At 38.0% G+C, this 576,716-nt stretch overlaps 1 non-coding gene across 1 annotated transcript; it reads left to right on the top strand.

Moving 5' to 3' along the window:
* The first annotated feature begins 443,304 nt into the window (after positions 1 to 443,304).
* Positions 443,305 to 443,411, top strand: LOC138070580 (U6 spliceosomal RNA). The gene has a single exon (XR_011144153.1). It is a non-coding gene; the product is annotated as a U6 spliceosomal RNA (small nuclear RNA).
* The last annotated feature ends 133,305 nt before the right edge of the window (positions 443,412 to 576,716 follow it).

The raw sequence follows: 576,716 nt of genomic DNA, 5'->3' as shown, positions 1-576,716 counted from the left end.
ATATTGTCAATAAGAAACAATTTAAATATACGTATGTTAAAAAACAAAATAGGGAAATATGCCATGCTAACATTAGTAAAGAAAGCTCAAGTAGTTTGCAATAATTTCAGATACAGCAATAACTTCACAAAAGGAAAGTTTATCAGGGATAAACAAGGGCATTACATGCAGATGAAGTTCTTAAATCTCCAAAAGACATAACAATCCTTAACAAGAGAATTTCAAACATGGAGCAAAAACTAATGGTAGGAAATCTATTTTCCTGCAATTCTATCGTAGTTGGAGACTTTTAACTACTAGAAATGTATATAGCATTCAAAATCATAGGATATAATTGAACTTGACAGCATCATAAATCAACTGTATATAATTGACATCTATGGACTATTTCCAGAAAGTAGAACATACATTATTTAAGCTGATATGGAAAAGTCACCAGATAGACTCTATCTGGGCTATACACACCTAAACAAATGAAAAGAAATGAGATAATGTTGGCTGTCAGACTACAGTAGAATTAAATAGTATATCAATAACAGAACAATAAATAGAAAGTCCTACTACATGTGAAGATAAAACAAAAAACTAGTAAATAGCACAACATAGATCAAAAAAAATTTGGAAAAAAAAAAGTAAAACTTATCAAAATTTGTAGGAGCCGTTAAAAGCATGTTAGGCGAAAAAATTATCTAAAATTTGATAATCTTAACTTCTGCCTTAGGGAAGGAGAAAGTTACATTCAAAGAAAGGAAAAGAAAAATAACTTAGGACAGAAATAAAGGAAATTGAAGATAAATTCAGGAAAACTACAATGAAATCCAAAGGGAGTTCATTGAAAACATCATTAAATTGATACATCCCTAGATAGAGCAATAAAATAGGGTAAATAACGATATTACAAACAAGAAAAGCATCATTTTAAATCCCATGGACATTAAAAAGATAATAAATATTATGAGCAGCCCTATGCTCACAAATTTGATAACTTATATAAAAATGGACCAGTTTCTTAAAATGAAATATATCAAAATAAGAGAAATAAACTAGAAGTAGTAGTAATATACAACACGATTAAGATAACACTGCTGGATGTTACATATGAAAATTGTTAAGAGAATAAATCCTAAGAATTCTCAACACAATTAAAAATATTTTGTTTCTTTAATGTTGTACCTATTTGAGATGATGGATATTCACTAAACCCATTATGGTAATCATTTCCTGATGTAAATCAAATCATTTAATTGTACACTTTAAATTTAAAGCCATGTATATTGACTATATCTCAATGAATCTGAAAGAAAAAAAAAGAAATATAGTCCTCAAGATTATTAAAAGTGGGATAATCTTCCAAAAGAGAAAGCAAAATGTCAGATTAACTTACTGGTTAATTCTAAGAAAAATTATACGACTTCACTATAATCTTTCAGAAGATAGAAGCAGAGGAAATATTTAACTGTTTCTACAAGGACAGCATTACTCTGATACCAAAAATAAACAAAAATGAAATTTCTCAACTAGAAAACTATAGATGAGTATCTCTCATGAACACAGACACAAAAATCCTCCATAAAATAATTACAAATTGAATTCAATGTATATGGATTATATTTTACAATCAAGTGTGAATATCTCAGTTATGAAATGTTGGTTCAACATTTGGAAATCAATATAATGCAACATATCAAGATGCTAAGGATAAAAATCATATGATTATATCAATAGATATAGAAAAAACATTTGACAATTTTTTTAATCTGTTCATGAAAAATACTCACCAAGCTAGGGATAAAAAGAAAATTATTTAACATGATAAAAATATCTACCAAGAACTTACATATAGCACCATATTCAGTGGTTAGACACTAGAAGCATTCCTGTTAAGATTAAGAAGAAGGCTAGATGTTCCCTCACACAACAACTTTTGAATATCTGGAACTCCTAACTAATGCAGTAGGAAAAGGACATGCAAGGTATAGAGATTAATACAGAAGAAATTAAACTGATCACATGTGATATGATTGCCTACATATAAAATCTGAAAGAATGACCAAAAAAGTCCTAAAACTAAGCAATAATTAAAGCAGGAATACAAGATATAAGGATACTATATGAATATCAATTGCTTTCCTATATACCAGCAATGGACAACTGGAATTTGAAACTAAAAAACGCATTACCCTTTGGCATAAAACTAGCAAAAGCATACAATAAAACCATAAAACTAATCAAATAAAGAAAGTAACTAAACAGATGGAAAGATTTTTGTTTGTTGTTTAGTTGCTAAGTTGTGTCTGACTCTTCTGCGATCCCATGGACTATAGCCCACCAGGCTCCTCTGTCCGTGGGATTTCCCATGCAAGACTACTTGAGTGAGTTGCCATTTCCTTCTGTAGAAATGGAGAAATAGTCCACGTCAGTGAACAGGAAGAGTCAATATTGCAAAGATGTCAATTCTTTCCAAAATGACCTATAGACTCAATGCAATGCAAATCAAAATCCCAGAACATTATCTTGTTCTAAAATTAATAGGGAGAAGCAAAAGATCCAGAATAACCAACTCAATATTAATGGAGAAGAACAAAGACGACTGACACCACGCAACCTCAGCGCTTAGTATAAAGCTTCAGTAATTGTTATGTCAGAAAAAAATATTACAAACAGTTCACTTAAACAGCATAAGGAGCCCAGAAAGTCACATAAATGTAGTCAACTCATTTTTGACAAAAAGAACAAAGTCAATACAATGGAGTAAAGATAAGAGTTCACGAATTGCTGGTAGAAGTGGACATCTACCTGCCTGCAAAAGGAAGAAAAGAAAAATAGACATATATCTCACTTTTCACAAAACTTAACTAAATGTTGATCATAGACCTAACATAGAACGCAAAATTTTAAGACTACTAGAACACAGGAGAAAAAATTTGATCACCTTGAGTATGCCAGTGACTTTTAGGTACAGATCAAAATGGCATAATTCTTGAAAAAATTGGCAAGCTGGAATGCATTAAAATTAAAATCTGCTCTACAAAAGAAATGGCCAAGAGAGTAAGATACACCACAGACTAGGAGAAATCTTTGTGAAATATGATAGACAGTTATTTAAAATACACAAACACTCTTAATTCAACACAGATATCAATCAGTTACTTGAAAAGGTAAAGAGACCTGATCAGACACCTTACAGAATATATACTGATTAAAAATGTCCAACACCATATGCAATTTATTTGCAGAGTTCTGCAAATAAAAATACAATAAAATGCACTACCCACCTATAGAATTGCAAAACTCAAAACGGACAGCCAAATTATGATGAGGATCTAGAACAAAAACAAATCTCATTCAGTGCTGGTAGGAATGCAAAGTAGTACACACTTTGCAAGAAACTGCCATAATTTCTTCCAAGTTAAAATTACATTTACCATAATATCCAGCAGTCATGTTTTCTGGTATTTATCCAAGTGAGCTGAAAACTGATGTCCACATATAACCTAAATGTGGATATTTATAGAAGCTTTGTAATTGTCAAAACTTGGATACACCGAGATTCCTTTCCACTGGTAGATGGCTAAATAAACTGTAGTGCACCCAAGAAATGGACTTATTTTCAGCACTAAAAAGAAATGAGCTGTCAAGCTATGCAAAGATGAAAAGGAATATTAAATGCATATTCCTAAGCAAAACAACCCAATTTGAAGACTTTCTACAGTATAAATTCACCTACATGATATTCTAGAAGAGGTTACGTTAAGGAGACAGTGAAAATACCAGTGATTGTCAGATGTTGTGGGTAAGAGGAAGGATGAATAGGAATCAGAGGATTTTTATAGAAGTAAAAACATTTTCTATAACACCAAAATGGCAGAGAAGTGTTATGTGTTTGTAAAAACCCATAGAATATACAATACTAAGTGAAGCCTAAAATGAACTATGGCTTATGGGAAAGACATAGGGTGCAGGTTCATCAGTTATAACAAATATGCCATCCTGGTGCTGGATGTATATAATGGGGTAGGCTGTGTGTTTGTGTGTGGGTTGAAGCTATATGGGAACTTCCTGTGATTTCTGCTCACTTATGCTGTGAACCTGAAAATACTCTAAAAACTAAAGTTTGTTTCTAAAAATAATTGGATACTTTAGATATTATTAAATACCTGTTTCTGATAGATTTATAATCCCAGCTGAAATATAAACTCTTTGAGGAAAAGGAGATGGCTTATAATTTTCTTCTTTCTTAGCTTTTAGATGATGATCTCATCCAAACAGGACTTCCTAGGTAGTGCAGTGGTAAAGAATCCACCTGCCAATCTAGGAGATGCAAGAGATGTGAGTTCGATCCCTGGGTTGGGAAGTTCCCCTGGAGTGGGAAATGGCAATGCATTTCCGTATCCTTGTCTGAAAAATCCCACAGAGAAGCCTGGAGGGGCTACAGTTCATGGGGCCCCAAAGAGTTGGACACGACTGAGTGAATGAGTGTGCGTGTACACACACACACACACGTACACACCCAAAGTAGAAACTACAAATACGTAATGAATGAGTATATGGGTAAATGGATAAGTAAAGAAATACAAATTTGATCTTCCCAGATTTTCTAAATACTTGACACACAAACAAGCAAAACAAGTAATGAGTAACCGTATACACTGGACTCATTGCGAAACTGTTCACCTCTCCCTCAGTTTCTCAGAGGTAATTGCTATAACAAGTCTGATGTTCATCATCCCCATTCATCTTTTTCCCACTCATATATGGAGGGCTACATTTATCTAAATGTGATCTGTTCTAACAGGATAGATTGCAATCTGGTTCATATGCTCTAGTCTCTCTGTTCTGACAAGCTTAATAAGCTGTTTCATGATGATGTGAAATAATATCACCACAGAGCAATAATATGGCTGCTAAGATTCTAAGGTCTTGATAACTAACTACAGCTTTCTGCTAATGCCTCAAATTTATTAAATACATAATGCCTCAACACAATTTAACAATGAAGTATTCACATCTTATTTAAGAAAAAACTGACATTAAATCATTATTTAAATAAGAATTAACTACAAGAATGGCCCATTCTGGTTTAATGCTGAGGTTACTATTGTTATTCTTCTACCAACAGTTATTTTTCATCTGAGAGATTTCTTCTAGAAATGGGTAACCCCTTTGATTATGACCACAAAGCAGGATAGACAGAAATACACTTTTATTTGACCTTTTGTTCAGTAAGGATTTAAGATGGTTACTAGACTGCTGCTGTTGTTGTTGTTGTTGTTTTTTCTTTAAGCACGTATATAACTTGATGAATTTCCTACCCAAGTTAATACATCCATGTAATTGCCATTCAGATGAAGTGAACATTACCAAACCCTGGAAGTGTTCTTGAGCCTTCTACCAAACATTCCTACAAGGTTAACTATTATCACTTAAATTAGAAGACTTTATAATAAAATACTTGTTTAAATAGAACAAGTAGCTTCTAATGAAATCAAGTGAAAAAAGGATTAACTTAGGATCATAAAAGAAGATAGAATAAGAATTGCACACAAAGTTAGATCTCCTGATGCCCTTCCTGTGTCCATTCAATTACATCCCAAATAGTCACTCAGCTCACACTCACTTTCATCTAAAAGAAGTGAGAAATTCAGTAATATGTTGAACGATGTTCTATTACCTTTGCATTATAGAAAATGAGATTCTCCACTCTAGTTGGCAGACTTCTACCCCAAGAAACTCTCCATTACTAGAGCTTCTCCCTCTTTGGGCACTTAGATGTTTCAAGATCCTATATACTCCAGCCAGTGGCAGATCCATGCTCAGAAGCAGGTCACACAGAAGGATTTGAAACAAGTAGCCAATCTTTTTGGACCTTTGTCTCTGCCTTGGAGAGGTACAGCTGTGTCCAGAGCACCTGGCCCACCACAAGCTGTACACTCTGGGGCTCTGGTTAGTTGTATTACAGAACATACCACTGTGGAAAACGTCACATTTAGCCACCTGAATTTCATTCACCTGGTGCCATTGCTTACTCCTATTCCCTTTCCTGAGGATCCTTTGATTTCTCTTGTCTGAGAAAAGTATTCCTATTAATCTATTTTAGAGTAACCCTCCTGACTTAATACCGTAGCATGGTGTCATCCTTCTAAATTAAGTATTTTGGGGGCTAAATGACAGCAACAAAACAACAGCAACAAAAAAAACAGTGGACCAATGCCATCTGTAATATAATTATATATGGTTATGTTAATGTGTATTATTTTTTTCTGAAGAAAAATTAAAAATCAGGCTTATATCAGTCTATAGTCCTAATCAAACTAGCACTCATGGTTGGTATATGTTGGTATCACTTTTGTGGATGCACCAAAGTTCTCTTCAAGCAAGGACAATTGAAGACAGCTGCAAAGAGTAAGTACCTGGAAACTTTTGTTGGTAACTTCTTCAGGATTCATCTTAATCTTTGAACTGAGGTTTTATTGTGTATGTGATGATCTTAGCTAGTTGCTGAACAAGACAGTGATATGTAAGGGCAAGTCTTACTTGGATGGTCTTAACCAATGACTGAGTAAATCAACTGTGCAATTTGACCCAACATGGAATTCTTCTAACAGGTAATCTTTGCTCTTCTGTGCCCCAAGGGCAGATGCTTGGTAAGGCTGTCATATTTTTTCCACTTCCCTGGCCAAATCCTAGGGTTCCACATCAGTCCTCTCTGTTCTGTATAGCTAACAGTCCAGTAAAAATCTGGATTTAATAATATTCAACATACACTTTCTATACAACCTGTCCTGCAAAGACATCTCATAGATTCATATTTCTTAACTTCAAGCCCAAGTTAATGCTGCTCTCTAAATATTCTGGTCAAGGTTTTCTTATAGTATGGTTCAGTACAAAGAGCTTAAAGTTTTACAATCTTCTATTTGTTTTATTCCTAGTTTTACAGACTTCTTTGGTCAAGTCTCCCTAAGGCCCTACATATTAAGTTCAGTTAAGGGCCATTGTTCTCTATTTTTAGTATCTATGTTCTTCATTGCAATATTAGTCAATTCAAACTCATATTTTCCCAATTATTTTATGCTAATGATATTAATACTTTCTCATCTCTAGAAGAGGGCTCAGATGATAGATGAATAGAAGTATTTAAAATACAGGAGATAACATAAATGTCTGCTGTCTCTAGAAATAGTCTCACAGGTTTTGCCAACAGGGTTCTATGATCTGCTAGAAGACTGTAGAGGCAAAGTACTAATCTGCACAGTGTCTTGTTGACTTAAAAAATATTCACAGCCTTAAAGTTGAGAGTTATGTCTTTTTCTGTGAGAATTTTTAGGACTTCAAACCTGGGAGACACATCTCCAGTAACCCTGACAAAATTACTTCAAGGAGACAACCTGGTTATACAGAAATTATACAGAAATTTTGCAACAAAGTTTGAACATCAAAAGATTATTGTTAAAGAAAACCAGATATCCCAAATTAAGGAATTTAGTGTTTTTCTGTGTGTGGGAATATACAAGAGTCTGGGCCCACTGAAATCATTCCTTCTATGTGCATCTTAGCTATCTGGGGCCAGTATCCTGTGTTTTCACATCCTGAGCTTCCTTGGCGTTCACTTTAGGGAGTGGCTGTGGTGGTCTGACAGCTACTAGATCACAAATATTCTCCTCCTTTTTGATTACCATTGGGATTCACCAGCTCACATTGCTGCTGCTGCTGCTAAGTCACTTCAGTTGTGTCCAACTCTGTGCGACTCCCTAGACAGCAGCCAGGCTCCTCTATCCCTAGGATTCTCCAGGCAAGGACACTGGAGTGGGTTGCCATTTCCTTCTCCACCAGCTCAGATTGGAAGGCTGCAATTGCTGAGGACTGTGACATTCTTGTTTATTCATGTGGCAGGAAATATTCATTTATCAGTCACATATTGAATATAACTCTTAGCCAATAAGATTAGACTTGAGACCTCCAGCTGGTGAAGGGCATTTTCTCTTTCCTATGAATTACACTCTAAATATACACACAGACAAGGGCAGATTACTATTACACAGGCAACCAATATCACAATCAGAAAACCTGCTCAATCCTATCTTTTGCACACTGAATAATCAACTCTATTTGATCCGTGGCAGGGAAATCAAGTTTAAGCTCATAAACTAGAGCTTATTAGTCCATTTCAATTATCTTGTCTATTCTTAATTAAGGGATTATAGCATACATCATGGAGAAGACAATGGCACCCCACTCCAGTACTCTTGCCTGGAAAATCCCATGGATGGAGGAGCCTGGTGGGCTGCAGTCCATGGGGTCGCTGAGGGTCGGACACGGCTGAGTGACTTCACTTTCACTTTCCACTTTCATGCATTGGAGAAGGAAATGGCAACCCACTCCAGTGTTCTTGCCTGGAGAATCCCAGGGACAGGGGAGCCTGGTGGGCTGCCATCTATGGGGTCGCACAGAGTCGGACACGACTGAAGTGACTTAGCAGCAGCAGCATATATCAAGTGAAATAGTTCATTTCTCAGACATGTCTCAGAATTGATCATTTTAAGCTGATGTTACTTAAAAAAATTATGGAAAGGACATTTGTCACTTGATAGTGATTATTACACCTAAAATATGGAAATGAATTTTAGAGAGGGGTTTAGAAGGGAATTATCATGAATATTACTTGATCAAAAGGGAAGTATGAGAGAAATACTGCTAACTAGACATGATTTTATGTGTCCAGAGACATTTTAAGTAGGAGCTGACACATTTTGGGAGGAAGTTTAGTCTACCTGTGTGAATGTGCTAAGTCACTTCAGTAGTGTTGAACTCTGCAACCTTATGGACTGCAACCTGCCAGGCTCCTCTGTCCATGGGGATTCTCCAGGCAAGAATACTGGAATGGGTTGCCATTAGTCTATCTGGATTCTCACTAATACCACTGGGAAACCATAAAACATTGATTCTTTGATTTACATGTAAAACTTAACTTTTGATTCTTCTTCCCCTTCCCTCCTTCATCACCACTCAGAACAAGTATTTGAGTTCCACTTGTGTACAAAACATAATGCTAGGTTTCATTTCCCACCTATCTTTGTTATTGATACTTTGCTTGAATATATCCTGATAACCACCCAAAGCCATCCTTGCTTCTTGCCTGGACTGGTCTCCTACGTGGTCTCTCACATTCTTGCACAATCTGAATCACTCCTCACAGAACACTGAAAGCTTTCTACCCACATCACAGATCTGACCATGGTAGAGAAGACTGTCTTATAAACTCTTTAATGACTATCCAGAAAGCACCTATGGCATGCTTGTTTTGTGCTAGGTTCTAGGGATGGTACATAGGGAACATATGATCTACTGTTGTCCACAGGGTACTTACATTAGCATTCATCTCTCCACTGAACTGGAGGTTCTGTTCAGAGGGGTAAAAAGTAAGAAAAAAGTCATTTTAAGGCTTTTTCTTCAGACCATTTTAAGGCCATTTCAATTCAGATTGAAAAGGAAAATACTACTACCAAACTAATTGTTTAGGATATGGTGGAACCAGATTTCTTACACAATGCCAATGGCAATTCAAGATGTTTCAACCTCTTTGGAAAACATAATTTCTTTAAAAAAATACATAGAGAATGTAAATGAAAAATATTTCCTGCCATATTAGTAAACAAAGTATGTTGCAGCCATCAAGCCATCATGTTATGCCTGCCCTGATGATAAGCCCTGAGAGAACTCAGGATAAAATATAATCCTGCTATCAATTTATCACACAGCAATCACCCTCTCCCCCGTGGTGCACGCTCAGAAAATGCAGGACAGGAAAACACAGGATATTAGCTCCAGGTAGCTGAGGTGCATATGAAAGGAGTGATTTTAATGAGCCTAAGCTCTTACATCTTCCCATATTCTGAAACTTGCTAAATTCCTTAACTTGAGGTAATCTGCTGCTGCTGCTGCTGCTGCTGCTGCTGCTGCTGCTGGCTGCTGCGTCGCTTCAGTCGTGTCCGACTCTGTGAGACCCCATAAATGGCAGCCGACTAGGCTCCTCTGTCCCTGGGATTCTCCAGGCAAGAACACTGGAGTGGGTTGCCATTTCCTTCTCCAATGCATGAAAGTGAAAAGTGAAAGTGAAGTCACTCGGTCATGCCTGACTCTTAGCGACCCCATGGACTGCAGCCTATCAGGCTCCTCCATCCATGGGATATTCCAGGCAAGAGTACTGGAGTGGGTTGCCATTGCCTTCTCCTGAGATAATCTGGTTTTCCTTAACAGTCATCTTCTGAAGTTCTGACCACCGTAATCTTTGCTGAAAAATCTCCTATATATCCTGACTCCCCACCGTTCCAATAGCAATCAGAGTTATTGAAGATGTTATGTCCCAAACTTAAGTCCTCAGTTTTGTCCGCTAAATAAAACATAACTCAAATTTTAGGTTGGGTCTTTTTTTTTTTAATTTCAATTGACAACACCTTGTGATCCAGCAATTCTACTCCCAGATTATCACTTAAGAGGAATGAAAGTATGTCCATACAGAGACTTATATATGAACTTCATAGCAGCATTACAGGAAACGAAAATGCCAAAATCTACTTGATAAAAAATGCAGAGAAAGCCTTTGACAAAATTCACTACCCAGTTATGATACAAACCCTCCAGAAAGCAAGCATAGAAGGAACACATCTCAACATAATAAAAGCCATATATGATAAACCCACAGCAAATATTATCCTCAATGGCAAAAAATTGAAAGCATTTCCCCTAAAGTCAGGAAAAAAGACAAGGGAACCCAATCTCACCACTACTATTCAACACAGTTTTGGAAGATTTAGCCACACCAATCAGAGAAGAAAAAGAAATAAAAGGAATCCATATTGGAAAAGAAGTAAAATTATCACTGTTTGCAGATGACATGATCCTTTACATAGAAAACCCTAAAGACACCACCAGAAAACTACTAGAGCTAATCAATGATTATAGTAAAGTTGCAGGATATAAAATTAATATACAGAGAAATCTCTTGCATTCCTATACACTAAAAATGAGAAAATAGAAAGAAATTAAGGAAACAATTTCATTCACCATTGAGACAAAAAGAATAAAATACTTAGGAATAAATCTACCTAAAGAAACAAAAGACTTATATAGAGAAAGCTATAAAATATTGATGAAAGAAGTCAAAGATGACACAAATAGATGGAGAAATATACCATGTTCATGGATTGGAAGAATCAACATAGTGAAAATGAGTATACTACCCAAAGCAATCTATAGGTTCAATGCAATCCATATCAAGCTACCAATGGTATTTTTCACAGGACTAGAAAAAAATAATTTCACAATTTGTATGGAAATACAAAAAACCTCAAATAGCCAAAATAATCTTGAGAACAAAGAATGGAACTGGAGAAATCAACCTACCTGACTTCAGACTATACTACAAAGCTACAGTCATCAAGGCAGTATGGTACCGGCATAAAGACAGAAATAAAGATCAATGGAACAACATAGAAATCCCAGAGATAAATCAACACACCTATGGACACCTTATCTCTGACAAAGGATGCAAGGATATAAAATGGAGAAAAGACAATCTCTTTGACAAGTGGTGCTGGGAAAACTGGTCAACCACCTGTAAAAGAATGAAACTAGGACAATTTCTAACACCATACACAAAAATAAACTCAAAATGGATTAAAGATCTAAATGTAAAACAGAAAATATAAAACTCCTAGAGGAAAACAAAGGCTAAATACTCTCTGACATAAATCACAGCAGGATCCTCTAAGATCCATTTCCCAGAATAATGGAAATAAAAGCAAAAATAAACAAATGGGACCTAATCAAACTTAAAAGCTTTTATGCAATGAAGGAAACTCTAGACAAGGTGAAAAGACAGCCTTCAGAATGAGAGAAAACAATAGCAAATGAAGCAACTGACAAAGAATTAATTTCAAAAATATATAAGGAGCTCATGCAGCTCAATACCAGAAAAATAAATGACCCAATCAAAAAATGGGCCAAAGAACTAAACAGACATTTCTCCAAAGAAGACATATAGCTGGCTAACAAACACATGAAAAGATGTTCAACATCACTCATTATCAGAGAAATGCAAATCAAAACTACAATGAGGTACCATCTCACACAGGTCAGAATGGCTGCTATCAAAAAGTCTAGAAACAATAAATGCTGGAGAGGGTGTGGAGAAAAGGGAACCCTCTTACACTGTTAGTGGGAATGCAATCTAGTACAGCCACTATGGAGAACAGTGTGGAGATTCCTTAAAAAACTGGAAATAGAACTCCCATATGACTTAGCTATTATACTATTGGCCATACACACCAAGGAAACCAGAATTGAAAGAGACACGTGTATACCCTAACGTTCATTGCAGCACTGTTTGCAATAGCCAGGACATGGAAGCAACCTAGATGTCCATCAGCAGATGAATGGATAAGAAAGTTGTGATACATATACACAATGGAATATTACTCAGCTATTAAAAAGAATGCATTTGAATCAGTTCTAATGAGGTGGATGAAACGGGAGCCTATTACACACAGTGAAAAGGTCAGAAAGAAAAACACCAATACAGTATATTAACACATAAATATGGAATTTAGCAAGATAGAAATCATGACCCTATATGCAAGACAGCAAAAGAGACACAGATATAAAGAACAGATTTTTGTACCCTGTTGGAGAAGGCAAGGGTGAGATGATTTGAGAGAATAGCACTGAAACACGCATATTACCATATGTGAAACAGATTACCAGCCCAAGTTAGATGCATGAAAACAGGGGACTCAAAGCCAGTGCACTGGGACAACCCTGAGGGATAGGATGGGGAGCGAGGTGGGAGGGGGATCAGGATGGGGGACACATGTACACCCATGGCTGATTCATGTCAAACTATGGCAAAAACCATTACAATATTGTAAAGTAATTAGCCTTCAATTAAAATAAATACTTTTTTTAAAAAAATGAACAGTAGATATAAATCTCAAAAATAATAATGTTGAGTTGAAGCATGACCAAATAAATCACATTTTATGGAAAATTCTATAAAATGTATTCTATTCCATTAAGACAAAAATCATATTAGTTGGTTATTGGAAAATAGAAAGTGTGAATAGAGAGGGTCAAGACTGACGAACTACAAGTGGTTACAAATCAACTTTTGAAAGTTATAAATATGTGCATTATGTTAACAGTGATGGTTCCATAGGTGCCTATATATGTCAAAGTTAAATTTCATATGTAAATATGTGCCATGTGTGTCATACCTCAAAGTTGTTAGTAGTTTGTCATAAAGTAAGGATGAGTATTGCTAGAAGGGAAATTTCCTCTTAAAAAACAAAAAACAAAAAACACCACATTGTTCTCCTGAACATTTCCAATGTGATTTTAGCGCTCTGGCTCTTAAGTCTTGATAAGTGTCATTGTAATAACCATGCCTTCTGTTTTCTCTATTCAAATGCTTGGACATGTAGAGTTTTGTTGACCCAGGAAGAATTCTTCCTCCAAGGGCTAGCAGAATTCCTAGAGATGGTAGTCTGCCCAGTGACAGTACTTTTCAAATGCAAAAAAACTAGTCAAGGGCTTATACCCATAGCCACTTTCTTGATGGTGCTCTCTCACTGAGCCACAATCTACCTGCCCAGTTCATTCCAGGATCAGCTATCAGACAACTAGGGACAGCTTCTCTGTCCCAGAGCACTCTGAAATTATACAGAATATTCAGTTCTAAAGTTGGTTGATTCTGTTTTATCATTCTTTCCCAAAGAACATACAAGGAAGGCTTTTGTCCACAGGTACCACCCTTTCTTTACCTCCAGGTCATGCCATATTCCCTCTTCTTTGGAACACTGAATAGAAAAGCCTTTTCTGTGTTACTCATCTCATCTGTGGGTTCAAGTAATAAAATCTGTCAAAGACAGTCATCTTAATTTTGTTAGTCTTCAGTTTCCAACAGAAATATTTATACTTGTTTTCAACATGGATAACCTATCTAGTTAATGGTATCTCATGAATTAAACTTAATGGCATATTAACTAACAGTTTTTAATTAACTAATATCACCAAATGATGTTTGGTAGTAAAAGTGATATATGCATGAAATATTAAGTGATTCTTTGAAATAGCCTCCCAAAATAAGTAATAGTAATAAGAATAGTAATCACGCTTTCAAAGAATACATAACTTTTTTTTGGAGACCTTTATAGCCCTTGATTTAGATTTCACAGGCTGTCATCCAAACTGTAAGATTCACCACCTCTCCTCTAACTGTACTACAGCAGCCAGTTTTATAAAAGACAAAGTTCTGAAAACCATTTGTCAGAAGATTATTAGTGAATTAGGTGCACAGTTAGAATAGTTTAGATGCCTGGGTGGAGAGGTACCCACAGAGGAGTAACTTTTTGGAACTTTGGAGTGTGGTCAGCTATTTTAGAATATATACCTTACCCTTAATGAAAAAAAAAAAAAAAAAAAAAACAAGAATCACCAGTAGTTAAAGTATGTTCTTTCCAAATTAATTTTGTCCTTATTTAGAGCTCAAAGGAAAAACTACTCTGAATATGTGAAATTTGACCTTTTTTTTTTTTTACCAATTTTTAGGGTTTGCATTTTCATGAATTAAATATAGAGCATGCATTATTCAAACTTAATGGCTCCTTAAATGTCTGAGTGACCTCCTCTCAACTACAGACATTTCACACATAAATCATTAGACACACATGGTGATCTAGTGCTTAGCACCAGGGTTTAAAATCCTTTCTGACTTCTCTTCTTGGTTCTAATATTTGTGTTTCTATAGGATGGTGTGGTTAGTTTACATTCTATCTAGTTCCTCAAGTGTTCACTTCTGGCCAATATTGCCAATCTGATGGAATTCAGAAGCACGTCGAATTGATGCTAGATCCTGGGGAAATATGCAGAAAGCATATAACCTATTCCAGGTCTCAGAGTGCTTAGATGAACACTAGAGAAGTAAACTTGTGTCCCAGGTGGCTCAGTGGTAAAGAATTTGCCCACCAGTGTAGGAGATGCATGTTTAATCCCCTGGAGAAGGAAGTGGCAACCCACTTCAGTATTCTTGCCTGAAAATCCCATAGACAGAGGAGCCTGGCTGGCTATAGTCATGGGGTCACAACGAGTCAGACATGACTGAGTGACTCAGCACACAATAGAGGACAAGATACAATGATACAACTCTATAATTATATGCTAACTTGAATATAATTTCATGTGTTAGTGAATCCTTTAGTAAAACCTTTAGAACAGGGCAGTATTTAGAATCACGTTTCCTACATCAGAATTCTCACTTTACCACCAACTAGCTTGACTAGAGGCCTTGGGCAGTTTGACTACTACCTCTCAGTCAGATCTGGTTTTCCTGTCCATGGCATAAGCTTGTGAAGATTAAATGCAATTTTCTATGTAAAGTGCTCAGTATAGAATCTATTCAAATATATAAGTTTTACTCAAAACCATAAGCGCCACACGCAGCCTCCTATTTCAATGACAACCCTATCAGGAAAGGACATCATTCTTATAAAATTAGGTTGGCCTATAGAAGCAGAAGCCAGATGGTGGGAGAAGAGTCAAACCATAGTTAAGGGGGGAAGTTGTCATCATGGTCAAAGTGTGTTGAGACCTCCACAGGACAAAGGAAAAAAAGAACAAAATATTTAACAATTCATAAACCCTTGAAAAACTTGGAGATAGTTCTACTTTCCTATTCTGATAAATTACACTAAGACTGTGAACCATATTAGAATACTGAGAGACAAGCTTACATGGAATTGGCAGCATAACATAGGGGTTAGCATTCCAGTTAGGGAGTCATGCTAAATTAAATGAGTTTAAGATATTATTTTGTTTCAAGGAAGTAAAAGATACATGATATGTATTGTTTAGAATAATAGCAACAGGGTCAATTCTAGGCCTAACATTCCAAGAGTTTACATATAAAATACTAGTGTAAGTTATAGAAACCTGACCACAGGAGAAACAATTGAGAAATCTAGAGATATTATGTGGATGATTTGTAGGGAACAAATGAGGCCAAATTTAAAGTATAATAGTTGTATGAAAGAGATGCTTAATTATACAATTTAAACAGTAATATTAACAGCTGCTAATACATATATATTAATAGTATTTACTATATGCCAGGCTTCCTAATAGATGATTTCTATATTTTAAGTAATTAAATATTTTTAAGCTAGAACAGGATATAGCTTCAGCATGGGTATACAACAATAACTATAAAAGTGCAGCATTACTTTCAAGAGGGGTTCAGAGACAAGAAGACTAAAGAGGTATTCAGATGTTGGTCCACAGTTCTGTGCTTAATACAAATAGACAAATGGAGAGCTTAGAGCTATCTTCTTCAGTTACTTGTCAGCAACATCATCACCACCATCACTGGCATCGTGACACCATCCTCATCACCACTACCATTAATATTTTCTGAGTATCTATTTTGTGCTGGACACATCTAATACATACAACAAAGCTGGTTAGAACTATCTCTCCCTCTATATGAATGTCATAAATAATGTTCAGATTAAATAATTAGTTTTTCCAAATTCACAAAAATAAGTAGAAAAATAAAATCAGGATTTGTGTCCATAATGGCAGATTTAAGATTTCACGGATTTCCCCTATACATGACCTGACTTTTAAAGCAAGTGTAAAGATGGAACTATCATCTCTGTTTTTTTTCTTTAGAGGCACCTTTTACTAGAAATAGACAAGATTAGTATACGTGAATCTAAGAAAAAGCCTTTGTAGGGACTCAACTCTCCAATGAGAAAATACTCAGTCTCTCCATCTGTGTCACCAGGATCTCAGGTCTGCTAGTCACAGCTGCAGCAAAATGAGGAAGCCAGAGCTATTCTGCTTTTGCATAGGCTATAGAATGAATGCTCCAGAGACACGTTTGTTGTTATTGTTCAGTTAGTTAACTTGTGTCTAAGTCTGTGACCCCGAGTACCACAGCACACTAGGCTCCTTTATCCACCACTGTCTCCTGGAGTTTGCTCAAATTCATGTCCACTGAATCCGTGATGCAGTCTAACAACAAAAACAAACTCAATAGTCAATAAAATCACACATATGGGAGCACAAGAGAAGTGAATTCACAAGGCAACATGATAGAGCGATATCCAAAAAGCAATAAGCCCCAAAAAGAGATGTAAGGTGTAAATCACTTCACCTCTGGCAGCAGAGCAGGTCTAAATTATGGCCAACATTTAAGTGGGTAAAAATAAGAGCCATACAAATTAATAAACAGAAGCCTCAATAGAAACGAGAGGCCAGAAGGGAGAATACACATACCTTGTGAATGTAGCAGAGTCTCAACCAGAAGAAGGACTCTTCTTTCCTGGCAAGGACTCAGACAATGAAAAGTCATGGGCTCTGTTTACTGGAGCCCTCCCAACTTTCTTTTCCTTTCTGTAAATGGGTTCTCCTTCCCTTGCACTGACTGACTAGCCATAATTATAAATCTCTGCTTGCAATTCTCTGTTGATCTCAAATAAACCCATTTTCACTAGAGAAATATCTGGCAATCTGTTTCAGATCAACATCAATTTCCAAATTCTTCTCCGTTTCTAATTGGCTTTCCTGAAACAATTATGAACATACACCATAGTCCAGCATTTAATTTCTTTTCAGTTATTTAATGTTGTGTGCCACATTTCAAAATAGCTTCTAGTTTGAAGGCAAGACAGTCTTCTTTTACATCCTATTTTTATAAATTTCAGACTAGATACTCTAAACTTTGGGGAAATACCTTCAAAAACACTGGCCATTGAATATATGCTTTATTCTCTTAAAAGAGGCAAGAATTCCAAAGTTAAATAGACACAGGTTTATGTGGTTACTGCCATGTACTCTGTGTCTTTATATAAAGATTAAATGAGTAACTTCATTGTTCTTTATGTACCTTTTAAGGTTAATATCAGACACCGTGGGTCTAACACAGCACATGGGTATAACACAGCAACTGTTTTCAAACAGATCAATGATCACAAAAGCAAGCATTCAGTCACTCCCTTCCACTCTTTTCATTTGTAGACATTCAATCATTCTCATCCCCACACCTCTCCCCAAACCCTGCCCCACTGAGCCAGGCAAAGACTCAGATTCCTCTCACAGATTCATGCAAATACAGCCAACTTATAGAAACTGGCAAGTGGCTTATAACCTTCTCAACATCCTTGAGTCTAACTAGAATAACAATGAAGCAAATAGCTGAAAAGCATGAAAATACTAAATACATGTTGGAAAATGGCTAGAGATCAGGAATGGCTTCCCAATTGAGTTGATATGACAGGAGACAGATGATTATGTCAAAGTTCAATGAAATGAAAATTCTGTTTACAGAAGAAGTGTACATGGGTAGTAAAGAGATAAAGAGTCAGAGAAGCCAGATAATAAATATCTTTGAAAACTGGCATGAAGTTCAAACTATTTGACACAGAGGATTTTAAAGGGAATGGATAAAACATGTTTTCAGAAAAAAAAAAGTTTAATGTTTAGAATTAAACATTTATAATTATTTAGAAGATAAATTTGACAAGGTAAGACCAATTCAAAACTATTATAGGAACATAGGTAAGAGGTAATTGGCATATTCCACAGTGGGAATGGGAAGAACTAAGGTGATTACTACTGGAAATGCCAAGTAGGTCATGTTTAGAAATAATGACATATGTTTAAATACTAAGAAGTGTTTCTCAATATTTTGTTGTCTATATTCCCAGCTCCTTCTCATCCCACACGATTCTTAAAGCAAACCAAACTTATCATTTCATGTATAAATATTTAAGTATTTTCTAAAAGAATTTTTTCGAACATAACCATTATCGCAACTGAAAAATACTGACAATTTCCTAGTATCAGTTAACATCCAGTCATTGTTCAGAGTCTCCAATAGTGTCCTTTTTAAACAGTTGTTTCTTCAAACCAGGAACCAAACAAGGCTCCTTTTTGCATGTGGTTAACATATCTTTAAGTCTTGACAATTTACCCCTTCCATTTAAGATACTAAGAGGAGACAGAATTAGAGGAGACCAAGGGAGGAGGTCACGTACACATTGTGCCCTCCAGTTGACCTAAACTGGACCCAGGCAACTACAGGCTCATCCCCACCTCCTTGTCCTTGCAATATGCATGCTGCTTACACCACTCCCATACTAGAAGCTAGTTCAAGGACACAACCATGAGAGAATAAGGTATTGGCAAGATCACCTAGACTAAATATGTGTCTGAACCAAGTTAAGGACTCCGTATAAGCTTTTAAGATTCTGGTGGGCTGTTGAAGATATGATCCATTAATTTTGTGGCCACCCAGGGCAAGTCAAATAAATTCATTTGATGAACCCTGCCATCTACTTATCTGCCATGGCTTGTCACTTTGTTCAGTCTTTCAGATTTCACCTGAGAAACTCCCAAGGTTGTGACTTATTACCTTTGGATAATAAAGAGAAGGAAGCATAGATTAATCCATAGACAATAAGAATATAAAAGTCTTATTTGAACAGAAATGAGACTACAGCCTGGGAAACACAGATTCAAGAGGCACTTGAATTGTGTTCTACTGGACTATGAAAAGAGAGAGGTTTATAAGCCACAAGGGTACAGTTAGTTACAGGAGTTATTTAACAATTATAGTTGGAGCTAGCAAGAACTAAGGGTGCTGGTTAAGCAAGGGCTGGAAATTGTTACATAAAGTTAACGAGACCATAAAGTTATGGCAGGCAGCTGCTAGAAAGATACTGTTTTGGGAATTGTTAGTCATGTCCTCAAGATTGAGAGAGTACAGAAAACTGAAATTCTTAAAAATGCACCAATGGACCTGAAAGCACATTCACAATGTATCCAGCTCCATTCTCAACGCCTAAACCACAGTTACTACATTTTGAATCATAAGTGTACCCTTTTAGTGGTTAAAGCAGATGTACAATGTCTGTTTGATGGGCCATAAGACATGACATTTTAGTTTACAAAGTTCAAGCCAAATCCAGCATAAACCAGAATGAATTCCCCATATTTCAATACATGAAAATTTTTTCCATCAGAAGAATGTCTGGATTCATGGATTTTATCAGGTTAGATGATAATGCCATTTGTTGACAGAGAAACCACTGGAGAAGTGGAAACTTGTGTAAGAATGGAAACAATTGCAGTTGATCTTTTCTGAACATGCCTGTGTGGCAAATAAGTGCCATAGTAGGGTAAGTATTACCAATGAGTAGCTCAGGAGGTAGATATCAGTTTTTAGTTGTGTAATCTTGAGTCATGAGTTGAGCTTCCCTCATAGCTCAGTCAGTGAAGAATCTGCCTGCAATGCAGGAGACCTGGGTCTAGAAGATCCCCTGGAGAAGGAAATGGCAATGCACTCCAGTATTCTTGCCTGAAAAATCCCGTGGACAGAGGAGGCTGGCAGGCTACAGTCCATGGGGTTGCAAAGAGTCAGACACAAGTTAGCTACTAAACAAACAACAGAGAAAGTCTTGCTTGAAATATTTGAAGAACAAATATGGAGCCATGAAATTCAGCCATATAAACAGAATGCTGTGATAGAAAGACAAATAACAGATTTTTATTAACAAAGTCTGAAAAGCCCTCTTAACAGGTTAGAAGCTGTCCTCTAAAAACAGGAACTGATAATATGGACTGAGGGGAAGACATCCAGGCCCACATATGGAAGCAATTGTGCAAATGCAGAGAAAGTAAAAGAATAGCATATGTTTGGTGGTTCCCCCAAGCAGGTAACAATAGGAATTTGATGTAATGATTAAAAGTTTCTTTACATGTCAAATAGGAATCTCCTCAGTATAAATACTATAGTCACCATCTACCACCATATGAAAGAATATATCTTAATGCTTTCTGACCAAGTTCATTCACCTAGAGAATTCAAGGCATGCTCCTCTAAAGGCCATTCTGAGTTTCCTTCCATCGACTTAATCCCAGCCTTATCCAGCATGCCCTAGAGAATAGCAGTGAATTGTTACAAATATTTTTTTATACCATATACTTGTCTAAAACTAGATGTTAGTATTTCAAAGTCTATCTTAATAGGGAAGTGTTAAAACTATTTTAATTACTTAAATATAATTAAGACTATCCTTCTAATTCTAAATTCTTAAAATTTCTCAACAGGGACTCTTACAATGTTATAGTTCCCCAAGTTGTTACAGAAATAAAGAGCACTTACTCAGCCATAGAACATCTTGAAATCATGATTACTGATCAATTGCTTCTAATCATAACTGAGTCTCTCCTCTTGATTAGAGGGTCTTTTTCTTCCTCTTCTGCTACTAATATGAATATCATATCATATGCATTCAAACCAGGCTGATGGTCAAGGTTTGAGATTGTCTAAAATAAAAGTTGGCAACTGATGCTGAGGGAATCAAATCTGGTTCTGAGGAGAGCTTTACAAGTTCACAGAGTTAGCCTTCTTAGTATTTAATTTTTTAAAAAGTAGCCAATATTTAAAGATTAGGAGATTCAAATAAAGATTTGGATGTTTATTAAGAATACAAATATTGAGCCTATATTTTTCCATATTAGCAATCAGCTGTAGATAATAAGAGGCCAACTATTGTCCAAAAGTGAAAGAAAGTGAAAGTCACTCAGTTGTGTTCGACTCTTTGCAACTCCATGGCCTATAGAGTCCATGGAATTATCCAGGCAAGAATATTGGATTGGCTAGCCTATCGCTTCTCCAGGGGAGCCTCCCAACCCAGGGATCAAACCCAGGTCTCCCAAATATCACGCAGATTCTTTACCAAATGAGCCATTAGGGAATCCCAAGAATACTGGAGTGGGTAGCCTACCCCTTCTCCAATGGGTCTTCCCAACCCAGGAATTGAACCCGGGTCTCCTGCATTGCAGGTGGATTCTTTACCAGCTGAGCCACCAGGGAATCAGTATTGTATAGGGAAGAACAAATCTGACTCCATTATTAGATCTGTTCATTTTTACTTTAACTTTTGTGCTTTACTGCCTGTGCTCTACATCTTTTGTAAAATAATATTGCCTGTAACCATAAAGAGCTCCAAAGCCAACGTTTCCATATTTTTGGCCATACTATGCATTTGGCACAGAAACTTGCTGTTGGTAACTCTACCCCTGTTAAAGTACAGTACAAAATTGAGACTAAACAAATTCTGAGCACTGAAACCACTTAAGCCATGTAAGCAAATCTAGTTTTAGCTTATTTCATGAACATAAGTACAACTTAGGTTATTTCTTGCAAATGCCTCTGATATTCAAGAAATAAATTTAATTCATCTTTCTAAAATAGTATAAGATAAATCATTTTTAACCATTCCTCTGCTATCTAGAAACCCCAACTGCAATTTCCAGTCATTGCAAAGGTTAAAGGAATCTTTCATTTTCACTTTATAAGCCATCCTGTAACATTATGACTCTGAGCTTCATATCAGTTTGGAATGTGAAGACATCCAGTTCAAACTGTTCTATGAGTAGAAATCAAGTGCTATTTTACCAATCTGGTTTTAATTTTTACCACTTCTGGATCTGACACCCTTTAGATTACACTTTCAAGTTTTCATAACTGCTACTACTTCTGATTACTTCTCAACTTTGAAGCCAAGATACAATTTTCATCTTATATAGCTGTTACACTTAAATTCAAGAACAGGCATACCCTGAAGATATCAAACGTTTGGTTCCAGACAACTGTAATAAATCAGATATTGCAACAAAGTGAGTAACATAAATTTTTGGTTTCCAAGTACTTAAGAGTTTACATTATACTGCAGTTTAAGTTTACAGTAGCATTATGTCTAAAATAATACACATATCTTATTTTAGAAAGCACCTTATTGTTTTTAAAATGCTTAAATACTAACAAACATCACATCACCAAACAAATATAATTTTTGAAATACTGTGAGAATTGACAATTCTCACAAAAAATGTGACACAGACACCAAGCAGGCAAATGCTGTTGGAAAAATTACACCAATAGAATTGCTTGATACAGGGATGCCACAAACCTTCAATTTGTAAGTTACACTGTATGTTCATAGTGCAATAAAATGAGATATTCTGTAGTTTTAAAAACAAAGTAAAATATTTGATTTATGTCTCCAGCAAAAGTGTGAGCATTAAGATAGACCAAGAGAATAAAATGTTTATGAAGAAGACCTGTATAATGATGAACCAAGAGACCAGACTTTTCTGTAGCAGTTAAGACTATGCCTATGTGCTTAAATATACAAAGCAAACATGAGTATGTTGGAGGTAAGGAGAAAGGAAACAATCCTGGTTTATACATTTACTTTATCAGTAAAGGTCCAAGAAAAAAACTTATGCTCTTTAAGGCAGAGTGTTACTATTTACTTACTGATGAAGTGAAAAGACAGGACATGGCAAGATAAATATTACAAATTAATGCATATGAGTGGAATGAAGAAAATAATTACACAGATGAACTCATTTTCAAAGAATAAACAGAGATAGAGACATAGAAGACAAATGTATGGATACCAAGAGGTGGATGGATTGACAGAGTTGGATTGATATATACACACTACTATGTATAGAATAGAGAACTAATGAGAACATACTCTATAGAACAGGAAACTCTCTCCAGTGCTCTTTAGTGACCTAAATGAGAAGGAAATCCAAAAAAAAGGGGATATATGTGTATGCATAGCTGATTCACTTTGCTGTACAGCAGAAACTAACATACCATTGTAAAGCAACTAAACTTCAATTAAAACACATACATACACACAAAACAGCTACCAAAACCAGCTACCAACCCAAAGGCTGAGGAACAATGAGAAGAGATTGGAATTATTTAAATTTGGAAATTCATGCTGCTGCTGCTGCTGCTGCTGCTAAGTCACTTCAGTCGTGTCTGACTCTGTGCAACCCCATAGACGGCAGCCCACCAGGCTCCACTGTCCCTGGGATTCTCCAGGCAAGAACATTGGAGTGGGTTGCCATTCCTGCCGAAAAGAAATTCAGACCTGTGAGAAGAGGTTACTCCTTAAAAGCGTTGATTACTCAAAGCTGAAGTGCCCCCACTTGGCCAGGATCTGGAACTCTGAAGAGGTATTAGCAGGAAGGTGCTGAAGTCTGAAGGATCTAAAGAAACTAGTTATGCAACCCATCGGAAAGCTCTGTGGGATCAACTAATGACACTTTAACCTGTCACCACCAGAGTAAAGAAACTACTGGGGTGTTGCTAATAGGATAGAGTTGAAAAAGACAAGAAGCAAAAGGATAATAAGAGGCAAAACAGAGAAAACTCTTTTTACGTCAGCTTTCCAGTCCCTTATTACTATTCCCTACCAGATTTAACAGGAATCAGCTGGCAAACCAGAGCTATGGTATGGGCTCCAGCTCCAGCTCAGAGATGATACTCTACTAGCAGTCGTCTGACTAGAAATCACTAGTGTTTTGATCTACAAAGTTTTTTTCAAGTACGCATGTCATTTACTATTTTTGATCTTCACAGAGCAGACTTGAGAACATCCATTATGCACATGAAGGAACTGGTTTATATATCCAACATCATATGGGTGGAAGAGTGAGCATTAGAACCTAGCAACTCACTTCATTGTTCGAGTAATCAAAAGATGCAAACCCAACAGGCAATTGGATTCTTAAGGCTAACCGATCCTGTGAATCTCACTCCTGCAACAACAGAATGCTGGATGTTTGGAAGGCACTAAATCACAAATGGTAACCACCTGCTGACCTTCTAAATTAAAAATTTCAGCTGAAGATATGGGACATCAATGAGCAATTGTATACTATTTCCTGAAACAATTATCAGCTCAGTTCAGTCACTCAGTTGTATCCAACTCTGAGATCCCATGGACTGCAGCACTTGAGGCCTCCCTGTCCATTACTAACTCCTGGAGTCCACCCAAACCCATGTCCATTGAGTCAGTGATGCCATCCAACCATCTCATCCTCTGTCATCTCCTTCTCCTCCAGCCTTCAGTCTTTCCCAGCATCAGGGCCTTTTCAGATGAGTCAGTTCTTCACATCAGATGGCCAAAATATTGGAGTTTCAACTTCAACATCAGTCCTTCCAATGAACACTCGGGGTTAATCTCCTTTAGGACGGACTGGTTGGATCAATTATATGCCTTTTAAAAACACCTGAAGAGTACAATTCAGTTTAGCACCTCAATATCTCTAGACAAGCCATCACTCTACCCCTACCCTGCTCCCAGTTAAGGGTACAGATTTTAGTTGGTTTAAAGTATTTCCCTCACCCTGCAACTACTATACAGAATAAATTACTGTGACTTCAGTTAAAAAAAAATTCTTCCTCAGTTAACAGCATTCCTCTTTGTTATTGGCCAAAAACAAACATGATTTAGAAGATACATTTTTTCCAATGACTACTAGGTTAGTGGAAACCAGGAACATTTTTCATTTGTTCAACCAATTCTAACTGGCAGCCTGGTTTCTACAGAATACTAGTTAGTTAGGTCTTTAATAACTGTTTGTTTGTTTGTTTTTTTTTGACCGGGGGGGGCAGAAGATGCATTTTAATAATTAATTTTAGCAAGTATTTACCGTAACTGTGGAACTTACCAGTATCGTTACTATTTTAATGTGAACCATAGGGCTTCTTTTATTTATTCTCCAAATTTGTGTGCCAAAATACAGATAAAGAGTTTTTAACAGTGTCTGCAGACATTTATGCTAATAGTCCATGAAACAGATTTGGAGAAAAACATATTTAAGGAAATAATATCACTTGGTCCTATCTCCAACACCCTTATTTAATTCTTATTGAAGAACTGCTCAGAAAGAAAAAGTCCACTTACTCTCAAGTTTTCTTTCTTCTTTTGCTTAATTCCCTTTTTACTCCCAGCACACACACACACACACACACTCACACTTAAATTGTTTCTGCTGTTTAGTACACAGCTTCAGTTTTCTTACAATAACAAGCAAACAGAAAACCCACACAAAATTACAGACCAAAAATACACCAAAGATAGCTTCTCAAAATCTCATATTTTTCAGCAGAATTGTTTCAAAGGGTAAAGGTAATCTCAAAATTCCATAACAGACCTCATCTCTTCAAATATTCATCTCTCTCTTTTCTTCCTATAAAGCCAGGATATTTCTCCCACTCTCTAAAAACATGCTTGTTGTCTGTGACATGAATGTAGAGAGCAGTCAATAAGGACTGGCATTTACATCACTTTATTTGCAGGCTTCCTTGGCACTGGCCTACCTCAAAGGCAGAAGATATTTGAGGGTGACTATGAACTTTGCTTTCTGGATGGTAAAGAAAATGAAAACAGAAAAGGGAGCACAGAAATGGCCAAGATAATTACATATTTTCATTCTAAACTGCTTTCTCCTATCACAGGATATTACAGCTAGAAAGGTCATCCAACTCTTACCTTGATACAGTGAAGGAAAAGGGTGTGTGTGGGAGGGGGTGAATTGTCCAAAGCTCACCAGGTAGCATCTAAAGCAAAAGTAAAACTGAGCTCTCCAATACCCTCTCCCCTGGCCCATGCTGTTTAGTCAGTTATGAGCTGGGTTAGGCTGGAATGATTTGCACGTAGCTATAATCAATGATGCCCAAGCCTAATCATCAGATTCACCTAGGTTTCTCTTGCACCTTTCAGGTTCCACTCCAAACTTTGTGATAGCTAATTCATGGAGTCTGTTCTTAAATAATCTAAAGTTTGTCCCAGTGAGTCTGAAATCATAAATGTTGGATAATTCTGGAAAAGACCATGGAGTTTGAGAATTATAAGATATAACTTCATTGTCCCAGACTTGCTTTTATTCTGTAAGTTAGTGTAAGAGATGGACTTTCCTTGGTGGAGTCAAGGGTATGGTTACTACTTTACACCTAGCTAGATTTTGCTAGGTGACCTATGAGAAGTTGCTTAATTGTTTTCAAGTCATATCTGTTTCTGTCATATCTGAAAGCTGATTTACAATGACCTGTCTCTAGGTTCCTATCAAAGCCCAGTTGATTATTAGGAGAAAAGCTCTTTAACCTTTCAATAAAAATTATTGAAAACTCAATACTTCTTTTTTAAACAGCATTTTAAATTTCAAGTATACAAGGTGAAAGAGAAACTTCTATGTAATTAAAAACAAGCAAATAAAGCCTAAATAAAACAAAACTAAAAGTCTGATCTACACATGGACCCCCAAAATAACTGGAAGCAGTATTTGAAACATTTAGAAAAGAAACAGATGCTGTGTATTCTAAAATCTATTTCACCCTATGTAGAATAGCTTCTCCTATTCCTTTCTCTTTCTCTGTTGGGCCATATCACCTGTTTTGATGAGAATAAAAGACAAATGATATTTCTAGTACAGATAAGAAATATAGATATAAGACAAATTTTGGGGAAATTTACCAACTGGCCAATTATGATTAGAGGTGAACTACTATGGAAGATAAAAATAATAAAATTCTAATGAGATCCCTTAAGTATTTGCATGCTTGAAAGGTGCACATGCTTATACTGACAGAAAAGGGTTTTCAGATCTCACAGACCAAAAGATGCAATTTAAACAGAACAAACCAGTAGCAGAAATCTGCTTCTATCATAAGTCTGTAATTTTTCTTCTCTTTCATTGAAAGTTTGTAGAATCTAAACTCTGTTAGGAATTATGTATTTAGAAACAATTCACTTTCCTGGAACTTGGGAGAACAGCTTTCCTTCTGATCATCTCATATGTCAACATTATTAGTAGCCATCATTATTATCAAGAACAAAACTTCCTTATTGTGAACCCACTCTGTGTGATTAGATGACAGAATCAACCAAATACTGAGAAATAGTATAAAGTAGTGGTAAGAATATGAGTTCCCACATGAGACTTTCTGGAACCAAAGCCTGACTCCATCATTTTACCGAGTATATACATCTGGGCAAGTTACTTAACTTCTCTATGCCTCAGTTTATTCATTTGAAAAATGACAGATGTGATATCTCCAACATTGAATTTTTTTCAAGTTTTTGATCACATATTGCATGAGGAATACTCAGCAAACTATAAGTGTGAGTAATGGGTAACCAATAAATGGAAACTTCATAACGAAGAATATAGAAACATAAACTCTGGAGTAAATTAAAAGTAACTCCAATAAATATAATATTATAATTTAACCAAATCACTTAACAAATATTTATGGATGTTTTTGCTATGTGCCAGGCATTGGGCTATAAGATAAAGGTGTTATAGAAAGGAAGATGGCACCTTCTTGCCTCAGAGAGAAACTGATAAAGGTAAGATGCATATATCAGGGAGCTCCCCATTGCCAAAATTTTCATAGGAAAGTCTTAATCATGACTGGGAGAAGGGTGGGTATCCTTTGATGTCTTTCAGACACATATTTGTGGCTTATCTTTGCTTGCCATAGGAGCCAAGGACAAACTACCAGAATGGGCTAATAAGATGAAAGTGGTTTCTGGCCTCTGCCCTGCCAGATATTCAAAGTGTAACCATGGGCTAGCCCCTCTCCCTCTCTCAGATCTCTACTTCCTTCACAGAATCTCTCCAAGACTGGCTATGACAATTCAATGAGCTAATTCCTGTGACAAGTACCCTGTGGGTTTTCAGAGGCTGTGTCAATGAAAGGGTAAGGAAAATAAGATAAATTTGATGATACCCACTGAGAATCAATTTTGAGCAAAAAGCAGAACAAAAAGCAAACATTCAGCATCCCCTGTCTAGCCCCAAGCTTTCCCTTCTAGCCCCAAGTCTGTCAATACCTCTAATCTCCTCTTTTATTTATGCTGGGCACTAAGCTAAATGCCTTATAAGTATTATTTCCATTAGCCAACACAGCTGCCCCATGAACTGGGCACTATCGGTATTCCTCTTTACAGACCAGAAATCTGATGCCAAGGGCCATCAGGTCCACAGTGGACCGAACCAGTCCTAGAACCCAGCCTAGGTTTCTCTGATGGTGAAACTTGTGTCATAAACCACTTTCACATTGAATTTCCAAGTTTACACCTCAGGGACCCTGAAGCCAGGGGCCAGCTACCTACATGCTGGTCCTTAGGACCTGGACTTCAGGGCACCCGGGGCTGCCCAGTGCAGCCCTTTTCTCCTGTGTTAACTTCATGGCTTCTAAATGCCTCCAATTTTCCTTTTTGATTGTCAATATGTTCATATAATAAAACTAGATTAAAGCATCTCCCTGTCATTGACAGAACAGAAGCACTTATTAAATGGGCCTTTAGTTATTGATGGCCTGTCTGGATGAAGTGAAAGGAGGCATCCCAGAACATTCCACAAGAAACTCCTGACGACTCAGCCACTAACTTTCCACGTTCCCTCAGACAAATAGTTTAACTGTTTTGAGCCTCAGTTTCTTCATCTGTAAAAGAGAACACTGCCCGCCATTCCTACTTTCTTGAATTCCTATAGGGATAAAATTAGATACTGCATATGGAATAGGTTTATAAGCTTTAAAGTTCTACCATACTAACCATTGCTCTTTAACAGCATCTGTGGTATAACGGAATAATATGGGTAAACTGAACTTGAATTCAAGTCCAGACCTGACATTAAATACTCTATGATATTACCCAGGATTCTGTTCTATGAACATCATTTTTGTAATCAGATGATAGGAGATATAAAACCTACTTTTTATAGTGGGGCTATAAAGTTAAAAATAGAAAAATTGCTTAAAACTGAGCTCAACACATTATTCTAATAAATACTATAACTAATTATTGTTAGCAGTTATCCATATTAATTTTCTCTAATTATTAAAAAACACAAAGCACAGTATTTGGGCTTATTATCACTTAGAAAATAGACTCAAGATGTGTAGATTTCTTTGGGAGGCTGGTAAAATACAACCTGTCTTGAAGAGTGAGGGGAGGGTTGGAGATGACATAGCAGCCTAAGATGTAAAACCTCCCTTCAGGGGTGGAAGGGTTAAGGAGATTTAAAGTATGGCCACTGTTACTGACACAGTCTGCTCTGGGCAAGGGTTAGGCCAGCTCCTGCTGTTTCTCTTGGCAGGAAGTGTAGATCTGCTTTCATCAGGCCTGGCCTTTTCACTCTTGAAGAGCGGCAACAGCAGCTTTTTGGTGTGAGGGGCCCTGGTAACCATGTTCTTGGAGCAAGATCAAGACTTTCTTGTGATCTGTGTTGCCCTCTCCTTTGATATATACCTGGGCCTGAGGCTTGCTGTGACCTGAAGGCCCCTACCCTGCATGGAATGGAGTGAAGATGGCCCTTCACATGCCAGTGGTCCCCTCTACTTCCAGATTCCTTATCAGAAAAATGATAAGGAACGTTAGGTGTTCTGAAAGGGATGAAGTAGCAAAAGAGAAAACAGGTGGTCCCACTTAAGAAAGCATAGGTTTATGAGTCTTAAATGGATTTGGAGGTCAGATCCATCACTGTCTAGATTTGTATCTTTAGGGCCATTTTTACAGTTGCTGGGTTTTAGTTTCCTCATCTGTTCAAAGCTGAAATATAATAGCAACCTGTCTTGGTTGTCCCCTCAGGAATTGCCTGAGTTAATGGATAAAGAAGTTAGACTAGTAATTAACTCATTTTGTGTGTTCAGCTACAATTGCTTTTACTACTGTTTCTTCCCTTTGGCAGATCATAAATGTATGTGGGGACTTTACAGCAAGCTTCTGGCTGCTCTGTGTTGTTCTGAAGAGTTTTCTTTAGCACTGATGTCAGGCAAGAGGATTAGCTAGAAGCTGTGGGGAATACAAAGATGCTTACATGGTGGCTCTGTCTTGAAGTAGCTGCCTAGCCAGCTGGTAAGACAGAGCATAAGCAGAGAGTGAGATCCAACAGAAGGAGGTACATATGGGTGCCTAATGAGTGGCCCAGGTGGCGAGTGCTACAGGAACTGAGATGTGGGAAAGGTCACTCACTGTGGGATGAAACTGTTGGAAAAGTTTCTTGCAGAAATTAATTCTTTTAGTCAATCAGTCAAGTAGCTGCTCTCATTGAATGTCCATATGGTTCCATAAACTGTGCTCAGATTTAGGTTTGAGTGGGCCTTGGAGGATAAGTAGAAATCTAACTATTACATTGTCTTCATTTCCTTGGCTGCAATTACCTTATTTTGTTCATCTCTCTACACTCTCCAGCCCTAACTAAAACTTCTGAGCATGTCCATCTATCAGCAGGTTCTACAGGAATTTCAAACTCAATATACTCCAAACTCAGGACATTATCTTTCTTTCATACAGGTAATGACCTAGAATTTTTATTTCAATTCCCATCCCTATACATCCAATAGCCGCAAATTATGAACATTAAAATCAGTTCTAACTAGTTTCTCACCCTATGTTTTGCAAAAAACTGCTCAAAAGATAAGCTCAGTTCAGTTCAGTTGCTCAGTCATATCCGACTCTTTGCAATCCCGTGGACTGCAGCACACCAGGCTTCCCTGTCCATCATCAGCTCCCAGTGCTTGCTCAGACTCAAGGCCATCGAGTTGGTGATGACATCCAACCATCTCAACCTCTGTCATTCCCTTCTCCTGCCTTTGATCTTTCCCAGAATCAGAATCTTTTCCAATGAGTCATTTCTTCATATCAGGTAGCCAAACGATTTCCTTTAGGATTGACTGGTTGGATCTCTTTGCAGTCCAAGGGACTCACAAGCATCTTCTCCAACACCAGAGTTCAAAAGCATCAATTCTTTGGTGCTAAGCTTTCTTTATAGTCCAACTCTTAGATCCGTACATGACTGCTGGAAAAAAACATAGCTTTGACTAGATGGACCTTTGTCAACAAAGTAAAGCCCCTGCTTTTTTAATATGCTTTCTAGGTCTGTCATAGATTTTCTTCCAAGGAGCAAGTGTCTTTTAATTTCATGTCTGCAGTCACCATCTAGAGTGATTTTGGGCACCAGAAAAAGTTTCTCACTGTTTCCATTATTTCCCCATCTATTTGCCATGAAGTGATGGGACTGGATGCCATGATCTTCGCTTTCTGAATGTTGAGTTTTAAGTCAGCTTTTTCACTCTCCTCTTTCATTTTCATCAAGAGGCTCTTCAGTTCCTCTTCGCTTTTTCCCATAAGGGTGGAGACATCTGCATATCTGAGCTTCTTGATACTTCTCCTGGCAATCTTCTTTCCAGCTTGTGCTTCATCCAGCCCTGCATTTTGCATGATGTACTGTGCATAAAAGTTAAATTAGCAGGGTAAAAGCCTTGACACACTCCTTTCCCAATATGAAACCAGTCCATTGTTCCATGTCTGGTTCTAATTGTTTCTTGCCCTGCATACAGATTTCTCAGGAGGCAGAGAAGGTGGTCAAGTATTCCCATCTGATTCAGAGTATTCCACACTTTGTTGTGATACATACAGTGAAAGGCTTTAGCAGAGTCAATGAAGCAGAAGTAGATGTTTTTCTGGACTTCTCTTGATTTTTCTATGATCCAATAGATGATGGCAATTTGATCTCTAGTTCCTCTGCCATTTCTAAATCCACCTTGAACATCTGGAAATTTCAGTTCATGTACTGTTGAAGCCTAGCCTGGAGAATTTTGAGCATGATTTTGCAATTGTTCTGTAGTTTGAACATTCTTTGGCATTGCCTTTCTTTGGGACTGGAATGAAAACTGCCCTTTTCCAGTCCTGTGGCCACTGCTGAGTTTTCCAAATTTGCTGGCATATTGAGTGCAGCACTTTCACAGCATCATCTTTTAGGATATGAATTAGCTCAGCTTGAATTCCATCACCCTGCTAACTTTGTTACTAGTGATGCTTCTTAAGGCCCACTTGACTTTGCACTCCAGGATGTCTGCCTCTAGGTGAGTGATCACACCATTAAATCATTAAGATCTTTTTTGTATAGTTCTTCTGTGTATTTTTGCCACCTCTTCTTAATACCTTCTGCTTCTGTTAGGTCCATACAGTTTCTGTACTCTATTGTGTCCATCTTTGCATGAAATGTTCCTTTGATATCTCAAATTTTCTTGAAGAGAACTCTAGTCTTTCCCATTCTATTGTTTTCCTCTATTTCTTTACATTGATCACTTAGGAAAGCTTTCTTATCTCTCTTTGATATTCATTGCAACTCTGCATTCAGATGGATATATCTTTCCTTTTCTCCTTTACCTTTTGCTTCTCTCCTTTTCTCAGTAATTTGTAAGGCCTCCCTGGAAAACCATTTTGCCCCTTTGCATTTCTTTTTCTTGGGGATGGTTTTGAGCCCGGTCTCCTGTACAATGTTACAACCCTTTGTCCATAGTTCTGCAGGCCCTCTATCAGATCTAATCCCTTGAATCTGTCACTTCCACTGTATAATTGTAAGGGATTTGATTTAGTTCATACCTGAATGATCTAGTGGTTTTCCCTACTTTCTTCCATTTAAGTCTGAATTTGGCAATAAAGAACTCGTGATCTGAGCCACAGCTAGCTTTCCAGTCCTGTTTTGCTAACTGTATAGAGCTGCAAAGAATATATCCAATATGATTTCAGTATTGACCATCTGGTGATATCCAGGTGTACAGTCATCTCTTGTGTTGTTGGAAGAGTCTCTTATGTTGTTGCTCAAAATACAGGAGTATCCAAACTCTAAGACAAGAAAGATGTTTTCTAAATTTTGTCTCTTCCCCTTATTGCCACATGGTGCTGGTGGTGGTGGTGGTAGTGGTTTAGTTGCTCAGTTGTGTCCAACTCTTTGCAAGCCCATCATGTTTCTCTGTCCATGGGATTTTTCAGACAAGAATACTTGAGTAGGTTGCTATTTCCTCCTCCAAATGAGCTTCCTGATCCAGGTATCAAACCCGTGTCTCCTACATCTCAGGCAGTTTCTTTACTGTTGAACCCAAGAGCTCCTGGGAATTAGGAGATGGATTGCTTTGGGAGAGGGGCGAGGGTGTCACATTTTTCAGCTCACCATAGTCAATGATTTAAATTTTTATCACTTAAACAGTAAAGAGCTGTTCTGAATTCTTAACTTGTGCTTCTTAAATCTTGCAGAACCTTTGTCTATAGATTGTGGTCTTGGCCTGAACTGTAGGAATAAGAGGAAAGACAATGCACACGGGGCAGGAAATAAGCAGAGCATTATGTAGAAGTGTATAAAAGAGAAGTTCGCAGGCGACACTCCATAAACATCTTTGAAAGAGAAGGTGTATATTGCATGTGGAGTAAATTATGCTGACATGCTCGTGAGATAGTCTGTAGACAAGGTTAACTACCTTTGAACCCCCTGATTATACAACCGTTTAATATCCCTATAACCATAAAAGTAAACTTTCCTTATAATTAGGGTGATATTATAATTCATCACCCAACTCAGAATATTTTTGAAAGAGAAGGAAGGTTCTTTTAAATCTAATACAGAATAACAAGCATAAATTGCGACTCTCCTGGGAAGCCAGCATATGAGTTTACTTTGCTTATAATGAGATGTGGTGACAACCTGTAATCTAAGCCAACTTGTTCAAGTTCCAGGAAAGATGAATTTAGACTTATTTCTGTACTCTAGAAAATAAAATGTAAGTATGCAAATAAAGTCACTATTTTGTTTTTTTTTTTCCTCCTGATTATGAAAATAATTCTGAGGCTTATTCAAGTTATTTGATTTTTTTGTAGTGTATAATGATGGGAAAACACTTACTATAGAGGATTCCTCTAGAAACTACTCAGATATTTAATATACTTATTCATTCATTCATCTACTTTTTCAGTAAATATTTAGTGAGTACTTAATACATATCAGCCACAGTGCTAGGGGATACACAAATTATGGCCATGACAGAACTATATAAAGAACTTTAGGTGAAAAAGGTTGAAGGACTAGGGAGGACCTCTTTGAAAGGGCTGAGAAAGTGACACATTAGCAGGAGGGGAAGAGATGCACTGTTTATTTTGGATTAAGTGAAGATGGAGCAAGTATTTTGAAGGGTGGTTGGGTCCAGATATTGAAAAGCTGAGCACACATACAATTCCCACGATGTATGTACATGCTCCTTTACATGGTAAAAGGGACTTTGCAGACAGGATTATTTGCATAGCCTAATATAACCACAAGGCCCTTATAAGAGGGAAGGAGGAGGGTCAGAGTCAAAGAGATACAAGGATAGAAGCAGAAGTCAGAGAGGAGAGAAGATGCTGCCCTGTTGGCTTTCAGCATGAAAGAAGGGGCAGTGAGCCAGGAGATGCAGACAGCCTCCTGTCACAAGACCAAAGCAGGAAAGCAGTACTTCTTCAGAGCTCCCTGAAGGAACCAGGCTTGCCAACACTTTGACTTTAGTCCAGGGAACCTGGTTTCAGACTTCTGATCTCTAGAGCAGTGAGAATAAATTTGTGGGTTTTAAGCCACTAAGTTCTTGATAATTTATTATAGCAATGGAAAACCAATATACTGACTAATTGGGGAAAAGGGAGATTATATGCTGCTACCAGTCAAAATTCCATGGACATCTTGCTTCAAATATGGCTTGAGCCTGGTGTTCAAGCAACGTCACCATGGTTTCTTTGTATTCTCATTCTTTATTTCATAACTCACTCTGAACAGGTACTCTGAAATTTCTTTGTATACTATTCTTGTTATTGTACAATCACATATTGTATACAGAGTAGCTTCTTGCTTTCAGGTGATTAATCAGAAGGAAGTCTTTTTCAGTCTGAGAAGACATCACAACCTTCTACTATAGGAAAGTGAAGGATCATGAAAATATAAATGAAAAACAAGTGGTAGCTGAGAGAAAATGGGGAAATGTATGAAATAGAAGATAGACTATATGGAACATGGATTTTCACCAATAGCCACTGATTTTTTAGCAGGCTTTTATTAAGCATCCAATATTTCCAGCATCAGGGTCATCAAATAAGACAGTTCTTCACATCAGTGGCCAAATTACTGGAGTTTCAGCTTCAGCATCAGTACTTCGAATGAATATTCAGGACTGATCTCCTTCAGAATGGACTGGTTGGATCTCCTTGCAGTCCAAGGGACTCTCAAGAGTCTTCTCCAACACCACAGTTCAAAAGCATCAGTTCTTCAGTGCTCAGCTTTCTTTATAGTCCAACTATCACATCCATACAAGACTACTGGAAAAAAACACAGCTTTGACTAGACAGACCATTGTTGGCAAAGCAATGCCTCTGCTTTTTATATGCTGTCTAAGTTGATCATCAGAGAAGGCAATGGCACCCCACTCCAGTATTCTTGCCTGGAAAATCCCATGGATGGAGGAGCCTGATAGGCTGCAGATGAGGTCACTAAGAGTTGGACACAACTGAGCGACTTCACTTTCACTTTTCACTTTCATGCATTGGAGAAGGAAATGGCAACCCACTCCATTATTCTTGCCTGGAGAATCCCAGGGATGGGGGAGCCTGGTGGGCTGCCTTCTATGGGGCCACACAGAGTTGGACACGACCGAAGCGACTTAGCAGCAGCAGCGGCAGCAGGTTGGTCATAACTTTTCTTCTAAGGAGTAAGCATCTTTTAATTTCAAGGCTGCAGTCACCATCTGCAGTATTTTGAAGCCCCCAAAATAAAGTCTGACACTGTTTCCAATGTTTCCCCATCTATTTGCCATGAAGTGATGAGACCAGATGCCATGATCTTAGTTTTCTGAATGTTGATTTTTAAGCCAGCTTTTTTTCACTCTCCTCTTTCACATTCATCAAGAGGCTTTTTAGTTCTTCCTCCCTTTCCGCCATAAGGGTGGTGTCATCTGCATATCTGAGGTTATTGATATTTCTCCCAGCAATCTTTATTCCAGCTTGTGCTTCATCTAGTCTGACATTTCACATGTTATACTCTTCATATAAGTTAAGTAAGCAGGGTGACAATATACAGCCTTGACATACTCTTTTTCTGATTTGGAACCAGTCTCTTGTTCCATGCCCAGTTCTAACAGTTGGTTCCTGACCTGCATACAGATTTCTCAAGAGGCAGGTCAGGTGGTCTGATATTCTCACCTCATGAAGAATTTTCTAGTTTGTGGTGATCCACATGGTCAAAGGCTTTGGCACAGTCAATAATACAGAAGTAGAGGTTTGTCTGGAACTCTTTTGCTTTTTCGATGATCCAATGGGTGTTGGCAATTTGATTTCTGGTTCCTCTGCTTTTTCTAAACCCAGATTGAACATCTGAATGTTCATGGTTCATGTGCTGTTGAAGCCTGGCTTGGAGAATTTTGAACATCACTTTGCTATCATGTGAGATGAGTGCAATTGTGTGGTAGTTTGAACATTCTTTGGCATTGCCTTACTTTGGGATTGGAATGAAAACTGACCATTTCCAGTCCTGTGGCCACTGCTCAGTTTTCCAGATTTGCTGGCATATTGAGTGTAGTACTTTCACAGCATCATCTTTTAGGGTTTGAAATAGCTCAGCTGGAATTCCATCACCTCTACTAGCTTTATTTGTAGTGATTCTTCCTAAGGTCCACTTGACTTCTCATTCCAGAATGTCTGGCTCTAGGTGAGTGATCATACCATTATGATTATCTGGGTGGTGAAGATCTTTTTTTTTTTTTTATAGTTCTTCTGTGTATTCTTGCCACTTCTTCTTAGTATCTTCTGCTTCTCTTAGGTCCATACAATTGCTGTCCTTTATTGTGCCCATCTTTGCATGGAATGTTCCCTTGATACCTCTAATTTTCTTGAAGGGATATCTAGTATTTCCTATTCTATTGTTTTCTTATATTTCTTTGCATTGATCACTGAGGAAGACTTTCTTATCTCTCCTTGCTATTCTTTGGAACTCTGCATTCAAATGGGTATATTTTTTCCTTTTCTTCTTTGCCTTTTGCTTCTTTTCTTTTCACAGCTATTTGTAAGGCGTCCTCAGAGAACCAGTTTGCTTTTTTGCATTTCTTTTTCTTGGGGGTGGTCTTGATCCCTGCCTCCTGCCCAATGTCATGAACGTCCATCCATAGTTCTTCAGGCAATTAGTCTATCAAATCTAATCCCTTGAATCTATTTCTCACTTCCACTGTATAATCATAAGGGGTTTTATTTAGGTCATACCTGAATGGTCTAGTGGTTTTCTCTACTTTCTTCAATTTAAGACTGAATTGGCAATAATGAGTTCATGATCTGAGCCACAATCAGTTCCCAGTCTTGTTTTTGCTGACTGTATAGAGTGTCTCCATCTTTGGCTGCAAAGAATATAATCAATCTGACTTTGATGTTGACCATCTGGTGATGTCCACGTGTACAGTCTTCTCTTGTGTTGTTGGAAGACTATTGTTGGTGTTTGCCATGAGCAGTGCATTTTCTTGGCAAAACCATTAGCCTTTGCCCTGTTTTATTCTGTACTCCAAGGCCAAATTTGCCTGTTATTCCAGTTATTTCTTGACGTCCTACATTTGGATTCCAGTCCCCTATATTGTAGAGGACATCTTTTTTGGGTGTTAGTTCTAGAAGATCTTGTAAGTCTTCATAAAACCATTCAATTTCAGCTTCTTCAGCATTACTGGGTGGGGGTGGGGGGATGGCATAGACTTGGATTACTGTGATATTGCATGATTTGCCTTGGAAATGAACAGAGATCATTCTGTTGTTTTTGAGATTGCATCCAAGTACTGCATTTCAGACTCTTTTGTTGACTATGATGGGTATTCCATTTCTTCTGAGTGATTCTTGCCCACAGTAGTAGATATAATGGCCATCTGAGTTAAATTCATCCATTTCGGTCCTTTTTAGTTCACTGATTCCTAAAATGTCAACGTTCACTCTTGCCTTCTCCTGTTTGACCATTTCCAATTTGCCTTGATTCATGGACTTAACGCTCCAGGTTCCTATGCAATACTGCTCTTTATAGCATTGGACTTTACTTCCAACACTAGTCACATCCACAACTGGGTGTTGTTTTTGGCTGCATCTTTTCATTCTTTCTGGAGTTATTTTCCACTGGTCTCCAGTAGAGTATTGGGTACCTACTGATCTGGGGAGTTCATCTTTCAGTATATGGTATAGGAATTCCTGTTTTCTTGAAACATATAGTATAAGAATTCCTTTTTATCTGTCTACTATTTCATTTAAATGATTTGTATTCAATGAAAAAGAGCGTGTAAGGTCTAGTGTGAAGTGGGGGAAGGGCACTAAGATGTCCTTGATGGTCACAAGGCCTACTCTGCAAGAAGAGAAGGGAGAGAAAGTATATGGCCCTGGGACAAAATCATGTTAGGTCAAAGTCTGGTCAAGCAAAGCTTCTTTTTAAGGAAAGCTTCTTGAATATGTGATATTTGGATTGGGGCAAGGTTTTAATAAGCAAAAGGGGAGGGGAGAACACCTCAGGAGAAAGACTGGCTGAAGATGAGAATGCAGGAGAGGACAATGTCTGGTACAACCTGAATGCAGAAGATTTCAGAGAAGGTAGCAAGAAAAAGGGGTTGAAATAAGGACTGGTGCAAGGTCCCAGTGTTACAGAATGAGTTCTTCTGAGGTCAGTCTTTGTGTTTGATAATGAGATTTGAGAGTCTTAGATCCTCCCTGTGGTTTGACCCAGTTAATGGCTCACAGTAAGGTCTCCAGGCTCATCCACCAAGACAGGAGAGTGGAAACTGTCCCAGGTGGACGTCAGAACCTCGAAGCCAGACTGTCTTCTCCCAGAACAGGAAAGTTTCCTCTGGTGAGACAGTTGTTCAGAATGTCACATTGATTCCATGTGCCCAGGCCATATTGGATAGGGGAACAGACAGAAGGAACATTTTCTGCAATAATGACACACACCTTCATTATTTCCCAAGAAGGATGAGGAAAAATGAGCTGCAGCTCCTTGCAAACGAACACAATTCTTCTAGCCTATAGATGAGCACATATTCATTCCAGTCAGAGAAGTGGTCCCTGAAAGAGTTTAAAATACCCCTATCCTTTCACATTTAAATTACAAAAGCTAGTTAATTTGGCTAATTAACTCTTGGTGGTGAAATAAAAAAAAAATCTAAATTTTAATTTTCATATATGAGTTCCTGATAACAATCATCAATCTCAAGGGAAAAAAAAAAAAAAATCTCACCCCAGTTAAAAATAGTGTTGTCATAAGAAGAGAAACTTCAAAACAACTTTTTTCCTCAAATAGTTGTATTGACTATTTAAAATAAATTTGTTGAAAGGAAATCTGAACATGAAAATCAATGAGTAAATGAACACAAAAACCAATCATACTTCCTCCACCTAAAAAAGAACCTCTTTAGACATTCTGGGTAAGTCCTTACAGTATTATCCACTAAATATGTATTTCCCACTAAAAATACGCTTGTGGTCTGCTGAAATACTTTTAACTTTGTCTAAAAATTAGATTAAAATAGACATTTTCATATTAATTATTATACTGTTATAACATCATACATTTAAAAAGTGAATATGTTCTAATGTAAACTGCTTAGATGCACACGTTCATAACTTAACCCACTGAAAATTGTGGCAGGAGAGATGGTAACAGTTCCTCATTCATTTTGATGTATTTCTTCAAACCTTTCTGGGCCAGAAGCATCAAGATGTCTTTGAAAGTGAAAGTGAAAGTAAAGTCGCTCAGTCGTGTCCAACTCTTCACAACCCCATGGACTGTAGACTACCAGGCTTCTCTGTTCATGGAATTTTCCAGGCAAGAATGCTGGAGTGGGTTGCCACTTTGCTCAGGTATAAAAGCATGATGAGCAATGGCTTCCAACATGTTTAGAAAATGACAGCCTAAAAGAAACACTTGAACAAACTAACAAACAAGAAATAAAGTTCAAGTAACTTCAAAGAGTGTCCTCCTGTAGTGATAGGGTTACCCTAAACTCCCCTATTATCACCCTTGATTGTAACTGAACTCTCCAAGAATTTTCTTTCTGTCTGGGGCCATTAGAGGAAGAACTACAGTTCTAAAAGTCTGACCTGAAGGCAGGTGACTATTGGGAACACTCCCAGGGCTGCACATTAACTTCACAAAGAACATTTATTGATTTAAGATAGCATGTGTTTTTATAGTACTTTTTTTCTTATAGCAGCCAACATACCGGGCTACAGATTTTAATGTCATTTGAATCTGGATTTGTATGCAAGTAATAAGTATGTTCCTATAAGGCTGTAGGTGATTTAGAATTTAAAAAATTGAATTATACTTAAAATATACAATAATAACTTTATCTTTGAAGAAACCCTGCAGTGTATCCCTTGGAATCTCAGCGAATCCTTGATTCTGTGAATAACTATGGTTCTTGAAAACTTGCTGCATTGTTTGTCTCATTCAGCATTTTCATATTGAAGGAGGGTAGTCCGCGGTTTTCTTTTAGGTCAGTTTAGTTCATTAATATTTATGAGACTCCTCATTTTAAAAGGTAAGTCTTTGTTTCTTTTGTACCCACTGAGATTCTTTCCTGAAATGTGATTATTTTCAGTTGGCATCACTGTTAATATCATGCTAAATATTTCATATATTCATATTATAGATTGTATTTGGGAAACTAGATTGAAAATGGAGCCAATTAGCACACCTATTTACCATGATTTGAGAGCAATGCAGAACTGCTGTTACTATCACATCAACAAAGATATCCTGATTCCCAGCTGTGAGAGGACAAGAACATGCTCATACAAAAGAAAGCATCAGAGACACTAGAGGGGGGTTAAGAACTAACCACACAAAGTCAGTTCTTAGATGTATTGACTTTTACATTATTTGCTTCTGTTGGAAAAAAAATAGACAAAAGAGAGAAGATGAGCATAGAAAGATGCCAAAAAAACATATCTTTTAGAAAACTATCATGTACAAATTATTCAATGAATAGTTGGCATTTAGATTTATGGAACAGACTTCAAAACAGAGAAAACCATTGTAGAATTTTTTTTATTATTTTAGAATTGTGCTACCATAAATACACAGATTTCTATTGAAATGGGTCACCTTTCTACCAGTCCATTATGAAGAATGCAAAGTATCCTTAACAGCATGAGAGTTCAAGAAATGTGCCTAGGATACTGTGGACCATAACTGACATTGAAGGTTGAACACAAAATAAAATATTTTATACTTTGATTATAATATTAGAAAAAATAATATATGAAATGCACACCTTTAGTATAAATACATGTAATAAATTCACCCCCAACCCCTGCTACTGCTGCTAAGTCGCTTCAGTCATGTCCGACTCTGTGCGACCCCAGAGATGGCAGCCCACCAGCTTCCCCCATCCCTGGGATTCTCCAGGCAAAAACACTAGAGTGAGTTGCCATTTTCTTCTCCAGTGCGTGAAAGTGAAAGTGAAGTCGTTCAGTCATATCCGACCTCAGCAACCCCATGGATTGCAGCCTTCCAGGCTCCTCTGTCCATGGGATTTTCCAGGCAAGAGTACTGGAGTGGGGTGGCATTGCCTTCTCCATACCCAACCCCATGCTACATCAAAAAGAGAAATCAGTTTCTAGCTGGGAATTGGACCATAAAGAAGGCTGAGTGCTCAAGAATTGATTTTGAACAGTGGTGTTGGAGAAGACTCTTGAGAATTCATTGGACTGCAAGGAGATCAAATCGATCAATCCTAAAGGAAAGCAATCCTGAATATTCATTGGAAGGACTGTTGTTGAAGCTGAAATTCCAATACTTTTGGCCATGTGATGTGAAGAGCTGACTCAGAGAAGACTCTGATGCTGGGAAAGATTGAAGGCAGGAGGAGAAGGGTTGACAGAGGACAAGATGGTTGGATGGCATCACTGACTCAATAGACATGAGTTTGACCAAACTCCAGGAGATTGTGAAGGACTGGGAAGCCTAGCATGCTGCAGTCCAAGGGGTCACAAGAATCGGACATGACTGAGCGACTGCACAACAACAAAAGCTGGGAGTTGGTTGCAGATTTATCCCAGATCATATGTTCTTTCTCCCCTCCTGATTGGTTTCATCATCAGTTGCCAGAGGAGGCTGCTACCTCACATAAAGCCTTTTATCTAATCATTGTGGGCTTCAGGCAGTCATGAAGCAGCACTTGCATCCAGACAGACAGTGAGTCTTCCCAGTCAATGAGAAATGCATTTATGCTATATTTGGGGTTGGTCAAACATTACATTACATCATATAGAAAAAACCCAAATAAACTTCTTGACCAGCCCAATATTTTCTTTTGACAAACCCATAACAGTTACAAATATATATATACATATATATATACACACACACACACACACATATATATATATATATATCCAGTGTTATGAATCTTCAGTTATTTCTGATTCTTTTGCATAAGCTCTGTGAGCCCTATGATTTGTTTATATGTATGATTGGTATATATATGTATATATATGATTTGTATATATATGTGTGTATATATATATATATATCCAGTGTTATGAATCTTCAGTTATTTCTGATTCCTTTGCATAAGCTCTGTGAGCCCTATGATTTGTTTACCTTTGTAAATCCTGTCAACCAGGCTGACAACTGGGAAGGTGGGTGCTGCGAATGGGTTGCTACCTCTAATCAAGAGAAAACATTTTCTCTGGAAGTCCAGAACAATGATATGGAGCAGAGCAGACCAGAAGGTCCACCCCAGGGCCTTAGGAAGAACAACTGACTGAAAATTTCAGCCTAGAAGCCTGGCAGCGCTGACCTCAGGAGGAAATAAAGACCCAGTTTTGGGGGCCATATGATGCCTAGAGCCTAAGATTATCTCACAGTTTGAGAATGGCTTGATTTAAGGCTAATTCCATTCAAAATGTTTGATACCATTCCTGATAGGTGCTTATGGCAACTCCTTGAAGTCATGGGCTATATATTTAATGTTCCTAACTGATGTATCAATGTTCAATATATGGATGGACTCCAAAAGTCATGGGCTATATATTTAATGTTCTTAACTGATGTATCAATGTTCAATATATGGACGGACTCCAAGTGTATGGGCTGGAGGACTTATGTGGACTTAAAAAAAAAAACAACTTTACTACAGAAAGAATAACCAGTGTAATACCTTTTAAGCTTTACTCTTACCCTCAACCAGATGTGTCCAAATAAGTGAATCAGAGATCCTGGAAGTTTCTCAGGGCTTCACTCAATGGTCTGGCTTCCTAGGGCTGTTGGGGCAGAAAATGCCACTAGTCATGATGTTATTATATTTTATTAGGATTTTTTCTATGTTGAGTGGCTGAAACAAGGAGGTAGGTCAAAAAATAACTTTATACTAATATCTGCTTACATGGTAAATCATCTTATGTGTGTATACATACATAAGTATTCTGAGCAGTGCCCACTGACACTAAAGAGAGGTTTCCACATCATATTATAAGCAGAGAAAAACACACAGGAAAAAAGTAAAAAGCAAAGAACTTCTCCCTCTCAGACACTCAAATAATGAGAATGTAAAGGAGGGAACTTCATATTCAACCTGCACCTGCACACCCACAATATTCTCACTAAGTGAAGAGTATTGGAGAAAGAAAATGGGAAAATATATTTTAAAAAGACTTCATCAAAGACATCTATTCATAGCCAGTAAGCACATGAAAAGATGCTGAAAATCATGTCATCAGAAAAATGCAATTTAAATCACAGCTAAATACCACTTCACACCTACCAGAATGATTAAAATAAAGAGACATGTTTGAGAGAATCTGGAGAAACAGGAACCCTCTGCTGAGAATATAAAAGGCACAGTTACTTTGATAGCTTCCGAAAGAGTTAAATATTATATAAACTCATCATAGTAACCACTTATGGTGACAATTGTGTTTATATGACATGTCCTAAAAAGGAATACCTACAGAAACAAAATGTAAAGAGTGCCTGCCTGGGGCTAGAGGTGGCAATGGGAAGTGTATGCAAATGGGCACATAGGATCTTTTGGGGGGAGATGGAAATCTTCTAAAATTAGATTATGGTAAAAGTTGCATAACTGTAAATTTTCTGAAAATCTTTGAAATTATGAACTTAAAATTGGAGTATTTTATGGTATGTAAATTATATCTAAAAGTATAAGATTAAATTAGATAACTGTGTTATAATCCAAATGTTTGTAAAAGCAGAAATGAATTACTTCACTATCTACATCAAACCAAAGCTGAGCCAAAAATGTCAAATGTGTATTAATACCTACAAACTACATATTCATATAACTACACAGATATTTAAAAATACTAAAAACTCTTTGCAGTATTTTGATGGGTTTTGCTTTGAAAAGTTTAGAGTAATATATCAAAATAAATTTAATATTTAAAAAGTGGCTACTGTTTTTCTCAAAGCAATTCCATCATAATCATCATTATTATCATATTTAATAATCATTGTATGTATTAACCTAACAAACAATGAAGCCGTGGAACCCACTCAAGGACACTTGTGGATGTAATAACCTAAATATTCATCTGACATCTTCATTCAAGATATCTCTTCCAAGATTAGAAAAGGATTATTTCCTGAGGCAACACATTTAATGGCACTCTGCATCCCAGGAAAACATTTTCAAGTTTCTAACAAATATCTTCACTTGCATGATCTAGAGCAATGTTTTCTGATAAAACTTTCTGCAATAATATAAATGTTTTAAAATCTATGGTTCAATATAATGACCACATGTTAGTCATTATGTTACTGTTACTGTTAAGAACCTGAAATGTGGCTAGTGGACATGAGGTCCTAAGATTTAATTTTAATTAATTCTAATGAATTTAAATTTAAATAACTGTGTATGGCTAATGGTTACCATACTGGATACCACAGGGCCAGAGGTCCATCCAATTTAAATGAATAAGGAAAACTGAAGTCCTACTCCTTCTTGAAAAATCTACTTATTCTCTTGTTGTACTCCCCATCTCAATGAAAGTCACAATCATTCATCCATTCCAGAAATCTTGAAGTCATCCCAGAGATGACTTGCCATCTGCTTGCCATCTGTCATCCAACCCTAGAAACTCTCTACCTTCAAAATGACTCTTTATTTTTTCTGCCCTCTGTATTTCACTGCTTCATGCTTCATTCTTTTTCATGCTTTTTTATTTCTCACCTCATCTTGTACCAGTCTGTTTTGTCTCTGTGTCACTTATTTCACTAGCCTACAGCCTCTGTTTCTGCATGACTGCCACAGTAACTTTTACAAGGCATGTCTGAAAATGCCTCCCTACTCTTGAAATCCTTCAGTGTCCTCCATTGTATTCTAGACATAATCTAAATTTTATTTGAGCTTCTTCGTTATGTGGCCCCTCCTGTACTTATTACCCAGCTCTGCTCTCTCACACAATTTGCACACATTGTCTTGTTACATCACATTATAGACTGTGTTCTATGTTTTTATAGGGAAGGCAGGAATCAAAGACAGCAAGAATAGGTGATCCAGATGCAGACTGTGGGGGTTTAAATGTTTGGTCCCCCACTTAGCTTCTCTTAGGTCACACTTCTCAAGCTGTAAAAGTGGGATAATAACAGCAAATACCTCTTAGAGTTAACAATATAATGCTCATAAAGCATGAACTTGTGTTTGAGGTTAAGTATGCATTCCATGAATGTTTGCTATTGTTATTAATATTCTTGACTTATCCATCTTATGGATCACTATTTATATTTCAAGATTCAGATACCACATTGCCAAAGATGTCATTTGTAATGGCCTTCTTTCTCCCAATCAATTTGTCATCCTAAGCTATAATTCTATAATTCAATTGGCATGCAGTTTTATGACTCAATGTATAGGGGATACTGTCACATTTTAATATTTACCTCTTCTACGAAGACTATAAACATCTGAGAGTAGGAACTATGGTTCATTCAGGATAACTCACTTGTGCCAACATCTAATCTACTAGAGATAGTCAATAAATATGACCTTCCCATATGAAGTTAGAAAAACAGTACAGTTTTTTAGGGATGAGCATGTTGTGATTCAGTTGCAAAGTCATGCCTAACTCTTTTGTGACCCCATGAATTACAGCATGTGAAGCCTGCTGGGAGACCAAAATTTCTAGGATTGATGGAGGTTAATTACTCAATAAGCTTCCAGGTCAGTTGTTGAAGTGTGTAATCTACTGGTACTGCTTTGATTACATCGGACAACCTGTAACTTGAGCATCAAACAAGGTCCTTAGATCAAAAAGCTGGAATGCAGCCAAACTTGGGTCAGACTAGGTACAGCTGATTTTACTCTAGGCTATTCATATAATTCCAAAACAAGTCTTCATCAGAATCCTAACTGGGGAGAAAAACACTAACTATGAATTTTCTCTGATATATATAGCCTCTAAGAAGTCAACATGTGAGCAGATACGAGAGGTTACCCTCATCAAGTCAAGATATAATTTCCTCACTTTTGTAGAAGATGTTATCTTGACAAAGTAGCTCTAAACTCAGCCCCTTACCAGTTTTGAAATGTTTCTCTTCTACCACAATTAAACTGCCATAGTGAAGGATATTATATTGAAACCTTTGGCGGTTAGGTCTATATACTAACAAGATTAAGCTATGTTGTTCATTTGCTAAGTCATGTCTGATTCTTCGTGACCCCATGAATGGGAGCATGACATACTTCCCTGTCCTTCACTATCTCCCTGAGTTTGCTCAAATTCATGTCCATTGAGTCAGTGATGCCATCCAACCATCTCAATCTCTGTAACCGTCTTTGCCTCTTGTCCTCAATCTTTCCCAGCATCAGGGTCTTTTCTAAGGAGTCAGCTCTTTGCATCAGGTGGCCAAATTATTGGGGCTTCAGCTTCAACATCAGTCCATCCAGTGAATATTCAGGGTTGATTTCCTTTAGGATTGACTGGCTCCATCTCCTTGCAGTTCAAGGGACTTCAAGAGTCTTATCCAGCACCACATTTCAAAAGCATCAATTCTTTGGCCTTCAGCCTTCTTTATGGTCCAACTCTCACATCCATACATGATTACTGGAAAAACCATAGCTTTGACTATACAGACATTTGTTGACAAAGTGATGTCTCTGTTTTTTAATATGCTGTCTAGATTTGTCATAGCTTTTCTTCTAAGGAGTAACTGTCTTTTAACTTCATGGCTGCAGTCACCATCTGCAGTGATTTTGGAGCCCAAGAAAATAAAGTCTGTCACTGTTTCCACTTTTTCCCCATATATTTGCAGTGAGGTGATAGGACTGGATGCCATGATCTTAGCTTTTTGAATGTTGAGTTTTAAACTGGCTTTTTCGCTCTCCTCTTTCACCTTGATCAAGAGAGTCTCTAGTTCCTGTTTGCTTTCAACCATTAAAGTGGTATCATCTGCATACCTGAGGTTGTTGATATCTCTCCCCGCAGTCTTGATTCCAGTTTGTGATTCATCTAGCCCAACATTTCACATGATGTGCACTTTATATAAGTTGAATAAGCAGGATGACAATATACAGCCTTGACGAACTCCTTTCCCAATTTGGAGCCAGTCCATTGTTCCATGTCAAGTTCTAACTGTTGCTTCTTGACCTGCATACAGGTTTCTCATAAGACAGATAAGGTGGTCTGGTAATCCCATCTATTTCAGAATTTTCCACAGTTTGTTGTGATCCATACAGTCAAAGGCTTTAGCCTAATTAATAAAGCAGAAATTTATGTTTTTCTGGAATTCCCTTGCTTTTTCTGTTATTGAACATATGTTAGCAGTTTGATCTCTTGTTCCTCTGTCTTTTCTAACCAAGCTTGTACATCTGGATGTTTTAGGTTTGTGTACTGCTGAAGCCTAGCTTGAAGGATTTTGAGCATAATCTTGCTAGAGTATGAAATGAGTAAAATTGTGCAGTAGTTTAAATATTCTTTTGCATTGTCGATCTATGAGATTAGAATGAAAACTGACTTTTCCACTCCTGTGACCATTGCTGAGTTTTCCTGACTTGCTGGTATACTGAGCACAGCACTTTAACAGCATTATATTTTAGGATTTGAAATAGTTCAGCTGGAATTTCATCACCTCCACTAGCTCTGTTCATAGTAATGCTTCCGAAACCCCACTTGATTTCACACTCCAGGATGTCTGGCTCTAGGTGTGTGTTCACACCATTGTGGTTATCTGGGTCATTAAGATCTTTTTTGTACAATTCTTCTGTTTATTCTTGCCACCTCTTCTTAATCTCTTTTGCTTCTGTTAGGTCCTTGCATTTTCTGTGCTTTATTGTGCCTATCTTTGAAAGAAATGTTCCCTTGGTATCTCTAATTTTCTTGATGAGATCTCTAGTCTTTCCCATTCTATTGTTTCCCTCTATTTCTTTGCATTGTTCACTTAAGAATTCTTCACTTTCTTTCCTTGCTATTCTCTGGAATTCATTCAGTAGGGCATATCTTCCCCTTTCTCCTTGCCTTTCACTTCTCTTCTTTGCTCAGCTATTTGTAAGGCCTCATCAGACAACAATTTTGCCTTTTTTGCATTCCTTTTTCTTGGGGATGATTTTGGTCACCACCTCCTATACAATATTATGAACCTCTAGATTGCCTGAAGATAGAATCTAATCCTTTGAGTCTATTTTTCACTTCCATTGTATAATCACAAGGGATTTTATTTAGGTAAAACCTGAATGGCCTAGTGGCTTTCCCTATGTTCTTCAATTTTCGCCTGAATTCTGCAATAAGTAGCTGATGATCTGCACCACAGTTAGTTCCAGGTCTTGTTTTGGCTAACTGTATGCTGCTGCTGCTGCTGCTGCTGCTGCTAAGTCGCTTCAGTCATATCCAAATCTGTGCGACCACATGGACGGCAGCCCACCAGGCCCCTCTGTCCCTGGGATTCTCCAGGCAAGAACACCAGAGTGGGTTGCCATTTCCCTCTCCAATGCATGCATACATGCTAACTCGCTTCAGTTGTGTCCGACTCCATGTGACCCCATGGACAGCAGCCCACCAGACTCCTCTGTACACAGGATTCTCTAGGCAAGAATACTGGAGTGGGTTGCCATTCCCTTCTCCAGCTAACTGTATAGAGCATCTCTATCTTTGGCTACAAATAATATAATCAATCTGATTTTGGTGTTGGCCATCTGGGATGTCCTTGTGTAGAGTCATCTCTTGTGTTGTGAGAAGAGAGTGTTTGCTATGACTAGTGCATTCTGTTAGCAAATCCCTATTAGTCTCCTGTTTCATTTTGTACTCCAAGGCAAAACTTGCTGTTATTCCAGGTATTTCTTGACTACATATTTTGCATTCCAGTCCCCTATGATGAAAAGGATATCTTTTTGTTGGTGTTAGTTCTTGAAGGTCTTGTAGGTCTTCATAGAATTGTTAGACTTTGGCATCTTCAGCCTTAGTGGTTGGGGCATAGGCTTGGATTATTGTAATGTTGAATGGTTTGCCTTGGAAATGAACCAAGATCATTCTGTTGTTTTTGAGACTGCACCCAAGTACTGCATTTTGGACTCTTTTGTTGACTATGAAGACATTTCCATTTCTTACAAGGGATTCTTTCTCACAGTAGTAGATATAATGGTCATCTGAATTAAATTTGTCCATTCCAATCAATTTTAGTTCAACAATTCCTAAAATGTCGATGTTCACACTTGCCATTTCCTGCTTGACCATGACCAGTTTACTTTGATTCATGGACCTAACATTCCAGTTTCCTATGCAATACTGTTCTTTACAGCACTGAACTTTACTTTCACCATCAGGCATCTCCACAACTGAGGGACATTTCTGCTTTAGCCCAGCCTCTTCATGCCTTTTGGAGCTGCTTCTCCACTGTTTCTCATTCAGTTCAGTTGCTCAGTCGTGTCTGACTCTTTGCAACCCCATGAATTGCAGCACGCCAGGCCTCCCTGTCCATCACCAATTCCCGGAGTTCACTCAGACTCAGGTCCAATGAGTCAGTGATGCCATCCAGCCATCTCATCCTCTGTCGTCCCCTTTTCCTCCTGCCCCCAATCCCTCCCAGCATCAGAGTCTTTTCAAATGAGTCAACTCTTTGCATGAGGTGGCCAAAGTACTGGAGCTTCAGCTTCAGCATCATTCCTTCCAAAGAAACCCCAGGGCTGATCTCCTTCAGAATGGATTGGTTGGATCTCCTTGCAGTCCAAGGGACTCTCAAGAGTCTTCTCCAACACCACAGTTCAAAAGCATCAATTCTTTGGCACTCAGCCTTCTTCACAGTCCAACTCTCACATCCATACATGACCACTGGAAAAACCATAGCCTTGACTAGCCAGACTTTAGTTGGCAAAGTAATGTCTCTGCTTTTGAATATGCTCTCTAGGTTGGTCATAACTTTTCTTCCAAGGAGTAAGCGTCTGTTAATTTCATGGCTGCAATCACCATCTGCAGTGATTTTTGAGCCCCAAAAAATAAAGTCTGACACTGTTTCCACTGTTTCCCCATCTATTTTCCATGAAGTGATGGGACCAGACATTTTCTTCAAAATCCCCCCTCCATAAATGGATGGATGGATAGATAGACAGATAGATAGATAGGAGATGCCTATCTACATATATTATGTATACCACTTTCTGTTTCTCTGGTTCAACTAGCTCAAAAATAAGGTAATGTACCAAGGGGATGAATCTTTAAAGTATGGTTATCTTTCAATATGTCCAGGAAGATTTATCAATACATCAAGGCTCATTCTAAGAAACTTGATTTTGCACCCCAAGATTTTTGCATTTTTGCATGATTCAAATCACCTGACAAAAACTGGTACAACTATCTGAAGACACAGAAACTTGATAGACCCTGTATGTGATTTTAGCTCTAAAGTTTTAAGTCTTCCCATTTTATTCATCTTCTTTAAACCCTTTCCTGAACTATCCTATTTCCAGCTTAACCTTAATTTCTAAGAACGTGGGTGATATATGATACTTAACTCTTACAAAAATGCATCTAATCCTTCCTACTTCTACAAATGGATACTTGTACTACTGTTTATATAACAGTAGTATATCACCAGCAGCAGCATGTTTTTTTATGGCCGTTTATACTAAACACAATGAAATATCCAAAAGAGAAATCAGAATGGCTCTACTCTATTCTTCATGTATGCACTAATCAAATAGCTTATTGCATGTGGGTAACAATCCAACATTTTATTATAAATAAGAAATGCTTTTAGGAAAGAAAAAGCTGTTATAAGGTAATCTCAATAAGTTCTTATTACCTCACAGTTTTACACTTAAGTTTATGTCTGACGACTTGATGACTTTTTATGTAATGATTTATTATATTACATTGTTATGTTTATATCCTTGAAAGAATTTTATAAAAATTGAGAATCAATATGATTTAGGGGAAAAGCGAATGTGAATTTAACTTTCTATTTAAGTCAAAATAATACCATACATAGATAAGAATACAAAATATTCATACATGGTAGGATTTCCTCATTTATGTTCAAAGAACACTAACAATTTTCTGAAACATGGCCTTTTGTTGTTGTTGCTACACATTTTTATATAACTACAGCATATAAAACACTTAGATCCATTCCTTCTCTGGTCCTATAGCTCCACTGTTGGATGATTCCTGAGATGCTTTCTCGTACTTTTATTTACATATCCCTCTCCAATTTGTGCACAAATAGATTTTAAAGACTCATTGTTCTTAATTCAAAGAAAAAGTTATGGGAACCAAAGGAACAGCTAATGTGTCAATAATTAAGTTACTATATCTGATCTACTAACACATAGGCCTCTTCTCTGACTGTCCTTTGATTTTAAAAATGTGACCATATGAAGAACAGATCTAGGGACTATAGCATCAAAGGTAAGATACTGGGGATGGTTTGGGAATAGCCTTGGCTCTGCACACAGTGTGGAGCTTCTTTCTAGTACAAAATTGGATAATTAAACGCTAAATCATGCGATAGACTCATGATGAACTAAATCACTACTTTTTATTAACTGTGATTAAGTGTCTACCGAATAAGAGTATGAGAGAAGCAAATGTCTTCTGTGTGTGACCATTAAGCATGAGTGTGTGGTGGGGAAGGCTAAGGCTAATAATCCATATATCTTATACACTACAGGGCTGACAGAAGCTAAGTAACAAACTCAGCTTAAAATTTCAACTTGTTACATTTTTTTTTAATTAAAAAAGTACTTATTGGTTCTGCCAAGGTGGAATATTCTCATTTCCTAGTCCATTCTCTTACAACTAAAAATCTCTGAGAATAACAACAGATAATAACAACAAAACCGTGGAAAGACTTCAAAAAGTGAAAATAAAAAAGACACATTGGGTTCTCTGGGGTTCCTAATTGCCTCCCAGAAATAGGACATGGACACTTTAAAAGCCTTCAATACAGAACTGCAAACAGGCATAAACAACAAAATCTTTAAGAAAATTCTTCTCATATGAAGGAAGACAAACAAGTGGGGAGGTGTACTGTGTTCATGAATTGGAAGACTCAACATAGTAAACATATCAATTTCTCCTGAAAAATGATCTCTAGGCTTAACGTGATTCCTAGAAAAATCCCAGCATGGTTTAGTGATATGTACATGCATGCATGCTCAATTGCTCATCTGTGTCCTCTTTGCCAACCCCATGAACTACAGCCCACCAGACTCCTCCATGGGATTCTCCAGGCAAGAATACTGGAGTTGGCTACCATGCCTACCCCAGGGCATCTTCCTAACCCAAGGCTCGAACCTGAATCGCCTGTGTGTCCTGCATTGCAGGCAAATCCTTTAGCACTGAGCCACTGGGGAATCACCTGTTTAGTGGTATAGACAAGCTAATTCTAAAGTTATATGGAAAGGCAGAGGTCTTAGGACAGTTCAAACAATCTTTAAAACACAAGTGGGAGAAATTACTCTATCCAATATTAAAGTCTGTTAGACAGTTGCAGTAGCAGGGGAATGTCATAATAGCAGAAGCATAGACACCCAGCTCAATACAGTGGAATAGAGAACCAGACATAGACCACATAAATATGCCCAACTGGATTTTGATAAAGGTCCAAAAGCAATTCTGTAGAAGAATAGTCTCTTCAACAAAAGGTACTGAAGCAACTAGATATCAACAGACTAAAAATACAAACCTGACTTAAAGCGCAGACCTTGCACAAGAATAACTCAAAATAGATCTCAAATTTAAATGAAATTTATAACACTTTTAGAAATCAACATGGGAGAACTTCTATAGGATCTAAGCTAGAGAAAACATTCTTAAACTTGACATCAAAAGTACAATTCATAAAACAAAAAAGTGATATTCTCATCAAAATAAAATCCCTTAAATCTCAAATAAAAAAATAATTAATTTATGTAGCTACTCTATCTTCCTATAAACACCCTAGTGCTTAAGTGACTACCATTGGTGGGGAGGCTAACTTCATAGGAGAGAAAACTAATAAACACCACTTCAGTCAGACAATTAATGTTGACATCAACTGTGATAAGTCACGTTAATAGTATTTACTCTTGACATGATGTCATGAAAATGGTACATTATGTCTGTGATCTTCCTCCCCCAAACACACAAATTTAACTTAAAAGTGAGAAAAACAACAGACAAATCCCAACTGAGAGACATTCTTCAAAAGACCTGGTTAGTACCCTTCAAAATTCTCAAGGCCATCAAAAAACAAGGAACATCTGAGAAACTGTCACAGCCAAGGAGCTCCTAAGGAGGTATGACTGTTGAATATAATGTATCCAGAATGGGATCCTGGAATAGAAGAAAGGACATAAGGTAAATAGTAAGGACATACACATAAAGAGTAAACTTTAGTTAACAGTAATGTATACATATTAGTTCATTAATTATACAAACTCACTATAGTAAAGCAAGGTGCTAATAATCAGAGAAAACTGGGTACAGGAGTTATGTACTTTCTTTACTTTTTTTTTCCTAAATCCAAAATTCTTTTATAATAAAAAGTGAGTAAATAGCAAAAATAGATTTTTTAATCTGTGGAAAAATTCACAAATATACTCACTATGAGTCACACTTAATGTTTAGTTGTTTCAGGAATACATAAGTGACTTTAAAGATTCAACTATGTTTACTTGTGCCCCACATACTAAATATGATATTCATATAAGTTTTCAGAATTAAACTCCTCTTCATTCAATTAGAGGTCTTCCCTGGTGGCTCAGATGGTAAAGACTTGGCCTGCAATGAGAGAGACCAGAGTTTGAACCCTGGGTCTGGAAGATCCCCTGGAGAAGGGAATGGCAACCCACTCCAGTGTTCCTGCCTGGAGAATCCCATGGACAGAGGAGCCTGGTGGGCTCCAGTCCATAGGGTCACAAAGAGTCAGAAACGACTGAGTGACTAACACTTTCACTTTCATTCAATTAGTCGCCAGATTCTGCTGCTGCTGCTGCTAAGTCACTTCAGTCGTGTCCAACTCTGTGCGACCATATAGACGGCAGCCCACCAGGCTCCCCCGTCCCTGGCATTCTCCAGGCAAGAACACTGGAGTGGGTTGCCATTTCCTTCTCCAATGCATGAAAGTGAAAGTGAAAGTGAAGTCGCTCAGTCGTGTCTGACTGTTCGTGACCCCATGGACTGCAGTCCACCAGGCTCCTCCATCCATGAGATTTTCCAGGCAAGAGTACTGCAGTGGGGTGCCATTGCCTTCTCTGATGCCAGATTCTACTAGTGGTTAAATATGTAATCAACTTCTTCTATATTCCTAAAACAGGCCAGACCCAATATTGATTCATGATTCATGGTCAGATTTTTCCTGCTCCATTTTAATTGTCCCCTAAATTGTTCTACTATTTCCTTTCTTCTTGTTCACTTCAGACCATATTTATTGAAAGAAATCTATACAATCTCTCTAGAGAACCTATATATTTGGGCTATAAAAAGGTATCACTATAGACAGATACCTAGTTAAGGAGGGAAATACAACAGCACGTCATAGGGACTGTGTGAATTTCACACTGTTGTATCTGGAGGAACCAAAGCCCCTTAGTAAGCAGAAATGTACAATACAATTGTCTCATTGTTTTCTGCAGAAAGTCCTTATCTCTAGAGTCAACAGTATGGTATTAAATCAAGTGAGTATATTTACAGTACTGTTATGCATATCAAATAAACACTTGCTGAAATAAATAATAATTGCTTCTTGCCTGCCTCTGCTGTTGACAATTCTGGATATATATTCTATGCTTCACTAGGTCATACTGATGGCATTTGCGAGCATCTTGATATAGCAAAAAAGCCAGGAGCAAAGACAGCTAGATGCTGACTTAACTGTTAATGAAGAAAGTGTCAAAGCTGGACTGACCTTTACTTACCCAGATTCATTTTAATTTAGAAAAATTCAGTCAGCTTGGGCAATGGAAAAAAAAATAAAGAAAATACTATTTTCTGATTTCTTTTTTCCTATCCTAGGGGAAGGAATAAAGAAGTAAACAGAGCTGCCTGTTAGTTATAAAGGGCCACTCAGCCTTACTTTGATGTGGAGACATGGGAAATTGAAATTTGCAGCACCAAGGGCATTGTTCCTTCCTCTGGAGATGGTCATCCTGTTTGCATTTGTATAAATATTACTGGGTTGTTTTACATGTTCATCACATTTCTGCTCATCCAGCTCATTTTGAGAGCATTCTGTAATAGACTGAAGATAGGGTTGCATTATACATGGGCAGGCAGCCTGGGGTAATTGGATATTGGATAAATATCATTACATTTAAAAAATTTATTTTTCTCAGAATTTCTTTCACCTTCTCACCCTTGACCCTTTGTCCCTGATTCTTGAATTAATTTTACTCATAAACTCACAGAAGCCAGCTAAGATCACAGAGCCAGGTTGGGAACCTGACAATCTCAAATGTTCCTTTTAAGTGTTCTGCTTACAAACCTGTCAAGAATATGTGGTATAATTGTTAAGGCGTGTCCAACTCCTGAGACCCCAAGGACTGCAGTCCCCCAGGCTCCTCTGTCCATGGGACTCTCCAGGCAAGAATACTGGAGTGGATTGCCATTTCCTGCTCCAAGGCATCTTTCCCACCCAGGAATTAAATCCAAGTCCCTTGCACTGAAGGCAGATTCTTTACCTACTGAGCTATGAAGGAATCCCACACCAAACCTGTCAAAGGTATTATTAGTTCCCTAGGGTCGTACAGTTTATCCAGTCTACAAGAGAACCCCATGTATTATAGGCCAAAGAAAGATACTGCATGTAGTATTTGTTATGATTGAGAGGCTTTGAAGTCAAAATTATCTAAAATAAAAATTCTGCTACATCACACGCCAGCTACATACCCTTTCAAAGCCTCACTTTTCTCATCTGTAAATTCTAACATGGGATAAAAGTAAGATGCTGTAATAAATATAAAGAGAAATATCATAATAACTATACAAGATGAAATAATTTAAAGAGAACTTCTGGGCTAGAATGGGCTTTAAGGAGAACCTACTTATTGCATTATTCCAATGGGTACTCAGATTGCAATGGGGAAATTTGGATGGACTGGAAGAACTTAAGGAGATTTAATCTCTAGTTTCTCATTACCTATTCCTCACTCACTATGCCTAAAGCTAATATGCATTTTGGGATATTCCTAACAAGTGTTACTTTAATCACCATTTACATATCTCTCTCGACTGAAAGAAATTTACTACTTCTTAGAGAAGCCTTGTTCATTCATATTGAACTGAATCCTTCATTTTAATTCATGATCAGAGGACTTAAGTCAAATTTATCTTATAAAGCTGTCCCTCCTACTGACACTCCCCTTTATCTATGGGATAAAAACTCAACAACCTCCATTCAAAATCAGTGTCTTTCTCATCAGGCATAACCATGCTTATTGTTGCAACCCCATGGACTGTAGCTCACCAGGCTTCTCTGTCTATTGGATTTCCCAGGCAAGAATGCTGGAGTGGGTTGCCATTTCCTTCACCAGGGGATCTTCCTGACTCAGGGATTGAACTGACATCTCCTGCATTAGCAGGCAGATTCTCTAGCACTGAGCTACCGTGGAAGCTCTATAACCATGCTGTCTACTCTTATTTCCCTCTACATCCTAAGATGAAGCTTCCAAAGCAGCCAAATTGATCCTTCCCAGTCCATTATTCAAGATTCTGAATCAGTAGTAATCCTTACTCCATTTCCCTATCCACCTAAATCACTTGTTTAAAATATTCTGCTTAAGGGTCACATCGTTTGAAAGCATGTCCCTTAGAAAGACAGCCGGTATTTTTCTCTGTACACCTGCTTTCTACAAATCATTCAACTCAGAATATATTGTTAGATATCTTTCTGAATGAATATTTTTATTAGGGCAGCTGGAGGGTAAGAAGCTCTTCAAAGTAAAATCTCTTTCATTTATCTGATTAGTTGTTAAATTAAAAAAAAAACTTACACATTAACACACTGAACTAGAATGATAGAATTGAATACAGTATAAGTTCCATGAGTAATTAAGACAATCTGTGTTTATTAATGACCTGGCTGTGAGATATTAAACTTAAGAGTCTTGGGCACTGGGGCACTTTAGTTTTAATCAAAGAATTGCCTGACTGAGTAAATATTTCTGAGCCATTGCTTCATATTATCCATAAAATACAAATAAGGCCACTTCTTCCTAGTTATGGAACAAAGTGAGCAAGTAAAATAATTGAAGTTAAACTACCCAGGACCTTCTTGGATAACATCTTGTTTGAGTCCAGAAACCTTAGGGCCACCACAGAGTGTATTCTCTTGAGATATTCTATACTATATCTGAGGTTTTGAGACACCTCTAATCTTGGCAAACACTTGTTAAAATAAAGGGCAGCCTGGAGACCTTGGAGAAGAAGTCTGTCGGGAAGCCAATTAACAGGTCCACCCCTGACTCTGCTCAGTAGTTGCTCTAAGACTACTACCCTAGTAGTCTTTTCATTTTTATAACCTGTAATTAGTTACTGCAACATATAATTTCCATGACCACAGGAAGCATTTAACTGCAGCATCAGGGCACCTGGGAGAAAGATATATTCTAGGGAGATTATATGTTGAGTGATTGCAGCACCTCAGGAAGAGAATCTCAATTGTCTGAGACATGCCTTTCATTTGAGGATCAAAGAAAGACCTTCTGTTTGCATGTCACACTACCATGGCTGTGTGATCCAGCTGAGGACAGCTTGGGCCCCTGGGCTCCTGAAACAAGTGCCATCGTCACATCTGGTTTCTAAGGTTGCAACCAGATGCAAGTTTTGATTCTGTAAGAAATATGACCCTCTTCTCTTCACCAAACAACAGAAGATGGCAATTCATAAATTCATTTCAAATTATGACAGAATAGTTCTTTAGCAAAATAGTGATAGTTGGTTTCGTTTGACACTAAGTTTCATCATCCATCTCTCTCTCTCTCTCACACACACACCACATACGTGATACTACCTCATTATTCACCTCCTGTGCTTTCAGCTCTTCCATTTGTTTGAAAATTTCAATAACTAAGTTACTCCTCCTAGGACTATAGTCCTTGCTACCCATCCCTTCACTTTTTCTGAATCCTTACTATTTATTTAGGACTCAACCAGGAATTTTAAAAGATATTTAGATCCAATCACAAAAGGCTGTTGTTGTCAAGAAATATTAAGGTTGGTAGGAGTAAGGTAAAGCCAATATCTGTACCTCACTTCTGTGTAAGGGACATGGTAGTTTATGTACATTTTGTTTAACATCTACCTTAATGTCAGTATTTTTTTTCCCATTTTTAAAATAAGGTAACTGATATTTGAAGAGGTTAAATAAATACTGAAAGTTCACAGATATATCAGTGTTACAGCTCTAATTTGAACTTAGGACTGTTTGTTTCTGAAACCCCTGTTCATCTTACTACAGCATTATTAATAATAATTGTAACAAATTTTAGAATGATATAGAAGAGAAAACCTATCAATTTGGAAAGTATGTAAAGGTTATCTTTGTTTGAAACTGTATCTGTGCTTAGTATGAAACAGAATAAAATAAAAAGTGAATAAATATTTGTTGAGAAACTATGGCAAATGAAGAAATGCTTTGTAGCCAGGATATACATCAACTGAACTCATACAATCCAAGGGCCCCACGTAAGGCTGCCCTGAAGATGCCATCTTCTCAAACATATCGAGCTCCTCTCCTTAAAGGAAGCTTCTTCACTGAAAGGCATTTTTGTGTATTGTTGTTCAGTTACTCAGTTTCATCCGGCTCCATGCGACCCCATACACTGGCATGACAGACTTCTGTGTCCTTCACCATTTTCTGAAGCCTGCTCAAACTCATCTCCATCAAGTCGGTGATACCATCCAACCATCTTGATCTGTTTCCGCTTCTACTCCTGCCTTCAATCTTTCCCAGCATCAGGGTCTTGTCTAATGAGCAGGCTCTTTGCATCAGGTGGCCAGTGTATTGGAGCTTCAGCTTCATCATCAGTCCTTCCAAAGAATATTCAGGAATGATTTCTTTTAGGACCGACTGGTTTCATCTCCTTGCACTCCAAGGGACTCTCAAGAGTCTTCTCCAATATCACAATCCCAAAGCATCAATTTTTCAATTTTTTTGTGTATAAATAAATAAAATTTATAAACCATATTTATGAAACACACAAATCATAATAGTAAGTTCAGTTCAGTTCAGTTCAGTCGCTCAGTCATGTCCGACTCTTTGCGACCCCATGAATCGCAGCACGCCAGGCCTCCCTGTCCGTTAGGTTTACTATATAACTATAGTTACCTATAACTATAGAGTTACCTATAACTCTGAAAGTCCCTCAGTTGTGCCCTACTCTTTCTGACCCCATGGATTATATAGTACATGGAATACTCCAGGCCAGAATACTGGAGTGGATAGCCCTTCCCTTCTCCAGGGGGTCTTCTCAACCCAGGGATCAAACCCAGGTCTCCCGCATTTCAGGCAGATTTTTTACCAGCTGAGCCACAAGGGAAACCCATAGGATGTCAACTCAGAGGGCTTTAACAAGGGAAAGGTTATAGAAGTGTTGGAGGACATTTTACAGCATACAAGAGGACAGTCTAAGCAAATATTATATAACCAAGAATATATGTCTTTCTTTACTCACTAAGACTATGGATCTATCTGTCCGGTAGTAGATTCTACTCAACTTCATCCCTCTTTTAATTGTATCCTATTTCCTTAAATTGTCATATTATTCAAAGATTAGCTCTCCTTCCTTGCAAGTTAGACTTCCTATTATCTGAATTACTTATTTGCAGTTGCCATCACAATTCTCTTTTGCAGTTAAGTGATGTGGAACTAAAAATAAATTCAAACAAATTGTGTGAAGTCTTGCATCCTCACAAACCATGAGACCCTGCGGCTTACACCATTATAAATTTTGTTCCACCTCCAAAACCTTGAATCTCTTCCATGATTCCACAGTATTTGTACACAGGCTCTTTCCTCTTTATGGTGTACTCTATCTGCATTATTTTTCTAGCTAACTCAGACCCTCACTCCTAGAAAGTTTCTGTGGCATCCTGAATCTGGATTGGCTTAGATACTCCTTTTTTATGTCTCTATTGCATCCCCTCTGTGTGTGTGTGTGTGTGTATGTGTGTGTGTGTGTGTGACACCAATTTCTGTGTTGTACACCTTCTTGAAGAAAATGTTATCATAGGATGGCCCCTGGCTTACCATCTCTGAAGAAAAATAATTTCTTCCTTGTGGTCTCTCAAGAAAAGACAACAATAAGACAATCATATCTCAAATAAAATACTCTTCAAATTTGTCATTGGTCAAGCTTGGGACTTCTAGATGGCTCAGTGGTGCAGAAACTTCCTGCAAATGCAGGAGACATAGGAGACATTGGTTCGATCCCTGGGTCAGGAAGGTCCCCTGGAGGAGGAAATGGCAGCCCATTCCAGTATTCTAACCTAGAAATGCTATGGGCAGAGGAGCATGGCAAGCTACAATCCATGGGGTCGGAAAAAGTCAGACAGGATTGAGCGACTGAGCAGGCATGCTCCTAAAAGCAAACTTAGTCAGTTCAGTTGCTAAGTTGTGTCCAATTCTTTGCGACCCCAGGGACTGCAGCACACCAAGCTTCCCTGTCCATCACCAACTCCCAGAGCTTGCTCAAACTCATGTATATCGAGTCGGTGATGCCATCCAACCATCTCATCCTCTGGCATTCCCTTCTCCACCCACCTTCAATCTTTCCCAGCTATCAGGATCTTTTTCAGTGAGTCAGTTCTTCATATCAGGTGGCCAAAGGATTGGAGTTTCAGCTTCAGCATCAGTCCTTCCAATGAATATTCAGGACTGATTTCCTTTAGGATTGACCGGATCTCCTTGCAGTTCAAGGGACTCTCAAGAGTCTTCTCCAACACCACAGTTCAAAACCATCAATTCTTCAGCACTCAGCTTTTTTTACAGTCCAACTCTCACATCCACACATGACTACTGGAAAAATCATAGCTTTGACTAGACAAACCTTTGTTGGCAAAGTAATATCTCTGCTTTTTAGTATGCTGTCCCATCACTGGATGCTATGATCTAAGTTTTCTGAATGTTGAGCTTTAAGCCAACTTTTTCACTCTCCTCTTCCACTTTCATCAAGAGGCTCTTTAGTTCTTCCTCTCTTTCTGCCATAAGGGTGGTGTCATCTGCATATCTGAGGTTATTGGTATTTCTCCAGGCAATCTTGATTCCAGCTTGTGCTTCATACAGCCTGGCATTTCACATGATGTACTCTGCATATAATTTAAATAAGAGGGTAACAATATACAGCCTTGACGTACTCGTTTTACAATTGTAACCAGTCTGTTGTTCCATGCCCGGTTTTAACTGTTGCTTCTTGACCTATATACAGATTTCTCAGGAGGCAAGTAAGGTGGTCTGTTATTCCTATCTCTTGAAGAATTTTCCACTTTTTGTTGTGATCCACAGAGTCAAGGGCTTTGGCATAGTAAATATAGCAGAAGTAGATGTTTTCTGGAACTCTCTTGCTTTTTCAATGATCTAACAGATTTCGGCAATTTGATCTCTGGTTCCTCTGCCTTTTCTAAATTCACCTTGAACATCTGGAAGTTCATGATTGAGGTACTGCTGAATCCTGGCTTAGAGAATTTTGGCTATTTCTTTGCTACAGTGTGAGATGAGTGCAATTGTGCTATAGTTTGAACATTCTTTGGCATTGCCTTTCTTTGGGATTGAAGTGAAAACTGACATTTTCCAGTCTTATGGCCACTATGGAGTTTTCCAAATTTGCTGGCATATTGAGTTCAGCACTTTCACAGAATTATCTTTTAGGATTTGAAATAGCTCAACTGGAATTCCATCACATCCACTAGCTTTGTTTCTAGTGATGCTTCCTAAGGCTCACTTGACTTTGCATCCCATGATGTCTGGCTCTAAGTGAGTGACCACACCATTGTGATTATCTGGGTCATGACAATCTTTTTTGTACAGTTCTTCTGTGTATTCTTGCCACATCATCTTAATATCTTCTGCTTCTGTTAGGTCCATACTATCTCTGTCCTTTATTGTGCCCATCTTTGCATGAAATGTTCCCTTGGTATCTCTAATTTTCTTGAAGAGATCTCTAGTCTTTCCCATTCTATCGTTTTCCTCTATTTATTTGCACTGATCACTTAGGAAGGATTTCTTATCTCTCCTTGCCATTCTTTGGAACTCTGCTTTCAAATGGGTATATCTTTCCTTTTCTTCTTTGCCTTTCACATCTCTTCTTTTCTCAGCTATTCTTAAGGCTTCCTCAGACAAAGATTTTGCCTTTCTGCATTTCTTTTTCTTGAGGATGGTCTTGATCACTACCTCTTGCACAATATCACAAACCTCTGTCCATAGTTCTTCAGGCACTCTCTTTCTCAGATCTAAATCTTGAATCTATCTATCACTTCCACTGTATAAATATAAGGGATTTGATTTAGGTCATACCTGAACGGTCTAGTGGTTTTTCCTACTTTCTTCATTTTAAGTCTGAATTTTGCAATAAGGAGTTCATGTTCATGATACAATCTTTGGCGTATGCCTAACCCCAGAATGAGTAACTGAAATCTAATCCACTTAAATCATTTGAGCAAAAAGGAAAAAGATGTATGTGTGGTGGAATATTTTCTAAATAGATATTTATTTTCAATGATCAAGGAAAAATTAACAGCAAACATTAGAGGGGACAACATAAATTGACTGTCAACTTGGAAAAGTAAGAAATATGACAACCCTTCTACTATACCCTAAGAGGGACATCAACCTACATCACCAAAGAATTATCATACCTCCTTCATGTGCAGGAAGTTTTGTTTCTTTGTTTTTTTTTTTTTTAATCTTTGTTTTAATAAGCAAAGAGATTTTCCATGAAATGATAAAAATTTATAGAAAAAATAAATTCCATATTTTGTTTTGAGGAATGGGGCAGTGCTAGGAAAGGACTAGTATTTACTGAACTAATAAAGCATAAATTTTATAAATCTCATTTATATGTATATGTAATTATGTATCTCATTTCTTCGTACACATGTACTGATCACTATAACCCTGGGTAGGCAGGTGTCAGTTTCACAGATAAACAAACAGTTTCAGCAATATTGTGAAATATGTCCAGACACCTATCTTGCTAGAAGTGGTCGCAGGATTTGAACCTGAGTCTATGGAAACCCAAAGTTCTTGCTTCCTTCACTCGAGCATGGTGCCTGCTCATGCTTGTTTCCTTGTTTACAGCTGCAGTTATAACTAGGTATTCTTGATGCTTTCCACTTGGTACATCAGCCTTATGCTCTTTTCTGCCATGCTTTGGTTATATAACACTTTCTTTCTAGAAACGCACTATGGAAATGACTGCCAATTGAGCCTTCTTCCCAGGACGCACACTGCCTCTCAGATGAAACAGCAGACCAATTACAGAAACTAGTGAGTGTACTTTCTGGCATTCCAAAGAGTGTATGTCTGGGAAAACAGTGGGACAGTCAGCCATTACTCTGTTAATAATGATAATGTTTGAATTTGTAGGACTTTTTATGTGGTCCATTGCCTACTTGAATGAATTACTGACCATATGGAAGTGAGTCTTCTGGGAAAAGGACGGAACATAAATCATAGCCTGATTTGACTTCTCTCATCCAAAGCAGAAATGGCACTTTAAAATTCAATGAGAATAAATCAACCTAAGCTAATTTTTGCAAAAGACAATTGAGTGAGAGAGTGGAGACATAACTGATAGAAGATCTTCCTGCTCCTCTCTGCTAATGTTTTAATTTTCATTACTGGTTTTGGCTCTTAAACCATATAAAATTGGCAAAAAAGAAATGAAGTATATAATGAAATATAAAAGCCAGTGATATCTGTAAAATATTTTTCCAATAGTAATGTATGGATGTGAAAGTTGGTCCACAAAGAAGGCTGAAGGCCAAAGAATTTATGGCTTCAAATTGTGGTGCTGGAGAAGGCTCTTGAGAGTCCCTTGGACCACAAGATCAAACCAGTAAAGCCTAAAGGAAATCAGTCCTAAATATTCATTGGGAGGACTGATGCTGAAGCTCCAATATTTTCGCCACCTGATGTGAAGACCCAATTCACTGGAAAAGCCCTGATGCTGAGAAAGATTGAAGGCAAAAGAAGAAGAGAGTGACAGAGGGTGATATGGTTAAATAGTATCACCGACTCAACAGGCATGAATCTGAGAAAACTCCAGAATACAGTCAAGGACAGGGAAGCCTGGTGTGCTTCCATAGGGTAGCAAAGAGTCAGACACGACTTAACAACAGAACAACAATTTGTAAAATGTTTACCTGCATTGAACCTGTATTTGATATTATCTTATAGCAAAGACATAAATACAGCATTCCACTACTTTCCAATCTCCTCTATACTGGTACCTGAGTACGATCTTATTGAAAGATTCCATTACAAGCAATATAAGTGGACCTCCAGTGTGTTGCCTGCTTGTTCTTTAGTTCTCAAAAAAGATAATCTGTTAAATGAAAGATTTAGAAGAGACAACTTCTCAAATATTTAGAAAGACAACTGGGAATACAATCAATTCTTACTGTGTGCATACTTTTTGTTATAACTATGTGCCTTTGATGATGCCAGGCACTGTTTTGGAATATTCAGTTACCCAATAGAATCATCACAGAGATAAAATGAGACACTGCATGTAAATTGTCTATCCAGAATCTGAATGAGTTGGTACTGAGATTGATATGAAAGAGCAATATATGAGTTGGTGACCATCCCTACCCAGCCATCCTGTATATTTATCTCAGTTAGTGCTATTACTTAACAGCAAAATCATTAATCATGTTTGTAACCAAGAATAGTTATTTCACTTCCCTAGGTCTCCTTCTTTATTTATAAAGCACTAATACCTACTTCACAATGCTGTTCTATATAAAAAACTTAGAATGGTGTCTGATACATAGCAATGATTAAGTACATGTTAAGGACTGTTAACAAAGACTGAGGATTTGCAAAGTGTCTGAGTGAATTTCCTAAAGAATGGTAAGGGCCAACGTCTCTCTCCTACCTCATATCCACAGTGGTCGTAACTATTTTGTCCTAGCACCCTTTCTGAGCTCAGGTCAGATTTTAGAATCTTTTCCAATACAAATGATAATGGGATTAAATCACATAAGAGGTAACCCATTTGACATCCCTTTCATGGAAAGTCAGCCTGATGCCATTACTCTTAATCACAGCTGAGAGGAAATAGAATTGGAAAAGAGAGATGAGGTAAGTAAAAAGTAAAGTGAAGTCGCTCAGTCATGTTTGACTCTTTGCAACCCCATGGACTGTAGCCTACCAGGCTCCTCTGTCCATGGGATTTTCTAGGCAAGAATACTGGAGTGGGTTGCCACTTTCTTCTTCAGGAGATCTTCCCGACCCAGGGATTAAACCCGGGTCTCCCTCATTGTAGGTAGACGCTTTAACATCTGAGCCACTGGGGAAATCTCTGATGGACAGAAAAAGAACTTTGAAATGACTATGACTTCTTTGAGCATCTTCTAAGTCCTTCCCCTATGAGCATCTTCTAAGTCCTTCCCCTATCATGTTGTTGTTGTTCAGTTGCCTAGTCGTGTGCGACTCTGCAACCCCATGGACTGCAGCATGCCAGGCCTCCCTGTCCCTCACCATCTCCCAGAGTTTGCCCAAGATCATGTTCATTGCATTGGTGATTCCCTCTTCTCCTTCTACCCTCGATCTTTCCCAACATCCAATGAGTCATCTGTTAACATCAGGTGACCAAAATACCAGAGCTTCAGCTTCAGCATCGGACCTTCTAGAGAATATTCACGGTTGATCTCCCTTAAGATTGACTTGTTTGATCTCCTTACTGTCCAAGAGACTTTCAGGTGTCTTCTCTATCACCACAGTTCAAAGGCATCAATTCTTGGGAGTTCTGCCTTCTTTATGGTCCAGCTCTCACAACTGTATGTGACCACTGGGAAGACAACAGCCTGGGAAAACCTTTGCCAGCAGAATAATGTCTCTGGTTTTCAACACACTGTCTAGGTTTGTCATCACTTTCCTGCCAAGAAGCAATCATATTCTGATATATTCAGATGTATAAGGTCTCTCTCTCAAAATGGCAGATCTCATTTGTGCAACTGGGGATAAGGCAAAGACTAATTCAGAGAATTCCAGCTGATATTTTTATTTAATGTGTGGCTAAATTTTCCCTTTCTTAAACATTTGCCCGTTAGACCCTACTGACCAACCTTTTATCTTGAGGTGATGGATGTGAGAGTTGGACTGTGAAGACAGCTGGGTGCTGAAGAATTAATGCTTTTGAACTGTGGTGTTGGAGAAGACTCTTGAGAGTCCCTTGGACTGCAAGGAGATCCAACCAGTCCATTCTAAAGGAGATCAGCCCTGGGTGTTCTTTGGAAGGAATGATGCTAAAGCTGAAACTCCAGTACTTTGGCCACCTCATGCAAAGAGTTGACTCATTGGAAAAGACTCTGATGCTGAGAGGGACTGGGGGCAGGAGGAGAAGGGGATGACAGAGGATGAGATGGCTGGATGGCATCACCAACTCGATGGATATGAGTTTGAGTGAACTCCGGGAGTTGGTGATGGACAGGGAGGCCTGGTGTGCTGCAACTCATGGGGTCGCAAAGGGTCGGACACGACTGAGCGACTGAACTGAACTGAACTGAACTGAAACTTTGAATACTTGAGGGAAGACTTGCTCCCTGAAAGGGACATGATTATTGTTCTTTTAATCTCCTCCCCACCTGAGTAATTTCCATAAAAGTTCTGGGACAATAAACCTACCTGGGCATTCTGGGTTAATCCCAGCAAAATTACAATAAAGTTGTTACGGGGAAGCTTATTTATGCTTTTATAAGTCCTAAGGCTCTTATTTCATTACCTCCTACTCACAGCACAGAATCTGTCAGGAATGATAAAGGATCATTCTCATTATAAACTCAAATTTAGCTCCCTTCCACTGATTGCATCAACCTTTATTAGAGTAAGATATGACCGTCAGAAATCAGAGCTTTTCAGCAAAGTTTACTTTCATTTAATATGCAATGCCAAGCAAATCATGGTTTGCTTTTGGTTTATGAGTGGAATGAAGAATGGGAACTGTGCCATTTAGTGGATACACAGCAGCACAAACATCATGATATTCCCTTCATAAAATAATTTACAGTTTACCTATAAGTCATTGGCCCAGTTCTTATTTCTTCCTTCTCCCTCTCTGTCTGTCTATGTGTGTGTCTCATAGGAGCAAGACAAAAGGGAAGAAAAAGAAATGCAGTCTAACTAACGAATGGACAGAGAGGATGAAGGGATGCAGATAAGGGAGACTGTCCATTTTGAAAGCAGCAGTTTGTGAATTGACTAATAAAATAAATTATATTGCAGCTAGTGTAAGTTAAATAAATGATGTTTGGTTATTGAAAAGTGCATTTCTATCCAATATCTACCAAAATTTAATATCCTTAAATAAATAAAGTGAACCAATACTGGTCTCGGGTGCTAAATAATAAATATTCACCTTCTCCTGTATTATCTTTCACCTAGAGATCACAAAGTTTGCTTAGCAATGCTAGAATTTTACAGAGTCTCATTAATGAAGAAAAATCAACATATGTACAGAGTGGGTTATTAAGGTGAAATGAGTTTTTTCTTTGTAAATGTGAAAAGATTAGGTCCTTGTTAATAATACCCCCAACTCTGCTGGAGAGTCCCTGCCCTTTAATCAGTTCTTTTTCCTTCCATTCTTTTGTGCTTTGTTAGCCATCATTTGCTTTGTTACTAGTGACAAAATAAGATCTAAGTTACACTACTTTAAAATTAAAAATAAATAAAAGGAAATTTAAAGGATCTTTCTGGAAACAGGTATTCAAAACCATAATTATGATCTTTGCTCTTCTGGTGGTTTCAAGATAATCCCCAAAAGCTTCAGCCCTGAGTGATCCTTTCAATCTATGATTTCATTTAAGAAAAGTACATTTCAATTTCAAAACAGGACTCTAGATTTTTTCCAGGATAACTGACCTAGTTCCACCTGCATCCTTCTAACATTAGTATGTACTACATAACTCTAAATTGGATACGTTACCATGTGGTTGGCTGCTTTCCCTACATTAGTGGGTTTTTTTGTTTTGTTTTATTTTTTTTCATGCTGCTGTTTTGCCTGGAAACTGGCCTTTACCCTACTGGGAGTCCTCTAACTGGCCTTTGCATCCATGTAACCTCATGAAACAATCTGCGTCACACAACTCTTTGCTTAATAATAGACCACATTGTTACTGACATTTTATATGAGTTTGTTTCTTTGTTTCTCAACCGGACGATAAATCCATGCACTGCCTCAACCACACTCAGCTTGTTCATGCAGTGCACACTGTTTACAGTAAATGGACACTTAAGGATCATAAATATTTTGTATTTATTGTGTAGTCTATTCAGTCGGAGCAGTAATGAAAGTAATGTTTACAAGGGCTTATCTAGAGTAGGTATGCAACTATATGTATATACATATATTAATAACATTCCTAAGGATAGAGTCCATATCTATTGTTTCTTTTCCCTATCATTCTAAGATGTATAAACCCAGAAGTGGCACACAGCAAGCACCTAACAGCTGCATTGTATATGTATGTGTATATGCTGAGTCGCTCAGCCACATGTCTGACTCTTTGCAACCCCATGAGCTGTACACCGCCAGGCTCCTCTCTCCATGGGACTGTCCAGGCAAGAATACCGGAATGGGTTGCCACTTACTCCTCCAGGGGATCTTCCCGACCCAGGGACTGTACTTGCATCTCCCATGCTCCTGCATTGCAAGCATATTCTTTACCACTGTGCTACCTAGAAAAACCAATAGGTGCATATCACTGTCCATTTGCTACAGTGTTTTTCTCTTGCCAATTTCCTACCAGTACATATAAGGTAGCATGACTGGCAACATACATATATCCTTTCAGAACTTAATTTCCTTCTTTAAGCTGAGAGGCATTTGATTATTTTATTATTTATTTCAGAATGTATAACCCAAGATCATAGGGATAAGTTTGGAAGCACAATGTGTAAACATATGCTAGTCGCAGAGCACATGAAAACTCTCTCCATTCCTTCTGAAACCTGCATGTTAGCACAAACCAGGGGTTTGGGAAGGAGAAAAGGAGTAAACAGGAGTCCAGGATGCCAAGAAAACTGCATTTTTTATTATAATATTTTAATGACTCCTTGAAATTTTTGATGCCCTGAAAAACCTGAAGTTTAAATGTAACAAAAATAGACTATTTTGCAGCACAGAAATAGAGGAAAGATCCAATAGCTTCTTTAAAAAGTAAATATTGACAATGTTCAAGGAAAACATTTTAAGTGAAACCATGGAAGCAAGAGCCTTAACACTGACAGTTCTTTGAGTCTATTTTCATTGGATGGGGCTTATAATGAGGTTACAGATTGAGAATGGTTATCTGAAAAGGAAAATCCATTTTCCCTGAAAGGTTAATGATTTTGTAAAAGGCACCAAAAGTGCCAGTATTTTATTACTCCTTTGATGCCCTTATAGGAGCAAATGTAGCACAAAGATGGAAATCATAGGCTTTGAAACAGACAAACTTGAATTTGAGACTTGAGTCTAGCACTTCCTAACTGATTGTGGGCAAGCTTTTTTTGAGTTATCTCATCTCTAAAAATTGAGATACAAATAGTATCTCATATCAAAATAATTTAAAATTAAGCTGATTAAACAAGATAATATATTTAAAGCATTTGGTAAAGCATAAGGCACACAGCAAGCACCTAGTAAGCTGGCAAGGACAACAGTATCATATTTCACACATAAATTATGGTCTTAAGGAATTTTTTTATGGGAAACACAAATTTCACAAATGGTTCTTCAGATCTGGAAATCATTAGAAGTGAATAAAATGGTCAGGAATCTACTAACAATTTTGCAAAAAAGCATATAGTGGGGAAAGGCTTAAAATATCAGAGTAAAAGGACCTTAAGATTACCTCCTTTTGCAGGCACACCAAATTCAGAACTAACTGCAGAACAAATATTGATTTAAAAAACAAACAAACAAACAAACAAACAAAACTGAAGCCTACTAAAAGAAGATATTCTGCATCCAAAGACATATAGAAGAAACCCACCAAGACGGTAGGAGACGCGCACTACAATATAATCAAATCCCATAACCCCTACATAGGTGATCCGCAAATTGGAGAACAATTATAAAGCAGAAGTTCTCCCATAGAAGTGAGAGTTCTGAGCTCCATGTCAGGATGCCCAGTCTGGAGGTCTGGCATTGGCAGGAAGAGCCCCCAGAGCATTCAGCTTTGAAGTTCAGCAGGGCTTGAGTGCAGGAGACCCACAAGATGAGACAAATAGACTCACTCTTGGAGAGTGCACTAAAGGTCTCATGCGTATTGGGATGAAGGCAAAAGCAGTAATTTCACAGGAGCCTGGGCCAGACCTATATCCAGACCTTGGAGGACCTCCTGGAGAGGTAAGCAGATGGCTGTGGCTCACTGTGGGGACAAGGACACTGGTGGCAGAGGTACTGGGGAGTATTCATTGGTGTCAGCTCTCTTGGAGGCTGTCCTTTTGGCACCAAGACCTGGACCCACCCAATAGCCTATGACTTAAGTTCCAGAGTAGGAACACTTCTGGGCAGTAAGGAACAGGGTAGGAACACATGCCCATCTTAGCAGGCAGGCTGCCAAAAGAGTTTCTGAACCCATAGCCACCTCTAGACACAACACTTGATATGGCCCTGCCCACCAGAGGGCCAAGACCTAGCCCCACCCACTAGCAGGCAGGGACAGGCCTCCCCCACCAAGGAATCCTGCATAAATCTCTAAACTACCCTCAAACACCAAGAGGTAGGCACCAGAAGCAAGAAAAATATAAGCTGGGAGCTTGCAGAAGTGAGGCTCCAAACAATTCAGAACCTACTCTGGGGACATCTGGTCCTTGGCCTGTGCTGATGAGGGGGGAGTGTACTGCTGGGACAAATAGGACATCCCCTATAGAGGGCCACTTTTCCAAGAGAAATATAAATAACCTTCCACATACAGAAAGATACAAACAGAACGACCCTACCTAGTATCTCTTGTATTTCCTCTTATTCCCCCTCCAAGCAAGCACGACTCTCACCTTCACCTCATTCAGCTCTTTGTTCAAATAGCCTTTTCTGACTGTCCTATTGCATCTGACCCCAATATCTATTCCCTGCCATCATTCTCTACTTGATTTTTCTTCAGGGAATTTTATCACTAGTATATTATATATATTTACTTATTTATAGTTCATTTTTTGTCACCTTATGCCAAGAATGTAAACAGTGTGATGACAGGGAGTTTTTTTCCAATTCTCTTCACAGATTTTGAGTGCCTACTATATTCTAGCATTTTGTTGTGTGCCTGGTTCCTAGCCTGCCCAGAAGTTTCAGTCTCCTAGCCAGTATAGGCCTTTTCACAACCCAGAAGGGAGGTCTAAAAGAAGAAATGTGAACTTAGCAACTTATTTGGCTTGTGACGGTCAGGAGAATGAGCATAATTCTCCCAAAGAGGTCATATTCAGTCTTTACAGCAGAAGTTTTACTTTTCTTTTCCCTGGCTAATTATGCTGAATTTAGACATAAACAGTCAGAGATTAAAACATAGTCACATCATTAAAAGTTCATTAATATAGAATTGTCACTTTTTCTAGAAGTATTTGCATAGAGATGATATATTCTACTTAATATGGTATGTAAGGAAAATCTTGCAGGAAGACAGGAAGGAAAGAAATCCACAAGATTAGATGTTAAAGTCTTTTAGGAATCTATCTTTTTGCTGTAGTTATGATGTGATGAGGAATCCCAGTCAACTGTCTATGGCTTGTACAAGGCTGACTATCCACTCATGTACCATTCCTGCTCTGGATGGTATTAACAGATGTGCTTTATATTTGAAACTATGCTCCTGACTCTCTTAATAACCCATTCATTTTTAGGACTTTTCCAACAGGGCAAATCCTTCTGTAATGAGGCAAATATGCTTTCTTCCCCCATTTTCCTTCATAGAACAATCACCCTGCATTAAAAAAGACTGGTGAGGATTTGATCTACAGCCTTAGGCTGGAGCATAGTATAAAGTTAACTGAGTCCCACAACAATTGGCACCCTCACTGTTGACTCAGAATTACACCACCTTCAATCTCTAATAGCATATTTGAGACAGAACTGCACAGTTCTAATGCCATGAATTAATGCAGAAGTACATGTTGCAGTCAAGGGTATTTGAGAGTATCCCCTGCACAGCTAGTGGGTGGCAGGGTAGATTCCAAAGACTCTCTTTACCTAAGGTGCTTAAGGATGATAGAAAGTTTTGAATACACCAGTTTCCAAGACTAGACATTCTGCCACTTAGGTGAAAATTGAGACTCTCCTTTGCATATTCAACAACTCACCCATTTTCTCTTGCTTCAGTAAATCCAGCATCACTCATTACTTCTTTCCTATTAGTTCCATGATAAATTTGGCAATCAGAAAGTCACTGTCTATCACTTTGTTTATTATAAAGACTCCCTAGTACATGACACAAAACATTGGCAAGATTCTGATGACTTCGATAGGTCTCTCATTGCTTAAATGCACATGAAGTGTTAACAAATATTGAAGAACATGCCAAACAGTGTTAATAAATATTGAGGTAGCCAGCAGTGTCCCAAGAGTGATGAGCCTATGGGGAAATGGGAAAAGCCCACAGAGAATGCTCAGGGGAAATGCCGGTGAACCTTAAAGAAAGCCTTCAAATGCATTAGAGCTCTGAGGCAAACATCAAAACTAATGATGTGATTGCAGAGAGATGTGTATTTGCCAGGAGAACCGGGTAAATGAGGCGTGAGCCAAGCAGGAAGCCTCTGCATGTGGTTTTGAGGCAAAGGGCTGGGTGGGAGTGAAGCAGAATGTATCAATCTTAAATTCTGGCAAAGTTCTTGGCAAGTAAAGTTAAAAAAAAAAAAAAAAATTAAAATATAAATTGAACACTTGTTCTTGTCTGCCTGGCATTCATCCTTTCCCCAGTTTTTTTTTTTCTAAAAACACACCTGCCGCTTGTAAATCATGTTGCTGACATATAGAGGTTTGCCACATCCTGAGTTCCAGGGCTTGGCCTGTGATTCATAAATGGCCTATCAAAACATCCCATCTGGTTGATTGAAGCATAGACATGTGACTCAAATCTCGATAACCTGAGTCAATGAGAGTTATTTTTTGAAACTTTATTAGAAACACTGAGAAACAGAGCATCTATTTTGCTAGCTTGAAACTAACAGGATGAAAACCATTAGCTGCAGAGATCAACAGAAAAGGGGAGTGAACTTTACAAGAATGCCATAACAGAATGTAGAAAAGCAATATGGAGGGAAGCGATTTTAATCAAGACGTAATTTCAGTCTTTGAAATAAGCCTTGTATTAAACTTCTAATTTGATGACCCAATACATTTACTGTTGCTTAAACCTATTGTGTAAGTTTTTTGTCATTTTCACCTGAATCCATATTTCTATCAAGAATTTATGAACTTTTCTCATCAATATCTGAACCATAAAAAGGATGCATTTCCCTCCATATCCTCACTTGTGAAGTGTGCAGCATGTTTTAGTGCACAGTGTTCCTCATACTATGAGGTCAGAAAACTACCCTTTTCCTCTAAGCTGCTTGAAATTGTTTACTTTATTTACCAGGATATCCATCTTCTATATTCTTATCATCTTCTTCCAGAATCTCTAAGTGCCTCTGACTGCCAACAGCCTCCTCTAAAGATTAAGCTTCCTGTCCCCATATTATGATGCCTTCACTTAATGAATTAAATATTTGATCTTCATCTACTTTTTCTCAGCAACTGAGACTTTTCTTTCTTTCTCCAAAACAAACCTGATAACCTGCAGTCTGGAAACTGACCTCTGCTAAATTCAAGTTTCTTAATCTCCAACTACTGTACTCACAGAAGGCACTACTGTCCTTTCATATCTTGGATAAGAAACATTCTCAGTGGAACAAATAATTCACCCTTCTTAATAGAAAAGAACTGGTAAGAATTTTATGTAATACCAATGGATGATTCACAGGTGCCTGTTTATATTTCTTGAAAATAAGCGACTTCTCAAAGAGAACTCAGTTTTCATAAAAATTTAAATAAATATAATTTTAAAGATTTTCAATTGGTATGTTTCCTGTAATAGGAATGCACCAAACCCTGAGGGAGTTCATTACCACCAGACCTGCCTTATAGAAAATGCTAAAGAGAGTCCTTTGAGTATAAGTAAAAGGATGCTAATTAACATCATGAAAGCAAATGGTATAAATCTCACTAATGGTAAACATATAGCTATAGTTAGATTCTGATATATGGCAATAGTGGTCATATTTTATTTATAACTAGAATTTAAAAGATAAAAATAAAGCATAGTCTAAAAACTATAACTACAGCAATATGTTATTAATTACACAATATGAGAAAAAAGTAACCTGTAACAACAATAACCAAAAATGTGAGGGGAAGGAGAAGCAAAAATGTGAAATTTACAAATATTACTGAAGTTAAGTTGTTATCAGTTTAAACAGGGTATTAAAGGGCTTCCTTGGTGGCTCAGCAGTAAATAATCCATCTGCCAATGCAGAAGATAAGGGTTCAATCCATGGGTTGGGAATGTCCCCTCAAGTAGGAAATGACAACCCACTCCAGTATTCTTGCCTGAGAAATCCCATGGACAGAGGAGCCTGGTAGGCTAAAGTCCATGGGGTAGCAAAGAGTCAGAGTCAACTTAGCAACTAAAAAACAACATTATAAGTTTAAGATGTTTTAAGTAAACCTCATAGTAACCACAAGGAAAATTCCTGTGGTAATTACGCAAAAAAAAAAACATAAAAAAGAAGTCAAATCATACTGTTACTCACCAAATAGCAAAACTAAAAAAAAAAAAAATCAGGATAAGAAAAGATGGATGTGCAAAACAACCAGAAAACATTTAAGAAAATGGCAATCAATAGTCCTGGTCTATTAATAGTTACTTTAAATGTAAATAAATTAAATTTTCTGAATAGAAGATGTAGAACGCCTGAATGAATTAAAAAACAAAAATGTAGAATCCAACAATCTGCTGCTTATAAGAGATTCACTTTAGCCTTAAATACACACAAAAGCTTAGAGTTAAGGGAAGGGAAAAATATGTTAAACAAATGGTAATCAAAACAAAGCATGAGTAGCTAAACTTAGACAAAGGAGATTTTAAACTAAAAATGGTTTTAAAAAAAGACAAAGAAGGGCATAATGATAAGAGGATCAATTTATCAAGAAGATATAACAGTTGTAAATATTTGTGAACCCAACATTGCAACACTGAAATATATGAATCAAAAACAAACACAGCTAAAAGCAAAAATAAAGAATATGAATCTAATACCCTACTCTCAACAATAGCTAGATCATCTAGATGGAAAGTCAATAAGCAACCAGCAGATTGGAACAAAATCATAGACCAAATAGGCATAACAGATATATCTAGAACATTCTGTTCAACAATAGCAGAATTCTTCTCAAAGGCACATGGGACAGAAGGGAATGTGACAGAGGAGCAGTCAGTTGAATCCAGAAGGACTCTCTGGTTGCCTACAAAGATTTTATCTCCTGTAGTAGGTAGACAAAGAAAGAAGAGGGCTAAGATTGCAGCTTAATATCAATGCCATAAAAATTCAAGCAGGACATATTTCATATGCCATATGGTAGGCCTTGGTTAGGAAAATCTGTTTCTGACACACTGGAAGGGGAAAAATGGGTAGATGATCCCTAAACTCTTGATCTTTTGAACACTTTGAGTCTACAGAAATGGCATTCCCATTCCTTTTAAAACTATCATTCTCCCTTTTATGGAAGACAATACAGAGATCTCTTTCCCATAAGACAACTTGAGTTCCACTCCTACCTCCCCTGCTGGCCACTAGCTTTAGAACTAACGTAATATGATCAGGACAACAATCAGAATAAAGTTCAGGATCAGGGTCAAGTCGTTCCTCCAAAGCTCTGGCACCAGTGGACCAGGGTATTGGCAGCCTTGGGAGAACCATGCTCTTCCCTCTGTAACCAGGTTGCTCTAGAGAACTCTACAAAAGTAGTTAGGCATGCTGAACCTAAGTCCCCAGCTGGGGACATGCAGAACCTGATAATGGAGAGACAAGCTTGAGTGGGCAAGTCCTGTCATGAACCAAACTGAACTAAACTAGGTGTTCAAGACATGCAAATGCCTAGGACTCAAAATTTTAAGTCACCTGAGAAAGTAGAATAATAAATGAAGGGCTATATTACATCAAGGCGCAGTTGTACCCAAGCACTTTTTATGTGATAGTTAAATATATATTTTGACTGAAATATATATACATATATACATATATATACATACCTATATGCATACATATATATATACATATATATTTCAGTCAAAATACAAAGTTTCTACTGTTTTCTATTGACTAAAAGTCCAATAACAATGCTAAGTTTCTTGAGGCTCAAAATTAAATCTTAAATGACACATGGTTTATCTGTGAGTCACTAAATGAGGGGCAACTCTAGCTTCTCTCCAGCATCTAAAGTGCATCTAGGCAATGTGGTGCCTAGTTAATATGGACTCCACTAATTCTTCGTATTAATTAAAAAAAGAAAAAAAAAATTGATTCCAGAATGACACCACAGTGGATACAGAATGAACTCTGGTCATAAGGGTTGCAGCAAGTATGCCAATCCCGTCTATTCACCATATTTCCCTAGGACATTGTTTTGAAACAGATTCTGAGGCCATGTCTTATCTCAGTGTCAAAGATTAATGTTGGGTAAAGAGAGTATAGTTTCAGCACAGGAGTTCTGCAGTCATTGTCACTAGCAAAGTGTAATAGGGATATTATATTTTCTTGGTTATCACCATAAGGAAAATATCAATCAAAGGCTTTTATTCATGCCATTAATTCAGGCATGTGATCCTAGGAAAAGGATGACAAGGAAGTTAAAGAAAGAAAGTCAATATAAAAGGCGTCACTGAGTTGCCTCCTGCCATGGGATACTTATCGATGACCCTAGGGAGCATTATGGGAAGACATCAGAAATACACCTCAGGAATTGTCACCTGAAGAATGAAAAGGGAAAGTGTCTGACAAATGTCTCCCATAGCCATTGGACAGAGATGATCCAGCTGTAGTGTGGGACATGAAATGAGGCTCTGGCAGTTTTTACCCAGACAAAGCAAGGTCAAGATTATAAGGAACGACCTACTGCAGTTAGCCGTATAAAACCTGGGGCTAGGAGGATATGAAGTTGTACAGAGGAGGTGATACAGACTTCTATCTGCTTTTTTTTTTTTTTAAGTTTATCTCCATTGTAGGCAGAACTGACTCTTTCTGCAAAACTCCTTCAAATGTCGCCATTTAAACAAACTGTGTACAACTACTGTAAATTACTCAGAAATTGCATTCCTTGGATCCACAGTCTAATCATTTAGTTCAAATTCAAATTTAATTTCTGGACACAGTATAACATACCATTCAAACTTAAGACATAGCTACAACACAGGAAACAATGTCAATGACATAAAATTAACAAATGAGCATGCTACTAAATTAGGATAAAACAGCACTCCCTATTAAAAGGAATTAATGTGATATATATACTTACTCTTTTCTGGAAAAATATGATTCCCACAAGATTTTGAAGAATTGTACAGTGATAATAAAGAAGGCACATAATAAATGTTGAGATATGAAGGTACTCTACAATGGGTTATAAATTTGTACCTTTGTTGTCCATACATTTTCAATGAACTTGCAAAGTTCTAGAACTTTTTAATTTAAGAGAGAATAGTTTTATTTTTTCAGCCATAATGGAGTAATATTCTTATCTATTATCAGAACATTTTCATACTTTCATTAATCCATGCATCATAAAGCAGGAAATGATTTTTATCCCTACTCTAATCTGTCATTTTACTTAATCCAAGAGGCAAAACAGCTGTTTTCTGCTGATTCCCAAGGTGGAATTAAGACCAATGTGTTCACAGGCCATTGCAGTTACATGGCAGGATTTAAAGTTAGAGTTGCTATTGATATCATCTCTTCTTTGGCATGATTTAAATTGTTGCTACATGTAGGAAAATGCATATGGACATGGTAAAGACTTTGACTTTGTGGAATAAAGAAACCTGAAATTGTGACCCACTGATAGTCAATAGGGCACAAAGATTTCCTCATTGGGCACATAGGGAACCTGAGGAGTTGCTCATTTCATGTTTTTCTCTGGAAAAAATTATCATTTGCTGAGCAGCTGGACTATGTTTGAAATTCACAGATCAAGATCAAGAAAATTTCAGATCTGTTAAGTATAAGGTGCGTGCATGTGTACCCAGTCATTTCTGATTCTTTTAGACTCCATAGATTGTAGCCAGCCAGGCTCTTCTGTCCATGGGATTATCTGGGCAAGAATACTAGAGTGGGTTGCTGTGCCCTGCCTCCAAGGGATCTTCCCAACCCAGGAATCTAACCCATGTTTCCTGCATCTCCTGCGCTGGCAGGCAGATTTTTTACCACCTGAGGTATAATCCAGTATGTTTTATTTGTTCCCCTACAAAGACTACTTGGATGCTTATACAAAATTTGTCTTCAAAAGGCAAACGTTATTTAAAATGCTTTAGTAATAAATATACAAATTCCTACATGAAGTGGGTTTCTTTGAAGCTTCCTCATTTAAGGTTTTTTCCTAAGAATGTGATGGTATAAAAGAGAGAGCGCACAATAAAGAACTCTGATGGCTGGAAAACTGGCCAGAATTTAAAACAATGAAGTTCAGAAGACTAAACCATAGGGTGAAATGGAAAGTTTGAACACATGGTTCCATCCTCAATTAAAAGTTTTGGGAATGTAGTGTCTCAGTTTCTCTAAAGAATACTGTGAGTCTTAACACTAAGGACCCAGGGTTGAAGACACAGGCAGGAGAAATGGGGAGAGAAAGATCAAAGGAAGTTATATTATGACATGGATGGAAAATACAGGATACAAATGCCACCATACCAATTTCCTACACATGGCAGAAAACATCAATTTATCATAAAAGACTTTACTTGCTGAATGCTAAAAAAGCCACAAAATTTGTGTGAAGAAAACTCTCCATGCAAACACAACCAAAACTTCAAGGACAATCTTACTCATCATCTCTGATGATTTATGGCCATAATCAATGTTATCTCAAATGCTCTAAATACAACATACACTAATCCACTGGGGCATTTTTAATGAGTAGTAAAGGATTATTACAGAAACTACCTAGAAATGTTCCTACTCTTTAACTTTAGAATGCTTCTTGTCTAAACCCCCATTTATCACTTAGTCATGTATGTACTTAGTCGTGTACAACTCTTTTGAGACCCTATGGACTCTAGCCCACCAGGCTCTTCTGTCCATTGGATTTCCCAGGCAAGAATACTCAGGTGGGTTGCCATTTCCTTCTCTAGGGGACCTTCCCAGATCTTGAGGAGAACCTGAGTCTCCTGCATTGGCAGGCAGATTCTTTACCACTGAGACACCTGGGAAGCCCAATGAACGTACTACCTTGAGAACTGATCCCTTTCTCTAGTAAAAGTATTTATCTGCATTTTGTTTGATGGTTTATAAAAAGACTTCCACATGAATTACTATTTCTGATGCTTATAATCATGTTATAAGGAAAAATATTCTAGCATAATACCTTTCCCATTCTAAGGAGAAAAACATGGTGATGAAAGAAGTTAAGAAACACCCCCCGATTCTTATTTGTAGTAACAAGAACAACTAAAATTAAAGTTAGAATTTCAACCCGAGTAGTTGTTTTTCATTAATTTTGCACATTGGGGGATGTGGCTCAAAGTGCTGTCTAAAAAAAGTTAGCTAATGCAATGACTTTGAAAACTATAGGAATAAATTATTGATAACACATCTTCCCAAAACAGCACCTATGGATTTTGTTGTTAAGCCTAGAAAGGTTTTCCTAGCTTTCTTAAGGATTTTAACCTGCTATTTAAGAGCTGGACACCACCTAATTTAATCTATCGTTTCTGTCGCCAGCATTAATAATACACCAAAACTCTAAGAGTAGAGCACCACAAACATATACCATGACATACCATCACGGAAAGGAGATTACTTCCTCAAACTCCAGGCATTTGTTTTTGCATTTAAAAAAAATTATTTAATTATTTTAGGTTGTCTTAAGTAGAATGGCTACAAATGCTATTATATACCAGAAAATTACCAAGCTTTATTAAATTCACAGGAACAATGTTCAGCTTAACTATCTCCTCATATGTTTTGTATCATTGGCTGTGACACTGTAAGCAAATAATCTTAGAAAAGACCTATTATCAAAATCAATAAATTGTCCTCTCTCTTCCAAGCCACAGTTTCTTCCAGAAACAATGATCCCAGAATTCTCAGCATAATAAATCAGCTTAAAATATATTCCTTAAATGAAGAATTCAATAAGTCATCCTCTTGGTGGTTGCTAGAAATGGCAGGTTGACCGTGGGGAAAACGGGTGAAGAGAGTCAAAAATTACAAACTTCCAATTATAAAAGAAATGGATCGTGAGGATGTAATGTACAGCATGATAACCACAATCTACACTATATATATATATATATATTTTTTTTTTTTCCTGAGCATATATAATCCCTGGAATCTTGTCAAGCATTTCTGCCAAAATTGCATTGCTCTACCTAAGAGATATTCCAGTGTACACTAATATTTCTACATCACTACTCTTTATGCATATGTTTTTCTTTTTCTAACTAGATTCTAAGACCTTTTAAAAATCATGTGGTAAAGTGTAATGGTATCCAGTTTTACAGACAATCATTCCATATCAAGATACTGGCTCTACTGATTTTCATGTGCACAATCTTCAGCAGGTTACTTAATTTCTCTACCCTGGAGTCTTCACCTACTTAGATGATAAAATTTATCTCAAAGATGGAATAATGCACATCAAATGTCCTGTACATAATGGGATCTCAATATACATAATTTTCCAAATCTATCTGAATTATGCATCATATCTGCTCTGTGCATTTAGCACTTAAAATATTGCTCAGCACAGCAGAGTTTTTCAACGAAGAATTAACAGGGTAATAATTGTGGTGTTCTGAGATCCCAGCAGAATGGTGTACTTACTCTAGGCAAAAATCAAGAGTCTCCACACTCTGTTACTACCATTACCCCATGAAGGATATCTCTTCATATATCCCCTGAAATGCCCAATGTCCTAGAACAAAATTATAATTCACAAATCTGAATGAGAGTATCACAATGAAAACTGAAATTTACTGCGTGTGTGGACAAATTGGAAGTACAATAGAAAGATAATTTCTTTATGAAAACAAATCTCCTTTTAAGAAGTGTTAAAAAATACATGTTCTTTATAAGCATACTCTCAAAAATGACAACCTATACCATTCAGTGAAATTCCTCTATAGTGCCAAACGTGTCATAATAATTAATACTAGTGCCCAGAGAAGCTGGTGGTCCATCTTTAATTCTTACTGTACCATAATGTAGGCCAAATTAAATCTTCTTCCAAAACTCACATCCTTATGATATTTATCTAATGGAAAGAGCAAAATCATAGTTACAGGCAGAGCTGAAGTATCAAAGTGAAAAATTCAATTCAAGTTTAACAATATCAGTAGTATTGTCTCAGAAAACTGTAATCAATTAGTGTTTTGTTTTACTTCCATGAAAACGATGACATTAAAAACAAGCACCAAAAAAGAATTACATATGACCTTGAGACCTGATGTACCCATAAGAAAGAAAAAAATATTTCAATAAGTGACTTTGTAAATGAGTATAATTAGAGAAGGTGAAATTTTTCCTTGAAACACTAAATACAAAGCATATTTGTAAAAAAAAAAAAAAATGCAAAAAGAAGTCTCTGCCTCTACTTCTCTATCTCCCTCTCGCTTTCTTCTCTCTCTCTCTCCCCTCGCCACCATACACATAAAAACACACAGAGAGAGAGGAAAGAAAGAAAGGAGGGGAGGATGGAAGGGAGAGAGAGAGATTACAGAGGAAGGGAGAGACATATCAAGCTGTTGCAGACTGATCATAAAAATTGTCAATTCTCTGTGTTTCTGTACACAGACTTTGCAGTCAGCTCAACAAAGATGCAGGAAGAAAAGAAGAAAAGGTAAGAACCACTCATCTGGGTTAGCCCATTATTCTGACCCACAGAATACTGAGCCAACTAAATAGTAGCTATTATAAGCAATCACACTGAATTAAGTTTATTAAGCAATAGCATTATGGTGTCAATAGGTGACAGATATGCGAGCTTTCATATGATGAATATGCTAAGGTCTTAGTCCATCCAAAATCACAGAGCCAGCATGGTCAGCTGAGAGCCCTCTTCCAGATCCTTGTATCCTTAAACATGACCAAAGGGGCAAGGGAGGTCTCTGAAGCCCCTTTTAGCAGACCACTAATCCTATTTGTGCTCTTACAGGCTCTGCCAAAACACCTCCTAAAGTTTCCACTTCCTAACACCATCACCTTTGGGAATTTGGGGTTCAAAATGCTAATATGGGGGAGATACAAACACTCAGACCACAGCCGTCTATTTTTATGATTAATCATCAGGCCACAGTGAATGACAGAAAGTGAAGATAGAACACAATATTAATCCCATGCTGCTGACAGTTTTGTTGGAAAGACAAGCCCGCAGGCACTGTCTACCACTGCTGCTGCTGTGCCCATGTCTACACATATGATATGACCTTCAGAGATGAGCTGAGCCCAGGGTAGTCTTTTTCACTTACAGTACTTTTTCACTTATTCTATGGAAATATTCAAGTAAATGTAGCATTGTGCATGCTGAGTTCAGCCATCTGATTATGTTTTGCATGATCTGAAATGACCTCATTTTCATTCATGCATTTACTATTCAATCATTCATTATTCCACAACTATTTGTGGGATCCAACTATATGGGAATTGCTGTGGAAGATTTAAGATAAAAGTAAAAGTGATATAAAGTGTTAGTCGCTCAGTCCTGTCCAACTTTCTGCAACCCCATGGACTGCAGCCTGCCAGGCTCCTCTGTACATGGAATTATCCAGGCAAGAATATTGGTGTTGGTTGCTATTCCCTTCTCCAGAGGATCTGCCCAACCCAGGGATCGAATCTGCATACTCTGCATTGCAGGCAGATTCTTTATCATTTGAGCCATCAGGGAAACCCGGAAGATTTAAGATACATAGCAATAAAATATAAACAAGAACCAACCTCAAGAGGCTTTCAGAATAGAAGTGATAAGCAGCTACTGTACAGTGGTCAGTGCTGAGAGGGATTTACAGTGGATTCTTCATGTATAATATTCGGGACACCTAACCCAGTGTAAAAAAAGGTGGTCAGTGAGGTCCTCTCGTCAAGTGCTTTAAAGATTTATCTAAAACCACTATTTCTGGGTGGGGATGGGAAGATTAAGGATCTTGTTGAATGCAAATCCCAAGCCCCAGAATAGACCTAATGTATCTAAATCTCTGAAGCTAGGGCTGAGTAACCTACATTTAAACAATTATGCTAGAGCATTCATGTGCCCGGTGAGGTTGGAGAAACATTCCTCTAGATTGACATGATTAATTGACATCTCATCTCTTTGGAGATGTCAATTAATTGGAGGATCTTGATTAGGTTCAAGACTTGTTTTTTCCTCAATGTACATATAAATAAGCAGACATCAAGTTAAAAATGCAATTCAGTGGGAGAGATTTCTGAGAGAGCACTGATTCAAATGTAAATCATTAACACACCAAAAAGTTTTAATAATGATAACAAATTAACCTGTAGCACTCCATAACTGATGAAAACACAGAGGGCTGTAGAGGTTATTGGTTAGGTGTCCAGCTTCTTAGGCCAGATTTCCTGTGCCTAAACTTTAGCTCTGCTAATTACCATCTGTGTAGCTTGAAGCAAATAACCTAATCTTTCTGTGCCTCAACTACTTTCAAATGTGAAATAAGGATCACAATCAGATGCTTGCCTTATGAACACCAGTGAGAACAAAAGTTAATATATGTAAAGCACTTGATATATGTAAGCAATACAGGTAAATCGCTTCGCATGTGGCAAGTACAGTAAAAAGTGTTAGTATTTTAATCTCAGACTCTTAAGTCTTTGCTTCTCTAGGTCTGACTTAAACTCACTACTTTCTACTTTCTTAAACATCATTCTTTCATTGTCTTTTCTCATAGGACACATTCATGTGAGTCAGGAGAGGCCTATGAATCAGGCATCCCTGATCTTCATCTGAGAATTGGCATAAGGAGAGATTTGTTCCACATAGAGTATTGGTTTCATTCTGGGTCATCAAGGTCATTTGGAAAAATAATTTGTTCTTTGGGTTATAAAGATCTAGAAATCTGGTATTCCATTTGTATACCTTATGACCAACAAATCATTCCTCTTTCACTTCAGCAGCATCCTCTCTAGTGCTTCAAATTGAAATTATTGAAAGTGAGAAAATGCTGAAAATACAAAAATTAGGCAGTTGGCATTTACATGCCCTACTTGTATGTGATGAAATGTACCCCTTGGCTCTTCATTAGGGAACTACTTGAAGCCTCTGCTCTTGGAAAACCCTCTTCGCCTCATGCATTCTTCTGTTAAAGTGCCAATAAAAGAAGTTTTGGAAAAAATTAATCTCATTATATAACCACTACTCTACAATTTTGTAAAATTCCAGTGAAACTAAATGAACTTAAAAATAGTACACATTGAATATTTTAAATGCATGGAAAGGTAAGCATTAACTGACAAGGCACTGAGGGAACTCCTTTGATTGAGGAAATAGTCTTTATCCTTATTGTGGCAACAGTTGCATAGTTCTATAAATTTGTCTGTGGACTTATTGAAGTTTGTACGTAAATTATGGTTTGAGAAGCTGATTTTAAAATGTCTTTAAGTTGAAGACGAGTGATTTACAAAATCTCTTTTGTCCCCTCCCCAAAATAAAGGAATTAAGTGTTCTTTTATGTATATAAACATAGTTTATGGTAGTTATAGTCTGCTGGAAGAATTATACCAAACCATACTTCCTGCCCAATGTAAACACTGAAAGTTTTAATAGTTCATTTCACTGCATTACAAATTGATTAAATCACTAAAAGCAAGTAAGAACTTAGCTATCTAATTTGAATTTTTAAAAGTATTTAAAACCATTCACCTTATCTTCTACTGAAAATTTTATATAATTTGCAATGGCAATCACAATTTTTCCCCTTGAGAAAGTTGGAAGCAACTGAATTATTTATTCTTAAATGAAATGTCTGAAAATCAGTTAAAATAAAAATCCACTGAGAAACATGAGATTTTGTATTAAATTAATATATTAGAGAATTATGATCTTCATTAAGAATTATTGTCAGTAATTCCTGTGTTTCTTAAATCACTTAAAATCCCTTTGAAAACAAGATGAAAAATATGAGCGCAAAAAGGGACACTGAGGATTCTCCAAATATAAAAAATGCTCTATGGGACTACAAACAAGCAGTTCATAACTTATACCTATAAATAAAAACTAAAAATAAATGAACTAAAAAAAAAAAAACCCACAATATGGCCATATATACTCACGATCCTGTAGTCTCTGAGCTGCCTTGAAAAAGGAAAGGGAAATTAATATATTTATATGACATGACTTATCACACAACCTGTAGTATTCAAATAAAAGTGCTTAGAAAGAGTAAGTTACAGAGAACTGAAAAAATCAGAATGATAAACTTATAGTGCCTACTTCCTACTGCCATGGGTGTAACAAGTATCAAGTGTGAAAAACTTACTATACAATTTTAGGAAGTAGAGAGAGGGACAGTGATAGTCAGAGGCCTTCTTAGGGGTGTGGGACTTACGATGGTCTTGTGGACTAATAGAATTTGGGACAAATTGGAAAACCAGAGACAGGATTTGAAACAAGGCATGAGGAACGAACTGCTTGTACCATAGGATAGAGGAAAGTCAGAGTGAATCTAGCAACCATTGTCATCATGCTGAGCAATGTCTTCAAAGCACCAAGCCAAGAAGAAAGAGCGTGAGTGAAAATATAGTTTCCAAAATCTATAACTGGGATTTAAATAAGCAAACAAATAAAACTATTATAGGCTGCTGATTGAAAATGATAGCTTGCAAAAAAAATACATCTATTAGCAAATTTTTCAGAACTGTGATAGTGAAATTTGCCCAGTCATATCCAACTCTTTGTAACCCCATGGACTATACAGGCCATGGAATTCTCTAGGTCACAATACTGGAGTGGGTAGCCTTTCCCTTCTCCAGGGGATCTTCCCAATCCAGGGACCAAACCCACTAAATGACATTCAAATTCAGATTGAAAGAGTCCAATGAGTGTTCACCAAAGTGAATAAAATGAATATCAACCAGGTCATGTATCCGAGGAACTTCAGAATGCCAGGCATAAATAAAAGAGTCTCTAGGCTTTGAGACAGCTAGATCAATATGAAAACAGAGGGGCAATACCATTTTCTCTGTCACAGCTGGATGCTAAAGACAACAGGGCCACATCTTCAAATATTAGGCAGGAAAATTAATTTCAGATTAGAATTATATACTCAGCCACACTTTCATTAAGTGTGAAAACATAAAATATCACTTAGATGTCTTCTGGTCGTTTTTTGTTAGCTTTAACTTATTTTTGTTTTATGTTTCTGGGCATTCTTCTGAAGAAGCTACAGATGAGAAACCCCACAAAAATAAGATCAGTTAACAAACTAAAAGAGACAGAGACTCCAACATTCAGAAAATAAGTCTAAAACTAACATAGAAATTTCAGTATTTGAATGGAGGGTGGATAGAGCTCAAAGGAAATAAAACTTGAATCAATTTTCAGAAAAGTTTGAGCCATTTGAAAAAAGTACTATTAGTAATATGATGTTAATGGTAGACATAATTCTAATGGATATATTAAAATTATGCAAATGATAAGAAAAAACATGATCTTAATGCATTATTTGACTTTTCAGGGCATAACACATATAATGGCTTAATAATATAAATGTTAGCATTGATTAAATATAATTTTATTAACTCTACTCAGAGAATAGGAGAATCTGGGAATGAATTACTATGATTATGATACCACTTAATCTTCATCTATATTAAATAAATATTGACATTATTATAGTATATAAAATAAACAAGAACATATAGGTATAGTATTATAAATCTATGAGTGCCAAGATAATTGCTCATCAATAATTAAAAACAGATTTCTATTGGGAGCCTAACTGAAGAATTTGAAATGATGAAGCAGGATTCACACAATTCTTTTAGCATTTTATTTTTAAATTTATGATTAATTTTTTCTTTTTTTTCTAGTGAAAAAAATGAAAGTACATAGCATTTATAATACTGGAAATATAAAAAAAAAATCAAGCAGCTTCCTGTCTAGGAGGACTGGATAAAATTAACTTCCAAGGTTTCCTTCATTAGGGCTTTAGATTATCATAAATGTGACTAAACTTGTCAACTAATCTAAGGAATCATGCTACTGGGAAGACTGGATTGCTTGATGGTACCCGTTGGTTTGCATCCTTGGGAGTTTTCCAGGTGAAATTCAAATCTGACCCAGCACATGAAGGGCAAGAAGACACCAAGAAAGTTCCCCACTTGGTAGGTGGCAGTTTTAGTAAGCAAGGGTTCATAAAAGAATATGCCTTTAGAGAAAGTAAGCTTGACATGGTTTGTCTATGGGCCATTCTACTGTATGGGAATGCTTGCTAAATACTCCAGGTCTATACAGTCTCATCTAAAATACAGACTTCATTCAGTTCAGTTCAGTTCAGATACTCAGTCGTGTCTGACTCTTTACAACCCCGTGGACTGCAGCATGCCAGGCTGCAGCACGTCCATCATCAACTCCCAGAGTTTGCTCAAATTCATGTCCATCAAGTCGGTGATGCCATCCAACCATCTCATCCTCTGTCATCCCCCTCTCCTCCTGCCTTCAATCTTTCCCAGCACCTAGCAAAAGTTTCAAGATGTAAACATTATAGTGTCCCTGGAGCAGAGTAACAGTGAGGTCTCTAGCTCATCATTTGTTGAATGGTTCAAAGAAATGAAGGCTGCTTCAAATGTATAAGAAACATCTGGTGGCACATGTTAGCTGGATTCCAATATCTTCAGGCCTACATTAATTCTATGTGTCTTGAAAATATAGAACTGTGACTGGTGGATAAAAGTTACAGTGAGGTGGACAGCAGTTTTATAAAATAAAGAGATTTCCTATGATGGAAATTATGTGACAATAGTGTCCATCACAGGAAATCTCTTTTGGGCTCCCAAATCACTGTGGACAGTGACTGTGACCATGGAATTAAAAGACGCTTGCTCCTTGGAACAAAAGCTATGACAAACCTAAACAGCATATTAAAAAGTAGAGACATCACCTCTCCAACTAAGGCATGGACAGTCAAAGTGATGGTTTAGTTATGTACAGATGTGAGAGTTGGACAATAAAGAAGGCTGAGCACTGAAGAACTGATGCTTTCAAACTGTGGTGCTGGAGAAGACTCTTGAGAGTCCCTTGGATAGCAAGGAGATCAAATTAGTCAATCCTAAATAAAATCAACCCTGAATATTCATTGGAAGAACTGATGCTGAAGCTGAAACTCCAATATTTTGGCCACCTGACACAAAGAGCCAACTCACAAAAGACCCTCATTTGGGGAAAGATTAAGGGCAGGAGGAGAAAGGGGCGTAAGAGGATGAGATGGATGGATGGTATCACCAACTCAATGGACATGAGTTGGAGCAAACTCCATGAGATAGTGAATGACAGGGAATCCTGGTGTGCTGCAGTCTGTGGGGTTGTAAAGAGTTGGACACAACTGAATAACTGAACAGCAATGTGACAAAAGAGGTCTGAGCATTCTGTCCTTGTAGGTACTCAAGAGATCCAAAAATTCCCAGGTCTCACCCAGTACAGCAATAGAGATGTTCTAGCCTCTAAGTGATTTCAATTTTCTTACATTTTACTCCATTCAGTTCTAGCATGTTTAAGCTGTAAAGGACTTTTAACACCATTCTGTCAAGCTCCTTCATTTTATAGACGATGAAACTAAGGACCAGAAGTATTAAATGGACTCAAAGTCACATGAGAAAAGGAGATGGAACAAGTAATCAAGTCTCCTTGAATATAGTCAAGCACCATCTTCCTACTTAGTTGCTTTAACATGAGTTCAATCCAGAAAGAAAGAGAGAAAAAAAAAAAACACTAAGGTATAAATTTAAAAATTATAAAATAAAATAAATAACATGGAGATGAACAGTTTGTGACAAAAGTCTAGTCCTGGAGGAGAACACAGAACTATGGTTCTGGAATCTATACTTTCCCTTTGGCTTCCCCTGAGTGGAAAGTCTAATAATAAGCCTAGTGCAGGGCTTAGCAAACTTTTTTCAATATTGGATCAAATTAATACTTTATGTTTGCAGGTACCATTTGCTCTCTGTTCCACATTCTTTATTTTAGTTTATTTGTTTAAAACACTTTAAAATGTAAAAATCATTTTTAGCTCAAAGGCTATGCAAATATAGGCCACTGGCTTCATTCAACCTACAGGTCAGTTTCCTGACCATGGTCTAAGGTTGCTAATAAGAGGAGAGCAATAAATGTCTTTTGAGAGACAGAAGGCTGTGGATAAGAAAGTAAGCTTCATAAAACAATGTAGATACATGATCTTATTGTAAGAAGAAAATAATTTAAGGACACTAAGCTATTAAAGGACTTCCAAGCTCACTCAATGATAAATAATCCACCTGTCAATGCAGGAGACACAGGAGACATGAGTTCAAGCCCTGGGTTTGGATGATCCCCTGGAAAAGGAAATGGCAACCCACTCCAATATTCTTGCCTGGGAAATCACATGGACAGAGGAGCCTGATGGGCTCTTGTCCAGGGGATCACTAAAGACTTGGACACGACTAAGCAACTGAGCACGCAAGCTACTAAAAAGTCCTTTCAAATCTGTTAAAGAGGAAAGAAACAGTAATGGCCAGAGAAGAGAGGGAGGCACCATAGGCTAACTATGGACCATGTGTGATCACAGTGAAGCGATGAGTTTTATGCAGAATAACATTGTTAGTGACTTGATGTGATATCAATTAATACCATAACATGGTGATTATAAAGTAATTATAATTAAGTCTACAATGAACTTCGTGTCAAACATGAGATGAAGGAAATACTATACACAAACTAGTAATAAAAGTGTTATTTACTGAATCACAAATCAAAACCACACACACACAAAAAAAAGATGGATATCTTAAAAAAAAAAAATCTCCACAGTATCACAGGAAGAAGGAAAGGACTCCACTCTGCAGTCATTGCTGCTGCTACTGCTGCTGCTAAGTTGCTTCAGTCATGTCCGACTCTGTGCGACCCCACAGACGGCAGCCCACCAGGCTCCTCTGTCCATAGGATTCTCTAGGCAAGAATACTGGAGTGGGTTGCCATTTCCTCCTCCGATGCAGTCATTAAGCAGATGATTTTCCCCCTCAGTGCAAAGTGAAAAGCAAGTAAACAGACATTAAAATCACACCTGTCCTTCTGCTCAAGTGTTTTTGTAATGTATCCGAATACTGAGCTTTCTGTGAGCATAGTCTGGAGATTGATGATTAGATAGGTAGAGAGAGAGATAGACAGATAGTTAGAGACCTAGAGAGATACAGAGATAGATTTATACCATGTAATCTATAACTCCAGATGCATTAATTAATCTTTCCAAATAAAATTACACAGTAGGCTTTATATTCTCCATTTTAGAGGTGGAAAACTGAGTTTCACAGACAGGTAAATCATTCAATGTTTCACAGACAGAAAGTGCTGGAGTCAGGTTTCGATTATTGGTTATTCTGATGCCAAAGCTTTTGTTCTTTCACCATCTCTGGCTGCTTCTCTTACAGCCAGCTTCAATCTCTGATCATTGCAAGAGCTTCCTAGGTTCTAAATCTTCTAATGCAAACACAGACTGTCTATATTTTTAAGCTTCAAGTTAACTCTAATCTAGAGTCATAAATAGGGCCTCATAACATGACACCTCCTGGGAGACAGATGAAAACTTGAAGAAAGGACATGCCTTGAATGTACAGCTGAGACATGGTATTGAGAGAAAGTATGATAATTGGAGAGATTGTACATGAGCAAAAAGAACCAGCTGACTTTGTCTATACCTTGATTTATTGAATCAGTTTCAATCTACAGGTATAACTGCCTCCTGCTTCAGCTCTTAATCTCTAACCCTGACCATTAATATTGTTAAAATAACAACTATATCAAAAACAATGCTTTGATGACAGTATTTAGCTGTTAAAATCTTCACAAAGTTATTCCATGATTTCCATAAAGTTTATATTGTCTCACATGGATTTTAGTTTTGTCTTAAAATGGCAGAATTATTTCCCCTTTGTGCCTCAGACAAAAAAGAAGTCTAAAGTACCAAAGGATCAAGCAAGAGGGGAAAAATACCCTTCTTGGTTCTCAGAATCATTAAATTCTTATTAATATTTAAATTTAAGACAGTAGAATGGTAGAAATAAGAGTCCATTCTTCATTAAAGTACAGAAACACCAGCAGAGAACATAGGAAGAGAAGCTGGAAAGAGGCAGGAGGCACCTAGTGAAAGAGGCCAAAGAATAGAATTTAAAAGTAGCAAGGACAGCAGGAGTACCTTTCAGTTGAGTCAAGGGCTGAACCCTCCCACTGCAGCACCAGAGAAGCATGGCTGGTAACTACAAATGTCCTGCAGATTTAAAGTAGAGACAGAACTTTCTTTGGAAGACAACCTAAAGAGCAGAAGTAAATTCCTGTCCTTACATAATCCAAACTTTTCAATTAACCTCAGTGCACGGAAAGAGTGCACGTGCATGAATTTTCTAACCAGCTTGGACACACGTAACTTAGGGACACGCATCTGAAAGTTAGAACGCAGAGAGAAGAGAGTCTACTAGATAAATGGATATACCATATAATTGCAAACAATGAGTTGCAGACTTGTGATCTGGAACATAGAATCATGTAAATAACCAACTTGAGAGCAAGACACTCAGATTCTTTCACAAAAGAGAAATCATAAATGAGAGATGGGATAGACTTTGACAAATAAATATCATTTTTTTTCAGAGGATTTGAGTTTGCTAAGAAAAATCTCCAAATTATCTTAGAAGAATGGCAGTAAGGAAAAACTCTGTCCCTAGGCATCACCAAGCAGTTGTATCAGCTTGATTCAAAGGGGTTCAAAACTTCTGAGGTCAATGAGATTGACTCTTGTCCTTAAAAAATACTGTGTGCAAATGTATTTATATAAGAGTTTTGAATATTAATTTCTTTTATTTAAAAAATAAACCTTCCATTTTCCCCAAATACTAATAAGGAGATTTCACTTTTCCTTGCTCTACACTCTTTTCTTATAGATTGACTTGTGTTTTACTATTTACTCATATAAAAATAAAAAAAAAAAAAAACAACAACAACAACAAAGTACCTTAATCTTGCCATCTCCCTCAGTATAATCAACCCTTCCTCCTTAAAGGCTGATAAATGTAGAAGCATTTTTCACAAGGTATGACTTAAGGAGTCACAGTGATTTCCCAAAGAAAAGTAGAGTTTTAGGGTCAGGAAACTGATTAAACTACCTACTCCTCTCCATATATTACTTATCTCTACTTAAGTTAGCAAAGTAGGTGGGCTCCTTCCACAGTCAGTAAGAAAGTGGTGGATTGACTATTGTGTTGCGTTATCTTAACATTAAACACAACTGGTGGCATTTTTCAGCCTGGTGATTCATTTTATATGGCCCCAGTCTTTTTTAAAGTCTTATTATTTATTCTTCAGAGTGGCTAGGATCTTTATAAATGAATGTACACCCATATATAATTTTCATTATTTAAGGTTTAATTGGGCTTTCAAGAGCAATTATCCTTTCTTCTAATATAGTCTCATGCTCAGTCACAATCAGAAGCCACGAAAATATGCTAATCTCATTTGAATTGTAATCTAAACTTGTGTGTAAGTGTACTGAAGAGACAAAAATTAAGCTCTCAGGACTAAACACTAATTACTTGGAAGGAGCCCAAGATGCTAAAAGACAGTTGCAAGAGGAATTTCAAAAATAAATAAATATGCAAAAGCAAGCAGTAGGGTAGTTACTTTGATAAACAGTAGTTGGAATGAGTGCTCCTAACTGGAGACTGCAAGGACCCATATCCTATCATGATGGACAAGTCAGTGTACTTCCCCAGAGCAGAAAAAGAGTTTTCTCTCAACTTGGCTTTTAGGACTTTCTTGGCACTGCTATTTATCTTTTGTCACACAAATTCCTTTTTTTCTGAGTGAGTTCAATGCCCCTCAAAGACAAGTTTTCCGTGTATTTTCAATTACTAGCCTGCATGATGCTTACATGCAATTGAAAATCAATAAAGCTTTGCTGTTAAAATTTATGCAAATTAAACAGACTATATAGCTTCTGCAACTTATGTTGACTCACCTAAAATTTTTTGATTATTAGAGAATTATTAAAAATAGGAAAAATGTTGAATCTCTAAAATATTGAAGCTTAAGCTTCATTTAAATGAAAATTTAAACTTATTTGCACTACAAGCAACATAAGTAAACAAATCATGTTCAGAGGCAAGGTAATTTCAGTCTTCAGCTGGGCTGCTGAATACAGAAATCAGCCTATGATTTCCCCTTCCTTCTGCCACAGATATTAACAATTCAATAAAAATGAAGTAGTTTAATAATATAAGAAATATGAGCTGAATGTTTTCTTCCATTATTCTGCTAGCTAGGCAGTATTGCTGTCTTACTTTAGAATCAAACTTAACCTTATTTTCTCCTGTGTACTTAGTGTTGTTCCAAAACAAGACAAATTTATTTTCTGCAAGCCACTGAGCAGTTGTCATTAAAATAAGATTGATTCTGAATCTCTCTAAAGCAAACATCCCTTGTATTTTTTTTGGTCAGTTAATGAAACCAGTGTCTTAGTAAAATTCAATTTAAGACATCTTTTTCCACATAGAGTATTTGAGATACTTAACAAATCTCAGTCCTTTCTCAAACGTTAAGAGTTAGAAGAATCTTTTTTTATAAAATATTACTTAAAATTAATATTCTAAGAGAAACATATGGAAAGGGAAGAATTACTCTTTTCTCAAATAACTCCTCTCTGAAGAAACAGACAGCTATGAATCTTCTTGAGGCTTTCTGTTTATTGTTACTCAAAACAATCAAAAGTGAAACAGACTCAAGATAATTTCAGTTATTTGCTAAAAACTAGTATTTACTGATAGCTAAAACGTAAGATTCATTTGCTTTGCTTACAAACTGAAACAATCATTAGAAACCACATTTTGAAATAAGATCTCAGAAAATAGATATTTTGCCCGTGTACCATAAAATTTTAATCCTAGTAAATATTCTACTGTCTAAAGAACAGTAGCATAATTTATGCCATTGTCATTCATTCAAGCTTTTACCAATAATTCACTAAACACCTACTAAATGCTAGGAAAAATTATAGGTTCTATTTAATTCTATATATACTTTTACAATTGTCTTTTCTGAAACAAAGAAACATGTTCTTATTCCCAAGGCTTGTAGGTGGTACTTTAATCAATTCTTCAAGACCACAGAGCTTGTACAGTTTTAGATGATTCCTTTGGGCACAATATATATGAGGCATTAGTTATTTTTCAGTCACTAAGTCATGACTGAATCTTTGTATCCCCATGGCTATAGCATGTCAAGTTTCTCTGTCCTTCACTATCTCCCAGAGTTTGGTCAAGCTCATATCTATTGAGGTGGTGATGCCATCCAACCATCTCATCCTCTGCTGCCCCCCTCTCCTCCTGCCCTCAATCTTTCCCAGCATTAGTAATAATTATTTTAAAATTTAAAATATTGCCACTGTTAATATAACACTATCATTTACAGTTATTAATTAAATAAGAATTACTTAACCAAATATGAATGGAAATAATAGTCTGGGTTTTTCTGTATTAGAGATTCTAGTTTGTTGGTTTTGAATTTATTTCCATCCAGTTACTGGACAATTAGCTAACATCATAATTTGCTTTAAAATATAGAACTCACACAACCTGAGACAAAATTGCCCTTAGCAAGAGACAAAATTGTCCTTAGCAAGAGTCAAAGAACACTTTCCAACATTTTATTGCAGAAGAATTTTGAAACTTAGAGGTCTGCTTTCGTTATTATACATGGTTTCATTTCTTCTCTAAGTTAGCCATCATTATCTTTACTGCTGAAATCTCCATCTTATAGTGTTTCTGTACATATGTGATTATGTGTGTGTGTGTGTGTGTGTGTGTGTGTGTAGCATGCTGCTCAAGCAGCTCAATACCAACAAATAAACAATCCAATCAAAAAATGAACATAAAACCTAATTAGACATTTCCCCCAAAGAATAAATAGAAGTGGTCAAACTCACCCAAAAAGTTGTTCAACATTGCTAATTATTAGAGAAATGCAAATCAAAACTACAGTGAGGTATCACTTCACACTAGTCAGAATGGCCATCAGCAAAAAGTCTACAATAAGAAATGCTGGACAGGGTGTGAAATAAAGAGAACACTTCTACAATGTGGGTGAGAGTACAAATTGGTACAGCCACTATGGAGAACAGTATGGAGATTCCTTAAAAAACTAAAGACAGAGCTACCATATGACCCTGCAATCCCACTCTTGGGCATATATCCAGAGAAAACCATGGTTTGAAAGATACATGTAACCCGACGTTCACCGCAGTGCTGTTTACAATAGCTAAAACATGCAATCAACCTAACTGACCTTGACAGGTGACTAGATGAAGAAGGTGTGGCACATATATACAATGGAATATTACTCAGTCACTAACAAGAATTAAATAATGCTATTTGGAGCAACCTGGATGGATGCTGAGTTTATTACACTAAATTAAGTAAGGCAGATGGAGAAAGAAAGATTCTGCTTATATGCAGAATCTAAATAAATGATAGAAATGAACTTATTATAAAACAGAAAGACTCACAGATGTAGGAGACAAACTTATGGTTACCAAAGAGAAAAGCTGGGGGTGAGGGATAATTGGGAGATTGGAATTGACACATATACACTACTATATATAAAATAGATAACTAATTAGGACCTACTGTATAGCACAGGGAACTATTATTATAGAACTCAATATTCTATAATGAGCTAAGTGAGAAAAGAACTTGAAAAAGAATACATATACATATATGTATAACTGAATCACTTTGTTGTACACCTGAAACTAACACAACATTATAAATTAACTACAGTAGTAGTAGTTAGTAGTTTTGGTGAAGGAAATGGCAACCCACTCCAGTATTCTTGCCTAGAGATTCACATGGACAGAGGAGCCTGGTGGGCTGCTGTCCATAGGGTCATACAGAGTCAGACATGACTGAACTGATTTAGCATGCATGCATGCATTGGAGTAGGAAATGACAACCTGCTCCAGTATTCTTACCTAGAGAATCCCAGGGATAGAGGAGTCTGATCTGCTGCCATCTTTGGGGTCGCACAGAGTCAACATGACTGAAGCGACTTAGCAGCAGCAGTAGCAGTTAGTAATTTAGTTACTAAGTCATGTCTGAAACTTGTGACCCCATGGACTATAGCCTTCCAGGCTCCTCTGTCCATGAGATTCTCCAGGCAAGAATACAGAAGTGGGTTGCCATTTCCTTCTCCAGGGGATCTTCCCGACCCAGGAAATGAACCCAGGTCTCCTGCAATACAGGCAGATGCTTTACCAACTGAGCTATGAGGGAGGCCCTAAATTAACTATAATCCAATATAAAGTAAAATTTTTAGACAAATCAACTAAAAGAAATGCAAGAGTATAAGATAAAGAAAGTGACTAAATAAAGCTTGTTACCCGTCAAGAAACACCTGGAGTAACAGGCAAATTTGGCCTTGCAGTACAGAATGAAGCAGGGCAAAGACTAATAGAGTTCTGCCAAGAGAACGCACTGGTCATAGCAACCACACTGTTCAACAACACAAGGCAAGACTACACATGGACATCACAAGATGGTCAACACTGAAATCAGATTGATTAAAACCTTTGCAGCTAAAGATTGAGAAGCTCTACATAGTCAGCAAAAAGAAAACCAGGAGCTAACTGTGGCTCAGATCATGCACTCCTTTTTGCCAAATTCAGACTGAAATTGAAGAAAGTAGGGAAAACCAATAGACCATTCAGGTATGACTTAAATCAAATCCCTTATGATTATACACTGGAAGTGAAAAATAGATTTAAGGGACTAGAGCTGATAGACAGAGCTCCTGATGAGCTATGGACAGAGGTTTGTGACATTGTACAAGAGACAGGGAGCAAGACCATCCCCAGGAAAAATGTAAAAACAGCAAAATGGCTCTTTGAGGAAGCCATAAAAATAGCTGTGAAAAGAAGAGAGGTGAAAGGCAAACGAGAAAAGGAAAGTTATGCCCATTTGAATGCAGAGTTCTAAAGAATAGCAAGGAGATATAAGAAAGACTTCCTCAGCGATCAATGCAAGGAAATAGAGGAAAACAATAGAATGAGAAAGACTAGACATCTTTTCAAGAAAATTAGAGATATCAAGGGAACATTTCATGCAAAGATGGGCTCAATAAAGGACAGAAATGGTATGGACCTAACAGAAGCAGAAGATATTAAGAAGAGGTGGCCAGAATACACAGAAGAACTATACAAAAAAGATCTTCACAAGCCAAATAATCATGAAGATGTGATTACTCACATTCACTTAGAGCTGGACATCCTGGAATGTGAAGTCAGGTGGGCATTAGGAAGCATCACTACAAGCAAAGCTAGTAGAGGTGATGGAATTCCATTTCAGCTATTTCAAATCCTAAAAGGTAATGCTGTGAAAGTGCTGCACTCAATATGCCAGCAAATTTGGAAAATTCAGCAGTGGCCACAGGACTGGAAAAGGTCAGTTTTCATTCCAATCCAAAAGAAAGGCAATGCCAAAAATGCTCAAACTACCACACAATTGTACTCAAAAAAATGGTAGTAAGTTCAGTTCAGTTCAGTTAAATTCAGTCACTCAGTCATGTCCAACTGTTTGCGATCCCATGAATCGCAGTATGCCAGGCCTCTCTGTCCATCACCAACTCCATCAGTTCACTCAGACTCACGTCCATCGAGTCAGTGATGCCAACCAGCCATCTCATCCTATGTTGCCCCCTTCTCCTCCTGCCCCCAATCCCTCCCAGCATCAGAGTCTCTTCCAATGAGTCAACTCTTCACATGAGATGGCCAAAGTACTGGAGTTTCAGCTTTAACATCATTCCTTCCAAAGAAATTCCAGGGCTGATCTCCTTCAGAATGGACTGGTTGGATCTCCTTGCAGTCCAAGGGACTCTCAAGAGTCTTCTCCAACACCACAGTTCAAAAGCAGCAATTCTTTTGTGCTGAGCTTTCTTCACAGTCCAACTCACATCCACACATGACCACTGGAAAAATCATAGCCTTGACTTGATGGATATTTGTTTGCAAAGTAATGTCTCTGCTTTTGAATATGCTGTCTAGATTGGTCACAACTTTTCTTCCAAGGAGTAAGCGTCTTTTAGTTTCATGGCTGCAGTCACCATCTGCAGTGATTTTGGAGCCCCCCAAAATAAATTCTGACATTGTTTCCACTGTTTCCCCATCTATTTCTCATCTATTTTTCCATGTCAAGTTCAGGAGGGGCAGCGTGAGGAGATACCCCTCGTCCAATGTAAGGGGCAGTGGCTATGCTTTGCTGGAGCAGCCGTGAAGAAATACCCCACGCCCAAAGTAAGAGAAACCCAAGTAAGACGGTAGGTGTTGCAAGAGGGCATCAGAGGGCAGACACACTGAAACCATACTCACAGAAAACTAGTCAGTCTAATCACACTAGGACCACAGCCTTGTCTAACTCAATGAAACCAAGCCATGCCTGTGGGGCAACCCAAGACAGGCGGGTCATGGTGGATAGGTCTGACAGAATGTGGTCCACTGGAGAAGGGAATGGCAAACCACTTCAGTATTCTTACCTTGACAACCCCATGAATAGTATGAAAAGGCAAAATAATAGGATACCGAAAGGGGAACTCCCCAGGTCATTAGGGGCCCAATATGCTACTGGAGATCAGTGGAGAAATAACTCCAGAAAGAATGAAGGGATGGAGCCAAAGCAGAAACAATACCCAGCTGTGGATGTGACTGGTGATAGAAGCAAAGTTCAATGCTGTAAAGAGCAATATTCCATAGGAACCTGGAATGTCAGGTCCATGAATCAAGGCAAATTGGAAGTGGTTAAACAGGAGATGGCAAGAATGAATGTCGACATTCTAGGACTCAGCAAACTAAAACGGACTGGAATAGGTGAATTTAACTCAGATGACCGTTATATCTACTACTGCAGAACAGAATCCCTTATAACAAATGGAGTAGCCATCATGGTCAACAAAAGAGTCCGAAATGCAGTACTTGGATGCAATCTCAAAGATGAAAGAACGAACTCTGTTCGTTTCCAAGGCATACCATTCAATATCACAGTAATCCAAGTCTATGCTCCTACCAGTAACGCTGAAGAAGCTGCAGTTGAACGGTTCTATGAAGACCTACGAGACCTTTTAGAACTAACACCCAAAAAAAGATGTTCTTTTCATTATAGGGGACTGGAATGCAAAGCAGGAAGTCAAGAAACACCTGGAGTAACAGGCAAATTTGGCCTTGGAATGCGGAATGAAGCAGGGCAAAGACTAATAGAGTTTTGCCAAGAAAATGCACTGTTCATAGAAAATACCCTCTTCCAACAACACAAGAGAAAACTCTACATATGGACATCACCAGATGTTCAACACCGAAATCAGACTGATTATATCCTTTGCAGCCAAAGATGGAGAAGCTCTATATAGTCAACAAAAACAAGACCAGGAGCTGACTGTGGCTCAGATCATGAACTCCTTATTGGCAAATTCAGAGTTAAATTGAAAAAAGTGGGGAAAGTCACTAGACCATTCAGTTATACCCTAAATCAAATCCCTAATGATTATACAGTGGAAGTGAGAAATAGATTTAAGGGCCTAGATGTGATAGATAGAGTGCCTGATGAACTATGGAATGAGGTTTGTGACATTGTATAGGAGACAGGGATCAAGACCATCCCCACGGAAAAGACATGCAAAAAAGCAAAATGACTGTCTGGGGAGGCCTTACAAATAGCTATGAAAAGAAGAGAAGCAAAAACCAAAAGAGAAAAGGAAAGATATAAGCATCTGAATGCAGAGTTCCAAAGAATAGCAAGGAGAGATAAGAAAGCATTCCTCAGCAATCAATGGAACGAAATAGAGGAAAACAACAAAATGGGAAAGACAAGAGATCTCTTCAAGAAAATTAGAGATACCAAGGGAACATTTCATGCAAAGATGGGCTCGGTAAAGGACAGAAATAGTATGGACCTAACACAAGCAGAAGATATTAAGAAGAGGTGGCAAGAATACATGGAAGAACTGTACAAAAGAGATTTTCACAACCAAGTAATCACAATGGTGTGATCACTCACCTAGAGCCAAACATCCTGGAATATGAAGTCAAGTGGGCCTTAGAAAGCATCAATATGAACAAAGCCAGTGGAGGTGATGGAATTCCAGTTGAGCTATTTCAAATCCTGAAAGATGATGCTGTGAAAGTGCTGCACTCAATATGCCAGCAACTTTGGAGAACTCAGCAGTGGCCACAGGACTGGAAAAGGTCAGTTTTCATTCCAGTCCAAAAGAAAGTCAATGCCAAAGAATGATCAAACTACCGCACAATTGTACTCATCTCACACACTAGTAAAGTAATGCTCAAAATTCTCCAATTCAGGCTTCAGCAATACGTGAACCGTGTACTTCCAGACGTTCAGGCTGGTTTTAGAAAAGGCAGGGAAACCAGAGATCAAATTGCCAACATCCGCTGGATCATCGAAAAAGCAAGAGAGTTCTAGATAAACATCTATTTCTGCTTTATTGACTATGCAAAGCCTTTGACTGTGTGAATCACAATAGATTATGGAAAATTCTGAAAGAGAATGGAATACCAGACCACCTGACCTGCCTCTTGAGAAATCTGTATGCAGGTCAGGAAGCAACAGTTAGAATTGGACATGGAACAATAGATCGGTTCCAAATAGGAAAAGGAATACGTCAAGGCTGTATATTGTCACCCTGCTGATTTAACTTCTATGCAGAGTACATCATGAGAAATGCTGGGCTGGAAGAAGCATAAGCTGGAATCAAGATTGCTGGGAGAAATATCAATAACCTCAGACATGAAGATGACATCACCTTTATGGCAGAAAGTGAAAAGGAACTAAAAAGCCTCTTGATGCAAGTGAAAGAGGAGAGTGAAAATGTTGGCTTAAAGCTCAACATTCAGAAAACGAAGATCATGGCATCTGGTCCCATCACATACTTGTAAAGTAATGCTCAAAATTCCCCAAGCCAGGCTTAAGCAATATGTGAACCATGAACTTCCAGATGTTCAAACTGGTTTTAGAAAAGGCAGAGGAACCAGAGATCAAAATGCCAACATATGCTGGATCATCGAAAAAGCAAGAGAGTTCCAGAATAACATCTATTTCTCCTTATTGACTATGCCAAAGCCTTTGACTGTGTGGGTCACAATAAATTGGAAAATTCTGAAAGAGATGGGAATAGCAGACCACCTGTCCTGCCTCTTGAGAAATCTGTATGCAGGTCAGGAAGCAACAGTTATAACTGGACATGGGAAAACAGACTGTTTCCAAATAGGAAAAGAAGCATGTCAAGGCTGTATATTTTCACCATGCCCATTTAACTTATATGCAGAGTAAATCATGAGAAATGCTGGGCTAGAGGAACACAGTCTGGAATCAAGTTTGCTGAGAGAACTATCAATAACCTCAGATATGCAGATGACAACACCCTTATGGCAGAAAGTGAAGAGGAGCTAAAGAGACTCTGGATGAAAGTGAAAGAGGAGAGTGAAAATGTTGGCTTAAAACTCAACATTCAGAAAACTAAGATCATGGCATCTGGTCCCATCACTTCATGGGAAATAGATGGGGAAACAGTGGAAACAGTGGCTGACTTTACATTTCTTCACTCCAAAATCACTGCAGGTGATGATAGCAGCCATGAAATTAGAAGTCGCTTACAACTTGGAAGGAAAGTTATGACCAACCTAGACAGCATATTAAAAAGCGGAGACATTACTTTGTCAACAAAGTTCCATTTTGTCAAGGCTATGGTTTTTCCAGTGGTCATGTGAGGATGTGAGATTTGGACTATAAAGAAAGCTGAGCACTGAAGAATCGATGCTTTTGAACTGTGGTGTTGGAGAAGACTGTTGAGAGTCACTTGGACTGCGAGGATATCCAATCAGTCCATCCTAAAGGAGATCACTCCTGGGTGTTTATTGGAAGGACTGATGTTGAAGCTGAAACTCCTATACTTTGGCCACCTGATGCAAAGAACTGACTCACTGAAAAAGACCCTGATCCTGGGATTGATTGAGGGCACGAGGAGAAGGGCATGACAGAGGATGAGATAGTTGGATGGCATCACTGACACAATGGATATGGGTTTGGGTGGGCTCTGGGAGTTGGTGAAGGACAGGAGTCCCAGCATGCTGCGGTCCTTCGGGTGGCAAAGTGTCAGTCATGACTGAGTGACTGATCTGAACTGAACCATATGATTAATTTTAATAGATTAAAGAATAGGTTAAAGAGAAGATGCAAACGTATTCAACCCTAAAGCCAAAAGGATTAAACACCCACCTCTTTCATGGGGATCCTAGAAAAATCTCCTAGTTTTATGTAACAAACGCTAAAGTCATTACTGTCCCTTTCATTTTTATTTACCATTTAAGTGTTTATGTAATGTCCATTATAGCCTGTTCATCACTTTGTCCTGGGAATTGGAGAATCATTCAGTGTGGTTTCCTGCCTGTTCTAAAGGCTAAGATACTGAATGATCAGGAGTGTTTCTGGTTGTTTAACTGTACATGCCTAGTATCAGGCTTTGAAACAATGTACTGTCAGCTGTGTCAACCTGCCTTCCATATAATGTCAATAAGGACCATATCCAGGTCACTTTCAACTGACAGTCATTTTCTTGCATATTTTGAATATTTCCTCACTGAAGTAAGCCACAGAATCTTTTCTGTCTAGACTTAATGGTTGGCAAGAGACTGAGGAAACACGAAACTTCCTTGCCACCAGTTATAATTCTTAAGAATAATTCTAGACAAACATATTAAAAACATGCATAAAGATGTCCATTGTAGCACTTTCATAAAAAGGAATACATTAGACATCTAACTAAATAAGTTATGATACATATAAAATGGAATATAGTGCCAGTATGTAATTTCATTTAGTACATAAAAAGATACAGTAACTTTTTTGAGTGTAGATACTTTAGTAGACTTTAAAAAATATGCAACATTTTTAATGTTCACTTACAGCAACATACATGGACATAGAAATTGTCATACTAAGTGAGGCAAATCAGAAAATACAAATATCATATAATATCACTTATATGTGAAATCTAGCATATGATAGAATTGAATTCATTTACAAAATAGAAACAGACTCACAGACATAGAAAACTAACTTGTGATTACCAAAGGATAAATGAGGAGTAGGGATAATTTAGGGCTATAGGATTAGTGGATAAACACTTCTATAAGTAAAATAGTTAAACAACAAGGATTTACTTATAGCGTGGAAATATTTTCTACATTCGTGAAAACATTCATTGGGAATTTTGATAGGGATTGCACTGAATCTATTGATGGCTCTGGGGAGTATGACAGAAAACGATCAACAGTTATAATTAAATGTTACGTATTACTGGATTTAAATTATTACAATTTTGTTAAATTTTTCACATTTATATTTGTAATGTATATTCTCATACAGTTGTATTGTTATGTCTTCTCTTTTTTCTTTCTTTTTTTATCAAGTTAATATTGGCTTAATAAAGTGATTTTGGAAATTTTTTCCAGAAAAAAATATTTTTCTGTATACTTGGTATCATATTTTAAATAAAATTACCCAATAATTTCATTCCAGGCTGCAATCTTCTCTGTGAGAATGTTTTTAACCACAAAAAATTAAGAAAATAAAAATACAAAAAAAAGCAATTCAAATTATGTATTCTTCAGTAGGCTTTAGTAGTGTCATTTTAGGAATATTTCTACTTTATGGAAGTTTTTAAATTTATTGGCATTAATTTATTTATATTATTATTTTACAATATGAGGAGACTTTCCATTCTTTCATCAGTTCTTTCATCCTTAATATTGATAATTTTGTTTTTATTTTATTCATTATCAGTAAGTTATTGTTTTCATTTTTAAATTTAAGAAAATATTAGTGCCTTTTTTCTATTTTCTTTATTTCCCTTCTTTTTTCAACTTTTATCTTTATAATTTTATACCTTGTGATAAATTTAGGTTTAATTTACTTTTACTTTTCTAGTGTCTTACAGTGGAAGTTTAGGTCATTATTTTATGTTTGTGCTTCTTTTCCAGTAGAAACAATTAAAGTTATAGATTTCCCATAAACATTGCTTTAGCTGCATCCCAAAATGTTGACATATTTTGCCTCTGTTCTCATTCAAATCAATGTATTCTTTCATTTGCCTGTGATTTCTTCTTTGACTCTTTAACAATTTGTTGTTTAATTTCCAAGAGTTGAGGTTTTTTCAAATATTTTTGTTGTTTTTTAATTCTAACACAATTATAGTGAAAGAAGTTACTCTAATTTCAGTTCAATCCTTTTAAATCAGTTAAAAACATTTTATGATCCAGAATATGATCTATCCAGGTAAATGTGCCACGTACACTTAAAAAGAATGTGTATTCTGATGCTGTTGGATGAAATATTGGATGTCAGTTTCATCTTGTTAGTTGTTACGGTTGTTCAAGTTTTCTGCAGCATAACTAATTTTCTCACTACATTTCCACTATTTAGAAGTACCACACAATTAGGTCTTGTTGTATGTTTATGTGATGAGTGTTTATCCCCTCCTCATTGCCAACAGACCCCTGGGAAGTTTCTGACTTCGATCCCAGAGGAGAACCAAACTCTACCACTTACAGCACTGCAAAAAAAGACAAATTCTTAACTTTTCTTGGCCTCAGTTTGGCCATCTGAAAAATTAGAATTCTGTGTTTTATCTCAAATTGTCATTGTAAAACCTTTGTTTAATAAATGTACCTAGCAAAGATCTTAGGCTTGAGGCATAATTTCTTACCTCTGGTTCCTACCTAACTCCTCAGTTCAGTTCAGTTGCTCAGTTGCGTCTGACTCTTTGTGACCCCATGAACCACAGCACGCCAGGGCTCCCTGTCCATCACCATCTCCCGGAGTCCACCCAAGCCCATGTCCGTTGAGTCGGTGATGCAATCCAATCATCTCATCCTCTGTCGTCCCCTTCTCCTCCTGCCCTCAATCTTTACGAGCATCGAGGTCTTTTCAAATGAGTCAGCTCTTCACATCAGGTGGCCAAAGTATTGGAGTTTCGACTTCAACATCAGTCCTTCCAATGAACACCCAGGACTGATCTCTTTTAGGATGGACTACTTGGATATCCTCACAGTCCAAGGGAGTCTCAAGAGTCTTCTCCAACACCACAGTTCAAAAGCATCAATTCTTCAGTGCTCAGCTTTCTTCACAGTCCAACACTCACATCCATACATGACTACTGGAAAAACCATAGCATTGACTAGATGGACCTCAGTTGGCAAAGTAATATCTCTGCTTTTCAATATGCTATCTAGATTGGTCATAACTTTTCTTCCAAGGAGTAAGCATCTTTTAAGCAATCATCATCTGCAGTGATTTTGGAGCCCTGAAAAATAAAGTCAGCCACTGTTTTCACTGTTTCCCCATCTATTTGCCATGAAGTAATGGGACCAAATGCCATGATCTTCATTTTTTGAATGTTGAGCTTTAAGCCAACTTTTTCACTCTCCTCTTTCACTTGCATCAAGAGGCTCTTTAGTTCTTCACTTTCTGCCATAAGGGTCAGATATTTCATCTACATATTTGAGGTTATTGATAGTTCTCTTGGCAATCTTGATTCCAGCTTGCGTTTCTTCCAGCCCAGCATTTCTCATGATATACTCTGCATATAAGTTAAATAAGCAGGGTGACAATATACAGCCTTGATGTACTCCTTTTCCTATTTGGAATCAATCTGTTGTTCCATGTCCAGTTCTAACTGTTGCTTCCTGACCTGCATCCAGATTTCTCAGGAGGCAAGTCAAGTGGTTTGGTATTCCCATCTATTTCAGAATTTTCCAGTTTATTGTGATCCACACAGTCAAAGGCATAGTCAACAAAGCAGAAATAGATGTTTTTCTAGAACTTTCTTGCTTTTTCAATTTTCCTGTGGATGTTGGCAATTTGCTCTCTGGTTCCTCTGCCTTTTCTAAAACCAGCTTAAATATCTAGAAGTTCACGGTTCATGTATTGCTGAAGTCTGGCTTGGAGAATTTTAAGCATTACTTTCCTAGTGTGTGAGATGAGTGCAATTGTGTGGTAATTTAACTCCTCAATCTCCTCTAATAAATTACTTAACCACCAAGTCACTAAACTTAAGGCACAATAAGATTTTCATCATTCTCAAAGCACATAGAAAAAGTTTCAAATCTGTGTATTTTGTCTGGGCTGTTCTTTCTGCAACAAATTTGAGTTATCTTTATTCATCCGGCCAGTCCTACTAATCCTTCAGATCCCAGAGAACTATAATATTTTGGTAAAGCCCTAGTTAATTTTCTTGAGTAGGTGGCATGAGTGCTAACTTTATCTGTAATCCATTTTCATCCCCTTTAATTATCCTTATAGTTTAATATTAAAGGTTATCTACATGATTCTATCAGTCTGCAAAGATTTTGATGGCAGAAGAAACATTTTGTTCCAAAGATGGAACAGTTTGTTCCATCATTGTATCTACAGTAAGTAAAACTTATTAATTAACTATGGAGCTTAACATACATACATATTTTTCATAATTCAATCACATATATTTACTAGGTATCTGTATGAACCAATCCTTGTTCTTGATATAAAGATGGCAATAAAATTATAAAACCCTTTAAAAAAAGTAGAAAGATTTAAATTTGGAATCTCTAAATTATCATTGGTTGTGCAACTGTGGGCCCCAGTCTCTTCATCTTTCTTCTGAAATCATTAAGACATTCTTCCACACAGGGCTTTTTTAAAAAACATACATGAAACTATGGCTATGAAAGTCAGTTCTTATAGCTGTGTTTAAGTCATGTCTCTTTGACTTTATGGAATTTCTTTAGACTTACACTGGACATAATTTGGATTAATAATCCATAAAATACAGAAAAATTCAGTAAATTCCATAATATGATAGCAATATAAGATACTAATACTATGTGAGGTATGTTTAAAATGGAGCCATTAGTCTTTTTTTTTTTTAAATAAGGTATGAATGACAACTGTGAGTTGGGCATTAGGAGAGTATACATAGATAAGCGATAACTAGAATAGGTAAGATTCAAACATAGGGAGGAATAACTAAGTGTATTTACCTGGGGCTACAGGTCCTGCAGCACAGTGTGAGTTTGCAATGCAACGAATATACAGTTTCAAAAAAAGTGTGTGCTGATTCAGTATATATGAATGATGGGAAACAAAAGACATATACAGATGCAAAATAACAGCAGTTTCTTCTTAATAAGATGGTAGTTACAAATGTCACTGCGTAACCTGATATGTAGCTAGAGAATAGCTTACATGAGAACGTGTAGAACCTAAGAGGTGGTGGCTGCAGAAATGGGGACTGGGACTCCAGAGTAGCCACAGGTTCCTAATTTTTCACATAACAAAGAGCCTTCCTTTCATCTACACTTTCACTAAAGGCAATTTCTGACTGTTGATTACACTGATTTTATGATTTTACAGGGCGCAAGTAAGCGATTCTATTCTTCCCTTTCCTCTCAGGGGAGCTTCTACTCATTCTGAATAATAATGGATTTGCTGAATATTTTAGCCAGATGTTTGAATGCACATTGCAAGTTAAGGCTACATTCACAGAATGGTCAGTGTTATAGCAAAGTTGTACACCAACAAATGCAGTCAAAATAGGGAGGGATCAGAGGCAAGCTAAAAACCAGAACCTGAATACCCTATTTGAAGTTGGTCTTAATGAAAATTAGGACTTCTGCTGACTTTCCTCCTGAGCCACTGATTCATAAACAGCCTCCTTTCAAATCCCTACAGTACCCTGTCCTCCAATAGACTTGAAAGTTATCTTTCCACTTCTTTTTCACTGGTGTGACATCCCAATCCTTTGTGTAAATAACACACAAACTGTACACCGAACAAACATGTTCAGAAATCTTTATATTTTGCTTCAACTCACAGTGATGTAGCTTACTGCACAGGCATTAGACTTGGCAGTTATGCACCCAGAGATCTTAACAAAATAAATATGTACTTCAAAGAGACGAAAATGTCCAATGAAAATAGTCAAACAAAACTTTACTTGGAAATACTTCTGACAACTTATCACAATTTCATGTATTTATCTTCTTGACTCAGCTCAATTAAATTGGAATTTAGCCAAGTTTGTTTTTCAAAGGGCAAAGAATATTTGAAATAGATATTTAGAAATATCCCATTTCTTATACTAAGTCACAGCTTACTGGTCCAGGCTCTTTCTGCAAAGAGTTGGCTGGAAGGGCCCACCTTGCACTGGTGCCTGATGGTCTTCTAGAACTGATAAAATCCTGATAAAGAACCGTCCAGAACTACAGAAGGCTCACTGGGAATGCTCCCTTCCTCCTCTCTCTTAGCCTCAAACTACTCTTGCTTTTCCCTTCTTTAAACCAACTCACTTTTGTGGAAGGAAGATGAATTGCTATTTACCAGACTTTTGTGAATAGGTGTCATTTATTTATGTCCATGATAGAAACAAGAGTGAAGACACGCATTAGTCCAAATGTTCTTTATCAACCCGGCTATAGGCATTATTTCATTTCATGCTCCAGCAATCCTCACATCTCCAGCATTATTTCCATACTCCTCAGTTCCCACACTTCACACACACAACAGCTTTCTCTAAGTTTCTACCAGCTACCCTGCTTTTCCTTACCACATGGCCTTTGTACACTTCGAAAACTAGAGTCCCCACTTTCTTCATCTCCTCAGTCCTCATCACTAATACATTCCTTTATGGCCTTCGTGTCTTTGTTAAAACATTGTCTCGTCGAAAGTTACATTCACCTATTACACAAGTATATACAAATTCAGGGACTCCTCTGTGGAGCTTTTATCACACTTTTAGTTACTTTCAATGTTTTCTTCCCTGATATAGTGTAAACAATGTAAAGTTAACAACTGTCTTGATCAGAACTCTCTTTCGGACATAAAATATTCTGAAATAAGGTCTGTCTTACCAGCTTTAGTTATGTGTATCTGTGTAAGTGTTGCTTCTTTTAAAATAGTTCTTAGAGAAGAATTCTATATAGGTTATCTGAAATTTTAATTAAAAAACTTAAGACCTAACAATCTTGTATGTTAGGATGTCCAATTACCTTAAGAAAAACAAACACATATTTCTGTGAGTAAACCTGTCTGAACTTCCTTTTAAGTTCTTTGTAAAATATTGCATTCACTTTTCTTCTGATTCTCAGGAGTTTCAGTTTATCTTTCTACTTGGTGAGAATACCTTCCCTAAGCTTTAATTTTCTGAGAGAGTATTTTTTTCATTCTCTATCATTATACTTCAGTTTTCTGCTTTTCCTCCTGCTCATTCTCTTCCCCTTCTTTCTGTTTAAACTCCAAACTTCACATTATGATCTGTCTGAATATTCTTTCCTTCCTTATCCTTGGTTGCTGCTGCTAAGTCACTTCAGTCGTGTCCGACTCTGTGCGATCCCATAGACCGCAGCCCCCCAGGCTCCCCCGTCCCTGGGATTCTCCAGGCAAGAACACTGGAGTGGGTTGCCATTTCCTTCTCCAATGCATGAAAGTGAAAAGGGAAAGGGAAGTCGCTCATTTGTGTTTGACCCTTAGCGACGCCATGGACTGCAGCCTACCAGGCTCCTCCACCCATGGGATTTTCCAGGCAAGAGTACTGGAGTGGGGTGCCATTATCCTTGGTAGGAGAGTTATTTTGGTTGGTTTGTTGGATGTTTTGCCTTCATATCTGGGCATTTATTAAACAGTCTTTCAAATATTTTCAAGTGTTATTTAAGGAATAAGTAACATTTATAAATAAGTTATAAATTCATAGAAAATATACATAAAGTAAATGTACAAACAAAATTCTTGAAAGATGACATTAGGTGTAACTCACATTTATATCAAGCCCAACATCTATTATAGTGGCTTATACATCATAAGAGCTCAGCCACAGCTTGAAATTGAAAATTACACTCCTTAAGGCAATCAATTCATTGCCTTGGCATGTGAGATGCAGGGAGGTACAGAATAGATTGCCTAAATTACTGATTTCTCAGATATGTCCCATGTTCTTCTTCACAGTATAAATGCATATATGAATCAGTATAGAGTCACTAAAATTTGTCAAAAACTCAAGACAGATGGGCATATATCTGAAACTGGAGGTCTTAGTAATACCTGGGTTTAGGTTCTATCTCCATCACTTATGCTGTGAGATCTTTGAGTAATTCACCTCTATGAACTTAAATTTGCTCACCTTCAAAATGAATACAGTAATATAGTCAAAATCAATTCATGTTTCACTCAATCAGCATTTATTGAGCATCTATCACATAAATCAACTGATGTAGTCTTCACATCAGCTGCATGGTTTGGTATCATACACTTTACAGAGAAGAGAAACCGAGGCTCAGAGAGCTGAAGCAATATGCCCCAAGTCACACAGTTTAAAAAGGAACATGATTTCTCCTGCTCATTAAGTGTTCATTCAGAAACCTTTTTTCTTTTTACAGGTTTCTGCACATTGTGCTCCCATAACAGCAACATGTGTATCCTTATTTTAGCATTAATATCACTTGTACTACAATTACATGTAATAACAATAAGTAATACACATAGTATATGCCGAGAACTTTATTAGGTCCTTTGTAGTTAGTATCTCATATGATCTTACTATCCTATGAGACAGATATAATTCATATTTGTATAATTTGGATGAGGAAACTAAGGCACAAAAAATCTGAGTTCCCTGAGATCATACATCTAACTTCTGGAAGAACTAGGATTTTAATCTGTATCTCTATCTGACTCAAATATTTGAAATCCTTCATAGTTCCTAAAATTGCTTGCCAAGAATTTTAAAGGACAAAATTCATAAACAAGAGACCCAAGAGAACAATTAGTCATGGTTATAGCTACTGAGGAATATAATAAATAGGTATAACATCCACATTGATGTAGGTTTGCATAACACAGGCAAACAACAAAGGAATATGTTTTCCAAATTGCACTGCTATCTCTATAACTTACTGTAAACACAGAATATGAGTAGATCAGATGAGACCCGAGTAGTAGCATTAGGAGAGAAATTTTAGGTGTTCAGTAAGTATGTGCTGTTTGACAGGTTAATCAAAGTTTTCCTGCCCTATTGTAAGAGGGAGTCTCTGAGAAAACAAAACAATCTAGCTCTCTGTCTGCAAATAAAGACCCCATTCTCCTAATGCAATGAATGAAGCTATGAAATATCAATTTGGCGTGGATACTTCCACTTGGCCTGTTAGATCTTGCTGGTTGTAGGGAGAACTTAAAATGGAGGTAATGACTTATCTAACTAGATGAAAGTTTGCAACATCACCTATTGCTAGGAAACGTAGACACCAATTTATAAATTTGGACATATTTTTCAAAGGACTTGAGAGATTTAAATTCTTCCCAAGTTTTAATAACACTGTGTACAATGAAAAATATTACCCTTCTCTATGACTGCATTTTGCTTTAACCACACAGAGACTTTATTCTTCCACTGGGGAAACATCCTCCCTTATTGGAGTTCCATTTGGGGTCTTTGTGTCCCATGAGTGTATGAGGGTTTTGGTACAAGAAATTTCCATTGCTGCTCTAACAAGAGGAATATAATGTATTTATTTATCACAACAATAAATACAGCTATAAAATGGACCATAAAAATAAATGACATGAAAATTTCTGTAACTAATGTGTCAGCTGTAATTGAGAAATAAATTAAAAAAACCATCTGCTTCCCACCATTGATTCTACTGTTTTCTTCAGTACTTAGGATATTTAAAATGAAGTCAGCATTACTTACACTGATTTTTCACTGACAAAAATGTCGCATTGATATTGACTGACTTAGTAATATAGTTTTGCCAATCCCTAACATAATGTTGTTGTTTCCAATACACTCAAATCTGATGAGTATATGAACTCTCTGGATCATCAACGGTATTTTCTCTTCAACTTAAACTATTAGGTTTTATCTGTGTCGGTAACTCACAGGCTTTTGAGTAATAAATGGAACAGTAATCTAATCTATTACCATGGTTATGACTTCAGAGAGTAGAAACAAATAAGGAAGTGAAAAACAAATAGATGTGTTTCATGTGTGTTAAATCATACAGTATAAATTTTGTGCTAATTTGGTTTAATGGTGAGGGTCAAAATAGCTAGCTGTTACTGGACTGAAGTAACTACATCACACATTTCTCCTCATTATTAAGAATCCCACAATGAGATAGTATATATCAGCTAAGAGAAACAGCTAGGATTTACTTTTTCAATCAATTGAAAAATTAACCCTTTCTTTAATGCTAAAACCATTTTTCCCTTAAGCCCCCAGGTATATTCATGTCTCAGCCCAGCAAATTTTTTGCAACATTTTGGTGAGACAATGGGGATGAAATGCCATATTTGTACATGCTTTTTATAGAAATAAATCATTTTATTGTAACTGCAACAGAAAATATAGTTAAGAGAAATAGAATAGTCACCGAGATAAAACAACTTCTAAGAGTTCCTCGTATGTATACTCCAATTATCATTGTTGTATAAATAATTGGTGACTTGAAACAATGACAACATTTATTTTGCTGCAACATTCAAAAATCTGCAATGTGTGGGAGGCTAGTGGTGGGTTCAGCTCCTCCTGCCATGGCTTGGAGTGTTTTAACTGCTGGGACTAGAACCATTGGCAGACCTCCTCGCTCAAATGTTGGATTCTCTCTGTCTCTGGGACCTAAGCTGGAGCTGTGGCTGAACAAACTACATGTCCTTTCTATGTAGCTGTTTGACTTCTTTGTGGCATAATAATTGTGTTCAGGGGGAACATTAAACTTTATTCAGACTACACAAGTGTTTCTACTGTCTTATTCTCTTTTCCAGAATCCAATCCCGGATACCACATTTTCTGTTCAGCCTACTTAGTCTCTTAAAATCTTTAAAAGGTTTTTGGTTCTCCTCTGTATTTTATTATGTTGATACTTTTGAAAAGCACTGGTCAGGTAATTTGTTGAATGTCCCTCAAACTGGTTTTCTCTACCTTCTCTGGAAGGTTAAATTGAGGTTATTCATTATCAAAGTATAACACAAGGCTGTTGTGCCTTTCTCAGTACATATTATCAAAGAGCTGATCCTGTTCATACATTTTGTAACGTATATCAGGTGATGTTTACCAGGTTTCTGTTTTGTAAAGTCACTATTTTTCCCTTTGTGGTTTGGGAAAGATGCTTTGAAGCTATGGAAGTATAGTATTTCTCCTTAAACTCTGCCCTCTAAATTTGGCATTTATTGGTGGATCTTGCCTACAGCAATTATTTCTGTGATACCTTATGTATTGCCTTTACATTTTGGCCTTGGAAGTCACACTGTCAATTTAGTCACAGTTACAGCCCCTCTTAAATAGTGAGATAAGATGTATTGGCTGACCGTCTCTAGAAATACAATCTACTGTAGGCACTTTCAGTATTTTTTCCCTCTGCCTTTACAGGTTTTTTTTTCACACACAAAAAAATGAAATGGAAAAATGCTTTTGTATGACTTATTTTTTTAGTAAGATAGAATAAGGATATTTTCATGTCCGTGAATATAGATGGCTGTGATGATTTATTTATTTGTGATGATTTAAATATATACAATATAAAATTTGTCATTTAAAGTGTGTAATTCAGTGCCATTAAGTACATTTGCAATGCTCACAGTTATTTACAACTATCAACATTATCCATTTCCCAAACTCTTTCATCATCTGAAACAGAAAATTTGTACCCTTTAAAGAATAACTCCTCATTCCCTTCAGCTTCTAGTAACTACCACACTATATTCTGTCTCTATGAATTTGCCAGTTGTCAATACTTCATATAAGTGGAATCATACAGTATTTGTCCTTTCGTGTCTGGCTTATTTTACTTGGCATGATGTTTTAAAGGTTCATCCATATTGTAACATAGATCAGTATTTCATTTCTCTTTAAGGCTGAATGCTATTCCATTTTAAGCATATACAATATTTTGTTTTTCCATGCATCTGCTTATGGAAATTTGAGCTCTTTCCACCTTCTGGCTATTGTGAATAATGCTGCCATGAACACTGATACATTTTTCTTTGAGTCTTTACTTTCAATTCTTTTGGAAACTACCCAGAAGTGTAATTGCTGCATCCTCTCGCATTTCTTTTTTTAACATAAATTTATTGCAGGGGTTAGGTGGTTAGATTTTCTTTTGGGGGGCAACATGTGTAATGCAATCCACACCCAACACCCTACAGCCCAAGTGTATCATCTCCTTCTCTATTGTTCACTAATGCTTTGAAAGTGTGTTCTTCTGGATCCAATTTTCCAAGCGAACCTAGCCAAGAAGAGACTGTATCACAGATTTCATGAGCAGCATAAACTGTGAAGTTTTGAATGACTGGACATGAAGTTATGAGGTGGGAATAAAAACTTCTCACTTGTGTTAATGTTAAAGCATTTGCTTCCTTAGCCCCATTTTATAGATGGATAATAAAACTAACACTGCATGTGTTTTGCCTCCTTAAGTAAGTTGCAGAGCAAACATATCTTGATTCCAAATCCAGCTCATCAACTGGTCTGCTTCTATTCATAGGTACATACATACAGTCCATTTCTTAGTTCAGGACTAAGGTGTGCACACTGACATCCACCTGGACTTGCAGGCTAAATCTTCAGAGCCCTGTGAACATCTAAACTTGCAGAGTCCTGTAATGGTCTAAGTAACAAGGACTGAGCTTTCAGGTAGCAGTACATGAATGCGGAGGTGTCACAGTCTCCCAATTGTCTATCCTATATGCTCATATCCACCACTGTCTCCTAGCTGAGGGCAGTCCCTTCATAATCAGTGAAATGGCCTGGAAACATTAAGCATTGATGAGACTCTTCTCAGTGATGCCATACTTTTCAAATTTAATGATGGAAGAGGGGGAGAAAAGCTAAAGGAAGATGATTACATTTCCTTTGCTTTGTACTTTGATGATCAGAACTCATTTTTTATTTAAAGTTCTCTCTAGGGCATCAAATAATCTACCTGAGCTCAATTAAATGATGAGTCATCCTGTCTTCTCTGTCTTTTAACAGTCTTGTCCTTGGCAGCTTATAACTTAACCATGCAGTTTTCTTTCATATCTATTTGAGCCTGATAGAAACAGGAATTATACATTGTGGTGAATGTAGCAAAGCGAGGCTGCCCAGGAACTGGAATTCAGAGTAAGCAAAGAATGGATCAGGTTTCAGGTGACAGAAGAGACTCAGAATAAAGTATGAGGAGCAGGCATGTCTGGAAGAAACTTATGAGTAATATCTTATTTATATCTCACTTGGAAGTTACATTTTGGAGTTACTCAGTTTTATTCTCTTTTGTATATATGATTAAAAACTTGAATGATTTTTTATTTATACAACTAATGTAAGTCTATTCTATATTACAAAGACCTTAACTATAATTTTTTTCATACATGGTTCTCTAGATTCTGTAGGTATCAGGCTCCTGTAAGATTTTCATTTTCAATATTTCTAAAGCCCAACTGGATATAGTTGTACAACTAAAGGGATCTGTAAGATGCCACCTTAATACTCTTAGAGATATCAGAAAAAGTATGCTAGTAGCATTCTTGGTTTCTTGATGATGTCTTTGATCTTAACAGTAGTGCTCTGGATTCTTTTTTCTCTTTTTTTTTTTTTTTTTTCTGAAGTTGCTTCAAAAATCACACATTTATTATTCTACACTTTCTGAATATCAGGAGTCTGGGCACTGCATAACTGGATCCTCTGCTTTAGAATGTTTAACAAGGTTGCAGTAAAGTTGGCAGCAAAGTCTGGGGTCTCATCTAAATGCCTGACTGAGGACAGATCTACTTTGAAACTCACTGAGTTGTTGGCAGGATTTAGGACCTCAAGGGTTGTTAGACTAAGGGCCTTAATTCGTGCTGACTGTTGGTTGGAGGCTTCAAAAAGTCTCTAGCTGTGTGAACTTCAGCAGTATGGAAACTTGCTTCATCAAAGCGTAAATGCCTGGTGGGCAAAACAGAGATTCTGATAGCATGGTAGAAGCCACAGTCTTCTGTACGCTGATCATGGAAGTGGCACCCCATCACCTTTGTCATGTTCTATTGGTTATAAGCAAGTCACTAGACTACACTACAGGATAGAAGATTACCTAAGAACGTGAATACCTGGAATGAAGGAATAATTAAGGTGGAGCATTCTAGGGTCTGTTTGCCACAACAATTATGGAGTTATTATTTTAATTATGTGGTTAATATTGTACTGATATAAAGGTATGAAAAGAGAACTGTTGGTCTATAAACTGCCATGTACTTTGTAAAGACATGATAAAAAGCACCTACAAATTTCTTCACCATCCAATTTCTTATTTTACTTTAAAGAAAAAGGAGTTAGAATTATGGATGATCTGTTACACAATTTATGCAACAAAAACCATATAGAAATTCTCTCAGCCCTACTCACAAAGGTCATATAAATACATCAAAAACATGGCAGCCCTAAACATTTTTAAGCAAATTAACTTTTGGTGTGATATTAAAAAAATATATCTATGGAATCCACATATTAAGTGTCAATTAGTAGAAATTACCTATCAAGATAAATGGTTCACAGAGATTTAAAGGCATCTGTCAATAACATTGTATCAAAGGGCAACTTTACAAAATACAAGCCTGAATATATATTTTCTTGCAAAAATACAATGTTATAAAAATCAGAACAAGCAGTATCTATATTCAGAAATACTGGATTTGGGTTTGGTCCTAAAGGCCATATAATATAAATGTTTAGAGATAGTATCATTTTATAATATTGCAACAATCATATTTCTGAGCTCTCTATATTTCATTTCAAATCTGTTTGTAAATAGAATTGTTCTGAGCTTATCTCTGCTTTGGTGAATCTTATCAAATTCAGCGAACAACAGCTTACCTTTCCAATATTCTGCCTTGAGACTCCCTCATACAAAGCTTTATGTTCATATGGTACATTTCTGCCTTCACACTGTTATCTGTCATAACTGCTAGTATGCCACTAGCTAAACCAAAGCACATGGTGAAGCTCAAACTCAGTTGGAAGAGGGATTTACATTCTGCAAACCCTGTGGCTATGGCAGTGAGGAAAAAGTGTGGATCTGTTACATAGTAGTAATAAAATGAAAAGTAAATAATTAACCTACCATTGTATTAGACTCAAGCTGGGTCAATCAAAGTCCTATCCTTGGGAACAGAAACTTGAAAACTTGCTTTTGTCAATATCATCTATACAGCAGAGCACAACCATTCCATATAAGATTTGGGCAAAGGAAGCCTGTCTAAAGATAAAGAAAACTGAAGTAGCTTTTATTTGTCTCTGAAACAACTATATCTTTACTATATATTATAATTTTTAATTTTTAGCTAGTTCAAGTGATACAGTATAACTTGAAACCAAATGTGCTCAACTAATGTGGAAAGGCACGGTGCAACTGAAGCCAAAGTCGTGCATCAGTTCCCATGAAGACCAGCTTCCCAGCCCCAGGCAATCAAACTGCTTGGTCCCTTTAATTTGCTTTACTTGTGAAACTCAATGGAGGGAGTCTCTGAGTGAGCCCATTGTCTTGGGGAATTGGTATCTTCCACACAATAGCATGTGAAGACCACCCAAAAGTGAATGAATAATTCAAGATACCACCACTCCATTATTAGAAAAACAATTCAAAATGCACACCCTACAGGGAACATGAGCAACTTGTTAAGCATACGTTGAGTCTATTCTTTCTGGGTCTAGATCTAGCATGGTAATTTCAAGATTATTGAATTTTTCTTATGTATGAAAAAAAGCAAGAAAAAGTCACAGAATGAAAAGGGAAAAAAATAGTTGACTCAATAAGTTCAAATGGGGTTTACAGGCAGCAAAGATTATATCTATAAAAACACTGAAGGCTGAGATTGGGGTTGACTGAGTTCTTTCATGATATACATCCTTACATGAAAGTTTCTGCAGTCCTTCCTAGGCCAATGGGTTAGGGAGTCACTCACCGGGTATTCATCACATTAAACCCAATAACTTAATGCAGTATAATGTAGTGGATAGAGTGGATCCTCAAGTTGTCCTACCTTAAGTTGTTAGGACCAAACAGGTGCCATGACAGGCTTCAGGGGGCCAAGGTAGGCCTAAGTCTCCTTTACAGAGGGGCTGAGTTACTGCCAAAGAGGAGCTGAGATCATCCTCCGCCGGCGCCAGGACTCAACCAATCAGTATGCTCCCTGTAGCCTGGTTCAAGCTTATCAGGACAAGGATGAAAACCCCCCTGAGAAAGCCCACGCACGCAAAAATCTAGCCAATTAGTAGACGCTAAGGAACCCTTGCAACCAATCCGCCCCTGCCAACTCCCTGTCTTTGTCTTAACCCTATAAATACTGCTGTAATCCAGGGCTTGGGGCCCTTGTTCCACTCCACTGCGTTGGATGTAACTTGGGCCCTGGCTCGAGCTAGCAATAAATTCCCTTTTTGCGTTTGCATTGCTGTGGATGTCTTGTTCTCTCAGTTCTGGGGATTGGGACCTTGGGCATAACAAAGTGATAGTAGTTCTCTTTGGTCTTGGATGGGCAGAGCACTTTGTGTACTTTCCAAAGACTCTAGCCCCAGTGTAAGAGCCATGAAGTCAGAGCCAGCTTAAGGGTACTTATTAACAAACCTGTCATGTGTGTGTATATGTACATGTGATGGGGTTGATGAAGTTTGCTATCTACAGAATCCTAGCAGCCAAATTTTAGAATGGGTCTTTTTTCTTGATGTGCACTTTAGAGACTTTTATTCCTACAAGGAACACTTCACTATTTACAGAAAATTTCTTTTTCTAGGTCTAAATGTCAGAAAACCGATCCTATTATACTTGCCAAGCAAGAGGCAGGGAGTTCCATATAATAGCATAGAACGTACTGATTGTGTGGTGATTGACTTTTCTCATCACAAAGACAGAATAAAATTGAAAATGCCATAAAAATAATGAAATATTACTATGAAAAAGTCAACAATTCACTGTTCTCATACAATGTTTCTTCTAGTAGTTTCAGAATCTCCTTAATTAATGTAGAAAACACAAGTGCTTTACTTGGTTAGTTCACTCCATACCAAGTATAGCAATAGTGGCCTCAAAATTGGAAAAATATGAGTTTGAATATAACAGCATGACTTACTAGCCTTTGCACTTTAAGTCTGATTTTATTATATGTTAATAGGAGATAATAAGTCTTTTTTTTTTTTTGGAACTGTTTTAAGGAAAATAAGACACTAAGGGAATTTTTTTAGCATAGCGTCTGGCTATGACAAATACTTCTTTTGCAGTTACTACTTTATGATATTTTATTTAATGTGTAATTAACATTGCATATGACTATAGCCTTGTTGAAAATTAATTTTTATAGGTGGAAAGTAAGTACATTACCCAATGGCATTTATCTTTCATTCATTCATATACAGACATTTACTAGACTAGGTCAGGTCTATTCCCAATCAGGCTCTGAGTTTTTCAGTCATGTGTTTATCGAATTCTAAGTTAGTTAGAAAAGGTCTTAGAATTAGTTGATGTAGTATAAACTTTCACTTTATAAATTAAGAAACAAAGACCTCAAAACAGTGTGAATTGTTTTTCAAGGGAATTAAGCTGGGGAGAGACAGCTGTAAGCAGAATCTCTGGCAGACTGTTGCAGTAATGCCACTCATCTGCTGCTGCCTCCCTAAGTCCATGCCCATGTCCTTCGGCAGTCTGCCACAGTGGCTGTGGGTTTAGACATGTGTCTTGCTTTGGGCAATTAGAAAATAGGAATCTGGCACATAAAGAGGCTTCAAAAAGAATTGTTCATTGGAAGTTGAGGGCTTCCCCAGTGGCTCAGCTGGTAAGGAATCTGTTTGCAATGCAGGAGACACAGGAGACATGGGTTTGATCCCTGGATCAGGAAGATGCCCTAAGGAAGAAAATGTCAGCCTACTCCAGGATTCTTGCCTGAAAAGTCCCACAGACAGAGAAGCCTGGCAGGCTACAGCCCAAAGTGTCAGACATGATTGAGTGACTAAGTTGGAAGCTCACATATGTGGAGTGATCCCTCCTAAAAAAAATAAGGCAGCATTTCACTGTCTTGTCCCATCAATTTGTATGTATCTTGGGATATTGCTACTAAGATATAAAGAAGTCCATCTACTGTAAATAAGAGACTATGAGGGGAGAGACACCAGTGATCCCAGGTATTCCAGACATTCCAGTCATGCTAGCCAAGGTCCTACCCCAAAACAGCTAAGCCATAGCCCAGTAAGTAATGTGTAATTCACACCAATATAAGAAGGTGTTCTTTTTTTTTTTTTTAAGTTATTCTGTCATAGGGAAGTTTGTTAAAAAACAAAATCGAATGGCTATAGAATTAATTACAGTTTACTTTGTGTTCTATCATCTAACCTGGTGGTGGATTTTTCACTAAGTCATGTCTAACTCTTGTGATCCCATGGACTATAGCTTGCCAGGCTCCTCTGACCATGGGATTCTCCAGGCAAGAATACTGGAGACGGTTGCCATTTCTTTCTCCAAGGGATCTTCCTGACCCAGGAATCAAACCCAGGTCTCCTGCATTGCAGGCAATTTCTTTACCAAATGAGCTGCGAGGGAAGCCATCTAACCTAGGCGCTGAAATTAAAGATAGGATTTTCTATGAGTTGACTTCCTAATAATTATTTCACACTAACATAAGTGGATTAAGGGTTTGATTTATTTTTTCTCACTTTTAACTCCATTTTATGCACCTAAGCTTAACTTTCAAGTCTTATAAACAGGAAGCAGGTACAGGGGTGATTATGAGTTTCTTTCAGACACTAGTACAAAGTAAAACAAATCCATTGCTTCCACAACTTCTAAAAAAGCAATGGTTTTGAAGAGTTCACCACAGGTTCAAATGTGAAAGTGAAAATATACTCTCAGACTTCTCACACACCCTAGGGTCCAGGAATGCCTAGCAGAAAACCAAAGGTAAAACCTAGAAATAACACTGCTTAAGTAAACACTAGTGAGCAAATCTAGATTACCTGCACTGTCAAGATCCAATTTTTCTTCAAAGTAGAGAGAAGAAAAAAGAAAGATAGTTCATCTGTTATAGTTCTATGAGAAACATGCTGTGACTGCTATGATATTCCACCAGAGTATCTGCATCACGCAGCTAGATCTGAAAATAATGATTCTGTTGCATGTCCAGCACTAGGAAAAACACTATCGGGAACAGGATTCTAGACCTTGGGAATGACTGTTACTTGGATGTATATATAACAAGGCTATCTTAAATCTTAATATTCCTTTATAAACACTATGTTTTGGGTCATGTACCATGTTGGCCAGCAGAATAATGGGAGGTAAATCACAGTCTCATTGACCCTGGTCTACTAAACCTTATTGGATAGAGGAGGCTGACTACAGTCTAAAGATAATCATCACCTGAAGCATCAAAATGACATTACCATCTGAGTAAAACAGACAGTGAATACAAGAGGAATCCAACTGAAGGCATGTCTGTTTGTTGGGGAAATTATGGAAGTACTCATAAACTGGTTCAGTTAGCCCATTTTCACTGGAACCCACTTCTTGAATCCTTCAATTTAGTCTTGGTGATAATCAATTTCAGGTGTATGTGCTTTAACTACTGCTGAACTTCATATTTCATCTTTGGGCATTAGAAAAGTTGCAACTGTAAGCTCCTGTTTTTAGATCTACCATTTTGAGTGTTCAAATATCGGCCCTAGAAGCTCTTCCTCAGCTCAGCATGGTGATAATTGTGCTCCCACTTGCATACATCCCAAGCCCTATTGTCTTCCTCCTGGGGACTTGTCATTCTCTATTCATTCTCACGTCTCCATATTTTAAGGTGCCTTTATCTGAATAATGCCTCTTGAGCAGTTATTTTCCTCCTCAGACTAGGATCACTTATTTTTACACAAACCAGTGGAAATTCTATTGATCATTTCCCTTTACTCATAGTTTTTTGGGGAAAAAGAACTTCTAAAAGATATATATGACTTTATATATCTATGAACTACCAGAGAATCTCTTTAGTCTTATAATGCACTTGGCTGTTTGAATTTAAATACCACAACTATCTAGCAGTTACAAACATAAAAGTGTTCCGAGAGCCTCTTCATTTCTCAAGATATATGTTGAAGCTATTATCCTTAAATAGTATTGGAAGCATTATTTAACAGTGCACTGACTCCTGTGGTATGGTCCTTTCTCAACATGTTTACATTTAATATTATAAAATGGATATATATATATATATGTATATTATATTATATACATAGGTATGTGTGTATGTATATATTGAGGAAAGTGCAGAGTAGAAATGGAATGATGAGAAGTTAAATGATTATTTAGGCTTGTTTTAGCTGTAGGAAAGAAAGTATGTGTATTTGTTTTTGGAACATAGGTTTGAAGACTCAAGCAGGTTCCCTGGTGGCTCAGAAGGTAAAGAATCTGCCCGCTTTGCAGGAGACCAAGGTTTGTTCCCTGGGTCAGGAAGATTCCCTGGAGAAAGGAATGGTTACCTACTCCAATATTTTTGCCTGGAGAATTCCATGGACAGAAGATCCTGGTGGGCTACAGACCATGGGATGGCAAAGAGCTGGACATGACTGAGTGACTTTCACTTTCACTTTTTTTGATGAATCAAGCAGGCAGCACACTAATTTACTTATGGGAAAGGTTTTGTTTACTCATTTCAAAACAGATAGCTATTAAAGGTTCTATTCAGCTATCCCCAGATGTGTCTCATCTTATGATAAATAGGCACTTTTTTATTATAAGCTATAATATGCATATTTATTCAACAAAAGCATGCAGTAGGTCCAAAAATGGCACTAATCCTACAGTAATGAACAAAAGAGAGGTGGACTTTGGCTTCATGGAGCTTAAAGTATAATAAATGATGTATTTGTATATTTTCTACTGAGAGCATATTTTATTACACCTATTTTAGGTAAAGTTCTGTGTTATACAGGAACTCACTCACAAAATAAGGGACCTGATGTGATGATGATTTTCCTGAGAATATTAACATTGTAAATGCTCCAAAAAGTAAGTAGAAAAGAAAGAGGATGATGTATGGAAGAGGAGGAGTCAGTAAAATCCAGGGAACTGTTGAATGTGGGACTCCTGCAGCAGGAGAAGGCATGGCACATTTGGCGAAGTCCACACTTAGACTGGACAGAGATCAGTCCAGAGAGGCAGACAAGAGCCAGATCATGCAGTGCTCCCTTCATCACATTGACAGGTTTGGGTTTTATCCCCAAAGTGAAATAACCCTTTGCATTTGAACTTGCTGGAGTTTGGAAACTTCAACACATTATGTATATAAAATACAGCAAGGCTTAGCTTTGAATTAGAGCATACCTCAAACTGACTTGCATGAATAATGCTGTGAATTTTCTCTCCTTTTTAGACATCTTTCCCAAAGGTACCCTAAATTTTTATCTGATACTTTTATCTTTATAAAATTCATCAAAAGAAATTGTCCTTGACTGCCAGAATAGACTGGCAAAGAAAAAAGAAAAAAAAAAAAAAAAAAGGTTCCATAGAGTTATCTTGTCTTCTGTATGTCTGTTCTTAAGACGCTAGTTTTCCAGATGCACTGCTTTGAGGTTGAGTACTAAAAGTTCAAAGACGATAATCATGGAAACATGATGAGGGTGGTTGAGATGAGTGGGTCTCAGTGAGAAAGTAATAGGTATTAAAACCTGGAGGAGAATTCAATTGTTTCCCCCACTCCCACTCCAAATGTTCCCATGGCTGATGTCAGCCATGTTATGCCTGTTAACCTGAATAGAAATGGATATTTAAATTCATTAAATATTAATTTGATTTTAAAAATATGAAAATTAAATATACCCCTAGATGTTGCTAAAGTTAGCACCTTGAGGATCATTTCAGCTAAGAAAGTGGCATCAGTTAAGGACTGCATTCTCCACTGATTCCAATGATGTTGTTGCTTTTCAAGATTCAATTGGAACTATTTTTCTCTCCAGTCTTTTCTTTGGATGCAACCTGACTTTACCCACTTCCTTTATTCCCTGGCAGGTGTTATCAGTGCTGCTTCCCCCACAATGCCCTCATCCTATCCACCTGCCAAGCACTTTCTTTTCTTTTTCCTTTTGACTTCCATTGATTTCTTTATGGAGGTGAAATTGTGCAGAGGTAATTTTCTCAAACATTGAGCCCAGGTATAACATGTTATATCAAGAAGAACTTCGTAACCTTAAATTCTATTATATGACAGAAGACATTCCCAGGAGCAACAGTAAGAAGCCAACAAAGTAAGTTATTTAAAACTCAACTGGACAAAGTTTTGATGGATGTGCTTTCAGGAATTTCCTAGTTTCAGTCACAAGAGAATTAAAAACACAAAAGATCATAAAAGGATTTTCTGCTTGGTTTCCTCTAAGCTCACTTTGATAATTTCTGCTGATCAATTATATTAAGAGACAACAAGAGTCTCCACTTTTCTGATGACAAATTTATCAAGAACAGGAAGAAAAGATGGATGAGGGTACTAAAAGTCATTAACGCATGAATGAATATCTGAACTCAGAGTTTGGAAATGTGAATCCTAATTTTAGCTCTCTTTCTGATTGTGTGATCAAAGAAAAAAGTTGTAAGGAAACAAGTACTAGAGTCCTGTTAACATCTTCTGATAAACATATTTGATTATTTATCTTTTATGCAGTGTCCATCCAAAAAGCATTCAGTTCAGTTCAGTCTCTCAGTCATGTCCGACTCTTTGTGACCCCATGAACTGCAGCATGCCAGGCCTGCCTGTCCATCACCAACTCCTGGAGTTCACCTAAACCCATGTCCATTGAGTCAGTGATGCCATCTAACCATTTTATCTTCTGTCATCCCCTTCTCCTCCTGCCCTCAATCTTTCCCAGCATCAGGGTCTTTTCAAATGAGTCAGCTCTTCGCATCAGGTGGCCAAAGTATAGGAGTTTCAGCTTCAACATCTGTCCTTCCAATGAACACCCAGGACTGATCTCCTTTAGGATGGACTGGTTGGGTCCCCTTGCAGTCCAAGGGACTCTCCAGAGTCTTTTCCAACACCACAGTTCAAAAACATCAATTCTTCAGCACTCAGCTTTCTTCACAGTCCAACTCTCACATCCATACATGACTACTGGAAAAAGCATAGCCTTGTCTAGATGGACCTTTGTTGACAAAATAATGTCTCTGCTTTTTAATATGCTGTCTAGGTTGGTCATAACTTTCCTTCCAAGGAGTAAAGTGTAAGTGATCTTAAATTAGTATCTTTTTGCCCTTAAAAGATTAAGGTGATTTCTCTCCTATCTATTTACTAGTTCTAACTACTACTACTTACTAATACTATGACTAATACCACCACTATTACTAAGTCTATGATTATTATTATGGTACATACCAGCCTTGAAGAACACTCCAGAAAATCACCCTAACTTAAATTATGTGTAATATATACTCTGAATCTTTAATAAAAATCCCATTATGGTTCGATTGATCAGTAGTGTAATTAAATGGAATTCCTCATTTATGGAGCATTTCAACAGGCATCCTTTCATTGAAACCTCAGGAAAACCCTGAGTAGTGAATACTATTATCAATTTTATGGAAAATTAATAAAAGTAACTTCAGAAAGAAGAATAGTATGTTCAGAGTGAGAGTAAGTCCAAACTCAAACCCACTTGCATTCAAAGTTCTTCTATGGATCTTCCCTTCTCAAACATTTTGGGAGTTTCCTTGTCTAAAAACATTCAGATGGCAAATTGTATATGTGAATTACACTTTCTTTCTCCTGTTTCCTCATCTATACATTCTGTTCCAAAGCAACACACATAAATATATACAGCATTATAATAAATGGCTCAGAAAAAAAAAAAAACTTATTTGCAAGTATTTATTTCTCATTTACAGAGAAATAATATACATTCCTTTGAACTGTATGCCTTTTGTTTGAAGTAAATTAACCCTTCACCTTATTGGCCAAGAACTTAATCTCTTCTGTCTGATCACTCTACAGGATGCTCTGATCCCTACTTTCCTTAAACAATTTCATTCACCCAATATAGCAGAGATCATCACATGTTTCACTATGATTTGATTAAAAAAAAAAAAAAACAGTCTGCAAGTGAAGAAACAATGAATATTTTTAGTTAGTTTCAACAGATAGAGATGGTAATATGTATTTTTACCAAGCCTGAGCACAAAATATTTGCAACTGTCTGGAATTCATTGCTTATGTCAGGGAATCATCAAAAGCTATCAATACTGATTCTAAAAATAAAAAAGATTAAATAAACTGGTGACAAAAGAAATGCTCGTGGATTCTTTACCAACTGAGCTATCAAGGAAGCCCAATGTGAATACAACCAAAAAGGAAAAGTTACCTCTAAACTAAGATGTTTTCTCCATTGTCAAGATGAACTAGTTTTACACACATAATAATGAAATGAATGTCACAGATGTTACATTTAATAAAAGAGGAAAGACACACAGTGCATATTGTACAATTGTACAGATGATCTTCAAGAATAAGTAAGGCGATTAAGTCAGAATAGAAGATACTTCAGGGGAAACACTGGCTGGGAAAGGGCCCAGGAGAGTTTTTTTGGATACTACAAGTAGTCTATATCTTGTAGGTGTTTACACAAAGTATATGCATGTAATAATTCATTGAGCTTTATACCTAAGATTTATGCATCTTACTCAATGTATTGTGTATTCCAAATATGAGAGAAGGAATAGGTCATGAAAGGCCTTTTCATTTATGCGTAGGACTTTGTCCTACAGGAAATGGAAATCACCAATATGTATATTAATCAAGTAATTGGTTACATTTGCATTTTGAAGACTCCTTGCTAAATCTCGAGAGGATTGATTGAGCTGGAGTCAGATTGTGCTTCAGAAGCTATTTAAATAGGCCAAGTGACAAGTGATGAAGGCAGAGAAATAGAGAAAGGAGGCAATGACTATTAATAGTAACTAATTTATACTTGACTTTGGAAAACAGTAAAAGAAAAGTTAAGGGTTATTGTTGATCATCTTCACTAAGATAATTAAAACTAGATGATCCAATAATTCAAAACATTTAAAGATGAGCTAATTGTCTTCCTCTCATATATCTTGTGAAAAGTGCAAGTATGAGTGTGATTCACCTGGAAGATATCCTGGCTGGTAAGGCAACCTTATGAGTCATTAGCATAAACATATTTTAAGCCATTGTCATGTTAAAGATTATCCAGAGATATTATTTAACTTAGAAAAAGAAGGCTAGGAATAAGAATTTGGAGGGACACAAAGAATGAGCAAAGAAATAGAAAATGAGGAAGCAAAACAAAGAGAAATAATAAGAAAAATAGAGAATTTTCCAAGTAGTGCTAGTGGTAGAGAACCTATGTGCCAAAGCAGGAAACAAGAAAAGCATGTTCGATCCCTGAGTCAGGAAGATCCCCTGGAGGAGGGCATGGCAACCCATTCCAGTATTCTTGCCTAGGGAATTCAATGGACAGAGGAGTCAGTCAGGCTACATCCCATAGAGTTGCAAAGAGTCGGACATGACTAGAATGACCTACTATACACACACAGGAAAAATAGAACATCCAAATGGTAATGTCAAGGCAAAAGAGTTCTAAAGGTTAAATGGTCAGTGATATTTGGTATTAAACTTGTAAAGTTCAAGTAAAATACAGATCTAACCTTTTCCAATGAAACTGGGTATTAGTGGTTGTCAGAGTTGCTTGTGAGTGAAGAGAAGCTAAATTGGTAATGTGTATAGAAATGGTAAAAATGATTATAATGAATCATGGTGGGACATGGATATGGAACATAGAAACTGTGAAAACAAATGTCAAAATAAGTTTGAAAGTTAAAAAATCAAGGTTAAAAACTAGAATCATGAGGTTCTCAATGAATGCTACTTTTATAGACAGATTTGCGGAACTATCTCTGAGTTCAAAATATAATTGAAAGACAAAAATATAAAAAGAGAAGATAGAAGAACATGGGATTCAATGCCTTATGGAATAATTAGTTTTAGGCAGAAATGTAGCCTTCTATTCCTTTGACAATGTAGACAGGGATAGACTGTAAACAGACACAGAGGAGACAGCGTGTTTAAAATTGTTCAAGAAAGAGGAGGTGAGGGGGTAAGTCAAAGATCTAGAGAAATTAAAGAAGATTTAGAATAGACACTGAGCAGAATAAAGAGGAATTATAAACATGCTCTCTTCCTTTTATTCTTCTCAACATTTCAATATCTGGCTTGCAATACTGAAACATGGTAGTAGATAATCATTCAGATTTTAAAATAACTGTAATATAATGAGAATAAAATGCTTCAACCCTCTTTTAAAAACATACTGACTGTTCACTGACTCTAACTCCAAGTAAAAGTAGAATTGGATGTTAACCAACCCCTCTCAGTCAATGTCAGCCCTACTTCAGAATCCTTGCTTCAGACAAGACAGAACTAGGGTGAGAAGAGTAAGGCACTCAACCCAGACACAAAATTTAAGGAAGTCTCAAACAACACAGTAATCAAATAAAGGCATGACTTCTTATACTGTGCTTTGCTTTACCACATGTTACCAATATCGTGTTTTGTTTGGTTTTGGTTTTTACAAATTGAAAGTTTATGGCAGGCCTGTATTGACTGCAACAGATTGATTTGTCTGCTGCTGCTAAGTCACTTCAGTCGTGTCCAACTTTGTGCGACCCCATAGACGGCAGCCCACCAGGCTCCCCTGTCCCTGGGATTCTCCAGGCAAGAACACTGGAGTGGGTTGCCATTTCCTTCTCCAATGCATGAAAGTGAAAAGTGAAAGTGAAGTTGCTCAGTCATGTCTAATTCTTCGTGACCCCATGGACTGCAGCCTACCAGGCTCCTCCATCCATGAGATATTCCAGGCAAGAGTACTGGAGTGTGTTGCCGTTGGCTTCTCTGGATTTGTCTATTGGTACCTTATTTATCAATAGCACTTACCCTCTTCATATCTCACTGCCACATTTTGGTAATTCTCACAATATTTCAAACTTATTATTAAACTTTTATGGTGACTGAAGATCGATCATCTTTTATGTTATTACTATAAAAAGATTACAATTCCCTGAAGGCTCAGATTGTGATTAGCATTTTTTAGTAATAGGTACTTTTGATTTTAAGACTAGGCGATTGTACGTCGAATTGACTACAAGATAGTGTAAACATAACTTTTATAGCCAGGGGGAAGCCAAAACATCTCTGTGACCCACTTTATTGTGATATTTATCTTATTCTGGAGCCAAATCCTGATCAATATCTCTGGTGCTTGCCTATATAATAAAGCAATATCTTTTAAAAATTCAAAATTACTGCAAAAAAGCCACACTGAACAAAATACAATTTTAATGACATAGACTCTAGCCCTAGATCCTATGACCTTGTCTCACTCCCTTCACCTTAAATTCTACCCTGCTTATGTAAGTCAGCCAATCTCTAAACCACCATTCCATCACTGTGCCTTTAAATCAGGCAATCTCTGAACCCATGCATCCCCAAAATACTGTATAAAATTGGTTCCCTGGTTTGTTCTAAATGACTGACTTCTGCAACCAAAGTTTCCTTTGCTTAGCAAATACAGCATGGAGCTTTAGAGCTTTTCTGCAGGTATATTTGCTGATCTCTTGCTTCAATTTAAGAATAGTAGTAGGGCATCTATATTTCTGTGTTAGATAAGGGTTCCTAACCTAATTTTATCATTAATATACTCTGGACTTTGCTAAAATTGAACTGAGTATTTTTGTGTTTTGCTCCCGTTAAACATACTCTAGGCTTTGTAATGAAAAAAAAAATATTCTTTTGGGTACCTTCAATGAGAAGTTTATTGCAAGGAGTCATAGAAATGAATTTGAGGTTGCTGTGGCCATGGCCTTTTAACTGTAAGGGATAATAGCAAGCCTTGGAGAAAGCCCAAAGAAATAACTTGGCTTCTTTCATGATGAAGCCAAAGCACTGATTACTTTCTTTTCTTTCTTCTTTAATACTGAAGATTTAAAAATTTAAAGGTAGAAGTTTCTTTGATATCTCTCATAAAATAGGAAGTTAATCTTTGAAGGCTTATAAATTATCTGCAATTATGACACTCCAGGTATTTTTACTCATTTTTGTCTATTGAAATATACATCTACAATATTGCATTAGTTTCAGGTATACAAAAAAAGTGATTCAGATATATATTCTTTTTCAGATTCTTTTCCCTTATAGGTTACTACAAAATATTGAATATAGCTCTAAATTAGGAGATTCAGATTAACATATTCACACCACTATATATAAAACAGATAATCAATAAGGGCCTACTATATAGCACACACTCAGTTATTTTTAACAAAACAAAACTAACAAGCAAATAATCTGGGGAAAGCACATTATTGTGAAATCGTGTCAACCATTGTTAGCTTGGTATGCTAACAAAAATAGAAATCACCAAGTGCTAATAATGCTTGAGGTTGTGCTCCTTATTTAGATATTCTTTTAGCTCTGTGAGGCAGATGCTATTAATATTATCACTTCATTTTACAGATGAGGAAACTGAGGAGACAGCAGTGCAAGTTACAACAACTATGATCTAGAAAAATTAACATTTCAACATGGGCTATTTCTCTCTAGAGCCCACATCCCTAAACATTATGGCCTCTGGCTTATAAAACATGTCAAATCATATTTTAAAATTAAAACAGGACTAGAAATTTAAACACATTTGGCTTTTGTCCTGAGGGATATGCCTCAGCAATTGCAAATCATGAGTATCATTGCAAAGAAGACTGAATGATGGTACTGTGAAACAACAGAGTAAGTTACTGTTTTGAAGTGAAGTCTTAGAGATCATAAATAGACATGTCAAGGATGATTTAAAATATTGGTTTAAAATTAAGAAAAGGGTAGTTATGGTTTCCCCAGTGACTCAGAGGCAAAGAATCCGCTTATAACGCAAGAGCTACAGAGACGCAGGTTTGATCCCCGAGTTGGGAAGATACCCTGGAAGAGGAAAATGGCAACACATTCCAGTGTTCTTTCCTGGAGAATCCCATGGACAGAGGAATGTGATGGGCTACAGTCCATGGGGTCACAAAGAGTCGGACACGACTGAGTTAACTTAGCACACACTTGTAGCTTAAGTCTAAAAGTTTTTAGTATTTACATTGGATACTGATTTTAAAAGTGCTGTGTCTCAAACAACTTTAGGAAATATAACTCCCTCCTCTTTATAGTTTTATGTCATTTAAAAGTGGTTCTAACTATGAATTTCCTAAGATGCTGTGAAGAATGCAAACGTCCACCCGTATTTGTCCCTCATTTGTAGTACTAAATCGCTTTGTAGTAACAACTTCCTTGCCATGGTAATGGTTCATATTGTCTTAAAATTGTTTAGTATGTATTTCCTCATTATGAATCAACACATTCCCTTATATTTAAGGAGGTCAAATATTTGAGCTCAGATGCTTTTTATGTCATCCACAAAGAAATTTTGATTGTGCCATATTGCTATTCAGCTATGCAGTATCTTTAGCAAAGATTGCGGCCAGGTCATCTGACAGTTTACCTTGTTCTGTTCTGCTAGCATGTGGTTCTCTTTAGCCCTTCTGTCATCATCTGTGTTCATGTCAAAGGGCTTAGTTTCCCTTATGATGTATTGAGACCTATTCCTGTGAGCATGATAAGCACTGAAACTTGATGAACATCTAAACAGAATGATCACACGTCCCCACATCTACTAAACAGAAGTAAAATTAGCTGTACCATTCTTTTCAGAGAGAGGAGATAACTGAGTTTCTCATTTCCTCCACCTAACTATTAATATTAGAACATACTGTAGGAAGCATGCTGTTTCTTCACAGTACTTAGTGGGATACCTGAATATATTTTCTAGCTTAAAAAGCCTTAAAGGCCAGCTCAATGTATAGAAGATGTTTGCCATACAGTCAGCAACCTCACCAGGCTGTCTGCTACTTCCCAATGTTATCAGAATCTAGCCTGATACTGATGATATATTCCACTTTTTACTGATGTCCTTCATGAATAGGGGCAAAGGGAAATCAACAATCTGCCCAGCCAGTGTCCAGAGCTCATGTTCTTTTATTTCTGGTTCCCCCACATCCTCTAAACTCCAGGTTCTAGCTGCAGGACTCTTCAGTTCAGCTCGGTTCAGTCGCTCAGTCGTGTCTGAGTCTTTGTGACCCCACAAATTGTGGCACGCCAGGCCTCCTTGTCCATCACCAACTCCCAGAGTTCACTCAGACTCATGTGCATCAAGCCAGTGATGCCATCAAGCCATCTCATCCTCTGTCGTTCCCTTCTCCTCCTGTCCCCAATCCCTCCCAGTATCAGAGTCTTTTCCAATGAGTCAACTCTTCGCATGAGGTGGCCAAAGTACTGGAGTTTCAGTTTTAGCATCAGTCCTTCCAAAGAAATCCCAGGGCTGATCTTCAGAATGGACCAGTTGGATCTCCTTGCAGTCCAAGGGACTCACAAAATTCTTCTCCAACACCACAGATCAAAAGCATCAATTCTTTAGTGCTCAGCTTTCTTCACAGTCCAACTCTCACATCCATACATGACCACTGGAAAAACCATAGCCTTGACTAGTCAGACCTTTGTGGCAAAGTAATGTCTCTGCTTTTCAATATGCTATCTAGGTTGGTCATAACTTTTCTTCCAAGGAGTAGTGTCTTTTAATTTCACGGCTGCAGTCACCATCTGCAGTGATTTTGGAGCCCCCCAAAATAAAGTCTGACACTGTTTCCACTGTTTCCCCATCTATTTCCCATGAAGTGATGGGACCGGATGCCATCATCTTCGTTTTCTGAATGTTGAACTTTAAGCCAACTTTTTCACTCTCCACTTTCACTTTCGTCAAGATGCTTTTTAGTTCCTCTTCACTTTCTGCCATACGGGTTGTGTCATCTGCATATCTGAGGTTATTCATATTTCTCCCAGCAATTTTGATTCCAGCTTGTGCCTCTTCCAGCCCAGCATTTCTCATGATGTACTCTGATATAAGTTAAATAAGCAGGGTGACAATAAACAGCCTTAACTTACTCCTTTTCCTATTTGGAACCAGTCTGTTTTTCCATGCCCAGTTCTAACTGTTGCTTCCTGACCTGCATATAGGTTTCTCAAGAGGCAGGTCAGGTGGTCTGGTATTCCCAACTCTCTCAGAATTTTCCACAGTTTATTGTGACCCACACAGTCAAAGACTTTGGCATAGTCAAGAAGGAAGAAATAGATGTGTATCTGGAACTCTCTTGCTTTTTCCATGATCCAGAGGATGTTGGCAATTTGATCTCTGGTTCCTTTGCCTTTTCTAAAACCAGCTTGAACATCAGGGAGTTCATGGTTCACGTATTGCTGAAGCCTGGCTTGGAGAATTTTGAGCATTACTTTACGAGAGTGTGAGATGAGTGCAATTGTTCGGTAGTTTGAGCATTCTTTGGCATTGCCTTTCTTTGGGATTGGAATGAAAACTGACCTTTTCCAGTCCTGTGGCAACTGCTGAGTTTTCCAAATCTGCTGGCATATTGAGTGCAGCACTTTCACAGCATCATCTTCCAGGATTTGAAATAGCTCAATAGGAATTCCATCACCTCCACTAGCTTTGTTCATAGTGATGCTTTCTAAGGCCCACTTGACTTCACATTCCAGGGTGTCTGGCTCTTGGTGAGTGATCATACCATCATGATTATCTGAGACGTGAAGTTCTTTTTTGTACAGTTCTTCCGTGTATTCTTGCCACCTCTTCTTCATATCTTCTGCTTCTATTAGGTCCATACTATTTCTGTCCTTTATTGAGCCCATCTTTACATGAAATGTTCCCTTGGTATCTCTAACTTTCTTGAAGAGATCTCTAGTCTTTCCCATTCTGTTCTTTTCCTCTATTTCTTTGCATTGATCACTGAGGAAGGCTTTCTTATCTCTTCTTCCTGTTCTCTGGAACTCTGCATTCAGATGCTTATATCTTTCCTTTTCTCCTTTGCTTTTCGCCTCTCTTCTTTTCACAGCTATTTGTAAGGCCTCCCCAGACAGCCATTTTGCTTTTTTGCATTTCTTTCCTATGGGGATGGTCTTGATCCCTGTCTCCTGTACAATGTCACGAACCTCATTGCATAGTTCATCAGGCACTCTATCAGATCTAGGCCCTTAAATCTATTTCTCACTTCCACTGTATAATCATAAGTGATTTGATTTAGGTCCTACCTGAATGGTCTAGTGGTTTTCCCTACTTTCTTCAATTTAAGTCTGAATTTGGCAATAAGGAGTTCATGATCTGAGCCACAGTCAGCTCCTGGTCTTGTTTTTGTTGACTGTATAGAGCTTCTCCATCTTTGGCTGCAAAGAATATAATCAATCTGATTTCGGTGTTGACCATCTGGTGATGTCCATGTGTAGAGTCTTCTCTTGTGTTGTTGGAAGACAGTGTTTGCTATGACAGTGCATTTTCTTAGCAAAACTCTATTAGTCTTTGCCCTGCTTTATTCTGCATTCCAAGGCCAAATTTGCCTCTTACTCCAGGTGTTTCTTGAATTCCTACTTTTGCTTTTCAGTCCCCTGTAATGAAAAGGACATCTTTTTTGGGTGTTAGTTCTAAAAGATCTTGTAGTTCTTCATAGAACCATTCAACTTCAGCTTCTTCAGCCCTATTGGTTGGGGCATAGACTTGAATTATTGTGATATTGAATGGTTTGCCTTTGAAATGAACACAGATCATTCTGTCATTTTTGAGACATGACTCTTAGCAACCTGATATTCTTTCCCTGAGTAAAGTAATGGAATTCAGAAAATGTCACTTGGAATTGATTCTCTATATTCTGATACTGGCTGGTTAATGGAAGAAGTGTGAAATAGTCATAAGACAACCAGGATTATATTAGGTATCTTGAGGTCTCAGTTTCCTACTTCCTTACTTTGGGCAAAGCATGCCACCTCCTGGATATCATATTTCTCCTCTGTAAGAGGAATAGTTTGATTAAAAGATCTGAAGAAGTATTCAAGATAAAAATGTCTAAATCTATGATTGCATACATGTCAATAAATTTCATTTTGCTCACAACAGTTTTGCTAGTTGAAGCTCAGCACCTTAAATATGACTGGGCCATTCTTAAGGATGTGCTCCAATTATCTTAGTTTCACTACTATTGTGACGTGACAGCTATTTAACATCCCTATTAATGGGTCATTGATTTATTTGTGTATATACAGTCAGCAAATCTTAGACACCAGGGGTTAAAGAAAGAATATGGCTTTATGTGTCAGAAAATCAAGGGATCAAATGTAGGTTTTGTCATAGGTCATGTACTTATATCATTTAACTTCTCTTTGCCTCAATTTCCACATCTATAAAAATTAAGATGGTTATACCTATTCCCAAAATTATCATGAAGATCACATGATAATATGTGTGAAGTATTAAGCACACTACTTGGACCATATCTGCTCTCATGACAGTCTAGTTTTTTCTCGATTTATTTTCTTCCTTCCTTAACATTGAAGCTGGCCAAGTCGTATAAGATCAATAATTATCCATTTCTCAAAAATAGTGCTTGTCAAAACTTAGGCTGAATGAATATCTCTTCCTTTCAAGTTCTCTGCCTCAGGATTCAAACATACGAAATCATTGGGAAACACTAATGGCATTCCTCCTGCAACATGCATAGACAGTAAAACAAATTACTTTTTATGTTTTTCAGGAAATACTATGCAACAAATTATGTTTGCCAAGTATATGTTTCAGTTCAGTTCAGTCATTCAGTCATGTCTGACTCTTTGCGACCCCATGAATCGCAGCACGCCAGGCCTCCCTGTCCATCACCAACTCCTGGAGTTCACTCAAACTCATGTCCATTGAGTCTGTGATGCCATCCAGCCATCTCATCCTCTGTCATCCCCTTCTCCTCCTGCCCCCAATCCCTCCCAGCATCAAGGTCTTTCCCAATGAGTCAACTCTTCGCATAAGGTGGCCAAAGTACTGGAGCTTCAGATTTAGCATCATTCCTTCCAAAGAACACCCAGGACTGATCAACTTTAAAATGGACTGGTTAAGTATATGTTTAGGATGATAGAATTCTTAATTTTTGATGCAACATGATAAATACTATCATTTGACAGTTAATAGTTTACTGATTTTTAAAATCGTGGTTAGTAGAACAACTTATATTTCTTAAATATCATCCAGTGATTCTCCATTATGTCAACATTTGAATATACTTTGCATTGGGATACATATTTGTATTATCCTTTATTAACACGAACTTCCGTGGTGGCTCAGATGGTAAAGCATTTGCCTGCAATCCGGAAGACTGGGTTCAATCCCTGGGTCAGGAAGATCCCCTGGAGAAGGAAATGGCAACCCACTCCAGTACTCTTGCCTGGAAAATGCATGCTATGGACGGAGGAGCCTGGTAGGCTACAGTCCATGGGGTTGCAAAGAGTTGGACATGACTGAGCAACTTCACTTTCACTTCACTTTTATTAATACACATAAACCTTTAAAGAAAACTGAAAGATATGAGTCCCTACCTTAGACATTAAGCCTCTCAGTCACCATGTGTTATTTAATCTTGAAAGTGACAAAACCCAGGCTGTGTGACTAATACTCCTGATATTACAGCCTCCTGAGTTTCCAATAAAAACCCACATTAACCTCGGCTCATGATGAGAAAGCATTTCCTTGTAGCCCTTCTTGTTAGACATCCATAATCTTGACCCTGGGCATTAACCAATGAGTAGCTGATCTTTAACAGGTCAGGGGTGTTAAGTCCAGCAGAAGTATTTCCTCAAGGGCCCTATCACCACTTTCATATTTAATTTGAATTTCTTTGGGTCAAATGCTTAACTGCTCTAGACATTCTCCAGAGCAGTTATATTCAATCTCAATTTGGATAATAGATTGTAGGGAGGGCAAGTCATTTTCTGTCTCAGTTCAGTCAAGCTAGCAAAAATTTGTTGCTTTGATAACTATGATCAAGTAACTCCTCTTTGTTTTTATTTTATATCATCAATAACACACAGGGATTAGACTAATTGCCTTTTGCCATTAATCATCTTTTGAGATTTTATGACTCAAGTATTTTTGAGTATCTAATATTACATGTTCCAGGGGTTTCTAAAGGAAAAAAAAAAAAATGCCACTAGCCAAAGAAGTGATTAAGATTCTCCTATTCATTGACTACTGCGATAGAGGCACTGTGGTCATGGTTCAGTCAGGTAGGAGAGAATGGGAAGGCAGGAGTAATTGTAAGGGCCATGTATCTTCTAATCAGACTCTTGCCTTGAAAGCACGAATCAGGGAGTGCTTACATATGCCTGTGCGGTCCACACAAATGGATACTTCTGTTTCTTTGTTGAAGGTAGAGTAGGATAGTGAAGAAGTTGCTAACTTGAGCACAAATTAGGGGGAGTCAAAATTTCCTCCCAAACCAAAATATCTTCACACTTACAGCCTAGCTCTTTGACACTGGATTGGCCAAAAAGTTCATTCAGCCAACCCAATACAATAAACATCTTATGAAGGGCCATTTTGGCCAGACATTGAAATTGGTACAGAAAACTTGAGAACAAATGAGATACAACTGCTGCTCTCCAAGATTTCAAAATCTGAGACAGTGACTATCCCTACAGGAAGGAATACTAGCTCATGGAAAAGCCAATGTACTATTTGTGGTTTGTTGAAAAGGCCTGAGTTCAAATGAGCCCTTGTATCTGTATGCTTTGAGAACAACCTGTATGCAGAAAGAGCAGTCTCTCTGACTCTCAGTTTCCTTAACAGCACAAATGGCTACTAATCATGCATTCCTGTCAAATACTTTAAGGCAGAGCAGGGAAATAAGAAGAAAGAATGTCAGAGAATTATATGATTAGAGCAGCTGGAGGTAGGAGATTTCAAGGAACTCGGACAGGAATGCAGTTTCAGTCAGTCAGTTCAGTCGCTTAGTCTTGTCCGACTCTTTGCAACCCCATGAAACACAGAATGCCAGGCCTCCCTCTCCATCACAAACTCCTGGACTCCACCCAAACTCAAGTCCATTGAGTTGGTGATGTCATCCAACCATCTCATTGTCTGCCATCTCCTTCTCCTCCTGACCCCAATCCCTCCCAGCATCAGGGTCTTCTCAAATGAGTCAGCTCTTCGCATCAGTTGGCCAAAGTATAGGAGTTTCAGCTTCAACATCAGTCCTTTCAATGAACACCCAGGACTGATCTCCTTTAGGATGGACTGGTTGGATCTCCTTCTAGTCCAAGGGACTCTCAAGAGTCTTCTCCAACACCACAGTTCAAAAGCATTAATTGTTTGGTGCTCGGCTTTCTCTATAGTCCAACTCTCACATCCATACATGACCACTGGAAAAACCATAGCCTTGACTCGATGGACCTTTGTCAGCAAAGTAATGTCTCTGCTTTTTAATATGCTGTCTATTCTTGCCTCCTTTATCAAAGATAAGGTGTCCATATGTGTGTGGATTTATCACCTTATCTTTGATAAAGGAGGCAAGAATATACAATGGAGTAAAGACAATCTCTTTAACAAGTGGTGCTGGGAAAACTGGTCAACCACTTGTAAAAGAATGAAACTAGATCACTTTCTAACACCGCACACAAAAATAAACTCAAAATGGATTAAAGATCTAAATGTAAGACCAGAAACTATAAAACTCCTAGAGGAGAATATAGGCAAAACACTCTCAGACATAAATCACAGCAGGATCCTCTATGATCCACCTCCCAGAATTCTGGAAATAAAAGCAAAAATAAACAAATGGGATCTAATTAAAATTAAAAGCTTCTGCACAACAAAGGAAAATATACACAAGGTGAAAAGACAGCCTTCTGAATGGGAGAAAATAATAGCAAATGAAGCAACTGACAAACAACTAATCTCAAAAATATACAAGCAACTTATGCAGCTCAATTCCAGAAAAATAAACGACCCAATCAAAAAATGGGCCAAAGAACTAAATAGACATTTCTCCAAAGAAGACATACGGATGGCTAACAAACACATGAAAAGATGCTCAACATCACTCATTATCAGAGAAATGCAAATCAAAACCACAATGAGGTACCACTTCACACCAGTCAGAATGGCTGCGATCCAAAAATCTGCAAGCAGTAAATGCTGGAGAGGGTGTGGAGAAAAGGGAACCCTCCTACACTGTTGGTGGGAATGCAAACTAGTACAGCCACTATGGAGAACAGTGTGGAGATTCCTTAAAAAATTGCAAATAGAACTACCTTATGACCCAGCAATCCCACTGCTGGGTATACACACCGAGGAAACCAGAATTGAAAGAGACACATGTACCCCAATGTTCATCGCAGCACTGTTTATAATAGCCAGGACATGGAAACAACCTAGATGTCCATCAGCAGATGAATGGATAAGAAAGCTGTGGTACATATACACAATGGAGTATTACTCAGCCGTTAAAAAGAATTCATTTGAATCAGTTCTGATGAGATGGATGAAACTGGAGCCGATTATACAGAGTGAAGTAAGCCAGAAAGAAAAACACCAATACAGTATACTAACACATATATATGGAATTTAGAAAGATGGCAATGACGACCCTGTATGCAAGACAGGAAAAAAGACACAGCTGTGTATAACGGACTTTTGGACTCAGAGAGAGAGGGAGAGGGCAGGATGATTTGGGAGAATGGCATTCTATCATGTATACTATCATGTAAGAATTGAATCGCCAGTCTATGTCTGACGCAGGATACAGCATGCTTGGGGCTGGTGCATGGGGATCACCCACAGAGATGTTATGGGGAGGGAGGTGGGAGGGGGTTTCATGTTTGGGAACACATGTAAGAATTAAAGATAATAAAATTAAAAAAAAAATAATAATAATATGCTGTCTAGGTTGGTCATAACTTTCCTTCCAAGGAGTAAGTGCCTTTTAATTTCATGGCTGCAGTCACCATCAGCAGTGATTTTTGGAGCCCAGAAAAATAAAGTCAGCCACTGTTTCCACTATTTCCCCATCTATTTGCCATGAAGTGATGACTGGATGCCATGATCTTAGTTTTCTAAATGTTGAGCTTTAAGCCAACTTTTTCACTCTCCTCTTTCACTTTCATCAAGAGGCTCTTTGGTTCCTCTTCACTTTCTGCCATAAGGGTGGTGTCATCTGCATATCTGAGGTTATTGATATTTTTCCCAGCAATCTTGATTCCAGCTTGTGCTTCTTCCAGCCCAGTGTTTCTCATGATGTACTCTACATATAAGTTAAATAAGCAGTGTGGCAATATACAGCGTTGACATACTCTTTTTTCCTATTTGGAACCAGTCTGCTGTTCCATCTCCAGTTCTAACTGATGCTTCCTGAACTGCATACAGGTTTCTCAAGAAATGGGTCAAGTGGCCTGGTATTCCCATCTCTTTCAGTATTTTCCACAGTTTATTGTGATCCACATACTCAAAGGCTTTGGCATAGTCAATAAAGCAAAAATATATGTTATTGTGGAACTCTCTTGCTTTTTTGTAGATCCAGTGGATTTTGGAAATTTGATATCTGATTCTGCTGCCTTTTCTAAAACCAGCTTGAACATTTGGAAATCAATCCATGGTTCACATATTGCTGAAGCCTGGCTTGGAGAATTTTGAGCATTACTTTACTAACGTGTGAGTTGAGTGCTATTGTATGGTAGTCTGAGCATTCTTTGGCATTGCCTTTCTTTAGGATTGGAAGGAAAATTGACCTTTTCCAGTCCTGTGGTCACTGCTGAGTTTTCCAAATTTGCTGACATATTGAGTGCAGCACTTTCACAGCATCATCTTTTAGGATTTGAAATAGCTCTGGAATTCCATCACCTCCACTAGCTTTGTTCATAGTGATGCTTCCTAAGGTCCACTTGACTTTGTTTTAGATATAAAGTATTTATTACTCAGGACTGAGCAGGGATTTATTTACTATGATCCAAAACATACCGAGCCATCAAGTGTGACTAAGGATGACCTAAGGTTATCCCTGTCAGGTTCTCAGTAGGCTCTTCAAAACCGCTCTCAACTTTATAACTTCTAAGATACTGAGTTAAGCATGGATCTCTGCTACATAGTCAGAGCCTCAGGTTTTTAATCTTATTGTTTCATGCCACTTTAATATAATATAGTACTTGGGAATGAGGCCAAGGCAACAGCATAGGGTTAATATCTTCATTTAAAATTTTGTGAACCTTGGGATACTTTTGGGAGGAGACAGAAGGAAAAGGGAACAGATCCATTGACTATAAAAGCCACTATTTCAAGAGAAATGGAAATCTTAGGGATTCATTCTGAGGCTAATATTTACAACCTGGGAATTTAAGGGAAAGAGAAAGCTCTCAAAAAGTCACTTGGAAGAAAGACAACATTTCATCATCTGATAACATGGTGGGGATTTAACTTCTTGAAAGAATATAAGACATGACTCTCTAGTTAACTTTGGTTTTCTCCTCACTCTCTGGCTGTTTAGCTGCTGCACCATCTGACCCTATAAGCCCACATATCTCATGCCCACATAGATGATGAAGTGGAGATATAGAGATGAAGAAAGAGGCAAATTTGTTCAGCTTAAAATAGTTGACATCTATTTTTATCACTTAATTTCTTATTTTGAAGTCTGGCTGCCATGGATGCTCTTCAAGTTCCTACAGGGATCACTGGGCTGGAGGAAACCAGTGCTTGCTAACCAGAGAGAGTTCCAGAAAAACATCTATTTCTGCTTTATTGACTATGCCAAAGCCTTTGACTGTGTGGATCACAATAAACTGTGGAAAATACTTCAAGATATGGGGACATCAGACCATCTGCCCTGCCTCTTGAGAAATCTGTATGTAGGTCAGGAAGCATCAGTTAGAACTGGACATGGAACAACAGACAGGTTCCAAATAGAAAAAGGAGTACATCAACGCTGTATATTTTCACCCTGCTTATTTAACTTACATGCAGAGTACATCATGAGAAATGCTGGGCTAGATGAAGCACAAGCTGGAATCAAGATTGCTGGGAAAAATATCAATAACCTCAGATATGCAGATGATAGAACCCTTATGGCAGCAAGTAAAGAACTAAAGAGCTTCTTGATGAAAGTGAAAGAGGAGAGTGAAAAAGTTGGCTTAAAGCTCAACATTTAGAAAACTAAGATCATGGCATCTAGTCCCATCACTTCATGGCGAATAGATGGGGAAATAGTGGAAACAGTGGCTGACTTATTTTTCTGGGCTCAAAAATCACAGCAGATGGTGACTGCAGCCATGAAATTAAAAGGTGCTTACTCCTTGGAAGGAAAGTTATGATCAACCTAGACAGCATATTAAAAAGCAGTGACATAACTTTGTCAACAAAGTTCCATCGAGTCAAGGCTGTGAATTTTCCAGTAGTCATGTATGGATGTGAGAATTGGACTATAAAGAAAGTTGAGTGCCGAAAAATAGATGCCTTTGAACTGCGGTGTTGGAGAAGACTTTTGAGAGTCCCTTGGACTGGAAGGAAATCCAACCAGTCCATCCTAAAGGAGATCAGTCCTGGGTGTTCATTGGAAGGACTGATGTTGAAGCTGAAACTCCAATACTTTGGCCACCTGATGCGAAGAGCTGACTCATTGAAAATACCCTGATGCTGGGAAAATTGAAGGCCGGAGGAAGAGATGGCAGAGGATGAGATGGTTGGATGGCATCACCGACTCAATGGACATGAGTTTGGGTAAACTCCGGGAGTTGGTTATGGACAGGGAGGCCTGGTGTGCTGTGGTCCATTGGGTCACAAAGAGTCAGACACAACTGAGTGACTGAACTGAACTGAACCAGAGGGCTCTAATACAGGTTGTTCTTGAACACCTGGGACCATCCTTGTAACCAGACAGTACCATAGTTTCCTCTCTAGAATATGGCTTTACTCCAGGAACCCATAGAGCCAGCTTGGGGTGCTCTTCATCCAGAGTGTTATGGGTCCTCTGGCCTTTTTCACCAGGTCCCAAGTGAAACAGGACAAGATATCTTGCCCCTCCCCCTACACCCTGGTGGAAGATTCACCTCTACTCAGGTTGTCCTTACACTCTCTCCTCACAGAAAAACAGGCTAATCAAGGCTCCTGGGTCAGCCTTGACCCACAGAGAACCTGTGCTCAGTCTGACCCTCTCGAGTGGATTGGTGTCTTGTTCTCATCATTCCTTTCTTCCACTGTTGTTTATGTCTCTAAAATAGCAAAATGACTTAACATCACACAGGCACACACACACACACACACACACAGAGTTTAAGCACACTGAGTAATGTTTTTACCAAGAAAAAATGTCCCATGACTTCAGCAAATTTCCAAGGACATGAGTTTGGGTAAACTCCAGTATTTGGCAATGGACAGGGAGGCCTCTCATGCTGCAGTCCATGGGGTCACAAAGAGTTGGACACGACTGAGCGACTGAACTGAACTGAACTGAACTGAATAGATAACTGCTCTTTTACTAAGAGATAATCTTTACCTATAAAAGTATATTTTGCAAACTTATTTTACACAATTTTTTATCTACTGAAACTAACCTTTTATCATAAATCACTAGTGTCTAGATATTTTAAACAGAACTTTTTGTAATTTATATTTTAAGAACCATGCCTAATTTTATTATCTCACAAGGAAACAAAAGATTAAAGTAAAATTAACACTTCCTGGCTGTTGATTACTGGCAAACTGCTAGACCCTGGTTTGAACAGACAATTTCTATTCAAATGATACTCCTCATTCACCAGAGTACAGAATTTGCTTTTTTTTTCAGAGTACAGAATTTTAAATACACAGCTATGTTATTAAGATGCATATGAGTTGTTATACATAGTAACAAAAACTGGTTCTATAAACTATAGTCTTATCAGAAAATTCCTTCAGAAGTAGCTAAACTTTCCCTTGTTGAATCATACCTTCTTTAGAAGGGACCTAACTCAAAGCTTTAGGAATAGATATTAATAGTATATAACCTACTTCTTGAAACATGGCAATGAGCCATATCATGAGTATCACTTGGAAACCTATTAGAAATTTAGTAGCATATATACGTGTAGTGGAAAATTACTCAGCTATAAAGAAACAGTGAAATAATAGCTTTTGCAGTAACATGGATGGACCTAGAGATTATCAGAGTAAGTGAAGTAAGCCAAAGATAAACACCAAATGAATCATTTATATGTGGAATATAAAACATGATACAAATGAACTTATTTACAAAACAGAAATATACTTACAGACAGAAGAAGAAAGGAAAAGAAGTGTCTTAACTTGTGGTGTCATGCGGCCTCAGCTGCAAAACAAAGGGTAAAGCATTCGCAAAACACTTCGGTTTTCAAAGTTCTAACCTGACTCTGGCCAATGGACCCCACCTGCCATTCCAGGCGTCTGAGGGTCTTCAGGGTGGTCACCATGGTGTGAGTCTTCCTGGCCACCTCGGAAGCCCCTTTAGTGGAAGATAGTCCCGTGGCCACAACTGTGGGCTGTCTGGGGACAAGGAGACTGGCTGTCGCTCAGGTGAGCGGCCCCTTCCCTGACCTCAACCTCCCCCGGACCAGGAGCCCCAGGCCAGTGCGCTGGGCTCAGCATGGTCTGGCCCAGCCGCTCACCACTCACCTGGACCTCCCTTGGTGCCTCTCCACGTGGACTCGCAGCCTGGACTGCAGGGACCGCCTTGTGCATCCCTGTGCTTGGGGTCGTCCGCGCTGGTGCACAGCGGACATGGACGCTTCGTAAGTGGCCAAGGAAGCGCTTAACAAAGTGCGGCCCTCAGCCTGCAGGCGCTCCCCGCCCAGCACTGGCCCCAGGTGGTGTCCAGGCTCAGGTTACATGCTTTTGCTTGTGGCCTGACTCCCCAGGTGCCTGAGGCAGCTGACCCCGTGGCCGGGTCCTCAGTGAACCCACCAAGACCTGGCTGGCACCTTCCTTGAGGAATGAGTACCGTTTACTGAGAAGTTGGCCTGAGCCAGCGGCTCCCTTTTTGCCCGGGTCCTCCCCAAGCCTCCACCTGAGGCCCCGGGACCCTCCCTGAAAGATGCTCTCTGACCCTGAGGAAGCTCCTAAAATTCCTCTGCCCCACTTCAGTGTATGTTCAACTTACATTTACAGCTTTTGTGTGTTTGGGGCACTGTGACTGCTCCTTTGATTTGACCACTTCGGGTTTGTACTCCCTCTGCAGGGGCTTTGAAGCATTTTTACCAGTGGTACATGACAACTTTGGTAACTAGTACCAACAAAGAATTTTATGACTTTTCTTATTGGTCTTCTGCAAAATCTGTGTTCCTTTTGTAACCAAATGAAGTGATTAACGGTGAGAAGACTTCAAGGAAGGATATTCAGGACCACACCAGGCATGCTTGGTAAAGTGCTGGAATGTTCCACCCTTTTAAATTTCTAAGCAGTAAATATCACCCTGTGAATTTTATTTAAAATATTTAAGATTTTTTTTTTCCTTAAGAAGAGTGAGAAGTGGTGCCAGGATTAAAAATGCATTTGAGTTAAACTATATAGTATCCTCTGCACATTACATTTGCTTTAAGAAAGTGGTTTATTTCTGTTGCTGTTTTACATATATATATATACACACATATATATATATACACAGATACATACATATACATATGTGATATTTTTGTGTCTTAACACTTATTCTTGGTGGCATCTGTCAGATATTAAAAGGGATTCAAAATGGGAATTGTTTCATATGTCCTTTAATTAACCCAGTGATCTCACCAGGGATTTAATAAATCTGTTTTTAATATCTAGAAAACTACAATTTAAACACCAAAACGACCTACAGAAATGTAAACCCTCACTTGCCAAAGGCTCTGGTAGCACTGTCTTCCCACTGTGAGTGGTGCCATGAGCCTGAAGCCCAGGGTGGCCAGCCTTCCCTTGAGACAGGCAGGCAGGGCAGCTGAACAGACAGATACCCAGGCCAGCCCAGTGGTTTGTTCCTTGGAGCAGGACTGCCAAGCTCCAGGATGCACAAGCCTCCTTTGGCCCAATGTTCAGCTATCCATCCCTCTGTCTCTGTCTGCATGAGGTTTAAAAATAAAGCTTCCAATGTCCAAAAAGAGAAAAAAGAAAGAAGAAAGGGAGGGAGGGAGGAAGAAAGGAAGGGTCTTGGGCCCTGCATCAGATCTACTAAATCAGAATCTGCCTTTAGAAATATTTCCCAGGTGAACTATATAAACGTGAGTCACTATAGCCCAGGTCTAAAGCAGTGGTTATTCTGGATAAACCCTGAAATCACTAGGGAGCTTTAAAATATACTAATGCCTGATTCTTACTCACAGAAGTACAGGCTTAATTAATCTAAAGCTGGCCCCCAGCATAAGTAGTTTTTAAATCTCTGCAGGTGATTCTAATATACAAATGCTGATTTTTCAACCATTGGAGTGCTTACCTCCCTATCTAGAGTGATTGTTTCAGATGTAGGAATTCAATCTAATTCAATCTATGAAAGGCTAACCCTGAACGTTTGTCTGATCTGAGGAAAAGATAAACACTCTTTCAAGCTGGAAGTGAAGTTATAGAATTTAGAGTAGCTGTACACCTCTGAGGACAAGTATAATACCTGCCGACATGGAAGAAACAGAGTTGAGAAGAGAGATGGAGTAAAACAGGTCTCGGTGACATTTTTCAAGCCCCATTTTAAGTCATTCCTTTAGCCACTGTAAGCTTTCTAAACTTATAATCATTTGGTTGATTCTTCTATTTTGTGCAACAGAAAGTAGTTTATTTGATCAACTCTGACCCAAGGAACCTTTTGGTGGACTCAATCTCCACAGGAAAATACTATATCAATCCATAACAGTTATATAATGAAACCTATTGTATTCTGATTAAGTGTGCATGCATGCGTGCTAAGTCTGTTGGACTCTGTTCGACTCTTTGTGACCGTATGGACCGGAGTCTGCCAGGCTCCTCTGCCCTTGGGATTCTCTAGGCAAGAATACTGGAGTGGGTTGCAGTGCCCTCCTCCAGGGGGATCTTCCTGACCCAGGGACTGAACGTGCTTCTCTTTTGTTTCCTGCATTGGCAGGTGGCTTCTTTACCACCGGTGCCACCTGGGAAGCCCTCTGGCTCAATACATTTACTTTATAATTGAGAAGACTAAGGGCTACAATGGATTGGGGAAGAGCTCCCTGCAAGTGAGGATCAAGGATGGTCAATAGGACTGGACACAGAACAGCAAGAGTAGAACCCAGTTTATCTACAGAATACTTGCACTTGCCTATTTGCAGTTGTCTTCATCTCATTGATTTTTTTTTTCCACTAAGTGCTCGGATTTTTTAAGATATTTGAGTTCTGAAGTTCATAACCATTTACTAAGTTTTCAATCTAAGAACAAATAACAACCTGGTAGATGAATATATAACAAATGGAAATCTTTGATCAAATAAATTTAAGTGCTTTTTAATAATGTCTGCCTCTTCTGGGAGCAGACCAATTCACTTAAATATCTAGTAAATGCTTGAGTGAAAACACCTGTTTCTTGAAAACTACCTATTAATGTAACAGCTCTGTGAACTGGAGTTTTAAAGTAGAGTTGATGTATGTAATATGACTATAAAGGAGTTATAGTTCCTTTAAGAGGAACTATAACTTTAACTTCTTAAAGTTCTTAAGAGAGGGGATGCCTGGATTCAGTTTCTTCCAAAACAAACCCTGACCAAAAAAAAAAAAAGACTTAAAATGAATTGTTTAGGAGGTAATGATCTCATGGAGCAGAGTATCAGTGGGGGAGTAGATGAAGGAGGGGTGGGAGTAAAAGCCAGCAAATTATGTTGATTGATGAGTGAGTCACCACTGTTGGCAGCTGGAGTTCCATCCTGTTGGGATAGCTGGGAACTGGGGTTGAGGGTTGTCCTTGAGTGTGTTAAATGTCCTCTAGTTATGGTCTGCTTTGCACATTGCTGAGCAAACTCTCATTTCACTGCATGAAATTCTTATCCAGGGAAGCAGAAACACACAGAGCTTGAAAGCTGTCAGTATTTCAAGAACTTTCCTCTGCAGATGGCGGATATTTACCAGTGAGGGAAATGGATAAGGAGGCCACACAGAAACATTGTGTGTTGTACGATGAATCACAATCCATTTCTTCCAACTAGGGTCTCAGGTAAACTTAATAAAAACAATTTGGGAATGATGAGAAGGTAGATCCAATGTAAGTTTTATGTATACACACACACACACACACACACACACACACATACACACACACATATATATAAAGCATTCTTCGTAAAAGAAGACTGAGAACTCTGTCCTTACAGCTCATCAAAAATGAGGGGGTTTGGAGAATTAAGACAAAAAAAATTTGCAACCCTTCTACACGGTCATTGTCATGCATGTGTGCTAAGTCACTTCAGTCATGTCCGACTCTATGCTCCCCTACAGACTATAGCCCTCCAGGCTCTTCTGTCCATGGGATTCTCCAGGCAAGAATACTGGAGTGGATTGCCATGCCCTCCTCCAGGGGATCTTCCCAACCCAGGAATCAGACCCCTATTTCTAATGTCCCCTGCATTCTTTACCATGTGATCAGGGGCAGCAGGAGCCAAATAATCCTGCAAATATTTAAATAGAAACTTTGAGTTTGATATGCTTCCAGTGAGTGTTTCTCCTTTTGTCCAATATGTTATATTATAAGGACTGTACCTCTGACATGAAAACATGTCAGTATGAGAACACGTGTCTCTCAACCTATAGGTTTGTGTTTGTAATAAATTCTGCTGGAGGACTTGAGAATCAGTGATCACCTTCTTATCCCCAAGGTGAAACTCAGATTGATCAAATCCGTAAATTTCACATACCTAAGTAAGCAAATGGAGAAGGCAATGGCACCCCACTCCAGTACTCTTGCCTGGAAAATCCCATGGACAGAGAAGCCTGGAAGGCTGCAGTCCATGGGGTTGCTGAGGGTCGGATACGACTGAGCGATTTTACTTTCACTTTTCACTTTCATGCATTGGAGAAGGAAATGGCAACCCACTCCAGCATTCTTGCCTGGAGAATTCCAGGGATGGGGGCTGCCAACTATGGGGTCGCACAGAGTCTAACACAACTGAGGCTACTTAGCAGCAGCAGGTAAGCAAATAGTCATTTGTTTGCTGACTTCAATTGCACCTTGGTGGATGTCATTCAGGGAAGAATGGTTCTGTTCTATGCTTTATGCTTAGCTTAGTACAGTTTCAATAATTAGTAGGTAATAGTAATTTTTGACTAAATATATTTAGTGGGGCTCAAAGCATTTATGCTAATTCCCACCAATACTGAAATAAAATATCAATTTAGAAAAAAATTAAGTACAAATTGAATAAAAATATAGTAAAATAACTAAGAGAAATCAGGTTAATAGTAGTATTTGACAACTTCCCTACAGTTTTTTTTTTTTTTTTTTCAAGGCCTATTTTAGTATACCACTTATGATTTTGTATCTTAAATAACATAGATTTATAACATAATTATAAGGAGTCTATGCCAACATTTAAAATTAACCTAAGCAAGCTACTAAAAAATTCCATGAAAGTTAAGATGTGTAAATAACTGTGGCATAGTCTTTCAGTGGAAAACTCTACAGCACTGAGGATGAACTGTCTAGAACAGCATGCAAAAAGAGAGCAGGATCTCATCGACAGTGTTAAGTGAAAGAAGCCAGACAGAATAGAAGGCATACTCTAGCAACCCATTTACATTAAGGAAACAATTATATAGTGAATCTATAATGTCATGCATAATGCCTTTCTGGGAATGGTGACTGGAAAAAAAAGGAAAGTTTCAGTGATGCTAATAATGTTCTATTAATCAGTCTGAATGCTGATTACATGGTATGTTCAGTTTCATTTAATTTTCATTTTGGACATGTGTGTATACTTTTGTAAACATACTTTGTATATAAATAGTATCTGTATTTATACATAAACAGATAGAAAATATCATTTATAAAATAGAAAAAAAATTGCCTAAGAATTATTTCACAGCATTTAAAGAACAACTACCCTAGAAAACTGGAGACCTGTCTTCTGATTTCTTTCTCAATGAAAGTGGAATAATTTCTCTCCAGGTTCTTGGTTCCTCTCCTTTTTTAACCTCTTAAATCACTATTAATTGTTAATTTAATTAACAAACTATTGAAGTACTTGCTATGAATTATTCTTTAATATACCTTGCCGGTAGACATAACCCACCCATTTTGATAACTTTATTATAAAGCCCTTAATTCTGAATTACAGCCATGGATAAAATTAAAACCTCTACCTTGCAAAAGATAAAGTTCCCAAATTGTTTCCCCAGTTATATTTAATGAGTGTTTGAAGCCTGAGCACCTGGAATAAGTAACGTAAATCTCTTATTTTCACTTGTTTCAGGTGGCTCAGAATGCATATAGTGTACTTTTTAAATTATACAATATACTGAAACCAAAAAATGTTTCAGTCTAGCAAGAGAGGTTCTACCTAAGTAGTTGAAGATACTGGATCAGTAACAACCTATGATGTTATAGATACATTTGATTCGAATTAGCTTTGGATATGCATTTCAATGTGCATTATGATATGGAATGTTAAAAATAAAAAATATATATATTTTGTTGTAAAGGTAATGATACATTTTCTCCATTCAGATTATTTGTATTGAATTGTTTCATTGAAACAATTGATTATTTGATTATTATGAATGCTAAAAAATTCTTCTTGTGATATATATTGTCACATGTGGTAACTGAGAAACATATCTTGGAAGAGTTCTTCACAGTTGGACATGTGTCCTTGGTGCTAATAAATTTAAGGAGATAGCCCCTGGATTCCTATCCCAAAGGTTAAATATACCTTTCTGTTTTAAAGACACTACTAATCCTAATCCTTTGCTGGCATAACACAAGCATCCTCCCAAGGACTGCTGCCAATAGGGTCTCTCTTTTGTGCTCCTAGCATTTAAGCAGACTTTACTCAATTTGAAAGAACACTGTGGGGAAAATCTGGTTCATTGTCCCCAGGAAAATCAGAGACAGAACATGCTCTTGCCAAATAATCTTGGAATTTCTCAGTATCTATTAACCCTCAGCATCCCAGGCATTTTTCTTAAACACAAAATACAGCAGTTTGCCCCAAATGAAGCAGGTCTAAAAATTATAACCCTGAAAAGAAAACTGCTAAAATAACAACAACAAAATTAAGGAAACAAATATGCTATCTGTAGGAATTTTCAACCATGTCTAATCAAGAAGCAAGTGAGCTAACTGACATAAACACAAACAAAATATTATGACATTTATAACAAGCTATTCAACAAGGGAGAAATTTTTTACTAGATATTTAATATATATCTTGATTTGGTTTGTTGAGAAGGTATAGAACCAATGATTCCTATCAATCAACAAAAGATGCTTAAGTAATTTAAAGATTTATTAATGGTTCTCCTAGATTTAATGGTCCCTAAATTTACTAATCAAAGGATAATTTTAGTTTCAAATACCATAGAGTAGAAAAAAACTAAATTGGGTCAAGTATGGGGGAAAAGACGAAGAGTAATCTTTTAAATTATTTTACTGTTCGATTTTTAATGTAAAAGAGAAACTAAATATCATTTATCTTCGTGCTTTCACAACTGAAATGCAGTCCCCGTGAGGGCATGAGGTGGTATGCTAGGGACTACTAGAAATCAAAGACTAAAACTGCCTCAGCTCTCAAGATGATTTATCTTCACTTAGATGATTTTATACATAAAATTGTATTTGACATTGGAACAAACATGGGTAGATTTTGAATTAAAGTGAGGGATGTGCTTAAATTTCAAAAACTTAAAATTTGTGATTTCGTACAAGCACATTGATCATTGTAGAATCTATAGGCTGTGCCTGGTTAAGACTTTCACTGGTTTTTGGCATTAGGCTTATCTGAGAGGAATTGCTCTAAAAGCACAGAGTGACCCGCCAGCCTCCTAACCAATTTTTAGATCAGGAAATGTGGGGCCCAGAAATCAAAATGCCTTCACCAGGCTATGCCACTGAGGTCCTGCCAATAGCAGGACCTGACCTGGATCTCCATGTATCTCTAGGGCTCTTTTGCTGCTGTGGCTTTGGGAGGGTGCTGACCACACATCTGCCCCACTCTTGGATCCTGCAGTCTAAACACATTTTCTGGAATGTCCTTTCATAAGAATATTGATCTCTAGGATAATGTTTCCCTGTCTCAGATTTTAGACTTTATTCACCCTTGAAGTATACTCCTGTTGAATAGACCCAAGGTACATTTCTATTTGATTATGTCACTAGTAAGAACATTCAGTTATTATTATTAAACAGATGTTTGTGAGTTACCCATCATGTGTTTGGCTCTGTGCTAGATGAGAGGAGTTTCATAGCACTTATTATATTGTCTAGACTAAGAGGAGAGAAGAATGAACATGAATATTTTCAATTGACATTGTTTTACATTTCTGCTTCCATATCCTGACCCCAGCAGAAGTTTTAATGGCAAGGAAATAGCAACCCACTCCAGTATTCTTGCCTGGAAAATCCCATGGATGGTGGAACCTGGTAGGCTACATACAGTCCATGGGGTCACAAAGAGTTGGACATGACTGAGCGACTTCACTTCACTTCACTGTATGGATGGCCTAGCCACTCTTGTTGTAGGGCCTTTTACCCCTCCTCAAGCCTTCCAAAGAAAGTAATCTCTAGTTTTTATGTTGTCCCCGTATCCACAAAATACACCCACAATAAATACAGAATTGAAGCTGTGGAAATGAGTTGTATTTGCAAACATGTAGCTATCAGTAATGGGAGAAGGCAATGGCAACCCACTCCAGTACTCTTGCCTGGAAAATCCCAGGGACGGGGGAGCCTGGTGGGCTTCCATCTATGGGCTTGCACAGAGTCGGATGCGACTGAAGCAACTTAGCAGCAGCAGCAGCTGCATACTCAATATCTTACTTGAAAACAACAAAAATAAACCAATAAATATGGATAGCATGTTTTCACCTTTTCCTTTTGATTTATTTTATGATGTTTGTTTTAATCTCCCAATGAGTAGCCTGAGGTTATGCTAGATTCCTATTCTGTTGATGAGCAGTTGTATAATTTCTCACAAAAAGTCTCTTTGTCTATTTGGGAGATTAGAATAACTTCTGACATATACATGATATGTTAAAAGTATTATTTGTATTTTTATTAACCATTAGTTACTTCACTGATCTAATATTCTGTGAAATGGAGGGCATAGTCACCATTATCTCATGCTACTGAGGGGAAGGCCATTATTCAACCATTTTACTAAATGTCTAGGAGTAAATGTATGATGGGTGATATGGATGGCATGAAATCAAAATTGGGCAAGGCAAACACTATGTTTTTAAGACACATATCTCATAGGGCAGGCAGGCATGTAGACAAAAAATCTCAAGAATGTGATTAGTGAAAACTATTGCCACCATAACATTTTATACACATAATATAAATATTAGAAGTTGTCATTATTATTGAAAATATTTTATACAATCAAGTCTAACTAAAAAAAAAAAAAAAGCCAGAAAAGATTTACTGCCTGAATGAAGAATTAAAGGAAAAGAAATAATATAGTGGATGTTATAGAAAAAGGAGGAATGCTTTTCCTGCAAAAGAAACAACTTGTATGAAGGCATGGCAACATTCAATAGTTTGCATCATAGTGCCTTTCACGTAAATTTGTGGTGAGAGAAGTATGATCTCTCTTGCTAAGTTGCTAAGTTGCTAATTTGCTTCAGTCATGTCCAACTCTGTGCAACCCCATGGACGGCAGCCCACCAGGCTCACCCGTCCCTGGGATTCTCCAGGCAAGAACATTGGAGTGGGTTACTATTTCCTTCTCCAATGCATGAAAGTGAAAAGTGAAAGTGAAGTCACTCAGTCAAGTCCGACTCTTAGCAACCCCATGGACTGCAGCCCACCGGGCTCCTCCATCCGTGGGATTTTCCAGGCAAGAGTACTGGAGTGGGGTGCCATTGCCTTCTCCAATGCAATATTTTAATGCCATTGCTTAGGTCAATTTCACTGCTCTTTGCATAACATCTTTTTCCCCATTTCTAAGTGTCTGGGCTTTGAATAATACATTGAGCCTCTGAATTGTCTTCTCAAGAAAATAATATTTGATATTCTTAATTTCAAGCCACGTTTCCTTGGGTGAATCATTCTGTAGTAGCAAAATGAAACAATTTTGATCATAGTAATAATATTGTAAGAATAATCAAATGAAATTAACATCAAATAAAAATACATCATTCCAGCCTGCATTTCTGCTATTGTACTTTTAATTTTAATATGTTTTTTGGATAACCTAGAATTTATGAAAGATTGCCTCTGAATATGATTTAGTTTAGCAACTAGGGTTACCCTTACCCTACAGATTCAAAAGGAAGGCAGATTAGACTTTAAAAAAAAATCAGATTATATTCAAACCAAGCTAGAGCTAAAGTAGTGAAAGCAGGTCATTCATAAATAAGTATATTAAAAATATTATCGGTTGGGCCAAAGCTGAACTACTGTAAAACTGTGTGTAAATAACCTTTATTAAATGAGAAGTTCAACAGTATAGTCATTTTCTCAATTTCCTGAAGTAAGGAAGATGGAATAGTCTCTTGCCTGTTCATGGTTCAGTTCTAGCTCCTTTGGTATTTCACATTATTTTTATCCAGACAGCATCTACTAGGCTTGTCAGTGAGGTTACATGATTATTTTGAAAATATATTAGAATATCTGATACTGTTTTAAATTACTCTTTGTTTGCTTTTTTGAAATTTACAATGCTGTCTTTGTTTCTGCTGTACAACAATGTGAGTCAGTCATAACAATACTTGTATTCCCTCCCTCTTGAGCCTCCCTCCCCTGTTCCCACCCTACCCACCTGGCCATCACAGATCACAAGTCTGGGCTCCCTGTGTTATACAGCAACTGCTCACAAGCTATCCATTTTACACATGATACTGTATATATGTTGAGTGCTTACTTGAAATGGTTTGGGAGGTAACTAATGGTCCATGGAATGGTAGAACTAGAAAATCCCCCAAGTCACTTATAGCAACACTGGTTAATGTTCCTTCTATCCACAGTGACTGTAGTGAGCCTTCCTGGTGGTTAATCATTTATTGTAATTGAGCATCTGTATATACTTCCTGCATGGAACCAAATTAGAGATGATACTCAGGCTTTGTGACAATTTACACCAACAAATTGAGATCTGATATCTCCCTCCTGGCTTCACACCCTTCATGTACCTGTGGAAAACAAACAGAAGTTTGTTCCCCAAATTGGAAGCCTGCTGAAGAGACTGAGCATTTGGAACACACAAACAAAGATAGCCATTTCTCCAGAGTGTTTTGTTTTAGGTTAAAATGTGCTCTATTAAAATAAATGATATTAAGTGAGAAATCTAGCAGTCATTAATATTTTTAGGTGAATAAGTTTAATCAGATTGAGTTCTTCTCACTTAGCAGTTCAAATACTTTATGTTGCCTTTGAATCATACAGAGGGCTCATTAAACATGAATTGCAAAGATTTCCTTCTACCCTGAACTCTGTAAATCTGGTGTGTTGCTTGACAAGTTGTGTCCCTAGCAAAGTTTCCCAGTGATGCTAATGCTACTGGTTCAGAATGCACTTTGAGAACTGCTGATTTACCTGTTAGCTGATTAAACTGCTCTCCGTGGGTTGTTGAATGACTGCTGGCTTTTGCCCTTCCTGAAGGCATGGAGCAAATAGAAATGTCACTGTTCTTGATAAGGAAAGGAGGAGTCATGGCTTAACAAGCAGGACAAAGTAGGGTAAGATCTAAATATAGGCTGGGAGCTTGGAGTGATAAAAAGCAATGGAAGAGTGCTGAGAGGCTGAGTGAAAGGACAGCAAACGTATGATAGAATCTAGAAATGTGCATGAGTGGCCCTCAAAGTCAAGCTCACCCATAAAGGGATTTAACCTAGAGCTAGACATGTAGTGCATCAAGAAGGACAGTGGACATCAGTGCCCACTGTTTCTCTATTGTCCTTCTTGGGTTTTTTTGGGAGGTGGTGCAGGGGAAGTTTCATTGATTACATAGTTGTGTGAGGTCCTGAATCTCCCAAGTCTCCATTCAATGGAGCTCAGGCTTCTGAAATGACATGAAAGGTAACACAATGTCACTTTCAATTAAGTCCTAAGTAGTGGAGGTTTGGGGTGATTACCAGGCTGGGGCAGTCATTGTACTGACAGTTTCATAGACGAGAGGATTTTTCCTCACTTGTTTGCTATAATCCTGGGACATAGTTCATAGGCCTCTCTCCTCCTACCTCAGCAAAAATGAGGTCAGCTCTAGACCTGAAATAATTCTGAGCTTCCTAATTAGAGAATTTCAACGCAGACAGGAATAAAACTGCTTCCATCTCCTTCTGATGTGGTCAAACTCTATTTGTATCGATGATTTGGATTCCAGTATCTGGAGTCTTATCAGAAGTTAGAAATCTGAAAGAAAGGACTCTGATGCTACCAGGATGATTTTAAATTCAAATAAGCTTGTTAAACAAAAATGGGACATGGTGGTACAGACATCAGGAGAAATGAAGACTGACAGTTTAATTTCTCTAAATACTATAAGCACAATGATGTCAGCTCCATTGACTGGTAGGTTGCCTGGATTGAGTGTAATGGACTATGATGGAGAAATATAATATTAAAACATACCTTTATAAGATTTTACAGGGAGAAACTGGGAGGGACACTTCTGGATAAGAATTCCAGGGTTTTTTGTGTGTTTGTTTGATTTTTCCCAGGTCTGCTTACAGCAGGCTGAAACGGATTGCTTTATTTACTACTTCCTAAAACCCTAAAATGATCCTTTCTGTTTATCAAAGTGGCTCTTGTGTCTTCTGTACATCACCGCTCATACAGTCTTCCAAAAGTGACAGGTACATATGAAGAATAATTGCCTCAAAGCTGGCAGGTGCATATAAAGGGCTCATGCCTTCTCTATTTAGAGGCACCTCAGTTTAATTTATCAAACAGAGTGCAAGAGATCTGACCTAATTGAAATGGACCAAAGATTATTCACATGCATGTTTAAGTTTTATTTTCAGGACAAAACCTGAAATCTTAGAATTAGTTTTATAGGCCAAATTTTCTTAAAGCAGAAAGCAAAATCAGTTCTGCAGACAGAACACTGGAATCTACTTTGTGAGGAAGGAGGATAAAGTTAGGAAAGCCAGGTGTTTTAAACTTGTATTTAACTAAGTTTGAGGATAATTAGAAAAACTCCATGCTGTGAATGAAGTCATCTGTGGGGTAGCAGGCAGAATCATCTATAAAATATTTTTCTAATTTCTTTTTTATTTTGGGACATCCATACTGCACATTGTGATAATAATCATTATAACAGGGATTAAGCTAACAGCTTCACCTAAGTTACCTCTAATATTTTTTTTAACAATTTTGCTTTTTTATTATTTCATTTATTTATTTTAATTTTATTTTACAATACTGTGTTGGTTTTGCCATACATTGACATGAATCTGCCACGGGTGTACATGAGTTCCCAATCCTGAACCCCCCTCCCACCTCCCTCCCCATATCATCTCTCTGGGTCATCCCAGTGCACCAGCCCCAAGCATCCTGTATCCTGTATTGAACCTAGACTGGCAATTTGTTTCTTACTAATTTGCCTCTAATATTTACATGGCAGATAATCTATCCTAATAGATAAGACCCTGATGCTGGGAAAGACTGAAGGCAGAAGAAGAAGGGGATGACTGAGGACAAGATGGTTGGATGGCATCACAAACTCAATAGACACAAGTCTGAGTAAGCTCTGGGACATGGCGAAGGACAGGGAAAGCTGGTGTGCTGCAGTCTATGGGTTCACAAAGAGTCAGACATGACTGAGCGACTGAACAATAACAACAGCAACACATAAGCAGTGACAGGGAGGAAAAACCACTTTCTTATACAAGGGTAAACACATGTTTAAACATTAATAACATAAATAATAATAACATAAGCAGTGACAGGGAGGAAAAACCACTTTCTTATACAAGGGTAAACACATGTTTAAACATTAATAATGGCTTAGTGTTGTTGAAATGAATTTCTAGGACCAAGATGGAACCGATTGTTCCCAGGGTGCCATGTCAGCAAATCAAAACTTAGGTAAGTCTTGTGCCCTGGTAAATGCTCCACCCCGAGTCTCCTGCACATAAGTGGTGCGGTAGGACCTACCTCCAATTTCTCTGTCTCCTGTCCCCTACCCTCCCCCCCACCTCCCCCGTCTACCCCTCTGCTTCTCATTTTCTTTTGCTCTCTATCAGTCTCTTGGTTTGGACCATTAGTCTCATCACAGAACAATAAGATTCCCCTAGTCCCTTCAAATGAAGAAGCTGAAAGAGTGAGAAAAAATAAACTTCCAAAGGGATGAATTATATTTCAGGTTATACAAGTTAAATTGGATTTTAACACTTCCAGTATAAGGAAAATACTTGCAGTTTTGCCATCTGGAATGGCAGAGGTGTGAAACAATGAAAATAGATTGTGTGTGTAGGTGTGAGGGAAATGACGCTGTTTGGGAGGGGCTATTTTCTGCCTGAGCTAGAATGAGAGAAAAGGTAGAGTTGCCTCAACTTTTTATTCTGCAGTCGTACACCATTTATTATTCACTGTATCTCCCAAGCCCCGTGTGGCTGAAACCAGAACTCCACAGATGATTACTAAGTTGTGTATGCTTGCTCAGCTGTGTCTGACTCTTTGCAACCACATTAACTGTAGCCCCACCTGTCTTCTCTGTCCATGGGATTTCCCAGGCAAGAATATTGGAGTGGGTTGCCATTTCCTTTGCCGAGGGTCTTCCTGAACCATGGATCGAACCTGTGTCCCCTGTGTCTTCTGCATTGGCAGGTGGGTTCTTTACCATTTAGCCACCTTGGAAGCCCTGAGGCCATTTGAGTCAGGGACAATTGGGAGCAAAAGGGATGTTTTTCCAAGGCTGACAGCTCAGAAAATTGAAACAATCTTTTACTCTATAAATCTTTCTCATAAAAGTGTATTTTTCATAAAAGAATTTTTGCCTTTGTTTCTGGCTTAGACAGAAAAAGGAAAAAAAAAAAAGTTGTAACATGAAAGGATGATTTTCAATCCTGTGATAATCTGGCCTTCTTTGAAGTCTGAGTGTAAATTCTGGTTATCCCCTTTGTAATCTAAATCTACATATTTATCCCTAACAAACAGATGACAATATTCTGAGAAGTTCAGGCAGTTATTTCATTTTGAACAGGTGACCTAGTTCCTGATGAAAAATCTTTCCTCATTTGCATTGGGGTGATGCATGTAGTAGTTTCCCAGTAAATGTTTATTAAGTCACTAAATGGTTTGTTAGTATCCTATTGTTGTTTGGTCGCTAAACTGTCTCTGACTCTTTTATGACCCCATGGACTGTAACCCACCAGGTTCCTCAGTCCATGGGATTTCCCAGGCAGGAATACTGGAATGAGTTTCCATTTCCTTCTCCAGGGAGTCTTCCCAACCCAGAGATCCAATCCAAGTCTGCTGTATTGCAGGTGGATTATTTTACCACTGAGCCACCTGGGAAGCCTCTAGTATCCTCTTGCTGTGTAACAAATTACTGCAAACTCAGTGATTTAGAAAATAGCCTATTATTGTCTTAAAATTTCTTTGGATTAGGAGTCCAGGTACACATTAGCTGGATACTCTGCTCAGGGAATCACCAGGCTGAAATCAAGATATTGGCCAAGGAGTTAATTATTATCTGTGGCTCAGGATCTTTTTCAAAGGTCACAAATTGTTGGTAAGGTGTACTGCCTTGCAGTTGTATTATTAAGATCACATTTTCTTTCTAGCTATCAACCAGAGACAGCTCTCTGCTCCTGGAACTTGACCTCAGTTTCTTGCCTTGTGGCTCACAACAAGGCCATTTGCTTTCTTCCAGTTAGCAGGAGGACATCTCTCTGACTTCTTAATTCCTCTCTAGCCTCCTAAGAAGAGGTAACATAATATAACATAATGATGGGAGTGATTGTACTATCTCCATTTGCCATATATAACATAAATGAATCGAGGCAGTAACTATCCATCATATTCATAGGTTCTGCCTTAGAAGAGAAGAGGATTATACACAGGGTTGCAGAACTTGGGGTCATGAAAGAATTCTGCCTACCACAGGTGGGAGATAATTTTCCTCTTTTGTGATGAAAAATATGTATTTGATTGATGTATGAATTTCCTGTGGCTTAAGACATGGTCAGGTTTGAATCAGCCATCATGGTTAGGCTATTTTTACATTTTCAAAATCTCTCTTTGCTATTAATATGGCGATGATTACTAACAATATTGGTAGTAACTTGACTAATTTAGTAAAAATTATCACCTCATCCCATGGCACAGAAAATACTGGCCAAACTTACTCACATTTGCTCAGATGGTTTGGTTTCTGAAATAGTTATATTCTTGGTCATGGGGAAGACATCTTTATACTTCTGTTCTTTTCTCAATTATCTGTTGAATTTTGGTAATCATTTGTTAGAAAAATAGACTTTTCACATGACACACACATACACTCACACATGCAGCTTCGCCATTTACAGATGGCAAATGCCATTTCCATTTACAGTCTTTCTATGTGGCCCTAAACCTTTATAACTATTCATTGGCTATTGATCATCAGAACTAAGATGAGACAACACTTTGAAATAGAACATAATAAGTATACTTTGTCTAAAGGTATCCATGTGATCATGTATACACCAGCCACCACGAGAAACACACACTTAGATAAAAATAATCTTTTCTACAGAGGCAAGCATAATGCTCTCATTTTCTGAGGAGAGCAAGCCTTCATTAGTAGTAAGATATAACTTGCCATTCTCAGAACTTTTTGGCATCAGTACCTATGACTTTGAGTTATTTTAGTTAACAATAATACCTCTCTCACTGCATTTGTCCCTCTGTAGCTTCTACTCAAGAGGGCAGCAGTACATTTCATTTTATATCTTACATCATCTCTCGGAAAGTTTTGATTGCTATCATTGTGCTTATTTTGAGAATGTCAGAAGATAGGAACTATGGACAAACATAAAGGCGTGACCTTGAAGGTTTCCAAATGATTCTCAAGTCAGGGTGAACAAACTGGAGGAAGAACATGGACTGCCCTCAGCTCCTCCAAAAAAGCACACCTTCAGAAGACTGGGCAAATTGCTATGACGCCATATAGATTCTCTCTCCAGACTACTTTCTATGTTTCCAGCAGCCCTTACTTTCAGTAACAGAGCAATAATTCCCTTATTGTTACTCAGTGGCTGAGTCATGTCTGACTCCTTGCAACTCCGTGGACTGCACTACTCCAGTCTCCGCTGTCCTCTACTGTCTACCAGTTTGCTCAGATTCATGTCCATTGAGGCAGTGATGTTATTTAATTATCTCATCTTCTGCTGGCCCCAGTCTCCTTTTACCATAAATCTTTCCCAGCATCAGGGTCTTCTCCAATGAGTCAGCTCTTCGCATCACATGGCCAAAGGATAGCTTCAGCTTCAATAACAGTCCTTCCAATGAATATTCATGATTGATATATTTTAGTATTGACTGGTTTGATCTCCTTTCAGTTCAAGGGACTCTGAAGCACCACAGTTCGAAAGCATCAGTTCTTCAGTACTCAGCCTTCTTTATGGTCCGGCTCTCACATCTGTATGACTACTGGAATAACCATAGCTTTGACTATACAGATCTTTGGTCAGCAAAGTAATGTCTCTGCTTTTTAATATGTTGTCTAGGGTTCTCATGGAGAAGGCAATGGCACCCCACTCCAGTACACTTGCCTGGAAAATCCCATGGATGGAATAGCCTGGAAGGCTGCAGTCCATGGGGTTGCTGAGGGTCAGACACGACTGAGCGACTTCACTTTCACTTTTCACTTTCATGCACTGGAGAAGGAAATGGCAACCCACTCCAGTGTTCTTGCCTGGAGAATCCCAGGGACAAGGAAGCCTGGTGGGCTGCCATCTATGGGGTCACACAGAGTTGGACACGACTGAAGTGACTTAGCAGCTAGGGTTCTCAAAGCTTTCCTTTCAAGGAGCAAGCATGTTTTAATTTCAAGGCTACAGTCACCCTCTGCAGTGATTGTGGAGTCCAATAAAATAAAATCTGCTGCTGTTTCTATGTTTTCCCTATATAGTGGAAATGACAAATAGATTTAAGGGACCAGATCTGATAGACGGAGTACCTGATGACCTATGGACAGAGGTTCGCGACATCATAGAGGAGCCAGGGATCAAGATCATCCCAAAGAAAAAGAAATGCAAGAAAGCAAAATGGCTCTCTGAGGAGGCCTTACAAATAGCTGTGAAATAAAGAGAAGCAAAAAGCAAAGGACAAAAGGAAAGATATACCCATTTGAATGCAGAGTTTCAAAGAATAGCAAGGAGAGATAAGAAAGCCTTCCTCAGTGATCAGTGTGAAGAAATAGAGGAAAACAATAAAATGGGAAAGACTAGAGATCTCCTCAAGAAAATTAGAGATAAAAAGGGAATATTTCATGCAAAGATGGGCTCAATAAAGGACAGAAATGGTATGGACCTAACAGAAGCAGAAGATATTAAGAAGAGGTGGCAAGAATACATAGAAGAACTGTACGAAAAAGATCTTCATGACCCAGATAATCATGATGGTATGATCACTCACCTAGAGCCAGACATCCTGGAATGTGAAGTCAAGTGGGCCTTAGGAAGCGTCACTACGAATAAAGTTAATGGAGATGATGGAATTCCAGTTGAGCTATTTCAAATCCTAAAAGATAATGGTGTGAAAGTGCTACACACAGCACACCAGCAAATTTGGAAAACTCAGCAGTGGCCACAGGACTGGAAAAGGTCAGCTTTCATTCCAATCCCAAAGAATGTTCAAACTACCACACAATTGCACTTACCTCACACACTAGTAAATTAATGCTCAAAATTCTCCAAGCCAAGCATCAACAATATGTGAACCATGGAATTCCAGATATTCAAACTGGTTTTAGACAAAGCAGAGGAACCAGAGATCATACTGCCAGCATTCCTTAGATCATCAAAAAAGCAAGAGAGTTCCAGAAAAACATCTCCTTCTGTTTTATTGACTATGCCAAAGCCTTTGACTGTGTGGACCACAATAAACTGTGGAAAATTCTGAGAGAGATGGGAATACCAGACCACCTGACCTGCCTCTTGAGAAATCTGTATGCAGATCAGGAAGCAACAGTTAGAACAGAACATGGAACAACAGACTGGTTCCAAATAGGAAAAGGAGTACGTCAAGGCTGTATATTGTCACCCTGCTTATTTAACTTATATGCAGAGTACATCATGAGAAATGCTGGACTGGATGAAGCACAGGCTGGAATCAAGATTGCCAGGAGAAATATCAATAACCTCAGATATGCAGATGACATCACCCTTATGGCAGAATGTGAAGAGTAACTAAAGAGCCTCTTGATGAAAGTGAAAGAGGAGAGTGAAAAAGTTGGCTTAAAGCTCAACATTCAGAAAATGAAGATCGTGGCATCTGGTCCCATCACTTCTTGGCAAATAGATGGGGAAACAGTAGAAACAGTGGCAGAGTTCATTTGGGGGTCTCCAAAATCACTGCAGATGCTGACTGCAGCCATGAAATTAAAAGATGCTTACTCCTTGGAAGAAAAGTTATGATCAACCTAGACAGCATATTAAAAAGCAGAGACATTACTTTGCCAACAAAGGTCTGTCTAATCAGAGCTATGGTTTTCCCAGTAGTCATTTATGGATGTGAGAGTTGGACTATAAAGAAAGCTGAGCACCGAAGAATTGATGCTTTTGAACTGTGGTGTTGGAGAAGAGTCCTGAGAGTCCCTTGGAAAAAAAAAGATTCCCTTGGACTGCAAGGAGATCTAACCAGTTCATCTTAAAGGAAATCAGTGCTGAATATTCATTGGAAGGACTGATGCTGAAGCTGAAACTACAATACTTAGGCCACCTGATTCGAAGAGCTGACTCATTGGAAAAAACCCTGATGCTGGGAAGGATTGAAGTTGGGAGGAGAAGGGGACGACAGAGGATGAGATAGTTGGATGGCATCACCAACTCAACGGACATGAGTTTGGGTAGACGCCGGGATTTGGTGATGGACATGGAGGCCTGGCGTGCTGCAGTCCATGGGGTTGCAAAGAGTCGGACATGACTGAACAACTCAACTGAATTGATTTGCCATAAAGTGATGAGACTGGATGCCATGAACTTAGTTTTTTGACAATTGAGTTTCAAGCCAGCTTTTTCACTCTCCTCTTTCCCCCTTATCAAGAGTCTCTTTACTTTCTGCCATTAGAGTGGTATCATCTATGTATCCGATGTTGCTGATATTTCTCCAGGCAATTTTGATTCCAGCTTATGATTTATCCAGCGTAGCATTTCACATCGTGTACAGTACATATAAATTAAATACTCAGCCTTTTCATAATTCTTTCCCAGTTTTGAACCAGTCAGCTGTTCCATGTCCCATTCTAATGTATAGATTCCAAAATTGACTGAGGCATTGTACTGTATAAAAGAATCCAGACCTATATAAAAATATAAATGTTAGTTATGCCATTATAGGTATTCTGAACTTACAGTACATCAATTTTCAAGTGAAAAATCATACCTGAAAAAATGGAATTTTACTACCAATAAATATTATCTTAAATGATATATTTTTGTACTTGTAATGTCATTTATTATTTGTACTATAAATAGTTGATAACTTCATTCTATACTTGGAAGACATTTTTCTTAATTATTTGCATAACTTTGAGCAGTCCAAAATAAGAATTAAAAGTCATTTGACATAAATTTCAAATTTGGTTAGCATGGAGATTTTTCACCACAGTAATATTTGGTAACTTCACTGATTATAAAAATATCTTGTGTTTTAAACGCCTCTTGTTTAAAATGAAATGGATTTTGAGAATCTAGATTTCGTATTTCTGTTTTTTTCATGAATATCTGTGCTGTGATATGTATGAAAAAAAAAAAACTAGTTAACGATAAGAATAAGGTGAGAAGGAGGAAACAAATATGCCTGATAACATTTAGATCCCTTTAAATTTTTCAAGGACATTCATATATTAATATTTGTGAGTCCACACACACTCTGTAGGAATGTGGGACAGTCATTTGAAGCATAAAACAGTGGGGTTTAGAGAAAGTAACAATGCGCCAAAGGTCATGTTACAAGTACATGAACAAAAAGAGGAATTCAGATTTTATTTGCATATTACTACCCTTGGATTATTTTATAGAACTGCATCCCATCAATATTAAAAATCACCCAGACTAGTCATTCATTACACAATTTTATGGAATGTGTAATATGTTGCATATAACACAACTAATGTGTAGCCGACAGGATTTCAAAAAAGGGCCTAGACTGAAAGGTGGAAAATCTTCATTCACTACACTGAATTGCTATTGCAAAATTACTCCATATAATTACAAAATGTTTTAAAATTAAACACAGCTAACATTGCCTTGAAAATCTGACATTCTTCCATGCACAGACTTGCTATTAGCTCAGCTTTGGCTCATTAAACATCTTGAATTTGAAACAAATTGCTTAAGATGCAACATGTGTGATACCGATATATTGATTAAGCATGTCTCATAATATAAAACAATGTTATCACCCACTGTTCCTTTAAAATATTTAGGAGCAGATATTTCTCAGGTCCATGATTTTTACATTCACTTTTTGGTAAGAGGAAATCCTATTTTACGTCATAAATCAATCTCACAGTAGAAATTAGGATGCCCAGTCCAATTTTAATCAAAAGTTTGAAGTTAATTTAGCATTGAAATCTCTTTGCCCCCAGCTGTAGACTGTCTCTGTGTGCTCAGTATGTGAGCCCATGGACTGTAGCCTGCCAGGCTCCTCTGTCCATGGGATGTCCCAGGCAAGAATACTAGAGTGGGTTGCCATTTCCTTTTCCAGGGGATCTTCCCTACCCAGTGATCAAATCTATGTCTCTTGTATCTCCTGTATTGGTAGGTAGATTCTTAACCATTAGCACTACCTATCTTGACTCAAAACCCACAGTGAGAAAGGGACTCTACTCTGCTACGATCAGGACCACTATTCAACTTATATTCATAGATTCTGTTGGAATAGAATTGCCCTAGATCTACTGCATCTACCTTCAATTAACCTCACTGATCTTTGGACAGGCTTCCAAAAGTTACATGGAAAGAACTGATGGCTTCTCGGCTGATGTGGCCTGTCATTATTCATTAGAGAAATTTGGAAAGATACCTTATTTTATGCCTGCTGCCCATCCTCAAGCTGATGATACCAAATCAATTATAATAAACAACTTAGGGTTTCCAATTCATTCTTGTCATTTATAAATTTTATAATCAGCTTTTAAAATTTCATATATCATTTTATTTTTAACCTGGACTAATATGTTAGAAAACTGTAGGGACTGGTTGAAGATGATCCATTTCAAGACAAATGTATGAAATGACAAGACTAAAATAAAGTATGTTGAATGACTTCAAGATGATTTGATCTAAAAATTTTAAGATTTTACCATTATATAAATATATGCCACACTGTGAGACAAAGATGGGCACAATAAAGGACAGAAATTGTGTGGACCTAACAGAAGCAGAAGATATTAAGAAGAGGTGGCAAGAATACACAGAAGAACTAAAAAACAAAAAAGATCTTCATGATCCAGATAATCACAATGGTGTGATCATCAACCTAGAGCCAGACATCCAGGATGTGAAGTCAAGTGGGTCTTAGGAGCATCACTACAAACAAAGCTAGTGGAGGTGATGGAATTCCTATTGAGCTATTTCAAATCCTGAAAGATGATGCTGTGAAAGTGCTACACTCAACACACCAGCAAATTTGGAAAACTCAGCAGTGGCCACAGGACTAGCAAAGGTCAGTTTTCATTCCAATCCCAAAGAAAGGCAATGCCAAAGAATGCTCAAACTACCACACAGTTGCACTCGTCTCACATGCTAGTAAATTAATGCTCAAAATTCTCCAAACCAGGAGTCAATAGTACATGAACTGTGAACTTCCAGATGTTCAAGCTGGATTTAGAAAGGCAGAGGGACCAGAGATCAAATGGCCAGCATTCCTTGGATCATCAAAAGAAGCAAGAGAGTTCAAGAAAAACATCTATTTCTGCTTTATTGACTATGCCAAAGCCTTGACTGTGTGGACCACAATAAACTCTGGCAAATTCTGAAAGAGATGGAAATACCAGAAAACCTGATCTGCCTCTTGGGAAACCTGTATAAAGCTCAGGAAGCAAGAGTTAGAACTGGACATGGAACAACAGACTGGTTCCAAATAGAGAAGGGAGTATGTCAAGGCTGTATATTGCCACCCTGCTTGTTTAATTTGCATGCAGAGTACATCATGAGAAATGCTGGGCTGGGTGAAGCACAGGCTGGAATCAAGATTGCCATGAGAAATATCAATAACCTCAGATATGCAGATGATACCACCCTTATGGCAGAAAGTGAAGAAGGACTAAAGAGCCTCTTGATGAAAATGAAAGAGGAGAGTGAAAAAGTTGGTTAAAGCTCTACAGTCAGAAAACTAGGACTGTGACATCTGGTCCCATCACTTCTTGGCAAATAGACGGGGAAACAGTGGAAATAGTGACAGACTTTATTTTTGTGGGCTCCAATATCACTGGAGACAGTGACTGCAGCCATGAAATTAAAAGACAGTTACTCCTTGAAAGAAAATTTATGACTAACCTAGACAGCATATTAAAAAACAGAGAGATTGTTTTGCCAACAAAGGTCCATCTAGTCAAAGTTATGCTTTTTCCAGTAGTCATGTATGGTTCTGAAACTTGGACTGTAAAGAAAGCTGAGTGTATTCATGCTTTTGAACTGTGATGTTGGAGAAGACTCTTGAGAGTCCCTTGGACTGCAAGGAGATCCAACCAGTTCATCCTAAAGGAAATCAGTCCTGAATATTCACTGGAAGGACTGATGGTGAAGCTGAAGCTCCAATACTTTGGTCACCTGATGGGAAGAGCTGACTCATTGGAAAAGACCCTGATGCTGGGAAAGATCAAAGGCAGGAGGAGAAAGGGACAACAGAGGATAAGATGGCTGGATGGCATCACTGACTCAGTGGAGGTGAGTCAGTCAAAATAAGGAGACTCTGTGAGTTAATAATGGACAGGGAGGCCTGGAGTGCTGCAGTCCATGGAGTTGCAAATAGTCGGACATTACTGAGTGACTGAACTGAACAGTGAGACAAGCGGGATCTCAGTTCCCTGACAAGGGTTAGAATCCATGTACCCTGCAGTGGAAGCATGGCATCTTAACCACTGCACTTCCAGGGAAGTCCCAGGAGAAATATTTTAGAAAATCGAATACAGTTGAGTTGCTTGGATATGTCAAGTTTTCTGACAAACTTAGAAAGTTGTCTGCCATTTGAATATTTTGTTTGCTCCTTTTCTGACTCCTCTTTCTAGTTCTCTTTGATGTATATGTGCAGAATTAGTGTCCCACATTTTCTGAGGCTGTGTTCATTTTTTTCTTTCTTCTTTTTCTCTTTGTTCTTGGAATTGCATAATCTTCCTAGATCTATCTAAAGTTCTTTAAAGCTTTCATTTGTCAGTTCAAATCTACCTTTGTGTCCTTTGGTGAAATTTTATTTTAATTATATGTACTTTTCAACTCCAAAATCTCCACTTGGTTCTTTTTTATAGTTTCTTTTTTTTAATAATGACTATTTGATATACTATTATCATCATACAAGCTTTTTTTTTTTTACTTTAACTACAGTTTCCTTTCATTCTTTGAGCATATTTATAATGACTACTTTTAAGTCTATTAAATCTGACATTGCTCTCACAGGAAGTTTTCATAATTTTTTTTTATAACTTCTTTGTTTTTATTTTTTTGTCTGGTGTACGGATCACACCTTCCTGTTTCTTTATCTTTCTTTTCTTATGTGAATAATATATTGTAACAATTTTATTTACTACTCATCTCTTTCCAGGGCTGCTTATTATTATTTCCTTGCTTGACTGTTCAGTGAGTGTCCAAATTACTTTAGTGAAGTCCATCAGCTGCCACCCCTCAGTGGTAAACACACACACAGATACACACACACATACACACACACACACACAAACACACACACACACCATGTGAAGCCTTTGATTTAACTCCACACAAGACATAGACTTGGATTTGACCACAGTCTAGGATGACAGTGATAATTGCAGGGCTCTCTGGCTCTCTTTTCTTGATCACACAGAGCTCTTAGCTCCATTAACTCTAGTCAGTTGCTCTACTGTTTTCAACAATGTCTTGGGTCACAGAATCCTTTAGAGACTAGTCCAGTCTAATTGGGACTCCTTTGAAGGGATAGTTCCTGAGGTCAGAGTCTGATATTTGTCCCTACCAAGAGATATCTTCCCAGCTGGCACTGCCCTTGTTTCTCTCCACTGAAAAGAGGACAACTACAAACTCCAAAGCAGCTTTTATCATCAATGAATCCACTGATCTTTTTCAAATTGCCTTGCATCATAATTTGCTCTGTTTTCCAGGTGTCTTTAGGCATGAACTTGTCTGTACTTCATTGCAATTGAAATCAGTTCCTTCAGGGTTGAAGATAGAATTTGAGATCTCTGTTCTCTGTACCTACCTCTCCCTGTGAACGAGATATCTTAACCACTGGTCTGGTACTGGAGGTGGGGACAGTGGTTGGCTCTTCTAGGACTGAAATTACACTTTGAGTTGTTGAATGCTCAGTTGATGCAGGATGGGGAATAGCCCTAGATTACCTAAGATCAACAACTTCACTGAAAACTTCCAGCTTAAGAACCCATTCCTTATAGTTATCTTCACAATAATTTTTGATTTTGTAAATCCAAACTACTTTAAAAGTAGTTTAATTTTTCAATGTGTTGAAGAAAATTATGGGTGAAGTACCATAAATAAATCACTTGGACCCCCTCTTTAATTAAATCATCTAAGAAAGTATATTTGAGAGTTTGCGAAAAGTAACATTTATATGGAAGAAAAAAAAATCCAAAGCATCTGTATTTTTACCAATTTCAGTCTTGATATCTATTCTTTAATGCTACCAGGATGACAAATATCTAGGGCTAGAATATTAAGGCCACTACTTCAAAATCTACTTTATTCCTTACCCTTCAAAATCATTTTGGCCCTCTTTTCTTTCTCCTTTTCTTTATCCAGTTCTCTGTATTTGTATAGCAATCTACTTGCATTTTGATTTTTAATCTGGTTTTCCACCTGTGGAATAATTTTCACAGACTTCAGTTCAGTTCAGTCACTCAGTTATATCTGATTCTTTGAGACCCCATGGATTGCAGTCAGGCTTCCATGTGCATCATCAACACCTAGAGCTTGCTCAAACTCATCTCGATTGAGTCATTGATGCAATCCAACCATTTCATCCTCTGTTATCCCCTTTTCCTCCTGGAATGAGGGTCTTTTCCAGTGAGTCAGGTTTTTGCATCAGATGGCCAAAGTATTGGAGCTTCAGCTTCAGCAACAGTCCTTCAAATGAATATTCAGGACTGATTTCCTTTAAATTGACAGGTTTGATCTCCTTGCTATCCAAGGGACTCTCAAGAATCTTCTCCAACACCACAGTTCAAAAGCATCAATTCTTCGGCATTCAGCTTTACTTATGGTCCAACTCTCACATCCATACATGAGTACTGGAAAAACCACAGCTTTGACTAGACAGACCTTTGGAGGTAATGTCTCTGCTTTTTAATATGCTATCTGGGTTTGTCATAGGTTTTCTTCCAAGGAGCAAGGATCTTTTAATTTCATGGCAGCAGTCACCATCTGCAGTGATTTTGGAGGCCAAGAAAGTAAGTTTCTCACTGTATTTCCATTGTATCCCCATGTATTTGTCATGAAGTGATGCAACTGCATGCCATGATCTTCGTTTTTTGAATGTTGAGCATTAAACCACCTTTTTTCATTCTCCTCTTTCACTTTCATCAAGAGGCTCTTTAATTCTTCTTCACTTTGTGCCGTAAGGGTGGTGTCATCTGCATACCTGGGACGATTGATATTTCTACTGGCAAACTTGATTCCAGTTTTCATTTCATCCAATCATTTATTATGATGTACTCTGCATATAAGTTAAATAAGGAGGGTGACAATATACAGCCTTGACGTACTCCTTTCCCAAGTTGGAGCCAGTCCATTGTTCCATGTCCGGCTCTAACTGTTTCTTCTTGACCTGCATACAGATTTCTCAGGAGGCACGTAAAGTGGTCTGTTATTCTCATCTCTCGAAGAATTTTCCATAGTTTTTTGTGATCCACAAAGGCAATGGCTCTAGCATAGTCAATGAAGCAGAAGTAAATGATTTTCTGGAATCGTGTTGCTATTTCTATGATCCAAGGAATGCTGGCCATTTGATCTCTGGTTCCTCTGCCTTTTCTAAATCCAGTTTGAATATCTGGAAGTTCTTGGTTCATGTACTGCTAAAACCTAGCCTGGGGAATTTTGAGCATTATTTGCTAGTGTACACTGAAATCAGATTGATTATATTCTTTGCAGCCAAAGATGGAGAAGCTCTATACAGTCAACAAAAACAAGACCAGGAGCTGACTGTGGCTCAGATCATGAACTCCTTATTGCCAAATTCAGACTCAAATTGAAGAAAGAAGGGAAAACCGCTAGACCATTCAGGTAGGACCTAAATCAAATCCCTTATGATTATACAGTGGAAGTGAGAAATAGATTTAAGGGCCTAGATCTGATAGATAGAGTGCCTGATGAACTACGGAATGAGGTTCATGACATTGTAGAGGAGACAGGGATCAAGACCATCCCCATGGAAAGGAAATGCAAAAAAGCAACATGGCTGTCTGGGGAGGCCTTACAAATAGCTGTGAAAAGAAGAGAGGCAAAAAGCAAACGAGAAAAGGAAAGATATAAGCATCTGAATGCAGAGTTCCAGAGAATAGCAAGAAGAGATAAGAAAGCCTTCTTCAGCAATCAATGAAAAGAAATAGAGGAAAACAACAAAATGGGAAAGACTAGAGAGCTCTTCAAGAAAGTTACAGATACCAAGGGAACATTTCATGCAAAGATGGGCTCGATAAAGGACAGAAATGGTCTGGACCTAACAGAAGCAGAAGATATTAAGAAGAGGTGGCAAGAATACACGGAAGAACTGTACAAAAAAGATCTTCACGACCCAGATAATCATGATAATGTGATCACTAATCTAGAGCCAGACATCCTGGAATGTGAAGTCAAGTGGGCCTTGGAAAGCATCACTACGAACAAAGCTAGTGGAGGTGATGGAATTCCTATTGAGCTATTTCAAATCCTGAAAGATGATGCTGTGAAAGTGCTGCACTCAATATGCCAGCAAATTTGGAAAACTCAGCAGTTGCCACAGCACTGGAAAAGGTCAGTTTTCATTCCAATTTCAAAGAAAGGCAAAGCCAAAGAATGCTCAAACTACTGCACAATTGCACTCATCTCGCATGCTAGTAAAGTAATGCTCAAAATTCTCCAAGCCAGTCTTCAGCAATACATGAACGGTGAACTTCCTGATGTTCAAGCTGGTTTTAGAAAAGGCAGAGGAACCAGAGATCAAATTGCCAACATCCGCTGGATCATGGAAAAAGCAAGAGAGTTCCAGAAAAACATTTATTTCTGCTTTATTGACTATGCCAAAGACTTTGACTGTGTGGATCACAATAAACTGTGGAAAATTCTGAAAGAGATGGGAATACCAGACCACCTGACTTGCCTCTTGAGAAATCTGTATGCAGGTCAGGAAGCAGCAGTTAGAACTGGGCATGGAACAACAGACTGGTTCCAAATAGGAAAAGGAGTACGTCAAGGCTATATATTGTCACCCTGCTTATTTAACTTGTATGCAGAGTACATCATGAGAAATGCTGGACTGGAAGAAACACAAGCTGGAATCAAGATTGCTGGGAGAAATATGAATAACCTCAGATATGCAGATGACACCACCCTTATGGCAGAAAGTGAAGAGGAACTCAAAAGCCTCCTGATGCAAGTGAAAGAGGAGAGTGAAAAAGTTGGCCTATAGCTCAACATTCAGAAAATGAAGATCATGGCATCTGTTCCCATCACTACATGGGAAGTAGATGGGGAAACAGTGGAAACAGTGTCAGACTTTATTTTGGGGGGGGGGGCTCCAAAATCACTGCAGATTGTGATTGCAGCCATGAAATTAAGATGCTTACTCCTTGGAAGCAAAGTTATGACCAACCTAGATAGCATATTCAAAAGCAGAGACATTACTTTGCCGACTAAGGTCCGTCTAGCCAAGGCTATGGTTTTTCCAGTGGTCATGTATGGATGTGAGAGTTGGACTGTGAAGAAAGCTGAGCACCGAAGAATTGATGCTTTTGAACCGTAGTGTTGGAGAAGCCTCTTGAGAGTCCCTTGGACTGCAAGGAGATCCAACCAGTCCATTCTGAAGGAGATCAGCCCTAGGATCTCTTTGGAAGGAATGATGCTAAAGCTGAAACTCCAGTACTTTGGCCACCTCATGCGAAGAGTTGACTCATTGGGAAAGGGTCTGATGCTGGGAGAGATTGGGGGCAAGACGACAGAGGATGAGATGGCTGGATGGCATCACTGACTTGATGGACATGAGTTTGAGTGAACTCCAGGAGTTGGTGATGGACAGGGAGGCCTGGCGTGCTGCGATTCATGGGGTTGCAAAGAGTCAGACACAACTGAGTGACTGAAATGAACTGAACTGAACTGAACTGAGATGAGTGCAATTGTGCGGTAGTTTGAGCATTCTTTGGCAGTGCCTTTCATTGGGATTGGAATGAAACTGACCTTTTCCAGTCCTGTGGCCACTGCTGAGTTTTCAAAATTTGCTGGCATATTGAGTGCAGCACTTTCACAGCATCATCTTTCAGGATTTGAAATAGTTCATCTGGAATTCCATCACCTCCTCTAGCTTTCTTCATTGTGATGGTTCCTGAGGCCCACTTGACTTTGTTCTCTAGGCTCTCTGGCTGTAGGTGAGTGATCACTCCATCGTGGTTATCTGCATCATTAAGACCTTTTTGTAGTGTTCTGTGTTTTCTTGCCACCTCTTCTTAATATCTTCTGTTTCTGTTAGGTCCATACCATTTCTGTCCTTTTTGTAGCCATTTTTGCATGGCATGTTCACTTGGTATCTTTAATTTTCTTGAAGAGATCTCTAGTCTTCCCCATTCCACTTTTTCCATTTCTTTACAATGATCACTTAGGAAGACTTTTTTTTTTTTAATCTCTACTTGCTATTCTTTGGAACTCTGCATTCAAATGGGTATATCTTTCCTTTTCTCCTTTGCCTTTTGTTTCTCTTTTCTCAGTTATTTGTAAGGTCTCAGACAACCATTTTTCCTTTTTGCATTTCTTCTTCTTGGAGATAGTTATTTTAACCAGCTCCTGTACAATGTTATAAACCTCTGTCCATATTTCTTCGGGCACGCTATCAGATCTAATCCCTTGAATCTATTTGTCCCTTCCACTGTACAATTGTAATGGATTTGATTTAGGTCATACCTGAATGGCCTAGTGGTTTTCCCTACTTTCTCAAATTAAGTCTGAATTTTGCAATAAGCAATTAATGATCTGAGCCACAGTTAGCTCCCAGTCTTGTTTTTGCTCACTTTATAGAGCTTCTCCATCTTCAGCTGCAAAGAATATAATCAATCTGACTTCCTTATTGACCATCTGGTGATGTCCATGTGTGGCGTCATCTCTTGTGTTGTGGGAAGAGGGTATTTGCTATGACCAGTGTGTTCTCTTGGCAAACCACTGTTAGCCCTTGCCCTGCTTCATTTGGTACTTCAAAGCCAAACGCCTATTACTCCAGGTATCTCTTGACTTTCTACTCTTGCATTTCAGTGCGCTATGATGAAAAAGACATCTCTTTTGGTATTAGTTCTAAAAGGTCTTGTAGGTCTTCATAAAATCATTCAACATCAGCATCTTCAGCATTAGTGGTTGGGCGTAGACTTGGATTACTGTGATACTGAATGGTTTGATTTGGAAATGAACAGAGATCATTCGTTTGTTTGTGAGGTTGCACCCAAGTACTACATTTTTGACTCTTTTGTTGACTAGGAGGGATTTCTTCTAAGGGATTCTTTCTCACAGTAGTAGATATAATGGTCATCCTAATTAAATTCACCCATTCTGGTCCATTTTAGTTCACTGTTTCCTAAAAGGTCGATGTTCACTCTTGCCATCTCCTGTTTGACTCCCAATTTACTTTGATTTATGGCTCTAACATTTCAGATTCATATGCAATATTGTTCTTTATAGCATCAGACTTTACTTCCATCACCAGTCACATCCACATATGGGTGTTATTTTTGTTTTGGCTCAGCCTCCTCATTGTTTCTGGAGCTATTTCTCTACTCTTCTCCAGTGGCATATTGGGCACCTACCAATCTCGGTAGTTGATCTTTCAGTGTCATATCTTTTCACCTTTTGATACTATTCATGGGGTTCTCAAGGCAAGAATACTGAAGTGGTTTTCCATTCCCTTCTCCAGTGGACCACGTTTTGTCAGAACTCTCCACCATGACCCATCTGTCTTGGGTAGCTCCACATGGCATGGCTCATACTTTCATTGAGTTAGACAAGGCTGTGATCCAAGTGATCAGTTTGGTTAGTTTTTTGTAATTGTGTTTTCCATTCTGCATGGAAAGAAAGTTTTAGGAAGGTTTGTAGAAAAGACATTAAACAAATACTTCTGCAAATTCTAAAATCATTGTGAGAGGAGAAATAAATAGCCCCTGTGGGTTTTGACAATTAGCATTAGTGGTTTGGGGAAGGAAGATGATCACAGTTTCCTTTCTTCCATGTATTGACCACAAATGTTGCTGTAACAGCTGTGTACTTGGTTTTCGATGGATAAGCCCTTACTTATGTGTAATAAAGATATTTATGAAGAATATTCCAAGGTTCTTCAATGAATGAACTCAACTACTATTTAGAACACTATCTTATTCATGGAAACATTGAAATTTAATGGGTGAGATAACTGCTTTGCTTGTTTTTGCTCTTATTTTAGATTGTTGTAAGGAATAACTCAGAAGATTATTCTAAAAACACATCTTACAAAAGAATTTGTGTAAGAGAACATGCTATAAAATGTTTAGTTATTAATGAATAAGAGTTACTTTGTTATCTTCAGAGTGGCACCATCACAGATCTAGACATTGTATTTTTCAATGAAGTTACCATGAAGAAACAAAATATATATTTAGAAGAGGATCTTTTAAACTTTGTTATTATAGCTATTATCTTTCTAGCACTCATTTATTGAATATTGAGTACCTACATGTGCAATAAAGTGTTAACTAAAAAAAAAAAAAAAGACTGTTAACTAGTTTTATGAAAACTACAAAGGAATCTGAAGACATTTCACCCTTTTAGAAATAAACTGTCTTCTTGCAAAGATTTGGATTTTAAGAAATACTTTGTAATTTTCAAAGTTGTTTTTCCTCCCCTAAATCTCAATTTGAACTTCATAACAGCAGCAGCAGGAGAACTGGCTTGGTAGATATTATATTCATATGATCAGAGAATTCTAGGTGCAAAAATGTTGTAAAGGTCATTTAATCCAAACCTTTTATTATATATTTATCATACCATTTTTTAATTTCAAAAATGCACCAGACTACAAAATGATGCATAAATGAAATTCATATATACCTTTTGTCTAGCTTCTGCAAATATTATATTCAGTTCAGTTCACTTGCTAAGTTGCATCTGACTCTTTGCGACCCCATTAATTGCAGTATGCCAGGCCTCCCTGTCAATCACCAACTCCCAGAATTGACTCAAACTCATGTCTATAGAGTCAGTGATGCAATCCAGCCATCTGATCCTCTGTTGTCCCCTTCTCCTACTGCCCCCAATCCCTCCCAGCATCAGAGTCTTTTCTAATGAGTCAACTCTTCTCATGAGGTGGCCAAAGTATTGGAGTTTCAGCTTTAGGGTTAGCATCAGTCCTTCCAATGAACACCCAGGACTGATCTCCTTTAGAATGGACTGGTTGGACCTCCTTGCAGTCCAAAGGACTCTCAAGAGTCTTCTCCAACACCACAGTTCCAAAGCATCAATTCTTTGGCACTCAGCTTTCTTCACAGTCCAATTCTCACATCCATACATGACCACTGGAAAAACCATAGCTTTGACTAGACGGACCTTTGTTGACAAAGTAATATCTCTGCTCTTTAATATGCTGTCTAGGTTGGTCATAACTTTCCTTTCAAGGAGTAAGCATATTTTAATTTCATGGCTGCAATCACCATCTGCAGTGATTATTACCACTGTGCAATTTCAAAACTGGGAAATGAAGTATGATACAATAGTGTCTACTATTTATAGACCTTATTTAAATTTTGCCAATTGATCTACTAATGTTCATTTCCTGTTCTAGGATCCAATCCAAGATCATACGTTTTGTCTCCATTCTCATCAGTTCAGTTCAGTTCAGTTCAGTTCAGTCACTCAGTCATGTCCGACTCTTTGCAACCCCATGAATCACAGCATGCCAGACCTCCCTGTCCATCAACAACTCCCAGAGTTCACTCAGACTCACGTCCATCGAGTCAGTGATGCCATCCAGCCATCTCATCCTTGGTCGTCCCCTTCTCCTCCTGCCTCCAATCCCTGCCAGCATCAAGGTCTTTTACAATGAGTCAACTCTTCGCATAAGGTGGCCAAAGTACTGGAGTTTCAGCTTGAGCATCATTCCTTCCAAAAAAATCCCAGGGCTGATCTCCTTCAGAATGGGCTGGTTGGATCTCCTTGCAGTCCAAGGGACTCTCAAGAGCCTTCTCCAACACCACAGTTCAAAAGCATCAATTCTTTGGCGCTCAGCTTTCTTCACAGTCCAACTCTCACATCCATACATGACCACTGGAAAAACCATAGCCTTGGCCAGATGGACCTTAGTCAGCAAAGTAATGCTTCTGCTTTTGAATATGCTATCTAGGTTGGTCATAACTTTTCTTCCAAGGAGTAAGCATCTTTTAATTTCATGGCTGCAATCACCATCTCAGTGATTTTGGAGCCCACAACAATAAAGTCTGACACCGTTTCCACTGTTTCCCCATCTATTTCCCATGTAATGATGGGACCGGATGCCATGATCTTCGTTTTCTGAATGTTGAGCTTTAAGCCAACTTTTTCACTATCCTCTTTCACTTGCATCAGGAGGCTTTTGAATTCCTCTTCACTTTCTGCCATAAGGGTGGTGTCATCTGCATATCTGAGGTTATTCATATTTCTCCCAGCAATCTTGATTCCAGCTTGTGTTTCTTCCAGTCCAGCATTTCTCATGATGTACTCTGCATACAAGTTAAATAAGCAGGGTGACAATATATAGCCTTGACGTACTCCTTTTCCTATTTGGAACCAGTCTGTTGTTCCATGCCCAGTTCTAACTGCTGCTTCCTGACCTGCATATAGATTTCTCAAGAGGCAGGTCAGGTGGTCTGGTATTCCCATCTCTTTCAGAATTTTCCACAGTTTATTGTGATCCACACAGTCAAAGGCTTTGGCATAGTCAATAAAACAGAAATAGATGTTCTTCTGGAATTCTCTTGCTTTTTCCATGATCCAGCGGATGTTGGCAATTTGATCTCTGGTTCCTCTGCCTTTTCTAAAACCAGCTTGAACATCAGGAAGTTCACCGTTCATGTATTGCTGAAGACTGGCTTGGAGAATTTTGAGCATTACTTTACTAGCATGTGAGATGAGTGCAATTGTGCAGTAGTTTGAGCATTCTTTGGCATTGCCTTTCTTTGGAATGGAATGAAAACTGACCTTTTCCAGTGCTGTGGCCACTGCTGAGTTTTCCAAATTTGCTGGCATATTGAGTGCAGCACTTTCACAGCATCATCTTTCAGGATTTGAAACAGCTCAACTGGAATTCCATCACTTCCACTAGCTTTGTTCGTAGTGATGCTTTCCAAGGCCCACTTGATGTCACATTCCAGGATGTCTGGCTCTAGATGCGTGATCACACCATTGTGGTTATCCGGGTCGTGAAGATCTGTTTTGTACAGTTCTTCTGTGTATTCTTGCCACCTCTTCTCTTCTTAAATTGGCGACAGTTCTTCAGTTTCTTTGTGATATTAGTATTTTTTTTTTAACTGTAGCGGTTTCTTATTTTGTAGAGTGTTCCTCATTTGCCACCCATTGATTTTCAAGTTTAAGCAACCAAGCATGGCTCTTCTCTGAGATTTCAAAGAAGGTAGTGGCAGAGCCCAAATAAAAGACTGCTAATTGTATGGAGAATTCATCCCAAGGTTTGAGAAAGTGTTTCCCTCCTAGAAGAGTGATGGCTGATACGAGTAAATTGGTGAATTTATGCAACAGTTATTTAATAGATGTATATAACCTATATCTCTAATAGCTTACTGGTTTCCTATGGACTGTTGGGTTTGGTGCTAATCCCCAGAAATCAAAATGGTCCCAAGCCCACAGTTTCAGCTCCTTTTTGAGCACCACCCCCCAAAGGCTTTGTAGTGTTTTGGAGGACATGGAAGTATAAGCCATATAAACATATAAAACATGGTTAGTAGCAAAGTACTTTTCACATAGGCCTATGCAGAAAGACTGGTTTTAGACAGAGTGAGTGGTATAGAAGGTGAGGGAAAGGGAGCAAAGCATGGCAACTTATGGAGAAAGCCCTAAATACACATAGTATCACTACCGTTGAAGAGACAGAGGGACAGATAGGTAGGTAAGTAGGTAGATCGATATGCAGGAAGAACTAATATATCTGTATTTATAGGTATATCTGAGGCTTCCCTGGTAGCTCAGCTGGTAAAGAATTCTGCAATGCAGGAGACTCCAGTTCCATTCCTGAGTCGGAAAGTTCCCTGGAGCAACGTATATATCTAGGGCTTCCCAGGTGCTGCTAGTAGTAAAGAATCCACCTGCCAATGCAGGGCAGGTAAGAGATAGGAGTTCAACCCTTGGGTTGGTGATATCCTCTGGAGGAGGGCATGGCCACCCACTCCACTATTCATGCCTAGAGAATCCCATGGACAGATGACCCTGGCAGACAATGGTCCATAGGGTTGCAGAGCTGGACGCGACTGAAGCGACTTGGCTCGCAAGCGCTAATAGGCATATCTAAGACAGATCATAGCAGAGTACATCATGAGAAACGCTGGGCTAGAAGAAGCACAAGCTGGAATCAAGATTGCCTGGAGAGATATCAATAACCTCAGATAGGCAGATGACAGCACCCTTATGGCAGAAAGTGAAGAGGAACTAAACAGCATCTTGAAGAAAGTGAAAGACAAGAGTAAAAAAGTTGGCTTAAAGCTCAACATTCAGAAAACGAAGATCATGGCATCTGGTCCCATCACTTCATGGGAAATAGATGGGGAAACAGTGGAAACAGTGTCAGACTTTATTTTTGGGGCTCCAAAATCACTGCAGATTGTGATTGCAGCCATGAAATTAAAAGACGCTTACTCCTTGGAAGGAAAGTTATGACCAATCTAGATAGCATATTCAAAAGCAGAAACATTACTTTGCTGACTAAGGTCCATCTGGCCAAGGCTATGGTTTTTCCAGTGGTCATGTATGGATCTGAGAGTTGGACTGTGAAGAAGGCTGAGTGCCGAAGAATTGATGCTTTTGAACTGTGGTATTGGAGAAGCCTCTTGAGAGTCCCTTGGACTGCAAGGAGATCCAAACAGTCCATCCTACAGAAGATCAGTCCTGGGTGTTCATTGGAAGGACTGATGCTGAAACTGAAACTCCAGTACTTTGGCCACCTCATGCGAAGGGTTGACTCATTAGAAAAGTCCCTGATGCTGGGAGGGATTGGGGGCAGGAGGAGAAGGGGACAACAGAGGATGAGACTGCTGGATGGCATCACCAACTCGATGGACATGAGTTTGGGTAAACTCTGGGAGTTGATGATGGACAGGGAGGCCTGGCGTGCTGTGAGTCATGGGGTCGCAGAGTCGGACACTACTGACCGACTGAACTGAAGTGAAGACAGATCAATCTATTGATGTATCACACACATACAATCCGCCCCATGTCCTGTAGTACCCTTCTGGCATCTCTCCCAGACCAAGACACATTGCCTGTGCTGCGGTTTAGATCAAATGCCCCTTTACAGAGTCAAAGGGGCAAAAATGGAGCTCCTCAATCCCTCTCTTCCTAAAGACAATGGTGAGAGTCCTGGCGGTAGAGGACGTCTGGGTTCTTGCAAAGAGATCAGAGGAGAATAAAGCGAGAAACAGCGAGTGGGGGTGGGGGGTTGCTGCGCCGAGCGGTGGAGCGTGGCAGCACTCGCAGCGGATGCACTCTCGGTGCGCGAGCCCCGCCCTTCCTGGCCCCACGCTCGGGGCCCGCGGGCGGCCGCGACCTGGTGGTATCGCGAGACTCCAGCCCTCGTGGCGGCGCTTCGCTCCTCGCCGGCCGCCACCTATCCGCGACGCCTCGGCCCGCCCCTACAGCGGCCCAACTTGTCTGGAGTTGAGGTCCTGAGCGCCTGGCCCCTGCATTCGGCCAACGGAGAACCCCGCGCCGCCGCCTCGCCTCCGGGATCCCCCGCTCCGCTCCTCTCCGCTCCCTCGAAGCGAAAAGTTGGCGAGGAAGCAGCTCCTCAGCCCAGTTAAGCGCGCTCCTAGCCGGTGCGGGGCTCTCGGCCACCTGCGCCCCGGGAGCCTGAGGCGGCGGCTCTGCCGGGTCCTGTGGTACCAGAGTTCCTTCCCTGGGATCCTCTCACCAGTCGCTGCGAGTACGGGCTCCTGGCCCCGCCTCCTCGTCCCAGAGCGGTGCAAGGGGAGCAGGTGCAGATGGAGCAGGGGTAGAAGACCCGGGGTCTTTGGGCAGCGGAAGCGGAGCCTCTAGAGCGAGCGTGAGAAGAAGCCACAGGCTGCCCTGGTGGAGGAGCGAGGCTGACAGCACGGTGGCGGCGCCAGGGACCCCGCCGCACAGAGGCAGCTCCGCTGTCCAGGCCGCCAGCCGGGTGAGTAAAGTGGTGGGCGGGCGGATCACAGAGTGAAGGGTGCGGGGAGGTGGGCGTTAAAGCCGGCTGCAGGGACAGGCGGAGAAGCCCGTAGGAGCCTTCTGATCTGGAAAGTGTGCAACATAGAGCCTGTGCCTCCCTTCCGGAGGAGGTACATCCCTCCCTCAGGGACTTCCATGACTTTCTCCAGGCACCGGCCCTGAGGGGAAATGCCAAGTTAACGTGTGAATCCTACTTCTTGTCACAGTGGTCAGTGGAGTTGAAGACCAGGCAAAGAGTGGGATAGTATTAAGTATTTAGTATGCGGGGGTCATGAGGTTAACTTTTAGGGCAGTCTGATGTTTCCCTGAAGTGATTTCCCGTTTACTTGCTCCAAGCTTACTGATGTTTCTAAGTTTAAAGTGGATGAGAACTGCGATGGGCAGTCATTGCCCTTTAGTGTCATCCTTATGACAGGGGATGCAAGTTACAGAGAGCCTGTATTACGTTCTAAAGGCCGTGTGTGTGTGTCTGTGTGTCTGTGTGTGTCTGTGAATGTGTATGCATCTGTAGAGCTGGAGCTTTGCAATGTGTGAATTATTGTTGTCCAATATGATCTAGTCCTGGAAACAGAGCCTGTATTACGTTCTAAAGGCCGTGTGTGTGTGTGTGTGTGTGTGTGTGTGTGTGTGTGTGTGTGTGTGTGAATGTGTATGCATCTGTAGAGCTGGAGCTTTGCAATGTGTGAATTATTGTTTGTTGTCCAGTATGATCTAGTCCTGGAAACATCAATACCCTCTGTGATAACAACCCTTGATCTCCCTCATTGCCTGACGTGCCATAGTGAAGAGCACACACAGGGAAATATTGACCTTTCCTTATGAGGTGAAATAGATTGTAGGAGACTGGCACTTAGGGGCAGAGGGTGTGTGGTGGGCTCTGCTGGACACAAATAGGTCAGTAAGCGTGAAAGTTAGTGATTTGGAGCCATGCCAGGAGAGGTTTTAGAACTGGGGTAATAAATCTGCAGCTCTTCAATCTGTCTTTAATCTCTTCAATTTAACAGTAAATTGGGGAATTCTCGTTGGCAGAAATACTAAAACAACAGCTTTTCTGATAATGATTAGAGACCATTTTAAAAGTGTGTGAAAGTTCACTAGGCCACCAGAAAGAAATTTGAAAAATTACAGCCAAAAATAGATAAAAAGTAAATGCATATGAGGGGATTCAAGCAGGAGATTGAGAGTTTACTCTGAAATATACACAGATTATCCAGCCCATCTACTTCTACCATGTCTCCATGTGTGATAGAATTTCCAGAAACCTCTCCAGAGACATGGTATAGACTTATACTCATTGTTACCTTTGAAATAAAAGTTCAAACATTTTAAAATAAATACCTGCTCATTAATAAATACCAAATAAATACCGAATTCTGTTGGTACATAGGTATAGATAGTATTGATGCAAATCATGATGTCAGCACTCAGTATTCACAGCACTGTCCCAAGTGCATTTACCTGCCCTAATAATGTCTGGTATTAAGAACATAGTTTCTGGTTTGTAGGTTGCTCATGTACAAGTTTGCCAAAATAATTGCAATAGAGATTCTCTTCATCAGTCGCCTGGAGACCTTTACCCTCAACCCTTTCTTTAGTAATAACAGCTTTAACATCATTGTCATTAAAATTATTCATCCCATTTAAATTTGAATTTTTAAAACTTCTGCACTTCTTCAGTTAGTTGATTCAGAATGAGAGAGTAAAACATCTCTGGGAAACCAGATGCTTGTTCATTTAAGAAATGACTGAAATATATTGGCAGGTTGTGTGTGTGTGTGTCTGTTGCATACATGCCTATGTGTTTATGCTTACTAGCCATATAATGACATTGTGGGTGAAATCATGGACGAGTGACATATAGTAGTTCACTAAGGCTACTTATTGTAGTAAGTAATAGGGGTGGTGATTATTAATGTTGGAGCACCCATAATTTTCTAATTAGTGAGCTTTCTCTCGTCTAAAGTCTTTATTTTCTTAATGCCAACTCCTTACATCTCCCCCCCTCCACACACACGCCATTTTTAGTATGTGTGTATATGTCCTCAATAACAGAGCTAATCAGTTTCATCTAGCCAAATTTATCTGAGGATGATAGAGACAGTAACATTTAATGTTATTATTTTTATAAATTGGAATATGTGAAATCAAAGGAAACTTCTTGGATGGAGGTGACATGACATGAAAAGCAAGAATGGAGATTCGAGTTCTGGTTCTCTTTATCACACGTTTGGCAACTCTGAATAATACCTTGTTGAGTTTGAATTTTTTCATCTGTAGAGTGAGGTCAGTGCCAATCAGGATTAGTTGACAGAATCATGTATCTTGAGACAGGTGAAAAGGGCATTGCTACTGTAAAGTCATACACACATGTGTGTCACTGCCATTCCTAACACACTGTTCTTTCAGATCATTAAAAGAAACAGTTCATGAACCCTAAATAGGAAGAGAAAGTCAGATTCAAAATTTGTCACTTACACTTCCTCACCCAGAAAGAGGTGGGATGCAGTCACCACACATCTTTTGGACCTGACTGATCTTTAACTAAATGCCAAGGCTAAGACAGATTAACGGTTATAATAACACCTGAATTAAAGATACTAATTAATGGTAATTATAGGCTGCCCATTATAACTTGGCTAGAATTCTGAGTGACCTCTTCGCCTCCCTCCTTATTCTTCCTGTCTCCTTCCTGTGCTTTTTGCTGATGTTCTGGGGCAGCCTTTGGTAGATGTAGTTTTTGCTGTGTACTCAAGGAGACTTTTCCCTGTTATTTGAGTGTAATTTATGTGTGTTCAGAGTAATTCCTCAAATTTGAGATTCATTTTTTAAATCCAGGCACTGATGTTAACATCCTTGTCATACAGGACAGCCTTTCTTGATGGAAGTCTTTGCATGATCTGAACCAAATGAAGGAATCCTGTGGCTTCAGGAATGCTAAGTGCAAATAGTTTATCAGGGGCAAGAACACGTTGCTTCTGTGCAACTTATTTTGTACATGATCTAATTTTTATGATGATATCTGCTTCCTTGTGGTGTGTGTGTGTATGTTGTTTTTTCTTCCATAAAGCTAACCAGCATTAGCTCATTAATCCTTGTGAAATTCTTATTAGGTAGTAGTAGCATTAATATTTCTTTCTCACACATTATGCTGAATATGATTCAAATACTTTGGTTTCTCACCCTCCTGTCTCTTTCTTAATGTCTCAAAGACCGTCATCTGTAGTATGCTATTAAACTTACATTATTATGATAGTGTTAATGCTGCATGTGTCAAATGCTGCATGACTCTCTGGTTGTTTGACATTTATATCTTCTTCTTCAGATATTTTTAAACCTGAAATGTATCCACACAACCTTGGTAATTAAGCTGGGTCATTTTTTCTTTGGAGTTTATTCTTTGGTAAAATGCTGTATTGTCATCATTAATTTTCTTACTAGTTTTGTGAAAGTCAAATTCTCACTTCCATTGCACAAATCAGCAAACAGGTTCAGAAAGGATAAGTGACTTGGCTAAGGTGTTACGGGGGTATGGAACAGAGCATACCTATTTCAGTCTGATTGCAGAATCTATTCCTGTCTTACAAAATTTATCCTACAGTAAAACTTGGAAATTAGAACCTTTTAAGATTATAAAATTATTCATTTTGGGTTGATTTCAGGCAAAGTTGAGAAGTGGTAAATCCTGATTATGAGAGCTCTCTATCTTTGAGAAAAAGGAATGTTGTTAACATGTGCTGGCACATTTCATTCTTTAGCTCCAATAGAGACTGTGTTGTTTCCCAAATTTCATTTTCTTCTTTAGAAGATCTTAAAATGAACACTTGGATGATTATTGAGCATAAGGTCATTGGCAAATTTTGGTATCTGGTCTTAATACATTTTTGAGTTAACAGAATCTAGTTTTATTTTACATTGACTTTGAAAACAGGGTTTGTTGATCATTTCTGTAAGATCTTTTCACCTGACCTTTTTAATTTTAATAGAGGTGACTGTCTTTAGCAAACTTATATTTTTACTTTTCCTGTCAGGTCCTGATGAAGAATGCAAGTGTAATGTGACCTGGAAGGCAAGATGCTACTGAATAAAACAAAGCATATGTGGAGGTAGATGGACTTTGGTTTTAATCTCAGATCTTCTTATTAGCTATCTTTAAAGTAGGGAGATTGTCTGCTTTATGCTTTTTGAGGACACAGTGTTGATTGTTTCTCTTACATTTCACTCAGATCTGACACAGTGTTTTAGTGTCTTCAACTTGAGAGTGTTGAACATTTTGTACTTGTGAGTCAAGTTCTGCGGAAATAAAGATGGCACATTGATCTATGCCCTTGACTTGAGAGTGAGCAAATCTTATATTTCACGTGATTAGGTGTGTCTCTGCTATTTTTATACATATGTGTTTATAAAAATTCAACAGATTTGAATGCCACTGTTTAAATCAGGTACTGGTATTTGCAGTAAGATACAAAGGTGTAGTAGTTTGTTTTACATTATCTTTGTGTTGGTAAATATGAAATCTCTAGCTACAAAATGCATAATTTAAGAGTATAAATTAAAATGCCTTTTTGAAATTTGCTAGTACAATCTAGATTAAATTTTGTCAATTTAATGAAACTAAATACTGACTCTGAGAATGATTCACATTTTTAGAGTTATGAGTAGAATAGAACTGGGCACAAAATACATGGCGTGTCTTCTTTATCTATGGTGTTAATAATTGCTAACATACAAGGAGTAAAATCTGTGTGCCAGGGACAAGCTAACAACCTTATATACATTATCTTATCAACTTTTAATTCTACAGATATTTGCTGAGCACCTAGTATGTTCCAGACACTGACTAGGAGGTGTATGTGAACTGGTACCCAAAGTTATGAACATTTGTGTAAGGCAATAGAAGATGCATGTCATCTGATGACAAAACTGCTCAATAAGTAAAGGTGAGATGGAACCCTCTGGCTGGGATTGATATGAGGGCTTGGGGCAAGGGTGATGCTTGCATTGGGCCATGAATAGTACTGAGAACTTTAAAAGGGGAGTTTTGAGATGACAATCCATACATGGTAGGCAAAAGAACTGCAAGAGCTAATGTGGAGAGGAAAGAGATTAAAATTTAATCTGTGACATCACTTCTGAATAATTATGATAACTGATAACGCTCAGTTGTGTCCGACTGTTTGCAACCCCATGGATACAGTCCATGGAATTCTCCAGGCCAGAATACTGGAGTGGGTAGCCTTTCCCTTCTCCAGGGATCTTCTGAACCAGAGATCGAACTCAGGTCTCCCACATTGCAGGCGGATTCTTTGCCAGCTGAGCCACAAAGGAAGCCCCAGAATACTGGAGTGGGTAGCCTATCCCTTCTCCAGCAGGTCTTCCCGACCTAGGAATCAAACCGGGGTCTCCTGCATTGCAGGCAGATTCTTTACAAACTGAGCTATCAGAGAAGCCCTAATTATATATATGCTGCTGCTGTTGCTAAGTCGCTTCAGTCGTGTCCGACTCTGTGCGACTCCATAGACGGCAGCCCTCCACGCTCCCCCGTCCCTGGGATTCTCCAGGCAAGAATACTGGAGGGGGTTGCCATTTCCTTCTCCAGTGCACGAAAGTGAAAAGTCAAAGTAAAATCGCCCAGTTGTGTCCAACTCTTAGCGACCTTATGGACTGCAGCCTACCAGGCTCCTCCGTCCATGGGATTTTCCAGGCAAGAGTGCTGGAGTAGGGTGCCGTTACCTTCTCCAAATTATATATTAAGGCATACCAAATGAGAAACTGAAAATCTATGCCAAGGAAAAGAAAAATATGCCATCCCTTAGAAATTTTATTGCCCTTATTTGCACATTTAAATCTCACCTTGGATCTTGTTGCTTTTTCTTATTATGACATTTCTCAAATGCAGTTTTCAAAAAATAAAAGACTGTCATGTATTTAGTAAACTGTATCAGAGACATACTCAGCCAAGCTGCCCAAACTGCCACTTTATGTCTTTACATTTATATACAGATGTGACCTACCTTTATGTGAATCTTAATTATTATCCTACACCTCTAGAAAGTATGCAGACTGCATCTTTGTCTCCATCAGGGAAATTTGTCAAATAGTGTCCGTGCAATAGCCAAAGATGATGGCTTGAATGAAGTGTGGCCAATGTGAGGAGGACCCAGACTCCTCAGAATGTAATGGTTAATGTAGAGGGCAGGCTTGAGTCTGCAGGTCATATAGAGGCAATAGTTAAAAGCTTGGCAAGAAGCAAAGGTGAAATCCTACCATGTAAGATGTATACTGAAAGAATAGAGCTTATTCTAAAATGTAGGTAGGGATAAAAGGACCTGAATGTTCTGGTGTGAACTTTTACATGTGCATAAATGGTCTCGTGTCTCTCTTTTTGCTGAGATCTGGTGAATGTTTTTATAGTACTACCTTAGATCAGTAATGTACCTTTGCACTGTTTAAAATGACTTACTTTTGAAGAATTTTGTCCCATCACTTAAGTTTTATTTTCATCATAGTCCTAAGAGATTAGAAGGACAGATATCTTTATATCTACATTTTGTGGGAGATGAAACAGGAACTTTGCCCTGTGATTTACACTTTAGTTATTGGAGGAAGAGGAACTAAAACTTTGGACATAGCATTCTACTGATCCCTCAACTTGCTCAGGCTTTTTTTTTTTTGCCGCAGGTTGGAGACAGAATTTTTGTTTTGGCTGCAGCCTGCACTCTCTGTCAGGGACCTCCATGTTGGGAGAGAAGCATGGAGATTGGGCACCGAGCTCCTGGGTTTGAGAAGAATCTATACAAATTACGTATGTTGGGCTTTAGATCAGTTTTCCTGGTTCAGGTTGACTTGTGGGTCATTATAAGCCTTTAACGGAGAAGGCAATGGCACCCCACTCCAGTACTCTTGCCTGGAAAATCCCATGGACGGAGGAGCCTGGTAGGCTGCAGTCCATGAGGTCGCTAAGAGTCGGACACAACTGAGCGACTTCACTTTGATTTTTCACTTTCGTGCATTGGAGAAGGAAATGGCAACCCCCTCCAGTATTCTTGCCTGGAGAATCCCAGGGACGGAGGAGCCTGGAGGGCTGCCGTCTATGGGGTCGCACAGAGTCGGACATGACTGAAGCGACTTAGCAGCAGCAGCAGCAGCAGAAGCCTTTAAAAAGTGTCCATGCCCATCACTGACAAGATTTACTGCAAGTGAGGTGCCATTGCCTGTTGATACAAGTATTAAGTGCCCCACCATTGTAAATGAGTCATCAATCCCTTCTTTTGCCCTTGTGACTAATTAGGACTTGGGTTTGGGGACAAGGTAGAGAGGGTTTGCTGAACACTGTGCTATCTACATGATAACAGAAGCTGAATTTTAGCAACAGTGATATAAATCGCCACACCTTTTGAGCAATTCTCTGTAATAACATTGCAGAATATCACTGTTATTTAATTGAAACCTCACAACAATGCTGTGAAGTTGGTGTTGTCTTTGTTCTAACCCTGTGAAAACTGAGGCTCAGAGGAGTTAAGAAACCTGCCATAAGTTACTTATAGAGTGACAGATCAGGGATTTAAGTTTTGTTCTGACTTTGACTCTAAAGCTCTTTCTGCTGGATCATACCACCGCATAGATGGGTTTATTTGGGGGTTGCTTAGAGAATTTATGTCAGTTTAGAGTGATGATAGGGAGACCCCTTGGCATGAGAGGAAAAATCTTAAGTGTGCCCCTTTCCAAGTCACCATGTTCTCAGATTCCTGGCCTGTTTATTCCTTTCATGACCTCCATTTATCCCTGTGAATAATTCATGTAATATCACTAATGTGTTTTGTCTCTAGCTTGTTATCCAGGAAGATGTACAGAAGCTACCATTTGCTTTCACCTTGCTGGCTGCTGACCCTAAAGAAGTAGCACAGACACCATGGACACTCACCTTAAGATAGTGCTACTGAGTTAAGTTATCAGGTAATTGGTGGTAATTGCCCAGAGTCAAAGGTTTGAGGGTTTTGGTCACCTTCCGTAACTCAGATGACAGAGGATGTGGGAACCCAAACTCATGGTCCATCTAATCCAGAGCGTGCCTGTTTAGATAAAGTAAAACATCTTTCTCTGGTTTAGTTCTTTACTTACCACCACTTTCAGTTAGAATTATGAAAAGGGCATTTGTCACCCTGGCTTGGAAATGCTGTCTCTAATCTCACTTGACCTGTCCTGAATTTTGCCCAGTGGATGGAGGGATTTTGAACTGGACAGCCATGGGCTTGCTCACTGACCAAAAAAAACTATCTTCAGATATGATCCTCAGGCCCCCACATTTAAGTAACCATCCTCTACCCTTTGAATTTGTCTTTGTAACATTCTTGGTAAACAGTTGGCCAGGTCAACTCATTCTTGGTAAATGAGTTGACTCTTCACGCATTTGTAGCACACATGCATGTATGTGTGCTATGTCACTTCAGTCGTGTCCAACTCTTTGTGACCTTATAGACTGTAGCCCATCAGGCTCCTCTGTTCGTGGGGATTCTCCAGGCTAGAATACTGGACTGAGTTGCCTTCACCATATCTTCCCGACCTAGGGATCAAACCTGAGTCTTTAATGTCTCCTGCATTGGCAGGCAGGTTCCTTACCACTCGCACCATCTGGGAAGCCCTGACCATATATATGTAGGTATATTTATGAATTTCCTATATTTTCAAAATGATTTATATTGTTTTTCTTAGGGAGCAGCACATCATCTTGAGTCTTACTGCTTTATAGTAAATCTTACTTTCATATAATAAACTTATACTTTCATATAAGTTTTATTGGAACAAAGTCTCATTCATTCATTTTTACATATCATCTGTTTTTGTGATCTGTGATACAACAGCAGAGCTAAGTAGTCATAACAGAGACCATATGCCTGCAGCACCTAAAATATTTTCTGTCTGGACCCTTACAAGAAAAGTTTGCTGCCCACAGGTCTAGATCATGGGAGGAAATTTTTAACCATTCCTTTTATTTTTGTCTGTACTATTTTGAGTTTTTGCCACGTGTAAGTATTGCTTTTGTAGTAAAGCTATTAGAACATCTTAAGTGATTGTGCTACATGCTAAGATGTAGCCTTTTCCCTTGAGGTTGCACATACTAGTGGGAATAGATATTTACACAAACAGAAAAATCACTATTTAGAGTTTTAAATACATAATAAGTATAATAAGAATTTTTAAAAGTTCTATGAGGATACAAATGAGTGGAGAGTCAACTCATCCTCCTGGCAGAGGAAAGAAGTGATTTCACAAGAAATTGAGGAGCTGGCCTTTATTTATATAGGATTAGGAATTTTCTAAGCCAGGGATGTTTGGGAGGAGGAGAGGCAATCTGTCCTCATTTTCCTGTCTTTCTTAATGAGAATTAGGTCTACCTTCATGTAACAATATGTGATGTCATTCTTCCTTTCTAATCTCCTCCATCTTCATGCCATCTGGGACTCTAACTAACAGTCTTTAAATATCATGTTTGGTTTCCTTTTTCCTTTTATGCATCATGTCTTAGACATGTCAGAGACATGATGACTAAACCAAAGAATCTGAGCTCCCAAAAGATTAAGACTTGCCTTAAATCTTAACCATTGCTCTCTCATCTCTTCAGAGTAGAATTCCACTAGCAAGCTGTGACAGTTTCCCCTTCATATTTGTTGTGTTGCTTCTTCTGTACCAAATAGAAATGGGTGATGCTTTCATTTTCCTGGGCATGTGGCCTGAATCAGTGTGATTGTTGAGGTGATTATGACAAGTCAGTAGTCATTTTCTGTTAGTGCAATATTCTTTCCCTAGGTAATGTGATATGTGAGAGAGGGAATGATATTACCATATCCACAGTTAACTTAGTATATACATGTAAATGTGAGGGATTGGGTACCTAAATTAGTTTAATGCATAGCTCATGATTTTCATCTTTATAGCTTTCTCAGAGCTGCTCTCAAAGAATAAAGTTAACTCATATTAGACTTTAATTTTTTTTTTCCAAAATGGCAATACAGTTGACACAGGATTATTCATTAGCAAGATTATTCTTTTTCTACTGGTTTGCATAGTGATCTTTGTTACAAATTTGTGGACTGTAAATTTGTCAGGTGTCTTTCTGGACTCTATTTAGATCCATTTGTTAGTTTTCCTTGTATTAATGTTATATTATTTTAATATGTGGCTTCATCATCTTCACATGTTTATCAATCTTCTGTTGTATGCAATTGTATGCCAGCTAGCATAGAAGAGAATCACAGAGAATGCAAATAATACTGTTTTCTAAAAGAGAATTTATCTTTTTGTCTTTTAGGATCATAGGGTTGGGTGTTGACCACCTTGGTTTATGAGAGATTGATCTAGGTTTTATCTGGATTTCAGCTTTGGCAAAAGTCAGTCTTTTTTGGTTATCACTTGCTATCATGATGTGATTCTCTATAACTTTCTATTGATGTGTTGGTGTTTCTAGTGTCTTCAGCTTTGGAAAAGAGCTACAAATTCATTTCTCATCACGGATGTTCAACTTCGCTTTGTACTACTCTCCTCCCCCTTTTGGGAGGATGTGGAAAATTGTGATGGTTTGGTGTCCACTAAACTTCCAACCTCATCACTCAGACAATGTGAAAAATAACTGCTAGTTTTTCTGTTAGCTAAGGAACTGTGCCAACCATCCAGGCTAGTCCTCAGACTCTAGCTCTGCCCAATATTAGGACATTGTGAAATATGATTTAGATTTTCCTTATTAATTCACCCTTCTTTGTAGGGCTTTAATCAGTTCCCTGTACTGGGTCCTTGCCTCCCCTTCCTCCAGATGGGTTTTGTTTTCTAAGCACCATGAGATGGCAGGGTTGACTCTTCGTGTTCTTGTACATCCTCAGAATTCAGCAAATGTGTGGTGATGCAAACTGGACATATAAATCTCTTAGAATGGAGGCAAGGAAAAAAGTTAGAAGGACAATCTAGGCAAGAAGTTATAGTGATCAGAATTAGCAAATTACTTGTAAAGATGGGTGTGTATAGAAAAATTTGATACAAATTTTAGGCTATATAACCAGTAACTGGGGGGAAATCTAGGAAGGCTGGCGAGAAGAGAGAGCCAGAGAAGGCAATGGCCATGTTTCCAGCTATGGCAGTTGGGTGGCTATTGACAATGTGTGTGTGTAGTGTTATATATATAGTGTATAGTGTGTGTGTGTGTGTGTATATATACACCTGCACTACTCTGGTGTACTTTGCATTAGCTTTTACTTTGCAAGGCAGATAAAGCCCTGATACTACTGATTGTAAATGTGTGTGTGTATGTGTGTGTGTGTGTATGTGTGTGTGTGTGTATGTATGCACACAGGTGCACACAGGACTTCAGCTTGGCTCTACTTGCTTACACATTGCTCTAACCTCTGTCCTCAGTGTAGGATTTTAGATCAATAGTGGCCATACAGAAGCTTCTTCTATGAAGGAATGTCTATTGCTTGGTTAAGCCTTCAGTCTTCTGTTGGTTAATTGAGTCCTGTGTGCTGAATATAAATACTATGTGTTTCCCTAAAAAGTCCATCCAGGCTACAAATACAAATCACATATGGCTTCCTACAAGTCCATTATGAACAAAATTAAGGATCATTCATAAGCAAAGCTGTTCCCAAGGTTGGTGACCCCACTGAGGTTCACTCTAAGCTCATCATCTTCTCATGTAAGCAGAGAGGTGAGATGCCACTCCTGAATCATTGTGTCATGTGACCATATCTTGGAAGCCTCCTGAATAAGGTGTACATTATTAATTCAGAAAGTCAGAGAAAGTATATGAATCTAAGCTGCTGCAAACCTTAAATGAGTTAAGAGAACTGAGTTGGCGCAACCTAAGCACAGATTGCTCAGCAGTCTGTTTGCTGCTAATGGAATCATTTTTGTTGCTTATCCACTGTTTCTTGAAATATCCTAATATGACTAAGTTCTCATAAAGGCTGTAAGATGCACATGCTAATTCCAGTGCAAAGAGGGTTTTTATATAAAATATAAAATTGGAGAGCCATTCAAATCCCTTTTCCCCCTTGCGATAAGCTATCAATCAGTCCTCTCCACCAACAAGTTTCCTAGAGATATTATGAAGTGACAGGTGTATTTATAAATTTATAATGAATTGATAAATAAGTGAAGAATGAAGCCTGCTGCTTCATTGTTATTTTCTTCTCTCACATCTTTCATCCTCAAAGTTATCCTTCATTTAAGCATGTCAGGAGAGAACCAGAGTTTGGAATGGGGTCTTGATGGAGAGATTGAGACTGTATAAGAAATGGTGTATAAAGAGCCTAGAGAATGTGTGGTTGTTCAGGATTTGACCAGTGCATCAGAGCAACAAATTCTAGTGCTCCATTCCCTCTAGAAGTTATGAAGTTGGTTAATGGAGTAACCTAATTAAGAAGCTAGCCTAACTGATTCTGTAGAAAACACAACTTTTGATTTAATTTGGTGGATTTCTTTTAATTGTAATAGTCAACTAAAAGTATTAGGGCTATTTATGTAATGGCAGGAACATTCTTTCACTGATCTGTTGTAACAGAATCTAAGGTATTTTCCATTTCCGAATGTATGATGAGGTTGCTTCAAGAGTTGGCTCTTCTGTATCCCTTGGGTCTCTTGTCTGGTGAACCCCTTGCACTTCTAGCATGTGTGCTTGTCTTCCTGCTCAAGTTCAGTTCTGAAAACACTGCTGTTTCACACTCTCTTGGTGTTATAGATCCTCATGTTGCTGACTTCAGAGCTTCACTGAAAGCATCTCTGTAAATTGCTAATTCATAAAGGCCAGCAGAGTTCATTCCTATCATATTGGCTGCTTAGTGATACATATTCATTCTCTGTAAGGATATAGATATATCTCTTTCTCTATCCCCAAAGACTAATTTTGATTTAAAATGAATCTGTCTTTTCTTTTTGGGAAGATTTGCCTTTACCTGTTTTACCTGATCTCTGGGTTTTGGGTTCCTCATTGTCTGTGAGAAGGTAACATGTAGACCAAACTTTAGAGATGTCAATTCTCTTCCTTGAGAAAGGCATTACTTTGGTTGAAAGTGATCACAGTTACGGGTAAAATTATATGAGGGAAAATAAAACACCACATTATAGTAAAGTCAGGATTACCCTATTTATGAGCTCAATTTAATTAATTATTAAAGGCTAAGACATTTAGAGAAAATTTTAAAAGCATGCTATTAAGGTCAAAGTGGCTGAGATTCAAGTTTAAACGGTTTTAGCTGTTTTGTTGTTTCAAAAACTCTCTTCCATTTGGGAAGTTAACCTGAGATGTAAAGTGGAGAGACCTGGGCTGAGGGTCAGAAGACTTGCTTCACATTCTTTCTTTGCTACGAACTGGCTCTGAGACCTCAAATATGGCACTTATATTTCATTAGTAAGGAGATAAAAATACCATTTCACAAGTCAGCTATGAGAGCATCTAATGGAGTGAGGGTCTGACTCACTGTACATGTCCAGGGAAATTTTGGTTCACTTATACATGTTGATATTTAAGAGAGTTTATTCAGGAAATTTCTATGAGCCAGGAAGTTTCATAAGATACTCATGGTCTTGCTTTGTGAGCACTGGTCCAGGATATTTTTTTAGGCTAGGAGAAGATCATCAGACCTGATCCAGAAGATTGGAGTTTTAGTTCAGATTTGTCCTGCATTTGTTGTGAAATCTGGGCGCAAGTGTCATAACCTTCCTTAAGTATTCAGTTTCTGCATCTGGTCTTTAAGAATAATACCTCGAACAGGTTAGTGCCATTTCTCTGTATATTTCTATGTCTGTAAAGTAGGCACAGTGAAACTAGCCGCTTCAGAAGATCTTCACAAGGCTAACGTTATTCAACACGTGGAAATGTTCTAGCAGAGTGCTTCTTTCATGGTATGTACTCAGTAAATACTCATTGGGATGATTTTCCCTCCTTCCTAGAACTCACTTGAGTAAAATTGCCAGTCATAGAAATCAGAATGCTGAGTACCATGTTAATGCCTTGACAATTTTCTGGAAAGAAAAAATAAAAACCTGTCTGATGCTCCCAGTTTTATTTTACTGGCATTCTCTCTCTCTCTCTCTCTCCCCCCCCCCCTCCCTCTCCCCCTCTCTCCCTCTCCCTTTTTTCCCTTGGGATGATGTCTCTTTGTGGCAGAGCAGCAACACCAGCAACTACAATCAGGGGCCAAAGGCCAGAAATCATGGATGAGAAAGACCACCCCTCCTGCCCAGTCCTCTTCTGTGCTGCTGGGTTTTCTCTTGACAGGAATGCATGCATTTCTTCAGGAGCCCCGTAGCCAAGAGCACAGCAGTTTTCTTGGAACCAGAGGCAGAAGGCTCCTGCTCCCTTGTGACTCATATTCTCACTCAGCACCCAAGCATGTCTTTTATTTGGTGAAGTTCACAGCCTTTCCCTTCCTGCCTCAGCAGCTACTGTCCCAGCCTCAGCCCCAGTCATGAAAAGTGTGGTTGCTATGTGGATCATGTCTCAGGCAATTCAGAAAGCCTTTCAGAGAACAGAACTTTGGATTTGACTGTGACTTCGGCTACCACTCTCTCTCCTAGAAAACTATTGTGTTGGATGAAGCAAGAAGGTGCAAGCTGTAATACTGTCATGAAAGCCAGAGGTTGAGGAAGAAGTTGCCATTCCTCCTTCCTGTTTACCACTCCAAGATATATTTCCTGAATCCTTTTTAGAGTTATTGGTATCCTAGCTTTATACATATACCCTGGTATTTGAATACATATACTGGTGCTCACAACATTGGCTTAAAGTTAGTGGTTCTACTACTCTCTAGCTGTATGACTTGGGCATTCAGTTCTCTCTGAGCCTCAACTTCCTCATCTTTATGATGGGAATGGTCATGTCTGTCTGCTTGCCTGGTCAAGTAAAATCTCAGCTTCATATTTCTGATACCTTAAGGTCCCCTACCTGAGTAGGAAGCTTACATGTTAAACTTAACACAGCTTTTGCTGCCGAAGATGACCATTCCTTCATCAGCCTCCTGGACAGATGATCCTCTAGTGTCAAGACTGACCTCTGAAGGGTTGGGAAGCTGCCCTCCTCAGGAGCTCAGATAGTAAGTTGTTCTTTGTGCTGATCTGAAATCTGAACTCTCCAATAACTTTTGCCTGCTGGTTTCTGTGTCATCTCTGGATAACAGGACATTTAACCTCAAAGTCTTCTGTATACTGAAGACTACTGTAAAAAGTACCATTATTTTTTAAGCTGGATATCAAGTCATCTTTTCAGCTCCTTTGCCTGCTCTGCCCTTGGGGTTCTGATCTGGATTGACTGCATGGAACAGAACATGGTGCCAGGTGTTCTTGAACATTCTCAATGGTCTTTGTAGCATTGGTAATAAAACATTCCCTGATGACCCTAGAAGCAAGTCTGATTATTACTAATGGTAACTGTCCCCATCCATAGTGAATCTGCTCAAATCCCAGAGCCATGATTGGCAAACCATGTTTAATATTCTTTAAATTATTTTTAACATGGAAGTAATTTCCCCCTCTGTTGCACTGCCATTTCCTTCTGCAGGGATCTTCCCTACCCAGGGATCAAACCCAGGTCTCTTGTATTGCATGTGGATTCTTTACTGCTGAACTACCAGGGAAACCACGCTTTATTCTAAAAAATAATAAAGATGCATTAAATTTAATAATAGAAAAGACCTAGAAAAAATATAAAGAATACTATGGAACTTATTTGTAGCCCATTTACTTTAAAAAAAAATAAAATATTTTTATACATTACACCTTAATCATGTTTCCACAGAAATGATTGTATATTTATGTATAATCAGTGAAATTATGTAATGTGGTTATGTGCCTATATATTTTGTTCTCTTACTGATCATTGTGTTTTCCCATGTCATTATCAGTTATTTATAAGTATCATCATAATGGTTGCATCATAATACTGAATGAATATATATTATAATTTACTTAATGAACCCTTTATGGTAATCCCTAATTTGTAGCCAGTTTCCAGGAGCTTCAGAGTTATTCTCTTTGAGAAATGGAATAAGGGAAAAGGCAATACCTCTGGATTCTCACAGGAGGATTTTATTTTCCAGATGCTGGGGTAATCCCATTGCTCTGCTCTTCTTTTCCTGTGGGCAGAGTTAACAGGACATGGAGATCAGATCAGGACTTAGAGATCAGATCAGGATGTGGAGATCAGTTGGAAAGCTAAAAAAGCAGGTTGATTTGTGCATATGTATTTATGACTGAGCAACTGAGCACATTAGTGAATATGTATCCTCACTTCACAAATTCAAGTTTAAAATGTTATACTGATGATTTCTGTGATGAACAAGATGTTTGGTTTTGTTTCATTTACTGATACAAATGTGCCCCTAGAAGGGCTTGAACTGCCTTTTTCTGTGATCAAGGATTTTCCCTTGATTAAGGAAATCAAAGAAATCCAAGGATCAGAGAATTACTCTCCGTTGTCAGGATTTAATGTATTTAAATCCAGAGCTAGAATCAAAGTATCACAGATTTGTCTTCTGTTAACATAATTTGGGACTCTCTTTTTTGTTAGAGCATAGCTCTGGCAGAAGGAAGGCTCCACTCTCATATAATCACATCAGTCATCTGGGGTCATTGTTTAAGGGGCAATACCATCACTTCTCTGCAGACTTGCAGAACTAGTCACCAAGACAGGGGTACAGGAATCTTCTTGTTTACAAACTTCCCAAGTGAATTTTGTCAGGTAAATTTAAGAAATGGATTGTGACCCATGCACAGAAAAGGTATCTAGGCCATCAATTTAGCCTGAAAGAGAATTGCCCTGCCTCCACACCTGTATTTCTAATGAGTCATAACATCTAAGATATTGAGCTTTACTTTGGATTTCATCTGTGATTATCAAAATCACATGATTGAGAAGTAGTAGTTTCATAAACCTGTAGTGAGGGTGATGAAAGGTTCCCCCCCCCGCAATTAAAACATCATTTTTGAAAGAGGCAGCCCACATCTCCCCAAAGGCAATGCCACTATAGAGAACCAACCACATCCCTTCATCTCGGGCCAATCCCCACCTTGTGGAATGGATAGAAACTATGTGTTATCACCTATGGGGACTGGCTGGTTTGATGCAGTAGTATATGGTTGACTGTTAAGACAAAAATAAAACCAAACAGAAACTTCTGGTTATTTAGCCTTGGTAGAATTCTCAAAACTTATTACAAAAGGCTAATCTGAGACAGCTTCACTCCATCTGTACCATTTCTGCAGCCCAGAGAAGCGTTAACCTTATTGGGTCTGGTTGCTAGGGTGCTTCCAACATTCTGCTCAGAGTTTTATGATGTCACAGGTTTCTATTTGTACAACTGAGAAACTGCAGGTTGTGTATCACGTGCTTATTAGGAAGGGTGAAAAGTCAAACTACCAAGATGATGTCCAGTTGCTAGTAGTAAGGGTGTTAATATCTAGTGGGCAGGTCCTCATAGTAGTGGGCTGCAGTGAACAGTTTTGAAAGTTCTATGTTCTTCCCCTTCCTGTGCATAATTTCAACAGTCAGGGAAACCAGGTCTTGAAACCTCTAACTTGGGTCCTAACTCAGGAAAGGGAGTTTATAGAAAGCAGTAGTGGGTGAGAGATACGTCTAGTCTCCTCCTTTTCACGTTAAAAAAAGTGTTGAGTATCCTGAGTCTGAGAGTTCTGGGCTGCTTGAAAATAAGAATAGCTTCTCATTTCTTTGTTGGGCCACCTGCAAAGAGCATTCATGCTTCCTGTTCCCCAAGTATTGTGAGGCTGTTGGATTTTTTTGGGTGGGACATAAGTATCTGGTTCCAGCAGAGCAGAAACCACAGTAAACTGGGAGCATCCCTCCATTGAGCTTTTGCCTCCTACAGAAATGCAGATGAACTCAAGGCAATTTGTCAATTGTGTATGTTTCCTGGAACATTGAAGAAATGAGGAGGAAGCTTTTCAAGTGTGTGCTGAGTTCTCCTGTGGAGGAGGAAAGAGGCGAGAATGGCCCCTATGAGTTATCTCTTAACTATGCTGAATCCATGAAAGCCTTTACAGAGCAGCTGGTCTCTCCCTGGGCTGGGTGCCTGTCAAGCCCAGTGGGTTATAGGTCTCAAAGGCCCTTTAAGTAAAGGGTGTATGTAGATGGTGAAAACATTGCAGGCTCATTGCTCTGGAGCAGGGCCTGAGGGAACAGGTACATGTTCTAAGTAGGAGCAGAACCATGGGTACAAGCAATGTGGGCCCAGCTGGCAGACGGAAGGGGCCCACACGGGAGGACATGAGTCAGAGAGACAGAAATTTCAGAGGCAGAGCAAAGTAGGTAATCCTAAATCTCATAAAAAGCCAATGACTCAGATGTAAAAAAGACAGGTCAAGAGCAGGGTAAAGCCCAGAATAAGAGGTCTCTCAAACTGAGTAGCCACTTGTTTCAGCCCAGGACCTTTTGTTTACTTCATCCAGTGGGGGTACGGTTTGGAGTTTAGGGCACTTTTGGGCCTTATTTGTGGTATTAAGTAAAAGCATCCATGAGGGATTAAGGAAATACAGCTTAGGGTTCCCCTCCTGGAAGCTCCACAGATGGTGGCAGAGCAAAGACTGCTGTCTCCCTCGAGTCTCTTCTTCATGTTTGTGACCACAGTGTTCCAGCGTCCCTCACACATAAAAAGTTCTGCTCAGTGGATACTAGATCTGTCCCCTAGCTGCTCTAAGAAGTGCTCATAAAGGAATGTGAAGAACTACAGCAGCAGGAAGCTCTCAACAAGGACCGGACATACCTCCACAGAGCATTGAAATATTTCTACATTTTCAAAAGCATGCTTAAAGGGGAAAAAAGTTAACGTCTGAGTCCTGACATCCTCTTATTTTCCTCACCTTCCTTACTCCTGAACTTTTGGGGAGTTTCATACTCTGAAAATGACACATTACAACTGAAATACTTATTTCATATTTTTCTGCAAACTTTTTGCTCCTATTTTTCTTTTGTGATTGTTTAGCATGTTCCAAGCATAAAATGACTCCACCAACTGAATGTTCACTCAGGGCTAACATTTCAGTGTGTACATCCCCTTGGAAGCCACGTAACTCTGGCCAGTAGTGGTACAATAGTCAGTGTTCCCATGTAACAATGACTACTCTTTGATGGTCTGGACTTTATGACACCATCTAATCAATAAACACAATAGAACAGGTGTACTCCCTCTCAGGTGTCTTTCTGCCACAGTGCTGGCTCCACCATTGTCAGATAAACTAGTTTTTATGCACACTGTGCATGTTGGAGAATTTGCTATCAGTGGGGTCTTTCTGGAGAAGTTTTGCAGACAGAACACATTTCCCCAGCTTGTCGTAAGTTCTGGAGAGAACTCCAATATTATTTCCTCAATCTTCCTGGCTAAACTGACCATAAACTTTGTTTTTTATTCTTATAGTACCTTTTATGGTTGCTGATTAGAAAGGCAATACATACTAAATATAATAAATATTAAGCAACATAAACTATAAAAATTAGTGTGGCTGTCATCCATTATTCAGCTGACATTTGTGGATAATCACCATTAACTAGTTTATATTTTTTTTCAGTTATTTTTTGATGCTTTCATGGATATAGAGAATGTATATCTGTATAAATGTATTTACATTTATAAAATAATGTTTAAATACACAAACATGCACACAGAGTTCAGTTCATGCAATGGAGATTATACAATTGGCCTCTCACTGGCAATAGATTTGAGTCATTTTTTCTTTATCAATCCATGCAGATATATATCATTTTTTTAGTAATAGATTTTAAGTTTCAGGTTTAGAGTCATAGAAAAATTGGACAGGAAGAACAGAGAATACCCAGAACAGAGAATAACCATTCTACTCATGTGCACAGCCTCCCCCTTGTTCATCATCCCACTACATATTGGTACATTTGTTACAGGAACAAACATTAACACACCAGTATCAACCATAGTTTACATTAGGAATTATTCCTTGTGTTGTGCATTCTGTGGATTTTGATAAATGTATGATGATATGTTCTCACTATTATAGCATTAATATAAATATTAATATTCTCATTATCATAGCATTATAATCTATTATACAGAATAGTTTATGTGTCCTAAAGATCCTTTGTGCTCCACCTCTTCATCCCCTCTTATCATAAACTCCTGACAACCACTGACCTTTTTATTGTCTTCACAATTTTACTCTTTTCCTAATGTCATATAGTTGGAACCATACAGTGCATGGTCTTCCCAGTTGGCATGTATCACTTTGCAGTATACATCTATGACTCCTTCATGCCTTAATGTGCCTTTATAGTTTATTTATTTTTCTATGTCAAGTAATATTCCATTGTATGGATGTATCACGATTTATATGTCCATTCACCTACTAAAGGATGGATATCTCCCTTGCTTCCATATTTTGGAAAGCATGGGTAAGGCTGCTCTAAACATTTGTGTGGAGGTTTTTGTGTGAATCTAATTTTTCAGCTCAGTTGGTTAAATACTAAGGAATGTGAGAGTTTTAACTATATAATAAGGATACGTATAGTTTTGAAAAATATGCCAAACTTTCCTTCAAAGTGAATTTAGCCTTTCTTGAATCCTTTCTTTGGTGATGTATTTAAAAAGTTATTTCCAAACTCAATCATTTAGATTTTCTCCTGTAGGACTTTTATAGCTGTGTGTTTTACGTTTAGTTCTGCGATTCATTTTGAGTTAATTTTTATGAAAGGTGTAAGTTCTGTGTCATGTGGATTTCTAGTTGTTCCAGCCTCACTTGTTGGGAGGCTCCTGTATCCGCTGACTTGTCTTTGCTCCTTTGTCAAAGATTGGTTGACTCTATGTATGTGCATCTAGTTCTGGATTCTGTTTTTTCCCATTTATCTGTTTGTTTAAACTTTTGCCAATACCACACTGCCTTGATTATAGCAACTTTGCAGTAATCTTAAAGTCAAGAAGTGTCAGTCCTCTTAACTTTTTTCTTTTCCTTCAATATTATGTCAGTTATTCTGGTCTCTTGCCTCCCCACATAAACTTTAGGATCAATGCACTGATAAACAAAATAACTTACTGGGGTTTTGACTGAAATTATACTGAATCTATAGATTAAAGCAGGAAGAACCAACCTCTTAACACTGTTGAGTCCTTCTATTCATGAATATGGATTATCTCTCTAGTTTTCGTTTGAGTTCTTTCAACATAGTCTTATAATTTTCCTTATATAACTCTTAAACATTTTTTGTTTGGTTTATCTGTCAGGTTTCTTTCTCTCTTTTTTTGGATGCTAATGCTAATGTTACTTATCCTGTTTAAAGGCTGCAAGTGTCTATTCAATGGATGTGATTAAGAACCCTCATTAATTCTTTTTGTGTGTGTGTGTGTGCTTCATTATTATTTATTATTATTATTATTATTATTATTATTATTTACTTTATAATATTGTATTGGTGTTGCCACACATCAACATGAATCTGCCACGAGTGTACACATGTTCCGAATCCCAAACCCCCCCTCCCATCTTCCTCCCTACACCATCCCTCCAGGTCATCCCAGTGCACCAGCCCCAAGCATCCTACACCCCGCATTGAACCTAGACTGGTGATTCGTTTCTTACATGATATTATACATGTTTCAATGCCATTCTCCCAAATCATCCCACCCTCTCCCTCTCCCACAGAGTCCAAAAGACTGTTTATACATCTGTGTCTCTTTTGCTGTCTTGCATACAGGGTTATAGTTACCATCTTTCTAAATTCCATATATATGTGTTAGTATACTGTATTGGTGTTTTTCTTTCTGGCTTACTTCACTCTGTATAATCAGCTTTAGTTTCATCCACCTCATTAGAACTGATTCAGATACATTCTTTTTAATGGCTGAGTAATACTCCATTGTGTATATGTACCACAGCTTTCTTATCCATTCATCTGCTGATGGACATCTAGGTTGCTTCCATGTCCTGACTATTATAAACAGTGCTGTGATGAACATTGGGGTACATGTGTCTCTTTCAATTCTGGTTTCCTTGGTGTGTATGCCCAGCAGTGGGATTGCTGGGTCATAAGGCAGTTCTATTTCCAGTTTTTTAAGGAATCTCTACACTGTTCTCCATAGTGGCTGTACTAGTTTGCATTCCCACCAACCATGTAAGAGGGTTCCCTTTTCTCTACACCCTCTCCAGCATTTATTGCTTGTAGACTTTTGGATCGCAGCCATTCTGACTGGTGTGAAATGGTACCTCATTGTGGTTTTGATTTGCATCACCATAATACCAAAACCTAAGAAAACTACAGGCCAATATCATTGATGAAATAGATGCAAAAATCCTTAACAAAATTCTAGCAATCAGAATCCAACAACACATTAAAAAGATCATACACCATGACCAAGTGGGCTTTATCCCAGGGATGCAAGGATTCTTCAATATCTGCAATCAATCAGTGTAATACATCACATTAACAAATTGGAAAATAAAAGCCATATGATTATCTCAATAGATGCAGAGAAAACCTTTGAAAAAATTCAACATCCATTTATGATAAAAACTCTCCAGAAAGCAGGAATAGAAGGAACATACCTCAACATAACAAAAGCTATATATGACAAACCCACAGCAACATTATCCTCAATGGTGAAAAATTGAAAGCATTTCCCCTAAAGTCAGGAACAAGTCAAGGGTGCCCACTTTCACCACTACTATTCAACATACTATTTCCCTGGAGGAGGAAATGGCGACCTTCTCCAGTATTCTTGCCTGGAAAATTCCAGGGGCAGAGGAGCCTGGTGGTCTACAGTCCATGGGGCTGCAAAGAGTTGGACACAATTGAGTGTGTGTATGTGCACACACACACAGTTTATTCACCACCCACCACTAAATCAAAGATGGTGTATATTACTTGGTCAAGCTGAAGATCCAGAAAATAAAGGAAACCAATCTATATCACTCAGGTGACAGTTGTCAAATATACCAGCATAAATAGCAGCAAACTAGATTGCATGAATTGGATAAGCCCACTCTAAAATAAATACCTAAAAGAACTTAGTCTGATAGATAGATAGGTGTGTGTGTGTGTTTCTAAGAACCATTGATTCAAAATAGCATAGTGGAACCTTAACTTTCTTCTAGTTCTCAATTACATTTGTAACCAAGCCAGGGAAATGTAAAATGATGTTTCACAATAGAAGTATAAATTTTGATTGATTACAGACCATTTCTGGATACCTTTGATTTATACTTGCTCACATCTCTAATGTACTTTGTAAAATTAAACTTCAAAGGAGGGTTTTCCTTGAACATTTAGGAAGAGTTTTAATTTATTGTTTGTCTGGTGTATCATTTAAAAGCCTGGAAACCTCCTCGTTAGGATTTAGGTAGTTGTCTCCATGATATCCCGAAGCTTCTTCCGTTCCACCTGCTCAGGAAATGTAAGCCCTGGTTGTAGTTGATTTTGAGTTTAAATGGACTGTAACTCAAGTATGACGGCAACTCTACTGTTTGTTCAGCAGGCTGTTAAGCCTGTCATTTCCCAAGGCAGCCCACAGAACAAAGTTTTATTTAATTGTTAAAGCAAAAAATAAAAATACCCCAGGTGCTGTACTTGTGTGAAGCTTTTTTCTTGCATCTTGACATCAGCTAGCATTTAAGTTAGAGAGAAATAAACTTGGTGAGATAGCTCCATGAAAATTGAAGATCACAATAAAATTGTTATACACAAGATCTCAAAAGAATGGTTTGGAGATAAAAATGTGGCATGAAAGAAATGTTCTTTACTGTTATATAAATTATTCAAAAAAATATTTAGAGAAAACAATTAATAGGCCACAGTTGCACAGTAAATCCAGATGAGCAGACCCTGTATGTTTGGCTTACTACTTTGTCCTTAAAGTTTTATTTATAACACCAGCAATTAATATGAGTCTAGCAGTGATAGTACAGTGTCCTAACAAGTGATAGCACAGTCATTCTCATCAGATTGATTCATAATGAGGAATTTAGACAGGTTGATTTAAAGGAAAGTAAGATAGTGATCACCAGTCTTAAACATGATTTGGCCTTGGTGTTCAACAATTGAATTTCTAGCTCCTTGGGGTGGGGAGGATCTGAATGAATTTCCACAAGGATCCTATATGAGTCACTTTGTTTTGATACATTTTTTAGCAAAAGGTATAGCATCTTGAACTTTGTGGATGATGGATGATGAGTTTGAGAGGGAGATATGTTTGGCTATTTTCAAAGTCCTATTGTAGTTTTTAATTACAATGATAGTTACAGGTGTAGATATTAAGATATTACAGGTGTAGATATGCATCATCTGTAAGGCCACAGATGTCAAGCAGATACGGCTCATGTGTTAGAAGGTGGTCGACTGAAAAGTGATCACCTAAAGGGGGCAGCAGATGTCCGTCTTCAACTGAATGTTAACACTATGCCAAAGAGAGTGCAAGAAAGAGGTGAACATCTTCAGGTTTGTTTTGGGCTCAGGCAAATGACTTGCTTTGGCCAATAGAATGTTTAAAAAGTGTGTATCATTCATGCAGAATCTTGAAAAAACTGCTTGCATGAATTCATCTCCTCTTTCGGAATCCTGCTAACATAAGTACAAGCTTAGGCCAACATGCCTGAGGATGGAAGGCCACAAGAGGAAGGAAATGTATCCTAGACAACCAGCCTTGAGCTAGCTGATTTCTAAACATGAGGGAGCCCAACCAAGATCAGCAGAAACACACTGCTCAAGTTGACTACAGACACATGGTAAATACAGCTAGGCCTGGCCTAAATCAGCAGAATTGCTCAGTAACCTCACAAATTCATGAGAAATAATAAATGTCATTGGTGTTTAACACTAAGGTTTCATGGTTGTTGGTTAGACAGCATTAATGAGGTGTCAGATAACTGGTACACCTGCCATGGAAAGTGGTCTGTATTTGTTAGCTATAGACAGTCATATTTCATTGATTCTAAGGTGCTTAGATGAGGGGCCTTCTTGAATTTTTTAGAAGCCATGTATGGAAGGTTTTCACTCAGTAGCACTATAATTGCCACCTGACTGACATTGACTATTATATCCATCAATTCTAAGATGTATCCTTAATTTTAAAGATGCCAAAATCCAGAAAGTATGCTTATTGTAGAAAATGTTATCAGGAATCCTCAGGATAGTAGATGCTTTTGAGTGTATCTAGAACCCAACTCTTTGGAGCCAGAATATATTGTAAAAGTGGAGGTTTTCAGCATGATACAATATAAAATAAGAATTTTAGGTTTCTAAAGAACAAAAGGACCTGAAGAATGTGTGGCAAAATGTAGTCTTTGTTAAAGCAGGTCAACACTGTCCTCTTTGACCTCCTAGATGACTAAGGAGGAGCAGATTGGTGACTCGGGAATATTCTCTGAGTTGCTTAAACAGTACGAGGGCAGAGGCTTAAGAAACAAAGCTTTCTTTCACACTTACAGTTTTAGGTTATAAAATATGTCCCCTTGGGTCTTCTTGTGCTGAATTAGGATGGTGTTTAATTAAGCTGCCTATAAATGGTGTTGGAACAGACAGGGAGAGTTTAAATGTTACAATTAAAGACATTCATTTATGTTTTGCTTTTTATGTTTCCTTAGAGTTTGTACATTACACAGAGATAAATTACTATTTTATTCTATTATCTCAATCTTTTATAATCTTTGGTAGATTGGGCTAAAAGGGTTAATATTGGGCAGTCAGATTTGTAATGGATATTTGCAAATATCACAAGAAGTCAGTACTTTCATTTTATTATTTTATATTATTTTCGACCAAAACAGGCCCTAGGTTGAATCCTACCCTTAATTCCAGAATAATCTTCTCCTGATGAAGATAAAGGATAAACTCTTTCCAAAAAAACCCCCCAAATTCTATAAACATCTAGACTCCAATGGTTACTGCAACCATTTCCCCAAACTGTTTGAAAATATGGTGGCACTACAGGGATCCTGCATGTCCCTTCATAGCAAAATCACAGAAGTAAGCAGTTACCAGTCAAGGGAAATTACGATACTGTAGCTGAGTGCCGAGCTTATCCTGGATCCTCTTTCTGCCAAGGGATTCCTCTTCCTCCCTTGCGTCCATGTCTAAGATGGTACCTTGAATTATTGACCTTGGGAATCAACCTACTGAATTATTCCCCTTACCTAAAATAAAGCTTTGATTTTCTGCCCATACCTCTTGTGGCTTCCGGGAGGAACAAATTCTGGTTCCACTGTATACTAGGCCTGTGACCTTGACTAAGTTTTCTGGTTTTGAAATTCAGTTCTTTTCTTTGTTAAAGATTTGTTGGTGGTGGTTAGTAATACTGCCTTAAAATGTATGGTGAAACTTAGGAACAGCAACTCTCCATAAAGACAAGACATAAAGAGGTTACTTCCCATTCGTCTATCTTTATTTTTTCTTTTCTGTTCTTTGGAGTGGGGGGTGTTTTTTTAAATCCTGAGTTTTTCTCTGAGCCTGGGTATAGCTACCACACCTTAATGCCAAACATCTGCCTAAATAGTGTCCAGATTTACTCCCTCTCCAATGGCAAGTGTCTGTGTTACCTTGTGATGGGGCAATCTCCCTTGTGATGAATTTCCCTGAAGGGACCACCAACCTAGATTACCATTGCTCATCTTACACTATGACACAGTTTCTCTAATTGAATGTGTTTCTGACCATCCATGGGCATGCTGTGATCTCTTTGCCTTCCCAAGAAAGTCCTGAAACACACTGCCTCTCCTTTGTGGCACTGGAATCAGTGGCAACCAGGTAAGAGACAATGTGGATGAATCAGTGCAGCCCATTACTATTTTACATATGTGTAAACTGAGGTTTAAAGAAGCTAAGTAAATCACGGATTCTATAGCTACTAAGTGGCAGAGTCAGTATATAACCGCAGGTAGTGAGACACCACAGTTCTCTGTTTGGCTCCAATTGAAGCCATCCTCAGGTGGGCATTAGTCATTTTCAGACTCAAACAGACTCTCAGGCAAACTGGATGTGTTGGAGAAGTTCTGGGGAGCTGAGGGGAAAAGGTCACCATGGTTCTGTTAAGAAAGGAGCTATTAATACACTTGTGCTCACAAATGATCAAATTTGGGACCTTCTTAGGGTTTTCTCAGGGGTCAAAAATCAGTAGAGTTTAGGTGCACTGTGGCAAATGACAATGAGGAAACTAGATTCCCATGGTCGAGTCTATGAGCACCGAAGAATGAAACACCTTCTGGGTATAAAGGGAAAGACAGGGCCACATGCTCTTCCCTCTTTTGGACTCTACCCTCTGCCCTATGGCATATGAAGCTAGAGGATATTTGTATGAGAGCCAGATTTATTGCTAACCAGAAGAAACTTCCCACCTAATTATATGAAACAATGCTGCTTGATTTAAAATAAGTCCTTTCAGTGACTGTAAATTAAATAAGGACATCAGGAATAGTATTTCTTGAAGCAAAACATAGTGTATGTATTTCTGTGCTTGTACTTTAATATCAAAACTTTGTTATTTAAAAACATAAACATTCAAGGAAATTTTAAGATGCTTCTATTTGCCTCTCTTCAGGAAACTTCATCTTTAGCTTTAAATTCTTGGGATATGAGGTCATCTAATAATTTTCCCTGCCTTTTGGCAATTTCAGGATATGAAAACTATTTTTTCCAACACATGCTTAATTACATATAAAGAAATTTTTTTTTTACTGTTTAAAAATTAAAATTTATTAGGATGCGTGTGTGGTCACCAGCTCTTGCTTCAGAAACTGTTCTTGTTTGAAAGTCACAGAAATGAACTCTACTTAAAATGTAAGAGAGAGAGTTATTGGGGAGATGGCAGCTGGCACCTCAGCAGAGTTTCTACCAAAGCAACAGTCTGGTTCATGAACTTCTGAGCTTCAGATATTCCCTTACTCTTAGTGTCATTAATCAAGATTCAGAGTCCTGAAAAAGAAGATCCAGTTGATCAAGACTGGGACACCAACTCACATCTGGGCTTTTCCAGGAGATGGAAGAGAGGCAATATGTCCTCCCTGACTCTCATCAGAGAGAGGTTGCAGAGGGAGATTGGGCTTAGGTTCTGCCAAGAACTTTGGCAAATTACCCAAATTACACTTTGGAAAATTACCCACATAAGAGATGGGCAGGCTATAGAAACAGAGGTAAGGGTTGAATGTTAACAAGTCAAGAACAAAAAAAGTTTTTTTCTAGGAAAAAAAAAAAAATATATATATATATATAAGGACTATATATAATGTGTATGTATGTATCTTGCCTTATATAATGAGTATATTTCTAGAAATCTTTCTTATTTCAGCTATAAAAGGGTAACCGCTTATTTGTAATAATTTGGGCACTGCATCTCTTCACAGCTAGTAATGAAAAACAGAGTCACAGATTGATTTTGTTTAAAAGTTGAATTGTTCTGTAATGGCTTTCTCCAAGGGAAAGAGGCTGAACATGTAATTGAGATCCCTTGGGGAAGAGGATTCTGAATTCTGCCAGCAGGAAACTCCTCTCTTGAATAGACCTTGAGGGAAGATTTCATCATAGATCCCATCACTTCAACCAGACAATTATCCTTTAGGGACTGAATGTTCTGGCATCCCTTTCTTTTTTATTTTTCCTTGTGTCTGTGAGCATGTGTGCAATTTTTCTTTATAAGATGCATGTGATTTCAACTCTGGCTAAAATGATTGATATCCTCTTTTTCAAGGAATCATGTTTGTTAGTTGAGTGCCTGCTAAGAGCCTCTTTATTTTTCTTTAAAGTCTACTTATGGTGATAAGGATTTCCTTGAGGGACACCAACCCAGGACACATTTTCTCTTTTCCAGAAAACTGGGACACAGAAATCCCATGCTTGATATCTTGGTTTTCTTGTCCTTTCCTACTGATGAACCCCCTGCTAGCCACTCCTTCAGGCAATTCTAGTAGCCTTCTGATAAGACATAATCTGACCTGGTGCTTAGGAAAATTGATGCTGTTATTTGTTTTGTCTGTACAAAGATTACAAGCAAGGAAAAAACCTTCCTTTATCTCTTTCAAGAAAAATCAATAATTGGGGGTTTTGTGGCCATCTCTGAGAATCTGTGCTTAAGAGTTGGCCATTAAATGTGGCTATAACCAAAACCAGATGCCTCCAAGTGGTCTGTAATCAGAGCCTAGAGACTAAGAGGGCTAGAAGCCCTAGGGACCCTGCATACTTAGGGATTTCAAGTCCCATTCAAATTTTATTTAACACAGAGTGTTAAAAATTAAGGCTGAATTTGCCAAGTTAGTACATTAAAATGAAAACAAAACAAAAAATAAAACACTAAAACCAAACTTTTAGCAGTTAACAATGGAATTCAAAAAGATGTTTTTATTGCCAAAAGAATGAAAGCACATAATCTCAAATGAAAGGATGATCATTTATTTTGAATAAATTTAGTTTTATGAAAACTACATACTTTATTTTCTTATTTTTTCTTATATTTAAAACATGCCTCATTGAAACCATCAGCATTACCCTCTATAATGAAGATAAATCTCCCAAATTTAACAGTGAGTAAAAGAAGCTAGACACAAAATTGATCATGTTGCATAGTTCCATTTATAGAAGTGATATAAACAGAAACTGATCTCTGCTGCTCTGGGTTAAGGCAGTGGGTTTTCATCAAGGGGTAGATGGAATTATCTGGAAAGTAATGAGGGTGGGTACATTTCTAGGATATCAGTGATGTTTTGTTTCTTGATCCAAGTAATGCTACATGCATCAATTCACTTTATGAAAAATTCAGCAAGATTTACACTATTTTATATGTATTTTGTGGTGTATTCTGCTTCAGTTAAATAAAAAATAAAGGCTATGACATTAAAGCCTTGTATAGACCCACTGGGCATTTGCAAAGCACTGATTTGGTTTGTTTACCCTTTTGACAAATAAGGAAACTGAGGACCTGAGAGGGAAACTATCTAATTCAAAGTCATGAAGCAAATCAGTGATTCAGCTGAGCATGGAGTCCAGGCTTCCTCAGCTGAGTCCAGGGTCCTTGCCATGCTGCAGTCCCCTTCATCCTGAGGTAATCATTGTGCTGAAGGCATCTCTAGCAGGCAGGGCCCAATTTCCAGGAAGGTGCATGTTCAGGTGCTTGTACCTGGCAGAAATTCATTCCATACTTATTGAGTAATAAGTATGCATATTACAAATGCATATTGTTGTTACCAATCTTCAGCCAGGGAACTGGATGCCTCTTGATAGTTAGCTTACCTCTGTCATACTTATAAATTGATTGATCATTTTATTATCTCTTTAAGAAAATATATTTTCCCTTCTTTTTCAAGAAAAACTTCTCTCCTTGAACTCTCGAAGCTCTCCAGCCATTCTTTTTCTTTCTAGTATGTCCCCTGCCCTTCTCCTTACAGATAGGCTCAATATCCCCCTGTCTTAGCAAATACAATTTAAAAAAAAAAAAAGCAAAAGAAACAAAAGTAGCCCCTTTCTTTGTTCCTAATAGTGAGTAATATGTATTGAGTGTCCATCATGTGTGCACCTGCCAGCCCAGCCCACGACCAGGCAAGTCCAGATTCCCTTTTGAGTTATTTCTTTACATCTTCAAATTGTTTAAGGAAGACAGGTAGTCATTCATTCTTTCTTCTACTCATATCCAGTTTTCCCCCCACAATCCATGGTAGTCCATGGTTATTTGCACTGGTCTGTGGACACTGTTTTATTGAAGGATGTCCAAGTTTTCTTAGTTGGATGTCCCTACATCCTAATTTTCATGGGATAGTTAGAGTATCTGCTATGCTGAAGCTCATATTAATGGACCTCTGTTTTAATTTTTCTTTTAGTTATATTTTTTAATTGAAGGATAATTACTTTACAATATTGTGATGATTTTTTCCATACATTGACATGTATCAGCCATGGGTGTACATGTGTTCCCCATCCTGAACCACCTTCCCACCTCCTTCCGCATGCTGTCTCTCAGCGTTGTCCCAGTGCACCAGCTTTGAGTGCCCTGTTTCATACATTGAACTTGGACTGGTGATCTGTTTCACATATAGTAATATACATGTTTCAGTGCTATTCTCTCAAATCATCCCACCCTCGCCTCCTCCCACAGAATCCAAAAGTCTGTTCTTTATTTCTCTTTTGCTGTCTCACATATGGGGTCATCATTACCATCTTTCTAAATTCCAAATATATATATATATATATATATATACATATATATACGGAGAAGGCAATGGCACCCCACTCCAGTACTCTTGCCTGGAAAATCCCATGGACGGAGGAGCCTAGAAGGCTGCAATCCATGGGGTCGCTGAGGGTTGGGCACGACTGAGCGACTTCACTTTCACTTTTCACTTTTGTCCATTGGAGAAGGAAGTGGCAACCCACTCCAGTGTTCTTGCCTGGAGAATCCCAGGGACGAGGGAGCCTGGTGGGCTGCCGTCTATGGGGTCGCACAGAGTCGGACACTACTGAAGTGACTTAGCATATATACATATGCATTAACATACTGTATTGGTGTTTTTCTTTCTGACTTTCTTCACTCTGTATAATAGGCTCCAGTTTCATCCACCTCATTAGAACTGATTCAAATTTGTTCTTTTTAATAGCAGAGTAATATTCCATTATGTATATATACCACAGCTTTCTTATGCATTTGTCTGCCGATGGACATGTAGGTTGCTTCCATGTCCTAGCTATTGTAAACAGTGCTGTGATGAACATGGGGGTACACCTGTCTCTTTCTATTTTGGTTTCCTCGGTGTGTATGCCCAGCAGAGAGATTGCTGGGTCATATGACAGTTTTATTTCCAGTTTTTTAAGGAATCTCCACACTGTTCTCCATAGTGGCTGTACTGGTTTGCATTCCCACCAACAGTGTAAGAGGATTCCCTTTTCTTTGTACCCTCTCTAGCATTTATTGTTTGTAGACTTTTTGATAGCAGCCATTCTGACCTGTGTGAGATGGTACTCATTGTGGTTTTGATTTGCATTTCTCTGATAATGAGTGATGTTGAGCATCTTTTCATGTGTTTCTTAGCCATCTGTATGTCTTTGGAGAAATGCCTGTTTAGTTCTTTGGTCCATTTTTTGATTGGGTTGTTTATTTTTCTGGAATTGAGCTGCATTAGCTCCTTGTATATTTTTGAGATTAATTCTTTGTCAGTTGGTTCATTTACTATTATTTTCTCCCATTTTGAAGGCTTTTTCACTTTGCTTATAGTTTCATTCATTGCACAAAAGCTTTTAAGTTCAATTAGGTCCCATTTGTTTATTTTTGCTTTTATTTCCATTACTCAGGGAGGTGGGTCATAGAGGATCCTGCTGTGGTTTATGTCAGAGAGTGTTTTGCCTATGTTTTCCTCTAGGATTTTTATAGTTTCTGGTCTTACGTTTAGATCTTTAATCCATTTTGAGTTTATTTTTGTGTATGGTGTTAGAAAGTGTTCTAATTTCATTCTTTTACATATGGTTGCTCAGTTTTCCCAGCACCACTTGTTAAAGAGATTGTCTTTTCTCCATTGTATATTCTTGCCTCCTTGTCACAGATAAGGTGTCCATAGGTGTGTTGATGTATCTCTGAGCTTTCTGTTTTGTTCTATTGATCTATATTTCTGTCTTTGTGCCAGTACCATACTGTCTTGATGACTCTAGTGTTGTAGTTTAGCTTGAAGTCAGGCAGGTTGATACCTCCAGTTCCAATGTTCTTTCTCAAGATTGCTTTGGCTATTTGAGGTTTTTTTGTATTTCCATACAAATTGTGAAATTATTTGTTTTAGTTCTCTGAAAAATACCATTGGTAGCTTGATAGGGATTGCATTGAATCTATAGATTGCTTTGGGTAGTATACTCATTTTCACTCTATTGATTCTTCGAATCCATGAACATGGTTTATTTCTCCATCTATCTGTGTCACCTTTGATTACTTTCATCAGTGTTTTATAGTTTTATATATATAGGTCTTTTGTTTCTTTAGGTAGACTTATTCCTAAGTATTGTATTCTTTTCATTGCAATGGTGAATGGAATTGTTTCCTTAATTTCTCCTTCTATTTTCTCATTATTAGTGTATAGAAATGCAAGATATTTCTGTGTATTAATTTTATATCCAGAAACTTTACTATATTTGTTGATTCAGTTCAGTTCAGTCGCTCAGTCATGTCCGACTCTTTGCAACTCCATTAACCTCAGCATCCAGGCCTCCTTGTCTATCACTAACTCCTGGAGTCCACCCAAACCCATGTCCATTGAGTCAATGATGCCATCCAACCATCTCATCCTCTGTCATCCCCTGCTCCTCCTGCCCTCAATCTTTCCCAGCATCAGGATCTTTTCCAATGAGTCAACTCTTAACAATAGGTGGCCAAAGTATTGGAGTTTCAGCTTCAACATCAGTCCTTCCAATGAACACCCAGGATTGATATTTGTTGATTAACTCTAGTAATTTTCTGGTGGTTTCTTTAGGGTTTTCTATGTAGAGAATTATGTCATCTGCAAGCACTGAGAGTTTTACTTCTTCTTTTCCAATCTGGATTCCTTTTATTTCTTTTTCTTCTCTGATTGCTATGGCTAAAACTTCTAAAAGTATTTTAAATAGTAGTGGTGAGAGTGGGCACCCTTGTCTTGTTCCTGACTTTAGGGGAAATGCTTTCAATTTTTCACCACTGAGGATACCCTCATGGCAGAAAGTGAGGAAGAACTAAAGAGCATCTTGATGTAAGTGAAAGAGGAGAGTGAAAAAGTTGGCTTAAAGTTCAGCATTCAGAAAACTAAGATCATGACGTCCGGTCTATCACTTCATGGCAGATAGATGGGGAAACAGTGGAAACAATGGCTGACTTTATTTTTTTGGGCTCCAAAATCACTGCAGATGGTGACTGCAGCCATGAAATTAAAAGACGCTTACTCCTTGGAAGGAAAGTTTTGACCAACCTAGATAGCATATTCAAAAGCAGAGACATTACTTTGCCAACAAAGGTCTGTCTAGTCAAGGCTATGGTTTTTCCAGTAGTCATGTATGGATGTGAGAGTTGGACTGTGAAGAAAGCTGAGCACTGAAGAATTAATGCTTTGGAATTGCAGTGTTGGAGAAGACTCTTGAGAGTCTGTTGGACTGCAAGGAGATTGAACCAGTCCATCCTAATAGAGATCTGTCCTGAGTGTTCATGAGAAGGACTGATGTTGAAGCTGAAACCCCAATACTTTGGCTGTCTGATGCAAAGAGCTGACTCATTAGAAAAGACCCTGATGCTGGGAAAAATTGAGGGCAGGAGGAGCAGGGGACGACAGAAGATGAGATGGTTGGATGGCATCATTGACTCAATGGACATGGGTTTGGGTGGACTCCGGGAGTTGGTGATGGACAGGGAGGCCTGGCGTGCTGTGGTTCATGGGGTCGCAAAGAGTCAGACGGGACTGAACAACTGAACTGAACTGAGGATAATATTTGCTGCAGGTTTATCATATATGGCTTTTACTATGTTGAAGTATGTTCCCCCTATATCTGCTTTCTGGACGGTTTTTATCATAAATGGATGTTGGATTTTGTCAGAGACTTTCTCTGCATCTATTGAGATAATTGTATGGTTTTTATCTTTCAATTTGTTAATGTGATGTATCACATTGATTGATTTGCAAAAATTGAAGAATCATTGCATCTCTGGGATAAAGCCCACTTGGTCATGATGTATAATCTTTTTAATATGTTGTTGCATTCTGTTTGCTAGAATTTTGTTGAGGATTTTTGTATCTGTTCATCAGTGATATTGGCCTGTAGCTTTCTTTTTTTGTGGCATCTTTGTCTGGTTTTGGTATTAGGGTAATGGTGGCCTCATAGAATGATTTTGGCAATTTTCCTTCCTCTGCAGTTTTCTGGAAGAGTTTGAATGGGATAAGTGTTAGCTCTTCTCTAAATTTTTGGTAGAATTCACCTGTGAGGCCATCTGTGGACCCCTGTTTTTAAATTACAAAAATCGCACAGACTGGAGACTAAATTACATGATCAAGATTATCTCTTAGTCACAATATAAATGGTCATTACTCAGGCTTGTTCTCACTGATACTTGTCATATTGGGCATGTGTGTATAGCCATTTTGACCATAGGCTTTGACATAGTGCTCTGAATCAATTCCTAGCTCTCTTGTGTAGGCGATGTCTGACCCTAAGCAACTTCGTTAATCATTCTGATTCTTAGTTTTTTCATCTGTAAAAAGAAACTAGTAATAATGGAGATGCATTGTATCAACCAGAAAATTATTGAAAGCATTTTGTTCAGGGCTTGGCACAGAGTTAACAGGAGGTCAGACCAGTTCTTACTGTATCTTCCTTGTTGACTCTAACTCAGAATTCCGTACAGTGTCTTCTTGTCTAGGATAAAGTTTTTTGAGATTCATCTGTCCTCTCAGTGTTTACTGACAGCATACTCACTGTGATTGCCATGTTTAGGGTTTCTGTATTTGACACTACAGTAGTGCCCTATTATTAAGCTGTTGGCTGAGCAACCTGACCCCATGCATCCATAATCTATCACTTAATAGCTGGATTTACTTAGAGAAGTCATTTTACTTATTGTTGTTTTGACTTACTATAATTATAAAATGAGGTTTATAGTTATAACTAACTTCAAAGGTGTGACCTACTTCAAAGCAGTTATTATAAAGATTCAGTGAGTTAGGCGTACACCAAGTACTTAGCATAGTATTTGGAACAGAGCAAGGAACCATAGAATATCGGCTATTATTATCCTCAGGCACTAGATTAGATATTTTGGCCTTGCATTCATTCCTCCCTCTATCCTTCACATATATAAGAATTTATTCTTAGTCCTGTGCATTTGTCCTTTCTGGAACCATTGCAAACCCTCCCCTTACCTTCACATCACCCTTACCCTAGTTCAGACTTTTATTCCTTTTTATCCCCCCAAATTAAGAAGTAACAATTCTGTCATTTTAAATATAGACATTATGTAGGAGACTTGTTTTAATTTACTTAGAATGGAAATTATGCCAGGTACAACGTCTACACAGAGAAAAAAGAAAGAGAAATAGGTAAGTGCAGCTCCACAAGCTCAGCAGCTCTTTCTGTCAGGGTTACAAGTGGCCTATGGATGTCTGTTTGTTTGTCATCCCAACACATGGAAATGGAGGAGGACTAAATTCATTGGGTAACTGCTCTAACATGGAAGTTTTGCAGATGTCAAGTAGCTCCATCTGACTTATACAGGACAGACAAAAGTAAATCATTCCATAGGCTGAAAACATATTCCCTCTTTCTTATCTAGTAGAATAACTTCATCATTAGTTTTCCTGCCCACAACCTGCCCTCCTTCCATCTACTGTCTTTAGTAAATGAGTCAAATTTTCCTGAATCACATTTCTGATCATGTGATTCTTTGATAGTAAGAAATCCTCTGATGATTCCCCCTTTGTCTACTGGTTAAATTTCAAACTCTTAATTCCTGCTACTCAAGTTCTTCCTCTCTTATCTTTCAAACATTGTTTCTCTTTTGTACATAGTTCTGCACCCAGTGGCCCAGCTAAAAGGACTAATTCCCTCCTCCTCATGTCTGACTGAACTACCTCATTGTAGACATTGTTTTCATTGTTCCATCCATCTCAGTATTCTCCCCTCTTTAAATGTCCAATTAATACCCTCCTTTGGAGTTCAACTCAAATGTCATCTTCACTTTGACTGCCCTCATGAAGCAAATCATGGGATTTGCTTCATCCCATGTATTCCTCTGAGATACTGTCTTCCTCTTTCCAGTAGGAGCAACACGTTCTACCTTGTTTTCTGTCTGAATATTGTTATTTTCCCCACAAGATGAGCATTTACAAATGCTTAGTCTTCTTGTCTCTTTGTCCTTTATCATCAGTATCATCATCCAGTATCTGTCATCCGTCAGTTTGCATCAGCATGCCAGGTAGGGAAGTGGTGGGGGCTTGATTTAATTAATCCCATTCTGCAGGAACTGAAACTTCTGTGGAGGTCACTGCAGAAACCATAAACAGCTCTAATCCTGCCCTGCAGAAATGTAGAACTGAATGGAGAGGAAAGAGTGCACACACTTGAAAATGGCTTAAGAACATTCTCAAAGCAGAACATAAACAGGTGCAGATTAATGAAATGCCAATGGAGTTGATCAGTGCTGAGAGGAAGCAGAGCAGGTATTGCTTATCAGCCTTGCAGCAAAATGTGTGAAGCATGTGAAGAGAAGGGGCATTTTATAGAGAGAATAGAAAGAGGAAAGGCAAAAGTATTGTCTGAAAAGAAAGGGACAGTTATTCTGGTGTGCAGGATGTCTATTTCCTCTACTGTGTGAGGAGCAATCCTGGTTCTATATTGGAAAAGTTTAGGGCCAAATTACCCATGTCCTCAGGCCCCAACTTAGAACAGTGAAGAATTCAGTCCTTCATGTTTAGTAGTAAGAAGATACACTTTGGAGTCAGGTATGATGGGTTAAACCTTCTTTTACTTATCAAGTATATGATTCTGGGCCCAATAATCCCCATCTTTAAGCTGCAGTTTAAGCCCAGAAGTCTTCAGTACAGTTTGAGGTGCAGAACACAGGATCTAGCAGTAGATTAAAATCTACCTTTTGAGTACTGCCTGTGTGACCTTGGAAAATTCTCTTAACATCTCTGAGCTTCCTTAGCCTGATGGGATATCCATGAGGGTAATTGAAATAGTATACGTAAGAGTCTGCAATATCAGAAAAGATCAATGCATTTTAGATGATATTATCAGCATTATTTGCTACAATCTTAGGTTCAATATCTTTATCTTAAAATGGGAAATTAATTATCATTTGCTGCCTAAGACTAACCAGAAAGATGTGGCATCACTGTATTTAATCAGTTGTTTAATATTGTGGTTAACATTTATCTTCCATGCTAGAATGAAATAATTCAGAGCTTTGTCTGTCTTATCAACCACTGGATGCCTGGTACTGAACACCATTTCTAACACAGTGTGAACTAATATACAGACGAACAGGAGGGACTGAGGAGAAAAAGTTTTAGTGGTAATTATGAGACATGCACAGCTGGTAGATGGTAGATTTCTATGGACTAATGAATTATGCAAATTATTTCCAGAATTGTTGGAATGAGGCCATTTGCATTAAATATGCAGAGTATTAGTAATTAAGCTGTAGTTTTTTTTCTCCAGTGTATGTTCTTCTGTTTTATTTTTGCCTTATTTGCAATAAATTCATGTTCTTGCCCCCATATTCTTGAACTTGTCCATTGATGCTTGTAATTTTCTCTTATGGATTTTATTGTTATACAAATTGAAAGATTTATGAGCAAAGACTCATCTTGGTTTTAAGAAAGTACTTACTGTTAGAATCTAAGTCATGATGTGTCTTCTGACAATTATTATAATTATTGAATAACCTTAATTAGATTGGATAAATTCCACAAATGTGGGGGGTGAAGGGAGGAGAGAAGGAGGAAAAAAGAAGGAAAGAAAGAAAAAAGCAAAGGGAAAGATATTTAGTCATTAATCAGCTTAGTTAGACTTGACTTTTTCAACTTGAAATTTAGAAAGTGGCTAATAACTTCATTTGCTATGTTACTAAGTGTTTACAACATGTAGTGTTGTGAAGTGTTGTATTAGGTAGCGTGGAGATCAGAGAGAAGAACAGGGCACAGTCTCTGCTTTCATGTTCTTCTATCCTAGTTGTGGAGAGAAATATAAATCAGTAAAACTTGAGTAAGTCTCTGGAACACCTTGATTTTAGTCCAGAGATGTAGGCCAGTGTGTTGAAGGAGTTTAGAAACTACTCGTATAAGTAATGATGAAAAGATCTCAGAGATGCTGTCTTAGAGAGGTTAAATAGAAGCAGACTAGGAGTTTCAATGACTAATGTCGTTACATAGAGGAATGTGAGATTAATTTCATGTGGCTCCAAGGGCAAGTGTTAAGATTGATCTATTTATCATTTCATTCATTCACTTATTTATTAAATAATATGCATGCCAAGTCACTTCAGTTGTGTCTGATTCTTTGCAACATTATGGACTGTAGCCTGTCAGGCTCCTCTGTTCGTGGCATTCTCCAAGCAAGAATACTGGAGTGGGTCATCATGCCCTCCTCCAGGGGATCTTCCCAACCCAGGGATCAAACCCATATAGCTTATGTTTCTTGCATTGGCAGGTGGCTTCTGTACCACTAGTGCCACCTGGGAAGCCCTATACAGAACACCAATTAAGTTCCAGACATTTTTGTAAATGCCACAGAGAAAAGAATGCACAAAAATATACACCCTAATGGAGAGTAATGCCCTAAAGTAAGATACAGAAAAGACCAGCATCAGGAGATGGAGTTCTTCAAGACCAGAGCTTTTAAAAAATGAATCATCTGTAGATGAGAGAGTCATTTCCTAGGCAGGTTGATAAGTCTAGGGGTCCCCAAGGAGAGAGGGGTCTGGAATTCTCAAGGAGGAAGAAAGGACAAACTTTTTTCCTTCTCTACATTCCTTAGGATTATATAGCAACAATGTATTATGCCTGAGGACAGTCTCTGGATTAAACCTTCTGGCTAATTCTGTAAATTATGGGAGTAGACCTGCTCTTTACAAGGATTATATAACAACAATGTATTATGTATTCTGCCTGAGGACAGTCTCTGGATTAAACCTTCTGGCTAATTCCATTATCTTAAAATGTAAATTATGTGAGTAGGTCTGATGAGGTCTTTACACCCTCCAGACATTCTTTTGATTTACTGGAGAGTATATAACTCCATTGTTAACACTAGCAAGGGGGTACTCTTTCTGCCCCCTTCTGATGCCTATGTCAGAAGCTTTCTCTATCTCCTTTATACTTTAATAAAAGCTCTGAGCAATCAAGCCTTGTCTTTGGCCCCAGATTGAATTCTTCTCCTCCGGGGGCCAAGAATCCCGGTGTCGTAATTCAACAACAACCTTTCATAGACAGGGTCAAAAATCTCTCATAGAACTTTCTAATTGTTAATACACAGAAAGCATTGACATATCTACTTAACCAATGTATTCAACAAATATTACTATTTACTATAACCTATGAAACATGCTACATACATGTGGCAAACACAAGGTAAAATAAAATGGACTAGATCTCTGTCTTCATGGAGTTTATATTCTAGATAGAAGGAGAAGCACAACAAGCAATTACTCAACTAAACAGGACAGTTTCAGGTAATGATATACATAAAAACATATAATGGTGATAAGGAGAGTCTGAATGGGATTTTTAAAATTTATTTTTTAAATGGAAGGATAATTGCTAAAACCACAGAATTTTGTGTTTTCTGTCACACATCAACAAGAATTAGCCATAGGTAACAACCATGTCCCTTCTCTCCCAAACATCCCTCCCATCACTCTCCCCATCCCACCCTTTTAGATTGTCACAGAGAACTGTTTGAATTTCCTGAGTCATACAACAGTTTCTGAATGGGATATTTTAAATTGTATAATCACCTAGCAGTTCAGTTTCCTCTTTAGTGATTGCCTTCAGGTAAAAAACTGCCTCACCCAAGGCCATGTTTCCTTCCAGGGGGCCATTGAGGGAGTTTACATGTCATGAATCATCAAGTAAGCAGAAAAAGACCTGGGTACCTCATCCTAATAAAAGACAGTCTTAATGGCCTTCATAGCTCTAGAATTCCCCACACGTTGGCTGAGACTTTCACTGAAATTGCAACACATTTTTACTTCTCCTTCCCCAAAACTTCCTTCTTCACTCCCTCACAGAGTTGGATCCAGAGAAGAACACTTGCCAGTAAGCTTCTGGCACACAAATCTCTGTTGTGAAGTCAGCTTGCGGGAATCAGCTTTCATGTGACCTGAGATGTGATCACGTGATAAGGATTTGACCATGTAAAAATACATCACATCTACCCAGCCATTAGCATAAGCTTATAAAATTGATGGCATCATGGTACCATTATTGAAACAAGACAGACCCAGAAGATATGATTCCTAAACAAATATGATCCAAACCAGCTGTCTTCTCATGGATGTTCTCTCTTGACTAGATTGCCTTAATATTCCCTTCAGCTTGACTAATGTTGAGACAAGTCTACTTTTGACCATAGTTCCCTGACTTCAGTTTTCTTAGGACATTTATTAATACTTTAGAAAACTTGGAATTACAAATATTTTTTACCACACTGAGATATAAATCTTCTCCTAGTCCTTGCCAGTTTTATAACCCAGGAGTGTCTTTCTTAAAGACAGAGGAACTATTCCTTTAAATATCAAGAAAGCAGCCTAATTTCACAGTCTCTGTGGCAGAGTAGGAGACTGATTTTGCTGAGCACCTATTAGCAAACAGAGCTGGTCTAATCACGTTGATCAGATTCCTCTCTAAAGCCATCCAGGAGCTCACCAGGTCCTTAAAAACTCTCTTGCCTTTTATTTTAGCACAGTTGAGCTCATTCTGCCTCTCTTTTTATAATAATCTTGAATAAAATCTCTGTTGCCAGTTAAACTCTGTATAGTGCAATTTTTCTTTGACACCCGCTTTTTTCTATTAGACTCTTTGGCAAGCTGGGTGGCTGGCAGGGGAAAACTGGAGTTTACCAGAGCTTGATTCTGCCAGCTGTAAACTCATGTTCTGGATTATTCTTCGGCGTTCCTCCTGGTTAGTACCCTAGGAGACTGTAAGAGTCCCCTTAGTTAGACCTCTGAAGGACAATAACAATATATCTGCTGATACCTCAGAAACACAATTTGATAATGAGATGGCAAAGAGCAGGTCTGGGAGAGCCAAGCATGAGAGCCAAGCCGGGGCTCTGGCTTGGCCTCTATGAGCAATTGAGATTTCAGACGTTCAGATCTGCATTAGCAAGCTCTAAAAGTGTCTTAGAGTATGATTAATCTGGCTGTTTCTAAAGACTCTCTCTGCTATGATTTCACGTCAACTTCTCTGAGAATCTACATGGGCTTCAGAGTGCTTATTTGTTATGATTTTATAATGGTCTGGGAGAAAGAAATGGCAATCCACTCCAGTATTCTTGCCTAGAGAATCCCGTGGACAGAGGAGCCTGGTGGGCTGCTGTCCACAGTGTCACACAGAGTCAGACATGACTGAAGTGTCTTAGCATGCATGCATGCATTGGAGAAGGAAATTGCAACCCACTCTAGTATTCTTGCCTGGAAAGTCGCAGGGACAGAGGACCCTGGTGGGCTGCTATCTATGGGGTCACACAGAGTCAGACATGACAAGCGACTTAACAGCAGCAGCAGGAGCAATATGTAATGGTCTATAGAGTTGACACATTGAAATTTACAAACTGCTATTATTACCTAGTTTTGCTATCTTTGTTTGCTTTACTATTATTTTTTCATTAGGATGAATTCCCAGCACTGAGATATCTAGGTCAAAGTGCATACCATTTTTATGGCTCTTGTCACCTGTTCAGGTTATTGCCTTTTTGAAAGGTGGAAGAGCTTATTTTGCTGCCAGCACTGGCTGAATACATGGGTATTTCACAGTCTTGACATTCTTTTTTACTAATTTTTTTGTTATTAGGTGATTATTTTTATATAATTGCATGTATTTAATTGTGATCTAGTTTATTTGTTCCTTCTAGGTAGCATGACAAAGATTCTGGAGATGTGTCTGTCCCTGGGCCCAGTCTTCCCATTGAATCTTTTCATTGATTTATCACAACTCTCTCTAGGTTTATTTATTTATTTATTTTTGTAAATATAAATTTATTTATTTTAATTGGAGGCTAATTACTTTATAATATTGAGATGGTTTTGCCATACATTGACATGAATCCACCATGGGTGTACATGTGTTCCCCATCCTGAAACACCCTTCCACCTCCCTCCCCATCCTATCCCTCTGGGTCATCCCAGTGCACTAGCCCTGAGCACCCTGTCTCCTGCATTCTGCAGCATTTAAATACTGTGATGTGAAAAGTGGTAAAGGCAACATCTCAGTGGGATAAGTGCCAAGCATGATGGTATCTAGAGCAGGACTCATTCCTAGACTGTAAGAAAGGGTTCCTTTAGGCTTGGAGAGATGCATATTGAGCCCACTTTCAGAATTCATTACATCATAACCCAAGCAACTATGAGGTATTATATAAAACCAACTAAGAATAGCTCAAAAAGGTAAGAAGCTTCCTAGGGGTTGCTTTAGTATAAGGCAACCAGACGAGAAAGACAGAAAGTGTCTTAACTGGTGGTTCACAGATTAGCTGGATATAGATGAGATTATGAGATTTATGTAATTACATACACACTGTAATGAGTTCAGTGTTTTGCTAAAACATTTTGAAAATGTTTTGCTAATATTTTGAAACAACTTGAAATAATATACAAAAGTATAAATTTCTAAATGATGGTTATTTTTCATTTCCAATTTTGGGAAGCACATTGTGTTAAGGTTTTAGGTATTTATATAGATTTTAAAATATTATTTGAAATAGTGTCATGAGATATTATGAGCATACAAGAAACTAGTAAATACTGTACTGAACATCTCTTTACCTATTACTAGCCATCTTTATCAAATTTATCAAATTCCCATTTTTCAGATTTTTAACATATCTGTTTTTTCTATGCTTGTATGCATTACTAGATTGGCAGTTGTTTTATTCTTTCTTTCTTTTTAAAATAATCAGTCTGGATACAGTTCTTCTCCTTGCATTGACATTTTCTGAAGTCAGTAGTTCTAGGATAGTAGTTTATAAAATATTATAATCACGTGGAGAACTTTTAAGGAATATCTCTATTATTTATGTCAAGATGTTTGAAAATGTCATTTAGGACTATTATGTCCTTGCTGGGTATCTCATAGTCTCAAATTATGTTCTCTAAATTACTCAGTAATAACAAAGAAGAAAAGAATGTATTCATAGTGAAGAAAACTAGACTCCACCTTAATCCTGTTATCAAAGCTAACATAACCAATATTGGAACAAAAATTTATCAGTATGCACTGAAAGCAAATAACACCCCACTTCTGGCATTCTTACAAAAAAAAAAGGCATAAACTGGATCTAATTATGAGGACAGCTAAGACAAACTTAGCTGTTGAAGGACATTTTATAAAAGTAAAATGAAAGAAACACAAGCATTTCTTCCCATTTAGAGCTCTCATACAGGGTGTACTGAACTGAAGCTAGTTCAGTAAGGTTGAAACTGGTCTCCAGTTGGTCTATGTTGTTGTTAAGTTGCAGAATTATGTCTGACTCTTTGAGACCCCTGATAGAGTGCCTGAAGAACTATGGACAGAGGTTTGTGACATTGTGCTGGAGACTGGGATCAAGATCATCCCCAATAAAAGGAAATGCAAAAAAAGCAAAAAGTCTGTCTGAAGAGGTCTTACAAATACCTGTGAAAAGAAGAGAAATGAAAAGCAAAAGAAAAATGGAAAGATATATCCTTTTGAATGTAGAGTTCCAGATAATAGCAAGGAGAGATAAGAAAGCCTCCCTCAGTCATCAATGCAAAGAAATAGAAGAAAACAATAGAATGGAAAAGACTGGAGAGCACTTCAAGAAAATTAGAGATACCAAGGGAACATTTCATGTAAAGATGGGCTCGATAAATGACAGAAATGGTATGAACCTAACAGAAGCAGAAGATATTAAGAAGAGGTGGCAAGAATACACAGAAGAACTGTACAAAAAAAGATCTTCATGACCCAGATAATCATGATGGTATGATCACTCACCTAGAGCCAGATATCCTGGACTGTGAAGTCAAGTGGGCCTTAGGAAACATCACAATAAACAAAGCTAGTGGAAGTGATGGAATTCCAATTGAACTATTTCAAATCGTAAAAGATGATGCTGTGAAAGTTCTACACTCAATATGCCAGCAAATCTGGAAAACTGAGCAGTGGTCACAGGACTGGAAAAGGTCAGTTTTCATTCTAATCCCAAAGAAAGGCAATGCCAAGAATGCTCAAACTACCACACAATTGCACTCATCTCACACGCTAGTAAAATAATGCTCAAAATTCTCCAAGTGAGGCTTCAACAGTTTGTGAACAGTGAAATTCCAGATGTTTCAAGCTGTATTTAGAAAAGGCAGAAGAACCAGATATTAATTTACTAGCATCTGTTGGATCATCAAAAATGCAAGAGAGATACAGAAAAACATCTACTTCTGCTTTAGAGACTATGCCAAACCCTTTGACTGTGTGGATCACAACAAACTGTGGAAAAGTCTTCAAGATATGGGAATACCAGATCACCTGACCTGCCTCCTGAGAAATCTGTATGCAGGTTGGGAAGCAAGAGTTAGAACTGGACATGTAATAACAGACTGGTTCCAAATAGGAAAGGAGTATGTCAAGGCTGTATATTGTCACCCTGCTTATTTAAGTTATAAGCAGAGTACATCATGAGAAATGCTGGACTGGACAAAGCACAAGCTGGAATCAAGATTTCCAGGAGAACTAAAGAACCTCTTGATGAAAGTGAAAAAGGAGAGTGGAAAATTTGGCTTAAAACTCAACATTCAGAAAACTAAGATCATGGCATCTGGTCCCATCACTTCATGCCAAATAGATGGGGAAATAGTGGAAAATCACTGCAGATGGTGACTGCAGCCATGAAATTAAAAGACACTTGCAACTTAGACAATATATTGAAAATCAGAGACATTACTTTGCCAACAAAGGTCCATCTAGTCAAGCTATGGTTTTTCCATTAGTCATGTATGGATGTGAGAGTTGGACTATAAAGAAAGCTGAGTGCTGGAGAATTGATGCTTTTGAACTGTAGTGTTGGAGAAGACTCTTGAGAGTCTGTTGGACAGCAAGGAAATCCAACCAGTCCATCCTAAAGAAAATCAGTCCTGAGTATTCATTGGAAGGACTGATGTTGAAGCTGATACTCCAATACTTTGGCCACCTGATGTGAAGAACCAACTTATTTGAAATGACCCTGATGCTGGGGTCACAAAGAGTTGGACATGACTGAGCAACTGAACTGAATTTGCAACCCCATGGACTGCAACAGGCCATGCTTCCCTGTCTTCACCATGTCCCAGAGTTTGCTCAAATTCATGTCCATTGAGTCAATGAATGCCACACATCCAGCCATCTCATCCTCTGTTTTCCCTTCTCCTCCTGCCCTCTATCTCTCCCAACATCAGGTTCTTTTCCAATAAGCCAGCTCTTCACATCAGGTGGCCAAAGTATTGGAGCTTCAGCTTCAGAATCAGTCCCCCAATGAATATTCAGGATTGATTTCCTTCAGAATTGATGGGTTTCATCTCCTTGCTGTTCAAGGAACTCTCAAGAGTCTTCTCCAGCTCCACAGTTCAAAAGCATTAATTTTTCAGACCTCACGATTTTTTCTGGTCAACCCTTCACATCTGTACATTCATTTCCGTTCAGTGGGCTCTTTGCGACCCCCATGGACTGCAGCACACCAGGCTTCCCTGTCCATCACCAACTCCCAGAGCTTACTCAAACTCATGTCCATCGAGTCCGTGATGCTGTCCAATCATCTCATCCTCTGTCATCCCATACTCCTCCCACCTTTAATCTTTCCCAGCATCAGGGTTTTTTCCAATGAGTCAGTTCTTTGCATTAGGTGGCCAAAGTATTGAAGTTTCAGCTTCAGCATCAGTCCTTCCAATGAGTTTCCAGGACTGATTTCCTTTAGGAGTACTGGTTGGATCTCCTTGCAATCCAAGGGACTCTCACAAGTTTTCTCCAATACCACAGTTCAAAAGCATGAATTCTCCAGTGGAAAAACCATAGCTTTGACTATATGGATCTTTGTCAGCACAGTGATGTCCCTGCCTTTTAATATACTGTCTTGGTTTCTCACAGTTTTTCATCCAAGGATCCAGCTGCTTGTTGATATTTAGGACTAGAGAGTGTTGTATGGGCCTTGGACTGTAGGACCACATGCTGTCAGTCTACATTATTTCATCCATGTTTTCTTTCATTCAGCATTTACTGAGCAAGTTAATGTACCTCCAATTGCCAGACTTATTTTTTTTTTTTGATGAGGATATAATAGTATACAAGACAATTACAGTCCTTTTTTTCAAGTAATTTATTCTCTGTATGGCTTACCCTATCTGGATTCCTCAAATCATGTAAAACTCATGTAAAGTTTCCTTAAAACTCTCCAGACAAATTCATGAGAAAGTATTCCTCTCGGAACTGTTTATGTGCCCTTTGTCTTTACCATAATTACTTACACTGAGTCTGCTCAGACTGCCATGTTCAGTTCAGTTCAGTTCAGTTCAGTCACTCAGTCGTGTCTGACTCTTCGACCCCATGAACCACAGCACACCAGGCCTCCCTGTCCGTCAACAACTCTCAGAGTCCACCGACACCCATGTCCATTGAGTCGGTGATGCCATCCAACCATATCATCCTCTGTCGTCCCCTTCTCCTCAATCTTTCTCAGCATCAGGGTCTTTTCCAATGAGTCAGCTCTTCACATCAGGTGGCCAAAGTATTGGAGTTTCAGCTTCAATATCAGTCCTTCCAATGAACATAAAACTAGTGGAGGTGATGGAATTCCAGGTGAGCTATTTCAAATCCTAAAAGATGATGCTGTGAAAGTGCTGCACTCAATATTCAGCAAATTTGGAAAACTCAGCAGTGGCCACAGGACTGGAAGAGGTTAGTTTTCATTCCATCCCAAAGAAAAGCAATGCCAAAGAATACTCAAACAACCACACAATTACACTCATCTCACACTCTTGTAAAGTAATGCTCAAAATTCTCCCGAGGCAGGCTTTAGCAATAAATGAACCATGAACTTTTAGATGTTCAAGCTGGTTTTAGAAAAGGCAGAGGAATCAGAGATCAAATTTCCAGCATCTGCTGGATCATCGAAAAAGCAAGAGAGTTCCAGAAAAACATCTATTTCTGCTTTCTTGACTATGCCAAAGCCTTTGACTGTGTGGATCACAATAAACTGTGGAAAATTCTGAAAGAGATGGGAATACCAGACCACCTGACCTGCCTCTTGAGAAACCTGTATGCAGGTCAGGAAGCAACAGTTAGAACTGGACATGAAACAACAGACTGGGTCCAAATAGGGAAAGGAGTACATCAAGGCTGTATATTGTCACCTGCTTATTTAACTTATATGCAGATTGCCATGACAAATACCATATCCTGAGTGGCTCAAATAGAATAAATTTATTTCTCACAGTTCTAGAACGTGAGGAATTCAAGATCAATATGCCATCATGGTTAGTTCTGGTGAGGGCTCTTTCTGGCTTACAGTTGTCTTCTCACTGTGTGCTCAGAGAGCAGAGAAAGAGAAAGAGGTGAGGGGAAAGAGAGAGAGCAGCTCTGTGGTTTATCTTCCTATAAGGAATTAATTCTTTCAAGAACTTTTCACTCTCATAATCTCATCTAAGCCTAGTTTTTTCTCCAATGCCTCATATGAAATATGATCACATTGGAAGTTGGGGCTTCAACATATGAATTTTGGGGAGATATACTTCAGCCAGTAGCAGGTATAAAGTGAAATATTTCATCTCCAAAATGGACATACACAGCTTTTCTGTACACAATACAAAGAATTATTGTAAAACAAAATTTCTCTTGAACATTTTCAGGTTAACCCCTATATGTCAAGGTGTCATGAAACCTTAAAGTATTGTCATTAACTCTCATTTCTGCACCTGCTTTATTTGAACAAATGGAGTGCTTTCCCCCAAGAATGTTAAAGCCTCCTTAAACACCAGGGTAATTCTTTCTCCATAGTATCCTTCACAACACATAACACAGTGAAGGGACCTATTTCTAGAAAATGCAGAAAGAAGGAGGAGAGAAAGCCTTCCAAGGTCCTTTATCAGTGGGTCTCACCGTGCTGGTAGAGTCCAGCACTGTTCATCTTCTTATCATTCATTATTATGATTTAATTTTTCTGAAGAATTAATGCCAACATTTTTAGAATCCCAAAGTTCAAAAATACCACCAAGATAAAGCACACTTACTTCAAAAACATAATAAACTGAAGATAAGCAAACTAAATTTTAGACAATTTGATAGATTCATTCAATATCTAATACTAATCACTTTAAATGCATGTGTCACGTGACTCTCAATTCTGGTTTCCTCTGCATATTTAAGTTATATGCAGAGTACATCATGAGAAACGCTGGGCTGGAGGAAGCACAAGCTGGAATCAAGATTGCCGGGAGAAATCTCAATAACCTCAGATATGCAGATGACACCACCCTTATGGCAGAAAGTGAAGAGGAACTAAAAAGCCTCTTGATGAAAGTGAAAGTGGAGAGTGAAAAAGTTGGCTTAAAGCTCAACAGAGGATACTAGGTTGCCATCTATCAAGGTATAGTGCTCTCCATCCTAGTGCACTAATCAAGAATCTAAATACTGAAATATTCATGAAGAGGATGGAAGCAAAGAAGATGACTTGGGCCCTAGAGCTCCATTTTGATGAAAGTTATGCTGCCAAGATAAGGAGAGAGGAAAAAATGGTCATGAACAAAGGTCATGAAGTCCATCTTCATTTTTTCCCTTTTAATTTCTGTAACACTCACAAAATGAGAATATCAGAAAATATAAATAAAAACACACATGCTTTGTATTGTTAAAAACAAAAGTTCAACCATGTAAAATTTAAACATCTTATTAGCTTTATAGAACTATCTATGAATCAGGCAACATCCCAGAAAGTAGAGAGGAGTTCCAAAGGGCTACAGAAGGGGAAAGGATTTTAAAATCAAGACAAAAAAGTAATAAACAACCAAAAAATTATATTGGCTTCAATTATCTATGGGATATAAAAGGGGTCTGTGTGACAGATTACCTCTTTGGTGTTCAGCAGAAAATTCTTGATTTAATGATTAAAGCTACATTTCTGGGGGAGGGTGAAGCTTTAGTTAGGTGAGATGTTAAGCCCCCATTTGGTGGCATAACCAAACATAAATGACTCCATTTTGAGTTAGCCATTATCTTTTTAAAGGTACAGTACATCAAAAATTTCTTAAAAGAGACACGTATACCCCAATGTTTATCGCAGCACTGTTTATAATAGCCAGGACATGGAAGCAACCTAGATATCCATCAGCAGACGAATGGATAAGAAAGCTGTGGTACATATACACAATGGAGTATTATGCAGCCATTAAAAAAGAATGCATTTGAATCAATTCTAATGAGGTGGATGAAACTAGAGCCGATTATACAGAGTGAAGTAAGCCAGAAAGAAAAACACCAACACAGTATACTAACACATATATATGGAATTTAGAAAAATGGTAATGATAACTCTGGATGTGAGACAGCAGAAGAGACACAGATGTCTTTTGGACTCTGTGGGAGAGGGAGAGGTTGGGATGATTTGGGAGAATGGCAATGAAACATGTATAATATCATGTAAGAAATGAATCGCCAGTCTAGGTTCAATGCAGATACAGGAGGCTTGGGGCTGGTGCACTGGGATGACCCAGAGAGATGGTATGGGGAGGGAGGTGGGAGGGGGGTTGAGGATTGGGAACTCATGTATACCCGTGGCGGATTCATGTTGATGTATGGCAAAACCGATACAGTATTGTAAAGTAAAATTAAAAAAAAAAAAAAAAAGAAAAACTCCAAAAATAAAAATGCATACTTCAAATTTGTGCCATGGCAAAATGACTAAATTCTTCATATTCTAAAACTTTAAAAGTCATTCTCTAGTGGTCAAGGTTAAATGAGTGTAAGACTGCCACTACCTATTAAGTTGTCTTAACCAATGGCTGTGAAATGCTTAGCTTCCTTTTCTTAGTTTCCATGATTACTGGTGAAAACTATTTGTAATGTGGCTCCACCTGGATCAGTCTTTTACCTGAGGGAGGATCTTCTGCTATATTCTCTGATGCTTTAGCCTCCAGTTTGAAACTTCCTACTTTATAAAGTGCTGCACTCCTTTGTTGAATGTTCCTATAGTTAGAAAACTCTTTGTTTTATTGAGACAAAATTTGCTTACCTCATGTCTTTGCCCTTTCATCTTAGTTCAGCCACACATATGATCATTTATCTTCAGTGATAAAGCTTTTATTTCCAAACCAAGAGACATCTTTTAAGTCTTTAAAAACTTTATAAGCACACATTATAAACAAATGTAAAAAAGGAATATAGTGGAATATATTGGGCATAATTTCACTCTTCAAACATAATTACTTTTAACTTTTCAGTATATGTTCTTGCAAGTTTAAGAAGTAATTTGGCCTTTAAAAATGTTATTATACTATAATACTCTTCTGTGGTACCCCTCCCACATATACACATCAGTACAGTATCATGATTTGTGGTATGAGTACATTTTCTTCTAAATGTGATTATCAGATATTTCATTGTATGGTTGTATCATAGTTATCTTAAATAACTCACACAAGGCTTATTAAATAATAAAAAATATTGTATGAAATGCTATTCTATTTTGGGTATCTTATATTTCAATGATATTTGTTTAATTTTTGTTTTAGGATAAAATGCTAGAATTGGAATTACTGATCTAAATAATTTTTTTCTTGATCATTTTTCAATCGTTAGGGCATGTCACCTAAAGTGAAAGTGAAGTCGCTCAATTGTGTCCAGCTCTTTACAACCCCATGGACTATAGCCTACCAGGCTTCTCCGTCCATGGGATTTTCCAGGCAAGAGTACCAGAGTGGGTTGCCATTTCCTTCTCCAGGAGATCTTCCTGACTCAGGGATCGAACCCAGGTCTCCTGCATTGCCTGCAGATGCTTTACCCTCATTTTGTATTATCTCTAAATAAGATAAAGGATTCTTTTGTGCAGTTATCTAAGTCTGTAAAAAAAATGAACTAAAGGGATCCAAGTAAAAATATCTGGCAGAATTCTAGATATGAATATCTGGATTGACCCGTTGAACAGCTGAGACCATCCACCAAGTGTGTATATATCAAATAGTGTCCTTAACTGTTATTTATATACTTTCAAGGAGACTATTTTTTTTTTATGAAGAGTTTCTATTAGATTCAACAACTAATAATTTCTGTAGTGGATTTTTTTCCTATGTTCTAAAATTATTACAACAGTAACATATTTTGAAATGCTAATATAAGAATACATAGTTCATTTCCCTACTTGACTCTTCTTCATTCCCTGTTGAGTGCATTTCAAAATCATGTGGTTGCACAATATCGGGTGACAAAGGAAGAGAAGGATAACTTTTCATTTTAACTGTGTAATTCATGCTGACTCCTAAAGAGCATATCTAATTTTTCTCCTTCCCTCCTTGAACTTCCCTAGTTTCTTCCTTCATTCCCTTCTTCCTCTTTCTTTTCTCCTTTCCGCTTATCCTTCTCTCCTCCTTTTCTTCATTCCAGGGACTTGCAAACTATCATCTTAATAATTAGCTGTGGAATTTTGAGAACTGCTTTTGAAATGTACTAGGTGAAATAAGTCCATGTTTTATTATTAGAATTAGCTGATAATTGTGTGTATTCATTTGCATTCTTGACTTGTATTTGTTTACTTGTTTTGGTTCATGTTTAATAAAACATTGGATATCCATACTCTTTCCTAGGAGTAGAACCAAAATCACAGACCATCAACTTGAAAGATGTTATAAAGCATCTCATCAAATATCAAGTTTTTATTTACTATGGAGCCCAGGGTTGGACTGTAGTTTGAGTAATGTCACAGGTCAGCCAGTGGTAGAGCCTGGACCAGATTCCAGGTCATTTTGATGCTGAGCTTAATGCTCTTTCTCCACCTTCCTTCCCCCCACCTTAATTTTTTTCTTAATTACTCTTGATTAAGTAAAAAATTATTAATCTTTTATTTCATCTTCTAAGGAGTCTTTCTATTTCCTTTGTTTATTTTGATTTCTCCTTTTGTCTTCACTTCACTGCAAAAACTTAGAAGGATCCGAAGAAGGCCTCAGACCCTTCCATAACAAAACCTGTCTTAATTCTGTTCCCTTAGGATTATACACACACTACTGTGTATAATAACCAAGAAGCCCTTGTGCTCTTGTGTGCATGCTTAGTCGTGTCCAACTTTGCAACTATGTAGACTGTACCCAGCCAGGTTCCTCTGTCCATGGAATTTCCCAGGCAAGAATATTGGAGTGAGTTGCCATTTCCTTCTCCAGGGGATCTTCCCAACTGGGATCGAACCCAGGTTGCCTGCGTTGCAGGTGGATTCTTTATCATCTGAGCTACCAAGGAAGCCCCAAACAAGAAGAACTAATTTGTGTCCTAAGAATGTATATCCTCTCCAAAGCATTTTCTCAGTGCTCACTGCATGTCAGACTCTATACTAAGTTACATCTTCAGGCATTGTATCCTTTAATGGAATTTTTATAATGAACCTATTAAAGAGATGGTGTATGTGTGTATGCTAAGACACTTCAGTCATGTCTGACTCTTTGTGACCCTATAGGCTGTAGCCTGTCAGGCACCTCTGTCCATGCGATTCTTCAGGCAAGAATACTGGAGTGGGTTGCCATCCCCTCCTCCAGGGGCTCTTCCTGACCCAGGAATTGAACATGCATGTCTTACGTTTCTAGCATTGGCATGTGGGTTCTTTACCACTAGCACCACCTGGGAAGCCCTAAAGAGATGGTATTATACCTATTTTATAAATGTGGAAAACTGAATCTCAGAGAGGAAAAAACATTTAAATTTTATAGATAATGCATGATGGACCTAAAATCTGAGGAGAAACTGTCAGACTCAGTCAGCTTGATTTCTCCTCTCTGGAGTTTGGGGTGTGTGTGTGTGTGTGTAGGTGTGTGTGTTCATGTATGTATGCCTGAATATGTGTGTGAATATGTGTCTGAGTCCACATGTATATAAAATTTATGTCTAGGATGCTTTCATGTGTGCATCCATACACACACCTAAATAGTGTTAGGATGAGGGAAAGGTGATCTTGTTATTTCAAGGGATGTGGCTACTGATAAAAAAGAAAGTGCCTTTAAATAGTCTAAGCACCTCTCAACGCAAGTAGAGTAATTCCCATTTTCAGTCTTTCCCAAAGGAGGAATGGCCTCTCATTTCATTTTTTATAGGAACATCTATCCCTAGCCTGCAGTTTATGAGAAACGTTCTGTCAGTGGGCAGCAGCATAGGCTCACTATAATTAATCTCTTTCTTACCCTACACTTCTGAGAATGAGAAATGAAAGGGCATTAAAGGGAGTGTAGTTACAACCCAAGAAGGGACCACATAAAATGTTACCTTTTAACTCAACACATTATTCCCTTCATGAGTCCTTGTTCTGAGTTCCCATCTCAGCAGAGCAGGCAGGGTGTGTTGCTGGCTGAGACTCACTCTTCATGATTAGTAGGGGTATTAGCTAAAACTTTGTGCAAAGTTAAGATTTTGCTCCAAATGGTTTTCCTTACCCAATATGTGTTACAGGTGAGATGAATAAAGGCAAAGAAAAGAGAGATTATTCATGGAATTTAAAGGCATCAGAGAGTTATTGCCATGTAATAACTTAGAGTAACGTTAAGTCAGTTCCCCTATTTGTGACATAAGCATCATGACACATGTCTCCTGAGTTTGGGGGAAGTGAATAATTTAGATATATGTGCTGCTTAACATAGTGCTTGTCACATAGGTGAGGTAGGGACATTAAATCCTTATCAATTATGAAGGATCAGTCCCATGAAGGGTGACATGAGATCAAATCACAGAGACAGCTAACCTCATCTGGAGCAACAAAGATAAGTTCCCAGAATAAGGACCATTTCAGTTGAGATGAGATGAGTAAGTAGTGGGTTGGCAAGGTGATGGATCTCAGAGTAAACACTGGGAAACTTTGAGGGTTTGCAGCTTCCACAGACAGAACGATTTTAAGTTTAACTTTATAATAAATGTATAGGTTTCACTGTATCAAACATGAAACAAGAAAAATGTTAATAAAACTAATCACAAGGGTTCTTTTCATAACTGTTTGCAGTGCTTCCCTAGTGAGAAACTGAGGTCCATAGTCCCATAGCCTGGGAGGAACTCAATGCTCACAAAGACCATGCAAGTGAGATTGGAAGGGGACCTACCCCCAGTGAACCTTGAGGTGACTGTAGCCCCAGCCTGAAGCTCGATTGAAGACCTAGGAAAGGTCTTGAACCAAAGGATCCCCAATAAACCACATCCATATTCTTGTTCCATAGAAGCTTTGGGAAAATTACTCACTGCTCTTTTTTTAAAATTATTATTTTTACTTTACAATATTGTATTGGTTTTGCCATACATCAACATGAATCTGCCACAGGTATACATGTGTTCCCCATCCTGAAAGCCTCTCCTTCTTCCCTCCCCGTATCATTCCTCAGGGTCGTCCCACTGCACCAGCCCCAAGCATCCGGTATCATGTATCAAACCTGGACTGGCGATTTGTTTCATATATGAGATTATACATGTTTCAATGCCATTCTCCCAAATCATCCCACCCTCTCCCTCTCCCACAGAGTCCAAAAGATTGTTCTATACATCTGTGTCTCTTTCACTGTCTCACATACAGGGTTATCATTACCATCTTTCTAAATTCCATATATATGCATTAGTATACTGTATTGGTGTTTTTCTTTCTGGCTTACTTCACTCTGTATAATCGGCTCCAGTTTCATCCACCTCATTAGAACTGATTCAAATGTATTCTTTTTAATGGCTGAGTAATACTCCATTGTGTATATGTACCACAGCTTTCTTATCCATTCATCTGCTGATGGACATCTAGGTCATTGCTCTTTGATGTTGTTGGCTGGACTGAACTGAACTGAACTGAAGGTACACGGAAGTTCATGATTACTCTCTTCTCTTCTGAATGACTTTGAAGTATCCCATAATTAAAATATTACACAGAAAACAAAACTCTTGTTCAGTTCAGTTCAGTCGCTCAGTCGTATCCGACTCTTTGCATTCCCGTGAATCGCAGCATGCCAGGTTTCCCTGTCCGTTACCAATTCCTGGAGTTCACTCAAACTCACGTCCATTGAATCGGTGATGCCATCCAGCCATCTCATCCTCTGTCTTCCCATTCTCCTCCTGCCCCAATCCCTCCCAGCATCAAGGTCTTTTCCAATGAGTCAACTGTTCACATGAGGTGGCCAAAGTACTGGAGTTTCAGCTTTAGCATCATTCCTTCCAAAGAACACTCAGGGCTGATCTCCTTTCGAATGGACTGGATGGATCTCCTTGCAGTCCAAGGGACTCTCAAGAGTCTTCTCCAACACCACAGTTCAAAAGCACCAATTCTTCGCGCTCTGCTTTCTTAACAGTCCAACTCTCACATCCATACACGTCCACTGGAAAAACCATAGCCTTGACTAGACGGACCTTTGTTGGCAAAGCAATGTCTCTGCTTTTTAATATGCTGTTATGTAGGCCTTAATGGATTGTGGGAGAAGCAGGAAATTTGCATAGGCTTGATTTTTTTCTTTCAACTTACATTTCATATGCTTTTGTGTAGAAATAGCCTATCCTTATTGCCTTCATTTCCCCCAGGACATGTTGCTGGATATGTATTTTTAAAAGCAGCTCTAAGAATATGGTTGATGGTAATATTTTCCCTTTAGAGAATACTTCCTGTTAGAGTCAACAGTGAATGTGCACTGTGGATTATTTTTTTCCATTTCCAGGTATGCATATGTGTTCGTGTGCATGCACGCATGTGTGTATGTGTAAACACACACATAGTATATTCTTTTGGTATCTTTTCTTTTCTAATAGCATGATCTGAGCTGAGTCCTTAGGTACTGAGTTAATATGACTTTGCCTAGATCTTCTGCTTGTTAAGCATTGCCTTACTGAAACTTCACTATAATGCTCTGAAGACAGTACTATTGTTAACTCCATTTTATAAATGTAGGAACTGGTGTGGTGAAATGAAGTCATTTGCCCATGATATAAAAGTCGATCTATCAAAAAAAGTGGTGAGTACACTTTAACAAATAATTGTGCCATTTCCTCAAAAGGGATGAGTTTTCCTAAAATAATTTTGTTGTTTGTTTTCCATACATAAGAAAGTAGGATGAGCTCTCCTTTTTTAACTCCTTTCTGAAATAGGAAAGTGAAATGCCCGAGGGCATGACAGCGATCAATTCAGGACATCCATCTGAAATGATGGGGAATAAATATAGGGAAAAACAGTTTATTTCAGTTCCAGTCAGAATAAGAGCAAATGGATCAATGTTTACCAAAAGAAACTTGTCTAGAATAGCACTTATTTCCTAAACCCCATAGGTATTACAAACTAAAACAGGAAACGAAAAGCTATTAAAATAAATGATCCAATAGTGTTCTTTAAACAACTATCAGCACTTTGGCAAAAAGGAAACTTATACCCTCCCTTTTTTTATATTCCCTATGTTTAAATTCATGTGTCTAATTTGATAGGTCAGCACTAAATTTGTGTAATGCCTGCTAAGTCCTAGACATTACTACTTAAAAGAGAATACAAGTTTAAAAGAAAAAGAATTTTCGCTGTATTTTAAGCTTATAGATAACCTGCTATTGGACCTAAAAGCAGTTGAAAATGTGGCTCTTGAAAAATATGGGTCAAATGTTACATTTTAATTATATGTGCTGGATAGAAATTATTAAGTCAGATTTCTGGAATTCCTCTTTCCCATTTCCCCATGAACTTTAAAGGAGATATAGCACTTCTCAAGCTTTTTTTTCTTTCTCATGCTTCATGGAAGTATCTGTACAAAGGGCAAGGGGAGGAGGACAATAGTAAAGTAGAAAAAAAAAAAAGGAGTGTTTTCTTTTTCCAAAATTTTTTGTCACTGGTACATAGAGTTAAAATTTCTATTTAAGTTTCATAGGGCTGGGGACTTTTTAAATGGGTTTTAAGAAGACAAAACAAAGGTTACTGTAGTAAGTGTTTTAAAAGTATGTGGGTACACTCTTGCATTTGTATCACGTTTTATTTATTTATCTGCTGATGGATGGATGCTTAGGTTGTTTCCAGGTCTTGACTTTTGTGAATAGTGCTGTGTGAATACTGTGTTGCTAATATCTCTTTATGACCGTGATTTCAATTATTCTGGATAAATACCCATAAATGGATTGGTGGATCATAAGGTAGTTCTAATTTTTCTTTTTTAATTTTTAATTTTACTTTATTTTACTTTACAATACTGTATTGGTTTTGCCATACATTGACTTGAATCCACCACGGGTGTACACGCGTTCCCAAACATGAACCCCCCTCCCACCTCCCTCCCCATAACATCTCTCTGGGTCATCACCGAGCACCAGCCCCAAGCATGCTGTATCCTGCGTCGGACATAGACTGGCGATTCGATTCTTACATGATAGTATACATGTTTCAGTGACATTCTCCAAAATCATCCCACCCTCTCCCTCTCCCTCTGAGTCCAAAAGTCCGTTATACACATCTGTGTCTTTTTTGTTGTCTTGCATACAGGGTCGTCATTGCCATCTTTCTAAATTCCATATATATATATATATATATATATATATATATATGTGTTAGTATACTGTATTGGTGTTTTTCTTTCTGGCTTACTTCACTCTGTATAATCGGCTCCAGTTTCATCCATCTCAACAGAACTGATTCAAATGTATTCTTTTTAATGGCTGAGTAATACTCCATTGTGTATATGTACCAGAGCTTTCTTATCCATTCATCTGCTGATGGACATCTAGGTTGTTTCCATGTCCTGGCTATTATAAACAGTGCTGCGATGAACATTGGGGTACATGTATCTCTTTCAATTCTGGTTTCCTCGGTGTGTATGCCCAGCACTGGGATTGCTGGGTCATAACGCAGTTCTATTTGCAATTTTTTATGGAATCTCCACACTGTTCTCCATAGTGGCTGTACTAGTTTATATTCCCACCAACAGTGTAGGAGGGTTCCTTTTTCTCCACACCCTCTCCAGCATTTACTGCTTGCAGATTTTTGGATCGCAGCCATTCTGACTGGTGTGAAGTGGTACCTCATTGTGGTTTTGATTTGCATTTCTCTAATAATGAGTGATGTTGAGCATCTTTTCATGTGTTTGTTAGCCATCCGTATGTCTTCTTTGGAGAAATGTCTATTTAGTTCTTTGGCCCATTTTTTGATTGGGTCGTTTATTTTTCTTGAATTGAGCTGCATAAGTTGCTTGTTTATTTTTGAGATTAGTTGTTTGTCAGTTGCTTCATTTGCTATTATTTTCTCCCATTCCGAAGGCTGTCTTTTCACCTTGCTTATATTTTCCTTCGTTGTGCAGAAGCTTTTAATTTTAATTAGATCCCATTTGTTTATTTTTGCTTTTATTTCCAGAATTCTGGGAGGTGGATCATAGAGGATCCTGCTGTGATTTATGTCGGAGAGTGTTTTGCCTATGTTCTCCTCTAGGAGTTTTATAGTTTCTGGTCTTACATTTAGATCTTTAATCCATTTTGAGTTCATTTTTGTGTGCAGTGTTAGAAAGTGATCTAGTTTCATTCTTTTACAAGTGGTTGACCAGTTTTCCCAGCACCACTTGTTAAAGAGGTTGTCTTTACTCCATTGTATATTCTTGCCTCCTTTGTCAAAGATAAGGTGTCCATATGTGTGTGGATTTATCTCTGGGCTTTCTATTTTGTTCCATTGATCTATATTTCTGTCTTTGTGCCAGTACCATACTGTCTTGATGACTGTGGCTTTGTAGTAGAGCCTGAAGTCAGGCAAGTTGATTCCTCCAGTTCCATTCTTCTTTCTCAAGATTGCTTTGGCTATTCGAGGTTTTTTGTATTTCCATACAAATCTTGAAATTATTTGTTCTAGTTCTGTGAAAAATATGGCTGGTAGCTTGATAGGGATTGCATTGAATTTGTAACTTGGGTAATTTGTAATTTGGGTAGTATACTCATTTTCACTATATTGATTCTTCCAATCCATGAACATGGAATATTTCTCCATCTATTAGTGTCCTCTTTGATTTCTAACATCAGTGTTTTATAGTTTTCTCTATATAGGTCTTTAGTTTCTTTAGGTAGATATATTCCTAAGTATTTTATTCTTTTCGTTGCAATGGTGAATGGAATTGTTTCCTTAATTTCTTTTTCTACTTTCTCATTATTAGTATATAGGAATGAAAGGGATTTCTTTGTGTTGATTTTATATCCTGCAACTTTACTATATTCATTGATTAGCTCTAGTAATTTTCTGGTGGAGTCTTTAGGGTTTTCTATGTAGAGGATCATGTCATCTGCAAACAGTGAAAGTTTTACTTCTTCTTTTCCAATTTGGATTCCTTTTATTTCTTTTTCTGCTCTGATTGCTGTGGCCAAAACTTCCATAACTATGTTGAATAGTAGTGGTGAAAGTGGGCACCCTTATCTTGTTCCTGACTTTAGGGGAAATGCTTTCCATTTTTCACCATTGAGGATAATGTTTGCTGTGGGTTTGTCATATCTAGCTTTTATTATGTTGAGGTATGTTCCTTCTATTCCTGCTTTCTGGAGAGTTTTTATCATAAATGAATGTTGAATTTTGTCTTAGGCCTTCTCTGCATCTATTGAGATAATCATATGGCTTTTATTTTTCAATTTGTTAATGTGGTGAATTAGATTGATTGATTTCTGGATATTGAAGAATCGTTGCATCCCTGGGATAAAGCCCACTTGGTCATGGTGTATGATCTTTTTAATGTGTTGTTGGATTCTGATTGCTAGAATTTTGTTAAGGATTTTTGCATCTATGTTCATCAGAGATATTGGCCTGTAGTTTTCTTTTTTTGTAGTATATTTGTCAGGTTTTGGTATTAGGGTGATGGTGGCCTCATAGAATGAGTTTGGAAGTTTACCTTTCTCTGCAATTTTCTGGAAGAGTCTGAGTAGGATAGGTGTTAGCTCTTCTCGAAATTTTTGGTAGAATTCAGCTGTGAAGCCATCTGGACCTGGGCTTTTGTTTGCTGGAAGATTTCTGATTACAGTTTCAATTTCCGTGCTTGTGATGGGTCTGTTAAGATTTTCTATTTCTTCCTGGTTTAGTTTTGGAAAACTGTACTTTTCTAAGAATGTGTCCATTTCTTCCATGTTTTCCATTTTATTGGCATATAATTGCTGATAGTAGTCTCTTATCATCCTTTGTATTTCTCTGTTGTCTGTTGTGATCTCTCCATTTTCATTTCTAATTTTATTGATTTGATTTTTCTTTCTTTGCTTCTTGATGAGTCTGTCAATTTGGTTTGTCAATTTTATTTATCCTTTCAAAGAACCAGCTTTTGGCTTTGTTGATTTTTGCTGTGGTCTCTTTTGTTTCTTTTGCATTTATTTCTGCCCTAATTTTTAAGATTTCTTTCCTTCTACTAACTCTGGGGTTCTCCAATTCTTCCTTTTCTAGTTGCTTTACGTGTAGAGTTAGGTTATTTATTTGACTTTTATCTTGTTCCTTGAGGTATGCCTGTATTGCTATGAACTTTCCTCTTAGCACTGCTTTTATAGTGTCCCACAGGTTTCGGGTTGTTATGTTTTCATTTTCATTAGTTTCTATGCATATTTTGGTTTCTTTTTCGATTTCCTCTGTGATTTGTTGGTTATTCAGAAGTGTGTTGTTCAACCTCCATATGTTGGAATTTTTAATAGTTTTTCTCCTGTAATTGAGATCTAATCTTAATGCATTATGGTCCGAAAAGATGCTTGGAATGATTTTGATTTTTTTGAATTTATCAAGTTTAGATTTATGGCGCAGGATGTGATCTATCCTGGAGAATGTTCCGTGAGCACTTGAGAAAAAGGTGAAATTCATTGTTTTGGGGTGAAATGTCCTATAGATATCAATTAGGTCTAACTGGTCTGATGTATCATTTAAAGTTTGTGTTTCTTTGTTAATTTTCTGTTTAGTTGATCTGTCCATAGGTGTGAGTGGGGTATTAAAGTCTCCTACTATTATTGTGTTATTGTTGATTTCCCCTTTGATACTTGATAGCATTTGTCTTACATATTGCGGTGCTCCTATATTGGGTGCATATATATTTATAATTGTTATATCTTCTTCTTGGATTGATCCTTTGATCCTTATGTAGTGGCCTTCTTTGTCTCTTTTCACAGCCTTTGTTTTAAAGTCTATTTTATCGGATATGAGTATTGCCACTCCTGCTTTCTTTTAGTCTCTATTTGCATGGAATATCTTTTTCCAGCCCTTCACTTTCAGTCTGTATGTGTCCCTTGTTTTGAGGTGGGTCTCTTGTAAGCAACATTTAGAGGGGTCTTGTATTTCTATCCATTCAGCCAGTCTTTGCCTTTTGGTTGGGGCATTCAACCCATTTACATTTAAGGTAATTATTGATAAGTATGATCCCGTTACCATTTACTTTATTGTTTTGGGTTTGGGTTTATACACCCTTTTTGTGTTTCCTGTCTAGAGAATATCCTTTAGCATTTGTTGGAGAGCTGGTTTGGTGGTGCTGAATTCTCTCAGCTTTTGCTTGTCTGTAAAGCTTTTGATTTCTCCTTCGTATTTGAATGAGATCCTTGCTGGGTACAGTAATCTGGGTTGTAGGTTATTTTCTTTCATCACTTTAAGTATGTCTTGCCATTCCCTCCTGGCCTGAAGAGTTTCTATTGAAAGATCAGCTGTTATCCTTATGGGAATCCCCTTGTGTGTTATTTGTTGTTTTTCCCTTGCTGCTTTTAATATTTGTTCTTTGTGTTTGATCTTTGTTAATTTGATTAATAAGTGTCTTGGGGGGTTGTGCCTTGGGTTTATCCTATTTGGAACTCTCTGTGTTTCTTGGACTTGGGAGATTATTTCCTTCCCCATTTTAGGGAAGTTTTCAACTATTATCTCCTCAAGGATTTTCTCATGGTCTTTCTTTTTTGTCTTCTTCTTCTGGGATTCCTATAATTTGAATGTTGGAGCATTTCATATTGTCCTGGAGGTCTCTGAGATTGTCCTCATTTCTTTTAATTCGTTTTTCTTGTTTCCTCTCTGATTCATTTATTTCTACCATTCTATCTTCTATTTCACTAATCCTATCTTCTGCCTCTGTTATTCTAGTATTTGTTGCCTCCAGAGTGTTTCTGATCTCATTTATTGCGTTATTCATTATATATTGACTCTTTTTTCTTTCTTCTAGGTCCTTGTTAAACCTTTCTTGCATCTTCTCAATCTTTGTCTCTAGGCTATTTATCTGTGATTCCATTTTGATTTCAAGATTTTGGATCATTTTCACTATCAATATTCGGAATTCTTTCTCAGGTAGATTCCCTACCTCTTCCTCTTTTGTTTGATTTGGTGGGCAGCTGTCCTGTTCCTTTACCTGCTGAGTATTCCTCTCTCTCTTCATCTTGGTTATATTGCTGCATTTGGGGTGGCCTTTTAATATTCTGGTAATTTGTGGAGTTCTCTTTATTATGGAGCTTCCTCACTGTGGGTGGGGTTGTATCAGTGGCTTGTCAAGGTTTCCTGGTTAGGGAGGCTTGTGTTGGAGTTCTGGTGGGTGGAGCTGGGTTTCTTCTCTCTGGAGTGCAGTGGAGTGACCAGTAATGGGTTATGAGACGTCAAAGGTTTTGGAGTAACTTTGAGCTGCCTGTATATTGAAGCTCAGGGTTGTGTTCCTGTGTTGCTGGAGAATTTGCGTGGTATGTCTTGTTCTGGAACTTGTTGGCCCTTTGGGTGGAGCTTGGTTTCAGTGTAGGTATGGAGGCATTTGATGCGCTCCTATTGTTTAATGTTCCCTGAATTCAGGAGTTCTCTGATGTTTTCAGGCTTTGGACTTTAGCCTCCTGCTTCTGGTTTTCAGTTTTATTTTTACAGTAGCCTCTAGACTTTTCCATCTATACAGCACCGATGATAAAACATCTAGGTTAAAGATGAAAAGTTTCTCCACATTGAGGGACACCCAGAGAGGTTCACTGTTTTTGAAGACAATGGTCTTCTTTTCTGGTTGCCTGATGTCCTCTTCCAGCCTACAGAAGTTGTTTTGTGGAGTTTACTCAGTGTTGAAATGTTCTTTTGAGGAATTTGTGAGGGAGAAAGTGGTCTTCCCGTCCTATTCTTCTGCCATCTTAGCGGTAATCCTAATTTTTAAAAACCTCCATATTGTTTCCCATAGTGGCTATACCAATTTGTATTTTCACCAACTGTGTATATAAGGGTTCCAATTTCTCCACATCTTCACCAGCACTTACTATCTTTTGTTTGTTTTTGATGATAAACATTCTGACAGGTGTAACATGAAATCTCATTATGGTTTTGATTTACATTTTCTGAAAATGAGTTATTAACCTATAGGTATAAAGTTTCCCTTATGTAAGATTACTAAGTTCTAGACAACTGCTGTATAACACTGTACCTACAGCTAACAGTATTATATGGTACAGATGAAAATTGATTAAGAAGGTTGATCTCATGATAAATATTCTCAACACAGTAAAAAAAAAAATGAAAAGAAAGAAAAGTACATGAAGAGATCTAAATCATTTTGTAATTACTTTTATATGTCTGGAGTATGCATCTTTAGTTAAAGGTTGCATTAAAGTGTTCCAGTCCTGAACCACGTGTGTCACAACTTTTGCAAGCAATATCCAGTCTGTAGTAAGAGGTAAGCTACATTTTTCCTCTGCCTTCTTTCTTTCTCTGCTTACTTTTGCTGGCAGTAGGAAAGGTTGATTTAAATGCTTGCTTGGTGCAACAGAGAAGTCCTGAATATACTAAAAGTAAAATTTGGTAAATTAAATAAATGTAAAGAGGGACTAACAATTTTGAAGAACTGGCTTCAGTTTTCAAAGTTATGATTGTGTTTTCTGCAATTAAGTTCCCAAATTAAGGTCTTCTTTCATCCTTTCAATTTTCTCTCCCTCTAAGGGGGCTCAAAGCAGATTATTTCCTCAAATATCTTGTCTGATTTACTCTCAGATAGGCTCATTCACAAGCACCAGGACTTACTCAAGAAGTATTCAGTATATCTGCAGATTATTTGACATTCAAGCTTTTGTTTTTGACTAAGCTCTAAGTGGTTGTGGAAGAGTTCAGCAGAAGTGGTTGTGGCCCAGGAAGGAGGCAGGCACTGCACTTCACCAATATTGACTGAGAACAGAAAGTGCTGCTTTCTAACACATCACTTCTATTAATTTACATCAACACACATGTGTAGTTTTCATACCAGACTGAATGTTATTCTCATCATGAATTTCCCACCCATATGTGCTTTTAAGAATGTGGTTGGCTTAAGAATTCACATGTTGACTGCTAAGCAGGATCCATTTACCTAAATGTGATCACAATGTAGTGTAGAACCAGATATAACAGTCAGGAATCAGAAAGGGTGTTTACAAAATTAAAAAAAAAAATTGTTTCCCAGAACTTTCACTGATGTGAAACCTCTCATTTAGGGACTTCTCTCTAAATAATTATTGGTAATTATATTATTCTCTATTATCTTGCAAAATTTGCTATAGACCTAAATGAGTTGAAACAGAATACCCTCACTTACTATACATACATTTGTGTGTGTGTGTATGTGTATGAGTGTGTTTGTTTTTGTGTGTGTATCCAAATAGGTTTATTTGAGAAGATCTATCAAGTATATGTCAGCGTGGGAATTGTTACTGCTTCTAGAAGACTCAACTTTAAATCATTATAATCACACTGTATATTGTTGGCCTCCCTTTGTAAGAGAATTTCTATTTGCTAAAGCTCAATTTCTATAAGTAGCTTTCTTAAGAATATAGCTAGATTGTGAAATGCATTAGGCACATTACAATGCATCAGGCAGAAAACTTTGTTGAAATAGTACATAGATCATCTCTAAGCCTTAAGCTGCCTTGGTGTTATTTAAAAAAAAAAGTCATCTGTTTTTCTCAAGACAAGACAGTTTACTTTTCTTTGGCAGAATAAAGTGATTTGTTAAAGAAAAATAGACATCATGCTGTGGGCTGTGTGAATGATTCTTCCTAAATATACAAATACCTGGTGTTGGTGACATGCTGGTACCTTTTAGATTGCTAATGTTCTGCAGTGCACAGCTTGCACAGTGTATACAGTCATTCAGTGATTTGGTGAGTGGTTGTGGAGAGCTCATGAAAATGCCTTTCTGTTTCTACTGTCTTTAGTCCTGCCACTTGAGATTTGGGAGTTGTTGAAAATTTGAAGTAGCATGAGTGACATGGGTGATGTTCAGATATTGTCACCAGGCTGAGGTAGAGTTCCTGGAGGTTACAGAAGCCTCTACAGAATGTACTGGAATATTGCTACAAGTATAAAACATTTCAGGCTACATCAGATATCATCTTATATTGGATCCAAATTTAGCAAATTCAATCAAGCGTTAAGGATTAAATTAAATACTTGTGAAAGAAAGGTTTAGCCTTGAGGAAACTAATTAACCCAATAATTTAGTTTCCTTATGACAGTTGGGTTAAAGTGCTCCTTTATAGGGCATCTGAGGTGGCACCAGTGGTAAAGAACTCTGCAAATCGGGAAAGGAATATGTCAAGCTTGTATATTGTCACCCTTCTTATTTAACCTGTATGCAGAGTTTATCATGTGAAATGCCAGGCTACATGAAGCACAGGCTGGAAACAAGATTGCTGGGGGAAATATCAATAACTTCAGATATGCAGATGACACCACCTTAATGGCAGAACATGAAGAAGAACTAAAGAGCTTCTTGATGAAAGTGAAAGAGAAGAGTGAAAAAGTTGGCTTAAAACTCGGCATTCGAAAACTAAGATTATGGCATCTGATTCCATCACTTCATGGCAAATAGATGGGGAAACAATGGAAACAGCGACCGACTTTATTATTTTGGGCTCCAAAACCACTGCAGATGGTGACTGCAGCCATGAAATTAAAAGACACTTGCTCCTTGGAAGAAAAGCTATGACCAACCTAGACAGCATATTGAAAAGCAGAGACATTACTTTCCCAAGAAAGGTCCATGTAGTCAAAGCTATGGTTTTTGCAGTAGTCATGTATGGATCTGAGACTTGGACTGCAAACAAAGCTGAGCATCGAAGAATTGATGCTTTTGAACTGAAATGTTGGAAAAGACTCTTGAGAGTCCCTTGGATTGCAAGGAAATCCAGCCAGTCCATCCTAAAGGAAATCAGTCCTGAATATTCATTGGAATGACTGATGCTGAAGCTGAAGCTCCAATACTTTGGTCACTTGATGCAAAGAACTGACTCATTGGAGAAGACACTAATGCTGGGAAAGATTGAAGGTGGGAAGAGAAGAGGATGACAGAGGCTGAGATGGTTGGATGGCATCACGGTCTCAGTGGACATGAGTTTGAGTAAGCTCCAGGATGGACATGGAAGCCTGGCATGCTTCAGTCAATGGGGTTGCAAAGAGTCGGACACAACTAGGCAGCTGAACTGAACAATACAGGAAAGGAGATGCAAGAGATGCAGTTCTGATCTCTGGGTCAGAAAGATTCCTAGAAGCAGGAAATGGCAACCCACTCCAGTATTCTTGCCTGGAAAATTCCATTGGCAGAGAAGCCTGGTGGCTACAGTCCATAGGGCTGCAAAGAGTCAGACATGACTGAGCAACTAAGCACACAGAGCCCCATTTTAAATGCTATCAGCAGAATATCTGTCAAGTTTCCACATGAATGGAGGTTGATAACCTCTCTCCTCTGAGGCAAGGTCAAAATATTGGCATTTGACTTAGCCAGGAGCTCCAGTCCCATCATAGGAAGAAACCCAAAAGCTAAAATTAACTGTAATTGTCCCCTGGGGCTGTCCCGATAAAATATTTTTCTTCTTTTGAGGGACATGTGGTAGGATTGTACTAGAAATCAGGTGTAGCCATTCAACTTATTTGCCCAGTGAAATGGAAATAGAAGTAATACGTGCTGGAGAAAGCCCTGCATCTTAGGCCTCTTAGGTTGACCTCAAGCAGAGCTTCCAGATAATGCATAGATGGTGAAGGATGAATGAGTGTTTAAGCCACTGAGATCTGAGTGGCTTCTCAAATGTCAGTGTTCTTCAGAATCACCCAGGGGGCTTTTTGAGCAGATTGCTGAGCCCTCCTCCAGAGTTTCTGACTCACCTGGTTGGTATGGGCTATGAGGATCTCTGATAAGCTACAAGGTGATGCCTATGCTGTGAGTCCAGAATCCACATCTTAAAAATCACTGCCTTTCATTTACCTGACCTAGACAGAGAGGGAGAGATTCAGGAAGATGGGGGGTGGGGGAAGGAGTAAGGGCAGAGAGGATGTACTAATTTACTTAACCAAATGTCAGTAATGAAGATGGATTGGTCTTTTATATAGTAGATGTTGTATTTTTTAATAACAACCCTAAGAACTATGTTGCACTAATGTCATCCATTTTACAGATGGAAAACCCAGACTTGTAAAACCTAAACTGTTTCCCATGCTCTTTTTGATAGTAATTGTCAGAATTGTGGAATCTAATTCTAAGGCTGTGTGATATGAAAGATGGTGATGTGATTATTCTATTTTCTATGGTTCAGACTATTAAGGTGATGTTTAATCACTGAAATGATGCTAGTTATCACAGTACTTACTTTGAACATAGTCTCATTTAGTAAGATTATATTGAATTACTTCTATTTCAAAATAATTATATTTCAATATAATTGGCCTCTTTCTGGAGGCCATGAAGATGAATATACTTAAAGATGTTTTCATGGAATTTGTAGTATGTTAGAGTCTAAAGGAAGGCAGATTATAAATGTTATACAACAAGAATAAGCAAAGGGGGGCTTCCCTGGTGTCTCAGATGGTAAAAAATCTGCCTGCAATGTGAGAGACTGGGTTCGATTCCTGAGTTGTGAAGATCCCCTGAAGAAGGAACTGACAACCCACTCCAGTATTCTTTCCTGGAGAATCTCATGGAAGAGCCTGGCAGACCATGGTGTCGGAAGGAGTCAGACACAACTGAATGACTAGATGATGACTGGGAGTCTAGAGGAGGGAGGGAGTCCTTTTAGAGAGTGGAAATGGTCTTGTGAGCTGGACTACGCCTTGTGGATTCTGCAGAAAATTAAAAAGGAAACAGTATGCTTTGAATTGTGTTATTGTTGTGCTCAGTTGCTCAGTCGTGTCTGACTCTTCGGGACCCATGAACTGGAGCCTTCCAGGCTCCTCTGTCCATGGGACTGTTGGGGCAAGCATATTGGAGTGGGTTGCTGTTTCCTACTCCAGGGAATCTTTGCTACCCAGGGATCAAACCAGCGTTTCCTGAATTTCAGGTGAATTTACCACTGTGCCACCTGGGAAGCCCATACTTGGAATACTGAGCTATAATTCACCACTGAGAAAATGAGTTTGATTCATACCTTTTTTAATTTAAAAATATCCTTGGGATACTCTAAATGCTTCTAAAGGTTGATTAACTGATGCATTGAATATTATGATAAGGATTAATTGAGGTGGTGCTAGAGGAATGATGAGGAATTAAAACTATTATGTAAATTGTTTACTACGTCACTTTCCCATGAGACAACTAAATCCAATGGCAGTAACAGTACCAAATTCCAAATGATGTTTGTAAGTAAATTGTTTAAATCCTCATTCTAATTGTTTTTTTTTTTAATCTGAAAATGTGATCGCTAATGATTCTAGAGGGTGCATATAGATGAAACAGTCTGTATAGACTGTGATTTAAAATATGTTTGACCCCCTAGTTGGCCTGAATACTAGAGCAGCATCCTCATTTTACTGGGTAAGACAATTAGGTTCAATGAGGGAAAGGAATTTGCTGTTTGTTAAAGGCTAGTGGCCCAGCCAGTCTGACTCCATGTTCAGTGTTCTTTAAACTTAGTCACTCTAAGCAGGAAACAAATTGAGATTTCTCTTCAAGAAGGATTTCCTAGCATCTTGTGCCTTCCATAAAATAGCTGGTCTTTGTTAAAAAGCTAACATTTTCCAGAAATAAATGGAGCTGTTTTTGTGATCCTTTATTCATGCAGATATGTCACAGTGATGTCAATGTGTAAACTGCCTCATAAATTTGATTGGGTTTTGAATCTCTCTTTATAATGATCACTTGCTTGGGAAATGTCCAAAGTGTTGATTTGAAACTGCCAGTAAAGCCACTGGTTAACATCTATAAAGACATTACTGTGAGGTGCCTGGATTATTGGCTTTTTCTTTTCCTCATCTTTTCCACAATATCCCTCCCTTTGCTTCACCAACACTGCAGTGATTCTAGGCTATGTGAAAGCAGGTGGATTTCTCTAAAAAGTCTGACCACCAACCCCAGAGTGGTCTCTGCAGGCCCCAGGAACAAAGTGTGGACTCTGCATTTAGACTGCTTAGACCAGGATCTAGAACTTCACCTCCTACTAGGGGAGCAGCATCAGGGAATTATTTCTGTTTGAGGAAATTAAAAACAAGGGTGGACCTTGGAATCAGACAGTCAGAGGAGCCTTTCTTTAATAATGATCCTTTCTACTTAATAGCAGGGGGCATCCTTGAATGAGCCTCTTAATTTTCCTGTTGCAGGGGAGGACTAGGGGAGATGGGGATGGGAGAGACAGATGCAGAGGACCTGAAATATGGCAGGGATTCCAAGAAGATTTGATGCTCCAAAGTTATATTTGATAACATAAGATTAGAAGGAATGATAGAATTGATGTGGATATTCTGGTGGGGTAGAAGTGGATAAGAAAGTTGGCCATTTGCAGATAAACATTCCATTAATGGGACTTCTGAGGTGGCTCAGTGGTAAAAGAATCTGCCTGTCAATGCAGGAGATGCAGGAGATGCTGGTTCAATCCCTGGGTTGTTGGAAAGATGCCCTGGTAGAGGAAATGGAAACCCACTCCAATATTCTTGCCTGGAGAATCCCATGGACAGAGGAGCCTGGTGGGCTACAGTCCCTAGGGTCGCAAAGAGTCAGATATGCTTGAGCGAATTAATACACAGCACGTATTCCATTAAAGTCTCTGCAGGAATTCTCTTTCTGAACTGTGTTCACTGAATCTCTCCCAGTCACCAAAGTGTCCACCCCTGTGTGTGCTCTCCATTATCCTATAGCATCCAGGGTGAGGTTTGAGAGTAATACCCAACAGAGGGAAAGACCAGCCTTCCAAAGCAAGAAAAGCACTTGTGTGTATATTAATCTAGAAATATTAACTGTGAAACTTAGCTATGTATATCTTTTATTGCAGTCAGAATTTATAGTAAAATGAAACTAGATCTTAAGTCTTTGACTTTCCTAACAGGCAGTTGGTTTGTGTGTAATATTTGTGGAAAGAAATTTACCAGTCATGGTAAAGAATTCTGGTTACTTTGGTGTGTATTATTAAAACCTATCATTTATAGATTATTCATCAGATATCAAAGTCATATCTTCTAAAGAGTCTTTGAAGTACAAGGGGATTTTTTAGTGGTGTGTTAATTCTTAATATTTTCTAATTTTCACTTTTTTAAAATATTTATTTTTACTTTACAAAATTCTATTGTTTTGCCATATATCAACATGAATCCACCATGGGTGTACATGTGTTCCCCATCCTGAAACCCCCTCCCACCTCCCTCCCTGTACCCTCCCTCTGGGTCATCCCGGTGCACCAGCCCCAAGCATCCTGTATCCTGCATCGAACCTGGACTGGCGATTAGTTTCATATATTATATTATACACATTTCAATGCCATTCTCCCAAATCATTCCATCCTCTCCCTCTCCCACAGAGTCCAAAAGACTGTTCTACACATCTGTGTCCTTTTGCTGTCTCACATACACGGTTATCATTACCATCTTTCTAAATTCCATATATATGTGTGTTAGTATACTGTATTGGTATTTTTCTTTCTGGCTTACTTCACTCTGTATAATCAGCTCCAGTATCATCCACCTCATTAGAACTGATTCAAATGTATTATTTTTAATGGCTGAGTAATACTCCATTGTGTATATGTACCAGAGCTTTCTTACCCATTCGTCTGATGATGGGCACCTAGGTTGCTTCCATGTCCTGGCTATTATAAACAGTGCTGCGATGAACATTGGGGTACACGTGTGTCTTTCAATTCTGGTTTCCTCGGTGTGTATGCCCAGCAGTGGGATTACTGGGTCATATGGCAGTTCTATTTCCAGTTTTTAAGGAATCTCCATGTTGTTCTCCATAGTGGTTGTACTAGTTTGCATTCCCATCAACAGTGTAAGAGGGTTCCCTTTTCTCCACACTCTCTCCAGCATTTATTGCTTGTAGACATTTTGATTGCAGCCATTCTGACTAGTGTGAAATGGTACCTCATTGTGGTTTTGATGTGCATTTCTCAATGAGTGATGTTGAGCATCTTTTCATGTGTTTTTTATCCATCTGTATGTCTTCTTTGGAGAAATGTCTGTTTAGTTCTTTGGCCCACTTTTTGATTGGGTCGTTTATTTTTCTGAAATTGAGCTGCAGGAGTTCCTTGTATATTTTTGAGTTTAGTTGTTTGTCAGTTGGTTCATTTGCTATTATTTTCTCCCATTCCAAAGGCTGTCTTTTCACCTTGCTTATAGTTTCCTTTGTTGTGCAGAAGCTTTTAATTTTAATTAGATCCCATTTGTTTATTTTTTCTTTTATTTCTAGTATTCTGGGAGGTGTATCATAGAGGATCCTGCTGTGATTTATGTCGGAGAGTGCTTTGCCTATGTTCTCCTCTAGGAGTTTTATAGTTTCTGGTCTTACATTTAGATCTTTAATCCATTTTGAGTTCATTTTTGTGTGCAGTGTTAGAAAGAGATCTAGTTTCATTCTTTTACAAGTGGTTGACCAGTTTTCCCAGCACCACTTGTTAAAGCGATTGTCTTTAATCCATTGTATATTCTTGCCTCCTTTGTCAAAGATAAGGTGTCCATAGGTGCATGGATTTATTCTGGGCTTTCTATTTGTTCCATTGATCTATATTTCTGTCTTTGTGCCAGTACCATACTGTCTTGATGACTATGGCTTTGTAGTAGAACCTGAAGTCAGACAGGTTGATTCTTCCAGTTCCATTCTTCTTTCTCAAGATTGCTTTGGCTCTTCGAGGTTTTTTGTATTTCCATACAAATCTTGAAATTATTTGTTCTAGCTCTGTGAAAAATACTGTTGGTAGCTTGATAGGGATTGCATTGAATTTGTAGATTGCTTTGGGTAGTACACTCATTTTCAGTATTTTGATTCTTCTGATCCAGGAACATGGTGTATTTCTCCATCTATTAGTGTCCTCTTTGATTTCTTTCACCAGTGTTTTATAGTTTTCTATATATAGGTCTTTAGTTTCTTTAGGTAGATATATTCCTAAGTATTTTATTCTTTTTATTGCAATGGTGAATGGAATTGTTTTCTTAATTTCTCTTTCTATTTTCTCATTATTAGTGTGTAGGAATGCAAGGGATTACTGTGTGTTAATTTTATATCCTGCAATTTTACTATATTCATTGATTAGCTCTAGTAATTTTCTGGTGGAGTCTTCAGGGTTTTCTATGTAGAGGGTCATGTCATCTGCAAACAGTGAGAGTTTTACTTCTTTTCCAATTTGGATTCTTTTTATTTCTATTTGTGTTCTGATTGCTGTGGCCAAAACATCCAAAAGTATGTTGAATAGTAGTGGTGAAAGTGGGCACCCTTGTCTTGTTCCTGACTTTAGGGGAAATGCTTTCAATTTTTCACCATTGAGGATAATGTTTGCTGTGGGTTTGTCATATATAGCTTTTATTATGTTGAGGTATGTTCCTTCTATACCTGCTTTCTGGAGAGTTTTTATCATAAATGGATGTTGAATTTTTCAAAGGCTTTAAGCGGCTGAGAGGAGCTACCCCACGTCCAAGGTCAGGGGCAGCGGCCTAGAGTGCCAGGCTGTGACAGCACAGGAATGGCCGAGAGGAGCTACCCTGTGTCTGAGGTTAGGGGCGGCCGGGAGGAGCTGCCCCGCGTCCGAGGTCAGGGGCGGCAGCTGGGAGGAGACACCCCGAGTCCAAGGTCAGGGGCGGCAGCCGAGAGGAGCTACCCCGCATCAGAGGCCAGTGGCGGCTGGGAGGAGACACCCCACCTCCAGGGTCAGGGGCGGCCAGGAGAAGCCACCTGGCACCCGAGGCCAGGGGCTGTGACCCTGAGGAGCCACCCCGAGCCCGAGGCCAGGTCTGGCACCAGGAGGAGCAACCTGAGCCTTGGCTGGGCAGGCACAGGAGGGCCTAAAGGAGCTATCCCACATTGAAGGTCAAGAGCTGCGGCGGTAAGGAGATACCCCTTGTCCAAGGTGAGGAGCAGCAGCTCTGCTTTGCTGAGGCAGCCGTGAAGAGATGCCCCACGCCCAAAGTAAGAGAAACACTAGTAAGATGGTAGGTGTTGCAAGAGGGCATCAGAGGGCAGACACAATGAAACCATACTCACAGAAAACTAGTCAATCTAATCACACTAGGACCACAGCCTTGTCTAACTCAATGAAACCAAGCCATGCCTGTGGGGAAACCCAAGATGGGAGGGTCATGGTGGAGAGGTCTGAAAGAATGTGGTCCACTGGAGAAGGGAATAGCAAGCCATTTCAGTATTCTTGCCTTGAGAACCCCATGAACAGTATGAAAAGGCAAAATGATAGGATACCAAAAGAGGAAGTCCCCAGTACATTAGGTGCCCAATATGCTACTAGAGATCAGTGGAGAAATAACTCCAGAAAGAATGAAGGGATAGAGCCAAAGCAAAAACTACCTAGTTGTGGATGTGACTGGTGATAGAAGCAAGATCCGCTGCTGTAAAGAGCAATATTGCATAGGAACCTGGAATGTCAGGTCCATGAATCAAGGCAAATTGGAAGTGGTCAAACAAGAGATGGCAAGGGTGAACGTCAACATTCTAGGAATCAGAGAACTAAAATGGACTGGAATGGGTGAATTTAACTCAGAAGACCATTATATCTACTACTGTGGGCAGGAATCCCTCAGAAGAAATGGACTAGCCATCATGGTCAACAAAAGAGCCTGAAATGCAGTACTTGGATGCAATCTCAAAGACGAAAGAATGATCTCTGTTCATTTCCAAGGCAAACCATTCAATATCACAGTTATCCAAGTCTATGCCCCAACCAGTAATGCTGAAGAAATTGAAGTTGAATGGTTTTATGAAGACCTACAAGACCTTGTAGAACTAACACCAAAGAAAGATGTCCTTTTCATTATAGGGGACTGGAATGCAAAGGTAGTAAGTCAAACACCTGGAGTAACAGGCAAATTTGGCCTTGGAATGCAGAATGAAGCAGGGCAAAGACTAATAGAGTTTTGCCAAGAGAATGCACTGGTCATAGCAAACACCCCCTTCCAACAACACAAGAGAAGACTCTACACATGGACATCACCAGATGGTCAACACCGAAATCAGATTGATTATATTCTTTGCAGCCAAAGATGGAGAAGCTCTATATAGTCAACAAAAACAAGACCAGGAGCTGACTGGGGCTCAGATCATGAACTCCTTATTACCAAACATAGACTCAAATTGAAGAAAGTAGGGAAAACCACTAGACCATTCAGGTATGACCTAAATCAAATCCCTTATGATTATACAGTGGAAGTGATAAATAGATTTAAGGGCCTAGGTCTGATAGATAGAATGCCTGATGAACTATGGAATGAGGTTTGTGACATTGTACAGGAGAGAGGGATCAAGACCATCCCCATGGAAAAGAAATGCAAAAAAGCAAAATGGCTGTCTGGGGAGGCCTTACAAATAGCTGTGAAAAGAAGAGAGGTGAAAAGCAAAGATAAAAGGATTTGAATGTAGAGTTCCAAAGAATAGCAAGGAGAGATAAGAAAGCCTTCTTCAACGATCAATGCAAAGAAATAGAGGAAAAGAACAGAATGGGAAAGACTAGAGATCTCTTCAAGAAAATTAGAGATACCAAGGGAAAATTTCATGCAAAGATGGGCTCGCTAAAGGGCAGAAATGGTCTGGATCTAACAGAAGCAGAAGATATTAAGAAGAGGTAGCAAGAATACACGGAAGAACTGTACAAAAAAGATCTTCACGACCCTAATAATCATGATGATGTGATCACTAATCTAGAGCCAGTCATCTTGGAATGTGAAGTCAAGTGGGCCTTAGAAAGCATCACTACGAACAAAGCTAGTGGAGGTGATGGAATTCCAGTTGAGTTGTTTCAGATCCTGAAAGATGATGCTGTGAAAGTGCTCCACTCAATATGTCAGCAAATTTGGAAAACTCAGCAGCGGCCACAGGACTGGAAAAGGTCAGTTTTCATTCCAGTCCCAAAGAATGCTCAAATGCACAGTTGCAGTCATCTCACATGTTGGTAAATTAATGCTCAAAATTCTCCAAGCCAGGCTTCAGCAATACATGAACGGTGAACTCCCTGTTGTTCAAGCTGGTTTTAGAAAAGGCAGAGGAACCAGAGATCAAATTGCCACCATCTTCTGGATCATGGAAAAAGCAAGAGAGTTCCAGAAAAACATATATTTCTGCTTTATTGACTATGCCAAAGCCTTTGACTGTGTGGATCACAATAAACTGTGGAAAATTCTGAGAGAGATGGAAATACCAGATCACCTGGCCTGCCTCTTGAGAAATCTGTATGCAGGTCAGGAAGCACCAGTTAGAACTGGACATGGAACAACAGACTGGTTCCAAATAGGAAAAGGAGTACGTCAAGGCTGTATATTGTCACCCTGCTTATTTAACTTATATGCAGAGTACATCATGAGAAATGCTGGACTGGAAGAAACACAAGCTGGAATCAAGATTGCCAGGAGAAATATCAATAACCTCAAATATGCAGATGACACCACCCTTATGGCAGAAAGTGAAGAGGAACTAAAAAGCCTCTTGATGAAAGTGAAAGGGGAGAGCGAAAAAGTTGGCTTAATCCTCATCGTTCAGAAAAGAAGATCATGGCATCCGGTCCCATCACTTCATGGGATATAGATGGGGAAACAGTGGAAACAGTGTCAGACTTTATTCTAGTGGGGCTCCAAAATCACTACGGATCGTGATTGCAGCCATGAAATTAAAAGACGCTTACTCCTTGGAAGAAAAGTCATGACCAACCTAGATAGCATATTCAAAAGCAGAGACATTACATTGGCGATTAAGGTCCATCTAGTCAAGGCTATGGTTTTCCCTGTGGTCATGTATGGATGTGAGAGTTGGACTGTGAAGAAGGCTGAGCGTTGAAGAATTGATACTTTTGAACTGTGGTGTTGGAGAAGACTCTTGAGATTCCCTTGGACTGCAAGGCTATCCAACCAGTCCATTCTGAAGGAGTTCGGCCCTGAGATTTCTTTGGAAGGAATGATGCTAAAGCTGAAGCTCCAGTTCTTTGGCCACCTCATGTGAAGAGTTGACTCATTGGAAAAGACTCTGATGCTGGGAGGGATTGGGGACAGGAGGAGAAGGGGACGACCGAGGATGAGATGGCTGGATGGCATCATGGACTCGATGGACATGAGTCTGAGTGAACTCCGGGAGTTGGTGATGGACAGGGAGGCCTGGCGTGCTGCGATTCATGGGGTCGCAAAGAGTCAGACAGGACTGAGCGACTGAACTGAACTGAACTGATTGAGATAATCATATGGCTTTTATTTTTAAATTTGTTAATGTGGTGTATTACATTAATTGCTTTGCAAATATTGAAGAATCCTTGCATCCCTGGGATAAAGCCCACTTGGTTATGGTGTATGGTCATATTAATGTGTTGTTGGATTCTTATTGCTCGAATTTTGTTAAGGATTGTTACATCTATGTTCATCAGTGATTTTGGCTTGTAGGTTTCTTTTTTTGTGGCATATTTTTCAGGATTTGGTATTAGGATGATTGTGGCCTCATAGAATGAGTTTGGAAATTTACCTTCTTCTGCCATTTTTTGGAAGAGTCTGAGTAGGATAGGTGTTAGCGCTTCTCGAAATTTTTGATAGAATTCAGCTGTGAAGCCATCTGGACCTGGGCTTTTGTTTGCTGGAAGATTTCTGATTACAGTTTCAATTTCCATGGTTGTGGTTGGTCTGTTAAGTTTTTCTATTTCTTCCTGGTTCAGTTTTGGAAAGTTGTACTTTTCTAAGAATGTGTCCAGTTCTTCCACGTTTTCCATTTTATTGGCATATAATTGCTGATAGTAGTCTCTTATGATCCTTTGTATTTCTGTGTTGTCTGTTGTGATCTCTCCATTTTCATTTCTCATTGTTTTATTTGATTTTTCTCTCTGTTTCTCTATGAGTCTAGCAATGGTTTGTCAATTTTATTTATCCTTTCAAAGAACCAGCTTTTGGCTTTGTTGATTTTTGCTATGGTCTCTTTTGTTTCTTTTGCATTTATTTCTGCCCTAATTTTTAAGATTTCTTTCCTTCTACTCCCTGGGGTTCTTCACTTCTTCCTTTTCTACTTGCTTTAGGTTTAGAGTTTGGTTATTTATTTGACTTTTTTCTTGTTTCTTGAGGTAAGCCTATATCTCCTCAAGTATTTTCTCATGGTCTTTCTTTTTGTCTTCTTCTTCTGGGACTCCTTTGATTCGAATGTTGGAGCATTAATATTGTGTTGGAGGTCTCTAAGATTGTCCTCAGTTCTTTTAATTCATTTTTTTCCTCTTTGATTGATTTATTTCTACCATTCTATCTTCTACCTCACTAATCCTATCTTATGCCTCCGTTATTCTACTATTTGTTGCTTCCAGAGTGTTTTTGATCTCAATTATTGCATTATTCATTATATATTGACTCTTTTTTACTTCTTCTAGGTCCTTGTTAAACGTGTCTTGCATCTTCTCAATCCTTGTCTCCAGGTTATCTGTGATTCCATTTTGATTTCAAGATTTTGGATCATTTTCACTATCATTATTCAGAATTCTTTCAGTTCAGTTCAGTTCAGTCTCTCAGTCATGTCCGACTCTTTGCAACCCCATGAATCACAGCACTGCAGGCCTCCCTATCCATCACCATCTCCCAGAGTTCACTCAGACTCACGTCCATTGAGTCCGTGATGCCATCCAGCCATCTCATCCTCGGTCATCCCTTTCTCCTCCTGCCCCCAATCCCTCCCAGCATCAGAGTCTTTTCCAATGAGTCAACTCTTCACATGAGGTGGCCAAAGTACTGGAGCTTCAGCTTTAGCATCATTCCTTCCAAAGAAATCCCAGGGTCGATCTCCTTCAGAATGGACTGGTTGGATCTCCTTGCAGTCCAAGGGACTCTCAAGAGTCTTCAAAATGTCATATTTTAACATATTTGGTTGACTAGCTAAAACCTATCTGGTTCTGTCATAGACTTGTTAACTGAAGAAGAATAAGACTTACTGAATTCAACTTGATCCAATTGCTTGAACTGAAAAAATAAGGAAAAACACAAATAATTTTGACAAATAGCACTGTTAGCAATGAGCTGAAATATCAGTGGATTTATTGAAATATCCTTGGTAGAGAAATTTTGTCTATAGAAAATAAGGGTTAGGTTTCCAATCTTATGAGAGAAAGCTGATCAATATTGTCCAAATTAACTCTAAATGATGGTTGTACTTATTGAAAAAGTATTTTTGTGATTTGAGAAATTTTATTCAGCATATTTAATGTTAACATATTTTACATAAATATTCTTATCAGAATATTTTACATAAAACTGTACATTAATGTATATTATCATATGGGAAGTGGATCACTGGTCCAGGTTTGATGCATGAGACAGGGTGCTCAGGGCTAATGCACTGGGATGACCTTGGGGGATGGGATGGGGAGGGAGATGGGAGTGGAGTTCTGGATGGGGAACACATGTGTGCCCATGGCTGATTCATGTCATGTTTGACAAAAACCAATCCAATATTGTAAAGTAATTTGCCTCCAATTAAAATAAATTAATTAATTTAAAAAAATGTATGTTAAGAACTTCCAGTGTATTTGACTGCCCTGGCATTTCTGGGCTTGTGGTCACATCTTTGCCTCTATGTTCATATCACCCTCTCCTTCACCTGTCCTCTCTTCCTTGTGTCTATCTTATAAGAATATATGTTATTGCATTTAGGGCCCATCTAAACAATCCAAGGTAAATTCCTCTTCTCAAAATGCTTAATCACATCTTTGCAATAGAAGGTAATCCTCAGAGGGACTAGACATCAGAGCATGCACATATATTTGGGGTAGAGGTGCACAAGATGAGTAGTTTCCTAGTGAAATTGTGTGCCTCACTAGTAGTTGTTGCTATTTTCTTTCCCAGATCTCTGTGTACCACAAGGGACCTTTTCTTAGGACTCTACAACCTTCATGTGAGCACCTATTGAGATTACTATAGAGAACCTCAAAAAGCATGTTGACTCTTCTAATTTCACTCATCCTCAGGGGCTTTCTCATTTATGTGCACTTGTTCTCCACCAATTTTCCAATTAAACTCTCATTACTAGCATCCACTTGTGTTTGTACCACAGAAGCCAGTGTTTGCATCTTGTCTTTCTTTGAAGATATCTTGTATATGTCTAATATATGTTATATCTCATATTATAAATATGTAGATATATATGTATTTCTTTAACCAGTTTGTTACCTTGAAATCCCAGCTTTCTGATAGAATCAAGAAAAGTTGTGAGCCTGCACAGGTTATCATCATTGAGAAACATGTTCTGCTAATTTACCCTTTATAAAATGACATCTCTCTGCTTTAATTTGCAAATCTCTGATTACTAGTGACAATAAAATTGTTTCGTGTTTATGTAAATAGCTGGGAATCCCACTCAAATGTTTCTGCAGAAGAGGCATCATAAGGACATTTAAAGTAGGAATGAACTAATGAACAAGGCCATACATGTAACACGTTAGCAGTTATTTAAACACAGGCTAAACAACTACCTGGTGGACTATGTCAAAGACAAAGAGTAATTTGTTCCCATTTATTTATTTATTTTTTGTCACATCATTAGCTTAGCTATGTGATGAAAAATAAATCGTCACATCGTTCGCTTACCAGCTCTTAGTCCCCTGGTCAGGGATTGAACCTGGGCTTCAGCAGTGAAAGCACAGAATTCTGATCACTAGGCCAGCAGGGGACTCCCAAAAAAGTAATATTCAGAGTAAAGAGCATTCAAGTTTCTGTGAATCCTGACAGTGTAGTTGTGAATAAAAGACTACATAGAAATGAACTATATCTCAAAGTGCTAAGTTCAGAGTAAACATGTTTTTGAGGAATTTTTATTCCCTATTTATGTTTCCTGTTTCTTCATTTTCACTCCACTGTTTCTTTATCTTCCCTCTCAGGAGCAAGACATTTGTATCATTTATCTAATAGACTCTTTCATATTAGTACCTACTACAACATGCTGTTTTAGCCTAAAATTTGCTGTCTCTCATCTCCATTGTCTTAAGACCCTATCTTTTTCTTTCCAAAGGACATTTCTCATCAATAAGTTGAAATTCATTATGTTTTAAAATGAAGTAGCTAAAAGTTGTGGAGAAGGCAATGGCACCCCACTCCAGTACTCTGGCCTGGAAAAATCCCATGGATGGAGGAGCCTGGTAGGCTGCAGTCTATGGGGTTGCTAAGAGTCGGACATGACTGAGCGACTTTACATTCACTTTTCACTTTCATGCATTGGAGAAGGAAATGACAACCCACTCCAGTGTTCTTGCTTGGAGAATACCAGGGATGGGGGAGCCTGGTGGGCTGCCGTCTATGGGGTCGCACAGAGTCGGACACGACTGAAGCGACTTAGCAGCAGCAGCAGCTAAAAGTAGTATCAAGGAGAAAGGAACTGTTGTGTATAAGAGGTAACAGAATACTGGTGAGGAAAAAAAAAAAAAACAAACTGGGTCTAATTTAAAATAGAATCAATTTCGCAAATTCTGATTTAAAAGACTGCATTATATTGCATAAAAATTCTCAAGTGTTGGTTGTTTCTGGGAAGCTTTGGGGAAACCACAATTAGAAAAACCTTTTTGTTTGTTTTTTTTTGTTTGTTTGTTTTGATTTTTGTTGAAGACTATGATTCAGAGACTTGATGTTGTTAACATAAGGGTAAATACCCCTGGCCATATTCCAGGAGTCTGTCACTCTGTCAGAAGCCAAAATAATGGCAGGCACCATCCCTAAAGATTCATTTTAGGAAAATAATTGCATAATACTTGTAACTATTTCCTCCTGCATTATAAATGCCAGGGTCTGGAGAAGAGGAGAGTCTTTCTTGGTTCTCATTTTGAAGAAAAAATTGATCTTTCTGTTAAGAATTATTTTGGAAATCTCTTGGGGCTGTTTTAGTCTAGTCAGAGACCAGTAAGTCTTATAAATCTGTCTTCCTACCTCTGAAATGTTTTAAGACTAAACGTCTAAAATCATCAAAAGATCTGCAGTTAGGGGGTTGACAGGGCTGAATTCTGATCCTAGTTTTATCACTCTTCCAGTTTTTGTACTGGAAAAATTTCTCCATGTCTATGGGTATCAGGTTCCTTGACCACGAAATGACAGAAACAGAACTGAACAGTCACGAGGATAACTGTGAGGGTAACTATACAATTCTATGGGACAGCAATATTTCCTGCCTTTAAAATTGTAAAATAAAACAATATCATCCTTTGCACAAGAAGATATTTCTAAACTTGTGGGGACAATATATGCCTGTGCTACAACTAAATGTCTTCAGTTCAGTCAGTTCAGTTGCTCAGTTGTGTCCGAATCTTTTAACCCCATGAATCACAGCACGCCAGGCCTCCCTGTCCATCACCAACTCCCAGAGTTCACTCAAACTCATGTCCATTGAGTCGGTGATGCCAACCAGCCATCTCATCCTCTGTCGTCCCCTTCTCCTCCTGCCCCCAATCCCTCCCAGCATCAGGTTATTTTCCAATGAGTCAACTCTTCACATGAGGTGGCCAAAGTATTGGAATTTCAGCTTTAGCATCATTCCTTCCAAAGGACACCCAGGGCTGATCTCCTTTAGAATGGACTGGTTGGATCTCCTTGTAGTCCAAGGGAATCTCAAGAGTCTTCTCCAACACCACAGTTCAAAAGCATCAATTCTTCAGCACTCTGCTTTCTTCACAGTCCAACTCTCACATCCATACATGACCACTGGAAAAACCATAGCCTTGACTAGTTGGACCTTGGTCGGCAAAGTAATGTCTCTGCTTCTCAATATGCTATCTAGGTTGGTCATAACTTTCCTTCCAAGGAGTAAGCGTCTTTTAATTTCATGGCTGCAATCACCATCTGCAGTAATTTTGGAGACCCCCCCCCAAAAAAAAAAAGTCTGACACTGTTTCCACTGTTTCCCCATCTATATCCCATGAAGTGATGGGACCAGATCCATGATCTTAGTTTTCTGAATGTTGAGCTTTAAGCCAACTTTTTCACTCTCCTTTTTCACTTTCATCGAGAGGCTTTTTAGCTCCTCTTCACTTTCTGCCATAAGGGTGGTGTCATCTGCATATCTGAGGTTATTTATATTTCTCCCGGCAATCTTGATTCCAGCTTGTGTTTCTTCCAGTCCAGCGTTTCTCATGATGTACTCTGCATATAAGTTAAATAAGCAGGGTGACAATATACAGCCTTGACGTACTCCTTTTCCTATTTGGAACCAGTCTGTTGTTCCATGTCCAGTTCTAACTGGTGCTTTCTGACCTGCATATAGATTTCTCAAGAGGCAGGCCAGGTGATCTGGTATTCCCATCTCTCTCAGAATTTTCCACAGTTTATTGTGATCCCCACAGTCAAAGGCTTTGGCATAGTCAATAAAGCAGAAATATATGTTTTTTTTTTTTTTTTCTGGAACTCTCTTGCTTTTTCCATGATCCAGAGAATGTTGGCAATTTGATCTCTGGTTCCTCTGCCTTTTATAAAACCAGCTTGAACATTCGGCTGTTGGATATAGCATTTAAGGAACATGAATCATATACATTCAAAGTAGCCCCAATTCAAGCTCCTTTACCATTTTCAATAATTGTATTGCCAGTCAAGACTTCAGTGGATGTGACAATGGTTGGTAGGTGATATTGCTGTGATCAAGAAATGTCAAATCAAATAGGATAATAGTTAATTATATGGGTTCTGTAGTCAGTGATCTGATTTAGAAGTCTAGATTCTCTCCTACTAGTCACGTGAACTTTGGCAACTTATTAACCTATTGAGACTTACATTTCTCACCTGTGATTTTATGACTATACTAAACTGACCTACTGAAGTAACTGAGAATATGAAATGAAACCTTCTGTGTAAATTATGATGCTTGTACATAATTTTAGCTATTGTTTTAATCCATCTAAACACTTTTAGCTGAGTTAGGAGCTATAAAGTAGTGTATTAAGGTATTTTTCCTACTTGATTTTCCTTTTAAGAGTAAAATGCCTCAAATTCTATATGTTTATCTTTGTCCTATTAGGTTTTGTTTTTTAGAAATTCTTTACTTCACATAACATTTCCCCTGTGAGAAATTTAGGGACCTAGGAAAGTATTCTTAGTGATTATTTGCTTTCCATTCTGTTGAACCGGAGACCTTGGTGGCCTATTCAGATCTATTAGGTTGTCAAACCCAGAGCTCTCATTTATTTATTCTTGAGATGGTTATTGAGCACTTACTGTGTGTTGTAAACTTCTTGTTGCAGTAGCGAATAGTGAGAATATTAGGGAATCTAACTTTCCTCTAGCCTTGATGAATGAAAGTCTGCTGCCTACCTGAATTAATCACTATGAGCACCAGAATTCAGATTCTCAGGACCTGAAAAACTCTCCCGGAGCTTTTCACCTTTCCCTCTTTTTGGATCCTCCCTCTCTTTTAAGTTGAGATCTCTAATCTGCATCACTCTTTGCATTTTCTTTTACCTCTCTCCATGAAAGAAATGTTGCAAACACATGAATTAAAAAATATATATATGATACTGTTTAGTATGCTAATAAATTCTCCTTGGGTTTGCCAGATATTCTTGGTGGGTCTGGAAAATTTATATGGAAATTAGGCAACGTAAAGACTGCAGGTGGAGGGAGAAGGGGATGACAGAGGATGAAATGGTTGGATGGCATCACTGACTCAAGGGACTTGAGTCTGGGTAACTCTGGGAGTTGGTGATGGACAGGGAAGCCTGGCATGCTGCAGTCCATGGGGTCACAGAGTTGGACATGACTAAGATGTGCCACGACTAAGATCATGGCAACTGGTCCCATCACTTCATGGCAAATAGATGGGGAAACAGTGACAGACTTTATTTTCTTGGGCTCCAAAATCACTGAAGATGGTGACTGCAGCCATGAAATTAAAAGATGCCTGTTCTTTGGAAGAAAAGCTATGATCAACCTAGACAGCATATTAAAAAGCAGACACATTACTTTACTGATAAATGTCCATCTTGTCAAAGCTATGGTTTTTCCAGTAATCATGTATCATTGTGAGAGGTGGACTATAAAGAAAGCTGAGCACCAAAGAATTGATGCTTTTGAACTGTGGTGTTGGAGAAGACTCTCGAGTCCTTTGGATGGCAAGGAGATCAAACCAGTCAATCCTAAACGAAGTCAGTCCTGATATTCATTGGAGGGACTGAGGCTGAAGCTGAAGCTCCAATCCGTTGGCCATCTGATGTGAAGAATGACTCATTGGAAAAGACGCTGATGTTGGAAAAAATTGAAGGCAGGAGGAGAAGGGGATGACAGAGGATTAGATGGTTGAATGACATCACCAACTCGATGGATGATTTGAGCAAGCTCCAGGAGTTGGTGATGGACAAGGAAGCCTGGCTTGCTACCGTCCATGGGTTGCAAAAAATTGGACACAGCTGACCAACTGAACTGAACTGAAGTGACATTTCATGCAAAGATGGGCACAATAAAGGACGGAAACAATGTGGATATAACATAAACAGAAGGTATTAAGAAGAGGTGGCAAGAATACCCAGAAGAACTATACAAAAAGGATCTTAATAACCTAGATAAGAAAGATGGTGTGATCACTCACCTAGAGCCAGTCCTCCTGGAGTGTGAAGTCAAGTGGGCCTTAGGAAGCATCATTACAAACAAAGCTAGTGGAGGTGACGGAATTCCACCAGAGCTCTTTCAAATCCGAGAAGACGATGCTGTATAAGTGCTGCACTCAATATGCTAGAAAATTTGGAAAATTCAGCAGTGGCCATAGGACTGGAAAAGGTCAATTTTCATTCCATTCCCAAGGAAAGGCAATGCCAAAGAATTTTCAAATTACCACGCAATTGCACTCAGCTCATACACTCTAGTAAATTAATGTTCAGAATTCTCCAAGCTAGGTTTCAACAGTACATGAACTGAGAATGTCCAGATATTCAAGCTGGATTTAGAAAAGGCAGAGGAACCAGATATCCAACTGACAGTATCTGCTTTATAGATCATAGAAAAACAAGAGAATACCAGAGAAACATCTACTTCTGCTTCATTGACTAGGCTAAACCTTTGACTGTGTGCATCACAACAAACTGTAGAAAATTCTTCAAGAGATGGGAATACCAGACCATCTTCCCTGCCTTCTGAAAAATCTGTTTGCATGTCAAGAAGCAACAATTAAAACCAGAAATGAAACAATGGACTGGTTCCAAATTGGGAAAGGAGTATGTCAAAGCTATATACTGTCACCCTGCTTATTTAACTTATATGCAGAGTACATCATAAGAAATGCCATACTGGATCAAACCCAAGCTGGAATCAAGATTGCCAGGAGAAATATCAATAACCTCAGATATGCAGATAACACGACCCTTATGGCAGATAGCAAAAAGGAACTGAAGAGCCTCCTGATGAAAGTGAAAGAGGAGAGTGAAAAATCTGGCTTAAAACTCAGCATTCAAAAAACTAAGATCATGGCATCTGGTTCCATCACTTCATGGCAAATAGATGGGGAAACAATGGAAACAGTAATAGACTTTATTTTCTTTGACTCCATAATCACTGCAGATGGTGACTACAACCACCAAATTAAGATGCTGGCTCTTTGGAAGGAAAGCTATGACATGCCTAGGCAGCATATTAAAAATCAGAGACATTATTTACTGACAATGGTCCTTGCAGTCAAAGCTATGGTTTTTCCAGTAGTCATATATGGATGTGAAAGTTAAATCATAAAGAAAGCTGATCACCGAAGAATTAATGCTTTTGAAGTGTGGTATTGGAGAAGACTCTTGAGAGTCACTTGGACAGGAAAGAGATCAAACCAGTCAATCGTAAAGGAAATCAGTCCTGAATATTCATTGGAAGGACTGATGCTGAAGCTCCAATCCTTTGGCCACCTGATGTGAAGAACTGACTCATCGGAAAAGACCCTGATGCTTGAACAGACTCAAGGCAAGAGGAGCAGGGGACAATACAGGATGAGACGGTTGGATGGCATCACTGACTCTATGGACATGATTTGAGCAAGCTTCAGGAGTTTGTGATGGACAGTGAAACCTAGTGCGCTGCAGTTTATGGGGTCAGAAAGAGTCGGACATGGACCAACTGAACTGATGCTCTTTTGAACTTACTAAGTCACTTATTCATGGCACAAAGCTATTTAGTGTAATTTCACTTGATCTCCCTGATAGCTCAGTTGGTAATGAATCTGCCTGCAATGCAGGAGACCCTGGTTCGATCCCTGGTCAGGAAGATCCACTGAAGAAGGTGTAGGCTACCCGCTTCAGTATTCTTGGGCTTCCCTTGTGGCTCAGCTATTAAAGAATCCACCTGCAATGTGGAAGACCTGGGCTCATTCTCTGGCTTGGAAAGATCCCCTGGAGAATGGAAAGACTATCCACTCCTGTATCCTGCCCTGGAGAATTCCATGGACTCTGTAGTCCATAACGTCACAAAGAGTTGGACACGACTGAGGCACTTTCACTTTCATTTGATCTTCAGAGCAACCAAGTAAGTAAGAATCATTATTATAAGCATTCTTGTGGAAATTAATGCCAAGAAAGGCTGTGTCACATTTTTGAGGCTGGTGTCACTAAGTTTCTTGCTTGGAATTCAAATCATGTCTGATGGACTGAGACACAGTACTCTTGGCAACCTGGTGGCATAGCCTCTGCAAATACTAAGCTTGGAGTCTATGTTATGGCTTTTATGTCTTTGCATATGAGAAAACTGAGGAGGTTAAGTTCTTTACATCAAGCTTCCAGGGGCACACATAAGACTTGAATCTACTATTCTGATGCATATTCCAGAGCTGATTTCAACAGAGGAAAGAGCCTTTGGACCGTTGTATGAACTATATGTGAGCTAGACTAGGTGAAGATACAGAAGCTTAGGAAATATGACTGAACTGAAAGGGCAATGATTGTGCCTTGTACATCCTTCAAAGGAGCCTGGATCCCCCTAGAAGACATTCTGTATGTGTTTGTGCTCAGTTGTGTCCAATTCTTTGTAACCCCATGGACTGTAGCCTGCCAGTCTTCTCTGTTCATGGGATTATCCCAGCCGTAATACTAGAATGGATTGCCGTTTCCTACTCCAGGGATCTTCCTGACCCAGGAACACGCATCTATTGTGTCTCCTTCATTGGCAGGCAGATTCTTTGATACTGTACCAAGAAGACAATGAGGACTTTCCAGTTCTTTCTGTGTCCCTTTGTTGCTGCTCTGAGGACTGTGAAACTGCTCTTCCTGATGTTCAGACCAGTGACATCTCAAAAATCTCTTGGAGGAGATTGCATCCTAGCCACGAGAATGGAAGTATGGCCTTGACTTCAGAAAAAAGCTTTGTCTGTTGGCCATTTTCTCACAGTCTCAGTCTGGCTGTAATGAAATGGGAAGCCATCTTAACTGTATTTTATAATTTCCTCTTAAATTCTCTCCTCAAAATCTGAATGTGATTATAAAATTCCCTGTTATTCCACAATTATTGAGAATATATCAGGTGCTTCACCCTGTGTTATATTCAGTATACGAAGTAAGAGTTCATGTTCCCAATAAGCATATGATTAATTGAGGGAAAAGTAATGATTAACTGAAGGAAAAGTGATGATTAGATGATATAAAATGATTAGAAACAATTAAACCATTCTTAACAAGGCAAGAGTTGGCTCTTGGAGGGCATAAAATTCTTAGATATTATAATGGTTTGTGATCCTTCCTTCAGATCTCAACCTTATCTGATAAAATCATATTCCTTAGTGTTTAATTTTGTGGGTAAGTGCTTAGGAGAAACAGAATGCTTAAGACTCCTTAGGGAGGTAATAATGAGACAAAAGTTGAGGAATACAGCATTAGAACATACATCACAGATCAGCATATTATTCATTTAAACATTTAAAATTGTTATGGACTTTAAAGATCAAGAGATTTTATATAGAAATCTAAGTTTCTGGTTTCTTTTTAAAAACAAAAATCAGAAGATCTGGCAACTCTGAGCCCATGGTTCCTATAGCAATAATTGGCCCGTCCTGTGTAGCCCCTTCATTCATTAGGTAGGCCACATCCGCCACAGTCTCCAGCATTCCTCTCTTAATTATATTTATTCTTATCAATTTCTTATATTTGTGTTGCCTCTCTGGATATTGTCGGTATCTATTTACATTCCCAGGATTCAGAGAAGACTAGTTACAGTATCAGAGACAGCTGTTTAGCAGTCTAGGGAAAGAGAAGTTAGCAAAGGTTTAAATGTTCATAGATGGCTTCATAAGGAAAGTGGGAAATAAATGTTTTACACCAAATTAGGATCGAGTAGGAGAAGGCAATGGCACCCCACTCCAGTACTCTTGCCTGGAAAATCCCATGGACGGAGGAACCTGGCAGGCTGCAGTCCATGGGGTCTCTAAGAGTCAGGCATGATTGTGCGGCTTTACTTTCACTTTTCACTTTCGTGCATTGGAGAAAGAAATGGCAACCCACTCCAGTATTCTTGCTTGGAGAATACCAGGGACAGAGGAGCCTAGTGGGCTGCCGTCTATGGGGTTGCGCAGAGTCGAACACGACTGAAGTGACTTAGCAGCAGCAGCAGCAGCAGGGGAATAAAGGTGGGGAGGTCCTTCAACTATCTGTGTAAAATAATATTTTTTTTGGATATGGATCATCTTAAATTCTTAGTTTGTTGCCATATTGTTTGTTTTTTGTTTTGATTTTTGGCCAGGAAACATGTGGGATCTAATTCCACAGCTAGGGATCTAACCCATATCTCCTGCACTGGAAAGCAAAGTCTTAACCACTGGATCACCAGACAAGTTCCACAAAGTAATATTTTAAACATTTTAAACATTGGGAATAAAATGTAAAACGTTGTGTTTATTATCTTAGGTTTGCAATGAATTTCCTTTTTAAATGACATACAAAACGACACACTATAAAAGTGAAAGTGGGTAAGTTTGAATCAGTTCAGTGAAAAACATCTGTTCGCCTAAAGGTATCATGAGGTAAAAAAGTAAGCAGCATATTTTAAAAAGCTATCTATGCATAAAACTGAAAAAAGTTAAGTATGCAGAATTTACAGAGAGCTTCTACAAATTGGAATGAAAAAAGATAACCCGCTAAAAATGAGCAAAATATATGAAATGTATTTTGAAAATATATGAAAACAGCATTCATAAAAATAAAAGACAAATGGCCAGTACTTATATGACAATGTGCTCACTCTTACAAGTTTTCAGGGAAATGCAAATTAAAACAATAGAAAGTATTATCCCATACCAATGATACTCATATAAATCTGAAGTCAAGTAACTCCAAAAGACTCGGTAAAGATGTAGCAAATTTAGATATTTTATATTGTATGGGATTGGGAGTTGATACATTCTTTTGAAGGGCAATTGATAATATTTAATAAATTGTATTTTTTATAGACTTTTTAACCCAACAATTCTTTGCTAGGTACAAACCTTGAAGAAATTTTCACACATGTGAAAAGAAGATGTATACTTAAATGTCCTTTGTATTATTGTATGTGATTGGGAAAAAATTAAAAACACCTTTCCAGCATCAAAGGTAATAAAAAAATTGTGATAGAGTCACAAAATAAAAAGCTATATGATTATTAATGTAACTGTACTAAAACAGCACATATCAAATATGCTAAGTCTCCAAAACCTTCTAAAATAAAAATGCAGACAAGTACACACAGTATGATAACTTTTACTAAATACAAAAACATACAAGATGAGAAAAGTGAGTAACATGATTGGTGAAGAATCTGCAGGGAAAAAATATATTTATGTGAAGGGAGAAACATTGTCAACATGTAATCCAAGGTGCACTGAGGCCTAGAGTAGGGAAGTCTGTATGTGAAAGGGGAAATATGTTGGAGAAGCTTTGAATGCTGCTGTGTTTTCATTGTCTGATCATGTAACTACTGGCAAGGTTTCTTTTCAAGGCTACTGCCTGAGAGAAAATATCCATCATTGATTCACTTGGAAGAGGTAGTTTCTAGTTTCAAAAAATTTACCTGAAGAAACAAGAGTCTTTGCAGTCTCTCCTGAGGAACAGAAACATCAGTTAATATTCTCTTTGGTATGGACATCCTGTAGAGGGAAAGATGTGGGCGCCCCTTCTAATTTTGGAACATGCCTTCTGAGAGCAGAGGTTTACTATCTCTGACACAGTCTATCACTGTCTTAGGTGCTTATAAAATGTATGCTGAATAAATGTTTCTATTTCATTAATCATTGTTTTTATTGGCTAACATTTATCCAGAACTTATGATATGTCATGCTCTGTGTTAAGAATTGCTTATGCATGGTCTTATTTAGTTCTGTGTATAGCCTGTCAATTAAGGAGTATGGTTATTTCCACTTTATAGAAAGGTTTTCAGCAAAAATACTAACTAAAAAACAAGACAAGTTATTATTCTTCAGATTAGAGCTGTTTGGAGAAGCTCTTCCATTTTGAAAACTATAACCTACTTCCTGTTGATCTAATGAAACAAATTGATAGTGGCCAGGGCCGACATGTTAGGTTATATCAGTTGGGCCTTCCCAAGTTATTGCAGCCCATCTGTTATGTGCAAGGTCATTTTATTGGCCTCTATTCTTTGTCCCTTCCTTGCTATTTTTTTTCCTTCTCTCTTTCCTCTTCTTTCCATTTTTGTATTGCATATATCCACTTCTTTCCAAAAAATGAGCAGTGTATTTTTCATGTCTGTTTGCCTTTGTTCTTGGTATTGTAACTTGTTTTGGCCTATGGAACATGGGAAGAGGTGAAAGAGTTATGTTTCTAAGTCTAGACCTTAAAAGACCTGGTGTGTTTCCACTTACCTTCTTCTATTCCTGTCATTTCCATGAGAATAGTTTTCTATGGGTATCTCTTACCCCCTCAGTCTGTGCCCAGAATGAACTCATGTGGATCAGGACTGCCTCACGTGACTACTCACCAAAGGTTGCAGCACAACGTAGAGTGGCTGCAACCCAAAAAACTTAAAGCTGAGCCATACCATGAGAAATAATGTGTGCTGTTGTATTTTACTATTGGTGCTTGTTGCCTATGCAGCAATAAAGTTCAAATGCCTACTTTTTTTTTTTTTTTTTTTAAATTAGGAGTGGAGGTAGAAGTGTTTGAGGGGCATGGCCACCTCAGGATTCACATTTTCTGTCATCGCAGCCTGTTAATACCAAGGCACAATGTTATTTTCTCCTTTCATTAGGTTTCCTTTCTCAAGCCTTTTCTTTTGCCTAAATCAGGTTTAATAGGGTTGTTAATGCCAGCCAGCATGGTAAAGCTTTTTTTGCAATAAAGCGTGTCACATTGTGCTGAAGTAAGCACCAGGAAGAACAACCAAAGCAACAAAACAAAAAGATAGAGCTGAGAAGAAGCCAGTGTGGATTAGCAAGGTTTGATTTGATATCTGAGAATAGATAAAATGCAGACAGATTACTTTCATTCATTCCCCACATCAGCTGGCTCTCCTACTGGTTTCAAGTTTCAGTTCAGTTCAGTTCAGTTCAGTCCCTGAGTCCTGTCCAACTCTTTGCGACCCCATGAATCGCAGCACGCCAGGCCTCCCTGTCCATCACCAACTCCCAGAGTTCACTCAGACTCACATCCATCAAGTCAGTGATGCCATCCAGCCATCTCATCCTCGCTTGTCCTCTTCTCCTCCTACCCTCAATCCCTCCAGCATCAGAGTCTTTTCCAATGAGTCAACTCTTCGTATGAGGTGGCCAGAGTACTGGAGTTTCAGCTTTAGTATCATTCCTTCCAAAGAAATCCCAGGGCTGATCTTCAGAATGGACTGGTTGGAACTCCTTGCTGTCCAAGGGACTCTCAAGAGTCTTCTCCAACACCACAGTTCAAAAGCATCAATTCCTCGGTGCTCAGCTTTCTTCACAGTCCAACTCTCACATCCATACATGACTACTGGAAAAACCATAGCCTTGACTAGACAGACCTTTGTTCACAAAGTGATGTCTCTGTTTTTGAATATGCTATCTAGGTTGGTCATAACTTCCCTTCCAAGGAGTAAGTGTCTTTTAATTTCATGGCTGCATTCACCATCTGCAGTGATTTTGGAGCCCCAACAAATAAAGTCTGACACTGCTTCCACTGTTTCCCCATCTATTTCCCATGAAGTGATGGGACCAGATGCCATGATCATCGTTTTCTGAATACTGAGCTTTAAGCCAACTTTTTCACTCTCCTCTTTCACTTGCATCAAGAGGCTTTTTAGTTCCTCTTCACTTTCTGCCATAAGGGTGGTGTCATCTGCATATCTGAGGTTATTGATATTTCTCCCAGCAATCTTGATTCCAGCTTGTGCTTCTTCCAGCCCAGCGTTTCTTATGATGTACTCTTCATAGAAGTTAAATAAGCAGGGTGACAATATACAGCCTTGACGTACTCCTTTTCCTATTTGGATCCAGTCTTTTGTTCCATGTCCAGTTCTAACTTGCTTCCTGACCTGCATACAGATTTCTCAAGAGGCAGGTCAGGTGGTCTGGTATTCCCATCTCTTTCAGAATTTTCCACAGTTTATTGTGTTCCACACAGTCAAAGGCTTTGGCATAGTCAATAAAGCAGAAATAGATGTTTTTCTGGAACTCTCTTGCGTTTTCCATGATTCAGCGGATGTTGGCAATTTGATCTCTGGTTCCTTTGCCTTTTCTAAAACCAGCTTGAACATCTGGAAATTCACGTTTCATGTATTGCTAAAGCCTTCCTTGGAGAATATTGAGCATTACTTTACTAGCATGTGAGATGAGTACAATTGTGCGGTAGTTTGTGCATTCTTTGGCATTGCCTTTCTTTAGTTTCAAGTTTAGAGCATAAGAAAGTATTTGTGGCAAAGAAAGAGAAATTCTAAGGATCCTGTATATATAATGCCTAAAGCATGTCAAAATCTTACCAGATCTTGGTCAAGTAAATGAACAAGAGAATAAATGCTTCATGAACAAATGAAAGAGCTGATCAATGAATCAATGAATTGGTAGGGCAAAAAAATTGTCCAGAGAAAAGGTTTTCAGTGGTAACAACAACAATACCACTAGCAACATGATTTCTTAAACATGTTCAGTGTGGCAGGACCCAAATTCAGTGTTTTTCTTCCTTTTTCCCATCAAATCCTCAGAATGCCCTGATGATGCAGGTGAAATTGAGCCAAAAAATGAGAGCATTGAGGGTTAAGCAATTAGCTCGAAATGAAATAGGTAGTAAATTCTAGGTTTGAGATGCTATTCTCAGTTTCTCTATTCCAAGTAAGTTTCAGATTTACAGAAACCCACTCTTTGAATTGCTTTTATTTTTGTTGACTACTTCCTATTTTATAGGTGAGACAGCTTATGCTTAAAAAGATATGGAAGTCTTACATAAGCCCCTTGAATAAGTGGCATTGGAGAGTATGGAGAGAGAGAGTACCTAGGATTTGCCCTATGGAAATAGCAAATTGGGGTAGAAGAGATGTGATTCCAAGGCCAAGGATGCCAGCATTGAAAACAACACCAGTGCTGCAATCTGAAATCAGATTTTGATAGCCACAGGAGGCTCAGACACTGGTGATCTTTGCTCTGCCATGCTGACTCTTCCTTCTGAAGGCAATGATCTATCTGTGTTCTTATCTGCTTACTTAGACAGCCTTTCTAGGAGAATGCCGTTGTCTTTATACACTGTGATTCTTGTGAAGAAGAGCTTTAATTTCTTCTCAACAAGTATTCTTTCTTAACTCTCCTCACTGACAATTATGTTGAGAATTATACTGCTTAGTGTTTTATTCCCCTGGTCTGGAATTTCTCAACCCCATCAACCTCGTTATTACTAACATTTGCACTCATATAATTCTTCTTCTCTTTCCTTGTCCTCTTCCTTTCTTCTCCCTACCCCTCCCATCCTTCTTCTTTGGGGAGGTGGTTGCCTTGTGAATTATAGGATGTTTAACAGATTCACTGGCCACTCCTCAGTGTTACAAGAATGTCCTACCCACCAATCCCTGTTTGTGACAACAAAAACTGTCTAGCTCAATTAAAATTTTAATTCTTGAGATTCTAGGGTGCTCATTAAATTAACTTATCAATTATAGTATTCGGCACAGGAGTATCAGATTCCATCTTGAGAACAAATGTTAATGGAATGGAAATTAGAGAAAAAGAAATAATGAAAGAACCCTAGGCAGCAAGGGGCAGGGAGGTTTCAGGGATAAAGATAATGACAGCAAAGAGTTGAAGTGACAGAGGCTAATTTTCTTTCTTTACATTTTCCTTCAGCTTTTCTCTTTATATTCAAATATTCCCTGTTGATCTACATGTATGTTCCTATCATGTAATTCAGAGATGGGAATGCTAAAATATCCCTCACATTTAATGTCTTTTGAGGAAATATTTAAATAAGACATAGTCCTGCATGTTTGGAACTTACATGCATGTTAAGAGACTCAGGTTCTTGTGATCGTTTCATAACCCAAATCTTTTCTTGCTGATGTTGCCTTGTCTTGTCCTGCATCAGACATAAACATATGAAACACTTCTCTTCAAGTATGCAATACTCAGCCATTCAAGGTCACAATTTAGGTAAAAGGCTAACAACTTTTAACCTAAAAGTGAACTGTCAACAATTTACTTTGCTTAAAAGAAAGAGTATTCAGCTATTGAAACTCCATTAAGGACTTAATTGTAGGGTGCTAATAGATTTTGAAAGGGAAGGCTTGCTTACATTAGTTTAATTTGAAAATGAAGATTAAAGTCCTGATTTGTTATGCTATATCAGGCTGTAAGGACCATGCTCATTTTTATAAAGCAATAAGGTTCACTGGCTCTCAGACCATCAAGGGCCACTAGGATTTTTAACTTTTACCTTTTTGTTTTATATTGGAGTATAGCTGATTAACAATGTTGTGATAGTTTCAGGTGAATAGCGAAGGGACTTAGCCTTTTATATGCATGTATCCATTCTTCCCCAAACGTCCCTCCCACCCAGGCTGCTATGTAACATTGAGCTGAGTCCCCTGTGCCCACAGGGTTTCTTAAGGATCTTGTCTCCCTGGGGCAGTTTCCTTCATCCACCAGTCCCTTCAATCATATGTGTCCACTCAAGAGCAGGATGACTGGTTGCTCCCACTTTCACTGCCAGTTATTTTTCAAGACAGACTTTTTCACATTTCGCAGTTTCTGCAGGGGAAAAATGCATTTTGACCATAGAGATATCATTCTTTATCCATATCACATTTCACTGAGGGTCTGTTGCTGCTGCTGCTAAGTCACTTCAGTCGTGTCCAACTCTGTGCGACCCCAGAGACAGCAGCCCACCAGGCTCCCCCGTCCCTGGGATTCTCCAGGCAAGAACACTGGAGTGGGTTGCCATTTCCTTCTCCAGTGCATGAAAGTGAAAAGTGAATGTGAAGTTGCTCAGTCATGTCCGACTGTTAGCGACCCCATGGACTGCAAACCAGCAGGCTCTTCCGTCCATGGGGTTTGCCAGGCAAGAGAACTGGAGTGGGGTGCCATTGATGGTCTGTTAGCCACTGGAAATGATACCAAGGAGCGAAATTCTCCTTAGGAAAAGGAGAAGCTTTCTTGTGATGAATATTCGAAGACATCCCAATAAATAAAATAACTCCTGTGTATTTACCCTATGTGCTTTACTGTTTGTGTTCCTTTATATTTATCATCACATCCTCTTACACATTTTTACATTTTTCTCTTTCATGTAGAATCATGAGATTTGGTTATCAAGTGTCATTTCCATGTTACAAGTGAGGAAATTGGAGCTCAGAAGGGTTGAGTAACTTGCCCTGCTCTAGTCACTCACTCCTTCCACTCATCCCCCTAGCAATGGCCAGAAGGTTTATATTAGTTTTCTAGGGATGTCTTAACGTAGTACCCAAAGTGCCACAAACTGCGTGACTTATAAAAACTGAAGTATACTCTAAGTCTTTTCCTTCTCTTGTGTTTCCTGCCCAGAGAATTTCCTTTAGCATTTGTTGTAAAGCTGGTTTGGTGGTGCTGAATACAGAAAATAAACCCAAAACAACTAAGAAAACCTTAATAGGATTATATATATTGATCACTATCTTAAATGAAAATGGATTAAACACACTAACCAAAAGATATAGACTGGCTGGGTAGATGAAAACATGTGCATATATGCACTTCTACTTACCACATCACACTGTTTGACCCCCCATATTTTATGTAATTATTCTATAGTGTTAGCTGAATCATGTTCCTGTTATGGCTTGCAATTGTAATTATCTTTTATATTTTGTCTGGCTATTGATTGTAAAAACTGATAAACATTTTTTACTATTGTACAAAAACCCCTGAAATTTATTGCCTTGCCGTTTTAGAGGCTAGAGTCTGAAACCCAACTTTGGCAGGGTTGGTTCCATCTGAGGACTGTTGGGGAAGACCTATTCTAGATCTTTTACCTTGGGCCGTCAGTGGCTTTATTCATGTTCACATATGTGTACACATGATATAATAATCCCCGTATGTGAGTCTGTCTCTGAATACCCTCTTTCTATAAGGACATTAGTCACATCTGATTTAAGCACATCCTGATAACCTTATTTATAACATTAACTGTGAAGACACTATCTCCAAAGTAGGTCTCATTCTGAAGGTATTAGGGATTAATGAAGAGTCCAACATATGAATTTGGGGGATTTCCATAACAGAGAAATTCATTAAAATATATCTGATTAAACCACTCCTCATGGGCTATGGAAAAATATGAGTTTCTTACAGTGAGCCACAAGCCACTTCTTGACATGACCCTTGTCTACAGCCTCAGCCTATTCTCTCTTTTTTTTTCCCTATGTGTAGATTTTTTAAAAATTGAAGTATAATTGATTCACAATGTTGTGCTAGTTTCAGGTATATAGCAAAGTGATTCAGTTATACATACATATCTTTTTTTTTAAGATTCTTTTCCCTTATAGGCTATTACAAAATATTGAGTATAGCTCCCTATGCTAGACAGTAGGTCCTTGGTGATTATGTTATATATATATATATATATATATATATATATATATATATATATATATATATATATATATATATATATATATATATATATATATATATATCAACCAACAAGTAGACTATATATATACTCATCTTAAACTAATTTATCCCTCCTCTGCTTTCCCTTTTGGTAACCATAAGCTTGTTTTCTGTGTCTGTTTATATTTTGTATATAAGTTCATTTGTATCATTTTTTTTTCAATTCCACATATAACGAAAAACAAATAATATTTGTCTTTCTTTGTCTGGCTTACTACACTTAGTATGATAATTTCTAGGTCCATCTATGTTGCTGTTGCTTGTTGTTGTTCAGTTGATCAGTCATATCTGTCTCTTTGAGACCCCACGGACTGCAGGACACGAGGCTTTCCTATCCTCTGCCATCTCCAAGAGCTTGCTCAAACTCAGGTCCATTGAGTTGATGATGCCATCCAACCATCTTGTCATCTGCTATCCCCTTCTCCTCCTGCCTTCTATTTTTCCCAACATCAGGGTCTTTTCCATTGAGTCACCTCCTCACATCAGGTGGCCAATGTATGGGCGCTTCAGCTTTAGCATCAGTCCTTCCAATGAATATTCAGCACTGATTTCCTTTAGGATTGACTGGTTTGCTCTCCTTGAAGTCAAGGGACTTTCAAGGGTCTTTTTCCTACACCACAGTTTGAAAGCATCAGTTCTTGGATACTCAGCCTTCTTTGTGGTCCAGCTCTCACATCCATATGTGACTACTGGAAAAATCATAGCTTTGACTGTACAGATATTTGTTGGCAAAGTAATGGCTCTGCTTTTTAATATGCTGTCTAGGTTTGTCATAGCTTTTCTTCCAAGGAGCAAGTGTCTTTTAATTTCATGGCTGCAGTCACCATCTGCAGTGTTTTCGGAGCCCAAGAAAATAGTTTTTCACCGTTTCCATTGTTTCCCCATCTATATGCCATGAAGTGATGGGACTAGAAGTCATGATCTTAGTTTTCTGAATGTTGAGTTTTAAGCCAGCTTTTTCCCTCTACTCTTTCACCTTCATCAAGAGGCTGTTTAGTTCCTTCTAGCTTTCTGTGGTGTTATTTGCATATCTGAGGTTATTGATATTTCTCCTGGCAGTCTTGTTTCCAGCTTGTGATTCATCCAGCCCAGCATTTCACATAATGTACTCTGCATATAAATTAAGTAAACAGAGTGACAAAATATGCCTTGACATACTCCTTTCCTAAATTTGAACCAGTCTGTTGCTGTACATTCAGGCTAATATCTTACTATTGCACAGCAGGAACTCGAGCCACACTGAACTACTTGGTGAAAATCATTTATTTTTATCAAGTGCTTAAAGGTACTCTGCTAAGTGCTTCATATGTAGGCATAATGTAAATATGGTATGCTGATCCTGTTATTATCACCCTATCATGAATTCATTTACCATCCATTCATTTATTCAAAATAGTTTTATGGTATCTGTTATAATGAAGCAATATTCAAGGTGCTAGGGGTACCATTGCCAATAAAATGGGAAAAAAATCCTTAGCCTCACAAACTTATATTCTAGTGAAAGAAAATGAATAATAATAAATTAAAGCTTTAACTATTAAACAGTAGGAAGAAAATGGGACAGAGATGAATGTGCTTCAGAGACAAGATGCAGTTTTTTAAAACTGTAAAGTGAAAGTGGCTCAGACATGTCTGACTCTTTTGCAACCCCATGAATTATACAGACCATGGAATTCTTCAGGCCAGAATACTGGAGTGGAGATCTTCTCTAGGGGATCTTCCCAAGCCAGAGATCGAACCCAGGACTCCCACATTACAGGCAGATTCTTTACCAGCTGAGCCACAAGGGAAGCCCAAGAATACTGAAGTGGGTAGCCTATCCCTTCTCCAGCGGATCTTCCTGTCCAGGAGGATCTCCTGCATTGCAGGTAGATTCTTTACTAACTGAGGTATCAGGGAAGCCCTTTAAAATTGCATGAAATAACTTTATACTTATGAGAAGGTTGATTAAAAACTCTGCATTCGAAGACTCTGGAGAGTCCCTTGGATGGCAAGGAGATCCAACCAGTCAATCCTAAAGGAAATCAGTCCTGAATATTCAGTGAAAGGACTGATGCTGAAGCTGAAACTCCAATACTTTGGCCACCTGATACGAATAACTGACTTGTTTGAAAGGACCCTGATTCTGGAAAAGGTTGAAGGCAGGAGGAGAGGGGGACAAGAGAGGCTGAGATGGTTGGATGGCATCACTGACTAGATGGACACGAGTTTGAGTAAGCTCTGGGAGTTGATGATGGACAGGGAATCCTGGCCTGTTGCAGTCCATGGGGTCTCAAAGAGTTGGACACAACTGAATGACTAAACTGAACTGAAATTATACATGTGTAAATGCATATACCATTTGATGAGTTTTGACAATGCCCAAGAAACTATCACCATAATAATGTTAATAAACATATGCATCACCCCAGAATTTTCTTTGTGCCCCTTCAGTATCCACCCCAGAACTCCCAGGCAACTGCTTTCTATCACTATAGGTTAGTTGGCATTTTCTAGAATTTTATACCAATAGAATCACTTAGTATGTACTTTTTGTCTGTCTTCTTTCTCTCAGCATAAATATTTCTATGTTTTCCCATATTCTTACATGTATCAACAGTTTCTTTTTATTGCTGAGTGTTATTCCAATGCATGATTGTACTACAGTTTGCTTATCCATTCAGTTGTTGAACATTTGGATTGTTTCTGGTTATTATGAATAGTTTTAGCTATTATGAAGAAAACTGCTGTATGTATAAGTCTTTGTGTAAACATAAACTTTTATTTTTCTTGGTTAAATCTACAAATGAAATGACTGTCATATGGTAGGTATATTTTTATTATTTTTAAAAGCTACTAAATTATTTTCTAAAGTGGTTGAAAATATCCACCAGCAGTGTAACAGAGTTCCATTCCATACCAACACTTATTATGGTCATTTAGAAAAATCTACCCATTCTAGTAGGTGTGTACTGGTATTTCTTTGTAGTCTTAGTCTGTGTTTTTTGATAGTGGTGTTGAGCATCTTTTCATGTGCTTACTTGCCGTATCTTCTTTAGTAAAAGTCACTCAGTCATGTCTGACTCTGCGACCCCATGGACTATACAGTCCATGGAATTCACCAGGCCAGAATACTGGAGTGGGTAGCCTTTCCCTTCTCCAGGGAATCTTCCCAACCCAGGGATTGAACTGGGGTCTCCTGCATTGCAGGTGGATTGTTTACCAACTGAGCTATCAGGGAATTTTGCTCATTATTATTGGTTTTTCTCTTCTGATACTGAGTTGTAAGAGTTCTTTATATATTCTAGATACAAGTCATTTGATGGGTATATGTGATCTGCAAATACTTTACTCTATTATTTGTCTTTCCATTTGTAAAAGGGTTTTTTAAAAAGATGTCTATATCTCTGTCTCCATCTCTTTCTAGATCTCTCTCTCCATACTAGTGGGTGTGAAGTTATATCTTATTTTGTTTCTAATTTAATGACTAATGATACTGAGCAGCATTTTTTCATGTGCTTTTGTATGTCTTCTTTGAAAAAATGTCTATTAAATCATGTAAACATTTTGTAAAAAGAGTAAAGGTTTTAATTTTGATAAAAAAAAAAACTCTGCATTCAAAATCCACAAATGTTATTCTGAAATAATTTCAAATGTGTAAAGAAGTTACAGAAAAAATTTGCAAAAAAATCATATAACTCCTTAATCCAGAGCTCGCTATTGTTCATTTGTCAGCATTTGCTCAGGTTTTTCCTTCCCTCTTTTTCTACCTCTAGTTCTGTATTTCAGAAACATGTGATACTATAAGTAATATATATTTGTTACTTCAACAAATTAACATTCTAAGAGTTTTTATTAAGGTAATATTAATCTTATCTCAGCAAGAACTTGGCTATGCTTTTTACCTTATACATCAATATAAAATTCAACTGGTTTTCAAATTATTGAGCACCACACTCTGCTCTTACAAACTGGATGCTAATTAATACTCCTTTAGTTCATTTTTTAAGAATCTTCTTTTTTATTCCTGTCAGGGCCAGTGAAAGTATGTAAATTGCATTAATTGTTTTTACTAACTCACTGAATAGATTGTAGAACAAAGTAGTAATTTTGAAAATTATAGCTATCCAATACCACACTTGAAAAATTGCAGTATTGTAAAGGATATTGTTAAATAGACAGTAATTAAAAATTACAAGGAGAATGCTTCACAGAAAGATTTGTGATAATTGTAATGAATTTCTGAAATAAAATAAATACATCTTTAAAGGATATGTCTAATCTTGAAAATCTATGAAATTACAACCATCGAAATGGTGGAAAGTAAGGGCTATATTATTTAACATGTCTTCTTATGATGAATTTTAGAGAATATCTAAAATGTTTGAGCATATTTCAGAAATTTATTGCCATCTAAAGGTGTTCAATTCCAATCTAATTTTAAATTCAACTCAAATATAAAGTTGTTATATTCCCATTTCATAGATGAGACAACTGAGCCCTGGGGTTATTCAGTAATTTATGCTCCTCTGATGGGAACATTCCAGACAAAGGGACACTTGTGAAAATGTGAAGTTAAAGAAATGTGGTGGGAGTGGCACATAACAAACACCTGCCTGGTGTATAAGGACAGAGGGAAAATGGTTTGTGCTGAGGCCATGACGTGGGAAGGATGGTGCATGTGAGGTTTTCCTGGAAATGTTAAGGATCTGGGGCATCAGCCATTGTGGTTTGAAAATATCACTCTTGTCACACAGAATAATTGCTTGGAGGAAACGAGTGGGTGAAAAGATGTTAGGATACTGCAGATGTTTTGGGAGATGATGATGATGGAGATGATAAGGAGGAGGAGGATCATGACAATGATACTGATGATAATCATAATGATGGGAATACTGTGGACCCCCAAAAGGGAGAGTTCATTTGTGGGTGATTTAATAGGGAGAGTGATAGAAATCAGTTATCGATTGCCAAGAAGGTTGATGATGAGGGAACGAGAGGTATCAGGATGACTGCCAGGTTTTCAGAACTGCTCAACTGTGTGGAACTTGGCAGAAGGCACTAGAGAAAGAGAAATGAGCAGCTAATTTTCTGAATTTCTTCTAGGATCTCAAGGGCTGGACTGCTGCTGCTGCTGCTGCTAAGTCGCTTCAGTCGTGTCCTACTCTGTGCGACCCCATAGACGGCAGCCCACCAGGCTCCCCCATCCCTGGGATTCTCCAGGCAAGAACACTGGAGTGGGTTGCCATTTCCTTCTCCAATGCATGAAAGTGAAAAATGAAAGTGAAGTCGCTCAGTCATGTCTGACTGTTAGCGACCCCATGGACTGCAGCCTACCAGGCTCCTCCGTCCATGGGATTTTCCAGGCAAGAGTACTGGAGTGGGGTGCCATTGCCTTCTCCAGGGCTGGACTGAGACATATAGAAAAGATATTTGAGTATACAGATAAGGAGTTAAGAACAGATGTCTGGACTGTAAGTTTGAAAGCAAAAGTAAGGAACATTTTAAAAATTAAGTGTTTTGTAAGGAGGCCTTCACACTACTTATATCAGAAACCCTTACCATATCTATGTCATAACTCAGTAGTTTTTCAGGCTTTAAGATGCGTCAGAGTCACCTAGGTATAGTGTAGTAAGGAAGATGGAAGCTCTGAAATTCCCACTATCTTATTTTGAATCAACTTGGACACTTTCTAGAATAAACTTGAGCAACTTAGCCTCTGTGCTGCACTTATTTTTTTTTTTTCTCTGTAAAATGGAGATAATGGTTACTGTATTGAATTTCTTGAAGATTACATGAGAAAATGTTGATGATAAGTTGGTTTATAGTAAGTCTTCAGAGAACTTAATGCACTTAGCAAATGGTCAAAAAAGGGTAAGTTAGTCATTATTAGAGGAAGGCATGGCAACCTACTCCAGTATTGTTGCCTGGAGAATCCCATGGACAGAGGAACCTGGAGGCTACAATCCAAAGTGTTGCAAAGAGTCAGACACAACTGAAGCGACTTAACATGCACACAAAGCCATTATTATCATCCAGATAATCATTAAAATGCAGATTTATGGATTATCAACTCAGAATTTTGATGTAAATGTCATGTTACTGCCTAGTGTGGTTATTGCAGTGTGGATATGGTTGAGTTTTGAATTGGAGGTAGAGGGTGAATTGGAACTCAGTGGTTCTGGCTAGGATACTTCTGGACCCTACCATGTTTATTAAATTACAGTGTCTTTGTTCACAGGCCAAGAAATCTAGATTTTAAAATCAACACACAGTGTCTTGGTGATGTTGATCTACAGGCATGCTTGAGAGGGATTATATTAGACAAGAGTTAGTGATTCTCATTATCTCAGGGCTGGATGTCTGCCACAATGTTCAGTCTCCCTTTTATAGCAGAGATTATTTTGCTGGGAAGCGACTGGTCAGCCTGTGAGCACATTGCATGCCAGGTATAAATATATAACTAGTACTGACTTATGGATTGTAAATGGAAGTGATGTTGTCAGAACTGGACTGCTTCTAAGAAGAAGTCAAATCTTTTCACTTTGGTTCACCTAGGCAGAGAACAATAAGTCCTAGGTGATGCTAGAGCCATAGAAGAAAGGAATCTAGGGCACTGAGTTCATAAGAAGTTGGTTTGTCATTATATGAATAAGAAAATAAAAAGATTATGCAAATGAGAAAAAAGGTTTTAATATTTTATGTTAGAGAAAATTTGGCAACTACTTCTTACAGTAGTTGATGTTACTCTACTAATTGCTCTAGAAGGTGAGATTTCTCCACAAAGCCAACATTTATCAAAAGCTTCTTGGTGAACAGTATCATTCCTTTACAACCAGTATGCTAGACTAGATCTCGTTTGGTTCTTGAAACATAAGTCTGTATGTGAACAACTTTAATGTTTCAGTTGTCACTGGTTGCTTTTATTTTTGTTGTTGATTTAGAGTATATTGTTATTAGGAAAATAAGTGTGCATTCAGAGGAAACTTTTACATTTCCTTAGTAGAATTTGAACATAAATTACTAACAATTGGTAACTTTTTGTTTAGTATCACACTCTTCTCTGTGAGCTTGGGAAACCTTCCAATGTTGTTGGTTTTTGCCTAAAAGTAGGAGATGGGTCTGCATCGCTTTAGACAACCAATGCTTATTTTTATAAAATAAAACAATGTTGTTTGAATATGGATCATTACTTAAAGCAGTAAAAAAAAAAAAAAAAATTGCCAAGCTGTGTAAACATCAATACTCGTGAGTTATTATTCTTTTAAGAATGTTGGCTAAATTTACATATAGATTAAACTTAGAATTTATGAAATGTGATTTTCCTTCAATGTGATGGCATAATGCCACTGGTGTTTTATGGATAGTGTTCCTGTACAGAATGCTCTTATGTTTTTCCATGGGACTGAGGACATGGAAGACCACATCACTGGCAGAACCCATGGCATTAAATTGCAAATTGAATTTGAGATGGCAGAAAAAAGACTTGTTGGAGAGTGACTGAAACCTGGAAATTAGAACTACATGGAGCTAACACAAGTTCCTAGGAAACTGATAATGAAGCTACTTCCTCGTTAAAGGGAATTTACAGAGAGCAGGTTTCATTTTTGATGTTACATGTCTGGTAGCCGCTTTTGATCAGTACTAAACTTGTTTTGTGTAGACGATGTCAATCTCCTTTCCTAGGGGTTTATTACACACATGCACACACACACAGACACACACACACGTGCACACACACTTGGTTTGGGTCCTCTCTCCCACGTAGCCTGATTATGGATTGAAATGAAATCAGACCCTCATGCTTCATCTTGATTGTTAGTGCTTCACACATTTAATGACTGCAGCTTTAGTGACAAAATCTAACTTCTTTGGCAGATCCTACAACATTAAATTACAAATTGATTTTGAGATGCAACAAGAAGATGTGGCAGTTACTGAGGACTGGAAATTAGAATGACATGTAGTTAATACATGTGACCCGAGAAACCGCTCTCTAATGCAGATTTATGAACAGTAGGTTTAATTATGGAGGTCATATGTTGGTTATCAAGCTTTGATCAACACTGACTCAGCTTGTTCTCTGCATGGAGAATTCACTAATTTCCTTTCCTGATCATTTATTGCACATGCACGCATGTGCGCATGCACACAGACACACAGACACACACACACACACACACACACACACACACCCCTCCCACATAGCCTGTGGTAAAGAGAAACAAAATCTTTATGTTTTCACCTTGATTCTTTCATCGTTTACATCTCAATGGCTTTCCCATTGTGACTTTGGTGACAAAAACTAACTTTTATGCTTCTTTCTTTAATATTTTCCAAAGACATGTGATTTAACACAGTTTCTGAATAATCATTTTCTCTTGTAACAACCATTGTCACAGAACCCAGATATTTTGTGTTCTTCCTACTTCTCCCACTCTGACATTGGCTTTTTCCATTTTTCTTTCCAGTTTCCTCAGCTGTTAAAAGGGCATCTTCAGTAAATTGGAATGTGGATCTTCTTGAATCATTCAGACAATGAAACAATATCATTATGTCTCTTTTTCTAAGTCTGCGTCTGTTACTTTCACCACTGTCATTTAATTACTGAGAGGGGCAGGGATGGATTTTTTTGTCTTATGGGGTTTTTTCCCAGTGAACAGCTTACCCTCATTAAATAAACAGTGCGGGTAGGAGTTAGGCTTTGCGGGAGAAAGGAAAAGGAATTATCTAGAAGGTAATGCACAGAATATTAACAAATCAACCAGCAAGTTTTGATGACTATGTGATTTCTCAAAATACAGTTCCCAACTCAGCAGACTTACCTTGTTAAATATTAAGACTCTTAGACTTGACTCCAGACTCATAGCAAAAGGTCTGGAGGTGGTTCTTGGGAAGCCAGTTTAGAAATAATGAGAAGCACTGACCTAGCGTATAACTATTGCAGTGGTAGTTTTAAATGGGAATGAAAAAAATCAAATTTTCAAAATAAATGTTTTTTTTTTTTTTCATTTTGATATAGTAATGAAAATCCCTTTCCTTTCCCCCAACCATATCCAGATTTCTCTTTCGCTGGAACTCAGCAGAAGTAACTCTCACTCCTCCCCCATTCAGAACCAAGAATATAATAAAACATCTCTGCAAGGTATAAAAACAAGTGTTCTTTCAAACATTGCAGATTCCTCTTGTAAGTAGAAAGATATAAATTATTAATAAGTAAATTAGGAAATCAATGACATCTCAGTAAGCTCTAAAAGGAATGTTGAGCCTCTATTCTTTAGATCCAAGAGTAGCCATGAAATTGGCAAAGTGAGTCACAGTCATTGAAACCTGCCACAGAATTATCACCAGCTCCACAGAGTAGGCGTGAAACGAAAGCCTTTCCTGCGGGAGAGTGTTCTCTTTTATCAGTCCCAAGCCAAAAGCTACAGTTAAAACACGTTATTTATTATCTCCACCTTTATATGTGTTTTAACACCTGCATGATGTGATTTTCTTGTACCCCAGGGTTCATGTTCATCAAGACTGTATTGGTTTTTGTTTTTCACTAAATTAGAAACAAGCACTAGTATAATCTATAACTTTATTTTCAATATCCAAGAGTAAAGAGTAAAATTTTTAGGGGGGGTAGATGAAAAAATCCCTTCAAATGTCTTAATTTTTCTGATGATTCTAGACTTCTAGATGGACTGTAAATGAATCAGAGATTATCTAGTGTACTTCTTTACTAGTATACTCACTGGAGTCATATTGCTTCTGTTTACTCTACATGCATCATATCTATGCTGTGTGTTTTGATATATGTTTTTTTACATGCACAGCACACATAAACACATATGCACACCCTCACTCACTCCCGAGAATGTAGAAACTAGTAAATAATTGTGAGAAAACAAAATTTATGTCTGAACTAAACTTGGTTCTATGAAATAAAAGTCTAAATTCTAATTGTGCAGAGCATCAACCTAAGTCTTATTATGTCAGTATCTTTTCCTGAGGGTCAGTCTAAGATTTGTGTTGTTGGTATTGTTTTTTATTTTATTTTATTTTTACTTTATTTTACTTTGCAATACTGTATTGGTTTTGCCATACATTGACATGAATCCACCATGGGTGTATACGAGCTCCCAATCCTGAATCCCCCTCCCACCTCCCACCCCATATCATCTCTCTGGATCATCCCCGTGCACCAGCCCCAAGCATACTGTATCTTGTATTGAACATAGACTGGCGATTCGTTTCTTACATGATAGTATACATGTTTCAATGCCATTCTCCCAAATCATCCCACCCTCTCCCTCTCCCTCACAGTGCAAAAATCCTTTCTATACATCTGTCTCTTTTGCTGTCTTGCATACAGGGTCATCATTACCATCTTTCTAAATTCCAGATATATGTGTCAGTATACTGCACTGGTGTTTTTCTTTCTGGCTTACTTCACTCTGTATAATCGGCTCCAGTTTCATCCATCTCATTAGAACCGATTCAAACGTATTCTTTTTAATGGCTGGGTAATACTCCATTGTGTATATGTACCACAGCTTTCTTATCCATTCATCTGCTGATGGGCATCTAGGTTGTTTCCATGTCCTGGCTATTATAAACAGCGCTGCGATGAACATTGGGGTACATGTGTCTCTGAATTCTGGTTTCCTCGGTATGTATGCCCAGCAGTGGGATTGCTGGGTCATAAGGCAGTTCTATTTGCAATTTATTAAGGAATCTCCACACTGTTCTCCATAGTGGCTGTACTAGTTTGCATTCCCACCAACAGTGTAGGAGGGTTCCCTTTTCTCCACACCCTCTCCGGCATTTATTGCTTGTAGACTTTTGGATCGCAGACATTCTGACTGGTGTGAAGTGGCACCTCATTGTGGTCTTGATTTGCATTTCTCTGATAATGAGTGATATTGAGCATCTTTTTATGTGTTTGTTAGCCATCCGTATGTCTTCTTTGGAGAACTGCCTATTTAGTTCTTTGGCCCATTTTTTGATTGGGTAGTTTATTTTTCTGGAGTTGACCTGCATAAGTTGCTTGTATATTTTTGAGATTAGTTGTTTGTCAGTTGCTTCATTTGCTATTATTTTCTCCGATTCAGAAGGCTGTCTTTTCACCTTGCTTATATTTTCCTTTGTTGTGCAGAAGCTTTTAATTTTAATTAGATCCCATTTGTTTATTTTTGCTTTTATTTCTAGTATTCTGGGAGGTGGATCATAGAGGATCCTACTTTGATTTATGTCAGAGAGTGTTTTGCCTATGTTCTCCTCTAGGAGTTTTATAGTTTCTGGTCTTACGTTTAGATCTTTAATCCATTTTGAATTTATTTTTGTGTGTGGTGTTAGAAAGTGATCTAGTTTCATTCTTTTACAAGTGGTTGACCAGTTTTCCCAGCACCACTTGTTAAAGAGATTGTCTTTTCTCCATTGTATATTCTTGCCTCCTTTGTCAAAGATAAGGTGTCCATAGGTGTGTGGATTTATCTCTGAGCTTTCTATTTTGTTCCATTGATCTATATGTCTGTCTTTGTGCCAGTACCATACTGTCTTAATGACTGTGGCTTTGTAGTAGAGCCTGAAGTCAGGCAGGTTGATTCTTCCAGTTCCATTCTTCTTTCTCAAGATTGCTTTGGCTATTCGAGGTTTTTTTGTATTTCCATGCAAATCTTGAAATTATTTGTTGTAGTTCTGTGAAAAATACTGCTGGTAGCTTGATAAGGATTGCATTGAATCTGTAGATTGCTTTGGGTAGTATACTCATTTTCACTATATTGATTCTTCCAATCCATGAACATGGTATATTTCTCCATCTATTAGTGTCCTCTTTGATTTCTTTCATTAGTGTTTTATAGTTTTAGATATATAGGTCTTTAGTTTCTTTAGGTAGATATATTCCTAAGTATTTCATTCTTTTTGTTGCAATGGTGAATGGAATTGTTTCCTTAATTTCTCTTTCTATTTTCTCATTATTAGTGTATAGGAATGCAAGGGATTTCTTTGTGTTGATTTTATATCCTGCAACTTTACTATATTCATTGATTAACTCTAGTAATTTTCTGGTGGAGTCTTTAGGGTATTCTATGTAGAGGGTCATGTCATCTGCAAACAATGAGCGTTTTACTTTGTTGGTTTTGTTTTGTTTTGCTTCCTTTTGTTTATCTAAACGGAGAAGGCAATGGCACCCCACTCCAGTACTCTTGCCTGGAAAATCTCAAACAAAGAAGGAATGCTCATCAAAATAGAAATAACGGATGGGTGGTTTTGTTTTGTCTTTCTATATTTAGTCTCCTTTATCTTTTTTGTGATACTTATCTCCCTTTCTCTAAATTCTATAAGCTAATGCTTTTTGGACATTTAGTATATTCTATTATATTCCCTGAACTATGTAGCTTTATGCACATAGTACTCCATGCACATGACTACACAGAAGAGGTACCTGAATTTAGGAAAGGAAATAATTTATTTAAGGTAATAAAACTAGTAAGCTAGTCAATATTTCTGGCTCACTTATTATGTGTTGCTGTTGGTCCTGAGATGTGTCAGTGAAATAAAGGGCACAGTCTCTGTCTTTCATTCTAAGGAGGAAAAACACAAATGCATGTACAAGGACTATAAACACTATGAAGAAAAAATAAAACAACATAAAAATTAGAAGCTAGTGAGAGTGATCTGTCTGTAAGAATGTGACTGTGACATTTGAATTAAGGGAACTGAATGATGTGAAGTAATGAGTTATGGGTATTTGGAAGATTTGAAAATCTTAATGAGACCAATAAGTGAGTAGGATTACTTCCTTGCCCTTCCCTGTAATCTTATTTTTCTCTCTAATCTATCCTTTATTCCAGGTTTTTCATAATTTCTCTTTGTTTTCAAATGCATTACACATCCACACTCTCTTAATTTAGACTTTTCACCTGTGCCATACCTTTTATTCCTACTGTAGTTCTGGATGCCCAAGTTTTGTATGGCTACTTTGTGCTTTCTGTCACAGGATGTATGTCCTGGTGACACAATATTTAACAATTGTCTTTTTTTAAAACAGTTTTATCTGCTTTCTTTCTTTCTTTTCTTTCTTTCTTTCTTTTTTTTTTTTTTTTTTGCTAAAGAATATGACCCATGAAGGAAATAGATATGTAATCAAAAGGATGGAAAGCAGAATTTCAAACAGATGCTTGTACACCAGCGATCATAGTAGAATTATCACAATAAGCAAAGGGTGAAAACAACCTGTACCCCTCTTTCTTCTTTCTTGTTTTTTTGATAACAAGAACAAAAAACTTGAAACTCCGAGCCTCCTATGGGCAGCAACTTAGCTGGAATGTCATCATATAGTTTGTAGTGTTGTTATTCTAGTTGTTATTTTTTTTCTTTTTATTTATTTATTTATTTTTTACTTTACAATATTGTATTGGTTTTGCCATACACTGACATGAATCCGCCATGGGTATACATGTGTTCCCCATCCTGAACCCCCCTCCCACCTGCCTCCCCATCCCATCCCTCTGGGTCTTTTAAAAGTGATACTGGCTTCTCTTAGGTGGTCCTACAATGGAGTATTACACAGCCATTAAAAAGAATACATTTGAATCAGTTCTAATGAGGTGGATGAAACTGGAGCCTATTATACAGAGTGAAGTAAGCCAGAAAGAAAGACACCAATACAGTACACTAATGCATATATATGGAATTTAGAAAGATGGTAATGATAACCCTATATGCAAGACAGCAAAAGAGACACAGATGTATAGAACAGTCTTTTGGACTCTGTGGGAGAGGGAGAGGGTGGGATGATTTGCAAGAATGGCATTGAAACATGTATAATATCATATATGACGAATTGCCAGTCCAGGTTCGATGCATGATACTGGATGCTTGGGTCTGGTGCACTGAGACAACCCAGAGGGATGGTACGGGGAGGAAGGTGGGAGGGGGGTTCAGGATGGGGAACACATGTATACCTGTGGCAGATTCATGTTGATGTATGGCAAAACCAATACAATATTGTAAAGTAACTAACCTCCAATTAAAATAAATAAATTTATATTTTAAAAAGTATTTAATAATATAAAGTATATAATATAAAGTATATAATAATATAATATAGATGAATCAAGGATATTTCAAACACCAGGAAGGTGTGATAAGAATGACTGAGGTGAATTAAAAGTCACCCCTAACTCTGGGGCCTCTGAACATCCCTGAGTTTGGGTCTGCCTTTGTCTGCAGCAATTGGGACTTCCCTGGTGGCTCAGATGGTAGAGTGTCCCGCTTACAATGCGGGAGACCTGGCTTTGATCCCTGGGTCGGGAAGATCCTCTGGAGAAGGAAATGGCAACCCATTCTAGTACTCTTGCCTGGAAAATCCCATGGACAGAGGAGCATGGTACGCTACAGTCCACGGGGTCGCAAAGAGTTGGACACGACTGAGTGACTTCACTTTCACTTTGTCTGCAGCAGTGTGGTTGGTAGCTGTCTCTCCCTCTCTATATTCATATCTACCCCTCCTTATGTCTTCTATGCCTTCTTCTCTTTCTTTCTGGCCTCTGCTTTCTGCTGGTGGCCCCATCTTGCACCTCTGCACCTTCCTACATCTCAAACTCTGTCTTTGCATAACTGTCACCCCCATGATGCCGGGGGATAGGAGAAAAGTGGTGCTCTTTCCTGTTCCAGATAGATCTCCAGTGAAAAGTTCGTAGTCTCTTGCTTTATTTATCACCTCTGACTTTCCCCCTGAAAACTCTGGAACTATTTCCCCTCCTTCTTTAATTTCCAGTGTGGACCTCAAGACAACGGATGCTGACAGAGATTATGAAAATACAAAGGGGTGACGACCTGCATCAGAGAGAAATGATACTTCAAACTGAAGTGCATAGTGCATTTACTAATTTCACCCCCACTGCTCCCAGCACGCATGCATGCACACACACATACACAGACACTCTGTTTTATGTTTTAGAATTACTCCAAACCACAGTTATAGATACCATATCAGGGGAGATGGGCTATTGTAATCTACTGAATGATTAACTGAGTCCTCCATTGAAAAGAAGTGTCAGATCACTTCACTTAGGGTGGGGACCTTGGAATGGGACATGAGGTGTGTGTGTGTGTGTGTGTGTGTGTTTCTATGTACCATTCTGGTAATCAAAATTGTTTTTTCTTCCTTTTTTTAACTGTGGAATCATATTTCCACAACAGCTCCCCAATTTCCCCCTCCCCTATATTCAGCAACAGGGTAACAAAGTGGATTGCAGGGGAATGGCTTATCTAAACTCTTATTCTACTTCCATATTACTTTTCATCCAAAAATATCATGGTAAAATTATTTTTATATGCCAAAGCCTATACAGTGTTGTAAAGTGAAATAAAGTAAAAATAAAATTAAAAAAAATTATTTTAAAAGCATAAACTGCACAGAGGTTTACAAATCCAGGGTAGAAATGCACAGAGACAAGATGGGGGTCGGACACAGAGCACAAGAGATCTAAACTCTGACTTCCCCACCAAAGACTAATTTCCACTGAGGGAGAGGGAAGGAGGAAGGGATGGGGGGAGAGAGTGAATAACTAATGCACAGTCATATTCTGAATTAATCTCCAAGGAGAGGCTATTCAAGCATCACTGCAGACAGCTCGATGCAACAGGCTTTACATTTCATAGAAATCATGACAGTCAGAAAAGCTCTGAATGGAATGGAAGCCCCTCTTCTCCAGTAAGAAAGCTGTGATGAATGATAGGAGAGTGGCCTTGGCTGCCAGGTCTGCCCTGCTGTTTATCTGTCCATGTTCTGGTCTACATCCTTCTTAATCCTTTCCTCTGGTCCCACTTTAGTAAGAGACATATATTCCTTGGCTCTGCTGTTCCCTAACTCTTGGCATTACTGCACACCTGACTGTGGTTCACTAATTCCAGTATTCTCCTTCTGTCAGAGGTGATAAATGGAATGGCACCCTTACAACATTAGGACTGTGTCCCACTCATGTCTGATGTCATCATGTTGTGGCTCAATGGCTCACTTACACATTATTTTTTAAAAATCTTAGAAAAGTTTCTGATTTTCTTGAAATGTATAAAAATAATATTTATAATAAGGTATGCATATACATAAAAAATCTTAGAACAATATTCAATCAGTTTGTATTTTCAATCTGTTTTAAATCTGAGGTCAGTGTTTCTATGGGTAAAAGTAGCTTTCTTTTCCCGTTGTTTGCTTTATAGTCATTTTCCTCTCCTATTGGTCTTTGTGAATATCCCCTTTGTTGGGTGAGCAGAAGATGGGAAGAATGCTGACCTCTGAGTCAGGAATCTGGGTTTTCTCCTCATCACCAGGTCCTTGACTTATAAGAAATCTTGGAGGATTTTCTCACTGGCTTTGAATCTCATTTTTTTTATTTGACAAATGGAGCAATAAACTTTGACCTTCCTATATTATTATCATTATTATTATTTTTTCTCAGTTAGAAAATGAGCATGAATGTTTATTATATCAATTAATTAACCTAGTTTGCATTCTATCTAAAATCATTTTTATTTTGTAGCTATATTTTATAGTATCTTTAATGATTATACTTGTCAGAGTAAGACGTGGCATAGTAAAAAGAAATCTGTATATTTTTTTTATCAGAAGCAACAATTTCTAACCCCATTGCTGCTTATCTGTATCCCTATTCTCTGAAAATATTTAATAATTCATAGATTTTAATTTTAAACATTTGTTTTAAGTGTTTTTGATCATTAACTCATAGGTCTTCAGAAATATTATTATATTTATGTTAGTAATATATGTATGTTAATTTGTATGTAATCTTTATGTTAATTTGTTAAATTTAGACATTTATTTTATAATATTTTGTAATAGTTTTCTTTGCAGCACTATTCTTTTTCATAACAGTTTTTCATCTCATCTTTGCAGAACACTTTTAATTATTTTTCTATCCCAAACTTGTGCCCAAGAGAGTGAAAGACAAAGATAACCTTTGCTTGTTCCTTTCCTACATCTTGAGGCTCCAGAAAATTTTTGTCCCTGGCTAGAGAGAGTCTTGACCTGAGAACAAAGGTCAGCCTGGAGGAATCGCAGATGAGTATCAATGGAAACATGTTGTCTGTGCATAACAGCTGCTAGTGGATTATTTATTTATTCAATGGTCATACATGGAAAATCATTCAGAATTCCCTTCCTAGTCATTCATTTGCCAAGAACACAGAAAGTAGCTTGGTGCTCTACTCAGGCAAAATTTAATTGTCCTTCAGCTGCAATGAGAGTTGCTTTGACAGTAACATGTCTTTTCCTTTTTGCCAGTTCTGGCTGTAGTTTTAATAGCAGCACAATTGGACTTGGATTCCTGCAACTGTCAAAATGAATGAGAGGGAGCATGAATTCCATTGCTTTATCCTGCTACATTTTCGGTTGGTTTTCTAAAGTAATTATTCACAAGATGTAGCACTTCACTTTGTTTCTTCACAGCGGTGGATGAAGACTCCCTATAAATCAATACCCTGTTCTTATCTAGAAGTACATAGGAAGAAAGCCCTGAAGATGACTGGAGATGTTTGGGAGGCAGAGAAGTTTCTTCAAAGGAAAAGTGAATTTCAGGACTGCTTAGCTTGTAGTGGAAAAGTTTCAGGAGAAATAGTGCCAAGGAATATAAATGAAGGACCAGTATGAAGAAAGCCATTAGGATATCCCTGTTTGTTGATGAGTAATAACTGCAAAAATAATAATTTGCATACAAGTAAAGCATTTTTTTGGGCACAACACTTAATCCATAAGAACTCTGTCCCATTTGGCTAGTTAAAAAATTTATTTTACCAGAGTAAATATAATAATAGTGATAGGTAAGAAGAGAATGAAAATTGAAAGGTAAATTAGTTGGTTCAAAATGCTCCTCTTCACTTATGAAGTTATAAAACTACTATAATGATAAAGAATCACTTTCTTACTGATTTTGGAAATTATATCAGCAGACAATAGTATAAAACAGGACTATAAGGAAGCAAATATAAAATAATAATGCCATCTTAGTTGTGCTTTTAGATTTTTAATACACTTTGAAATTTTCTCCCCGGTATGAATCTCCAGAGACTCTGAAATAATGTGGCAGGATAGTGTTCTTCCAGTTATTTATTGGGCTGTGCTGGGTCTTGGTTGAGGCATGCAGAATCTTTGACCATCAAATTGGGATATGGCATTTGGGATCTTTACTTGTGGTGTGTGAGATTTTTAGTTGTAGCATGTGAGGTCTAGTTTCTGACAAAAGAATGAACCTGGTTTCCCTGCAATGGGAGCAATGGAGTCTTAGTCACTGGACCACCAGGGAAGTCCTAGTAGTATTCTTACTTTATAGATGAGGGCCAGCCAGAGGCTCACAGGGTGTATATGACTTGTTCAAAATCATATGTGGGGTCAGCAGCTGAGCCTGAACTTGACCCTGCTTCTCTTTAACTCTTAGCCTTCTAATTTAACTATAAGAGAAGCAAACCAGTTTCTCTTTAGTTTTAAGTTCCATAAAATTTCATTTAGTGTTAAAACTTTAGGAAAATATGTTTTTTTTTTAATTTATTTATTTTAATTGAAAAGTAACTGCTTTACAATACTGTAGTGGTTTTGCCATACATTGACATGAATCGGCCATGGGTGTACATATGGTCCTCATCCTGAACCCCCCCTCCCCTCTCCCTCCCCATCCCATCCCTCAGGGTCATCCTAGTCCACCATCCCTGAGCACCCTTGTCTAATGCATCAAACCTGGACTGGTGATATGTTTCACATATGATAATAAACATGTTTCAGTGTTATTCTCTCAAATCATCCCACCCTCGCCTTCTCCCACAGAATCCAAAAGACTTCTATACATCTGTGTCTCTTTTGCTGTCTTGCATACAGGGTCATCGTTACCATCTTTCTAAATTCCATATATATGTGTTAGTATACTGTATTGGTGGTTTTTTCTTTCTGACTTACTTCACTCTGTATAAGAGGCTCCAGTTTCATCCACCTCATTAGAAGTGATTCAAATGTATTCTTTTTAATGACTGAGTAATATTCCACTGTGTATATGTACCACAGCTTTCTTATCCATTCATCTGCCGATGGACATCTAGGTTGCTTCCATGTCCTGGCTGTTATAAACAGTGCTGCAATGAACAAGGGGGTACATGTGTCTCTTTCACTTCTGGTTTCCTCGGTGTGTATGCCCAGCAGTGGGATTGCTGGGTCATACAGCAGTTCTATTTACAGCTTTTTAAGGAATCTCCAAACTGTTCTCTATAGTGGCTGCACTGGTTTGCATTCCCTCCAACAGTGTAAGAGGGGTACCCTCCCTAGCATTTATTGTTTGTAGATTTTTTGATAGCAGCCATTCTGACCAATGGCATTTCTCTGATAACGAGTGATCTGAGCATCTGTTCATGTGTTTGTTAGCTATCTGTGTGTCTTCTTTGGAGAAATGTCTATTTAGTTCTTTGGCTCATTTTTTGATTGGGTTGTTTATTTTTCTGGAATTGAGCTGCAGACGTTGCTTATATATTTTTGAGATTAATTCTTTGTCAGTTGCTTCGTTTGGTATTATTTTCTCCCATTCTGAAGGCTGTCTTTTCACCTTGCTTATAGTTTCCTTCATTGTGCAAAAGCTTTTAAGTTTAATTAGGTCCCATTTTTATTTTTGCTTTTATTTCCATTATTCTGGGAGGTGGTTCATAGGAGTTTTATAGTTCCTGGTCTTACATTTAGATCTTTAATCCATTTTGAGTTTATTTTTGTATATGGCATTAGAACATGTTCTAGTTTCATTCTTTTACAAATGGTTGACCAGTTTTCCCAGCACCACTTGTTAAAGAGATTATCTTTTCTCCATTGTATATTCTTGCCTCCTTTGTCAGAGATAAGGTGTCCATAGGTGTGTGGATTTATCTCTGGGCTTTCTATTTTGTTCCATTGATCTATATATATGTCTTTGTGCCAGTACCATACTGTCTTGATGACTGTGGCTTTGTAGTAGAGCCTGGAGTCAGGCAGGTTGATGCTTCCAGTTCCATTCGTCTTTCTTAAGATTGCTTTGGCTATTCAAGGTTTTTTGTATTTCCATACAAATTGTGAAATTATTTGTTCTAGTTCTGTGAAAAATACTGTTGGTAGCTTGATAGATATTGCATTGAATCTATAGATTGCTTTGGGTAGTATACTCATTTTTACTCTGTTGATTCTTCCAATCCATGAACATGGTATATTTCTCCATCTATTAGTGTCCTCTTTGATTTCTTTCATCAGTGTTTTATAGTTTTCTCTATATAGGTCTTTTGTTTCTTTAGGTAGATTTATTACTAAGTATTTTATTCTTTTTGTTGCAATGGTGAATGAAATTGTTTCCTTAATTTCTCTTTCTGTTTTCTCATTGTTAGTGTATAGGAATGCAAGGTATTTCTGTGTGTTAATTTTATATCCTGCAACTTTACTATATTCATTGATTAGCTCTAGTAATTTTCTGGTGGAGTCTTTAGGGTTTTCTATGTAGAGGATCATGTCATCTGCAAACAGTGAGAGTTTTACTTCTTCTTTTCCAATCTGGATTCTTTTTATTTCCTTTTCTTCTCTGATTGCTGTGGCCAAAACTTCCAGAACTGTTGAATAGTAGTGGTGAGAGTGGGCACCCTTGTCTTGTTCCTGAGTTTAGAGGAAATGCTTTCAGTTTTTCACCATTTAAGATAATGTGTTTTAGTTAAACCTAATTAAGTAGCATTTCTCTGCCATTCTATTTAACCATGTACAATAACTTTCTTCCAAGAAGTCTTTTATCATTCTTATTCTACTCAAATACTCTATATATTTCACTTCTACTGTTGATGGGAAGATTCTGGTTGTCCTGAATAAAGCATGCACCATATTAAAAATAGCCCTCTCAGTGGGTTGTAAACATAACCCCACTTCAGATCAAATCTTGCTCTCTAAATTATACATGGATAATCTTCCACTATTTACCAAATTGCCTTAACTTCAGTTTCCTTATCTGTAAAATAGTTAACTAAATATACCTCCCTGATGTGGTTATTGGACGTTTTTTGGGGTCAGTCTCCTTCATCAATCAGATCTATTAGAGTAAACCTGCTAATCAAAAGATCCTACTTTGGATGTGATAAGCTGACATATGACCTAGGACAAGCCAACCAGACATGCAACCTCTTGGTTGTGGTAATTGGTACAATGGATATGTGATGCTCTTCCTTAGGCCTTTGGTGGTATAATTATAGAAAGCTATCCCTTGCAACTGCATTTGTTTGTATTCTTTATCCTATGGAGGAAACATGTCTATGGGATAGAAAGGTAAAGCTAAAGCCAAAAACATCAGTAAGGGAGAAAGAATGTACAAGAAGTGGATTTAATAATGCCTCATCCATCCATTTTGGCACAATATTTACCTGTTAAGACTCATTTATTTTAATATCATTATTATATTTCATTTTAGTTTGATATATCTTGAGTTGTTAGACTTTTCTCATTTGAAGAGCTCCAATTAAAGGCAACTTGACAGGGTTCTCTGGAGAACCCTGAAACAGATATTAAAGACATTAACATTCTTTGCCTTTCCCTTTTCCCTTTTATATAGAGAAACAAAGTTCTAAGACTCCCATGCAGTTAGATTTGTCCATGTCACACAGTTTTTGCCAATATGTTTTAAGTGGAAGCCTTTAGATAAAGTTTCCAAAAGTGTTTAAGACAAATATAGGTGATATAATTTTTCAACTTTTTGCCCATCTCTCTCCTGCCTGGGACACTAATGCAGTGCATCCATAATGCAACCATGTACAAGAAAGTCATACACCAAAAATAACAGTAGAAATATGGAAAGTACTTGGGTCCTTGCAGCATGCTGAATGGCCATATAAACCTGGAATTACCTTCCTTGGGGCTTCCTTTTACATGAGATAAATATTTAAGCCAGTATTAGTGTTATTTTCCAGTTTTGAAGCCAAATATATATTGGACTTATGCAAAGTAAAAGTTTGGTAATGTATTCAAAAGTTTAACAGGTTACTTAATAAATGACTTAATAAATTTAGAATATTAAGCAGATTACTATTACCATAAATTGTTTTATCCTCCAACACATAGGGAGAAGCAACTCTAAACCAGATCCAAGACCTGTGTAGTGATGTCTACTAAGGAGAAGCTACGACTATTGTATATAGATGTTCTTTGTCCTAGATTTTACTCTCATTTGGGCCAAGAAGTGGTTTCTCATTTCTAAAGCCGTGGTCCTGATGCCCTTGAGCCTTCTGGTAGTGCAAATTCAAATCAGCCTCCAGCAAGGAGTGGACCAGGGGACACTGTCATAATGGCATATTTCCATTTTGTTTTGATCTTTTCCTAGATTGCTTCTATCTGCTTCCTCATCTGTCAGTTTCTTTGGAAGGGCCTCTGGGAACCCACACTTGAGCAGAGGCTGCAAGGAATCCTTCAAAAAGGAAAGAGAAACCACCTGCCTATTCTCAGAGTATATGTCTCACAGAAATCACAAACTTGCAAAGCATAAATGTAACTCAGGTCAAAGTTGTATTTTATTTTACTGACAAAGTATCTAAAGCTTTTAAAAATAGTTTGTACACATTTTAAACTCAGGCTATTTTAGTTACTAATTCAAATTCTAGCTTCCTTTAAAATTAGAAAAACCGGGCATCTGTGAGCTTCTGATCCTGTAGAACGTCATATACTCTTTGGATTTCCATAGTCTTCCTGTTTGATTATACTCAAGCTGCCTCATTCTTTCTTGTTACCTCTAAGTGCTTGGAATCATAACACCTTGTCTTACCTTGTTGGTTTGGATGACTTCAGGGAGGTGGTATTAACCAGAGGAAAAGAACTGACAAGGACTCTAGTCAACGTGTGTTAGGATCAAGTCAGAAATCTGTTAATGACCCTTTTAAATGTCTTGTTTTTTTGCACTTAGTCAATGTGTGGAAATAATAGGCTTTTCAGCACCAGTAACAAGTCATCATAGTGGAAAAGAGGAAGGATAAAAATCTTAAAGTACTACAAAAAGGGTGGTTTTTAAATTGAGTCATCTGTGGCTTTCTTATTTGTTTGATCTTGAATTTTCCCTGACTTGGTTGTTATCTACTATTGAAATGATAGAAATATTCTAAGGGTGAAAGAATAAAAGATCCTCTCAAAGGCATATACCAGGCAGTCATGAAAATCAACATTAGGTTTTCACCTGCATCCTCAGATTACTACTTTGAAAGAACACATAGTCAGTGTGGAAACATACATAATCAGTCTTTTCTTTCTTTCCCATATTGAGATAAGTAAAGCTGGTTTGTGATACACAGGAGGGAGAAGATCAACGAGCTTCCAGCATTGTACCTCATTGTCTTCTCTCTCTACCTTGAGTGGAGGAAGGGAGTGACTACTACAGATTTCTTCATATTTTACAGAAGAAGAAAACAATCTTTGGGTTGGTATGGTTGGACACAATTGAGGTCACAAACAATGCAGGCTTAAAATCATATAAACTTCTAACATTATGCATATTTCCTGATCACTTTTGATAATTACTGAATGCTCTCTCTGGTCACGTCATAACTGGTTTTTGTGTGTGTGTGTGGGGGGGTGTGTGTGCATGTGTGTGTGTGTATGTTTTATTTGTTTGTTTGTTTCTCAACATGAGCTTATCTGGCTTCTAACAGTTTCCCAATTTTTTTTTTTCTCGAGTTTTCTGCACAAATGTGGGAGGAAGGATATTACTTGGCATTTTCGTCACAGTAAAAAGTAAAAATTAGTAAAAAGAGTAGAGAAAGGTAATTGGAAATAATTTTAAAAAGGGATGCATAGTGTCCCTGAAGGATAGTCCTCCTGGGGAGAAACCTGATCAACTATAGAGGGAAAAAAAAAATTGGTGCTCTGAAACTGAGCATGCATCCCCACCTGCAGTAGACCTTTTACGACTTTTTGTTATGTGGACCTAAGGTAGCTTGACCCATAAAACAAGCTTCATCTCAACATATTCAGCTTAGAAAGAGCTTCAGAATGTTGGTCTCTCCTCCACATAAACATTACTGTGATCTCCAACAGGAATTGTGACATCTAATGGCAAAGTTTCAGAGAAAAATTCCCTTTTTTATTGTTGAGGTCCTTGGAAATATCTGCATTCTGATGCTTTTCAAGAATTTATTATCATTATTTTTTTATGGAAAGACACTACATTTTAAATATAGCAGTATATACATGTCAGTCACCAACTCCCAGTCTATCCTTCCCCCCATACTTCCCTCCCATAACCATAAATTTTTACTCTGAGTCTGTGAGTCTGCTTCTGTTGTGTAAATAAATTCATTTGTATCATTGTTTAGATTCCATTTATAAGTGATATCATATGATATTTATCTTTGTCTTAGTTCACTTAGTACGATAATTTTCAGGCCCACCCACATTGTTGCAGTGACATTATTTCATTCTTTTCAATGGCTCAGTGATATTCCACTGTATATATGTACCACATCTTTATCCATCCCTCTGTTGATGGACATTCAGTTTGCTTCCATGTCTTGGCAATTGTAAACAGTGCTTCAGTGAACATGGGTGAATGTATCCTTTTGAACCAATTATTTATTAGACTCAAATACCCTTCCCTATTTGTTTAGGATGGTTTCTTTTGTGACCAAAGGAACCTAATGTGTATTCTACAGCCTCCACAGCTTTTGAGCAGCTGCTAGATATTTAAATCCATATCTAATAGACTCCAAGATTTGGAAATATTTCTTTTCACATCCCAAACAGTTTTAATGATACATAATTCCTTAGTTAAAAATAGTATTATGTTAAATACTTGGTTTGAAGAATAACATTGATGCTTTGTTAATTTATTCTTTATTGGTTTCAATTGCTTTAAATCAAGTATATTCAATTCATTTTTAATTTAATTAAGTTTTAAATGGAAAGGGATTCTAATCACTAAAGAATTTTTTGTTTCATTTTCTCCACTGTCTGCTTACCCATGAGCACGTAACTAAACTTAAAGCAGTTTCTTGAGAGTTTGAAGACTGTATGCGTTTCTTTCCTGAGATATTCTAGAAAAGGTAAAATTATTCACACAGCACAAGTGAGCAAATATTGTGGTCCCTGCCTTCCACATCATTCAGAATGCAGCTAGCTCTCACACACGATTGGTTACAGTGTGTACGGATTTCACAAAAGTGACTGATGACAGTGGACTTTTTTTCAAAGATCATTTTACTTTTGGAATTAAAGTCACTGATCCCAGCTCACCAGCACATACCTGCTGTTCATTGATAGCAGCATCAGGCATGCCTAACTCAGCTGTGAAAGCTGCTGTGTAGTTTCCTCCTAAAAAATGTTTATTCTGAAATGACATGCTGAAAGTACAGTCCCAATAGTGTAGGTTTGCTGAAATGAACAAACTTATTTGTCTTCTCCCTATTCTTGAATGAACTGTTCTGATGCCTTTACCTGTGTGTGGTTGACTTGTATTTGTTTATTATATTTGAGAAAATACATATTAATGGGCTTTATGAGCAGCTTGAGAATAAATGTGCTTATCAGCATTTTACCTAAAGCTAATGGACATGTAATTTATAATCTGAATAATTTATTTAGAAGGATGATTATGACAAGGTGGGTTGAGCTGCAGCTATCACATGACCTTTGAGAGTGCCTCTTAGAGAAGCAGTACCTCTTAATGTATCCAAAAACGTTGCCCATTCAATTAGTAGCTCCTTGAATTATTGATCAAACACTTAAACTTACTGAAGTGTCTTGATGTCTAGTCGTGTTGAAGGAGCCAAATTAGAGTGGTCGGATAATTAACTATCTATGTGACCTTCAGTAAGTCAGTTGACCGCACCACACTGAGCCTCACTTTCTTCATTGTTAAATAAAATACCTACCCCATCCTGTTTCTAGATTATTGTTTTTGTATTTAATATCAACAGATATGCAGATATTTATAAATATTGAACAATTTATGGAAAAATTACCTCATTACAGGTTATTCTTAGCACATTACCACCTAAAGAGAAATGTCTTCTGAAGCTTTAAACCCTGTATAATTTGAGCCACATAAATGCTCAAAGTGTTTCTTGGAAAGAACACCATTATTTCAGGGCTGTTGGTCTTGAGTCCCATACTAGTTTATCATCTCAAGGGTAGAAATTATGGTATGCTTTCCTTCTGCATCCCAAGAAAAGAAATATAACCATTTATATGGAAGCATAGCACATATTTTGATTGTTTTATAATCAGGAAAAAAAGAAAAAAGCATCTTTAGTTTTGTTGAATGTGTTTTAAACTACCAAAATTGCAGTCATAAACTCAAAGCACGTTTATATAGATACCAAGAACATTGATCATTTGCTTTAAGACTACGCAAATTAAAAAAGAAAATATTTGATGTGCTTGTGGAGCCAAATAACTTAACTCATTTAAAGGATAAAGTTATTTAAGCTGAGGCATTCCATTTGATTCAACACTCTAATGAATAAAGCTGTGTCTAGAAATCTGAAAGTGCCTGGGTCTCCTTTCTTAAAGGATCTGTGAAGAAGCTCAGATCTGTGAAGAAGCTCAGGTTTCTTTAGAACGTGGGAGTGAAGATATAGCTGAAGAGTTTGAGTGAGTAGATCTGAGGATCACAATAGAGAAGTCACAGAATACCTTGTGAGGAATCAGAGGGCATTCATCTCAGAGTCAAGGCAGCAGTGAAGAGTGAGTCTGAGGAGAGGAGAAGTGCAAAGTTCACCCTGAGACCACCACATACATGATCAGTTTCACAGGAAGATAACCTTAATTATGATGCACTGAATTAGGTGAAGGTGGTAGGTGGGAAACTGGATTATATGTTTATTTTATAATGTATTTTATTGATGCACTGTTGATTTGGAATGTTTTGTTAATTTCTGTGTGTGTTAGTCGCTCAGTCATGTCCAACTCTTTGTGAGTCCATGGACTGTAGCCCTCCAGGCTCCTCTGTCCATGGAATTCTCCAGGCAAGAATATTGGAGTGAGTTGCCATGCCCTTCTCCAGGGGATCTTTCCAACCAAGGGATGGAACCCAGGTTTCCCACATTGCAGGCAGATTCTTTACTGTTTGAGCTACCCAGGAAGCTCAGTTAAACCTGGGTCTCCTACATCACCTGCACTTCAGGCAGATTCTTTATCCACTGAGCCACCTGGGAATCCCCCCATTACTGCCAGGTTATTTCTCTTTCTGGCTTAGTTCATTTAGTATGATAACTTCTGGTTGCATCCAAGTTGCTGTAAATGGCATTATTTTATTATAGCATTCCATTGTATAGAAGTACTACATCTTCTTTATCCATTTATCTGTCACAATGTCTTGACTATTGTGAATAGTGCTGCTGTGAACATAGGGGTGCATGTATCTTTTTGAATTAGAGTTTTATCTAGATATATAGCCAGGAATGGGATTACTGAATCATATGGCAACTCTATTTTTCAGTTTTTTGAGGAACCTCCTTATTGTTTTCCATAGTGGCTGCACCAATTTACATTCCCACCAATAGTGTAGGAGGAGTACCTTTTCTCCACACCCTCTACAACATTGGTTATTTGTAAAATTTTTAATAATGGCCAACCTAATTACCTTTTTGTAATTTTGATTTGCTTTTCTCCAATAATTAGCGATGTTGAGTATCATTTCATGTGGCTGTTGCCTGTTTGTATGTCTTTTTGAAGAAATGTTTATTCAGGTCTTCACATTTTTTGGTTGGGTTGTTTTGTTGTTGTTGTTGTTGTTGTTCAGTTATACGAGGTATTTGTATATTTTGGAAATTAAACCCTTATTGATTGCATCATTTGCAAATATTTTCTTCCATTCCGTAAATTGTCTTTTCATTTCATCTATAGCTTACATTTCTTGTAAGCTTGATTAGATCCCATTTGTTTACTTCTGAAAAGCTAGATAATTCTTTAACTCAGTTTTGATACTGAAATGGAGGTGGGGCTAAATAAACGTAGAGGATAGTAGACCTGAAATTGGTAAATGGAAGAAAACCAACTAAAGGGAAGTAAAAGGAGAAGGATGGCATTGTTGCCCAACTGAACCTCCCATTTCATTGAGGGAGCCTCCACAGTGAGATAAGGGGCAGGTATGATTTAGAGCAGATGCTGTTGCACAAAACAGAAGCAGAAAGAGAGATTACTGAGCAGCTGGTGTACTCTGGAAAAAATGATAGAGGAGAGAAAGTTATGTGGAATGAGGAACAGAAAATAGTACCATGATTCCTAAGAGCTTGCACTGGAGATGAGCTACAGATGTATACTGTGAGGCTTAGCAGGGACCTGTTTCTGTGTGACTAAAACTTGAGAAAATTTCCAGAGACTGAGCAGTGTTGGAAGACATTGAAACTGTAGTCAAACCAAATCCCTGAGCACTTCAGGCATTTAACTGATACTCCAGAAAGACCAAATGAGGGGAAGACTATATTCAGAATAAGGGGGGGAGTTTGGGACTAAGAAAAAAAAAACAAAACACCAAAGTGGCAATATACAAGAAAAAAAATGCTTATGAATGACAATATAATTGCTATTAATTGAACTATTTGATAAAAAATTAGAGCTCCATAAAGGAAGGCATATTTCTGATTTTCTACAATATATAATATATAACATGTGTTATGCAAAAAAAAAATATTAACCCAGAAAGAAGCAAGGGTATACGACCCTGACTCAGGGGGAAAATTTGATAATTAGAAGTATCCAAGATAAACCCATATTGGAATTAGAAAAGAAAGTCTTTAAAGCAGTCATTAAAAGTAATGTTCAAAGACTCAGAGAAAATGAGACAATAATAAATGAAGTGACAGGAAATCTCATTAGAAAAAATAAAAGCTCTAATTCTCTTCTAAAAAAAAAGCCAATTTCTTAAAGGGGGAAAATCATTTCATGGACTTAACAATATATTTTAGACTGAAGTGGAAAGGGTCTGTTAATAGGGAGATAAAAAGAAATTATATACTGCAAATCAGAGAAAAAATATTTTTAAAATTAGAGATTTAGCAAACTGTCCTGAATATTAGGGGCTACCCAGGTGGCGCTAGTGGTAAAGAAGCCAATTGCCAATGCAGGAGACATAAGAGCCATGAGTTCAGTCTCTGGGTTAGGAAGAGCCCCTGTAGAAGGGCATGGAAGAACAATAGGAATGGAAATATATATGTATATATAAATATATACACCTATATATACATGTATATGTGCTGTGCTGTGCTTAGTTGCTCAGTCATGTCCAGCTCTTTGTGACCTCATGGACTGTATGTAGCCCACCATACAGGCACATCTGTCCATGGGGATTCTCCAGTCAAGATACTGAAGTGAGTTGCCATGCGCTCCTCTAGGAGATCTTCCTAAACTAGGGATCAAACCCATGTCTCCTGCATTGTAGGTGGATTCTTTATCATCTGAGCTATCAGAAAGTGAAGTCGCTCAGTCATGTCCGACTCTTTCCGACCCCATGGACTATATAGCTCACCAGGCTCCTCCATCCATGGGGTTCTCCAGTCAAGAATACTGGAGTGGGTTGCCATTTCCTTCTCCAGGGGATCTTCCTGACCTAGGGATCAAACCCAGGTCTCCTGCATTGCAGGCAGATGCTTTAACCTCTGAGCCACCAGGGAAGCCCATAAATGTATGTATATATGTATATATGTACACACAGATGAGTTCTATCAAATATTTAAGGAAGAAATAAAACCCATCTTACACAAAATCTTTTAGAAAATAGAGAACACATCCCAATTTGTTTTATGAGACCAGAACAGGCTATTACCAAACACTGACAAAAATACTTAAAGTACAAATTCTTAGCAAGATAAATCCAGTATCATATAAAAAAGATAATATATTATTATGTAGGATTTATTTTAGGAATACAAAAATCAGTCAGTGTAGCTTACAGTACTAAGAGAATTACAAAAATAGTTATATAATTATCTCAAGTATCAAAAAATAAAATGGATCTATAATTGGATACATTTATGGATAGATAGGGAGGTCTGTGAAAAAACTCTTATACTGAAGGTAGAAATTATTTACTGTTTACATAATTATTCAAATATTCTATAGCTTTAGAAATGTTTACAAATGTTGAAAAACATCCATTGTAAGCATTTTGGAATATGATTCGTTTTACTTTAGAATTATTTTCTAAGGATAAACTTAGAAATGGGATTACCACATTAAAGGATCTGAATAGTAAGCTTTAAGCTGATAAAATTTTTCCTGTAAATATCCATCTGTAATTCTTATACATGTCTAGTGAACTGTGCAGGTCAAACACAACTTTCTTATTTTGTGGTTTAGAAACTGAACCTCCTAAAGGAGATTAAGTGACTTGCCCAAGATCCAATGAATAATATGTATCTGGGACAGACCTAGAGGGAAGATCTCCCTAGTCTCAAGAATTTTCTATAAACAGAGATGGCAAGGGGAGAGGATATGGTTTCTTTTGTTTTAAACTTACAATTGATTGTGTCTAATTTTCATAATATTTTTATGGTTAATTATGAGATTTGAGGAATATGTCAAAAGAAGAAAGATAAGAAATGCCTTCCTTGGCTTAGATATACAACAAATAAAATAAATATAAAATGGACTAACAAAACTTTGCTTTTATTTAGTACTAAGATACGTGAAGTGATTTCTGAGTTACGTCACTGAATTCTAACTAAAATCATATAATGTGTTCATCACAAGATTTGAGAAGAGGCCTAAAGAAGTACTATAGTGAAAGTGAAAGAAGAGAAAGTTGCTTAGTTGTATCTGACTCTTTGCGACCCATTGGACTGTATAGTCATGGAGTTCTCCAGGCCAGAATACTGAAGTGGGTAGTCTTCCCCTTCTCCAGGGGATCTTCCCAACCCAGGAACTCCTGCATTATAGGCAGATTCTTTACCAGCTGAGCCACGAGGGAAGCCCAAGAATACTGAAGTGGGTAGCCTATCCCTTCTTCAGTGGATCTCCCCAACCCAGGAATTGAACCAGAGCCTCTTGCATTGCAGGAGGATTCTTTACCAACTGAGCTCTTAGGGAAGCCAATTTCTCAATAAAAGAGTATATTTGAGACACCTAACAAAGCATTTAACTTAGCCCCATATTTAACAGGGCTTCCCTTGTGGCTCAGCTGGTAAAGAATCAGCCTGCAAGGTGGGAGACCTGGATTCAATCCCTGGGTTGGGAAGATCCCCTGGAGAAGGGAAAGGCTACCCACTCCAGTGTTCTGGCCTGGAGAATCCCATGGACAGAGGACCCTGGCAGACTATAGTCCATAGGTTTACACAGAGTCAGACATGACTGAAGTGACCGAGATGAGAATGAACAGTAATGGATTAACAAATTCAAGGATTATTAGTAACATGGTCTGAATTGTGGGTTTAGTTTTCCTTTTGTTTTTTGAACTACATGTGAATAATGTTCAGTGTTAGAACAATCACAATGTCATTTTTCCTTGTAATCCATCTAAGTCTATAGGATGGGTTAATGGCAAGGTTTCTAAATTTTAATAAGGATTCTAGTGCCCTGAGAGCTTAGATAACTTGCCTAAGACCTCTAAATGTGGCCTCATGCATGCAGGCAGCTGAGCTCTGCTGCTGCTGCTGCTGCTGCTGCTGCTATGTCGCTTCAGTCATGTCCGACTCTGTGCGACCCCATAGACGGCCTCCCACCAGGCTTCCCCTGGTTCTGTGATAAATGGGCTAAGGGTCCTATGCATGTGACTAGGTAAACAACAGGCAAAGCTGCTAAGACTTTCAGGAGTGTATTACCATGGAACTTTACCATGACTGACAATAAGCAATCAATATTTCATTTATGTAAAACTGTTTTCTCTCCTTTACTGATAGTGGAGTTTGTATTGTCACTGTGTGTGACATACCATCTGACATAGTATGTTATTTGGAGCAGGATTTTTTTTTTTCCATTTCTTCTATTTCCAGATGGCTTTCCTAGTTGGTTTATTAATTTTGCAGATATTGTAGGAAAATTTTAGCATATAAACCAATAATGGATCACAGCAGCTAATGAAAGAAAGCTTCTGGAGATTTTATTTACTGTGAGAAAACAACTATATTATCTATGTTAATGCAGGAAACATGGATCCTGAGCCTAGATTACCTAATATTTTAAGAACAAATTGATCACCAAGATAGTAAAAGAACTATTATCTTTTGGAAGAGTAGGTCTTATAAGTAGTGAGTTTACTAGCTGAGAATCATATCTTCCTCTTAACAACCTTATAGAAAAATTTTATAACTATAATCTTTTGTATTTTTATACCATGTTTCCTTTTATAAGTGTTTTGATGATCTCCCTAAAGGAAATAAAGAAAAGTAATATTATCCCCATATTTCTGAAGAATAAGCTGAGGTGATTGTATTTTCTTGGGCTCCAGAATCACTGCAGATGATGACTACAGCCATGAATTTAAAAGACGCTCCTTGGAAGAAAAGCTATGACAAACCTGCACAGCATATTAAAAAGCAGAGACATTACTTTGCCAAGAAAGGTCCGTGTAGTCAAAGCTATGGCTTTTCTAGTAGTCATGTATGGATATGAGAGTTGGACCATAAAGAAGGCTGAGAGCTGAAGAACTGATGCTTTTAACTGTGGTGTTGGAGAAGACTTTTGAGAGTCCATTGGACTGCAAGGAGATCAAACCAGTCAATCCTAAAGAAAATCAATCCTGGATATTCATTGGAAGGACTGATGCTGAAGCTGAAACTCCAATATTTTGGCCACATGATGTGAAGTAAGTACTCATTAGTAAAGACTCTGATGCTGGGAGAGACTGAAGGCAGGAGGAGAAGGGGACGACAAAGGACAAGATGGTTGGAAGGCATCACTGACTCAATGGACATGAGTTTGAGCAAGCTCTGGGAGATGATGAAGGACAGGGAGTCCATGGGGTAGCAAAGAGTTAGACATGACTGAGTGACTGAACAACAACGACGATAAAGCTGAGGTGATGTGACAACCCCAAATCACACAACTCTCTTGTGAAGGAAGAACCAAGGTCTGATAATCTTAAATTTATACATTTTTATAATATAGCATTACATTTCTTTAAAACAAAACCCCTGAATGATGTGCAAGAGATAGGTGTTTCTCTTCCCTCATAAGGTTGTTTCTAACACAAGGTTTAACGGAAGATCAAAAGTGTTTAATTTTGTAGACTTCTTTTCCTCTCTCTATATCACTTGTAGAGGGAGGTATTGAGTGGGAAAGAATGGAATCTTGTAAGTTAGGAAAAGGAACTATGGGAAGACACTGATGCAGCTGGGGACACTGAGCCCCGAAATTCTAATAAGTCTTTGCTAGTGGAAGACTTACCTACCCCCTTAAGGAAGGAAGAAGCTTCCCCATCACCAGCAGAAATAGTTTCCATACTTCATATTTTATCAGCCTCTTCACCAGCAGTAGTATTGGCCTTTCCATGGCCATCTGAGGAAATTAACCCTGAATTCCCAAGGAAACTGTAATCACTACTGAGACAATGCTGGTTCTCCCCAGGATCTACCCTAGACTCCTCGTTGCCTCTAAACCTATAACTATACTCAAGTCCCAGAAGGCCCCTAAAGGTAAGGTATGATGTGAGATAACATGTGTGCAACACTCCAAAGGAACCACTTAAGTGCGTCTTATTTAAAGAGACAAATCTGGGACCTGTAGGAACAAATACTGATAGTATTGTAGGGTAATGATCGTAGGTACATAAAGTTGTATCAGGCCGAATTTGTTGACATGAGCTCACTCAACAGAGGTCCTGCATTTAACATTGTTACTAAGGTAGTTAGAAAAATTTTCAATAGTCTAGTGGTTTGGCTAAAGCATGGACCAAAAAGTGGTCCCTGATGAGCAAACTGAAAATGCTGAACATGTCTTGGTTTAATGAAGAGTATGGAATTCAAAGATGCCAGAAGATGGGAATGATGAAGACTTCAGAAGATGAGGTCTGGAAGATGTATCTTTTACTAATACTGTGAGAAATACATTTGTGAGGGGAGCCCCATTGTCCTTGTTTGTGATCACTGTAGCCTTGGTAATGTTAGTATAATATAACAGTCCACTTATCCATGGAAATTACTTATAAAAAGTAATTAGGATTGATGCAAAATGAAGTTTACCTTGATCTAGAGGAAAGAGCTTGGGAAGAATTTGGATAAAATCCCCCAAAGTAAAGAAAAAAATCACCAAGTAATAAAAAAATTTATATGCCTATGTGTGCTAAGAAACTGCTTACTTTTTTACACATGCTAAATTTCCCAGTGACTTGAGTCATACTCAGGTTGTGAACTAAATGTTTTGTTCCTAAGTATTTCTTCACATTGTCTGACAGATGCCATTTCTGCCTGAAAGGAAGCATTAGAGAAAAGAGTTTTATTAAGTTAAAGTCCACAGTTACAGGCATATCCAAGAAACATGTGTTCTTTTTTTCATGACTCAGTTTTGGGAACACTTATGTTGAAATTTAGTGCAGAGCAGGTGGTGAGTAATAATTCTCACCCCTTCTTACTCCCTATTGCCTGTCAATTGTGTTTAGAAAATAAGAGTATCAAATAATAAAGTAAAATGTTCTCATAATTCATGCCCTAGATTGAAAACTTATGACATTTTCTTGTTTATTCATCCAATCATTTTTATGTATACTTTACAAAATTGAGTCATACAACATCTGTTATTTAACTTACTTTCTTCCTCAGTGATTTGTGACTGTTTATCTTATAATTAATTATTCCTATGAAACTTGATTTTTATTGGCCCAATATTTTTATCCATCATTTGTAATTACTGATGTTTATTTGGCCAACACCCTCTTACTGAAATTTTAATTTTTTTTCAAGTTTTCATAACTCATAATGTTTATGAGTTCTTGTTTGGCTCAGACGGCAAAGCGCCTGTCTACAATGCAGAAGACCCGGGTTCAATCCCTGGGTCGGGAAGATCCCCTGGAGAAAGAAATGGCAATCCACTCCAGTACCATTGCGTGGAAAATCCCATGGACAGAGGAGCTTGATAGGCTACAGTCCATGGGGTCGCAAAGAGTCGGACACGACTGAGCAAATGTTTATAAACATTTATGTATTTGTAATTACATATATAAAATAATGAATCTCTATATGGAGAATTGTCAGGCTAAAATACATGAGTAAATTTGGCTTTGATGCATTGACAAATGCTTAAGTCTTTTCTCTGTGGGAAAAGAGCAGTTATTTGCAAGCACAACATACAGTCATCTACATGTTAAAATTTGAATACACTTAAAGTGGCATTTGATCCTGTTTTTGTGACTACTAGTAATCATAATATTTTATGTCTTAAGTTAACATATGGTTGATTTATAGTATCATGTTACTTTTAGGTGTACAGCTCAGTGATGCAGTTATACATATATATGTATATACATACATATACATAGATATATATTCTTTTCAGATACTTTTTCCTTATAGGTTATAACAAAATATTGAGTATAGTTTGGTGTGTTCTTCAGTAGGTCCTTGGTTTGTTATCTATTTTATATATAATAGTGTGTATATGCTAATCTTATCCTCCTAACTTATCCCTACCCCCTCCTTCCCCTTTGGTAACCATAAGTTTGTTTTCTATGTCTGTGGCTTTATTTCTGTTTTGTAAATAAGTTCATTTGTATCTTTTAAAAATATTCCACATATAAGTGATATCATATGTTATTTGACTTTGTCTGGCTAACTTCACTTAGTATGATGATCTCTAGGTCCATCCATGTTGCTTCAGATGGTATTATTTCACTCTTTTTATGGCTAAGTAATATTCCACTGTATATATGTACCACACTTCTTTATCTGTTCATCAATTGATGGACATTTAGATTGTTTTTGTGTCTTCAGTTCAGTTCAATCACTCAGTCTTTGCAACCCCATGGACTGCAGCACACCAGGCTTCCCTGTCCATCACCAACTCCCAGAGCTTCTCAAACTCATGCCATCCAACCATCTCTTCCTCTGTTGTCCCCTTCTCTTCCTGCCATCAATCTTTCCCTGCCTGGAAAAGATTTTGTGTCTTGGTTATTGTAAATACTGTCACAGTAAACATTGGGGTGACTGCATCTTTTATTTTTGTCACTTAGATCACTTTATTTAAGAAATATATATTTATCCTTAGCAAAAGAGTGAAAAATTGTGACTATGCTGCACACTTATGAATGGCTAACTCAGGATTCATCTTTAATCAATGATAATTTCAACTGGTACACCTCTGACCAGAGACTAGATTCAATTCTAACACAAATTATATAATTGTTACATAACTTAGGCCAGGTTTTGCTTTTATCTTTGTGCCTTAATTTTGCCATTTGGGGAAAAATAGGGACAAGACTGCATTGTATGCTTTGAATTTCTTTAAGATGTAATGGAATAAATAAGATGCTACTCATGACATTTGCTACTTGTGAAAAGTTAATCTGCACTTTTAAGTTTCATGATCTACTTAATAGTGATATGAGGACATTTTATTTTATATATAAGACCCTCACAGTCTTTAGCTACATTTCCTTAGCTTCCAAGTTAGCAGGAAGGAAGTTGTTTAGAAGTGATTAAACACTTATATGCCAGGCAGTATTCTAAAAGGGGCTTTGCAGGTGGCACAGTGGTAAAGAATCTGCCTATCAGTGCAGGAGATGCAAGAGATGCGGGTTTGATTCCTGGGTCAGGAAGATGCCCTGAATTAGGAAATGGCAAACCACCCCAGTATTCTTGCCTGGAAAATCCCATGGCCAGAGGAGCCTGGTGGGCTACAGTCCATGGATTTGCAGAGTCTACACAACTGAACACTGAGCAGAGCATAGTATGCTAAAAACTTCACATGCATTTCCTCATTTAATCTTGACAAAAGTCTTGCATGGTAAGTACTATATCATCCTATATGTTAGATAAGGAACTGATGCTAATATATTTTAAATAATCTGATGAAGAATATGCAGTAAATAAGTATTTAAGGTGAGACTGAGTTCCTGGAAATTTGGATAAAACTACTGTGTGCTCTTTACTTATGAGTCTTAGAACAAAAGCATGATTTGAATTCAATATACTATTAACTCTCAAATACACAGAGTAAAACTAATGACAGGTTAAACTGTTTCTATCTAATATAAAGGTCATTTCCACTCTCATTGAGTTCTCAGAACACATAAAGTACATGTAATATTAGCCTAAATCAACTTTAATTACTGTAAACCAATGATTGAATCCCTGTAAATGCATTATAATGACCAGATGTCAACAAGATTGTGGACCAGGTAACTACAGCCCCTCCGTCCTCAACAGAAACACAGAACTAACAATATATAGAAAAGAATACCTCTTTGAGAACTCTAGAGAATGGTTTAAAAGCCACAGCACTCAAGCCATTGTAAAACCAAAAAGGGATTCCAGTGTAAGAGGTAGAAAAGTGTGCAGTGTTTCACATGCCAATCCATGCCTCTCACGTTCTGTAGCCCAAGGCAGAGCAATTGGGTGGACCCCACACCCCCAACTAGGGTGCATGCTTCAAGATAGAAACAAAAGTGTGAACTGGACAGTGCATCCAAAGTTCTGGCTTGACTGGGCAATACACTCGGAACTTACATGTTTCACCAAAATCAGAGCACTGACTGGACTGACCCCACAGTTCAGGAGCTGCTGAAAATAGAAGTGAGCAGTAGTAGAAATGCAGGTCTGCAGACAGACTCCAAGGGGAGCAAGGGATCAGATCAGGTTAAGTACCGTGCTAGAAGGTGAAGATGGTCTCCTGCTGCAAAGCCACATCTGGGACTGGTCTTCATAAGGGTTAAGCATGAAACAGATTTTGTGCCGAGCTTCCTGTCTCCATACCTTCTGTTGTGCCTCTTCTTTCTCTCCATGTTGCCTCTCATCTTCCCTATAGCCTCTCAGGGTCCTGCTTCTCTCTTCCAAGAATTATTTCCTATGTATGCCATCACTTTTGCCAGATGCAGTAAAAACCCAAACAAATAAAACAAAACAAAAATTTCACTTTTATAAAATTTTTTCCAGAAATGTTTAATACTAGTAATGGTGACATAACTTGGATAGACAAAGCTTCCTGTGAACACTATTACAGAACCTTGAGGGGGTGAAAAGGAATTTTTGGAGAACAAAGTAGGGAAAAAGTGGAGATATCAACCCATGATAAACACAGTGTGACAGATGCAATTGGCAAATTTGAGGCTTTTTCCTGTGAGCTTTACTTGGAAATAAGTATATAGGTATGCAATTACCTTACCCATGACCACACTTCTCTGTACTCCTCTATAATTCAAAAGGACCCAAAGAAAGCATGGTGCTCCAGTACATTCCAGAAAGAGATTTAGCTAATAAAAATACTGCATAAAGGAGAAAATGACTCCATTTCTGTTCATTATAATCAGATTCATCTGCTCTGCAAGACATTTTCATATAATCTTAAGCCTAATATGATTTGCCTTAATGTAGTAGAGTGTGTGGTAGGTGGAGTTGATAGTCAAAATAAAAACAAAGCTCAATTGCATACTTAAATGGAGCCTGAAAACCCAGAAAGATATGATATATTTTTTAATAGGACATGGCTAAAAGCCATGTGTCCATAAAGAGCAAAGTGGATTAAAAAATAATAATAACACACTGTTAGAGAGAAAACTACAGCCTCCAATACTGTTACTGTCCTAAAGTCCATTATACCAAAATTACACTTAGTACTAACCTTGTTGCAATTGCAATTTTGACCTTCACCAGAAACCTAATCTTCGTTGTTCAGTCTCTTAAGTCATGGCCAACTATTTGCAGCCCCATGAATTGGAGCATGCCAGGCTTCCTGTACTTTACTATCTCACTCAGTTTGCTCAAACTCATGTCCATTGAATCAGTAATGCCATCCAATCCATCTCATCCTCTGTCACCCCATTTCCTCTTGCCCTCAGTCTTTCGCAGCATCAAGGTCTTTTCCAATGAGTCGGCTCTTTCCATCAGGTGGCCAAAGTATTGGAACTTCAGCTTCAGCATCAGTCCTTCCAAAGAATATTCAGGGTTCATTTCCTTTAGCATTGACTGGTTTAATCTCCTTGCTATCCAAGGAGACTCTCAAGAGTCTTCTCCAGCACCATAGTTTGAAAGCATCAAATTTTCAGCTCAGTCTTCTTTATGGTCCAACTTTCACATCCATATATGGCAACTGGAAAAATCATAGATTTGACTATCTGGACCTTTGTTGGCAAAGTGATGTCTCTGCTTTTTAAACAGTGTCTAGGTTTTTCATAGCTTTTCTTCCAGGGAGAAAGTGTCTAAATTTTATGGCTGCAGTCACCATCTGCATTGATTTAGGTGCCCAAGAAAATGAAATTTGATACTGTTTCCAATTTTTTCCCATCTATTTGCCATGAAGTGATAGGACTGGATGCCATGATCTTCATTTTCTGAATGTTGAGTTTTAAGCCAGCTTTTTCACTCTCCTCTTTCATCTTCATCAAGAGGCTCTTTAGTTCCTATTCACTTTCTGCCAATGAAGTGTTATCTGTATATCTGAGGATGTTGATATTTCTCCAGGCAGTCTTGATTCCAGCTTGTAAGTCTTCTAGCTCAGCATTTCATATGATATATTCTGCATATAAGTTATATAAGCATGGTGACAATTTCAGCCTTGATATACTCCTTTCCCAAATTTGAACCAGTCCATTTTTCCATTGCCAAGTTTTTGCTTCTTGTCTTGCATACGGGTTTCTCAGGAGGCATGTAATGTTGTCTGGTATTCCCATCTCTTTAAAAATATTCCACAATTTCTTGTGATCCACACAGTCAAAGTCTTTAGCAGAGTCAATGAAGCAGAAGTAGATGTTTTATTTTGTTTTGCTGGAATTCCCTTGCATTGTATATGATCCAGCATATGTTGGCAATTTGATCTCTGGTTCCTCTGCCTTTTCTAAACCCAGCTTGTGTATCTTGAAGTTCGCGGCTCACATACTACTGAAGATTATCACGAATGATAACGTGAAATCAGTGCAATTGTACAGTAATTTGGACATTCTTTGGCATTGACTTTCTTTGGGATTGAAAAGAATACTGATCTTTTCAAGTCCAATGGCCATTGCTGAGTTTTCTAAATTTGCAGGCATAATGAGTGCAGCACTTTCACAGCATCATCTTTTAGGGTTTTAAACAGTTCAGCTGGAATTCCATCACCTCCACTAGCTTTTTTCATAGTAATTATTCCTAATGCCCACTTGACTTTATCCTCCAGGATGTCTGGCTCTATGTGAGTGATCACACTATCGTGGCTATCTAGGTCAGTAAGAGCTTTTTTATACTGTTCTATGTATTCTTGTTCCATGTCCAGTTCTAACTGTTGCTTCCTGACCTACATACAGATTTCTCAAGAGGCAGGTCAGGTGGTCTGGTATTCCCATCTCTTTCAGAATTTCCCACAGTTTATTGTGATCCACACAGTCAAAGGCTTTGGCATAGTCAATAAAGCAGAAATAGATGTTTTTCTGGAACTCTCTTCCTTTTTCCATGATCCAGTGGATATTGGCAATTTGATCTCTGGTTCCTCTGCCTTTTCTAAAACCAGCTTGAACATCAGGAAGTTCACGGTTCATGTATTGCTGAAGCCTGGCTTGGAGAATTTTGAGCATTTCGTTACTAGCATGTGAGATGAGTGCAATTGTGCAGTAGTTTGAGCTTTCCTTGGCATTGCCTTTCTTTGGAATTGGAATGAAAACTGACCTTTTCTAGTCCTGTGGCCACCGCTGAGTTTTCCAAATTTGCTGGCATATTGAGTGCAGCACTTTCACAGCATCATCTTTCAGGATTTGAAACAGCTCAACTGGAATTCCATCACCTCCACTAGCTTTGTTCGTAGCGGTGCTTTCTAAGGCCTACTTGACTTCACATTCCAGGATGTCTGGCTCTAGAATAGTGATCACACCATCGTGATTATCTGGGTCGTGAAGATCCTTTTTTTACAGTTCTTCTGTGTATTCTTGCCACTTCTTAATATCTTCTGCTTCTGTCCTTTATCGAGCCCATCTTTGCATGAAATGTTCCCTTGGTATCCCTAATTTTCTTGAAGACATCTCTAGCCTTTCCCATTCTGTTCTTTTCCTCTATTTCTTTGCACTGATCACTGAAGAAGGCTTTCTTATCTCTTCTTGCTATTCTTTGGAACTCTGCATTCAGATGCTTATATCTTTCCTTTTCTCCTTTGCTTTTCGCCTCTCTTCTTTTCACAGCTATTTGTAAGGCCTCCCCAGACAACCATTTTGCTTTTTTGCATTTCTTTTCCATGGGGATAGTCTTGATCCCTGTCTCCTGTACAATGTCACAAACCACATTCCATAGTTCATCAGGCACTCTATCTATCAGATCTAGGCCCTAAATCTATTTATCACTTCCACTGTATAATCATAAGTGATTTGATTTAGGTCCTACCTGAATGGTGTAGCAGTTTTCCCTACTTTCTTCAATTTAAGTCTGAATTTGGCAATAATGAGTTCATGATCTGAGCCTCAGTCAGCTCCTGGTCTTGTTTTTGCTTACTGTATGGAGCTTCTCCATCTTTGGCTGCAAAGAATATAATTAATCTGATTTCGGTGTTGACCGTCTGGTGATGTCCATGTGTAGAGGCTTCTTTTGTGTTGTTGGAAAAGGGTGTTTGCTATGACCAGTGCATTCTCTTGGCAAAACTCTATTAGTTTTTGCCCTGCTTCATTCCGCATTCCAAGGCAAAATTTGCCTGTTACTCCAGGTGTTTCTTCACCTCCTACTTCTGCATTCCAGTCCCCTATAATGAAAAGGACATCTTTTTTGGGTGTTAGTTCTAAAAGGTCTTGTAGGTCTTCATACAACCATTCAAGTTCAGGTTCTTCAGTGTTACTGGTTGGGGCATAGACTTGGATTACTGTGATATTGAATGGTTTGCCTTGGAAATAAACAGAGATCATTGTGTCGTTTTTGAGATTGCACCCAAGTACTGCATTTTGGTCCTCTTTGTTGACCATGATGGCTACTCCATTTCTTCTAAGGGATTCCTTTCTGCAGTAGTAGATACTATGGCCAACTGAGTTAAATTCACCCATTCCAGTCCATTTTAGTTCTCTGATTCCTAGAATGTCAACATTTACTCTTGCAATCTCTTGTTTGACCACTTCCAATTTGCCTTGATTCATGGACCTGACATTCCAGGTTCGTATGCAATATTGTTCTTTACAGCATCGGACCTTGCTTCTATCACCAGTCACATCCACAACTGGGTATTGTTTTTGCTTTGGCTCCATCCCTTCATTCTTTCTGGAGTTATTTCTCCACTGATCTCCAGTAGCATATTAGGCACCTAATGACCTGGGGAGTTCCTCTTTCAGTATCCTGTCATTTTGCCTTTTCATATTGTTCATGGTGTTCTCAAGGCAAGAATACTGAAGTGGTTTGCCATTCCCTTCTCGAGTGAACCACATTCTGTCAGACCTCTCCACCAGACTCGCCCATCTTGGGTTGCCCTGCGGGAATGGCTTTGTTTCATCAAGTTAGACAAGGCTGTGGTCCTAGTGTGATTAGATTGACTAGTTTTCTGTGAGTATGGTTTCAGTGTGTCTGCCCTCTGATGCCCTGTTGTAACAGCTACCATCTTACTTGGGTTTCTCTTGCCTTGGGCATGAGGTTTCTCTTCACGGCTGCTCCAGCAAAGCACAGCCACTGCTCCTTTCAAATAGGAAAAGGAGTACATCAAGGCTGTATATTGTCACCCTGCTTATTTTACTTATATGCAGAGTACATCATAAGAAATGCTGGGCTGGATGAAGCACAAGCTGGAATCAAGATTGCCGGGAGAAATATCAATAACCTCAGATATGCAGATAACACCACCCTTATGGCAGAAAGTGAAGAGGAACTAAAAAGCCTCTTGATGCAAGTGAAAGAGGAGAGTGAAAAAGTTGGCTTAAAGCTTCAGAAAATGAAGATCATGGCATCTGGTCCCATCACTTCATGGGAAATAGATGGGGAAACAGTGGAAACAATGTCAGACTTTATTTTTTGGGGCTCCAAAATCACTGCAGATGGTGACTGCAGCCATGAAATTAAAAGACGCTTACTCATTGGAAGAAAAGTTACGACCAACCTAGATAGCATTTTCAAAAGCAGAGACATTACTTTGCCGACTAAGGTCAGTCTAGTCAAGTTAGTTAGTTAGTTACTTAGTTAAGTTGCTTGGTCAGTCATGTCCAACTCTTTGCGACCCATTGGACTATAGCCCACCAGACTCCTCTGTACATGGAATTCTACACGCAAGAATACAGGAGTGGGTTGCCATTTCTTTCTCCAGGGGATCTTCCTGACCCAGGGATCAAACCCAGGTCTCCCACATTGCAGGCAGACGCTTTAACCTCTGAGCCACCAGGGAAGCGGCTATGGTTTTTCCTGTGGTCATGTATGGATGTGAGAGTTGGACTGTGAAGAAGGCTGAGCACCAAAGAATTGATGCTTTTGAACTGTGGTGTTGGAGAAGACTCTTGAGAGTCCCTTGGACTTCAAGGAGATCCAACCAGTCCATTCTGAAGGAGATCAGCCCTGGGATTTCTTTGGAAGGAATGATGCTAAAGGTGAAACTCCAGGACTTTGGCCACCTCATGCAAAGAGTTGATCAATTGGAAAAGACTCTGATGCTGGGAGGGATTGGGGGCAGGAGGAGAAGGGGACAACAGAGGATGAGATGGCTGGCTGGCGTCACTGACTCGATGGGCGTGAGTGTGAGTGAACTCCGGTAGTTGGTGATGAACCGGGAGGCCTGGTGTGCTGCGATTCATGGGGTCGCAAAGAGTCGGACACGACTGAGCGACTGAACTGAACTGAACTGAATATATTCTTGCCACATTTTCTGAATTTCTTCTACTTCTGTTAACATCCTTGCTGTTTTTGTCCTTAATTTTTCCTGTCTTTGCATGAAATGTTCCTTTGGTATCTCCAGTTTTCTTAGAGTTCTCTAGTTTTTCCCACTCTATTGTTTTCCTGTATTTCTTTGCATTGATCACTTAAGAATGTTTTCTTATATCTCTTTGCTATTCTCTGAAATTATGCATTCATTTGGGTATATCTTTCCCTTTCTCCTTTGCCATTCACTTCTCTTCTTAGTTATTTGTAAGGCCTCCTCAGACAACCACTGCCTTCTTGCATTTCTTTTTCCTTGGGAATCATTTTCATCACCATCTCCTGCACAATGTTATGAACCTCCATCCACATTCTTCAGGCACTCTCTACTAGTTCTAATACCTTGAATGTATTTGTCAACTTCACTGTGTAGTCAGTAGGGATTTGAATTAGGTCATTTCTGAATAGCCTACTTGTTGTCACTACTTTCTTCAATTTGAGCCTGAGATTTGCAATAAGGAGCTGACGATCTGAGCCACAGTAAGCTCCAGGTCTTGTTTTACTGACTGTATAGAGCTTCTCCATCTTCAGCTGTAAAGAATATAAACAGTCTGATTTCAGTACTGACCATGTGGCGATGTCCATGTGTGAGTTGTCTCTTGTTTTGTTGGAAGTGATGTTTGTTATGACCAGTGTGTTCTCTTGGGAAAACTCTGTTAGCCTTTGCCCTGTTTCATTTTGTACTCTGAGGACAAACTTGTCTGTTACTCCAGGTATCTTTTCATTTCCTATTTTTGTATTCCAGTCCCCTATGATGAGGACTTTTTTAATTTTTTTAGTTAGTTCTAGGAGGTCTTGTAATCTTAGTCAAACATTTAGAATTTTCTGGTCAACACCAGAGACTTCACAGGTGATGCTAGTGGTAAAAACCTGCCTGCCAGTGCAGCAGATGTAAGAGATGTGGGTTCGATCTCTGGGTGGGGAAGATTCCCTGGAGAAAGGCATGGCAACTCACTCCAGTATTCTTGCCTGGATAACCCCGTGGAGAGAGGAGCCTGGTGGGCTACAGTCTGTGGGGTCACAAAGAGTCAGACATGACTGAAGTAACCTAGCAGCAGCTGCAGGTTGATCCCAACAAGGTAACCATCACATCTCCCAGAGGAAGACAAGAACATCTGTGTGATAAAAAAAAACCCATGCCATTCTCTTGCATCCCAAAAGATTTCTAGGTACCAAATATCCCTTTTATTTCTTCGCTAATGACTTCCTTACTCCACCCTCCTTTCAGTAGAACCCTTTCATTGTATACAGTCCCAGGGAAGACCCTTCCAATTACTAGATAAGATGCTCCGTGCTTCCTGAATCTTTGAATAAAACATTAGATCTTCACATTTACTATGTTGAATTTATTTATTTATTTATTTCAGTATTAATCCTCTGCTTTTCAGTTTGGTAAGTGAGGCCTCTCCTCTAAACATTAGCACCCTCAATATCTTCTCAGTGCACTGCCCCTTTTAGAGGATACATATGCTATTTTGACAAGAAAACAGTGATAACAAAAAGTGGCTTTCTTAGAGGGAGCAGAGTGGGTTAAAAGCATAGGCTTTGAGATAATGCAGATCTGGTTATAGAATTAAACAGCGAGGGGACCATGACCCCATTACTTAATACTTTGTAGCTCAATTTCTTCATCTTTATAATGAGGATAGTAATTCTCTGATAGGATTGTTATGAGGATTAAGTGGTAGAAATCCTGCATAAAGTGCTAAATAGTATCTGATGTATAATAAAAATTCATAAAGAGAAGGTACTGCTTCAGACACATGCTGAAGCCCTCAATCATTCTGTCTTCTTTCTTCTTCAGTTATATTTCTGGGAAAACATGCATCCAGCCAACCTTCAAAAGTTATTTGTCTGTTGTGTATAACTCCAAAGTATCTCTATCACTTTTGAAAGGAACCCATGTTTACACTGTGTAGCAGGACAGATTCTGCATTTTTATTCACTGCTTTTGACAAATCAGCAGAGATGGACACTTTACCCCAGCAGTGTTTTAACTCCCCCTGCCCCTAGAAGTTATTATTCAAACTTGTTATGTGTGTACAGACAAATAAGACAGAGTTTCTACATTCTGCCAGATCTCAAATTTATCGATTCTTACACTTCTTTTCCAGGAGAATGCTTCAGGTTCCCTGTATACTCTCCTTTGTATGGTTTTCATGCAAGCTTGCAAATGTGATCCTTACTATAACAATAGCAGCACTAGACAGTTTTCTAAAGTCTTTGTTTCCTATTTAAGTTTGTTTTACATTTGCTTCCTGTATGACCAACCTAGACAGCATATTAAAAAGAGGAGACATCACTTTGCCAACAAAGGTCCATCTAGTCAAAGCCATGGTTTTTCCTGTAGTCATGTATGGATGTGAGAGTTGGGCTATAAAGAAAGCTGAGCGCCAAAGAATTGATGCTTTTGAGCTGTGGTGTTGGAGAAGACTCTTGAAAGTCTCTTGGACAGCAAGGAGTTTTAACCAATCTATCTAAAAGGAAATCAATCCTGAATATTCATTGGAAGGACTGATGCTGAAGCTGAAACTCTAATAATTTGGCCACTTGATGTGAAGAACTGACTCATCTGAAAAGACCCTTATGCTGGGATAGATGGAAGGCAGGAGGAGAAGGAGACGACAGAGGATGAGATGGTTGGATGACATCACCAACTCTATGCACATGAGTTTGAGTAAACTCCAGGAGTTGGTGATGGACAGGGAGGCCTGGTGTGCTGCAGTCTTTGGGGTCACAAAGAGTTGGACATGACTGAATGACTGAACTGAACTGAGCTACATTTGGAAACCAGGAGCTTCCTCACCTTATCTTGGGTGAAAATGGTGATGTACTTCATCTTCTCCTTAGAACACTTGTCTCCATGAATCCCAGTGGATGGGAGGAAAGTGACTAATGGTTTTGTAACTGGGAGGAGTCAATTTTGACTCTTCCATGCTAGATCTGTGTATTTAACAGCTTGTGTTATTAAGTTGTTGTTTAGTCACTCAATTCTGGCCAACTCTTTGTGACCCCATGGACTGCAGCATGCCAGGCTTTCCTATCCTTCCCTGTTTCCTGGAGGTTTCTCAAACTCCTCCATTGAGTCATTGATCCAAGGGGGTATCCCCTGTTTCCCCCTTCTTCTCATGTCCTCAGTCTTTCCCAGCATCAGGCTCTTTTCCAATGAGTTGACTCTTGGCATCAGGTGGCCAAAGTATAGTAGCTTCAGCTTCAGCATCGGTCCTTCCCATGAATATTAAGGATTGATTTCCTTTAGGATTGGCTGGTCTGATCTCCTTGTAGTCCAAGTCACTCTCAAGAGTCTTCTCCAACACCACAGTTTGAAAGCATCCATTCTTCAGCACTCCTTTTTTATGGTCCAATTCTCACATCCATTCACAACTACTGGAAAGATCATAGCTTTGACTCTCTGAACCTTTGTCGGCAAAGTAATGTCTCTGCTCTTTAATACACTGTGTAGGTTTGTCATATCTTTTCTTCCAAGGAGCAAGCATCTTCTAATTTCAGGGCTACAGTCAGCATCCACAATGATTTTGGAGCCCAAGGAAATAAAGTCTGCCACTTTCCCAATCTATTTGCCATGACTTAATGGGACCAAATGCCACAATCTTCATTTTTTGGATATTTAGTGTTAACCCAGCTTTTTCACTCTCCTCTTTCACTGTCATCAATAGGCTCTTTAGTTCCTCTTTTGCTTTCTGCTACTAGGGTGTTGTAATCTGCATATCTGGGGTTATTGATATTTCTCCCAGCAATCTTGATTCCAGCTTGTGCTTCATTCAGACTGGCGTTTCACATGATGTACTTTGCATGTGAGTTAAATAAACAGGGTGACAATATACAGCCTTGATGTACTTACTCCTTTCCCAATTTTCCCCAGTCCTTTGTTCCATGTTTGTTTTTATAATCACATATAATAGCCTGCCTCAGAAAACCCTTCCCCTCTGCCTGACCCCTAAACTTAAGTGCCTTTGTTTAGCTCACAAGCAGATAATGTGACCCTACCCACTTGTGAAAGAAAAAGAAACTAACACCTTCCCCTGCCTGAGGCTTACCTTTCTAGGATATGCTTCCAAGAATTAAATGGTCTTTTTACTTTATTTCTACACCTCCCCCCACCTCTGATCCATCTAGACCCCAACAAGAGTCCCATCAGGTTCTCAGTGTGAAAATGTGAAAAAAAAAAAAAAAAAAAAGTCTCCTGCTCTGGGCTTGAGGTGGGGGAGAGTAGCCTTTCTCTATATATAAAATTGGGAAAGATAATACTATTATATAGACTTGTATTGAAGGATAAAGGCGATACTACGTATGAAAACGGAGAAGGCAATGGCAATGCACTCCAATATTCTCGCCTGGAAAATCCCATGGACGGAGGAGCCTGGTAGGCTGCATTCCATGGCGTCGCTAAGAGTCGGACACGACTGAGCAACTTCACTTTCACTTTTCACTTTCATGCTTTGGAGAAGGAAATGGCAACACACTCCAGTGTTCTTGCCTGGAGAATTCCAGGGACAAGGGAGCCTGGTGATCTGCCGTCTCTGGGGTAGCACAGAGTCGGACACAACTGAAGCGACGTAGCAGCAGCAGCACATATGAAAAACTTATCATAATATTTGAAATACATAAATTGTTCAACTGAGTTTAGCTAATATTCATGTTTTGAGGGCCTATTCTATCATAGACACTGAGCTGGGCCTGTTCATACATTATTATATTTGACTCAGATGTCATAGTTTTCTTACCCCCATATTACAGCTAAGAAAACTGATTTGCAGAGAGTTAAACAACTTTGTCAAGCCATGTACTTAAATAAGGGAAGAATTTGGATTAAGTTTCAGATCTGTCTTATATCAGCATGTGTTCATTCTCTCCCTCCACTCCACCAATATATGTAATTTTGCATGCAATTTAAAATTAAACTAAAAAAAAATAAATAATAAAGTAAAACTATCTAGGTTATACATACAGTTACTCAAATTTGCCTATTTCCAAATTAAAAATAAATAGAAATAGGAGGAACAAGGCAGGGATGTTAGGACTTCATTATTTAAGTATGACCATGTTCAAGTGCTATATGTGGAATACTAATTTCAGAATGTGTAAACTCTCAAAAAGATTTGATTGGTAAAATGTCTCATTTATTTCACTCTTTTGCAGTCATGTTTCCTCTTAAGAAATAATTAAATCAGAGGGATCCTGAGGCTTCTCTGGTTAGTTTTTACTTTGAGACAAATTCCCATCTAAGTCTCTTAGAACAGTTGCCCCATCCTTTGCTTAGGACTGCATGTATCCAAATTCTAGACCTCTTGTCTTTTAAAGCAATATTAGAGTCGGAACTGTAATTCTTTGAGACCATATATAGTGATTTAAATTTTGCATGTCAAAATATTCTAGCATATATGATTCCATTATTAATTTGGTGAATGTGTACTAGGAAAAAAAATGTGTGTTTGAACATTTCTGTAGTTCCCTCAATTTTTTTCTCTCAGTTTTATGATCAAGATGATTTTCTCCCTCCTCCTCTCTCTCTTTCCGTCTCTCTCTCTCCATCCCGTCTTTCCTCTCCTTCTGTCTTTTCCTCCTTTAATTTCTAAGAGGCCACTCATCAGTTCAGTTCAGTTACTTAGTCATGTCCGACTCTTTGCGACCCCATGGACTGCAGCACACCAGGCTTCCCTGTCCATCACCAACTCCCAGAACCTGCTCAAACTCATGTCCATTGAGTTGGTGATGCCATCCAGCCATCTCATCCTCTGTTGTCCCCTATATATTGGGTGATGTTAAAAATGGTTCACTAATTCATTGCTGATACTTCTTTGCTCTGATGTTAACATCTGATAACTTGTCTGGTGGCTTTAAGAAACTTCCTTGGATAATTGCTTCAGTATCTGTTTACTCTGTTTGTTGGTGTTTGTTATCTCTCATCTTAGCTTATCTTTTTTTTAAAATTTTTTAAAATATAAATTTATTTATTTTAATTGGAGGCTAATTACAATATTGTATTGGTTTTGTTTCACAGCTCAGCTGCATTTTTTTTTTTTTTTGGTTCTCTGTGGTTCTCTTGTAATTTATGTATGTTTTATGATAATTTGTCTTAGAATTTCATTTCTTCACTCTTCCTTCCCAAATTTGGAGGTTAATGCAGCGTCTTCCTCCCCAAGGCTTCTGTTCTTTTAGATCTGCACCATCATAGAAATATTCCTCAAAGATTAGGGAAGGAAAACTATCTGGCCTCAAAACAAGTTGAAATATATAAAAGTGGTTCATTATCATGGCCTTTTCCACACTAATGGAATACTTTACTTATATATAAAATAATTTCTCTTTTTAATGAATAAGATATGCCATTGATCTCTATTTTGGAAAATATCACATGAGAAACTTACATTTGAGAATGGAAAGAATGGATCAAATTATGTTGGCAAAAATTCCCATTCTTTATTGAACTAGATAAGCTCTTCCAATATTCAATGATAAGATTTTTTAAATGTATTATGTAAGTTTTCCTTCTGTTTTCATTCATTGCTGTTACTCATTGTAGTTCCTTATTAGAAGATTTCTATATTTTTGTTCATTTGTTGGCCCTTTTCTCCAAGTTGGCCCTTTTCTTCTAGTGAACATTTGTTGGAACTTTTCTCCAAGTTGCCATCTCCAAGTGGATGTGAATGAAAATCTTGACAGCAACATGGAATTGACTTTGAGAATCTGTTTTGATGTAAAGGAATACGTAAGAGTTCATCTGAATTGTAAAGATCTGCAAAAACTCATATATTTCTGTTATGATTTCTGAACATCTTTTAAAAGATCAGAATATTTTTGTTAGAACCAAACTGAAGCCAGGACAGGCTCTAAGGGGCGGGCTAGGCCTGAGAAAAGCTGAGGCTCTGGGAATTCCCGCAGGCAGTGTAGCTCGACCAATCAGAAAAAATCCCCGTAGCCCCCCCCCCGCCTGCGCCAGACCTGAGCCAATCCGGATAGGGATGCGAGGTTTAAAAGTCCCACGCGCGCCTACGGTTTAACCAATCAGCTATGCTGTTAGAGAAACAAAGAACCGTCTGTATAAAAGTATATGTGATTCAGAGCTCGGGGCCTTTTGTCTGATTCCACTGTGCTGGATGAAACATGGGTCCTGGCTCGAGCTAGTAAGTAAAAAACCCCTTTATGCTTTTGCATTGCTGTGAATGTCTTATTCTCTCAGTTTTGGGGACTCAGACTCTGGGCATAACAGTTTTAAGCTGAGTAGAATGATGCAAATATAAGGATCTTGAAACGTCATGAAGTTGATCAGCCTTTGAGGGAAATGACAAATTCATTTTGAGTTAATACTCAGGGGCAAGTACATTAATAATATTTGAATGTAACCCTTAATTTCACTTAAAGCTGGACTTTTGATGGTAGAATGTTAAAAAAAATACAGGTCTTGATTTATAATGAAAACTGCCATTAAAAGATTAGAGTTAGCAGATTGATATTGATCCATTAAATGGGTAGTAGCAAACTTATTTCTTTTCATCAGGTTTGCATTTGCACATTTATCTGTTTCAGAGGCCAATCCAATAAAGCCTCTTATTTGACATTACCTTTCTGTGTCCTGCAGTGTTTGCTTTAGTTGAATTAAACCCTGATTGGTACTAGTTTCCTGAGGGCATTGGTATACTTGCCATTGCAGAATGATTTCTTTCACAAGACTTTTTCTTTGTACCTTTTGAGGTTAGTATCCTTTCCACTATGAAATGATCTGGGTTAGTAAGCAGGAAGATAACCATGGTATCTGATTGTACCACCACCTGATAACACCTGCTATGCTTAAATAACTCTCCAATTATGTGGCCCTATTCAATATTATGATGAGAACTGAATGACATTTTCTCAGTTATCTTATCCACTTACTGGTAGAAATTCTAATTTTTGAATGAATAGCAAAATGAATTTTTTGGTGAGAAACACTGAAGCCCCTAATTTTGATAAAGATGATACTGATCTTTGGAAAGGACAAAGACTCCTAACTTCCAATTATGTATTATAAATCATTAAAATGAAAGCATTATGTTTATGAACATGTATTTATAATTGCCCAAGCTTTGGTGATTTTGCAGCCATAAATTTGCTTGTTTTCTAAAATAAATGTTTGAAAACCTTTTCCATAGCAGAATGACATGGACTGATTAAATAGCTTAATGCATCCTTATCTTTGCTTTTCTTTGTTCCATTCTGCCTTGTCTACTTCAGCATCATTGAACATATAGTATACATTAGAGAAACAGCATAGCGTAAAAGTTCAAGGCACTTGAGACAGATAATCTGTATTAAAAACCCCAAAAGATGAAAGTGCAAGTGGCTCAGTTGTGTCCAGCTCTTTGCCACCCCATGGACCGTAGCCCACTGGGCTCCTCTATTCATGGAATTCTCCAAGCAAGAATACTAGAGTGGGTTGCCATATGCCCTCCTCCAGGGGATCTTCCTGACCCAGGGACCTGACCCGGGTCTCCTGCCTTGCAGGCAAAGTCTTTACAAAGGCTGAGCCACCAGCGAAGTCCATTCGAATACCAATTCCCAAATATGCCTTTAAATGTTCTCTAGCCTTGCATGTAAAATATGAATAATGATAGCACTTGCTTATAAGATTATTGTTAAGGTTTAATGAAATAAAAATATGTCAAATATTAGTGTCATTTATTATTAATGCCCTGCCATTACCATATTTGGTACCCACCACAACATCCCACGCACGTCCTTCCTCAGTGATAATTCTTTTAATTTCCTTGGCAAAATCCTCCTTAATGTGATTTTGTAAAATCTGTGCTTGAGGTGCTCTGTTTTGCCGAAGCCAGAGGGTGAGCATGAGACTCTCCTAGCCAATCGGAACATCATTCCAAGTAGTTTAAAAACAAACAAACATGTTTATTGATGAGTTATTAATAAGCAGTAGACTACACAACTATTAAGTGTCCAGACTGGTGAATTTTTACACCCTTATAAACCCATGGAACCACTCAAAAATGAAGATAAATAATATTTCCTATATGACAGAAACATGCTTCATGCCATTCCTAGTCACTGCTGATAAGGTAACCTGTATTGTGACTTCTATCTGCATAGGATAGTTTTGTATGTTTTTGAAGTTACCGTTACTGTAATTATATATAATTTTGTTTTTTGGTGTTTAGGTCTTTTTTGGTGACAATACGTCTGAAGTACATCCATATTGTATATGTCTTGGTTTTCATTGCTGTGTATTAACCTGATTTTAGGAAGATATCATATTTGATCCATCCTACTATTGGTAAACATAGTGATTTGCTCATTTTAAATAAAGTTGCATGAATGCTATGGTACATATCTTTTGATGAGACAATGCATTCAGTTCCATTAGTATATAAGTAGGAGTAGAGTACCATTGTATACAGAAAATTATCTTTTTAATAAACATTTCCAAAGAATTTTCCCAAGAAGTTATATTTCTACCATCTATTAATGAGAAATATAATCGTTCCAAATCCCTGGCAATACTGGGTATTGTTAGGCTTTTTATTGCTGCATATGAGTATAAATTAATGATACCTCATGACTTTACTTTGTTAGTTTTACTGAATACTTCTTATGTTGAGCTACTTTTAATGAGTTTTTGCCATTTGGAATCTTCTTTTATGAAGTATCTGTTCAAGAATTTCCTGCAATTTTTGTTTTTTTGCTTTTTTTTTTTCCCAATCATTGTCTTAATAATTTCTAAGAATTCTTTATATATTCTAGAAATGAGTGTGTTACTGAAATATTCATTGCAGTTACTCTTCCCAAATCATAATTGCATTTTTACTCTTTCATTGTTGTTTTTGAGGAACAGGAAGTCTCAGTTTTAATAACATCCATTTTATCTTTTATCTAATTTTTTCACTAATATTTATGTTCTGTTTAAGACATACCTACTCCCAAAGTCATGATGGTAATTTTTATGCTAATTTCTCGATTTATTTTTTTACCTCTCACATTTAAATCTAGGCGTGGTAAGTCACGTCAGTTGTGCTTGACTCTTTGCTCTTTGATTCTATGGACCATAGCCCACCAGGCTCCTCTCCCCATGTGATTCTCCAGGCAAGTATACTTGAGTGGGTTGCCATGCCATTCTCCAGAGGATCTTCCTGACCCAGGGATCAAACCCACGTCTCAAATTAAAAATTTTTGTATACTGTGTAAACCAGTATCTCTTATTTAAAAAATTCCTGTTCCCTATTAAATTACAATGGCACCTCTGTTACAAATCAAGTGATGTCATATATTGCTTCTGTATATTGACTTGTGAAAATTATATTAAATTGGGCTACTTTGCTATCCTTAGTCCAACATTTATATCATCTTAATTACTGAAACTTTATAACATTATAAATTTGTTATTCAGTAGTTTAAACCCATAATGTTGATTTCTTTATAGGAATGTCTTGGCTATTCTAGTTTGTTCATATTTTCATATAGAATTTAGTATCAATCTCTCAATTTACATAAAAATAAATAACTGAGACCTTGGAACATTTTTTAAAATTCTATAGATTAATAAAGAGAAATTGACATAATGAAATGTTGAGTCTTGTACACTATAGATCTGGTATATCCCTCTTTTTATTTGCCTTTCCTTTATATTCATTCTATATTTTGTAGTTTTCAGTAGTCTTGCATATATTTTTCAGGATTTATTAATGGTTACATGGTAGTATTTTAAATTACATTTTATCTTTAACTTTCTATTGTTTATTGCTGCTGTATAAAATACTATTGATTTTATATGAAGAGTTTGTAGCAAATCTTTAGCTTTTCTGTATGCATATTTCTAAAAATTTATAATCTTTATACTATTTTCCCTTATATCACATTATAGTAACTGACATATTTAAGAAAATATCAATTAAAAGTAGTATGAGTAAATATGCTTGCAGTGTTACTAACCGTAAGGAGAAAGTAAAAAAATTATTTTATATTTCTAATATGATGAAATTATTTGTCATAATATTAACCTATAGGAAGTATTTTTTGGCAGCTATTCAGATTGTCATATGTTTTCCTCTTTATTTATTTAATGTGTTTTCAGTTAATTTATCTGGTTTACCTAAACTCACAAAATGATTAGAATAAAATTATTAATAATACATCTTCACTGTATATTTTGATGTTTGCAGATTTGAGGCATATCCTCTTTAGTAATAATTTGTATTTTCCCCCTTTTTATTATTCTAACTAAAGGTTTAATAAATAGAAGAACAAGAACCAATTTTATCTTTGTTGATTTCCTTATTTCATGTTTTTTTCTATTTCAATAATATTTTAATCCTTTTATTTTAGTTAATCCTTTTATTCTTTTTTTAATTTTTTTATATCATGTTGAGATGGAATATTACATACTTAACTTTCAGGCTAATATAATTCTAAACATGTCCCTCTAAACACATTTTTTTAACTGTATTCAGTGGATTTAGATGTCATACTTTTAATTTTGTTGTGAATACTTTCTAATTTTCATGGGTCATCCTTCTTGACCCATACATTGTTTAGAATCATGTTTCTTAATTTGCAAGCAGTTTTTTGAGGAATTTTAATCTTGAGAAGACTACCACAGGAAAATGATCAAAGGTGATCACACTAACAAAGCTGTTCTTGAGTCTGCCACCAATATCTTCTTACCTGCCTTCCCCATTCAGTGCTCTCTTGATTTCATGAATAACTCCATATCCACTCAATTAATTTATTCATATTTCATGAATTACTTAATATCCATCCAATTAATTTATCTTTTTTTTTTGCCTATGCTACTCATAGTTGATTTCTTTTTCTTTAATTAAGAACTTGCCTGACACTCTATTTACAAAATACTCTGCTCAACAATTCTTTGTATCATTCTGTTCAAATTTTGTCCAACAGCCAAGATCCAATTTAAGTCATACTTCATTGGAGATATGCCTACAATCTCCTTTGCAAACTAAAAATACTGTTTTTCCCAATTTATTCATTATCAGCCAAAACTGAATTAAGAACAAAACATTACAGGGGATTAAGAGAAGGGTGTATCAAAAATGATAAAATGTTGATGTCAAACAATTATCTTAAATGGGTATACACCTAACAACAAAACTTCAAAATGTATAAAACAAAAGTAGATTAAAAAAAACTGGAAAGGAAAAAGAGACAGATACAAAATTATATTTGAAATCTTTAATCTTTAATACCCTCCATGTCCAGTAATTAATAGACCCAGTAAATAGAAAATTAGTAGCCTATAGAAGATTTAAACATCACTGTCAGTGCATGTAAACTAATTGACATTTATAAAACACTTCATTCAATAACAAAAAAACTACTTTTTTTTCAAATGCCCATGGAACACTCAACAAGCTGCACCATATTCTGGGCTAACAGTCAGTTATCTTTTTCTATAAAGAGCAAAATAAATATTTTAGGCTTTATAATAACCTCAGATATGCAGATGACACAACCCTTATGGCAGAAAGTGAAGAGGAACTAAAATGCCTCTTGACGAAAGTGAAAGACGAGAGTGAAAAAGTTGGCTTAAAGCTCAACATTCAGAAAACGAAGATCATGGCATCTGGTCCCATCACTTCATGGGATGTAGATGGGGAAACAGTGGAAACAGTGTCAGACTTTATTTTTGGGGGCTCCAAAATCACTGCAGATGGTGACTGCAGCCATGAAATTAAAAGACGCTTACTCCTTGGAAGAAAAGTTATGACCAACCTAGATAGCATATTCAAAAGCAGAGACATTACTTTGCTAACTAAGGTCTATCTAGTCAAGGATATGGTTTTTCCTGTGGTCATGTATGGATGTGAGAGTTGGACTGTGAAGAAGGCTGAGCGCTGAAGAATTGATGCATTTGAACTGTGGTGTTGGAGAAGACTCTTGAGGGTCCCTTGGACTGCAAGGAGATCCAGCCAGTCCATTCTGAAGGAGATCAGCCCTGGGATTTCTTTGGAGGGAATGATGCTAAAGCTGAAGCTCCAGTACTTTGGCCACCTCATGCGAAGAGTTGACTCATTGGAAAAGACTCTGATGCTGGGAGAAATTGGGGGCAGGAGGAGAAGGGGACGACCGAGGATGAGATGGCTGGATGGCATCACAGACTCCTTGGACGTGAGTCCGAGTGAACTCCTGGGGTTGGTAATGGACAGGGAGGCCTGGCGTGCTGTGATTCATGGGGTCGCGAAGAGTCGGACACGACTGAGCGACTGAACTGAACTGAACTGATCCATATAATCTCTCTCAACACAATTCATCTTTGCTGTTGTCATGCAAAAGCACCTCTAAACAATACAGAAACAGCTTCACAATTTTTTGTGAAGTCAAGTATCCACTTGCCATTCATTGCAATAATCTCCTTCCTCTCTAGATTTTTACCCATGTGAAATAAAAATGTATGTTCACACAAAAAATATGTACTCAAATGATTTATTGGCTTTATCTATAATCACCAAAACCTGGAAATAATACAGATGTCCCACAACTAGGGAACAAATTAATAAATTGGTGCATCCACACAATGGAAGAGTACTCAGTTCTACAAAGAAATAAATGGCTGTTACATGCAACTGCATCATGGATGCATCTCAAATGCCCTATGCTAAAATGAAAGATGCTAGTTTAAAACATGCTATAAACTGCACGATTCAATTTATATAACATCTGGGAAAGACAACACTCTAAGGATTGATGACGTATCGATGACTGTTAAAGGATTTAACAGGAGTTTAGGGTAAAGATTAACTACAAAGTTCCAAGGAGAACATTTGGGCAGTAGTGGAACTGTTCCATATCTTTATTGACAGTGATTGTGTTGATTGATGTGTTTTTTAAAAAACTTATAAAACTGAACACTATTTATCAGTAAACTTTACTATATGCCAGTGGCCTTCCCTGGTAGTTCTGTTGGTAAAGAATCTGCCTACAATGCGGGAGACCCCAGTTACATTTCTGAGTTGGGAAGATCTGCTGGAGAAGGGATAGGCTACCCACTCCAGTATTCTTGGGCTTCCCTTGTGGCTCAGCTGGTAAAGAATTCTCCTGCAATTTAGGAGACCTGGGTTCAATCCCTGGGTTGGGAAGATCCCCTGGAGAAGGGAAAGGCTACCCACTCCAGTATTCTGGCCTGGAGAATTCCATGGACTGTAAAGACCATGGGGTCGTGAAGAGTCAGACAGACCTGAGCCACTTGCATTTTCACACGTATTCTTAAAAGACCGTGAAGATGACATAAGAGTTGACACTGTGAGTGAGGAAACTGTGAAGGGTCTCTTTATCCACTTAAGTACATCTTAATTCAACCTCAGTTCAAAAGAGAAACTCCCTTTGGTTCTATTTTATGAATTAAACTTCTTAAAAAAAATGTTTAACTTGAATGGCAGAGTATATACTTTGTTATGTACTAGATTCTGGTTTATAAGAAAGAAAACATCTCACCATATAGTTCCTGGACTTTGTTACCCTTAAGAATCCCGAGAATTTTCTTAAAGAAGCTAATCCTACTGGGTCTTTGTCATTTCTTGCATGAACAATTACATGACCTCCTCCTTCCCTGCATTTGCCAATGTACTTGTGGGCACAGTCAGGGAGGGAGAGAATGGGATGAATGGAGAACATAGCATCAATATATATACACTATTAGGTGTAAGATGGTTAGCTGGTGAGAAGTTGCTGTGTGGCACAGGAAGCCCAATCTTGCTCTCCTTTAAATCCATTCCACGTAAACGATAGTATATGGGAAGGTAAATTGATACAGTAAATATGGAGAACAGGGAATTTTAAAAAAAATGGGAATAAATCTACCATATGACCCAGCAATCCCACTATTGGGCATATACCTTTGCTAAGTTGCTTCAGTTGTGTCCGACTCTGTGTGACCCCATAGACGGCAGCCCACCGGGCTCCCGCATCCCTGGGATTCTCTAGGCAAGAGTACTGGAGTGGGTTGCCATTTCCTTCTCCAGTGCATGAAAGTGAAAAGTCAAAGTGAAGTCGCTCAGTCGTGTCTGACTCTTTGCGACCCTGTGGACTGCAGCCTACCAGGCTCCTCCGTCCACGGGATTTTCCAGGCAAGAGTACTGGAGTGGGGTGCCATTGCCTTCTCCAGGCCTATACCCTTAGAAAACCATAATCAGAAAAGACAAATGTACCCCAATGTTCATAGCAGCACTAATTACAGTTGTCAGGACATGGAAGCAACCTAGGTGTCTATTGACAGATGAATGGATAAAGAAGATGTGGTACATATATACAGTAGAATATTACTCAGTCATAATAAGAATGAATGAGTCAGTTCTAGTGAGGTGGATGAACCTAGAGCCTGTTATACAGAGTGAAGTAAGTCAGAGAAAATAAAATGTTAATACATATGTATGGAATCTAAAAAAATAATATTGAAACAATTTGCAGGGAAGGAATGGCAATGCAGGTGTATAGAATGGTCTTGTGGACACAACGGGGGGAGAAAGAATGGAGAAAGTAGCATCAACGTATATACACTACCAGTGTAAGATGGATAGGTGGTGAGAAGTTGATGTGTAGCACAATATGCTGTGAAGCCCAATCTGGTGCTCTGTGATGACCTAGAGGGATGGGATGGAGGGAGTGGAGGGAGGCTGTGGAAGAAGGGGATGCATGTATAATTATGGCTGAAATGCATTTGTTGTATGGCAGAAACTAATACAATGTTAAAATTTCTTTAATTAAATAAAAAATAGAACAAAGTAAAATATTTAAAGCTTGATCATATCATTGAAAGCCCCTTAACTAGCTCCCTCCATGTATGTCACAGTATGCATTTTAAAGATTTTTTCAAAGTGTCTTAGGGCCTGCCACTTGGAGTGAGCATAATGTGAAGAATGGCCCCTTCCTTTTTCTAGATACACTAATTTAAACAGAGAAACTTTTTGTGAATTAAAATTCTTCCTTGTGTTATTCAAATGAAATACTATATCTTCAGAAATAGTTTAAAACCAAAAACTCTTATGATAAAGGATGTTTTCTTTACATGACAAATAAATCTATGGTGATTTATTCTATTCTTTCCTCTCCAACACATTTAATACTGCTGCCCTACTATTTCCTTGAAGTGAAGTGAAGTCGCTCAGTCGTGTCTAACTCTTTGTGACCCCATGGACTGTAGCCTACCAGGCTCCTCTGTCCCTGGGATTAGTGCTATTGAATTTGCTCACTGTGGTTTTATAACCTGGAATGCCCTTAATCCTCTCCTTGGTTAACTTTTGCTAATATATTTAGACTCATTTAAAGAGATATCTGTATGGAACCCAAATGGGGTTAGTTATTTCTTTTCAACCGAAATCAGATTGATTATATTCTTTGCAGCCAAAGATGGAGAAGCTCTATAAAGTCAACAAAAACAAGACTGGGAGCTGACTGTGGCTCAGATCATGAACTCCTTATTGCCAAATTCAGACTTAAATGAAGAAAGTAGGGAAAACCGCTGCACCATTCAAGTATGACCTAAATCAAATCCCTTATGATTATACAGTGGAAGTGAGAAATAGATTTAAGGGTCTAGATCTGATAGATAGAGTGCCTGATGAACTATGGAATGAGGTTCGTGACATTGTACAGGAGACAGGGATCAAGGTCATCCCCATGGAAAAGAAATGCAAAAAAGCAAAATGGCTGTCTGAGGAGGCCTTACAAATAGCTGTGAAAAGAGAGGCGAAAAGCAAAGGAGAAAAGGAAAGATACAAGCATCTGAATGCAGAGTTCCAAAGAATAGCAAGAAGAGATAAGAAAGCCTTCTTCAGTGATCAGTGCAAAGAAATAGAGGAAAAGAACAGAATGGGAAAAACTAGAGATCTCTTCAAGAAAATTAGAGATACCAAGGGAATATTTCATGCAAAGATGGGCTCGATAAAGGACAGAAATGGTCTGGACCTAACAGAAGCAGAAGATATCAAGAAGAGGTGGCAAGAATACACGGAAGAACTGTACAAAAAAGATCTTCATGACCCAGATAATCATGATGATGTGATCACTCATCTAGAGCCAGACATCCTGGAATGTGAAGTCAAGTGGGCCTTAGAGCGCATCACTACGAATAAAGCTAGTGGAGATGATGGAATTCCAATGGAGCTGTTTCAAATCCTGAAAGATGATGCTGTGAAAGTGCTGCACTCACTATGCCATCAAGTTTGGAAACCTCAGCAGTGGCCACAGGACTAGAAAAGGTCAGTTTTCATTCCAATTCCAAAGAAAGGCAATGCCAAACAATGCTCAAACTACCGCACAATTGCACTCACCTCACATGCTAGTAAAGTAATGCTCAAAATTCTCCAAGCCAGACTTCAGCAATACGTGAACCATGAACTCCCTGATGTTCAAGCTGGTTTTAGAAAAGGCAAAGGAACCAGAGATCAAATTGCCAACATCCACTAGATCATGGAAAAAGGAAGAGAGTTCCAGAAAAACATTTATTTCTGCTTTATTGACTATGCCAAAGCCTTTGACTGTGTGGATCACAATAAACTGTGGACAATTCTGAAAGAGATGGGAATACCAAACCACCTAACCTGGCTCTTGAGAAATCTGTATGTAGGTCAGGAAGCAACAGTTAGAACTGGACTTGGAATGACAGACTAGTTCCAAATAGGAAAAGGAGTACGTCAAGGCTATATATTGTCACCCTGCTTATTTAACTTGTATGCAGAGTACATCATAAGAAACACTGGACTGGAAGAAACACAAGCTGGAATCAAGATTGCCGGGAGAAATGTCAATAACCTCAGATATGCAGATGACACAACCCTTATGGCAGAAAGTGAAGAGGAGCTAAAAAGCCTCTAGATGAAAGTGAAAGACGAGAGTGAAAAAGTTGGTTTAAAGCTCAACATTCAGAAAACGAAGATCATGGTATCTGGTCCCATCACTTCATGGGAAATAGATGGGGAAACAGTAGAAACAGTGTCAGACTTTATTTTTTTGGGCTCCAAAATCACTGTAGATGGTGATTGAAGCCATGAAATTAAAGGACGCTTACTCCTTGGAAGAAAAGTTATGACCAACCTAGATAGTATATTCAAAAGCAGAGACATTAATTTGCCAACTAAGGTCCGTCTAGTCAAGGCTATGGTTTTTCCAGTGGTCATGTATGGATGTGAGAGTTGGACTGTGAAGACGGCTGAGTGCCAAAGAATTGATGCGTTTGAACTGTGGTGTTGGAGAAGACTCTTGAGGATCCCTTGGACTGCAAGGAGATCCAACCAGTCCATTCTGAAGGAGATCAGCCCTGGGATTTCTTTGGAAGGAATGATGCTAAAGCTGAAACTCCAGTACTTTGGCCACCTCATGCGAAGATTTGACTCATTGGAAAAGACTCTGATGCTGGGAGGGATTGGGGGCAGGAGGAGAAGGGGACAACCGAGGATGAGATGGCTGGATGGCATCACGGACTTGATGGATGTGAGTCTGAGTGAACTCCGGGAGATGGTGATGGACAGGGAGGCCTGGCGTGCTGTGATTCATGGGGTCGCAAAGAGTCAGACACGACTGAGCGACTGAACTGAACTGATATTACTTTGAGCACGTTCTCACATTTTATCAATTACTTAAGTGAGTCAGGCCTCATCTTTGCATCTCTTCTGGTCTGTTCTGTTTCAAACTACACCCACTACTTGGTGATCTCATTCACTTCCATGCCTTTTTTTAATCATCTATTTACTGATGATTCACAAAATTATCTCGTTTTGACATAGCCATTGAAATAAAGACATGTATAATGAACTTCTTACTTAAAATTTTCATTTGTATGTGCAGTAAGTAGCTCAACCATGTTCAAACTGAAATTCTTTACACTCCCAGTATAAATCTTTTCTTTATGAAATATTTCATTTTTAGCTAGTAGCAATAGTGTTAGCCTAGTTGTCAGGCCAAAATCCACAAATACATGCCTGACTTTTTTCTCTTTAACAATCAATATCTGATATGTGATACAATCCTTTTATTATCAAAATATACTAATATGTTTCCAGTTATAATATTTCAGTGTATTGCCCTTAAAGACCACTTCTTCAGCTAATTACAAATATCAGTTCAGTTCAATCACTCTGTTGTGTCTTACTCTTTGCGACCCGATGAACCACAGTATGCCAGGCTTCCCTGTCCATCATCAACTCCCGGAGTTCACTCAAACTCATGTCCATCGAGTCAGTGATGCCATCCAGCCAACTCATCCTCTGTCTTCCCCTTCTCCTCCTGCCCCCAATCCCTCCCAGCATCAGAGTCTTTTTCAATGAGTCAACTCTTCACATGAGGTGGCCAAGTATTGCAATATCAGCTTTAGCATCAGTCCTTCCAATGAACACCCAGGACTGATCTCCTTTAGAATGGACTGGTTGAATCTCCTTGCAATCTAAGGGACTCTCAAGAGTCTTCTCCAACACCATGGTTCAAAACCATCAATTCTGCACTCAGCTTTCTTCACAGTCCAACTCTCACATCCATACATGACCACTGGAAAAACCATAACCTTGACTAGATGGACCTTTGTTGGCAAAGTAATATCTCTGCTTTTCAATATACTATCTAGGTTGGTCATAACTTTCCTTCCAAAGAGTAAGCGTTTTTTAATTTCATGGCTGCAGTCACCATCTGCAGTGATTTTGGAGCCCAAAAAATAAAGTCTGACACTTTCCATTGTTTCCTCATCTATATACCATGAAGTGATTGGACCAGATGCCATGATCTTTGTTTTCTGAATGTTGAACTTTAAGCCAACTTTTCACTCTGCACTTTAACTTTCATCAAGAGGCTTTTTAGTTCCTCTTCACTTTCTGCCATAAGGGTGGTGTCATCTGCATATCTGAGGTTACTGATATTTCTCCTGGCAATCTTGATTTCAGATTGTGCTTCTTCCAGCCCAGCGTTTCTTGTGAAAGTGAAAGTGAAGTCGCTCAGTCATGTCTGACTCTTTGGGACCCCATGGACAGTAGCCTACCAGGCTCCGCCATCCATGGGATTTTCCAGGCAAGAATAGTGGAGTGGGCTCCATTTTCTTTCTCCAGGGGTTTCTCATGATGTACTCTGCATATAAGTTAAATAAGCAGGGTGACAATATACAGCCTTGATGTACTCCTTTTCCTATTTGGAAGCAGTCTGTTGTTCCACGTCCAGTCTAACTGGTGCTTCCTGACCTGCATATAGGTTTCTCAAGAGGCAGGTTAGGTGGTCTGGTATTCCCATCTCTTTCAGAATTGTCCACAGTTTATCACAATAAACTGATATCACAGTTTATCACAGTTTATCCACACAGTCAAAGGCTTTGGCATAGTCAATAAAGCAGAAATAGATGTTTTCCTGGAACTCTTCCTTTTTCCATGATCCAGCGGATGTTGGCAGTTTGATCTCTGGTTCCTCTGCCTTTTCTAAAACCAGCTTGAGCATCTGGAAGTTCACGATTCATGTACTGCTGAAGCCTGACTTGGAGAGAATTTTGAGCATTACTTTATGAGCGTGTGAAAGTGAAGTCGTTCACTAGTGTCCGAGTCTTTGTGACCCCGTGGACTGTAGGCTACCGGCTCCTCCGTCCATGGGATTTTCCGGGCAAAGGTACTAGAGTGGGTTTCCATTTCCTTCTCCAGAGGATCTTCCTGACCCAGGGATCAAACCTAGGTCTACCTGCATTGCAGGCAAACACTTTACCCTCTGAGCGTGTGGGATGAGTGCAATTGTGTGGTAGTTTGAGCATTCTTTGGAATTGCTTTTATTTGGGATTTGAATGAAAACTGATCTTTTCCAGTCCTGTGGCCATTGCTGAGTTTTCCAAATTTGCTGGCATATTGAGTGCAACACTTTCACAGCATCATCTTTCAGGATTTGAAGTAGCTCAACTGGAATTCCATCACCTCCACTAGCATTGTTCATAATGATGCTTTCTAAGGCCCACTTGACTTCACATTCCAGGATGTCTGGCTCTAGGTGAGTGATCACACCATCTTGTTGTCTGGTCGTGAAGATCTTTTTTTGTACAGTTATTCTGTGTATTCTTGCCACCTCTTCTTAATATCTTCTGCTTCTGTTAGGTCCAGACCATTTCTGTCCTTTATCGAGCCCATCTTTGCATGAAATGTTCCCTTGGTATCTCTAATTTTCTTGAAGAGATCTCTAGTCTTCCCCATTCTGTTGTTTTCCTCTACTTCTTTGCATTGATCGCTGAAGAAGGCTTTCTTATCTCTTCTTGCTATTCTTTGGAACTCTGTCTTCAGATACTTATATCTTTCCTTTTCTCCTTTGCTTTTCACCTCTCTTCTTTTCACAGCTGTTTGAAAGGCCTCCTCAGACAGCCATTTTGCTTTTTTACATTTCTTTTCCATGGGGATGGTATTGACCCCTGTCTCCTGTACAATATCACAAACCTCCGTCCATAGTTCATCAGGCACTCTGTCTATCAGATCTAGTCCCTTAAATCTATTTCTCACTTCCACTGTATAATCATAAGGAATTTTATTTAGGTCATACCTGAATTGTCAAGTGGTTTTCCCCACTTTTCTTCAATTTAAGTCTGAATTTGCCAATAAGGAAGTCATAATCTGAGCCATAGTCAGCTCCTGGTCTTGCTTTTGCTGACTGTATAGAAGTTCTACATCTTTGGCTGCAAAGAATATAATCAGTCTGACTTTGCTGTTGACCATTTGATGATGTCCATGTGTAGAGACTTCTCTTGTGTTGTTGGAAGAGGGTGTTTGCTATGACCAGTGCTTTCTCTTGGCAAAACTCTATTTAGCCTTGCCCTGCTTCATTTTGTACTCCAAGGCCAAATTTGCCTGTTACTCCAAGGTGTTTCTTGATTTCCTATTTTGCATTCCAATCCCCTATAATGAAAAGGACATCATTTTTGGATGTTAGTTCTAAAAGGTCTTGTAGGTCTTCATAAAACCGTTCAACTTCAGTGTCTTTAGCATTACTGGTTGGGGGATAGGCTGGATTACCATGATATTGAATGGTTTGCCTTGGAGACGAACAGAGATCATTCTGTCGTCTTTGAGATTGCACCCAAGTACTGCATTTCGGACTCTTTTCTTGACCATGATGGCTACTCCATTTCTTCTAAGGGATTCCTGCCCGCAGTAGTAGATATGATGGTCATCTGAGTTAAATTCACCCATTCCAGTCCATTTTAGTTCCCTGATTCCTAGAATGTCGACGTTCACTCTTGCCACCTCCTGATTGACCACTTCCAATTTGCCTTGATTCATGGACATGACATTCCAGATTCCTATGCAATATTGCTCTTTAACGCATCGGACCTTGCTTCTCTCACCAATTACATCCACAACTGGGTATTGTTTTTGCTTTGGCTCCATCCCTTCATTCTTTTTGGAGTTATATCTCCACTTATCTCCAGCAGCATATTGGGCACCTACCGACCTGGGGAGTTCCTCTTTCAGTATCCTATCATTTTGCCTTTTCATAATGTTTATGGTGTTCTCAAGGCAAGAATAATGAAGTGGTTTGCCATTCTCTTCTCCAGTGGACCACCTCTGGACAAAATTTAGAAGGAATTAAACGATATATTGTACAAACTCAGGGTTTTATTATAACCCTCTAGAGAATGTTGATGTTTTTGTCTTACAAAACAAGTTAGTTATGTTCAGACTGGGCAGTTGTTCAGTCGTTAATCATTTCTGACTCTTTGCAACCCCACGGACAGTAGCCCACCAGGCACCTCTGTCTACGGGATTTTTCCAGGCAAGAATACTGGCGTTTGTTGCCATTCTCTTCTCCAGGGGATCTTCCCTACCAAGAGATTGAAACTGGGTCTCCTGCATTGCAGGCAGATTCTATACCGATTGAGTCACCAGGGAAGTCAGACTAGGCAGAGTGGTACAAATCTCACTTTAGGTTTTAAAAGCTTAATTCTATGGATTTGCAGCTATCTTTGTTTGCCAGTTTCAGTAATCAGGCTGAAATTGTATGGCTCCATACATATAGTTTGGCTTCCCAGATGGCACTAGTGGTAAAGAATCTTCCTGCCAATACAAGAGATGTGTGTTCAATCCCTGCATTCAGGAGATCCCTCAGACTAGGAAATGGCACCCCATTATAGTATTCTTGCCTGGAAAATTACATGGGCAGAGGAACTTGATGGACTGAAGTCTAGGGGCCCCAAAGAGTCAGAGAAGCAATACATAGAATTAGGTGTCATTTTCTCTGACTCCCCCCACCTATGGATTCTCTTCATCCAGTGGCTTACATTATCTGCTTTGTATGCTTCTTTTGGCTATAAAGTTGGCTTGGTTGCTAATGGAGTTGTAGCTATACTCTGCTCTCCTCTGTTACTGGAGAATATACTTGTGATGAAACTCTAAGTAGAGGGATATAATAAACTCAATCTGGCACTATGCTGATTACTTCTCTGCAGTTTAAATTCCCACCAACACTGCCTGTTTTTAATATTGTTGATTTTGTCTTCTTTGATGTTTTTCCTTTGTTAGTTTTCCTAGATATTTGTCAATTTTTTGAATTTTTCCAAAAAGAAGCTTATTGTTTCATGGATTATCTCTTTTTATTTGGAATTTAATTGATTTCTGATTTTATCCTTATTATTTCTTTCTTCTACTTATTTGGGACTTATTTTACTCTTCTAAATCTTGAGATTGACAGTTAGATTATTGACTCTAGACTTTACCCTTTTCTAATAATGTATGCATTTAGCATTTTAAATTTATTGCCCTACATGTTTTGCTATGTCTTACAGATCTGGATATGTTCTGTTTCTATTCAGCTCAGTGTGTTTTTAATATGCAATTTCCCTTGAAACATCCTCATTAATATATGAAATATTCTAAGTATTACATAGTTTCCAAAATTTTGGAGATTTTTCTAACTTTTGGTTATTGATCTCTGGTTTAATTCCACTCTGGCCAGAGAACACACTTGATTTCAATTCTTCTGCTGACTTTACTGAAGAGTGTTTTATGGCCCAAATATGACCTATCCTGGTATATTTCAATAGCACCTGAAGAAAACATATACCCTGTTATTTGGTTGAGTATTCTGTAAATGTCAATTAGATTTTTCAGTGGATGCTCTGTTATTCTAATTTTTTTATGATTTTCTATGTAGTTTTTCTATCAGTTGTTGAAATGGGGCATGCATGTCTCCAAATATGATTATGATTTTTTCTTTTTTTCCTTTTAGTTATATCAGTTTTTACCTCTCATATATTCTATAGTGCATGCATATTTAAGATTATGTCTCCTTGGTAGATTTGTCTTTTTATAAATATGTCCTTTTCTGTCTCTAGGTATAAATATAGCTCTGGATTCTACTTTACCAGATATTAATATAGCTACTACTGTTTTCTTTGATTAAAGTATATGTGATATACCCATTTTCTTATACATTCAGTATACTTATATTTCTACATTTGAATTTAGTTTCTTATAGGTAGCCTATAGCTAAGTCATATCTTTAAAGTCTATAGTTGGGTCCATTAAGCATACATACCTGTTAAGACCTAAGTTGGATATTTTACTTATTATGTGTTCTTTTTCTCCTTTTGTTACTTTATTAATTCTTCCCCAGGCTTCTTTTGATTTTCTTTTACTTGTATCAGAATTTCACTTTAGTTTACTTATAGTGTTTTTGTGTTTGTTAGAGTATCATTCTTTTCTTTTCTTTTCTTTTTAAATTGGTTGTTGTAAGTATCAAATGCACATAACATCAAGTCTGCTCATGTCACCATTTTTCCAGTTTAGGTGAAGTTTATGATTCTGCAAAGAAATAGAGGGAAACAACAGAATGGGGAAGACTAGAGATCTCTTCAAGAAAATTAGAGATACCAAGGGAACATTTCATGCAAAGATGGGCTCGATAAAGGACAGAAATGGTATGGACCTAACAGAAGCGGAAGATATTAAGAAGAGGTGGCAAGAATACACAGAAGAACTGTACAAAAAAGACCTTCACAACCCAGACAACAAGATGGTGTGATCACTCACCTAGAGCCAGACATCCTGGAATGTGAAGTCAAGTGGGCCTTAGAAAGCATCATTATGAACAAAGCTAGTGGAGGTGATGGAATTCCCATTGAGCTATTTGAAATCCTGAAAGATGATGCAGTGAAAATGCTGCACTCATTATGCCAGCAAATTTCGAAAACCCAGCAGTGGCCACAGGACTGGAAAAGGTCAGGTTTCATCCCAATCCCAAAGAAAGGCAATTCCAAAGAATGCTCAACTACTACACAATTGCACTCATCTCACATACTAGTAAAGTAATGCTCAAAATTCTCCAAGCCATGCTTCAGCAGTACATGAGGCGTGAACTTCCAGACACTCAGGCTGGTTTTAGAATTGCCAACATCTGCTGGATCATGGAAAAAGCAAGAGAGTTCCAGAAAAAACATCTATTTCTGCTTTATTGACTATGCCAAAGCCTTTGACTGTGTGGATCACAATACACTGTGGAAAATTCTGAAAGAGAAGGGAATACCAGACCACTTGACCTGCCTCTTGAGAAACCTGTAGGCATGTCAGGAAGCACCAGTTAGAACTGGACATGGAACAACAGACTGGTTTCAAATAGGAAAAGGAGTGTGTCAAGGCTGTATATTGTCACCCTGCTTATTTAACTTATATGCAGAGTACAACATGAGAAATGCTGGGCTGGATGAAGCACAAGATGGAATCAAGAATGCCAGGAGAAATATCAATAATCTCAAATATGCAGATGACACCACCCTTATGGCAGAAAGTGAAGAGGAATTAAAAAGCCTCTTGATGAAAGTGAAAGAGGAGAGTGAAAAAGTTGGCTTACAGCTCAACATTCATAAAACGAAGATCATGGCATCTGGTCCCGTCACTTCATGGCAAATAGATGGGAAAACAGTGGAAACAGTGTCAGACTTTATTATTTTGGGCTCCAAAATCACTGTAGATGGTGATTGCAACCATGAAATTAAAAGATGCTTGCTCCTTGGAAGGAAAGTTATGACCAACCTAGATAGCATGTTCAAAAGCAGAGACATTACTTTGCCAACAAAGGTCCATTGGTCAGGGCTATGGTTTTTTCTAGTAGTCATGTATGGATGTGAAACTTGGATTGTGAAGAAAACTGAACACAGAAGAACTGATGCTTTTGAATCATGGTGTTGGAGAAGACTGTTGAGAATCCCTTGGACTGCAAGGAGGTCCAACCAGTCCATTCTAAAGGAGATCAGTCCTGGCTGTTCTTTGGAAGGACTGATACTAAAGCAGACACTCCAGTACTTTGGCCACCTCATGGGAAGAGTTGACTCTTTGGAAAAGACCCTGATGCTGAGAGAGCTGGGAACAGGAGGAGAAGGGGACGACAGAGGATGAGATGGCTGGATGACATCACTGACTCGATGGACATGAGTTTGGGTGAGCTCTGGGAGTTGGTGATGGACAGGGAGGCCTAGCGTGCTGCAGTTCATGGGGTCACAAAGAATCGGACACGACTGAGCTGTCGGGAGCCACATTAGGAATTACTAACAAAATACAGGCATGACCCTAAACCCCCTCCCTTTGTTCCATAGGCACAGACCCAGAATGAAGGAGTTAGGCTTTGTAATTCTGACTTGTTTTCCTTTCCTCGGCTGAGTTGACTGAAGAGAATATTAAAGTGCTTATTGTTTTTGATAGGAGCATGAGAAGGCATAAAGCCTTCTGCAGCTGTGCTCAAAGAATAATTCATAAAGTTAATCACTGACATTTGTTCAAGGACTTTTACAAAAGAATGTTCCAGGCTGAGCACAGAGGCTGCAGCTTGAGACCATGGGAGGGATACCTACCTGAAGCCCATTTGTGAGAAAAGTGTTTATGGCAAGAAGTTTGCTGAATTTAGGGCTTAGGAATAATTAAAATAGAAGCTAATGATTTAAGGATTGCTGTAATGTTATAATATTCTACTATAGCTTATAGAAATTAGGGACTTTACAGATATTATTAGCTAGAAACTCAAGTAAGATGGTAGGTGATGCAAGAGGGCATCAGAGGGCAGACACAATGAAACCATACTCAGAGAAAACTAGTCAATCTAATCACACTAGGATCACAGCCTTGTCTAACTCAATGAAACCAAGCCATGCCTGCGGGGCAACCCGAGATGGGCAGGTCATGGTGGAGAGGTCTGACAGAATGTGATCCACTGGAGAAGGGAATGGCAAACCACTTCAGTATTCTTGCCTTGAGAACCCAATGAACAGTATGAAAAGGCAAAATGATAGGATACCAAAAGAGGAACTCTCCAGGTCATTAGGTGCCCAATATGCTACTGGAGATCAGTGGAGAAATAACTCCAGAAAGAATGAAGGGATGGAGCGAAAGCAAAAACAATACCTAGTTGTGGATGTGACTGGTGATAGAAGCAAGGTCCGATGCTGTAAAGAGCAATATTGCATAGGAATCTGGAATGTCAGGTCCATGAATCAAGGCAAGTTGGAAGTGGTCAAACAAGAGATGGCAAGGGTGAACGTCGACATTCTAGGAATCAGAGAACTAAAATGGACTGGAATGGGTGAATTTAACTCAGATGACCATCATATCTACTACTGCGGGCAGGAATCCCTTAGAAGAAATGGAGTAGCCATCATGGTCAAGAAAAGAGTCCAAAATGCAGTACTTGGATGCAATCTCAAAGACGACAGAATGATCTCTGTTCATTTCCAAGGCAAACCATTCAATATCACAGTAATCCAAGTCTATGCCCCAACCAGTAACACTGAAGAAACTGAAGTTGAACAGTTTTATGAAGACCTACAAGACCTTTTAGAACTAACATCCAAAAATGATGTCCTTTTCATTATAGGGGACTGGAATGCAAAAGTAGGAAGTCAAGAAACACCTTGGAGTAACAGGCAAATTTTGCCTTGGAATGTGGAATGAAGCAGGGCAAAGACTAATAGAGTTTTGCCAAGAAAATGCACTGGTCATAGCAAACACCCTCTTCCAACAACACAAGAGAAGACTCTACACATGGACATCACCAGATGGTCAACACCGAAATCAGATTTGATTATATTCTTTGCAGCCAAAGATGGACAAGCTCTATACAGTCAACAAAAACAAGACCAGGAGCTGACTGTGACTCAGACCATGAACTCCTTATTACCAAATTCAGACTCAAATTGAAGAAAGTAGGGAAAACTGCTAGACCATTCAGGTATGACCTAAATCAAATCCCTTATGATTATACAGTGGAAGTGAGAAATAGGTTTAGGGTCTAGATCTGATAGATAGAGTGCCTGATGAATGATGGAATAAGGTTCGTGACATTGTACAGAAGACAGGGATCAAGACCATCCCCATGGAAAAGAAATGCAAAAAAGCAAAATGGCTGTCTGAGGAGGCCTTACAAATACCTGTGAAAAGAAGAGTGGTGAAAAGCAAAGGAGAAAAGGAAAGATATAAGCATCTGATTGCAGAGTTCCAAACAATAGCAAGAAGAGATAAGAAAGCCTTCTTCAACGATCAATGCAAAGAAATAGAGGAAAAGAACAGAATGGGAAAGACTAGAGATCTCTTCAAAAAAATTAGAGATACCAAGGGAATATTTCATGCAAAGATGGGCCCGATAAAGGACAGAAATGGTATGGACCTAACAGAAGCAGAAGATATTAAGAAGAGGTTGCAAGAATACATGGAAGAACTGTACAAAAAAGATCTTCACGACCCAGATAATAATGATGATGTGATCATTCATCTAGAGCCAGACATCTTGGAATGTGAAGTCAAGTGGGCATTAGAAAGCATCACTATGAACAAAGCTAGTGGAGGTGATGGAATTCCAGTGGAGCTGTTTCAAATCCTGAAAGATGATGCTGTGAAAGTGCTGCACTCAATATGCCATCAAGTTTGGAAAACTCAGCAGTGGCCACAGGACTGGAAAAGGTCAGTTTTCATTCCAATCCCCAAAAAAAGGTAATGCCAAAGAATGCTTAAACTACCGCACAATTGCACTCATCTCACATGCTAGTAACGAAATGCTCAAAATTCTCAAAGCCAGGCTTCAGCAGTATGTGAACCATGAACATCAGGAAGGATGTCCAAGCTGGTTTTAGAAAAGGCAAAGGAACCAGAGATCAAATTGCCAACATCCACTGGATCATGGAAAAAGCAAGAGAGTTCCAGAAAAACATCTATTTCTGCTTTAATGACTATGCCAAAGCCTTTGACTGTGTGGATCACAATAAACTGTGGAAAATTCTGAAAGAGATGGGAATACCAGACCACCTGACCTGCCTCTTGAGAAGTCTGTATGCAGGTCAGGAAGCAACAGTTAGAACTGGTCATGGAACAACAGACTGGTTCCAAATAGGAAAAGGAGTACATCAAGGCTGTATATTGTCACCCTGCTTATTTAACTTGTATGCAGAGTACATCATGAGAAACACTGGATTGGGAGAAACACAAGCTGGAATCAAGATTTTGGGAGAAATATCAATAACCTCAGATATGCAGATGACACCACCCTTATGGCAGAAAGTGAAGAGGAGCTAAAAAGCCTCTTGATGAAGGTGAAAGAGAATGAAAAAGTTGACTTAAAGCTCAACATTCATAAAACGAAGATCGTGGCATCTGGTCCGATCACTTCATGGGAAATAGATGGGGAAACCATAGAAACAGTGTCAGACTTTATTTTTTTGAGCCCCAAAATCACTGTAGATGGTGATTGCAGCCATGAAATTAAAAGATGCTTACTCCTTGGAAGAAAAGTTATGACCAACCTAGATAGTATATTCAAAAGCAGAGACATTACTTTGCCAACTAAGGTCCATCTAGTCAAGGCTATGGTTTTTCCTGTGGTCATGTATGAATGTGTGAGTTGGACTGTGAAGAAGGCTGAGCGCTGAAGAATTGATGCGTTTGAACTGTGGTGTTGAAGACTCTTAAGGGTCCCTTGGACTGCAAGGAGATCCAACCAGTCCATTCTGAAGGAGATCAACCCTGGGATTTCTTTGGACGGAATAATGCTAAAGCTGAAACTCCAGTACTTTGGCCACCTCATGTGAAGAGTTGACTCAATGGAAAAGACTCTGATGCTGGGAGGGATTGGGGGCAAGAGGAGAAGGGGACGACCAATGATGAGATGGCTGGGTGGCATCACGGCCTCCTTGGACGTGAGTCTGAGTGAACTCCGGGAGATGGTGTTGAACAGGGAGGCCTGCAGTGCTGTGATTCATGGGGTCGCAGTCAGACATGACTGAGCGACTGAACTGAACTGAACTCAACAGTGTATTCACAAGCACACATGAGAAAAAGTAGATAAGAGAATCTCTGAGGAAGGAACTCCTATTGAGGGGCAACAATGATTTTTGGATAAAAATAAATCTTGGTGTCTGGGAACTAAAAATATCAAACCTCTGACCTAATGCTTTTGTAAAAGTATAAAAGAGAATCATAAGCTTGAAATAAACAGGCAGTCCAAAGAAAAACTGAGAGGCTTCCTCAGTTTCTCTCTCGCCGATTCTGCTCACCCCTTCAGGCTGAATCCCTGGCTGCTGGAGCTGGACTCCGGCACTGAGCGACTGAACTGAACTAAACTGATGATTCTCTACCACTCTCAATTTATAATTGTGTCACTATTCTCTCTATGCAAATTCAGAACATTAGGAGGTATAATTTTTGCTTCTAATACCAAACATCATTTGAAAGTGAAATGTTTATTGTTCCGTTGTGTCTGACTCTTTGCGAACCTAAGAACTACAACCTAAGCTCCTTTGTTCAAGGGATTCTCTGGGCCAGAATACTAGAGTGGATTGCCGTTTCTTTCTCCAGGGGATTTTCCCAACCCAGGGATCGAACCTGAATGTCCTATATTGCAGGCAGATTTTTTACCAACTAAGCCACTCAGGAAGACCCAAACATTATTTATAAAATTCAAAAACAGAAGGAAAAATATATTATTTGTACCAATATTGTTTACTTTGCATTGTTTATTTCTTCATTCTTAATAATATAAAATTTTTTCTTGTTTTGTTGTTTTCTTTATGTTTAGAGAATTTCCTTTAGCCATATTTTAAGAGCAGATTTGCTGGTGACAAGTCCTCTCAGTTTTTCTTCTTTTGAGCATGTCATGATTTGTTCTTTCCTGAAATATTTTCACTGGATATAAAATTCTAGATTGATAACACCATTTTCCAGCACTTGAAAAAAGTTGTGTCTCTCCTTTTCATCATCACAATATTCTATAAGAAGTATTTTCATTTTATTTGTTTATTCACTACAGATATAGTGTCATTTCACTCATAGCTTTTTAAGAGTTCTTTTTATCCTGAGTTCTCAGAAATCTGACTACAATATGTCCTAGTGTAGAGTTCTTGAGTTTCCTCTTTGACATTTGCTTAGCTTCTTGAATCTGTTGGTTCATATCTTCTAACAAATTGGATGCTTTTAACCACGATTTCTTAGAATAAATTTTCAGTCTCACCCTGATTCTTGTTTCCTGGAACTTCAATAAATAAATGTAGATCTTACAGGTAAGATCTCACAAGTCTGAGACACCATTCTTTTTTTAAGCTGATTTCCTCTCTCCTTTTTTCAGATTGTGTGATTTATACTGTTCTCTCTTCACAGTCACTGATCCTTTTCTGTCTTTAAGTCTTGTCTTGAGATCACCTATTATACTTTGATTTCAGTTATTATATGTTTCTGTTGCAAGATTTTCATTTGCTTTGTCTCTGTAACTTCCACTTCTTTGCTGACATTTTCTATTTATTGCTGAGAACTTAGATTTTTAAAAAATTGTTTCAAGTATGTTTCTACCTACTTGGGTTTTTTCTCCCAGCTTTATTGAGATATAGTTGACATATACCATTGTATAATGTTAAGATATGCAATGTGATGATTTGATCCTCATATATATTATGAAATGTTCACCACAGGGACTTTAGTTATTATAAAATATTTTTATCCCTGGGTTGGGAACATCCCCTGGAGTAGGTAATGGCAACCCACTCGTGTATTCTTGTCTGGAAAATCCCATGGACAGAGGTGGAACCTAGCAATTTACAGTCCATGGGGCTGCAAAGAGTTGGACATGACTGAGCACAAAGTATCTCACATAATTAGCATTTATGTTGCTGTTATGGGGAGAACATTAAAGCTCCATTCTCACAGTGATTTTCAAGTATACAGTACTTGATACAGTACTTATACAGTACTTAATACAGTGTTGTTACTATAGTCACCATACTATATATCAGCTGTCCAAAACTTATTCATCTTTTAACTGCAAGTTTGTACCCTTTGACCAACATATCCCAATTTCCCCACCCCTTAGCCCCTGAAAAGCACTATTATACTATCTTTTTCTATGAGTTTTAAATTCCACAAAAAGTGAATTTACATGGCATTTCTATTTCTTTGTCTGATTTATTTCCTCTAGCATACTCCCCTCAAGATCTATCCTTGTCATTGCAAATGACAGAATTACATCCTTTTTTATGGCTGAATATATGTATGTGTGTGTGTATATATATATATACACACATATGTTCATATAAAATGCACATGGGAGTACAGATATCTCCTTGAGAAAGTGATTTCATCTTCACCTCACTTCACCTTCACTTCATTCAGAAGTGGGATTGCAGGATATATGGTAATTCTGTTTTTAACTTTTTAAAGAAATCTCCATGCTACTTACCAAAGTGGCCAAACTAATTGCATTCCCACCAAAACACACCAGGGATCCCGTTTATTCACATCATCACTTTTTTTTTTTTTTTTGTCTTTTGAAACAATTTTATGAGAGATCCTTGAAAATCATTGTTAGATAATCCTGTCATGTCCATCACTTACTTCACTTTTGATGTTTATTGATTTTTTTAAAATTAAGTTTAGATTTCCTTGGTTCCTGATAACATGAATGACTATTAATTCTGGAGATTTTGAGTATTATATTAGGAGAAATTGGATTTTACTTTAACCTTGTATTTAAATTGTCATGCCTAGACATGGTTGTTGCAGGCAGAGAAAGGAATTCCTTATGTTATGAGTGTTTGGAAGTCTAGGCTTTAACTTTTGAAAATATCTTTATTTTTTATTCTCTATTTAAATACTATTTTTACTGGATCTAAAATAAAAAGTTATTTTTTCAATTTTATTTTCTGCTCTTTAAAGTGTTGCTACATTTTTTTGTTTTGCATTGTTTTCATTGCAAGGTTTAAAGTTATGTTATGCCTCTTTTTACCATTATAGACAGATTGACTTTTATTTTTCTATAGCTGCTTTAAAATTTCATTTTATTATCACTTGGTTATGGTATAGCCTTTTGATTTGTTGAACTTCTCAGATATTTGAATGATCTGATATTTGTATAAATATTTTTCTACTCTTCCAATTAGACATATGTTAGACCCTTTGAAATTATGTCACAAGTTCTTGGTCATCATTGAGCACTTCATTCTTCTGTGGTTTAGTTTGGACATTTTCTCTTTCTATGTCTTTAGGTTTACTAATCTGTTCTTACAGAAGTGTTTAATCTGTTTTAAAGTCCATGCTGTATCTGTCGGTATTTTTCAACCTTCAAAATTTCATTTATATATCTTCCATTTCTTTTTTTATTTTAATCATGTTTTCTTTTAATTTTTTGCACGTTTATAATGATTCCTTTAAAATCTTTATTTGCTAGTGCAAATACTTCTGTCCTTTGTGTTTCCTTTAATAATTTTTTTTTTTCTACTAAGGTCATTTTTTTTTCCCTCTCTCATTGTATGTCTGCTGCTGCTAAGTCACTGCAGTCATGTCCGACTCTATGCGACCCCATAGACGACAGCCCACGAGGCTCCCCCATCCCTGGGATTCTCCAGGCAAGAACGCAGGAGTGGGTTGCCATTTCCTTCTCCAATGTATGAAAGTGAAAAGTGAAAGTGAAGTCGCTCAGTCGTGTCTGACTCTTAGCGACCCCATGGACTGCGGCCCACCAGGCTCCTCCATCCATGGGATTTTCCAGGCAAGAGTGCTGGAGTGGGGTGCCTTGCCTTCTCCACATGCGTTTATTGCATGCTGGGTATTGTGAATACTGGTTTTAAATGAATTTTCTTTCTTTAAAGAATGCTAGTTTTTCTTTTGGCTAGGAGTTAAATTTCATACTAATCAGTGTGATTTTTAAAAGCTTTTGAAAGCTTTTTATCTTGACTAACCTTAACTCTGAGGCTAATTTATCTATGCTAAAAAATATCTGAAGCTTCTAAAGTCTCTTCTGAAACCTATAGGTGTTTTATGAGTTGTTTCTCTGGCAGCTAGGACCTTGAAGTTCTCCCTGATCCATGTTAGGTCTTTTTAAATGCACAGGTCCTTTGTTCTTTCTGCAGAAAGTGTCCTGTATGCAGTAAGGAAAAGTAATCTGTAGAAAAATGTGAGGGATAATTACTGAATTTAGCTCATTTGCCCTCATTTATTACTCTCAGGGATCACTGTCCTGAGGTTCCTGTTGTGTGATATCTATGGATTGTTTTGCATATATTGTCCTGTTTATACTTATTTATAACAACACTACAAGTTCAGATTCAGTTATTCTGACACCTCTGGAAATGGAGTATATGTACATTCATCATTATTCAATAAACTAGATATTTTTCTCAGTTTATTATCTTTCTTTTCTATTACCATTTGAGCTCTATGAGGGCAGTGAGTGTGGTGTTTTTGTTTGTTTTTCATTTTGTTTTCTCTTCTGCTAGAAGAGTTTCTAGAACAGAAGAATAATACAGTGAAATATTTGTTGTTGTCTAAGCTTCTTACTCTTTTGGAGTACAGCACTGTCCTAAATCTTAGTTGATTACCTAAAGATCCCCTCTGATTACACTCAAACCTTATGGGCTGGTATCTTTTTTGAGTGAGTGGTGTCTAAACCCTTCACCTGTTAAATGCATTGATTCTCATTCCTGATTATTTTCTCTGAAGTGGGAAAAATAAGCTTTTCAAGGTCCTGAAAATAAATCACAAATACTAATTACCATTTGGTACCTTTTTCTTATGTTTTACACTCATTTTTTTTTTTTTTTTTAATGCTGCTGCTACCTCATCACCAGAATGACTCATTTTCCTGGGCAATGCTTTAAATATAACTAAAACCTTCATCACTTGGTAATATCATCTACAACCTTTCAACTTCTAACAGCTATTTGCAGTTATACCTAACTGCCGCCTCCATCCTCAACACACACACTAAGTTCTCTGCTGGAAAACTTCATCTGTCATTCTCAGTTATGAAGCAGCAACTTCTACCAGCCTATGTCCCTAAGCTGATTCTATCCATGCATTAACAAAAGGCAACTAATGAATGTGTTTCTGTATTTATCATTATTCTTTTCTTGATTGTCCTGGAAACAAAAGCAGAGAATACCAAAACGTATTTTGATGTAGGAAGTTTTGTTGAAGAAAGAAGGAGGAAACAATGAAGCAGGCCTGAGCTGAAGGCGTATGGGGGAGCTTCACTTTTGCTAACTGTGCTTCAAATTAGAACCATATAACACGTCTCCCTTGATTACTTTCTTTAGGCTGTGAGTGTATCAAAATTTGTGATCAGTGGCCATCAATTCATTTAACCTCATTCACCTAGCTAACCTAGATAGCATATTAAAAAGCAGAGATACTACTTTGTCAGCAAAGGTCTGTTTAGTCAAGGCTATGGTTTTTCCAGTGGTCATGTACTGATGTGAGAGTTGAACTGTGAAGAAAGCTGAGTGCAGAAGAATTGATGCTTTTGAACTGTGGTGCTGGAGAAGACTCTTGTGAGTCCCTTGAACTGTAAGGAGATCCAACCAGTCCATCCTAAAGGAGACCAATCCGTGGGTGTTCATTGGAAGGACTGATGCTGAAGCTGAAACTCCTATACTTTGGCCAGCTCATGCGAAGAGTTGACTCATTGGAAAAGACTCTGATGCTGGGAGGGATTAGGGGCAGGAAGAGAAGGGGATGACAGAGGATGAGATGGCGATGGCATCACCAACTTGATGCACATGAGTTTAGGTGAACTCCAGGAGTTGGTGATGGACAGGGAGGCCTGGCGTGCTGCAATTCATGGAGTTACGAAGAGTTGGACACAACTGAGTGACTGACCTGAACTGAGGCAAAGTAGAATTCAAGTATATGGATCAGCAATTTTTTCTCATATTCTTCTTATATCTGTTCAACTGTGTTTTATGAAGAGAGATGGAGTGTTGTGTGGGCAAGCATATGAAGCAAGGGCATAACCTAAGGATCGTCCATCCCTCTCCATTATTCTGACCAGTTCACCTGTTTCCCAAAAGTACATTCCTTCTTCAGTAAGAGAAAAACAAAACAAACAAAGAAACCAGTCTTGCACACATACCCTCTATAGATGATAATTAAACTGCTCTCTGTTATTACATGAGTAGGCATCCTGGGAATCTCAGGCCTCTCCTGACAATTTTTTTAAAAAATAATTAAATGTCTGTACATTTATTCTTTTAAACTAGTCTCTGTCCTCTCCTTGAGCTATTTTCTTAAAAAAAAAAAAAAAGAAAAAAAAAAGCAAACCGTCAGTTTTGTGTGTGTGTGTAATTTCTTTTATTTTTTTTAACCATATTACCTTTTAATGATACTTTTAACACCCAGATAATAAAATACCTTAATTAGAGATACTTTGGAAAACTACCTGGCTTTGTTTTTAGAACTGACTTCAAACTTGATATTTGTACTGATGACAGATCATATTTATTGATTTTTTTTATTGATCTTTTCTTTGATTTAAGGAGTTTCATTTCTTTTGTTCTTTTGGATGTACTGATTTTAGCCTGAATTCCATAAACTTTACTCAGTTGATGATGTTTACTTAAATAACTGTTAGTAAGTGGAAACAATTACTCTATTTAATTTCTATGGTTGAATCTCACTGTAGGGATGTGTACAAATCTGGTATACATTAGCATTTAATCTCATTCATCCATTAATGCCTAACATAGAACTCTGACTTTGCACTAATTATTATGGTTGATAGAGAGATACTAAGAAAGAGGGCAGGATCTTTGCTTTCAAAGAGCTTACTATCTACTAGCAGTAATCAGAGATATATATTTATTATGTTTTTTTTTAAATATAACTTTTATTTTTATTGAAGTATAGTTGATTTACTTGTGTTATTTTCTGGTATGTAGTAAAGTGATGCAGATATATATATATATTTTTTTTCAGTTCTTTTCCATTATGATTTATCACACATTATTGAGTAAAGTTCCTTGTGCTATATAGTAGGACTTTGTGTTTATCCATTCTGGTTTTTAAATTTTTATTGGAGTGCAGCTGATTTACAATGTTGTGTTAGTTTCACATATACAGCAAATGAATCAGTTACACAGGTACCTTATATCCATTCTTTTTTTTTTTTTTCCTTTTTTTTTTAAATTCTTTTTCCATATAGGCCATTACAGAGTACTGAGTAGAGTTCCCTGTGCTACAGCAGGTTCTTATTAATTATTTCTTTTATATATAGTAGTTCATATTTCCAGTATGATAGACTTTAAATACAAAAATATCATATTAATATTTTATCTTGAAATTAGATGGCCAACCCCCACCAACTTTCTAGCCATAGTAGAAGCTCTCTTGCTTAAAAATCACTCTGGTTAATTTTAGAAGCCCTTGTATGTGTTTATTACATGTATCATCAAAATAGTTCTATATATACTTGCCACTGGATTCTAGAACAATACAAACACTTTACAGGATGTATTTAAGACTTTAAACTCAGAATTCCAAAATGAAACTATTGCAAATGGTGATTCCTACTCATAGTGAATGTTATCTACATTGCTTATACAAGAAGATCAGTGATTCTTGATGCCTCTACACAAATCTCTTTTATCCCCTCTCTTGTGCTCTTCCTCTGTGTTCTCTTTAACACAAAGAAGGTCAGAGATCACTCAGATTATATGAGATGTTCATTGGGGTTTTGAGCAAGTGGGAGTTTAAAATCAGCTGAAGTTTATGAAAGCAATTGAACTAAATTATTCTGTTGTGGAAGTAGCACCAGCAAGTACTACATGTAAACTGGTATTAAAAAGTCCTGCCAGAATACACCGTATTAAGCTCTCATGTTTTTCCATAGTACTTTCTGGGTTTTTATTTTCCCAATAATTTAATTTCCAAGACAGAATTATTATGACTAACTTACAGCAGTGAATCTAAGTCACAATATGTGGAAGCCATGGTAGAAAACTCGATAACAGTTCCATTTCTTTCTCATAGAGAAATGGTCTTTTCCACCAGTAACCCATATGGACAGGAACACATCATTTTAATTCCAGGGACCTTTCAGACAGACCATACAAGCTACTACTTAGCTTCCCCAGGTTTCTCCTTATTGTCTCACCTCCATTTTTTTTTTTTTTTTTTAATACCTGTTCCAGCAAACAGCACTTATTTGGAATAACAAAAAACATTTGTGCTATCTCAGATATTGCCCTATTATGGTTACGACCTGTGCACCCTTTTTTCTTCATCTTACACTCCAAAACCACTGCTTTCCTTTCACTTTTTGGTCAGAGAGAAGGGTTTGGTAGAAGTCATTACTACAGTTCTTGCTCCTAACCCACGGTTTTGCTTTCCACAGTTTCGGTTACCACAGTCAACTGTGGTCCAAAAATATTAAGTACAAAATTCCAGAAGCAAGCAAATAATACATTTTAAATTGCATGCCATTCTGAGTAGCTTGGTGAACTCTCTCTGACCTGCTCTCTCTTGCCCTCACAGTGGTGAAAATGGTAGTTATCAATGTGCTGTCCTGGTGTCAGAGTCCTTACATACAAGTAAGTCTGTTTAACATAATAATGGCCCCACAGGGCATGAGTGGTAACCTGGAGAAGTTTGTCAAAGAGAAGTCATAAAGTGTTTCCTTTAAGTATAAAGGTGAAAGTTTTCTACTTACTAAGAAAAAACAATCATATTCTGAGGTTGCCAAGATCTATGTTTAAGAACAAACCATTTATCGTAAAGTTGTAAAGAAGGAAAAATAAATTTGTGCTAGTTTTGCTATCCTCCCTCAAACTGCAAAAGTTACGGCCACAGTGCATGGCAAGTGCTTAGTTAGGATGGAAAAGGCATTACATTTGTACAATAGGACAATTTGAGAGAGAGAGAAAGAACATTCCTATAAAATTTATTACAGTGTATTATAATTTTTCTATTTGCTTATGAGTCATTGTCATTAATCTCTTCCTATGCTAATTTGTAACTTAATCTTTATTGTAGATGTGTACCTGTGTAGGTCAGTATAGGAAAAAACATAGTATATAGAAAGTTCAATACTATCGGAATTTTTAGGCACCTGCTGGATGTCTTGGAAAATTTGAATAAGATGTAGCTGAGGGGCTATGGTACTATTAGGAAACAGGTTTTCAAATTAAAAATAATAAGGTCATAATTTATGGGAGTCTTTCCAGTCTGGACAAAACCTTACAGTACTACTGAAGAGAACAATTCCACATTATATCAAGGGCATAACCAGAACTTTTCCCCCTCTGCTCACTTCTAAGATCCTATTATGATGGAAAGGGACTGTGAATGAGCTCCAATTGCATCCAAACCTCAGAAGCTTTATCACAACTTCTTTTAATCTGACTGTTTAAAAGTATAACCTCTAGGGAAGATTCTCAATCTTTCTGCCTTATAGAAATAGAAATTAATAAGGAAAAATAGTTATTCCTAAATTCCCCTTATCATATGGATATATGAAATTATGCTTTTTTTTTTTTTTTTTGGTGCTTAAGATAGAGAGTGCATGGTACCATAATTAAAACATACCCCTACCTCACTTATTCATGCTGAAAAAAATCAATCCAGAAATTTCTTACTGATGGCTTACAATTAAATGGGCAAATAATATGCTTAGAGAACATTAAAGCAGGTCTAATAGAGTGGTAATTCATTTCTTTTTTCAATATATATGAAAAGAAACTTTAATAATGACTGCCTTTAATGTATTCGCCATGAAGAATGAAAGCCCACAGTAATGTAATTTTAAAATCTAGTGTTGCCTGCTAGTTTCAGAGGAAGGATTAAAAAGAGCAAAAGCTTAAGAGACCACTGCAGTGCAACTTTCACTTTCACTCTTTAACTTGAATACCTCACTGGCTTTGTTTTTTCTTTTGTTCAAGTCTTGTTGCATTGTGGAATGTAAATGCTATAATTGAAAACTAAATTGTTATTTATTTTAAATATATTTCCGTGTTTTTAATATTTGTTATTTTTTAAATTGCTAAATAAAAATTGTATATATGGAGGTGTACAATATGGTGTTTTGATATGCATACATGTGAAATTATTGCTATAGTCAAGCTAATTAACATATATCTCATTACATACTTTTTATGTGGGCTAATGAACTTATAAAATGAAAAAATGCTAAATTAGAAAATCATCCTACCTTTCATTAAAAAATCATCAAGGCTTAGGTTCCTTCCCTAGTAATTAAAGACTAATATGGAATATTCATGACAATTATAATTCCTTCATTTCTTTTGCGAGTAAGTCTGTGAGTGGCTATTGATATCCAAGGTTGGCTTCCACTAAATTACTATGATCTTGCCATTAATACTACTTTTTATCCCCAAAACCTTCACCCTATGACTATTCATAAGTCATTTCCCTGCATAGAAGATGTAACCCAAGATGGATTACCTTCATTTTAATGAAGGGTTTAATTTTAATGATCACCTGCTGCACAAATAAGGAAAGCAGTGAAGCTCTCATTATTGATAAAAGCCTCATGTGTTTTGATACATGTTATATTTAGCCACTCTCCTTGAAGTTTTCTGTAAATTTCAGATGAGCTACCTAGCATGGGGTAGGACAAAATCACAAAGAATGCATAAAGACATAATTAAGAGCACACTGATATATTTGAATTGTAGTGTCTTGTTTTAAATTGTTTACAGTGGTTTATTATTGCCCTTCTGTTATTTAATATTCATGGCCATGTTGTATAACTGGGTAGTAGTATTCTCGAAGGCATTTTGTAGGATATCTCAGTATTTTGAATTTCTTTGAGTGTTCAAAACCTAGTATGAACTCAAAACCAACTTCTTCCTAACAAAATTTAGGAAATGAGCCAATAAAATGAGTTAAGACAGGTAGTTTGAGACACAGATGTTGCACACGTGTGCACACATGCACACACACACACACACACACACACACAAAGAGTGTTCAGGAATATTTAAAGGATTAGACAGGAAATAAACATGAGGACCTATTGGAACATCCAATCTTAAATATTTTGGATTTCTGGTTAAATATAAAAGGACATAAAGGACCACATAATGTGTAGCTCTGAGTAAATAATTTGTTTCAAATTTGAGTATGCATTTTTTAAAAATCTTACTTTATTGGCTGCCTCATGTTCCAAAATTTGTAGTAGTAATGGTAAGCATAATAAATGATGCTTACGGGGTAAATGTCAAATGCTAGTTGGTAGCAAAATGGGGAGATTTACCATTGCATCCAAAATAACGTTGCTTTAAAAAAAATAAAGGAAGCAATGAATCTTATGAAATGATATACAATTATACTAACAATATTAAAGTGAAGTTCTTTTGGGGCCAAGCTCGCTATGCATGAGCAAGTGAACAAAGGTGAGGTTTAAAGATTTTCATTCTGAAGACAAGATGGTGCAGGAACAGGTGGATGTGGTGTACATCTCTCTCCACGGACGTGTCAGGAATATATCTTCAGATGCAGAAAATCTTGAAGAACATCAGCTGAAAGTGAGCAGAAGTCCCTAACCACCAGAAAGAAATATATAGATCCACACAAAACTTGGTAGGATGAAGGAAGGAAGGAGAAAAGAAAAAAATGAGCAGGACTGGACCTGCACCTGGGGGTTGGGAGAACTGAAGCAGGGGTCAGATCCCAACATCGGAGCAATTCTTTGGGACAGAGGGGAAGCATTTCACTCTGTTTTAGAGTGCAACAGCTGATCTGTGACAGTATGAATGAAGTGAGAACCACACAGACCATCCTTGCTGTAGCCCTACATACCCCGGACAGGGATGCAAGTCCTCTGGAACATGTGGCAGCTAGGAGCTGAAACATAGGGATTATAAAGCAATCCCAGGGTGAAGTCTGCTATTGACTGAGGGGAGATGGCCTGAGGGGATGTGAGGCAGGAAATTGCAGTGGGGAATGACTTTGGAGAAAGACAGGCAGCTGTAGAGGCAAGGAGATACTGCTGAGTCGTGCAGGGGATAGAGCCATCACTGTAGCCTCTCTCTCCCTACACACCAACACCAGCAGCTGACCAGTAGAGAAAGACTCCAGAGAGTGTGGCCATTTAAGTACCTGCTGTACCAAGCAACAGAGAAGGATCAGCCAGGGAGGCCCTTTGAATGCCAGCTGCCAGAGGCTAGAAGAAGACACTAAAAGTGCCATAGCTCCTGTGCCTGAGGCCACCATCATCCCTGCACACTTGGTATCGTCGAGTCCCTGCCGTCCAAGCAGCTGTGCCACCTCCACGCTCGATTCTCACTGGGGCAGAGCTGCCAAAAGCTAGGGAAAAACCTAAGAACACCATGTCTCCTGCTTCTGTGGCCACCAGCTCCCCTGCATACCTGGCACTGTCAGGGTCCCTGAAATTCAAACAACTGTGCTGCCTTCACTGGGTCAGACACAAGTCCTCCAGGGCAGCCTCAGGAGCAAATTTCTGTGGATGACCCACATGCAGAGATGGGGATAAAACCACAGTTGAACCCCAGGGGCAGTGGGGCTAAGGAAGAGGATCTAAAACCTCACCAGTACTTGTACAAGCTGCAGATTAAATCTCCACAATCAACTAGGCAAACTCTGTGTCTATGGAATATACAAAAGGACAGTGAGAGTTCCCAGAAAAGAAAACAAATTAGCTCTGTAGCTATGGACACTGAAGGTAAGAGCATGCAGGAGGAGGGCCAGATTAGAGTCTGAGCTGTCTCCACAGCAGATCCAGAGACCAGCCCAGTATTGGAGGGGATCCAAGGGAGGCAGAGGGGCACTGTGACTTACAGTGATGGAAAGGATGCAGACAACTGAGATCTGAGAAAAATATTTATTATTATTCTTGCATTTTGATTTTTTCTGTAGTTGATTTTTGTATATGTGTTTTAATCACCTTGAATGCTATAACAAATGGCTTGTTGAATCTCAGTTCCTTGGCCAGAGATTGGTCCTAAGCCTTTGGAGAGGGAGTCCTAAGTCTAGGACACTAAATTGCCAGAGAACCCCTGACCCCAAGAAGTATTAATTAGTGAGAACTCCAACAAAGGCCTCCACCTGCATCCAGGAGCTGGCATCACTCAACTACCAAGCAGCACCTAGTGCAGGATGCCTCACCCAAACAACAAGCAAGACAAAAATAAACCCAATCATTAGCAGACACACTTCCCACAGACACCTGAGAACATACCACCTGACATAGCCCTGCCCATCAGAGAGAAGAAAACAAAAACAAAAAACCTCATTTCCTCCACCAGAACACAAGTCCCTCCCAACATGAAGCCTACACAAACCACTGGACCAACTTTACCATGAAGAGCAGAAAAGGAAGGAGGAATACAATCCTAAAGTCTGAGAAAAGAAGACCTCAAAAACAGTCAGTTATTAAAAAATGAAAAGACAGAGAAATATTATACAAATGAAGGAACAAGGTAAAAACTCATGAGTGAAGACCAAATAAATAAAGAGGAAGTAGGCAAGCTACCCAAAAAAGAACTCAGAGTAATGATAGTAAAGATGATCCAAAACCTTGAAAATTGAATGGAGAAACTGTAAGAATCAATTAGTAAGTTTAGCAAAGACCTAGAGGAAATGAAGAATAAACAAACAAGGATGAACAACACAATTACTGAAATTAAAAATACTCTAGAAGAAATGAATAGCAGAATAACTGAGGCAGAAGAATGTGTGAGCTGGAAGATAGAATGGTGGAAATAACTGCTTAAGAGAATAAAAGGAAAAAGAATGCAAAGAATTGAGGATTATCTCAGAGACCTCTGGAACAATATTAAATGCACAAATATTTGAAGTATAGAGTTCTCAGAAGAAGAGAAAAAGAAAGACTCTGAGAAAATTTTTGAAGAGATTATAGTCTAAAGTTTCCCTAACATGGGAAAGGAAATTGTCAATCAAATCCAAGAAGTGCAGAAAGTCCCATATAGGATAAACCTAAGGAGAAACATGTCACAATACATACTAATCAAACAAAGATTAAACACAAAAAGGAATATTAAAAACAGCAAGGTAAAAGCAATAAGTAACATAGAAGGGAAACTCCATACAATTAAGAGCTGATCTTTCAGAAAAAAAAAAAAAAAAAAACCTCTGCAGGCCAGAAGAGAATGACAGAATATATGTAAGTACTGAAAGGGAAAAATGTACAATAAAGATTACCCAGCAAGGATCTCATTCAAAACCAATGGAGAAATCAAAAGCTTTACAGACAAGCAAAAGTTAAGAGAATTTAGCACCACCAAACCAGTTTTGCAGCAATGTTAAAGGGATTTTTATAGGCATGAAACACAAGAGAAGCAAAAGACCAACAAAACAAACCCAAAACAATTAAGAAAATGCCAATAAGAACATACATAATTAATTTAAATGTAAATGGATTAAATGCTCCAACTAAAAGACACAGACTGGCTGAGTGGATACAAATACAAAATCCATATATGTGCAGTCTACAAGGGACCCACTTCAAACCAAGAGACACATACAGATTTAGAGTGTATGTAGGATGGAAAAAGATATCTCATGCAAATGAAAATCAGAAGAAATTCAGAGTTGCAATTCTCATATCAGTCAAAAAAGACCTTAAAATAAATAATATTACAAGAAATAAGGAAGGACACTACATAATAATTAAGGGATCAATCCAAAAAGACGATATAACAATTGTAAATATTTATGCACCCAACATAGGAGCACCTCAGTACATAAGGCAAACACTAACAGACGCAGAAGAGGAAATTGGCAGTAAATATTAGGGGATTTTAATGCCCCACTTACACCAATGGACAGATCATCAAAACAAAATTAATAAGAAAACATAAGCCTTTAACAGACCAAATGGACCTAATTGAAATCTTAACAACATTTCATCCAAATGCAGAAGAATACAGTTTCTTCTCAAGGGCACATGGAATATTCTGCAGGATAGACCACATCTTCAGTCACAAATCAAGCCTCAGTAGACTTAAGAAAATTGAAATCAAACAAGCATCTTTTCTGACTACAATGTTATGAGACTAGATGTCATTTACAGGAGAAAAAAACTATTAAAAAAAAAAAGCACAACCACATGGAGATTAAATAATATGTTTTAAATAATGAACAGGTTACTGAAGAAATAAGAAGGGAAATCAAAAAATACCTAGGAACAAATGTCAACAAAAATACAATGACCCAAAACCTATGGGAGACAGCAAAAACAGTTCTAAGAGGGAATTTTATAGCAACACAATCCTACCTCAAAAAACAAGAAAAACATCAAATAGACAACCTAGCTTTACACTTAAAACAGCTGGAAAAAGAAAGAAAAGCAAAATTATTTAAAGGAAAGAAATCATAAGGCGTGGAGCAGAAATAAATGAATAAGAAATGAAGGAAATGATAGTAAAAATCAATAAAACTAAAAACTAGTTCTTTGAGAAGATAAACAAAATTTACAAATGCTTAACCAGACTCATCAAGAAAAAAAGGAAGAAGAATCAATAAAATTAGAAATGAAAAAGGAGAGGTTACAATAAACAATGCAATAAATATCAAGGATCATAAGAGACTGTTAAGAGCAATGCCAATAAAATGGACAACCTGGAAGAATAGAAAGATTCTTAGAAAAGTTCAGCCTTCTAAGACTGAACCAGAAAAAATAAAAATTATGAATAAGCCAATCACAAGGACAGAAATTGAAACTGTGATCAAAAATCGCCCCCAAAAGCAAAAGCACTGGGCCAGATGGCTTCACTGGTGAATTCTATCAAACATTTAGAGAAGAGTTAATGCCTGTCCTTCTCAAACTCTGCCAAAAATTTGCAGAGGAAGGAACACTACCAAACTCATTGTCTGAGGCCACCATCACCCTGATGCCAAAACCAGATAAGAATATCACAAAAAATGAAAATTACAGGCCTGTATCTCTGATGAACATAGATGCAAAAATCTTTAGCAAAATTCAACAACACATTAAAAAGATCATACACTATGATTAAGTTGGATTTATCCCAAGGATAAAGATCAGTCATCCAGTCCTGTCACTTCATGGCAAATACATGGGGAAATAATGGAAACAGTGACAGACTTTATTTTCTTGGGCTCCAAAATCACTACAGATGGTGATTGCAGCCATGAAATTAAAAAAAAACACTTGGTGCCTAGAAGAGAAACTATGACAAACCCAGACAGTGTATTAAAAAGCAGAGACATCACTTTGCGTGGACAACAACCCATCACTCCCTTGGACAACAAGGAGATCAAACTGGTCAGTCCTAGAGGAAATCCTCCCTAAATATTCATTGGAAGGATTGACGCTGAAGCTCCAATAGTTTGGCCGCCTGATGCAAAGAGCCGACTCATTGGAAAAGACCCTGATGTGGGGATAGACTGAAGGCAAAAGAGAATAGGACAGCATAGAATGATATGATTGGCTGGCAACACTGACTCAGTGGACATGAATCTGAGCAAAATCCAGGAGATAGGGGAGGACAGAGGAGCTTTGGTGAGCTACAGTCCTTGAGGTTGCAAAGAGCTGGACACAAGTTAGTAACTGAACAACAATGAAATTATTTACCCTCCTTGTGACTCAACTGTGATATAGTATTAAGGAATAGAGTTATACACTCCATTTATTTTCTTAGATCCTGTCATTTATAAGTGGTTCGATGTTGGTAATTTACTACTCTTAATATAGGTTTCCTCATCAACACAATGATGATCACAGCACCTCCGCCAAGGTTATTGTGAGGTGATGTAACGCATCTAGCATCTAGCACAGTGATGACATATAATAGGCTCTCATAAAATGAAAGCAATTAGAATACAAAATGAATAGGTTAGGGGACTTTTAACAGTGTTTTACCCCTTTCCAAAGTGAAGGTTAAAATCCACCTAGCGTATATTCCAGGTATTTGTAGGATGATTCTCATTAAGTGTCTAGATTGTTGCCTATTTTACAAATTTCATGAAGCAACTACTTCTATTAAGGTCCATCAGGCTTTTACAACTCAAATCTGTTTTCTTTCTTTCATTTTATGTTGATTCTTTGGTTGAAACAAATTCTAAAGATGAGGACTTTTTTTTTTCAATGATTTTTAACTATTCCTGTCATTTACAGTGCCATCTTAAATGAAACAAACATTAAAGAAATAATAAATATATAGATAGATGGTAGATAGATGTGATCATATAGTGGGAGGCTGTTGAATTTTCCATGTTTCATGCCATCCTTATCATGTGGTAAAACAGTAAGAGCACAAGATGGAATTAGTAATAAGAGAAAAAATACCAAAATTGTTTTAATCTCAGAATGGCATATAGTGGCATATATTCAAAAGAAATCCATATTCATAAAAAAAGATAAATGGGGGAAAAAAAACCTTATTTCTCCACAGAAAATCTCTTATGGTTGTTGAAATGTTAAATTCTCTCAAGCCTTATGAAGTAGTCACTTCTATGGTAAAGAAGCCAAAGATACAGAAGGCTAATTATATTGTTGGTTGCAGCCCAACAGTGACTTATTCTTGCAAGTTATTAGGGTGTTTAAGGACTGCTAAATCAAGAATTTATTAAAATAATCTGTGTTTTCCTTGAATTTGCCAAAGCATCAGGATTATAGAGGAGAATATGTAAGATTATATAATGTTAACTAAAAGATCATAAGCTCAAGTTTCTAGCTGAAGTCAAACTAATTTGACTTAAAATTAGAAGAGTTTTATTTCACACTTGGTATTCTTAGCAGGCTCATGCACTTTATGCAGGAAGTTCACATTTTGATAAGAAATTTTATCTTAAACTGGGGTGAAAATGGGAAATTTAGGGAAATCTTTACTGCCAAATGAAATAGAAAGGATTGAATTTCATTTTTATATCCCTAGCTTCTAAATGGCAGGTAGTTTTCCCATCATTTGCTTGGGAACTGTTCTTTTTCCCATTTAAAGCTACTTTTTATGTTACATGAAATGTATCACTGATGGTGAGATCCCACCAGTAGAATTAAGATCAGTGAAAAGTATTTGTAATATGAAAGTGTCGTTTCTTCACTCAGAACAGCTACCTCTCCCTCCAAGCAATTTATATTAATATTTTAAGTCAGCTCTGTTGCTTACCCTCTGTGAATTTTTTCACGGCTATTATCATTCCCAGTGAATTTCTATGGTAGACTCTGTTATAACAAATTAAGTGCTTGGTTTTGTGTTAACCACAGTTCTTGCTTGAAATCTCATAGGTAACAAATTGTCATTCCAAGAAAACTGAAAACTACTGAGTAGCAGAGAAAGCCATGTCACATGATGAGTAAAATTGGCTTCATGTAAAGATCAGGCATCCTTGGAACTGTCTAGAGAACACTCTATTTTCTATAAATGGTATCTGAATAAGAAATGTCACCTAATCCGTGGGTTATAGTCAGAGAAGCAGCTGAAGTAAAGATGTTTGTTTCATCGGTACTCCACATAGTAGCTTAGTTGACTAGCCTTAGATTTAAAATAGAAAAATTAGGGTTTACATGGGGAATGACGATGAGAAAAGAATTAAGTGTTTAGTGATTAAGTAGTGAAGGAACAAGAGTACTGAAGGTGAGGAGAGGGGAGCAATTGGAGGGAAGAGCAGATGAGAATTACCTCTGATTTAGAATCATATGTGCCTCCCCCCCACCCCCGCCCAGGACTGTAACGTCTCTTTCCATGAAAGTTCCAGAGCTTCCACAGAGAGAACTTGTTCTGTGGGAGAAGAGGGATGCTTCTCTGGAGAGGCACAGTGTCCATCACTTGGCTGTGTTCCTGGTCTATATCTTGCACAGCTCATCTCTAAATTGAATGTGAAGCAAAGGTTTTCAAGTTGAAAACAAGAGCAAAACCAAAATGAAGCAGAAGGAATTATTGTATTGCAATCTCTGAAACGCTTTGGGACATAAGCAGCATTTCTTGAGTGCCCCTCTCACAAAATATGACCCCAAAGAGGAGGAAATATTACCTTTCTCAGGATAGTATACCCTATAGTTTCAATAGTGCAAGAGATAGATCTGGATGTTCTTAGAGGAAACAGCAGCACCTGGTGGGCAAGTGATAATCCATCAGGGTTGTATAAGGCACTAAAGAATTCAATGGAGTAGTCACAGTGGCAGCCAACAGAAAAACTGGTTTGTTTGTGAGAATAAGTTTTTAACCTCTTTGAAGATCCCAGATATGTTTGGCTGGGGAAGAGAAAGGATTTTCTAGAGAAATAGAAATCAAAGTCAATAAAAATTGCTTTATTATTATCACTGTAATTCCACTTGTGCCACAGTATGTTAAAGCATAAATAATTTTCAATATTTGCCTTTCAATGAGGCAAATCTTAGAAAAAATCTTTCAAACTTTAGAAAAAGAATCAGAGTAAAGGATATAAAAATCTTCTCTGAAGTAAAGTTATTTGTAACTTTTGAGTATGAAGTCCGTAATAAGTTGGTTGATTCAGGCTCTTATTATGGAGATGAACAATTCTTCCTGATATGCCAGAAATCATTAAAGCAATATAATCACTGAACAATTATTTTGTTTCAGTTTTAATCTTTATTGGACTATAGTTACAGGGCTTCTCTGATAGTTCAGTTGATAAAGCATCCTCCTGCAATGCAGAAGACCCTGGTTCCATTCCTGGGTTGGGAAGATACATTGGAGAAGGGAAGGTTAACCACTTCAGTATTCTTGGGCTTCCTTCTGGCTCAGCTGGTAAAGAATCCACCTGCAATGCAGGAGACCTGGATTCGATCCCTGGGTTGGGAAGATGCCCTGGAGAAGTGAATAGCTACCCACTCCAGTTGATTTACGATGTTGTGTTAGTTTCTCCCATACAAAAAAGGCAATCATATATATATATATATATATATATAAATATATATATATATATATGACATATATATATATAACAGTTAGATGTATAACAATTTTAGATTCTTTTCCTATATAGGTCATTACAGAGTATTGACAAGAGTTCCCTGTGCTATAGAGCAGGTCCTTATTAGTTATATACTTTATACACAGTAGTATGTATGTTAATCCCAATTATTTTGAACATTTACAGTACTTGAGTGAGTGAGTGAAGTCGCTCAGTCGTATCCGACTCTTTACGACCCCATGCACTGTAGCCTACCTACCACACTCCTCCCTCCATGGGATTCTCCTGGCAAGAGTACCGGAGTGGATTGCCATTTCCTTCTCCAGGGGATCTTCCCTACCCAGGGATCAAACCCAGGTCTCCCACATTCCAGGCAGACCCTTTAGCCTTTGAGCCACCAGGGAAGCCCCCAGTTTATTTTGGAGGTCGTTGATAAATATAGTGGGACTTCTTATTTTTTTTTTTTTTTACATTTAGTGAGGCAAGCATCTTTTGAACAAAGAAGGAGAGTGAAACTAGAGAGTGTAGATATTTATGAAAAAAAAATCTCTTGCTCTTTAAATGTGATATTTTAGACCAGATACAGAGGTATTTTGGTAAATTTGCTATTAAACTCAGAGATTGAACTCTTAAGATTTTTAGGAGGAACAAAATATTATAATTTATTTTGAGCAATCACTGAAAAGGGAAAAAAAGAGATATGAGTGAGCTCTCATGGATGTTCCTAGGAAGCCTGCATGATCTTGACTTTTGAAAAGCAACCATTCTTTCCTTAAGTTCCTGTGGACAGGAAACAGAGACTGAGAGATCTAGAGGTTTGGCTCCTATTTAGCTGACCAGGTGGCTTGAGGTTTCCCTGGTGGCTCAGATGGTAAAGAATCTGCCTGCAATTCAGGAGACTTGGGTTCAATCCCTGGGTTGAGAAGAACCCCTGGAGAGGGGAATGGATACCCACTCCAGTATTCTTGCCTGGAGAATCCCATGGACAGAGAAGTCTGGTGCGCTATAGTTCATGGGGTCACAAAGAGTTGGACACAACTGAATGACTAACACTGTTTTCCAATCATAATATTAATTGCATTTTCACCTTATTAGTTTCATGAGTACTTAGCATGTGTCAGGCACTATCATAAATGATCTATTTATTCATCTGAGTCTCCTAACAATCCATGAGTAAAGTGTTTTTAATCCCACTTTTCAGATGAGAAAATTACACATAAGTAACGTACAAGTTCACAGATATAAGTGGCAGAGCAAGGATCTGATCCCAAGTAGTCTGACTTCAGAAACTGCCTTATTAATGGTGGAATTCATCCTTCATGTTTTGTATTTGCCTAAATAAGGAGTTCTGCTGTTGTCTCTCAAAGAGAATTGTAGCCAAGCTGTTTGTGGACTTGCTTCAAGTAAGAGAAAAAAGCCATCAGTCAAAAACAATTCGTCTCAACTTGAAAAATAATCTAACATGTACTTCCATATAACTACAAGGCTAGGATGCTTTGTATTTGGGGCAGGATATTACCACCTTTTATCCTGAGAATGAAGATCAGTATCCTGTATTTTAAAAATGGTCTTTCCTGTCTTGTTATTATTCACCAATTTGAGGGAAAATCTCTGACTTCCTCAATGACTATCATATTCTCCTCCCACTCTCGTATTACCAGCCATCATTGTTTTTGAGAATCTAGCATCCATATACTTTGGTCAGTTAAACTCACAATTCTACCTTGCTGCTGCTGCTACTGCTGCTAAGTCGCTTCAGTCGTGTCCGACTCTGTGCGACCCCATAGACGGCAGCCCATCAGGCTCCCCCATCACTGGGATTCTCTAGGCAAGAATACTGGAGTGGGTTGCCATTTCCTTCTCCAATGCGTGAAAGTGAAAAGTGAAAGTGAACTCGCTCAGTCGTGTCTGACTCTTTGCAACCCCATGCACTGCAGCCTACCAGGCTCCTCCATCCATGGGATTTTCCAGGCAAGAGTACTGGAGTGGGGTGCCATTGCCTTCTCCTTAGGACAATTAAGTTTTGTTTGTTTGTTTGTTTGTTTGTTTGTTTTTCCCATCACAGTCTCAAATGTAGAATCACCCAATGCAATTTCCTTCCTTTGCTGCCTCATTCTTTCTCTACATCCTTCCTTTTATCCTTTCTTACCACCTTCCTTCTGAAAGGAAAACATGTGTCAGGCACTTGAATAGAAACTGGGGTTTTGATAAAAAGAAATAGACATTTTTTTCATCTGAAAATATAATAGGAAAAGATCAATGTGGAAACCCATTATTGTAGTATGGAACGAAAAATATGCAATGGAAGCTCAAAAAAGATAGAAGCAGTGGAATCTTGGTGAACCAGGTCTCAGAGGAGGAAAAAAAAAAAAAAACACTATGTGACATTTACCACTTTCCAGGTTCTGAATACCCTCTCTGGAAGACAGCAAGCTACCAAAAATCACATCATTAAATGGGGAGTGGGAAAGAGATAGGTATGTTTTTCTCCCATAAGATGATATAAGCCGCCTAGAGCACTGTTTTTGCTATAAGTGATTAACCATAAATAGGTTTGGAAGAAATTGTCACAGTGGAGTTCACATTTGATTTGTTTCTCATGTCTCCTAAACTCTTAAGTCCTTGATATGTAGCTTTAATACTTTTATTCCCACCCCACTCATGTCTATTATAAACATATGATGAGTTCACTAGTTCAATATAGATGGAAAGATAGAGAAATACATATCACTAGGCTAAACTACAACATATACATATAGGTGGAAAGACAGATAGGTGTGATAGCTTATGGTGAATGGTGTCGGATTCCTGACCTCTGAAGAAGATTTAGCTTTGGGATCAGGCACCAGGCTTGATCACTCAAGAACTTTTGTATAGCAGAGTTTTATTAAAGTATAAAAGGGACAGAGAAAGCTTCTGACATAGACATCAGAAGGGGACAGAGAGTGCCCCCACTTGCTAGTCTTAGCAAGGAAGTTACATACTTTTTCAATTGGTTATTACAGCAAATCAAAAGAATGTCTCAAGATTGTAAAGATCTTACCAGACCCACCCCCATAATATATATTTTAAGATGACAGGACTAGTCAGAAGTTTCTTAAGAAAGAGAAACAAGCCCTCAAGCAGGGTACATTATTGTTACATTATCATTGGTACAGAGTTAAAGGAAAAAAACATCCTTGAGCAAGATGAGCTGTTTTGTTGTGTAATCATTAGCTCTGGTCTTAAAGAAAAAAAAAAAAAAAAAGTTTGTCCTTTTCTCATTCTTGAGAACCTCAGACCCCTATCTCCTCCTTGAGAGCCCCAGACCCCTTTTTCTTACTCAGGGACCCCAGACTTCTTATCAACCTACCGAAGATTGACTCTCTTAGGTATAGGGATATGGCTATAAATGTTCAATTCAGTCGCTCAGTCATGTCCAACTCTTTGCGACCCCATGAACTGCAGCAGATCAGGCTTCCCTGTCCATCAACACCAACTCCTGGAACTTACTCAAAGTCAAGTCCATCGAGTCGGTGATGGCATACATGTGAATTAATACAAATATTAATTTATAATAATATTAGTAATTAAATATTCTCAAGAGGAAAAACCACTATAAGTATGCCTAAACTACTATATTGCTACATGCAGTCATAGGCCTTCTCAATATCTACTTGTGAGTTCATATTAATTCACTTTATTTTGTCTATCACTGCTGCTCTGTTATCCTTTTGTTCACCTTTACTTAACTTTCTGTTTCTTTATAATTGCTATTACAAATGTTTCCTACTATTCTACAATCATCATTTCCACTTTTGATGGAAATTCTCACAAAATAACCTCAATTCCATCTCTTCTGGGATTAAGTTCAAACAACATGAAGCTCTTCTTCCTTTTTTTTTTGTGCCTTAAAATGCTGCTTCTGCTTCATTAACTCCCCATTAAACTTACTCATGTATGATTCTAGACTTGCTTATTCCTGACTTTGAAAGTTTTTCCCAGCATTTGTCAATATTATGTCCTATATCTTCATAATTCTATTTTATTGGCTGTTTCCCCACAACTATAAACAAATTTGACTTTTTTTACCCACACAAAAATTTTTTCTTCAGTTGCATATAAACTCAAGCTATAATTTTAGCTTTCTTTTTTTTCTGTAATATATACTTTTCAAGAGAGTTTTCTAAACTATTTTTCTCTTGTTGTCCATTTAACATTGATTAATGTTACTTTCACTCCAGCTTTTCTCTTCACTCCTCTATGATAATTCATATTTTGAAGGTCACACTACGTGCCCAAAGAGAAACTCCCGAGACTATTTTTATGAGTGCATACTAATTGGCCTCTTTGTACCTGGTTTTCTTGAGATGTATTCTATGCTGTCATTTTGGTGTCCTTCTCCATCTCTGCTTTTCTGTCTCATTGTATAGCTTCTTTCCCAATCCCAACTCTATAAGCATATTCTCCTTTGGCTCCTTTTTTTGTGGCAATTGTATCTACTCAATAATTCCAGCTAATAAGATAGCTAGATGATTTGCATCCTTTTGAATATTTAGTATTAGACATTTAACTTTAATCAGTGTGTGTGTGTGTGTGTGTGTGTGTGTGTGTGTGTGTGTATGTAGTGGAATCACAACGTGTTTCCACTGATGACTAATGGTGTTAAGTAGCTTTTCATGCACTTTTTTTTGCAAATTTTGTGTAGGAATATATGAATATTTTGCTCTGAATTGTCTTTTCAAGTTTTTTTTCCCATCTTCAACTCTGTGGTTTGCTTTTCTTCATTGATGTGTAGGAGTGCTTTACATGTGTTCTAGATGACAGCTTTTTGACAGATGTTTATCTTCCTTTCTAGTGCCTTGTCTTTGAATATTTAATGTTTGGTGTTTTTTTGTTTGTTTGTTTGAAAAGCTGATGTTTTAACTTTAAAGTCCAATTTATTTTATTTAAATTTATGATAGTTCTGGCAGTGTCCTATTAAGTAAACATACATGTTTTCCTTTATAGTTTTCTGGATGTTGAAAATATTAACATTTATATTTATGTATATAATGTATCACATATTAATTTTGTATGAAACATGAGATAGTGGTTGAGGTTTACTCAGTTATTCTGGAATCATATGTTGAAAAATACTTTCCTTTGAACTATCGATGGAAAAGATCAAAGTGACCACCAGTTGACACAAGAGCTTGACCCAGGACATTGTAGGCTCCTCACCAACTCCCCTGTCCTTGGAATGTGCATTCTTCCCACTTTTCCTGTGATAGAAGTCATTTTTAAGGACCTAGCCTTGAGAGAGTAAGGTATTGTTGCAACCATCTGAATGAATATTTGACTGAACCCTAGTAAGACCTCCATACAGTCAGCCTTCTGTGGACTCTAAATCCTGGGATTCAAAATGCTGATTGAAAACACTTTCTTAAAAATTCCAGAAAATTTCAGAAAGCAAAACTTCAATTGTTGCATGCTGATAAATGTTTACACATTGTATTTACCTTATTATAGATCTAGAGATGATTTAAAGTATACAGGAATGTATAAAGGTTATAGGACTATACTATGTCATTTTGTATAAAGGGCTTAAGCATGCTCGGATTTCTGTGTATGCAAAAGGTCCTGGAACCGATCCCCTGTAGATACCAAAGGACAAATGTATAAACTTTTAAGATTCTCATGGGCAGGGGCAGTGATCTTCCCTTGTGACCACACAATAAAAACCTTGCAAATAAGTGCCCTTGATCATACCAATCTGGAGTAGCCCATCTCTCTGGCCCATGGTGTATGGGGGCCAGTTTGCCAACTGACAATTTGTTGGCACCTCTTTAAAAATCAAATGACAAGTGGGTTGGGACTTCCCTGGTGGTCCAGTGGTTGAGAGTCTGTGCTTCCAATGCAGAGGGTGTGGGTTCCATCCCTGGTCAGGGAAATGAAATCTTGCATGCTGTATTCTGCAGCCAAAAAAAAAAGAAAATCAATGACAGTGGGTTTAGTCTCTGTGTTCCAATGATCAATTTTTCTATCCTTGTAAAACTAACAGATTATTTAGATTACTGTAGCATTATAGGAATCTTAAATTGGATAGTGTAAGTAAATATTCCAACTTTATGCTTCTTTTTCAAGATTAACTTGGGAATTTTAGTACTTTATGTTATGATATATATTTTAGAATAAACTTGTCAGTTTCTGCAAAAAAAAAAAAAAAAAAAAGCCTGCTGGGATCAAGATGGCAGAGTGGGAAGATTCTGAGCTCACCTCCTCCAATGGGTACACCAAAACTATTAATACAACTTCATATAGAACAACAGCTATCTCTAAGAACAACCTGAAGATGAGCAGAACAGATTTTCTACAACTAAGGATATAAAGAAAAGGTGACATTGAGGGGGACCAAGAGCAGAAATGCAGTCTAGTCAGACCCACACCTCTGGGTCAGTGGCCTAAAATAAAAGCGATACCATAACCACAGAGGTCCCTGACTGAGGAGCAAGGGGTCTGAGCACTGGGGTCCCCTGCCCAGGATACCTGCACCAGGAAGATGAGTCCCCATAATATCTGGCTTTGGAAACCAATAAGGCTTATATCTGGAGAACTATAGGAGTCAGAGACTCCACTCCTGAAAGGCGCACATGCAAACTCAGTTGATTCCAGTTCCAGCACAGAGATAGCCACTTGAAAAGCAACTGGGTCATTGTAGAAGGATAGTAGAAGGAGATTTACTCATGAACATTAGGGCATATTCCAGAGGAGCAGTGATCTGATGAAACTTTCCTCAGAGATGAAAGCAGCACTAGTGGGTGCCATTTGTTTTTTACTCTCCCTCCATCCAATTAGACTGGTACTCATGGATACTATTTCTTTCCCTCTAAATCAACCTAGCCAACACTATTTGAACCCCTCTAAAGTGGTTCCCACACCACCCAAAAAAGGAATCCATAATTGGTATCAGCGCCCTCTCAAAGTGGCTCTTACTTTACAGGTCAGTCCTCTACTCCATTATTCCCATAACAGTCATGACCAACTCTATCTGGCAGCCAGATGCACAAGGAGCCAGCCCTGCACATAGTGTACCCACAGCAGTTGCAGCGAGGCCTTATAAACAGCCAAGCCAGGAACCAGCCCTTCCCATCAGGTTATCTGAAGTAATTGAGACACAACCACAACAGGACATGCACGTAGCACATACAGGGGATACTCCTGGAGCACCTGGCTTTGGTGACCAAGGGGGATTGTGCCACTGGACCCATTAGGAGACCTTTTATATAAGATCACTCTTCTAAGACCAGGAGATGTGGCTGCTATACCTAATGCATAGAAAAAACACAGTGAGTTGGACAAAATGAGATACTTTGACACAGAAGAACAAGACAAAACCTCAGAAAATGGACTTACAAACTGAGATAAGAAATTTACCAAAAAAAGACTTCAAAGTATTAATCATAAGTATGCCCAATAAAATCAGAAGTATGAATGAATGCAATGAGAACATCAATGAAGTTATAAAAATATCTTAAAAAATACATCTGAAAACTATAAAATTGAAATGAATCAACAGCAGATTAGAGGATACAAAATAATGGACCAGTGATCTGGAAGACAGAGTAGTGGAAATAATCAGAAGAGCAAAAAGAAAACAATTTATTTTTAAAATGAAAATTTAGTTTAAGGAAACTCTGGGATAAAGTTAATCATAATAACATTCACATTATAGGGGTCCCAGAAGGAGAAGAGAAAGAAAAAGGGACAGAAAATGGATTGAAGAAATAATAGCTGAAAACGTCCCTAACCTGGTGAAGGAAACAGACATCCAAAGCACAGAATCTCAAACAACATGAAATCAATGAGACCCACACCAAGAGACATTATAATTAAAATGTCAAAAGTTAAAAGTGACAATCTTAAAAGTATCAAGAGACAAACAGCTAGTTATGCTAATAGGTATTAGGCAGACCCCATAAAATTATAATCTAATTTTCAGCAGAAACTTTAAAGGCTAAAAGGGACTGGCACCAAATATCAAAGTGCTGACAGGGAGACAAAAACAAACAACAAAAAAAAAGACAAGCCAAAACAACCTTAGATGATCCAGTTGCTTTGGAAAACAATCTAGCAATTCTTCAAAGGATTAAACAGAGGTGCTACCATATAACCTGGCAATCCACTCCTTAATAAATTTCTGAGAGAAATGAAAACCTTTATCAACACAAAACTTACAGAAAAATGTTCACAACAATGTTAGTTTAGTATCCAAAGTGGGAAATAACACAAATTTATTTAATCATTCACCATTCCATCAAACGATGGATGGATAAAGTATTATATAGTCCATACAATGGAATTTTCTTTGGCAATAAAAAGGAATGATGTACTGATCTGTACTACAACATGAATAACCTTTTAAACCTGCTAAATGACAGAAGTCACAGAAGACCACATATTATAAGATTCCATTTATATTAAATGTCAAAAATAGGCACATCTATAGAGACAGGAAGTAGATTGGTGATTGCCCTGGGCTGGTGGTAGGGATTGAGGAAAAGGAAGAGTGTAAACTGTACACTTAATCTATGTACAGTTTCTTCTGTAATGGATGTGATGAGAATCTTCTAAAATTGATTAAAGTAATGGCTTGCACTATTCAATAAATGTACTAAAACCCACTAAATTGTGTGCTTTAAGTGGGTGAATTTTATCTTATATTTCAATAAAGCTGTTATGTTTTTAAAAACAAATAAAATTTTGAATGTGTGTTGACATTGTCAAGTACTTTCTCTGCTTCTACTGAACTGATTATACTTTTATGTAGCCTTATTCTATGAATATGGTGAACTATATCTAATTATAAATATTAACTCAACTTTGCATTCTTGGTGTAAACTTTCCTTGTTTTTTTCTCATTATTATATAATGTTTATTTGCTAATATATTGTTAAATTTATGCATTCATGCTAAATGTTAGTCTGTAATTTTATTTTTTGTATTGTTCTTTGTTCTGGTTGTGGTATCAGAATTATTAGATTATTCTGGCCTCATAAATTGAGTTAGAATGCTGCCTCTAACTTCTGAAATAGTTTAATTGGCATTACTTCTTAAAATTTTTAATACAAATTTCTGATGAAGACATCCAGGCAGGGAATTGGAATTGTGGGAAGCTTTTGAATACAAATTCTATTTCTTTAGTAAGTATTAAGCTATTCCTTTGTGTATATTGTGTGCAAGTATCAGAGTTAGAATATAGAGAGTATACAACTTAGTTTCTCAAAACTTTAGAGTTAACCAAAAATACCCTCAATTTTAAGATGAACAAAATGTGTGCATTTTGCAAAGACAATTTTGAGATGTATTTAGTGAGTCTTTATTGTGCCAGATAGACGTGAATACAGATAATGACAAATTTCCCAAGGGAAGAAAAGTATGTATAAAATGTAAAACTCCCCAGTGTCTCTGGAAGTAATCAATCACTGATGGGCTGCCTGCTTTGGACTGACTTTGATATGAATGTCAAGAAGCATCCAAGCTGTCTTTTTGAGGCTTTTGCTGAGGCTGACAAATGCACACTAGGCTACTGTGCCAGTAAGCACATCCATATGGTTGAGACCTAGTAAAGTGTCAGCATACTTAAACAACAGAGGATGGAAAGAAAAATATGATGCACCTGCTGCTTCTTTCAAAAGCCAAATCATTGTATGAAATCATTGTACCTTATTTATGACTATTCACCTCATTTAATCTGAAGTCACTCTCCAACCACTAAGATCATCTGAATGTGGCATATAAATATTTTTAAAATTTATACACACTTAAAAATTCAAGTGATATATATATAGGATTATTGGAAATAATTTGGAAGATATAAAAATGAAAGCAAAAATGAAAAAAAAAACCCTTTTTTTAACTTACTTTCAGAGTTAAACTCAGAATATTTACTTAATAAAAGAATGTGTTTATAATTCATAATTAATATAATGGTATATGTTTATCATTGGAGAAGCAAATGGCAACCCACTCCAGTACTCTTGCCTGGAGAATGCCATGGACAGAGGAGCCTGGTAGGCTACAGTCCATGGGGTTGCAAAGAGTAAAGCCGGACACGACTGAGCAACTTCACATCATGTTTATTATATAAATAGTTTATATAAATTTTATAAAGCATCATTTTTAAGTTATTTTTTATTAGTATAATTTTCCCATTTAAGGTATACTTTAAAAGTTTTCTTAATAGTAAAATATAATGCCATTCTATAACTACACTAGAATTTGTTTAATCATTATTTGTTTTGATTTGCATAGTATATCTCTATATATTCCTTTGGTAGATTTTCTTATTCTTTGGATAGGTCCTATAAGATGAAATAATCAGTCAAATCGTATAGACTTATTCTTAAGTTTATTGATATTATAGTCCTACTTTGTCTCTTAAAGATCAATGGGAATATTTAAATTCACACAGTAGATGAATAAAAGTATCATTTGCTTGCATGCTTGCAAACACTTGATTTTTAAAATATCTTTGAACATTTGCTGGGAAAGTACTTTATTGTTTTCTTAATTTTAACTTATTTAGAGATTCATATGATTGAACATTTTAAATAAATATTATTAATAATTACCTTTTTCTATAAATCACATTATCCCCTTTCCCTACTTACCTGTTGGTATTTTAGTGTAATTTTTATTAATATATAAGCTCTTTAATGAGCAAATATTCTCCTTGACCTTGTTTGCCTTTTAATAAAATTTATTTTTTGTATGAAAATAATTGTATCTGCATTTAAGCTTTTTAGTTCTTTTCTGATTTATTTAATTGCACATATTTTTAGACTATCTCTTTTCATATTTATGAAAATTATTCCCCTACCCATTGGCAAGTGTCTTACAGTTTTTAATTTAATTTATCTGGAATTTATTTTGGAGTCCTTAGCCTTGTTGTTGCCTGGAGAATCCCATGGACAGAGGAGCCTGGTAGGCTGCAGTCCATGGGGTCGCTAGGGGTTGGACACGACTGAGCGACTTCACTTTCACTTTTCACTTGCATGCTTTGGAGAAGGAAATGGCAACCCACTCCAGTGTTCTTCCCTGGAGAATCCCAGGGACGGGGGAGCCTGGTGAGCTGCCATCTATGGGGTCTCACAGAGTCGGACACGACTGAAGCGACTTAGCAGCAGCAGCAGCAGCAGCAGCCTTGTTGTAAAGGAATCTGCCTTTTGCACCACTTGTTAAAGAGATTGTCTTTACTCCATTGTATATTCTTGCCTCCTTTGTCAAAGATAACGTGTCCATATGTGTGTGGATTTATCTCCGGGCTTTCTATTTTGTTCCATTGATCTATATTTCTGTCTTTGTGCCAGTACCATACTGTCTTGATGACTGTGGCTTTGTAGTAGAGCCTGAAGTCAGGCAAGTTGATTCCTCCAGTTCCATTCTTCTTTCTCCAGATTGCTTTGGCTCTTCGAGGTTTTTTGTATTTCCATACACATCTTGAAATTATTTGATCTAGTTCTGTGAAAAATACTGCTGGTAGCTTGATAGGGATTGCATTGAATCTGTAGATTGCTTTGGGTAACCACTTGTAAAAGAATGAAACTAGATCACTTTCTAACACCACACACAAAAATAAACTCAAAATGGATTAAAGATCTAAATGTAAGACCAGAAACTATAAAACTCCTAGAGGAGAACATAGGCAAAACACTCTCCGACATAAATCACAGCAGGATCCTCTATGATACACCTCCCAGAATTCTGGAAATAAAAGCAAAAATAAACAAATGGGATCTAGTTAAAATTAAAAGCTTCTGCACAACAAAGGAAACTATAAGCAAGGTGAAAAGACAGCCTTCGGAATGGGAGAAAATAATAGCAAATGAAGCAACTGACAAACAACTAATCTCAAAAAATATACAAGCAACTTATGCAGCTCAACTCCAGAAAAATAAATGACCCAATCAAAAAATGGGCCAAAGAACTAAATAGACATTTCTCCAGAGAAGACATACAGATGGCTAACAAACACATGAAAAGATGCTCAACATCACTCATTATCAGAGAAATGCAAATCAAGACCACAATGAGGTACCACTTCACACCAGTCAGAATGGCTGTGATCCAAAAGTCTGCAAGTAGTAAATGCTGGAGAGGGTGTGGGGAAAAGGGAACCCTCTTACACTGTTGGTGGGAATGCAAACTAGTACAGCCACTATGGAGAACAGTGTGGAGATTCCTTAAAAAATTGCAAATAGAACTGCCATTTGACCCAGCCATCCCACTGCTGGGCATACACACCGAGGAAACCAGAATAGAAAGAGACACATGTACCTCAATGTTCATTGCAGTGCTGTTTATAATAGCCAGGACATGGAAACAACCTAGATGTCCATCAGCAGATGAGTGGATAAGAAAGCTGTGGTGCATATACACAATGGAGTATTACTCAGCCATTAAAAAGAATACATTTGAATCAGTTCTGTTGAGATGGATGAAACTGGAGCCGATTATACAGAGTGAAGTAAGCCAGAAAGAAAAACACCAATACAGTATACTAACGCATATATATGGAATTTAGAAAGATGGTAATGATGACCCTGTATGCGAAACAGCAAAAGAGACACAGATGTGCAGAGCGGACTTTTTGACTCTGAGGGAGAGGGAGAGGGTGGGATGATTTGGGAGAATGGCATTGAAACATGTATACTATCATGTAAGAAACGAATCGCCAGTCTATGTTCGATGCATGATACAGGATGCTTGGGGCTGGTGCACGGGGATGATCCAAAGAGATGATATGGGGTGGGAGGTGGGAGGGGGGGTTCATGTTTGTGAACTCATGTACACCCGTGGTGGATTCATGTCAATGTATGGCAAAACCAATACAGTATTATAAAGTAAAAATAAAAATTAAAAAAAAAAAGAAAAAGGCATCTGCCTTTTGATTCTCATCATTAAATTTAAACTTACTAGGTAATTAAGAAAACCTTAATAGGTAGTGAAGTTGGGTTTCACTTGTTGGTTAGTCATTAAGTCATATCTGACTCTTTTGTGACTCCATGGACTGTACCCTGACAGGCTCCTCTGGTCATGGGATTTCCTAGCAAGAATACTGGAGTAAGTTGCCATTTCCTTCTTCAGAGGATCTATCTGACCCAGGAATCAAACTTATGTCTTCTGCATTGACAGGCAGGTTCTTTACCATTGAACCTGCAGGGAAGTCCTTGTACTTTAATTATTCCAAAAATATTATTTGTATATTTCTATATGTTAGAAGGATCTTCAGTAGTGCACTACAGTTAGTGACTATGCATATTTCTATTGCACAAGCAAAGAAGACACCTTTTCCACAGGAAAGAATAATCTAGAAGAGGGAGAGAGAGAACAGTATTTGAGCTAATGTGAGAATAATAGAAGTCTGTTTTCAAGAAATAGACTTCAGAAAATCTGTTTCTAAAACAGAAAGTCTATTTTCATGTAAAATAGTAGTATTGTGGTTCTGTAGGGTAATGTCTTTTTTACTGAGAGATGGATTCTCCAGTATTCTTGTTCTTGAGATAAACATGCAGAAGTATTGCTATTGGATGTACCCATTCTTCAAATGGTTTGGTATATTACCTAGGGAGCCTTTACCTAGGGAGAGAAATGGAGCAGTTAGTGAATATGGGGTGTTTACTGAAATTATTTTCTAACTTTTTTATTATTCTGAAAAATTTCTAAATAGATACATGCATTAGGATAATAGCAGTTTCTCCCTCATAGGCTTAGTATGAGCACTAAACCTGCTTGTCTATGTGAAGTTATTACTATGTTTGATAAATTGTTACAATTTAATACATGTTAGCTAATATTCAATCACAGAGAACTTTTATACAAAAATACTGGGAATACATTTTCCAATGATGATGATGATGAGGATGGTGATGATAATGATATTAATAATGATTTAGCCCAATCCTCCATGTTATGTCTATATCTGTCTAAAAAAAACTTGCACACATTTTTTTCTCAATTCATACTTGAATGCCTCAAATAAGAGTACCTTATTATCTTAAAACTTTTATTCTTGCACAGACTCATTCTTTGTGCCATTTTAAATCCCTTTTCATTCATATGTATCAAGGGTATACTTCTCAGTTGAGATTAGGATTTTTTCTTAGTTATGAATTAACACATTGCTTATATTACTGATCTAGGCATTACATGTACAACTCTTGTTTTCCCTGCCTGATTACTCTAAATCCTTCAAAGAATGCAGTTATAGTACCAACTGGTAGTGTGAAGCCAAATGTGGTTTTAGAGCATAAGGGAAAAAAGATAGCTTAAGAAGAGTAATCTATATGGGTCAGGAATTGCTCTTTCAGATTGTGCCCAATTGTAAAAGTAGTTTTCAAAAAAATCTGAAGTTTAAGTGAGAAAAGTCATATTCCTTTAAAGATTCCTCTGATTGCATTATACAACTCACAGTACAAAGAAGGACTAGATTCTTCCGTGTACTCAGAATTCTAGCATTCCCTTTTTATTTCCTAAGTGCACAGATATTGCCTGTTAAAAAAAAAAAAAAAACTGGTCCCAGAATAAGATTAATGTAGATGAGATTCCCTCAAGCACTGTACCAACCATGATCCCTTCAATTGAAATTTCTGCTTCCTTGGGTTTTGCAAGAAAAGAAATTTAATTATTCCTGAAGACAAATGTATTAATATTTAATAAAAACAAAGTCAGTTGACAGTGTTAGCAAAAAATAAGAAATGTACATAAAGCCTATCTCTATCTGAATAAGATTACTGAATTAAGCAACTTTAACTCCTAGACATGAAATAAGATGTGATTGAGAAGAAAAATTTCCAGCAGAAAAAAAAAATTTTGATTATTAAGCTAAGAAGTTGAACAGATAATTTGTAGAACTAGACCACACAGCTTTATTCTCAGTAAGATTTTTTCAGATGTTGGTAGATACGTATGTAATTACTAATGGTCTAGTTAATCAACAACTATGTTAACTATGTGTTACCTACCATAAGCTAAAGACTATAGAATGTATAGTGGACACAGTTTTTTCCCATCTCTGGTCCTTTGCATTCTGACTCCCTCAACATTCTCTGTGTTTTACTTTTGGGTAGTTCAAAGTTTGTTGTTCAGTCGCACAGTCATGTCCAACACTTTGTGACCCTGTAGCACACCAGGCATACCTGTTCTTCATCTCCTGGAGCTTGTTCAAATTCATGTCCATGAGTCAGTGATGGCATCCAACCATCTCATCCTCTGTCGTCCCCTTCTCCTTGCGTCAATCATTCCCAGCATCAGGGTCTTTTCTAATGAGTTGGCTCTTCCCATCAGGTGGCCAAATTATTAGAGCTTCAGCTTCAGCATAAGTCCTTCCAATGAATGTTCAGGATGGATTTCCTTTAGGATCGACTGGTTTGATCTCGTTGCAGTCCAAGGGACTCTAAAGAGTCTTCTCCAAAACCACAGTTCAAAAGCATCAATTCTTCAGCATTCAGCCTCCTTTATGGTCCAACTCTCACATCCAACATGAGTACTGAAAAAACCATAGCTTTGACTAGACAGATCTTTTGTCAGCAAAGTAATGTCTCTGCTTTTTAATATATATATGTATATATATATATGTCAAGGACAGTCCAGTTTGGTTTGGGCCATACTCTTTCTTGTGACTTCACCATATGAAACGTGGTTGTAAGATCATGGCACTAGGGAAAGGTGGTGGAAGACACAGAAAAGTGTCTAAAAGCTAAGCCTGAGTGAACTTAGGTAATTGCCTCCCACAAGCCATTGGCAAGAGCTCAGTTACATGACTCCAGTAAAATGGAAATGCTGCTAGACAATAGGCCTTCCTGTGTGCCTAGGAGGAAAAATGTCTCCATCTCATTGAAAATGTCTCCATCTCAGTACTTTCTGTAGAGATTAATAGTCTCATAAAATATAAGCCCTGAGTAAATGTTGTCCACTTCCCCCCCTCCAAATATGGGGGGAAGGTCTTCATAAAAATCAAAGCAGAGAGGCATTGTCCTGATTATATCATTTGAGACTCTCATGTGACTTCAGAAGTACTTCCCTCCTTTTTCCTAAGTACAGTTTAAGCTGGATTTCTCCTTCTTGAAATTAGGAGTCATTACCAATTAAGAGCTGTTACGCTGTCTAGTCCAGTGGTTCTTAAAATTAGCTTCATTAATCAATAAGAATCCACAGTAAATAATTTATTAATTAAACATTGTATCCTTAACACTATAGTGCACTTGGCAAACTTCTACTCATCTGTCAAATTTCATTCTAGTGTCACCCTCTCACTGAAATGTCTTCTTCATGTTTTTTACACAGCTCCTCTGTCAAGTCACATAATTCTCACTGGCAGCATGGCATGGAAAAATAAAAGCATGGGCACTGAAGCTAGACTTTCTAACTTAGATATAAATGTTGGCCTTCCAATTATCAACTTTGTGACACTGGGCACTGAATTTCATCTATTTGTGCCTTAGTTTTTGCAACTGTAAACTGATTGTGATATGTTGTTATTTTAAGGAGGCTTTGTTCAATAGATGCCAGATATTTTATTACTATAATTATTATTTTTAATAAACTGTGGACTTTTTAAGAACAAAGGCTGTATTTATTAACTTAATTTTTCTACAGTGCTTAGAACATGCTTATTCCCTAGTTAGTACTCATTGAATTTTAGTTGAAAGGATTACATTAGTAGAACTATATTAGTAGAAGTAATTATGATAGCAACTAGCATTATTAAGCATTTACTATGTGCCAAGCATGGTTCTAAGTGTCAAGTATGTATTAAATTTTATAATGAATAAAGAGAGTAAACAATATATCTCTCAGGGTAGTTAACTTTTTATTGTAATTAAAAAAAAATTAATTGTTTTAAAATATGAGGTTATTTTTCATTGACATAACATTTAGTTTTGATATTGCTGTTTGGATAAGTCTCCTATGCAGCACTTCTAAAGGTACTGACTCGGGACTCCAGTCTTTGAACTTGGTGCTAAATATTCTTTACAAGAGCTTCAGATGTTACCCTGGAATGGAAGAGATAAAAGAATCATAAATAGGGTTTTGCTGTATCTTTTAATTAGGACCCTGTCTATAAATGTGTCTATTACTTTCATGTCCATTCTATGATTCTGTTGGCCAATCTTTCCAACATGATTGCACAACAATGAAAGCAAACAAACAAACAAAACACAACTCAAGCTTCCTTTGTGATCATTAGTGCAATTGAAATATCTGATAAACTGGACATTTTTAAAATCTACTTGAAATCTACTTGAAAGGAGACAAGATTAACCCTCAAACACTTGAAAAATAAAGATAACTACTATTGGAGAAAGCTCCACTAAAGAAGAACTTGAATGCGCCCTAAAGGATGAGAAGTTGGATGGTTGGAAAAAATGGTTAAGCTATTCCAAGTGAGGTGACTGGGACCCCTAAAGGTGTGGATGAAGACAATAGGAACAGTTCCTTCTAGAGAGCTGACAGGTGTGAAAGCTCCAGAATCAATGAAATTTAGCAACAGATGTAGCACACGGTAACTAAAATTATGTACCAATTGATGCAGGCATCCTTCTTTCTAGAGAAACATTTTGACATAGAACTAAGCATATTGCTGACTGCAGTTTAGATTGACTTCACTGTGGTCAGAAAAACAGATTCTTTAAATCTGAATCCACTTTTTTTCTAACCATGGTATTCTGCATAAGATGATTTTAGAATGATGAATGATGGCACAGTTTCAACCTGTTGCACCAGTACTGAATCCCAATTGTTTTTATAGTCTAGTCTTATCACTTCAAGCTGACTAGATTCTACTTGAAAATAGACACTATTCCATGTTCCAAGCACAGCAAAAGCAAACACAACAGTTGTTTTAAAAATATTTCTGTATCTTTGATTCAATAGATACTTTTTTATAGATAGCTGGTGCGGCAATTCTTTTCTACTTCTGTTGTTGTTGTTCAGTCACTAAGTTGTGTCCAACTCTTTGCAACCATGTGTACTGCAGGACGCCAGGTTTTCCTATCCCCTACCATCTCCTGGAGTCTGCTCAAACTCATGTCCATTGAATCATGTCCATTGAATTGTGATGGCATCAACCATCTCATCCTCTGTCACCTGTTTCTCTTCCTGTCCTTAATCTTTCTCAGCATCAGGATCTTTCCCAATGAATAGGCTGTTTGCATTAAGTGGTCAAATTTTGGAGTTTCAGCTTCAACATCAGTCCTTTCAACGAATATTCAAGATTGATTTCCTTTAGGATTGACTGGTCTGATCTCCTTGCAGTCCAAAGGACTTCTCTTCCAGCACTACAGTTTGAAAGTATCAATGCTTCTGCATTCAGCTTTCTTTATGGTCCAGCTCTTACATCCACACCCATACATAGCTACTAGAAAAACCACAGCTTTGAATATATGGACCTTTGTCAGCAAAGTAATGCATCTGCTTTTTAATACCCTGTCTAGGTTTACCATAGCTTTTCTTCCAAGGAGCAAGTGTCTTTTATTTTGATGGCTGCAATCACAGTCTGCAGTGATTATGGAGCCCAAGAAAATGAAATCTTCCACTATTTCCATTTTTCCCTATATGTTTGCCATGAAGTGATGGAATTGGATGCCATGATCTTAGGTTTTTGAGTGTTGAGTTTTAAGCCATCTTTTTCACTCCCCTCTTTCACTTTCATCAAGAGTCTCTTCAGTACCTCTTCTCTTTCTTCCATTCGGGTAGTATGGTATGCATTCTGAAGTTGTTGATATTTCTTCCTGCAATCTTGATTCCAACTTGTGATTCATCCAGTCCAGAATTTTGCATGATGTACTCTGCATAGAAGTTAAATAAGCCAGGTGACAACATACAGCCTTGATGTACTGCTTTCCCAGTTTTGAACCAGTTCATGTTTCCACGGTAGCTCAGATGGTAAAGAATCTTCCTGTAATGCAGAAGACCCAGGTTCGATCCCTGGGTTAAGAAGATTGCCCTAGAAAAGGGAATGACAACCCACTCCAGTATTCTTGCCTGGAGAATCCTATGGACAGAGGAGCCTGGCAGGCTAAAGTCCAGGGGTTGCAGAGTGAGACACAAATGAGCAACAAACACTACTATTGTTCTATGTCTGATTCTAACTGTTGCTTCTTGACCTGCATACAGGTTTCTCAGGGAGCAGGTAAGGTGGTCTGGTATTTACATCACTTTAAAAATTTTCCACAATTTGTTGTGATCCACATAGTCAAAGGATTCAGAGTAGTCAATGAAGAAGGAGTAGATGTTTTTCTGGAATTCTTTTTCTTTTTCTTTTTTTCTTTTAATTTTTATTTTTACTTTATTTTACTTTACAATCCTGTATTGGTTTTGCCATACGTTGACATGAATCCACCACGGGTGTACATGAGTTCACAAACATGAACCCCCCCTCCCACCTCCCACCCCATATCATCTCTCTGGATCATCCCTGTGCAACAGCCCCAAGCATCCTGTATCCTGTATCAAAAATAGACTGGTGATTCGTTTCTTACATGATAGTATACATGTTTCAGTGCCATTCTCCCAAATCATCCCACCCTCTCCCTCTCCCTCAGAGTCCGAAAGTCCGTTCTATACATCTGTGTCTCTTTTGCTGTCTCACATACAGGGTTATCGTTACCATCTTTCTAAATTCCATATATATGTGTTAGTATACTGTATTGGTGTTTTTCTTTCTGGCTTACTTCACTCTGTATAATCGGCTCCAGTTTCATCCATCTCAACAGAACTGATTCAAATGTATTCTTTTTAATGGCTGAGTAATACTCCATTGTGTATATGTACCACAGCTTTCTTATCCATTCGTCTGCTGATGGACATCAAGGTTGTTTCCACGTCCTGGCTATTATAAACAGTGCTGCGATGAACATTGACGTACATGTGACTCTTTCTATTCTGGTTTTCTCAGTGTGTATGCCCAGCAGTGGGATTGCTGGGCCATATGGCAATTCTATTTGCAATTTTTTAAGGAATCTCCACACTGTTCTCCATAGTGGCTGTACTAGTTTGCATTCCCACCAATAGTGTAAGAGGGTTCCCTTTTCCCCACACCCTCTCCAGCATTTACTACTTGCAGACTTTTGGATCACAGCCATTCTGACTGGTGTGAAGTGGTACCTCATTGTGGTCTTGATTTGCATTTCTCTGATAATGAGTGTTGTTGAGCATCTTTTCATGTGTTTGTTAGCCATCTGTATGTCTTCTTTGGAGAAATGTCTATTTAGTTATTTGGCCCATTTTTTGATTGGGTCATTTATTTTTCTGGAGTTGAGCTGCATAAGTTGCTTGAGATTTGTTGTTTGAGATTAGTTGTTTGTCAGTTGCTTCATTTGCTATTATTTTCTCCCATTCCGAAGGCTGTCTTTTCACCTTGCTTATAGTTTCCTTTGTTGTGCAGAAGCTTTTAATTTTAACTAGATCCCATTTGTTTATTTTTGCTTTTATTTCCAGAATTCTGGAAGGTGGATCATAGAGGATCCTGCTGTGGTTTATGTCGGAGAGTGCTTTGCCTATGTTCTCCTCTAGGAGTTTTATAGTTTCTGGTCTTACATTTAGATCTTTAATCCATTTTGAGTTTATTTTTGTGTGTGGTGTTAGAAAGTGATCTGGTTTCATTCTTTTACAAGTGGTTGACCAGTTTTCCCAGCACCACTTGTTAAAGAGATTGTCTTTACTCCATTGTATATTCTTGCCTCCTTTGTCAAAGATAAGGTGTCCATAGGTGTGTGGATTTATCTCTGGGCTTTCTATTTTGTTCCATTGATCTATATGTCTGTCTTTGTGCCAGTACCATACTGTCTTGATGACTGTGGCTTTGTAGTAGAGCCTGAAGTCAGGCAAGTTGATTCCTCCAGTTCCATTCTTCTTTCTCAAGATTGCTTTGGCTATTTGAGGTTTTTTGTATTTCCATACAAATCTTGAAATTATTTGTTCTAGTTCTGTGAAAAATACCGTTGGTAGCTTGATAGGGATTGCATTGAATCTGTAGATTGCTTTGGGTAGTGTACTCATTTTCACTATATTGATTCTTCCAATCCATGAACATGGTATATTTCTCCATCTATTATTGTCCTCTTTGTTTTCTTTCATCAGTGTTTTATAGTTTTCTATATATAGGTCTTTAGTTTCTTTAGGTAGATATATTCCTAAGTATTTTATTCTCTTCGTTGCAATGGTGAATGGAATTGTTTCCTTAATTTCTTTTTCTACTTTCTCATTAATAGTGTATAGGCATGCAAGGGATTTCTTTGTGTTGATTTTATATCCTGCAACTTTACTATATTCATTGATTAGCTCTAGTAATTTTCTGGTGGAGTCTTTAGGGTTTTCTATGTACAGGATCATGTCATCTGCAAACAGTGAGAGTTTTACTTCTTCTTATCCAATTTGGATTCCTTTTATTTCTTTTTCTCCTCTGATTGTTGTGGCCAAAACTTCCAGAACTATGTTGAATAGTAGCGGTGAAAGTGGGCACCCTTGTCTTGTTCCTGACTTTAGGGGAAATGCTTTCCATTTTTCACCATTGAGGATAATGTTTGCTGTGGGTTTGTCATATATAGTTTTTATTATGTTGAGCTATGATCCTTCTATTCCTGCTTTCTGGAGAGTTTTTATCATAAATGGCTGTTGAATTTTGTCTTAGGCCTTCTCTGCATCTATTGAGATAATCATATGGCTTTTACTTTTCAATTTGTTAATGTGGTGAATTACATTGATTGATTTGCAGATATTGAAGAATCCTTGCATCTCTGGGATAAAGCCCACTTGGTCATGGTGTATCATCTTTTTAATGTGTTGTTGGATTCTGATTGCTAGAATTTTGTTGAGGATTTTTGCATCTATGTTCATCAGTGATATTGGCCTGTAATTTTCTGTTTTTGTGGCATCTTTGTCAGGTTTTGGTATTAGGGTGATGGTGACCTCATAGAATGAGTTTGAAAGTTTACCTTCCTCTGCAATATTCTGGAAGATCCTGAATAGGATAGGTGTTAGCTCTCCTTGAAATTTTTGGTAGAATTCAGCTGTGAAGCCATCTGGACCTGGGCTTTTGTTTGCTGGAAGATTTCTGATTACAGTTTCAATTTCCGTGCTTGTGATAGGTCTGTTAAGATTTTCTATTTCTTCCTGGTTCAGTTTTGGAAAGTTGTACTTTTCTAAGAATTTTTCCATTTCTTCCACGTTGTCCAATTTATTGACATATAATTGCTGATAGTAGTCTCTTATGATCCTTTGTATTTCTGTGTTGTCTGTTGTGATCTCTCCATTTTCATTTCTAATTTTATTGATTTCATTTTTCTCTCTTTGCTTCTTGATGAGTCTGGCTAATGGTTCGTCAATTTTATTTATCCTTTCAAAGAACCACCTTTTGGCTTTGTTGATTTTTGCTATGGTCTCTTTTGTTTCTTTTGCATTTATTTCTGCCCTAATTTTTAAGATTTCTTTCCTTCTACTCACTCTGGGGTTCTCCATTTCTTCCTTTTCTAGTTGCTTTAGGTGCAGAGTTAGGTTATTTATTTGACTTTTTTCTTGTTTCTTGAGGTATGCCTGTATTGCTATGAACTTTCCTCTTGGCACTGCTTTTATAGTGTCCCACAGGTTTTGAGTTGTTGTGTTTTCATTTTTATTAGTTTCTATGCAAATTTTTATTTCTTTTTTGATTTCTTCTGTGATTTGTTGGTTATTCAGAAGCGTGTTGTTCAGCCTCCATATGTTGGAATTTTTAATAGTTCTTCTCCTGTAATTGAGATCTAATCTTAATGCATTATGGTCAGAAAAGATGCTTGGAATGATTTCAGTTTTTTTGAATTTATTAAGGTTAGATTTATGGCCCAGGATGTGGTCTATGCTGGAGAAGGTTCTGTGCCCACTTGAGAAAAAGGTGAAATTCATTGTTTTGGGGTAAAATGTCCTATAAATATCAATTAGGTCTAACTGGTCTAATGTATCATTTAAAGTTTGCATTTCTTTGTTAATTTTCTGTTTAGTTGATCTGTCCATAGGTGTGAGTGGGGTATTAAAGTCTCCCACTATTATTGTGTTACTGTTAATTTCCACTTTCATACTTGTTAGCATTTGTCTTACATATTGTGGTGCTCCTATGTTGCGTGCATATATATTTATAATTGTTATATCTTCTTCTTGGATTGATCCTTTGATCATTAAGTAGTGGCCTTCTTTGTCTCTTTTCACAGCTTTTGTTTTAAAGTCTATTTTATCAGATATGAGTATTGCCACTCCTGCTTTCTTTTGGTCTCTATTTGCATGGAATATCTTTTTCCAGCCCTTCACTTTCAGTCCGTATGTGTCCCTTGTTTTGAGGTGGGTCTCTTGTAGGCAGCATATATAGGGATCTTGTTTTTGTATCCATTCAGCCAGTCTTTGCCTTTTGGTTGGGGCATTCAACCCATTTACTTTTAAGGTAATTATTGATAGGTATAATCCTGTTGCCATTTACTTTACTGTTTTGGGTTCAGGTTTATATGCCCTTTTTTTGTTTCCTGTCTAGAGAATATCCTTAAGCATTTGTTGGAGAGCTGGTTTGGTGGTCTGAATTCTCTCAGCTTTTGCTTGTCTGTAAAGCTTTTGATTTCTCCTTCGTATTTGAATGAGATCCTTGCTGGGTACAGTAATCTGGGCTGTAGGTTATTTTCTTTCATCACTTTAAGTATGTCTTGCCATTCCCTCCTGGCCTGAAGAGTTTCTATTGAAAAATCAGCTATTATCCTTATGGGAATCCCCTTGTGTGTTATTTGTTGTTTTTCCCTTGCTGCTTTTAATATTTGTTCTTTGTGTTTGATCTTTGTTAATTTGATTAAGATTAATATGTGTCTTGGGGTGTTTTGCCTTGGGTTTATCCTATTTGGAACTCTCTGTGTTTCTTGGACTTGGGTGATTATTTCCTTCCCGATTTTAGGGAAGTTTTCAACTATTATCTCCTCAAGGATTTTCTCATGGTCTTTCTTTTTGTCTTCTTCTTATGGGACTCCTATAATTCAAATATTGTAGCATTGCATATTGTCCTGGAGGTCTCTGAGATTGTCCTTATTTCTTTTAATTTGTTTATCTTTTTTCCTCTCTGATTCATTTATTTCTACCATTCTATCTTCTATTTCATTAATCCTATCTTCTGCCTCCATTATTCTACTATTTGTTGCCTCCAGAATGTTTCTGATCTCATTTATTACATTATTCATTATATATTGAATATAGTATATATTCAATATGTATATTGAATATATAATATATAATATATGCAATATATAATATAATATTATAATATATAATATAATATATAATAATATAAAATAATATATATTATCATATAATAATATATAATAATATAATCATTATATATTTAATATATATAATAATATAATCATTATATATTTAATATATATAATATAATATATATTATATTTTATATAATATATATAATATATAAAATATAAAAATTTAAAAATATATAAGTTTATAAATATATACATATATAATATAAAAAATAAACTATAATATATAATATATAAAATATATAAATATATATAATATATAAAAATATATAATATATTAATATATAAATAAATATATATATAAATATATTAATTATATAAAAATAATATATAATATATATAAAATATATAAAATACATATATAATATATAAAATATATAATATATTATATTATGTAAAAATATATAATATATAATATATAATATATAAAATATATTAAATATATGAATATATAATATATAAATATATAATATATGTAATATATATAATTATGTAAAATATATTTAATATTATAATTATATATTATTATATAATAATATAATATATAATATATACTCTTTTTTATTTCTTTTAGGTCCTTGTTAAACCTTTCTTGCATCTTCTCAGTCCTTGTCTCCAGGCTATTTATCTGTGATTCCATTTTGATTTCAAGATATTGGGTCATTTTCATTATCAATATTTGGAATTCTTTCTCAGGTAGATTTCCTATCTCTTCCTCTTTTGTTTGGTTGGTGGGCATTTCTCCGGCTTTGGACTTAAGCCTCCTGCTTCTGGTTTTCAGTTTTATTTATACAGTAACCTCAAGACTTCTCCATCTATACAGCACTGATTATAAAACATCTAGGTTAAAGATGAAAAGGTTTTCCACATTGAGGGACACCCAGAGAGGTTCACTGAGTTACATGGAGAAGAGAAGAGGGAGGGGGTAGTTAGAGGTGACTGGAATGAGATGAGGTGGGATCAAAAGAGGAGAGAGAAAGCTTGTCAGTAGTCACTTCCTTATGTGCACTGCTCAGAGGTGTTCACAGAGTTATACAGGGAAGAGGAGAGGGAGGAAGTAGACAGAGGTGGGCAGGAGGATAAAAGAGGGAAATGAAAAGGAGAGAGACAGATCCAGCCAGTAACCAGTTCCCTAAGTGTTCTCCAATGTCTGGAACACACAGAGATTCACAGAGTTGGGTAGAGAAGAGAAGGGGGAGGGAAGAGACAGAGGCCACCTGGTGGAGAAAAAGGAGAGTTCAAAGGAGAAGAGAGTGGTCAAACCAGTAATCTAACTCTCAGGTAAAATTTGGTACTGAAGATTGGGTTTTTAAATGTACAAAATTGACAACAAATACCAAAAAGCAAAGATTAAAAATCTAGAGTAGAGGTTGGATTTTCAAAAATATAATATTAAAGTAAAGAAGAAGAAGAAGGAGAAGAAAGAAAGAAAAAAAAACAACAAAGCCACAAAAATTATTAAAAAAACAACAACCACAGAAATAGTATATACGGCATTTGCTTTAAAAATAGGGTCTTTTTTTTTTGAAAAGTAATAGTAGGTTATAAAAATAAAAATTAAAGGAGAAATAGAGGACTTAAAAATTTAAAAAGGTTAAAAAAATAATAAAAGAAAAGAAAAAACAATCACACAACAATATCAACAACAACAACAAAAAATGAATGATCATAAAAATAGCAAAGATATATCCAACCCTTTCTCTGGTGTTGTGGGCAGTGTCAGGTCACTTCCAAGGCGGTTCCCTCTGTTTAACTTCTTCTGTTTGCTATCTTCTTCAGTGTCTGATTTCCACCCTGTTGGGGGGGTGGGGGGCGGTGGTGGACACTTTCTTTTTTTTTTTTTTTTTCAGCTTATTTGTTCAGTTGTACTGTGGGAAGGAGGGATGCTGCAAATAAGTAACACTGGCATGTGCTTGCAGTGTCTCAGCCCCACTGGGCCTGCCCCTGCTCGTGGTGCACACCACTCAGGCTCTACATTGCTCCGCCGGGAACCATCTGAGGCCAGCCCTAGGCTGCATGCACCTCCCCCGTCTAAGCCGTTCAGGCTCGGTGCTCAGGTAGCCCTCAGAGGCGTCTGAGGCCGGCCCTAGGCTGCATGCACCTCCCCGGTCTAAGCCACTTGGGCTTGGCGCTCAGTTAGCCCTCAGAGGCACAGATTCGGTTGGCCTGGCGTTTTGTGCCCTTCCCAGGTCCGAGTAGCTCAGGTGTTTGGCGAGTGCAGTCGCTGCGACTTATCACCTTTCCCGTCTCTGCTGCTCAGTTTTCTGGGTGTATTGCTTGCGTCCCTTCTCTGGTGGCTGATGACTGTCCAGAACCCCCAGAAGTCTTAGTTAGCAAAGAAGCCTGCTTGCATTTTGGTAGGTAATGTCTCTCTTGGGCTGCGATTGCCCCCTTCCACGCCTTACGGCTCTGGTTGCCTGTCACCGGAGGGGGATGGTCTGCAGCTGGCTATTTCTGTTCTGTCCTTTGTTCTGTGCGCGGTCCTGGCAGTGTCTTATGTTTGAGCTTTTCGTGTGGTAGCTATCCCACAGTTTAGTTTGCTAGCCCAAGTTAGTTCGCTCTGGTTACACATGGGGCGTTCAGGCCCGAATCTTACAAAGCACTGCAGCCCATGCCACCCGCGCCTCCCGTGCCTCTCTGCCCAGCCCCCACTTGCTAGTGGCGGATGCAGGCGTCTGTGCTGCTTCTCCACTGGGGGAGTTACTGTTGGGCTTGTAATCTGTTGGTTTTAATTATTTATTTATTTTTCCTTCCTGTTATGTTGCCCTCTGTGCTTCCAAGGCTTGCCACAGACTCGACAGTGAGAGTGTTTCCTGGTGTTTGGAAACCTCTATTCTTAAGATTCCCTTCCCAGGACGGAGCTCCCTCCCTCCCTCCTTTGTCTCCTTTTTTGTCCTTTATATTTTTTCCTACCTGTTTTTGAAGACAATGATCTGCTTTCCTGGGTGCCTGATGTCCTCTGCCAGCATTCAGAAGTTGTTTTGTGGAATTTACTCAGCGTTGAAATGTTCTTTTGAGGAATTTGTGAGGGAGAAAGTGATCTCCCCATCCTATTCCTCTGCCATCTTAGGACCGCCCCCCTCTCTTGCTTTTTCTATGATGCAGCAGATATTGGCAATTTAATCTCTGGTTCCTCTGTCTTTTCAAAATCCAGCTTGTACATCTGGAAGTTCTCTGTTCATATACTGTTGAAGCCTAGCTTGAAAGATTTTAGCATTACCTTGCTAGCATGTGAAATAAACATGATGGTATGGTAATTTGAACATTCTTTGGCATTGCTCTTCTTTAGGATTGGAATGAAAACTGACCTTTTCCAGTCCTGTAGCCATTGCTGTCTTTCAAATCTGCTAGCATATTGACTGCAGCATTTTAACAGGCAATAACATAATCCCAAAATTCTATTTTTTTTTCTTTTTTTAAAATTATTCCTACTGGCTAGTGAAAGAATAAAAGCTAAGTTGTGACATTTCATATCATGGGATCATCTTGATCTCTGCAATCCATCTTGAGAAACAGCACAGCTGACAACTATCTTGCCTGTTGATACAACTACCAGTAATCCATATGCTGTTGTATATGCTATTCTCTGATACATTATGCTTTCACTCTTCTGCCACATTTGAAGGTTGGGTGCCATGTTAGCTTGTGTGGGTGTCCAAGTGCGACTTAAAATTCTAGTGCCTTCTCTTGTTCAAGTTCTAAGGCATTTATGGGAAGTGTAAATGCTTCCTGAGAATGCATCTGCCAAGTGATGGATTAAATAAGTAAAGAAATAGAAATGACATATCATGTAAAGCTCAATTCAGGTCCAACTGGGGTGTCTCCAAGAACCAATTTTTTTAAATAAATTTTAATCTATATTAAATTTATATCTTAAAGTAAATGGTTACAGAGATAAATGGCTCTCTGTATAGAAAATAATTTACATAAAGTAACTCTTAATATGAAACATGCTTTCTCTAAAGTTCAAAGTAGTTGGTTGACAATGTTCTACCTTTCAATGAATTGCATCTTTATGCTTCTGGATAATACATGTGTGTGTGTGTGTGTGTGTGTGTGTGTGTGTGTGTGTGTGTGTTTGTATACACATACATATATATTTTTTTCCTATGTTGAGCCAGTGAGGTCTGGTTGAAGGCATATGAATTAAATTTTGAGGCCAGGGGTTAAGAATTTGTGTTTAGACAAGGAGTGTTGTCTTCACTATTGCAGGGGGAAAAAAAAAACAACACTGTCTCAAGGAGGAGATAACAAATCAGCTAAATAAGGCAACTTGTTTTCCAAGAAATAATATTTGACAGCCTAAGTAGGCCAAGCTAATGAGGAGCCTTTAAATACAGGATCTCTTGTAGGAGTCAGGAGATATTATTGTAATAATTATTTTCATTATATCAGAGTTCAATCTTATAGATTTAGGCTAATGGATAAATCGGACAGTGGACAAGAAGAAATGCCAGGAAAAGAGGATTAGAATATAGAGTTTTCAGAGAAAAAGGAAACGGGATAGAGAGTTACTGAATCTGGGCTCCTCTCTCTATATATATATGTATGTGTATCTATTTCCATAATATATGATTCTTTTCAATCTTCAACCTCATAACAATTTCCTAGTCCAACCATTTGTGAATAGAGCAGCAGGATTAGTTTCATTCACTCAATATATGCAGAAATAATAAGGCTCCACCACCTAGTCAAGAAGAAATATATCAGGTATGCTTCCTGATGCAGTGAGTCCTCCACTTTTATATGTAAGCTATATAAAACTCAGCATTCAAGGTTAAGGGTCAGTGATGAATGCTGGGATAACTGTGATGGTAATCAGCATGTGATTACCATGTGATTACCATTACAATCAGGGAGTGGTCATTAATGTTCAGATTTTACTTTGTCTCTCAGGCTCTGTTTTAAGTAAATGTCATATAATTCATTTAATCTTCACAGTAACACTTTGGAATAAATACTATTATTGCTCCATATTTTACAGAAAAAAAAAATGAAGCCTAAAATAGTTAAAAATTTTTCCTAAATAACAGAGCTAAGAGATATCAGGGAGATTTAGCAGTGATAAAACAAACAAAAAATAAAGCTCTAAACTGAAATAGCTGGGACTTTGTGGTAGAAGAAAATAGCACCAATAAGCCTTGTATATTTATGTAGTCCCCCCCCCCCCCCGCCACCCACCCAACAAAGCAATACAGGTCTCCCCAGTGAATCTCTTTTAGAAGACATCCCTATCAGAGAGATGGAGCTTTCTGGAATCTCACTATCTAAGGTGATAATGTGAGAACCTAATTCTGATTTTTTTTTTCTTGATGTCCTTTACCACTCTGTATAGAATGTAATTTTCACTAATTACAAAAGGATATTGGTGGTTAAAAGATGGTTTTGTTCTCCTTCAACTAGATTAGATATGCATCTAAATCCCAGTTATCATGATAGGATAGCTTACACACTCTGGCCAACTACTTTGTTCCAGTTTTCCACATTCTCATTTGATAACCCTGCAGTAAAGACTGAATGCAGGCACTCTCAGAAGTTATAAGTTTTATACTTTATTTGTGGTAACTGTTCCTCCAAGACCACAAAGAATAAACCACCAAGTTGCAGCACACCTCAGGTTACTGATTCCTCCCAAGAAGGAGGAATTTGTGAATAGAGCAGCAGGATTAGTTTCATTCACTAGACACATATTTACATATTCAAAACTAATTTACATATTCAAAACTACTATGTAAATTTATGTTTTCAACATGTATTCTTTCCTGCTATTGACATGTTAGAGGTTAGGCTTTATCTGAAAATTATAAATATAAAACCTTGACATTAACATAGATTACATGTCAATATGAAATCTGGCAAGAATGGTGCTATCCAATAAATCTGATGGGAAGAGTTAAATTTCTTTCCATGTACCAGCATTGGAAATTATATTTGATTGAAAAATGAGTGTTCTCACTTACATGAGAGGCAGCAGATCTCAAGTAGTCATATATCAATAAATAGCTAATAACAGGCATTGTATATGTAATTAAATAATCATAACAATTATTCTTCTTCAATAGGACTGGAGTACCCTGTGTTGTGCAGCTGAGTAAATTATTGCATTTGATGGTTTCCTGTTTTACTCTAAAAAGCAAAGACTGTAAATAATGTAGCTGTTAACTGTCACACAACTCATATCATTAATAGAAGGAATATTTATAGAACCCCAAGGAAACCTAATATGACAGAAAAAGGAAAAAAGAAGAGAGCAAAATTGTGAATAGAAATACTAGTAGAAGTAGCAAGTAATACAGTAGATAAAATATAACAAAATACAAATTGATTTTACATAGCATTCTTCCAATCAACATATGTTTTGATGCTAGGAAGTTCTTCTAGGTGAGATATTTTGATCGAAAAGTATGTACTGAGTTTTAATATTATCTGTTATTGGCTGATGTACAAAAGTCTGTTTATATCAAAATAAGAATAACAGGTTTCACTTCAGTTCAGTAGCTCAGTCGTGTACGACTCTTTGCGACCCGATGAATTGCAGCACTTCAGGCTGCCCTGTCCATCACCAACTCCCGGAGTTCACCCAAACTCATGTCCATCGAGTCGGTGATACCATCCAGCCATCTCATCCTCTGTCGACCCTTTCTCCTCCTGCCCACAGTCCCTCCCAGCATCAGCGTCTTTTCCAATGAGTCAGCTCTTCGCATGAGGTGGCTGAAGTATTGCAGTTTCAGCTTTAGCATCAGTCTTTCCAATGAACACCCAGGACTGATCTCCTTCAGGATGGACTGGTTGGATCTCCTTGCAGTCCAAGGGACTCTCAAGAGTCTTCTCCAACACTACGGTTCAAAAGCATCAATTCTTCTGCACTCAGCTTTCTTTATAGTCCAACTCTCACATCCATACATGACTACTGGAAAAACCATAGCCTTGACTAGAGGGACCTTTGTTGACAAAGTAATGTCTTTGCTTTTTAATATGCTGTCTAGGTTGGTCATAACTTTTCTTCCAAGGAGTAAGCATCTTTTAATTTCATGGCTGCAATCACCATCTGTAGTGATTTTGGAGCCCCCCAAAATAAAAAGTCTGACACGGTTTCCACTGTTTCCCCATTGGTTTACTTAAGTATTAATAGTCTCCTAAAATTGTATTCAGATATAACTTTGAGTCAGCTCTTCATAATAGTATATGGGAATAATAGTAACTTTAAGAATATAGAAGAAAAGAGCCTGGAATTTGGACTAGCATTCAGTGGAAATCCAATCTTCTTATGATTTTCTTCCCTTCAACTTGTATCACATATCATCTAACTTTAAGATGCCTAATGTTTCAAAATGATATCTGGAACTCCAGAAATCTTACCTACATACTAGTCAGCATAAAGGAGTAGGGCACAGAGGCTGACTCAGTATGCTTTTAGGGGTCACTATTCAACCTACTGCAATCATCAACCAAATTTGAGGGGAAAAAGTTCTCACATGTTGCTTACAATATAGTCATCTTATGTGTAAAGTTGAAAGAAAAGGAATTAAAAATGATAGTATCACATAAACACTAGCCAAAAAAAGCTATAGTAAATTTATATCAGAAAATTCAGATATTAAGACAAGAATTATTATAAAGATTGTTGTTGTTCAGTCACTAAGTCATGTCTGATGCTTTGTGAACCCATGGACTACAGCATGCCAGTCTTCACCATCCTCTGGAGTTTGCTCAAACTCTTGTCCATTGAATCAGTGATGCCATCCAACCATCTCATCCTCTGTCACCCCCTTCTCCTCCAGCCCTCAATCTTTCTCAGCATCAGAGTGTTTTCCAATGAGTCGGTTCTTTGCATCAGGTGGCCAAAGTATTGGAGCTTTGGCTTCAACATCAGTCCTTCCAATGAATATTCAGGGTTGATTTCCTTTAAGATTGACTGGTTTGATCCCAAAAACGTAGAAGAAAGGAAATAATACTAGTAGAAGCAGAGACTCAAAAAAAAATCAATAATTATCAAAAATTCCAAAGTTTGTTTCTACCAAGGCTAATAATATGATGAATTCAAGGTGAAACTGAAAAGGAGACAGAGATTGAGGGTATGAGAGGAGCCTCTGGATCACCAGGTGATAGGCAATCAGATTGGGCAACCAGTTCTGAGGGGCTCATATCTGGACTCTTCGAGGCTGATTGCTTATATCTACAGATAATGATTTCCTTTTTGCTCTTGATGTACCTCTAAGAATCATACCGGTTTAATAATGTTGGCCCAAGCTTTAATTTTTAATGTTGAGATGCAAAAGCAAAAGTATCCAAAACAAACACCATCTGAGTTAAAATGATACTTCTTTTAGATTCCTGAGGTCTCCATAAATCAATTTCAGTAGCAGAGTCTGTGTTTCTGCTGCAGAAACTTGGGATGATTCTAGTTAGGAGGGGATATAAATAAGGTTTATTAAAATTTATACAACTGAGTAGTCTAAACAGAGGGGAAAAATAGACAGAATGAAAGTGTTGGTATAGTGGACATTGGGACTCCTTCAGATCACATTTCTAGGTCAAACCTGTTAAACTACATACATCTAAAGCTTATACTTTTTCTGTCTCAAAATTTTCCTAAATAATCCTAACTAGATCATGAGGACCTTGTAGAACATGAAGTAAAATTTTTGTTTTTTTCTAAATGTCAGGGGGAATCACTGGGAAGGATTTTGTGTAAAAGGTCATTGTAGCTGTTGTTTGGAGAATGGGTATCCTCAACATGAATGGAAGCAAGGAGACCATTCATGTAGCTGTTGTTGTGTAGTCACTAAGTAGTAGCTATACTCACCCAGCCAATCTCTGGGAGATAAATGTTCATGAAACTAATGGGTCTAAATGACTCAGACCCATGGCAATGTCAGATACAGAGTTACTTCCTCAAGCTGTGTTAATTAACCATCCTCTTGCCTAATTATCTTGGGGGAATCATTTTTCGCTGTGAAAATGATTTTTGAGAGAATGCCTCTTCTTTTCTTTTTTCTTAAGCAGAGAGGAAACTGAAAATTGAAAATCTTCTGTTTATAGCAAAAGTAATATGAAAGATGTTAGAAATCTTTCAGCTAGAAAAATAATTACCCCAAATCAAAGGCATGAAAACGCCGACTGGCTCTTGTAAATGTATTTTAGGTCATGTAAATGGTGTTAAAAGTTGCAATTAAAGATGGATTTTTCCCTGTGGGAAAGCTACATGCAATTTTCAGCTACAGAAATGTCCTTTCTCTTTGAATCTGAGGCATCCATCTTTGCAAACAGGTAATCTGTTTTATACTACATGTAAGAATTGTTGCCAAGGTCAATGTCTTAGTTATGTAATGTGGGAAGAATCACCTCTTGCGCCTGATATTTATTTTGTGTTAGGAGTATTAGACTGAAATAGTTGGATGGCAGATGTTATGGAACTAATTCTGTATTTCCTTTCTGATTTCTAGAAAATTAGTTAATTCTAATCCATCAAAAATTATTCTCTAACATAATTTTTTCTTCACTTCTGTTGTAGGGTTTTAAGATTATTTTAAGAAGGATCTTTGCTCCTACACTCATTATACAATTTTAAAGGACTAAGTTTTAATCATTTTTTACCTGGAGTTCTTGGTCATTCTTTATTATAGTAAGCCTTCAGGTTATATCTTATTTGTGAAGTAAACTCTAAAGCAACTTTGAATACCCTCTAAGAAACATTTGGCTTTAGGAACTAGAAAGACTTTCCATATCCTTATTTTACAGAGTTCTGATGTATCAATTATCAGTTCAGTGCTTCATGAGCATGACTTTCATCCAGTCATTAATAAACACTAGCAGTGGCAACCCACTCCAGTACCTTTGCCTGGAAAATCCCATGGGTGGAGGAGCCTGGTAGGCTGCAGTCCATGGGGTTGCTAAGAGTGGGACATGACTGACTGATGTCACTTTCACTTTTCCCTTTCATGCATTGGAGAAGGACATAGCAACCCACTCCAGTGTTCTTGCCTGGAGAATCCCAGGGACGGGGGAGCCTGGTGGGCTGCCGTCTATGGGGTCACACAGAGTCAGACATGACTGAAGCGACTTAGCAGTAGCAGCAGCAGCAGCAAACAACATTTATGTAACAGACACCATGTTAAGTTCTCAGCATGCAGTAGCCAACAAAACTGATGGGATTCTTGCTCCCAACGAGCCTTCAATCTAGTGTGAGCAAAAGTCCATTCATCCAAGTTTCTTCACTCTGCTGAGCTCCAGTAAGATGTAGAGAAGCCACCAGGCACTGCATTTAAGAGTTTCTACTTTATTTTGAAGATGAAACTCTGATATTTCCTCTGTGGCTTTAGATTTGCACATGCATTGCCTTTGGGCCAGGTGTCAACTTGTGACTATGAGACACTGGCTTTTAAATGGTTTTAAAATATATATATTTTTAAATTAGACCCACAGATTTTTGAGTTGCTCTTTTGCCTGTCAGGCATTTAAATGTGTGGGTACCTATGTACATATGTCTGTATATATTTGCTTTCCCCCTTTCTGCTTATTCAGTGACCCCTAAGAGAGATCAATGTGATCCATTTACAAATATGGTAGCTATTTTGAGTATAAAAGATGTAACCTCAGGAAGAATTTATTTTTTCTTAAAGCAGAACTCTATACTCATTTCCCTTCTCTGGGGACACAGTGAATAATGTGTGAAAGTTAGGGAGTAATTAAGAGTAATGACAATGTCAACACTAGGACAAGTGATAAATCTTAGTTTGTTTATGACTTAGAAACTTTATTAATGTTTAGTCAAAAGACTACTTCTGAGTAGTCAAAATATGTTACTGCTTCTGAGTAGTCTAAAATATGCTAGAGTGATACTTAAGCTTCAGAAATGGAGAAATAGACTACCAAAATATATGTTCAAAAATTTCCTCCCAGGAAGCAGAAAAAAATAAACTTTGATATTCCACAGATTATTTTAGAGCATGTACAAATTCTAGACTTTTGTACAATATTTCACTTACCGTTAAATATGTGTATGTCCTTGGTGCCTACTGTGTATACTGAAGTTGTAGTTCCCACTGTAGGTGATCACGGGGAAGTGTGATGAAGACACTAAAACATAAATAACTACAAAAGTGTGACTAGTACAAAAATAACAATCTATGCAAAGTGCCGTGGAGTTACAAAGTTTGTGATACTCAAATTGGTCCTTCTAAGGAAGGAAATGCAATGTCAGCCCTAGAGCTTTCAATTTATTATCCTGTTGTGGGGTCCAGCTTAGGCATTTGTTTTGAAGTTTCAATGATATGTCTATATGGAGCCAAACTGGGAACCATAGATCCGTTTTGCTGAGTTTCCTTGCGCTTGGCAGTTTTATGATTTATCCCAGAGAATAGGCCTAGTTACAATGCATATTTCTGGTAACCATCCCTAAGGACTTTGATTCAGTATGTCTGTGGAGAGATATAGAAATGTATATTTTTAATAAGCTATTTCTGTGATTTTTCTGTAGGGGAATCTAAGAACATACTTTGAAAAACAATTCCACTGGGGCTTGAGGAATCTCAAGTAGTGCCAATTAAAAGGTTTCCTGGGTTTTAGAAATTTCTAACATTAAGAGGAGATTAGACAGTAAAAGATGTTTTTAGGAATAATAGAAGAGAGATTTCATACATGTGCCAAAGTACACCTTGGTTTTAAAACAGTGCTTTCATTTTGGAAGGGCCTTCTAAGGTGATTTGATCCAATAAAATATATTGATATCACTTACGACATCACAAATGAATGGCCATGTAAAATTGGCTGAAATTCTCTTGGGGAGTTTCTTACATCTCTGTCCATTTGTATGTAACTCCAGTTGTCCACCTAAACTGACAATGCAAGTGAAGTGTTAGTCCCTCAACCGTATCTAACACTTTGTGACCCCATGGACTTTAGCCCACCAGGTTTCTCTGTGAATAAAATTCTCCAAGCAAGAATACTGGAGTTGGTAGCCATTCCCTTCTCTAGGAGATATTCCCGACCCAGGACAGATCCTTTACTGTCTGAGCCACCAGGGAAGCCGAAGCTGACCATTAGTTCAGTCGCTCAGTCATGTCTGACTCTTTGAGACCACACGGACTGCAGCACGCCAGGCCTCCCTATCCATCAAAACTCCCAGAGCTTGCTCATCCCCTTCTCCTCCTGCCTTCAATCTTTCCCAGCATCACGGTCTTTTCAGATGAGTCAGTTTTTCGCATCAGGTGGCCAAAGTATTGGAGCCTCAGCTTCAACATCAGTCCTTCCAATGAATATTCAGGACTGATTTCTTTTAGGATGGATTGGCTGGATCTCTTTGCAGTTCAAGGGACTCTCAAGTCTTCTCCAACACCACAGTTCAAAAGCGTCAATTCTTTGGCACTCAGCTTTCTTTATAGTCCAACTCTCACATCCATACATGACTACTGGAAAAAACATAGCTTTGACTAGACTGACCTTTATCAGCAATGTCTTTTTAATATGCTGTCTAGATTGGTCACAGCTTTTCTTCCAAGGAGCAAGCGTCTTTTAATTCTATGGCTGCAGTCACCATCTGCAGTGATTTTGGAACCCAAGAAAATGAAGTCTGTCACTGTTTCCATTGTTTCCCCATCTATTTACCATGAAGTGATGGGACCAGATGCCATGATCTTAGTTCTTTTAATGTTGAGTTTTAAGCCAGCTTTTTCACTCTCCTCTTTCACTTTCATTAAGAGTCTCCTCAGTTCCTCTTCACTCTTTGCCATAAAGGGGGATGTCACCTGTGTATCTGAGGTTATTGATACTTCTCCTAGCAATCTTGATTTCAGCTTGTGCTTCATCCAGCCCGGCATTTTGCATGATATACTTACTCTGCGTATAAGTTAAATAAGCAGGGTGACAATATACACCCTTCATGTACTTCTTTCCCGATTTGGAACTAGTCTGTTGTTCCATGTCCGGTTCTAACTGTTGTTTCATGACCTGCATACAGATTTCTCAGGAGGCAGGTGAGGTGATGTGGTATTCCCATCTCTTGAGGAATTTTCCACAGTTTGTTGTGATCTACACAGTCAAAGGTGATGATATCTACCAATAAATACCTTTTCTACTATGGCTTTTGACAATAGTAAACAAGCCAACTTCTTCCTCTCTATGGCCCTCTGTATGTTAAACATATTTATTGACCATCTTTTTCATGATACTTTGAAATCTGTCAGCCTCAGAAAGTGTCTTCTTAAATGCTCCTAGGAGAGCAGAGTTACTGATGATTTTTATGCCCATATCCACTGCTACCTTCTGTGAGTACACTTCCTGAGAACACTTAGTTTAGTGCATTTACCTAATAGTAGGAAATCAACCTTAAATAGAACTTGAAGAAATGAGTGGTTTTCTGTGGATTCCTTCAAATTATTGCCTGACATGAGGAGGATGAATTCATTCCATCAGAAACTGAGTTGTCCAGAATCATATAACCAAGCCTAATCTTCCTGAAATCCCTCTCAGAATTGGTTTTCAAGTATACTTGAATGAGATATGTCATAATTCTGAAAGGTGGTCAGGGGTAGAGGGAGGGAGCAGAGAAATTACAAAAGTTGAGCTGTTTCGGTGTATTAAGTCTTTACCTCTAGGGCTTTCCTAGTGGCTTGGACAGTAAAGAATCTGCCTGGAATGCAGGAGACCCAGGTTCGATCCCTACATCAGGAAGATACCCTGGAGAAGGAAATGGCAACCCACTCCAGTATTCTTGCCTGGAGAATTCCATGGAATTCTCTCTGGTGGGCTACAGTCCATGGGGTTGCAAGAGTCAAACACGACTAAGTGACTAACGCACACATGCACAAGGTTTACCTCTACTCCACACCCAAAGCCATGTGTCTGGATTGTTATATTCTGATTCCAGAGAATTTCATTTAGCACCAGAGGTGATAAATTGATCATTTCATGCTATATACTCTCTACTGGTTTAGCAAAGCAGGAAGCATAATCTCGGTGGTGAATCTTTGATTTGCAAAGTTGTTTTTCTAACAGCTGTGGCAGGTATATAGATAGATTGATATAGATGTATATCGATCTACCTATCTATCTATATCTATATATATTATGTACAAACAAGGATGAAGACTTATTTAAAAGATTAGGGGGACATGGAGGAAAGGAAGAGAGAATGTCTGTTCTATGGTTTATGCAGTAAGAAAAGGTGTTGCAAAAGAAAAACTGGGAACTAGGCTTAAAAAAAGAGAAGATCTAAAATCTTCTAAGGTAGAAATAAATGAAATATTCTATTCCTAGTGAAAATTTTTTTCACTGATCAGTCTACCAAGATGGCTAGCAGTGAAGTGGGAAGCAGGAGATGTGGGCAGGCAATTGTAGAACTAGAAGATCTGGATGATCCTTCTTTCTATACCATGCATTATATATATATATATACATATGTCTGAACTTGCTTGGTAATATGGTCAACTAATCACTGCTGCACATTATCCATAATGATGTTTAATCCACTCAGGACACATCTCCAATTTATCTTATGAATTATTACTTTCTCATGGTACCCAAAGCCTTCTACAAAAAACCTTCCTCCAAAATTGTGCTGTACTAAATATCTCAGGGCACCAGAGCCAGCAATTTTTGTCTTTGCTGTGCCATGAACATGGTAGTCTCATTCATACCTCCAGTCATTGTTCTTGCTGATCTTTTACCAGGCAGATTACTGAGTCTATTAATAATATCCTATTGAAGATCTACTTATTTTTCATGATTCAATGTTACAATGATACATCATACAATATCCATGAAACCCTTCTTGAATTTTTAATACTTGCTGAATTTATAAAACTTTTATTAGATAACAGGCTTTGTACCATGTGTTGACTATATTATTATATATCCTAATATTGAATATATTATTATCTTAATCTTTATATCCATTCCATAAAAAAAGCATTGTTTTTCTTATTTTAGGACTGGGACTGGAAATTTATACAAGTTTTGTTTATCCTTATTGTCACCAAGTTTATAAGGGTTGACTTGGAATTTGGACTTAAATTTGCAGATACAGGAATCAACACTCATCTTCATTGTCCTTTATCACCTTTTATTATTACTCCGCCCTCTGTTTATCTTTGCCCAAATGTACTTTTGCCTCTATTTAGTACACATTCCAACTTTGAATACAAACAGTTGGTTGCAGGTCCTTATCCTTCCTCTGCTATTAGCAGTTCTTTCTCATCTCCCCATCATCTTTCTCAGTGAGAGAAAGAGCTGTGCTCAATAAATAGTTATTGAATTCAAGATGAGGGACCGGCTGGGAAATAGTGAAGAACAGGGAAGCCTGGCATGCTACAGTCCATGGGATCGCAAAAAAGATGGACACGACTTAGCGAATGAAAAACAACAATAATGTAGGACCAATGGCTAAAATTTTTGCTTTTGGCTATGATGTAGAAGCCTGTGTCAGAATAACTCACAGTAACAGAAATACAAAAGGAAGTCATTTAGCTAGAAGGAAAATAATCCCAGATGAAAGAGGAAGCAAATGAAATGTAAAGTGGGGGTGGGGGGAAAATGTAAATAAATCTAAATAAATACAGGTTGTCTAAAACTATAAGGATAATGATTGTGAGTTTTAAGATATGTAGTAAGAATTGTAAAAAATATTTTATTGTTGGAAAAATGGTAAAAGTAATCATTTATTATATATTTCGATAAGACAATGCAGGAGCTGACCATCTCTTCAAAACAAACTACTCAGCTGATGCTCTGTATCCGAACTCCCTTTCAGCTTTTGTGGACCTCCTCTATGTATCTTCCACTACTGCCTCGCTATTCCCCACATTTCACCAGCAATAGGGCATGCAAAATCTTTTCCATCTTTTATTAAAAGTAAACTTCAGTCAAAACTAAAACCATAGTAACTACTTTCAAGCCCATACTTCCCTCCAGCTACTTTCATTTCATTTCTTATTCTCAGGTGAATCTCTCAAATGAAGTGTCCTCACTCTTATTCTTCTTTTTCACCACCCATTCCCTACTCAACCGACTTGTATATTTATATAACCCTTTCCACTCCATTAGAACTGTCCTCACAAAGGTCAACAGTGGCTTTCCCTTTTGTAATGACAAAATACTTTTCTGGATCCTCACTTTAATATCTCAAGAACATTTGATTCATTTGAGAACATTGTCCTTTTAAAAGCATGTTTTCTTTGGATGTGCTAATTCACAAATTCTTGGTTTTCCTATTTTGAACTTGTTTCATTTCGGTCTCAATTTCTGAATTTTTTTTTCCTACTCACCTTTAAATTTTCTACTTCACTTTACATGTTTTTGTTATTTATTGATGTATAAATTACATATAGTTCTGGGCTTAATTTTAACCCTTCAAAATCCATATGTTGAAGTACTAACTCCCTGTACTTTGAACGTGACAATAAGGTAAAATGTGATCCTATGGGTGGGTCCCAATCCAATATGACTGATGTTCTTTTATTAGAAGATAAATATAGGTACATATACATGTAGGTATAGAGGAAATATCAGATAAGGACACAGCAAGAAGCCAGTTATCTTTAAAACAGGGAGAGAGGCATCGGAAGGAATCAGCCCTGCTAACATCTTGATCTTAGACTTTTAAGACTCTGGAAGAATTATGTTTGATGTTTTAGTAAGGGTCAGGCCACTTCTGGTTTGTCCCTCTTTCTCATACAGGGAATTCCCTGACTTGTTATTTCAATCCTGGAGCATCTCTTGTTTCCTCATCTCCAAAAAGAATAAAGGATATTCAGCTCCACCCTTCAGACATTTTGAACTTTGCCCTCTAGCCTCTTTCCTTGAAACTTCAGTAAGCAAATCTGAGGGAGATCCAAAATACATGCTTGAAGTAGTTCTCTCTCTCTGGCAAGGCAAGATTTTGCCTATGAAGCACTCAAAGATTATAAAGGTTTTCTTCTTCTTCTTCTTCTTCTTCTTTTTCTTCTTCTTCTTCTTTTTCTGCATTTTGGAAGATGCTTTCTAGTCCTCAAACCTCCTGATCATTCCCTGGCTGCTCTTTCAAGGCTCTGTAAGTTTTCAATCTGTTTCCAAGGATTTTATTTCTCTGCTAAGAGTTTGCTGATCTTTTCAACTATTTTATTAAATCTGTGTGAACCAAAATTGATACTAAATCCATGACCAACTTCCAAGGTGGTGCTAGTGGTAAAGAACCCCCCAGCCAATTTAGGAGATGCAGGTTAGATCCCTGGGTTGGGAAGATCCCCTGGAAAAGAGCATGGCAACCCACTCTAGTATTCTTGCCTGGAGAATCCCATGGACAGAGGAGCCTGGTGGGCTATAGTCCATGGGGTCACAAAGAGTCGAACATGACTGCAGAAACTTAGCACTCAAGCATGCTGTGACCAAACTCTACAGAGCCCTCAGTCTTGAACATGGCCAGTGATAGCCAACCCAATTTGGATTGGCCCCTTTGCCTCTGAGATTTCAATTCATTAGTGCCTATGGCTCACATGGTGCTCTTGTTTCTTTGAAATATGATTTGTGTGGTCTATACAGATTTTTCTGTTTGTTGTACTGTGTATATTAGGTGGCTTATTCAACTTTCTACATCTACATGGAAGCAAAGGGCATCTGCTAGGATACTAAAGTTTAGAGCTTCTTGGGACTTAAGTATTGATGCTCTTTTGTTTATACATTTTTCCTTATTGATCACATCTTTACAAGACTTTTATATGTATTTTGCCAGACAAAATCCGTCTTCTGAGCTCAATATTGGTTCATAAAATGATCTCTATAGCCCAACCTCTGTTATGTTACAAAGCACCTTAAACTTTTCAAGTCCAAAATTAAACACATGCTTATTTCCCCTATGTGGGCTCTTGCATGTTTTGGTGAATAGTGGCATCTTGCAGCTTGTAGCATTTACATTCACTGCCCAGAAGCCTGAGAGTATTCTTTGACTTCTCCCTCACTTATACTTCCCTGGGGGATCACAAGTCATTATCATTTTACCATATTTCTTCACTGCATCCTGTTCTCTGTATGTATACTACCTTCCTCCTGGTCCTTGCTTCCATCATTGCTCACTTCAACTTTTGCGATAGCCATATAGCTCTTCTTGCCTCTGTCCTTGATTTTCACATTTGTGACAAGTGTTTGTTTCCTCTGTCCAGGCTGCTATCAGTCAGTCAGTCAGTTCAGTCACTCAGTCGTGTCCGACTCTTTGCGACCCCATGAATTGCAGCACGTCGGGCTGCCCTGTCCATCACCATCTCCCGGAGTTCACTCAAACTCACATCCATCGAGTCGGTGATGACATCCAGCCATCTCATCCTCTGTCGTCCCCTTCTCCTCCTGCCCCCAATCCCTCCCAGCATCAGAATCTTTTCCAATGAGTCAACTCTTCACATGAGGTGGCCAAAGTATTGGAGTTTCAGCTTCAACATCAGTCCTTCCAATGAACACCCAGGACTGATCTCCTTTAGAATGAACTATTTGGATCTCCTTGCAGTCCAAGGGACTCTCAAGAGTCTTCTCCAACACCACAGTTTAAAAGAATCAATTCTTTGGTGCTCAGCTTTCATCACAGTTCAACTCTCACATTGATACATGACCACAGGAAAAACCATAGCCTTGACTAAACGGACATTTGTTGGCAAAGTAATATCTCTGCTTTTCAATATGCTATCTAGGCTGGTCATAACTTTTCTTCCAAGGAGTAAGCATCTTTTAGTTTCATGGCTACAGTCACCATCTGCAGTGATTTTGGAGCCCACAAAAGATAAAGTTGGACACTGTTTCCACTGTTTCCCCATCTATTTCCCATGAAGTGATGGGACCAGATGCCATGATCTTAGTTTTCTGAATGTTGAGCTTTAAGCCAACTTTCTCACTCTCCTCTTTCACTTTCATCAAGAGGCTTTTTAGCTCCTCTTCACTTTCTGCCATAAGGGTGGTATCATCTGCATATCTGATATTTCTCCCGGCAACCTGGATTCCAGCTTGTGCTTCTTCCAGCCCACCGTTTTTCATAATGTACTCTGCATATAAGTTAAATAAGCAGGGTGACAATATACTGCCTTGACGTACTCCTTTTCCTATTTGGAACCAGTCTGTTGTTCCATGTCCAATTCTAACTGTTGCTTCCTGACATGCATATAGGTTTCTCAAGAGGCAGGTCAGGTGGTCTGGTATTCCCATCTCTTTCAGAATTTTCCACAGTTTATTGTGATCCACACAGTCAAAGGCTTTGGCATAGTCATTAAAGCAGAAATAGATGTTTTTCTGGAACTCTCTTGCTTTTTCCATGATCCAGCAGAGGTTGGCAATTTGATCTCTGGTTCCTCTGCATTTTCTAAAACCAGCTTGAACATTGGAATTTCACAGTTCACATATTGCTGAAGCCTGGCTTGGAGAATTTTGAGCATTACTTTACTAGCATGTGAGATGAGTGCAATTGTGCGGTAGTTTGAGCATTCTTTGGCATTGCCTTTCTTTGGGATTGGAATGAAAACTGACCTTTTTCAGTCCTGTGGCCACTGCTGAGTTTTCCAAATTTGCTGACATATTGAGTGCAGCACTTTCACAGCATCATCTTTCAGGATTTGAAATAGCTCAATCGGAATTCCATCACCTCCACTAGCTTTGTTCATAGTGATGCTTTCTAAGGCACACTTGACTTCACATTCCAGGATGTCTGGCTCTAGGTGAGTGATCATACCATTGTGATTACCTTGGTCCTGAAGATTTTTTTGTATAGTTCTTCTGTGTATTCTTGCCACCTCTTCTTAATATCTTCTGCTTCTGTTAGGTCCATACCATTTCTGTCCTTCATTGAGCCCATCTTTGCATGAAATATTCCCTTGGTAACTCTAAGTTTCATGAAGAGATCTCTAGTCTTTCTCATTCTGTTGTTTTTCTCTTTCTTTGCATTGATCGTTGAAGAAGGCTTTCTTATCTCTTCTTGCTATTCTTTGTAATTCTGCATTCAGATGCTTGTATCTTTCCTTTTCTCCTTTGCTTTTCACTTCTTTTCTTTTCATAGCTATTTGTTCAGACCCCCCCGCCCCCAGACAGCCATTTTGCTTTTTTGCATTTCTTTCCCATGGGGATGGTCTTGATCCCTGTCTCTTGTACAATGTCATGAACCTCAGTCCATAGAACCTCAAGGTGCTATAATAGAGTACTACAGACTAGGTGGCTTATAAACATCAGAAATTTATTTCTTAGAGTTCTAGAGGCTGGGAAATACAAGATCAAGTTGCACTTGTAACTTTGGTTTCTAATGAAACCCCACTTCCTGGTTTTCATTGTGTTCTCACAGGCTGAGGGAGTGAAGAACCTTTCTAGGGTCAGATTTACAAGGGCACTAATCTCATTGCCTTCATGATCTAAACATTTCCCAAACTCTCCATTTCTTAAGACCATTTGTCTAGGGATTATATTTCAATATGTGAATTTTGGAAGGGGACACAAATATTCAGTCTATAGTACTTTAGTGTCTTGTAAGTAGTGTTTTTACCTGACCTGATTTATTTATAGCTATCAATTTTTCATTATAATATCTATATAATATTTTAAAAAGGCATTAAATCTCTGTGATTCAGCAAGTAGGCTGATTAGCAGCATTCTTTGCTTTACCCTGCTTTATTCAGCTTCAGTTTGAGTGTTTTGGGAGTTTTTTGCTGTTGATAATCAACTTAAGTAATCTCCACTTCAAAGATTTTCATATATGTTGTTACCCTGAATTAAACACTTTTCTCTACTTTATATCAAGAGAATAGCTTCTACCTATTTTTTAGTTCTAAAATAAGTGTCACCTTTTTGGAAGAGCCTTTGATTAGTCTGCATCCTAAGGTTGATATTTCTCTCTCATACATATTATACTCTCCTCTACTCCTCTATGACACTATCGAGAAAGGGTTTCTTTTTTATAGAGGAAATTTCCAACATAAACAAAAGAGAAAATAATACAATAAGCTACCATACACTCATCATCCAGATTCAAAAATGGCCAATTTTGTTTCATCTACTATGACAAAACCTTTGACTGTGTAGATCGCAATAAACCATGGAAAATTCTGAAAGAGATGGGAATACCAGACCACCTGAACTACCTCTTGAGAAATCTTTATACAGGTCAGGAAGCAACAGTTAGAACTGGACATGGAACGACAGACTAGTTCCAAATAGGAAAAGGAGTACGTCAAGGCTGTATATTGTCACCCTGCTTATTTAACTTCTATGCAGAGTACATCACGAGACACACTGGGCTGGAGGGAGCACAAGCTGGCATCAAGATTGCCGGCAGAAATATCAATGACCTCAGATATGCAGATGACATCATCCATATGGCAGAAAGTGAAGAAGAACTAAAGAGCCTCTTGATGAAAGTGCAAGAGGAGAGTGAAAAATGTTGGCTTAAAGTTCAACATTCATAAAACGAAGATCATGGCATCTGGTCCCATCACTTCATGGGAAATAGACGGGGAAACAGTGGAAACAGTGACTGACTTTATTTTTCTGGGCTCCAAAATCACTGCAGATGGTGAGTGCAGCCATGAAATTAAAAGACGCTTACTCCTTGGAAGGAAAGTTATGACCAACCTAGACAGCCTATTAAAAAGAAGAGATATTACTTCGCCAGCAAAAGTCCATCTAGTCAAGGCTATGATTTTTCCAGTGGCCATGTATGGATGTGAGAGTTGGACTATAAAGAAAGTTGAGCGTCAAAGAATTGATGCTTTTGAACTGTGGTGTTGGAGAAGACTCTTGAGAGTCCCTTGGACTGCAAGGAAATCCAACCAGTCAATCCTAAAGGAGATCAGTCCTGGGTGTTCACTGGAAGGACTGATGTTGAAGCTGAAACACCAATACTTTGGCCACCTGATGCAAAGAGATGACTCATTTGAAAAGACCCTGATGCTGAGAAAGATTGAGGGCAGGAGGAGTAGGGGATGACAGACGATGAGATGGTTGGATGGCATCACCGACTCTATGGACATGGGTTTGGGTGGACTCCGGGAGTTGGTGATGGACAGGGAGGCCTGGTGTGCTGTGATTTATGGGGTCACAAAGAGTCGGACACAGCTGAGCGACTGAAGTGAACTACTGCCTAATATCTCCTTTCCTCACCTTCACTATTTTGACATAAATTCTATAAACATTGCAATATGCATATCGAAAGTTCCTTATCTTATGCCATTGATCACATAAAACATCTACAGTGTTTTCAATATTTTCATAGTATTATAAAATACCTGTCATTATTTCTTTGTCTCTGACCCCCCTTTTTCTCTCTCATCCCAGTTTATTTGAATTAGGATTCTAAGCATGAACCAGAAAATAAGAACACTTTCAGTGGATTGGCATCTTTTTAAAATATGTTTTTATACATGATTCTTTTATTTTGTTGTTGGTTTTGCCGTTTATTTTTTGAAGAACCATGAGTTATTTGCCATGTTAATTTCTCCAATTCTTTCATTGTACCTTATAATGACATTTAACATATTCCTTTCTCTTTGATTTTGATATTTTGGGAAAACTGTGACCCAGGTGGTCTCATGTGCTTTCATCAGGAGCTACATTATTCTATTTTAACCTTTCTTTGTGAGCTCAATTTTCATTGATATGTGTGATCATTATCCTAGGCTATTTTTCCATGTATTGTATATTCCACAAGGGCAGAAACTATTCCAATCCTGTGTCTGATAGAATACCTGTCATTAATAATGTGCTCAGTGTACCCTTAATTGACTGAGTGAATAAGAATATATAGCCTGCTCTTTTAATTTATTGAATTGTTACACAGCATTTGCCTCCATGTGGATTTTTGGGTTGCTACAGTGACAAACTCTCATAAGTTACTTCCTGGGCTGGACTAAAACTGTTGTCACATTATATATCAATGAACTTTTTAACAGATGCTTTCAATCAATCACGCACTTTTCCCACACTACAGAGAACTATCAGCTGATGAAGGATTTCAAAGCATATAAACCTCCAGAATTTGATTACTCTAAATCTGAAAACGGTTGTCAAGAAAGTAAGTCGATCCACTTTTCAGCTGGAGCACTTTTCATCCAAATTGCTCCTAGTTAATCCATGGCAGTGTTGTTGTGGCCTTTAAACCTGAACTGTCTGGAATTGCTTGGAACTAAGTTAACAACATGATGTAAGCTTTGTGGTTTACAGTTTAATATACTCAACACTAGTGGTGCTTTTTTTACTTCAGTAGACATAAAGAATTTCCATGATTGAAGGTAACAGTAAACATTGTGTGCCTTTATTGCTTCTGTTGTTTGATCTATATGCTGTCAACTAAACACAAACATAATATTTTTTCAACCTTTTCTTAGATGTGTTGTATTTTTTGATTTTCTCCTCTTTGTCTACAAAGACAGGACAAAGTAAAAAAGAAGCCCACTACTCTGCTGTTGTAGGCCCATTTCATATGTTGATATAAATAATGTGAATGGAAGTCATTTGTCAAAAATACATTTATTGGAACTAGAATTACTTTATGTGCAGAAATTGCTGGATTGGTTTGCCAGCTCTTACTAAATAATTAATCAAATCTTGATTTGCTAGAAATATAATACAAAAGGAGCACATAATAAAATTAAATAATGTTTTTCTATCTTGTAATAGTATTTTGAAGAAAATGTATTTACACCTCATTGCTATACTATTATGTAGAATTTAGTAATCAAATATGCACAGTCATAATTCAAACTAGACATAATAATCAGTGGTTATATTTTATGAATACTCAATTTCAAAACTCTTTCCAGTCAAAGCCATCACCCCTTCCTAGGTTTCTCTCCATCTGATGAAGACATATAATAAAAAATAATCCTCTTTGATAAAGACAGAACATTTGGTTGCCTCCTGATTAAGCTCCAGGTACTGAGGAACCATGTTTTACTTACCTGTGAAATGCTACATTAAGTAATATTTTATCCTATGTTTCTGTAAAAACCACTGGAATCTCCCTCTAACCCAGCCATTGAAATTAAAATTCATTACTTTTCCTGAAAATTAAAGAAAAAAAGTAAAGCATTTTCAAAAATTATTATAATTCCTGCCACTGAGGAACATAACAAACTTTTCTTAGATTTATTACATTGATTCAAGAAATGGTGATGAATACATCCCCTTTGTAAAAACTCGTTGGGAAATTTTCTTGGAACTTTCTATCTGAGACCTCTTTAAATCTCTTAAATGTTGTTCAACTTTAAATCTTGTGAACTCTATAATTCACAAGCTAACCATATTTTCTCTTTTCTTTGGTTATTGGGCAAATTTAAAGTCAGGCTGTGGCCCATCTGGAATTTGAGCATGATCTTTCACCCATCTTTGGAATATTCACCACCCTTAACTTGGGAGTGGATAGTTTCCTATCTTTATGTTTTTGTTTGTTTTAAATTCTAGTATTCTTTCATATTACTTATTAAAATTAGAAATATAAATCCCAAGGTATCTTATCTTACTGTACACAGTCACTGTCTTTGAAATAGTTGTAAGAGTCTTATATTTTTTATTCTATGTCCCATTTCAATTTATTCTATCAAGTCTTTTTAGGGAAATTTATTTTTTGCTTATTGAGTTTGATGTTTCCATTTCATGATTTGTAGTTTCCTGATTCCTTGGTAATTCTTAGTGTTTTTGTTTGTTTGCTTATTTGTTTTGCTTTAAAAATCATTTTCAGTGTGGTCTCTTGCATAATTTCTTTAGTTGTTTTTCTGTAGATCTCATTTCTTATGCTGTCTTACTTTCAGAATCACTTTAATTTTTTGTGTCTTTTGGCAGCTATGATTTTCATTGTCTAGCATGTTTTCTATAATTGAATAAATTTTTGTAATTTCATGGATGAGAAGGATATATCAGCCCAATTTGCCATCTTAATTCAGTCTCCTTCAATCATCAGTTTTTATTCTGCTGAAGGAAGGGTTTTTCATTTGAGGATGTTTGTATATCCATTTCTAGACTGTCTATTCTGTTTGTGTTTATTTCAACAATACCAGACTCTATGATCACTTTAGATTTATAGTAAGTCTTGAAATTGAGTTGTTTGTCATCCATCCTTGTTATTCTTCTTCCAGGTGTTTTGTATGTTAGTTTACTTTGTTTTCTGCCTTTCCATACAAATTTAATAATAGTTTGTTGACATCTACAAAAGAGGTTGATGGGATGTTGATTGTGATTGAATTGAAGCCATAGACCAAGATGGGGATAATTAACGTTTTAACAACATTGAGTGTTACAATTTAATGACTATAGAATAGCTCTCCACTTATTTAGCTCTTATTTGATTTCTGTACCGGAGTTTTATAGCTTCATAAATACCGATCCTAAAAATTGTATGTTAAATTTATCCTAAATATTTCAATTTGGATGCTAATATAAGTGATATTATGTGATTTAATTTCAAGTTACAATTAGTTTTTGCTGATTTAAAAGCAATAGATTTTTTAATAGTAATCATCTGTCCTGTAGCCTTCCTATAAACTTTCATTAGTTGCAGGAATTATTCCTTGATTCTCATGGATTTTTAACATAGACAGTCATATCATCTGCAGACAAGACCAGCTGGATTTTCTCATGTGCAATTTGCATACTGTTTATTTCCTTTTCTTGTCTCATTGAATTATTTAGGTCTTCCACCTACAATGTTCATCACAGGCAAAGAAGAGTACATCCTTACCTTGTCCCCAGTCAAGCATTCAGTTTGTAATCATTAAATACAATATTAGCTGAATGCTTCTACAAATGTTACTTACACGTGCAAGGTAAGAGAAACCCAAATAAGACTGTAGGTGTTGCAAGAGGGTATCAGAGGGCAGACACAATGAAACCATACTTACAGAAAACTACCCAATCTAATCACACTAGGACCACAGACTTGTCTAACTCGATGAAACCAAGCCATGCCATGTGGGGCCACCCAAGATGGGCGGGTCATGGTGGAGAGGTCTAACAGAATATGGTCCACTGTAGAACGGAATGGCAAACCACTTCAGTATTCTTGCCTTGAGAACCCCATGAATGAAAAGGCAAAATGATAGGATACTGAAAGAGGAACTCCCCAGGTTGGTAGGTGCCCAATATGCTACTCGAGATCAGTGGAGAAATAACTTCAGAAAGATTGAAGGGATGGGGACAAATAAAACAACACCCAGTTGTGGATGGGACTGGTGATAGAAGCAAGGTCCAATGCTGTAAAGAGCAATATTGCTTAGGAACCTGGAATGTTAGGTCCATGAATCAAGGGAAATTGGAAGTGGTCATACAGGAGATGGCAAGAGTGAACGTTGACATTCTAGGAGTCAGCGAACTAAAATGGACTGGAATGGGTGAATTTAACTCAGAAGACCATCATATCTACTACTGCGGGCAGGAATCCCTTAGAAGAAATGGAGTAGCCATCATGGTCAACAAAAGAGTCCGAAATGCAGTACTTGGATGCAATCTCAAAGATGACACAATGACCTCTGTTCGTTTCCAAGGCAAACCATTCTATATCACAGTCATCCAAGTCTATTCCCCCAACCAGTAATGCTGAAGAACCTGAAGTTGAACAGTTCTATGAAGACCTACAAGACCTTTTAGAACTAACACCCCCAAAAGATGTTCTTTTCATTATAGGAGACTGGAATACAAAAGCAGGAAGTCATGAAACACCTGGAGTAACAGGCAAATTTGGCCTTGGAATATGGAATGAAGCAGGGCAAAGACTAATAGAGTTTTACCAAGAGAATGCACTGGTCATAGCAAACACCCTCTTCCAACAACACAAGAGAAGACTCTACACATGGACATACCAGATGGTCAACAGCAAAATCAGATTGATTATATTCTTTGCTGCCAAAGATGGAGAAGCTCTATACAGTCAGCAAAAACAAAACCAGGAGCTGACTGCGGCTCAGACCATGAACTCCTTATTGCCAAATTCAGACTTAAATTGAGGAAAGTGGGGAAAACCACTCAACCATTCAGGTATGACCTAAATCAAATTCCTTATGATTATACAGTGGAAGTGAAATAGATTTACGGGACTAGATCTGATAGATAGAGTGCCTGATGAACTATGGACTGAAGTTCGTGATATTTTACAGGAGACGGGGATCAAGATAATCCCCATGGAAAAGAAATGCAAAAAGCAAAATGGCTGTCTGGGGAGGCCTTACAAATAGCTGTGAAAAGAAGAAAAGCAAAACCAAAGGAGAAAAGGAAAGATATAAGCAGCTGAATGCAGAGTTTCAATGAATAGCAAGAAGAGATAAGAAAGCCTTCTTCAGTGATCAGTGCAAAGAAATAGAGGAAAAGAACAGAATGGGAAAGACTAGAGATCTCTTCAAGAAAATTAGAGATACCAAGGGAACATTTCATGCAAAGATGGGCTCGATAAAGGACAGAAATCATATGGACCTAACAGAAGCAGAAGATATTAAGTAGAGGTGGCAAGAATACACGGAAGAACTGTGCAAAAAAGATCTTCATGATCCAGATAATCATGATGGTGTGATCACTCATCTAGAGCCAGACATCCTGGAATGTGAAGTCAAGTGGGCCTTAGAAAGCATCACTACTAACAAAGCTAGTGGAGGTGATGGAATTCCAGTGGAGCTATTTCAAATCCTGAAAGATGACGCTGTCAAAGTGTTGCACTCAATATGCCAGCAAATTTGGAAAACTCAGCAGTGGCCACAGGACTGGAAAGGTCAGTTTTCATTCCAATCCCAAAGAAAGGCAATGCCAAAGAATGCTCAAACTACTGCACAATTGCACTCATCTCACATGCTAGTAAAGTAATGCTCAAAATTCTCCAAGGCAGGCTTCAGCAATATGTGAACCATGAACTTACAGATGTTCAAGCTGTTTTTAGAAAAGGCAGAGGAACCAGAGATCAAATTGCCAACATCCACTGGATCATGGAAAAAGGAAGAGAGTTCCAGAAAAACATCTATTTCTGCTTTAATGACTATGCCAAAGCCTTTGACTGTGTGGATCACAATAAACTGTGGAAAATTCTGAAAGAGATGGGAATACCAGACCACCTGACCTGCCTCTTGAGAAACCTGTAGGCAGGTCAGGAAGCAACAGTTTGAACTGGACATGGAACGACAGACTGGTTCCAAATAGGAAAAGGAGTACATCAAGGCTGTATATTGTCACCCTGCTTATTTAACTTCTATGCAGAGTACATCATGAGAATTGCTGGGCTGGAAGAAGCACAAGCTAGAATCAAGATTTCTGGGAGATATATCAATAACTTCAGACATGCAGATGACACCACCTTTATGGCAGAAAGTGAAGAGGAGCTAAAAAGCCTCTTGATGAAAGTGAAAGAGGAGAGTGAAAAAGTTGGCTCAAAGCTCTACATTCAGAAAACTAAGATCATGGCATCTGGTCCCATCACTTCATGGGAAACAGTGTCAGACTTTATTTTGGGGGGCTCTGAAATCACTGCAGATGGTGAGTGCAGCCATGAAATTAAAAATCACTTACTCCTTGGAAGGAAAGTTATGACCAACCTAGATAGCCTATTGAAAAGCAGAGACATTACTTTGCCAACAAAGGTCCATGTGGTCAAGGCTATGTTTTTTCTAGTAATCATGTATGGATGTGAGAGTTGGACTGTGAGATAGCTGAGCACTGAAGAATTGATGCTTTTGAACTGTGGTGTTGGAGAAGACTCTTGAAAGTCCCTTGGACTGCAAGGAGATCCAACCAGTCCATTCTGAAGGAGATTAGTCCTGGATGTTCTTTGGAAGGAATGATGATAAAGCTGAAACTCCAATACTTTGGCCACCTCATGTGAAGGTTTGACTCATTGGAAAAGATTCTGATCCTGGGACGTGTTGGGAGCAGGAGGAAAAGGGGACAACAGAGGATGAGATGGCTGGATGGCATCACTGACTCTATGGACGTGGGTTTCGGTGAACTCTGGGAGTTGGTGATGGACAGGGAGGCCTGGTGTGCTGCAGTTCATGGGATCGCAAAGAGTTGGACACGACTGAGCGACTGAACTGATCTGAACTGAACAAATTGAGGAAATTTCCCTCTATTGCCACCTTGTTGAATGTTTTTATCATGAATGCATAAACTGTCAAACTGTTTTCTGCATCACATAATATCATTATATTTTTCTTCTTCAGCCAGTTGAAGTGATGATTAAATTGTGTTTGAAGTTTGAATAAGTTTTGTATACCTGGAATAAGGCACTATTGATCATCATGCATAATTATTTTAATACACTATTAGATGCAATTTGACAGTATTTTGTTGAGATTTTGGCATATATGCTTAAGAGATACTGGTATGTAATTTTTCATTCTTGTAATGTCTTTATCTGTTTTCTTATTAGAATAATGCTGGCATCATAGAATGAGTTAGGAAATATTCCTTTCTGCTTGTATTTTTTGAAAGAGACTGTAGAGAATTTCTTATTTAATGTTTGTATAATTCACCAATGAAATCATTTGTGCCTGTTACTTTCTTTTAGTGAGAGATTATTATTTATTGATTAAAAATATTTAATATTAATAGACTTATTTAGATTATTCATTTTTCCTTTTGTGAGTTTTTTAATTCTTTCAAGGTATAAATTTATTTCATCTGTTATCAAATTTGTAGGCACTGAGTTGTTCAGATGTTCCATTCTTATTCTTTTAATGGCCATTGGATATATATTTTTATTTAGCATCCTATTAAAAGGACACACTATCATTTCTCCATTATTTATTTTTTGTTTGTTTGTTTTTGAATTTCTCTTTCTTACTCTTGACTTTCAACAGCCAGTTTCCTTCCCAGAGACAACTACTTTTATCAGTTTTGTTGTATCTTTTCAGAAACATTTTGTAAATAAACCAAAATTAGATGTATATTATTTTCTCTCATGTTGCTCAAATAAACATTGCTTTGCACTTATTTTTCATTTAACACTAAATCTTGGAAATTATTCCATATCAGTTCATGGACTGATTACTCATTCTTATTATGCATATTGTTTTTAAATGTAATATTTATTTACTTAGTTCACTATGAATTGACATTTGTTTTTAATCAGTCTTTTTTTTGTTTTTTACTAATGACAAAACAGTAAATAGCTTTCCACTAATATCATTTAGAAGGAATCTTTTGGCTAAACTCATAAAAGTTAATTTTCTACAAAATAGTATGTGCATTTTAATTCTGATGCATGTTTGATTATATAACATGTTATATAGAATTGTACAGATGTATACTTCTCCCACAATGTAAAAGATTATTCAATCTGTGCCTTGACAATACATGACTTTTTTTAAGTTTGACTGTCTTATAAATGAAAAATAGTTTTAGTATAATTTTATATTGCATTTATTTTATCATGTGTGAAATATCTTAACATGTTTAATGCCATTCCAATTCCTATTTTGTTGAATTTTAGTTGTTATATTCAATTAAAATTTAAATATTTTTAATATTTTTTATTTTTTAAAATATTTGATATTTTTCTTATAAAGGTCATTCTGTATGAGGAAAATTGGCTCTTTGTTTGAAATATCAGTTTTAATTTTGCTTCCAATTTGCTGTTCATTCTTCTTTGTCTATGGCAGTTTCTGATATATAAGCTTACTTTTATTTTTGTTATAATTAAGCAGACTTTTCTAAATATGACAGAAAATTCAGAAGTTCATACATTTTTTATGAAACTGAGATTAAAAATAATTATAAATACCATCTCATGTTTTGTTACTAGTAATATCTAGGCTTCATTATTTACATTTAAACCTTGGATCATTTGTGGATACATTCTGGTATGACATATACATCCAAATTTATTTGATTTTAAATACACATCCAGTTACTTCAACCACAATTCACAATTTTTAAAAAATCCTCCCTGTCAACTAAAAAAGATGTACAATGTGAGCATTGAGAGTTAAGTTTTATTTGGGGCAAAATGAGGACTACAGCCTGGGAGATAGTACTTCAAATAGTTCTAAGAGACTACTCCAAAGATGTCTTGGGGGAAGGTCAACAAAAAAGATTTTGGTGAAGGGAAAGTTTAATGCAATCAAGCATTTGTTATACAGAAGGTTTTCTGCTAGTCACGAGGAGCTGATGTCATCATGAAGGAATTTGATGCTTTCCTAAATATGAGGAAATGCAACGATTGGGATCATGAAATCAGTTCCTGAAAATATCTATCCAAAGACCTACTCCACCAGTTTCCCTGAAGCACAGAGTGCCTCACTCTCCACTCTGAATTCCCCTCAGTGGGTGTTGAAGGTTAGCAGCTGCAGCAGCACAGAGCTCAATCTCCACAGAGGTGGATGGCAATTACCCTTGTTGTCTTTCAGTCCCTGGCAAATGCTCTTGGCAGGTGCCAGTTTGGAGTTATACTCCCTGTGCTACAGATCACTCTTTGCTTAACTGGTTTTTATTGACTTAGATCCTTATAGAATTCTTTTTTTTTTTTTTAATTTGTAGCCTCTATTCTTTCCTAATTTATAATTCCCCCTAGAATCAAAGAATCTAGAGCAAACTGGATGTATTTAGAAGCCGGCTGAACTTTTGTTACTCGGGCTTGTAATGTTAAATTTAAACCACCATTTAATACAATTTAGCATTTTTGGGGCACTGGAGCATATTGGATATTATTGTACTTCAGTAATTTCCATATTCATAAACTCTGTTTGGAATCTCAGCTATGTATTCCTACTTTTAAAATCAGTCAATTCTACAAGATACATACTCTATATCCACTGTGAGCAAGGCATAGCACTCTGCTTGGCATTGTATAACAAACAAAGATATTTAAGATCAACCCCAACTTTCAAGAAACTTATAGAAAGCACAGAATTAAAATAGTAGGTCAATATTATAATAAGTATTCAGTTCACTTCAGTCACTCAGTTGTATCTGACTCTTTGTGACCCAATGGACTGCAGCACGCCAGGCTATTCTGTCTATCACCAACTCCCAGAGCTTGCTCAAACCCATATCCATTGAGTCGGTGATACCATCCAATCATCTCATCCTCTGTCCCCACTTTTAGTCTTTCCTAGCATCAGGTTCTTTTCTAAGAAGACAGTTCTTCACATCAGGTGGCCAAAGTATTGGAGCTTCAGCTTCAGCATCAGTCCTTCTAGGAATTTTAGGGACTGATTTCTTTAGGATTGACTGATTGGATCTCTTTGCTGTCCAAGGAACTCTCGAGATTCTTCTCCAACATCACAGTTTAAAAGCATCATTTCCTCAGTGCTTAGCTGTCTTCACAGTCCGACTCTCATATCCATACATAACTACTGGAAAAACCATAGCATTGACTAGATGGACCTTTGTTGGCAAAGTAGTGTCTCTGCTTTTTAATATGCTGTTTAGGTTGGTCATGGCTATTCTTCCAAGGAGTAAGCATCTTTTAATTTCATGTCTGCAGTCACCATCTGCAGTGATTTTGGAGCGCCCCAAAATAAAATAAGCCACTGTTTCCACTGTTTCCCCATCTATCTGCCATGAAGTGATGGAACTGGATGCCATGATCTTAGTTTTTTGCGTGTTGAGTTTTAACCCAACATTTTCACTCTCCTGTTTCACTTTCATCAAGAAGATCTTTAGTTCCTCTTTATTTTCTGTCTTAAGGATGGCGTCATCTGCATATCTGAGGTTATTTATATTTCTACCAGCAATCTTGATTCCAGCTTGTGCTTCATCCAGCCCAACATTTCACATGATGTATTCTGCATATAAGTTAAATAAGCAGGATGACAATATACAGCCTTGATGTACTACTTTCCCAATTTGGAGACAGTCCGTTTTTCCATGTCTGGTTCTGTTGCTCCTTGACTTGCATACAGATTTCTCAGGAGGCAGATCAAGTGGTCTGGTATTTCCATCTCTTAAAGAATTTTCCACAGGTTGATGTGATCCACACAGTCAAAGGCTTTGGCGTAGTCAATAAAGCAGAAGTAGATGATTTTTTGAAACTCTCATGCTTTTTATATGATCCAGTGGATATTGCCAGTTTGATCTCTGGTTCTTCTGCCTTTTCTAAATCCAGCTTTAACATCTAGACATTCTCGATTCACATACTGCTGAAGCCTGGCTTGGATAATTTTGAGCATTACTTTGCTAGTGTGTGAGATGAGTGCAATTTGCTGTAGTTTGACCATTCTTTGGCATTACCTTTCTTTGGGATTGTTTGAAAACTAAAGTTTTCCAGTCCTGTGGCTGCTGCTCAGTTTTCTAAATTTGCTGGCATATTAAGGGCAGCACTTTAACACCATCCACCATCTTTTAGGATTTGAAATAGCTCACCTGGAATTCCATCACCTCCACTAGCTTTGTTCCTAATGATGCTTCCTAAGACTCATTTGACTTTGCATTCCCAGATGTCTGGCTCTAGGTGAGTGATCACACCATTGTGATTATCTGGGTCACGAAGATCTTTTATGTATAGTCCTTCGGTGTATTCTTGACACCTCTTCTTGATATCTTATGCTTCTGTTAGGTCCATGCCATTTCTGTCCTTTATCGAGCCCATCTTTGCATGAAATGTTCCCTTGGTATCTCTAATTTTCTTGAAGAGATCACTAGTCTTTCCCATTCTATTGTTTTCCTCCTTTTTTTTTTTTTTTTGCACTGATCACTTAGGAAGGCTTTCATCTCTCTTCTTGCCATTGTTTTGTACTCTGCATTCAGATGGATATATCTTTCCTTTTTCCCTTTGCCTTCATTTCTCTTCTTTTTTCAGCTATTTGTAAGGCCTTCTCAGACAACCATTTGCCTTTTCTCCTACTATTAAATTTTAGGAGGAAATAGTTTTCTCAAAATATACAGAGTGATAATGTTATGGAAGGAAAAAAGAAGGAAAATTTTCATATGTTTGTGAAAGATTTAGGCAGAAAGCATTCGTGGAAAAGGAAGTATCTGAGATGGTCACTAGTAGTTGGGATATCCTCTTTAAATGTCATCCTTGGATAGGAAAATCTGAAGGAAAAAAAAAAAAAAAAGGTGGAGGGGTCAGAAAACTTCCCACACAGGTAGAAGTCTTGTTTAATTGGGATATAGAATACTTACTGAGGAGCAAGGAGAACTAATTTCGAGAAGGTAAATTGGCATCAGGTCAAGAATGGCATTTGCTTAGAATTTTCAGGTAACAGGGAACCATTAAAAGTTTGAAAAGGTGGAGACTCACATAATCTTGATTAAAAAAAATAATAAACCAGGTAGTCAGATAAGGTCATTAACACAGTTTTATTTATGAAGCATTTAAGAAGTAATCATTATTCCTGCTATGGGAAATCAATTCCCCTGCCCTTACTGTTTCTACTTTGTGTTTATCAGCATGTGGTGCATTGAGGTGGATGTAATACTGAATATGGGGCTCCCTCCTAAAACCTGATAGATCATAGGAGTAAAATAATAAGTAAATGTTGACTTTGGAGTTTTGATTTTGTGCCTCACATAATAGGAAAAGACTTTGGTGTTTCTGTTATTCTGTGGGGCGGTTTTGGCAAGTGAAGTTACTTGAGGTGAAAGGCTTTCATCTGTGTTGTCCCCCTGAATGTGCTTTGAGGATTGGTAGAAAATCACATAATGTCTTCAGGTGACAACAAGAAGACTATGCTGGAATACTTTGTATGACTGTCTAGCTTTTTCCCAAAACTTTCTGGAAGACTTCTAGCAATAATGCATTAAAAAAAATAATAATCTGCTATGTAAATTTAATTTGCTAAAAAGCTTATGAATAAATAACCAAAACCACAGTCTAATCAGTATTTTAAACTCACATAATTATGTGATGGTAGCTTGAAGGAGAGGATGGACAGCTGACTGAATGCCTTTGACCTCTTGCCCTGCACCTGTCCACAAACCTTCCTCCCTTCCTTGAGGCTTCAATTTATAAAAAATGTTTGCTTCACTTGTGAAGGCAGAGAGACCTTTGAAGTCTCTGATCCCCAAAGGTCAGGATTGACATCTTGATTTAGCACCCAGATGTCCATGTTCCCTTTTTTTTTTTTTTCCCATCTAACACTGCCAGAAAGGCTTTCCTAGGGAAGAATTTCTAATAGCTAAGCCCTTTGAGTAACAGATGACATCTAGGGTTCTTTTAGAGTTATGGTAGCTGGACTTCTATTTCTACCCTGGTTCATGAGGGAGAAAGCTATATTTCATATTTTACCTTGCTGGAGATTAGAATAGATGAGAAATACTGAGAGAGAGGGAGAGAGTGCACTGAGTAATAATCATTATGGAGGAAAGGAGTGTGAAAGTACATGCAGGAGTTGTAAGAAGTTAAGAGATGCTAGGAATATAAGAAATCAGGCTGACAGTAACGTTAGGGAGGGTACCCAAGACAGCAGCCCCTATCATATCTCAAACTGCAGAATTTCCTCTGTGATTGATCTGGTTACTGCCTTCAGCCAAAAACCAAAGGCTTCCTTGCCCCCTCAACAGTAACAGATTCAACAAGTACATATCCATTACTATTGTTTACAAAGTACATGTTACATACTAGGATCTCAGGATCTCTATTATCTCAATGATGCTATTATCAATCATGTTGAAAGAAAGGGAAACTGAGCCTTGGTATTTGAATCCAGATCTATATTAACAGAAATGTCTCGATTCTTGGTGAGATAGTGTAAGATATAATTATTGGGTTACTTTTGAAAGAATTGGAACCTTAGAAGCACTTTCTCATCTTTGTAGAGTGGTTTCTGTGGAAGAAAGAGAGGACAGGCATTCCAGGGCTATATTTCATCCTGTCAAAGAGAGCCTTTGGCTTCCCATCAAGTGTGAGTACCTGTACAATTAACCGAGGCATTATTGAGGTGAACTCTGGCTTGGAAACTTAGAAATATGCTTTTGAAAGCAATTGTAGGAAAGGAAGGGCTAAAAAAGTCAGCATTTTTGAAGCAGAAAGAAAAAGGTTTACAAAGAGAAGTCTATTAAAGTCATCAGCTTTCCCTTGCTTAAGGTCAAAAATGTACAGTATGCTGAAATACTATTATATCTCAAATGCGTTCCAACAATCATCTGTTTCCTTGCTCTTGTCAGGTCTCTGCCTGAGGTCTTTCTATTTGATCACTGTTGTGTTAATGACTGAAAACCAGAGAATAGTCTATGATATCTACAAATAGTGAGGGGAAGCAGTAATATGTGGTTGGATATTGTTTTACATCATGGAAGTCAGTCTGCTGTAGAAAGTATTGACTTATAGTTGAAGGCAAAGAAATTTATCAGGAAAGTAAACTCAAGCACAAAAGAAGCGCAAAAATCTCAGATAACGGGGTATATGGAGTCCTTTCTCCAGTGTGTGTTTGGCAACGTTATTGAGATTAAAGTTCTGATTTCCAGAAGATTATTCTTCAAGGCGTATTAGTCTCTGTCATTTCCATAATGCATCAAGGTCAGAAAATAGCTTTTTAAACCACTTAATGAAATGAACACATGGATAGAATTTGAATCTTATCAAATATAGAGACTTCAATCAAAATATGCGTGCCTAGTTCTAGACAGGTATACAATCTGTTTTTAAATTTCCTTATGGCAAGTACATAGGACTTTCTTGGTGATTTGGATGGTAAAGAATATGCATGCAATGCAGCATACAGAGCAAACATTTAATAACTATAAATACATGAAAGAACGGAAATAAGGGAAGGAGGGAGGAAATAAATAGTCAAGTGTCAGGATTTATAAGCCTATTCTATAACTCTAGAGCAACCATCGTGCATCAGAATTTTGATCAATGAAATATAATAGTTTGGGGAGGCATCATCCTTGGGTCTATGAGGTTAGTTCTATCAAGGATTTCAGTAATCACCTACTCTGTATAATATTTATAGTAAGAAATTTGAGGGTCAGAGAAATGTAATAACTAAAGTTGTAACTCTGGTCAGTGTCAAGGCTAGGATGAAAATTCAGATTTCCCAATATTCTCTTTGGTGAACATTTGGACTCTATTTAAAATCCAGTGTCAAGGTTAATAAACTTTTATTTGTGTTTCTTTCTGCTTTACTCACATTATGTATTATCTAATAGTGTTCACTTTTGCAAATATTTATTGAGTCCCTGTTGAATGCCAAATACTGCTCAGGACAAGGATTCAGCAATGAATGAAGCAAGTGTAGTCTCTGATCTCCTGCCTAATGGAAGCCAGATATTAAACAAATATTTATAAGTGTGTAAATCCAGGTGTTAAAAATCTGGAGCCTGGTAGGATCCTTGTCAAAGCAGTCTTTATTATTTCTACTTTGCAAGTAGGAAAGTATTGATGACAATCCTCCGGGCTTTACTACACAGCTCAACCCAAAAGAAGACAAGATATGCCAGCTGAGGACAATGAACTTTCATACCTACTGGAGTCCACTTAAGGACATTAGTCCTTTCAACTGCCTTCAGGAGAATCCTTCTGTTTCCTACTTTGTGCTACCAGGCAGAGACAGTTGTTCTCCAGTAGCAATCCCAGGTCTCCAATTAGGCTTTGACAGCAGTGAGCCAGGAGAACTCAAAACTAAGATGTCATTATGTTGATGGACTGTTCCCCATGCCCAACACTCCTTGTGGAAAGGAGAGGATTCAGTACTACCTAGCTCCAAGAGCTTTATGGTCACTTGCCTGCAACCTCAAAAAACTCCACGTTAATTACATTTTAACAAGATGTGTATCCTCTGATATAAAATAATCAGCACAGTACTGTGTAACACATTCAATATGTTTGGTTCAGGTGCAGTGAAGTGAGACAATTCCATAGGAAAGTCTTCCATTTGCTCGAGAGAGTCTACCTAAAACCATGTGATAACTCCTTTATCTATTTCCAGATATTATTCCAATTCTTTTAAAGTATTTTGCCAATCTTCTTAATTGCTTATTGGCCAAGTTACCTGTGATTGGGAGTCCCATACATGAATTGAAAGCTTTATTTTTCCAAATACCTAAAATATATTCAGTCCTTAAAAGAGGTAGTGTAATAAATAGATTTTTATATATCTTTTCACTTAAATATTCCCAGAAACTCCATGATAGAAGTACTGTTATTATCCCTATTTTAGAGAAGAGGAAATTGAGGCTTAGAAAATTGAGATGCTTCTCCCAGAGCCACAGCAAATAATTAGGAACATTGGGATTCAGCCCTGGGCAGTATCCTTCCAGAGCTTGTTCTTAGCTACTGAGTCCTTGATGCCTCTATGAAAGTTCTAGGCACCCAGGGGCTTGTATTAGTTCATTTTTATTGCTGCTGTAAAAAAAGAAATGCCATAACATTATGGCTTTAAGCAACACAGATTTATTACCTAATAATTTTAAAGATCAGAATCCAAAACTAGTCTTATTGGGCTAAAGTCAGTGTGTTAGCAGGACTACATTCCCTGTGGAAGTTTTGGTAGAGTCCATTTCTCAAAGCTTTTAGAGGCTGCCTATATCCCCTGGCTTGTGGCCCCTTTGATTTTCAAAGCTAACAATGGGCAACCCAGTCTTTCTCATGTAACATCACTCTAACACTTTTGCCTCCCTTTCCCACATTTTTTTCACTTTAATTGGCAGAACTGGGAAATAGAAGTAGTATATTTTTATGGTATACAAAGTGGCATTTTTATATATGTATATTTTATGAAATGATTACCACAATCAAGTAGATTAACATATCTATCAACCCATATAGTTATACTGTGCCTACACATGTGAACGATGAGAATATTTAACAGACTAAGTGGGATGTTTACTTTTAAAAGGAGTTCTGAGGCTCTAACTCAGACCAGTCTTGGGTAGGAGAAACAGAGAAAGAATTATCATTGAAAATAATTCTCCAAGTGGTTTTTATGCTGATGGTTCGCAGGCTACACTTTGAGAAACAGAGAAACACTCTCAACCTTCTCCATATTTAAGGACCCTCATGATTACATGAAGTCCACCTGGATACTCCAGGATAATGTCCCCATCTCAGTTCCATAGCTCGGATGGTAAAGTGTCTGCCTCCAATGCGGGAGACCTGTGTTTGATCCCTGGGTTGGGAAGATCCCCTGGAGAAGGAAATGGCAACTCACTCCAGTACTCTTGACTGGACAGTTCCATGGAGGAGCCTGGTAAGCTACAGTCCGTGGGATTGCAAAGAGTTGGACATGACTGAGAAACTTCACTGGCATTAGTGACCTTAATCCATTTGCAACCTTAATTTCTCTTTGCCAGGGAATTTAATATATTCACAGGTTCAAGGGACTCTGACATGAACACCTCGGTTGTTATTCTACCCACTTCTAGGTTCAAGACCTAGAAATACTTTAGTGATCAATTTGCACCTCCTGGGAAACCTCTGGTTCTGAAGACATAGAACATAGAAAAACTTCTCCTGGGGCAAATATTGGTGTTCCTTGAATAATTTATTTAAAGTAACTGGCCCCTAAAATACAATGAGGCAGTACTCCTTTTTCCCTAAAGTGAAGCTAAGTCAGGGATGAGAGAAGCCAGTATAATATAAAAATGAATAATTAAAAAAATGTAGAAGGTGGCAGAGGGGATTTATCCCTCTCCTCTTCAATTCTGTGATCTTCCCTGGTAGCTAAGATGGTAAAGTGTCCACCTGTAATGCAGGATACCTGGATTCAATCCTTGGGTCAGGAAGATTCTCTGCAGAAGGAAATGACAACCCTCACTAGTATTCTTGCCTGGGAAATCCCATGGACAGAGGAGCCTTGTGAGCTACAGTCCATGGGGTTGTGAAAGAGTCAGACACAACTGAACGACCGAGCACATAGTCATGTGTACAGCACCAGTGCCCTTCACACAGCAGACTTCCTGCCCTGGGAACTATTTGCTGCAAATTCATGGAGGTTAAGCAAGTCCCCAGGGCTACAAGTTTTCTGCAAACTCTGTGAGTTATATTTACTTGGAGGAATATGACAAACAAATATCCCCTGGAGAACCCAACCTTCTTGCCAGTTAGAGAGACAGATGTTTCTGGATAGTAGTTTCACACTCAGACCTTTTTGATCTGAGGCAGTAAAAAGCTTGAAAAGTGCCAGAGCATCCTGCACCACAAACTCCTCCAGAGTTGCTAACCCTACAAGACAATAAGAGCTGTGGGGATCAGAAGCCCCGTTTCCCTGCAAGATTGACACAATGCCAACTTTAGGGATGCCCTGTCCATTTAACCCTGTTCATTCCAGAAAGTGCCCCAGTGCTTTCCATGACTTCCCCTAATCTCGAAAACTTATTTTGTATTTTTATTCATATATATATATATGACTATATACAGAAAGAGACAAAAAAAAAAAAAAAAGAGAGACTGAAAGAGACAGAGAATTCTTAAGATGGGTCAGATCCTGTGCTACAATCTTTTTATAGGGAGTCTCACTTAATATTCATTATAATTCTATGAGGAACATTGTACTTGTATCCCCCATTTTAAAGATATGAAAACTGAGGCTCCCAAAATATAAATAACTTGGCCAATGTCACAGAGATATGATGCATACAACTATGTCCATACATTTGCTCTTTTTAAAGTGCTGCCTAATTTGGCAAGATTTCTCAATAGACAGTGACTTAATGGTACATTTGAAAGTTAAATAGGTAGCTTTTGTTAATTATGCTTGGACAATAGGAATACACTGGAACCGTCCCAGGCAAAACAGGACATGTCATTGTACTCAGATATTACTCTTTTAACCATACTCTGCATTAATGTCAGGCTTTACAAGCTATGAAACTTTTCTTATATAGTCTCTCCTCTGACTTTCTCAACAACCTTCAGAAGAAGATGAAACACTAGGTTCAAAATGCTTAAGCAATATTCAGGCTGTTGTAGGCCCAGAGAAGGACTGAGTCCCTTGCTCTGAGTGGAGTGCTTTGCTGACTGCATCAAACCTGTCTGAAACAACCTGCTTGAAGGAACATTTCCCCCATAAGTGACCAAAGGTAGAAATTCCAGATCTTGCAGTAGGTTTGTTTGGGGCAGGGGACATCTTTGGTACTCTTTCAGTGGCAACACCAAGGCTACCTGCCTCCTTCTAGCTAAAAGCAGACCTCTCTTTAAGTCATCCTGACACCCAGAGGCATGACAAAGTGGGCTTGCGTCTCCAGCTTTGCCATACCCAGGAGATTTGGAGAAAAGGAATTCATCTTCCTATGAAGAAGCCTCTATTTGAAATTTGCAATTTCCTTTAATTTCACATTACAAGTAAAGCTTTATATGTTTATATATATATGAATTATAAAATGTGTATAATGTTTATATATATTATGTGTATAATATATATACATGTTTATACATATATTATGTGTACATATATTATACATAATATAATATATTATGTGTGTATGTATATATACATACACAATATAATGTATATTAATATAATATAATATGTATATATATACATTATATATATATACACCAAGGCTATATGTATATTATATGTATGTTATATGTATATGTTATATGCTATATGTATATGTTATATTCTATATGTATATGCTCTATGTATATTATACATATATATATAATATATATATACCAAGACTATATGTACTATATAATATATATACACATTATATATATATATACACCAAAGCTACCTGCCTTCACGTCTTCATGTATAATTAATTGTATATAATTTAAAAAGCTGTATTATGTGCTCCTATTGTTATAAAATTGTTCAATCTATCTACACATGCATTCATTCATCTATCCATTTATTCCTTCTGAACATAGCTAGAATAATTTTCATCAAACCATAATAATGATATTTTCCTCTTGGTTGGAAAAAGCTATTTTGAGTACTTTCTTCTGCTTAATTTTTTACTTTTCTGCATAGTTTAAAATTTCACAGTGAACATATTAACTTTTTTAAAGATGTAAAATTTTTAAAAGGCAAGACTTAAGATTGGTTTCAAAGGCAAAAATTAATTAATGAAGAGTTTCTATTATGCTCCCTATGTGGGTTTCCACAGTATGAAGCCCTAACTAAATTTATTTCCTGCTTCAAGTATCATAACTTGGTGTTGGGCTTTCTAGGTCACTCAGTGAAAGAATCTGCCTGACAATTTAGGAGACACGAATTCAATCCCTGGGCCAGAGAGCTCTCTTGGATGGAAATGCAACCCACTCCAGTATTCTTGCCTGGAAAAACCCCATAGACAGAAGAGCTTGGTGTACTCCAGTCCATGGGATCACAAAGAATTGGACACTACTTAGCCACTGAACAATAACAACTTGGGGTTACTATAAAAATTTTCTCTTTGCCAAGATTGATATTAGTTGAAGTCCATTGTCCCAGCAAAATTGTTAGTAACACATTTCTCTCTAAACTGTCCTTATTTGAAAATAAATATATGGTCCCTGTAGTAGGTTGGGTTCTTCTGGAGATGGGCTCTGATAAAAGGTTTGATGTCCAAGATATTTACATGGAAGTGCATTTGTAATCACCACCTTTGGAAAAAAGAGGAAGACACAGAATTAGGTAGAAACTGAGCTCAAGTAGCCTGGCTAAACCCATGGGGAACACTAGAGTTAAAGTGGTCCTTCAGAGTCATCCAAGGGACTGAGATGCACTGACAAGTTCTTGGATATAGGCCACCTTGAAAGGGGCATGACTTGAGTGGAGCAAGTGTCTCCCACTTAAGGAATTACTGAAGAGTCCCTCTGCTGATAGCAGTTGGACAACACAGTCTTCATTAAGAGGAGGTCTGGGTGGCATCTTAGCATTGTTCTGCTCTTACTGAAGTATAGCTTTATGGGGTCCAAGCACCTCTCTGGGCACCAAATTAGTTGTCCCATTTCATTTCTATGGAGAGAAGAGTTGCCTCTAAAACTAGCTACCTAATGAGAAGGGATCTCCACAGACCCAAGTAGAAGTGAGATAATTTTTCTAATGGTTCTCAGGATATGTGTGGTCATAGTGGTGAATAAAAGTCACTTAGGTTGTATTGTGCTCGCTTCGGCAGCACATATACTAAAACTGGAATGATACAGAGAAGATTAGCATGGCCCCTGCGCAAGGATGACATTCAAATTCATGAAGTGTTCCATATTTTGGGGGGGGGATTCCCTGGTGGCTCAGACAGTAAAGCATCTGCCCACAATGTGGGAGGCCCGGGTTCGATCCCTGGGTTGGGAAGATCCCCTGGAGAAGGAAATGGCAACCCACTCCAGTACTCTTGCCTAGAAAATTCCATGGATGGAGGAGCCTGGCGGGCTACAGTCCATGCGGTCACAAAGAGTTGGACACGACTTCACTTTCACTTTCACTTTAAGTTGTATTAGGCTCCTTTGTTGTAAATTCCTCAGTAATTACGCCTTGTAATTGCACGAAAAGGACAAAGACTTTCTCTGAAGTCCTCCCAACCTAAGACTTTCTCTGCTTGGAAAGAACAGTCAAGGTTCCACGTCTTCAGTCCTTTCTCTGGGGAGGTTAATGTTTTTTAACACACACACGCAACAAATACCATCAGCACCAATAAATATATCAACATCAATTAAAGAGAAGATTAATGTTACCCTGGTTGCCTTTGTGGTTCAGGACTCTAGAAGGTGGTTTCTATCTCTTTCAAATTCACAGTTTCCTTGTTTGAGGGGTTTTCAGTTAGATTCAAGGAGATCTCAGATTATGGGAAGGATTCTTTCTGACTATCCTATTTTAGGTCTTTTATTTAAAGATGTGACTGGATTTTTCTTTTCTTTCTTTACATTCTACTTTTTCCCCCTCCCCTTCTGAATTCATTCAGTTGTTAATAAAAATAAATACTCTGGCCAATAACCCTAAAAGTAGAGAGTAGTATCATGTCCACTTTAAATATGAAGACTCTTAGATTCAAATATGTTAAGTAACCTACCCAAAGGTTTTTCACCCTGAGATGGAGCTGAAGTTCAAACCAGGCCTGTCTGGGTCCAGAGCTCATTCCCTTCACCATGAAGACTCTGTCCTGTAATGAAAGAGCCACTATTTAAAAATGGGTAACCTTGAAGAGTGGAAGCTCTCCCTACCTACCCTGTTTCACTGACACTTGGAAAATCGCTGATTCAACTTGTAGAAAAAGAGTGATTGAAACGTGAATGTGTTAAAGGAGGTTTTTGAAGGACCCAGGTTCATTCTGGGTAGCGGCAATGTGTGGGGCATCCAACTAAAAATAATTAATATTGTGGTAATAATCAGTTCTTTTCAGGGTGTATTGTGCAGTGGTTAAAACAGGGTTCAGGGAAATATGTGTTATTTAGCAAGGAATCATTAGAGCTTTAGAGAAAAATGAACCATTATTTGTCTTTCATTTCAGTTTTTTTTCCTCGGGCTCCTAATTTGGACCCAGGATTTCCTCATTAATGGTATAAATGGGATTAATGACTTCATACCAGCAGAGAACATAAAGTACTTAAGAACTCCAGCCACATGACACATTATTGTAGTAGCAAATGGTGAGGTATTTAGCATTTATATTGTACTTTATTTGCAATGTGCTTATTTTGATCCCATACTCACACACACATTATAACCCTAATGATTACTTTGTGCTTTTCTATTTGTTATACTTGTATGTATTTGTAGCCATTTAAATGTATAATATTAAGCAAAATTAATGCTCATGAAAGCCTGCAGCTGCCTGCCCTGTGTGGTCTGATGATTCATTTATTCATAGAGCCTTTGTTTCCCCTGCTGAGGATTTTAACCCAAGTCTTCTGACCATCTGGGTGGGCTGTTTGGGGTCAGGGACTCTAGATCAGTTGTTGGTCAAGACTTCAATGATGCCCTAGGGTTATTTGGTTCACTGAGGGGCTTCTATTTAGGGCAGCATCTCCACTGAGAGTTCTCTGGCTGCAAATTCTATAGCCTCTTATCCCTTTAAATAGTCCCAGACCTTTCTTGGATGCCCAAGTTTTATTAATTAACCAACTCCTAGATGATAGCAATCTAGGGAAATGCAGAGTAGATTATGGTGCTTTGCCATACCTTTCCATTGAACACCTTTCATGACTCCTCCAGTTTCTGTGTTTAAGTGGTGGTGATGATGATGATGATAATGATATAATAATGTCGACAGCAGTAATAGTAATAGAATAATAAATATGACGCAGGAAGTTATGTAAGTACTCTACATATACTATCTTCTTTGCTCCTCAGAAAACCTTTTGGGTTAATTGCTAACATTATTTCAATTTTCGAGAGGTGGAAGATGAAATTTGAAAAGTTCAGTTGACTTGCCTGTTGTCCCATGTCTAGGAAATCTTATTCTAGTATTCAAACCCAAGCAAAATGGACACCAAAGCAACTAACTATGGACTTTAATTCCACCTCAAATCACTTGAGTCTCACAATCAAAAAGAGCATTTTATGTTGGTCGTTGAAAACAGGCAGTGTCATCTGTGATCCAGTTTGTGCACTCAGATTATTCTGATACTTATGATTAAAAGTCAAGGCATTATCCTTAGAGAGGCATTTCTCTTGTCTCTTCATTTCATTTTTCCCTCCTCATTTTTTTTTCCTTTTAAGAATAATTGCCACTTTCTCATTATTGTGCTTTTCCTGTTCAGTTTAGAATTCAAAGTTTATAATTCATCTCTTTATGCCCCCTATTTTAATAGGATTTAATTGTCTTGGGAGTGTTGCTATCTAATTACCTACTTATGAAATAAGACACTGTCAAGTGGCAAGTGGTCTCATAAGAATGTGAATTTCGTTGACATTTGAAAAATTGCAACCTCTTGTTTATTTGTCTTTCCTCTACCCTCTTACCTCTGGCTGCTCTAGGTCTCCTAAGCAACTCTCTGTTGTCAGGAGGTGACCTGGGGTATAGTTTTATACCTGGGTCATAACTTAGTAGGTTAACTCTGTCAGGAGAATTGACATTAATATGACTGCAACTCATATCAATGATGTAAGAAGGGTGGTGTTTGAATTAAGGAAATGTTTCTCAAGTGGTAAAACCTTAAGTAAATTGAAGTGACAATAATTTTTTTTTTATGTGCTTGCTGGTTTTCAGACAAAGTAATAAACTCTCTCCACAGTATCTCAAACTCTGATCTCTTTGCTTCTACATAATGCACCTAGGATCTAATCACTGAGGTCTACCTGCATGGAGGACCATGTTGACAGGAAAGTCTCCCATGTGATGATTAGCCAGAAGTACCACAGCTTCTGCCTACAGGCAGCGGTGTCTCAGAGAGAATTGGCCACTCACTCTCAAGGGTAACATTTTCCTCCCAATAGGTAAGAATTTACCTGGCTTCTAGAGATGAGGTGGCAGAGGTGAGGCTGTTGCTGAGGGAGCAGTTTTCTGTCCCAGAATCTGCAGGTGCATCTCCTCTGTGGGCAGAGTTAACTTTTCCCTTCAATTCTAGTAGAAGACCAGCATGTCCTTTGTGAGGGAGGACCACTTTTTGAGCACTTACTGTGTACTAGACACTTTTAGACTTATGGAAAATTGGTTACTTTTTAACCTGTGTAGTGGTTGCTGAAACACTGCTCTATAAGGTGGACAGATGGAAAGACACATGAAAAGAACTGATTTTGCAGAAACTGCCCTTCTTGGCTTTCTTGTTGCTTTCATTACCCAAGGGCAGTATTTAGATAGAAGACTGCTGAACCTCTCCACTCTAGAATGCATCTACACACACAGCTGGGAGTTGCCAACTTTAGAATAAATATTTTGCCTTTACCTTTTCTCTCAAAGGATACTCAAATTCTCAGCATGAACTTGGAGGTCCCTTTTTATTATTAATTACTGTCCTTTTTAATCTGGAAGTTAGAGTATCTCATGGCTCTGAGTTCTATTTACTATCACACCCACTCCACGAAAAAAAAATCAGAAGAGAATACAGTATGGTTGAGTAGTGTCCTTGCTGTCTGAGATTGTGGGTCACAAGCCGGTTTTATAGTGTTGACCTCTGTAAATGCCACTTGGAAAAGTCCTTGTCACTTTTAGAGCTGCTGCAACTCAGGATCTCAGACAGCTACCATTTGTAGCATCAAATCAGCGTGAATAAGTTGCTCAGATTTAACGTCTGTTGAGACCCAGGGAGAGATCATCCAAAGAGCCTGAAGATTAATCAGACTTCCTGTCTCAATAGGAAGTGAATAAAAAACGTCTGTGAGTGAAAGTGTCAGCATGTTGAATTTCATAAATCTGTTAGCAACTTAACACTGCATGTACATGACAGAAAGTAAATCATTTTTTTTATCTAATGTTAATTTTAATTGTTTACTCCGTATTATAGATAAACTACTTCCTAGCTGGTAGTCACACTTATAGGGGGCATGGATGCATTTTATTTTCATTTTAACCTGCTTCTGATTCAGTGGTTCAGGTGACAAGTGACCAAGCAACCGATTAAGAAAATAATCTGTAATAGGTGAGTGTGAATCACTTTTGGCTGTGTCCAATGAGACATAATTGTTGATATTGACAACACTTTGAATTGCATTGATTTTCCAGTCCAGCTGAAAACCTTTTTATTTTCACCTGTGTTACTCCTCTTTCTTATAAAACAGTTTGTACAGTGGGGGAAAAAAAAAAAAAACATGTTAGGTACAAGTTCCACACACTTGTCTATGCTGTCTTCCTGAAGGAAATGTATTCTATATTTTATTTGCCAACTTTGCCACCCAAAAGAAAGGGCCCCTTTTTCTAATTTATTCAAAAATACCAACATATGAGCAAACAGAAGTGCCAGGAACAGAATAGACATTCTATAGACTGTGTATAAAGCTCATACAAAGTATTTATTCATTTATTCACACCAGCAATATGGGAAGTGAAACTCAGAGAAATGAAACAACTACCTGGAATCACATGGCTGGTAGGTGGACATGTTGGATTTTGGTTCCTTGTCTATGCCATTGTAGAGCTCTGGGCCTAGTCCAGTGGGTCCTAAGTCCTATACTGACCTCAGAAATGGTTTCCTAGGGGAAAGTCCTTTGTCATGCCTGAGATAAAATGGATAAGAGGTAACATCTCTGCGACTGCCCCAGCCGGTTATAGAATCTTTTATTTTTCTTATTTCCCAAATCACTCTCACAGCATCAACAGCTATGCTGCTGCTGCTGCTGCTCCTGCTGCTGTGTTGCTTCAGTCATGTCCGACTCTGTGCAACCCCATAGACGGCAGCCCACACCAGGGTCCCCCATCCCTGGGATTCTCCAGGCAAGAACACTGGAGTGGGTTGCCATTTCCTCCTTCAATGCATGAAAGTGATAAGTGAAAGTGAAGTCGCTCAGTTGTATCCGACTCTTAGCGACCCCATACGCTGCAGCCTACCAGGCTCCCTCTGTCCATGGGATTTTTCCAGGCAAGAATACTGGAGTGGGTTGCCATTGCCTTCTCCACAACCACTATCCACTGACTCTTAAAAAAAAAAAAAAAAGTTTACCCTTCGAACTTTCAGAAGGAACACAGGGCTCTCTTCTAGTCAAGAATCATTTTGTGGCAAGAAAGACTAAAATGTTCCAATGCAGAGAGAGAAAGGACCACAATGATGTCTCAAGGGAACAGAAGAAAAGCTGAATGCTAAAGACCTGAATTTATCTCCTTGTTGCTTCTATGGTTCTCTTCCCTCACATATTCCATTTTGTTTCCGTCATCTGCTTCCTTTGGTCACTAATTCTTCATAAATATATGTGCACATCTTCTAATACTGTGAGCCTGATTTACTTTGCAGCTACTCTCACATCCACAGTTTGAAATTTAACTGAGAACCCTGATTCAAATTTGCAACCCTGGGCATCCCATTGGCTTAATTTTTTCCACTTTTTCCATCCTACTCAGGCATCTTCTCCTATTATGTTTGGTGGACCTGGTTTCTATAGAGTTTTTTTTTTTTTTTTAATTTTTTTTTTAAATTTTAAAATCTTTAATTCTTACATGCATTCCCAAACATGAACCCCCCTTCCACCTCCCTCCCCATAACATCTCTCTGGGTCATCCCCATGCACCAGCCCCAAGCATGCTGTATCCTGTGTCAAACATAGACTGGCGATTCGATTCTTACATGATAGTATACATGTTTCAATGCCATTCTCCCAAATCATCCCACCCTCTCCCTCTCCCTCCCAAAAGTCCGTTATACACATCTGTGTCTTTTTTTGCTGTCTTGCATACAGGGTCGTCATTGCCATCTTTCTAAATTCCATATATATGTGTTAGTATACTGTATTGGTGTTTTTCTTTCTGGCTTACTTCACTCTGTATAATCGGCTCCAGTTTCATCCATCTCATCAGAACTGATTCAAATGAATTCTTTTTAATGGCTGAGTAATACTCCATTGTGTATATGTACCAAAGCTTTCTTATCCATTCATCTGCTGATGGACATCTAGGTTGTTTCCATGTCCTGGCTATTATAAACAGTGCTGCGATGAATATTGGGGTACAAGTGTCTCTTTCAATTCTGGTTTCCTTGGTGTGTATGCCCAGCAGTGGGATTGCTGGGTCATAAGGTAGTTCTATTTGCAATTTTTAAAGGGATCTCCACACTGTTCTCCATAGTGGCTGTACTAGTTTGCATTCCCACCAACAGTGTAGGAGGGTTCCCTTTTCTCCACACCCTCTCCAGCATTTATTGCTTGCAGATTTTTGGATCAAAGCCATTCTGACTGGTGTGAAGTGGTACCTCATTGTGGTTTTGATTTGCATTTCTCTAATAGTGAGTGATGTTGAGCATCTTTTCATGTGTTTGTTAGCCATCCGTATGTCTTCTTTGGAGAAATGTCTATTTAGTTCTTTGGCCCATTTAATAAACGACCCAATCTATAGAGATTTTATTGGGAGAAAGGATGTAAGATTAGGGTTTGTGTGCTTCAAGGTGCCAAGAGTTGGGAGTCCGTGTCAATGGGCATAGATTGGTAGTTTCTGAAATAAATTTTATGTACTTTCTAGATTCTTGGACTGATCTGACACTTAGGAAGGGTCTTTAACAGATCCAATTCATGGCAAAGGCTATAATAGTTAAAGTGTTATTCCAAGTATAATGTTTGATGTGATAAAAGAATAAATATTGATGAGTCTTAGAGTAAGAATGAAGAGAATAGAGGGGCTGTTAGATTTAGGGGGATTCTGGTCATCTGTCTTTTAATTTTGGGGTCCATACTAATTGTTGTTTTTCAGTGGCTAAGTCATGTCCAGCTCTTTGGGACCCCATGAAATGTATCATGCATCATGCCCTCTATCTTCTACTATCTCCCAGAGTTTGCTCAAATTTATGTCCATTGAGTTGTAATACCCCTTTAAATACTCTAGTCCTACTTATGACTGGTGGCTTGGAACCAAGAGTGCCCTCAAGTCATCTGCATATTACATCTGATATGATGCTAAGCTCTGATTCTGACCCTCTGCTTAAACCTCCCTGAACATCTGGTTCCCTTAGTTAAGATGTCTACAGCTTCACTGGAGTAACCTGTTTAAATTTCAATTCTTGACTAGCCTCCTCGGACCAGCCATCAATTTTTAGACAACCTTCTTGGCACACTCTTAAGATGCAGCTTCTCATCTGGATGCTTGCACTCCATCTGCGCATACCTAGGCTTATAGTTTTACCTTTCTTTGTCTTACGTGTTATCCCACATTTACCTAAGTCAGGCACTATGTCTAGTTCTTCCCTAGCACTGGCTTATTTAATCTTCAGAAAGACCCTCTGTGGTGGCTAATATCATTCTCTATTTTTTGAAGAGTAAAATAAGTTTTGGAGAGATATAATATCCAAAATAACCCAGAAACTAGAAAGCTCATGTGATTTAAATTCAAACTCTGCAGCCTATACTCTTGATGCACCACACTACCCTGATCCGTGACAGAATAAAAGATGAAGACCCATCACACTGAATCTGCTGTGGGTGAGCAGCAACACACTCATTCCTCCGGTAGAGTTGCCTAAGAGTGAGACATCCTGAAATGCGAAGTGAAGTGGGCCTTAGGAAGCATCACAACAAATAAAGCTAGTGGAGGTGATGGAATTCCAGTTGAGCTACTTCAAATTCTAAAAGATGATGGATGCTGTTAGGGTGCTGCCCTCAACATGCCAGCAAATTTGGAAAACTGAGCAGTGGCCACAGGACTGGAAAAAGTCCATTTTCATTCCAATCCCAAAGAAAGGCAATGCCAAAGAATGTTCAAACTACCACACAATTGCACTCATCTCACACACTAGCAAAGTAATGCTCAAAATTCTCCAAGCCAAGCATCAACAATATGTGAACTGTGAACTTCCAGATGTTCAAGCTGGATTTAGAAAAGGCAGAGGAACCAGAGTTCAAATTGCCAACATACGTTGGCTCATCAAAAAAGCAAGAGAGTTCTAGAAAAACATCTCCTTCTGCTTTATTGACTATGCCAAAGCCTTTGACTGTGTGGATCATAATAAAATGTGGAAAATTCTGAAAGAGATAGGAATATCAGACCATCTGACCAGCCTCCTGAGAAATCTGTATGCAGGTCAAGAAGCAACAGTTAGAACTGTACATGAAACAACAGATTGTTTCCAAATTGGAAAAGGCGTATGTCAAGGCTGCATATTGTCATCCTGCTTATTTAACTTATATGCAGAGGACACCATGTGAAATGCCAGGTTGGATGAAGCACAAACTGGAATCAAGATTACTAGGAGAAATATCAATAACCTCAGATATGCAGATGATACCACCCTTATGGCAGAAAGCAAAGGAGAACTAAGGAGCCTCTTGATGAAAGTGAAAGAGGAGAATGAAAAAGCTGGCTTAACACTCAACATTCAGGAAACAGATCATTGCATCTGGTCCCATCACTTCATTGCAAATAGATGGGGAAATAGTGAGGGACTTTTTCTTGGACTCCAAAATTACTGCTGATGGTGACTGCAGCCATGAAATTGAAAGACGCTTGCTTTTGGATGAAAAACTATGATCAACCGAGACAGCATATTAAAAACAGAGACATTACTTTGCCAATAAAAGTCTGTCTAGTCAAAGCTATGTTTTTTCCAGTAGTCGTGTATGGATGTAAGAGTTAGACTATAAAGAAAGTTCAGCAGAGAAGAATTGATGCTTTTGAACTGTGATGTTGGAGAAGACTGTTGAGAGTCTCTTGGAGTGCAAGGAGTTTAAGCCAGTCAATCCTAAAGGAAATCAGTCCTGAATATTCACTGGAAGGATTGATGCTGAAGCTGAAATTCCAAAACTTTGACCACCTGACGTGAAGAACTGACATATTGGAAAAGACCCTGATGCTGGGAAAGATTGAAGATGGGAGGAGAAGGTATGACAGAGGATGAGGTGGTTGGATGGCATCACTGATGTGATGGACATGAGCTTGAGTAAGCTCTGGGATTTGGTGACGAAGCTTGGCATGCTGCAGTCCATGGGGTCACAAAGAGTCGGACACAGCTGAGGGACTGAACTGAACTGAAGAGTCGTCTACCTTCTTAGATTTTGTCTTGTGATCTTGGAGGCACAAACCAGCTTTTCAAAATCTTATCTGATGGGAGTTGTTCTATACATCTGCTTTCATCACCATTGAAGGAAGATTTTACTATAATGAGTGTGAGTGTGTGTGTGTGTGTGTGTGTGTGGTGGTGGTGGTGGTGAATGTACATGTTTGTGTATGTGCTTTCTGCTCAGCTTCCTCTCTTTTCCTAGAAGAAGACTTGTAGTTTTTTCTCTGAGCATTAGACTAACTATCAATGGTTGGACTTCCCTAGAGCATAGGTTTTATTTTGAAGCAATTAGCACTTTTACAATTAAGTATGATTACATGGCTCACTGATTTCTTCTGATGGTTGATTTACTTAAGGAATTTGATATTGATCATCATGATGATGACAACTTGGTGTTGATGATGATAATAATAATATATTGTTTTTTATTATTTGGCCCTGGCAAAAATCTCTGAATTCCTTCTCCCATGTAAATGGAATTCTGCATAGTGAAAAACCTGACATCTGTCACTTCCATCATGAAATATTGATCATTTCAAACCATCTGATTTAAAGGCAGATGTTAATAACATGCTTTATCACTAATGGGTGATTTAAAACAAACAAAAAAGTAAGGCAAACTGCTTTGAATCCCATCTAATCTCTTCATCTTCAGTCAAATGATCAGAAAACTCCTCAGGTCATTTTGGACTATATTGACCAAGATAGATAAGAAAAGAAATCCAAGGATAGCTCTGAGACACATTCTAAAAACAAAATAATGGCATATCTCCAGCTCCTTTAAGCCAATTTCTGTGACTCAGATGAAAGCATCCCAATTATCTATACCTCTGTATCCCAACATGCCTTATCATGCTCCCTTCCCACAAGTGTTGCTTCAGGCATCTATTGCTGCTGCTCAGAAATTTGGTAGTTGAAATAACAACCACATAATTATAACTCACACTTCTGTAGACCAAGAAATCTGGCAGCCATTGTGTAAGTGATTCTTCCATACTGTGTGGCATCAGTGGAAGTCACTTCAGGTAAACAACTTTCAGACAATCTGATTTAGAGGGTACATAATCGTTTAGTCACATGTCTGGTACTACCTGTCTAGGCAGGAATACTGAGCTTGGGATTGCAGACTGAGGAGCCCATTGATGGTCCTTCCAGCATGACAGTGTCAAGTTATTTAGATTTATGTGGTGTCTCAGGGCTCTGAGAGGAAGTTTGTCATAAACAATAAAGATATTTTATTGTCTAGGTCTTATGTGACCTAGAGATGAAAGTCATATTAATGTCACTTCTGCCCACTCAGTTGGTTGAACCAGTTACATATCTATCTAGATTTCAGGACAAGGACTTCACATCCTAATGGGAGGAACATCAAAGAATGTATGGCTATGTTTTTAAATTATCACAGTTGTGTAGACACATTCTTTTATTCCCCCAAATTACCAGATCTAAGTATAAACAGGAAATCTGTCCCAGACTTAAAGATGCAAAGTTCATATCTTTCTCCAACTTTTTGCCTTCAGAGGTGACTTCAATCTACTCCAGTTTCTTGGGCTACATTTTTTCTAAAAAGAATTATTTTTAGCTAAATGTCTAGTTTGAAATGGACTCTACTAATTTTGGACTATGCAACAATAGATGAGACATTCACCGTGGTAATCTCAATGTCCTCATCCTCAGAAAGGAAATAAAAATATGCACTCTTATTTTTCTCACATGTTTTTCTAGGAACAGAATGGGATGGCATATGCCAAAATGTTTAACAACTACGCAGATACTACTTTGTCTATTATTGTTGTATTTGTTAGACATAAATTATATAAACTATATGAATAGTATACCTGGACCTTAAGAGCAATTTAAGGTGGGAGAGAGGTGGATTTCCTTTTAATCAAGTAAGACAAATCTTGACTTTCTGAAAACTCAAGAAGTAACAGACCTGCCCTTCTCACATTTGCATTTTACTTAATGCTCTGAGATCTGCACTTTCTTTCCCTCCATGTTGTTTTGTCTTATTTGAAACTTGTCAGGTAGTATGTGATGTCAGGGAAAAGTCCAAAGAAGCAGTTCACCTCTGTGGATGGTTAAGTGAGTTTTCTCTCTCCTTTTCTCACTATTTCTTCATGCTCACACTCACCACAGGCTGAATTTGAACACTGTCTTCAATGGTAACTCAAAGGGATCTTGCGCCCATATAAAGCACGTAGGGTAGATTTAAGACCAAGTGAAATGTAGATGCTTCCCCATATTGTTAGTAACTAACTGCTGATTAATTTGTGCCTGGAACAGGGTCCCAAGCAGCAAAGAAATGGGCTCATCTGAACAGGGTTCAACTATATTCCATTAATGTGGGTTAATAGATCATGAAATACATAGCAGGGTTTATCGATAGCAGGGTTTATCAATAGCAGGGTTTCATATAATGTTAAGATTGTATGAAACTTTAGAATAAGGAAAACCTGGGCTTAAATTGGTTGCACCAATTGCTAGTCATATTACCCTGTGTGGTTGCTTATTTTCTAAGTTTCAATTTTGTTATCCAAACAAATGTTGACTGGAATAATATTCTGCTCACAACACTGTGGTGGGAAAAGGAAATGGCAACCCACTCCAGTGTTCTTGTCTGGAGAATCCTATGGACAGAGGAGCCTAGTGGCCTGCTGTCCATGGGGTCACACAGAGTCAGACACGACTGAAGCGACCTAGCATGCATGCATGCATTGGAGAGGGAAATGGCAACCCACTCCAGTGTTCTTGCCTGGAGAATCCCAGGGACGGAGGAGCCTGGTGGGCTGCTCTCTGTGAGGTCGCATAGTTGGACACGATTGAATCGACTTAGCAGCAGCAGCACAACACTATTGTAGGATTAAGTGAAATATATAACTTAGCACAGTGCCTGGCTTGGAAGACATACCCTTCAAATCATGGCTTAATACAATAACATTATTGTCCTTCATAGATATAATTAGTGATATTGTTTGTGTATAATAAGATATTTCTTTGTGCCAGACATCGAACCAGCTCCCATCATTGTCCTGTTTAGTTTTTCTCAACCAGTTTCCTCAGGGACTTCCAGAAGGACAGGGCTGGACTCGTAGGGAGCTGTCCTCCCCAGTGAGTCATGTTGAGCCCAGGATATTGTGACTGCATTAGATTGGCACCTGGATCAGCAGAGTCAAATCTGATCAACAGCTAACTCAAAAAGCCTGTCCATCCAGATGCAGAACCTCTGCCACCACAGGACCTGCCGACTTCCCCCCCGCAACCTTTTTTTTCAAACAGCTTATTCATAATTGATAAGATTCAAGGACATCTCCATCATCTACTGTCCTGAGTTAATGAAATATATTGTTAACCAAAACAGTAGTGCTTAAAATGGTTATTGATTCCTACTTTCATCTGGGGACAAGCTAATTTCCTTTGAATGGGGATTTTACTGACAAAATGAGATGAACATCTAAGCATTTCTCTTCCTGGTTCCATCTGCAGCATGATATCACAATTGCTTAAAGCAACCAGATATTGATAACTTAAACACCAGCCAATCAAGAAAATATTCCTTATGAGACTTCTACAAAGAGGAAAATAGGCAGATACCCAGTCCTGTGGCTCCTAGTTGGAACAAACTTCTTTTTATTTAATGGGTTGCTGAGTAAGAAAGGAGAGGAGCTGCACTTATCTAATTGCTTCTTAAGTATTATTAGAAAAAAATATTGATAGGCCTGGGGAGAAAAAAATGTTATAATTTAAGTGTACACTTGGCCAAGAAATTAGTGTGTTAGTCTGTTGTTGTGTAAAAAATTACTAAATTTTAGCAATTTAAAACAAGACTCATTTATTAGCTCACAGTTCTGAAGGTCAGAAATTCAGACACAGTGCAACTAGTTTTTTTGTTCAGGCTGAAGTCAAGGTTTCAGGATGCATTCTGATCTGGAGGCACTTCCTTTTCACATAGGTTGTTGGAGGAATTCAGTTCTAGCAGCTGTAGGACCAAGGGGCTTGTTTCGTTGTTGATTGTCAGCAGGGATCCACTCTTAGCTCCTAGAGGTCAGCCATATTCCTTGATACACAACACTCTCCATCTTCAATACCAGCAGAAGAATTCTCTTGTGTTAAATCCCTCTTACAATTGTAATTTCTGACTTTTTGTCTTTGATTTCTAGACTTAGAATTAAGGGACTCATGTTGATTTTGTCGGGCTAATCTAGATAATTTTCGTGTCTTAATGTCAATTGATTGAAGATCATAATTACATCTATCAAATACCTTTATATTATTATCTCTATTAGTGTTTGACTGGGTATCTGGGAAAAGATGTCTGTATATAAGTTATTAGGAATCTTAGAATCCTGCCTGCCACACCAGAGCTAAGGGTTATATGAATGCCATGGTTGGAAAGCCTCTTCTGTCATTTTAGCTAGGGAAAGGAGCCTTTGAAGGTTAGCAGACATTTGGTCTTGTTAAAAATGTCCATAAGACATCTGTTTCATGAGACATAAGACATTTAATCCATTCCAAGTGTCCTTGATATTTGAACCTGTCCAAAAGCATTCATCATGGACCAAATATATTCATGGATGTTTTAGACAAGACAGGATTTCAAGAACCTTTTGGTGTGTCTCAATGGATGTTTCAGAGATGACCAAATGGCCTATGAGACTTGCAAAAGTAACAGCTGCAGACTTTTGGCAAATGTTTCCAGTAACCACTACTGCAGAGGTTAAATAAATGCATTTCAGTTCATTTGAATGGTCATGAAGTACTTTGTGTATTGTATATATGACTTAAACATTCTTTGAAGCAAATGAAGGCAAGAAAATTTCCTTCAAAAGCATAATTACTTTGAACTAGAATGTAAGCAGCATCACAATTCAATGAACTAATAATAACAACAGTAGCTATAATAAATATGTAAATACATATTTCAGTTTTCATTATTTTATTAGGCCTCCCTTAAAAAAAAATACTTAAGTAAACTCAAAAGGGATTAAAGATCTAAATGTAAGACCAGAAACTATAAAACTCCTAGAGGAGAACATAGGCAAAACACTCTCTGACATAAATCACTGCAGGATCCTCTATGATCCACCTCCCAGAATTCTGGAAATAAAAGCAAAAATAAACAAATGGGATCTAATTAAAATTAAAAGCTTCTGCACAACAAAGGAAAATATAAGCAAGGTGAAAAGACAGCCTTCGGAATGGGAGAAAATAATAGCAAATGAAGCAACTGACAAACAACTAATCTCAAAAATATACAAGCAACTTATGCAGCTCAATTCAAGAAAAATAAACGACCCAATCAAAAAATGGGCCAAAGAACTAAATAGGCATTTCTCCAAAGAAGACATACAGATGGCTAACAAACACATGAAAAGATGCTCAACATCACTCATTATCAGAGAAATGCAAATCAAAACCACAATGAGGTACCACTTCACACCAGTCAGAATGGCTGCGATCCAAAAATCTGCAAGCAATAAATGCTGGAGAGGGTGTGGAGAAAAGGGAACCCTCCTACACTGTTGGTGAGAATGCAAACTAGTACAGCCACTATGGAGAACAGTGTGGAGATTCCTTAAAAACTTGCAAATAGAACTGCCTTATGACCCAGCAATCCCACTGCTGGGCATACACACCAAGGAAACCAGAATTGAAAGAGACACATGTACCCCAATGTTCATTGCAGCACTGTTTATAATAGCCAGGACATGGAAACAACCTAGATGTCCATCAGCAGATGAATGGATAAGAAAGCTTTGGTACATATACACAAAGGAGTATTACTCAGCCATTAAAAAGAATACATTTGAATCAGTTATAATGAGGTGGATGAAACTGGAGCCAATTATACAGAATGAAGTAAGCCAGAAAGAAAAACACCAATACAGTATACTAACACATATATATGGAATTTAGAAAGATGGCAATGACGACCCTGTATGCAAGACAGCAAAAAAGACACAGATGTGTATAACGGACTTTTGGGAGGGAGAGGGAGAGGGTGGGGTGATTTGGGAGAATGGCATTAAACATGTATACTATCATGTAAGAATCGAGTCACCAGTCTATGTCCGACGCAGGATACAGGATGCTTGGGGCTGGTGCACAGGGATGACCCAGAGGGATGTTGTGGGGAAGGAGGTGGGAGGGGGGTTCATGTTTGGGATCGCATGTACACCCATGGTGGATTCATGTCAATGTATGGCAAAACCAATACAGTATTGTAAAGTAAAATAAAGTAAAAATAAAAATTTTAAAAAAAGGAAAAAAGAAAGCTGTGGTACATATACACAATGGAGTATTACTCAGCCATTAAAAAGAACACATTTAAATCAGTTCTGATGAGATGGATGAAACTGGAGCCGATTATACAGAGTGAAGTAAGCCAGAAAGAAAAACACCAATACAGTATACTAACACATATATATGGAATTTAGAAAGATGGCAATGATGACCCTGTATGCAAGACAGCAAAAAAGACACAGATGTGTATAGTGGACTTTTGGACTCAGAGGGAGAGGGAGAGGGTGGGATGATTTGGGAGAATGGCATTGAAACATGTATACTATCATGTAAGAATCGAATCACCAGTCTATGTCCGATGCAGGATACAGGATGCTTGGGGCTGGTGCACGGGGATGACCCAGAGAGATGTTATGGGGAGGGAGGTGGGAGGTGGGCTCATGTTTGGGAATGCATGTACACCCATGGTGGATTCATGTCAATGTATGGCAAAACCAATACAGTATTGTAAAGTAAAATAAAGTAAAAATAAAAATAAAATAATAAAATAAAATAAAAAATAAAAGTTAAAAAAAATACTTGAAATCAGCAACATGACGTGGTTTATGGTCTCTAAAATATGGTGTAAGAGCCAGTGATAATAAATGACTGAGTTACTGAGGGAGGTGAATCTTAAAAATGCAAATCAATGAGCTATATCTTAGAATCTACTGAATGAGAATCACTTGGGGGTTTGGCTTTTGAATCTGCCTTTTAAACAACCCTTGAAAGTAATTTGTTTGCATTGAAGATGGAAATATTCCTTTCACTATGATAAGAGTTCAGTAGTATAAATTTTTGAACTCATTTCCCTGCCCCTTACTCCCATCTCAGGTGATACAGAATAATAGGTGCTTTGACTGGCAAAGAATATAATAGGCATACTTGGCTTACCTCATTTTCATGTTTTTTGGAGAACCTGACTGTCCTCCTGGGGACTGTCCTCCTGACTGTCCTCTTTCTCCATGCCCTATATAAAGTGACTGGATTATAAATATGCCTAATTTTTCCTTCTATTTATGTAGTTCATTTTGTTAAGTTACTATGTCAAGCTGTATTCTCCTATTCATCCTATTTCATAATGAGGATGATATTTTGAGCTCTTATTTGCCTTGCTATTTTCCTTCATTGCTTATTTCTTTCAGAACTTAGGTAGGGCAGAGGATAGTTTTGTTGTTGTTGTTGTTGTTTGTTTTTAATTATTGGGCCTCCCAAAATCCTAATATCTTTTATTGGCTATTCCTTCTATCATCAAATACACTCATCATAAAAGAGCATTTCTCTAAAACTGTGCTTTATTTGATGTCTTTACCTTCACCCATTCACTCTATTTGGAAAAACACCTACTTTATTAGATACTGATAACTTTTTTTTTTCCCCCTAGAGAAAGAGTAAACTGGCATCCCTCCTCGTAAATCATAAATTCTCTTTCCTCTGCTGAATCTCCCTTCTCAGCCTGCTGCTGCTGCTAAGTCACTTCAGTCGTGTCCCACTCTATGTGACCCCAGAGACGGCAGCCCACCAGGCTCCCCGTCCCTGAGATTCTCCAGGCAAGAACACTGGAGTGGGTTGCCATTTCCTTCTCCAATGCGTGAAAGTGAAAAGTGAAAGTGAAGTCATTCAGTCGTGTCCAACTCCTACCGACCCCATGGACTGCAGCCTACCAGGCTCCTCTGTCCATGGGATTTGCCAGACAAGAGTACTGGAGTGGATTGCCATTGCCTTCTCTGCTTCTCAGCCTGCTCTCCTTAAAATTCCAATTCTTTTTTTTTAAATAAATAAATATATATATATATATGTATATTCTCTTCATGCGAGAGATCATTTGCTTTTCCTTCAATCTTACTTGAAATCAGGAATCCTTTAATTTATTTAGTCAGAGTAGGAGACCTCAGAGAAGGCAATGGCACCCCACTCCAGTACTCTTGCCTGGAAAATCCCATGGATGGAGGAGCCTGGTAGGCTGCAGTCCATGGGGTCGCGAAGAGTTGGACACGACTGAGCGACTTCACTTTCACTTTTTACTTTCATGCATTGGAGAAGGAAATGGCAACACACTCCAGTGTTCTTGCCTGGAGAATGCCAGGGACGGGGGAGCCTGATGGGCTGCCGTCTATGGGGTCGCACAGAGTCGGACACGAGTGAAGCGACTTAGCAGCAGGAGACCTCAAAGCTCCCCAGCTGAAGATCCTACCATAAAGGCCATGGCAGCAAGGAGTTCTTCCTTTAAGGCCTGAAAACATAGACCTACTTCTTTTACTCTTTCTTTAACCAGTCAACTCCTTCCACTCACTTCTGAGAACGTGCTACTAATAACTTTTGAAAATTATGATTTTGTCTTTAGTCATCAAATTGTTAGTTTCCTGGGCAAGAATACTAGAGTGGGTTCCATTTCTTACTCCAGGGGATCTTCCCAATCCAGGGGTCAAACCTGATCTCCCATGTCTCCTGCATTGGCAGGCAGATTCTTTAACATTGAGCCACCTGGGAAGCCCCATAATAAATGTATCCCGATGAAATCCCTTGGGATCTCTTACTATTATTTGCAATAATGCAAGCAATACATAGAGATGTAGAAAATATGAATATATAAAAATAATATGATACCATATTTGCTGTTCTGTTTTAACAGATTTAAAACTAAGTTAGAAGCACTACTATATATAAAATAGATAACCAAAAAGGACCTACCTCTGTAAAACACAGAGTGCTACACTCAATATTTTGTAATAACCTATAAGGGAAAAGAATCTGAAGAAGAGAATGTAAAGAAAGAAACACACACCTACCTACATACATGTATGTATGTATATGTGTATGTATGTGTGTATATATATATATATATATATATATATGAGCATTTCCCAGGTGGTGCTAGTGGCACAGGAGAGATAAGAGACGTGGGTTCAATCCCTGGATCCCTGGATGGGAATATTCCCTGGAGGAGGACATGGCAACCCACTCTAGTACTCTTGCCTGGAAAAATCTCATGGACAGAGGAGACTGGTGGGATACAGTCCATAGTGTCTCAAAGAGTGGGACACAACAGAAGTGACTGAGCACATGCATATATATTGGAATCACTTTGCTGTACAGCTGAAAGTAACACAACATTGTAAATCAGCTATACATCAGTTTTTAAAGTTATATAGATACAATTTTATTGTTAAATAAAATATCATAATATGGACATTTCTTAATGTTATTACAAACAAAAAGTAAAATTGTTAATATTTGAATATTCCAGTGGATTTACCAATAAATAGTTTATCACTTCCAATCTTTCTATAGACTACCCTGAATATCTTTATATATAACAGCTTTTTTTTTTTTTACTTTATTTTACTTTACAATACTGTATTGGTTTTGCCATACATTGACATGAATCCACCACGGGTGTACATGCGATCCCAAACATGAACCCCCCTCCCACCTCCCTCCCCATAACATCCCTCTGGGTCATCCCCGTGCACCAGCCCCAAGCATGCTGTATCCTGCATCGGACACAGACTGGCGATTTGATTCTTACATGATAGTATACATGTTTCAATGCCATTCTCCCAAATCATCCCACCCTCTCCCTCTCCCTCTGAGTCCAAAAGTCCACTATACACATCTGTGTCTTTTTTGCTGTCTTGCATACAGGGTCATCATTGCCATCTTTCTAAATTCCATATATATGTGTTAGTATACTGTATTGATGTTTTTCTTTCTGGCTTACTTCACTCTGTATAATCGGCGCCAGCGGTACACCCAGAAAACTATAACAGCTTTTTGAAGTTTAGAGAAAATATTTCCTTAGTATTTACTCCCATACTGGAGATACAGGGTTAAAATTACTACTAACTATAATTAGTATTTTTTTTTAACTTTTATCACAATGTTTGCAGCCACTTCCTTTCCTTGCTCTTTGATGAGGCTTTCATCAATTTGAGTATGGATGTGTGTGTGCATGTGTGCATGTATGCATGCTAAGTCGCTCAGTTGTGTCCAACTCCTTGCAACCCTATGGACTGTAGCCTTCCAAGCTCCTCCGTCCATAAGATTCTTAGGCAAGAATACCAGAATGGGTTGTCATGCCCTCCTTCAGGGAATCTTCCTGACAGGCAATCGAACACATGTCTCTTATATCTCCTGCATTGGCAGGTGGGTTCTTTACCACTAGCACCACCTGAGAAGCCCTAAGCGTGGACATCCATCAGTAATTTTTATAAATATAAAAATCATATAAATCTCAATTTTACAGGACAGCTTTTACAAAGCTTTTCTTTGAGATCAATGCTATTCTGCACAGTTTTATAAAGTTTGTACACTACTCCAAGTCTCCTGGGTGAGTGAGTAAGTAGGATTTACAGTCTTAACTAATGCTGGACTCACCAAACCCTTCACCTTGGGCTGTCTCTGCTCAGTGGTGTTCCTATTTCTAATTTGTAAAGGGGCATCCCATTCTCACCAAGTCATTAGCCTATCTGCAGATGGTACTGTTTCTAATTAGCACAAATACGTCTTGTAGGGCAGAGGAGTCCTGACCAAGATTTTAAAGGCAAGAGGATCCAAGCTGTACAATAGGTATCTCTGGTAATACTAATTCCTAAAAGAAAGTGTGATCAACCTGTGGAGATTAGCTTTGCGTGAGGGACACATGCAAACACCATGAGGAGCTTGGAATATCTAAGTTTTGTTTTGTTGTTTTAGCATGGCAGTTGAAGTTTTCCCCATGAGATCTGTCCAGCTTGTTTTCTCATGTTTATTATGATCTTTTATGCTGCTTGTTCTCATAATATCTCTTCATTTCTTTCCCTTTGTTCTTATAAATCTGTTTCATCTTTTAAAGGAGAAGGTAATGGCAACCCATTCCAGTACTCTTGCCTGGAAAATCCCATGGATGGAGGAGCCTGGTAGGCTACAGTCCGTGGGGTCACTAAGAGTCGAACACAACTGAGCGACTTCACTTTCACTTTCATGAATTGGAGAAAGAAATGGCAACCCACTCCAGTGTTCTTGCCTGGAGAATCCCAGGGACAGGGAAGCCTGGTGGGCTGCCACCTATAGGGTTGCACAGAGTCATACACAACTGAAGCAGCATCTTTTAAAATTCAGCTGACTCTCCAGTTCAGTTCAGTTCAGTCACTCAGTCTTGTCTGACTCTGCGACTCCAGCATGCCAGGACTCCCTGTCCATCACCAACTCCCAGAGTCCACCCAAACCCATGTCCATTGAGTCGGTGATGCCATCCAGCCATCTCATCCTCTGTTGTCACCTTCTCCTATTGCCATCAATCTTTCCCAGCATCAGGGTCTTTTCCACTGAGTCAGCTCTTCGCATCAGGTGGCCAAAGTATTGGAGTTTCAGCTTCAACATCAGTCCTTCGAGTGAACACCCAGGACTAATCTTCTATAGGATGGACTGGTTGGATCTCCTTGCAGTCCAAGGGACTCTCAAGAGTCTTATCCAATACTACAGTTCAAAAGCATCAATTCTTCTGCACTCAGGTTTCTTCACAATCCAACTCTCACATCCATACATGACCACTGGAAAAACTATAGCCTTGACTAGATGGACCTTTGTTGGCAAAGTAATGTCTCTGCTTTTTAATATGCTGTCTAAGTTGGTCATAACTTTCCTTCCAAGGATTAAACGTCTTTTAATTTCATGGCTGCAGTCACCATCTGCAATGATTTTGGAGCCCAGAAAAGTAAATCTGACTCCGCAGCTATTCAGTCGCGTCCGACTCTGTACAACCCCATAGACGGCAGCCTGCCAGGCTCCCCCATCCGTGGGATTCTCTAGACAAGAACACTGGAGTGGGTTGCCATTTCCTTCTCCAATGCATGAAAGTGAAAAGTGAAAGTGAAGTCGCTCAGTTGTGTCCGACACTTAGTGATGCCATGGACTGCAGCCTACCAGGCTCCTCCATCCATGGGATTTTCCAGGCAAGAGTACTGGAGTGGGGTGCCATAAATCTGACTCTATACCTAGCTTATTCAGTTCAGTTCAGTTGCTGAATCCGACTCTTTGCAACCCTATGGATTGCAGGACACCAGGCTTCCCTGTCCATTGCCAAATCCCAGAACTTACTCAAACTCATGTCTATCGAGTCGGTGATGCCATCCATCCATCTCATCCTCTGTCATGCCCTTCTCCTCCCACCTTCAATCTTTCCCAGCATCAGGGTCTTTTCCAGTGAGTCAGTTCTTTGCATCAGGTAGTCAAAGTATTGGAGTTTCAACTTCAGCATCAGTTCTTCCAATGATTATTCAGGACTGATTTCCTTTAGGATTGACTGGTTGGATCTCCTTGCAGACCAACGGACTCTCAAGAGTCTTCTCCAGCACCACAGTTCAAAAGCATCAATTCTTCAGTGCTCAGCTTTCTTTATAGTCCTACTCTCACATCCATACATGACTACTGGAAAAACCATAGCTTTGACTAGATGGATCTTTGTTGTCAAAGCAATGTCTCTGCTTTTTAATATGCTGTCTAGGTTGGTCATAGGTTTTCTTCCAAGGAGCAAGTGTCTTTTAATTTCATGGCTGCAGTCATCATCTGCAGTGATTTTTGAGCCCCCTAAAATAAAATCAGCCACTGTTCCCACTGTTTCCCCATCTATTTGCCATGAAGTGATGGGACTAGATGCCATGATCTTAGTTTCCTGCATGTTAAGTTTTAAGCCAGCTTTTTCACTCTCCTCTTTCACTTTCAGGAAGAGGCTCCTTAGTTCTTCTTTGCTTTCTGCCATAAGGGTGGTGTCATCTGCATATCTGAGGTTATTGATATTTCTCCTAGCAATCTTGATTCCAGGTTTTGCTTCATCCAGCCCAGCATTTCTCATGATATCTTCTGCATATAAGTTAAATAAGCAGAATGACAATATACAGCCTTGACATACTTCTTTCCCGATTTGGAACCAATCTGTTGTTTCATGTACAATTCTAACTGTTCTTCTTGACCTGCATACAGATTTCTCAGGAGGCAGGTCAGGTGGTCTGGTATTCCCATCTCTTTATGAATTTTCCACAGTTTATGGTAATCCACACAGCCAAAGGCTTTGGCATAGTCAATAAAGCAGAAGGAGATGTTCTTCTGGAATTCTCTTGCTTTTTCCATGATCCAACGGATGTTGGCAATATGATCTCTGGTTCTTCTACCTTTTCTAAACCCACCTTGACAATTTGGAAGTCACTTTTCATGTACTGTTGAAGTCTGGCTTGGAGAATTTTGAGCAATACTTTACTAGTATGTGAGATGAGTGCAATCATGTGGTAGTTTGAACAGTCTTTGGCATTGCCTTTCTTTGGGATGGAATAAAAAAGGACTATTTCCAGTCTTGTGGCTACTGCTGAGTTTTCCAAATTTGCTGGCATATTGAGGGCAGCACTTGCACAGCATCATCTTTTAGGATTTGACATAGCTCAACTGGAATTCCATCACCTCCACTAGCTTTATTTGTAGTGATGCTTCCTAAGGCCCACTTGACCTCACATTCCAGGATGTCTGGCTCTAGGTGAGTGATCACACCATTGTGATTATCTGGGTCCTGAAGATCTTTTTCTGTATAGTTCTTTTGTGTATTCTTGCCACCTCTTCTTAATATCTTCTGCTTCTGTTAGGTCCATACCATTTCTGTCCTCTGCTCTGCCAATCTTTGCATGAAATGTTCCCTAGGCATCTCTAATTTTCTTGAAGAGCTCTCTAGTCTTTCCCATTCTATTGTTTTCCTCTATTTTTTTGCATTGATCACTGAGGAAGGCTTTCTTATCTCTCTGTGCTATTCTTTGAAACTGCATTCCAATGGCTATATCTTTCCTTTGCCTTTACCTTTTCTTCTTTTCTCAGCTATTTGTAAAGCCTCCTCAGACAACCATTTTGCCTTTTTGCGTTTCATTTTCTTGTGAATGATCTTGATCACTGTCTCCTGTACAACGTCATGAACCTCCGTCGAATAGTTCTTCAGGCACTCTTTCTGTCAGGTCTAATCCCTTGAATCGATTCCAAGTTATTCGGAGGCAATTCTCTGAAGATCTCTTGTGTTTTTGTCTGTCTTGTGAACTGAGCTCTTGACTGCCTTTTCTTCCGAACTATATTTTCAAAGATTCTTCATAATGAACAGATATGAAATATACAAATAGCAAGGGGAGGTTTAGTTACAGCTTCAGAAGACCAGAATACTGTCTCCCATTGAAACAAACGTGATGGTTTTCTTATTGCCTATTATAAAAGATTTGCATTCCTCAAACTTAAGGCTCCCCTTCTTGCTGTATTTCTGTACTTCTATAAATATTGGAGATTGAAGAACCAAGGTAAGTGCTGTTTGCTGTAATAAACTTGCCACTGTTTCTGGCCCTGGAATTTCATAATCCCTACCAGTGTCCATTAAACTCTGGCTGGATAACTCATTAACTTGAAAGCAGGGTAAAACCTCAAACCTTAACATTTTTTAACATTTTTGTGACAATTTTTTAAGTCACTACAATTCTTAAAAAGCAATTACTTTTCCTCCTTTGAATGCAAAACATCCATATTTTCAACAATTATATTATGTTGCAGTTGGTGTACAGGCTCTGGAACCAGATTACCTTGTTTAGAAAGTAGACTCCATTGCTTATACTTTGAGAGACCCTGGGAAAATTTATTAATTTTTTTGTACCTCAGCTTCATTATCTATAAAATGGTAATGACAATAGTACCTATTGCCTGGACTTAGAGCGAGAAGAAACACATGAATATGATTATCACTGCAGTGAATAGCAAGTCATCTTGCCGTTTGTTTTATGTGTATAAACCTTGTTTTATCAAATGAACTCTTAAGTTATCAAGGGCATAATTTCCTTTACCTCTCTTTCTCTGTGTATGTGTGTATTTAATTCTGTCTTTTAATTCTTATAGATCTCTGCACAAGCCGGACCCTGTTTTCTTAAAAACAGTGAAAATGGACAAGCAGCAATCTGACCAAACTATAGGTTATATTTCCTTACTTTCTTTCTTCCTCCCTCCCTCATTCCATTTCTCCTTGCTTCCCTTCCTTCTCTCCTTCCTTCCATGAATAAATGTTTATTGAACACCCAGTGTATTCCAACATTAGGGGATGAAAGATACTAGAGAATTATGACCCAGACATAGAACCCCACATAAGCAGACACATGAACAGATGATTGGGATGTAGAAAGAACAGTGTATAAAGCTAAACGCAATAAAAGTTTTAGTGTACAGAAGAGGAACAACTGACTTGGATGAAACCAGGAGAGGTTTACGCATAGCTAGAACTATGGGGACAGTTGTTATGTGATTCTTAACTATAGAATGACACTTATATAGTATTAAGGAATAGATGATAGATGAAATTGAATGACTGGGAATCCATTACCTCTTGGAGAGAGAGTTGAGTCAGCACTGGCAGTGTGTCTTTCATGAAAGAGGGCCCAGTACAGGTTTACCTTCTTGTTCGAATAATGCTTTCTCTTTGTTGTTCAGTTTCTCAGTAGTGTCCAACTCCTTGTGACTCCATGGACCAGACCATGCCGGGCTTCTCTGTCCTTCACTATCTCCCAGAGTTTGTGCAAACTCATGTCCATTTAGTCAATGATGCCATCCAAGCATGTCATTTTCTGTTGCTCCCTCTTCTCTTGCACTCAATCTTTTCCAGCGTTAGGGTCTTTTCCAATGAGTTGGCTCTTCACATCAGGTAGCCAAAGTATTGGAGCTTCAGCATCCGTCCTTCCAATGAATATTCAACGTTGATTTCCTTTAAGATTGATTGGTGCTTTCTCTATGCACATGCATATCCTAAAGGGGGAAAAAATGAACAAGATAATCCTTTTAGCAAATAATTAATATTCCCATCAATTTCTACCCTAATGGAAGAAAAAGTTTGGAGATATAGTCATAAACATTTTAGCTGAGTCAAATACTTTTGTTCGGTTCCTTTTCAGGCAAGAACCAGGCAGCAAGTCACTTGTGGCTTAATTAGTATATCATATTAAAACAAGGTAATTTAATTGCAATTAGTGTTAGAATAATTTATTCATAAAATGCCAGTATATATATTTATTTCCTATAATCCATTACTTCCAGCCTGCCACTATGTGTGCTCCATTAAATTATCAAGTGCAAGGTCATTAACCTACAAATCTGCTTGCCATCATGTTTTTAGATTGCATTCTGTTTGCTCTTTCGTTGGGATTAAATTGTTAACCCTCCTAGGTCATTTATCTTTAGCTATTTAATTTCTCTCTGATCATCTAAAGGCTCTAATCATGATTATTGCTAATTAAACAGGTGTGACCTACTCAGAAAACAGTTGGCTTTCCTGGAACACCTGGTAGGGATCCAAAACTGAGTCGGCTCTCTTTTTTGTCCATTGTTCCTCATAATTTTCTCACATCATTAGTGATTCTAAAATTGTAATACGTCTGCATGTTCTGGACTATTAAAATTTTGGTGACCTTAACAAAGATCATTTGGGTGATCAGCTGATCATCCAGATAGTGAATCTGCAGTTGTAGAGGGAGTTTTCCCAGGCCAATACCTTTACATAGAGGGATAAAAAAAGAAAAACTTATTTTACCAGCACAGAATGCTTGCATCTCTAGTCAAAGCAAGAGTTCTTTATGTTCTTTCGGAGTGTACTTGTTTGTAAAAGAATAGATAATACAGTCCAAACCCACTCACACTGTTGGCAGATTGACTGCTTGTTGGGTGGAGTAGAGAGAAATCCAGTATATTAAGTTCCTCCTGCCGAAGTAGCAGGAAATATTGAGATAGAGATTTTTCAGATCCATAGCCCCAGGCAAATTTTCTAACTCTTTTAAAGAAGTACTACTACAAACACCATCTTGTATAGAGGGAGAAACTGAGACCTAGAGATACAGTTACTTGCCCAGTATATCTGGCATAAAAGTCAAAGCTAGGTTTCCAAGATTCTGAGGCTCAATTTTCCTTTTAGCATTACCACATTCTATTTTGCTGTTAGCATTACCATATATGGAGTATCTATTTAAGAAACTATACTGTTTAAGAATTAACCACATTTTGCGTTTTTTCCCATTCCATTTCACATCCTTGCTATGCTCTGCTAAGCAAGAGATCTCCGGAGAAGTAGGGAAAGAAAATGCAAGGCAATCTGTTTTACATACTGCTGGTGTGTTACTGAGGTCACACCTTCGGGACAAAGGTATTCGCTATCCCAGCTTCAGGAGCGTTGCTGCTGATATATCTCAACCAAGTTTCTCCCCAGAAAATGCTCTTGGGCAAAAGAAACTGCTTCACCCAGGTTTAGACCCCTTTTCTACAGCACCCCTCATCAAATGACAGGTTGATGCAGAGAAATAAATGTCTGGCCGTTGCTTCAATTAGGGTTATCTCTGGCTATTCTAAACTCAGTGCTGTCTGTGTAATTAGCTGTGAATTCTATTGAAACTGAATCATAGTTCAACTTCTTCCTAGTCTCTTCCTGTACCCCTTACTCCCGTACAGATGTTCTTGTTAAAACACAATCCCAAACAAAATACCAGAATGCCAGTCTACATCACAAACCCTAGTTTCTGATTTTGATACTTGAAGTAGAGGGAGTCATAAGTAGTCCTAGGGAACACTCTTAAATGGTATTTTGGGACAGATACACCACCAGCAGGCAGTGGAAACTTCATCATTGTTGGAGGGTGGAATGCTGATAGTCTTTTTGCTATCTTTTCAGTCCATGTAAATACATTCACCGGTAGTGAAATGAGACAGTATATTGGTGAAAGGGAATGCACAGGCAGGTTAAATACCTCTGGCATTTGAGAAATACAGAGCAGTTACTATAGGAACAATGAGACAGGATGGTTGTGGCTAGGGCTAATCAATGTATTGTAGAAAGACAGCAAAATGAAATGCAGAGGGCAATTAATCACCAGTTTGAAGATAAGGACCATTGGTTTTGCAATTAGAGTACAGAGGCGGGAAAAAAAAAAAAAAACAACTAAGGATCAAGTCTGCTACTCAAATATAAAGGAAACAGAAGATTCCAGAGAAGGTTGAATTCTCAAAAAGATCAGGTCTGCTTTGCTGGGGCAGAGCCCTGACTACAAAAACTGGAGAGACTCTCAGTATTAGGCTGGGGTTATCTGGTTACATAAACTCATAAACCTGGATCCACACAAGTACCTAAACTGCAGATAGAACACCTTTCTCTGGTAAAGGCCAATGTACTTAATCATTTAAAAGCAAAGGCAAGTCCTCTGCTCTATAAGACAATATAAATACTCTTTGAGAATTGAACTTCACCACCCTTACTGGCCACAGGACCAAAGTGTAACATTAATCCCAACACACACTAGTCAGGGAAGTCTAGGCTAAAAGTGGGAAAAATACTTTACCCCGTGGAGCTACAGGAGTTGAAGAACCAAGCCAGCTCAAACTGACAGTAGCCAGGAAATTACATGTGGGACTAGATGATGAGGAATCTTCATCTATGGGCAGATCACAGAGGTGGACAGGAATGAATAGCTGTGAAAAGAAGAGAAGCAAAAAGCAAAGGAGAAAAGGAATGATATAAGCATCTGAATGCAGAGTTACAAAAAATAGCAAGAAGAGATAAGAAAGCCTTCCTCAGCAATCAATGCAAAGAAATAGAGGCAAACAACAGAATGGGAAAGACTAGAGATCTCTTCAAGAAAATTAGAGATACCAAGGGAATATTTCATGCAAGATGGGCTCGATAAAGGACAGAAATGGTATGGACCTAACAGAAGCAGAAGATATTAAGAAGAGGTGGCAAGAATACACAGAATAACTATACAAAAAAGATCTTCATGACCCAGATAATCACAATGGTGTGATCACTCACCTAGAGCCAGACATCCTGGAATGTGAAGTCAAGTGGGCCTTAGAAAACATTACTACAAACAAAGCTAGTGGAGGTGATGGAATTCCAGTTGAGCTATTTCAAATCCTGGAAGATGATGCTGTGAAAGTGTTGCACTCAATATGCCAGCAAATTTGGAAAACTCAGCAGTGGCCACAGGACTGAAAAAGGTCAGTTTTCATTCCAATCCCAAAGAAAGGCAATGCCAAAGAATGCTCAAAGTACCGCACAATTGCACTCATCTCATACTAGTAAAGTAATGCTCAAAATTCTCCAAGCCAGGCTTCAGCAATATGTGAACCGTGAACTTCCAGTCATTCAAGCTGGTTTTAGAAAAGGCAGAGGAACCAGAGATCAAATTGCCAACATCCGCTGGATCATGGGAAAAGCAAGAGAGTTCCAGAAAAACATCTATTTCTGCTTTCTTGACTATGCCAAAGCCTTTGTCTGTGTAGATCACAATAAACTATAGAAAATTCTGAAAGAGATGGGAATACCAGACCACCTGACCTGCCTCTTGAGAAACCTATATGCAGGTCAGGAAGCAACAGTTAGAACTGGACATGGAACAACAGATTGGTTCCAAATAGGAAAAGGAGTAGGTCAGTGCTGTATATTGTCACCCTGCTTATTTAACTTATATGCAGGGTACATCATGAGAAACGCTGGGCTGGAAGAAGCACAAGCTGGAATCAAGATTGCCAGGAGAAATATCAATAACCTCAGATATGCAGGTAACAACACCCTTATGGCAGAAAATGAAGAGCAACTAAAAAACCTCTTGATGCAAGTGAAAGTGGAGAGTGAAAAAGTTGTTTTAAAGCTCAACATTCAGAAAACGAAGATCATGGCATCTGGTCCCATCACTTCATGGGATATAGATGGGGAAACAGTGGAAACAGTGTCAGACTTTATTTTTCTGGGCTCCAAAATCACTGCAGATGGTGACTGTAGCCATGAAATTAAAAGACGCTTACTCCTTGGAAGAAAAGTTATGACCAATCTAGATAGCATATTGAAAAGCAGAGACATTATTGTGCCAACAAAGGTCCGTCTAGTCAAGGCTATAGTGTTTCCAGTGGTCATGTATGGATGTGAGAGTTGGACTGTGAAGAAAGCTTAGCACTGAAGAGTTGATGCTTTTGAACTGTGGTGTTGGAGAAGACTCTTGAGAGTCCCTTGGACTGCAAGGAGATCCAACCAATCCATTCTGAAGGAGATCAGCCCTGGGATTTCTTTGGAAGGAATCATGAGAAAGCTGAAACTCCAGTACTTTGGCCACCTCATGCGAAAAGTTAACTCATTGAAAAAGACTCTGATGCTGGGAGGGATTGGTGGCCGGAGGAGAAGGGGATGACAGAGGATGAGATGGCTGTATGGCATCACTGACCCGATGGACGTGAGTCTGAGTGAATGCTGGGAGTTGGTGATGGACATGGAGGCCTCACATGCTTTGATTCATGGGGTCCCAATGAGTCGGACACCACTGAGCAACTGAACTGAACTGAATGTTGTCTTGATTTAATACCCTTACAAAAATTCTGGGAAACAGTGCTAACCTGCATCTAGAAGGGCTCTTGAAAGTCTGAAGAATGCAATCATTCTTTTAATAATGAAGAATGTAGAAATGTCAGGGCTGCTGAGGTAGATATTGGGAAAAATAGATTAAGATGTTCAGAGGTGTGGAAATACTAAAGTATATATTCTATGAAAGGCCATTAAAAAGCAACAGGTTTTGTTCTGTGAGAGGGCTACAGGACTTTGTGTTCCAAGGAGATAATGAATGTGCTTGTGAAAGGAACCTGATCATTACTGAAAAGTTCACACCCATGATCATCTGTTGTTTGAGGCTAGGATAGGAGACACTATTATAAACCTGACCTGCCTAATAGCAATGGAATGATAGCCTATCAAAATCACAGGGACTATATTCCTTAGAACTGAAATTTTAGAAAGATAAACACAATGATCATAATAAGTTATAAGGTCTAAATGACAACCAAGGCAGCCTAACTCATAGAGAATTATGGAAGAAGTTAATATTAGTAAAACAGTATTTCTGGGGGTGAAAGGATTAAGCATGATGAAAGGTCAATGCTCAATCTGTACATTCAAAAGAGATTAAAGACAATCAAGGGGCTAAGGGAAAAGACACTAATCACAAACCACAATTCTTTGCCCAGTTTATGAAACTGAGTTGATTTTCAGATATATCACACACTGGTGAAGAGGTCAAGTCCAAGGAAAGAAGAATCATGTAACATCACAAATATATACAGTAGTGGAGTCCCTTGTTCTCAACGAGATTTAAGGCCATAAACTTGGATAACTTTTCATTTGGATAAAGAGTTCCAAGGCTTTTTGAGGAATGTTGGATGTAGGGTCTGCTTTGACTTGTAGATAAAGGTATGACTCATTCTGACTGACCATTCCCTGGTCCTCAAATGTATGGATAGAATGAACAATGTGGTTGTTGGCAGGACCTTCTGTTATTGCATTAGACTGTGGGGTAAGGGCTGCCAGAGTGAGGAAAGAGATGTAGACCAAGATTTTAAATTAAAAACAGTATTGTGTTTCAAGTAGAACCAGGACTAGGGTGAAGAAAACTAGAGACCTAGCGAACAAAATTTAAGAAAATACATTCAATACTATCCTTCCTAGCCCTGACCATGACCCTGAGAGAACTAAACAATGTAGGGGAGAAGGTTCCAATGTTATCCATTTTTAACGGCCCCATCAAAAATGGATGGGTATGGGAATATGGCAGTGAAGTGTTCCAGCTCCACAAAGTATCAGGTTCAATGGCAGATGCTATGCCAGATGAGGGACTTTTGATAAAGTAGATCGAAAAACCTCAGGTACGTAGTATCACACTGATCTGGAAAATGCACACTTCCCTATCCCTGCCAAGAGAGGTATCAGAAATGTTTTGCATTCATGCAGGGTATTAAAAGTATGCGTGCATGAGTGCTAGTCACTTCAGTTGTGTCCGACTCCTAAAATTCTATGAACTGCAGCCAACAAGGCTCCTCTGTCCATGGGATTCTCTGGGCAAGAATACTAAAGACAGTTGCCATGCCAGGTGATCTTCCCAACTCAGGGATAGAACCTGCAGCTCCTGCGGCTCCTGCACTGCAGGTGGATTCTTTACTACTGAGCCACTGCTGCTGCTGCTGCTAAATCGCTGCAGTCGTGTCTGAGTCTGTGCGACCCCATAGACGGCAGCCCACCAGGCTCCCCCGTCCCTGGGATTCTCCAGGCAAGAACACTGGAGTGGGTTGCCATTTCCTTCTCCAATGCATGAAAATGAAAAGTGAAAGTGAAGTCGCTCAGTCATGTCGACTCTTAGTGACCCCATGGACTGCAGCCTACCAGGCTCCTCCGTCCATGGGATTTTCCAGGCAAGAGTACTGGAGTGGGTTGCCATTGCCTTCCCCCACTGAGCCACTGGGTAAGCCCAAATAACAATATACATTCACCTTTATGCCTTAGAGGTACATTCATTCTCTTATCCCTTGGTATAATATCCTTTTGGTATAATATCATTTACAATAATCTTCACTGTCTGGATTTTCTAGAATATCATGTTGTTTCTACTATATTATGTTATTATGTTGTTAACCATATCAGATGAACAAAAGGCAGCAAAAATGTTGGAAACTTTGGTAGACATATATATTCCAAACAGGTAGGTAAAGTCTACAGTTTAGGGACCAACACAAAACTGAAGTTTTCAGGGCTCTAGTGGACATGCCAGTATATCTGCTCCAAAATAAAGTACAAAAATTTGCTTCTTCCACTTCCTAGCACTAAGAAATACAGCATGACAATCCTCTTCAGGTACTGCAAGCATCATGTTTCACAGGTAACAAAATTAGTTCAGTGCATTTACCAAGTGACATAAAAACTACAGTGTGTCCTAGTGTGTATAAAGGCACTGAATAAAATTCAGGATGTGGTGTAAGTTCTACCATATGACCTGTCCTATCTTTTTGTATTACATTTACCTGCAATGGGAAAATAAACCAAACAGATTTTATATGCAGATTCAGTAAAAGTATCAAAGCATAGGCCTCCTATATTTCTTTAAATATAAATGCTTATTTATATATATTTCTTTAAATATAAATATAAATGACATTACATAACCACATGGTCATAACTACTGGTCATGAGCTGATTTCCTTCTGACTCAGCAATAAGCGTGGGCATTATTAGATAACAATTGTATATACAAGATCAGGCAGGAGTCAGGCACCAGTAAGCAGATTAATAAGGTTTACCAGACACCCATGTTATCTACCACTTTTGCTATATTACCTCAATCTCTGCTAATACCTATGGTGACCAGCCAACAAATAAAGAAAAGTACTCACCTGATCCATGGGCAAGTTAGCCCAGTATATTGAGGCATACTGAAATTCTTCTTAAATACATTACAGACTCACAACAGTGAACTGGAAAGATAGAAGTGAAGAGGAATTATTCACTTATAATTAGAATAGCTTAGAATCCATTTTTTTAAAAAAATTCAGAGCTATATTTTTTAGAGTAGTTTTAGGGTCATAGCAAAATTGAAAGGAAGATACAGAGATTTCCCATGTATGCATGTAGCTACCGCCCCCGACACACATGCATAGCCTCCCATAATCAACATCCCCGACCAGATTAGTGGTTTGTTAAAACTAATGAACCTGCATTGACAGATTATAATCATCCTAAATCTTTAGTTTACATTATGGTTTACTGTTAGTGTTGTACATTTTAAGAGTTTGGACAAATATGTAATAGCATGTATCCATCATTATGGTATCATATAGAGTATTTTCACTGGCCTAAGCAGCTTCTGTGATCTATCTATTCATCCCTCCTCATGCACCCAACCTAAAGAAACTACTGGACATTTTACTGTACCCATAGATTTGCCTTGTCCAAAATGTCATATAGTTGGAATTATGTCCTATGTAGCCATTCCAGATTGGCTTATTTCACTTAGTAATAATGTGTTTAAGGTTCATCCATGTCTTTTTGTGGCTTGGTTGTTCATTTCTTTTTATCATCAAATAAAATTCCGTTGTCTGGATGTACCATAGTTTATTTATCCATTCACCTACTAAAGAACATCTTGGTTACTTCCAAGTTTTGGAAATTATGAGTAAAGTTACTATAAACATCCATGTGCAGGTTTTTGTGAGCACATATGTTTTTCACTCCTTTGGGTAAATTCCAAGGAGCACAATTGCTAGATCATATGGTAAGAGTATATTTAATTCTATAAGAAATCACCAAACTCTGTCTCAAAGTGGCTGCACCATTTTTTAATTTCCACCAGCAATGAGTGAGTTTCCTGTTACTCCACATCTTCCCCAGCATTTGGTGTTGGCATTCCAGATTTTGGTCATCATAATAGATATATAGTGTCATAATACACTTTTAATGAAATGATGTGGCCTGAGATGCAGTTGTATGAAATCATGGACCAAATGGTTGATCAGGGGCCTAGAAGGAGAAAGAGTGGAGAATCGTAGACAAGAAGTCTTGGGAAGGGGTCTGCAGATATTCTTTGTAGAGTAGAAATGTGAAAACCATTGTATCACAAACTAACATCTGTTGCAATGCATCTCTCATTCAAAAATCACTAAATAACCACGTGGATGAAAGTCAACTGGTTGATTACACTATTACTAGCATAAAAGATACATGAGTGGAGACGTTATAATGACAGGAATGGAGACCACACAAGCCCAACGGCATGGGCTTGCACTCACCAAAACTTATCTAGCTATTGCCACTGCAACAGATGTCCAATCTGCAATAGAAACAAATGGCGAGCTGTAGTATCACACCAGCCCTCAAAGATATAAATCATTCACTAGGTGGCAATTCTATTAGATTGAGTTCAGTCCATCATGAAAAAGTGCATCAATTCATCTTGATAAATTTGACACACATTCTAAGTGTGGTTTGTGATTCCTTGCCTACAGACCCTTAGCAAGCCCTGCTGCTTCTGCTAAGTCACTTCAGTTGTGTTCGACTCTGTGCGACCCCATAGACGGCAGCCCACCTGGCTCTCCCATCCCTGGGATTCTCCAGGCAAGAATACTGGAGTGGGTTGCTATTTCCTTCTCCAATGCATGAAAGTGAAAAGTGAAAGTGAAGTCGCTCAGTCGTGTCCGACTCCTAGCGATCCCGTGGACAGCAGCCTACCAGGCTCCTCCATCCATGGGACCTTCCTGGCAAGTGTACCGGAATGAGTTGCCATTGCCTCCTCCCACACAACCGTCCAAAAGTCTTACACAGTATTGACCATTATATGATGCTATGTACCCTAATGCTGAACATAAGCATCTAGGAATCAAGGGGTAGATATAGGAGAAACCCCACTATTCATTAGTCTCAGTGACCCACTTGCAGAATGTGTGCTTCCCATCTCTGTAACTCTATTTCTGTAGATTGAGATGTCCCTAAAACTACCACTAATATTTCATTGTTCCTGTGAGCACACAAATGACTGAGGTGATTCCTAAAAAGTGCTTTTTCACAGTGTTCAAAATACAATGAACACTTCATGTAATGTTATTTATCATTTAGCTATTTGATTAAGCAGAAATAAAATCTCCATATTTCACAGTCTTAGGTTAAGCAGAGACAAAATATTTTCCATGGCTAAATGCAAATTATCTTTTAAAATGCAAAATTTAATTCGCTTACATTTATATTTACAAAAAAATTTATATAACTTCATGCTGTGTGCTAAGTCACTTCAGTCATGTCCAACTCTGTGCAACACTATGGGCTGCAGCCTGCCAAGCTCCTCTGTCCATGGGATTCTCCAGAAAAGAATACTAGAGTGGGTTGCTGTGTCCTCATCCAGGGGATCTTCCTGACCCAGAAATGGAAACTGTGTCTCTTACATCTACCTGCATTGGCAGGCAAGCTCTTTACCATTAGCACCACCTGGGAAGCCCAAAAATTATATTTTAAGTATTTAAATTTATTTGAATAAAATTCACACTAGATGAAAATGACTAAATACTGCATTTGATAATGTCCTTATACTTTGCTAATGATCCAAATGAAAAGAAAATTAGTATATGGACCAAATGTATTTCTCGCAAAAACTTTATGTTGAAGTACTGTGCTGTGCTTAGTCACTCAGTTCAGTCCAACTCTTTGTAACCTCATGGACTGTAGCCTGCCAGGCTCCTCTGTCCATGGGGATTCTCCAGGCAAGAATACTCGAGTGGGTTGCCATGCCTTCCTCCAGGGGATCTTCCCACCCCAGGGATCAAACCCAGGTCTCCTGCATTGCAGGCGGACTCTCTACTGCCTGAGCCACTGTTGAAATTCTAGCTCCCTATAACTCACAACGTGACTTTATTTGGCATTAGGGTATTTATAAAGGTTGTTAGGTTAAAATGAGGTCATTAGGATGACCCCTATTTAAAAATGCTTGTTGTCCTTATGAGAAGAGAAAATGTGGACATAGACATATAGAAGGAAGGTATAGGGGGAAGAAATTATCTACATGAAAAAGAGAAAAGTCTAGAACACATCCTTCCTTCATAATCCATAGAAAGAACCAAGTTGCTGACATCTTGATCATGGACTCCTAACCCCCAGAACATGAGGCGAATTTCTATTAAGTCACTCAGCCTAGGGTACTTTGTGATGGCAGTCCTACCAACTTAGAGAATTTAGGAGACATTCCATTTACTGAGTTTTCTCTTCCTGCTTTTCTGATAAAATAATTTTTCCTTTTTGCCTTGTGAGGGGGATTAGAGTCATTGGATTCCTTTTAGCTGTACTTTAAGGAATTAAAGTCAGGACTCATAAGAGCCACACATTTTGAAGCATAATAAAAATCTCTCTTCAATAGTCAGAATTAAATATTGGACCAAACAGGAAAATAAAGAAGAAAAAAAACCTTTTTTTTTTAAGCAGATAAAGACAATGTCTTCTATCATAACAGATCCATTGATCTATCTATCTATATAATTGATCTCTTTTTAGTATAAAACTCTGATTAAAAATATTTTTACTTGGTATTCACTTGACATACTTATTTACTGTAATCATAAGTACTTAGGTGACATTTCAATTAAGCAACATAATCACAGAATATAAAGAAACTGATCTGTTTTGTTTTGTTTTCTTCCAAATTGGCTTTGCTCTCTTATGACTTAGGAGACAAGAAAACAAAACATTCATCTGCCTCATGTGTTCAACTATTCTGATCACTTCACTTACAATTTAGACAAATGAAGCAGGCATCATTGTAATCATTTTAACAATGAGAAAATAGAAGTTCAGAAATATTTGAAGTTTTCCAACAGCCTATAGTTAGTAAATGGTTAAGACTGCTGGCTTCCAAGCTGTGTTCTCCTTCCTGTCTGCTCTCAGCAGAAACTAAATGTAGCTGCATCCTTTCTATCAGCAGGAAGGCTTCAAGTTTCTCCACTAAGCAAACTTATTCCCTATATTCATACAAATGAGCAAATAAATTACCTTTTGCCTTGTAAGAGAGCCATATTTCTGCAATTTTTTGCTTTCTTCTCAAGCAAAGGAAAAAAATAAAGGTATCAACTAATAAAATAAAAATATCAATATTTTATATTTCTGCATTGAATCTTTTCCTTATTATCATCAATAAGCAGACATATTGTTTTCTCTTAGTTGTGAGCAATTCAAGTTGTATTTTACTCTTCCTTTTTAATATTGCATAATAAATATTTATTCTTTCTTTTGCTTGTTCAACACTTGATCACTCACTGTAGGCCAGCTCTCTGCTAGTCATTCAAAATGTAGGGGATTAAACATGCTCTTTATGCTTGCAAATGTCACACTCTATGGGGGTAAACTGATATGGACATCAAAGATGATAATATGGAGAGACAAATGTTACAAGTGATACCTCTGTCAGCTTAAGTCAAGGATAATCGTGACAGGAAGGGAATGTTTCCTTGGCAAAAGTAGGAAGAAGTATGGAACAGTAATTGTAAGTGGCCAAAATGTACATGGGGGAGGGATGTCAGGCGGCATGGTTAGAGGGGAAAACATTAAGTGGATCATTAAATGGAGTAAACAGTAAGCTAACAAGTGGATTTAAACAGTAAGCAAGAACTTTAACTTCTGTTGTTTTCTTAACATCTCCTTGATGAGCAGTCAGTAAAAATAGCCATTTTAACAGCAGCCATTTTTCTGCACTACCCTGTGTTAACATCTGGAGGAAAGTCATACCGTCAAGGGGGCAGTAGAATGATTTACTGGATGTATAGGACTTTGATGATCTTGTTTTCAGAGGGATTTTGGATTTATGTTTGACCATAAGAAAGCTTATTTTAAATTTAAATAATTAGAGAGAATTGGGATAATTTATCACATTTTAATGTTTTCTAGGGGGGAGTGAATTGGATTATTCTTTCCTTGTCATTCTATCCAGCAGATTCTGTCCTATTCGAGTAATTTAAATTTGCATTTATCTGGCAAAAATACACAGAAGAACTGTACAAAAAAGATATTCACGACAAAGATAACCACGATGGTGTAATCACTCATGTAGAGCCAGACATCCTGGCCTTAGAAAGCATCACTACGAACAAAGCTAGTGGAGGTGATGGAATTCCAGTTGCGCTATTTCAAATCCTGAAAGATGATGCTGTGAAAGTGCTACACTCAGTATGCCAGCAAATTTGGAAAACTTGGCAGTAGCCACAGGACTGGAAAAGGTCAGTTTACATTCCAATCCCAAAGAAAGGTAATGCCAAAGATGCTCAAACTACTGCACAGTTGCACTCATCTCACACACTAGTAAAGTAATGCTCAAAATTCTCCAAGCCAGGCTTCAGCAATACATGAACCGTGAACTTCCAGATATTCAAGCTGGTTTTAGAAAAGGCAGAGGATGGCATCCAGTCCCATCACTTCATGGGAAATAGATGGGGAAACAGTGGAAACAGTGCCAGACTTTATTTCTGTGGGCTCCAAAATCACTGCAGATAGTGACTGCAGCCATGAAATCAAAAGACGCTTACTCCTTGGAAGGAAAGTTATGGCCAACCTAGATAGCATATTGAAAAGCAGAGACATTACTCTACCAACAAAGGTTTGTCTAGTCAAGGCTATGGTTTTTCCAGTGGGTCATGTATGAATGTGAGAGTTGGACTGTGAAGAATGCTGAGCACCGAAGAATTGATGCTTTTGAACTGTGGTGTTGGCGAAGACTCTTGAGAGTCCCTTGGACTGCAAGGAGATCCAACCAGTCCATTCTGAAGGAGATCAGTCCTGGGTGTTCATTGGAAGGACTGATGCTAAAGCTGAAACTCCAAAACTTTGGCCACCTCATGCGAAGAGTTGACTCATTGGAAAAGACTTTGATGCTGGGAGGGATTGGGGGCAGGAGGAGAAGGGGACAACAGAGGATGAGATGGCTGGGTGGCATCACCGACTCAATGGACCTGAGTTTGAGTGAACTCTGGGAGTTGGTGATGGACAGGGAGGCCTGGCATGCTGCAATTCATGGGGTCACAAAGAGTCAGACATGACAGAGCGACTGAAGTGAGCTGAAAGTCTAAGTGCTTATCAATATTACTGCAATTTTACTATAGTTTCTAGGTCTAATATTATAGGGTTCTGTAGGGTTGCCCTTTGCTGGCCTTTCCATTCACAAAGTGTGTGTTATCATCACCACAGTGCTTGACAGATCACCTTGCTGGGGCTTGTCCACAGTTTTGGCTGGACATCAGAATCACCTGACAGTGTTTAAAAGTTCTGACACTCAAGCCAAAAGCCATAACAAATTAAATCGGAATATTTGATATCTGGAGCTGGGATCAAGATGTGTGTGTAATTTTTCCGGTTTTTCTAATGGATAGTTAAGGTTAAGAATGACTGGTGTGTGGTCATCAGTATGAATCATTTATATTGTTTTAAATTCACACACTAGACATTCACTGTGTACCTGCTCTGTACCTGCTCAGTTCAGTTCAGTTGCTCAGTTGTCTCCTACTCTTTGCAACCCCATGAACTGCAGCATGCCAAGCCTCCCTGTCCATCACCAACTCCCGGAGTTCACTCATACTCAATCCCATCGAGTCGGTGATGCCATCCAGCCATCTCATCCTCTGTCATCCCCTTTTCCTCCTGCCCCCAACCCCTCCCAGCATCAGAGTCTTTTTCAATGAGTCAACTCTTCGCATGAGGTGACCAAAGTACTGGAGTTTCAGCTTTCGCATGATTCCTTCCAAAGAACACCCAGGGCTGATCTCCTTTAGAATGGACTGGTTGGATTTTCTTGCAGTCCATGGGACTCTCAAGAGTCTTCGCCAACACCACAGTTCAAAAGCATCAATTCTTTGGCACTCAGCTTTCTTCACAATCCAACTCTCACATCCATACATGACTACTGGAAAAACCACAGCCTTGACTAGACGAACCTTTGTTGGTAGAGTAATGTCTCTGCGTTTTAATATGCTATCTAGTTTGCTCATAACTTACCTTCCAAGGAGTAAGTGTCTTTTAATTTCATGGCTGCAATCACCATCTGTAGTGATTTTGGAGCCCAGAAAAATAAAGTCTAACACTGTTTCCACTGTTTCCCTATCAATTTCCCACGAAGTGATGGGACCAGATGCCATGATCTTCGTTTTCTGATTGTTGAGCTTTAAGCCAACTTTTTCACTCTCTGCTTTCACTTGCCTCAAGAGGCTCTTTAGTTCCTCTTCACTTTCTGCCATAAGGGTGGTGTCATCTGCATATCTTAGGTTATTGATATTTCTCCTGGCAATCTTGATTTCAGCTTGTGCTTCTTCAAGCCCAGCGTTTCTCATGATGTACTCTGCATATAATTTAAATAAACAGGGTGACAATATTCAGACATAGTCAATAAGCCAGAAATAGATGCTTTTCTGGAACTCTCTTGCTTTTTTGATGATCCAGCAGATGTTGGTAATTTGATCTCTGGTTCCTCTGCCTTTTCTAAAACCACCTTGAACATCTGGAAGTCTGAATTCAATTTAAATCTGAATTTAGCAATAAGGAGTTCATGATCTGAGCCACAGTCAGTTCCTTGTCTTGTTTTTGCTGACTGTATAGAGCTTCTCCATCTTTGGCTGCAAAGAATATAATCAATCTGATTTCACTGTTGACCATCTGGTGATGTCCAAACGAACAGAGATCATTCTGTCGTTTTTGAGATTGCATCCAAGTACTGCATTTCAGACTCTTTTGTTGACCATGATGGCTATTCCTTATTGCCAAATTCAGACTTACATTGAAGAAAGTAGGGAAAACCACTAGACCATTCAGGTATAACCTAAAAACCAAATCCCTTATGATTATACAGTGGAAGGGAGGAATAGATTTAAGGGACTAGATCTGATAGATAGAGTGCCTGATGAACTATGGATGGAGGTTCGTGACATTGTTCAGGAGACAGAGATCAAGACCATCCCCATGGAAAAGAAATGCAAAAAAGTAAAATGGCTGTCTGGGGAGGCCTTACAAATAGCTGTGAAAAGAAGAAAAGTGAAAAGCAAAGGAGAAAAGGAAAGATATAAGCATCTGAATGCAGAGTTCCAAAGAATAGCAAGAAGAGATAAGAAAGCCTTCCTCAGTGATCAATGCAAAGAAATAGAGGAAAACAACAGAATGGGAAAGACTAGAGATCTCTTCAAGAAAATTAGAGATACCAAGGGAACATTTCATGCAAAGATGGGCTCGGTAAAGGACAGAAATGGTCTGGACCTAACAGAAGCAGAAGATATTAAGAAGAGGTGGCAAGAATACACAGAGGAACTGTACAAAATTATCTTCATGACCAAGATAATCACAATGGTGTGATCACTCACCTAGAGCCAGACATCCTGGAATGTGAAGTCAAGTGTGCCTTAGAAAGCATCACTACGAACAAAGCTAGTGGAGGTGATGGAATTCCAGTGGAACTATTTCAAATCCTGTACCTGCTAGAAGAATGTTAAGCACTGATTAGAAAAACAAAGGGATAATACCAGGTCTTATTCTCTGCTTTTGTTGTTGTTCAGTCACTAAGTTGCATCCAACTTTTTGCAAAGCCATGGACTACTGCATGCCAGTCTCTTCTGTCCTTTACTGTCTCCTAGAATTTGCTCAGATTCATGTCCATTGAGTCAGTAATGCTATCAAACCATTTGTAGAAGGTGACATTTTAGATTGAGACCCAAGTAAATTATATATGAAATGGTAACCAAAAATCAAGAGATCATAGAAACGAGGTGTTGCATATATGTTCCATATGTATTGCTCTTTTCTATGGAAAATAGGGGCTAAGTGCTTCAGTTTGTTCAGAGACAATAATGACTTACCCTTGTTTCCTTGCAGTAATTATTAATAACACCTTATTTAATCTCAAATTTCCTAGTTTAGCTAATGAATTATATGAGTACCCTAAATATTAAATAATGAAGCAATGGTAAATCATGGGATGAACCCATGATAGAGGCAAATACAATGGGGAGATGTAGAACTGGCCAGGAGAGAATGAGATAAAGTTAGAGGGCCTCACATGAGCAAGCAAATACTCAGATTAGAATTTCTTTTTATATTCATGGTAGTAGAAATTTATTTTACACAAACACAATGGCAGCTTTGGCCTCTGCTTTTTTTTTTAACCTTCCTGCAATAACTGTCTTGTGATGAGCCTGTCACCCCCATCAGTGCCCACAGCCTGCTCTGGATTTCTGTTTTGGTTTGCTCAGCATTGATTGACCCACCAAGGCTTTTAGAGTATTTTTCTATAATATGATTGTCAACCCCAAAATAATGTGATTTGTTGAGAGATTTTTCAGCTCTTACCACTGACAATAAAACAACCACATTTGTAATATGGTGACATCAAGCAGTATTGTGGATAAATTTGGTAGAAAGGAACAATGTATCTACACAGAACAATTTTTCAGGGTCAATACCTCTCCCTTATAAAGTCAAGGCCACCATAAGAAGTTAATTCAGTTTATAATTATTGCATATTAATGGAGTGTTCAGTTATGTACTTGATCCTAAGCATATAGCACAGACCTCTAGTCTGATGAACTTCACAGTCTAGAAACTTCATATTCTGCACAGGAACCTACATCGAGTTGTTATATAATTTATGGAACTAAGGTAAGCATTTACTACTCTGTACCATTGCATACTCTCTTCACTAGCCCCAGGATCAACACTCCACCCCATATAAAGCAGCTAAAAGGCTTCACTGGTGGCTTAGACCATTAAAAGACATGTGTTCAATCTCTGGGTCAGGAAGATCCCCTGGAGAAGGGAATGGCTACCCACTCCAGTATTCTTGCTTGGAGAATTCCATGGACAAAGAAGCCTGGTGGGCTGTAGTCCATGGGATCACAGAGAGTCAGACATGATTGAGTGACTAACACAAACACACACAAGAGATGCTACATCCATAGCACTGGAGCTATATTCTATTTACATGTAGAAATCTGTTCTTCAGCAATTTTTGCAGCCCATAAAAATGTGGACCTCTACGTTCAAGGACAATCTTTATGTTAACGTGTCCAATGACGTTTATTGCAATTGTTGACTTCAATCTGAAATTCCTCTAGGAGTTGAGGGACTGGAAGACTCTGTAACCAGGTAACATAAAAGAACGCTGTGTGTCTTTCTCATCACAGAACCTCTTCATCAGGAGAGGATTGTCCCTGGAATGGGCGAGTTAGGTTTCTTAAAAGATCATTTAGCTGAATTTCCCGAAGCCAGTGAATAAATGATTTATCATAAATATGTATGTGCTCCAGTGCTGTATTTAAATGGCAGAGTGAGCTCACTTTTCACTACTTTTAAAATTATTTTTCCTTTTTCCATCTTCTCTTTTCCCCTTTCCCCTCTTTTTCTTTTACCTAATTGTAAGCCTCTCATCAACTCTCCAACTTCATTTTTGTTTACATTTTTAACCAAACTATCAGATGAATAAATAATTGGTGTGCACGTGATTGTTGTGCATTAAAGATATAGACCCACTAGAAACATAAGGCAAAGAAAAGCAGAAATATTGTTGGGCAAAGCATGTAAACTAATAATTTCTAATAATTAGTTTACTTCTTAGAAATTCTTCCCTACAGTTCACTGTATTTAAACCTTGTTGGCATGGAGTCTTACACTATATATAACAATCACATAGATAGAAATGATTTTCTGTTAACACCTATGAAAAGGAATAGCACTATGGAATACAGGGAACAAAGAGCCCTGGTTAATTAGAAATTATAGGAGCAATAGCATCACAAAAGCATAATTTTTTATTCATATCCATTGTGCCTTATGCAGTCACCTAAACTGGGAAATACTAGCTCCTTCAACAGCTCGCAGACAGAGATGAAAACAAATGCACAATTACCAAAGATGTAATGCTACTAAGAAAGCTGGGTGGGGATGTGACCTCAGCTAAGGAAAACTGGAGAATTCTGGGGGAAAGAGGAGAACTTGAAGCTCAGATTAGTAAGAAGAATGGTGAAGACTGAGTGGCACCAAGGGGTAAGGAGGAGAAAGTGTTCTAGTGAGAAGTATAAAACACAGAGACAAAAGAGATTATAACATAATAGGAAACATTAAGTAGCTCAGTGTGGCAAAATAGTTTAAGGAGAGGCATGGGAAAGCTGTAGCTAGAGAGGTCAGCAGGGCCAGATGATACGGATTCTAGAGGGGCCTCTCTGTGCTTACTTGTGGAGAGCCACATTACCTTCATGAGTTCATGACAATATGGACTTTTCCATAGATAACATTATCAGCATAATTTTATTAAAGACAATCTCTTTAACAAGTGGTTCTTGGAAAACTGGTCAACCACTTGTAAAAGAATGAAACTAGAACACTCTCTAACACCATACACAAAATGAACTCAAAATGGATTAAAGATCTAAACGTAAGACCAGAAACTATAAAACTCCTAGAGGAGAACATAGGCAAAACACTCTCTGACATACATCACAGTAGGATCCTCTATGACCCACCTTCCACTATATTGGAAATAAATGCAAAAATAAACAAATGGAACCTATCTAAACTTATCAGCATTATTTTAAATAGCAATACCCCCATCCATGTTTCTTAGCTGGTAAATATGCAGAGAAGGATGTGACAGCTGCAAGTATCAAGGCTGTACCAAGAGTGCCTTTTAGCCAAAGCTGTGCAGAGTGTGGGGAAAAACGCTAAAGGAAGAATAGATCAAGTCTGGCAAGAGAAGAGTCTATATGATTCATCAAAGTCAGATGGAAGTTAGAAACACATATCATTAAAGTGAAATTCCTAAGTAGGGAATCATAGAAAGAAGCCCTGGATGGAATCAATAGTTTAGAGTCTAGACAATTCTTAACTCATGGGTTAATGCCAGTGGCTGATAGACATGTGCCTTCTGTGTTGGAATGCTTGCAATGTCAGAAGTTCAAGAGTGGAGGAGACTGTTGAACCCCTTGATATTACTTAGTCACATCCTATGCCAGATTCTTCAATATTGCTTCACTTTGGCTTTATGCCCTTATCTCTTTGGCTTCTCTGGTGCCAGGATTTGATTGGCACAGAAGCACACATATCTGTTATTTCCTGGTTTTCCATATCCTTCAACTGGCAAATTACAATAGAATTTTACTGAGACAGAATGGCGCTTCTTAATAAAATATTTTAATCAATAGTTATAAGCCCTCTGACATAGAAAAATACTAAATTATAAGTAGAAATTGTTTCAATTTGAGTTTGAAGTCAGTCCAACAACTCATGTTCCAACATGTCTGGACATGGGTGCCTGATGTGTAGGGCATCTCAACATTTGCCTGTTTATATATAGGACCAAGTTACATCCAAGGAGAGAACTCTCAGGGAAGACAATAAATGCAGAGAATAACATGGTTTTTACTATGTAGTTTTCCCCTAAAAGTGAAGTCTCTCAGTCGTTTCTGACTCTTTGCAACCCCCTGGACTGTAGCCTGCTAGTGCAGCCCTAAATGGACTCATATCTGGGTCCTATATAGAGATGTGCTTTAAGCAAAAATAAAATGATTTGCTTACATGACATGTTTTGTAAGACATTGTGGAGTAAGGGAAGATTCCATTGATAACCATGTGGCAAAGTTTAGCATAAATAAAATCCCTGTGCCCAGGACCCAGCCTGCTTTATGACTTGCAGAATTCCAAGAGCTCTAGGATTGCAGCATATCATATTTCAACTGCAGAGCCTGAAAGGAGAGGCCATGTGGTCTATGCCTTGAGCTGCCAGGAGGAGAAAATATATTCTTTGAAGGTCCTGGAAGCAGTGGACCCAGTGAACAATATTGTCCTTGTGGAGAGAAGAGAGATGTTTAGCCACTCAAGCAGCTTCCTAGGTAGCAAAGAACAAGATGAAAGACCAGTTGTAGCAGAATTTGTTCAAGGGCATGTGAGGCCTCTGCTGGGAATTTCCAGATATAAATGAATGCAACATAGACAGGAAGCGACATTTTCGTCTGTGTCAATGGGTGGGGACAAGAGCCAAAGAAACTTTGCTGATCGATGGTGTCCCCAGGTCTACTGTCTTTTTAAGGTTTCTTTTTGTCTCCTTCTTGAATGTTAAGAGATCCCTATCATGTTGTATTGTACTTTATGATGCATTCAGAATTGATTTATGGGTTTAAAATTCTGGTAAGTCTGTCTGTGTCTAGAGACATGAAAATGGGTAACACTATGAAGTTATTAAGTTTGTTCATTCCTTCATTGCGTGCTCAGTCACTTCAGTCATGTCCAACTCTTTGCGGCCATATCGACTATACCCTGCCAGGCTCCTCTGTTGATGGGATTCTCCAGTCAAGAATATTGGAGTGGCTTGCCATTTCCTACTCCAGGGGATCTTCCTGACCTAGGGATTGAATCCATAGTTCCTGTATCTCCTGCATTGGCAGGTGGGTTCTTTACCATTAGTGCCACCTGGTACTATTGAGAGCTCATTAGGGCCCATGTACTAGGATAGGTACAAGGGATAGATAGGAGAGTAAGCATGGTTTGCAGTTTCAATGTCCTAAAATATAGGAGGATAAAGAAAACTGTTAAAATGATGATGGGGCACTGCCTATCTACATCTCTTATAATGTAGATTTAGTGACTTGATGGATTATAAATATAGTTAAATGAACATGGTAATGCATTAGGTAGGGAAAATGTGTGACAATTGGTGAAAAGAAAGGGCTTCTCTGGTGACTCGGATCGTAAAGAATCCTCCTGCAGCATAGGAGACTCAGGTTTGATCCCTGGGTTAAGAAGATCCCAGGAGTAGGAAATGGCTACCCACTCCAGTATCCTTGCCTGGAGAATCCCATGGACAGAGAATGTTGGAGGGCTACAGTCCATGGGGTTGCAAAGAGCCAGACATGGCTGAGTGATTAAACATACACACACACAGTGAAAAGAAAACCACTTGGGATACTAGATTTTTTTTCCTATACTTGTAGAATTTCATAGTGTGTCAGGATTCAAAGGAATATAAAATGTTATCCAGCTTTACTCTGTCTTGTAATTGGTTCTGGACATATCTAATGAGGTTTTAATTTTTTTTAGCTATTATTTTTTCTGCTTGGGAAAGGTTTCCATGATGTTTTTGTTGTTGTTTTGAATTAAGACTAATTTTTCACTGAGAAATAAAGTTCTACAATATTATTTAAATATTCAGACATGACTTGAAAAATATACTTTCTGTCTAAGCATTCATTGTAGGTGAAAATTTGATCAGGAACAGAATGTCCACATAAAATTAAAAATATCTCCCCACAAATTGCTTATTAAATAAAATGAAGGAAAATAAGAACTTTCAAATGAGAAAAAAGTTGTGAAAACCATCTGAACCAATTTAATATCATCTAAAATGGAACAAATCAATATCAGATAGCTTCTGACATGGTGCCCTGAAAAGGACAATAATTACCAACACAGTTTTGTTGTCAAAAATGCATAATAGGGATCTAGTTATGAGTGAAACATCAAACACAAATTAACTGCACTAGTCTCTTCAAAGAGTCAAGTTTAGGAAAGACAAGGGTGGTGTGAAGACTTTTGCAGAATAAAGGACACCAAAGAACCAGGTCAACTAGATACTATCTGTAATCTTGGTTTATATGCTGGATCAGGGAACAGTCACATGCTGCCAAGTCACTTCAGTCATGTCTGAGTCTGTGCGACCCCATAGACAGCAGCCCAACCAGGCTCCCCCGTCCCTGGGATTCTGGGCAAGAACACCGGAGTGGGTTGCCATTTCCTTCTCCAATACATGAAAGTGAAAAGTGAAAGTGAAGTCACTCAGTCGTGTCCGACTCTTGGCGACCCCATGGACTGCAGCCTACTAGGCTCCTCTATCCATGGGATTTTTCCAGGCAAGAGTACTGGAGTGGGGTGCCATTGCCTTCTCTGACAGTCACATAGAGAGTTATAAATAAAATCATTGTAAAAGTTGAAGATATTTGAATATGGACTGAACTTGAATAATATATAATATTATTATATAATATTGCATTTCATTATTGTGCTAATTGTGTTTTGGTCATGTGATAGAATATCCCTCTTTTAAGAAATATATTCTGATGCATTTAAAGGTAAATGAATATATCTCCAAATTCTTTCAAAGTATGTCAAAAAGAAATTGGGCCTGTATGTGTGTAAGTGAGAGAGAGAGACTGAGAGAGACTGTGTTTATTCCTAAGATTGACTGCTTTGCCCCTTGACTGACCCTGTTGATTCTGCCTGTGGCCCTGAGGTATGTGGCATGTTCCCTTCTCCTGGGAACTGTGAGCAACAAACTATTTTTAATGGCAATTTTCTCCTGATCTGTGGCCCTGACCATACCTGAATATATAATCGATATTTTAAAACAGGTCCTGGTGCTCAGAATCCCTCATTTGCCTGGTCTTTGACATTTGACTTTGGTTTCTTACAAAATCAAAGTGACAATTTGCTTTTCCAATTGTCATGGGCTTATTTATGCCTTTAGAAAACCCCATTCACATTCACAGTATATTTGCAAGAGGTAAGGAAGAGGGATGGCTTGTTAAAACAATTATCTTATTATTGCCTTAGGAAGAATTTTAATATATGGAATAAAATATCCTTGTACTGTAGTTTAAAATAACTTCAGAAGGAATACCTGTTATTCAAAACTATTTCATAATTAACAGTTTATGAGTTTTACTTTGTAAAGCCAGTCATGTGCATTTCTTCATTTGATCATTGTGGCATCTGGCTTATTCTTTCCACTTTCCAGATGAAAGACGGTAAGTGTAGAGAAGTTGTGACTCACTAGGCAGCAAAGTTAACATTAGAACTCTGGTCGACATGGTCCCAGTCTTGTTTCTTCCTTCCTATCATGTTGAATCCTACTAATGCTGCTTGTCATGATGAGACAGAGATAATAATGAGGTAGATTCAAAGTATTACATATGTCATCTTTATTTTTTATTTCTTCAAATGCAGCCTTTCCTTTATGCCCAAACATAGCTCACGGTCATATTTCATGAGCCAGAGAAAAGAAATTGTTCTTCTAATTTTTCCCTAGGCTTTCTCCTTCCATGCTAAGAACTATTTTTCAGTGCTATTTTTTTAACTGTAAATAAGGTTACAAGAGGGAGTATTCAAGCAAAACGATTATAATTGGCTACAAACATAATCCAATAACTTCATTTCACCCATATTGTTAAAAGAGTTAATTGGACCTACACAGACAGCCACAAGCTAAATATACTGTGGAATGCACACAGCAAATCTGATTTCCTCCATATATATCCCTCTTCTAAAGTGATGTTCATCAAAGGGGATGCAAGGATTCTTCAGTGTAATTCCCAAAGTGTATCCATTTGTCCATGTGATTTTGAATATGTAATCCTGTCAGTTCAGGAAGGAGAGAGAGTAGGAGGGAAAGAGAAAGAGAGAGAGAGAATGTATCCATGTATCTAACACCTATATATTGGGTGAGCCAAAAAATTCATTTGGGTTTTCCCATAAGACGTTCCAGAGTATGTTTGCAATATCTTTGCAGACAAAACAGGTACACAATAAAAAGGCATAACTAACATTGCAGTCAAGCTCAGGCCTAATCTGAGAGGGGCTTCACCTCATTTCTACCCCAAAACACTACCTTTAACATCTATGTGCATTAATCCAGGTGAGGAGAGGTGCCTTTTTTCTAGGTAGATGTTTCCCCTCTGGGCCCATCTGTTTCAGGAAGTGGGAGCCCTTCCAGGGCTCCAAAGTGAGCTCTTGTCTAATACTGGGAAATGAATTGTCTGAGGACATACAGATATGGACAAAGCAAGAGGCTTTACTGGGAAGGGGCAGCTGAGTGGAGGACAGCAAGATAAGGGGACTCAGGAGAACCACTTTGACATGTGGCTCACAGTTTTGGGTTTTATGGGATTAGTTTTCAGTTTGTCCCTGGCCAATCATTCTGACTCTAGACTTTTCTGGTGGCACAGGCGTTGCTCAGCCAAGATGGATTCCAGTGAGGAGGAATCTAGGAGGGTGGTAGGACATGTGGCCTTTTGACCTTTCCCAAATTCTTCCAGTTGGTGGTGGCTTGTTCCTTACCAGGACCTCCTGTTGTAGAATAACTCACACAAATTGTTACTATGGTGGCTGGTTAGGTGGGTGGTTTCAGTCAGTGTGTTTCTGCTAATACAACAGCGTAATTTTTCTCTTGAAAAATTCAAAATATAGTAAAATCTTATTTTTTCAGAACTTACTGACTTGGAAGTATACTGTTTGGGTCACTAGTTACCCCATTAGAGGTATTAGAAAGACTTTTTGTGTTTATGGTACTTTGGTCAACTGATGCAAAGAACTGACTCATTGGGAAAGACCCTGATGCTAGTAAAGATTGAATGCACAAGAAGAAGGGGATGATAGAGGATGAGATGTTTGGATAGCATCACCGACGTGATAGACATGAGTTTGAGTAGGCTTTGGGAGTTGATGATGGACAGGGAAGCCTGGTGAACTGCAGTCCATGGGGTCACAGAGTTGGACAAGACTGAGCTACTGAACTGAACTTGTGTTTATGAATTTCTGGTCCCCGTGCACTCTATTCATACTGTAAGCAGTGCCAGGAAATAATTAAGCTTACATGCTTCACTTTTGAAAAGAAATTATAATCACTTTTTTAGTTTTACTAATGGGGTCATGAATAAATGTGAATAGATTTTTAAAATATGAAATAAAGTACTGAGATAACAGTCAGTAAACCAATTCAACAAAAAATAATGTAAGTAAGTATAAAATAAAATGTGTCTTATTTCCAAATACAAGTTGTATTTAGTCATTTTTCAAACATAAATTATATCCTAAGAAATGAATTTCCATGTACAAATATCAATAGTTCACTAAGAAAGATTTTTTTCCTTGAATTTTTTTTGGTAATACTTTGTTAATTCAAACTTTAGTTTGTAGCTTTTAAATACACCTCATAATTGGGACTTTCCCCAATTCAAATTGCTGTTCATTTCAGTTAATATGAATTAATAAATTTGTATGCCAACCATTTTCATGGTCTGAGTTGACAAGCCTCAGACTTGGGATTTTGTGTTAAGGTTTAAATTTGTTTTCCTTTTCAAAGAAAGTAAATTATCTTTGAAAATTTATTAACTACTTCTGCTTAATAAGAAAGAAGAAAAAGAGAGTACTTGTTTCTCACTCTGAGCTCATTACTAATGGAGTATTTTATAAATTCTGTGTTTATCTCTTAACAGTATAATTCAGTATTTATTAGCCATTTATGTCTCAAGAAAGAGATCATGCCCCTGCCATTCATCTGTTCTGCTTCCTTTTAGGATGTTAAATGTACTTTGTTTAATTAGGGCTAACTTTATCCTCCCCAAATTTGTTCTTATTCATGTGTTTACCAAGAGCATATTCAGCATTGTGCTATAAGCTGCAGGAGCCAGAATGGAGGTAATTTTAATTGTTAGTGTACCAATAATAGTCATTATCAAAGACTTATGGAGTTTTCAGTCTTGTAGGAGAGATGAACCATAATCTCCAAACAGTTAATGAACAATACAAGATCATCTATGATTAAGGAAAATTATTTGAGAATCTAGCTGTTAGTTTTATGGGAATGGAGAAATGATTGAATATAATATTTATAGAAGGTGAGACTTGATTTGAAACTGGAGGTGGGGATGACTAGGATATAAATAGAATAAAATGTAAAAAGACAGACTTCAGATTCAGGTTGCAAAGTGCAACTTCAAGACCAAAGCTACTGATGTCTTTGGATGAGTGAGTAAGGCAGGCTAGTCTTTTTTATCCTTTGATTAATGAAGGTAAATCCATGGATGTCAGTGATTTGGGCTTTTCCTAATTTATGCAGCTTAATCTTTATTGGAATAGCAATCTACTTCCCTTTGGAAGGTTCCTCTTAAGCTCAAACTATTTATTTTCTAAAGGGATTTTTTTTTCCCCTAGAATCCTATTGATATATATACCTGCTGCCTATATTTGATTGGATCTGGATAGGACCTTGACCTGAACTTAATAAATGAGTCACCTATTCATATTCATGATTTTTGGTCTTGGAACAAGGGAGATCATTAGATCAGTTTTTGTATTCACATCTGTAAGATGTGAAACTTGAAAACACCCATCAATCTGGAGTTGACCACGTGTAAAAACCTTCCCTGAGATAGGAGGGAAGAATGAGACTGATATACAGAGAGAAATGAGAATGTGTTTGGTGTGTGGGGTGAACAGAGAAAGAGAGATCATCTTAAGCATGTTGATGGTTCTGTTAGGTCTAAGATCTAATGATAGTCTTGTTCTCAGCTTACTGTTTTAGTGCTTGCAAGTAAAAAACAAACAAACAAAAAAAGCTAAATTATTCTTTAGTAAATGCTGTTGTCTTAATAGGGCTTCCCTGATGGCTCAGATGGTAAAGAATCTGTTTGCAATGCAGGAGACCCAGATCTGAATATGTGTTTCTACTCCAAAATTCATATGGTGAACTCTTAACCTACCGGGATGATGATATTAGGAGATGGAGACTGAGGGTTGATTAGGTCAGGAGAGCAGAACACTCATGAATGGAATTCAAGCATTTATAAAAGGGCCTCACAAAGCCCCCTAGCCCTTTCCACCAAGTGAGGATATAAGAAACCTGCCATGGGGATCAGGGCCCTCTCCTGACAATGCGAGCACCCTGTCCTTGGACTTGCAGCCTCCACAACTGTGAGAAATATATTTCTGTTGTTTACAAATCACCTAGTCTCTGACATTTGTTATAGTGGCCCACAAGGACTAAGACAGCAAATTACCAACTGATTTGGAAATGCAAAGTTCAGCCTGTGCTTATCCATATAGCACCATTGTGCAAATTAAAATCAAGATACATCCTCTGATTGCCACAGGAGCATAAACTTTATCAACGGGATTACAGAGTGCCTCACAGCTCCTACTCACCAAGCCCTTAACCTATTGTCTTTGTGCAGTTAATAAACTATACAACCATTCAAAGCAGTCTTAAAAAGAGGTCCTGGATCTTTAATCTTGGCTATAAAAACTCTTTTGTTTTAATGATTCCCCTCTATTCTTTTTTAACTGCCAATTTATTTGTTTCCAGCCAAAATATCCTGCAGGTACTAGGAAATGTTTTGTGAGCATCTTCTTTTTCCAGTGAGCTGCACAAACAGAACTTTTTTTTTTTTTTCAATGAAAATGAGAGTATCAGTAGACATGAGTGAAAAATGTAGACAAAGAAGACCCAGTCCTATTTGCCTTTAGTTTTATGATTTGAATACTTTAAGCAGGAAACTGTACCTTGGTTCTTGAGTTAATTCTTTTGGCAGTTACACTAAACTTGGGCACCAAATAATGTTTCCAGAGAAATAGAAAATTGGTGTGTACTCATTATATTGTAGCAAAAAATGAAGTCATAATACAAACAAAATGTTCACAGCAGGAATAGTTATTCCTGGGCAGGTCTAGTTATGCCTCAAAGCGTCTAAAATCAGAGGAAACCCACCCCTGTTTCCAAGCCTTGAGAAGAGGCAAGGGCTTTTAATTTTCATGTGTGGGGAAATACCTTAAAGGGGTATATTCTTCACCATAAATTATTGTGCAATTTGTAATATTTTTATTAAGAAGAATACTACATAGCTTAGCAGCTCAGAGATAGAAGAATCCATTTTATACATAAAGGAGCTATCCTGCAGAGTAACTAAATATGGAACTAAGAGGAAATGACCTTAATAAGAACAGAAATTATTCAGCAGTAAATTTACAGATTTAAAAAAAAATCTTATTGGGAGGTTGGCAATTTGTGATTTTTGAAACCAATCAGTCAGCCAAAATTTATGTGAAGGGCAGGTAGAAACTATAGTTGAAGACACAATTCCGCATCCTCAGAACTGTTGTTTAGATCCTAATTTTCTCTTTTCCAGATTATGACAGAAGCTTCCCAATATCTCTGATCTTAATGTTGTTTCCCTTGAGCTCTGTGACCAAAGTTAATTTGCTCAGTTATGAGAGGCATGTATCTCTACAGTCAGACTTCATAGTGTGTGCGTGCTCAGTTGTGTCTGACTCTTTGGACACATGGACTATAGCCTGCCAGGCTTCTCTGTCCATGGGATTTTCCAGGGAAGAATACTGGAGTGGGTTGCCTTTTTCTCTTCCAGGGAAGCTTCCTGACCCAGGGAACAAACCCGTGTCCCCTCTGTCTCTTGCAGCTGCTGCTGCTGCAAAGTCGCTTCAGTCGTGTCCGACTGTGCAACCCCATAGATGGCAGCCCACCTGGCTCCCCCGTGCCTGGGATTCTCCAGGCAAGAACACTGGAGTGGATTGCCATAGAGAGATACTTTAATCTTGAACTGTGTGGGAAGGCCACTCCGACTGCCTGAGTTCAAATCATAGCTCTGTTACTTTCCAGATATGACCTTAGTCAAGCTGCCTATCTTTTCAAGATCTTGCTTTCTTCATCCATGAAATGGAAATTCAGATGGCACCTATCCAGCAGGGTTGTTATGAAGATACAGTGTCTATATTTGTTTGTTTCCAGCTTAGATTATAATCTGCTTGAATGAAAGGGATCATGTCTTGGTCATATGCAAAATCTAATGTAGAGTAATGTTCCTTGGAAGTAGTGTGAGAGATGCCTAAAAGTGATGGCAGCACATGCTGTGTGTGTAAAAGATTATATACAGACTCCATGCTGTAGGTTTTGAAATAGAAAAATAACTCTATATCAGAGAACACAAGGAATTTATTTTTCTTCTTAAAGAAGACATAGCTTGAGCTTGACTAAAAGGATGGGTTAGATTTGGGTAGGTGGAGAGGGAATTTTGTTACAGAAATAGAGTGATTTATTTAAGTAATACTTGTTTCACAAATTTAGTCAACTCTCAATTAATTGATTAAATAGGCTGGTCTAAAAATTATAATTAATTTCAAATCATCAATCAGCCAGTCAGTCAGTTTAGTCACTCAGTCGTGCCTGACTCTTTGCCACCCCATGGACGGCAGTGCAACAGGCTTCCCTGTCCATCACCAACTCCTGGAGCTAACTCAACTCATGCCCATCGAGTCAGTGATGCCATCCATCCGTCTCATCGTCTGTCGTCCCCTTCTCCTCTTGCCATCAATCTTTCCCAGCATCAGGGTCTTTTCAAATGAGTCAGCTCTTCTTATCATGTGGCCAAGGTGTTGGAGTTTCAGCTTCAACATCAGTCCTTCCAATGAACATTCAGGACTGATTTCCTTTAGGATGGACTGGTTGGATCTCCTTGAAGTCCAAGGGACTCTCAAGAGTCTTCTCCAACACCACAATTCAAATCATAGTTACAAAAATTAATACAAATGTGTTTAGTGCAAATGTACTCAATTAAACATAGCATACAATATTTAGTACACATTTATTTATTACTGGTCAATATATTCATACTTTATGCACAATGACTGGGCAATCTTAGAGTCCCAACATAGATTTGGGCTATATTAACTAGGATAGGCCATTTGCTTTAACAAATAGTTCCCAAAATGTGTAAAAGTTCACAGAACATAGAAGTATTTCTTGCTTAGATAACTTTCTGAAGAATGAGAACCTATAGTAGCTCCAAATTAATCAAGCTAAATTTAGAAAAATTCCTTCCTAACAAGAATGTTCTGTAAAAGAAATTCTATACTTGTTATCAGTCACTATCCATTCCTCCTCCTGCCAGCCCATGGCAACCACCATTCTATTTTCTGTATCTACAGATTTGCCTATTCTGGAATATCCAATTAATGATATCATACGATTTGTTGCATTTTGTGTATGATTTCTTTCAGTTAGCATGTTTTCAAAGTCCATTCAGTTGAAACATGAATTATTTATTTGTATGACTGGATAATAGTACAATGTATGGTTGTAACACATCTGTTGAACAATGAACAAATTAATGAATATTTGTGATATTTCAACTTTTTTTGGCTAATACTGTGAGCAATAATGTGATGAACATTTATGTACAGGTTTTTATACTGACATACATTTTAATTAATTTTGGGTATATATCTAGGATTGGAAACCCACTCCAGTACTCTTGCCTGGAAAATCCCATGGACAGAGGAGCCTGGTAGGCTGCAGTCCATGGGGTCACTAAGAGTCAGACACTACAGAGTGACTTCACTTTCACTTTTCACTTTCATGCATTGGAGAAGGAAATGGCAACCCACTCTAGTGTTCTTGCCTGGAGAATCCCAGGGATGGGGGAGCCTGGTGGGCTGCCATCTATGAGGTCGCACAGAGTCTGACATGACTGCAGCGATTTACCAGCATTTAGCAGCAGCAAGGTAACTCTTTAACATTATGAGAAATTGCCAGCTCTTTTACAACATGATTCACCATTTGTATTATGACCAGAAATGTATGTGCTTCAATTTCTCAAAATTCTCATTACTGTACATTTTTAGATTTTAGTACTAATAATGGGTGTGAAGTGGTATCTCATTGTAGTTTTGATTTGCATTCTACTTATGGCTAACAATATGATCATTTCTTTGTGATTATTTTCCATTTGTATATCTTCTTTAAAAATGTCTATTCAAAATTTTACCCAATTTTTATTATTAATTTATAACAATTCTTTATACATTTCGGATGCTTTCCTCTGATCACATTCTTGATTTACAAATATTTTCATCCATTCCATGCATTTTCCTTTCACTTTCTTGATAAGTTCTCTTTAAAACATAAAAGGGTTTTATTTTGATAAAGTCCATTTAATCTTTTTTTTTTTCCTTTTGTTGAATATGCTTTTGGTGACACATCTAAGAAATTTTGTTTAATGCAATATCAGTAAGATTTGGGCCTGTATTTTCTTCTAAGAGATTCATAATTTTAGAGCTTTCAATTAGGATTTTGATTCATTTAGAACAAAGGTTTATATGGTGTGATGTTGGAGTTCAACATTAATGTTTTGTTTATGGACATTCAATTTTCCTAACACCATTTGTAGGAAAGGACTGTTGAATTTTTTGGCATTCCTGTCAATAATCAATTGACTAAAAATATATGGATTTATTTGTGAACTCTTATTTTTATATCTGTATCTATCATTATGCTAATATGACAGTCTTGATGATTGTGAATTTATTAAATTTGAAATTAGAAAGTGTGTGTCCTACAACTTTGTTCTTCTGTTTCAAGATTCTGTTGGGTATTCTTCCCCTTGCATGTCGACATGAATTTTAAAATTATCTTCTTAATTTCTTGGGAAAATTAAAGGTTCTTGGAATTTTGATAAGCATCACATAAATCTGTAGATAACTTTGGAGACTATTACCATCTTAACAACATTGTTTTCTAATTTATGAACTTTTGTCTTTTCAGAATGAAATGTCTTTTCATTTATTTATGTCTTTAATTTCATTTTACAAAGTTTTATACATTTCAGAATATAAGTCTTACAGTTTGGGTACATTGTGTCTTTCTGGGAGTTTTTCCATGTCACTGAGTTTAACTAATTTGGAATATTCCATTGTTAAGGATATTCCTTTTTAAGTCTTCTACTATATGTAAGGTTAGTGGCAATGGTTCCTCTTTCATTTCTGATTTTAGTAAGTTAATCTTTTCTATTTTTTATTCCTTCATCTAGTTAAGGGTTTATGAACTTTATCGATCTCTTCAAAGAACAAATATTTTGTTTCACTAATTTCCTATATGTTATTCTATTCTTTATTTCAGTTCAGTTCAGTTCAGTTGCTCAGTCGTGTCCAACTCTTTGTGACCGCATGAATTGCAGGACACCAGGCCTCCCTGTCCATCACCAACTCCCAGAGTTCACTCAGACTCATGTCCATTGAGTCAGTGATGCCATCCAGCCGTCTCATCCTCTGTTGCCCCCTTCTCCTCCTTCCCCCAATGCCTCCCAGCATCAGAGTCTTTCCAATGAGTCAACTCTTCGCATGAGGTGGCCAAAGTACTGGAGTTTCAGCTTTAGCATCATTCCTTCCAAAGAAATCCCAGGGCTGATCTCCTTCAGAATGGACTGGTTGGATCTCCTTGCAGTCCAAGGGACTCCCAAGAGTTTTCTCCAACACCACAGTTCAAAAGCATCAATTCTTCGGCACTCAGCTTTCTACACAGTCCAACTCTCACATCCATACATGACCACAGGAAAAACCATAGCCTTGACTACATGGACCTTTGTTGGCAAAGTAATGTCTCTGCTTTTCAATAGGCTATCTAGGTTGGCCATAACTTTCCTTCCAAGGAGTAAGCATCTTTTAATTTCATGGTTGCAATCACCATCTGCAGTGATTTTGGAACCCCCCAAAATAAAGTCTGACACTGTTTCCACTGTTTCCCCATCTATTTCCCATGAAGTGATGGGACTGGATGCCATGATCTTCATTTTCTGAATGTTGAGCCTTAAGCCAACTTTTTCACTCTCCTCTTTCACTTTCATCAAGAGGCTTTTTAGTTCCTCTTCACTTTCTGCCATAAGGGTGGTGTCATCTGCATATCTGAGGTTATTGATATTTCTCCTGGCAATCTTGATTCCAGCTTGTTCTTCTTCCAGCACAGAATTTCTCATGATGTACTCTGCATATAAGTTAAATAAGCAGGGTGACAATATACAGCATTGACCTACTCCTTTTCCTATTTGGAACCAATCTGTTGTTCCATGTCCAGTTCTAACTGTTGCTTCCTGACCTGCATATAGGTTTCTCAAGAGGCAGATCAGGTGGTCTGGTATTTCCATCTCTTTCAGAATTTTCCACAGTTTATTGTGTTCCACACAGTCAAAGGCTTTGGCATAGTCAATAAAGCAGAAATATATGTTTTTCTGGAACTCTCTTGCCTTTTCCATGATCCAGCAGATGGCAATTTGTTCTCTGATTCCTCTGCCTTTTAAAACCAGCTTGAACATCTGGAAGTTCATGGTTCACGTATTGCTGAAGCCTGGCTTGGAGAATTTTGAGCATTACTTTACTAACATGTGAGATGAGTGCAATTGTGTAGTAGTTAGAGCATTCTTTGGCATTGCCTTTCTTTGGGATTGGATTTTCCAGTCCCGTGGCCACTGCTGAGTTTTCCAAATTTGCTGGCATATGGAGTGCAGCACTTTCACAGCATCATCTTTCTGGATTTGAAACAGCTCGACTAGAATTCCATCACCTCCACTACCTTTGTTCATAGTGATGCTTTCTAAGGCCCACTTGACTTCACATTCCAGGATGTCTGGCTCTAGGTGAGTGATCACACCATTGTGATTATCTTGCTCATGAAGATCTTTTTCGTACAGTTCTTCTGTGTATTTTTGCCACCTCTTCTTACTATTTTCTGCTTCTGTTAGGTCCATACCATTTCTGTCCTTTATTGAGCCCATCTTTGCATGAAATGTTCCCTTGGTATCTCTAATTTTCTTGAAGAGATCTCTAGTCTTTCCCATTCTGTTGTTTCCTCTATTTCTTTGCATTGATCACTGAGGAAGGCTTTCTTATCTCTTCTTGCTATTCTTTGGAACTCTAATATTTATTATTGCTTTTCTTTCAATTTTTATTTTTATTCTTTGGTTTAGTACACTGTTCTTTTTCTGTTTCTTAAGGTACAAGTAAAGAATTTATTTTGATTATTTTATTATTTTTAATGTATACATGTATAGCTATAAATTTCTTTCTAAGCACCACTTTTGCTATATCAAAATTTTTGCCCTATTGTATCTGTGCTTATCTCAAAGTATTCTGATTCCCTTTTGATTCACTTTTAAATCTTTGGTTACATAGCAGTGTGTTGTTTAATTTCTTCATATTTTGAATTTTTCATATTTCCCTTGTTTCTGTTTCTTAATTCTATTTCAGTGTGATTAGAGAACATGCTACATATTTTTTTCAGCATTTTAAATTACTGAGATTTGTTTTACGGCACAATACATGGCTTATCATGGAGAATCCTGCTGTTGTTTAATAAAGGGGTCCCTTAGACCTAGTTGGTCTATAATGGGTCTCAGAATTCAACACTGAAGTACTGAAATATCACACTCAAACTGTGATCTTCAAAATATTGCTAGCCAGGACAATTTTAGGACTGACATTGGTTGCTTTTCCATCTGTCAGAGAACATACTTTTGCATTGCCTGTTTGTCAATATCTGAAAACAGTCATTTCACATGTTTGTTTCTCCTTTTTTTATTGTTAAAAGTAAGAAGATAAGTCCAGTTACAGTTACAGTATCAAAGTTGGAATCAAAAAGTCCCATCCTTCCTAGCTGATTTTTAATTACTTGTTTTTTCCCTGAGTACTTCATGTAACGAGAAATTTTAAAATGCACTGAAAGATTTATTACCAACAATAATAGCAAAAACATCAGTGTCTTGCTTAAACTTTCCCCTTCATCTTATCAAGCCTTTCAAAAGCACTTTTCTCTGTTTCATCTGTTTCTTGAAAGAGATTAGCCATCAGTTCCCTGGCCTTTCTTTCCAGTATTGACACTGATTTGTTGCTTGGTTAAGAAAAATTTCTTCTGTGTATTAATAACCAAATATTATTCTCTATACATTAATGCTACTATTTTCGAGGATAAAACATGAAGTCGCTCAGTCGTGTCCGACTCTTTGCGACCCCGTGGACTGTAGCCCACCAGGCTTCTCCGTTCATGGGATTCTGCAGGCAAGAATACTGGAGTGGGTACCCATTTCCTTCTCCAGGGCATTAATCACTTTAGCATGTACCAAACCCTGTGCATCAGAGTTTGGAAATGCTTTTAGATGAGTGGTAATATACAATTATGGTTAAAGATCCAAACTCTAGATTTAGAAAGACAGCTCCATCTCTCACATTTGCAAACATTTTAGCATTCTACAAGTTGCAGAAAGCTTTAATTTTCATTTGGATAATTGATATAGTGGTTATAGTAATACCTACTTCACAGTCATTTTTCTGAGCAATAAATGAGATATCAGTAAAATGCTTAACCTAGAATATGCTGTATTTAGTATAGGGTGCACATTTACATTTTATCAGTATATTAGAGAAGTAGAAGAAGGAGGTGGGGAAGAGAGGAGTAGGAAGAGAAAGAATAGCAAGGAAAAGAAGGGAAAGGAAGAAGTCATTAAGTGTTAAAAACTCTCAAGGTGTATTATATGAAGGCTTAGGTGGACTCTTGCAAGTGAAGTGCAGGTCACTCAATTGTGTCCAACTCTTTGTGACCCCATGGACTTCAGCCTACCAGGATCCTCTGTCCATAGGATTCTCCAGGCCAGAATGCTGGAGTGGGTAGACGCTCCCTTCTCCAAGGGATTTTCCTGACCCAGGGATTGAACTTGGGTCTCCCTCATTGCAGGTAAATTCTTTAACATCTGAGCTACCAGGGAATCTTACAACTTAATTTTTAATAAGTGTTTCTCTCTGTCATTGCAATGTACATTTATTCTGCCCATTGCTATTGAGCTATATAACTTTACTTTTCCACCAGAAAAAAATTTTAATTTGCTGGTTGCATCAGTTAAATACCTGGAAGGGTGGAAGGAGTAATTTGCTGGGGGTACTATCTGCCATGCCGTTCTGACATCTTTGCATGGATAGAATTAATAATAGCCTCATTAAAAATTTAATCACATCTCAATCTATACTCTGTGGCCCCTGGGACTTCAACCAAAATTAAACCTCAGGAAAATTATAGTACATAAGGGAAATGAATGTTTTCAATAACTCCTTTAAACATAATCTTCAGGGAGTACAATCGGAAAGTTTTCCAAACCAGACTGATTATTAGGGTACACAGATATTAACTTCAGATACATTTGATATTTTCTTCCTCTATCTTCATGCCCCTATTCTTTCCTTAACAGTGTTGTTAAAACCATAAAGTATGACACAAAGTCACTTGCTTCTAGAGCCCAGATATTCTGTGGTCATGGTATGTGTACCCCACAACCCAGCTCAAAGATCAGTTACATCCAGGGATAGTTATGCAGCTATCTTAATTCTGGGGCTCCTAGAAAACTTCCAGAAAATTCTTCAAATTTCTCCTGACGAAGAGTCAGACACAGAACCTCTTCTATACCCAAAGACACCTTGGTCCCTGAGTTCATAGCTAGTAACAGGATCAGGGCATCATGTTGGTGAACAACTATGTAATAAGTTTAGGCATAGCAACTGCTGGCAACTCAGAGAAGAGTTTCAACTCTTAATACACCGTAGATATTCAACATATGAATGTCAAACTGATCTAAATAATCTGTAAAAGACTATAACAACCAGGCTTATTTCACCAACCCCCAACATATTCCTGGCTAAACACCATGCCACCATATGACGTCCTAGAAAGAGTGGTTCCTTTCACAATAGCTGGATAAAATTTACTTAGGGAAAAAACTGCTGTAAAAACAATAAAAAGCCATGCAGAGATGATATTATAACTATCTCTCTGTATTTCCTACTGAGAAAAATTGGCCTGCTGCATTATGCTTGTACAATCTAGTTATTTACTTACATTTGGGTTTCCCAAGTGGCTCAGATGGTAAAGAATCCTGCCAATTCAGAACACCCGGGTTCAATCCCTGGGTCAGGAAGATCCCCTGGAAAAGGGAATGGCAACCCGCTCCAGTATTCTTACCTAGAGAATTGCATGAGCAGAGGAGCCTGGTGGGCTACCATCCATGGGGTTGCAAAGAGTCAGACATGACTGAGCAGTTGACTAAGCATGCATGCTCTTACACAAAATCAGCATGCTAACTTTCAGTCCATTATCATAACCAGCTAATTTAATTTGCTTTTCAAATCACATGCACACGTATATGCACACATGTGTGTATGTGTATATGTATATATGACTATGTGTATGTGCATATATACTTATATAGAGAGAATATATGCATATATATGGGCTTTCCCAGTTGCTCAAGGGTAAAGAGTCCACCTGCAATACAGAAGTTGCAGGAGATGCATGTTCAATCCCTAGGTTGGGAAGATCCCCTGGAGGAGGGCATGGCAATCCACTCCAGTATTCTTACCTGGAGAATCCCATGAGCAGAGGAGCTCGCTGGATATATATAGTCCATGGGGTTACAACGAGTCAGATAAGACTGAAGTGACTTAATACGCATGCATGCATGTGTATATACATATATAGACTATAAACTTACATATATATAGGCAAAGTAAAATGCAGCGTAAAAAAAAACTAGACAGAAGCCAAATTTTATTTGGAGCTAGCGTTTAATTAACACATGTGCATAACTTCTATATGATATTCAGATAATAAGGCAATGCTTATTCCAGACAGAATCTCTTAAGACTGGATCTATTCTTAAAGACAATGTCCTGTGAGTAATGTATTTTTTTGTTCAGTAAATCTCTGTTGTCAGCATATGCCTCATTGACATCACCAACAGCAAAAGATACTTATGAAGACTTACATTTCAAACATGTGCTTGGGGCACAGAACACAGTTGCTAAATGAAGAGGTAGCCAGGGTCTGTTTACTGTTTGTGCCAGGAATTTTGCATTTATTCTTATGCAAACACTGAAAGATAGTTTACTTTATGAGTTAAGAGGGGAAGTCTCAAAGACATTAAATAAATTGCCTGTGGATACACAGCTTGTGTCTTACACAGCAGAGATGCCTACCAGTTTTGTATTCAACATTCTTCCATACTCTTATATCAAAATACAAATTTTGAAAGATCTGGGAGGAGGGATCGCGGGTCATCTGTGTGTGCTAGCTGGCTTTACCCAAAGGGACAGTAAGCTTTATCATATCTTCATGACAAAAGAGATAGTTATACTACTTAGGGTTGAGGCACTCCAGGGGAAGTTTGCCTCCTACCCTCCCACAGAAACTAGGAAATAAGGACACTCTCGTCATCAATGATGACATTTCAAACGGATAGCTCCCAGGTCCTTGAGAAAGACACTTTAGATTGTAAACTGGCAAAAATCATTTGTAAAAGATTGGCATCTCAAAGAGGTGGACAAATGATTTATAGTTACAGGTTTTCCATAGGAAATGCTCCAAGAAAAGGGATACTATGAGCCAAGAGGCAGGAAAAACATCCTGTCCAAAATAGTACAGTAGAGGGGACTGCTAAGGTACTCCTGGCCAGTAGAAATACATCTGGCCTAGTTTCTTGTGTCTTTTCCTTTACCTGTTGTACCTTTATCTGTCTCCTTAGTTTTTGTCTTTATGTACCTATCATCTCACCATTGGTAAAGGATACCATGAAAGATAAGTATGACGTATGCACATATGAACACTTATAAGAGCTCAGTGTTTCTGCCAATCACTGATAGCACTAGAGCTTATGAGTCCTTCTCTCCAGGTATCTGCTTCTGTCTTCAGTTCAGTTCAGTCACTCAGTCGTGTCCAACTCTTTTTTCCCCATGAATCGCAGTACGCCAGGCCTCCCTGTCCATCACCAACTCCTGGAGTTCATTCAGACTCACGTCCATCAAGTCAGTGATGCTATCCAGTCATCTCATCCTCGGTTGTCCCCTTCTCCTCCCGCCCCCAATCCCTCCCAGCATCAGAGTCTTTTCCAATGAGTCAACCCTTCGCATGAGGTGGCCAAAGTACTGGAGTTTCAGCCTCAGCATCATTCCTTCCAAAGAAATCCCAGGGCTGATCTCCTTCAGAATGGACTGATTGGATCTCCTTGCAGTCCAAGGGACTCTCAAGAGTCTTCTCCAACATCACAGTTCAAAAGCATCAATTCTTCGGTGCTCAGCCTTCTTCACAGTCCAACTCTCATTTACATCCCCTAAAACTGTTCCTTTCAGTGACACCTCATATTCTCCAAGGCATGAATTGTCTAAAGAATATTATTGTTTTTGTTACCCTTCACTTGTCTTTAGATTTGCCATTGGTACATTTCATTGTCTTTTACTGCAGCGTTCACAGACTTAGATTTTAATCCATGTGTGCTGTGTGTGCGTGGATTTAATATTAGGTGTGCATCTTGCTTTCTTAACTGGAGAATTGTGGTAAAAATGAAAGAGTTGCTTGGAAAAATGATTGTCTTGAGTGTTCTACAGGCATTCCTTTTCACCAAGGGAGCTTCTCTCATTTTCCTTATCCTTCACTCTCTCTGTCTCTCTCTTTTTCTTTATGGCTCCAAACTGTGGTACAGCTTTTCTGAATCCTTTCTCAGGTCATGATGAACTCACAGATCTTACATGAGAGAAAGCAAAGTGGAAACTGACTAAGCTGAGCAGGCTGCAGCATTTGAAACATCACACTGTTTCTATGAATGAAATAATTCCTCTGATAAATGCTATTCTCCTGAAAATATAATCTTAGAAGAGAGGATAGTTGAAAAATGAGCATTCTTGAAGGACATGAGCAGTGAAATGAACTTTAGATCTAACAGGAAATTAGAAGGAAGAGTAAACATGTCAGTAGCAGAGGATACTAGGTTGCTATCTATCAAGGTATAGTGTTATCCATCCTAGTGCACTAATCAGGAATCTAAATACTGAAATATTCATGAAGAGGGTGGAAGCAAAGAAGATGACTTGGGCCCTAGAGCTCCATTTTGATGAAAGCTATGCTGCAAAGATAAGGAGAGAGGAAAAAAGGGTCATGAACAAAGGTCATGAAGTCCATCTTCATTTTTTTCCCTTTTAATTTCTGTAACACTCACAAAATGAGAATATCAGAAAATATAAATAAAACACACATGCTTGGTATTGTTAAAAACAAAAGTTCAACCATGTAAAATTTAAACATCTTATTAGCTTTATAGAACTATCTATGAATCAAGCAACATCCCAGAAAGTAGAGAGGAGTTCCAAAGGGCTACAGAAGGGGAAAGGATTTTGAAATCAAGACAAAAAAATAGTAAACAACCAAAACATTATATTGGCTTTAATAATCTATGGGGTATAAAAGGGTAATCTGTGTGACAGATTACCTCTTTGGTGTTGAGCAGAAAATTCTTGTTTTACTGGTTAAAACTACATTTCTGGGGGAAGGTGAAGCTTTGGTTAGGTGAGGTATTAAGCCCCCATTTGGTAGCATAACCAAGCATAAATGACTCCATTTTGGGCCTGCCATTATCTTTTTAAAGATATAATACAGATTATACAGAGTGAAGTAAGCCAGAAAGAAAAACACCAATACAGTATACTAACACACGTATACGGAATTTAGAAAGATGGTAATGATAACCCTGTATACGAGACAGCAAAAGAGACACAGATGTATAGAGCGGACTTTTGGACTCTGAGGGAGAGGGAGAGGGTGGGATGATGTGGGAGAATGGCATTGAAACATGTACACTATCATGTAAGAAACGAATCGCCAGTCTATGTTTGATACAGGATACAGGATGCTTGGGGCTGGTGCACAGGGATGATCCAGAGAGATGATATGGGGTGGGAGGTGGGAGGGGGGTTCAGGATTGGGAACTGATGTACACCCATGGCAGATTCATGTCAATGTATGGCAAAACCAATACAGTATTGTAAAGTAAAATAAAGTAAAAATTAAAATTAAAAAAAAAACAACACTTTCTATAGACTGGAAAGAGAGTAGGTCTTTCTGGAATATCTGTCTTCCAGGAATATTTCAATATATTAATAATTTTTGCAAAAATCAATGTGATATAAACTCAGTGAGGAATGGGTTACATTCTCAGTACAGCCCCATTATTTAATGCCAGGATTCAGTTATCATCACTACACTTAGATTATATTTTCCAAATGGAATGAAAGTAGTTGAGACACTTCACTCACACAAGATGAGACAACAGGCCAGGGGAAAGAATGGTGAGGACCAGTCTACAATGTCCTCAGTAATAAGGCCTTTCGCTTATCAATATCTCAGTGGCCTTTTACATTTTTACTACTGCTAACACTCAACTAAAGAGATTAGTTCTTATTCTTTCCCTTAAAATGCATTTCTAGAATGCAAGCAGAGGAAATAGTGACTATACAGGAAATAGTGAACACCCTGATTAAGTTTCCAAGAAATCTGACCAACAATACTGTCAAATGCTTCATTATAAAGATATATGTAAAGGGAAACAAATTGTGCTTGAGAATATAAATTGCCTGGAGTGCTAAAAATGCTAGTTAAGCACTTACTTAATAAAGGTATAGAAGACATGCAAACTGTTTTTCATTAGATATATTTTGTTTCTGTATTCTAAAATAGGACAATAGTAACTTTCAACTTTTATTCAGTAACAGATAAATCAGCTCGTATATATTTTGATGTCACAAAGTATTGAAGCTTAAGATAAAACTCTGTCCAGTACTTATAGTCAAAAATAGTTGGTAAATAAATGAGTTAGGGTAAAAAGAAAAACTTAGCAAATTAATGAAGTAGGGGTCTGCTTATGCTTCTAATGTGAAAGGTAATTCAATTTTCATTTGGTCAGAGTTAATCATAAAAACAACTTAAGGGAAGTCCTAAAGTAAACTAATATATGAAGTTAAAACAGAAGTAAGAAGAGAAAAAACATATTAATGGCCACTCATGACAATCAGGAGAGACCATCACACTTAACAAATTATTACTCTTGATGGATAGAAATGTGCCTAATAAACTTGGCCGTTACATTTCTCTGCTCCATGCTTGAGATAGTTATTGATCTCTGCCTATGACACATATTTATGAGGCCTTTGTCACCAGTCTTTGTGTAGCTTAAGAGGCTGGTGCTCTTGACTCATTCTTTCTACGCTATTCTTATGTAACTATTCTTCAGAAGTGTTATTTGAAAGTCTGTGGTTTAACTGATTTGATGCATGGGTTCTAGGTGGCTAAAGGCATTTGCTCAGAATCAACTCCCCTTTACCACTTAATTTCGTATTACACATGCCTGCCTATTGATACATGTTCTCATTTGTCTCCTGCTCTGCTTCTACTTTATCATGCAGATTCAGGATGCATGAAAAGTGTCTCACTCTTTTTGCCCACACTGCAGTTCTTTGTCTCTAGATGGTCTCGATTTTAAAACATTGTACCTTTTTCTACTGGAGATTACAAAGATCACCAATTTTTCTCACTAAACTCACTACACGAACTCAGAGTATAACTTTATGCCACACTTACAAGCATGCAGACTTTACTTCAGTCCCTTTTGGAATAATATTTTTAATTAAGGAAAGCGAGGAATAAAAAGAGAGATGGAGTGAAGGAAAGAAGGAAACAAGGAAGGAAGAAAAGAAGAGGTTTATGTTTTTCTATTTTTTATGCCTCCTAGCATAGCTCATAAGCAATATGCCCCTCTCACATCACTCTCAAACCAAGAAAACTAAAAGGGGTACATATGAATCTTGTGATTTATTTACTCTGTAGAAAGTTCTTATTTTAAGGTTGAAATTAGAAAATAGATCATTTAAGTGGTTGAACATAGGTGTCATTGCTGCTTTTCAAGCTTTCTGGGAAAGCTGCAAGATGAATGATATACCAGCTGTGGTTGAGAGGCAAGAAATCTGCCCTTTCACTCTTTACCCACCGTTTATAATCGTTGTGACTTTCTGTGATCATTTTCCCTGATTTTATGAGCTGTTGGTTTTTCATGAAGACATGCTTGATTGTCTCCAAGAGTTCTGTGTTCCAGCATTGTTTGCTGGACTTGCTCCAAATAGTGTAGTCCAAAAAAAGATTCAGAGGGCTTCCCAGGTGGTGCTGGTGGTGAAGAATCCACCTGCCAATGCAGGAGAATCAAGAGATGTGAGTTCAATCCCTGAATTGGGAAGATCCTCTGGAGGAAGAAATGGCACCCTACTCCAGTATTCTTGCCTATCAATCCCATGGACAAAGGAGCCTGGTGAGCTACAGTCCATGGGGGTGCAGAAATTCACATGCCACTGAGCACATAAAAGACAGATTCTAGGTGGTAGGTGGCATAGGTAGTGTGGTATGCTAAGGTAGCTGATTTGATTTTTATGGAGGTTTAATCCTAATCACTGAGCTATATCTGATTGCTGGTCAAACTTTGTGATAGAGGTTCTCATCTATATTCTGTGCTGCTCACTGGTAGGCATAAGGGATCATTATAAGGAATGAAGGTACCTGCCCTTTGGGACAATAAAATAGTTGCCTCTGTTGATTTAAAACAAATAGAGCGTCAGATATTTCTTCAGAAAAATTGGATTTATTGGAGGTCAATAGAGAATCGCAGTTCAGCATCTGCCAAATATGGTTAATCATGTTTAAGTGCCCACATAGCAAGAGGACAAAAACGCTTTTATAGAGGGTAAAAGGAAATCAGGAGAGCTATAGTAAACAAAAATGCCATAGATTTTCATTGGCTGAGTCCTTGCCAGGAAAAAAAAAAAGTGTGCTTTTTCTTCCCTTTGGCCTCTGAAATTGACAAAGGAAGTGAGTTTCCCTTTCTTCTCTGTGACCTCTATTTAATTAAGGTTCCTATTAATTAATTTTTTACATTTCTCCTTTTGGATCAAGATCTTTCTCTGAAAACATCACTCATCAAGAGTCAGGTTTTCTAGTTTCTAGAAACCTTGGGGAAATTGTCTCATCTAGTATTATTTGCTTCAATTTAAGGAAATTTTACTTTCAGTTTGCCAGATAATGTGCAGGTTGAGTCAGGTGTTTGGCATTTCCTTTAGATATGTCACATGAATCCAAGAATCTATTCGTTGGAGTTTCAAAGCACAAGAATTTTTTTAGCAGTACATAGATGGGGAAACAGTGTAAACAGTGTCAGACTTTATTTTCTTGGGCTCCAAAATCACTGCAGATGGTGACTGCAGCCATGAAATTAAAAGACGCTTACTCCTTGGAAGGAAAGTTATGACCAACCTAGATAGCATATTCAAAAGCAGAGACATTACTTTGCCAACAAAGGTCCGTCTAGACAAGGCTATGATTTTACCAGTGGTCATGTATGGATGTGAGCGTTGGACTGTGAGGAAGGCTGAGTGCCAAAGAATTGATGCTTTTGAACTGTGGTGTTGGAGAAGACTCTTGAGAGTCCCTTGGACTGCAAGTAGATCCAACCAGTCCATTCTGAAGGAGATCAGCCCTGGCATTTCTTTGGAAAGAATGATGCTAAAGCTGAAACTCCAGTACTTTGGCCACCCCATGCGAAGAGTTGACTCACTGGAAAAGACTCTGATGCTGGGAGAGATTGGGGGCAGGAAGAGAAGGGCACGACAGATGATGAGATGGCTGGATGGCATCACTGACTCAATGGACGTGAGTCTGAGTGAACTCTAGGAGTTAGTGATGGACAGGGAGGCCTGGTGTGCTGCAATTCATGGGGTCACAAAGAGTTGGACACGACTGATCGACTGAACTGAACTGAACTGAACTGAACTGACCTGGTAGGCAACTTCCCAGTGAGACTGAAGAGAGTTCTTCTGGAGATGTCTTTCCCAATAGATGAAATCTCCATCTGAGATAAGTCAAAGAAACCAGGTTGTTAAGTTTGGCCGACTATTTTAAGTTCCTCAGCTACTTTGTGAGGTTATTCACTTAGTTTGGAAAAATCTTTGTTCCTCGCAGTTCAGCTTTAGTCCAGGGGATATAAGAAATTAAGGAGTTAGCCTTTGGATCCTAATAAGACTCAATTTTCAAGGGATAGTTTCTGATAAATTCAGAGGAAAAGGAAATGGGGAGAGTTTCAGAGGAAAAAAGAAGTACCAAGAGAGAACTAGTATGGAGGAACTGAGAGTATGGAAGCGTTGAAGAATAAAAGGGAAGGAGGAAGATGACACCAGAGATGGAGCCTGAATGTGAGCATCTTAGGGAGGGCCACCTTCAAAATACTTAGATAACTGGGGGCCATTTCTGAGAGATTATTTTTATAGAGTAAAACAATGATTTTTAAACAGTTTATAGCTCAAACAACTCAAATCAAACAAATTGCTATAGATACAGTCTGCAGGTCTAACACCAGCCAGTCCTTAGGAAACAGCTTGGTCCCAGAGAAGCCCAAACCACAAGGTTCTCATTTAGTTTCCAACTCTAAGGGAATTGGGCTGACAGCTGAATTTGCACCATTCAGTGAAGAAGAACCTGCTCCTGAAGGAATGGGCTAAGAGCATCTCAACCAGCTTTGTTTGAAACACTCTGATCTCAAAATCATAACAAAGTACCTTAACCAGAAGGAATACAACCTTAAAATACACCCCAAATAAAGCCTGGAGAGTTAATGTGAAGAGTGTGAGGGCAAATTAAAGAGAAATGCTCAAATTCCAAAGTCTGTGAGAAAAGCAGTTGAGCTCAGTGGGCTCAATTTGTGGGCACTACATCTTTTTGCTCAGCAGCATTGGATCCTTTGGAGGGGCAGGGAGGGATATTCTCTGGTCCCTGTATAAGCCATCACAGTGTTGATCATAAACAATAGACCATAAGATATTTCTCCAGCAAAAATGGGTTTATTCAGCATTAAATTGCAATTCAGGCTATGTAACCATGGCAAACCACGTGGAAGAGCACATAGAGCAAGAGAAAGAGAACACTTTAATAGAGAAATAAAGAAAATTGGAAGGGTTACAGAAACAAACAGTTTAGGGTTGTTTATCGGCTAAGTTCTTCCAGGATAAAAGAGGGGTCTTTCTTCTTCCTGTTGGGTTCTGCTTGCAGAGTGTAACAGTTTCCCCTTCTGGTATACTGATTTTATTTCATTAAGGTTTCTGTTTATTAATTTTGTATAACCCAAACTCATTGCTCTCTTTTCTAAAATACCGTTAATCTGAAATCCAAGATTGTAAAGAAAATGAGATTCCAATTAGAGAGATTTCCTAGTGTGAACAAGGCAATTATTAAAAATTGTTTTACAGCCTCCAAAACCAGATAGTTCAGAGCAAGTTCTGTGAAAAATACAGTTTCTTCATTTGTCTGTCTTTCTCTCCTTTCCTGTCTGCACTGTGTCCCTCTTCTTATTCTAACTCTGATCTTTCCAAATTTGGTATAACCAACACGACCCCTCCCCAATGCTTTGTCTCTTCTGTGAAGTATGTGACACTGCTATTAGGAGAATTTGACTGTTTGGAGTCTTAAAAGAGCATCTCAACTTGATATTTCTAACTGTCACCTATTCCTCTTCAGCAGACAGTTCTTTAGCTTCTAGAATCATCATGCCCTCCCTAGAACTCCTCTTCTTCAAACAATCTTCTCTTTCAATATTCATCATCCCAGTAAATGATATCACTATCTCATTTGCAATCAAAGATATTTTTCCATTTTTTACTTTCTCAAACTTAGATCTAATTGTTACCAGTAGTTGTTGACTTTGCATTCAGTGCTATTTCCCAAACTGTCAACACCTTGCCAACTACAGAATTTCCCAGTGTATTTTTTCCAGCTGAATTAGTGCAAGATTCACAAAGCTGTTGACTCTAGTTTTTGTCCCTTATCATCCATATCCCCACTGTCCCTAGCACAATTTACTACTATACAAATAGGATGTTATTTCTTCTTGTTTAAAATTCCATGATGGTTTCCTACATCTCAGAGTGTAAAGCTCAACCTCCTTAGTTAAAATTACATACCAGCCTCTTCATGATCTGTCAGCTTTCTCGTATTATTTGCTAGTCTTTCCCACTCATACCCTTCGGCTCTGTGCACATTTGAAGGATCATGCTTCCAAATGACTCTGCACCAGTGCACACACTATTTCTTCTCAAAATGCTTCACTTACCTTTCTTTCCCTAGAGAATCAGAACTGAGACCTCAAAACAATACTAAAATATTACCTTGTTCCCTTTCCAAATTGTGAACCAACTAATAACTTTTCCTTTGGATTTTAATTTTTATTCTTTAGTCTTATGCTGTTTTCTAATTCAATATGTTCTGATGTTTCCACAGAACTGTGAATTTAGAATGTCATGGACTATTCAGAGTTGATGAAATCATTCAAAAATAATAGAGGATACTTTTACTTCTAGCCAAGAAGAGGTAACTAGGGCTAAATTTACCTCACTGCACAAAACAACTAAAAACTGGAAAATAAAATATAAGAAACAACAGTTTTTAAGACATTGTAAGCCTAAGGACAGTGATCTCTGAAAATGGACAAGGTTGACTGTGATTAACAGCTTATTGCCTAGAGAGCACACCTGGGTGATAACACAGTGAGGGGAATCCCCAGGGAAAGACTGGTGGTCTTCTTGAGTTGAGGAGATGAAGCTAGGCATCTTTTAATTTCATGGGTGCAGTCACTGTCCGCAGCGATTTTGGAGCCCAAGAAAATAAAGCCTGTCACTGCTTCCATTGCTTCCCCATCTATTTTACAATATATCAGTTAAACTTTATCACAAAGATATTTTCCCATATACCCACATATTATCTGTAGTTCAGTAAAGGAAAATATATAAATCTAGTGTATATAAAATCTAGTGTAATATGAGGGTTTCCGTCATAGCTTAGTTGGTAAAGAATCCACCTGCAACGCAGGAGACTCCGGTTACCCACTCCAGTATTCTGGCCTCGCAAAGAGTAAGACACGACTGAGCGAGCAACTTTCACTTTCATTTCAGTGTAATATTATGTAACTCATTATCTTGGTAGGTTAATGATAAATGGCACAGATAGACATTTGATTCCATATCCAGAATATAAATTCCTCAAAGCAAAGCTTATGTTACATGCTTTTAAAATATTAATCAGGATTTCTTAATTTTGGCACTGTGACCTTTCAGTTCAGTTCAGTCACTCAGTCGTGTCCGGCTCTTTGCGACCCCATGAATCGCAGCATGCCAGGCCTCCCTGTCCATCACCAACTCCCAGAGTTCACTCAGACTCACGTCCATCGAGTCAGTGATGCCATCCAGCCATCTCATCCTCGGTCATCCCCTTCTCCTCCTGCCCTCAATCCTTCCCAGCATCAGAGTCTTTTCCAATGAGTCAACTCTTCGTATGAGGTGGCCAAAGTACTGGAGTTTCAGCCTCAGCATCATTCCTTCCAAAGAAATTCCAGGGCTGATCTCCTTCAGAATAGACTGGCTGGATCTCCTTACAGTCCAAGGGACTCTCAAGAGTCTTCTCCAACACCGCAGTTCAAAAGCATCAATTCTTTGGCGCTCAGCTTTCTTCACAGTCCAACTCTCACATCCATACATGACCACAGGAAAAACCATAGCCTTGACTAGACGGACCTTTGTTGGCAAAGTAATGTCTCTGCTTTTGAATATGCTATCTAGGTTGGTCATAACTTTTCTTTCAAGGGGGCCGATAATTCTCGGTTGTGAGATCCTGTCCTATGCATTATAGTATGTTTAGCCACATGCTTGGTTTCTAGTCAGTAGATGCTAGTAGCATTTCTCCTCCACAGCTGTGACAACCAAAAATGTCTCCAGACACTGCCAAATATCCTGTAAGGGCAAAATTGTCCCTGTGATAAGAAAGACTAATGTAAATAAATTTTTAGCATAGTTCTTCAGTAGTATTTTAAACAGAAAATGGAGAGATATTTGGATGAGCATTCTTCCATGAGAGCAATGGCATATGAAAGAATGGTTGGCAGGACAGCTTGAAGGAGGAAATTGCATCTACATTCTGATGGAGTTCAGAGTATGTCACCTTGTCATATTGAATATTTTAAGGAGTCTGAGAAAATGGCAGAAGCAAGGAGGTCTCCCTGACCTTTCTCTCTGCCATTCTCCCCAGAAGCAGGTCTTGAGACCCTCATGTGTTGGGTGACTTCCCTGTACTAGAAGAGGGAAGAAACATCCTTATCTCCAAGACTGAGGGACTCCAAGAAGAACTCACAGAACAGACACTGTTAAATTTCTCTCACTTTACAATCCTTAGTTCATACTCTGTCCTATCACATTTCTCCACAACTGTCCGCTCTCCATCAAACTGAGCATAAAGCACTCCACTGTAACGATTTCTTCAGGTCTTTGTTTCCTTATGAAGGCTCCTATGTCACACAAAACTTCCATTACATAAATGTATACGCTTTTCTCCTGTTATTCTGTCTTCTTCAGTTTAATTTTCCAACCCAGACAGGGGCCATGAGAAGGTCGAGGAAAATTTTTTATTCTCTTACATTTCTTTTTTTATTTGTATTGAAGTATAGTTGCTTTACAATGTGGTGTTAGTTTACTCCTCTACATTTCTTATCTGTTATAACCCCAGAGCTGAAAATCCCCACATGCTCAAGATCAGAAATTGACTTATGGATTAATGAATTAGGAAATGAATGTCAATGAAAAATTTTAACTTGCAAATTGGACTTGCCAATTATTTTCAAATTCCTTATGGATATGCTCAATGGGAGAAAAAAAATTATTTGTTGTGTTTGATGTTAAGAATGTTATCCCAAATCAGTACGTTTGATTTGACTCAGGAGAGTACAGTTCCAAATAAGGTAAAATGCTATGCTGTCTTTGCTGATTCAATTTTATTTCTCAATATATTCTTGCCTCTGTAGGGTAGGAATCTCATATCCCTTGATCACTGTTATGTTTCCCTCGCTAGCTGAGCGGCAGCTAAGTACTATACATTATTGAAAATTACATACACTCATATGTGAAAAAGTTTAGAAATTTTCAAATATAAAAGTAGAGAGTTCCCCATCATTGGAGATATTGCCCAAATGATTACATTTCCCAAATGATTACACAGTGTGGATCTTATAACAAGAAAGCTAGCATCAGATAGAAGTTGAACTATATGATCGGTAAGACTTTTTGCCTATTCTGACCATTATATTGTAGAGTTCCATTAACTTTATGACTATAATTTGACTACTTTTTATACAAGTGTCCTAGCATTTCTCAAAAGATGAAGTACCTTGACACGTGAGATGAGAGAGCTGAACCTCTTGTCATGGGGCCATGAGATGAACCTTTTATTAATGGCTTAAAGACATTTAAAAAGTCCTTCTCTTTCTTCTTCTTCCAGATCATCTCACCCTGTTACATAAATTTCAGAATTTATAGGTTTCCCAGAACTGTTGTAAGAGGCCCCCTTGCTAGAGGCTAACTGAATAAATTTTTCTTCCTAAATGGTGGTTAACGATGGGGTTTCTCTCAGGGAATACACCACAGAAGCCAAGCTGTAGTCAATAAAGCCTATGTTATTAAATGTTCCTCAAGTGCTGCTCCAAAGTGCCATACAAATGTTACATACTGTGATGTGTGTGCATTCCCTTCCTTGCGGATGTATTAAGAGAGTAAACGGAGAGCAGTAACAGCAGTCTTTAGGGCCTCCTAGCTCCTGGAGTACCTTTTTCTGGGGACAAAATCACACTGGTTGAAATTCCTTTTCTGATGGAAATATTCTTTATTGGAAGACATCCCCAGAGCAGCATGGTCTGTTGCCACACACAAAACAGCATCTTAGTTTTAAAAATAACACCTTCTGAAGTTTTCTTAATCTGTCTGGAAATGATTATGTGCCATTTGGGCATTTGTCAGCTTATTTCATCTCCCATGCACATATTGCTCGATAAAATATAGTTTATTGTTTTCACTTCTTAATTTAAAAAAACCATCAGCATTTGAGAGTGAATAAAAATAATAATTAGTAATAAACAATGGCTTCAGAATGCTGAAAAATCTGCAAAAGGGACTGCAGTAGATTATGAAAATGGTCATAATACTTTGTAATACCTCTGATTTAAAGATGAGGTTCAATCCCTACCTGTTCTGCTGTGCTGTGGTATTTTGACTTGTCTGTGGCAAAGATGATGACCTTGTGCAAGTTCACAGTCAAGGCTGCAGGATAGCTTGCAGCTCCAGCTGTTAGTGCTTTTGTATTGTTACACCGCTGTGTGAAGAAATTGAGGCTTATAGACTCCCACTTTTGCCAAATTTGACAACCTGCCAAACACAGGTTGGAAGTGAACATGTTCTTCCTCACTCAATTGCTAGTCAGTCTGCTACCTATGGCCAACTGACTACAGACTTCTCTTCCAATAGTGTATATATGTTAATCCCAAATTCCCGATTCATGTCCCTTTCTTTTCCCTTTAGTTAGACATGTTTGTTTTCTATGTCTATGAATCTATTTCTGTTTTATAAATAAGTTCAGTTGTACAGTTTTTTCAAGATACCACATATATGTGACATCACATATTTGTCTTTCTTTGTCTGATTTACTTCACTTTGTATGATAACCTCTATGTCTATCCATGCTGCTGCAAATGGCACCTTTTTCATTCATTTTATGGCTGAGTATTATTCCATAGTATATTTATGTGTGTGTACATGTGTTCTTTATCCATGCACCTGTCAGTGGACATTTAGGTGGCTTACATGCTTGACTACTGTAAACAGTGCTGAAATGAACATGGAGGTGCATATATCTTTTCAAATTAGAGTTTTCTCCAAAGTGGGAATGCTGGATCATATAGTAGCTATATTTTTAGTTTTTTAAGGACCCTCCATACTGTTCTTCATAATTGATGTACCAATTTACATTCCCAACAACCAGTATAGAAGGGTTCCCTTTTCTCCACACCCTCTCCAGCATATATTATTTGTAGACTTTTTGATAATGGCCATTCTGACTGATGTGATGTATCACCTCATTGTAGTTCTGACTCACATTTCTCTAATAATTAGCAGTGTTTAGTAGTGTTTCTTGTGCTTGTTGGCCATCTGTATGTCTTCTCTGGAGAAAAATCTATTTAAGTCTTCTACCCATTTTTTGATTGGGTTGTTTGCTTTTTTGATATTGAATTATACAAACTGTTTGTATATTTTGGAAATCAGTCCCTTGTCAGTAGCATTGTTGTCAGCATTTTCTCTCATTATGTGAATTGGCTTTTTGTTTTGCTTCTGGTTTCCTTTGTTATGCAAAAACTTTTAAGTTTACTTTGGTCTCATTTGTTTATTTTTCTTTTATTTCTATTACCCTAAGATACAGGTCCAAAAATATATTGCTGAAATTTATGTCAAAAAGTGTTCTGCCTATATCTTCCTCTAGGACTTTTATAGTATCTGGTCTTACATTTATCTATTTAATCCATTTGAGTTTATTTTTATACAGTACTAGAGAATGTTCTAATTTCATTCTTTTGCATGTAATTGTTCCATTTTCTCAGCACTACTTATTGAAAAGGCTGTGTTTTCTTCATTGTATATTCTTACTTCTTTTGTAGTAGATTAATTGACTGTAAGTATGTAGCTTTATTTCTGGGCTTTCCATCCTGTTCTATTGATCTTCATATCTATTTCTGTGTCACTACCATACTGCTTTGATTACTGTAGATCTGTGGTATAATCTGAAGTTAGGGAGCATGATTCCTCCAGTTTCATTCTTCTTTCTCAATATTATTTTTGCTATTCAGGGACTTTTTTGTTTCCATACAAATTTTAAAAGATTTTTCTTCTAGTTCTATAAAAAGTGCCTTTGGTAATTTGATAGGAATTTCATTGAATCTAGCTTGTCTGGTGTAGTATGGCATTTTAACAATACTGATTCTTCCAATCTAAGACCACAGTATATCTTTATATGTGTTGAATATTGAAACAATCACGTTTGGTAAATGTGATTTTTTTTCTTAGACGACACTTATAGTAAATTCAGTTTAAATCAATCAAAGAACTCCCAGTTGACTCCCCCATTATTGTGAGCTAAAAAAAAAAAAAGTGATTGTTTTAAGCTAACGAATTTTAGTATAATTTGTTACATAGCAAAAAATATCTGAAAAGTAAATTGCTCCATAGGAATGAGGTAATGTGGTGACAGATTTCAATCATATGCCTGTTTTTAATTTCTCTTCTAGAATGCAGACGTATCAAAGCAGAAAACTCATTTTTCTTGCTTGTGGCTATATGGCCAGTAACCAAGACAGTAAACAAGGAAGAGTTAATGAATCCAATTTAGTGGCAAATACTTTCAATGTGACACTGTATTAGTTTTACACTATTCTATCCTGCTTTATATGCTAAGAAAACTGCTATCAAGAGGCAACCTCTGTCCAAGTCAAACTAAGAGGTCTCTCTCATGAGTGTAGGTTGAATTTTCCTCTTATCCTGATATACAACATCACACAAGGATCTATAGTAAGTAGTCTCTCTCTATCCTCACCTCTTCTTTTTGTCTATAAAGTAGAATTTAACATACAGCATGCCTTGCCTCAATAGTCCAATAACTAATCAGTCACAGGTACCTTGTTACAACTGGTTTTAGAGCTGTGTTACTGTCAACTGTAGTATCTAAAGATACTTGTCTTTGGAGAAAATAACTTTACCTACAGTTAGACTGTGATAATGATATAAGAGACACAGCTCAGTTGTAGTCTGAAATAACTACTCATGAACAAGAACTTCATGCCCACTTCAGGGAATAAACTACTCTTGAGTGGACCATGATTTGGAAAAACAAAAAAGCTAGAGATTATATTTCCTTGATTAGGTATAGAAGATTAGCAAAATATTACCCTGACACATTCACAAAAGGCAACAGCAGTCTTATAACTTTTATAAACACAGACAAATCTGACAAGTCTTAAGCTAATATTGGATGACTAATGTCAATGTATATGCAGGGAAAATAAATTAACAAACAAAAACAAAGACAACCTACTATTTCAATCAGTAGTGGAAAGAGTCAATGTTATAACTTAAATTTTAATAAATTCTGAACTTCATATTTGATTGTTACTAACTACAGGCCACAGTTGACTAATTCATATTGTTTATGTAAAATAAATGAATATGTATTACATAAAAGAAAGGAAATGCAATGTTTATCTTTTATTTAGTTAATAAATTGATGTGGGGAAATGATGGGATTAATCAGTTAATGTCTATCAATTTCCTACAAAAATTTAAAATTTCAAAATGTTGCTGATTAATAAACTGCAAGAAAAGCTAACATTCTGTTTTTCTAATATTCTAATAAAAATCTAATGTTCTGATTAGTAAATGCTATCCCTTTACCCCACCCCTCTAATGTGGATTCTTAGATCAGCAGCCACTAAAGACGAAAGATTTAAAATTAAAACACTTTTACTCCTGCAGCAAAGGCATGCATATATATATGGTTAAAGACAGATAACCACCTTTTGAAAATATTTTAGTTTTTTCAGCATGTAGTTGATTCAGATCATCACTTTTAAGCCTGTTCATCTAGCATTCCTTTGATTAAATGACTGATGCCCTTTAATCATGGTGAGGATGACAGGAGTAAGGTAGAACAACTAAGGAAGCGGAATAAAGAAGCTTAAATTAATCCCCCTTTTCTCTGTGTTGTTCAACACTACAAACACTAGTCGGCATCTAAGTATAGGTTTATATATGTACACAAATATGTGTACATATATAACTAGTTCTACAGCTTCACTAGTCACATTTCAAGGGCTTGGTACCCACATGTGACTACTGCTTGGCATTTAAGGCAATGCAATATAGAAAATTTTTATCATCTCAGAGAAGTCTGTTAGAGAGCACTGTACTAGAGTATAATTTAATCAGTTTTGAATCCCACTCAAAAGCTATATACCGCAGCCAAGTATGGGTGAAATTTTATTTTAGATAAAAACTTTTATTCATATTATTGTTTTAAATTGAAATATAGTTGATTTGAAATATTGTGTTAGTTATAGGTACACAGCAAAGTGATTCCATTATATGTATACCTATTTTCAGATTTTTGTTTATTATATGTTTTTATAATATATTACATATAGTTCCTGTGCTCTACAAAAAATATTTCTTATCTATTTTATACATAGTGGTGTTATCTGATAATCCCATATTCCTAATTTATTTATGCCCCAAATTGAATGATCATTTTTTTATGTCTGTGAATCTATTTATGTATTGTTAATAAGTTTGTTTGTATTATTAATACTCTCTAGTTTTCCTCTAAGTTAAAAATGCATGTAGCAAAACTTCTCATTGAATTTAAAATGTTTGTGTTCATGATGGCTCTTTAAGAAAAAGTATAATATATGCATTGATTTCTAAAGTTATTTAACCTAAGAAACCTATTTTTAAAGTTTTTCACTGGGCTGTTCTTATTAAGAACTCACAGTTCTGTTGGCAACATTCAGTTTGCTTTATCAAAAAGTACCAGCTAGCAATACATAAATTATAGCAATCCTCCTCAAAAAGCCTCAGATTTTCTCTGCACCAGGGAAAGTTGCTCATCCAAGAAAAGTTTATGTTAATGGCAGAGCCTGCATATCTTCTCAATTTTTTTCTTATCCTATAGATGTAGTAGATTATTAAAACTAAACATTCACTCATTGAATTTTAATAACTCAAAGAATACTGGTGTGGGTAGCCTATTCCCTTCTCCAGTGGATCTTCCCGATCTGGGAATCAAACTGGGGTCTCCTATATTGCTGGCGGATTCTTTACCAATTGAGCTATCAAGGAAACCCAAACAGCAATAGACAAGGTTTTTTCAATCATTCTAACCTAAGTAAGGGTAAGGAGAGTTATTAAGATTCACTTTCTTAATAACTTTTGTGATCTATCAATTACCAAAGTGTTTACATCAGTCCTTAAAACTCATGAAGAAGAGAAAGAGTGACAGAAATTCAAATAACAAGATTGTTATTCCCCTTTCAGTTAGCAACCAAGGCTCACGTGTGTTTCTCTAACACAGAATTGGTAAGTGATGGAGCTGAGATGGAAAAACAAGACTTCTAATTCCAAAAAGCCTTTTCCTCCTTCTTCAGCCAAAACTCTGCCAATGCTAGTGGCCCTTCTTGATGGGAAGAAAAGGAATTTTAGACTCACACAAAGAATAAGAGTTGGAATAGGTTATCCTGTTAAAAAAGAGTGCAATGAGAGGCAAAGAGCAGTCATCGGACCATAGGGATTCAGAAATCTGGCTGGGAATATATTTGTTTCTTGTCTAGGGTTCAGTTCCACCACTTGAGAATGATTTTTTGAAACTCTTGGGTCTGCCTTCTCACCTCCTGGTTCTATTCTCTGAATCTTTTTTCCTTTAATTGCAATTCTTTTAAAATGTTCATGGGATTCTTAATGTTTTGATGTTCAGTTTATTAAAAGGAATCACACCTGCAAATCTTTACAAGACAGGTTCCTCTCTGCTTGGGCTGAGAACCAGAATGCAGAAGACAATACTCTTTAAGATTCTTAAAAGCCTCTTTATCTTGTTAGCAGCACCTATGAAGCATGGCTTTAAATTATTTCAAAATCTTAACAAAAGACTTTGATTTTAAAACTTTTAAATGTTATTTATCCTGTTGACAAGTTTTACTTTGAGAGAGGAATCTGGCTTTTGGATAGTATGGTAATTATAAAATAGGTTTATTTTTAAATCTAGAAAAGCCAAACTCATCTACATTTCATAAAATGTTGCTCACAATCAGAATAGTTATGTATCCACATTCAAGATAGAAAGATAGATAGATGTCCATATTTTGTCAACAGTCATCAAAAGAGACCAGATGGCACATTCAATGATTTACCTAGTGATCATCTTAGCCAAACCACCTGCTCATTACATGTATTTTATATTTTCCATTTTACCCCAGGTGACAAAGTTGTTGCCAAGCTTTTTGCCACCATATTACAAAGGTGATTTTTATCCACACTCTAGTACTCATTTCTCCTCTGTCTTTCCAGCCTTCACCATAAGTCTGCCTGAACTTTTTTTTAACATGTCTACCACCCAGTCCAATTTCAGTGCCACATTTCATAAAGTTGTTTTTTTTGTAGCACCCCAATACTAGCTACCAAATTCTATTCCAATAAACTATTGTTTTGTAAAACACCGCTCCAAAACCTAGTGGCTTAAATTATAAACATTGTAGTTCAGGGCTTTGGGCAAAGCTTGGGCTGTGTAATATTTCTGTTCACATGGAATGAATGTAGGTCAGTGGAATGCATTTGTCTGCAGGATGAGCTGGTCTGGAGGGTCCAAAACAGCTTCATTCACATCCCTTGTGACTTGGTGTGGACATTATGGAGATTTTAGGTTTGGATTTCTTACTCGTTGGCTGAACACTCTCAGAGAGTTTTTTAAAGAGCCCTCCATGGGAGCTACATGCTTTTAATGACCTAGCATCAGATACCTCAAAACATTACTTTTCCATATACATTTGGTCAAGCAAGTTTACCAGGTTCAATAGCAGGGAATTATATATCTTCTAAGTACTAGGAAAAGTAGCAAATAATTTTTCAGTCACCTCTAATCATGAAAGTTGGTTTTTCATGGGACTGTGAAGTGTAGGTTCACACTGGATAGAAATAAAAATTCCAGATAATTTTTTGTTCTCCCGAGAGTTTTTACTTCTCTACCAGTTTTTTCCCCCTCTGAAACCTTAGTGTTGTCTGAAATTTATACATTTTTTCAATAGTCAGTTAGATTCTTTATGTTATAAATGACTCAAAATCTGACTAAAATAAGATATACAGATACACTTTTTTTTTTTTTAAGTCTTGGTCCAAAGAATAAATTTTCTAACTCAAGTAACAGAAGAGACCATGGTGGCTGACTTCAGATGATATTTAAACCAGGGGACCAAATCATGCCATCAGGTCTCAGTATCTCCATTTTATGACTCTAAGCTGATTCAGTCGTAGGTCTGTGCAATGGCAAATTTTCTACAAGATTTTTTAGGCCTGTATATTCCCATGTTCAAATCCAGTGACAAAGAAGCTTATATTTTCAGTAATTAGAAAATAGTTCCAGGATTAGTTCCGATTGGATCTGAAGCAATGATTGTGAACAGGAAAATATAAACAGTGGGCCAAGATCATGTGCCTGGGAACACATGCACTCCTGGAGCAATTCTGTGTGTGAAATCATCTGGATTCAAAAAGCATGAAAGTGGGACAGATGCTTCCATAGAAACAACACATTTTTACTAAGAAAATAGAGACGTGATGCCAAGAGGCAGATGCAACAACTTTCTATCACACTTACGCTCTTCATATGAAGAACTGGCCCTCACCAACTGCAGCTATTGAATCCATCCAAACCTTACAGGTCTGTCTACGATACCAGTTCCTCTATGAAGCTGGCTTTGACTCATTCACCTGTTCTCTTTCCTGCACTGGATGCCCTTCAAAATTTAGGTCAAGTTAAATGTAAACTTTTTCATTTGGAATTATATAATAAGCCTTTCCTATAGTTGTTCTTGCACTAATTTTAGATTCTTCACAAATGCGTACCATTCTTAGAAGGGGAAGCTCTGTATTAGTCATCTTTGATGCCTTTGCAGACCTAGTCCGATAGCCTATACTTAGCAGATATATTGTAAAGATCTGTTGAATTAAATGAGCTTAGTGGACATGGAACAACAGACTGGTTCCAAATAGGAAAAGGAGTGCATCAAGGCTGTATATTGTCATCTTGCTTCTTTAACTTATATGCAGAGTACATCATGAGAAATGCTGGGCTAGATGAAGCACAATCTGGAAATCAAGATTGCCAGGAGAAATATCAATAACCTCAGATTTGCAAATGACACCACCCTTATGGCAGAAAGTGAAGAAGAACGAAAGAGCCTCTTGATGAAAGTGAAAGAGGAGAGTGAAAAAGCTGGCTTAAAACTCAACATTCAGAAAACTAAGATCATGCCATCCGGTTCCATCACTTCATGGCAATTAGATGGGGAAACAGTGGAAACAGTGGCTGACTTTACATTTCTTCGCTCCAAAATCACTGCAGATGGTGATAGCAGCCATGAAATTAAAAGACGCTTACTCCTTGGAAGGAAAGTTATGACCAACCTAGACAGCATATTAAAAATCAGAGACATTACTTGGCCAACAAAGTTTGTCTAGTCAAGGCTATGGTTTTTCCGGTAGTCATGTGTGGATGTGAGAGTTGGACTATAAAGAAAGCTGAGCGCCAAAGAATGATGCTTTTGAACTGTGGTGTTGGAGAATACTCTTGAGAGTCCCTTGGACTGCAAGGAAATCCAACCCGTGAATCCTAAAGAAAATCAGTCCTGAAAATTCATTGAAAGGACTGATGCTGAAGCTGAAACTCCAATAGTTTGGCCACCTGATGCGAAGAACTGTCTCATTAGAAAATACCCTGATGCTGGGAGAGATTGAAGGCAAGAGGAGAAGGGGACCACAGAGGATGAGATGGTTGGATGGCATCACTGACTCAATGGATATGAGTTTGAGTAAACTCTGGGAGTTGGTGATGGATAGGGAGGCTTGACATGCTGCAGTCCATGGGGTCGCAAAGAGTCAGACAGGACTGAGCAACTGATCTGAACTGAAGGACCCCATGATTATAAGATAGTAACTAAGGTTTCATTACATATTTTTAAAATTTAACAATATTCTTTTAATTCCTTCTTTCTTTTTTTTTTTTTTTTAAATTTTCTGCTGTGAATAGTTAAAGGTGATCCATGCAACTGATTCAAAAATTATGAGAAGGGACTTTCCTGGTGGTTAAGACTTTGCTTTCTGGTGCAGGGGGTGTGGGTTCAACCCCTAGTACAGGAACTAAGATCCCACATGCCTCACACCCAAAAGAACAACCCAAAATATAAAACAGAAGCAATATTGTAACAAATTCAATGAAGACTTTATAAATGGTCCATCATTTAAAAAAAATATGAGAAGGTATCTTCTGAAGGGGTCTCTGAGTAAAATGTCTTCGGTCTTGAAAAAAAAGATTTTTTCCATGTCCTTGCTGAGATGTTTCATATTAATGGGACATATATAGCTATAGCAGGTAATGTGTGGCCCTTAGTGGAGTTACCTTGACAGATAAGGCAAACACAATGAGTCTGGAAAAGCATAGATTAAAAGAGCACAAGCTGAGTTGCTGCTATCAGGCTTCTGTCTTAATAATCTATGAACTGCCAAACCCTACATTTGGTAAATGTGTTCATTGTTTAGGCCAGTAGTGTTGTGTTTACTTATTATTTGTAGCCAAAAGCACCTCTATTAGTGACCAGAGTCAGGAATGGAATATGGGTTTATTGTTTTCCAACTTAGGGATTTTTTCCAAGAGATTTTTGTATTTAGTGAGAAAGAAGAACTCTGCCTTCTGGGAAATAGTGCAATTTGTGAGTCTGAGCTAAACTGATGGAGAGTACTGTTCCTGGATACCCATTTCACAGATGTAATGCTTAGGAAATAACATGCTAGCATCTTTAGATAGCCTTGGAATAATAGAGCTGCATTCAGAATATAGTTTCTGTCCTTAACCATGTTTCATTTTTACCTCCTATCTTATCTGAGAACTGACCCTTTCTGGTGCAATGTATTATAGCCGATTTTTCTGCTTGTTATCTCAGCAATGCTAGGTAGGAGGTATGCTGGCTCTTGGTCACTTGATGTGTACAAAGTGATTGGCTGAATGTGTGACTCCAGAGAAAACAAATCCCAAGAAGCAGAGAGGAAGAATGGGAAATAAAGGACAGAAAGAAAAATTTGGCCAATTCCGCCTCTAGGATGAAAACATCATCCTGATTTTTATGTTAAAATATGACCAGGTCTAGACTTAGAAATTGGTGGTGACTCGAACTTACAGTTCAGAGCTTTTGTGTGGATGAATGAGGAATATTTCATAAATCATAAGGCAGAAACTGTTCCTGGTCGTTCTTTCCATCTTGCCATCTTAGCATGGCAATTATTTTGTGTGGGTATGCCCTAAACAGATATTTAAATCAAGAAGCAGAGAAGGGAGTAGAGAATCATGTGATTGGACAATAGTTATATTCCTTTGTTCAAGTTTTGGCTCCTATGAGCTATGTTTCCTAAACATGGCACAGAATCAATTGTCACATTTTCTTAGAGAGTTGTGGTACCATTAAAACAAAATAAATTGAAAAACCAGTCAGTGCCTTCTTATTTGTTGTGATTTATTTTTCCAGTTTTATAAATTAAGCACCACAGTAAAATCCACCCTGACTTCTAAGTGATGGGCAGATGAAACTGAATTATAATTTAACTTCCACAGTTTTAAAATGTGTTATTTCCCAGATAGAAAATATAGCTCTGGAATTGGTATTTTCTTTCTTTTTCTTATGAGCTGATTGATTAAGACCTTTTCAATTGACATGATTTAATAGACTGTCCTTTTATTGTCTGTGTTTACAATGAATTTATTCATTAAATATTTATTGAACATCTACAATATGCTAGTCTTCCTGCTAGACAGTGCATTAATTTCCTATCACTGATGTAACAAATTGCCACAACCCTAAAACAATACTATTTTTTCTTAAACTTCCAGGAGTCAAAAGTCTGAAATGAGTTTTACAGGCTAAAATCAACGTGCCAGCACAGCTAGTTCCTTCTGAAGGCTGCAAGGAAGGCTCTGTGTCTTGCTTCTTCTACTTCTAGAGGCTACTGGCATTGCTTCATCCGTTGCTACATTCCTCCAGTCTGTCCTATCTGTCATCAGCCTCCTATTACTCATTCTGCTCTCCTGCATCCCATTTGTAAGGATTACTAGGGTTAAATCAGACCTACCTGGATAGTCCAGTATAATCTCCACATCTCAAGATATTTAACTTAATTGCATTGCAAAATCCACTTTTCCTTATAAGGTAGTATTTACAGCTTTTGAGGAGTAGGAAGTGAAGATATCTTTTTCTGAAGAGGGCCACTTTATTAACACAATTACAGTGCTTTTATAAGAATAAATGAGAGAAATCCTTGTGAAATATGAGGTCAAAAGAGAGAAGATTTATATACAGCTGCTGCTAAGTCACTTCAGTCGTGTCCGACTCTGTGTGACCCCATAGACGGCAGTCCATCAAGATCCCCCGTCCCTGGGATTCTCCAAGCAAGAACATTGGAGTGGGTTGCCATTTCCTTCTCCAATGCATGAAAGTGAAAAGTGAAAGTGAAGTCGCTCAGTTGTATCCGACTTTTCGCAACCCCATGAACTGCAGCCTACCAGGCTCCTCTGTTGATGAGATTTTCCAGGCAAGAGTACTGGAGTGGGTTGCCATTGCCTTCTCCCTATATACAGCTGAGGACACAGTAAATGTTTATTGAAGGGGATGACTGAGCTGGAATTTGAAGTATGGGGATATCTGGGGCAGAAGTGATGCTAATTGAGATGTTTTTGAATACTTTCTGAGAGAGAGGGCACTTTGGTAAGTGCTTTATGAATTCCTTCATTTGTTATAAGTGCCTCATGTTGTAGGAACTGCTTTTATTCCATTGTGGTTATCAGGGAATAGGGAGATTTGCTCCAAATTACATAGTTCATGACTGGGCATGCTCTGCTGCAGGTGATCCAGGATGAGGTAATAGGAATGGTAAGGGCAAGGACATAGAGGCAAATGGAAAATAACTTTACTTCCTCCACCCCCTACACCCATCACAATGGCCCCATGTATTAATACAAGTCTCAAGGCCCTGGTTGGGCAGAGAAGTTACCTTGTGCAACAAGAAATGTGGAGACTAGAGACATCAGACATGACTGAGTGACTTCACTTTCAATTTTCACTTTCCACTTTCATGCATTGGAGAAGGAAATGGCAACCCAATCCAGTGTTCTTGGCTGGAGAATCCCAGGGATGGGGGAGCCTGGTGGGCTGCCGTCTATGGTGTCGCACAGAGTCGGACACGACTGAAGCGACTTAGCAGCAGTAGCAGCAGCAGAGACATAGGAAAGCTAATGTATCCCAAAACTCTTAAAAAGAACTCTGCTTTTGTTTTTTTTGTTTTTTTGGGTTTTTTTTTTCAGTTAGTAAAAAAAAAAATGTGTCATCTAGAAAATATTCATCTGGCATAACAAACTTTGTACTACAGTGTGACTTTAGTTAGCAATATTGTGTTGCATACTTGAAATTTGATTAAGAGGGAAATACTGAAGTGTTCTCACAGGAAAGAAAGAGGAAGGAAGAGGGAAAGAAAGAAAAGGAAAATAGTGACTATGATGTGATGGATATCTTAATTAGCTTGATTATGGTGATTATTTCACAATGTATACATATATCAAAATTAAATTATACACCTCAAGCATGTATAATTTTATTTGTCAATCACATTTCAGTAAAACTGGGAAAAAAAGTGACTTCTAAGATTGGGTAGAAGAATTCCTTTTGCTGAGCCATGAAGCCTCTAATGCATGGGTCAAAAGCATCCTCATTTTAGAGGAAAGTCCGGTACCAGTCCTCCTAGTAGATGATTGGAAGGGAAGATGATTGGAATGATCAGAAGGAAACTGAAACAAACACATGGCTATACCCACAGAGTTATACACTAACGGAAAGATGGCAGCATAACTTGTATTTATGCAACCACTAAAATTTTGATGTGAATCTTTAGACAAGGAAAGGTGCAGTATCTTGTTAATTGGAAAAAAATAGGTCACAGTCTCATAGTACTTCAGTTCAGTTCCGTCGCTCAGTCATGTCTGACTGTTTGTGACCCCATGTGCTGCAGCACGCCAGGTTTCTCTGTCTATCACAAGCACCTGGAGCTTGCTGAAACTCATGTCCATTGAGTTGGTGATGCCATCCAACAATCTCATCCTCTGCCGTCCTCTTCTCCTCCTGCCTTCAATCTTTCCCAGCATCAGGGTCTTTTCCAAGGAGTCAGTTCTTTGCATCAGATAGCCAAAGTATTAGAGTTTCAGCTTCAGCATCAGTCCTTCTAATGAATATTCAGGACTGATTTCCTTGAGCATTGGTTGGTTGGATCTCCTTGCAATTCAAGGGACTCTCAAGAGTTTTTTCCAACACCACAGTTCAAAAACACCAATTCTTCGGCACTCAGCTTTCTTTATGGTCCAACTCTCATATCCATACATGACTACTGGAAAAACCATAGCTTTGACTAGACAGATCTTTGTTGGAAAAATAATGTCTCTGCTTTTTAATATGCTGTCTAGGTTGGTCATAGCTTTTCTTCCAAGGAGCAGGCATCTTTTAATTTCATGGCTGCAGTCACCATCTTCAGTGATTTTGGAGCCCAAGAAAATAAAGTCTGTCACTGTTTCCATTGTTTCCCCATCTATTTGCCATGCAGTGATGGGATCAGATGCCATGATCTTAGTCTTCTGAATGTTGAGTTTTAAACTAGCTTTTTCACTCTCCTCTTTCACTTTCATCAAGAGGCTTTTTAGTTATTCACTTTCTGCCATAAGGGTGGTGTCATCTGCATATCTGAGGTTATTGATATTTCTCCCGGCAATCTTGATTCCAGCTTGTGCTTCATCCAGCCCTGCATTTTGCATAATGTACTCTGCATATAAGTTAAATAAGCAGGGTGAGTGTATACAGCCTTGATGTACTCCTTTTCCTATTTGGAACCAGTCTGTTGTTCCATGTCCGGTTCTGACTGTTGCTTCTTATAGCAACTTAACACTTCAGTTTTGTCTAAAAATACGAGTACAGTACATTGGATAAATGCTGAGAGAACAAGCATTAGCTTTGGTTATATTTGCTTGTTGAGAGTATAGATGATTTCTATTTGTTTTCTGTTTGTTTTCCTTTGGTTCTATCCTTACTGCCTACCCCAGCACCCCCCCCTTTTTAACACTGAACACAAATTTTATTTGTAGTAAAAAAAAAAAAAAAGATGTCAATAAAGAACTTTTGAAAGAGATCTTAACAGTCTTTTTCCCCTCTACATCACTGTAAATGTTGAAAATAATTTATTGTATTATCTCAGGGATGTTCCTGGAGCCTCAAAAGAAAAAAGAAAGAAAGAAAGAAATGAACATTCCAGAGTGGAGAAGCATGAACATGAAAATGTTTGAGAAAACAAAGTAGGTTTTGCAGCTTTTCCTCACACTGACTTGTTTATCAGTGGGATGATTACAACAATGAAGTAGGAAGAAAAAATAGTTCAATTACACTTAATTAGTTCCAGTGGCTGTTGGCTATTTTAGCCCTCATTTATGAATATTATTAGCAGGCAGACTGAATCTTGTGTTGCAACCTATGTAAAACAGGTTTATTTTCTTTTCTTCATTTTTTTTTATTCTTTGTTTGCTTTCCTTTTCCTTGGCAAACACTGCCAGAGTAATGGATTAAATTACTGTTAAGCCTATTTTATGAGATATTATTTTAGCAGGTCCTATAAGACAGTAATAAGGAGAAAATTCAATAATATTGGCATGATAAAGTGAAAACTATTAATAAGTAGAAAGAGTTCATCATAGTCATTAGATCTGAATGTTGGAAAGAAGCACAGTTGACAGAGGTTGGCAAAATTGCATTACAAAGTCATTTAATTTCTATATGGAATTTTTTAGTAAGTAATTAATATAAATAGTTCTGACTGGTTTTAAAAACCATGGATACTGACAAAAATAAAGGAGTAGATGATGGGAAGCAGATGGATCATTTAATTTATTTCTCAATTACAGTTGACATATCAGGCACAGAAACCTGCAAGTCATCTATTTCTTTATGGCCCATTTTGCAGCTGTGTTTATTGTCATAACAAATAAATACATTATCTCATTAATGGAAAGCTGAATATTTTTTATTCCAAAAAGCACATTCAAATACAATGCTTCTTCTACAAAAGGAGCACAAAATGTGGGGAGGGAGAGGGTATTCGCCCAGCTGAATGCTGCAGAGGAGGAGGGCCTGTGTGGAGTGAAGGTTTCAGAAAATAAGATGTAGTCACAGCAAAGTGTAACCTGTTCTCGTTTAGATATGATCTACTAGTCCTTCTCAGAGAGCCATGCTATCAAACAGAGTCACACTTGTAAATCTTTATGCGTTTCCTAGTTAATGCATATTGCATCTGAGATGCAGATGGATAATAAACTTTATTACAGTACATTTTAGAGTCTCTTTTCAACTAGAAGTGCCAGAAAGACTGGAGGAAATATCAGAGCCTACTTCTAGTGCTGTATTTAATGTTGTAAAAACAATATACGTTGGATTAGGAACAAATAGGTGCTTTATTCTCAGGTGAACAGATGGACTATTACAGTCTAACGGTTTCCCCACTAGAATACTACAGTTTCTGGTGGGTTTTGTTTGGAGTGGTTGCTAAAGATTGACTCTAAGGATCAAAAGGCATACAGTTTTTGATTACTTATTGTTTCTTCACTTTGAATTAGGAACTCATCTGTTCTATGAGTATTCAATATAGGTAAGGATTATAAAAAATGGGAATGTAATTATTGAAAACACAATCTTTGGTTTTATTTGAACCTATAACCCATTAATTAATCCCACTCATTAATTTTCTTGATTATTATATTCTTTGTTATCTGACCAAATGGGTCACCTTTATTCAATAGTTGTATCCACTAAAAATACATGCAAACCAAATCTTGGGAATATTATGTTTAATATACATATCCATAGAGATCTTTATACAAATCTTAAGTTTTTCACATTTTACTTTTATGACCTTAGATTATTGATCTATTACATTGATGCAGAAGTAATTGTGGTTTTACATTGCTGAAGTTTGCCATTTGATATTGGAATACATTCTTAAATAAATATGGTTATGTTATACTTCATTTTAATGTGCATTTCTTGCTTTATGTTTTTTGCTAATGACTTATTATGCTGTGCTGTGCTGTGCTTAGTCAGTCAGTCATGTCAGACCCTTTGAGACCCCATGGACTGTAGCCCACCAGGCTCCTCTGACCGTGGGGATTCTCCAGGCAAGAATACTGGAGTGGGTTGGCTTGCCCTTCTCCAGGGGTGCCCTGCCCTCCTCCAGGGGATCTTCCCAACCCAAGGATCAAATCCAGGTCTCCCACACTGCACGGGGATTCTTTACCATCTGAGCCACCTGAGAAACCCAAGAATACTGGAATGGGTAGCCTATCCCTTCTCCGGGGGATCTTCCCGACCACAGTCTCCTGCATTGCATATGGATTCTTTACCAGCTGAGGTACCAGGGAAGCCCAACGACTTATTACTTACTGTTTATTTTATATCTGTTTTATACTATGGAAATGATGTTAGACCGAAAGCAAATTTGAGCATTTTTTTTAATTAATGTTCAGAAAGGGTGGTAAAGCAGCAAAGACAACTCGCAATATCATCAATACATTTAGCCCTGGAACTGATTATTAATAAATGTACAGTGCAATGATGGTTCAAGAAATTTTGCAAAGGAGATGAGAGCCTTGAAGATGATGAGAATAATGACTGGCCATTGGAAGTTGACAATAATCAACGGAAAGCAATCATCAAAGCTGATCTAACAACTATATGAGAAGTTGCTAGAGAACTTAATGTTGACCATTCTGTGGTCATTCAACATTGAAGCAAATAGAAAAGGTGAAAAAGCTCAATAAGTGGGTGCCTCATGAACTGACTGAAAATAAAAAACAATCATCCTTTGAAGTGTCATCTTATTTTATTTCTTGCAAGAACAGACAATTTCTTATTTCAACTGTGACATGTGATGAAAAGTGGATTTTGTATAACAACTGGCAATGAACAGCTCAGTGGTTGGACCAAGAAGAAGCTGTAAAACATTTCCTAAAGCCAAACTTGCACAAGGGAAAAGGTCATGGTCACTATTTGGTGGTCTGCTGCCAGTCTAATCCATTATGACTTTCTGAATCTTGACAAAACAATTATATATCAGCAAATCAATGAGATGTGCTGAAAACTGCAATGCCTGGAGCTGGCATTGGTCAACAGAATGGGCCCAATTCTTCTCTGCAAAAACACCTGACCACACATTGCACAATCAATGCTTCAAAAGTTGAAGAAATTGGGCTACAAAGTTTTGCCTCATCTGCCGTATTCACCTGATTTCTCATTGACCAATTACCACTTTTTTAAGCATCTCAACAACTTTTTACAGAGAAAACACTTCCACAACCAGCAGGAGGCAGAAAATGCTTTTTAAGAGTTTGTCGAATCCTGAAGTGCATATTTTTGCACTACAGGAATAGACAAAGTTATTTATCACTGGCAAAAGTGTGTTGATTGTAACGCTTCCTATTTTGGTTAATAAAGATGTGTTTGAGCCTAGTTAAACAATAACAAATAATATCATAAATTAATACCTCTGGCCCTCAGTTTTCTAATCTAAAACATAGGGATGATAAGAGTATTTCATTGTCTTGTGACATTAAATGAGATAATTCCTGTGAAAGATTAGAAAAATGCCTAGCCCAGAGTAGGCACTAAAATTGCTGCTTTAATATTATAATATATATGACTACATCATAACATGTTCATATTATATATTGTTATAATCTTTGGTATATAATGAAAAACATAAAATACTCCACTAAGGTGGGGAAATTTATTATATGTATCGTGTATCAGCTTCCTCAGTATGTAAGTTTTTAGCTTTGTGTTGGATAAATTCTTAAAGCAGACTATTTGTATACCAGTTTAGAATATAGAAAAAATGACTCATGTTCCAATAAAGCATGCTAATCCAATAAAACATAACTTCAAATACCTTGTATCTCCATATAAAGCTAAGGTACAAGCCTAATATACAAACCCTAAAGCTTCAGAAAGATTGCCAGTGATTGGGCTAAAGTTAAAACTTTGCTCTAATGATAAATTTGATGTCATTCAAGTCAATTGAGGGAGCGTGGTTTGGATGACAGCATATTCAAATATCTGCATATCCTATGACTATACACCTATCACACACATACACACATCTGGAATTTTGGGGTCTATGCATTTTTGGAGATCTAGTGTTGCCTGGCTACAGTGTTCTCATCCCAGAATACTTCCAAAGGTGTATGTATTTTATCTTTCGATGCATCTGTAACAGAGAGAAAAGCTCACTAGAGAAGAGAAAGGAAAAGTTAGCAAAGGAGAGAGATTGGGTCTGATTCTGATTTGTGGGGTGCTAAAAAAGGCTTCAGGAGGAAAAATATGAAAGCCAGTGAATTGGTTACTATATGGTGTGTCATTTGATTGATGCTTTCTTCATGACTTCTAAGTCTTTTTTTCCCTTAAAAACCTCTAAATTGTCAGTGAAATAAAAGTTAGTGAATTAAGTGTGTGGCTATGGCATTGATGGGTTAAGCATTGAAAGACTGAACATTAAATCTGGTTTAGGGTCTAGGAAACAAATAAGGACACCCATCCCACAAAACAGGAGAAGTCAAGGAAACAGGCCCAAATGAAATTCACAGAAATATTTTGGGGAGCTACAGACTCCCACAAGCCATGGGATTGTGTGTGTCCTATACTTAAGTAATTTTGCCTAGATCTTTAGGGTCAGAAGCTCTAGCAAGCATCTGAATTGCAGTTACAATTTACAAGGCACTTACCATTGACGGTTTGTCCCCTAGATATGCTATGTGAGTAAGAGCATTGGCTCTCTAGACAGTGATGAAGAGGTAGGATGATGCTGCAGCTAAGTCCTCTGTAAAGTCATCTGTAGAGGATATTTTTATCTTTCAACAATGATGAACAAAGAGAATGCAGCCCATCCTGATTCTTCTCAGAAGTACAGTCTATGAAACTCTGGGCTGTCTCTCTCTGTGAAGCTCAATTTTCCTGAGTTTTTAGCTCAGCTTACTCATGAGCAAGCTCAGACAGTCACTCTCTTGATCCCCACCTGGTGGGGTGTTGCATGAATAATGATGACAAAAAGGAAAAGCAAGCCTGAGGAACTATTGTGAGAAAGCAGGAGTGGTTGGCACAGGTGTTCAGGAATGTGAAAGGGTGTGTGGGTTCCTTTAAGATGCCAATTCCATGAGTCTCAGTAGGCAGCAGCTGGAAAGATAAATGAGGAAACAGAGTTTTAATTTCATACTTAAGTCACAATTACAATAGAAAATAAGTGAAAAGTGGCGACTGTTTCCCTACAGTGACTTTAAGCTCATTTAAAAGTTATATGACTTGGCCATCAAGTGGCAAAAATTAAGACTGACATAGATGACTTCAAGTTTTTAGTTCAATGTTGCCTTCTTCAACATATATCATGTCTATCTCAAATTAGAACTAAGATTAGACATGAATTTGTGTATATTTAAAACACAAAACCTTGGAAAGAGTGTTAGAAGTATCTGGCAGAGTATTGTATAGGCATGCCTGCATTTGAGCATGTCAGACAGATGATGAAGTTGCATCCAAACAAAATGCATGACAAAATTGATGATTTCTTCCTAAAAATGGATACTGTAATTAAGTTTTGCAGCCAAAAGAGAAAATTATCTGTTCACTATCATGATTATTACACTGATTAATTTGTTCTAAGGCAATTAGTTCAAGTAATCTTTTGAATACTGTTAGCTATAGATTTTATTAGACTGTATGTAACAGAAAGCCTATGATAATATCCTAGCCAAATGGAGATTATTGATACTTATGATGTAATAAGAATCCAAATTTGAGTAGTCCTAGGCTTCTGCAGCTGCTTTAGAAACCAGGGTCCGTCTGGCTCGCTTTCTTGAACAAAGGCTTCTCTCCTTCTTGCCTCAGTGACTGTTTCAGGTAGAAGAAAGAAGTAAAAAGGAACTGTAATGGTTGCATTAGCAAAGCAAAGGCTTTCCAGAAATTCCCAGTAGATATTTGCTTACACTTTATTGGAGAGAAGAAAAGTGAAAAACAAGGGAGAAAGGGAAAGTTACATCCAACTAAATGCAGAGTTCCAAAGAATAGCAAGGAGAGACAAGAAGCCTTTCTTCCATGAATAGTGCATAAAACCAGAAGAAAACAACAGAAGGGGGAATACTAGAGATCTTTTCAGGAAAATTGGTCACAATAAAGTACAGAAAGAGTAGAGACCTTATAGACATTGAAGAGAGCAAGAACAGATGGAAAGAATGCACAGAAGAACTGTAAAAAAAAAAAAGACCTGAACAAACCAGTTTACTATGATGGGTAGTCAGTCACCCAGAGCCAGACATTCTGGAGTGTGAAGTCAAGTGGGCCTTAGGAAGCACTGCTGTTAATAAAGCTAGTGGATGCAATGGAATTCCAGTAGAACTGTTCAAAACCCTAAAGGATGATACCATCAAGATGTTGCATTCAATATGGCAACAAATCTGGAAGCCCTAGCAGTGGCCACAGGACTAGAAAAGGTCAATCTTCATCCCAATTCCCAAGAAGGGTAGTACTAAAGAATGTTCTAACCATCAGATAATTGCACTCATCTCCTATTCTAGTAAGGTCATGATTAAAATCTTGCATTCTAGGCTTCAGCATGTTAACCAAGAATTTCCAGATGTCCAATCTGGGTTGAGAAATGGCAGAGAAACCAGAGATCAAATTGCCAACATTCACTGGATCATAGAGAAAGCAACAGAATTCCACAAAAATATATACCTCTGTTTCATTGACTACACTAAAGCTTTTGACTGTGTGGATCATAACAAATCATGGAAAGCTCTGATAGAGATGGGGACAGATCTTACCTGTCTCTTGAGAAACCTGTATGCGAGTCAAAAAGCAACAGTTAAAACCCTGTATGGAACAACTGATTGGTTCAAGACTGAGAAAGGAGTACAATCGTGCTGTCTGCTGTCACCCTGTTTGTTTAACCTATACGCTGGGCACATCATGAGAAACGCAGGGCTAGATGAGTTATAAGCTGGAATCAAGATAGGCTGGAGACTCATCAATGACCTCATGTATGTGGATGATACTGCTCTAATGGCAGAAAGCAAAGAGGAACTAAAAAGCCTCTTGATGAAGGAGGAGAGTGAAAGAGCTGGCTTAAGGCTAAATATTAAAAAATACTAAGATTGTGGCATCCAGCCCCATTATTTCATGGCAAATAGAAGGGGAAAAGGTGGACGTAGTGACAGATTTCCTCTTCTTGGGCTCTAAAATCACTGTGGATGATGGCCCTAGCCATGAAATCAGAAAACACTTGCTTTTTGGCAGGAAAGCTATGACAAACCTAGACAGGATGTTGAAAAGCAAAGACACGACTCTGCTAAAAAAGGTCCATATAGTCAAGGCTATTATCTTTCCAGTGGTCACGTACAGTTGTGAGACCTGGACGATAAAGAAGGTAAAATGCCAAAGAATTGATGTCTTCAAACTGTGGTGCTGGAGAAGACTCCTGAGAGTCCCTTGGACAGCAAGGAGATCAAACCAGTCATTCTTAAGGGAGATCAATCCTGCATCCTCACAGGAAGGTCTGATGCTGAAACTGAAGCTCCAGTATTTTGCTCATATGATGCAAACAGATGAGTCATTGGAAAATTCCCTGATACTGGGAAAGAGCAAGGGCTGAAAGAGAAGAGGCATCAGAGGATGAGATGGCCGGATGGCATCACTGATGCAATGGACATGAACTTGGGCAAACTTTAGGAGATGATGAGGGATGGGGAGACCTGGCGTGCTGCACTCCATGGGGTCGCAAAGAATTGGACACTACTGGGTGACACTACTGCAGCCATGAAATTAAAAGACGCTTACTCCTTGGAAGAAAAGTTATGACCAACCTAGATAGTATATTCAAAAGCAGAGATATTACTTTGCCGACTAAGGTCCATCTAGTCAAGGCTATGGTTTTTCCTGTGGTCATGTATGGATGTGAGAGTTGGACTGTGAAGAAGGCTGAGCGCCAAAGAATTGATGCTTTTGAACTGTGGTGTTGGAGAAGTCTCTTGAGAGTCCCTTGGACTGCAAGTAGATCCAACCAGTCCATTCTGAAGGAGATCAACCCTGGGATTTCTTTGAAAGGAATGATGCTAAGACTGAAGCTCCAGTACTTTGGCCACCTCATGCGAAGAGTTGACTCATTGGAAAAGTCTCTGATGCTGGGAGAGATTGGGGGCAGGAGGAGAAGGGGACGACCGAGGATGAGATGACTGGATGACATCATGGACTCGATGGACGTGAGTCTGAGTGAACTCTGGGAGTCGGTGATGGACAGGGAGGCCTGGTGTGCTGAGATTCATGGGGTCACAAAGAGTCAGACACGACTGAGCGACTGCACTGAACTGAACTGAACTGGGTGACAGCAACAATACTATGTCATTTGCCTTCTCTTACATTCAATAAAAACTAGAAAAATTAAAAATTAGCTATGCTCATCACTAACTAAAATAAATAAAGTTTATATAAAAAGGAATAAAAGTAGAAAGGGTATCCTGAAGACAATGAGCCCTGTCTGCTCCTATGATGGTCTTGTTCAGATGAGCTTGTGCTGTGGAGGAATCTAAGCCATGAAGCAAATATTATTAGTTCATTTACTCATTAAGCAAATGTTGATTGAGTTATTATAATAGTGGTACAAAGGCTAGATACAGCCCATCCATTGAAGTATATTATGGTCCAGTGAGAGAAACAGACCCCAGATGATTGCCCAGCAATCTGGTCTCTGCTGTGAGTGGAGAACCATAGGCAGCCTACTAAATACAAGGGCAGCTGACCTCCCAGGAAGGCAGTGAGTGCAGTCTTTCCAGATTAGGGACCCTCTAAAGAAACACTTACACTTTACATTTCAAAAGGATGGTCTTGATTATCATGTCAATTAAGCTGTAGGAAATTTCAGAGTAGATGTGCTATGTTTTAACTATGTGATCTTGGTCAATTGCTTAATCTTTCTGAGTATCAATTTTCCTCTACTGTTTTTATGAAAATCTCAGGACTAATAGATTAAATGAGCTAATAATAAATAAAATTACCTTGCAGTGGTAACTACTAAATTATTGTTGACTGAAAACAAGACTTCGCACAAATTCTACCACAATCTCCATTTCATAGCTCAGGCCAATGTGGTTCTGAAATGTTATCTACCTTTTCAACAGTCTCACAGTCAACAAGTGAAAGAGCTGAGGCCCCTGGCCCAAGAAATCTGACTCTAAATGTTACCTGCTCTACACCATTTTCACCTCTACCTTGGCATTAAAAAACATCCAATAGATACAGATTTTGCTGTGGATTGTAACATTCACACAACATCCATGAAGAAAATGTGTGTTTTATGAAGTCATCAAATTGGGGTATTTTGGTCTTTCTGTCCCATCACTTCACATCCAAGTGATCAGATTCAAACAACAATAATAGAAGATATCTCCTGTTTTGAAAGCACTGTAAAAGACACTAAGAGTATATTACCTATGATGGCAGATATAGTGAGACTCCCTGGTGGAACTCTCATATCTGAAATTATTCTTGCTTTCAGGAATGTCTAATGTGTTTATAAATATTAGCTATTTTCCCCCAAGAGCTTTCAAAAAATACTTGAAATTATGTTTAATGAAATGTACAACATGAGGATGGGAAACATTGAGGGCAGGAGGAGAAGGGGATGACAGAGGATAAGCAGGTTGGATGGCATCACTGACTCAATGGACATGGGTTTGGGTGGACTCCAGGAGTTAGTAATGGACAGGGAGGCCTGACATGCTGCGATTCATGGGGTCACAAAGAGTCACACATGACTGAGCGACTGAACTGAACTGAACAAATATCAAAACAGGGTGTAACTGTCTAACCCAAAATTCCAAATCAATGCAACAAAGCTCAAATATACCTAAACATAACCACCAAAAGAAAGAGAAGAATTAATTAATAATGAGTAATAGTGATGGGGTGAAATCAGAAAATCTAAATTTAAGGACTGCAATGTTGTTAGATATAACACTCAGTAATGATTTTCCTAGAATCAAAGACTTCCCTGTAGCTCAAATGGTAAAGAATCTGCCTGTGAGGCAGGAGACCAGGGTTCAGTCCCTCAGTTGGGAAGTTCCTCTGGAGAAGGGAATGGCAATCCACTCCAATACTCTTGCCTGGAGAATTCCATGGACAGAGAAGCCTGGAGGGCTACAGTCTGTGGGGTCGCAGAGTCGGACACGACTGAGTGACTAACACACATAATCAAAGTAAAAACTTAAATAGGACATATGACAGAGTTCTTATTGCATAATAAAAGGAAGTGGTTCTTCCTATGTAATACAAGAATGGAAGCCAAATTTTAATATTTTCTTTTTCAAAAAGCAAAGATCATGGCATCTGGCCCCATCACTTCATGGCAAATAGAAGTGGAAACAATGGAAACATTGACAGACTTTATTTTCTTGGGCTCCAAATTACTGTGGACAGTGGCTACAGCCATGAAATTAAAAGATGTTTGCTCTTTGGAAGAAAAGCAATGACTAACCTAGACAGTGTATTAAATAGCAGAAAGATTACTTTGCCTACAAAAGTCTGTATAGTCCAAGTTTTTCCAATAAGTCATGTACACATGTGAGAGCTGGATAACAAAAAGGCTGAGCGCCAAAGAATTAGTGCTGGAGAAGACTCTTGAGAGTCCCTTGGACAGCAAGGAAATCAAACCAGTCAATCCTAAAGGAAATCAATCCTGAATATTCATTGGAAGGACTGATGCTGAAGCTGAAGCCCCAATTCTTTGGCCACCTGATGCAGAGAGTGGACTCACTGGAAAAGACCCGATGCTGGGAAAGATTGAATACAGGAGGAGAAGGGGACGACAGAGGAGATGGCTGGGTGGCATCACTGACTCAATGGACATGAGTTTGAGCAAACTCTGGGATATGATGAAGGACAGGGAAGCCTTGCATGCTTCAGTACAAGGGGTCTCAAAGAATCAGACATGACTGAGTGACTGAACAACAACTAAATTTGAAGTCACAAGAAGCCTAATTTTGTAAGGTTGTTAGGTTCTTGATATTTTAAAAATATAGATATCTTACTTATCAATGTTCTAAAAGAACTATTTTAAAATAGGTAACTATCAACAGATGTGCCTAAGACCAAAATTGGTTTGATGCTAAGATATAGAGTAGACATGGAATCTTTTGAGGAACACATGTGTTCTGTTGCTCTGGACAAGCAGGGATCTGTAATTGTGTTGGTTCTATAAAATCAACAAGGGTCTCACACTAGTTATGACTTTGCAGGCAGCTGTCTACAGAGAATAAACCAATTACATCTCAAAGAAAGGGGCTGGAAACTCCAGCCTTGCCTTTAATTGGCATAATATTGTTTCCAAACATCTTTTCCCAATGTCCCCTAAGTATTTGAGAAACAAAGCTTGTTTTATGCTAATTTCAGTGAAATGAAGCAGGAAGACGAATACAGATACCTCTGTTATACTATCAGTTCAAAATTATTTTCAAGTAGTACTTAATTTTATCATTTTCATCTGTACATTCCTACCATTTTAGTTTATTAATTTTCTTCTAAACTGTACCTGGCTGATAGCCTAGTGCAGTGTCTCCAGGGGAGAATTATTTTATGAGAGGAAAAACCCAACAATGCTGGGATGTGTTTATAAGTATACAGCTTCTGTGTTTACTTAAGCATTGGAATGTCATATCAATGAAACAAAAACAGAAATGGAATCCTGTGTGTGTGTGTGTGTGTGTGTGTGTGTAATTGGAGAACTGGATATTGGAGAGACTTGGAAGGGATCACATTTGGCAATCAATGGCTGGGGCTGGTATTTAAAGAAAGCCCACACATTCATTAAAATCACTGAACAAAAATCTCAGCTTCATATGAATAGACATAGTGTTTTTCCTATTTCATTTTTAATATATTTATGAGAGAAAAAAAATCTCACTTCATCACTGACAGTTCCATCAGAGCACTTTTGACTTACAATTGGCATGCAAATGCCTGGGTAGATTGTTCTGCAGATTAATTCCTATTTAGAGCAGAGGAACATCCCCAGGGAGACAGAGCAGAATCACTGACCTGCACCGTATTAAACCCCCATAATCCAGAGATAGAAACTACCTTGAAATAAAAGGTTGGGTGAGGAAGGTGGGGAGAGGGTATAGAGTTTTTACTATAGATGTGGAAGTGAGGGCCAGTGGTAAACCTTGGCTATGTTTTTGATCTCGGATTCTCCAGATCTGCCCCCAGCCCTCAGCTTTATGTCTTACCCAAATGTTTCTTTAATTCCATTTTAATTTTATAGTAATAATAATGAATTTTAGTTTCCTGAATTATATATTCTTGTTGTTTCTTACCCATAACATTCCTTTTTTCACCACTGTACGTGTAGATCAGACAAGCCAATAGCTAGTCATACCAGTTACAGTAAATTAAGGTCATATTGCTCATGTAAACTCATCTCATATAAACTCAGAAAGTCTCCAATCCCTCTATCTGAATGTAGCTATATTGTATTGCATATCCATCAGCTTTTAATATCTTAAGTGGAGCCAGAATTCTCATATCATTTTCATAAGCTTACTATTTCTCCCCCAATCCCTGTCCCATCCACATCAATATATGTATACCATTCCCTAGAAGGCAATGGCACCCCACTCCAGTACTCTTGCCTGGAAAATCCCATGGGCGGAGGAGCCTGGCAGGCTACAGTCCCTGGGGTTGCAAAGAGTCGGACACGACTGAGCGACTTCACTTTCACTTTTCACTATCATGCATTGGAAAAGGAAATGGCAACCCCCTCCAGTATTCTTGCCTGGAGAGTCCCAGGGACAGGGGAGCCTGGTGGGCTGCCATCTATGGGTTCGCACAGAGTCAGACACGACTGAAGTGACTTAGCAGCAGCAGCAGCAGAGACTGCAGGAATTTGAATGGTTAAAGCTCAGAGATTGTGCCATTTGAACTGAATGAGTCATGGCTTTTGTCTCTTTGTTCTCTTTATTGCCCATAAACACTGAACATTTAGACAATATATTTGATTTGAGGTTAGCTGGTACCTAAAGTAGGTCAATAGGAGAAGGAAATGGCAACCCACTGCCGTATTCTTGTCTGGAGAATCCCATGGACAGAGGAGCCTGTCAGGCTACAGTCCATGGGGTTGTAAGAATTGGACACGACATAGCGACTAAACTGCCACCACCAAAGTAGGTCAATGGGAGCTAGAATAGGTTAAAGAGTAAACACTAGGAGAGATCAAATGTGGCAGAAGGTAAGATGGGAGAGGTAAGCAATCAATTTATGGAAGAAATGCATGAGAATATATTTCCCTTGCTCCCACTGAGCAGAGCCTTATGGGAGCATGCCTATATCAGTGACAGTTAGCTCAGATTCTGGAGGGCACAGACCTGGGGGTTGAAGCCAACAAGCTGAAGATGGCTAAGGAGAAAGATGCAAGCACTTGTTTATTGATGGTGCCAGTGTGATGCTTAATAAATAAACCCTGGGAAGACCGTCTATATGTTCCTTAGTGACAAAATAGATTTATATATTCTAATTCAATTTTAATTGGACGATTCCATTAATTACAGCTGAAATCTATCTGATTTGAGTCCATTATATACTTTGTGGGTTTCTTCACCCTACTGCCTTTTATACCATGTTTAATTTCCAATAATGCTAGAAGGAAGGTGATGCATTCTTCTTAAATTCTAAAGATGGAGGAAATTTTAGAGGTAATAAATGAAGCTGACCTGTGAAAAGTACATAGACTGACTACATTTTGAAGCATATATGAATTATATTTATTCTGAACTTACATAAAACACACAATTTTGATTAAGCTAGATTTAATATCTAGGAGAATGTGAGCACTAGAAAGGACTGGAGAAGAAACTGCATGCCCTCTGAGATGTAAGCATGCTGCTGTTGTTCAGTTGCTAAGTTGTGTCTGACTGTTTGTCACCCTATAGACTGCAACATGCCAGGCTTCCCTATCCTTCACTATCTCCCAGAGTTTTCTCTATTTTTATGTCCATTGAGTCAGTGATGCTATCTAACCATTTCATCCTCTACCACTCTCTTCTCCTCCTACCCTCAATCTTTCCCAGCATCAGGATGTTTTCCAATGAATCAGCTCTTCTTGTACCAAGTAGTCAAAATATTGGAGCTTCAGCTTCAATACCAGTCCTTCCAGTGAATATTCAGGCTTGATTTCCTTTAGGATTGACTGTTTTGATTTCCCTGCTGTCCAAGGGGCTCTCAAGAGTCTCTTCTAGTACTGCAATTCAAAAGTATCAATTTTTTTTGGTGCTCAGCCTTCTTTCTGGTTCAACTATTATATCCATACATGACTACTGATAAAACCATAGCTCTGACTACAAATATTTGTTGGCAAAGTGATGTCTCTGCTTTTCAATATGCTGTCTAGGTTTGTCATAGGTTTTCTTTCAAGGAGCAAGCATCTTTTAATTTCATAGCTGCAGTTGTCATCCACAGTAATTTTGGAGGCCAAGAAAATAATTCTGTCACCGTTTCCAATTTTTCCCCTTTTATTTGCCATGAAGTGATGGGATCAGATGCCATGATCATAGTTTTTTGAATGATGAGTTTAAACCAGTCTTTTCACTCACCTCTTTCACCTTCATCAAGAGGCTCTTTAGTTCCTCTTCATGTTATGCCATTAGAGTGGTATCATCTGCATATCTTAATATATAAGCATACCCTATTACAAAATAATACTCTTAACCAACTCAAGGCTCATTCAGCTCTGACATTTGAGAAAGGCAGGCTCTAACACCTGTAATTGGTCCTCTGGGTGGGCTGCAGTTAATATAAACATGGATAAATCAGAAAGTGCTATTCATGTCTCCTGACTCTTGTCAGCAACACTCAGTGGTCTAGGGAGCAACATTAAAACAATAATAGCCACATGACTAAATTGTGACTTTTGTGTTGGTTTAGTTACCTATTTGCCTCCAACTTATCTCTTGTCAATAGTATTGAGATTAGCTGAAAGAAGGTAATTGCTTCTCCCAGTACCTTTTAATAAACAGGTATCTTCCTCAGGGTAAATTCATGCACACCTCCAGTTATACTTGAGAATTTGGGGAATTTAAAAATGACACACATGTTATGACTTGTTGATTTTTTGTTCACTAGAGAACATTTTTAATTTGTTTAATTATTTTTCAAGTTGGCTTTTGCTTCACACTTACTAACCTCTGGGAATCTTACTGTAATTTATCTATTGGCTGTGGCTGACCCTGTTGAATATAATGATCTAGATTATTAGTTTGATATTTTAAGAAATAAAGACAGCTTCATTATTGAAAAAAATTTACATGTGTATTTTATTTCCGAGAACATGGGCTGGTTACATGGAAATTACGGGAGTATAGTCAGTAAATTGATCCCCACAAGTGCACTGTGTCCCCTGGGCTGGACTGCTGTTCTTAGTAGCAGGACTTGTTGCTTAATTGCTTTCATCAGCATGTCAGGCTGAGGTTGAAAAACAAACAACATGTTTCAAAATGTCTTCTCTTCTAATTAAGTATGACGGAGTAATTTGCTTCAATCTTACACCAAGTCAGAGTTTGACAGTATTTTTTTCTTCTTATAATGTTAAGAAGAGCAAGTTAATAAAAGCATGTAATAAAAATATGTGTCCTTGCACAATATTTTTAAATGAGATGTCCAAATGATTTTTACAATTTTGCTGAACTCACTGTTATAAATATTAATTTTTAAACTGATGTCATCCCTATATTATCATTAATGAACTAAGGAAAATGAGGTCTAGATGCTGAAATCATTTGGCAATTATTCAAAGAGTTGGAGTGTCTTCTCTCAGGAAGAATTATGAAAGGTGAAGTGTCATTGTTGGATGGAAACATATTTTATACATTCCTCAGTAATTGGGTAATCAGTGGAGTTATTTCTGATATTGGGAGTACTGAGAATTCTTTACACAGACTATTAAGTAAAAGACTTTAACTCAACAACTATTACTATATCTTGACTGTGTTTTTAGAAGTCAGCCCTCCTGCCTCACACACATCAAGCCAGTTATAAAATTGAGATTACAGATAGTTTGCTACTCATGTATAAAAACACCTACCATTTACTGAGGAGAATTAGGTTCAATGCTTGAAATTTGTGATTCTCCAAACAATCCTGTAGGAAGTTGAAATACTATCCATTTTACAACTGTAGAGAATGAGGACCTAGGAATTTACAAATCATGTTCTGGAAGGGATTCAAACAAAGGCTTATTTTGTTATTTCACAACTAAGATTTTAACCCTCTGTGCAACTCAATGTGCACACCTCTGAGCATGTATGCCTGCATACACACACACACACACACACACACACACACACACACACACACACACACACATACACATACATACACACACATGCATATATGCAATTCAAGGTAGGTTGCTGTAGGGCTGATGCTAACTAATGTGAAGGAGTGGAGAAATAATTTACTAATTGGGTAAATTATTAAGAGGCAAAGCCAATTGTTCCATTAAACTTTTCCTACCATATTATAAAAGGATTTGGTGTCTGTTGCAAAGAACAACTATAAGACACGACTGTAGGCTCCAACTTGAAAGCCTGAAAGCAAAATTATGAGGCACCTCCTATGCCCAGATAGAGATGCACTAAAAACTACCTGAAGAAATCCAGTACAGACATGATCAGAGCATAATCCTGTTATTATTTGCTTTAAAATACTTACTTTTTAAATGTAGAAAATCATTTTAGATACAAACTTTGTAGTATGCAATTATATACTAATTTCCCAATGAATTTTTAGAATGAATATGGCTAGCAGGAAATATCATGCTTAACTTAAGAATTTTTAACTCAAATATCTAAATATAATCATATTTTCATTTTAAAGATATTATTAAAAGATACTATAAAGTTGGTTTGGGTAAGGAGTAAATTGAAAAGGACAATTGTAAAAGTAAATATATATGACAATAAAAGTAAACAGGACCGAGATGAGCACTTTACACATGGTAGATGCTAATTCAATATTTGACAGATGACTGAATAGCAATAGTAATGTAAAATGATAAGTATTGCCTTGTAGTGTGTGAACATTTACTATGGTGAAAATTTCACTGGGTATTAGCAAAATGTCAATGTCTTGAGATTTTATTTAAGGAATAATATATAAAAAGATGTTTCTTTATGGGGAAAATAGAAAATCATCTTGCATTTGAATCACATATAAAAATAATAGTTATTGTAAATAAGATTAAAAAATTGTCCAGTGGCTTGTTTCATTTAAGATTAAGATTTTGAACAAATAATCACTATGAAATTTTTCAAAAATAATGAAAGATGATTTATTCCTCAAAGATGATATACCCAAGGGCAGAGAAATACTTCCTTTTCTTTTCCAAATAAGTTTTAGATTTTTCATTTCATGAAATTATCTTAGGAAAAATTCCTTTATTTTACTTCTATGTTCCAAAAATGAAAGATACCTTTTTCAGCCTAAGATTCTACTGGTTAAAAGTAATATTAAATTGAACTTTAAAAGACAGTGGGGGTTTTTTTATACTGACTTTTTTTTCAAAATATAAAAGAGACATATTCAGAATCAATATTATCTTAGTGGTGACTGCTCAATGACTTGTATAAAATAATTAGTCTTGTTTAGAATAACAGGATGCACACAACAGAAAATATAGTTAAGATTTAATTTTAAAGTAAGACAGCATGATTGCCTCTCTCGCAGAATAACAGAAGACAATATTCAGCTCATCCTTGTTAAATTATTAAACTAATTTCCTTTTTACAAAATCATCAAAGTTTGAAGCAGAAAACGGAAGTGAATTTCCAAGTGAAACTTCTCTAGCCAGCAACCTGGTCAAAGAATTAAATTACTTTGGCTTAAATGCATTATATATTCATTGGGCTTATTATAGTCCAAATAAAAGATTTATTTTTTTTTCTGTTAAGAATAAAGTTTAGTATGAAATACAGAACAGAAATTTACTAAACTTTTGCTTAATTTTGTACTCTTCTCAAATCTGCAGGATTTTTTCTTTTCTTTTTTTTTTCAGATGATTCATAATAAGCTAATGAATCTAATTCATTCCGTTTGTATCAATGTTAACAACAGATGTTGTATGGAGTACTGGTCTTATGCAAGGCACTATGTGTGCTAGGAATTGGCGCTAGCGGCTGCTGACCTACTGAAAAAGACTAATTTGAAAGATGCAGTTATTTTCCAGCTCCAGCAAAAGCACAACTCTCTGACTTCTGTGCCAGGAAACTGAGGCTCGTTCACTCTGACAGGATTGGCACTCTTCTCAGACCCACTTAGAAGCTTTTTACCCAAATTATTGTATTAGGAAAATTATTGCTGCCCTTGCCCGAGTATTTACTTTGCAAATTATTCTTGCAAGGTCATTTTGGTTTCTGTGTAGTAGGAAAAGACTGTTTCTAAGTAGTAGGAGTTCAATATTTTTTCCTGGGTTTTTCCCTCAGGAGCAGGTAACTCAGGTTTAATGCTCACTTCATATTAGTGCATGTCCATTAGTGCATACCCCATGTCAGCACACACCTGATAATAGTCCATGTTATCATATATCAGCCCACCTCATGGTAAGGTGTGTTCCATTTTAGTGTATGTCCTATGAGAGTGAGAATCCTTATTAGTGTATATTAGTGTACTTTTCATGTTATCCCTTGTTAATGCATACCTCAGATTTGCAGAAGTATCATTTTAGTGTGTATCCATGTTAATGCATGTCCCATGTTAGCTTACATATCAAGTTAGCACACAGTCCATATAAACACATACATGCATGCTCAGTCACTCAGTTGTGTCCAACTCTTTGTGACCCCATGGACTGGAATCCACAAGATTGCTCTGTCCATAAAATTTTTCAGGCAATAATACTGGAGTGGTTTGCTGGAGCCTGGTAGGCTAGAGTCCATAGGATTGCAAAGAGTCATACACAACTGAGCAACTTTATTAGTTCACTGGGTTGACGGTTCCTCCTCGAGGGCATCTTCCCTTCCGAGGATTGAAACCACCTGTCTTGTGCCACCTGCATTGGCAGGTGGATTCTTTACTACTCACCTGTGTGAGGAGGGTGGCTTCAAAATCACTTGGATGATGACTGCAGCCATAAAATGAAAAGATGCTTGCTCTTTGGAAGAAAGCTATGACAAACCTAGACAGTGTATTAAAAAGGAGTGACATTACTTTGCCAACAAAGGTCCATCTAGTCAAAGCTATGGTTTTTCCAGTAGTCAGGTACAGATGTGAGACTTGGACCATAAATAAGGCTGAGCACTCAAGAATTGATACTTTCAAAATGTGGTCTGGAGAAAACTCTTGGGAGCCCTTTGGACTTCAAGGAGATCAAACCAGTCAATCCTAAAGTAAATCAACACTGAATATTCATCTGGAAGGCATGATGCTGAAGCTGAAGCTCCAATACTTTGGCTACCTGATGGGAAGACCTGACTCATTGGAAAAGACCCTGATGCTGGGAAAGATTGAAAGAAAAAGGAGAAGGGGTTGGCAGAGGATAAGATGGTTAGACAGCTTCACTGCATCAATGGACATGAATTTGAGCAAACTCTGGGAGATAGTCGAGGACAGAGGAACCTGGCCTGCTGCATTCCATCAGGTTGCAAAGAGTCAGACACAACTTGGCAACTGAACAACAACATATAAACACACATCCTGTTTACCATGTTAGTGCAAATCCCACTTTAGCACACATCTTATAATTCCCCACATTTAAGAATTGAGGTACAGAAGATCCAGAAATGGGGTTATTTCTAGGTAATGGCATTTGAGGTATAGATTTCTTCTATCTTTTCTCCTGCTTTTTTGGGTAATTTCTATGATCTAGGTCTCAGATGGGCATTCTGGCAAGAAAGGAGATGATTGAAAAATGGTGGAATCGGTAACCCTCTTTGTGTCTTTTTGGCCAGCGTTGCATTTTTGTCCTTTCTCTAATTACAAGACAGTCGAGGAATCTAGGATTTTACCTTTTATAGATTCCTCAATAGGAAGAGGTAAGTGGAAAAGTGGGTGAAAACTAGAAATGGTGTGGAGGCGGTACTAACATGGCGGAGGAATAAGATGGGGAGACCACTTTCTCTCCCACAAATTCATTGAAAGAACATTTGAGCACTGAGCAAATTCCACAGAACAACTTCTGAATGCTGGCAGAGGACATCAGGCACCCAGAAAAGCAGCCTATTGTCTTCGAAAAGAGGTAGGACAAAATATAAAAGATAAAAAGAGACAAAAGAGGTAGGGACAGAGATCTGTCCCGGGAAGGGAGTCTTAAAAAAGAGAAAAGTTTACAAACACCAGGAAATACTCTCTCTGGAGGGTCTGTGGTGAGCCTTGGAATCTCAGAGGGCAAAATAACAAGGAGGAAAAATAAATAAATAATTAAAACCCACAGATGACGTGCCCAACAGCAACTCCCAGCGGTGCAACAGCCCAGATGCTTGCATCCTCCACTAGCAAGCCAGGGGGAGGGACAGGGAGGAGAGGGTGGCATTGCTTAGGACAAGGACCGGGCCTGAATGCCCTGAGGGCAATCTGAGGGAACTAGCTTGAGATAGCTATTCATACTGGGATAGTTACCCCATGATCCGGTGAAAAGCCCTAACCACCGCCAAGTACAGTCACAGAACAAAGGACTGAGCAGAGTTAGCTGGCTGCGGACCGGCCCATCCCCCGCCAGAGACAGGCAGGCGAGGAAAGCCAGAGCCAGAAGGGGGCAATTGCAGCCCCAGAGAGACATCCTATACCAAACTGCAAGCAGACTTCATTGCTAACCAAGACTTCTTGGGATTCTGGATGGTTGACATCGGCTGGGAGGGTCTCAGCCAGAGATCAGCTTCCCAGAAGAAAGAAGGCACCCCCCTTGTACACCCAGAAAACCGAGTGGCTGGGATGGGGAAGGGGGTAAGTTGCAGCTTTCAACTGGGGTCAACTACGCACACTAAGGACCTGGTCACCTGAGCTGCTCGGACCTGGGACGGGTGCAAAATGCAGGCCCAACCAAGTCTGTGCCTTTGTAGAGTACCCGAGAACCTGAATCTGAGTGGCTTAGACCTGGGAAGTGCATGCAAACCAGGGCCCACATCAGACAGTTCCTGGCAGAGCAATGTAGAGTCTAAGCAGTGTAGACTTGGAAAGCACACATGCCATGAGCAGGGGCAAACCCAGTGTGGCTGAATCACTGTGAACTCACACCAGTGATATTTGTTTGCAGTGTTCCTCCCTCCTCAAAGCACGGCTGAATAAGCAAGCCTAAAAAAAGTGACCACCACCGTGCCCATTGTGTCAGGGCAGAAATTAGACACTGAAGAGATGAGTAAACAGAAGAAGTTAACATAAACAGAGGGAACCACTTTGGAAGTGACAGGTGCAATAGATTAAAACCCTATAGTTAACACCAACTACATAGGAAGGGGCCTATAGACCATGAGAAGTACAAGCCGGACCAAGGAACTATCTGAAAATGGACTGACCCACACTGTCTGCAACAGCTCCAGAAAAAGCCTTAGATATATTTTTACTTTTATCATTTTTAAAATTAAAAAAATAATTTATTATATTTAATTTTTAATTTTTTTTTATTTTTAAGTCCCCATTACTCCTTTAATTTTAATTTTTATAACCTACTATTACCTTGCCACAAAAAAAGAAAGACCCTATTTTTAAAGCAAACTTCATATATATATATTTTATAATTTCTATGACTTTGTGTTTTTGTTGTTTGTTTGTTTGTTTGTTTTCAGTTTTTTGTTTGTTTGTTTTAATATTGTATTTTTCAGCATATAACCTCTACTCAAGATTTTTAATCTTTCCTCTTTGGATTTGTTATCAACTTTATACCTTTAAGAACCCAGTCTTCAGTACCCATTTTTACTTGGAAGCGAGGTTACTGGCCTGATTATTCTCTCCTCCTTTTGACTCCCCTTTTTCTCCACCATGTCACCTCTATCTCCCCTCTCCCCCTTTTCTTTTCTACCCAACTCTGTGAGTCTCTGTGTGTTCTGGGCTGTGGAGAACACTTAGGGAACTGATTACTGACCGGATCTGTCTCTCTCATTTGATTCCCCCCTTTATCCTCCTGGCCACCTCTCTCTCCTTCCTCCCTCTTCTCTTCTCTGTGTAACTCTGTGAACATCTCTGAGGGATCCAGAATGTGGAGAGCACATAGGGAAGTGATTACTGGCTAGCTTGCTCTCTCCCCTTTTGATCCCTCCTCTTATCCTCCTGAGGCTTCCCTGGGGGCTCAGATGATAAAGCATCTGCCTACAATGCAGGAGACCTGGGTTCGATCCCTAGCTCGGGAAGATCTCCGGAGGAAGAAATGGCAACCTGCTCCAGTATTCTTACCTGGAAAATCCCATGGATGGAGGAGCCTGGTAGGCTACAGTTCATGGGGTCGCAAAGACACAGTCACTCAGACACAACTGAGTGACTTCACTCACTCTTCTCCTCCTGGTCACCTCTGTTTCCCTCTACCCTCTTCTCTTCTCTTCTCTGTGTAACTCTGTGTACCTCTCCGAGTGTCCCTCACTGTGGAGAAACTTTTCATCATTAACCTAGATGTTTTATCATCTGGGAGGAGCTGCCCCATGCCCGAGGCCAGAGGCGTTGGCTGGGCAGATCAACCCATGTCCAAGGATCCCTGGCTGTGTTGGCATAGGAGGGCCTAGAGGAGCTATCCCACGTTGAAGGTCAGGAAAGATGGTGGTGAGGAGATACCCTTCATCCAAGGTAAGGAGCAGTGGCTGTGCTTTGCGGGAGCAGCCGTGAAGAGATACTCCATGCGCAAGGTAAGAGAAACCCAAGTAAGATGGTAGGTGTTGCAAGAGGGCATCAGAGGGCAGTCACAATGAAACCATACTCACAGAAAACTAGTCAATCTAATCACACTAGGACCACAGCCTTGTCTAACTCAATGAAACCAAGCCATGCCATGTGGGGCCACCCAAGATGGGCGGGTCATGGTGGAGAGGTCTGATAGAAGGTGGTCCACTGGAGAAGGGAATGGCAAACCACTTCAGTATTCTACCCTTGAGAAGCCCATGAACAGTATGAAAAGGCAAAATAATAGGATACTGAAAGAAGAACTCCCCAGGTCAGTAGGTGTCCAATACGCTACTGGAGATCAGTGGAGAAATAACTCCAGAAAGAATGAAGGGATGAAGCCAAAGCAAAAACAATACCCAGCTGTCGATGTGACTGGTGATAGAAACAAAGTCCGATGCTATAAAGAGCAATATTGCATAGGAACCTGGAATGTCAGGTCCATGAATCAAGGCAAATTGGAAGTGGTCAAACAAGAGATGGCAAGAGTGAACATCGACATTCTAGGAATCAGCAAAGTAAAATGGACTGGAATGGGTGAATTTAACTCAGGTGACCATTATATCTACTACTGTGCACAGGAATCCCTGAGAAGAAATGGAGTAACTATCATGGTCAGCAAAAGAGTCCAAAATGCAGTACTTGGATGCAGTATCAAAAACGACAGAATGATCTCTGTTTGTTTCCAAGGGAAACCATTCAACATCACCGTAATCCAAGCCTATGCCCCAACCAGTAATGCTGAAGAAGCTGAAATTGAACAGTTCTATGAAGACCTACAAGACCTTTTGGAACTAACACCCCAAAAAGATGTCCTTTTCTTTATAGGGGACTGGAATGCAAAAATAGGAAGTCAAGAAACACCTGGAGTAACAGGCAAATTTGGGCTTGGAATGCAGAATGAAACAGGGCAAAGGCTAATAGTTTCGCCAAGAAAATGCACTGGTCATAGCAAACACCCTCTTCTAACAACACAAGCGAAGTCTCTACACGTGGACATCACCAGATGGTCAACACCGAAATCAGATTGATTATATTCTTTGCAGCCAAAGATGGAGAAGCTCCATACAGTAAGCAAAAACAAGACCAGGAGCTGACTGTGGCTCAGATCATGAACTCATTATTGCCAAATTCAGACTTAAATTGAAGAAAGTAGGGAAAACCGCTAGACCATTCAGGTATGACCTAAATCAAATCCCTTATGATTATACAGTGGAAGTGAGAAATAGATTTAAGGACCTAGACTTGATAGATAGAGTGCTTGATGAACTATTGAATGAGGTTCATGACATTGTACAGGAGACAGGGATAAAGACCATCCCCATGGGAAAGAAATGCAAGAAGGCAACATTGCTGTCTGAGGAGGCCTTACAAATAGCTGTGAAAAGAAGAAAAGTGAAAAGCAATGGAGAAAAGGAAAGATTTAAGCATCTGAATGCAGAGTTCCAAAGAATAGCAAGAAGAGATAAGAAAGCTTCTTCAACGATCAATGTAAAGAAATAGAGGAAAAGAACAGAATGGGAAAGACTAGAGATCTCCTCAAGAAAATTAGAGATACCAAGGGAACATTTCATGCAAAGATGGGCTTGATAAAGGACAGAAATGGTCTGGACCTTACAGAAGGAGAAGATATTAAGAAGACGTGGCAAGAATACACAGAACTGTACAAAAAAGATCTTCAAGACCCGGATAATCACGATGGTGTTATCACTCATCTAGAGCCAGACATCCTGGAATGTGAAGTAAAGTGTGCCTTAGAAAGCATCACTATGAACAAAGCTAGTGGAGGTGATGGAATTCCAGTTGAGCTATTGCAAATCCTGAAAGATGATGCTGTGAAAGTACTGTACTCAATATGCCAGCAAATTTGGAAACCTCAGCAGTGGCCACAGGACTGGAAAAGGTCAGTTTTCATTCCAATTCCAAAGAAAGGCAATGCCAAAGAATGCTCAAACTACCGCACAGTTGTACTTATCTCACACACTAGTAAAATAATGCTTAAAATTCTCCAAGCCAGACTTCAACAATATGTGAACCATGAACTTCCTGATGTTCAAGCTGGTTTTAGAAAAGCAGAAGAACCAGAGATCAAACTGCAAAAACCGCTGGATCATTTGAAAAGCAACAGAGTTCCAGAAAAACATCTATTTCTGCTTTATTGACTATGCCAAAGCCTTTGACTGTGTGGAACACAATAAACTGTGGAAAATTCTGAGAGAGATGGAAATACCAGACCACCTGACCTGCCTCTTGAAAAATCTGTATGCAGGTCAGGAAGCAACAGTTAGAACTGGACATGGAATGACAGACTGGTTTCAAATAGGAAAAGGAGTACGTCAAGTCTGTATATTGTCACCCTGCTTATTTAACTTACATGCAGAGTACATCATGAGGAATGCTGGACTGGAAGAAACACAAGCTGGAATCAAGATTGCCAGGAGAAATATCAATAACCTCAGATATGCAGATGACACCAGCCTTATGGCAGAAAGTGAAGAGGAGCTAAAAAGCCTCTTGATGAAAGTGAAAGAGGAGAGTGAAAATGTTGGCTTAAAGCTCAACATTCAGAAAACAAAGGTCATGGCATCCGGTCCCATCACTTCATGTGAAATAGATGGGGAAACAGTGGAAACAGTGTCAGACTTTATGTTTTGGGCCTCCAAAATCACTGCAGATGGTGACTGCAGCCATGAAATTAAATGATGCTTACTCCTTGGAAGAAAAGATATGACCAACCTAGATAGCATATTCAAAAGCAGAGACATTACTTTGCCAACAAAGGTCCATCTAGTCAAGGCTATGGTTTTTCCAGTAGTCATGTATGGATGTGAGAGTTGGACTATGAAGAAGGCTGAGTGCCGAAGAATTGGTGCTTTTGAACTGTGGTGTTGGAGAAGACTCTTGAGAGTTCCTTGGACCGCAAGGCGATCCTACCAGTCCATTCTGAAGGAGATCAGCTTGGATTTCTTTGGAAGGAATGATGCTAAAGCTGAAATTCCAGTACTTTGGCCACCTCATGTGAAGAATTGACTCATTGGAAAATACTTTGATGCTGGGAGGGTTTGGGGGTAGGAGGAGAAGGGGACGACAGAGATGAGGATGAGCCAGGGGATGAGATGGCTGGATGGCATCACTAACTCAATGGACATGAGTCTAAGTGAACTCCGGGAGTTGGTGATGGACAGGGAGGCCTGGCGTGCTGCTATTCATGGGGTCACAAAGAGTCAGACATGACTGAATGACTGTACTGCACTGTTGTATAGATGGAGAAGTCGTGAGGCTACTGTAAGAATAAGACTGAAAACCAGAGGCAGGAGGCTTATGTCCAAATCCTGAGGACACAGAGAACTCCTGAATCCAGGGAACATTAATCGATAGGAGCTCATCAAATGCCTCCGTACCTACACTGAAACCAAGCACCACCCAAGGGCCAAGAAGCTCCAGAGCAAGATATACCATGCAAATTCTCCAGCAACACAGGAACATAACCGTGAGCCTCAAACCCATTGACATTTCAAAACTTATTACTGGACACTTCATTACACTCCAGAAAGAAGAAATCCAGCCCGACCCACCAGAACACCGACACAAGCTTCCCTAACCAAGAAACCTTGACAAGCCACCCATCCAACCCCACCCACAGCAAGGAACCTCCACCATAAAGAGAAACAACCAACTGCCAGTATACAGAAAGGCCACCCCAAACACAGCAATATAAATAAGATGAAAAGTCAGAGGAATACCCAGCAGGTAAAGAAACAGGATAAATGTCCACCAAACCAAACAAAAGAAGAAGAGATAGGGAATCTATCTGATAAAGAATTCCAAATAATGATAGTAAAAATGATCCAAAATCTTGAAAACAAATTGGAGTTACAGATAAATACCCTGGAGGCAAGGATTAAGAAGATGCAAGAAAGGTTTAACAAGGACCTAGAAGAAATAAAAAAGAGTCAATATATAATGAATAATAAAATAAATGAGATCAAAAACACTCTGGAGGGAACCAACAGTACAATAATGGAGGCAGAAGATAAGATAAGTGAGGTAGAAGATAGAATGATAGAAATAAATGAAACAGAGGAAAAAAGAAAAATGAATTAAAAGAAATGAGGACAACCTCTGAGACCTCTGGGACAATGTTGAACACCCCAACATTCAAATCATAGGAGTCCCAGAAGAAGACAAAAAGAAAGACCATGAAAAAATTCTTGAGGAGATAATAGTTGAAAACCTCCCTAAAATGGGGAAGGAAATAATCACCCAAGTCCAAGAAACACAGAGAGTCCCAAACAGGATAAACCCAAGGTGAAACACCCCAAGACATATATTAATCAACAAAGATCAAACACAAAGAACAAATATTAAAAGCAGCAAGGGAAAAACAACAAATAATACACAAGGGGATTCCCATAAGGATAACAGCTGTTCTTTCAATAGAAAGTCTTCAGGCCAGAAGGGAATGGCAGGACATACTTAAAGTGATGAAAGAAAATAACTTACAGCCCAGGTTACTATACCCAGAAAGAATCTCTTTCAAATGTGAAGGAGAAATCAAAAGCTTTACAGACAAGCAAAAGCTGAGAGAATTCAGCACCACCAAACCAGCTCTCCAACAAATGCTAAAGGATCTCTCTAGACAGGAAACACAGAAAGTGTGTATAAACTTGAACCCAAAACAATAAAATAAATGGCAATGGGATCATACTTATCAGTAATTACCTTAAATTTAAATGGGTTGAATGCCCAACCAAAAGACAAAGACTGGCTAAATGGATACAAAAACAAGACCCCCATATACGTTGTCTACAAGAGACCCACCTCGAAACAAGGGACACATACAGACCGAAAGTGAAGGGCTGGAAAAAGATATCCCATGCAAATAGAAACCAAAAGAAAGCAGGAGTAGTAATACTCATATCAGATAAAATAGACTTTAAAACAAAGGCTGTGAAAAGAGACAAAGATGGGCACTACATAATGATCAAAGGATCAATCCAAGAAGATATAACAATTATAAATATACATGCACCCAACATAGGAGCACCACAATATGTAAGACAAATGCTAACAAGTATGAAAGGGGAAATCAACAATAACACAATAATAGTGGGATACTTTAATACCCCACTCACACCTATGGACAGATCAACTAAACAGAAAATTAACAAGGAAACACAAACTTTAAATGATACAATAGACCAGTTAGACCTAATTGATAGGACATTTGAAATGAATGTCCTAATTGAAATGTCCCTAATACGACATTTCACCCCAAAACAATGAATTTCACCTTTTTCTCAAGCGCACATGGAACCTTCTCCAGGATAGATCACATACTGAGCCATAAATCTAGCCTTGTTAAATTCACAAAAATTGAAATCATTCCAAGCATCTTTTCTGATCACAATGCAGTAAGAATAGATCTCAATTACAGGAGAAAACTATTAAAAATCACAACATATGGAGGCTGAACAACACGCTGTCAAATAACCAAAAATCACAGAAGAAATCAAAAAATATATCAAAATATGCATAGAAACGAATGAAAAAAACACACACACATACAACAACCCAAAACCTATGGGATACTGTAAAAGTAGTACTAAGGAGAGGGTTCGTAGCAATACAGGCTTACCTCAAGAAACAAGAAAAAGGCAAATAAATAACCTAACTCTACACCTAAAGCAACTTGAAAAGGAAGAAATTATGAACCCCAGGGTTAGTAGAAGGAAATAAATCTTAAAAATTAGGGCAGAAATAAATGCAAAAGAAACAAAAGAGACCATAGCAAAAATCAACAAAACCAAAAGCTGGTTCTTGGAGAAGATAAATAAAATTGACAAACCATTAGCCAGACTCATCAAGAAACAAAAGGAGAAAAATCAAATCAACAAAATTAGAAATGAAAATGGAGAGATTACAACAGACAACACAAAAATACAAAGGATCATAAGAGAGTATTATCAGCAATTGTATGCAAATAAAATGGACAACTTGGAAAAAATGGACAAATCCTTAGAAAAGTACAACTTTCCAAAATTGAACCAGGAAGAAATGGGAAATCTTAACAGACCCATCACAGGCACAGAAATTGAAACTGTAATCAAAAATCTTCCAACAAACAAAAACCCAGGACCAGACAGCTTCACAGCTGAATTCTACCAAAAATTTAGAGAAGAACTAACACCTATCCTACGCAAACTCTTCCAGAGAATTGCAGAGGAAGGTAAACTTCCAAATTCATTCTATGAGGCCACCATCACCCTAATATCAAAACCTGACAAAGATGCCACATAAAAGAAAACTACAGGCCAATATCTCTGATGAACATAGATGCAAAAATTCTTAACAAAATTCTAGCAAACAGAATCCAACAACATATTAAAAAGATCATACGTCATGACCAAGTGTGCTTTATCCCAGGGATGCAAGGATCCTTCAATATCCGCAAATTAATCAGTGTGATACTCCACATTAACAAAGAGAAAAATAAGCCATATGATTATCTCAATAGATGCAGAGAAGCCTTTGATAAAATTCAACATCCATTTAATATAAAAACCCTCCAGAGAGCAGGAATAGAAGGAACATCAGTTCAGTTCAGTTCAGTCGCTCAGTCATGTCCAACTTTTTGGGACCCCATGAATCGCAGCACGTCAGACGTTCCTGTCCATCACCAACTCTCGGAGTTCACTCAACTCACTTCCATCGAGTCAGTGATGCCATCCAGCCTTTTCATCCTCTGTCGTCCCCTTCTTCTCCAGCCCCCAACCCCTCCCAGCATCAGAGTCTTTTCCAGTGAGTCAACTCTTCACATGAGGTGGCCAAAGTACAGGAGTTTCAGCTTTAGCATCATTCCTTCCAAAGAAATCGCAGGGCTGATCTCCTTCAGAATGGGCTGGTTGGATCTCCTTGCAGTCCAAGGGACTCTCAAGAGTCTTCTCCAACGCCACAGTTCAAAAGCATCAATTCTTTGGCGCTCAGCTTTCTTCACAGTCCAACTCTCACATCCATACATGACCACTGGAAAAACAATAGCCTTGACTAGATGGACCTTTGTTGGCAAAGTAATGTCTCTGCTTTTGAATATGCTATCTAGGTTGGTCATAACTTTTCTTCCAAGGAGTAAGTGTCTTTTAATTTCATGGCTGCAGTCACCATCTGCAGTGATTTTGGAGCTAAAAAAAGATAAAGTCTGACACTGTTTCCACTGTTTCCCCATCTATTTCCCATGAAGTGATAGGACCAGAAGGAACATACCTCAACATAATAAAAGCTATATGTGACAAACCCTCAGGAAACATTATCCTCAATGGTGAAAAATTGAAAGTATTTGCCCTAAAGTCAGGAACAAGACAAGGGTGCCCACTCTCACCACTACTATTCAACATAGTTTTGGAAGTTTTGGCCACAGCAATCAAAGCAGAAAAGGAAGTAAAAGGAATCCAGATTGGAAAAAGAAGAAGTAAAACTCTCACTGTTTGCGGATGACATGATCCTCTACATAGAAAACCCTAAAGACACCACCAGAAAATTGCTAGAGCTAATCAGTGAATATAGTAAAATTGCAGGATATGATATTGACACACAGAAATCCCTTGTATTCCTATACACTTACTATGAAAAAACAGAGAAATTAAGGAAACAATTCCATTCACCATTGCAACAAAAAGAATAAAATACTTAGAAATATATTTACCTAAAGAAACAAAAGACCTATATATAGAAAACTATAAAACACTGGTGAAATAAATCAAAGAGGAAACAAACAGATGGAGAAATAGACCGTGTTCATGGATTGGAAGAATCAATATAGTGCAAATGAGTATACTACCCAAAGCAATCTATAGATTCAATGCAATCCCTATCAAGCTACCAACAGTATTTTTCAGAGAACTAGAACAAATAATTTCACAATTTGTATGGAAATGAAGAAAACCTTGAATAGCCAAAGCAATCTTGAGAAAGAAGAATGGAACTGGAGGAAACAACCTGCCTGACTTCAGTCTCTACTACAAAGCCACAGTCATCAAGACAGTATGGTACTGGCACAAAGACAGAAATATAAATCAATGGAACAAAATAGAAAGCCCAGAGATAAATCCACACACCTATGGACACTTTATCTTTGACAAAGGCAGCAAGAAAATACAATGGAGAAAAGACAATCTCTTTAACAAGTGGTGCTGGCAAAACTGGTCAACCACTTGTAAAAGAATGAAACTAGAACACTTTTTAACACCATACAAAAAAATAAATTCAAAATGAATTAAAGATCTAAATGTAGGACCAGAAACTATTAAACTCCTGGAGGAAATCATAGGCAAAACACTCTCCGACATAAACCACAGCAGGATCCTCTATGACCCACCTCCCAGAGTATTGGAAATAAAAGCAAATATAAACAAATGAGACCTAATTAAAATTGAAAGCTTCTGCATATCAAAGGAAACTATAAGCAAGGTGAAAAGACAGCCTTCAGAATGGGAGAAAATAATAGCAAAAGAAGCAATAGACAAAGTTAATCTCAAAAATATGCAACCAACACCTGCAGCTCAATTCCAGAAAAATAAAAGACCCAATCAAAACGTGGGCCAAAGAACTAAATAGACATTTCTCCAAAGAAGACATACAGATAACTAACAAACACATGAAAAGATGCTCCATGTTACTCATTATCAAAGAAATGCAAATCAAAACCACAATGAGGTACCATTTCACACCAGTCAGAATGGCTGCTATCCAAAAGTCTACAAGCAATAAATGCTGGCGATGGTGTGGAGACAAGGGCACCCTCTTATACTGTTGGTGGGAATGCAAACTAGTACAGCCACTATGGAGAACAGTGTGGAGATTCCTTAAAAACTGGAAATAGAACTGCCATATGACCCAGCGATCCCACTGCTGGGCATACACACTGAGGAAATCAGAATCGAAAGAGACAAGTGTACCCCAACGTTCATTGCAGCACCATTTATAATAGCCAGGACATGGAAGCAACCTAGATGTCCATCAGCAGACGAATGGATAAGAAAGCTTTGGTACATATACACAATGGAATATTACTCAGCCATGAAAAAGAATGCATTTGAATCAGTTCTAATGAGGTGGATGAAACTGAGCATATTATACAGAGTGAAGTAAGTGAGAAAGAAAAACACCCATACAGTATACTAACACATATATATGGAATTTAGAAAGAAGGTAACAATAACCCTGTATGCAAGACAGCAAAAAAGACACAGATGTATTGAACAGTCTTTTGGACTCTGTGGGAGAGGGTGAGGGCAGGATGATATGGGAGAATGGCATTGAAACATGTAAAATATCATATGTGAAATGAATCACCAGTCCAGGTTTGATGCGTGATACAGGGTGCTTAGGGCTGGTGCTCTGGTTTGACTCAGAGGGATGGGATAGGGAGGGAGGTGGGAGGGGGGTTCAGGATGGGGAACACATGTACAGTCATGGCAGATTCAAGTCAATGTATGGCAAAACCAATACACTATTGTAAAGTAAAATTAATTAATTAATTAATTTAAAAAAATAGAAATGATGTGACCACTGTAGTGTCTGGTAGTGATTAGAATGTGTCAATACAGTTGACCCTTGAGCACCAGGCATAGCAGGATGGTTAGTGGTGCCAGCACTCTGCAGAGTAGAAAAATTATATTTTAAACATGTGATCTCTATATATGCTCCATCCCTCCCCATCCTCAGATCTGCATCTGACTCCACTAATCTTGGATCCTGTAGTCTTAGTCTTTACTGCCAGGAGCCAGCACGGGAGGTCCCACCCATGACAAAGGTCATGAGGAAGAGCCCTGACAGGCAAAGGCAGGATCAGGACTCAAAGGGATCCCCTAGATCTGCTTGAGTATCTACCTCAAAACCAAAATCTGTCTGTTTACTGTTTGCTATACTATACTCTTCTGACATTAAGGTGGCGGGGGGTGGGGGGAGGCTATCCCTGACCACCTTTCTCTAAAGAAAATTAACTTAGAGTTCTAGTTAATAAGTCTCTTGGGCGTAATTGGAGTGTTTCAATTCAAACCCCTCTGATAGCTTTCTAACCTCCCTGACAGACTTATCTGGACTTTTACAACTACTCATATGATTGTTTATAGCCTCCCAACCACGAGAGGCACAGGAAGCTTATAACATTCTAGGAATGTAGAGCCTTTTGAGGAGTTAAAAATCATTAGAATAGAAATGGTTAAGGGTTTCATTGTTAAGCCAATACTTGCTGCCAAGTTTTCATATCCTTTATTTGTTGTGTACCCAGGAGTGCATTAATTAATATAGTTGGTATATAGAAAAAACAAGTAGCAACATAGATCTTTGAGTTAAGTACTTTTTTTGTTGTAACCCACTGCACCTTTGTTCTATAAGGATGTAACTTTATTTAGGATTTGAGGGTGATGCAGATTAAAGAAAAACACTTCAAGGGAAAATGAGTTTTTTGGTTGTTTAACATTCATCAAGGAAAAGAGCCATAAAATGTTAACAGGCCTCTTGGTCAGAAGATAATGTAAATCTCCTGAGACCTTTTGCATACGGAAAAGTATGCAGAAAGAAAGCCTGGTATCAATAAGGGTCAGGACTGCTGCCCCTGCGTGACTCTGCATCTTCCATTATGTAAAACTTAGGGTATATAAGCACCTTTTGAAAATAAACTTATGGGATTTTTGCACAAGCTTGGCCTCCCTCTTGTTAATTTTCTCTCTCTCTCTCTCTCTTTCTCCCTCTCCCTCCCTCTCTTTTTCAGGAACACAGAGGCTCTCTGCATTCACTTTTCTGCCCAGGCTTCTAAGACCCACGTGAGAGGGAGCCCAAGGTGGGGCACCCTCTGCTATTCAAGCGGGCACCTGTGGCCTATGTGAACAGAGCAAATCTCTTGTCTTGTGGCTTTTTTTTGGTTTTCTGTGTAAACCAAGGAATATCAGCCTCTTTCTCTCCTCTATTTTCTTAACTGTTTTCTTATCTCTATATATATCTCTAAGTCTATAAGTCTATATCTATATACCTCTCTTGCCTCGCCATCCACACTTCGGATACCCTGGATCCAACCAGGGCTGGACCCCAGTAATTTACTATTTTAAAAAATTCATATATAAGTGGACCTGTGAAGTTTTAACTCATGTTCAAGAATCATCTGGACTCCTATATTTTATACAAGGAAGAGTTATATTAAGAAGTTACATTAAGAGTTTATATTAAGAAGAGTTATCACTAAAAGTTCTGTGCAAGTTATTTACAACTTCTGGATTTGGGGTTTTTCCAGTAGTCATGTATGGATGTGAGAGTTGGATTATAAAGAAAGCTGAGCACCGAAGAATAGATGCTTTTGAACTGTGATGTTGGAGAAGACTCTTGAGAGTCCCTTGGACTGCAAAGAGATCCAACCAGTCCATCCTAAAGGAAATCAGTCCTGAATATTCACTGGAAGGACAGATGCTGAAGCTGAAACCCCAATACTTTGGCCACCTGATGAGAAGAGCTGATTCATATGAAAAGACCCTGATCACTGGGAAAGACTGAAGGCATGGTGAGGAGGGGATGACAGAGGATGAGATGGTTGGATGGCATCACTGTCTCAATGGACATGAGTTTGAGTAAACTCCTGGATTTGGTGATGCAGAGAAGCCTGGCGTGCTGCAGTCCATGGGGTAGCAAAGAGTCAAGACATGACTAAGCAACTGAACTGAACTAAACTGAACATCTAATGTATTTCTTTTCAACTATGTGGGAGAGATTTTTTAATTAAGAAACTCAAATTATCTTAAAATTGTATTGAGTTAGTAAAGCACTGGTAAACAATCACTAATTATGACATCTACAAAGTAAAGAGATTTGAGGGACCAAGGTTATATCCTTTATTGACTTAAGATTGATTTATTTCATTTTTCTAGGTCCTTATGGCAGAAAGTGAAGAGGAACTAAAAAGCCACTTGATGAAAGTGAAAGAGGAGCGTGAAAAAGTTGGCTTAAAGATCAACATTCAGAAAACGAAGATCATGGCGTCCGGTCCCATCACTTCATGGGAAATAGATGGGGAAACAGTGGAAACAGTGTCAGACTTTATGTTTTTGGGCTCCAAAATCACTGCAGATGATGACTGCAGCCATGAAATTAAAAGACGTTTACTCCTTGGAAGAAAAGTTATGACCAACCTAGACAGCATATTCAAAAGGAGAAACATTACTTTGCTGACTAAGGTCCGTCTAGTCAAGGCTATGGTTTTTCCAGTAGTCATGTATGGATGTGAGAGTTGGACTGTGAATAAGGCTGAGTGCTGAAGAACTGATGCTTTTGAACTGTGGTGTTGGAGAAGACTCTTGAAAGTCCCTTGGACTGCAAGGAGATCCAACTAGTCCATTCTGAAGGAGATCAGCCCTGGGATTTCTTTGGAAAAAATGATGCTAAAGCTGAAACTCCAGTACTTTGGCCACCTCATGCGAAGAGTTGACTCATTGGAAAAGACTTTGATGCTGGGAGGGATTGGGGGCAGGAGGAGAAGGGGATGACAGAGGATGAGATGGCTGGATGGCATCATGAACTCCTTGGACGTGAGTCTGAGTGAACTCCGGGAGTTGGTGATGGACAGGGAGGCCTGGTGTCCTGCAATTCATGGGGTCGCAAAGAGTGGGACACTACTGAGCCACTGAACTGAACTGAACTGAGGCCTAAAGTTTGATATAGTCAGTTTGGTAAATGCCATTACATTACAGATAACTCTTTGAGATATCCTGGGTTTTCTACATTTGTCCAATGGACTTCCTGCAATCTATTTCCCTCTCTAATATTTATTCTGGCATCCCTAAATGTCCTGTGTGTTTATACAAGCCTTCCCTGGGCATAGGAGTATGTATTGATGTGAGGCTGACTCTCAAGAGAGGTGATTCTTCCATATTTATTAAATCAGTTTCTTGACACAGCTCTATGTTAGCATGGTAGATGTAGGATATTTGTAGTCACATCTACTTTAACTTGGAGAAAGAGATGGCTACCCACTCCAGTATTCTTGTCTGGAGAATTCCATGGACAGAGGAACCTGGTGCACTACAGTCCATGGGAACGCAAAGGGTTGGACATAACTGAGTGACTAACTCTCTCTACTTTAAATTTCACTTTTTGAAGCACCTCACCTTGTGGAGTTTCAGGGACAAATTCAATCCTTAGCACTTCTCATTCTGATGTCTTACCCAGTTTCAGCTTTTGTTTTGTGTTATGTGCTTGTATATATGAACTTGGATTAAAAGTGGATTCCTAATGCTCTCTCCTGTCTTCAGTGTGAATATCTGCAGAAATCCAAAAGTGTTGAGAAAGTATCAGTATTAGGGAGTCTTTCACTGTCTTGGCCTTCTGGTATTTTAGACCTCCTTCAGGTTGACGATACTAACACAAAGTAGAAGCTCTTTTTACTGTTTAAAAATAACATTAATAACATGGAGAATATTAGTGAAAGATCAAAGAATGCACTTAATGTGCATCTAAAGATGTTAAAGTGAAATTGAAATTGTTAATCGCTCAGTCATGTCCGACTCTTTTCAACCCCATGGACTGTAGCCTATCACGCTCTGTCCATGGAATTCTCCAGGCAAGAATACTGGAGTGGGTCACCATTTCCATCTCCAGGGGATCTTCCTGGCTCAGGGATCAAACATGGGCCTCCTGAATTGCAGGCAGATTCTTTACTGTCTGAGCCACCAGGGAAGCCCCAAAGAGGTTGAAGTTGGTTTTTTTATAAAGGAAAGCAGCAGGCACTAAAAACTGGGTTTCAGTTCAGTTCAGTCTCTCAGTCGTGTCTGACTCTTTGAGACCCCATGGAATACAGCACCCCAGGCTTCCCTGTCCATCACCAACTCCCAGAGCTTGCTCAAACTCAGGTCCATTGAGTCAGTGATGCCATCCAACCATCTCATCCTCTGGCATCCCCTTCTCTTCCTGCCTTCAACCTTTCCCATCATTGGGGTCTTTTCCAGTGAGTCAGCTGTTCACATTAGATGGCCAAAGTATTGGAGCTTCAGCTTCACCATCAGTCCTTCCAGTGAGTATTCAGGACTGATTTCCTTTACGATGAACTGCTTTGATCTCCTTGCAGTCCAAGGGACTCTCAAGAGTCTTCTCCAACACCACAGTTCAAAAGCATCAATTCTTCGGCACTCAGCCTTCTTCACAGTCCAACTCTCACATCCATATATAACTACTGGAAAACCAAAGCTTTGACTAGATCTTTGTTAGAAAAGTAATGTCTCTGATTTTTAATATGCTGTCTAGGTTGGTCATAGCTTTTCTTCCAAGGAGCAAGCGTCTTTTAATCTCATGGCTGCAGTATGAGAGCATGATTGCTTACCGTTCATCTGCAGTAATTTTGGAGCCCAAGAAAATTAAAGTCTGTCACTGTTTCCATTGTTTCCCCATCTATTTGCCATGAAGTGATGGGACCAGGTGCCACGATCCTACTTTTGATGTAATATGAATAACAATGATCAAGAACATAGAAAATGCTATTACTGTTTCTTAAGACTCTATCAACAGTTTGGAAAACCACATCACAATGTAAACTTATATACAGTTTCATTGTCAGCCCAATTGTCCAGGTTATTTAAAAATAGTTAACTACAACTATTTACACTGCTCAAATAATTAACCCCAATGTTTTAAAAACTTGAATATAAGACTTGAAGCCATAACAGTTCTAGAAGAAACACAAGGGGAAATTTTGTCTTGGTAATTATTTTGTGAATGTAATTTCTAAACTACAGGGAATAAAAAGCAAAAATAAGCAAATTGGACTACAGAAAATTAAACAACTGCTGCAAAGCAAAGGAAACAATCAACAAAATGAAAAAACAATCAATGGAAGGAGAGAAAATATTTGCAAAAGATGTGATAAGGGTTAATATAAAAATGTAGAAAAAGGGTATATGTCTCAATAGCAAAAAAAAAAAAAATCTTATTTAAAATTGGACAAAGCACTTGAATAGACATTTTTCCAAAGAAGACATACTAATGACTAGCAAGTACATGAAAAGATTATTAGCATCACTAATCATCAGAGAAATGCAAATCAAAAACCATCAAATAGAATCTCTCACCTGTTAGAATGGCTTTTATCAAAAAGACAAGAGCTAATTAAAAAAAAAAAAAAAACCACAAGAGGTAACGAGTGTTGATAAGGATGTGGAGAAAGGGAACACTTGTACACTATTGATAGGAATTTAAATTGACGTTACTTCTGGATATACATCTGAAGAAAATGAAGTCAGTATCTCAAAGAGATACTTGCACTGCCATGTTCATTGCAGCATTGTTCACTATAGCCAAGATATGAAAGCATTCTAAGTGCATGTTGAGGCATAAATGTATAAAGAAAATTTTATATTATGGGCTTCCCTGGTGGCTCAGAGGCTAAAGCATCTGCCTGCAATGCGGGAGACCTGGGTTCGATCCCTGGGTCGGGAAGATCCCATATAATGAAATAATTTAGCCATGAGAAAGAAGGAAATCTTCCATTTGTAACAATGTGGATGAACCTAGAAGACTTTCAGTTCAGTTCAGTTATTCAGTCATGTCCAACTCTTAGCAACCCCATGGACTGCAGCACACCAGGCTTCCCTGTCCATTGCCAACTCCTGGAGGTTGTTCAGATTTATATCCATGGAGTCAGTGATGCCATCCAACCATCTCATCCTCTGTCATCCCCTTCTCTTCCTGCCTTCAATCTTTCCCAGCATCAGGGTCTTTTCCAATGAGTCAGTTCTTCACATCAGGTGGCCAAATTATTGGAGCTTCAGCTTCAGCATCAGTCCTTCCAATGAATATGGGAAGGGTTGATATCGAATACAGCATATTAAGTGAATTTAACCAGAGAGAAACAGACAAACACTATATGATCTCACTTATCTTAAAAAAAATAAAGTTGATTCATATACATGAAATAGAATGTTGGTTTACCAGGGGCTGAGGGATATGGTTGACTGGGAGATTCTGTAGAGGCCTTCAGTTATAAAATGAATATACTCTGGGGTTCTAATATAGAGCAAGTGGACTAAAGTTAATAATACTGTGTTATGTACTTGCTTTTTGTTTAAAGAATATGTCTTAAGCATTCTTACTGCGCACACACAGAAATAATGGTAAATATAGGAGGTGGTTGATTTGTTAACTAGCCTGATTGTGGTAATCATTTTACAGAATTTATGTACGTCAAATCATCATATTGCACACTTTGCTGCTGCTAAGTCGCTTCAGTCGTGTCCGACTCTGTGCAACCCCATAGACGGCAGCCCACCAGGCTCCCCGTCCCTGGGATTCTCCAGGCAAGAACACTGGAGTGGGTTGCCATTTCCTTCTCCAATGCATGAAAGTGAAAAGTGAAAGTGAAGTCGGTGAGTCGTGTCAGACTCAGCGACCCCATGGACTGCAGCCCACCAGGCTCCTCTGTCCATGGGATTTCCCGGGCAAGAGTACTGGAGTGGGGTGCCTTTGCCTTCTCCGATTGCACACTTTAAACATACACAAATTTATTTGTCAATGATACCTCCTTAAAGCTCCATTATCCAGTATTTTCAAGCTTTAGGAGATCATTTGATTTTTCAGGACAGAGGATCGTTCTTACTCTTTTGGAAATGTTCTCTAGCTCTAGAATCTTTAATGTCCTCAAATTCCAAATTCAAAAAATGTCTTTGAATTTTAAAGTTAAAATTCCAACATAAAAAAGCTTACATCAACATTTCTGTGACATTTCTGTAACTCTCTCTCCCCTTTCCAGTTTTGCTCCCCCAGAGGAAAGTTCTTTTAAATGACTTAGAGATATTTATGTTGGTACTTCTAAATAATTTATGTACATTGATATGTTTAAATTTTCTTGGTTTGTCGAGTTTCTACATTATCTACTTATGTAGAATAATCACTGTGAAACACACCACTATATCTCTTCTTCCCCATTCTCCTAGTAGAGTTGTATCAAATGTTTTTTGTGTGTGCTCAGTTGCTCAGTTGTGTCCAACTCTTTGTGACCCCATTGACTGTAGCCCACCAGGCTCCTCTGTCCATGGGATTTTCCAGGCAAGAATGCTTGAGTGGGTAGCTATTCTCTTATCCCTGAGATCTTCCCAAACCTGGGACTGAACCTACATTTCCCGTGTTTCCTGCATTGGCAGGCAAACTCTTTTATCACTGAGCCACCTGGGAAGCCCCACCAGATGTTTCAGTTAAGTGTGTAATTACCATTTAAATTGTTTTATAAATGGCTTATATTATTATATATCTGTTGCTCATCTGAATTTTTACATGTATGTTTTGTTGCATATCATCTGCTCACTAAATAGACGAATAATACCAAATAATCATGGGCTTTTTTGAGGGAATATTTGGGGTTTCCTAGAGTTAATAGTGATTGTTTTTTGCTTGCATAGTCTATAGTGTGCTTACCATCATTTACTTTTGTCACTATTAATATGTGGAGATCAGTATTTTTACTATTGTTAGTTTCATTTTTGCTCCTATTTAACGTGATTAAGTCTTTCAGAGAATCTATAAGTTCTTTTTTTTTTTTTTTTTTTTTTACATAATTTCTCTAGAACCTTCCCTCCTGGAGCTTACATTCACCAGCCATTGTATGTGTTGTGTTGCCCTTTTCCCTTACTCCAGAGTTATTGTTTCCTGAAACTTGTCTTTTCCTTTTATTGGATTTATTCCCCACATTTTGCTGGGAAACAACCTCATTAACTTTTAAAGAAAAAATTCTGGGAGGAAAAAAAAATGAGTCATTGCATATCTTAAAAGGTTTTTGTTCTATCTTCATCCTTGCTTGACATTTTGGTTGAACATATAATTCTAGTATACAGTGATTTTCCCTCATAATATTACTGAAGCTATGGATCTGATGCCTTTGACACCTCCAGCTATTGTTGTGAACCCTAGTGATATCCTGGTCTTTGTACAATTTCAGCCACTGTGGAATATTTTACAGTCTGCTCTTTATATCCCTGATGTTCTGAAATTCCAAAATATATTCCTAGATTTGAATTTATTTTTATTCATTGTGTTGAAATAATAGTTAACTCTTTCAATCTGGAAATTAGTGTCATTTCATTTTCAGGAATTTGGAAAGTATGGTAAAAGTATTGTTTCCCACTATATTCACTGAAAACAAACACATTTGCTTCTTGCTTCTTTGAGGCTCTGGGAACATTGTCTGACATAAACATGATGATTTCTAAACTCATGCCTCACTCCCCTCCACCTCATAGCATGCTCAGTCCAAACTTCATGCATTTTTCAGGCCCTCTCTTTTTCTTCCTTCCACTCATTCAAATTTTATTAGTCACCAGTGCTGAGCCCAAGTCCCAAGAGCTCTAGCAAGACCTCTGAAAATTCTAATTTTCATGTGTCTCTCATTTGGAATTTTGTTATCAACATCTCACATTTTAGCACCAAATTAAATGCATGGCCATAGTCGTGAGAGACAGTAAAGTTACTCGTTTTCTGTTGTTGTTGTTATTATTGTTCAGTCACTGAGTTGTATCCAACTCTTTGCAATCCCATGGACAACATCATATCAGGCCTCCCTGTCCTTCACTTTCTCCCAGAGTTTGCTCAAATTCATGTCCTTTGAATCAATGATGCCATCCAACCATTTCATCCTCTGCCATCTCCTTCTCCTCCTGCCCTCAATCTTTCCCAGCCCCACTGTCTTTTCTAATGAATCAGCTCTTCTCATCTGGTGGCCAAGTATTGGAACTTCAGCATCGGTCCTTGCCATGAATATTCAGGATTGATTTCCTTTAGGATTGACTGGTTTGATCTCCTTGCAGTCCAAGGGACTCTCAAAAGTCTCCAGAACCGCAATTCAAGAGCATCGTTCTTTAGTGCTCAGCCTTCTTTATGTTATACAACTTTCGCATCCATATATGACCACTGGAACAATCATACAGTAGTCTATACAGACCTTTGTCAGTAAAATGATGTCGTTTATTTTTAATACACTGTCTAGGTTTGTCATAGTTTTCCTTTCAAGGATTTTTTTTTTTTTTTTTACCAATCTCTTTCATTTAGTATCTCTCTCTTATTCTTTCCCTTTACTTTGAGGTCAAAATACTTTAGGTAACTTAAATAGCTTAGTAACTAATTATGATAATTTTGATAATAATTGTAATAGGTTAGAACTTTAGTTTTTATAGAAAATCTAATATTGTTTCAAACATTTTCCCTTGATATCTTCTTCTACCACTTCATCTCCCAAATAAACTATACAAATTCTTTTCAATTTTCCCAATGCTACATCATTGTAAATTACTACGATATTTTCTTAGAGAAGACAAAAAAGTTTTCTGAATGCTTAAAAAAAATAAATTTAGAAAGTGAAGCCCTTCCTTTCTCATGATGTCTGAAATACAAGCAGGCTCCAATGAAAAGGAACAGGAATCAGTTTCAGTGTTCTCAATGCACACTTTGTTATTTTCCATCTAGTACAGTATATTAGATGCCATTAGCCATATCTAAGTAGGCAGGAAAAAACTACTTCCATTAGATGTTTTCACTCAGATGAGACTTTTTAGGTTTCTCTGTTCTACCTAATATGTGCATTTTAATTTAAATATATTCTTAATAAGAGCTGAAGAAAACTCATCTCACAAAATTACCAATGTGCATTGATTTCTATGTAATAATATATTTTAAAAATTCATCCAAATATTTCTTAGTCAAGGTCTTAAATAATCTACTTCTATTATTTTAAAATGTATTCAGTTGCATTTGTAATTATATAGAGCATTTTTAGTAGTGGAATACATGATGTGATTGCAAACTTTCCAACTTCCATTTCCAAGCACATTATCAGAAGAATCCATGAAATATCAAAGAGTTTGCCTAAAACAGAGATCTTCAGGAAGCCACCTGATGAAAACCTAGGAGAAGCAAAGTTCTGAAGGTTAAGGAAATCAAAGGCAAATATAACTAGATACCAGAAAGTGAGGTTTTGAGATGGGAAATAAAAGAAATCCTAATTTACATACAGTACTTTGGAGGACATATGTTCTGAGATAAAATGCCAACTGCTTAATTTTCATATTCATGGAAAATCTTCACTTTCAGTGCTTTCATTTCAAAGGAATCTGCCAGGGATGAGGAAGGAGGTTAATTCTGACATATGAGTGA

This window comes from Capricornis sumatraensis, chromosome 23 (genome assembly GCF_032405125.1).
Source record: "Capricornis sumatraensis isolate serow.1 chromosome 23, serow.2, whole genome shotgun sequence".
Lineage (NCBI taxonomy): Eukaryota > Metazoa > Chordata > Mammalia > Artiodactyla > Bovidae > Capricornis > Capricornis sumatraensis.
This window is presented reverse-complemented; position numbering and strand designations above follow the sequence as displayed.